The sequence below is a fragment of the Anabrus simplex genome, chromosome 1 (genome assembly GCF_040414725.1).
Source record: "Anabrus simplex isolate iqAnaSimp1 chromosome 1, ASM4041472v1, whole genome shotgun sequence".
Lineage (NCBI taxonomy): Eukaryota > Metazoa > Arthropoda > Insecta > Orthoptera > Tettigoniidae > Anabrus > Anabrus simplex.
The window spans coordinates 1,074,290,087-1,074,866,802 of record NC_090265.1 but is presented as its reverse complement, the minus strand read 5'-3'; the positions used below and the strand labels follow the sequence as shown (position 1 = coordinate 1,074,866,802).

The 576,716-nt window shown below is 39.3% G+C and overlaps 3 protein-coding genes across 12 annotated transcripts; 1 reads left to right on the top strand and 2 right to left on the bottom strand.

The window, feature by feature from the left end:
- Positions 1-21,371: 21,371 nt before the first annotated feature.
- On the bottom strand, positions 21,372-23,400 carry LOC136876210 (uncharacterized). Its single transcript, XM_067149971.2, has one exon. The coding sequence runs from the start codon at positions 23,374-23,376 to the stop codon at positions 22,087-22,089; it is 1,290 nt and encodes a 429-aa protein (XP_067006072.2). The 5' UTR covers positions 23,377-23,400; the 3' UTR covers positions 21,372-22,086.
- Positions 23,401-158,031: 134,631 nt separating this feature from the next.
- P5cr-2 (Pyrroline-5-carboxylate reductase-like 2) lies at positions 158,032-246,373 on the top strand. Of its 2 annotated transcripts, XR_010858586.2 has the most exons (7): positions 158,032-158,141; positions 184,827-184,897; positions 199,813-199,992; positions 213,904-214,116; positions 235,895-236,060; positions 245,519-245,701; positions 245,881-246,373. XR_010858586.2 is itself a non-coding variant. In XM_067137178.2 (6 exons), exons 1-6 carry the CDS (start codon positions 158,072-158,074, stop codon positions 245,635-245,637), a joined length of 819 nt encoding a protein of 272 aa, XP_066993279.2. In that variant the 5' UTR covers positions 158,032-158,071; the 3' UTR covers positions 245,638-246,355. The 2 variants fall into 2 exon arrangements, 1 of the variants encoding a protein (XP_066993279.2); XM_067137178.2 differs by having other exon boundaries at positions 245,519-246,355.
- Positions 246,374-289,279: 42,906 nt separating this feature from the next.
- On the bottom strand, positions 289,280-556,895 carry LOC136857997 (transmembrane and coiled-coil domains protein 2). 9 transcript variants are annotated; one of them, XR_010858585.2, is made up of 13 exons: positions 556,548-556,895; positions 492,739-492,874; positions 424,800-425,034; positions 421,324-421,522; positions 409,666-409,894; positions 379,539-379,583; positions 371,559-371,641; positions 362,804-363,126; positions 359,507-359,725; positions 351,258-351,439; positions 311,930-312,059; positions 294,139-294,365; positions 289,280-292,866 (listed from the first exon to the last, which is right to left on the bottom strand). XR_010858585.2 is itself a non-coding variant. In XM_067137177.2 (13 exons), exons 3-12 carry the CDS (start codon positions 455,200-455,202, stop codon positions 311,933-311,935), a joined length of 1,662 nt encoding a protein of 553 aa, XP_066993278.1. In that variant the 5' UTR covers positions 455,203-455,244; positions 458,917-458,980; positions 492,739-492,809; the 3' UTR covers positions 289,280-294,365; positions 311,930-311,932. The 9 variants fall into 9 exon arrangements, 7 of the variants coding, with proteins under 7 accessions (XP_066993278.1, XP_066993271.1, XP_066993276.1 ...); XM_067137177.2 differs by lacking the exon at positions 556,548-556,895 and adding exons at positions 455,183-455,244; positions 458,917-458,980 and having other exon boundaries at positions 289,280-294,365; positions 492,739-492,809; XR_010858584.2 differs by having other exon boundaries at positions 289,281-291,881.
- Between the last annotated feature and the right edge of the window lie 19,821 nt (positions 556,896-576,716).

The window sequence follows — 576,716 nt, the reverse complement described above, 5'->3', positions numbered from 1 at the left end:
CAGCATCTCCTAAACACTGGTGTTAGTTGAAGGAACAATAAGTTTCTAGAGTAATTTTATGTAACTTACACTTAAACAAAACATTGAAGAATGTTAATAATGATCAATTACAAAGAACTATTTGTTTTCGTCGGTGTTCTTAGATTGACTTGCCAGCCTTAGAGCATTAATACTATGATCGAAGTTGCCAGCCACCAACTAAGCCCAGCAGAACTGCTTGGAGTTGACCTTCACACGATTACTCACCTTGTTAACGCTGGACACAACTAGCTATTTAACTTACATAATACATCAAATGACCTTGCATACATACCGTATTGTGTGAACACGAGTTAGAAGCACATTGAGTTCTCATTGGCAATTCTCCTAATGCACGTATCAAGGCAACTCGAGTATTAAAAAATGGAGCAGGAAATGTTCTCAGTTAGAATTTGAAACGGAGAACACAATACGGACATAAATCGTTCCTGGTTCAGTGCCAGACGCAATGCCTCTCAGGGGGATGTCCTAGTCATCTGTTCTTTGGTGGTGTTCGACTACTTGCAGAAACTGCAGGTAACACACCCCCAGACCCCTTTTGTTTGTCGTGCAAAATGTAATAACACAGGATCAAGGGTCTGTCAGTTGCTGAACCTAACCAAAACAGATCAGTGGTCTTTTCACCTGCCAGACGTAGGTCTACGGTAATCACAGCAGACAAACGGTCTTGTCAGCACGGCAAGAAATTAATTACCGTAATCCAAGTGTTATCAACTCTTGAATATACAATGCGGTGCTGCGCAGTGTCGCTAACTGCCCCAACATTGGCAAGCCTTTGTGTAGTCACCGCTCAACGAATATAGTAGGGTACATTGTGATGTCCAAACCGCGCCGTGCTGGATCTCTAACCTATCTTTCGCGTGAACTTTGTCCGAGATAAAAACGAAGACTTGCCGTATCAGAAATTTCGAAATGTACAGACAGAAAGACAAATACATGGTGGTTATAGTCTGAAACTATAGAACTGATGAATAGCACATTCCCCTACCACAAAAGTTTCCCACATGATTGCTACAATTCTCCATATACTTCTTCCTTGAATGTTCTTCAACACGTGAGGATCCAGAGCAGTTGCTGCGCTCCGGTAGTTGCAATTTCTTATGGATTATTACTTGAGCCTTCATAATCCTTCATAACACAAAGTTCATTGTGTAAGTCGGGTGACCATGCTGCTAATTTCATCACGTCCTTCTCCCCATGCAGCGACAGTGAAACATGTCGTCCAACCAATGCGGTACAGTGAGCCCATTTTAATGTTACATATTTTTACATATTTCGTACATTACTACATATTTAAAAATAATTACCACATATTTTACATAAAACCAGCGTCTATGACAAATACGTACTGTAATTAAACACATTGGATTTACAAAATTATAAAATATTGTTTTTCGATTTTAAATTGATAGCTATCAGTACCGGTACGTACCGGTAAATGGAATACATATTTCTGTTTTCACAACGCGACAGGTCAACCACTCACGTATAATCTGGTATTTCTCAGCTTATCCTGTCATCTTTCACATCCTAATTAGCTGTGGAAAACGTAGCTGATTGACAAGTCTCAATACATAATTGGCTCGTCACCCTACATTCTGAAAGCATTTTAACTTTTTTTTAAAAGTTGCTTTACGTCCCACCGACACAGATAGGTCTTATGGCGACGATGGGACAGGAAGGGGCCAGGAGTTGGAAGGAAGTGGCCGTGGTCTTAATTTAGGCCTGGTGTGAAAATGGGAAACCACGGAAAGCCATCTTCATGGCTGCCGACAGTGGGGTTCGAACCCACTATCTCCCGAATACCGGACACTGGCCGCACTTAAGCGACTGCAGCTATCGAGATCGGTATTTTAACTTTTACCGCTATCTTTTGTTAACTAGCTTCACAAGAAAGTGTAAATAAAAAATGTGTAGGGCATTTCCTCACTCCACCTCCTGAAAGCCAGCTTACTAAACTCGGTGATTTTTACAAGAAGACAGGTACTGGCAAGGGCGCCCATGCCCGGGGTCAAGGAGGGGACGCGGCCTCCCTCTAGCTCTCAGGGAAAGGTAAAAATCTAATGTAGTCAGGTGTTTTTCTTTCAAGAAAATGACTTAAAAGTCGGTACGGTATTACGTAGAAGTTGTAGTACACCCCCTCCCCCAGCAGCAGGCAAGGGATACCATGGGTGTTATTCCACTGCGGAATACAAGTCGCCATTCATTTTCCAAAATTTTAAAAATACTACATACTCCAGGTCTAGGCTCCACCCTATAAACTGTCATATGGGCGCTCATGGGTAGAGGTATGGTATGGAACGGAGAGACGTATTTTGTTCACTAATATTCACAGTGAGGGGAATGGTCGTTTGAAATACTTCCGGGAACCGATGACGTTTCGGTGTGTTTTGACCCGGACAGTAGTTCAGTTCTGTTAGCACTATATAAGTTGCAGTCAAGTATTTCAGTCCGGATGGCTCCAGTCTCAAATTCTATAGCTGTAAAACTTCGATTCTGGATAACTATGGACGATGTCTTTACTTCCGATGGAAAAGTGGTGTTGTGTCGAGTATGTGACAAAAAGTAGGCTGTACAATGAAATGTCAATTAGAACATCACGCATGAAGTGCGCTTCACAACAAAAATAAACATTTGCCTTCAGTAAAGGAGTAGACTTGATTAATTCTGACGCAGAAAGATTATTCCTAAAGTGAGTTTCATAAAGACATGTGTGGAGCCATGACCGTACCAAACATACCATGGAATAACGTTCGGCTATCAAAATACCGCGCTTTTCTCGAGAACACTGGCGGCGCGTGGATAAAACGTATGGGCGTTCGCTGCTTTGGAAAATAATGTTCAAATTAATTGTTACTTGATGTTTACTTACATTGCTAATCTAGCAATAGTGACGTTGCTAGATTAGCAACGTAACTTTCCTTTTAAGCCATACAGCTGCAGCTCGAAGAAGTTACTAAAACAATGAGGAATAGAGAGAGAAAATGAAGTGCAATTATTTAAAGTTGATCCAGTTTTCTCTGATTTTGAAGACGTTGCTTGCGTAGGAATAACTGCTTCAAGAACGTGTTAGGCAGACTGATTTATGTCTTAACGTGTTTTGCTGTTTACTTTTCATAAAACACGTATTACTAATTAAAAGTTTAATTAATTACATAAAGTAGGCTACGCACGCCTACTGATGCTATACAAATCGTAGTTACCAAAATATTCTGGTTCATTGCGGCAGTGGCGACGCGTGACGTTTTGAAAAGTGTTACCACACTCCTTCTGAGAGTATAATTTTCTAAATAGTCCACACCGTCTTTATTCCAAGCAATTTTTTTTTCTGAGGAAAATAGAATACATGGCCAACAGTAGGCCTACAGTTTATTCATTTTTGCACAATCACATAACCACTGTTGCGCCATCAAATCAATCAATCAATCAATCAATCAATCAATCAATCAATACTGATCTGCATTTAGGGCAGTCGCCCAGGTGGCAGATTCCCTATCTGTTGCTTTCCTAGCCTTTTCCGAAATGATTTCAAAGAAATTGGAAATTTATTGAACATCTCCCTTGGTAAATTATTCCAATCCCCTAACTCCCCTTCCTATAAATGAATATTTGCCCCAGTTTGTCCTCTTGAATTCCAACTTTATCTTCATATTGTGATCTTTCCTACTTTTATGTCTCTGCTGCTAACTTTTCACCATGCTGAAATTCTTGTAACTTTCTAAAGAGATGTTTAAAGAGAGAAACAGCAGAACGGTCACCGCTTACATCACCGAATCTCAAAAATGTCTTGAATTTCGCCTTCGGGACTAACATATCTAAATACAGTCGAGAGATGTGCTCTGTTAGAAACGTCTGTACCGGCACTTTCATCCAAAATAACGGAAATAAAGTTTGCTTTCTTAACCCTTTACTGCATGAATTATTTTTCGTTTTCGTTTGGTGAAGAAAATTTCAAGCTTCAATGTTCAACTTACGTTCAGTGTTTTAGATTTACCAGCAATTCTTAACTGGGGCTAATAGCTTAACACTCGTATGTGATGTGAATTGCCATAACAGTGTATATATACGATTTTTCACGATTGTATCCATTTATGCAGGTGTAAAGTTGTATGTTGCCTGAGGGCAACAGTATGCAGTAAAGGGTTAACCTCGTCTTTAATTTCACTGGTCATAAAAGTAGCTATGGTGCCAATAATATAATTTTGAATGTCAGATGAAAGTCCTGAGAAAATTGTAGATCAAATAGTGAATATTTAAGATAAACTTAAATATTATAAACAAGAGGTCCGCCTATTCAATGAAATTTAAAATTTATTATATTTAGTACATGTTTCGTCCCCTAAAGGACATCATCAGCTATAATAAATTAACATTAATATATCAGAATACAAAATAGATATTATTAAAATTGGCAAGACACATTAAAAAACGTTGATGTATGGTACGACCTTTAAAAAACAATCTTAGCAAATTTTGTACCATACATCAATGTTTTTTTAATGTGTCTTGCCAATTTTAATAATATCTATTTTGTATTCTGATATATTAATGTTAATTTATTATAGCTGATGATGTCCTTTAGGGGACGAAACATGTACTAAATATAATAAATTATAAATTGTATTGAATAGGCGGACCTCTTGTTTATACTATTTAAGTTTATCTTAAATATTCAGTATTTGATATATAGTCAATACGGGATTATTATTATTATTATTATTATTATTATTATTATTATTATTATTATTATTAGAAATGAAGCTGTTAAAGCTTGTTACATGTAAAATTGTAGATGTTTCTAAGTGGTGCCGAAATATCATCTTTCTTAGCAATTAACGTTAGTAACCTCTGTTATCAAAATCTTGAGTTTCTCGTTGTCCACTGAAAGGTAATCCTTGCTTTGAAAGAAAACACACAGTATCTATTAAAGTGCTGATAATATATCTGTTATTTTTACTAGCTCATTATGCTCGTTAATTTTCTTTTTGTGAGCTGTACTCTATTCTGGACCTTCTGAACTGAATCATATCGGCAACAGATTCGATGTGTGCTTGAGACACCTCATGGCATCTCTTTGAAACCCAAACTAGGTATATAAATTGTCCTCACTGTCTTTATTCCAAGCATCCTTTCCTGAGGAAAATGGAACACACGGCCAACAATACAGTTTATTCATTTTTGCACAACCACGTAACCAAGCCTTATCTATGTACCACGAGTTATGAAAATATCGTACTGTTCTTTTCGATTCCTTGACTAAATTTTTAAGAGAAGGCTTGGGTCTACCTTTTTCAATTATGTTTTTCTTTTCTTCAAAAGTTCTTAACGAAAATGGCGTGTTCATTTAGCTTTATATTATACATGAATATTCTGGGCTCGCCAACTCACTTATTTTCTAGATGGAAGTGACAGCATTCATTTTCATGTTTAATGCGTTGTGCAGTTCTATAGGCTATCCTTACCTAACATAAATTCACATTTTAACAATCACACCGTTCTATAATAGAAAACAATAACAATAATATAGTAATGCACTGTTGAGCGCGGCGAAAAGAACGGACAGTACAGCTCAGCACCGACGTTATAAGCTTTTGTTTCCACTTTTCATTGTGGTAACACGACCGGAGAACGTAGCAGGATACATCTCTGTGTCGAGGGGAGAGGTGCGTTGCTCGGCGCAGGCGCAATAATACTCGCCTAGCTGTTAGTAGAGATTCAAAGCGTAACCACTGCATGGAATGGTAACAGCCTCTCGCTTAGCTTTGACGGTGACGATCTACTGCAATAGAGTTCTCGCTGCACGTTCAGGTGAAGAAACAAGAATAGTAAATATTAGTATTAAAAGAATATGTCCGCCTCTGTGGTGTAGTGGTTAGCGTGATTAGCCGGCTCTGCCACGAAATTTGAAAAGTGGTACGAGGGCTGGAACGGGGTCCACTCAGCCTCGGGAGGTCAACTGAGTAGAGGTGGGTTCGATTCCCACCTCAGCCATCCTGGAAGTGGTTTTCCGTGGTTCCCACTTCTCCTCCAGGCGAATGCCGGGATGGTACTTAACTTAAGGCTACGGCCGCTTCCTTCCCTCTTCCTTGCCTATCCCTTCCAATCTTCCCATCCCTTCACAAGGCCCCTGTTCAGCATAGCAGGTGAGGCCGCCTGGGCGAGGTACTGGTCATACTCCCCAGTTGTATCTCCCGACCAAGAGTCTGAAGCTCCAGGACACTGCCCTTGAGGCGGTAGAGGTGGGATCCCTCGCTAAGTCCGAGGGAAAAACCGAACCTGGAGGGTGAACAGATGATGATGATGATTAAAAGAATATTCGATTTTTATATTTTCAAACTGTTACCGGTGGTAACAGGGGATACCGGTACTAGCACGCTTCGCCACTGCATTGCGGTTAATTACATCAGAATTGCAAAATCGTGAAATTAAAATCCTATCAAAACATAAGGCAATCCGGTCCTGCGGTGTAGGGGGCAACGCGTCCGCCTGTCACCCAGCGGCCCCGGGTTCGAATCCCGACCGGGTCAGGGTTTTTTAATTACAAATGATTAATATCCCTGGCCTGGGGAATGAGTGTCTTTGTCGTCCTTGACGTTCCTTTCCTCACATTCAACACACTACACACTTCCGCTAACCGCCCGCTCTGACAGTACTTCGGGTAATTTCAGGGCTGCTCGTGTCTATCGCTGGTCCAGTTGCCAACGATTCCTGGACTATGTTTTCCCTGTTCCTCATAGCCCCTCACCTTGCGTACCGTCCGACTCGTTGGCTGAACGGTCAGCGTACTGGCCTTCGGTTCAGAGGGTCTCGGGTTCGATTCCCGGCCGGGTCGGGGATTTTAACCTTAATTGGTTAATTCCAATGGCACGGGGGCTGGGTGTATGTGCTGTCTTCATCATCATTTCATCCTCCTCACGACGCGTAGGTCACCTACGGGTGTCGAATAGAAAGACCTGCACCTGGCGAGCCGAACTTGTCTTCGGACACTCCCGGCACTAAAAGCCATACGCCATTTCATTTCACCTTGCGTACCCGCCTTACGCCTCACAGCCCCGCGCCCTCAGTCCTGAAATTGAACCTCTACGCTGGTTCCGGAGAGCAACCGAATGTTGATGTCAAAATCATCGCTACGTGCTCGAATATACAGATCTAATTAAAGGAACAGGTTCTTGATAAACCATGTTACTAAAACATTTGTTTCTAGGGGGTTAACTACTGCGCGTACATAGAACGTGCCGTCGCTGCTCGAGAAGTACTGTTGTGAGAAGTACTGTTGTCACGAAGTTCCTGGCGAATCTATACTTCGCAAGGGATATCTTGATACCTGCTACGATAATACCGCGGAGTAGTACTGGGAGCGTAGCAGTTCCTCCTTCAATGTTGCCAACTTGGTGATATCGTTTGCTAGATCTAGCGCCATTCAGATACTTCTGACGACAAAATATTCATTTGATGACAAAACTAGCCACTTCAACTTGTTTTCAGTTTCAGAAACTGATTACATTACAATTTAAAATATCATCATTTTCTCAATAAAATAGGGAAGTCCTGTTTTGTTATCATCCTTTGAGATCTTGCTGCAACGACGCAGTGCTTCTACTTATGTGTCTTCACGTCATCAGGGTTCTCTCGTCAGGGGAGTCAGTCCCTGACCCAACAGCCAACCAATTGAACCTGTCAACTAGATTTTAGATTTGTAACAGTGAAGTATTCATGTGTAGAGGATATGTGAGATATTGCTGTCGTTATTGCGAGACGAGTATCAGATATATCAGTGGTTAATTTCGGAAGTTATAAGTGACATTTATACACGTAAAGTAAGATGAATTTGCCATTCAGAAAAACGCCATATATCTAACATTACAAATCTGAGTGGGAATCCATTCCCGAATTCAAAAGTTGGTTGAGACCAGTGGACAATGATCCAACCAGAACTCAACGTGTATACTGTCACGCTGACTTTTTGCATTAATCAACGGAAAAACATTCTATTGCCAAAAAATTATGGAAAAATGATATTTTACTATCAAAATCACAAGAAAACCTAGAGCTACTGCTGATAATGTGGGACGAATCGCAACAGCGTGCAGCTAAGGCTGAAAGAGCGCTCTCTCGTTTCATTACTGAGCATTGCTCAACATTTTAACTTGCGATCACGTGGGCGAAATGTGTCAAGATTTTTTCTTTTTCTTTCCTTTTTTTTTTTCTTTCTTCAGATTCCCGTGCGCTAAAATTTACATTTCGTCGTCTGAAGTATCTGAATGTCGCTAATTCTAGCGATAAAGTCGCCAAGTTGGCAACGTTGGCTCCGTGGAGTATAACTCTAAGCAAAGCAGTGCAGAGAACTTCTCACTCGAAAGAGAACAATCGGCCTGCCTTGGAGGCTGATTGTCGCAAATCAACGCACTTGGCGGGGAGACGGCATGATGCTCGCTGAAGGTCGCGGACAAATTACATGGCCTTGATTATGTAAGTTAAACCAAGGATGTCGATTGGATGAAAGATAAAAGTTCCACGCTATTGCTGTTGCTGCTTTTGTAGTTCTTTATTCAGACGCTACGGTCATGTTCATAATTCCAGTGCACGAAAGGCACTTGCTTGCTAGAATAGCTGGCGATGAGATGAGGGGAAATATAATAAGAGGAACCACTATGATTGGAAGGAATGCCAGACTCAGCTAAGGCCCTGTGGTGATGGTAAATAATAATGATGTACGGCCTCCGGAGAGGTCTGGTGCAAGTCTTTCGAGAATGCCTGTAGACGATCTGTGAAGATGGGGCCCTACCAGTGGCGTATGTTGGGAACAAGACGTGGGCTACCAATAGACTTAGCTTACCGCTTTTCGATAGTTTGTTTGATGAATGCCAAGCCCTAAACGTTCTGAGCTGCAGCCAATAGCCAACGGAGTAGCCTGCTGGGCTGTCAGTGCTGTTTCACAAGCTACTGCCCTGGCCTCTGCTACTGTCAATAATCAACACCCGATCGGTGGAGATGGTAGCCTTAGGTTTAGCAAATTAAAGTCCGGCTTTGTGCCGAAATGGATAGAATGCTTGCCTTTGGTCCGATGGGCCCGTTTCAATTCTCAGAATCAAGCCCCTCATACTGTTAATTGCCCTGGCGTGGGGACTGGGTGTTTATCACGTCTTCGCCATTCATTTCATCCTCATCAGGTCACCACCAAGCCTATACAGATGACATGCACCATTATTATTATTGTTAGTATTATTACCGTGGTTGGTGGATCAGCAGAGGTGAAAGAAGGTGCCGGGATGAATGGGTCTAACAACCAAATCAAAGTTAATTTAAAACTTTAACAAGGTTACATTTTCTGAGTTTTAACAATCAATAACAACAAAATTTAACAGGATCCAAGAATTTTAACTCTCTTGGGCTACAAGCCCCTAGTTTTACAATTTCGAGCTCCTAGCTCCACGCCCGAATTTGTTCAAGGGCAGAAATCCCCTAATAACATGGAGCACTTGCTCCCACTTTACAATGTCAAGCCTCCCAGAGGCATTCCAACAACACTAGAAAAGAGCTGACACGCTCTCAATTTTTCAACCCTATTCAAGGCAATATCAGAAACTTACAATTACTGGCCATCAAGGCACAGCATACAAAAATGAAACAGGGGTATCTCGTACCCAGCCTACAGGGCCTTCGTGTAGAAGAAATAACAGATAAATAAATGGCCCAAAAACAAAATGAAAGGAGGCGAACACTTGCACTCCTCTATGTAGCTTCTTAAAACCTAAAAGGCACCAGGCCGATGAAACAGGGGCTATTCCCAAACTATGGAGGTGACTCGTATAAGAATTATTTAAGACATTAAGGAAGAGAAGAAAATCAGTTACCAAAACGTAGTCACCTCAAACCAAAATGAAGGGGAGCTCGAGAGGGTAAATCACTCTCTATCCCCGAATTACAGTTACAGATTTTATGAAGTTTTTACATAAGCTGGCAGAAAATTACATGTTTAGAAAGATAGGTTACATGGTAAAGGTTTCGGACCTTTCCCGCGGGTTAAACTGCTGAGCTAGCAAGAAATAAAGACGTTAAATGGCCATTAACTTGCTGAAGACCTGCTGCCTGATGAAGGAGGCACCACCCGCCTCCTGATTCACATCCACACACTTAGATAAATGTTGATCAAATGGCCAAGAGACGTGAAAATCAGCAGTTTATAAACCCTCTGAGGAAATTTAGAGACCTTTCATGAATGATCAAGACACACCCACGGTGTTTATTGGTTAACCCTCTACTGCCCAAATTATTTTGTTGTGTTTTAAAAAATTTTGTCTGCCATCTACTAAGTAAATATGTTGTAAACTACACATAAATGCAGTTTTTATTGAATTTTCATTTTTGATTTTCAAAAATTAGGTTTGTGACTTCCAGGTCACACTGGGCAGTAATGTTCTGATATGTGAAAATTGACTAATTTATAAAATAACAGTCTCATTAAATATTCAAGATGCTTACCTTTGGTTTCTATATTTTTTATGCATATAATTTGTTAGTAATAACACAAAACATAATTGTAAAACTAGCTATCCGGCATGTGCCTGGGAAATGCTCCCAACCATACATTTGGCGCTTCCTGGTGGCTTATGCATATAACTATTAAACTATAAACAGTTGAAAATCACACAGCCATACTGTAACTTGAAAGTTACACTGGGAAGTAGTGGCTCAATTGCATTTTAACAGTAGAAAATGTGTACAGAATGATGTGTGACTTCAAAGTCACATTGGGCAGTAGAGGGTTAACTTCAAAAGTTACACTCAAAATCGAAGAAGAAATACAGGATTGGTCGGAAATTAATTACAGAAATTCTGGATTGGCTAAATTCAAAACTGGCGGAAAGAAAAGATCAATATTGCCAACCCACAAATGAACGAACATAATTTAGTAAGGAAAAAACTTACAAATACAAAATTTCTTCAAAAAGGTTCCTTCACTTCGCACCAGGGTGCATGATCATAGTTTTTTAGCAGAGACATCTATGAGAGAATGTCCACACTTCTTGAAAAACGGAAAACAAAACACGTTGAAATTCACACAGTACTGGCAACTTCATAATCACAAAATTAAGGTAGTGACATCTTCTGAGCAAAAGTTTAAGGAGGTTTAGTTTTAAGTTCAGTGTTTCTCCTGTAGAGGAGGTTTTCTTGGCGCAAGATTTAAAAGTGCGGCGTATTATTATCATTATTATTATTATTATTATTATTATTATTATTATTATTATTATTATTATTATTATTATTATTACGTTCACTGGTTTATTAGCTTCCTCAAGAGATCAGTGGTGGTGTGCGACCCATTATCACAGGTTCGATTCCAACCAACCAAAGAGAACACTAAACCTAAAAGATTACATTTCATTTTAGCAGATCTACCTATAAAAAAAACTCTACATAGGATAAATTCTAACGTTGAAGACGACACACACATACCCAGACACAGAGAATTCAACCAATTAAGGTTACAATTCCCGACTCGACCGGGAATCGATGCCGGGTCCCCCTTAGCCAGTACGCTATTTGACCATGAAGCCGGACAACTGGTGGTAATAATAATAACAACAATAAAGATGCCCCCTTTGTGGTTTAACGTCGTTCTAACACATAGGCATTTAAAAAAATGCTATTTATTCGGGGCGTCGACAGAAGAAGATTTTTGCCCCTACTTTGCACCATGTGTTGTGAACCAGCGTGTATTTGGAAGTGTAAAGTGTGGAATGTGAGGAAAGGAACATTAAGGACGACACAAACACCCAGTCCCCAGGCCAGGAATATTAATCATTTATAATTTTAAAAAAACCCTGACCCGGCCGGGAACCGAACCCGGGGCCGCCAGGTGATAGTCGGACGCGCTTCCCTCTACACCACGGGGTCGGACGATACATAGTCATAGTTTTTCCTTTTTGTGTAACACTGAGATGGAAAAGAAGCGGACGTGGCAATAAGATGCAATTTCGGCATTTGTCCGGTGTGAAAATGGAAAACCATGTTAAAGGCTGCCGAAGGTGGGGTTAGAACTCATCGTCTCCCAAATGCAAGCTTACAGCAACACAACCTGCACCACGTAGTCAACTCGTTCGGTCCCGAATTCGGATACTGAGAGAGTTTCGTCCATTTAAACGGTTGAAAGTTGTTACTGAACGGACGTCAAAGGTGCCAAGATCGATACAGTCATATGAACGATAGAAATATGAAAATATTATAGATCACTCTTCAAAATGTGTATTTCTTCTGTTATAGAAAGATGGTATTTTCCCATCATCATCATCATCATCATCATCATCATCATCATCATCATCTGTTTACCCTCCAGATTCGGTTTTTCCCTCGGACTTAGCGAGGGATCCCACCTCTACCGCCTCAAGGGCAGTGTCCTGGAGCTTCAGACTCTTGGTCGGAGGATACAACTGGGGAGAATGACCAGTACCTCGCCCAGGCGGCCTCACCTGCTATGCTGAACAGGGGCCTAGTGGAGGGATGGGAAGATTTGAAGGGATAGGCAAGGAAGAGGGAAGGAAGCGGCCATGGCCTTAAGTTAGGTACCACCCCGGCATTCGCCTGGAGAAGTGGGAAACCACGGAAAACCACTTCCAGGATGGCTGAGGTGGGAATCGAACCCACCTCTACTCAGTTGACCTCCCGAGGCTGAGTGGACCCCGTTCCAGCCCTCGGCAGAGCCGGGAATCGAACCCGGGCCTCCGGGGGTGGCAGCTAATCACGCTAACCACTACACCACAGATGGTATTTTCCCATTTTTACAAAAACATCCGCCTAGACGCATTTTAATGTTAAAAAGAGGCAGAAGAGTTAGGGATTGGAATAATTTCTCTTCTTCTTCTTAATCTGTTTATCCTCCAGGGTTGGTTTTTCCCTCAGACTCAGAGAGGAATCTCACATCTACCGCCGTAGGGGCAGTGCTTCAGACTTTGGGTCGGGAGATGTAACTGGGGAGGAGGACGGGTATCTCGCCCAGGCGGCCTCACCTGCTATGCTGAACAGAGGGCCTTGTGGGGGATGGGAAGATTGGAAGGGATAGACAAGGAAGAGGGAAGGAAGCGGCCATGGCCTTAAGTTAGGTACCATCCCGGCATTCGCCTGGAGGAGAAGTGGGAAACCACGGAAAACCACTCAGAGGATGTCTAAGGTGGGAATCGAACCCCCTCTACTCAGTTGACCTCCCGAGGCTGAGTGGACCCCGTTCCCGCCTTCGTATCACTTTTCAAATTTCGTGGCAGAGCCAGGGATCGAGCCCGGGCCTCCGGGGGGGTGGCAGCTAATCACACTAACCACTACAATCGTCGCCATAAGACCTATCTGTGTCGGTGCGACGTAAAGCCCCTAGCAAAAAAAAAAAAACAAACTAACCACTACACCACAGAGGCGGACTTGAATATTTCCCTTGGTAAGTTGGTAAATTGGTAAATTATTCCAATCGGTCCGCCTCTGTGGTGTAGTGATTAGTGTGATTAGCTGCCATCCCCGGAGGCCCGGGTTCGATTCCCGTCTCTGCCACGAGATTTGAAAAGTGGTACGAGAGCTGGAATGGGGTTCACTCAGCCCCAGGAGGTCAACTGAGTAGAGGGGGGTTCGATTCCCGCCTCAGCCATTCTGGAAGTGGTTTTCCGTAGTTACCCACTTCGCCTCCAGGCAAATGCCGGGATCGTACCTAACTTAAGGCCATTGCCGCTTCCTTCCCCCTTCCTTGTCTATCCCTTCCAATCTTCCCATCCCCCGACAAGGCCCCTGTTCAGCATAGCAGGTGAGGCCGCCTGGGCGATGTACTGGTCATCCTCCCCAATTGTATCCCACGACCCAAAGTCTCACGCTCCAGGACACTGTCCTTGAAGCAGTAGAGGTGGGATCTCTCGCTGAGTCCGAGGGAAAAACCAACCCTGGAGGGTAGCAGATTAAGAAAGAAAGAAAGAAAGAAAGAAAGAAAGAAAGAAAGAAAGAAAGAAATATTGAATAAATTTCCAGCATATTTGAAATTATTTAAGAAAAGACTAGGTAAATAACTGATAGCGAATCTGCCCTAAATGCAGTTCACTGGTGACCGAATGAAAGTGGATATCTAGAAAAAGAGAACGTATGGTAACCCTAATTATTTCCACCCGTCTATCTTCTCAGCCGAGTTCACTGCCCATTCCTTCAATTGAATAAATGGCGTATGGCTTTTAGTGCCGGGATGCGTCCGAGGACTTCGGCTCGCCAGGTGCAGATCTTTTGATTTGACACCCGTAGGCGACCTGCGCGTCGTGATGAGGATGAAATGATGATGAAGACGGCACATACATCCAGTCCCCGTGGCCTTAATTAAGGTACAGCCCCCCCCCCCAGCATTTGCCTGGTGTGAAAATGGGAAACCACGGAAATCCATCTTCAGGGCTGCCGACAGTGGGGTTCGAACCCACTATCTCCCGAATACTGGATACTAGCCGCACTTAAGCGACTGCAGCTATCGAGCTCGGTCGTATGGCTTTTAGTGCCGGGAGTGTCTAAGGACAAGTTCGGCTCACCAGGTGCAGGTATTTTGATTTGACCCCGTAGGCGACCTGCGAGTCGTGATTAGGATGAAATGATGATGAAGACGACACACACACTCAGCCCCCGTGCCAGCGAAATTAACCAATGATGGCTAAAATTCCTGACCCTGCCGGGAGTCGACCCCGAGACCCCTGGCCAGCACGCTAACCATTTAGCCATGGATCCGGACAAAGTTTCAAGTAAAGGAGGGAAAGAACATAAAAGGTAGAATAATGGGACACTTGCTCGACGTGGGGTTCCAAAGTAAGTAAGAGATGGTGTTTAAAGGCAGATCAGACCAGAGAGATAAAATAGACAAGCCTGGCACAATTAAGCTGAAACAATGCCAGTCTCAGCTGAAGCCGTGTTCACTACACAAAACTTCCCCAAGTTATGACTGTCCACAACATGTCAACATGTTCATATCGAACTCTTTTACCAAAATGAATTGGTCACATTGTCATTGCCTGCACACACCTGACAGTAACACTTCTTTATTACTAGAGAGGGCTGGCTCAATGACTAAATGGTTAGTTGGTCCAAGGGGTTCCGCGTTGCATTCGCGGTCGGGTCGGGGATTTTAACTTTCATTAGCTAATTCCACTGGCTCGGGGGATGGGTTTTACTGCCATCTTCAGCGTTAGAATTCATCTTAGGTAGGGCCCCATCTTCACAGACGTGGAAGTCACCCACACGTCGTCAACTCGAAAAACGTCCATCAGATCTCTCCGGAGGCCACCCACCATTACTATTATTATTATTATTATTATTATTATTATTATTATTATTAGTAGTAGTAGTAGTAGTAGTAGTAGTAGCACTAGTAGTATACTTATAAGGGGAATCTATAGTTAGACGGACAATTACTTCGTCGATACCGCGCGAGTTGGCTGTACGGTTAGTCACGTAGCTGTGAGCTTGCATTCGGGAGATGGTGAGTTTGAATCTCACCGCCGGCAGCTCTGAAAGTGATTTTTCGTGGTTTCTCATTTTCACACCAGGCGAATACTGGGGCTGTACCTTGATTAAGGCTTCGGCCGCTACCTTCCCAATCGTAGTCTTTCCGTCACCGAAAACCTTCGACGTGTCAGTGCGACGTTAATCCATTAGCAAAAATAAATAATGAATACTTCGTCGAGCTTTTGCGAGTTTAATCTACACGGGTACAGAGTCATTGCCTATTTGGAAGTTCTCTCTAATGGGCTTCTATTTTCGAGTTTTTAGCATTTCAATTTTCAAACACAGGTTATAAACCGGCATTCAGAGGTGCATTCAGAACGACCCTAACTCCGAAATGTAATCTTCGCAACACATCGCACGTATTCGTTTTTGTAAATAGTAAACTACAGAATACTGTACTTGCCAACCGCTGTAGTACGGTTAAATGTGTCTCTACCTCTTTAGTTCAGGAATGTCCGGCTCTAAGGCTAAATGGTTATCATGTTGGCCTTTGGTCGAAGAGGCCACGAATGCGCAGGTCGCCTATAGAATGTCAACTCGAAAGACCTGCGCCAGACCTATATGGAAGTCATAACGCCGTTGTTTTTATTTCAGTAATTATTTCTTGAACTGTACCTGGATGTTCTGGTCCTGGTTCAGCCCAGTCTAGAGCTCTAGATCACCCATTGGCTATTGGACAGCCAGCTCCAGGTATATTTCTAAAGGTCGTCTTCCCCTGCCGAGTGATGCACGGAGAGCGTGACACTAATTGTTATGTTAAAATAACAAAATTATATGAAAATTATTGAAAATAAACAATATCGTCATAAAAATGTTTTCCATAACTCGCACAGCCAACAAGGGGTCTTAAAACCTGCCGCGAAGACTACTAGATGGCCTGCAGTTATGAGACTGTAATATCTCGATATATTCATATACCGTACGTGTTAGTAAAGTACATTTTTTTTTTTTTTTTGCTAGGGGTTTTACGTCGCACCGACACAGATAGGTCTTATGGCGACGATGGGATAGGAATGGCCTAGGAATTGGAAGGAAGTGGCCGTGGCCTTAATTAAGGTACAGCCCCAGCATTTGCCTGGTGTGAAAATGGGAAACCACGGAAAACCATCTTCAGGGCTGCCGATAGTGGGATTCGAACCTACTATCTCCCGGATGCAAGCTCACAGCCGCGCGCCTCTACGCGCACGGCCAACTCGCCCGGTAGTAGATTTGTAAAGCGTGAAATTATGTTCGTGTTGTCAAACAAATTGATCGGTATCAAGTGTTCCGTGTAACTTTACAATACAAATACTCTATTGGTATATTCCTCCCTTCACATAGGGTCAACGTCAGCAAGGGCATCACGCCATAAAACAGAACTAAGTCCACATCTGCGACTCGGTTCGCACCTGTGACCTTACCGAAGTGCGGGCAGTACCGCGACAGTACAGGGTGTGAAATCGCGGAGGAGGGAGGTGGGGGAGGTCCCCACCGACGATTTTATCTCAAAGGTTCCTCTCCACTAAAATTGCCTGGGGTGGGGGTATTTCATTATAAAATAATGAGGAAAATGTAGAACACATATTACTGAAATTACTGCTTTTTACTCTGCATATTTTCATAAAAACATCAGCAATAATAGACATAATATAGAAATAATAGAATGACTGCCAGACCTTGAGCAATAAAACAACGTAGCAGTGGAAACTCCTCACACGCACCCTATTTTTCATGTTTCACTTTGGCAAGTCCATCTGAAACCCGGGAATGAATAACTTTCCAATGTTTATCATTGTTATAAACAGAATTCAAACAAAAATATTTAAAATTTATATTTTTCTGGGGCGAGGGGAAGGAGCTAATTTACTTACAGGGGAATTAAATACAAATCCCCACCGGGCACTGCCTGAAATAAACACAAGTAGTTAAGCCCTATGATCCTTATCCCCTCCACCATTTCTTCCTGATTTCGCACTCGGGGCAGTAGAAGGCGAGGAAAAAGAAGACCGACTCAATTAGTAAGACAACTGTATGTGTTGACTGCAGTCACAACTAAATAAGGCGGATGCGGTAACGCTAGTACCACGTGCGTTGAGAACTGGCAGTCAGGTGCTAATTTAGGGTGACCAGATCACAAGTATGAAAATACGGGACACTTCGACTCAGTAACGTATCGACCAATGGGGGGGAGTTATAGTTACAGAATGATGATAGAACATAATGAAGGTGATTGTGCGCGCATGAATGAATGTTTGTAAGGACACTGATACAAGTAAATTATGTTGATATTCAACTTGCAGTACACTACAAAATCTTACATTAAAATACAGAACGAGGACAATATGATCAAGGTCAACACTTTTACAGCGAATGCTATGTTCAGATTACAATCTAAAATCCAACTTTCGAGACTTCTTAGAAAATAGATTCAAGAGATCTGTTGGGTTTACGATTATGTCTCTGTGAATGTTCAAAAGAGCCAACCCATTTGTTGACATCCACTTGTTTATTGTCAGTTTCTATTTATATTCTTTCGTAAAAATTCCATGGGGGGGGGTCTAACCCCCCAGTAACCCCCCTTGACTACGCCCATGCCTTCAACTGCCCTTGATTATTAGGCCCTATTTAAGATTACAATTTCTTGATACGAACCACAAACATTACAAAAAGTACCGTTTATTTATAGAAAACCAGTACTGATTATTATTATTATTATTATTATTATTATTATTATTATTATTATTATTATTATTATTATTATTATTCAAATGGAAGCAGCCCGATTCCGTACACAAGAAAAACATCAAATGTTGCGAAAAACAATGTTGACTTTTCAGGATTATAAGTTGACATTTTTACATTTTATATACGTCTGTCTCGCTAATTTATCCCCTGTGGATGGGGGGTAGAATCACACCCACGTATCCCCTGCCTGTCGTAAGAGGGGACTAAAAGGGGTTCCAGGGGCGTGGGTTGGCAACCATGGGCCCCTTAGCTGAGTCCTGGCATTGCTTCCACTTACTTGTGCCAGGTTCCTCACTTTCATCTATCCTATCCAACCCCCCGTCGTCAACTCTTGTTTTTTTCTTACCCCGAAGGTACTGCGTATGGAGACCTAGGGTATCTTTCATTTTCACGCTTTTCGTGACCCTTACCTTTCTTTGGCTGATATCTTCATTTTTCAAAGTGTCGGATCCCTTCCATTTTTCTCTCTGATTAGTGTTAGTAGAGGATGGTTGTCTAGTTGTACTCCTGTTGAAACAGTAATCACCACCAAACCACGACCATCGGTTTGTTACATTTAGTGCCAACCAACCAAACTGTAATTACTTAACACAATGAAAAATATACACCAGAGCTTTGCGGTAAATGAAAGTTAAACACGATATTTTAAAATATACGGAGCGGTTCACGAAAAACGGGACAATATGCGTCCCGTATATTTTTTGCAGGGACAACGGGACACCTTATAGAAATAATGGATAATCCCGTGAAATAAGAAAGTCTGGTTACCCTATGCTAGTGGTCGACTGTGTTCAGAAATTCAGATTGATGCTTTCACGACCCGTAACTTTAGACAATAAGCTTTTCAATCAGTCAATACTGATCTGCATTTAGGGCAGTCGCCCAGGTGGGAGATTCCGTATCTCTTGTTTTCTTAGAAATGATTTCAAAGAAATTGGAAATTTTTTTAACATCTCCCTTGGTAAGTTATTCCAATCCCTAACTCCCCTTCCTATAAATGAATAATTGCCCCAATTTGTCCTCTTGAATTCCAACTTTATCTTCATATTGTGATCTTTCCTACTTTTAAAGACGCCACTCAAACTTATTCGTCTACTAATGTCATTCCATGCCATCTCTCCGCTGACAGCTCGGAACGTACCACTTAGTCGAGCAGCTCGTCCTCTTTCTCCCAATGTCTTCCCAGCCCAAACTTTGAAACATTTTTGTAACGCTACTCTTTTGTCGCAAATCACCCAGAACAAATCGAGCTGCTTTTCTTTGGATTTTTCCAGTTCCTGAATCAAGTAATCCTGGTGAGGGTCCCATACACTGGAACCATACTCTAGTTGGGGTCTTACCAGAGACTTATATGCCGTCTGCTTTACATCCTTACTACAACCCCTAAACACCCTCATAACCATGTGCAGAAATCTGTACCCTTTATTTACAATCCCATTTTGTGCTTTTGCCATGTCAAGAAAAAAGGTGAAACTCTCTACGTTTCGCAGAGAAGTTTACTCCGTGTCTTCAGAAGAAAACTTCGTCTGTTCACGAGCAATACTTCTCTAATAATGACGTTTTGAATTGAAGAATGCTTTTCCGTTAGTCTATGCAAGGGCGTAGCCAGGGCGGGAGGGGGTTAATGGGGGTTAGAAACCCCTCCCCCATTGAAGTTTCACAAAAAGAAAATAAGCAGAAATTGACAATAAACAATAAACTAAATAAACATTCAGAGACGTAATTGTAGAACCAACAGACCCGTAATTCACTTGTATCAGTGTTCTTATAATGACAAGTCATTCAAGCACCTTCATTGAGTTCTACCATCAGTTTGTAACTACTCCCCCACCATCGGCCGATCCTGGCTACGCTACTGAGTATGTCACTAGATGGCTCACTGCGCCAGCCTTCCGAGCACCAATTAAGATGTTTCTTGTTCCATAGTATGCATAGTATGTATGTGCGAAGTAGGTCGCCTAAGGGTGTCAAATAGAAAGACCTGCATCTGGCGAGCCGAACCCGTCCTGGGATATCCCGGCACTAAGAGCCATACGACATTTCATTTCATTTATGTGCGAAGTAAACAGCAAAGTTATCAGACGAATCAGGGACGAATGCGGTAGAAGAAATATTAAATAACAAAAAATAAAATTCAACGAAAGACTAACAGGACAGAGGAATAGAATAGAGCTGAAGATGGAAAGAAAAGTGTGAAGCAGAAAAAAAAAAAAAGAAAAAAAAAACTGAGAAAATGAGTGTGAAGTAGGCAGGGGGTGGGACGGAAAGAAGGACTTGCTACAACGATACATTTGTGGTCTGGACAGAAGGTCCTGAGAAACTTCACCTACAGTATTTCTAAACTACCTAAATCAGCAGCACCTCCCGCCTAACTCACACTCATTTTTCTCGTTTTGTTTTCTACACACTTTTCTTTCCATCTTCAGCTTTATTCTATTATGTTAGTCTTTCGTTGCACTTTATTTTTTCATTTCGTTTGATTGTTATTTATTATTTCTTTTACAGTATTCGTTCCTGATTCGTCTGATGACCTTGCTGTTTACTTCGCAAGCGCATACGACGGAACAAGAAACATCTTAATTGGAGCTCGGAAGGCTAGCGCAGTGAGCCATCTAGTGACGAACGAAAGTACCACTTACTATAGACCACGGCCGACTTGATGCGTCGCTCTAGCTAGCGCAGCGAGGGATCCAGTCGGCCGTGTATAGACCAACGGTAAGGCATTCCTAAATTCAAAACTTCATTATTAGAGAAGTCTTGCTCGTGAACAGACTGTGTTCAAAATCTCCCTAGTTTCACTACTTACTACTATATTTCTAAAGCAGGCATCAGGTTATGTTATTTAACTAATCACGTTTAAAGTACAAATGTTCAGTAACGGCGATTGGGAATTAAAAGTGCGGGGGAAAAAAAATAGACAATAAAAAGTACCCGGGTTTGTGGGATATAGCGGGGGGGGGGGATATAAACAAATACATAAATCAAAACTGGAAAAGAAAAGCTACAAAAGGGTAAGGTTTCTTATGCTCTCTGAGCGAATTTCGACTGAGAGTTAAAGGTTGACAGTTTACCAATGTAAGTGCGGTAATAATACCGGTAGCTGTTTTTGAGATTTTGATTCAATACTATACAATAAAACTTTCATGAAAGGAACAATATTACACATTTAATACAATTAAAAAGAAGTACGGTGTGATTATACAGTTAAAATCATTTAGTATTTGACTACAGAGTAGAAAGTAACAGCCACTAAAGAGATGCCAGACTGACGAAATCAATGCGTGCGGCAAGCGGGTGAATCATACGTTAGTGTCCATGACTTCAGCGATAAATATATACCCTTCCTCACAGCACACTACTTGCTGTGGCACTATACAAATCGGTTAGCTGGGACAAACGATATTTTGTGCGTATTTCCACTAATAATTTTGTTACTAATTAAATAAAATAAAGGGAAGAATTAGCTGAAAAGACAACAGGGCTTTTACAATTTTTTTTTTAATAATTCCTAATTTCAGCCGGCCAAAATGAAATAAGGTGTGGGGGCGACTGTCCCCCCTTCCCTGCTACTGCAAGTGTTTGATCCACCCTAGCGCACAAAAATAGTAAACCAGAGCACACGCCACTTCACAAAATATTTCAACTCTACTAAAGGCTTAACCACATGGAGTTAATAAAATTATTCTTCACACTTGCACCGATCTCTTCACTTAACGGACACAAGTTTCCTTGAGTCAAACATACTAAATTCCTTCCCAAATACAAATAATGTTGGACACAGATAATTATGATTACAATCGCATACATCTCGTAACATCAAGATGTGTTGATTTCACAAATTTCTTTCACAATTTCACCTAGGAGTTTTGTCGCAGGCTCACCACCCAACTGTGTTATAATCTGCTCTGCTAATTCAGGTTGTGACTCCATCAGTTGATAGTCTGGAAGTTCATCTTTAGGTGACATCATGATAGGTAAGAAAAATGAACACAACATATACCCGTATATAGCGTGCTTAGCGAAATCTTCTTTGAAACTTTGAAGGCTGAATTCCGGACCAAGGTTTTCAATCGTGACATTCAAAGCTTGAGAGAGTGTGTTCACTACCATAGTATGGTAGCACTGAAAGAGTGAGTTCCAATGTTCTTTCCGCAGCTCTGCGCTCATACTCATGTAGGCGAAAAAGGCGGTGTCGATAGCTGGGGAAGAATATCGTGCCAATTGTAAGTCGAACATCTTCATTTCACAAGGTTTAGCGTCGTCGCCACTGGAGCGGAAAAATATATTGTTCCTACAAAAGTCGCCGTGGCACAGAACGGCCAAGGGTTCAGTAGGTCGCACAAGCTCCTGCATGAGGACGACAGGGTCACGTACTTGTTGTTCTATCTTCTGTAAGAAATTCAACATACATTCTTCTACATCTTGAGATTTCACATACTTTATTCCTCTTAAGGCAGTGGCTGTCATTGACTGATTTATCTGAGGTGTAGTATTATGGTAACGAGGTTCAGCCAACTTTTGGATAACAGAAAAAAAATCACCAGGATTATGTTTCTTGTAAGCATACGCCAGTCCGTGATAGCGCCCGAGTTGCTGTAGGGCTGCAACACACCTCTCGTAGTCGAGAAATATGTCTTCATACAAAGAAAAATGTTTTGTCTTCAAATTTTCCAGAATAAGAACAGAGCCTCCATTACAATCGGTAACTTTGTAACAATGTGGAAACAAGTCACTGATAGTGAAAGTAAATCTTTCATGATGACTTTTGATATATTCTCGGAATTTAGTAAGCGCCTGTGAATACATGAGGATTTCATTGGCAAACAATACCTTGATATCCATTACCTTTGAGTGGAAATCGTTGTCAGGTTCCATCTTCACAATTAAATTAATTTCGTGAGTGGCATCGTCGCTACCTAGCTGAAGGTTCACTATATACACAGACGAAGCGAAATGGTCCCCAGTCTCCCCCGGGACAGTCACTTTACAGGATAAGATAGTAGCTGCGCCATCTGAAGACAAAGTACCTTCGGCCACTAGGGACGGCAAGAGCTCGGAGCTAATCCATGCTGCGCGGTCCATGGTTCTTCTAAACTGCAGGAACATACGTACGAATGTACACCCACCAGATGTTCTCTGGTTATGTAACGTAGTGAGAAAAACTTCTACCAGCGCCGAAGAGCTAAGTCTCCCGTGATTGCTTAGCAAGTCCTTGACACGGAGCAAGGCAGCGGCAGCATCTTTTTTAATGTCCCTGTTGTGTAGAACCAGTAGAAACGTTGGGCCTGGGCCTCGGCCAAGGTAAATATTGTAAGGTCACTTTGCCTACGTCATACGTCCGGCCGCACGCAAGGCCAGGGCAGCAAAGAGCTTGTATTTCCTTTTCTTTAATCTTCTATTTTTATTTAATCGGTTTATTGTAAGGAAGTTCAGGGAGGTGAACTGGGATATGCGGATATAAATGACAGAAACATAAGTTGAAATAGGTTAATAATACAGGAAACATTACGGCAATATAAAAGTAAACAGAGAAGAAAATTAAGGCAAAGCAAATGCTCACATGTCCGCCTCTGTGGTGTAGTGGTTAGTGCGATTAGCTACCACTTCTGGAGGTTTGGCTTCGAGTCCCGACTTTGCCACGAAATTTGAAAAGTAGTACGAGGACTGGAGCGGGATCCACTCAGCCTCGGGAGGTCAAATGAGTAGAGGAGGTTCGATTCCGCCCTCAGCCATCCTCGAAGTGGTTTTCCGTGGTTTCCCACTTCTCCGGGCAAATGCCGAGGTGGTACCTAACTTAAGGCCATGGCCTTCCTTCCTTCTTCCTTGTACATCCTTTCCAATCTCCCCATCCCCCCAACAAGGCCTCGGTGCAGCATAGCATGTGAGGCCGCCTGGGCGAGGTACTGGTCCTCCTTTCCGGTTTTATCCCCCGACCCAGTTTCACGATCCAGGACACTGCCCTTGAGGCGGTAGAGATGGGATTCCTAGCTGGGCCCGAGGGAAAAACCAGCCCTAGAGGATAAACAGAATAAGAAAGAAAGAAAGAAAGAAAGAAAGAAAGAAAGAAAGAAAGAAAGAAAGAAAGAAATGCTTACATCAAACCAGTGTTAATAATTTACGTGTTTTATGTGTTTTTGAAACTAGTTAAATATTCTGTTTTCATGTTTTATTTATTTATTTATTTATTTATTTATGCCTTTGTATGTGGCAAAGTTTGGGGCTCACGAACCTCTATTACACTAAATCACAACATACAGTACATAGTCACATAATTTGAAAAAATTACAGTGTTAACAGTTTCTAGAAACTACCTAAATTAATGGAGTAAAATAGTACCATAATTGTTGTTTTGTCTGACTCGTTGGCTGAATGGTCAACGTACTGGCCTTCGGTTCAGAGGGTCCCGGGTTCGATTCCCGGCCGCCTCGGGGATTTTAACCTTCATTGGTTAATTCCAATTGCCCGGGGATTGGGTGTTTGTGCTGTTCCCAACATCCCTGCAACTCGCACACCACACATAACACTATCCTCCACCACAATAACACGCAGTAACCTACACAGGGCAGATGCCGCCCACCCTCATCGGAGGGTATGCCTTACAAGGGCTGCACTCGGCTAGAAATAGCCACACGAAATCAAAAAAAAAATTGTTGTTTTCTTAATGATTAATATGATCTATCTACATCACCTAATAGTAGCTCTAAATCATACTTGCTGTCATTCACACTAACATTCATACAAGCTGTTCACGTATTTAAGGGGAAATCTCGACAAGACCGTTTAAATGAGGCTACTGAAGTGCTATTACGTATACTGATGGGCAGAGTGGTCCATAGCCTGGCCCCAACACCTGGAAGGAGTGGCTGTATACAGATGTGTGATTAACTGGTATTATAAGGTTAGAAGTCGATCTGGTATTATGTCCTTGGATAGATGAGAGGAAGTTAAAATGTGAGGAGAGGTATTCAGGTGTAGATTCGTTCGGAAATTAGTGTCGCAGTATATAGTATAGTTTATCGATAAATGAAATGGCGTATGGCTTTTAGTGTCGGGAGTGTTCGAGGACATGTTCGGCTTGCCAGGTGCAGGTCTTTTCATTTGACTCCCGTAGGCGACCTGCGCGTCGTGATGAGGATGAAATGATGATGAAGACGGCACATACACCCAGTCCCCGTGCCAGCAAAATCAACCATTGATGGTTAAAATTCCCGACCCTGCCGGGAATCGATCCAGGGACCCCAGCACGCTAACCATTTAGTCATGGAGCCGGACAGATTATCGATTTTCAGCCAGGATAGCTTCTCATAAGAAGGGGAAATATGTATCCTAAAGTTCAAAAAATATAAATCGCATGCAAGAGTTCATTGCCCTTTGAAATTTCATTGTTTATTCTACAGTTTCATCGGTTAGTACATCACATTAATACATTACTGGAAAAATGAGAGTTTAGTTTTATTTTCATACTATGTGATTGCAATTGGGGAGCTATCTGACGGTGAGATGGTGACTCCAGCCTAGGAAGCTAAGAGAAGCGTAGATAAGTCGTTGTGCTGACCACACGACACCTCATAATCTGCAGGCCTAGGGTGAGAAGATGCATATACCTTTCTGCAGACACTTGTGATGCGGTCATTAATGAAGACACCTAGGATTTTTACAGACTTCTGAAATAGCTTCACCACAGAGAGTCAGAATAGGCTGTTGTGTGATGTTTAGCGTATTTGAAAGCACAGACTGTCCTATTATGATTGCGTGCGTTTTCTTCGCGTTTATTAATAGGCAGTTCTCTTTTGCGTACGAACTACTGTAATTGAATTTAAAGTCGGGTTCATTTGGAGGGTTGCATTGTAATTCGGAGACTTTAAAGTGTAAGTATATCTGAAGATCGTCAGCATAAAGGTTATAGGTGACGTCATTCAAATGAGAAGAAATGTCATTAATGTAGATTAAGAATAAAATAACTCAAAGAATAGACCCTGGAGGACGCCAGATAGCTTAGTCCTCCATTCTGTACTCGTCGTGTTTCATACAACTCGCTGTCGTCTATTTTTGAGGTGAGCCCAAGAGCCGAATAGCAGAATGAGACATGTGAAGTTTTTGTAACTTAGCTAACAATGTATCTATGGTACTTACAGTGTCAAACACACTGCTGAAGTCTAGAAGGATAAGTATGGTCAGCTTTCGTTCGTCCATTGCCCGTCTAATGTCATCCGTAATTTTGATTAGTGTTGTTGCAGTACTATGTCCTTTCTTAAAACTAGACTGTAAGGGATAAAGTACAAGAATGTTCTTTCTAAGTATTTAACTATTTGTTTATGCGTTATCTTCTCCAGAACTTTAGAAAGTGCTGTGAGAATGCAGACAGGATGGTAGTCAGATGTATTGTTTGCTGGAGAGTTTTTTTTGGACTGGCACAATGAGTGCATCTTTCCATTTAATTGGGATATTGCTTGAAGTAAGAGAGGTATTAAATAAATGCGTAATAATGAGCAATCTTATGTCGATTATGAAGGTCACAAATGGAATAGGAATTCATCAGCTCCTGTTGCGTGAAATTTGATTGGCATTGCTTCCCCTTTTTACTTCATGCTCTGTCCGGCTCCATGGCTAAATGGTTAGCGTGCTGGCCTTTGGCCACAGGGGTCCCGGGTTCGATTCTCGGCAGGGTCGGGAATTTTAACCTTGATTGGTTAATTTCTCTGGCACGGGGGCTGGGTGTATGTGTCGTCTTCATCATCATTTCATCCTCATCATGACGCGCAGGTCGCCTGCGGGAGTCGAATCGAAAGACCTGCATCTGGCGAGCCGAACTTGTGCTCGGACACTCTCGGCACTAAAAGCCATACGCCATTTCCATTTTTTTTAATTCATGCTCTGTAATGGTATCAAATTCAAATAAAGGACGGACTGGAGATTGTTGCTTTAATATATTGTCAATGGTGATTTGTACAGATGATGTGTCAGGAGTGTGACGTAATCATCAAGGGACACCTCGGGATCAATATACTTCGCAAGTGGTTTGCCAATACCCAGTGACCGAAGTTGTCGCCATGTGGAACCAGTGTTAATATTTTAGTTTAAGTGCTAGAAATAATTACATTTCTTATTACAAATTACTAGTTTAATTCGGTTTCGAAGAACACGGTACTGCTCATGTACGTCAGCTAGTTGAGTGTGCTTATAGCGTCGGTGTAGTGCGTCTTAACATCAATAGTCAGCCAAGGACAGAGCGGACGTGTTACCCTCATATTACGCTTGGATGTGTGTTTATTATACATCTATAGTCAGCCAAGGACAGGGTGGACGTGTTACCAGCACATTACGCTTGGATGTGTGTTTATTATACATCAATAGTCAGCTAAGGACAGGGCGGACGTGTTACCAGCACATTACGCTTGGATGTGTGTTTATTACACATCAATAGTCAGCCAAGGACAGGGTGGACGTGTTACCAGCACATTACGCTTGGATGTGTATTTATTATACATCAATAGTCAGCCAAGGACAGGGCGGACGTGTTACCAGCACATTACGCTTGGATGTGTGTTTATTATACATCAATAGTCAGCCAAGGACAGGGCGGACGTGTTACCAGCACATTACGCTTGGATGTGTATTTATTATACATCAATAGTCAGCCAAGGACAGGGTGGACGTGTTACCAGCACATTACGCTTGGATGTGTGTTTATTATACATCAATAGTCAGCTAAGGACAGGGCGGACGTGTTACCAGCACATTACGCTTGGATGTGTGTTTATTATACATCAATAGTCAGCCAAGGACAGGGTGGACGTGTTACCAGCACATTACGCTTGGAGGTGTGTTTATTACACATCAAGGACAGGGCGGACGTGTTACCAGCACATTACGCTTGGATGTGTGTTTATTATACATCAATGGTCAGCCAAGGACAGGGTGGACGTGTTACCAGCACATTACGCTTGGATGTGTGTTTATTACACATCAAGGACAGGGCGGACGTGTTACCAGCACATTACGCTTGGATGTGTGTTTATTACACATCAATAGTCAGCCAAGGACAGGGTGGACGTGTTACCCTCACATTACGCTTGGATGTGTGTTTATTACACATCAATAGTCAGCCAAGGACAGAGCGGACGTGTTACCCTCATATTACGCTTGGATGTGTGTTTATTATACATCAATAGTCAGCCAAGGACAGGGCGGACGTGTTACCAGCACATTACGCTTGGATGTGTATTTATTACACATCAATAGTCAGCCAAGGACAGGGTGGACGTGTTACCAGCACATTACGCTTGGATGTGTGTTTATTACACATCAATAGTCAGCCAAGGACAGGGCGGACGTGTTACCAGCACATTACGCTTGGATGTGTGTTTATTATACATCAATAGTCAGCCAAGGACAGGGCGGACGTGTTACCAGCACATTACGCTTGGATGTGTATTTATTACACATCAATAGTCAGCCAAGGACAGGGTGGACGTGTTACCAGCACATTACGCTTGGATGTGTGTTTATTACACATCAATAGTCAGCCAAGGACAGGGCGCACGTGTTACCAGCACATTACGCTTGGATGTGTGTTTATTACACATCAATAGTCAGCCAAGGACAGGGTGGACGTGTTACCGGCACATTACGCTTGGATGTGTATTTATTATACATCAATAGTCAGCCAAGGACAGGGTGGACGTGTTACCAGCACATTACGCTTGGATGTGTGTTTATTATACCTCAATAGTCAGCCAAGGACAGGGTGGACGTGTTACCAGCACATTACGCTTGGATGTGTGTTTATTAGACATCAATAGTCAGCTAAGGACAGGGTGGACGTGTTACCAGCACATTACGCTTGGATGTGTATTTATTATACATCAATAGTCAGCCAAGGACAGGGCGGACGTGTTACCCTCACATTACGCTTGGATGTGTGTTTATTATACATCAATAATCAGCCAAGGACAGGGTGGACGTGTTACCCTCACATTACGCTTGGATGTGTGTTTATTATACATCAATAATCAGCCAAGGACAGGGTGGACGTGTTACCCTCAAATTACGCGTGGGTGGGTGTTTATTATACAATTCACGTGAATGGGAATTAAACATTTCCACTTTATCGTCAATGCCGGTCTTGATCATTATGTCATACCAGGGGCAGAGTTGTGCATCTTGTCTCAGTTGTATTAAATTCATGCTTTTAAAGTCTTTAGAGTAGTTATTGAGAAGAATATTTGATGCAGTCCGCCTCTGTGGTGTAGTGTTTAGTGTGATTAGCTGCCACCCCCGGAGGCCCGGGTTCGATTCTCGGCTCTGCCACGAAATTTGAAAAGTGGTACGAGGGCTGGAACGGGGTCCACTCAGCCTCGGGAGGACAATTGAGTAGAGGGGGGTTCGATTCCCACCTCCGCCATCCTGGAAGTGATTTTCCGTGGTTTCCCACTTCTCCTCCAGGCAAATGCCGGGATGGTACCTAACTTAAGGCCACAGCCACTTCCTTCCCTCTTCCTTCCAATCTTCCCATCCCCCCACAAGGCCCCTGTTCAACATAGTAGATGAGGCTGCCTGGGCGAGGTACTGGTCATCCTCCCCAGTTGTATCCCCCGACCCATAGTCTGAAGCTCCAGGACACTGCCCTTGAGGTGGTAGAGGTGGGATCCTTCATTGAAACGTTTGTTCAGCGATGCGTTGACGGGTGACTCGAGTTGACTGACAGCTACCTGGACACCGTTGAGTTTCCGCAGAAGTAATCAGTGCAATTAACATGGTATTCATGTACTATCAAAAAAAGTGCAGAATTGAAAATTACAGCAAAACATGTTTCGTAAGTATGAGTTATACCAATGCGGTCTGTTGAGGTATTCGAGCAAGGCGTGTTCAATGGTAGTAATTTTCTGTTATACGGGTGTCACAGTCACGAACCATGTCGTGCAATCAGTCGAGAATTCATTTCCTACAGTGTAAAAAGAAAAATGCGTGACGAGATACAGTATGTGAACGGCCATTGAGGTTGCAGAAGTTCATTCCCTCATTCTGTCTAGAAGCAGAAAGATTCCCAAACGGTATGACGATTCTGAAGATAATTCAGCAGAGCAGTTTGTACAGGTCATTAAGCATCAAATATATAAAATTCTCTCACTGTATTGCAGATACATCTGAAAAGGATAAAATTGCACATTTTAGAAACTTCGTAAAAAACCACAGGCCCGTCATGGCCACAGGCAATGGTCAACCTAGATCAAAGAAAAAACGGTACGTGTACTATGATCAACTACTATTCCTTTTACCTCATGTGAAAGGTAACCAAACAAAATCGTCTAACATTGCTCCAGCTAGAACCGAAGGAAATCATGTTGAAGAACCAGCACAGACTTCACGGGCGACAATACAAGCCCAAATGAAAATTAATCAGCTTCAAACTCTCCCAACTCTTCAGCAATAATTAGTAATTCTGCTCCAGCTAAAAGGTCTGGAAACAAACGAACATGTAAAGATCCTAATGTAGTTACTAGCATGCGAAATGCTCTGGAAAGATGTTTTTTCTCTTCGACCAAGGACCTAACAAGTATATTGGCTGCAAGTTTGGAGTTACAAAAAGAGGAAAGACATTCGGATAAAAATGGACACAAAGCTTTTCTTTCATTCGTTTCCGTAATTGACAGCATGCCCCTACATGCAGCAATGCACGTACGAGGTCAAATTTCGCAAGTTTTTTTCAAACTGCTTTGAACAGTTTGGGGAAAGTAGCTGAAGGAGCCTTTCATCTGTATGTAGTGTACCTCCGACCACCCCAACGAGTTACAATACTGACACCAGTGATTGTTACAATATACCTAATTATTTGATTGTACTGTATTACAATAAAATAACTCGTATTTACGTAATAACTAAACTTGTGTTTTCTTCTCATATGGTAATAATAATAATAATAATAATAATAATAATAATCGTATGGCCTCAGCTACCGTGTGCAGACATTTTAAGTTGACGCCATCTGGCTGTCTGCTCGTCAATTTAGAGACGTTCCGTTTTACTCTAGGCTCACCGAGTAAACCGAAACTCTCTTGGACGTCTATGGCTGAGATTTAATGAATTTTGTCGGATAAACACCAAATTTGTCACCAGAGATCTTTTACATGCCGACATCGTACGACATTGGGTGACGAATTGACTTTTTTCCGCCCTTCAAAAATCCGACTACCTCTGTCGGGTTTGAACCCGTTATCTTGGGATCCGGAGGCCGACACTCTACCACTGATCCACAGAGGCAGCTTTCTGATATGGTCAATAATATTAATTCATTTCATGTTTTGGTATTGTACATTTTGTTTATAAGTGGCTGCTTCATTGATTGGTTCATTGTCTTACATAATAAATAAATAGAATGTAAATATATTTGAGTTGTAACTTGCACTTACCTTAATGTCACTACAAGTCTCTCTGTTGGATCAATGCTTTTCCTCATCACGGTGTCTCGTTTAGTAATATGCTCCTTAATAAGTTCAAACAGCTCATCGAATGAAGCAACTGACATTCTATAACACTGAGAGAACATTTCCGGATAGCTCCTGTGTTCGCAAAACGTTAAATGAAATTGTCCAGTGGTGAGCAGATTCGATAACGAAGGGTGAGTCCACCAACGTCTTTTCTTACCAGGTTTCTTTTTAATATTGCTAATAAGTGTAGGAGAATAGCTCCGACAACACAACCTATTTGTACGACGTCCATCATTATAGTATTAGTCCAGTCAAGATGTACATCCGTATTTGTAAAAGGTCCGGTCGTTCTGAATTTTTTATATGTCGTTGGGACCTAAACCAATATTAAAAAAAACATTTGCAATTTCCGAAGTGCTGTGCGAGCGGCGGTGTACCCCAAAAACAATGAAATTTTTGGACTTTTTTTAGGTTTTGCTCAATATTTCAGTGAAGGAAGGGTCTGACTGGTATAGTCACTAAACATACTTTTAAAGTAGACTAAATTTTCTACAATTTGAGATCAGCGCGAGCTCTATAAAGCCATTGGTTCCCAAGATACAGTTCTTCGAAAATAGGCCATTTTTCCAAAAAGTGATTTTTTCGAAATGGTCACATATTTTGTGAAATATCTTCTAAAATACGCATCCTCGGCAAACATTATATGAAATGAAGTTTTAGTAAATTTAATTAGCTTTCATTTGAGACCAGACTGCTACCTGTAGGCCCAGCGGTTCTCTCAAAAACGGCAGATAACAAAAAACAGTCATAAGTGGGTTTTGGGGGGAAATGCAAATAAACTGTTCACACGTATTTTTATTGTTTTATTTATCAAACAGTTAAAATTTATTTTTTGTTATTGTCAAAAATCGTTTGTTGAAAAAAAGAAAAAGATAATGTACTTATCGGGAATTACGTCATCATCAAACATTGTTTTATATACCTACATACTAAAATGCTTGTACAAACATCATGGTACCTACTATAAGGACAAAAAAGAAAACTAATATAAATCATGTAGGTATTGTGTTTTGGTTGCCAAGTCATGCTTCTGTTTTTATCTTAGATGGCCCGGGCTTGGGCTTGCACGAAGATGGTGTATCGATGGCTGTGACGGACGCTGGGAGAGGCGCCCAGTCTGTAGTCGGGTCATCTACATCGTCCGAGCATTTCAGCTGTACATCCGGGACGTTAATGCACAATTTGCCACCGCATGACTGGCAGAGGGCTGAGCAGTGGAGCCCAGCCTTTCTGCACGAGCAGCTCCCAGAGCACCCTTTCTTGCATTTACTTGAAATTTTTGGCAGAAGAGCAGGAGGTGCGGGATCCATGGTGGTGGGGATGGGGGTTGAGTCCCTGAGAAGACAGCTTCCACCCTCAATTAGTGGGATTCAAGTTGACTCCCCGCCACTTGCAGAGAGGGCACGATAAACACGATCTTACTCTTATTTACACCGCATGAGACTGGTCAGGAACTTGGGAGAGAACAAAATTAACTGTAAAATGAAATGGAAAGGTAGGCCTATCAAAATAACATTTTCAGTTTAATGTATACCGAATAAAACTAGCACATGGGTACAGTACGTGAAAATAAATATGCCAGGCTTGAACACGGACATCTGGAAAGAAATTCCAAGGTAAAAGACATATTTTCCTTTTTATTACATAGAGTACAAAGTGGACTTCAATGTGATGACAAATGACGGAATTAGGGGTTAACAAATGCAGTATATACTAGTATTCTTAACTGTGTACTTTAGACGATCAATGTTGGAAGAGAAGATCCCTGTGTGTATTAGACGATGAATACCGGAATGAACTGGCACCACAGGGGTGAAAGAAGTGAACAAACATATAGAGGTGAATGTAAGATGTACAGGAGGCAACCAGTCTATGGCACCCGGTCACTGAATCGAGCAGAGTTTGAGGGAGTAGGGAGGATATATAATAATGTTATTAATTCACTGTAAATAATACCGAAATGCCTTCCTAACAATGCGGAAGTTTGATAATTTAACGTTTACCAATCAGAAGCCATGCGTGTTTCCCGTTGCTTTCCTCACCGAGACAGAAGTTGCTATTGCACATCAGTCTGCCGAGCCCACTGAAATTCATGCACCAACCGACCCTATATGAGCAACATTTTCACACCATTCATAACATGAGCAACATTTTCACACCATTCATAACAGGGACTGGCTGCATAAGGAATGGTATTACTAGCATTGCTCACACCTCGGACTTTCATACTGTCAACGCCAAGGATGAGAAATGAGACAGGTCAATGAAAGTAAGAAATTGCTCTAGCCCATACCAGAAGACGTAGTGCACTGTAAACACTGCATCTCGCGAGCAAAGGCGCAATTGACATGTATATTGTGATTGTGTCTTCCAATTGACTTTGCATGTTAACTCAGAATGTTGAGGTTAACACTTTTAACATGTTGGCGTGTTTTCCGCTCCAAGTGGAAAACATGTTAAGTCAATTCGTTGTTCGTGAGATGTCGGCACAGATTCGGCAACTTCCGTGCTTTTGTTTCCATTCCAAAAGGTAGCCTAAACGATGCAAACGACGTACTTCTCATGAAGTAGGATTATAGTTACAACACTCCGCAATACTCATTCTCTTTGTTATACGCTACAAATACAGTACGCGCACGTATGCCATTCTCTCTGCACTATACCGGTACTACAATTTATAGTCAGAAATGGAGTGGAGCAAGGGTATTACTCTGGACTTAATTAATGATCGTAATAGAAAGGCCTTGTTTGTGGGATGTCTCATCAAAGGAATACAGAGGTAAAGCGAAGAAAGCCGACAGTTTCCAGGAACTCGAAATTATCAATATTGTTCCCGCGAGTGTATCGAAAAAAAAACTAGCGTCCCTCCGCACCCAGTACAGTCGAGAATTGTAAAAAAGTTCAGAAAAGTCGGAGGTGGGGGCGGGAGCGGACAAAGCTTAGGCCTACACTTCAAAGTGCTTTGCTTTTGAAGCAATGAGCAGGATGGGGGGATGAAAAGTGCCTAATAAAACTGCATTTCTAAATCATAACAAGAAGCAACAGTGGCAATAACAAAGGCCAAATCCTCTTCATCTTTTTTCTTTTTGCTAATGGCTTTACGTCGCACCGACACAGATAGGTCTTATGGCGACGATGGTATAGGGAAGGCCTAGGATTTGGAAGGAAGCGACCGTGGCCTTAATCAAGGGAGAGCCCCAGCATTTGCCTGGTGTGAAAATGGGAAACCACGGAAAACCATCTTCAGAAGTGCCGACAGTGGGATTCGAACCCACTATCCCCCGGATGCAAGCTCACAGCCGCTTGTCCCTAACCGCACGGCCAACTCGCCCGGTTATCCTCTTCATCTGAGTCCATTGTCCTTGTTTGAAAATACTACTAGACACCACCTAAATGTATTACAACAAATAGATGTAATTAACTACCTGTATATAGAAAAAGGAAGTCAAGTTTAATATGTTTATTAAGTGTGGACACAATGTTAAATGAAACAGTATTCAACATTTAACATGTTGATGGTGTCTCCAGTTAACATTTAACATGTTGTTGTTAAATATGAATCAGTGGAGACCGGCCTTAACATCCCTGCAACTCACACACCACACATAACACAACCCGTACCACAATAACACGCAGTTACCTATACATGGCAGATGTCGCCCACCCTCATCGGAGGGTCTGCCTTATAAGGGCTGCACTCGGCTACACACAGCCACACGAAATTATTACTATTATCTTAATAATTCGTGGTGTGGATTACTACATTCTACGTTATAGTCCGTGAACCATCGGTCCTGAGAGTCGGGATACCGGTACCAGTTGCTACGGGATGGGAGTGGACTTTGTTCACGGGAATGTTTGCAGACACCCACATCTCACAAAGTTCCTTCAAAAAATCCGAACTTCGGTGTACCGTTGAGGGTGTTACAGCATTTTCGAATAGCAACTGCTGTATCTTCTTAACGACGTGCTATCGACTGGCATTGCTACTATCCTTTACCGTATTGCAATACAGCTGGACATTAAAGCGTAGGCCTATTTCAGCCACAACTGTCACTTCACACAACTTGAAAATTAGAAATAAACCGTCCGTAAATAATAATAATAATAATAATAATAATAATAATAATAATAATAATAATAATAATAATAATAATAATAATAATAATAATAATAATAATAATAATAATGAAATGGAGTATGGATTTTAGTGCAGGGAGTCCTAGGGTATGTAAGGCTCACCACCTGCAGGTCTTTCGATTTGACTCCCGTAGGCGACCTGCACGTCGTGATGATGATGATAATAAATAATAATTTCGTGTGGCTATTTCTAGCCGAGTGCAGCCCTTGTAAGGCAGACCCTCCGATGAGGGTGGGCGGCATCTGCCATGTGTAGGTAACTGCGTGTTATTGTGGTGGAGGATAGTGTTATGTGTGGTGTGCGAGTTGCAGGGATGTTGGGGACAGGACAAACACCCAGCCCCCGGGCCATTGGAATTAACCAATTAAGGTTAAAATCCCCGACCCGGCCGGGAATCGAACCCGGGACCCTCTGAACCGAAGGCCAGTACGCTGACCATTCAGCCAACGAGTCGGACATGATGATGATGAAGACGACACCTACACTCAGCCCCCGTGGCAGGGAAATTAACAATGATGGTTAAAATTCCCGACCCCGCCGGGAATCGAACCCGGGACTCCTGTGACCAAAGGCCAGTACGTTAACCATTTAGGCATGGAGCCGGGAATAATAATAATAATAATAATAATAATAATAATAATAATAATAATAATAATAATAATAATAGTACCGGGAGGTATACCTCAACACCGCGCATTCAAATTCAGCGCCTAAACGAACACCTCTATTGGCAAAACAGTGTCTGAACATCCCACATAATAAGTCGAGCTGTTTGTCTCCTAATGTCTAACCTATCCCCACCCAAATAATCCAGCATTGGTAACACTGCTCCTTCGCCTGAAATAACCCAGCACAAAACGAGGTGCGCTTTGTACCACACACACACACACACACACCCAAGCACATGGGGCTACACGACCACGATATCCAAGGCCCGGAAATGAAATAACAACTATTCTCTGTACCCCTCCGAGTGTCTTAATCACGTACGTCTGGAGAGGAACCCGAATAATAAGATGCATTACTGGAAGTGCGACCGTATAAGCATTACTGTTCTGGAGTAAACTTAGTGTTTGAAAATGTGGATGTTGTCATGCAATCGCTTTTTTTTTTTTTTTTTTTTGCTAGTTGTTTTACGTCGCGCCGACACAGATAGGTCTTATGGCGACGATGGGATAGGAAAGGCCTACGAGTTGGAAAGAAGCGGCCGTGGCCTTAATTAAGGTACAGCCCAAGCAATTGCCTGGTGTGAAAATGGGAAACCACGGAAAACCATCTTCAGTGCTACCGACAGTGGGATAGCTTTCGTTATGTTCCTTTCAAGCAAAGTACTTACTTCATTCCTTTTAAACACATCAACCCTACCTGTCCTGTCATGAGTTCGCCTGTCATACACACTTTGCAAACCCATCACATGTGTACGAGGTGCTTACATGCCTGGTATCCATTCTGAGGCTGAACTCAATCCCGGGAAACTCCTTGCGCGTCAGTATGTCCTTGCCCGACTTCACGCCGTCAGATGCGGCATGCAAAACCGCGCATGCTGTTCTTATTTATATCTCAAAAAGTAATTGTCCGATTTTGAAAATACTTGCATATTTGAACTTGTACGTAGTTGAACTTTTAGGCCAGCTGTATGAATTTGTGCCGTTCCATTTAAAAATATGGAGTTAATATCAATATCTCGGTTATTAAACACCCCATGAGACTAAATACCACGTTATTTTACAAGACCCTGAGTACCATTCACAAATATGAAAACAGAATGCCGATATCTTTAATCGTTTAGAAGTTATTTTCGTGTAACGTGTTAGGTGAATAACCCTGTATATAATGATCGCTTGGATTAGATTTCTAAAAATCCAAAACTTAATCTTAAGAAAATGTTTAGATTAAAATAAGTTTAAGAAATAATAATTCTGTATTGATAGTACGGAAAGGTCCATTGTTATTACCAGCCTGAACTGCGTGCCTTCTTCATAACTAGGCACCTCAACTTTCTTGAGGGGATCTTCTCTTGTCGCCTTGCACCAGCTTCAAGAGAGGGAGTCAAGTGACCCATGGCCACTAGCGGTGATTAGTGGGCGCGAGTGGGGGGTGGGGGGGCTGAAAAAATAAATTTTAATTCCATTTTAGTTACCGAAATCTAGGAATTATTTTAAAAAGCAATTTATAAAACTCTGTTGTCTGTCATCTAGTTCTTTCCTTTAATTTCTTTAAATATTAAAAAAAAAACTTAACACAAAATGCCATCCGATCCAGCTAACAGACTTTTCAGCGCCACGGCAAGTAGTGGAGACTAGCGTAGTAGCGTGCAGAAGCGCGGTTTGTATGTACGCCTAATGGCACAAAACCTTAGTTGTGTAATTGTTCCTTTGGTGAAAGTTTTATTGCATAGTGTTGAATCGAAATTCCCCAATAAATATTATTACCGCATTAGTTAAGTTTCAGTACGTAAGAAACTTTCCAACATCAGAATCTTCTTCGTACCTTCCAGTAGTACTTGCTGTTCTTTCATCCAACTCCCTATACGGCTTTTTCAGGGTGCGAAATCAGAAAGGGATATTGGGGGGCGGGGGAGGGGGAGGGGGAGGAACATAGGGATTACCTACTAGTGTTTATTTCAGACAGTATTTCGCGGTGGGGGGTGGGTGTATAAATTTCTCCTGTATTTAATTACCCCCTTCCCAAGAAGATATAAATTTTAGATCTTTTTGTTTGAATTTTGTTGTTATAACGAGAATGATAAACATTAGAACGTTATTCCAATCAGCTGAGAAGTTTATGAGAGACTGTCGATTTCTTAAGAAAGGCCAGACGAGGTGCGATTTGTCCTGATTTATTTCTTTTATTAGTGGAACCTTCCTCTATCAGGGCTAAGTTTTGACTGAACAAATATGTCGGTTTGTACACTACTTAATTGAAAACTGTCCTATTGGCCACCTATCGGAAGCACACCCTCTCCAAGAAGCACAGGAGTGGTGTAAGCTCGAGCTACGTAGACCAATGACAAAGGGGGAGAGCTTCAAGTAATTTATATTTTTGCCCGGTTTTCAGATGGACTTGTCAGAGTGAAACATGAATAATAGGCTGCAGTCCGGATTGCCACTGCTTCGTTGTTTTATTGCTCAAGGTCTGGCAGTCATTTGAATTATTGGTGATGTTTTTATGAAAATATGTACAGTAAAAATAATGAATTTCAGTGATAAATTGTATGTGTTCTACATTATCCTCATTATTTTGTAAGAAAGAATCCCCCCGGTCAATTGTTGTGGGGGGGTGGCGGCACCTTTGAGATAAAATCGTCGGGGTGGGGGGGATCCCTCCCTTCCCCCCCTCCCGCTATTTCCCACCCGTGGCTTTTTCCTTTTCACTCCTTCTGAATTCAAGTCCGTCCTCAGAATCTTATGATCAGATTTTTCAGCTTCATATTTTAAGTACGTGATGAGATCTTTCACTCTGGGGTATGGTCTTCCAATCCGACTGTTCACTGTATGATTCCACGCTTGTATTATATTATTGTTCTATGACGTCGCCGGTAGTACGAAGTTCCATAATTCAGGTTATACTTTAAGGACTTTGTAGTCAAGGAATTCGACAATTAACGAGCGAGTTGGCCAAGCGGTAAGGGGCGCGCAGTTGTGAGCTCGCATCCGGGAGACAGTGGGTTCAAGCCACACTGCCGGCAGCCCCGAAGATGGTTTTCCGTGGTTTCTCATTTTCACACCAGGCAAACGCTGGAGCTGTACCTTAAGTAAGGCTACAGCCGCTTCCTTCCCATTCCTAGGCCTTTCCAATCCCATCGTTGCCATAAGACCTATCTGTGTCGGTGCGACGTAAAGCCAATTTTAAAAAATCGACAATTCGATGGGCTTTTCTTCTTCTTCTGGTGCTTGCCCGTGGACATTAGTGATGGGCGATATTTCACGAACTATGATTTTTTCACTGATATCAATAAATCACGAGTAACGACTGTTACTTTCTACGCTATCACTGTGATCAGTCGTGATTTCAAGATTTCACTTCAAGTGATCACCGTACGCCCTCTTAACTCCATATACCGAACTAGAATGTTGCTACCTAAACTGTGACTGTGATCGATGTTGTGATCAGTCGTGATATCACGACATGTGCTGCCGCAACGGCATCCACGAGAAGCGATGCGATCAAGGAAGCAGCATCGCCATGATTACCAACAGTATGGACATTTGTTGATTTCATTTTTTAAGGACGTCAACATATTGTTCAGTATATAATGTATTTGTAGGAATTGAGCACATTCCTCCCGAATATATTAACAACTGAAACACTTATAATCCTCGGCATCGCTTGCAATATCAGTTTTAGGAAATTGTCACTTGACTCGCAGTGTGGTATTATTTTTAAGCGCGCGTTCAAAAAAATCGTAGTATACGGTACTCTCCTAGAATAGTAACAAACATGTATTTCTCCTGTATTTTGGAATGCCCGGCGGCATATTGTCACTGGAGCTCAGTATTAGGAGGCAAGATGACTGAAATGGCGTTTTCTAGAAAAAGGAAGAACAGTGACCTGTAGCATTCCTTTAAAGAAGTGGATGAAAACTTCACATTATGTAATATGTGCAAACAGAAATTGTCTTAAAAAGAAGTACTTCAAATCTGAATAAACATTTGGAATGCAAGCACCTCTCACTTGCTTTGCCAGAAAGCAGTAGTCAACAATCGGCATGTATCTGATGATACAGACCTGGGATTTTAGACTCTAAAAAAATGTTTTAGGCACCTAAAATGGCCTTTTATAGGTTTTTAAAAGAGGTTTTAAAAGAGAATATAGGCACTTCAAATATGCTTTAAAAATGGGCAGAAAATAGACTTTAAAATATGACAATATAGACCTACACTGTAATGTGATATACTTTTTTTTTTTACGTTAAGTGCAGTAATGTGGTATAGGCTACCCTTTCTAAATAGGAATAGTTGCAAAATGAAGGCATAATTAAACAGGCGTTTATTACAAACAGCTATGGATTAGGAAACAAAAAAAATTTTCATCAGTGCTGTACTAAAATTAAGTTAAATGCGGAGTACTGGTATGTGTATTTATTTGTGAGGAACATTCCTACTGCACTTTTCAGTCGTAGTTTGCTTTTCAGTACATAACAATAATCTTCTCCAAATTTTCCACAGTCAGGCTGCGTCTTTTGTCTGTTAAAACAATTTTAAAAGCAGAAAAAATGTGCTCTACACCTACAGATGTTGGAGGGGCATAGCAAAATTTACCTACATTCTTCAGTTCAATTTCACTAGGTAGGTCTACTTTTCCCCATCCATTACCTAATGTACCCTTTCCTGCACTGAATTACCTAGATTCTTCTGCAATACACTAGCCCACCTGTCTTTTATTTTATCCCTAACTTTACCCCTAGTACTTTGTATAATATTCTCAGTTCCTCAATTACAAAATATATCTGTTTGAGACTCTACTTTTTTTAAATTTTTGTAATGATTGACTGGAAGAAATGAAAAATTTGCCTGAATATATGCAATGTCTCTCTGAACACTGGAATAATCCTTTAGCAGATCTTTGCCCATACGACACACATGCAGAGTTGTCTGTTAAAGGCATATTGTCTATAACAGATGTTCCATATAATACAGGGCAGCTTCCATTGAGGAACCCCAACGGCTGATGATTGGCTGTGGTGGAAAAGAATAGAGGGGAATTTCTCTGAGAAGACGGCTATTCTTGATGGAAGCTTCCAGAACACTCTCTTCGTTGTTGAAATCAGATTATTTACTGCAGGCAACTTGGCCCTAACTATTTCTGTGAGTCTGTGCAAGGCATGGGCCATGCAAGTAACATTAAAGAGAGGTAGAAAGTTTTAACGAGAGGTAGAGTAGCAATCATGTAGGAAGCAGCATTGGAGACAAGGAGAAGGTCTTTATAATCATCAACACTCCCAGGATACAACAACTGAAACCCCTTGTTGATGATGTACACAATGTTTTGCTCTATTTTCTGAAGCTGCTTAGAACAAAGGAGAGCAGTAAATGCCAATTGGGTTCCAGTTTTCCTACTATAAGATTAGCAATGTACCTGCCCACAGAGTTGCTGGTTTTGTCCACATACAACCCTATGTAAGGACTCCTAAATAGCCTCTGTGACTGGCAAAATTACCTCCTATATCTAAGTAGTTTTTCTTTAATGTAGATGTTGAAAGTATGTGTTGTTGGTGTATTTCTGTAAACAAATCTCTGAAAACATGACTATGCACAGAATTCCAGGGGATATTTTCAGCAACTAGGGCTCTAAACATATGAGCATAGAAACTACTGTGGATTGTGGGAGGTATACTTTGTGTGAGCAGTCTGTCCAATATTACTTTTCATGGTTGATTTTGCTTTGTGACTCGCACTATCAGCATGCTCTTGTGAAATCTAAAACACAATAATGTCATGAAAATTACAGACTAAGATAAGGAATAGCTAATGAATAAATTTTGTAATTTTGAATTATTTCATTTAAACCACTATTACTCTAAAGTTAATTAAGAACAAGAACACTCCAGGCCTCAAAAGGTCTTGGCTTTCATTTACAGCTGCTGCGCAGCTCTAGGCTTGCAGATATTAGATAGCTGTGTGGTCAGCACGTCACATCCCTCAAGTGTATTGCCGTGCCTCTGAGACCGCTGCTCATTGTAGCTTCCCAATTGCCCTCACGCAGCTGGGTCAACACCTTTCCATACCTTACATTTTTCTAAATTACTGCCGGTACTATTATCTAGGGAAAGGTGCACTGGTATCGTTAACCTTACATTAGGTGGCTGAGAATAGTCATTCATCATTATATTTTTCACTTGTGCCAGATAAATGTGTAGAATTTCATTTCCTAGCACATACCAAATAATCGGTTACAGTATAAAACACAACTGTTGCCAATATTGATCCTATTTTTTCCTTGACATATTGGTTGAACTTCGGCATGTCTACAAAAAAAAAAAAAAAAGAATGTAAATAATAAAATGATTATGTTTGTACGCCTAGAAGTAAATTGGCAACGACCGTGTCTGTAATGCAACCAAAATGTAGGCTGTTTATTAAATGCAAAACCTTAGGTGGCTGATTTTCTTATAAATGTTTACACAGAGATAGCCTATAGTCACAATAACAAGGCATTCTCTTGATCACAAGCTACAAATAACAAGCAGCACGGACGATGCGGTGATTGTGATCACGTCACGACTAAAAATCACTGATATCAGAAAATCACGATATCAAATCACGCTGTGACTCACAAATCACGGTATCGCTCATCACTAGTGGACATATAGCCAGCCTTCTCTAACATTTTCAGGCTTGAGAAGAGCAAGTGCGGCACACATCTGTATACACTGTCTGATGTCTTCATTTTCCTTGTGTAGTCATACTAATTTGCTGAACCCTCCTCCAGAGCCATTGAGTTCAATGAAAAAAAGAAAAAATCCCGCGAATATTAAGTGAGGGAAATACTTTCTTTAAGGCTGAGATAGCCGACGTTTCAAAATCATCATATACCGTCTCAGGCTTCCAAACAGATAGTTCTCGTAGAAGCAATCGTAGCATTCGTTAATAAGTTTCTCAGGAAGAAAAGCAAAGACTGGTGCAAAGTTTGTATAATCTTCTGTGCTTCCAAAGTCGACATATATGGAATAGATTTGATTAAACTGACTACTGAAGCTTTTCAATGTCCCGTACACGAAGAAGGACGCGTTGGTGAATACGGGCCTAAAACAGTCTTTCTGTAAAATGGCAGGTGGGGAGTGAGTGTCTACCATTACAATGAAAACTGCCCAACTGGATTGTGACTGGCAGTAGGCAAGTGGGCCTGCTGAAAACTCCCTGACTTGATCGAGACTGATAGTAGGCAAGGGGGCTTGCCATTACAGTGAAAACAGTCTTCACATGAGAAAAGACGACGCGATTCTGGGGTAACATTAAGAGCTATGCAAGTTAATACAATCTTACTCGCAACGTGTGCACTACTTAACTTAGATTATTTATACAATATAGAATTCCGTAGCGAAGCACGGGTACACCAGCTAGTATGAAGATAAAGTTGGAATTTCAGAGGACAAATAGGGACAAATATTCGTTTATAGGAAGAGGAGTTAGGGATTGGAATAATTTATGAAGGGAAATGTTCGATACATTTCCAAATTATTTGAAATTATTTAAGAAAAGACTAGGTAAACAACAGATAGGGAATCTGCCATCTTGGCGACAGCCCTGCATGCAGATCAGTGGTGACTGATTGTACCCACCAATTTGAGCTCAGAAGGTAAGCCAGCACTCTACCGTGAAAATTGGTTGGAGAGAAATTGTCGCGAGTGAAGAGGTGTTTAGAAGAGCAGGAAAGAGATGATGGTATAACAGAAATAAAAAGACGGCGAGATCATCAAATAGGCCATATACTTAGCCATGATGGGTTATTGAAGAAAATAATAGAGGGAACGAATTATAGAGGATGACCAGGATTAGAGTAAATATTAGATGGCATGAGATGTGATTCCTACTAAGAACTGGCAAGGAAAGCAAAGACACGCGGAGAATGGAGAGCTGCTGCTGGCTGCTGCCAACCAGCCTCAGGCTGATGATTAGAGAGAGAAGTGGACTACATATTATCACGAACACCGGGCGAGTTGGCCGTGCGGTTAGGAGCGTGCAGCTGTGAGCTCGCATTCGGGAGTTACTGGGTTCGTACCTCACTGTCGGCAGCCCTGAAGATGGTTTTCCGTGGTTTCCCATTTTCACACCAGGCAAATGCTGGGGCTGTACCTTAATTAAGGCCACGGCCGCTTCCTTCCCATTCCTAGGCCTTCCCTGTCCTATTGTCGCCAAAGACCTATCTGTGTCGGTACGACGTAGAGCAAATAGCAATATATATCACGAACAACGTTTCAAACACCTTTGCATATATTACGTACTAGGTGTATAAAATGGAGTTGACAGTAGGGGCAATATTCATAACACTCATAATCTTACTTATGTAAATAAGTTCACAGCAAGATCTTTAACACGATATTGAGAAATTGCCTGCACCGCAACCAAAAACAGATCATAAGTAACAATGAGAAAACGTAATCTCTTCGCAGCTATCATAATTAGCTAGATATTAGTTAATATTCACACTTATGCGCTGGTTTCTGAGTCCCAAGTTGGCAGGTTCAATCCTGGTTCCGTCCGGTGGTATTTGAAGGTGCTCAAATACATTAGCCCCGTGTCGGTAGATTTACTGGCACGTAAAAGAACTCCCGCGGGACAAAATTCCGGCACCTTGGCGTCTCCGAAAACCGTAAAAGAATAGTTAGTGGGACGTAAGGCAAATAACATTATTATTATTATTATTATTATTATTATTATTATTATTATTATTATTATTATTATTATTATTATTATTAGTGATCGAACCTGCCAACTTGGGATCAGCAATCCAGCGCCGTAACCGTCTGTATTAGTATTAGTACCGGTAGTAGTAGTAGTAGTAGTAGTAGTAGTAGTAGTCGCACTGCAAAGTAGGGTAGCCTATTATAGAACCAATACAACTTGAATTATTTGTGATATATTAAGGTTATCTCTGACGTAATTATATTATTTCTCCCCTCCATTGCTTAAGTTATTGTACACGGGTGGGAAATAATAATAATAATAATAATAATAATAATAATAATAATAATAATAATAATAATAATAATAATAATAATACACAGTTCAAAAAAATAAGGGAATATGTTTTGTAACGTCTGATATGTGAACGTTAATTTAGTAGATGGGGTTCCAATGGTCGTACAGCATACCTTGAGACCTTAGCTACTCAGGGTGGAGCCTATGTCAAATCGAAGTTATACTCCATCTGTAGTCGTAGCCATGCATTCAACTGTCTGGTGACCCCACAAAACAAAGTGAATATACCCTAGCGGTGCGTCCGTGTGTCGTTGTGGGGTACAAAGACTACCGCGGTCGTTTGAGCACGGGCTGAGTGGCTCAGACGGTTGAAGCGCTGGCCTTCTGACCCTTACTTGGCAGGTTCGATCCTGGCTCAGTCCGGTGGTATTTGAAAGTGCTCAAATACGTCAGCCCCATGTCGGCAGATTTACCAACAAGTAAAAGAACTCCTGCGAGACAAACTTCCAGCACCTTGGCGTCTCCGAAAACCGTGAAAGTAGTTAGTGAGACTTAAAGCCCCTTATTATTAATAATAATTATACTATATATATTAGTATTTAAAAACTAATATTAGAAGTCGTTATCACACAATCCTACGATGAATCAATGAGAAAAATGGAGGTAATACTATTTTCACGGTCTTCATGCAAAGGTTTACGCGGCCGATGTCAATATCTAAAGTTTCTTCTAGTGTGGACCGCATCAATTTATTTTTACTTTCAAACATTTCACTCATTCTGCGATGTGGCATTTTCGATGTCAGTGATAATAAATTTATGCGGTCTACACTTTTATGGCCTCGTAAAATTATACTCAATCAGAGAACGTTAAAGTTACAGCTTATTGTACTATATGTTGGAAAATTAGCGGGCAGGTCTATTATGACTCCGGAAGGGAGAAAAACCACAATTATTACTGAGGGATCCATGTTAAACAGCGTCAGCGATCCACATGCAACATAAATTGGTTATGGAAAAGACAAAGCTATAAGTTAACAAAACAAATGAGGTTTGCAATTCTACTCCCGTCTCCTCCTACATTTCTTGTGACTCCGTCACATACCACCATCGAAACACCTTAAACAACTAAAGTGTCTGTGCACATATCATAATTATGGGAATAGAACAAAGACGTTGACAATAACGATATTTAAACAATCGAATTATCTCCCAAATGGTGCGTGAAAACAAACAACATTGAAGTTTTTATGGGACTCGCGACTCACCGCATTGAGATTCGTATTCGAATAAAGTGAGATAGTTCTTGAACGAACACGAAAAATTAAGTTATGCCCAATATAACCATACTTCATAAATTGTCTGGCTTTTTAAGTATCGGAGGCCGTAGAAATGGATACACTAGTTAGTAATTCTAAGCATTTACCAACTCATTTAAGAATAATGAAATATAACTTAAATTGGAACACAATTCACCAACTAAGCAAAACACAGATTCAGAAGTCTATTTGAAAGAATGGGAACACCATTTCCTGGTAGTATCGCGATATCTCTACCGCACTGTACAGTAATTCATGCAATGACTATGGTTTTCATCACGGTATTTGCTATTTAATACTTTTCTGTTTAATTATGTAAACAATCAATACCATAGTTCAAGTGTAAATTCTGTAATGTTCTCAAGTTAAAAGAGAATTTCTCTTTCTTTCTCAATCTGTTTACTCTCCAGGGATGGTTTTTCCTTCGGACTCAGCGAGGGATCTCACCTCTACCGCCTCAAGGGTAGTGCCCTGGAGCGTGAGACAATGGGTCGGGGGATACAACTGGGGAGGATGACCAGTACCTCGCCCAGGCGGCCTCACCTGCTATGCTGAACAGGGGTCTAGGTGGGGGATGGGAAGATTGGAAGGGATAGACAAGGAAGAGGGAAGGAAGTGGCCGTGGCTTTAAGTTAGGTACCATCCTGGCATTTGCCTGGAGGAGAAGTGGGAAACCATGGAAAACCACTTCCAGGATGGCTGAGGATGGAATCGAATTCACCTATACTCAGTTGAACTCCCGAGGCTGAATGGACCCCGTTCCAGCCTTCGTACCACTTTTCAAATTTCGTGGCAGAGGCGGGAATCGAACCCGGGTCTCCGGGAGTGGAAGCTAATCACACTAACAACTACACCACAAAGGCGGACTAAAAGAGAAATTTCAGACATGAATAGAAATTCGCAATTATCTAACGTAACTCCACGGCACAACAGCCCTGAAGGCCTTGGCCTACCAAGCGACCGCTACTTTGACCGAAGGCCTGCAGATTACGAGGTGTCGTGTGGTCAGCACGACGAATCCTCTCGGCCGTAATTCTTGGCTTTCTAAACCGGGGCCGCTATCTCACCGTCAGATAGCTCCTCAATTATAATCACGTAGGCTGAGTGGACCTCGAATCAGCCTTCAGATCCAGGTAAAAATCTCTGACCTGGCCGGGAATCGAACCGGGTACCTCTGGGTGAGAGGCAGGCACGCTACCCTACACCACGGGGCCGGCTTGCAACTATCTGCCCCAAATAATATATCGATAACTATGCTTATGAATTACTTCTGTTCCTATGTTTACAATATTTGAATAATAGGCCTAAATATTATGGAAGAGAAAGAAAGAAAACTATTATTCTGTTACGTAAATACACCCGCTATTCTTATCCATGTACCGGTACAGTATTTTAGGCCACTTTATATTTGCGTTAATTTATTAATTTCCACACTCGACAACTTAGCTTACACTTTAAGGTGTTTCATTATCTTAGTCATCTTAATCGCATACTCACGAGATTCTTACAATGCTGGACAGCGCTCCCCTCCAAGAAGATCAAATGTCAGGCATGCCCACTGGGGTACCGAGACCTCGAGAAGAAAGAGACTGCGGATTCCTTGATTGTAATCACCATTTTGCATGAATATCATATCATCATCTACGATGAAAAATCATCAAAATATAATTTAATCTTCCTATTACATCAATCATTGACACCGAATTGAATGTGACCTTAGCGTCCAGCCCCATTACCTTAAACGTCGGTAGTGTCCTCGTAACTGGGGGGCAGGAACCTCTGATCAGACGTGCGAGTGAAATGGCACATCATCAATAATAATATACTCGACATGAATGAAGAAAAATTTAGTAAAAAAAACAACTTCACCAAAAAGAATGAGTAAAACAGCAGTACAAATACAAAAATATAAACACATTTCTATAAACTTTTCAAAGTAATATACGGCAGGTAGTTTTAAATGTATGTAAATACTGGTCAGATACATAAACACACGCACGTCTCACGACTCCAAACAAACACAATAGTAAAATACACAACAACGAACACACTCTGACCTACTGATGTATTGTCGTTTCAAATCAATTCTTCTTGAAGACCTTGTCTAACACCACTGTAACGAACAGCTGATAAGCTCTCCTACATTACCTCGTAATTCTTAGAATGTCTCCACAATTTGCTTCATTTCTACCTAATTTCATCACACGAACCATTCGTCCAGTCCTTCATGTCAAGAAGGTGAAATCACTTCACCTCGGCAACACTTCCCCACGTCATGTTTATATCAATGACTTCCTTCAATAACCCACCCACGATTTCAGTCCCAGAATCACCTCCGAGGCCCGCCAGTAACTGGCTCTTAACTTCGGGCGGCTGTGATGAGAACTGATCCATGTCAAAAGGTTCGTTTGACATCATCACAGGCAAGAAGAATGAACATAACAGATATCCGTAAATAGCATGGCTAGCAAAGTCTTCTTTGAAACACTGAAGACTGTATTCAGGACCGAGATCTTCAATGGTAATATCCAAAGCCTGGGAGAGAGTTGTCACTACCGCAGTGTGGTAGCACTGGAAGAGGGAGTCCCAATGTTCTTTCCGTATGTCCGCGCTTAGGCTCATGTACGCGAAGAATGAGGTGTCAATAGCTGGCGAACAATACCGCGCCAATTGTAGGTCGAACATCTTCATATCGCACGGAATAGCACTGTCGACACTGGTACGGAAAAATAAATTGTTCCTGCAGAAATCTCCGTGACACAGGACGGCCAACGATGCATTAGGCCGTACAAGGTCATGCATGAGGGTTGCCACGTCATCTACTTGTTTTTCAATCTTCAACAAGAAGTTCTTCGTGAATCCTTCCGCACCTTGCGATTTTATGTACTCTATTCCCCTTAAGGCTGTGGCCTTCATGAATTGAAACTGCTCAGCATCCCTGTCCCCGAAACGAGGATCAGTAAGTTGTTCAATAACAGAAAATAATTCTCCAGGATTGTGCTTCTTGAATGCATATGACAATCCGTGAAAGCGCCCTAGCTGCTGCAGTGCCGCAACACACTTCTCGTAGTCTAGAAATATTTCCTTGCTTAAAGAAAACTCGTCTGTTTTTAAATTAACAAGGACGAGATAAGAGCCTCCCTTACTATCAGCGTGGGCTTTGTAACACACAGGAAACAAATCATTAAGGGTGAAGGAAACACGACTAGATGAACTCTTGATATATTCGTGGAACAAGGGAAATACACGCGCATACATAACAGCTTCATTCGCGAACAACGTCTTAGTATTCATCATTGTTCTGTGGTATTCGTTAGCAGGTTCCATCTTCACAACTAAATTCCGTTCGTTTATGTCACCGCCAACATCCAGTTGAAGTTTCACAAAATACACAGACGAAGCGAAGTGATCCCTAGTTTCCCCCTGGGGAGTCACTTTACAGGATAAGATAGTAGTAACAGCGCCATCTGACGACAGAACACCTTCGGTCACTAGGGACGGCAAGAGCTCGCAGCTAATCCACGCGCCGCGGTCCATTGTTACGAGTGAGACTGCTGAGTGCTGACTGAAGCCTAGTACATTCGTCCAGTTAAAGTTTACACAGCGTGCAGCTCACTCTCCCGGGATTATTTTATCGAGGAAGTGACGTCATCGGTCGCTTTCCTTGAAATGGATTCATAGAACCGAGCTCGCCGGTCCGTTGAACTATGCGAGATCTTACTCGCGAATTCTTCAAAAGAATAGGTCAAAATACACATGCATGTATGGATATTAGCGATATGTCTCATGAGATTTCCTGTTTCAAGGGGGAAACAATGTTATTATTATTATTATTATTATTATTATTATTATTATTATTATTATTATTCTCTGGAGCCTTAGCAGCTCAGGCGGCAGTCTCTCGCCGCTGGGTTCCGTGGTTCAAATCCAGGTCGCTCCGTGTGAGATTTGTGGTGGACAAAGAGGAGGCGGGATAGGCTTTTCTTCGGATAATCCGGTCTTCTTTCTGTCATCTTTCATTCCAGCAACATTCTCCAGTATCATTTCATTTAATCTGTCATTCATTAATCATTGTCCCAGACGAGCAGCCGGCACGATTCTTATCCTCGCCGCTAGATGGGGGCTTCATTCATCCCATCCCTGACGCGGTCGAATGACTGGAAACAAGCTGTACATTTTAATTTATTATTATTATTATTATTATTATTATTATTATTATTATTATTATTATTATTATTATTATTATTATTATTATCTGTTAAATACAACTGCAATTGCTGTTGATTTTAAGAGACGCCGAGGTGTCGGAATTTTTACCGCAGACGTTCTTTTTTTTTTTTTTTGCTAGTTGTTTAACGTTGCACCGACACAGACAGATCTTACGGCGACGATGGGACAGGAAAGGGCTAGGAGTGGGAAGGAAGCGACCGTGGCCTTAATTAAGGTACAGCCCAAGCATTTTCCTGGTGTGAAAATGGGAAACCACGGAAAACAATTTTCAGGGCTGTCGACAGTGGGGTTCGAACCTACTATCTCCCGAATACTGGATACTGGCCGCACTTAAGCGACTGCAGCTATCGAGCTCGGTCCGCAGAAGTTCAATACGATGCAAATCGGACCTTGCATTTTAAAGTACACTTAAAAAAGAGCAAAGCAAAGTCATCTCCGTACAGGCCATGAAGGCCCTTGGAGGGGTGGAAGGTAAAGGCTTCAGCACTTGATGGGGTAGCGTGGTTAGCTCTACGCCCGGCCGCCTTTGCCCCCAGGAATTAACCTGGTACTCATTTTTGGTGTAGGCTGAGTGAACCTCAGGGCCATGTGCATAAAAGTACACTTGACACTTCTAAATATATATTTCGAGCACTGGAAAATACAATGCATAAACGAATAGAAACTTTTATATTACCGAGCAATCTCGATGGTCTGAATATCACAACAATGAATACACTTCTCGAGTGGCCTTCGAGTGACTGTTGAGTACCAATTGTAATAAGTACATCACAGTTCAGGTTCATCCGTGAAGTTGTCACGGGGGGTGGTAGTGGTGATTGTTGTTTTAAGAGGAAGTACAACTGGGCAACACTAATCAGAGGAAAAAAATGGAAGGGGGCCGACACTTCGAAAAATGAAGATATCAGCCAAAGAAAGACAAGGGCCACGAAGGGCGTGAAAGTGAAAGACCTTGTGAACCTAATACAGTCAGGGTCGGAAAAGAGCAAGAGTTGACCAAGGGAGGTCGTATAGGATAGATGAAAGTGAGGAGCCTGGCACAATTAAGTGGATGCAATGCCAGGACTCAGCTAAGGTCCCTGTGGTCGCCAACTTATGTTCCCAAGTTAAGAGCCCCTGGCATCCCTTTTAGTCACCTCTTACGACAGGCAGGGGATACCGCAGTTGTTATTCTACTGCCTGCACTCACAGGGGGTTTGCTGGGTGTAGGAAAGGGAAAATATAGATTTGCCAGCAAATTCTGTTTCAAGCAAGTCTTTATGCAGTAGGTGCTATAGTGAAGCGCCAAAATCGTTCATGTGGAATACCATCTTTCTCATACCAAAATACCAACACTAACTGCATCTGCTTTGAAACATAGGTGGTTTCATCGGCCATTACATTAACAAAATCTGCTTGCTGTATTTCTTCTGTTCTCAATACTCTGCAGGTTTCTAGTACCGTAAACTGGGGTGGATAGGGACAACTTTTTCAATTTTTCCTATATATCTTAGCAATAAATAACTTAGTATTGAAAGTTATATATTTATATTTTGTAATGTCCTGTAGATTGTTCATAACATATAACATAAAACATATAACATATAACATACATTTACATATATTCGTATCCCTACTCACCCCAAGGCCGGCCCTGTGGTGTAGGGGTAGCGTGCCTGCCTCTTACCCGGAGGCCCCGGGTTCGATTCCCGGCCAGATCAGGGATTTTTATCTGGACCTGAGGGCTGGTTCGAGGTCCACTCAGCCTACGTGATTAGAATTGAGGAGCTATCTCAAGAGGAGCCAAGAATAATGGCCGAGAGGATTCGTCATGCTGATCACATGACACCTCCTAATCTGCAGGCCTTCGGGCTGAGCAGCGGTCGCTTGGTCTGCCAAGGCCCTTCAAGGGCTGTAGTGCCATGGGGTTTGGTTTATTCACCCCAAGGTCGGGGTGAAAAGGGACAGGTGTTTATTTTTATTGTAATCCCTATTCAGCCACACAGAGGGACATCATTTACCACTTTAAAAATAAATTGTTAACTTTTATTACAAAACTGAAAACACAAATATTAATTTTAAACCTTTTGCTATCATTTTAATGGCACAAAGACACAAATTTCAAATTCTAAAAGGACGGCTGACCTAAAATTTTAAAATATTTTCCAAATAAAGCAGTCACTTTGAAAGTAGGTTTGGCTTGAAGTGTAATGTTCTCTTCGCACAGTTGGTGGCTTTAAAAAAGCAAGTTCATCAGCTTTTGAGAATTTGTATTCATCACGCACATCAGGGAATATGAAGACATCTGGACTTTTGGTTGAGTGGCGAAGAAAAGTTGCAATGCATTTTCCTTTTCCTTTTCCTTTTCCTTTTCAAGTTTTTGTAGAAGCATTCCAATGAATATCTTCACACCCTTATCATAAGAAAATTAGACCTTGGCCCAGTCTCCTTCCTTCAGATCATTTATTCTTTCACTTGCCTTCTCACTTTCACTTGCTTTTCCACTTCACAATCTTGTCCTTCTTCATCACTCGAGTCTACTTATTTTGAACAGATTTTTGTTGTTCTGGATCATCTTCATTAGCTTCCTCAAAATCACCTAGTCACACTCAAATTTTCAGAAAAACGTATTTTTTTGTGCATTTTTTATCTTGTCCCTATTCACCCCAATTTAATGGAAAAAAATATGCCTTCAACAAAGAAAGTAAACAGCTGATTTCAAAATAACGGTACATTAACATCTATTATGTGAAAATAGTCACAAAAACACACCCAAATGAGAATAGTATTGCAGTAACACATCAGTCTAGCCACAAGCTGATATTAGACAACATTTTACACAGTATGGAAATTCTAAGGAAATTAACATCCCATTAGCAGATCTGCTGACACAAGAAATGAAATATTACAATTTTGGTGCCAAAACATATTGTAAACAACAGATTATCCATTGTAAGTGCACTGGTACCATCACCATAGACCAAAACACAAGCGAGCTGCTTAATTCAATTTAATTTTCCCAGTTTTTGTCCCTATTCACCCCAGTTTACGGTATGCAGTTCAACAGCTTGTTCTGGATGGTTTTTTGAGGTCCCTTTGAAAACTCTATTAAATTCAATATGCTCCTTTACTGAACCGTCTATGCTAGAAATAAAATCTACTAGGTCCAAGAAAACACCAGGATGGACAGAACTATTACTTTCATTTTATCCCCTTAAAGGTAATTCAAATGCAATTCAAAACTTAATACAGTCTATCAGTCTTGATAGCACATACCTGTTCTTTTCCACTTGTTGATTGTGCTTTTGTTTTTCTTCACGATAAGCACAGCTCAAAAATGTTGTAATGTTAACCGTTCCTAAAGTACTTCATTTTAAAGAATTATGAATGTGTTTCTCACTGTCATTATACTTCTTGGGCATTTAGATGCCCAACATCTCTAACACCCACTGTTCCCCAAGAATCACAATTGCCAAAACACGAACATGGAAAACAGAAAAGGGCATTTCTAATTTCACATCTGCACACCCAATTGTTTTCATACAATTTTACTGGGTGAGTTGGTGCGGTTAGGAGCGTGCAGCTGTGAGCTTGCATCTGGGAGATAGTGGGTTCGAACCCCACTGTTGCCAATCCTGAAGATAGTTTTCTGCGGTTTCGCATCTTCACACCAGGCAAATGCTGGGGTTATACCTTAATTAAGGCCATGGCTGCTTCCTTCTCATTCCTAGGACTTTTCTATCCCATCGTCACCATAAGACCTACCTGTGTCGGTGTGATGTAAAGCAAATGGTAAAAAGAAATAAAAAAGACAAATTGTACAAATTTTTATTAAATCGTCTGTTGTATGCAGATTTGTTAGAAGTGGCTTTCTGAGCAATATCTAAGGCTGGGGTAGATCTAGCTAACTTCTTTACCTTAGATTTTTCTTCCAAGAGGTATGGTTGAAAATGCAGTTTTCAAGAGGCTCTCCACTGAGTTTTCCATACTGAACAAACATGCAAACAACACATATACACATTCCTCATTCAAAACTAATTAAACACACAATAACACCTGCAAAGACAAAACATTCACAAACTCAGAAACACTTGGTGTGAGCGCGCAAAAAAGAACTTCTCAATGTTACCAAAATCATTGAAATAAAACCAGCAATGCCATAATGAAAATTACATGTTATGTTGCTATTGTTGAGGAATGAGAAAACAGGTTTGTACCTTTAAGGGTGGTAAGGAATGGTAAAGACCCACCTTATTATAACAGAGAAATAAAGAGACTAAGAAGGAGGTGCAGACTGGAAAAAAAATAGAGTTAGAAATGGCTGTGGAAGTAAGGAGAAATTGAAGGAACTTACTAGAAAATTGAATCTAGCAAAGAAGGCAGCTAAGGATAACATGATGGCAAACATAATTGGCAGTCATACAAATTTTAGTGAAAAATGGAAGGGTATGTATAGGTATTTTAAGGCAGAAACAGGTTCCAAACAGGACATTCCAGGAATAATTAATGAACAAGGAGAGTGTGTATGTGAGGATCTTCAAAAGGCAGAAGTATTCAGTCAGCAGTATGTAAAGATTGTTGGTTACAAGGATAATGTCCAGATAGAGGAGGAGACTAAGGCCAAAGAAGTATTAAAATTTACATATGATAACAATGATATTTACAATAAGATACAAAAGTTGAAAACTAGAAAAGCGGCTGGAATTGATCAGATTTCTGGGGATATACTGAAGACAATGGGTTGGGATATAGTACCATATCTGAAGTACTTATTTGATTATTGTTTGGTCAGAGGAGCTTTACCAGATGAATGGAGAGTTGCTATAGTAGCCCGTGTGTATAAAGGAAAGGGTGATAGACATAAAGCTGAAAATTACAGGCCAGTAAGTTTGATGTGCATTGTATGTAAGCTTTGGGAAGGCATTCTTTCTGATTATATTAGACATGTTTGTGAAATTGATAACATGGTTCGATAGAAGGCATTTCGGTTTTAGGAAAGGTTATTCCACTGAAGCTCAACTTGTAGGATTCCAGCAAGATATAGCAGATATCTTGGATTCTGGAGGTCAAATGGACTGTATCGCAATTGACCTGTCTAAAGCATTTGATAGGGTGGATCATGGGAGACTACTGGCAAAAATGAGTGCAATTGGACTAGACAAAAGAGTGACTGAATGGGTTGCTATATTTCTAGAAAATAGATCTCAGAGAATTAGAGTAGGTGAAGCTTTATCTGACCCTGTAATAATTAAGAGGGGAATTCCTCAAGGCAGTATTATCGGACCTTTATGTTTTCTTATATATATAAATGATATGAGTAAAGGAGTAGAATCGGAGGTAAGGCTTTTTGCGGATGATGTTATTCTCTACAGAGTAATAAATAAGTTACAAGATTGTGAGCAACTGCAGCGTGACATCGAAAATGTTGTGAGATGGACGGTGGACAATGGTATGATGATAAACGGGGTTAAAAGTCAGGTTGTGAGTTTCACAAATAGGAAAAGTCCTTGCAGTTTTGATTACTGCATTGATGGGGTGAAAGTTCCTTTTGGGGATCATTGTAAGTATCTAGGTGTTAATATAAGGAAAGATCTTCATTGGGGTAATCAGATAAATGGGATTGTAAATAAAGGGTACAGATCTCTGCACATGGTTATGAGGGTGTTTAGGGGTTGTAGTAAGGATGTAAAGGAGAGGGTATTTAAGTCTCCGGTAAGACCCCAACTAGAGTATGGTTCCAGTGTATGGGACCCTCACCAGGATTACGTGATTCAAGAACTGGAAAAAATCCAAAGAAAAGCAGCTTGATTTGTTCTGGGTGATTTCCGACAAAAGAGTAGCGTTACAAAAATGTTGCAAAGTTTGGGTTGGGAGGAATTCAGAAAAAGAAGAAGAGCTGCTCGACTAAGTAGTATGTTCCGAGCTGTCAGCGGAGAGATAGCGTGGAATGACATTAGTAGACGAATAAGTTTGAGTGGCGTTTATAAAAGTAGGAAAGATCACAATATGAAGATAAAGTTGGAATTCAAGAGGACAAATTGGAGCAAATATTCATTTATAGGAAGGGGAGTTAGGGATTGGAATAACTTACCAAGGGAGACATTCAATAAATTTCCAATTTCTTTGAAATCATTTAGGAAAAGGCTAGGAAAACAACAGATAGGGAATCTGCCACCTGGGCAACTGCCCTAAATACAGATGAGTATTGATTGATTGATTGATTGATTGATTGATTGATTGATTGATTGATAGTGAAATTTATAAACTAGTCATTTTGCAATTAAAGTAAATCACAACATCAAGTCCTTATTTTGACAACATAAAAAGTATCATTTTTATAGTTCGATTTAAAAATGTGGCTGTAGAATAGGCAAGTTGGGAATATTAAAAGACCTGGTAGGAGCAGCTGATGGCTTCCTCTACGGTATTTCATTTTCCCGTTTGCTTTGAACGATCCCCTCTTCAATACTATTGCTGAGTCCAGAGGGTGCCAATTGCCACATTCTCATTTCGGACAAAATGCAAGTATGACCAGTGCTGCTTCTCTGTGGTCGAACAAAGAATTGCTGTGAAGTGATGTCTTGGCTCCTGTTCCCATTGGAAAAGTTGGGTACCGGGCAAGTTGGCCATGCAGTAAGGGGTGCGCAGATATGATCTTGCATTCAGGAGATAGTGGGTTTGAACCCAAATATCAGCAGCCCTGAAGATGGTATGTACCTTAATTAAGACCACGGCCACTTCCTTCCCATTCCTAGGCCTTTCCTATCTCATCCTTGCCATAAGACCTATCTGTGTCTGTGTGACATGCACGCGCAAAAGGCAGACTTCCTGCTTTCTGGCAATAAACATAAAAATTTGCGCTGATCTGTGATTTACACAGCAAGTACTGGACCTGGAGTGGAGCGCACAACTAGTTACCTGGTTGTGAAGGGGTTGAATAACTATTTCCTATTCTTTGGCTGACGTCTTTTTCAATGCACTGTATTTGATTGTAAATAATATTATTAAAGTAATTTATTTTCAAATAGACAATGTGCTGCAGCACTTCAGCTCCCCCTGGTGATAGGTGGTATAAATGATCATGAAGCTGTTGTTTGTCATAGTTAAAATTGATACAAAGGAAGGTTGTAAAAGAAATAATAAGCAGTACATTGACTGATAAGGCGGGCAAGAGAAAGATTTCAAAAAGTAATTCTGATTGGTGAAAAATGGTAAATAAAAATGTAAAGAGCCTGTTTGGTCAGCAGTATGTAAAGATTACTAGATATAAGAGGTGGTGACTAATACTAGTAAAATTTAAGTATGATAACAAAGATATTTAAAAAGGATACAGAAGTTGAAAACTAGAAAAGCAGGTGGAATTGATAAGATTTTTGGGGATACATTAAAGCCAATGGGGTGCGATATAATACCATACTATATCTGACATAACAGTTCTTATTGGATTTGCATGAAAGAGCTATATTCCAAATAAATGGAGAGTTGTTATGTTAGACACAATATGCACAGAAAATGGTGATAAACATAAACTGGATAATTACAGGCCAGTCAGCTTGACATGTGTTGCTTGTAAGGTCTCAACTTCTAGGATTCCAGCAAAATATAGCAGATATTTTGGATTCAGGTCAAATGGATTGTAATACTATTACCCTATCCAAGGCTTTTAATAAGGTAGATCATGGGAGCTTACTTTAACTGATACTGAATCCAAAGTTAAGTGTAGAGGGGAAATTTCCAATCCATTCATGATTAAAACTGGTTTAACTACTGAAAATACTAAAAAATACATAAAATTAATGTGTATGCGTCATACAAGTGCACACTGCTCCTTCCCATGTTACCTCCAACAGACCATCTCCATGCAGTGCTTCCACTGATCAATGTGGATGATGTCACCATAGGATTTAGATGCACGAGTGACGAGCGAATGCCAGGGGAGTTAATTTTCTGTAAGTCGCTGCACTTTTTTTTTTTTTTGCGTATTGTTAATACTGATGCATTATCATTGGTATGTCCGGCTCCATGGCTAAATGGTTAGTGTGCTGGCCTTTGGTTGCAGGGTTCTCAGGTTCGATTCCCAGCAAGGTCGGGAATTTTAACCATAATTGGTTAACTTCGCTGGCACGGGGGCTGGGTGTATGTGTTGTCTTCATCATCATTTCATCCTCATCACGATGTGCAGGTTGCCTGCGGGTGTCCAATCAAAAGACCTGCATCTGGTGAGCCGAACTTGTCCTCTGACACTTCTGGCACTAAAAGCCATACGTCAGTTCAGTTCAGTTCATCATTGGTATGTAAAACTGACAAATTATGAGTATGTAACAGATACTCGGATGTTGTCATATGCAGGTAGGTTGCTCATTCTGGATGGTTGCTTTATAGTTATTAGGCATGTGGCTTTCCAGGACACAATGGATAACGAAGAGTGTAAGCAAGAGAATTAAGGAATATCAGTGCCAAAGAAAAGTGAAATCATGAGGAGTTATTTATGTGGTCCATAGTTGGCCAAAATCGATTATGAATAACACTAAATGATTGCAAGATCAAAACAGACAAAATTAAGAGTCTCAATTCACACGTGAGACTACAAAAGAAAATTAATAAAAAGGCAAAAAGGTAGAGTGTTCACAATTGAAGAATCTGAGAGGATGAAGAAATATTGGAAGCATAGAAAAGCTAAAATTTCTTTGTATAATTGACTGGAGTTGTCCTTATGTTGGCCATAAAGTGTTACCATACAATATAATACAAATTATATGATTAAAGAATTGCAATTACAGGTAAGGCATTTTGCAGATGATGTTTTAACTGTATAGCGTAATAAATTATAGGATTGTGATTGACTGCAAAAAGACCTTACCAATTCTGTTTCCAGGCTGCTTATAAAACCTCACATAACCAATATATTTCCAAAATCCCATTAGCTCTAATCATTTCTATACTCATTTCATCTACTCCTGGGGTTTTCCCATTTCTCATCCTCTCTAGCTCTTATCATACTGCTGACAGAGTTATATTTCCCATTATGTATATTATCCATCAGTTTCACAGATTCATTTATTGTTTTGTGTAGATCCTATTCCAGAAAGTACATTGCCGTGTTCATCCATTATGCTTACTGTCATTCTTTCTTTAGGAATTCGTACATATTATTCTAGCCCTGATTTGACTCATTTTCCAGTTCAACTTGCAAACTTAGTCTACCATTTCTGTGCGTTGTTCATCCATTACCATGAAGTGGAATAACTTCAGCCATACAAGGTAAATTCGGCTATTGACACATAGCAACACTGATTTTCTGTTGCTTCCTGTACTGTAAAAATTAATTTAAAAAAAAAAAAAAAGAGAATCACTTGCAACAACTAAAATGCATGAACAACAGAATGCTGTATCAACACTTGGTAGTCCAAAGAACAGTGGCAGACTCATTGTTGAGTCAAGCGATTTCTTTGCAGTCCTGATTATTGCATTGTCTGGTAACAATGAAAAAAAAAAAAAAAAAAAGAAGCTATTCCCTAGCCCCAGTGTTCGATTCTCCATTCCAGTGGTTTATGGTGTCAAAATGTAAGTATGTTCTGTGATAAAAGTTGTCCTCATCCAGAGTAACTTCGGCCATGCAAAGAACATACAGGAAAACATTACGCAGACACAAGTTTTATAATTACACTCTTATTCATCCTTAAGAAAGCTTTATAAGGGATTAATAAAGACACAATAACAGTTCAGCAAGCCTCTGAGAAGTAAGCTGTTCCGCGATCAACCCTGGAAAACAAGCTAAACAAGAAGCACACAGGAAAATAGGACATCCATGTATTCTTTCAGCTGAGATTTGTGTTGATGCTTATTTGAGTTGTGTTGAGTTGCTTACTTTATATCCCTGAGGTATTTCCAACTGGGAATTTGTATTTAACTTTATGTCTGGTGTTTGTTTTCAGGCAGAAACTGACCTCATTCATGGTGATATCTGTTAACGCCTGAGGAAATCAAAATGGTCATTGACGTTTATTCAGGCAGGGAGGGAAAAACGGTTCCCATCTTCTATCACTCATCAATGATCTGTATTTAGGTCTGTCGCCCAGGTGGTAGATTCTCTGTCAATTGTTTACCTAGCTTTTTCTTAAACATTTTCAAAGAACTTGCAAATTTACCGAACATTTCCCTTGATAATTTTTCCAAACCCTTACTCCTTATCCTATAAATGAATATTTGCCCCAATATGTACTCTTGAATTCCAACTTTATCTTTATCTTTGTATTATGATCTTTCCTACTTTTAAAAGATCCACTCAAGCTTATTGATCTAGTAATGTCATTCCACGCCAACTGTCCACTGACACCTCGAAGCATACCACATAATACCAATATAAATGGTCCGTTATTGGACATTACAAATTTTCCAGCTAACTCATTCTTGTGTTTTAAAGTTAAAAACATCACTGATTCGTATTGAACTGAGAATCACAATGCTAAAAAGAGAGATGTTCCACCTATTCAATACAGTAATAAACTGTTGCACAAATAAATGTCACAACATGTTTAATATGGTTTGGGACCAGTTTCGACACATATCTATGTCATCATCAGCCGATAGAAAAAACATGGCAAGAAGTCAACACACAAAAAACATTAAAAGGTAACTGTAACACTTATGACACATTCTTGAAGAATTATTAATTGAAGTTCATGTAGCACTTTTCAATGAAGATAATTTTTGTAGAGATCATAGGTGCTTGAGCACTTTTGCTGTAGATCTTGAGGTTAAAAAAGGGTGCATCTACAAAAATTATCTTCATTGAAAAGTGCTACATGAACTTTGATTATTAATTCTTCAAGAATGTATCATAAGTGTTACAGTTACCCTTTAATGTTTTTTGTGTGTTGACTTCTTGCCATGCTTTTTCTATCGGCTGATGATGACATAGATATGTGTCGAAACTGGTCCCAAACCATATTAAACATGTTGTGACATTAATTTGTGCAACAGTTTATTATTGCATTGAATAGGTGGAACATCTCTCTTTTTAGCATTGTGACTCATTCCTGGTTGCCAGGTTTTTGCCCCCGTGTGCTAGGCTGGGCTCATCAGTTGGTATAGTTACAAAATATTACAAGTATCTCATTAAGCACAGAAAATATATACAACTATATACACAAAAGTTAAAATAAACATAACACTATTCGTACAATAGAGTGATAAATAACTACTAATTTACCAACGTGTTAGAATGGCGCTGGCCTTTATTACCCTCCTTGAAACAGTGTTATTTTTTCTTCAAATTCACGTACTGAGTAGAAGCTATTGGATGTCAACCAGTTTTTAACAGTTCTTTTGAAGTTACATAGGGGCATATCCTTTACTTGGGCAGGTAGTTTGTTGAAAAATTTAATGCTATTATACCTATAGTTTTCTTGTGTTTTCTCAGCCTAACATGTGGTAAATCTAAATCGTTCCTACATCTTGTACCATGTGAGTGTACATTGCTGCGAGTTGTTAGGTCGATGTGATTTTCTTTAGTATTGAGTATACTATGATAAATGTATAATGAGGGAAGAGTCATAATTGCAAGGTCTTGGAACATAGGTCTACAAGACTCCCTTGTGGCCTTACCTTTAATACATATTAATGCCTTCTTTTGCCACTTGAACACATCTTGAGCCCCTGTTGAGTTACCCCACAACATGGTGTCATACTATAAGTGTGAATAAAAGAAGGCATAATATGCACTCATCATTTGACTACTACTAACTCATCCTTTAAGTCTGCAAGGCAAAAATATCACTCTAGCCAGTTTTGTACATAACTTTTGCATGTGTATGTTCCAGGTTAATTCACAATCCAGATACAATCCCAATAATTTGACAGAATTTTTGATCATTATTACCCAGACCTGAATGAATTAAATGGAAATAGATCACTTCTGTCTTGTTACTATTTAGGGTAAGTTTATTTGCCTGCAAACAAGAGGATGATTTGTGTAGAATTCCTATCCTTTCTTCCTCAACATATTTTAAGTCTCTATTGCTTATTATGACAGTAATATCATCTGCATAGAGCACTGACTTACAGGGTAAATTACTAACAATATCATTTATATACACAAGGAAGAGGAAAGTTCCTATAACTGAACCCTGAACCACCCCGGTTTTTACTTTGAAAGCCCCAGATCGTTGATTTTCTACCAGTAAAATTTGATATCTGTCATTGAGGTAGGATGTAATTAATATGGCCCAGATTCATATGCACTAAAAACTCCAAGAATATGCATGCACATATGCACTAAAAATGTTGAAAATATGCACAAAAATATGCACTAAAAATAAAACAAAATTCACTTACCAAATGCATTATCTAATTTCATCTCAGTGTTAAATTGATAAATATGTTGCCTTCCTTGCAAAAATATGTATGACAGTAGGTTATCTACAGTTTTTTCAATGTTTTCAATGATGAATGACTTTCTTTTGTCGGACAGAATTAATTTATACGCTGAAAAGGATTGCTCTACGTCGATGAACGTAACTGGGCAATACTTGTACACTGGCACTGACTGCTCAGAACATTCTTCTGGCAAAGATTGCCTGATGTCACTTATGTAGTTGCTTATGGATTGAATCTTCTTCAGTCCTGGGTTTGAGTCTAACACCACACTGAGTTTCCTTTTACCTTTTTCTCCAGTTTCACCACGGACACCATTTAAAGAACTAATGGGTGTTTTGAATTAACTGAATGGATTCGTGTTGGGGTGCACTGCGAGTTTCTAGGACCTTAATCGCCTTTGAAAGTGACAAATAATGCACATGGACGAAACTGATATATTTATATACAGTTTCTGATTCAAATGCGCACTTTGCTTCACGAGCACACGCAGTATGACTATCATCAACACTTTCAACTACACCTTTCATTTGATTAAAGTTCTCCTGGTAGAACAATATTGCGAATAACCAATTTCCCTATCTTATGAGAACAGGTTCTGGGGGAAGAGAAACCTGAGGCAGATGAGTTTCGTACAAATGTACATGAGCCGTTGTTTTTAGGATCAGTTTTTCTCCACTTGAAATTACTTTGTTGACAGATAGAAAGAGGGTACGTATCTTTTCTGCAATACGATGCAATCCATGGGCCAAACATGTGACATTAATGCGATTTGGAAAAAATACTCAAAGGGACTGACCAGCTTTCATCATATACGAAGCTGCATCTGTGACTAAAAGGCGCACTTTGTAACAATCACTCTCCAATTCACTAGGCCACAGATGTTGCAGGAAATTTTTAACAATGCTTTCAGCTGTAGTGCAGTTGGATTTTTCTAGCACTTTGCATGAAAGTAAATGAGGTTTGCTGGGTTCATCTGGACATAATTTACCCAATATGAAGTTCACAATGTATTGACCACACGAATCGGTTGTTTCATTTACCGATATCCAGACACAATTTTCTGCTATGACAGATCGTATTGAATCCACGACAGAAGCATGCATTGAAAGTAAATAGTTTTTGCTAAGAGTAAATTCATCTGGTATTCTTTGATTGGCACAATACTTTTCAAGAAATGAGCGTAGATGTGGATTATTCAACCTTCATACAAAAGTTTTACAAATATCAGCAAAAAGTGTACTAACTTCACGCCGTGTTTCCACGTTGATTAAAAGTAGTGTTGCGTATTCGTACTCTGTTCTTTTGATCTGAGATGTGAAGTTGTTTTCAAATACTGTTCAGCTGAATTTTTTCAATCGCATTTCACACTCTTGTCGCACACTTGACTGTACACTACATCGCCGTAGCTTGTATAGTCACTATTGCCTGATATCCACAGTTTAATTAAAAAAGACCTAGAGATCTTATATTTAGGCATTTTTATGTTTTAATTTGGTAAAAACACTGCAATAGGTGAAGAGCAAGTTAACATACAAACGTACTTGTTTAAATAAACCTTGGGAGGCTAATGTAAGGAGTAAGGCATGTCAGAAACAAGGAAATAGCTGCTTATCCATATACCTGCTTGTATTGCGACACTGAAAGCATTTTCCTTGATCAGGGAAGGCTTCTAGTGTTGCCAAGGGATGTACAACATATAGATTTCATTAGATTTTCATTTTGTTCAGAAATTTTAGATAATTGATCACACATAAGAGAAAAATATATCTTTATATGCACTTACGCTCAATGTATGCACTAAAATATGCATTTGCATATGCGCATATGCATTTTTAAATAATCCGGGCCCTAGTAATTAATAATAACTCTAAATCTTTCACGCCATGGTAGCTAAGCTTACTTATTAGTATATTGTGCGGTACTGAATCAAAAGCTTTGAGATAAGCATCTGACTAGTTGTTCCATTTACAAAACTTGAAAGCAATGAGAAAAAACGCCGCTTGTATTTCTGAGTGCAAGGCATCGGAGACCGACGTTGCACAGTTGAGATAAGTTACAAAGGCTGAGGATGCTCGGAAACCAAGCAAAACATGTCCCTTTTAATGCAGTGTTGTAGTAAAATTAATTTCTAACAACACATCAATATTGTATTCCTTTTAATGCAGTGTTGTAGCAAAATGAATTTCTAACAACATAAAATCAATTGTACTGAATAGGTGGAATAGAAAAATAAAATTTGTATGTAAATTACATACCACTTAGTTGAGCAGCTCATCTCCTTTCTCCCAAGTCTTCCCAGCCCAAACTTTGCAACATTTTTGTAACACTACTCTTTTGTTGGAAATCACCCAGAACAAATCGAGCTGCTTTTCTTTGGATTTTTTCCAATTCTTGAATCAAGTAATCCTGGTGAGGCTCCTATACACTGGAACCATACTCTATTTGGGGTCTTACCAGAGACTTACATGCCTTCTCCTTTACATACTTACTACAACCCCTAAATACCCTCATAACCATGTGCAGAGATTTGTACCCTTTATTTACAGTCATACTTATGTGATTACCTCAATGAAGATCTTTCCTTATATTAACACCTAGATACTCCCAGGGGTGGAAGCACTGCACATCACCTGTGAGGAATTCCCTAGCCTTGATCTGGATCCATTATCGGCTATTAGTACAATGGGGTTGGTACTCCCAAAGTGATTTTGACCACCATCCCACCTAAAGGAACCCATCCACCCGAAGCCATTAGTCACCTTAGGGTGCTGGGTTATGTACCACCGCCCAACACTTGATGTTGAGATGCTGGCTGTACTGTTTATTACAAATGTTTCTTCCTCTCTGTCACCTGACATTGCAAAATCTGAATCTCCACATTTCAGATCCTCATCTCATGGAAATACTTTCTTGACGACAAAATTGACTTACATCCAAACACGTCACAAGTCAATAGTTTTGAAGCAATGGTGAGGCACAAAGATATCTATCAGAAAATAAACATCATCCCATAAATTAAAATGATCTAGCTAATGTATATATATATTTATTGAACAAATCAATGACTTCCTGCAATTATGGGTTGCCACAATGGACAAAGTAAAGCATATCAGGATAGAGAATGTTTCACTGTATAGGAATATAGCGGTGATACGGATTGTTTTTTACTTATGGAGGTCCGAACAGGTGAGATTTCAGGATGTGTACAGCTAATACTGTTCTTTTACCTAAAGATATACTGTGTCAGCACTATTTTCATTCTTTCCTTCATTGAAAGTTCAGCATAAAACCTGATATAGCACAGCATATATGCATACTTGATAGGTTTTAGTGGTGTATTTTGTTTCAGGCTACTCCTAGCTTTGAAAGCTACTATGTCATCATTGACTGAAAGATACCTGCTTGGATTGAAGGTCTTTTAAAAAATTTAATTCAAATGAACTATCAGTGGCCTCACTTAAACACAATCAAGTTCATTCCTTTTGGAGATAGCTCTGCTGTCATGAACAAACCTAAACATTTTTAAAAACCTTTTTAGGGGCACAACTGTAGCAATTACACTGAGTTACAAAATGAAATTTTTTTTCAAGGCTTTTAGTTTCGATGGGTGATTGTAATGTAGTTTTGCCTCCTGTTTATGAATCTGAAATCAAATTTTATGAATCACGTAAGGATTTTACAGAATTTTAAATTAAGTATTTACTTAATCTATAATATCGCTTAAAGCGAAGTTTGGGAATTAAACACCAGTAAAGTAACAATAACTAACTTAAAAAAGAATCCGGAAAACAATTTATTATTTGCCTTGTTTGTGAGTATATAAAATTAAATTCTACAAATGGCAAGTCCAGGATACAATTTTCATGACTTAAACTCTCTTCCTTTTGCTGCGGAAGTGTGATCTTCGTATTCGTCTGACGTGTTGCAACTCCGGATTGTCCCTCTTCATAGACCAGCAATAGTCAGCTAACATCACAGCATTCCACCTGCCCTGATAACGTGTTTCTATCTCTTTCATGTCCTGGTGGAACCGCTCCCTATGTTCTTCACTAAAATCTCCTAAGTTTACAGAGAAAACGTCGAGGTGACTATGAAGGAAATGTAGCTTGATACTCATATTACAACCTAAATTTTTTATAGCCATCAGCATATCTTCTACGATTTTCTTGTAATCCGGGTGCTTCCTGTTCCCCAAAAAACCGTTTATCACATTCTTGAAACCTACCCAAGCCAATCTTTCCTCAAAGGTCATCAACGCCTCAAATTATTCAACTGTCGTAAGGCTCCGTATCTGTGGTCGCACAAAGACTCCTTGTTTTAGTTTCGCATCAGAGAGGAAGGAGAATTTCTGACAGATGTACTTAAAACAGTCACCATCTTTATTCAATCCCTTTACGAACTGTTTCATGATCCCTAGTTTAATATGGAGAGGTGGCAGAATGATTTTTTCTCGTTTCATCAAACATGATCTTATTATATTCTTGTCTCCTGGATCCATTGTTGTTCTAGATGGTCATTCCTTTCTAACCCAGTGTGCATCACGTCTACGGCTGTCCCACAGGCAGAGAAAACATGGATACTTTGTGTAACCTGACTGTTGTCCAAGAAGCATTCCTATAACTTTTAGATCACCACATACAATCCATTCGTGCTCTGAATACCGGTACTTAATTGCCGTTAATAACATTGCAAGGGTTTCATAGTTTTCCTTCAAGACGTAAGAATACGCTACAGGTATCGAACCATACTTATTGGTGATGTGTAAGAGTACAGCTTTGATATTGTTTACGGTTCCATCGATAAATAACCTCCGTTCATGTTGTATATAATTCCGTATTTTGATACTACTCCCTAGCAGCAAATGAAACAAAAGGAGTTGGGATTGTTTACACACTGTCGTCTTGAGGAACTCGCCATTTGTAGACTGATTTGCACTTGTAATATGTATTAAATAGCTATTTAGAGCACGTTTCCAAACAAAACTAAACCAGTTGCAGTGTTCCTCTGTAAACATAGACACAAGACCGACTTATTGTAGTCGCTCTTGATAGACATCAGACTGTCGATTTTACCGCAATTGATCGTTTTCGTTACTCTAATGTACATATTTTATCGATCAGTGCACATTGTTACGCGCGAATTTAAAAAAAGGAAAATTACGCAATTACATAAAAACTGTGGGTGTTACAGGAAATCTGATACCATATTTGTAAACAGCTCTAAAAAGTGATCTAAATACACCCATTTTCATGTAAAGCCCGAAAATGATGTTACTCAGTGTTATTGGTACTGTCCGTTAAAATTAGTACCACGTGACCAATAAATCCCAATGCTGGGAAGGCAATGAAACACCATTATGATAAGAATACTAAAGAATGTCTTCAATTAATGTATAGTTACATCAGGTGTGGTGCCTTTCTGGCAAAACTTTACTAACAGGGTGCAAAAGAGGGGTTAGGAATCCAACATGGAGCAGCTTGCATGATGTCTAACACGCTACACAAATTGCGGCTAGTGAAAAGACTCTTGGTCTGGGGGCAAGCATAGGAGGTCTGGAGGCTTTAAGGCCCCAGGTTAGAGCCACAAAGCAGCACAAAGGTCTCTAGTATCCCCTGCGACAGTATTGGCTAGCGACAAGACCATTGGTCTGGATTGGTTACAGTGGCGTATGCTGGTATCAAGACGTGGGCTACCACTAGACTTAGGCTACCCCTTTTCGATAGTTGGTTTAGGGAACATCAAGCCTTAAGCATTTTGAGCTGCATCCAACAGCCAACGGAGCTGCCCGCTGTGTTGTCAAGGCTGCTTCACAAGCTACTGCCCTGGCCTCTGCCACCGCCAATACTCAACACCTGATCAATCGAGTTGGTAGCCTAAGGTTTAGTAAATTGAAGTCCAGCTTTGAGGCCAAATGTATAGAATGCTTGCCTTTGGTCCGACGGCCTCGGTTCAATTTTCAGAATCAACCCCCCCATACTGTTAATTCCCCTGGCTTGGGAACTGGGTATTTATGGCGTCTTCGCCATTCATTTTATCCTCATTAGGTCACCACCAAGCCTATGTAGATGCCATGCACCATTATTATTATTATTATTATTATTATTATTATTATTATTATTATTATTATTATTATATTTTTTTTTTTGCTAGGGGTTTTACGTCGCACCGACACAGATAGGTCTTATGGCGACGATGGGGTAGGAAAGGCCTAGGAGTTGGAAGGAAGCGGCCGTGGCCTTAATTAAGGTACAGCCCCAGCATTTGCCTGGTGTGAAAATGGGAAACCACGGAAAACCATTTTCAGGGCTGCCGATAGTGGGATTCGAACCTACTATCTCCCGGATGCAAGCTCACAGCCGCGTGCCTCTACGCGCACGGCATTATTATTATTATTATTAACATCATCATCATCATAATCGTTAAATAACAATGTTGAATTTTACAGCGGTCGTACCCATCGTTCAATGGTTAATTATCTTCCTCGGAAGATCAGTGGTGGTGTCCGACCCATGATCACGGGTTCGATTCCAACCAACAAAAGAGAACACTAAACCTGAAAGATTGCGTTTCATTTTAGCAGATCTACCAATACAAAGAAAACTATATTACTCCTATAATAGCAGCCCTGCAGTGTCTTCCTACAAGGATGTAGAAGTAAACGGGAGTGAAATACCAGCACTCTGTTATCTATATATTTAAGGGAGAAAGATGAGGTGAGGAAGTATATACGACGCATGGTGATAGTTAGCAGTGGCGATCTGACGGACCGAAGCCTAGCACAGCTATCCTCCGCCGGTCCCCGCACCTGTAGGCAGCCAGCAGCAAGCCGCGTGAGGCGAGTCGATGGGAACGGACGAGAGTCTGGGCTGCAATATCAGTCTCCGAAGCCTTGTTCTCAGAAATACGTGCGACGTGTTTCGTCATTGCAAGGTTTGCAAATGGAACAATGTGTCAGATGCTTACAATATAATGTGCTTTAGATTTCCATCGCTCGCATTTGAGGTTTGGGCTTCACTGATAGCCTTGGTAGCCCTCAGTATACGCCACTGATTGGTTAGATCACTAGGTAGTGACAAGATCATTGGTCTGGAGGCAAGAACATTGAGGGTACAGCACTTGCATCCGGCATACTCATGACGCTTTCAAACTTTGTGGGCCACACATGATGCAAGCTTTATCGGAGACAATAGTAAACTGCTCTCCAGCCAATAGGAATATAATATAGTCTGATTTCCCAGACTGACATAGTATCCATTTTAATTTTTGTGTATAAGTAAGAATACTTCTGGGAGTGGTTTGGTGTGTCCATAGCAAGCATACAGGAAGGATCTTTCCTCTCTGGTACTTAAGGAATTGTTTCACATGTTTTGCATGACTTTTTCCTTTGTAAACCAGCACCACCATTAGTAAAGTGCTGCTCCCTTTATGAACTTTATTGGACTCATTAACTATGGTTTTCAAGATGCTTTTGGTGAAGAAAATCATTACTATTTTAAGGAAGGAGGTTAAATTCTCACATATATAGGGTACAAGTGGGTGAGAGAATACAAAGCTTTGAAGATTATTTGGAACTTTTGCTTTTAAAAAAAAAAGTTAAATTGTATTGTGGAGTGTGACTTGAGGAGTCTGAGTCTATTCGGTAGTATCAGAATATGAATCAGATGTTGAAACAAAATATTGCTGGTTCTTATCTGCTAGGATGAAGTAAGCTGGATCACTTATGCTGCCATCCAAATCCTCTTCCATCAACCGTGTACAGCTGGTACCTGGGTATGCTTTGCTACTGCTCGTACTAGTACCTGCCACTGGTATGACTAAGACATCTTCACCATCAAAATCACCACCAGCTTCTGAATCTGTTTCCAGTGTATCCAGCAATTCAATTTCAGATGTTCTATAAAATGAAATAAAAGATATTATCTACATCTATATATATAAAATAACTTGTCCTGACTGACTGACTGACTGACTGACTGACTGACTGACTGACTGACTGACTGACTGACTGACTGACTGACTGACTGACTGACTGACTGACTGACTGACTGACTGACTGACTGACTGACTGACTGATTCATCATCACCGAGCCAAAACTACTGGACATAAAGAAATGAAATTTTGGGGATATATACATATTAAGATGTAGGTGCTTGCTAAGATAGGATTTTTGGATATTCCGTCGCTAAGGGGATGAAAAGGGGGTTGAATTTTTAAAATGAGTGTATCTATATCTCAAAACTTTAAAAGTTTACAGGTGTAAAAATTGGTATTTAGAATCTTCTTTAAAAATAAGGAAGCACGTATTTTGTTGTCAGAAAATTCCAATAGGAGGGGTGAAAAAGGTTTTAATGCCTTTAATCTGGATACCGGTACTTATATATCAGAAACTGAAGATATTACAGACCTGAAAACTGGTACTTTGATATTTTATAAAAATAAAGAAACACGTATTGTTTTTGGAAAATCCAATTAATGGGAGGGTGAAAAGGGGGGTGAATTTTTAAAATGAGTGCATCTATATCTCAAAGCTTTTAAAGTTTACAGATGTAAAAATTGGTATTTAGAATCTTCATTAAAAATAAAGAAACACGTATTTTTTTGTTTTCGGAAAATCCCAATAGGAGGGGTGAATAGGGGTGAAAAATGGGTTGAATGCTTTTAATGAGGATACTTATATCTCAGAAACTGAGGATATTACAGACCTGAAAATTGGTGTTTGGGATCTCCTTTAAAAATAAAGAAACAGGTATTTTTTCGTTTTTGGAAAATCCAAACAATGGGGGGGGGGGTGAAAAGGGGGTGAATTTTAAAAATGAGTGTGTCTACATCTTAAAACTTTAAAAGTTTACAGATGAAAAAATTGGTATTTAGAATCTCCTTTAAAAATAAAGGAACACGTATTTTGTTGTTTTCTGTAAATCCCAATAGGAGGGGTGTAAATGGGTGAATAATGGGTTGAATGCCTCTAATGAGGATACATATATCTCAGAAACTGAAGATATTACAGAACTGAAAATTTGTACATGAGATCTCCTTTAAAAATAAAGAAACACGTATTTTTGTTTTTGGAAAATCCAATTAATGGCGGTTAAACAGGAGTGACAAATTGGGGTGAAATTTTCAAAAGACTATATCTACAGAATATCTGAGAAACGTGAAATGTTACAGACATAAAAAGTGAGTATTTGGAATTTCTTGTAAATGTAAAGAAATATAGGTGATTTGTTATTGGAAACTCCACTTAAGGGGAAATAAAAAGGGTTGAAATTTTAAAATGAGAATTTCTACAGTATATCTCAAAAAACTGAACATGTTACAGAAGTGAAAAATGGTATTTTTTATCTCTATTAAAAATAAAGAAACGTGTATTTTTAGTTTTCGGAAATACCACTTGGGTGGAGGGGGGAAGGTAAAAGTGACTGAAAATGGTGTTGACTTATTTTAATTAGGCTACTGATATCTCAAAAATGATGTTACAGACGTGAAATTTGATATTTGGAATCTGCTTTAAAAGTAAAGAAACACGTATTCTCGGAAAATCCAATGAAGTGGGGGGGGGGGGGGGGAGGGAGGTGAAAGAATTGAAAAATGAATTGACTTAATTGTATGAGAATACTTGCATCTAATAAAAACTAATGCTGTTACAGACGTGAAAATTGGTATTTGGATCTCTTTTAAAAACAAAGAAAAACGCGTTTGGGGGGGGGGGAATCATTTTGGGGGACAGGAGTGAAAAGGAATTGAATTCCTTTCATGAAGACACATAAATCAAAAACTGAAGAAGTTAGAGTCGTGATAATTGGTATTTAGAAGATCCTTTACTATTAAAGAAACAGATATTTTTTGCCGGAAAATTCACTTGGGGTGGGGGGGGGGGAGGAGTGTGAAAGGAAGTGAAAAATGTTAATTATTTTTATGGGGATACTTATATCTCAAAACTGAAGGTAATAGACGTGAACATTAGTGTTTGGAATCTCCTTTAAACATAAAGAAACACGCCTTCTTTTTTTGGGGGTAGGGGGGGGGGGTAAATAAAATTAACGGCGGTGGGGTGTAAAAGGAGGTGAAACCAATTGATTTTACTGTTCATAATGTACTTATAAGGAGCCTCCGTTGCTCAGGCGGCAGCTCGCCGGCCTCTCACAGCTGGGTTCCGTGGTTCAAATCCTAGTCACACCATGTGACATCCGTGCTGGACAAGAAGGAGGCGGGACAGGTTTTTTCTCCGGACACTCCGGTTTTCCCTGTCATCATTCATTCCAGCAACACTGTCCAATATCATTTCATTTCATTTGCCATTCATTAATCATTGCCCCAGAGGAGTGCGACAGGCTTCGGCAGCCGGCACAATTCCTAATGTCGCCGCTAGTATGGGGGCTTTATTTCATTCCATACCTGACCCTGTCGAATGACTGGAAATAGGCTGTAGATTTTCGATGTACTTATTCTGATCATAAACCGATCATTTTTAATCTTTCCTGGGTTCGTTTTCAAGAGCCATTTCCTTCGGAGAACGTTCTTAGATTACCGTAGATTCTCCTGGCATATAAATAAAAATTTAAGCACATTTGAAATAAACGATAGGAATGAGATTGACCGTCCAATTGTTCACCTCTATAATAAGGCCAATAATGCACGGAAGTATGTCATTCGTATCGCCAAAAATCCCACACACTTGCCTACGTGCGACAATGATGCTGGTCACATTCTCAACAATGTCAATGGTAGCAGATGTAATTTACCGCCAAGTAGCGCTCTTGCATCTTGCTGTGGGGTCCAGAACATCTATAATAATAATAATAATAATAATAATAATAATAATAATAATAATAATAATAATAATAATAATAATAATAATAATAATAATAATATATAAAAATATAATATATATAAATAATAATATAAAATCTTCTCTAAAGCTCTACGGTACTTAATAGATTAGAGAAACAAACTGACCACCCGATCGGAGATTATCAGGCTGGATTCCGAAAAGGGAGATCCTGCGCAGAACAAATCCTAAACCTAAAAACCATACTACAGATTCGCAAAACCAAACAAACAGTAATCACCTTTGTTGACTTCAAAAAAGCGTATGATTCCATAGATCGGCAGACCCTGTTCAACATACTAGAGGAATTTCAAGTCGACAGGAAAACGAGGGAATTGATTAAACAAACTCTGACCAACACAACATCAAAAGTTAAGTTCTTGGGAGAAATTTCTGAACCGTTCGAAATCAGAACTGGTGTCCGACAGGGAGAGGGACTATCCCACTACTATTCAATTTAGTTTTGGAAAAAGTGATTCGTGAATGGAGAAAAGAAACTAAAGGTATAAACATTGGCAGACTTCTTAAAGACAAAATTCACCTTGACTGCTTAGCTTTCGCAGATGACCTTGCGATCCTTTCGAACAACAGACAAGAAGCAATCCAATCCATAGAGAAATTGAATGAAATAGCCGCAAAAACCGGACTTCAAATATCATTTGAAAAGACGCAGTTTATGGAAGGAACTAAATCAAGATTCGACAATCAACCATTAATCACCAATTGTGGAATAATTTCCCAAGTAGACAAATTCAAGTATCTAGGTGAAATTATTCAGCCAGCAGGGTTAAATCAGGAAGCTAACAACGAAAGAACTGCTAAACTGCAAAGGGCTAACAAAATCACATGGAGCGGATACAACAAAAGATGTATATAAAAAAATGCAAAATTACGACACTACAATACAGTCATCAAACCAGAGGCACTTTATGCATCTGAAACACTGATCATTGGCGGCAGGTCACAAATGAAAAGCATTGAGAAACAAGAGAGGAAAATTCTCAGAAAAATCCTAGGACCAAAGTTCGAAAATGCAATTTGGATGAAAAAGAAACCACACTAAATTTTTCAATTCACAGAAAAAATCACAGATACCATCAGAAAGAGACGACTAAAATTCTACGGACACCTACACAGAATGGATAACAACAGGCTGACAAAGAAAATTCTAAATCTAGCTCTAACCCTGAAAATCCGCAACAATTGGTTAGCAGAAATTGATGAAGATCTACAAGAAATGGGTATTGAGGACGAAACCATTCAAGATAGAATGAAATTTAGAAGCTTAGTAAACAAACATAAATTTGCAGAGAAACCAACAAGAAAAAATACAGGCTGGACAGAAACACGCAGAAAGGAACACAGTGAAAAAATTAAGAGATATTGGGAAGAAAAGAAGAAGAAACATTGTGCAAAATAAGTTCAAACGCGCTCCACAGTTGGGCACAACGAATAATAATAATAATAATAATAATAATAATAATAATAATAATAATAATAATAATAATGTTATGGACCGTCGTCAAATATGCGGACCGCGCTGGAAACGGGTCCTGGATGGGTAATGACTAAGAATGCAGTCCGGCCGCGTGTTCAGTCCCGCCAAGGCACCCAAGACGACACCACGCCGTATCTCCTGAAGTATTTGATCCATATTAAAAATGCTTACCGTTATAGGAAAAGATGGCCAAGATTTAGGGACCCAACTGACCGGGTGGAATACCTGGACCTAGCCCGGGATGTACGAAATCGATTGCTGGAAAGAAAGATTGAAAAATGGGAGGAAACTTGCTGTAATCTATTAGAAAACGAGTCAGATCGCGAATTTTGGCAGATTCTTTCAGAAAACGAGTCAGATCGCGAATTTCGGCGGATTATACATAAAACAATAAGCATTCAATTATAAATTTCAGTATAATACCGAAGCGAAGCACGGGTATCTTGCTAGTTAGAAAATAAATGAAAATAAGCATGCACCTCCATAACATCTCTTTCACACCAAACTTCATCATGCACCATATAATTTTAGTGGTGCTTTTGATGATCAATTGCAGATGAAAAAACATTAAAAATGAGGTAAAATGTTATCTGAAGTAGCATAAATGAGAGATCGTTCCTTATGTTTGCCCGGGACCCACTAACCCACCACTAGAAGTATTCTTACTTAGGCCCTATGTTATAATGAGCAGAAGGAAATAGTGTTGCTCACTCGCTCTCTTAGGTGGTTAGTGAAACAACCACCAGGAAGAACTATGAGTGATACTGACAATTGCCAAACATGTGTTCGCTGGTAATAAGTTAGCACACGAGATGCAGCATTGAGGTACGTTCAAGCTTGTGTCTATCCATGTCAAAAGACTAATACCGGTACAATATCAGCCTAATATCAAGCAGTGAGAGTGTTTATTACTGTTCTGTTTAGTTCTGGGTTGAAGATCAGGATACAATGAAGTCCCTGGTGTTGGGTATTTTTTCAGCCAAAAAAAAAAAAAAAAAAAAAAAAAAAGGATTTCATTACTTGAAGTGTTGAATGTTCTTCCGGGTAGAGGGAATCTGGAGATACTTTCAAGCTCGGAAATCTGCGAGGTCTGCTTGGATACTTTCAAAAGTAGTGGACATCTGCTGATAGTGAGTATTTTATTTTAATTCAGTTCTGTGAATTTAAAGTAAACAAGCTCTCTTACTAACAGTGGCAAAACTGCTTGGAGTCATTTCAAGCAATGCCTACCCTAAGAAATACGGTTAAACATAAATATCGTAACAAACCTATCTGCTGTCATTATTGTGTTAAATCAACAATAAGCTCTATTTGATATGTGCTACATGATGTCAGCAGATGATGTGCTTAGCTGATCACCCCGGTAGATGGCGACAGTGGACTACTTGTTCTGACAGGGAGTCAGTCTGTAACTTGTCTCACCCAGGACTTTTGTTTTGTTTGTGTTCCTTCAACTTGGTGATTGGAGCGGGGTGGTGAAGGAAAGGTAGGTTACCACCCGCGCTCCTCTCTTCGCAAGGTCTAGAACCCAGAGCTATTTGAGAGTGTAGAAACTCCCCGCGCAAAGGTAACAATGAAGTACCATATTGTTAATTGTGTGTTATTATTTTGAATTAGCAGGCAATCAGTACGTTATTGGCTTCATTTGTGACAATTCAGACATGGACTGTTAGTTGTGTAAAACAAGACTGACATCATCCAGTTGAAACTCGCGTTGAAATAATGAGTGAAGTAGGCCCCTCCAGGAACTTAACGAGACTTTTCAATTCTTTAAAACGTAAACCGTTCTCATCTTGGACTTACGAAGAGAAGTTTGAAGCCAAAAACAAAAGATGTATGCCTAATTTGGATATTAAGTATTTTGACGGTAAAGTGGCGTGAAAATTTCAATTTTCTTGGAATACATGATATTCGTGGTTAACAGCCTGTCCCGAAAGCAAAAAGCTTTTTTGTTATACCGGTACGTGTGTTTTGTTTGGTGATGAAAATGAATGGACTTTAAATGGGGTAATTGTTACCAAAAAAACACTTTCTTAGAAAACCAGAGATGCATCAAAATTCAAATAAACATATTCAGAATGAAGAGAGATTCCATTTACTGGGGTGTGGGAGAGCAAAATGTTCTTTATCTGAAGGTGCAAGAACTCAAGCTGTTGAATATAACAAAATCGTGAAACAAAATTGGCTTATTGTTGAGAGACTTGACATTGTGTGTTTTCTTGGGAAACAGGAGCTTGTATTTTGAGGTCATTTTGAAGGGGAAGACTCGATTAACAGGGGCAATTACCTAGAGTTGTTAGATCTTGTTGTTAGACCATCTCCTTGCTCTGCTGCAACATAAAAGCGCATCTGATGTAATTCTATGCAATACTGAAATTAAAAAAAAAAAACAACAACACTGGTATCCTCAAGGACATCTGATCAGGAAACATAGTATCCTCTTGCATTGAAAAATGTTGTGAAATAAATAATGTAGATGACAGGACATTGCAAACGCTCAAAATGTTAACATATGAAGTTCTTGACACCTTAATTATGCAAATGGAAATATGATTTGGGGATTCTGAAAGCATCCAGTTTGTTAAGTTGTTGGATACAACTCACTTCATAGTTTACAAAGAGAGCTTCTCTGCTATTAAACTGAACAGTCTTATGAATATTTACCCCATTTTTAATAGAGAAAGGTTGGAAAATGAATTGATTAACATTTATTCCGATACAGAAAAACATTTGTCCCCTCAAAAACTTTTACATTATATTGTCATCAATGACCTCGAACCAGTGTGTGTGTGGAAGTATCAAAATTGATTCATTTAATATTAATATTTCCTGTGACCATGGCTTCATCTGAAAGTAGTATGAGCACTCTGAAGAGGACAAAAACATAGTTGCCTAATACAATGAACAATGAAAGACTTAGCACTCTTAGTACCATTTCTATCGAGAAAATGCTTGTGAAGGAATAGATGAGTGATCAAGTATTGAAGGACAATGTGATTGATCATTTTGCAACCAAGAAAACTTGACGTTTGGAACTACTCTACAAAAAACTTTAAGGTAAGATTTCCTGCCTACCCATTCATTAACTGCTTACAAATGTTTTCCAGTTTAACAACAACCAATCTTCCTTTTCTTCTGATTCTACTGCTTTTCCCACATCTGTGGGGTTGTGGTTGCAAACTGTGTCGCACATGAGGATTTGGCCCTGTTTTACAGTTGGATGCCCTTCCTGATGCCAACCGTATATGGAGGGATGTAATCACTACTGCGTGTTTCTGTGGTGGTTGGTAGTGTAGTGTGTTGTTTGAATATGAAGAGGAAAGTGTTAGGACAAACACAAATACCCAGTCCCTGAGCCAGAAGAATTAATCGGACGCGATTAAAATCCCTGACCTGGCCGGGAATCAAACCCGGGACCCTCTGAACCGAAGGCCTCAACGCTGACCATTCTAATCACGTGTGGGGCTTCTGACCAGCTTGGGTCAGCTCTGATGAGGACAAGCTTCCTATTTCCTCTGATGGAGCTTGCATCATGTCTGATCTCAGAGCTGCCACATTTGGTAAATATAAGAAAACCACACAGTTTAAATTTATCATGGTGTGCATTGGATATCCGTACTTTTTGTCCTTTTGTAATTTTTGTCACATTTTAGGTTTGGAGTCGGTCTTGTTACAGATTATGCGGTCGCTAGTGGCACCCAAGAAGATGCCTTGTATTGGTCTAAATGGAGACATATGTCAACAAGCAAACTTTGCTAATGTGCGGGAATGACACTAGGAAGATGTTTAATTACTCCAGTCCATAATACAAGCAAGGATATTACCAGACCATTAGTTTGGGGGCAAGTAAAGGGGGTCTAGGAATTTAACCCTTTCAGACCGAGTACGCACAATTGTGCGGGTTCGTATTTTAGTTATCCCTGACCGTATCTGATGTTTTTTCGGCGCTACACCGGACTGCAGTGATTGTGCAGGACACGTGGCGTGTATTTCAATTGATTTTAGTATGCGCTTGACCGCCAGGGCGAAGGAAGAAGAGTTTAAAAAGCACAGTTGATCGGCGAGATGGCAGGAAGCAGTAGTGCCGAAAGTAAGTATTTATTTACTGCGTTTATATTAATCTAGAAGCTTTACTGAATACCGGAATATATTCAATGAAGTGTGTACATTGGTTAGTGAACGTAAATTTTGAAGCTACACCATCGTACGTGATACAACGAGGTTTTGAATTTTGATACGCACAATTGTGTGGGTCCTGTTTTTCGGATGTTAGTTCTTATTTTGTAAAATAAACTATTAATATGTGTATTGAGGAGCATTTTAGTCAGTTCTTGACGTACAAACAAAAATTCACACCTCCAGTTTTCTTTCAGGTCTGAAAGGGTTAAGCCCCCAGGTTGGAATCAAAAAGCGGCCAAGAGGTCTCTAGCATCCACTGAAGTTCAACTAAAAGTACCATGCCCAACTTTTGGTTACCGTGAACACCAATGCTGTTAAAACAGAACCTATTCAAAACATACAGTTCTTAGGATTGTAAATGTGTTTTTAAGCAGAATATCTTGGTTCTCTTCTGTTTGGAAAAGTTTATAAATTTGATATTTATGGATTTAAAGGACAGTACAGTTGTTGAAGCCTACACTGACGTCATGTAGTGGCGGCATGCTTAAAGTCAAAAGTAACGGCAATTGTTCTTCTACTCATTCTGCTTATATAGAAGAATTAAAACAGAGACTGTAAATCTGCAAAATGGGACCATTTTCTGTGTGGCTACTGACCGGCTTGGGCCAGCTCTGATGAGGACAAGCTTCCTATTTCCTCTGATGGAGCTTACATCATCATCTGACCTCAGGGCTGCCACATTTGGTAAATATGATGAGTAAAAAAACTAGACTCACAGATAACGCTATTTGCGGATGATGTTATATTGTATAGAGTTGTAAATGAGTTTCAGGATTGTGAGAGACTGTAGTCCTGATAGTGACTTTTCCTCTGTTGAACTATGGTATTCGAATTGTTCTTTGATGATGATTTATTTGATTAACTTACGTGCTGAAGGAAATACAAAATTGTGCGTTATTCAAGAACTGTTCAGTTCCACTTGTAACCAAGAATGAACTGAAGTGCTTTCTCGGAATACTCATAATGTCAGCTTAAATATGCTACCTGATGTGAATTATTACTGGGATTCGTGTGATGATATGAAAAATCTTTGTGTAAGTAATGCATTGAAGTGGAACAGGTTTATTCACATAACAAGATTTTTGCATTTTGCCAATAACAATGACCTTGACCCTAATGACAAGTTATGGACGTTGAGACCCTTTGTCAAGAAAATTAAAGAAAATTTCATGAAGCACTTTGTTCCTACCGACAAATACATTTTGATGAATCTATGATAGCATAATATGGAAGGCACACATGTAAACAATTCATAAGAGGCTAGCATATCAGGTTTGCCTACACAGCATGGTGCCCAAATAAACAGGGAGCTTACCTAATAAATTTTGATATATCGTAAATTAAGATAAAGGTCCAGGGTGTCATGATAATATTAGTAAACATCTTGGAAAGTCAGCAGCAGAGACGATTCACTTGATACATGAATTTCCTGACAATATCAAGGGGCTACATATCTATTTCTACTTTGACAACTTGTTTACGACCATGAACTTGTTTTCGTATCTAAAGTCATGTGGGTACACAGGCACTAGAACTGTAAGAGAGAACAGAGCCCTAAAGGAATACAATTAATTACTACAAAGGAAATAAAAGGAAAATATCGAGGCACATATGATTACAAAGTAAGCAATGCTGACTTGATAATTGCTCGCTGACACGACAACAGTGCCGTAACTGTTGCTTTCACTTTTCACCCTGTCTTCCCACTAGACCTAGTCAAGAGGTTTTCCAGGGCAGATAAGAAAGTCATCATGATTCAACACCCTGCACTGGTTGGAATTTACAAATTTTTGGGAGGAACAGATCTCATGGATGAGAATGTCATCAGATACCAACCACGTGGCAGTTAGGAGCAAAAATTTGTGGTGGGTAATTTTTTCATGGATTCTAGATGTAAGCCTGCAAAATGCTTGGTAGCTTAGCAATATGTCACGGACAAAAATGACGCAGCTCAAATTCAAGTGGGAAGCAGCACAATACTACGTCAAGTCCTACGCCACGGAGCTGAGGGGAGTGAGGTGCCATCATTCTCGCGCGCAGGGCAAGGTCGCGTGCATGGAATTCTGCCATACCATGAGAGAGACCATCTTGTGATGCAGATACCATACAATAAAAGAAGACGATGTGCCAATGAAAAATGCTCCAGCATAGTCCGTATAGCGTTTGCAATGTGTGATGTTGGGCTCTGCATAAGTTGCTTCATTTTGTTCCACATGAAGGGGCATTCATTTCACTGAGTCATCACAGACTTCTACAGAAAAGTAGTAATATGACACCTGTGGTGAAAGCTCTGAATACCCGGTCCGTTTTCAACATAATTTTCCAATACATTACTACCTGTGCTTCGCTTTGGTACGGTATTCTACATTGTATATGGAATTCTAGGTAAAATACTATGGTACACGTTGTAAGATTTTATTAGAATGCATTGCTTTTAGCGTTATCCATGAAACACCATTTTCATTCAAGTAAAGTTCAGGTTGGGGAATTTTCCAAAAAAGAGTTTATTTTGAGTTTATAATGAGAATAAAAGAAAAGAAGAAGAGGAGATAAAAATAAGTGCATGACAAATAAAAGTTACTTCAGTGAACTGTATGAAGCTGTATGGTAGAACGCAGAAGAGCGTCTGATCGTACTGCTGTAAATGAAACAGCTGCACACAGAAGGTCGTCTGTGCTTTTACAGGTATAGGAGCTAAAGATGGGAAAGGAAAGGAAAACAGAATCAGCTATGAGTAACAGGAGCTGCAGTACACAAAAATAGGAACTGCAGTATACAGGAACTGTAGGAAAGCCTGCTAGAACAACTAAAGTGTTGTAACCGAGCAAGTGCCTGCGCGGTTTGGGCCACGTAGCTATCAGCTTAGCTTACATTCGGGAGATAGTGGACTCGAACCCCATTGTTGGCAGCCCTCAAGATGGTTTTCCATGCTTTCTCATTTTCACACCAGGTGAATGCTTGGGCCGTACATTAATTAAGGCCATGGTTGCTTCCTTACCACTCCTAGCCCTTTCCTATCCCACCGTCACTATAATACCTATCTGTGAAGGCGCGAAGTGAAGCAAATTTTTAAAAAAGCATTGTAACCAAAATTAGTGGAAAGGTGGAAAGTGCAGTGAAACTTGGATAATTCGAACCTCGAGGGATCAAATATTCGAATTTTCCGCAATTTTAAAGTAAACAAAAATGTTACAAAAATAACTCGAATATTAAATTTTACAAAATAAACTTCATCTTAGACATTATTGATGAATAGGCTCCATGGCTAAATGGTTAGCGTGTTGGCCTTTGGTCACAGGGGTCCCGGGTTCGATTCCCGGCAGGGTCGGGAATTTTAACCATCATTGGTTAATTTCGCTGACACGGGGGCTGGATGTATGTGCCGTCTTCATCGTCATTTTATTCTCATCACGACGCGCAGGTCGCCTACGGGAGGCGAATCAAAAGACCTGCATCTGGCGAGCCGAACTTGTCCTCAGACACTCCCGGCTCTTTGTTAAAAACAAGGTCAGAGATCATAGCTTGCTTTCTTGATTTAATGCTCTCGCCCATGTTGTTATGAATTTATGTAATAGTCACTGAAAAATAGAATCACTTACACTGTTCTGATTTTCAAAAAATAACCCGAGTTGATGGACGTAATCGGATGCCTCAGCTGCACTCGAGCCAGTCGTTTCTGAAATAGAAATGAAGAGAAAAAGAGCAGACACACTTCTCAGGTAACTCGGGGGGAACCTTGTTAGTCTGCCCCACCCCCGAGGTGGCACAGCCCTCGGAATCAAAAAGCACAGAAGGCCCCAGAGGAGTCTACTATTACAATACGCGCGGGAAATTTACCGGCTGTGACCAAACTTTCAGGGCACATTTCTCAAACGAAGAAGAAAATAAGGACATGAATCCATGTAAGAATTCATATAATATACTACAGTATGGGTGATGGTTCGGTCCGCCCTGTCAATATATTATCAATTTCTAATTTTGTACAATATTATTTCAATCGTACATGTTTCGGGAGCTTTAGCTCCCTTATCAGCGATTTTTATCTCATAAAGCAAGGTTCCCCATATCTTAAGATCTAACATCATTCAGCTATACATAAAATATCGTCAATATAATTATAACATTAGTTTTAACACATGCACACACAATAACCATTTCTTGATACTGTTTGTTACGTAATAGCACCTGAGTAGTAAGTGTTTGGCTGGTGAGCGGGCAGGGTTCCTCCGCTCCTACAATTTACGTAAGTTTAGTTGCATTCATACATACACAGTATTTTCGCACTTGTTTTAGTCCGTTTAATATAGTTTCTTTTTATTTTAGAATAAGAAGAGCAAATACTAGCCACAAATCCAAGGACATAACGGGAGGTTTGATCCACTCTGTCGAAAATCCAGCCCAACACCAACATAACACGATTCCATCCGACCAGATATAATCAATTACGCATTTAGATCTTAATAAGTCAAACAATGCAGTGGTAAACCAGTTCATTCAAGAAAGTATTCTAACAACAACAAGGTAGAGATTTTAACTTTGGTAGTATATCAGTGTCCACCTCTGTGGTGTAGTGGTTAGCGTGATTCGCTGCCATCACCGGAGGTGCGTGTTCGATTCCGGGCTCTGCCACGAAATTTGAAAAGTGGTACGCGGCTTGAATGGCGTCCACTCAGCCTCGGGAGGTCAACTAAGTAGAGGTGGGTTCGATTCCCACCTCAGCCATCCTCGAAGTGGTTTTCCACGGTTTCTCACTTATCCTCCAGGCAAATGCCGGGATGGTACCTAACTTAAGCCCACGGCCGCTTCCTTCCCTCTTCCTTGTCTATCCCTTCCAATCTTCCCATCCCCACACAAGGCCCCTGTTCAGCACAGCACGTGAGACCGCCTGGTCCGCGGGCCCAGCTGTATCCCCCGACCCAAAATTTCACGCTCCAGGACACTGCTCTTGAGGCGGTAGGCCGAGGGAAAAACCAACCCTGGAGGGTAAACAGATTAAGAATGAAAGAAAGAAAGAAAGAAAAGAAAGTAGCAAGAAACATTTTATCTTTGGCTGATTTTTTCAAGGAAACCAGCTAACGTTTATGAATAATCAGCTGAACTTTTTATGTTTTAAAGTGTTCTATGACATAACAAACAGTATCAAGAAATGGTTATTGTATGTGTATATGTTAAAAAAATGTTATATATTGACAATGTTTTATGTGTGTATGTGTATGTATGTTCAGTCTTCAGTCCTCAGGCTGGTTGGATCCTCGACAGCTCTGCCATCAGCTGTCATAGATGGCCTAGGCATCACTGAAGAGGCGTACTAGGGAAATGAGGAGTGAGGTAGTTTCCCGTTGCTTTCCTCACCGAGCCAGAACTTGCTATTACATATCAGTCTGCCAAGCCCACTGAAATGCATGGATCAACCAACCCTATGAGCAACGTTTTCACACCATTCATTGCAGGGACTGGCTGAACAAGGAATGGCATTACTAGCATCACTCATACCTCAGTCACTTTCATATTGTCAAAGCCAAGGATAAGACAGAGACAGATCAATGAAAGTAACAAAATTGCTCTAGCCTATACCAGACATAGTGCACTGTAAACACTAGGTCCTGCCAGCAAAGGCATTTGTTAGATTTTGATATATGGGGAATCTTGCTGTATGAGGTAGAAATCGCTGATGAAAGGAGTTGGGGCTCCCGAAACATGTACGAGTGAAAAAATTCTACAAAATTAGAGATTGATAATATATTGACAGGGCGGACCAAACCATCGCCCGTAGTATATTACATGAACCTAGTCAATACAGACCAACTAAGGGTCAAATTTGTCGAATCCATGTTAGCAATAATTTTTTACAAGTCGACATAGGAAACACACTGGAGTAGAACATATTAGCATACCACATGAAACTTTTTCTACATGAAATTTTAACAATGCCCTCCGTTAGCGTTGATACATGCATCAAGCCGGCATGTAGGGGGTGATAATACCAATACCCTTCTCTCACTTGTTTCTTCCCTTTTCTTCGTTGAGTGTGTGTAAGGGAGAGACAAGAATATTCTTGATCTTATTTCTTCTGTATTTGTTAGTATTCTACTCGAGAAATGATGTACAGCTCCGCTCTGGTACAGGTTTCATTGCTATAACGTAGCTTTCCTTTTTCTTTAGCAATTGTTTTAACGTCGCACCGAATCAGTTACGTCCTTTGATGACGATGGGATGGAAAAGAGCTAGGACTAGGAAAAAGTGGCCGTGGTCTTAATTAAGGTTCAACCCCAGAATTTGCCCGGTATGAAAATGGGAAACTACGTAAAACCATATTCAGGACTGCTAACGATGGGGTTCGAACTCGGTATCTCCTGAACTGCACAGCCAGCTTGCTCGATGATTCAACCTTTCAGATCGTTCAGACAGTGTCGTCAATCTATGAGTAAGAATTCAAACCAGTGACTGTTAAACATTCCCCATGTCATTATCATGTAGGCCTGCTGTGCCCATTCTGATATGACAGCTGCATAATGTTTGTCGAGATTAATTTCTTGTGTTTTTTGATGTTGATTTTTGTTAGCCGACACTCTCTGATTCTACTGTATTTGTTATCGTGGGGCATGTGGTTGTATGCTGTAATATTTAGGACTGGGATATGTACCGGTGTCCTTGAACTTCGGTACAAACGACATCACGAATAACAACAAGAACAACAACAACCGGGCCAAGTGGCTTGAGTGGTAGAGCACTGGCTTTTTGAATCCAAGATAGCGGATTCGATCACGAATCAGTCCGATGGTGTTTGAAGGTGCTCAAATACGCCAGCTTTTTGTCGATAAATTTACGAGGGGTAAAAGAACTCCTTGTGGGACAGAATTCCATGGCCTGTAGCTACGACACTGAGATGTCTAATTAGAACTTCTAAAATGTCGCAGATCTTAACCGAAATCGAATTCGCTATTCCACGAACAGAAGGTCAACGATCAAAGGATTGCGTCACTCAACAACTCGAAGAGTAAAATATTCGAGTGAAATAAAGCGAAGAGTCCTGCAAGGTGCAAAAAATAAGTTTTCCTGGTCCCGCAAACCTTACTGCTGCGGTAAGAGGAGAAGGCTTTGAAGGTCAGGCAGGGATATTCAAATAGTGATAGTTGACAGGGACCCCGTGGTCCTATTTTAAGTCTCTGGGGAGGATTCCTGGATTTATTGTGGGGAAAAATACACTTGAAACCCACTTTCAGCAATGGAATTTGAACCTTGGAACTCTCACCGGCGCCACTTCCCAGTCCTAATGCGGAACGTGACATTACATGTTTAGTTGCAAAGGTGGATACCGAGAACCTGGATGTCACGTTTCTTCAAACAGCAATCGCAACAGCAGTGTTCCACAATGATGTATATATTCACTGACAGTTCGTGGCCAGAGTTCAACAAGTTATCTGTTTATCTTGCCCTTCCTATCTTAATACTAACAAGTGGGATAAGGAAGCCCTTGTTTGCCTCAGAGGGATGCAGATGTTTCGTACAAATTTAACACATTCTCACCGGGCGAGTTCGCCGTGCGCGTAGAAGCGCACGGCTGTGAGCTTGCATCCGGAAGATCGTGGGTTCGAATCCCACTGTCGGCAGCCCCGAAGATGGTTTTCCGTGGTTTCCCATTTTCACACCAGGCAAATGCTGGGGCTGTACCTTGATTATGGCCACGGCCGCTTCCTTCCAACTCCTAGGCCTTTTCTATCTCATCGTCGCCATAAGACCTATCTGTGTCGGTGCGACGTAAAGCCCATAGCAAAAAAAAAAAGAAAAAGAAAAAAAAAAGAAAAAACCACACATTCTCAGTACATCTTTAACATGCTTCAAAGATAAAGAGGTTTCAACTGTACTTTACAATATTTTTCCCTCTTCGCACCTACACAGATAGGTCTTATGGCTATGTTGGGATAGGAAAAGGCTAGGAGTGGGGAAGAGGTGGCGGTAGCCTTTTAAGGTACAGCCCCAGCATTTGCCTGGTATGAAAATGGGAATTCAACTGTAGTATAACCGTATTCCTGATCTCTAAAACATCTTATGTTTCCAGGATACGGTCCTCGAAATGTATTATCGTATGTCTTGAGTAAATAGGTCTACTAGTTGATGTCCGGATCAACGATTCCCGTCTCTCCTTATTAGAGACTTCGTTTCCGGACCTTATAATCTCTGTGCAATCATGTCATTAATGTTGGACTTTGGTCCAGTAATAATTCTAAGGGAAGGTATATTTTCAATTGTAAAATTATACATTGTCATTGTACCATACGTTGTTGCTAATTACTTTACGTCGCACCGACACAGATAAGTCTTATGGCGACGATGGGATAGGAAAGGCTTAGGAATGGGAAGGAAGCGGCCGTGGCCTTAATTAAGGTACAGCCCAGCATTTTCCTGGTGTGAAAATGGGAAACTACAGAAAACCATCTTCAGGGCTGCCGGCAGTGGGATTCGTACCCACTATCTTACGGATGCAAGCTCACAGCTGTGCGCTCCTAACCGCACGGCCAACTCGCCCGGTTGTACCATACGATCTACTGCTACATACTATTAAACTAGATAATTAACGCTATGTATTTAACTGTGTGAAGCGTCTCCGTGGCTCAGGCGGAAGCGCGCCGGCCTTTCAGCGCCGGGTTCCGTGGTTCAAACCCCGTTCACTCCATGTGAGATTTGTGCTGGACGAAGTGGAGACGGGACAAGTTTTTCTCCGGTTACTCCAGTTTTCCCTGTCATATTTCATTCCAGCAACACTCTCCAGTATCATTTCACCTGTCTCTCATTAGTCATTGTCGCAGAGGAGTGCGACAGGCTTCGGCAGGTAGCACAATTCTTATCTTTGCCGCTAGATGGGGCTTCATTCATTCCATTTCTGACCCGGTCGAATGACTGGAAACAGGCTGTGGATTTTCATTTAACTGTGTGTGTTATGAACTGATGTGAGATTTGTTGTTCACTGAGGCTGAAGAGCGGCAGTGGGTTAGTTAAAGGGCACAATTTGCCTGGGAGTTGAAATGGGAAACATAGTCCGAGGATACCGTTATTTTCCTTGTTATTGAAGTCAAGGATTGATACAAATGCATCAAACTGGCGGTTATTTTACATGCCGAGTAATTGCTTTGTTTCACGTAGTTCAAACTACTAGTTACTGAACAATTTGTATTTTATTTTCGTAATTACCCCGCAGTCCGCCTCTGTGGTGTAATGGTTAGCGTGATTAGCTGCCACCCCCGGAGGTCCGGGTTCGATTCCCGGCTCTGCCACGAAATTTGAAAAGTGGTACGAGGGCTGGTCCACTCAGCCTCGGGAGGTCAACTGAGTAGAGGTGGGTTCGATTCCCACCTCAGCCATCCTAGAAGTGGTTTTCCGTGGTTTCCCACTTCACCTTCAGGCGAATGCCGGGATGGTACCTAACTTAAGGCCACGGCCGCTTCCTTCCCTCTTCCTTGTCTATCCCTTCCAATCTTCCCATCCCCCTACAAGGCCCCTGTTCACCATAGCAGGTGAGGCTGCCTGGGCGAGGTACTGGTCATACTCCCCAGTTGTATCCCCCGACCAAGAGTCTGAAGCTCCAGGACACTGCCCTTGAGGCGGTAGAGGTAGGATCCCTCGCTGAGTCCGAGGTAAAAGCCAAACCTGGAGGGTAAACAGATGATGATGATGATGATGATGATGATGATGATGATGAATTACCCCGTAGTCCGCCCCTGTGGTGTAGTGGTTAGTGTGATTAGCTGCCACCCCCAGAGGCTCGGGTTCGATTCCCGGCTCTGCCACGAAATTTGAAAAGTGGTACGAGGGCTTGAACGGGGTCCCAGTGTGGATATACGGTAAGGCGAGTGCAGTATAGGCACCGTGCGCGTCGCTCTAGCGGCCGGGCGGAGAACAACACGTGAGGCAGACTCCAGACTCGCAGTAGCTGTTCTGTTATGACTGAGCGTGTAGTCACTCATATGATAATGGCAGAGAAAAGGAGATCAAGTAAACGCAATTGTTGTGTTGTCAGATGTCCCAATACTTACGCAAATACGGGAAGTGAAGTAAAAAATGTGTTGTTTTCCAAAACGAGCGATAGATGTGGACCGAAGGAGGCGATGGATAATACAAGGAGTTAACCGAACGAAGTAAGTAGGCCTACACATACGTACTGCATATGTTTGCCATAAGTTCAGTTGATCCGATTTAATTTAATTTTTAGCACTGATGGATCACTTTGGCAACCTACGACTTACTCCAGAATATGTAGTGCGCATTTCATCGGAAACAAAAGATCTGGACACCCACTAAGTCCAACCTATGTTCCGACAATATTTCCGGGTGAATCCAAGAAGAGGAATGTGTCGCCGGGATCCAGCTTACAGCGCTTTCACTGACAACTCAAGCGATTAAAACGATTAAGACGGAAAATTTTCAAGCACAGTTTGCCCAAGTAACATAACCAAGGATGCATCCGTGGGAACAGTTGCATCAGAATTTCATCGTTCAGACTTCATGTTTTCTTGTTCAATGAATGAAAACGACGTAAATACACAAGCATGTATTCCACTTAATTTCGGTCTGGGAGGGGACTTAACGAAACATGATATCTGGAACGGAAGACGATCATGCAGACATCAAGGGTCCAGGTTTCCAAGGCTACAGTTCCATAAGGAACAATACACAAATGCGTGATTTAACAGGTGTGAAATGCAACGTCTTTTCCTTGCGTTATTATCAAACTGTAACGTTTCGAAAGTATGTAAAGAAACCAGATTATTATTATGTACTTCTTGTGTAGGCTATTACTTTCGATATTCAGCAATTAACAGCAGTTTTTATCCTGTCAGGGGTTGTAGGATAAAAAAAAACATAGAGCACGACTAAGTAGTATTGTAGTGTAGTCGTATATTAATTACCTTATTGTTGTGTACTATCCCAGACAATATATTCCTCCGTTCATTTATTTTTTGCAATTAAATTATTTTATTTTTAATTTCATTTTCCCCCCCGTAAAGAATGGCTAAGGAGCGCGAGTGTACTTAACTGTGGGTGTGGCGAGGCATTGAGGGGTATGAGGGAGGAGTTGGAAAGTTTGAGGGAGATAATTAGGATTCTCACAGAAGACAGGAAGGAAGATAGGACTCCCTCAAACAATGTACAGGTTACAGTAGGTGTACAAGAGGAAGGGGAAGGAAAGGGAGGAGTTGTAGAAGACAGGTGGTCTAATGTTCTAAGGGGAAGGAGATTGCAGGCTAAGGGCTCTATTCAGGATCAGAATTCAGGACAGGTGTCTGTGCGAAATCGGTACGAGTCACTCCAGGTAGAACAACAGAGGGAAGATGAGGGACAGGGAACTGTTGCTGAGATGTGTGGAAGTAGGAGGAAGGGAAAAGGTAGGAAAGGAAAATGTAGAGTAGAGGATAGGAAAAGACAGGTGGAACAGGGTCATGGGAAGGAGAAAAGGGAGGAGAAAGTAGCTTCTGCAGCTATCAGGAAAGATAGGGCTGACCAGGAGGGGAGGGGATCAAATGAGGTGGGTAGGGTTGAGGCTCTGGTCATGGGGGATTCCATAGTTAGACACGTGGGAAAAGTGTGTGGAGGAAAGGGTACCAGGGTAGAGTGTTATCCTGGAATTAGGTTGAGGCAGATGTTGAAGAAAGTAGGAAGGAGGAGGGGAAGGAGAAGGTGGTAGTGTTTCACGTTGGTACCAACAACGTAAGGCAAGCTGATATAAGTACCAACATAGTTGGAGATGTGTGAGATCTGGTAAATGCAGCACGGGTGAAGTTTAAGAAAGCGGAGATTGTTATTAGTGGAATACTGTGTAGAAGGGATACCGACTGGAGGGTGATTGGGGATTTAAATGAGACTATGGAGTGGGTATGTGGGAAACTGGAAGTGAAATTTCTAGATCCTAATGGGTGGGTAGGAGATAGGGATCTGCGCTCAGATGGCCTTCATTTAAACCGCAGTGGTACGTATAAGTTAGGAAATTTGTTTGGAAGGGTAATAGGGAGGTACATTCAGGGAAACGGGATGGCCTAGGGAGCGGCGATAAGGGAACAGGGAACTGGAAATCAAGTAGAGATGACATAAAATTGTTAGTGTTGAACTGTAGAAGTATTGTAAGGGAAGGAATAGAATTAAGTAATTTAATAGATATATATTTAACAGATATTGTAATAGGAGTTGAATCATGGCTGAGAAATGATATAATGGATGCAGAAATTTTCTCACGGCACTGGAGTGTATATCGTAGAGATAGGATATGAAGGGTGGGAGGGGGAGTGTTCATTCTGGTGAAAGAAGAATTTGTAAGCTACGAAAAAGTTAAGGATGAGACACATGAAATTCTAGGTGTAAGGCTCATTTCTAAAGATAATAGGCAACTTGATATATTTGGAGTGTACAGATCGGGAAAGGGTAGCACTGATGCGGATTCGGAATTATTTGATAGGATAGTCAGCTATGTGGGAAACGACATGGAAAGAAATGTGATTGTAGCGGGAGATCTGAATTTGACAGATGTCAATTGGGAAGGAAATGCGAACGACAGAAAGCATGACCAACAAATGGCAAATAAGTTAATATGGGAAGGACAGCTGATTCAGAAAGTGATGGAACCTACCAGAGGGAAAAATATCCTGGATGTCGTGCTGATAAAACCAGATGAGCTCTATAGGGAAACTGAAGTAATAGATGGTATTAGTGATCATGAAGCTGTTTTTGTGGTAGTTAAAAATAAATGTGATAGAAAGGAAGGTCTTAAAAGTAGGACTGTTAGGCAGTACCATATGGCTGATAAAGCAGGCGTGAGGCAGTTTCTAAAAAGTAACTATTATCGGTGGAAGACGGTAAATAAAAATGTAAACAGACTCTGGGATGGGTTTAAAGAAATTGTTGAGGAATGCGAAAACAGGTTTGTACCATTAAGGGTGGTAAGGAATGGTAAAGACCCGCCTTATTATAATAGAGAAATAAAGAGACTAAGAAGGAGGTGCAGACTGGAAAGAAATAGAAATGGCTGTGTAAGTAAGGAGAAATTGAAGGAACTTACTAGGAAATTGAATCTAGCAAAGAAGGCAGCTAAGGATAACATGATGGCAAGCATAATTGGCAGTCATACGAATTTTAGTGAAAAATGGAAGGGTATGTATAGGTATTTTAAGGCAGAAACAGGTTCCAAGAAGGACATTCCATGAATAATTAATGAACAAGGGGAGTGTGTATGTGAGGATCTTCAAAAGGCAGAAGTATTCAGTCAGCAGTATGTAAAGATTGTTGGTTACAAGGATAATGTCGAGATAGAGGAGGAGACTAAGGCTGAAGAAGTAATAAAATTTACATATGATAACAATGACATTTACAATAAGATACAAAAGTTGAAAACTAGAAAAGCGGCTGGAATTGATCAGATTTCTGGGGATATACTAAAGACAATGGGTTAGGATATAGTACCATATCTGAAGTACTTATTTGATTATTGTTTGGTCGGAGGAGCTATACCAGATGAATGGAGAGTTGCTATAGTAGCCCCTGTGTATAAAGGAAAGGGTGATAGACATAAAGCTGAAAATTACAGGCCAGTAAGTTTGACATGCATTGTATGTAAGCTTTGGGAAGGCATTCTTTCTGATTATATTAGACATGTTTGTGAAATTAATAACTGGTTCGATAGAAAGCAATTCGGTTTTAGGAAAGGTTATTCCACTGAAGCTGAACTTGTAGGATTCCAGCAAAATATAGCAGATATCTTGGATTCTGGAGGTCAAATGGACTGTATCGCAATTGACCTGTCTAAAGCATTTGATAGGGTGGATCATGGGAGACTACTGGCAAAAATGAGTGCAATTGGACTAGACAAAAGAGTGACTGAATGGGTTGCTATATTTCTAGAAAATAGATCTCAGAGAATTAGAGTAGGTGAAGCTTTATCTGACCCTGTAATAATTAAGAGGGGAATTCCTCAAGGCAGTATTATCGGAGCTTTATGTTTTCTTATATATATAAATGATATGAGTAAAGGAGTGGAATCGCAGGTAAGGCTTTTTGCGGATGATGTTATTCTCTATAGAGTGATAAATAAGTTACAAGATTGTGAGCAACTGCAACGTGACCTCGAATATGTTGTGAGATGGACAGCAGGCAATGGTATGTTGATAAACGGGGTTAAAAGTCAGGTTGTGAGTTTCACAAATAGGAAAAGTCCTCTCAGTTTTAATTACTGTGTTGATGGGGTGAAAGTTCCTTTTGGGGATCATTGTAAGTATCTAGGTGTTAATATAAGGAAAGATCTTCATTGGGGTAATCAGATAAATGGGATTGTAAATAAAGGGTACAGATCTCTGCACATGGTTATGAGGGTGTTTAGGGGTTGTAGTAAGGATGTAAAGGAGAGTGCATACAAGTCTCTGGTAAGACCCCAACTAGAGTATGGTTCCAGTGTATGGGACCCTCACCAGGATTACCTTATTCAAGAACTGGAAAAAATCCAAAGAAAAGCAGCTCGATTTGTTCTGGGTGATTTCCGACTAAAGAGTAGCGTTACAAAAATGTTGCAATGTTTGGGTTGGGAAGAATTGAGAGAAGGAAGAAGAGCTGCTCGACTAAGTGGTATGTTCCGAGCTGTCAGCGGAGAGATGGCGTGGAATGACATTAGTAGGCGAATAAGTTTGAATGGCGTTTATAAAAGTAGGAAAGATCACGATATGAAGATAGAGGGACGCTCACCAGAATTACCTGATTCAAGAACTGGAAAAAATCCAAAGAAAAGCAGCTCGATTTGTTCTGAGTGATTTCCGACTAAAGAGTAGCGTTACAAAAATGTTGCAATGTTTGGGTTGGGAAGAATTGAGAGAAGGAAGAAGAGCTGCTCGACTAAGTGGTATGTTCCGAGCTGTCAGCGGAGAGATGGCGTGGAATGACATTAGTAGGCGAATAAGTTTGAATGGCGTTTATAAAAGTAGGAAAGATCACGATATGAAGATAGAGGGACCCTCACCAGAATTACCTGATTCAAGAACTGGAAAAAATCCAAAGAAAAGCAGCTCGATTTGTTCTGAGTGATTTCCGACAAAAGAGTAGCGTTACAAAAATGTTGCAATGTTTGGGTTGGGAAGAACTGAGAGAAAGAAGAAGAGCTGCTCGACTAAGTGGTTTGTTCCGAGCTGTCAGCGGAGAGATGGCGTGGAATGACATTAGTAGACGAATAAGTTTAAATGGCGTTTATAAAAGTAGGAAAGATCACAATATGAAGATAAAGTTGGAATTCAAGAGGACAAACTGGGGCAAATATTCATTTATAGGAAGGGGAGTTAGGGATTGGAATAACTTACCAAGGGAGATGTTCAATAAATTTCCAATTTCTTTGAAATCATTTAGGAAAACGCTAGGAAAAGGAACAGATAGGGAATCTGCCACCTGGGCGACTGCCCTAAATGCAGATCAGTATTGATTGATTGATTGAGTGAGTTGGAATTCAAGAGGACAGACTGGGGCAAATATTCATTTATAGGAAGGCGAGTTAGGGATTGGAATAACTTACCAAGGGAGACGTTCAATAAATTTCCAATTTCTTTGAAATCATTTAGGAAAAGGCTAGAAAAGCAACAGATAGGGAATCTGTCACCTGGGCGACTGCCCTAAATGCAGATCGGTGTTGATTGATTGATTTTCGTAATGAAAATCGGACTGTCCTATTCTGCTTTGAGAGTGTTCACAGGACAACAATTTCACGTTTTTTTACGACCGTGGTTATGCAACTGGTACTGCGTACAAAACATTTCATATTCTGGCCTAGTTAGGAAAGTGTTCAAGAAACAAAGTCTCCAGCATTTAAACGAAATTACGGTAATTGTCGAGTCATTATTGACTGCACGGAATTTAGAGTTGAACAGCCTCCCCAAGTAGATAGAGATTGTATTTCTATTCCCAATACAAGGGTTGCTACACTGCAAAAGTTTTAATTGCAATCACGCCTAATGGTATGATCGCTTTAAATCTAAATGTTACTGTGGAAGAGCTAGCGACTCCTTCACAACAACCGTCAGTGGTTTATTTTCCTTCAATCTGGCGATGAGGTCATGGCTGATAAAGGATTTAGGCATCAGAACTAACTTATCTGGCCGCGGTATCATAATCGTGACACCACCGTTCTTACATGACGGGAGATTAACAGCTGAGGAAGTTGAGAGTACTTACAATATTGCGAGTGTTAGAATTCACGAAGAAAGGTGTATTCAAAGAATCAAAATATACGATATATTACAGAAATTGCCAACAGAACTTTTTCCACACGTGGATGACATCGTGTATGTGTTGCGTGTTAAAGAATTTGGAACCTTATCGAATAACACGAACAACAAATGAACTTCCATAGCATTCTATTGCTTCACTTTCCATTTCACTTCCGTAAGAATGTTCAAAGCAGCTCCCCCAATTGGAGATTCATTTACAAATGCGAGAGCTAAAGTATCAAAGTTATGTCGCCTAGTTTTGTTCCGATTTGCTTTCGTGTTAGCAGATATTCTTATTTTTTTTTTCTTGAAAGCATCGAGGGCTTCCTGATTGAGATAGATTGTCCAGGGAGATTTTAATTATATGATCTATATCAACCTACACTTTGCTGGTAAAAAAACATTTCGTCACTCACAGTGCGAAAGGTGTATTTGTCTGGGAAGCGCACGTCGTTAGAGACTTGTAAATGCAATAGCTGTGTCACAATTTCCTCACATTCTTCTCTCTCCACATCATTCACTACCCTGTCTATCAATAAGGTGACTACGGCCCTGCACGATTGTTCGATTTCAGTACTTGCTTCTGCTCAATGCTTTGTACGAAGACTGCAAGGGATGTGTTTAAAAATATCCTCAGTTAATTCGAAGGGAGGAAGAGATGTCCTCAAAGTCTTTTTACTGAACAGTTCTTCTACGCATTTGCCTTTTCTATATTTTTCTGTTGACATTGTTTTCGGGCTCGGTTTTCCTCATTGTTGCGGACGGTCTGTTTTGGAGACAACACTTTCATTATTTATATAATACACTGCCGCAGCTACGCGTTTGCAAGTTCTTCTGGCGCCGGCAGGACAGGAACATTCGCTGGTAGAGACATTACGATTCTGGTCAACCTGAACACAAAATAAAAATGCGTACAACTCAGCAAACATGCATCAGTTAATCCTTACTAAATAAACTATATACATTTTTACCTAACTACACCTTGCCTACCTCAAGTTTCACGATATAAGGCGGCAAATTGCCAGAAGTTTGTCGGGTGACTTTTCCTGTGATGTATCCGAAACCATTCGAAATTAACTCTTCAACGCCGTTCACGTGGCCACTGACAACAAGGTTTCTTCCTTTATTGCATGATGACTCACTTAGATCCCCGAATTGAATCGCTTTAAACCCGCAACTTGTTCGAATGTTACACGCGTTGTACTGAGACTCTCGCACTGCGCCTCACCTCTTGTTTCAGAACGGGCCACTATGTAGCGCTAGTAGTAGCATTTCGATCACTGCCTGCTCGATCTGCATCTGCACGGTGCCTATAGCATGATTGGCATTGAGCAATATCGGGCGGCGAAAGGCAGCTGGCTGGGCAGGCAGAAGAAGACGACAGGGCATGCGGCGAATAATGGAGAACTGGGGAAGATCGGCGAGGTTATCTTGGCAGCAACGGTGATAACTATGCTATTAATTATAGGGGGAATGGAGATGAATCCAGGCCCTGACATGAGCTGGGAGGACTGGGAGAAAATCAAGGGGATGATAGGAGACGCCGTTAAAACACATACCGGAGAGGCATTGGTAAATGAATTTAGAAAGAAACAAGCCAAGGGATTTGATGATATGAAGACCTGGTTCAAGGAGCAGTGGGGAGCCACGGAAAAAAGAATAGAGAATGAGAGAGCAACGGGAGTGCTAAAAGAGCAGATAAAAAGTCTGGAAAAAGAAGAGACGTTTCTGAAGAATGAGCTCGGCCTCGTCAACCAAGAAATGATGAAGAAATGTATATATATCTATGGATTACAGGAAGAGCGAAATGAAGATAAAGTGAAGCTTATATATAAAGTGGTGGACCTCGTCCAAAATAAGCTGAAACTTAACTTCAGTGAAATGGATATGGACGATATCGAAAGTGTAGGAAAAGTGAAAGGTAGGAGACCAGTGAAAGTGATGTTGATGTCAACCATAATAGCGGACATAGTGTTAAAAAACGCAAGGAACTTACAAGGTGAAAGGATCTGGATAAACAAAGACTTGGGAAGAGAAGGGACTGAGAATGTAAAAAATCCTACGAAAACATTTAGACAGAGCTAAACATCAAGCCCTTAAATCATTTATTAAGGATCAAAGGTTAGTGGTAACAAATGGTGTATGGTGGCGTGTTTGGACGGTAACACAACTAAAAAGGATGGAGGAAGAGCTGAAACAGGAAGAGGAACGAAGCGGCCAAGAGAGAGACAGGAGTACGCCCAAAAGGAGGGAGGAAATGTGGTAACTATGCCTGAAGCTCCGAGACAAGAAAACAGTGCAGTGCAGTGTGAGTGCAAGATCAATTGTGCAGGTTCATGAAGTGTTATCAGATAGTGTTCCGAAAGGAAAAGAGGGTGCACTGATTACCGATCGGGAGGGGGGGATGATAAGAAAGAGAGAGACCTTATGACCAAGGGGAGAAGCAGGAGCGTGAAAGACCTATGGGGGAAGAGAAATAAAGGTGTAGAAGATAAAGAGAAGAAGGATGACAATAAAGCGTCGAAGAATGATGGAAGGGAGGTAGAAGCTGAGAGCGAGAGGGTGACGAGAAGTAAGAATAGAGATGGCGGTTTGGAGAGTAGGGAAAAGAAGCTGTAACTAGGCTGGAGAATAGGCTTTGTTAATATTGAAGGTGTACTGAGTAAGATAGGTAATTCAAAAGTGAAAAATTTAATAGAATGCTTTGATATTGTAGCGCTTTTAGAAACATGGCTAGAAGTAGGCAGGGAGATAACTTGGGGAGGATTCACAGTAAGGCACAAGTCAAGGAAGAGATTAAGCAAAATGGGCCGCGTGCCAGGAGAAATAGAAGTATTAGTCAAAGAAGAGCTGAATGAATGTACAGAGCATATTGAGAGTGACATTGAAGGGGTTATGTGGATAAGATTTAATATGGGGAGAGAGGCAGGAAGAGAGAAACATGTGTGCTTGGCTTTTGCCTACTGTCACCGTAGGGAGTCTCCATATGCAAATGATAAGTTCTTCGAGGAATTATTATTAGAAACTGGTATCATTAGAGGGAGGTATGAGGAGGACGGAATATTATTACTTGGAGACTGGAATGCCAGAATAGGTGAGCGAAGTCCAAGGTATAGTAAAGAAGAAGAATTGATAGTCGGATCAGGAAGAAGTAGTAATGATAAGGTAATCAATAACTATGGTAGAAAACTTTTAGAATTATTCGAAGTCGGGAATTTCTGCATTTTGAATGGCTTTTGGGAGGGGGACAAAGAAGGTAAAATGACCTATATTACTGAACAAGGAGGGAGCGTTATTGATTTAGTAATGAGCTCACGGGACATGCTAGATTGCATTAAAAGCATAATAGTGGAAGACTGGATTAAATCGCACCACGCTCCGGTATGGGTCAATTTGGTGAGGAGAGAGGAAAACAAAGAGGAAGAGAGAAACAGCACGATAGAGTGGGGTAGTGGCTATACTAAATATATGTGGACAGAGAACTCAAAGAGAGGGCTAGATGCATTCATGGATAAAGAGATACAATTAATTAGAATTGGCTGGGAAAGGGCGCTGATGGAAAACAACATAGATAGAGCGCTTGAACGGGGTCCACTCAGCCTCGGGAGGTCAACTGACACGGGGGCATTCCCTACTCGTCACCACCGATTTCGCTCAAATTTATAGACCATGCAGGGCTTGGCTAGAAATGAAAGTACCCGAAGTGGGAACTCCAGATGGCCAAGCGTATAGAAAATAAAAATAAAAGTAAAGATGTTGACGCGGCTCTCGCAATCGTATAAGCCACGTACGTTAGTGCGCACGCCGCGCAGTTGTTGGCGTAGCGGTAAGAGCTCGGACTGGTAATTCGATTTCTGTCAACTTTTATATTATTCATTTTCCAATTAAGCAAAAAGGTAAAGAATTAATTTTATTTATTTATTTATTTATTTATACGCTAAGAGCATTGAAAAGGTAAAAAATTGGGATTTCATTGTCAGACTTTTTTCTACCTGCGCCAAGAATTTATTGTTTGTGTACAGCCGCCAGGAGCAACATTTACTTCTCAGGTGGAAAAGAATCTTACAGCGAAACGACCATTCACGTTTATGGCACATTCCCCCAAGGAGGGGAAATAGCCAATAGAGGAGAAAAAAAAAAAAAAAAAAAAAAAAAAAAAAAAAAAAAAAAAAAAAAAAAATTATTTCTGTTTGAACACATCGGGAAAGTTCGCAACTCCAAATTTTCTACAATTGTGCGCTCATTAAAAAAATGACGTTCTATATGCCTTTTGCATATACATAAATAAATTAGTCCGCCTCTGTGGTGTAGTGGTTAGTGTGATTAGCTGCCACCCCCAGAGGGCCGGGTTCGATTCCCGGCTCTGCCACGAAATTTGAAAAGTGGTACGAGGGCTGGAACGGGGTTCACTCAGCCTCGGGAGGTCAACTGAGTAGAGGTGAGTTCGATTCCCACCTCAGCCATCCTGGAAGTGGTTTTCGGTGGTTTCCCACTTCACCTCCAGGCAAATGCCGGGATGGTACCTAACTTAAGGCCATGGTCGCTTCCTTCCCTTTTCCTTGTCTATCCCTTCCATACTTCCCATCCCCCTGCAAGGCCCCTGTTCAGCATAGCAGGTGAGGCAGCCTGGGCAAGGTACTGGTCATCTTCCCCAGTTGTATCCCCCGACCCAGAGTCTGAAGCTCCAGGACACAGCCTTTGAGGCGGTAGAGGTGGGATCCCTCGCTGAGTCCGACGAAAAGCCAACCCTGGAGGGTAAGCAGATTAAGAAAGAAAGAAAGAAATTAAATTAAAATAAATGAATAATATACAAATTGAGAAAAATATTCTCCGTACGGGGAGTCGAACTCACGACCATCGAATTACTAGTCCAAGCTCTTACCGCTTCGCCAACTACCGGTCGGCGTGCGCACGAATGTACGTGGCATATACGGTGCGAGAGCCGCGTCAACATTTTTTTCTTCTTTTTTTTTTTCTATACGCTTGGTCATCTGGAGTTCCCACTTTGGGTACTTTCATTTCTAGCCAAGCCCTGCATGTTCTATAAATTTGAGCGAAATCGGTTGTGACGAGTAGGGAATGCCCCCTTGTGAGTAGAGGTGGGCTCGATTCCCACCTCAGCCATCCTGGAAGTGGTTTTCCGTGGTTTCCCACTTCTCCTCCAGGCAAATGCCGGGATGGTACCTAACTTAAGGCCACGGCCGCTTCCTTCCCTCTTCCTTGTCTATCCCTTCCAACCTTCCCTTCCCCCACCTAGGCCCCTGTTCAGCATAGCAGGTGAGGCCGCCTGGGCAAGGTACTGGTCATCCTCCCCAGTTGTATTCCGGACTCAATGTCTCACGTTCCAGGACACTGCCCTTGTGGCGGTAGAGGTGGGATCCCTCGCTGAGTCTGAGGGAAAAGCCAACCCTGGAGGGTAAACAGATTAAGAAAGAAAGAAAGAATTACCTCGTATATTATTTTATTAAACGTCCTTCCATTTCTTTAATAAACGCCAGGGCCGCATCCGGTCAGGTCCGCAAAATTTCATCGGTGTCAAAGTAATGGTTAATGCAGTTTTTTTTAAAATTTGACTGACGCAGTCCGCCTCTGTGGTGTAGTGGTTAGCGTGATTAGATGCCACCCCCGGAGGTCCGGGTTCGATTCCCGGCTCTGCCACGAAATTTGAAAAGTGGTTCGAGGGCTGGAACGGGGTCCACTCAGCCTCGGGAGGTCAAATGAGTAGAGGTGGGTTCGATTCCCTCCTCAGCCATCCTAGAAGTGGTTTTCCGTGGTTTCCCACTTCTCCTCCAGGCGAATGCCGGGATGGTACCTAACTTAAGGTCACGGCCGCTTCCTTCCCTCTTCCTTGCCTATCCCTTCCAATCTTCCCATCCCTCCACAAGGCCCCTGTTCAGCATAGCAGGTGAGCCCGCCTGGGCGAGGTACTGGTCATACTCCCCAGTTGTATCCCCCGACCAAGAGTCTGAAGCTCCAGGACACTGCCCTTGAGGCGGTAGAGGTGGGATCCCTCGCTAAGTCCGAGGGAAAAACCGAACCTGGAGGGTAAGCTGATGATGATGATGATGATGACGGACGCAGTGGCGTATTTTGGGAGTCGGTAATGCAGCGTTGCCAACCATACGGTAATTTATTGTGACACGATAATTTTTACCTTTAGTACGATATACGATAACATTCATGCCATAATAGATTAATATATATACGTAAATTTTTGTGGCGCTTTGGTATCCGATTCGGATGTTGGAAACATAGAAAAATGTTTTACGATACGGTATCTGAAGTAGCAGAAATGAGATATCCTTCCTCTATGTTTTCCGGGGATCAAACCAACCCTACCCCAAAAATTATTCTACCAGGCGAGTTGGCCATGCAGTTAGGGGCGCGCAGCTTTTATCCTGGAGATAGTGGATTCGAACCCCACTGTCGGCGGCCCTGAAGATAGTTTTCCGTTGCTTCCCATATTCACACCAGCCAAATGCTGGAGCTGTACCTTAATTAAGGCCACGGCCGCCTATCCCATCGTCACCATAAGACTTATCTGTGCCGGTGCGACGTAAAGCAAATAGTAAAAAAAAAAAAAAAAAAAAAAAAAATATATATATTATATTCTTACGTAAATGGAATTGAATCCGAGACAGTCTGAAACTACAAAATGTGCAGGGGCGTCGCCAAGGGAGGAGGTGTGTTACTGGGGGTTAGAACCCACCCCATGGAATTTTTACAAAATATATATAACGTATACAGAAACTGAAAATAAATTAAATAAACATTCAGAGGCATAACTGTAGAACCAATAAACCTCTAATACACTTGTATCAGTGTCCTTATAATGGCAAGTCATTCATGCACTTTCATTGTGTTCTACCATCAATTTGTAACTACTAAACCCTCCCATCCGCCGATTCTGGCTACGCTACTGAAAATGCGACCATTTTTCTTGTTGCTATTGGCCAGCTGTGATTAGCTGTGTTGAAGGCAATGTTCATACCGTCTCCGGTAAAGCTCGCATGATGTGTGGCCACAGAAATCAGTGGAAATAACAAAAGCGCGGAGTTCGAAGCAAACATGGCGGCTCCACCAGTTTGTACTCGCAGCCAGCACATTGTATCGCTCGTGCTAATGCAGGTAAGAAATTGATCATTAATTCACATTTTGTTCCGATCAACCTCTGTCACGAAACAGAGGCTCCTTTGGGGCCACACTTCCTTCGACAGGCTATTTTCTATAGTCGCACAGTGGTTCTAAACGCTGTAATCGTGGCCAAAAGCACCCCCTCCCCCTGACCCCTCTAAAACGTTTCACACGTGAAATATCGATGTGAGCATGGCATATTAAAAGGAGCCGTACGTTCGATCGCGCAGAATGTATGTGTTTACATTACTGTAGCGCGACTGTCATTTTCACGGAGAAAGGTATTGAAAGTAAGTATATTCGTAGATTGTGAATAGAATATCAATATTGTTTAAACAATTAAAACAGCTTGTAAATTGTCGATTATGTTGCATAAGTTTAATGCGCCACGAGATTCCGCCTTGAAATTAATTTTTCCTGCTCCTGGAATCATTCATATCAATATATTCTTTTAAACAACAGCCCATTCTTTCCCGTTTTTAATCTTATTTTTTTATCCAGTGAGACAGCATTTCACCTTATCAGAGACGTTGGTTCGAACCCCACTGTCGGCAGCCCTGAGAATGGTTTTCCGTGGTTTCCCATTTGCACACCAGGCAAATGCTGGGGCTGTACCTTAATTAAGACTACGGCCGCTTCCTTCCCACTCCTAGCCCTTTCCTGTCCCATCGTCGCCATAAGACCTATCTGTGTCGGTGCGACGTAAAGCAACTAACAAAAAAAGAGACACTGCACATTCCACTGCCTTTAGTACCCGATTCCTCAAATTATTATTATTATTATTATTATTATTATTATTATTATTGATACGTTTTGTTATTATCTAATGTGTATAAAATAAAAGTTTTGTCTGTACATTGCCCAGATTGAAACAGTAATGGTAAGGTATTTCTGTATTGGTCATGTCCACAATAAGAAGGAAATGCAATTTTTAACTTTCCGTCTTCTCTGTCCGTCTGTATATACATGTATGTATGTATGTATGTATGTATGTATGTATGTATGTATGTATGTATGTATGTATGTAAGGGAATCACGAGAAAATGGCTGAACAGAATTTAATGAAAATAGGTATGTAGAGTCAGTTAATAAGGCACTACAATCTAGGCCATAAATATTTTGATTCACTCTGGGTAGTTTAGGGGAAATCTAACGTTTAATTCTCAAGTACTGGTGGTCCTATTGATAAATATAATTTTCGATTATTTACATCATACAATTTTGCCGCACCGGACCTAGTATTCATGATTTACACTTTTGTTGCACAGTCCATGTCAACGCCAAGCTACGAGAAAATGCCTCTACATAATTTAATGAAAAATCGGAATGTAAAGTCGGGAATAAGATACTACAGTCTGTAACCATTTGCAGTCTATAGAAAATATGAAATGAATTAACGGTGAGTGAAATAAGTATAAATACCAAGACAATGGGCGCCGCCTGTAAAACAATTACAGGAATATATAACTATGTAGAGCAATGAGTAACTCCCTCTCCCAAGGCGACGGTCATCAGGCTGACGAAGCTCCAGACTTACTTTATAACCTTACCTGTTTACCCCTGAAATTAGATGTAGGTAGCATGCCAGGTTCATCCTCACTCCACTGATAAAAAGATTTACTGCAAGTTTGATACCAGGACTTTACTCCCAAAATAATAAACAAGAATATAATAAATAGCACAATAATCATCACTTAAAGAGACACAAAGGCAACATACAAACAACTACGACCAACATTAATCATTACTTGACGAGACCTACTCGTTTGTCGTTTACAAAGGCAAATATACACACTACTAACAACAACCAAATCATTACTTGACGAGACCTACTCGTTTGTCGTTTACAAAGGCAAATATACACACTAGTAACAACAACCAAATCATTACTTGACGAGACCTACTCGTTTGTCGTTTACAAAGGCAAATATACACACTACTACCAATAACAAAATCATTACTTGACGAGATATACATTTCTTAACATACCTCCAGGTAAGAGTCCCACTACACTCACTACTGTTACAGAACAAAAATCGTATTCTGGTAAAGAAAAGTAGGACGACTTTCTCTACGTACGGATTGCAACCTTCTTTACGAAGAGCATCCCTAACCTTATTTACACACTTCATCGACGTCTTGAGTCCTTCCCGAGTGCCGCACAGGTTAGTGTGGCGCCTCACATTTCTCCAACTGAAACTGCATACTCGGCCGACGATCTTCTTTACCCAGAATTAGCTCTGTGCACAACCACACATCCACCACCGAATGTAGATTCGGTACACTTTGGTGCCACCAGAAACTTGTAGCATCAGCGATATTTAGCGTGCTCACTCCGTAGGTAAAATATACTTAATACCAATAGAGCATCGCCTAGGAATCTGCGCAAAGTAGCTCCCGGGCGCCGGTCCGAGTGAGAAACACAGAATCAAGAACACAAACACAACCAGAAACAGAATCAGAGTCCCAATCTTGCCACACACGCGTACATACTTATATAGCTTGCTGCACGTGGTCATAGCGTCCCGAAAAGTTTATAGGTAGCAACGCTCTCACAGGCACATCTTCACGCGTCACTCAGTCAACCCAACCTCGCTTAAAACAAAGCCCTCGTATTGGCTATTGAGTGTCTGATGTGACATTGAACGTCCACTCGCGTACATCCACATTGATCCACTCCAATTCTTCAGCCTATAGTCTAGTACCTGCCGTACCCCGTGTTTCCAAGCCTTTGTTGTTCAACTGACTTCAACCGTCCTTCCCGATATAGTCGCAGTTTCCCCGGTTGCACAATCCTACGGCTAGGCCATATTTACAGACTCTTACCCAAACGGAAATTTATATAAAATATCATGATGCACATATGCAATAATCCCTAACTACACATTCTTCTTATAATATTACGTTTTTACATTCTCAATAAACAAAATTACATGATTTTAACATTACAAACTATATACGAAAATTTCCTAACCTAAAAATTCGGGAATCGTACATACGTACGGTTACAAGTCTATAACGAAGGCCTAACATTTAATTCTCAAATAGATTGTTGTTGCTTAGTCCATATCAACACCGAACACCGTTAACATGGAAATACTGTTCAATGGTGTTAACTGGCGACGGTGGTGGTTTCTGACGTGATTGTCTGAAGGTGGAAAGCCAAATGATTAGAGTTGCCATCCGGGACCGTCACCGTTATGGACCTTCTTGTCCCGACATACCGTCAAGATCCAATTTTGTCCCGATTTTGAATAATACTGTTAAGAGCTTGCTTCAAGTTACATTGTTCAAGTAGTGAAGTAACGACATCTGTTAGCGCAACATATCAACGCAGTGTTGCCAAATCCTAGGTCCAAATTCCCCCCAGATCACTTCTAAAATCCCTCTAAATGAGACAACCCCCCCCCCCCTCAAATCATAATTATTATTTTCGTCACCATCATATTCATCAAACACAATATCTTCAAAAATCTACAGTAATACGTTTTTATTTTTACAATTGGCTTTACGTCGCACCGACACAGATCTTCTGGGGACGATGGGATAGGAAAGGGCTAGGAGTAGGAAGGAAGCAGCTGTGGCCTTAATTGAGGTACTGTCCCAGTATTTGTCTGGTGTGAAAGTGGGAAACCACGGAAAACCGTCTTCAGGACGACCGCCAGTGCAGTTCGAACCTATTATATCCCGAATACTGGATACTGGCCGCACTTAAGCGACTGCAGCTATCGAGCTCGGTACAGAAATACTACGGTGCACAAAAGGATTATTGGAAACATACAAGAAAAGTATTACAAACCATGCATGCTACTGTTTAAGAGAAAACTACTCACAAGTTTTGTCTTTCTTGTATTCCTGCTGAATGATCCTGCAGAAATTTGCTGAGATCCTCTAGCATTTTCTCTTCTTCTTCACTTATTTCAACGTTTTTGTGATGACACATGGACGCATTGAACTTTTTCATCACTTGAGGGGATGGTTGAAAACGAGTACAACATATGTTTTCCCTAATTAAATAATATCTAGTTGCAAGTAGAGGATTTATTAGTTCCAATGATAACCTGATCCTTAATTTGTTTTTTATAATAGAAAAGACTGAAAATGCGCGCTCCACTGTGGCATTTGATACTGGTAACGTTAGCAGCCTAATTGCAAAGTTACCAATATTACAGAAATGATCATTTCCAGCTGCATCTTTATCCTGAAGAAGCTCAGCCCAGAAAGCCGTAGTACTTGCTGTTTTGTGCCATTGCTTATCTTGGAGACTGTTCCACTCTGAGACAATGTCAGCAACTTTAGGACCACTGAAATTGGAGACAAGTTTGAAGTATTTCAGGTTTCTTCTGTGATGTTGCTGTAGACGGATGTAGCACTGCCATCGTCTGTAAAGTTACTGTATTTTCTAGTAATCTTTTCTGTAGTTCCTTGCACAGTTCAATTAAGGACTTCTTGCATCTTTCATGAACGTCGTTGCGTTCATCAGGTTTCAGAGTTTGCGCCAAACATTCAAAATCATATCTTAAATACATACCTGAAGTATACATCACGTACTTCTCAAAGTATGGGAGCTTTTCCAGCTGACTGGGAACAACAATATTTTTCAGTACTGATTTAAAGAGTAGAAAGACATCCTCCAGTGCTTTCTCTGTTTCAACTCGCTCACTTTGAAATATCATATTAATCCTGCATCTAGCTTTTAACTGTTTTGAGGAACACCAGAAGGGCTTTATACGCAGAGCAGTCCATTATATTATAAAGTTGTTCAGCCGTGAAACATTTGTCCTCGGTTCTGGCTAAGGAAAATAGCAATTTCCGTTTTTCCCATTGTTCCAGAATTGTTTCAATGGCATCATATCTCGCGAGCTACCGGGTGCCATAAAGCCCTTGAATCCTATTGGGGTTGCGATTGTTATTATTCTAAACAGTTGTTTGTAATGACCTAGTCTCTTAGGACTGTAGGAAAACAAGTTGTGGGTCTCCCTGATGAGAAACTCCAACTAACAAGGAAAAGTGTCAGTAGTAGCTTTTCGGCACAAAGATGGGGAGAATAACACACGCACTTCACGACGATAAGGTCAGGGACAGTGCGTTTCAGAAGAGCTGTTACAGAATTATTGATCCCTACCATTACGCTTGCACCATCCACCCCAATGCCTACTAAGTTTTCAAGTTTAATGCCATCACTTTCAAGCTTTCCTTTCAGTGAATTGTAAATAGTTTCTGCATCACAACTAGTCAGTTCCAAAATACAATAAAATGTAGAAACAATCCTTTTTTTAACAACAGAAAATACCGTAACATAACGCAAAACAACTTTTGAGTTGTGAGATCGGTACTTTCATCAATAATAATAGAATAAGGAGATTTTCCAGCTTCAAGAACCAAATCTTCTTGCAGAGAAGGACCTGTAACCTTCTTAATAAGCATGGTACATTTGGTTCTATGGATCTTTATGCTTTGTAAAGTAGTAGAAGTAGAAGACTCTAACAGAGAAATAATTTGCCCCAGATGATCAACACTCCCAATGGAAGAATGCTGAGCCACATAAACAGCAATTTTAAGTTCTGCCTGTTTAACAGTGCTGCCAATTTCTACAGGTTTTATATTTTGGCATGATTTTGCGACCCTCTCCATCTGAACTTTATCGCAATGCTTTTTCGTTTCTGCATGATCTAACAAATCCTTCTTATGAGCTTTGAGGCTAGCGTGGCAATATCTGCAGAATGCTTTGGAGTCCTGGCCAGATGGGTCGGGTGCTAACCAGTCTGAAGAGTGATGAAGAGATTTGTTGCTCACTAATTCTCAAAGATGAAAAAGAACATGTTTATAAACTAACCATAACAGCAAAACTGACCCCATGTATCCGTGTACTGATGAGCGATTTACAGTAGTACCTACAAACATCTCTTAGGACTGTAGGAAAATCAGTTTGTTTTTTTTTTGCTAGGGGATTTACGTCGCGCCGACACAGATAGGTCTTATGGCGACGATGGGATAGGAAAGGCCTAGGAGTTGGAAGGAAGCGGCCGTGGCCTTAACTAAGGTACAGCCCCAGCATTTGCCTGGTGTGAAAATGGGAAACCACGGAAAACCATTTTCAGGGCTGCCGATAGTGGGATTCGAACCTACTATCTCCCGGATGCAAGCTCACTGCCGCGCGCCTCTACGCGCACGGCCAACTCGCCCGGTGGAAAATCAGTTGTGGGCTACACTTATTAGAAACATGTCTAGCAATATCGTACCGTATTTTTTAAATGCACACTTTTCTGTTCGAGATGATAATAAAATAAATATCCCATGTGGGCATTTTGTAACGCGGTATTTAACATCTTTTAAGTATACTCAAATTGCTGAAATACGTAACCTTCTACCCTACATAAATTTCATATATAATTTCCCTTTCTATACGGGATTTGTTTCCCACGTCTTTGTATACTTCTGTACATATTTCTTCTTCTCTTTGGATGCCATTATATATATTACACCGGTACACATTCACAAAAAAAAAAAGAATAAATCACTTCACAGAATTATTAACACATCAGGCGAATAATCTTACAACTGCATGAACTCCACAATCACAGTGAAAACTGCTTCGAGTTACGTTATCAGACTGCTGGTTCTGTATGAGTTGCGCCGAGTAAAAGTTGCGCCGAGTAAAATTTGCGCCGTGGAGATTCCCCGCCGGGAGTAGAAGTGATTTGACAGCTGTCTTGAGCATCTGCTACCTGCGCTGCACCGCAGGGGGTTATTTCCAAGTTCAAGGAATATCTGTGAATATCTGTAGTACTGAGATTTTGAAATTAATATATAAAATATATTTTTCACTCTTATCTTTTTTATTTGCTAGTTGTTTTACGTCACACCGACACAGCTAGATCTCACGGCGGCGATGGGACAGGAAAGGGCTAGGAGTGGGAAGGAAGCGGCCGTGGCCTTAATTAAGGTACAGTCCCAGCATTTGCTTGGTGTGAAAATGGGAAACCACGGAAAACCATTTTCAGGGCTGCCGACAGTGGGGTTCGAACCTACTATCTCCCGAATACTAAATACTGGCCGCACTTAAGCGACTGCAGCTATCGAGCTCGGTATTCACTCTATCAATGTTGGTTTTTTCCACATTTAAAAAACCTGCATCGTATTTATATCAGTGGGTGAAATGTGTATAACTACGTAGTTTGACTTAATTTACAAACCAAGTGTGGAAACATGGAATCAGTCTTTCAGTCTTATGAAGAATATCCACAGCCTGTTTGTAGCTAACTGACAGGGTCAGGAATAGAATGAATGAAGAATGAAATACCGTTAAAGGAAGAAAATACTGCCGAATGCGAGATCTGACGTGCTTTTGCGGACAAAGATTAATGGATGGCAAATGAAATGTAGCGAATTTGTTGAATAAAGAATGACCAGTGAAAACAGAAAAAAACTGTCTCACCCTACGTTTCCCCGACATGCACCCCTTATGAAGTGATAGGGCCCAAGAATGAACCATAGCTACTGCCAAAGAAAGGAAATTGTGCCCTGGCGAGGCCTGTCGCATTCCCCTGGGTATAAAAGATTAATAAATGACAAATGAAATTGTTTCAAACAGTGATACTGATATAAATATGAAGAAATCAGAAATAATATTTTGAACGCCAGCTTTGTCCAGCATAAACGCTATCTAAAGTGACCGTAGATTTGACCCCAGGAGCAGTGATGGGAAGCCTACGTTCCATCAGCGTCATGAAGAAGCTTTTTTAATCTTAACAATAACTGAAATTTACAGTTTTCCGACGCAAATGTTCATTCTGTCAGCGTTGTTTCATTCCCTGTGGAATTCCCAAACAAGACCTCTAGTTCCTAGAATGATTAATGACCACGGCGCAAGTTTTACTGATTTTAACACGGCGCAACTTTTACTCGGCGCAACTCATACGACACCAGACTGCTACATTCACGTGCTGTGGGGATTTTCCTCCTACATGACGTTTTTTCGACAAAACGGACCAATGAACTATGTACGAGACCCGAAGTCTGTGATTCCCCTCAACATGTACCAATAGGAATAAATGCTGCTGTGGTTACCGAGGAGAAGGAGATACAGAGAGAAAGAAAGTGAGATATATGCATATCTGTAATGTTTTGATGTATCGGTAGTTTGTAGTTCTTATTAATTGAAAAAATCAGTACATTTTATATAAATACGCCTATCCACTGGTAGTCCATAAAATGTAAAGAATAAGGCGGCTGCTGGGTTCATAAAAGAGACAAGAAGAGGGAATCCCAAAGCACGTGAAAGGATCGTACGTTAAGAGAAAATAATGACGTTGCATGATTAACTGCAGTGTCTGAGATAGGCTGGCCGACAGTGAAAAATTAAACCTCAAGATAAATTTGACACTCTAGCTGACCCAAGCATGCTATAGCAATGAAATAAATAAATAAATAAATAAATAAATAAATAAATAAATAAATAAATAAATAAATAAATAAATAAATAAATAAATAAATAAATAAATAGTCATTCCCATAGCCCCTCAAAATGCCTCAAAAATAATTTTCGCCCTCAAATTCCCCCTGACTCTTTTATCCCTCCAACTTGCCCTCTAGGACAGTTAAATCCCCTAAATTTAGGGGGGAAACCCCTAAGTTGTCAACACTGTAGTAAATGCAGCCTCAGTTTTTTTATGTCAGCAAGTTTTTGTTGACGAGGTCGTCTCACAGATAGCGTTGAATGCGTATCCTGAATCGAGGATGCAAGCACCTTCTAGATCTAGCGCCATCGTTCGAGAAAATACCAGACTTCTCTAGTAGTACGGGCCTGGAACTATTTAAGCAGCGCCACGCATCGACCTCGCTATTGGGCATATCAAATCCCAGCTTCTCCTACTATTTTTGCTCGGGCGGGTTGCTAGTCAACTGTAATCAGCTCCCCACCGACCTTAAAAAGCAAGTGGCCGAACACCGCACTGGATGTGTGCCACGTCAACCACAACTACTACAACGACTACCACGATCTCCGCCTTCACCCTTCAATGCCTCCCTCTCACAACTTTAACTTACTCCCATTCCTCCCCAGTAATGTCTTCATCTGTTCCTATGAAACTCACTTCAGAACGCCCTTGCCTTCTACGTTTCCCATCTCGCTACTTCCATCACCAGCGAATCACCAAAACGCCTACAACCACTACCGCAACCGTCGCACCGTCAACTTCGTCACCACCACCACCACCACCACCACTGTCTCAACCCGCCATGTTTAGCTGCGTCCTTCACGGCGTTGCTACAATCATCACTGAACAAGAAGTCCTCCAGGAACTTCATGCAACAGGAGTCCCAGCACGGCAGGCGTTCCGCATACTGAACTCTTCTGATCCGACCACCTTAGTATACGTACGTCTCCATCTACCGACAGAAGAAGCAGTCCATGGCCTCATCGCCAGTGGAGCGCACATCTACCGACGTTACCATCCAGTGGATTCTCTTGCTCTCCTCCTCGACCTTTCCCCAGACGTCCTTCCGTCGCTACACGTCGTAGCACCTGGCCAGCTCATCTTCTCTGTCAACCTCGTCACTACGTACGCCCACCACTTCCCACAACTCTTTCTTTCTTCCGCCCTCCTCCACATACAGATCTCTATCGACTCTCACAACTTCCCTAAGTCACATCGCTGCAGCCCTTCAACACCTCAACATATTCTTCCACCATGACACTCCCGTTTAACACTTCACTCCTTCTACACACCACTCTATCTCGCAATTCCCTAGCCAAGAGACCCCACTATTCCTCCTCCACGACTTCGTAACATCGTTTTCCCATCTTTCTCCTTCATCACACCTCACTCTCACTACACAACTCCCGGCCCGAGAGTGCGCGTCACGCTTTGAGGGGCCCTCCCCATCCTTCGGGCGGGGAATGAAAACGTATTCGACGTCGACGAAGAATCGGGCAGTTCCCATTTGAAAAGCAATCTGATGAGACGATTCTTTCTAAACGTAATACGAACAACGAGTGCATTTTGGAGCTTACGAAAATGCCTAAGGATAAAAAGAGAAATTGTCACTTTTCGGATGATTACACAAAAGAGTGGTGTTTTGCCAAGAAAGGACCTACGGATCAGGAAGCCTTGAGTGAGATTTGTAGCTGTTTCATCTTAGTAACTCACGGAGGTAAGGCAAATGTGATGCACCCATAAGACGAATAGCCAGATGTATAAATTAATTAAATTATCAATTTCTACATGTGAACACTGCAGATGTTTCACAAGTCTGCAACCAAGAGACCTCACAGAGAGAAGATATATCCCCTCAACTTGCTTAAAAGCACGTCCCAGGAGGACCTAGGCTAATAGCCCTCAACAATAACGTTTACGAGCCGAAAATATGAAGCCCTCACATTGTAATTTCTTTTAAAATTTCTTCCTATTTTTATATACACTGACTGACAGAGCAAATGCAACACCAAGAAAGAGTGGTTCGAAAGGGATGAAAGTTGGGGAAAAAACAGAGACGGCACGGACGAATAATTGATGTTTATTTCAAACCGATATGCAGGTTACACAATGCGCACGACATCGACTCAGTAGGATGTAGGACCACCGCGAGCGGCGATGCACGCAGAAACACGTCGAGGTACAGAGTCAATAAGAGTGCGGATGGTGTCCTGAGGGATGGTTCTCCATTCTCTGTCAACCATTTGCCACAGTTGGTTGTCCGTACGAGGCTGGGGCAGAGTTTGCAAACGGCGTCCAATGAGATCCCACACGTGTTCGATTGGTGAGAGATCCGGAGAGTACGCTGGCCACGGAAGCATCTGTACACCTCGTAGAGCCTGTTGGGAGATGCGAGCAGTGTGTGGGCGGGCATTATCCTGCTGAAACAGAGCATTGGGCAGCCCCTGAAGGTACGGGAGTGTCACCGGCCGCAGCACATGCTGCACGTAGCGGTGGGCATTTAACGTGCCTTGAATACGCACTAGAGGTGACGTGGAATCATACGCAATAGCGCCCCAAACTATGATGCCGCGTTGTCTAGCGGTAGGGCGCTCCACAGTTACTGCCGGATTTGACCTTTCTCCACGCCGACGCCACACTCGTCTGCGGTGACTATCACTGACAGAACAGAAGCGTGACTCATCGGAGAACACGACGTTCCGCCATTCCCTCATCCAAGTCGCTCTAGCCCGGCACCATGCCAGGCGTGCACGTCTATGCTGTGGAGTCAATGGTAGTCTTCTGAGCGAACGCCGGGAGTGCAGGCCTCCTTCAACCAATCGACGGGAAACTGTTCTGGTCGATATTGGAACAGCCAGGGTGTCTTGCACATGCTGAAGAATGGCGGTTGACGTGGCGTTTGGGGCTGCCACCGCTTGGCGGCGGATGCGCCGATCCTCGCGTGCTGACGTCACTCGGGCTGCGCCTGGACCCCTCGCACGTGCCACATGTCCCTGCGCCAACCATCTTCGCCACAGGCGCTGCACCGTGGACACATCCCTATGGGTATCGGCTGCGATTTGACGAAGCGACCAACCTGCCCTTCTCAGCCTGATCACGATACCCCTCGTAAAGTCGTCTGTCTGCTGGAAATGCCTCCGTTGACGGCGGCCTGGCATTCTTAGCTATACACGTGTCCTGTGGCACACGACAACACGTTATACAATGACTGTCGGCTGAGAAATCACGGTACGAAGTGGGCCATTCGCCAACGCCGTGTCCCATTTATCGTTCGCTACGTGCGCAGCACAGCGGCGCATTTCACATCATGAGCATACCTCAGTGACGTCAGTCTACCCTGCAATTGGCATAAAGTTCTGACCACTCCTTCTTGGTGTTGCATTTGCTCTGTCAGTCAGTGTATTTTTATTTGGTTTTATTCTTTTTAACGATCTTGTTTAAATTTATATATCCGCTTCGAATTGTCGAAATTAAGTCCTACACTGTTTTCCTAAGACTTCAATTACGTCACCTTTTACTCTTCGGCCGGAGAAACAAATGCTTACAAGACCTGCCTAGCAACAACTATACATAACTGCATATCACAAGTTCAATTTCATAACGAGTTATCCTTCAAGTTTGCATATTAGATCAAGTCCTTTAACTCGTTATCGATCTGAAATACAACATCTTCTTACATCTTCATATGTGAATGCGGCATAACAGGATTGTACTAGATCTGCTTATGAACTTCAACTGGATTTGTTTCGGCATGAAATAGTGGTGTTCTTTTTACTCTTTTGATTGTGATAATTGTGTTATGAACACCAACTGGAATTGCTTCGTCGAAATAGTGTTAATTTTTGCCTGTGATCACTGTATTAGTTGTTTTTAGATCTTTATGACTTAATGTTTGCACTGCTGTGCTAATTGGCTGATGATGACACTTCAAATGTGTTGAAACCGGTCCCAAATGAACAACGAAGTATTGAAAGGTGGATCCTTCCTTCTATTTAATATTGTATATTTCTCTATTCAATATGGAACAAACATGAAATTTTTAACTTTAAATGACTATATGCATGTTACTTCAGTTACAAACTGCAGAAGTCAACCATTAATAAATACCTCATAGTCTGATTCCCTGACTGAGCAGTTTTGCCGCAGTTTATGGAACCACAAGAGTATTGAGTAAGTTGTTGGTGCTGTTTCATGTTCCAGATCATTTGTGATTGGTTTAAGGAAAACTACCATCTGTTCCGAAACCTCATAACTGAAGTTATCTAACTGATGGAAGGCCTTATGATTTCGCAACATACTGCTTAAAAACATACTGCTGATTAAACATAATGAAAGCTTTTGCAAATCATAGACGACTGCCTTGTGCTGTTCACTGCATAAAATCATACTGCTTAAAAACAGACTGTAACATCGTATAGAGACTAGGCACTATTCTCCCTCGTAATTACTTCTTGCTGTATCGTTTTTGGAAGCTGGCAGCATCACCGTTTTTTGTTCAGATACCTCACCGTAGCCTTTGCAGGGTTTATTGTGTTTGCACATACTGGAGCATCTTCGATATCATCTCGTCAAATATGGGCGCATGTACTTTATTTATGCAGTGAACAGCACTAGGCAGACGTCTATGATTTTCAAAATCTTTCTTTATGTTTTAACCCTGATCCGTAACGAAAAGCATGTCGTTTTAATTACACTGTGCAATATTTAACTCGTAAATTTCCTCAATTATACTTTCACTTGTTTCCTTTGTATTTGGACATTTTGTAGTAAAAAGCATATTACCGAACAGCTTCCACTCTCTGTCTATACCAGGGCCTCTCAGAGTGCGTGCATGCACTGTGCACTAGGGATGGGCGCGACTGAAGTCCGGAATCGAGAGCGTCGACTCCATCGACTCTGAACACCGGTCTCGGTTCGCATGAAGCCTCTCGACTCCAAGTTAACCTGATGCGCATTGCGGGGCCGCACGGTCGCTTTGCATGAAGCCTCGCGACTCCAAGCGAACTTGACTCTCATTGCGGGGCCGCTTGCGTGTCGAGACGCGGAAAATAACATGAACAATCATACATGTTGCTGCTCATTTGCCCATTGGGTTTTTAAGAGTATTGTAGAGTGAAGTACAATATCGTTAACGAAGACGACGAGCGTAATGATGTAGTTGAAATAAAATTAAACGTGTCAAGTCAGAAAATAACGGCATAGCAGACCACGGACATTTAATTTCACGTCTTTATTTGGCGTGATCAAGAAAATGATAAACAAGTATCGATGGTAAATCATTATGAATTGCACATGAACGATGAAATCAGATCTAATATGGGTAAATCCTCTAACATAATACGAACATAGATTAAACCATTAAAAGCTTCCGTGGTTCAGGCGGCAGCGCGTTGGCCTCTCACTGCTGGATTCCGTGGTTCAAATCCGGTAACGCCACGTGAGATTTGTTTTTCTCCGGGTACTCCGCTTTTCCCTGTCATCTTCCATTCTAGCAACACTCTCCAACATCATTTCATTTCATCTGTCAGTCATTCATCATTGCCCCAGAGAAGTGCGAAAGGCCTCGGCAGCCGGTACAATTCCTATCCTCGCCGCAGGATGGGGGCTTCATTCATTCCATTCCTAACCCGGTCACTGACTGGAAAACAGGTAGTAGGTTTTCATTATAATTCAAGGAGCACGTTAAGTCTTGTTGCATTATTATTTTTATTATTATTATTATTATTATTATAATTATTATTATTATTATTAATATTACACACAAAAGCCCCTTTTCACGGCAGCCGTGGTAGGCCTTGGCCTACCAAGTGACCTCTTCCCGGCTCGAAGGCCAGTAGGTTACGAGGTGACGTGTGTTCAGCACGACGAATCCTCTCGACCGTTATTCTTTCCTTTCTAGACCCGGTCTCTACCTCGCCGTGATCAGGAAACCTGAGATGCAGGTAAAAATCCCTGACCTAGGCGGAATCGATCCCGGGGCCTCCCTAGACTGCGGACGCGGCTATTATGACGCACAATGTTTGGTAAAATATTTGTTGTAAAATCATACTCTAAGCACTCGCTTTTTTTATATGTTTTATGCCCCAGTACAGGGGTATTAATCATTTACAATTAAAAACTTAACCTGGCTGACAGTCGAACCCGGGACCGCCCGGTGACAGGCGGACGCGTTGCCCCCTACACTGCGGAACTGAACTCGTTGAAGTCAATATTGGCGATTATGTAAACGTATACTGTGAGATTATTATTACCACTACAATTATTGTCATCATTATCATCATCGTCGCCAAAATAGACCTACAACATTAACACTAACGAGGATAAAATCCCGAAACAATATTTAATGTTTGCTGGCTAATAATCATCTTGTATCCATCGTATCACAAGTTACCAAGGGAGGAACTTGGAACTATAATTCCAAGCAGTTCCGCTGATAGTTGTTGGATAGCGTTACTGCATCAGTGGAGTCGACACTGGAGTCAAGAGTGTCGGTTCCAGAGGTAGCACTGTCGACTCTTCGCGACTCTGTTCGCAGCCCATCCCTACTGTGCACGGTGCAAAATACGACTTCGCTTGGTTGACCAGAGTGCAGACCCCCACTCCTCGATTTGGAGCAATAGCGCTGTCTCTCTCTTTCACCACGCCTGTCTCGCTCGCTCCGCCTGTCTCCCTCTTCCTCACTTGCTCCGTAGCGCTCCACATCCGAGCCGAGTTCAGCCGAGCTTAGCCGAGTAGCCCAGAGACGAAGCGATGGTCCGAGGCGAGACGAGCGGGACCGATGCACAGTGCACGGAGCTCTTGCGCCTCGATTTGCACGCGTGAGATTTTGGGCGTTTGAGAGGCCTTGGTCATAGTCAGAGTCAGATAATGGATATGGTCAGTCCTCATATCAAAATTAGCCAAGCCATCATTTGTCGTGCATGGCAGAAATAATCAGAGGCATTACTTCATTTCGCATTTCATGTGCCTTTGCCTGGACGTTTGTACTAATGGTGAAAGGATGGGGTAACACATCAACAATATCTACTTTTACCAAAATTCGCACCGATATTAATAAATAATAATAATGCTATTTGCTTTACGTCCCACTAACTACTTTTTCGGTTTTAAGCAGTGGCGTATACTGAGGGGTGCTAAGGCTATCCGTGAAGCCCAAACCTCAATTATTGAGAACAATGTAAGCATCTACAAATTGTTCCATTTTCAAAACTTGAGAGCAGTAAGTTAAAACGTCGCACGTATTTCTGAGAGCTAAGCATCGGAGACCGATATCGCAGCCCAGACTCTCGTCCCTCTCCCCTCTACTCACCAATAGCGGCTTGCTGCTGTATATCGGATAGGAGTGGGACCGGCGGGGGGGATAGGTGTGCTAGGCTTCGGTCCGTCAGATCGCCACTGCTATAAACCATGCGTTACTCATCGTTTATAGTTCATCTCATACTTCTGACTTAATCATATAAATAACAGAGTGCTGGTATTTCACTCCCGTTTCCTTCTACATCCTTGTAGGAAGACACTGCAGGGCTGCTGTTATAGCAGCAATATAGTTTTATTTTTATAGGTACAACTGCTAAAATGAAATGCAATCGTTCAGGTTCTCTTCTATTGGTTGGAATCGAACCCATGATCATGGGTCAGACACCACCACTTTTCTCCCGAGGAAGCTAATAAAACAGTGAACGATGGGTATGACCGCTATAAAATTCAGCATTTATATTTAATAATAATAATAATAATAATAATAATAATAATAATAATAATAATAATAATAATAATAATAATAATAGTGCATGGCATCTGTGTAGGCTTGGTGGTGTCCTAATGATGATAAAATGAATGGCGAAGACGTCATTAAAACTCAGTCTCCAAGCCAGGGGAATTAACAGTATGAGGAGGTTGATTCTGAAAATTGATCCTGGGCCATCGGACCAAAAGCAAGCATTCTATCCATTTAGCCACAAAGCCGGACTTTAATTTGCTAAACCTTAGGCTACCATATCCACTGATCAGGGGTTGAACATTGGCAGCAGCAGAGGCCAGGGCAATAGCTTCTGAAGCAGATTTCACAACACAACAGGCTTCTCCTTTGGCTATTGGCTGCAGCTCAAAACGCTGAAGGCTTGACGTTCACTAAACCAACCATCGAAAACGGGTAACCTAAGTCTAGAGGTAGCCCACGTCTTGATCCCAGCATACGCCACTGATCAATCAATCAATCAATCAATCAATCAATCAATCAATCAATCAATCAATCAATCAATCAATCAATCAATCAATCAATCAATCAATCAATCAATCAATCAATCAATCAATCAATCAATCACCACTGATCTGCATTTAGGGTAGTCTTCCAGGTGGCAGATTCCTATCTGTTGTTTTCCTAGCCTTTTCTTAAAGAATTGCAAAGAATTTGAAAATTTATTGAACATCTCCCTTGGTAAATTATTCCAATCCCTAACTCCTCTTCCTATAAAGGAATGCTCCAATTTCCTCTTGAATTCCAACTTCATCTTCATACTTCTTTCCTACTTTTAAAAACACCTCTCAAGCTTATTCGTCTACTTATATCATTCCAGACGAATTCTCCACAGCCAGCTCGAGACATACCGCATAGTCGAGCATCTCGTCTCCTTACTCCCAAGTCTTCACAGCCCAAAGTTTGTAACATTTTCATAACACTACACCTTTGTTGGAAAACACCCAGAATAAATCGTGCTGCTTTCCTTTGAATTATTTCCAGTGCTCGTATCAAGTAGTCCTGGTGAGGATCCCATGCACTGAAACCATACTTTAGTTGGGGTCTTACCAGAGACTGATAAGCCCTCTCCTTACATCCTTACTACACCCCCTAAATACTCTCATAACCGTGTGTAGAAATCTTTAACCTTTCTTGACAACCTCCATAATATGATTTCCGCAATATACCTTGCCCTGTACTATTCCTTAGTATCTAGTCAAACAATCAGCGGTAACAACATTAATATTACGGTAATTACCTCCAGAAGACCAGAGATGAATGCTAGTCGAGATGTGATGCTCGCCATGTCAGTTATTTCACTTCCACCAGACGTAAAGTTTGTGGGAGCTTTAATATACTTTAACTTGCCTTGTGGGTGGGGCAGTAGAATAACACCCACGATATCTCCTGCCTGTCGTAAGAGGCGACTAAAAGGGGCTCCAGGAACTCTTAACTTGGGACCGTGGGTTGGTGACCACGGGGTTTTTAGCTGAGCCCTGGCATTGCTTGTGCCAGCCTCCTCACTTTCATCTGTCCTACCCGACCTCAGTTGATCAACTCTTGTTCATTTCAGACCCCGACGGTATTAGGTCACGAGGCCTAGGGAGTCTTTCATTTTCATACCCGTAGTGGACTTCGTCTTTCTTTGGCCGATACCTTCATTTTTCTAATTTTCGGATTCCCTCTACCCCCCCCCCCGATTAGTGTTATCGGATGATGATTGCCCAGTTGTACCTCCTCTAAGGACAGAAGGCAGGTATTATAGGTCAAAAAATGCATTTTTTTTTGTTTCGTCTTAAATGATTCGTCATGCTTTTATCTACAAGCCTATATATTTTCTTGTTGTATGTATCCGTTTAAACGGCATGCATTGGGTTTTTTAAATGGCCGCCACTAGCTGACACGCCCCTTTCCTCATTCCAGTGTGTTGTTCTCTCGGTATATTTTCTCTCTGAACATTTCACTTATCACATAATACGTGTATGGTAAATCTACATTTTCTATGTTGGTACTGGCCTTGTGTACAGATGCTAGTGAAGGCTGCATTTGTTTAGTTACATGTGGTTATTGTTAGTTTTGATTCCATAGAAACGTGTGATGTAGGCTTACAGTTCTTTTATGCGAAACGTATACGTTTATCTGTACTCTGTGTTGCGATTATATTGTTTTTGTGATGGGTAGGACAAATAGGTTTGGTAAACGAAAGTTTTACGGCAATTTATACATTAAAAAATCAGGCAGTAGCACTGTGTAAACAATAGCTCTAACCTCACTCCAGTAAATCATTCATCTGAAATATTGCATAGGCCTAGTTCATCCAAGAGGAAACTTCTTATATACAGGCTGAGAGTAAGGATTATACATTTGAAGGTGAGGGTGAACTTTAATAAAACCGACACACTGCAGGGACTTATTCCTGACTGGAAATGGAGGAAAAAATGTCCTATGAACATGTGTCCGGAAATGCATCGTTGCGATGGTAGATTGCACTGAAGAATGAAATTTTCTCTGACTACTTGCAGTGTGCTTCTTCTGTTGCAAATAGTGTGACTGAAGCAGCGTACTGTCGGAAGCAGAATGGTCCGGTATTCATGTCGGGAACAAGCCGAGATTGTGTTTGTGTACGGCCAAGTTAATGGAAACGGTCGAGAGGCAGCACGGCTATACCAAAACAAGTACCCTCACAGACACCGACAACATCACACAACGTTTCAAGCCATTTTTGGGCGTTTGTGTGATCATGGGTCCTTTCAGACAGACGAACGTGCAGGGAGGCGGCGGACAGTGCGTACACCAGATCTGGAGGAACAGGTTCTACAGGACATTGAGATGAACCCTAGTACAAGCTCCAGGCAAGTGGCCCACCAACATGATGTAAGCCAGACTACGATTATGTGTATCCTGCATGACAACCGCTATTATCCCTATCACCTGATACGAGTGCAAGGATCATTAACAGCGGATTTCCCTCTACGGGAAGGATTTTGTCGATGGTTTTTGCACCAGGCCATCACAGTTATGGGATTTTGTCGTCAGTCCTCTTTACCGATGAAGCAACCTTCACCAGAAATGGCATCGTCAATCTGCATAATCTTCATCTGTGGGCTACAGAAAATCTCCGGGGAATGGTTGAAGCGTCTCACCAGCATCGGTTGAGTATCAATGTTTGGGTAGGGATTCTTGGGGACCACATACTTGGACCAGTTATTATTCCACAACGCCTCAAGGAAGGAAGGTACCTGGACTTCCTGCAGAATACTCTGCCTGGATTGCTTGAGAATGTGCCTTTGGCAATAAGACAGGTTATGTGATTTCTGCATGATGGAGCACCACCCCACTTCCGCATTACAGTTCGCCAACACCTCAACATCATCTTCCCCAGGCGCTGGATAGGACGCGGAGGCCCTGTTGCATGGCCTGCTACATAACCGGACTTAAACCCCCTGGATTTTTACCTCTGGGGACATCCCAAAAGCGTTGTGTATGCTGAACCAGTTTCTGATATGCAGACCCTTCAACAGCGTGTTCACGACGCCTGTGACGCTATTCGGCGAGAGGCCGGAACGTACGAAAGAGTGGGGCGGTCCATGATACGACGTCTGAACGCGTGCATTGCAGCGCATGGAGGCCAATTTGAACATCTGCTGTGATGTGGATGCGATTCAGCTATGTACTGTGTTCTGGGACTATTTATTGTCGTTGCACTCACACCGTCCATTTCCGGACACATTGTGACTTTCCTAATTTGTCTGACTAATTTCCAAATTGATAAAACTGCATTTAAATTGAAAAATCTGAATATCTGCATTTAAAATGGATATTCTGAAAATTAACATTCATTAAATAAAATACACACTCGTCGGACCTTGTACTCACACTTACTTGTTACCTGCTTACTTACACATACGTTATTTGAAGGGCGCCAGCTACCACTCAGTGCAGCAATAATAGAATGAGACTCTTGACTATCTCTAGGGTGTGGGGTAATAAGCTTACTTTTGACAACATACCATATAAGTTCTGGGAAAAGGAGATTGGCGTTCGGTTTCCCCATTAATTTTGAGGTTAAGATATTTTACTGTCAATGAAATAAAACTATGAATTCGTTTGATAGAACAATATATATTCTTTAAATAATATATAAAAATAGTGAGTCTTGTTGCGATAAAACAGATGAGAATATGAAATTATGACATTGCAACTGAAAGAAACTAGGCATGAATTTGAATTCTTCTTGACCGGACATTTAACAATTTATACGAAATATTTCCCTCACTGATTCACTTGACTGTACCTTCAACACTTTTAGTGTAATTACGACGTATTCCTTTGATCTGGTGTTTACTGTAGATGTGTCACGCCTAACTTGGTGATACATCCTTGTGACTGCTTCTTCTCCATATCATCTGACTTCTTTGTAAGTCAATATGGTATTACCTCTTGGCAGGTCCAGGGTTGCCCTCTCTGACTCCATGGTAAGCCCTTGCGTCCGTGTCTTCAACTAAGTGACGGACCAACCTTTGGCCTCACTCTCTCAATGACCAATGATAATGGCTCACTGAGTCTTCTCCATCTCTCGTTCACACTCGTTGACTGACCGACTGAGGTCTCTTCATCTCGTAGACTTCACTGTTCTGCTTCCGTTTAACTAATGACTGACGCTACAATATGCATCCACCTTTTATAGACGTTGGTTGACACAGCTACGTAATCTCCAGAAATAACAATGACATACTCCCACAACGCGGCAAATATTACATACAGTTGTGAAACCGCCGCCGGCTCGTTGGGTTTCTCAAAGAAAGTGAGCTCAGTGCTAACTAAATACGATGACGTAGCCATGGCGTAGCAATGACTTGGCAGAATCGCCAGTAGTATAACAATATAACGACGTCATATCCACATCTGATACATCGAAACTCTCACTGTACAGGTATTTAATGATAATCTACATATACGTATATATGCATACACTCAATTACAAATACGCATGCGACAAGCTTTGCGTACTGGAATTGAATAATAATTATAACAAAATAATAGTAATCTCACAAATGAAATAATAATAATAATAATAATAATAATAATAATAATAATAATAATAATAATAATAATAATAATAATAATAATAATAATATCTTGTAACGGGATTTGAACCGTTACAACATGTTCATAGGACATTTTTTCCCTCCATTTCCAGTCAGGAATCAGTCCCTGCAGTTTGTCGGTTTTATTAAAGTTCACCCTGTATACAGGCTGAGAGTAAGGATTATACATTTGAAGGTGAAGCTAGTGAAGGATACGTTATAGCTGATATTAGTTTGTTATCTGAACTTATGAAACAGTTTGTAAAGTGTAAATATTGTGAAGGTGTTGAATGTATTTATTTGTTTGAAGACATTAGAAGTAGAAAGGGAATGGCCACTAAATTAACTATAATCTGTAGTTCATGTAGGGCTTCAGCTTCATCTATGACATCAAAGAAAGTAGATATAGGTTATGATGTGAACATTAGGCTTTTCTACAGTATGAGGTGCATAGGAAAAGGTGGTAAATCAGCTCAGACTTTGTACTATGTTGGATTGCCACCTCCACCAAGATTCTCTCTATTTACAGACATACTTTACAATGCACTAAAGGAGGTAGCAGAGGACTCCATGCTTAGAGCAGTGAATGAAGCAGTAGCACTGAACGATGACTGTAAAGATATGGCTGTTGCAAAAGCGTGGTCATACATTACTGAATGGTGTGATCACTACAACTGCTTTGGAGTCTGGGAAAGTGATTGATGTTGAATGCTTAATCAAATATTATCATAATTGTACAAGGGAGAAGGAACATAATAATAAATGTGTCAAAAACCATTATGGGTACAGTGGGGGCATGGAGAATATTTCAAAGATCAGAGAGCACAGGTGTTGTCAGATACATACACTATCTGGGGGATGGTGACTCCAAGGGCTTTGTAAGGGTGAGTGAGGCAAATATATGTGGCCCAGAGGTGAAAATTATCAAACTTGAATGTTGTGGCCATGTTCAGAAACGAATGGGAGCAAGACTGCAAAAGCTGCGCAAAGACATACAAGGGAAAAATTATCGGATGGGAAATCACTGTCTGGACGGCATCGACTAACTGATGCGCAGATTGACCTGCTGAAACAGTATTATGGAATGGCAATAAGGAGGCACACAGGGTGTACAGATGAACGTGAAATGAGGGAGGCAGTATGGGCTTCTTCTTTTCATAAGTTATCGACTGATAGTAACCCACAGCATTATCTTTGCCCAAAAGTCAAAGGTGACAGGAATGGAATACCACCATGAACATTCTCTGCCATTGGCTGTAATGGAAGCAATCAAGCCAGTATACAGGAACCTTCTTCGAAAATGCTTGCATGGGAATACCCAAAACCCAAATGAAAGTTTTAATCTTTGTATCTGGGAAATACCCAAAACAGTATTTGTTGGACTGATTACTCTAAAAATAGGTGTACTGAATGCAGTTATTTGCTTTAATGATGGCACTGCAGCCAGGAAAACTGTGTTTAGGATGTTAGGTATAAATCCTGGGGAAAACTTGACAACAGCTCTTCCCGCAATTGATAAACAATGACTCACGAAGGTGGAAAAAGATGCTCAGGCCCTGGCTAAGGAAACAAGGACCAGGAAGAGGATGGAGAGGAAGAAGAAAGAAGAAGAAGAAAGCCAAACACAAGCTGAATGCATGGTAGGAATGTTCTAGATACTTGTCAGTGATCTTATTTATTTCTTCATTTACTCAAACATTGAGTTTTCAGACATTCAGGTGCACATTTCTCAGTAACTATGGAAGGTAAAGATCTGATTTTTTCTATGTTGTACCTTGGAACCACCCTTAGAGAGGTGAACACAAAATTATGCTATTGTAATCAAAAATATTTGAATTATAAAAATAAAATTAGCAATTTTTTATGGTAAATTAAATTATGTACTTAAATTTTTTTGATAAACAATTGGTCACTTTAAAAATAATTTCTTGTTTAGTATATCAAATTTTTTGTATTATATCCCATCAAAAAAATAGGTACCTGTACGAGTTTTACTTTTAGAGAAAAGTGCACCTAAAGACAAGCATGCGTGAAACAAAATTAATTTCATATGTTTTCAATATAAATCGATGAGTGATCAAAGTAATTCAGGATTTCGAAATTGTACAATAACAGTCGGCAAAATACTACAAATATTTAGTATAAATTTAATTAGTATGTTAAGATTAGGATCCTGGCTATATTTGTTTAATGCCCAGAATGGACTGCCAAATGGTGGTGACTACCTGCCTTCTGTTCAAACACCGCTGTGAGAACAATGGTGCGGCACCACATTCTCTATGCGGTCCGTCCTTAATGTTGTAAGTAGCTACTGAAATAACATCACAATTTGAAGGGGGTATGCGAAGTAGCTCCTTTGGGAAGAGCTTTCGCATTACTGGCCATCCGCATGGTCGTTTGCAAGACTAATTTTTAATTATTTATTCTCTCCCGACCACGCGTCAAAATTTCTCTTTTATTTCATTATCTTCTCCATTTTCTACCTTGAAAGCCTTGCAGGCGGCCATGGACCGGGGGTGACAGTGGCTCTTGAGCGGCAGTGGTCTAGCGCCGGGGATGTCTTGATATGACCGCGACAGGGTAACCAGTGCCGAAAGGAGATATGGGATTGCCTGATGGGTTTAGGGAGGTTTCTCATAACTTCTCCTTTACGGAGGGGTGGAAGTAGCTGGCAGAAGACTAGCCTTTGCACCTCAAGTTATTCTGTACTCTTGTACTAGGCTATGTTCCTGCGTTAGTACTCGCTTGTCGGTCATTTGTCCAAACAGGTAGGTCACCACGGGCTGTGAGGCGGGGCGGAGCCTCACGGCACCCCCCCCCCCCCCCCCCCCAAAGAGACACATACTAACACAGCTCTAGGCCCTTTATCTCACCTAGAAAAAGGCAAACCTTGTCCAGTTGGGCTGAGCGATGACCGTCCGACCAGGCCTCCAGTGATTTCAATCTCTTCGGATCGTCAATGAAGCACGAGGGTGATCGTCATGACGTGGCTTCAAAAACTGGAAGCAGATTTTTGTCTTGCCAACATCGATGTCTTGGTGTAGAGGAACAAGAGCTTGGATAAGAATAGTGAGTATGTTGAAAAGGAATGAGTACTACCATGTATTATTTTATCTGCCTGTGAAATAAAGTTTATCCGTGCAAGATCTTGTTTCCTTATTTTGTTAAAGGTACATTGTACTTATAACACATGGTGCCCGTCATCGTTGAAGGGTCTACCTTACAAAGGCTGCACCACTCTTAGTAATAAACCATAACGGGTCATGATGTCGCGTTCCAAGATGTTCGACTACTCATTCCTTCCATGAAGAAGGAGGTGAGCCTGTTAGACGGCCACGCCGTCTCTCAGACCAGGAGATGCTTGGAGAAAGTGAGGGGGTAGGCGGTCGTTGCCTATACTAGGAACTGCCTCGGCATTCACCTTAGTGCAGGAGAATGGGAACCACGGAAAACAACTTTCAAGACAGCCGTAGGTGGGGACGAGCCCCTCTCCGTCTCCCGAATTCAGAGGCGCAGAGCCGTGGCCATCCCTCCTCTGCACAGTTGGCCGGTCGGAGTGCAGATCTGTCGGACCACGGACCAGTCGTGGCCACTTGAGGGCCCAGGCTCACCCCGCATCCGCCGACCAGATGTTCGAGCTCTGACCCACACTAAACACTACAGGTCTGGGATTATACGGGAAGCTGTGGAAATACGTATTTCAACAGGGACACACTCTGTCACTTAAGTAATACGTGGTTGCCAGCCATTAAGGATTTTTGTAAGTAGTTCTCTTCCCTCCTTCCCTGTGCATTCACTATTATTACTTCTTTCCGATTTTTTTTCCAAATTCGTATACTCATCACAAAATGGTTCACACTGCGCACAGGGAGCCATCTAGTGACAAACGAGCGTACCACTTATTACAGTCAACGGTAAAACATTCTTAAGTTCAAGTGATTCAAGCCTTCATTCATTTTTAGAGATGTATGCTCATGAACAGACGAGATTATCTTTTGAAGATGCAGAGCAAAGTTCTCTGTGAAAAAAAAGCCCAACATTATCGTATCTACAAATACATACAAACTATTATTATCTATGTAATGTCATCATCATCATCATTCATTGTGCAAAATTTGAATCACCAGTATACTAAAGTAAACTCGTGTCCTCATCCCGAGGTGGTGCAGCTCTTATCAGAGCACACCCCCAATTGGAGGTGAGCTGTATGTACCATTTCAACCATATACCAGCCCTCCTGCCATTCTTAAATTTCTGGCAGTACCGGGAATCGAACCCGGGCCCCCGAGGACGGCAGCTAATAACACTAACCGTTACGCTACGGAGGCGGACACCAGTATACTGTACTTCAAGGAAAGTGTGGCAACATTCGGAGGAAGCTCAGCAGAGGAAAAACTCATAACACACGCCCGAACTTTTTCGGCTGGGTGGCCATCACCTTTAATCGCCCACTCAGTCGGCCCAATATAAACACAAACAGGCAGACGCCTAGTTGGCAGTCACCTACCCTCATCATGACCTACTGCCTCATCCCTGGCGTGGAACTCAACATTCCCGAAGACCACATATATGAAGACCTCCAAGCAGCCAACGTTCCAGTTCTTAACGCCTTCAGACTACAGGACGGCCAGACCGCAGCACCATCTACTCACGTTTTAGTCCAACTAGAAGGAGAAGAAGGAAGCCCAACGCCGCCTGTTCTCCACCGGAGCAAACATCCATAATAAAACCTACGCGGTGGTGCCAACCCCCCCCCCCCCCGCATCCTGAACCAAATAAAAGCCGACTCTTATCACATCCCCATCATCCAGGTGCCCCCACCGCCCCTACCCACCTTCGCAACAACAACAACAACAACAACAACAACAACAACAACAACAACTACCCTCACAACCATAACTCCGTCAACATGTACTCCCTCCCCAGACATAGTCACCACCGTCACAACTTACCACCCATCCCCAGTAATGTCATCATCCTGCCTGTTATCATCATCCCAGCAGATCCCAGCCACCCCACCACCGCTATTTCCGCCGGACGCCGCAGTCTCACCACCAGCAAACCAACAACAGACGCCCCCACCAGCCGTCTTCAGCTGCGTACTACGTGGGATATCTCCAGAAGTCACCGAGCAAGACATAATCCAAGAACTACGGAAAACTGGAGTCAATGTACTTAGAGCCATAAGAATTCACAACAGCCATGGACCTACAATCATGATGCGCCTCCAGATGCCCAGCAAAGAAGACGCCCAGCACCTCATCAATACCGGCGTACAAGTCTATGGTCACCGCCATCGAGTAGAGCCCTCCCACTCCCACTCCCCATCCCTACCCCCACCCAACCGCCAACCATCGAACAATTCACACCGCCGCCCCCAGCCAATCCTCCTCTGTATTCCCCCATATCCACAACAAACTCCGTTCCCTCTCCCAACTGGACCCATCCCCCTACCTCTCCAAACATACGACCTTCTTCGCCTCCTCATTCTATCTCTCCATAACATCACCACCACCCTCCAGTTCCTAACCTGCCATAGCTACCCCGGACCCTACTTCCAACCGACTTAGGCACATCATACTCATCATTAAGAATTGTATCACCTCATCCATCACTTTGAATTGTAAAACTCACTAAAATCTCAATAAAGTCTTATATACAAAGCACTTAGGCAAGACGCAAATCCTCTCCCATGTCCTACTTCTTCACATCCTTATCCACCTCCTTCTTCCCTCACATCTCCCCAACCCGCCCGCATCTCTTGGCCAGAGAGAGGGCGACACCCTCTAGGTGGCCCGCCCCACCCCTTCAGGGTGGGGAATGGAAGCATTTGATAGATAGATAGGAAAGTGTGTCGGTAGATGCAGAGTGGATCTCGGCTCTCAAGTGGCCACGGCTGGGTCGTGGTCTAACAGCTGTGCACTCTGACCGGCCAACCGAGCAGAGGAAGGATGGCCATGGCTCTCTCGTGGCTCTACGCCTCTGTATTCGGGAGATGGGACAGGGCTGGACCTCACGGTTGGCCCCAACCGTCGGCTGTCCTGAAAGTGGTTTTCCGTGGTTTTCCATTCTCCTGCACTAAGGCGAATGCGGGGACAGTTCCTAGTATCGGCCACGGCCGCCAACCCCCTCACCTTCTCCGAGCATCTCCTTCAACTCTCCCGGCCGGAGAGATGGCGTCACCGTCTAAAAGGCCCGTCTCCCCCTTCTGGGGAGGAATGAAAGTATTTTAGTAGTAGTAGTAGTAGTGAAAAGTATGTGTTTGGTGGTTACTTACACTAACGGCTGTATTTCATGTGCATCATCCTTGGTCAGTTTCATTTGTAAATGGTCTGAAGGAATGCAGTTTATCAAGTTTCTGTTGACTCAAGGGGAAGTATAACTGGGCAACCATCCTAAGCAAAATATGAAAAGTTTCAACAATGCTTAGAATGAATGTATTGGCCAAGGAAATACAAACACCGTAAACGGCTTGAAAATGAAATTTGTAGACTCCCAAAGAATTTAGTCTTCTACAGTTAGATGGCTTTAACATCGATTTGCTAGCTCACTCTCACGCACTAAAAACGAACTTAGGAAATCTAATTTTTGTTAATAGTAAACCTTTTTCTGAAGATTGTTTTTCTGGTTCCTCCTCTAATGTAATATAACTATCAGATAATTGTAAATATGTTCTCTAGCCAATCAAAACCGGGGTTGTGTACAGGAATCCAGCCTATCAGAAAAGTGTGGTTCAATTTAATCGGGAAGCTTCCCCTTACGGAACTACATAAGCAGGGCACTTTACGGCCGTCTTGTCTGAATTGCTTCAGTGCCTGGGAGTGTGACTTGAGGGAGGCCTAGGAGGCAGGGGCGCGGCCTGCTTGAAGAATGTCCAGCGATACAAGGTAATGACAGAATTTTCCTAAGCATGTGATAGCGCCTGCGGGTAGTTTGAGAGGAAGGTTTTAGCCGTTTTCTAATGTAATTTTTTAAACTGGTGGTTTAAATGTAGGATTTACGGCGAAGTCTGAGGACTCTGTTTCTATTCCCTACCGGGAAATATGTAATGTAAGGGAAAGAAGAGTGGTGACCCTCTGCCGTCTCCCATTCAACCTTGCAATTGGGTGACTAAAGTTTTCAAACTCTAAATTTTGTAAATCTCGTCTCGGCTTTAAAGGTTCCTCCTTTAGTCATCCACTTGTAGTATGGGATTAACCCCTGTATCTTCGGGCCGTAAGCCCACTTCGATTTTTAGTAATTTCTATAAGGAGTGTTGGAGTTTTGCCTCCTTGCCTTTTGTTAATGGCCGGTTATGTGCAACCTTTTCTCTTTTACTCTTAAGGCCATGTAGTATGGGTAATTATGACTCTGTTTATACTGTATTATCCATAAGGCAACTGTTCTTCGTTGCAGCTCAAAACGCTCAAAAGTATTGGCATTCACTAAACCAACCATCGCAAAGGGGTAACCTAAGTCTAGTAGTAGTCCATATCTTGGACTCAGCATACGCAACTGGTTTTCAGAGACGCCGAGATGCCGGAATTTAGTTCCGCGGGAGTTCTTTTACGTGCCAGTAAATATACCGACACGAGGCTGACGTATTTGAATAACCGGAGTGAGCCAGGATCGAACCTGCCAGGTTGGGGTCAGAAGACCAGCGCCTCAACCGTCTGAGCCATTCAGCCCAGCTCGATATTAATTAGTTTTTGCCCTAATTCTTTAAAGCCTTCTCCGGAAACAGTGTTAAACGGTCGAAAATCTTTGACACACATGAAAACATTCGCGATAGTTATGGTTTGCTTTGTAGTGCAGTGCAATTCTTGGCGAGAAGAGCCAGCATTAAATTTGCAAACGTGTTTTCTTTAATGAGTTGTACCGAATTTATTTGCTAACAGTGCATTGCACGAGTCACAGGAAACTTACTCTGTCTGCTGGTTGCCTGCAGTGACCACAAGCTGGAATTTCTTCCATACATCAGAACCGAGCCCATGTATCTTAATTAGTTTATATTCACTGCTTTAAATTTTAGTCATAACGCTGTCCATCAATTCATGTGGCATGGTGAACTTCAGCTCAAAACTAATGGTTAATTCAACCATTCCATCATCCATTTATACCCCCGAATTCCCGGCCTTTGCTTTATGTAAACGCTGTCTTACTCATATCTGGATTAACCACATTCCTTACAACGTCAGTAAAGCAAGCAAGGTCATCCCCGCTAGTCGGCAAACTTCGCTTCGAACATGCCCTCTCGAATGAAATGCAGCAAACTCGGGCATTTTAGCTTACACGCTCCACTCATGCGTGATGGCGGTTGCATATGCAGCAAGGCACATGTTGCTTCGTCTTGGTTGCCCGTCTCAAGTTCGAACAATGCACGCCACTAGTATATAAGCTCGGACATGTCGGCAAAGGGATTTGTGTGGCAGTCGTATCGTGCCGAGGTGCGTAGGCTACGTTAAATGCGGCCACGTGAACAATGGCGATGTTATTACCAAATGCGCTCAAAGAGGACCAACGTGCTGTTATTCTGTTTTTGGCTGCCGAAGGACAAACACCGGTCGACATTCATCGGAGAATGAAGACTCTGTATGGGGCAACATGTCTGTCGAATACCACCGTTGTGGAATGGTGCACCAAGTTCCGTGCGACACAAGACGCTGGTCGATCTGAGAGGCCAGTCTCATCCATTACGGACAACAACAATCGGGCGATGAATGAGACGATTAGGGCGGACCGGCTCATAACCATTCGTGTGCTAGCAATGGATCTCGACATCAGTTTCGGTAGCGTGCAACACATTATCCTGCAGGTGTTAGGCTACCGGAAGGTCTACAGCCAGTGGATATCGCGGGCGTTGAATGTCGAACAAATAGCAGACCGGATGGCTGTTTGCCTGCAGCACCTGATGCATTTCAATGTGAAAGGCAACACGTTCCTGGAGAGCATTTTTGCAGGCGACGCAAGCTGGTGCCACCACTGGGAGCCGAAATCGAAAGCGTCGACGATGCAGTGGTGCCATCCATAGTCCTCTCGTCCCAAGAAGTTCAAGAGTAGTGATGGGCAACGCTCTCGCTCGAGACTCTCGAGACTGACGTCGCAGGCCTCGAGACTCTCGCGAGAATCTCGAGACCGATCCTCCTGTAGTGCAAGCTGTACGACGTACCAGTAACTACGACTGTAAACTTGATAGTACGTCATTAGCAGTTATTGCGTGAAATAACGTTCTCGTATGAAAACCTGTGAGCCAATACATTTTGTCAAAAACCTGGAAAAGTACTGCATGTTCAACTATGAACCCCTTAAGGGGATCGGTACAGTAAACAACCTTCAAAAATGTGATTTTTCAAAGTACTTTTTAATGTTTAACTACACTCTTCTAGTTCATTTTGGTGAAAGAATTATTTAAATATCTGCACTACTATAGGAGTTATGCTTTAAAATGCTAGACATTGCATAGGATATTTAGAGAATTCTGAACGTTCTGGAGATAAGGTATGGCGTACGGTACATAACATACATTGGTGAAGGTGACACAAAGTCATTCAAAGCTGTGTAAGATATGCAACAGTATGGTCCTAGTGTATCAATCACCAAAGCTGAATGTGTTGAATATGTTCAGAAACGTATGGGCACACGAGTGAGAAATCTGAAGAAAGAATTCAACGGGAAAAACATTCAGATGGCAAATTACTGTCTGGAAAGAAGATACTGACAGATTCTGCAATAAAAACACTGACGACTTACGGTGGAAATGCTATAAGAAGTAACTCAACATCAGTAAATTATATGAGAAATGCTATTTGGGCTATGTGGTACGATAAAAACTCATCTGATGAAAATCCATTTCATTACTTCTGCCTAGAAGGAGATAATTCCTGGTGCCCGTATCAACGCGCTGTCAATGCAGGCAGAGTTCATGAATACAAACACAAAAACACATTACAATCAGCCGTTATGGATGTGATTAAGCCTGTTTTCAAGGATTTAGTTGCTACTAAACTGTTGAAAAGGTATTTAGGAGGTTATACACAGAATGCTAATGAGTCTCACAATACTAGGATCTGGAAAATGTACCCAAAAACTGGATTCTGTGGAAAGAAAACTGTGAAGATTGCTACAAACGATGCAGTTATGACATTTAGTGATGGAGTGAAGAGTAGGTTGGCTGCGCTGCAAGAAATGGGCTTGAATCCTGGTGTCTTTTGTGAACGTGCAATGCTACAAGAGCACGTGATGCGTATGAAGTCTGCTGAAAAAAGGGCATGAGAAGCCACAAAAGGGGCCAGACAAAGCAGAAGAAAATTAATACTGGAATATGAAGCTGATAAAACGGTTTTAGAGAGAACATTCTATGCCTCAACAGCATTTTTGCACACACTGGAAGGCTGCTGTATCTTTACAGGCGTCATATAACTTTGGAGCTCATTTTCTCAGAACTGTATTTTTCAAAACCATTTCCCTTGTAACTCCTAAATTATATGGTGTATTGCAATCCCACTTTTCTCACATGATCTTAGTGACAGTGTCTACAAAACTGACCTAACTCATATGCCTAGGGTTGATAATTGTTTGCAAAAAAATTATCTACATGCCAAAAAATGCAATGCAATGTGCAATATTTAAGTAACACAAAATCAAAAATACTAATTTGGCAAATATAGTTCTGGAAGTGGTCAGTTTTGTAGCTGTCACTCCAATCAGTACACTTAAAAAAGCAGAACACTAATATATTGATAAATGGCCCAGCTATGAAAGAAACTGTGAGTACAGACACACAAGGAGCCACCATTTTGAATAATTAATTGGCGAATTCGATACTGCCAAAATCAATTCTGAGATATGTGCTTGCATAGCAAACATGTAGTATGCTTCATTTAGAAAGTTTCATTGTCATACATACAGTAGAAGCTGATACATAAATTATTTAAAATGTCCAAATTTTGAAGGTTGTTTACTGTACCCATCCCCTCCCCTTAATACCATAAACTGTTCACGAGTTATTTCAAGTGGACTTCTTAGCTGAATAACCCGTATAATTTGTTAATAACTGTTATTAGGATGTAAACCTACCTGGATGCCTCACAATCGTCGACAGGTAGCTTCTTGTGATTCAGACCGGGCCGAAGGTGTTCTGAGACTATTCCTCTTCATTTACAATATATGTTTTTTAAGTGTCGGATCATCCCAGAAGTATTTCTACCGACGAGTTTTACTTCTTTTGAATAAACAACATAGCGGGTTATGCTATGTGGCATCTCTTCAAAATAACCGACATCCACGACTTATGTTGCACTTCGGACATCGTCTTCAAGTTGTCGCGTATAACTAGACACAATTACACATTGCACCGTCATATAACGACGTACCTAATTATTATTATTATTATTATTATTATTATTATTATTATTATTATTATTATTAACAAATAGATCGCAAATGGGAAATATCCCGGTGGCAATGGTCACTTACAGTAGTGTAATAATAACCAGCATACTGATGTGAACAAGTGTTCCTTCGTAAACAAGACCATAAGGGATTGGAATAAATTACCTGCAGCAGTATTTGATAGATTCTCTTCCGGTATCATGTCGTTGAAGAAGATGATTAGCGCTAGTGTAAAGTGGAAAGTAAAAGCTGTAAACGATGGACACTGAATTTGTGATTTTTTGCTGGATTTAGAATTTTAAACTAGTGCCTAGTATTTCTTCTAATATTTTCTCACCATGGAATTGCTTGTTGTACTCTTGTTGTTGTAGTTGTTGGGTAGTACTTTTTAAACTTTAATATCACTTGTAGTGTTAAGCTAGTACTATGTTCAACCTATGGTATTGTAAGCCATAGTGTTAAGTAATGGAAATACTTAAGTTGTGTGTAAATTTGTGTATAATGATGCTGGATTTAGAAAGTTAAACTCGTAGTACTTCTTGTCATATTTTCTTTCGTTGTTGTTGTTGTCGTCATAGTTGTAGGGTAATGATGGTTTAACTTCACTTTATTATCACTTGTAATGTTAAGCTAGTAGAAAGCTCAACCTATAGTATTGTAAGCCGTAGTGTTAACCACTGAATTTGTCTATGATGATGCTGGATTTAGAATGTTAAATTATTAGGTAGTACTTCTTGTAATATTTCCTTTCCATGGAATTGCTTGTTGTTGGGTAATTATGCTAACTTTACATATGACGCGAATACTCTATAACATTGTAAGGAATTATTTCCTTCGTCACCAAAATATCGGTAAACACAAGCAGTGGTCATATGTTATTGAATGTGGGGCCTGATAACGATATACACCTACCTGTCGAAAGAATTGGAGGAAACTGAAGCATTTTGGATTACACATTCCATTCATGCGTAATGGTGGTTGCGTATGCAGCAAGGCGCATCTTGCCTCGTCTCGAGTTCGAATAATGCACGCTTCTAGTATCCAGGTACGTGTACCTACAGTAGCCGTCAGGTTCTGTACTTAAACCACTCACTCGTGTACCTACAGTGCATACAATGCCAGAATGGGTATCTTTTATAATTATGTTATACTGCGTCAAAGTAGACCTCGGTAAAAATGAACGCCCTAGTCGCTTGTTGACACGTATTTACGAAATGGAGAAGGCCCGTGGTTGGCTATTCACATGCTCGGCACAAACAATATTCAACTTCTACTACCTGTAGGCCCGCGACACGCTGCTCGCCGCACAATGCGGGGACAACGCTCTCGGGATGTCTCGAAATTTCTTGCGAGAAATGGTGCCTGCGCTAGTCTCGAGAAATCTCGAGACCTCGTCTGAGACTGCCCATCGCTATTCAAGAGCCAACCATCGGCGGAAAAGGTGATGCCCATCCTGTTCTTTGATTACCGGGGCCCATTGCTCATTTATTTCAAGAAACCTGGTGCCTCCATCACTGGAGAACAGTACTGCGCATCATTGGAGAAATTACGGCGGGCAATTAAGGCGAAACGTCCAGAAAAACTGCGCCATGATAATGCCCGTCCACATACCGCAGAAGGTACGCAACTCAAGTGGGAGACACTCGAGCTCCCGCCCTACAGTCCTGATCTCTCGCCATGCGATTATCACGCCTCGAAAAGGCCTTAAAGGGACGAGGACGTGCAGCAGGCGGTCACGGACTTCTTCACGCAGGAGGGCACGGTGTTTTACGACACGGGCATCTTCAACCTGGTGCCTCGATGGGATGAGTGTCTCAATGCTCACGGTGATTTTGTGTCTGATTGAGATCCCGATTCAGGACTATACGGCCGTCGAACGGAAAATTGTTGATCGCACCTTACACTTTAATATCTATGTTTATAACACAGCATACCAAAGTACCTGGTCGTAAGTGCAATGCCACATGAAAGTGTAGATACGACAGCATGAACTCTGATCAACGATGTACTATACTTTAATTTAATTTCGTGTGGCTATTTCTAGCCGAGTGCATCTCTTATAAGGCAGACCCTCCGATCAGGGTGGGCGGCATCTGACATGTGTAGGTAACTGCGTGTTATTGTGGTGGAGGATAGTGTTATGTGTGGTGTGTGAGTTGCAGGGATGTTGGGGACAGCACAAACACCCAGTCCCCGGGCCATTGGAATTAACCAATTAAGGTTAAAATCCCCGACCCGGCCTGGAATCGAACCCGGGACCCTCTGAACTGAAGGCCAGTACGCTGACCATTCAGCCAACGAGTCGGACGATGTACTATACTAAAAGGCCAGGACGTGAATTTCATGGCGGACGTTTTTAAGAAATCAATTGTGTAAAACCTTGATAATTCAAAAGGTTCACACAGCAGCCTTCACACTTTAGTCGAATGGAGCCCTCGAACGATCCTACAGAGTTCTTGCTGAATTTCAACGTCACTACGTGGAATTGAAAAAATTTCTCCCAATGGTTATGTTTGTGTATAACACTACCAAACATACCAATACAGGCTACGCACCGTTTGAGTTAATTTGGGCGTAAGACCAATATCCCAGGTGTGCTTCAGAGGAAGCTAGATCAAAGTTATAGTAAGTGTCAAGACGCGGTGCAAGAATTATTAACCCTGACAGTAACACGTCTATAAATATCGCTTTAGTTACACCACACGTTTCGAAGACGTGTCACTCAAAGCCTGTTATTTAAAGTTACATTAAAGTTACCAGATGGAATGAACAAGGGATAGAGGTGGTGGAGGGGATAACTCTCCCCTCCTTAAGAGGAATAGATGGCATTCATTCGCACAACACGTCAGAAAAACGTATGGTGTTACTGTCAGGGTTAAGCGACTACAAGAATGTCGTCTCTGATAAGGTTGGGGATTTAGTTTTGGTCCTGAACGACACCTTAAGGCGGAGTCGAAACAGGAAGCTATCTCCGCCGTCTTGTGTTCCATATAAGATTACAGGTGTATTTGGAGTAAACTGTACGCTACAGATTAATAAACGTGGAAACGGGTAAAGGTGCATAAGAATAGGCTGAAATTATATGCCAGTTAAGAGTGAGTTTGGATCATATTTAAGTCGTATTAAATTCACACCTTCCCTTATCTCGACAGCATTGTGGAATTTTGATGGCCGCTGATAGAGTTAGTGTAAATATCCTGTCAGGCCACGTGCTAAATAAGGGAAGTATAGAAATGTAAACGTGGGGAAATGAGGGACCAAAAAATATTTTGGTACGGGAGTACAGATGGTTGTTCGATCTTTATTATCTGTCAGAGGGACTACAGTTGATGAGCTTGCAACCACAGGATAGGGAACTGAGCACGAGGCTCAAAATTAAGATTTTACCACAGGTAAATACTGTTAGTATGTTGTATGAGCAGGATGTTATGCCAAATTATTTCAGCTAATGCATATCCCCATAATAGTGTTCACCAAAACAAATAATGGAGAATTAAGAGACGTGTAATGATGAAGGTTCAATGAATGAATGAATGAATGAATGAATGAATATATGAATGAATAAATAGAAAATACATAAATAATCTGCATTTCGTGCCGTCGTACAAGAGGCAGACTCCCTATCAATTGTTTACTGGCGTTTTCTTAAATATTTTGAAAGAAATTGGAAATTTTTCGAGCATTTCCCTTGATAATTTATTCCATTCTCCCACTCCTCGTCCTATAATTGAATATTTGCCCCAATCTGTCCTTTTGAATTTCAAACTTATCTTCATATTATGATCTTTTGTACTTTTAAAAGCTCCAGTCAAGCGTATTCTTCTACTTGTGTCATTCCATGCCAGGTCTCCACTGACAGCCCGAAACATCGCAGTAGAGCATCTCGACTTCTTTACTCCCAAGTCTCCTCAGCCCAAAGCTTTCAACAGTTTCGCAACACTCCTCCTTTGTCGGAAATCACCCAGAAAAAATCGTGCTGCTTTGCTTTGAATTTTTTCCTGTTCTCGTATGAAGTAGTCGAGGTGAGGGTGCCATACTCTAATTGCGGTCTTACCAGAGACTCATACGCCTTCTCCTTTAAATCCTTAATACAACCTATAAACACTTTCATAACAACATTGTTAATATGATTACACCAATGAAGATCATTCCTTATAATAACACCTAGGTACTTACAGTGTTCCCTATGAGGCACTATCACCTCATCAACACAATAATTAAAACTGAGAGGACTTTTCCTCTTTGTGAAACTTACAACTTGACTTTTCATCCTATTTACATTCATACCATTGTCTGCTGCCCATCTCACAACATTATTTATGTCCCTCTGCAATCGCTCACAATCCTGCAGCTTATTTACTACTCTCTACAGTATAGCATCATCCGTAAATGGCCTTATCTGTGATTCCAGATCTTTAATATCAATCATTTTTTTATATAAGAAAACCTAAAAGTCCAATAATAGTTCCCTGTGCGACCCCCTTACTAAACATTACAGGATCAGGTAACATACTGTAATTTTCAAGAAAGGTAGCCACCCATTCAACCACTCTTTCGTCTAATCCAAATTCCCTCATTTTCGTCAGTAATTTCCCATGATATACCCTATGAAAGGCCGTGGATAGGTCAATAGCGATACAAACCATTTGACCTCCTAAATCTAAAATATCTGCTATATCTTGCCGGAATCCAACAAGTTGAGCTTCACTGGAATAACCTTTCCTATACCCGCACTGCCTTTCATCAAACCAGTTAGTAATTTTGCAAACGTGTCTAATATAATCAGAAAGAATGTTTTCCCAGAGCTTACAAATAACATACGTCAAGCTGACTGACCTGTAATTATCTGCTTTATGTTTGTTATCCTTTTCATCGTACAATGGGGTTTCTATCGCAACTTTTTATTAATTTGGCATCGCTCCTTAAATGATTTCAATGAAATTGGAAATTTATTGAACATCTCCCTTGGTAAGTTATTCCAATCCCTAACTCCCCTTCCTATTAAAAAATATTTGCCCCAATTTGCCCTCTTGAATTCCAAATTTATATTCATATTGTGATCTTTCCTACTTTTAAAGACGCCACTCAAACATATTCGTCTACTGATGTCCTCCCACGCCATCTCTCCGCTGACAGCTCGGAACATACCACTTAGTCGAGCAGCTCTTCTTCTTTCTCTCAATTCTTCCCAACCCAAACATTGCAACATTTTTGTAACGCTACTCTTTAGTCGGAAATCACCCAGAACAAATCGAGCTGCTTTTCTTTGGATTTTTTCCAGTTCTTGAATCAGGTAATCCTGGTGAGGGTCCCATACACTGGAACCATACTCTAGTTGGGGTCTTACCAGAGACTTATATGCCCTCTCCTTTACATCCTTACTACAATCCCTAAACACCATCATAACCATGTGCAGAGATCTGTACTCTTTATTTACAATCCCATTTATCTGATTACCCCAATCAAGATCTTTCCTTATATTAACATCTAGATACTTACAATGATCCCCAAAAGGAACTTTCACCCCATCAACGCAGTAATTAAAACTGAGAGGACTTTTTCCTATTTGTAAAATTCACAAATTGACTTTTAACCCCGTTTATCAACATACCATTGCCTGCTGTCCATCTCACAACATTATCGAGGTCTCGTTGCAGTTGCTCACAATCTTGTAACTTATTTATCACTCTATACAGAATAACATCATCTGTAAAAAGCCTTACCTCTGATTCCACTTGTTTACTCATATCATTTATATATATAAGAAAACATAAAGGTCGAATAATACTGGCCTGAGGAATTCCCCTCTTAATTATTACAGGGTCAGATAAAGCTTCGCCTACTCTAATTCTCTGAGATCTATTTTCTAGAAATACAGCAACCCATTCAGTCACTCTTTTGTCTAGTCCAATTGCGCTCATTTTTGCCAGTAGTCTCCCATGATCCACCCTATCAAATGCTTTAGACAGGTCAATCGCGATACAGTCCATTTGACCTCCTGAATCCAAGATATCTGCTATATCTTGCTGGAATCCTACAAGTTGAGCTTCAGTGGAATAACCTTTCCTAAAACCGAACAGCCTTCTATCCAACCTGTTATTAATTTCGCAAACATGTATTATATAATCAGAAAGAATGCCTTCCCAAAGCTTACATGCAACACAACGTCAAACTTACTGGCCTGTAATTTTCAGCTTTATGTCTATCACCCTTTCCTTTATACACAGGGTCTACTATAGCAACTCTCCATTCATTTGGTATAGCTCCTTCAAGCAAACAATAATCAAATAAGTACTTCAGATATGGTACTATATCCCAACCCATTGTCTTTAGTATATCCTCAGAAATCTGATCAATTCCAGCTGCTTTTCTAGTTTTCAACTTTGTATCTTACTGGAAATGTCACTGGTATCATATGTAAATTGTAATATTTCTTTAGCATTAGTCTCCTCCTCTATCTAGACATTATCCTTTCGTATCTTTGTATAAATGTCTTTATTATCATAGGTAAATTTAGTTCTTGTTTTACAGGCTTGTATAGGCCCAAGCAATATGTGTAGAGCATCTCAAGAAAAGGAAAGTTAGTAATCTCGTAGGAGCTAGAAAACAGGAATGACTGTGTTATGAGAGTGTTTGTACGGACGATGTAAGACTTAGACAATGAGGGCCATTAACGCTGTATATATGCTAGCTTCGGGCATTTAGGATCAAAGAAACGCCGTGTGGTACCGGGGATAACACAAACAATACGCGTACACTATACAAGGTAAGGAAGAAAGACACAATAACACAGGCAGAATAGTACCTGTCATAGCAGGCGACTAATGGGTTTGGAACTGTCTTATACATATGAATTACCGGGCGAGTTGGCCGTGGGCGTAGAGGCGCGCGGCTGTGAGCTTGCATCCGGGAGATAGTAGGTTCGAATCCCACTATCGGCAGCCCTGAAGATGGTTTTCCGTGGTTTCCCATTTTCACACCAGGCAAATGCTGGGGCTGTACCTCAATTAAGGCCACGGCCGCTTCCTTCCAACTCCTAGGCCTTTCCTATCCCATCGTCGCCATAAGACCTATCTGTGTCGGTGCGACGTAAAGCCCCTAGCAAAACAAAATGCATATGAATTAAATATAATCTTGTTTCTTGAATGATTCGAAAGTAAAATTCATTTAATTTTACAAAACAGACAGTAATTTATTATTGTTCTTATGCCAACATCGTTCCTTCCAAAACGCGTCAGTACCATTCGGCTCAGTAGCTAACTGGTTAGCATGCTGGCCTCTTGTCAAACGGGACCCGGGTTCAATTTCCGGCTATGTCGGAAATATTAATCATTGGTTATTCCTTCTGTGTTAGGAACTGGGTGTTTCAATCAGTCACTACTGATCTGCATTTAGGGCAGTCGCCCAGGAGGCAGATTCCCTATCTGTTGTTTTCCTAGCCTTTTCTTAAATGATTGCAAAGAAATGGGAAATTTATCGAACATATCCCTTGGTAAGTTATTCCAATCTCTAATTCCCCTTCCTATAAACGAATATTTGCCCCAATTTGTACTCTTGAATTCTAGGTTTATCTTCATATTGTGATCTTTCTAACTTTTAAAGACACCACTCAAACTTATTCGTCTACTGATGTCATTCCACGCCATCTCTCCACTGACAGCTCGGAAAATACCACTTAGTCGAGAAGCTCATCTCCTTTCTCCCAAGTCTTCCCAGCCCAAACTTAGCAACATTTTCGTAACGCTCAGTGGCGCATGCTGGTATCAAGACGTGGGCTACCACTAGACTTAGGTTACCCCTTTTCGATAGCTGCTTTAGTGAACATCAAGCTCTAAAGCGTTTTGAGCTGCAGCCAATAGCCAACGGAAAAGCCTGCTGTATTGTCAAGGCTGCTTCACAAGCTGCTGCCCTGGCCTCTGCTACTGTCAATGCTCAACTCCTGGTCAGTGGAAATTGTAGCCTATCAAATTAAAGTCCGGCTTTGTGGCTAAATGGATAGAATGCTTGCCTTTGGTCCGATGGCCATGGTTCAATTTTCAGAATCAAACCCCTCATACTGTTAATTCCCCTGGCTTGGGGACTGAGTGTTTATGACGTCTTCGCTATTCATTTTATCCTTATTAGGTCATCACCAAGCCTATACAGATACCATGCACTATTATTATTATTATTATTATTATTATTATTATTATTATTATTATTATTAAATAAAAATGTTGAATTTTACAGCGGTCTTACCCATCGTTCACTGCTTAATTAGCTTCCTCGGGAGATCAGTGGTGGTGCTGTCCGACGCATTATCACGGGTTCGATTCCAACCAACAAAAGAGAACACTAAACCTGAAATATTGCATATATTTTAGCAGATCTACCAATAAAAAGAAAACTATAACAGCTGCCCTGCAGTGTCTTCCTACAAGCCTACAAGGATGTATAAGTAAACGGGAGTGAAATGCCAGCACTCTGTTATCTATATAAATCAGAAGTATGAGGTGAGGAAAATATACGATGAGTAACGCATGGTTGATAGCAGTGGCGATCTGACGGACCGAAGCCTAGCACACCTATCACCCCGGTGCCCACTCCTATCCGATACACAGCTGCAAGCCGCTTGGATCGAGTCGAGGGGTGAGGGGCATGAGTCTGGGCTGCAATATCAGTCTCCGATGCCTTGCTCTCAGAAATACGTGAGACATTTTTTCTCACTAGCACACCTATCACCCCGGTGCCCACTCCTATCCGATACACAGCTGCAAGCCGCTTGGATCGAGTCGAGGGGTGAGGGGCATGAGTCTGGGCTGCAATATCAGTCTCCGATGCCTTGCTCTCAGAAATACGTGAGACATTTTTTCTCACTGCTTTCAAGTTTTGTAAATGGAACAACTTGTCAGATGCTTACTATATAATGTGCTTTAGGCTTCCATCATTCTTAATTGAAGTTTGGACTTCACTGATTGCCTTGGTAGCCCCTCAGTATACGCCATTGGTAACGCTACTCTTTTGTCGGAAATCACCCCGTACAAATCGAGCTGCTTTTCTTTGGATTTTTTCCAGTTCTTGAATCAAGTAATCCTGGTGATGGTCCCATACACTGGAAGCATGCTCTAGATGTGGTCTTACCAGATACTTATATGCCCTCTCTTTTACACCCTTACTACAACCCCTAAATACCCTCCTAACCATGTGCAGAGATCTGTACCATTTATTTACAATAATATTTATGTGATTACCCCAATAAAGATCTTTCCTTATATTACGACCTAACTACTTACAATGATCCCCAAAAGGTACTTTCACCCCATCAATGCAGTAATTAAAACTGAAAGGACTTTTTCCTAATTGTGAAACTCACAACCTGACATTTAAATCTGTTTATCATCATACCATTCCCTACTGTCCATCTCACAACATTTTCGAGGTCATTTTGCAGTTGCTCACAATCTTGTAACTTGTTTATTACTCTGTACAGAATAACACCATCGGCAAATGTGCCGTCTTCAAAATTAGATTTAATCCTAGGTAGGATACCATCCTCATAGACATGCAATTTGTCCATGGGCGTCAACTCGAAAGATTTAAACCAAGCCTGCCCGGAGGCCAAACGCCATTATTGTTTTATCTGCGTGAGTATCGACCTGCTATTAAACCGAAGTAACTGATACTTTTCTGGGCATTTATCAAGATAGGTTTCAATTCATTACCACTAACCTATTCGGGGCTGCCTGCTTGAGGAGGTAAAGGCGTGTTCGGTTCAGTCGGAAGGATGTGGATTCGATTCCCCGTCGGGAAGTCGAAAATTTCCATTTCTGGAGATGCACACGACCCTGAGGTTCATTCAGTCTACACCAAAAAATGAGTACCTGGTTAATTCTTGTGGGGGTAAAGGAGGTTGGCGTAAAGTAACCTCTCTATCCCACCAACTGCCGAGGTTACAGATAGTAGGAGCCTTTACCTTCCACCCCTCCAAGGACCTTCATGGCCTGTACGGAGATGACTTTGCTTTTTTTTGTTTTTTGCTTTGATAATTATCCTATTATTCTGTTTTTATGAGCATCATATTATGTTCATCTTTATGTCCTCCCGTTTAATTTATTCGTTAATCCGTTAAAACAGCCAACAATGGTATTGCCTGTCTGTTTGCTATTGGCTTTACGTCGCACTGACACAGACAGGTCTTATGGCGACGATGGGATAGGAAAGGCCTAGGAGTTGGAAAGAAGTCGCCGTGGCCTTAATTAAGGTACAGCTTGGTTTGAAAATGGGAAACCAAGGAAAACCATCTTCAAGGCTGCCGACAGTGGGATTCGAACCCCCTATCTCCCGGACGCAAGCTCACAGCCGCGCGCCCCTAACCGTACGGCCAACTCATCCGGTGCCTGTCCGTTTGATTTTAAAAAAATACCCAATAATATTTAGTAAGGTCTTAGTTTTACGTGGCTATTGGCATTGTAATCACAGCCATAGGATCATCAGTTTCGCGGGAAAATCAAACGACAGGGTGATATTTCGTACCAAAAATTGCACATGATACTGATCGAGATTCGAACTACGGTCACTTTTGGATAGTCCAGCCGTCACTCGCCTATCACATCCTCACAATATTCAGCGACCGATGACCTTCGATGTTAGGCCCCTTAAAACAACAAGCAACAACAACATATTTAGGTTTTCTAGAACATTTTGGTTGCCTGTCATCTTGACACGTGAGAAACACAACTTTTGTACGATCATACTCAAACAAAGATGAATCACAAGTGCATAGAACCATGGTTATACATTATTATGAAGCTACAGATACAGAACATTGTGGCAATATACCGTACATTTTGCTTTTCGCGTTGGATACGAGATTATATTCTTAGTATAAATTAACAGCCGCCAGCCCCGCGGTGTAGGGGTAGCGTGCCTGCCTCCGGGTTCGATTCCCGGCCAGGTAAGAGATTTTTACCTAGATATGAGGGCTGGTTCGAGGACCACTCAGCCTACGTGATTACAATTGAGGAACTATCCGACGGTGGGATGGTGGCTCCGGTAAAGAAAGCCAAGAATAACGGCCGAGAGGATTCGTCGTACTGACCACACGACACCTCATAATCTGCAGGGCTTCGGGCTGAGCAGCGGTCGTTTGGTAGGCCAAGGTCTTTCGGGCCTGTTGCACCATTGGTTGGGGGGAGGGGATAAATGAACAGCCGGACTGCGTGGCTCAGGTAGCATCACTGGCTTTCTGATACCACGTTGCAGGGTTCGATCGCAATGCAACCCAGTGGTATTTGAAGGTGCATTTCCAGTGTATGGGACCCTCACCAGGATTACTTGATTCAAGAACTGAAAAAATCCAAAGAAAAGCAGCTCGATTTGTTCTGAGTGATTTCGGGCAAAAGAATAGCGTTACAAAAATGTTGCGAAATTTGGGCTGGGAAGACTTGGGAGAAAGTGGTATGTTCCAAACTGTCAGTGGAGAGATGGCGTGGAATGGCATTAGTAGACGAATACGTTTGAGTGCTGTCTTTAAATGTAGGAAAGATCACAAAATGAAGATAAAGTTGGAATTCAAGGGGACAAATTGGGGCAAATATTCGTTTATAGGAAGGGGAGTTAGGGATTGGAATAACTTACCAAGAAAGATTTTCAATAAATTTTGCAATTTCTTCGCAATCATTTAAGAAAAGGCTAGGAAAACAACAGATAGTGGTTCTGCCACCTCGATGACTGCCCTAAAGGCAGATCATTACGGTGTGATTGTGATTGCGATTGTGCTGTAATACGCGAGCCTCGCATCGGTTAGTCTACGGCACGTAAAAGAACTCCTGCAGGAGAAAATTCGGGCACCTCAGCGTATCCGAATACCGTAAAGGAAGTAGTGGGATGTGGATACAAAACAGTATTATAATTTAATAATTGTCAATTAATAGGAGATGTATGGCGTCCTGTATTGAGGTGAATGCGGGAGAGGCTTTTTTATAAGTCTCAAATTGGCATTTGACCCAAAACGAAAATATCTTAACTAAGAGCGAATGCGTTGCATTGTTTCTACTGCCAACTTGAAAAATAATTACTGTAGTTTTTGAGGAAAAAACCAGCATTATTAGCTAGCCGCTTGAGATGATCACTTCATAGTTGGTCCTTTCTTTCCTTTTCCGATTTTGATCTAAATAATACCTTCTAGAATAATGTGCTAATTTTTGTTGAAATCTCGGTTGCTTTAGTAGGCAGTTTAATGATGAGAGCGCCCACAGGAACAAAACTGTCTCCCCCTAAGGACTGAAACATGGTAGTTAGTTTCATCTTCCCGTAACGTACCCCCGTCATAATATTTAGTTCATTCTACTGCTTATTTTCTCATGTGAGATATCTTTGTGCCATGAACTCTCCGAGTGAGTACTGAACCTTGACATAGAAGAGAATACTGCACCTAACTGAGAGTTCTGAGAGCCGCAAATGCCTTCTATTTTATTGTCGGTAGAAGCGTAGAATTCGCCCACGGTACCCCCCTAGCTGTCATAAGAGGCAACTTACAGGGTTAACCCCCAAATGCAGAGCGTAGATTGTTGACTATAAGACCTCTGACAGAGTCTGGCATTATGAGTCTTTCATTTTCATGACCCTTCCCTTTCTTTTGCCAATGGCTTCATTGTTCGAAGGGTCGAAATACTCCCATTATCCCCTCTAAATACAGGTAAGAGGGGATGGTTGCCTGGTTGTACTTTCCCTTAAAATGAATAATCACCTCCACAAATTTGCTTCCTAAATTATCTTCTTCGCCCAGCTACACCAGTTGGACATGAATTTTTGTCCAATATTGGCTAACGTCAATTCTGACTTGTTTCAAGGCACTTCGCTTCGCTGTGGATTTGATCACTGCTGAGGTCGGTGGCATTTGAGGTTGTTCAAATACGATTAACTCCGTATCTTTGTCTTCCAGGACGTTTAGACATTCCTGTGGAGAAAAAACTCTGGTACCTTCTATGTGTAAGTGCGACGTTAAACAAGTTAAAAAAAACCCATTAATACCAGTACGTTGAAAAGTCAATCTCAGTTACAACGAAGTTCAGTAACCAGCTTCAAATGTGGGAATAAAGATGTATATTTAAGAATATAAGTCCACCTTCAATGACACCATGTAATACTGAAGGTAAAACATATAACTAAGCTGATACGTTACTTTCTAAAGTGGATAATTTTCTCCCAAATTTCAATATTTCGCATTCCCTCGCCTTTATTTCTGGGAGTTGTCATGTAGGCCTATTATTATTATCTTTCTGTTGAGGCTGGCTATCCTGTATCCCACATCTTGTACCTTGTATCAAGTTCCTGAGTCACGAGTCAAATTAAACATTAGGAAATAGTATGGACATTAATACTCGACAATATCCTGCAATGGACCAACCTATACCTACAGTTGAGGTTTCAAGAGAACATACAGTCCATTTGACCTCCAGAATCCATGATATCTGCTATATCTTGCTGGAATCCTACAAGTTCAATCAATCAATACTGATCTGCATTTAGGGCGGTCGCCCAGGTGGCAGATTCCCTATCTGTTGCTTTCCTAGCCTTTTCCGAAATGATTTCAAAGAAATTGGAAATTTATTGAACATCTCCCTTGGTAAGTTATTCCAATCCCTAACTCCCCTTCCTATAAATGAATATTTGCCCCAGTTTGTCCTCTTGAATTCCAACTTTATCTTCATATTGTGATCTTTCCTACTTTTATAGACGCCATTCAAACCTATTCGTCTACTAATGTCATTCCACGCCATCTCTCCGCTGACAGCTCGGAACATACCACTTAGTCGAGCAGCTCTTCTTCTTTCTCTCAATTCTTCCCAACCCAAACATTGCAACATTTTTGTAACGTTACACTTTAGTCGGAAATCACCCAGAACAAATCGAGCTGCTTTTCTTTGGATTTTTTCCAGTTCTTGAATCAGGTAATCCTGGTGAGGGTCCCATACACTGGAACCATACTCTAGTTGGGGTCTTACCAGAGACTTATATGCACTCTCCTTTACATCCTTACTACAACCCCTAAACACCCTCATAACCATGTGCATTATGTACATTCAGAACTTATTGTTTTCTGTATTAATCTTCAATCTATTAGAAATAAGCTAGGTGAACTTGAAATATTCCTGAATTCATTCCCAGTTGATATTTTGTGTATTACTGAATATTGGCTTGTAAAGGAGGAGGTTGGTTCTAATATCCACTAGGGTCTAGGATTTCAGATAGTTACATATTTTTGCAGAAGTAGGATTTCAAATGGGGGAGTTGCAATATATGAGAAAATAAATTCTAAAATGAAATATACCGTTTTAGATTTAGAGGAATGCTGTATATAAAAGTTATCTGAAGTGACTGGAGTGATATTATTTCCCTCTACCGAACACCAGATTCTCATATTCATGCCTTTTTGAACTTGTGGGATCATTTTGCCGAGTACTTAGCAAGGTACCAGAATTCAAAATCTAGGCTATTGCATAGGATACATTAATATTTTAGTTGAATCATCCATCAAAAACCGTTTTTGTGATATTCTCAGGTCTCGTTACCACGTAGGGAGGATTTTACACTTAATAATGACATACGGACATTACTTCGGAAATTGGTTCGTCAGTAGCGTATTCAATATCTCAAACGTGTGTGCTTAGCTGCGCTAACTGTTCTTTCAGTAACTCGCCACGAAAATGACTGCAATGACTGTAGCAATTATCAGTTATAACCTTTAAAAAAAAGTCAACTTTAGTGCACATTCTGCGAAATGTATCGCAGTAAACATATTAGACCTCTGCAGGCTTCCCACATTATTCTTATAAATACGTCTGTCATATATATGTAATTCTTACATAACTACTTAATTTACAGTATATGTTAACATGATCAGCTTAATCATGAATATTACTAGTAACTTCCTCTGCAGATGCTTATTTTCTTCTTTAAGATGAATTCCTGCTGATTATCAGCACTAACTTCGTGTTATAACCAGCACTAGAGCATACGGAGCTAATACTAGATGAGTCCAGTATGGAATAATCATGAGAGGAAGGAACATCTGATTTAGTAGATTGGCGTAGATATGGGCATCGTTTTACTATGATGTTTCAGGATAAATATAATGGAAGATTTTGAAAAATGTGTGGGACTTCTGTGGGATCCAGTTTGCGTCTCTGTCTTGGAATTTCACCATTAATAATGAAATTGCCACAGTTTTGAACAAGTTCGGCGGTAAAATGCAGATCACATTTATACGACTTGAATAATTTAAAGTCAGATCTTGTCGTGGAGTAGCCTTCGACCACCTGGAGAGTAGATAGGGATATTTTGGGGTGAACGAAACAAGTTTTTCATATGACAGCTTATCGCAGCCCGACTTGTAACCCGCGACATAGCAAACTTCCAAGGGTGAATGTTAAATAATAATAATAATAATAATAATAATAATAATAATAATAATAATAATAATAATAATAATAATAATAATATATTATTTCATTGTTATTTATTTATTTATTTATTATTATTTTATATTATTATTATTATTATTATTATTATTATTATTATTATTATTATTATTATTATTATTATTATTATCGTCTAACGTCCTTCCAACCTTCATCTGCCATTGATTTCGCCAGAATTATGCCTTCGGAAGGTTTTCTTCAACATAAAAATAAATCTCAGATCTCAAGCATTTAAGCACTATCACGCCAACTGTCTGCGCAAAAAATCTACTTCACAATATTGAGCGTACAGTAGGTTGAGAGCGTGTAATGAAATAGATATCGGCACTCAAAGTTTGTGCTTCAGCCACGTCTGTGCCGAATAGCCTCACTGATGAATGGTTATTTCCCTGTGGTCTGCATTTTACAATCTTCTCTGAACTGCGCAGAATATGAAACATATTTTCCAGCAAATGGATACAGTGGATTTCGGCGATCTTCCGTATAACGAAACACAAAATTAATTTTGTTTCACATTAAGGGCGAAGAAGGCTACTGCTCATATTATACCATAATATCTGTATTTCTGCAAACAGAATAGAACGGTCTTAACAGAACGTTTTTCAGGCTCTTATTTCCTACGTTTAAACAATACTTGGTGTTGTTTATAGATACCAACTTATCACTATGGTAATGGCATTCGGGGCACAGGTTATGCACATAAGTGAAACTGCATTCGGGACACAGGCTACTGGGCATCACAGTAAGAAATAGTCATGTGGTTCAGTTTTTAACTTTTTTCAGCACAAATGATCTGGAATCCTAGAATCAAAGTAATTTTCCTTTAAAGTAATTACATTTTTCAGCGTGATTAAGTAACTATTTTTTTTCAGACTTGCCGATGGGATAAAAGCGTGTTTGAATTCCCGCCAGGAGGTGGAAAAATTTAGAAACGCGATTTTCGCTTCTGGAAAGGCACACGATCCATAAATTCACTCAGCCTACACCAAAATGAATTTCCGATTTAATCCTGGGGGCAACGGTGGCCGCTCCCACTTAACGCCGAGATCGCGATTAATAAATAGAAGCCTTAACGTTTCATTTCTCCAACAAACACCCTGACCTGCACGGAAATGGCTATTCCTTTTTGATGTGGCATTTGTGTGGTGTAAAAATAGAAAGGCGCCCTCAGCGCTACCGACTGTGCTCCTGGAACCCACCCTCTCCCGAATGGAGGTTTACAGTTACACGTCACGTACCACGTAACCAACTTGCTCAGTTTTAATTGTTATTCTTCATGTTGAATTCATAGAGTGCTGGATGTGTAGTCGTCATCTCCTTTACCGAAGGTTGTTGGATTGACTCTTCTCACTGATTGTTGACATTTAAATGCGCTTGAATGCGAGAGTCAAAATGTATTGGCATATTCGGGCCAAAATTTCGGCAACTTTGAATCCTTTAAGTCCATTAGCAGTTGAACGGATCCATTATCAACACTTTTCAGAGTGTTTACAACAAACTTGTTATACTATTGTTCAAAGTATTTACTTTTAACACCACCGGGACATTTAAAATTAACCAAATACAGTAGAGACAATACGCGACACTCAGCGAGATATCGAGGGACAGCTATTAGAGCTCTCTCTCTAGCGGATTGACCTGAGAACTACTGATTCTGTCATAAGAGCACGTGTATTTGTGTGTGAAGTTTTTGGTGTTATTTATGCGTTTTCAGTGAGTTGACATAATTAAATAGTAGCGTGTGTCATTCCGTGATATCTGCTCTCAACATAAGGGGAAAGGTATGTGCTGTGTTTGGCTGCAGTAACTATGAAGTAGAGAAGAATGCGCGGTCTTTCTTATGTTCCCCCCGTGACAAGAAAATGTAAGTAATATTGTTTTTTTGCATATATATTCTTCCAGTGACAAGGACATTTCTTTAGTACTTCATAATCTTCTGACCTGCTCGACCCATATTTTAACTGGCTTAAAATATAATACGCATATTTTATTGTATAGTGCGGCAGTTAACCTTGAATACCGATGTGCTGTTGTAGGTGTGATCTGTGGGTTTTGAAATGTCACAGAAGTGATTTGCGTAAGGTGTACAAAAAAGAAGGGACGTTACGCTTATATAAGAATTATAAGATCTGTTCAGATCATTTCCAGGCCATCGACTTTAGAAAATCTCGACTATACAGCCAAGGGTATGTTAAATTTTTACTCTAATTGTACGTAAATATTCCTCAAAGCATCACTATCGACAACATTTTCATATTCTTTCTTTTATCCCTCTTCTCAGATTATAGCCGGAATTTTATAGATTTTCTTTCTGTTAGTAGGCTTCATGTCAAGAGGAAAATTGTCCAGCTATTAAATGTTAATTCATTGCATCATGTGTGTAAGGAATGTACCGATATTTTTATTGACAAGTGTCTTAATGTGATGATGCAATGTTTTTAAATGAGAAAAAAGACAAATCTAACCGTAAAAATGCAGGCAGGAATGCTAAAGCAAAAAAGTAATGCATAAATGAAAGATCAAGCCATTTCACAGCAGTCCATTTCACAACTTGTTTATGTGTCTAATTTCAGTCTTTAAATAATAAACTTCTCCGAAAACCGTAAAAGAGTAGTTAGTGGGACGTAAAACAAATAACATTATTGTTACTAAATAATAAACTTTTAAACAATTCTTCATTCATTTATCCAGAATTGCTTTAGCAACTTCGAAGTTAATATCTCAATAATACTTTCTTTCTAGACGTAATTTATCCATTTTCGTATATGTATTTCCATTGATATTTGAATTTAGCGCGACTTTTCAGGTCAAGTCACTAGGAGCGCCACCGTCGAATTGTCTCCCATTTTAACAAGGCTAAATCCGTAAGTGTCGCGTATTGTCTGTACTGCATTTGAATTAACCCAAATAAAAATTCAGCTCAAAACAAAAGAACAAAATAATATTGGACCTAATTATTTTGTTATTCGTAGGAACAGAACATTCAGCACAATGCAAATAGGAATAACATCAAGGAGAATCAGAATAGATGCAACTAGACAATTATGACAAATTAGTTTTTAATGTAGGCTTAAGCCTTACCGAACGAGTTGGCTGCATGGTACAGGCCGGGTGGGTTCGAACCCCACCATCGGAAGTCCTGAAGATTGTTTCTCATGGTTTCCCCACTTTCACATCTTAAGGCCAAGACAGCTTCCCTCCCAGTCCTAATTCCTTCCAATCCCATTGACGCCGAAAACCTATCTGAGTGTATGTGACGTTAAACCGCTAGCAACATACATACATACATACATACATACATACATACATACATACATACATACATACATACATACATACATACACACACACACATACACACATACATACATACATACATACATACATACATACATACATACATACATACATACATACATACATACATACGTACATGCATACATACGTACATACATACATACCAGTGGCGTATGCTGGTATCAAGACATGGGCTACCACTAGACTTAGGCTACCCCTTTTCGATAGTTGGTTTAGGGAACATCAAGCCTTAAGCATTTTGAGCTGCATCCAACAGCCAACGGAGCTGCCCGCTGTGTTGTCAATGCTGCTTCACAAGCTACTGCCCTGGCCTCTGCCACCGCCAATACTCAACACCTGATCAATCGAGTTGGTAGCCTAAGGTTTAGTAAATTGAAGTCCAGCTTTGAGGCTAAATGGATAGAATGCTTGCCTTTGGTCCGACGGCCCCGGTTCAATTTTCAGAATCAACCCCCTCATACTGTTAATTCCCCTGGCTTGGGAACTGGGTGTTTATGACGTCTTTGCCATTCATTTTATCCTTATTAGGTCACTACCAAGCCTATGTAGATGCCATGCACCATTATTATTATTATTATTATTATTATTATTATTATTATTATTATTATTATTATTATTATTAACATCATCATAATCGTTAAATAACAATGTTGAATTTTACAGCGGTCGTACCCATCGTTCAATGGTTAATTATCTTCCTCGGAAGATCAGTGGTGGTGTCCGACCCATGATCACGGGTTCGATTCCAACCAACAAAAGAAAACACTAAACCTGAAAGATTGTGTTTCATTTTAACAGATCTACCAATAAAAAGAAAACTATATTACTCCTATAACAGCAGCCCTGCAGTGTCTTCCTACAAGGATGTAGAAGTAAACGGGAGTGAAATACCAGCACTCTGTTATCTATATATTTAAGGGAGAAAGATGAGGTGAGGAAGTATATACGATGAGTAACGCATGGTGATAGTTAGCAGTGGCGATCTGACGGACCGAAGCCTAGCACAGCTATCCTCCGCCGGTCCCCGCGCCTGTAGGCAGACAGCAGCAAGCCGCGTGAGGCGAGTCGATGGGAAGGGACGAGAGTCTGGGCTGCAATATCAGTCTCCGAAGCCTTGCTCTCAGAAACACGTGCGACGTGTTTTCTCATTGCTTTCAAGGTTTGCAAATGGAACAATGTGTCAGATGCTTTCAATGTAATGTGCTTTAGATTTCCATCCCTCGCATTTGAAGTTTGGGCTTCACTGATAGCCTTGGTAGCCCTCAGTATACGCCACTGATACATACATACATACATACATACATACTTACATACATACATACATACATGGATATATTTTCATTATATTCTGCTATGCCTTTCAGTCTGCAAGCCTCTGTGAAGTAACTAAGCATCTCCACTTGTTTAAAATATTCTGAGCTCGGTAAATTTATGTGAAGTAGGCTACCCTGCTAACACAGTCCAAGTGAGAATTTCTCTTCTAGCGGTTTAGGGACCACCGATATACTGTATATTCCTAGTAGCCTGAGCACAAGGAGGGCCAAGACTCATATGTCCGAGATGCTCATTCCTATTCCACAGCTACTGGTATACCAACTCTCAGTACCACTTACTAGGCCACACAACCGTTGCCCATGGTTGACGAACTAGAACGTGAGTATAGTAGCCCACACCACGAAATATCAAATGTAATTATTAATGCTCAATGATATTAATATTTTTTCGTCTGGTATAATATCTATATATATGAAATAACATGTCCTGACGACTGACTGACTGACTGACTCATCATCGCCGAGCTAAAACTACTGGACAGAAAGAAATTAAATTTTGGGAATGCATTTATATTAAAGTGTAAGTGCTCACTAAGAAAGGATTTTTGGCTATTCCATCGCTAAGGGGGTGAAAAGGGGAGGGAGGATAATTTTTAGTTGAGTATATCATAAAAACTTGACAGTTTAGAGACGTAAAAATTGGTATTTGGAATCTCCTTAAAAAGTAAAGATACACGCATTTTTTCCTTTTCTGAAAATCCTCTTAAGGGAGTTAAAAGAGGAGAAAAAGTGGTTCAATTCTTTTTATGCGTGTACTTACTGTATATATAAAAAACTGAAGATATTACAGACATGAAAATTGGTATTTGGAATTTCCTTTAAAAATAAACACGTATTTTTTAGTTTTCGGAAAATCCACTTAAGGGGGTGAAAAGAAGTGAGGTGTATCTCAAAAACTGAATATATCACAGGCGTGAAAATTGGTATTTGGAATCTTCTTTAAAAATAAAGAAACACGTATTTTTTTGTTTTCGGAAAATCCACTTAAAGGGGATGGGATGTGAAATAGATTGAAGTATTTATATGAGGATACTTATAACTCAAAAATTATTTTTATAAGGATACTTATATCTCAAAAACTAGAGATGTCACAGACGTGAAAATAGGTATTTGGAATCTCCTTTAAAAATAATGAAACACGATTTTCATTGTTCTATGAAAATCCACTTGAAAATATTTCATCCGTCCTAAACAGTTTGACGTACAAATTTGTAATTTTACAAGAAGGTTCTTAGTTTATGTCCTAGATGTAAAACATCATATACTTCAAAATATTTCTCCCCTAAGGGGTTTAGATGGTAGTTGACTAAAGAAAACCACAATATCCATTCTTCTGAAACCGTTTCAGGCACGATGTTAAAATTTTACATGAAAGGTGGTCTTCTATGTCCTAGATGTTAAGAAATATTTTTAATTCACTGCCGAAAAACATTTATTCCTCCATTACTGTTCGACGTACATCTAAATTTCACAGATTGATCACTTTTACATCCTAGATGTTAACTAAGATAGGGTTTAAAAACATTCCAATTATTCTGTACGGGGTTCAAATGCGTGTTAGATAAGAACATTAATAATCATTCCCCCAAAACCGTTTGACGTACGAACTGAGGATGTAATTTTGAAAAATAACTTTCAATTTGAAACCGTAGCGAAGCACGGGTATCTTGCTAGTAGTCTACGAAGTAAAATAGTATGTTCCAGTTTCAGTTTATTTGAAAGATAACCTAAAATATTTCAGGTATTTAATTGTGATAATCAGTACTTTGCTTATAGGAAAGCTGTGCCACTCGTTTCCAAGTACTGTTGATCTGACAGCCTCGTCTATAACCATTCAATCCCGAATGGCAGACATATGGACTTCGTTTTGTTGTCAGAAGTGTCTTAGAGGATATGGCAACTCTGTTGCAATAGATACCAAGTGACCTCTTGAGGACCTATCAGAGAAGAGGTCTGATGTAGTTCAGACCAAAGGGCATGACTGTGTGAATACATTGCAGTGTGTTCAAGACTTCACCATGATGAAAATCGGATTTCTGGGCGCAGGGAAGATGGCCCAGGCGCTAGCTAACGGCTTTCTTGCTGCAGGTAAACAAACACAGATAAGCTTACATAAACACTGCCCCCAGAAGCAGGACTTTTGTTGATAAGGATTCTGTGAGAAACACGAGATAATAGTATCCTCATTATGTGAGTGTGGAAGATAGTAATCGGGGGGGAAAAAATCATATTCAGCCGCAGTTAGCACTTGCATTCGAACCTCAGATTTGCGAACTTTGCCGCTTCCTTGTTCTGTCCGTGAAGTGTCTATGAAAGAGGGACAGGCCGATGTGTTTTTAGAAAATAATTGTTCTACTATAAGTTATAGAATAATGTATATACATTAAATGATATCTATCCATTTGTATTCTTAGCTGCCGTTATAGTCGAGTGGCTTAGTTACTGGCAGCTCACCAAATCGGCCGCGGTTCGAATGCACGTGGGTTTTTGAAAGAAAAGTCAAATCAGTGTGGTTCGTATTCCGCATAATATTAGAGGTCCCGTGGCTATGATCACGATATCGACAATCGCGTAAAACTACGTAAGTGTTTGCTTTTTCTTTACCGGTACGTTCTTAGAAATGGAAAACTATCGAACATGTTTTATTCAAACTCTGTGTATAGGATCTTCCAATTCAGGAAAATGCTTCAGGTAATTATGATAATTTCGTGTGGCTATTGCTAGCATGATGTACCTCTTGTAAGATATACTTCCGACTCAGGTGGGTGGCATCCCCCGTGTGTGAGAAACCTCGTGTTGTTGAAGTGGAGGATAATGTGTGTGCGTGCGGTGTGTGTGTGTGTGTGTGTGTGTAGGTGGGTGGGTGGGTGGTTGTGGTTGTGGTGTGCGGGTTGCAGGAATGTTGGGGACGTCACATACCACGGGAATTAACCGTTTAAGATTAAATCCCTTGACCCGTCCACGAATTGAACCCAAGAGTCGAAAATCAAGACGCTGACCATTCAGTCATGGAGTCGGACAAGGTTTTAGGTTAGACATGGTTTTTGTTTATGCATTTAGCTGTGAAATCAGAAGTGGAATTATTTTAAAAATTCGAGAAGTACTTTTCGAGGAAATAGAATGCATACTAACTTAAACTCAAGTTAGCAATCGTGGGTCGTTAAAATGAATCAACAGGTAAGTAAACTCGTGACCTCGTCCCGAGGTAGTGCAGCTCTTTTGAGGCACATCTCCAGGGGAGGTGAGCTGTATGTACCATTTTAACCACATACCAGCCCTCCAGTCATCTCAGGTAGTATCGGGAATCGAAACCCAGTCACCAAGGACGTCAGCTAAAAAGTGCTAACCGTTATAATGCGGAGGTGGACAATCAACTGGTAGAAGGCCAAGCCTGCATACTCTACGTCTCGACCACGATCTATTGACGTACAAAGTTCTTTGTAAGTTGTAATACGTTATCTTCAGCACGGTACTTTTAAACATATGTTAAGCGTAATAGCATTCGTGGTTGCGAACGGCAAGTTAACTCCTCGCTAACTTGCTGAGATGACCATGCCTCGAATCCTGTCAATCCAAGCGAAATTTTCCGATTGGAAAGGCACTTTTCAATACGGTTAGTGTTCCGGATTCCACGAAAAATTGTAGGTCCCGTTACTTCTGATGTTCTGACTGATTACTATATACAATAGCCTTCTGCAACAGTCAAGACTTTGTATTGAATATTCTCCATTTGGTCTCTATTAATTTTATAAGTTTACATTTACTATAGCTTACCACGCTTACCTCTTTGAGAGATCCACTGCGTAGGCTAATTAAAACACGACGTTTCCATGATCTAATAAGTGTTCCCGCGATTCAGTCATCATTGCCAATTGGAATGCAAGTTATTTCACATCAGGGCTAAATGTTGACCCTTTATTCTACCCTTAACGTTAAGATATGGTAATAAAACTTTTTTTTTTTTTTTTACAATTTTGCTTTAAGTCCCACCGACACAGATAGGTCTTATGGTGACGATGGGATAGGAAAGGCCTGGGAATGGAAAGGAAGTGACCGTAACCCTAGCATTTTCTTGATGTGAAAATGGGAAACCACGTAAAACCATTCTCAGGTTTGTCGACAGTGGGGTTCAAACCCACTAACTCCCGAATGCAAGCTCATAGTACGCGACCGTAACCTTACGGCCAACTCACTCGGTATAAAACTTTTTATAAGAATAGCAAACCTCTACTACTATTACTACATACGGTCCTACTGGTTATTACAACGAGTTGGCTAGTAAGGGACTCTTCTCTTTTTAATAAAATGGTGAAAATTTGATCCCTACCTCGAGTCTTCGTATTCAGTACTCTCCGTTGATTCGTATCTTTATTTATTTAGACTCATTTATTGTAGCTTGTAAGGGTGTTAGGATTTGGCGAGGGGGGGGGGGGGGGCACAAAACTACAGTAACAAATATTTTTACATTCAAATAGATTGAAAGAAAAGTTTGAAATAGTTTTAGAGTAGTACCTTTTCTAACTCAACGGGTTGTGGAAGGGTAAATTCATAGCGGCCTCGTGGGCATCGCACGCCTTAACACGTGCGTACAGTGCGAGGCAAACATTTCTGTCAGTTATTTAAAAAAATGGTTTTGTTTCCATTGTAAGTATTAAAATCACCGAGCTCGATAGCTGCAGTCGCTTAAGTGCGACCAGTATCCAGTAATCGGGAGATAGTGAGTTCGAACCCCACTGTCGGCAGCCCTGAAGATGGTTTTCCGTGGTTTCCCATTTTCACACCAGGCAAATCCTGGGGCTGTACCTTAATTAAGACCACGGCCGCTTCCTTCCCATTCCTAGGCCTTTCCTATCACATCGTCGCCATAAGACATATCTGTGTCGGTGCGACGTAAAGCAAATAGCAAAGAAAGAAAGTAGTAAAATGTATAGAGATGTAATTTTTTTAACAATCTTCTCGCGGCTCGATAATATGAAAATACGTCTATATTATTATTATTATTATTATTATTATTATTATTATTATTATTATTATTAGATGCGAAAAAGACTGATCACGCAAAGCTCACTTAGAAGTTGTGCATTTCCTTCTTTGCCAGGCAGCCTTCAATTTTTCTCTCATCGTGGTTCTTCGTTCTTCTGTCCACTTAACTCCTGTCTTCTTCTTGTGATTTCTCTCTGACTCTACTTCCCACTTGCTGACTTTCGTTCTGTAGCAGGTTCGGTCAGCGATGTCGGCCACTTTGATTCCTGATTTTTCCAGGTCTTATTATCGCGCTTTTACGGCCGCATTGGACCACTGTAGTCAATTTCTGTCTATGATGTTTTATGTTTTTTTCCCTTTCTGTTCTTCCAGTATTTATTCATTCTGTCTGATCTTCATCATCGTTCTTCTTCTGAAAGTACCCTTTTAGTTGTTTCTTTGTTATCATTTTTGGTAGGAATCTATAAAATATATGTCTCTATATTATATAAAATTGATTTTTTTACATAGTTTACGCCCCCATTGGACCATTTTCATCAGTCATATACATTAAAGTCTAATAGTATTAAAGAGAGTCAGCTTCTCAGCTCCTTCTTCCGCTCCCAAAACTTCTTTACCCTGTCGGACCTGGCTGTTCTTTGGTTGTCTGTAATGGTGTACCTCCTTCCTTCAAATGTTATGAGTTTGACTCGTACGTGTTTATTCCTTAGAATCCCCTTCTCTTCTCTGCCTTCAATTTGGAGCATTGATAAATTTAATTCTTCTAAATCCTTCATGATCTCTGTGAACCAAGTGTTCTTTGTAATATTTTTCCAGAAGTAACTAAATAACTGCTTCACTAGTCAGGGTTCTGGCAGTCTGAATACATGACGAAAAAAGGCGATTCTCCTTTTCCGCATTGTATCTATTATTGATTCGCTTTCATGACATACCACTTCATTAGGTAATAATCTCCATTGGGCATCAACTTGGTGTTTCTTATTGATAATTGTCCTGATGATTCTTCTATCTACAGGTATTTTCTGCTTTTTATCGGTTGTTGATCTAGTGTTCAACTTGAAGTGTGTTTCACTAGTATAAGGTGCTTCGGGTTTTACAACTGTGTTGCAATGTCGAAATGTAGCATTCATGAAGACAGATTTTTATCTTATAAGTTGGTCAGATGATTCGCTGTGCTGTTTTCAGTTTAGATGTTCCGCTGTCGATCGATGTTTTCTCTTTTGTATTCCAGGTTATAATTTCCCCAAGATATTTGAACTTATTCACAATCTTAATTTGTCTGCCATTGTCGAGGTGAATGACTGGTGTTTCAGTTCTGAAGGTCGGCATTACTTCAGTCTTTTCAAACGAGATTTGCAGTCCCATTTTGCAGACATTTTCTCGAGTTCTTCCATCTGAAATGTTTCTTCTTCCACACTACTTGCTAGTAATGCAAGATCGTCTGCGAATGCTAGGCAATTAAGTTTAATATTTCTGCCTAACTTGATGTTTGAATGACATTTCTTTACCCATTCTCGCATGACTTTCTCCAGAGCACAGTTACATAATAATGGCAAGAGTCCATCTCCCTGTCGAAGTCCGGTGTTAATTTAAAATGGCCCAGACATATTCACCTCTAAAGTTGACTTTCGACTTAGTATTCTTAAGAAAAAAGACTGATGATTTGATCGGGACAGCTTCGTCCTGGTAGAAATCCTCCCTGATATTCTTCCAGTTCCTGGTCAAGTTGTTCCTGAATTCTTGTACCGTATACATAATTTTAGATAAAATCTTATAAATCACATCATGCAGAAATATACCGCCGATAAATACTGGAATCCGATCTATCACCATTTTTGTGCAGTGGCTGGATTATTGCTGTAGTCCATTCCTCAGTCATTTCTTCAGTATTCCAGATGTCTATGTTTATGTACATTTTGAAGGGTTTGTTTATTTGCCTTCCTCCATAGTTCTGCTACCAATTGATTCTCTCCTGCTGCTTTTAGTGGAATTTATTGCTTTGATAACTTCATCATAAGTTGGCAGTATAACCTTTTCCAGTGGAGTTTTATTTTTTGGGGAAGGATCAAAATCGGATTGTTCTTTTGAATGTTCGCAGTTAAGTAATTCTTTAAAATAGTCGGCCATAATTTTAGCATTATCCCATTATGCCATTTCCCTATTTTTATTTTTCATCATAAGTTTATAAGTGATATTGTTGGAATGTTTTGTAATAGTCTCTTGTTTTATGTTGACTAAATGCTCCTTTTATGGTATTCAGTGTTTCTTTTTGATAATTTATTTTAATTCATCTAATAAATAACTGCTTCACTACGGTACTCGGGTTTCTGGCAATCTGAATACATGACAAAAAAAGGCAATTCTCCTTTTCCGCATTGTATCTATTATTGATTCGTTTTCATGATAAGTAAACCACTTCATTAGGTAATAATCTCCATTGGCATTCAACTTGGTGTTTCTTATTGATATGAAATTGATTATTTAAATTTGAAAATAAGCCATCTAAGTGCCATATTTAATATACGTAGTTTGTTTTTGTGGCTAAACTATACTCGCATATGAAATTCACTAATTTACAACTAACATTTACAGAAATGAAAATTTGTAAACATTGCATAAAAGTTACTTTGATTCTTCTTCTTTCGAATAGGCCTATCCTTGGAATCACGCTTATTCAACTATTGGGTTTGGGTCTTTGTCAAGTATTGTCGCGTTTTCTTCCGGTGTAACTCGTTTCTTTCCTTCGTCCCATACGAGCAGCAATTTACCGACGAGAGCCGCAGGCACATTTTACTATTCGGTGGTGGTACGCCGAGATATCGATGCGGACCTTGAACTTGCGGGGCCGACATGGCTCAAATGTTAATCATTTCTTCAGAAGTTAAAAAAAAAAAAATACTATTTGTTCGGGGCGTCGACCTAGAAAGATCTTTTGCCCCTACTTGCACCATATGTGAGGAACCTGCGTGTATTTTGTAAATGGCGGAAGTGTAAAGTGTTGAATGTGAGGAAAGGAACGTTATGGACGACACAAACACCCAGTCCCCAGGCCAGGGATATTAATCATTTACAATACAAAATCCGGGAATCGAACCCGGCGCCGCTGGGTGACAAGCGGACGCATTGCCCCCTACACCGCGGGGCCGGACTTCTTCAGAACATACTAATACAAATGCCCTGTGAATACGAACTTCCTATCTCTAGTATTTCATGTTGTTCTGGCTTTTATGAACATAGGTGTAACTTATCTTGAGCCAATGAAAATGAAAACCTACAGCCTGTTTTCCAGTCATTGACCGGGTCAGGGATGTAATGAATGAAGCATATATAGGCTGTTAGTACGATGGGGTCGCCACTCCCAAAGAGGTATATTAATGATAGATGCTATGGAATGAGAATGGAGAGTGCTGCTGGAATGAAAGATGAGAGGGAAAACCGGAGTACCCGGAGAAAAGCCTGTCCTGCCTCCGCTTTGTCCAGCACAAATCTCACATGGAGTAACCGGGATTAGAACCACGGTATCCAGCGGTGAGAGGCCGAGGCGCTGCCGTCTGAGCCACGGAGGCTTCTTTTGAGTCAATATATCACTCAAATAACATTTAAACACGTGGGTTAGGTAGGTTACACCTCAGTTATGGATTGTATAACATCATGCAGATGTTCAACTATGTCATTTCAATTTAGGGACTGTAAAATCCACTGGACATAGGACCCTTCTGTACAAATCTCAAATATTTATAGACAAATAGCGACAATATTGACAACATGTCAAGATTAACACCATCATGTATTTTAAAATGCTAATCAGATAAAATATGATTCACAGTTACAGTTATTGATTATATTGTAAGCTCTCAACTTTCCTGAATCACTTGACTGAGGCCCCTTCAGTACAAATCACCAGCATTTATAGACAGACAGTGAAAATATTACAAAAATGCCAAGGTTAAAACAATAATTAATTTAAAAATGCTAAGTATGTACATAAAGTATGATTCACAGTTACAGTTAGGCCCAGTGGCATCTACTGAGGGCTACCAAGGCTATCGGTGAAGCTCAAACCTCAATTGAGAACGATGGACATCTAAAGCACATTATAATGTAAGCATCTGGCACATTGTTCCATTTTTCAAAACTTGAACGCAATGAAATAAAACGTCACTCGTATTTCGGGGTGCAAGGCAACGGAAAATGATTTCGCAGCCCAGACGCTACGTCCCTCTCCCCTCGACTCACCTCGCGCCGCATGCTGATGAATGGCCGATAGGTGCGGGAACCGGGGGGATAGGTATGCTAGGATTCGCTCCGTCAGATCGCCACTGCTAACGAAAGAGAGATAGATCAAATACTTTAATACACCAATACCGGACAGCTCTGTCTCAACAGCACTGGGTGGAGTGCGAACAGCGACGGTGGTGACATCTAGCGTGCTGGTGTGACAAGCCCAGGAACTGCATACTTGTCTATGCTACAGCTGAGAGTAATGCATCTACACTCTTTGGTAATATTTTTGTTAAAATATTTGAACAACCATAATAATTAAGAATTAAATTTTAAAATATGAAATGCCTACTTCATAAACCTCCAAACGAGCATTATGTTAGCCGTGCCTTTCTGTATGTCTTAAAAATTAAAAGCAGAATTTGTTTGAGGATCCATCCAGCCTCTGGGAGGAATATTCACCTACTACTCTTCTTTCTATACTTTTCCCACTTACCTGGGGCAGCACTTTGTGTAGACTTAACCTAGAGTTCCAGCCGGATGCCTTTCCTAACACCAACCCTAACTGGAGGGATATATATATTTACTATTGCGTGTTTCTGCGGTTGTTTCTCGTGTGATATGTTGTATATATTTGTAGATGCCTATGAATACGAACACAAACCCGTAGCCCCCGATCTACACTACAATGTCATGGGATAGCGGAGCACTGATGCGCAGGTGTGTTGTCTGCGCACCACACGCCCCATGTGCCAGCGGCAGTTGTATAGGAGACCTTGTGAGTAGTGGCTGTGCATGTGACAGGTGTAACATGGAACGTCTTCGTGAGCTGACACCGTTCGAACGGGTTATGGTGGTCGATGCCCGACGGATGGGAAGTGCGATTTCGGAAGTGGTGCGGAAATTCGGCTTCACACGATCAACCGTGTCCAGGGTGCATCGTGAATTGTTGAATGCGGGTGTCACCGTCCACAACAGACGAACGACCGGCCGTCCAGCCACCCTCGATGACCGTGACCGGTGACATCTGAGACGGATTGTCAATAGTGACAGACGGGTAACCGTGCAACAAATCGCGGCTCAATTCAACACAGGCCGTGCTAGACACGTATCGCAGTGGACAATCCGCAGGAACATGGGTTCTATGGGGTATAGGAGCCGGCGCCGCACAGGGGTGCCACTGTTAACCCAACGTCATCGGGCACAACGACGCGCATTTGTCGCCAGTCACCACGGATGGACACTGGAACAATGGCGTAACGTGATATGGTCGGACGAATCACGATTTCAACTGCACCATGCCGATGGGAGGCACCGTATATGGCGCAGACCTCATGAAGCGATGGATCCCGCCTGCCTCGAAGGTGTGGTTCAGGGCGCTGGTGTGTCTGTTATGGTTTGGGGTGCATTTTCCTGGTATGGAATGGGCCCCCTAGTTGTTCTGGAAGAGACTTTGAATGGTACGCGGTATGTTGAACTGCTCGGAGACATCTCCACCCATTTTTGGCCTTCCAGCGCCCAAACGGTTCTGCGGTGTTTCAAGATGATAACGCGCCGCCACATCGCTCCCACGTCGCCCGGGAATGGTTCCAGGAACATGCAGCGGAGGTCCAACGATTGCCATGGCCACCCAGGAGCCCCGATATGAACCCTATCGAGCATATCTGGGATGTCCTGGAACGCAGGTCCCGTGTCATGGATCCTGCACCCACGAACAGACCAGCATTGGCGGCCGCTCTGCAAACTATTTGGAGTCAGCTGCGTCCAGAGGACTACCAGGGACTTGCCGACTCACTTCCACGGCGTTTCATTGCAGTTCGCAGGGCCAGAGGAGGCCCCACACGCTATTAGGTGACTATCCCATGACACTTGCTAAGTCAGTGTACACGAATTAACAGACGAGATTAAAATCTCCGACTCAGTAGGGAATCGTACCAGGACCCTCTGAACCGAAGCCCAGTACGCTGACCATTCCGTGGTGGTGGTCATTGTTTTAAGAGGAAGTATAACTGGCCAACCATCCTCTCAGAAGGGAAATGGAAGAGGTCCAACGCTCCGAAGAATGAAGGTATCATCAAAAGAAAGAGAAGGGCCACGAAGCGCTGACCATTCAGCCAAAGTGCCGGAGGAGGCAGATAACAACATCCATGATTTATTAAGATTACGGGAAAGAGAAGCTGTAATTAAGAAACAAGAGTTTTGGTCCATTATTTTATCATCATCATCATCATCATCATCATCGTCTTCTTATTCTTCTTCTTCTTCTTCGGTACCCAGCTGATCTTCCCGAACTCTACAGAGGAACTCAGCACACGCTGCTATCTCGCTTTTGCCGTACTTTGAATGTTCTTTTTCACCTGAAGACAGAAATACATAATCTGTATATATATATAATATACATATTGGGGTTACGTGAGTGAACTACGATGTTCCTGACATGGAAGAAGTGTTCAGGATTTCCTAAAGTCAGTTTCACATATTTACGCATGAAGAATTACCCTACATGCGTATTAAATTAGTTGGACTGGTGCTCAAGCCTATACAAATAATACGCTGAAATAATTTTTTTACGCCGGGCTGAGTGGCTCAGACAGTTGAGGCGCTGGCCTTCTGATCCGAATTTGGCAGGTTCTATCCTGGCTCAGTCAGCTGGTATTTGAAGGTGCTCAAATACGTCAGCCTCGTGCAGGTAGATTTACTGCTACGTAAAAGGATTCCTGCGGGATGGAATTCCGGTTCGTCGGCGTATCCCAAAACCGTAAAAGTACTTAGTGGGACGTAAAATTATTATTATTATTATTATTATTATTATTATTATTATTATTATTATTATTATTATTATTATTATTATTATTTTCTTACAGTTTGCGTGCGTCAATTTTATCTCAGAGGTTCCCCCCACTAAAATTGCCGGTAGGAGGGGGGGAATCTTTCATTATAAAATCATGAGGAAAATGTATACCACATATATTACTGAAATGAATATTCTTGGCGTACATATTTTCATAGAAACATTGGCTACAATACACATACCATAGAAATAATAGAATGACTGCCAAACCTTGAGCAATAAAGCTACGTAGCGGTGGCAACTCCGGCCCTGCAGCCTATTGTTCCTGTTTCAATCTGGCAGCGCCAGCTGAAACCTGGGCAAAAATAAGTAGATCGAGCTTACACCACTCCTGTACTTCTTGGAGAGGGTGTGTTTCCGATAGGTAGCCAATAGGAAAATATTCATTTAAGGAATGTACATACTGACAAATTTGTTCAGACAAAATTTAGCCCTGGTAGAGGAAGGTTCCACTAATAAAGCAATAAATCAGGACAAACCGCGCCTCGCCCAGCCTTTCTTGGGAAAGGGACAGTCTCTCATAAACCTCTCAGCCGATTTTCTTTCTTTCTCCTTCGCTGCATCGACTTCTCTCTTACTCCGTAGTACAGCCCTCCCGTCTGGATTTTAGATGAACTTGTCTGACGTTACCGCTAACAAACCCTACATTGGCACCAGTCTGCAATCTGCAAGCTTGTACTGTACATGGTAAAGAACAGTCGAGGTCGAGAATCTATAAATGAAACGTGCGGTGAAATGTAAGAATAGTTTAATTACTAATTTCTTTAAAACTGGTAATGATAATATACAGTCACGACGCAAGTTCAGTCAGTGAAGATGATGTACAGGAAAAGTCCAATAAAAAACCTAAATATGATGAAATGTTACATAAGGTGACTGGGGAATGTCCTTTACACAGCGAGCGCAATGTCAAATGCAGCAATGAAAATAATCCAGGGTCATGAATGCTGGTGGCAACCGAGAAGTTTTCGACGTCTTGGCAGAAAAATCGAATCTGGTTACTGTTTACTACCAATGAGAAAGACTGTCAAGTAATGATGTGTAAAGTGGTAAGAAGACAGTGTAATGAGGAAAAATAAAAAGAAGAATCTGGACGCTGTTTATAAACACGAAAATAGCGTAATTCATTCTCACTGTGTGCAGCAGGATGAAATGTGTAAGAAACAGGTTCTAGAAGCGTGTGCGGCGAGTCCTCGTGATTTGTTCATGAACAGTCGAAAGGAAAAGTTAGATAGAACTGTTAAAGTGTTAAGGTCAGTTTATGTAGCAGCGAAAAGAGAGTGGAGTTTCCGTGGTCATCCGGAGCTTATAAATCTACAGATCGCAAATGGCTTAGACATAGGGACACATCTTAATACAGACAAGACTGCGGTGGCAATGGCCAATTTTATTGCGGAACAATTACGTTTAAAATTAGTGAATTTTACCAGACTGTCTCTTTTTTAATTTCTGTGGACGAGTCTACGGATAGGTTTTCTGAAAAACATTTTATTTTGTACATTACGTACGTTGACGAACAGAATGACGCTTGCTGCTGTTTCTATAAGTTAGTACCTGTTCAAAATGCTGATGCTAAGTCGCTGGAAGAGAAAATTGTCCAAGCCTTTTCAGAAGATCATATAGATGTAGAAATGCTCCAAGATAAACTTGTGGGTATTAGTTTCTGTTAGTGGAGTATTATACAACGTTAGAAGAACTGATGTTTCCAATGAACGGAGCTGCAGTGTTTAATGGCCGAAATGAAGGTGTTGCTGCTAGAATCAGGAGGAACATATCTCCGCACTTGATCAGCGCGGATTGTATGGCTCATAGAATGGACCTTGTTTCAGAACAAGTTTTTAGTGCTGTGAATGCTGTTCCTAATTTTGAATGCATGCTAGACTAACTTTCCAAATTTTTCAGTAGACCTGCAGCTGCTGAACTGAGACATATTGCGGCAGTCACAGGTGTTTCCGGGTTCTTGAAAGTCAAAAAACTCTTCCAAGTTCATTGGATTTCAAGTGAGAAGGACTGTTTATTGTCAGATTTCAAAGACTTCCCTTGCATCATGGAGTACCTAATCCGTATATCTGAAAACAGTGAAGTGTTGAGTAAAGATCGTTAGTGTGATTAAACCGACGGTCCGACTCGTTGGCTGAATGGTCAGCGTACTGGCCTTCGGTTCAGAGGGTCCCGGGTTCGATTCCCGGCCGGGTCGGGGATTTTAATCGCTTCTGATTAATTCTTCTGGCTCGGGGACTGGGTGTATATGTCCGCCCCAACACTCTCCTCATCATATTCAGACAACATACTACACTACCAACCACCACAGAAACACGCAATAGTGCTTACATCCCTCCATAGAGGGTTGGCGTCAGGAAGGGCATCCGGCCGTAAAAACAGGGCCAGATCCACATGTGCGACGCAGTTCGCACCCACGACCCCACAGGTGTGGGAAAAGCGGCAGAAAAAGAAGAAGAAGAAGTGTGATTAAACCGACGAGTAGTGGGAGGGCGAGGAGGGGGTAAGGTCTGACGGGGAAGGATACAAGGAAAGGTGAGAAGGGCTGGGGCGTGATCGCTATCTATAGAAACGAGCTGCTGGATGGATGTGGCAAGGGAGGGAGAAAGAAGGAGGGCATCAGGGGTGGAATTTTAGCTGGGAGGGTGTGGAAAGGAAAATGGAAGCGCATGCCCCGGAGAGACGTGCATAAATTAGTGAACTCGGAGATTTGAGTGGGGGTATAGGAAGTAACATTAAGATCTGCAACCATAATATATTCAAAGAATTTAGCGTCTATGTATTTAATAAAATCAGAGGGAATGAAAGGTTTAGACGGTATGTAGATTAGTAGCTACCGCAATAGTTTTCTGAGGAGTAATTACTTCTAGTATTAGATATTCAGAGAAATTAGTAGGGAAGTGAAAGTAATGCTGAATAACAGTAAAATCCCGTCTGACACCGATAGCCACGCCACTACGGCCTTGAGTCCGACGATCAGCGCGATAGAAAGTAAACAGGGGAAATTGAAGCATTTGGGCCGGCGTCAGAAATGTCTCATTCAGAACAAAAATATCCGGGGCATACAAGGAAAGGGAGGTGTCCAGCAGTGGCCGATTGGACTTAAGAGATCTTATGTTAGCATAGTAAAGCTTCAATACGCTAACGCATAAAGTGATCAGTACTTAGGGGGAAAAAAATGCGAAATGCATCTTATTCCCCGAGTACGCCACGTCGACATGGGTGTTCAAAACCAATCGAGCCGCTAGCTGGATCTCATTTAGGATGTGTGGGTGATGGAAGGGGAGGACGTTCTGTAACACCATCGTAATAAAACGAATGATGTTTTCAGAACTCGGGGAGGGGAGGGAGGAGGAAGAGACAGGGGTAGAGAGGTCTTGAGATTGAACAGGGACAACGGTTTCAGGGTGATTACACTGATTAGTTTCAGGAGCAGGTTTGGAACGACACTTATAACTAAAAGCAGGATGATTTTGATTACAATTAACACACTTTGGATTCGACTTATTGGGACAGGCATGAGTAGGATGCTCCTCACGTGAACAGATGGCACATACCTCCGGATGAACACATGGTGTCTCTGGGGCGTGGTCGAACCTCTGGCACGTCCCGCTGCGGATCTTCTGAGGTGGTGATGTTCTGGAGGGTTCTACCCGATGGCGCCGGGAGTAGATCATCGCGCCGTCGCAGAGCAGGGCGTCGAGCGTCGAGACGTCGCGTGATAGAATGCGAACCAATGAAGTGGGTCCTTGAGCATTCCGAATACGGATGACTCGGTAGATGTGGTGGCCCTCGAGTTGGAGTTGAGCAGCCACCTCATCGTCGGTGTAGTCTCGGTCGACTCCATAAGCAGCCACGTGCTGGTCGGGTGGGCGGTGCAGGACGTTGTGCTGGACGCTGTGTGGTGACATTAGTGGCCCGTACATGTGGCCCCAGTTGATGAGCTCCGATGTTACTCGTGAAGTTATGGTAAAATGGTTGGCAGGTTTTAAGATTATAACCATCCCTTGTCCGTTGGATTTCCAGTTTATAATCCTGAAGATTTGGCGTGAATTTTGCAATTGGTTGATAGATGCGTCTGACGTTGGCCTTGGTGATGTCCAGATTTGTAAGCTTTGTCAGATAGAAAGAACAGTAGGCTGGAGCGATGGAGTAACAATACTGCGCTGGCGAATATTAGGTGGTACTGCTGGGTTTTGCGCCGCCTGAGCATAACTACGTACATGTGCAGGTTGGTCCAACAGGTTGGGCAGTTGGTGGGCGGTCGATGGTCCAGGGCCCAGCAAGTGGATCCCAAGGTCCGTTCCAGAAAATTCCAGATGAGCATTAGATCCCGATGAGGTTTTGACAGAGCCTGGAGAACGTTGTGTCAGGGATTGCGTCGGACAAATTATTTTCCTTTCTCTATCGGGACTTCCCGAACCAGACTCCGACAAACGACGAGGTTGTTTTACTTGAGTAGTTTCTATGTCCTTTGGTGGCGACCTGGGCGAATGTGATCGCGCAGGTGATGGCGGCGGTGAAGGACTCATCGCGTAACTTCCAGAAACTTCTTGATTTGTAGACGTAAGACTGTCGACGTAATGCATAATAGTAGGAAGGGAGAGGGTAAAACCCGATAGTGATGCATAGCCTTCTCCTGTCGAACAGCATCGATAGGTCTGCTCAAGGCTTTTCGTCTCCATCCGACGGACAAATCTCCTCCTCCTCCTCCTCTTCCTCTTCCTAAAACGCACTTCTACTTAGTTGAGCACTTGTGCCTGAGTTGACTCCGTTTCTGGCCTTGTACCACTTTTCAAATTTCGTAACAGAACTCGTCGTAGCGAGGTTAGGTTAACACGTCATAACCTCAAGTACAGTCACCTAACCGATTGGACTCCTCCAAGGGGAGCCTCTGTGTGAGGCTAGGTTAGCGTTCGTGCGCAAGATCTGCAGGTCACCTAACCGATTTGTGGCTCCTCCATGGGCGCCCGATCGATTTGGTTCCTCCAGAGGGGTCCCTGACCTTTCTGACTCGGCTCCTCCAAAGTGGCTCGTGAGGTTAGCATTGCCCTCGTACATAATGGTATTATGTCACAACCTCACCTAGCAGTCAACAACTTTCCGACTCGGCTCCTCCAAGGGAGCCCGTCCGATTCGGCTCCTCCAAAGACGCCCGTGAGGTTATCATTGCCCTCATACGTGAGGGTATGACGTCATAACCTCACCTAGCAGTCAAAAACACTCCAGATTGGGCAGTGAGGTTAGCATTGCCCTCGTATGCATGTGTATGACGTCATTACCTCACCTAGGGGGTCAAAAACACACCAGATCATTCCCTGACCAATTAGGCCCCTCCAGTGGAGTCTGTCAGGTTAGGCTTGCTCTCGTACGCAAATTCCGCGTTCAATGGTCTAGAACCTACATAGCCTTACTACTCAACTAGGGGTCAATGACCATGTGGGGAAATGCTGACTTAGCACCTATTGTTTTAGAACGTACTTTGGTCTACTACTTAACTGATCTCGTGTCACTGCTGTGCTCTTGCTCCATTATAACTTAAACAGAAAAGAAAATTATTGTTGGTTTCTGAGCATGTTACTATTAATAACAAGCATTTCAAGTCTAAAATGTAATTTTAAATTTAAAAAACATAAAATAAAAGCCGAGATTAATGAAAGGTAATGCACTTACTGTACTAACATCAGTTTTATTTCCATGCCAATTCGGTATTTTCTGGGAAAGAATAATGTCCGATTTCAATATCTTCCAAAATGGGAGACCCAGTAGTTAATTTTTCAAGTCTCATTCATAATCATCCAAAAGAAAATGTTCTGAACATATTCCTGCATTATTAATATTTATCTTGACTATTCACTTACACCAAGCTACCCATGTATTTTGGAGTGTCTCATTCTTTGGGAATCAATGGTAAACTATGCCCTGAGTTTTGAAACCAATATTATTACACAGAGCAATGGCACAGTTAGTTCTATTTTTACTAATTTTACTTAAATACCTAGAACATTAAAGAAACCAATTGCCTGTTAAATAAGAAACGAAGTGTTTACATGGGTAAGTTAGATTTTATATCATAGACCTCACTATTTATTACCCACAAACTCAACACAACCAAGACTTCGAAGCGAGTGGCGAGTTCAAAGCTCACTGTATCTTCCCAGTAACGTCACGTTAGATTTGATTCGTTGGCTACCAAATGCGCAAGAAGCCAGAATACACCCCCCTGACTTATATTATTAAGACAATACACTTCGCTTTCCGTTTTCTGTATTTGTATGACGCTAATAAAATGCCCAAACAGAACATTTTAGAATAAATAACTTGGTGTGGAGTGAAAATAATAATGATGGTGACCATTTTTGTAAGAATATTAAAAACAAACAATCCGTACATCTCAACAAAATTAAAATTCCCATTTATGTCTTCAGTAAATTTGTTAACTGTATCCATTGAGAAACATTTAAAGATGGCACAGATTGTATAGGTTAAATTCAATTGTTTATTTTGCAAATGCTAGTTTTCATAATATTTCTAATTTATTGTATTATCAGTACTCTCCCTTCTTTACCCCCTCCCCTCCTCTCCCTATCTACTCCTTTGTTTACATTGCCTGCTTCCTACAAGTCAGTGCTTGTTTCCTATCCACTCCTTTGTTTACATGACCTGCCTACTTCCTCCAGCAAGTCAGTGCTTGTTCTACATCAGACATTGGATATACTGTACATTTCACTGTAGATGTGAGTCTCATAAATAATTTTTCTCCTTTTTAATTTCTTTTCTGTATGTTTATTCATTGCTAATTCTGACTATCATCTCCAGATTTACTTCTTTGCCTGAGGTCCTAAGTCAGCTTAAAGACATCATATTATGACAAGAAGATCATAACCATAATTTTGTTATTATATGTATTTTAATGTTATAATTATTCCTGCAACACTGTCTTTGTCTGGTATACATATGTTTTAGTTATCACATAATCTGTTTAATTTTTATTTGGCTGAAGATGGCCACTAAGTAGCTGAAACTAGTCCCAAGACTGATGTAATATTATTTATTGAAAAGGTGAATCCTCTTATCAATTTATTTCTCATAACTGAACCAAACTCGCAGGTCTCACCTGACTCTGGCCCAACCATTCCTGAACAGTCCAGAAGCTGGATACATCCAGAAACATCGCAAGATAGAAGGCTCCAGGTTAATCATTCCTGTGCTTCCAGTTGGACCTTGCACTGCCACGGGGTAAATAGAGAGAGGGCCAGCCTTGCATCTAGGCTCGACCATGAGTGGTGCAGCTTGGAGAGAGTTGGCAGGCCTGATAGTGACATCACTGCTTTTGGGCACCGGCACTACCCCGAGTCACATATTAAAATGGCAGACATGGAGGCCTTCCGTGTTGCAATATCTTCTATATCTTGCTGAAATTTTGCAAGCTGAACCTCACTGGAATAACCTTTCCTAAACTCAAACTGCCTTCTATCAAATAATATTATGACATGTCTAAGTCTAATATAATTAGAAAATGCTTTCCCGGAGCTTAAAAGCAACATATGTTAAGTCGACTAGCCTGTAGTTACCTGCTTTATGTTTATTACCCTTTCCTTTATACAGTGGGGCTACTATAGCAACTCTCGATTCCTCATGGTACAACACTCTCCTTTACTGCTGTATTTATATCTCTGAAAATAAGTTCATAATTTCCTTTGCTAGTTAAACAATGTACTTTGACTAAAATGTAGAGAATACTTATTCTTGTATAAGGAGATGACTTAAATTCAAGTTTCTACTGAAGGCACTAGTTCTAAGTGGGAATAATCGAGTATGCATAAGTGTAATGTTCTACATAATTTAGAGTTACGGATATATATTTTAAAGCTGGGTGTGTAATATCTTTCAAGATATCAAAAAATGTGAGTAATGGAACTTCAAGTTAAAGAAAATATACAACATTGGTTTTTTCCCTATTTCCTTTATGTCACACCGACACAGATAGGTCTTGTGGTGACGATGTGATAGGAAAGTCCTAGAAATGGGTAGGAAGTGGCCGTGGCCTTAATTAAGGTCCATTGTTGTGATTTAATCTAATGTTAATTTGAAGGAGACTTCCTCTCAAGCATTGATACTTTGTCAATATATGAATTTTTCATCGAAACAGTGTTATGTGGCTGAAGATGTTAATAATATACGAAACATGTACCACTTTTAACCAGTAAGTTGCCTTAAGCAATTAATGCATCGACAAGGTGGAAAATAAAAAGTACTTAGTTGTGAATCTGTTAAAGTGTGATATGGACCATGAAGCTGATTTTATGTAAAACAGATAGGTCTTACGGTGACAATGGGATAGGGAGGGCTAGGAGTGGGAAGGAAGTGGCTGTGGCCTTAATTAAGGTACAGTCCCAGCAATTTCCTGGTGTGAAAATGGGAAACAACAGAAAACCATCTTCAGGGCTGCCGACAGTGGGATTCGAACCCCCCTATCTCCTGATTACTGGATACTGGCCACATTTAAGCAACTGCAGCTATCAAGCTTGGTAAAATGTAGAACATGTAGCATACCTAGGTATATAAGATTCCATCAGGAAATGAACATTTCTGAGAGATATTGAAAATTCGAGTTATGGACATTCGATTTATATAAGTTTGACTGTACATCCAAGACAACTAGGAAAACTGTTTACTGATGATAAAGCATTAACGACTGCTGATGAGAGTACTTTAATGAAAAGGCAGTTTAAAAAGTGAAATGTGGTAAGGCAGTTGGACCTGACAACATTCCTGCTGATCTATGGAAAAGTCTTATGAGCAGATGGATGGGATTGTTTAGCTTCTCTGTTCAACTAAATCCTTGCCAGTGCCCCTATGCCAGTTTCATGAAAGCTTCCTGGTACCCATTTACAAGAACAAAGAAGACATAAGACTGCAGAAATTTTTAAGGTATCAAATTTGCTTCACATTCCCTAAAAATACGGGCACTTGTCCTAAGCACTTATATTGGAATATACATTAACATTCACCAAAATTAATTTGGTTTAATACGAGGCGTTTTGATCAGTGATGCAATTCAAATACTATGAAAATGATGAGAAATGTACTGTGGCTTACAGAAATATCTTCACATGGCTTTTATAGATCTGGAGAAAACCTATGACCATGGTTTGGGATGCCTTTCGAGAGCAGAAAGTCTCTGAGATATACGTGAGAATCATTCAGAACATCTAAGGAGGCGGAGTGTAAGTGTACACAGGCGGCTAAGTATACGCAGTCAATTTTTTCAGCCGTTGGCATCACTGGTCGACAGCTGAGAGTGTAGTGTGGTGACGTGTTACATACAAGGTGGTATCCGCAGAAAAAGTAAGATATTATTTTTCGTGAAACGTACTATAATATTTTAATGAAGTAAAATAAGCCCCTGAGTTGTCCAGAATAACGGCACCCGTTTGACTTAAATGCTGTGAAGAATGCTATTAATGTTGGTTAGGATTCCATCATTCGCATTTAAAAATAGTATCACTAGTGCCATTTACTGTGAATCAAACAAAGAAAATTAACAGCCGGGCAAGTGTGCGCCCCAAATTCGAGCGTGCGTACACTTGGCCGCCACATGGCTGCTGATATGAGAAGCTCAGTTTATGGTGCCTCATTTTATAATTATCTATTTCGACCTTACGGGTTGAACATGTTGATCAGTCAGTAAGCGGTGATCAGCAGGATGAAGATGGAGACAAAAAGCAAGGAGAGGAAGTAGTAATGAATGACCAAGGAACAAACCAGGCGTCACAAAGTAATGAAGTATTTGCCTTACCTTAAATACCAATCACAAACATTCACCCCTACCTAAGTGTGAAAATAACAACAAAAGGAACAGGAATGGTCAGAAATCTCAGATTTTAACATCATCTCCTTATGAGAATAGTCTTGAGCAGAAACAAAATGTTAAGGAACAGGAAGAAAGGATGAAAGCAACAACTGAAAAACTACTTGCAAAAAGAAATTCTCATATGTCTAAAATTGCAAGAAATGGTAAACAATATGAAAGTGCACGTCCAAAACATTCAACTTCACGAAAGCTAACATACAGGCCTAGCATATCCAGAAGTCAACAATCTATGGGTATCTACATCTGTTCTGGGTGTCAGTCATGTGAAGACAATGAATGGGTACAATGTAGTAAATTTGGTGAATAGTGGCATGAGTTGTGCACGTGATATGAAGGACATGGAGGATTTGTTTGTGATCATTGTTGAAAAGTTGTTATAATTAATTTTGTCTGAGCAAAATGAAAGGAAATGTAATGAGAAAACAAATGCGCACACTTAGGCAGCCTGCGCACACTTACCTGCATATGTCGTCTAAGTGTTCGCATACGTGAACTTATCTAAACTCATGTGTCACAATAAATCATTATCACTGTATATTATTTTAACAATATATAAATATTCTTCATGTTCCCTTCTACCAAAATATGTATTAAAGTTACAAACATATTTACGGAAAACAATGTTATAAGGGCTTAAACATTAAGTGCGCACACTTACCCTCCTCCACCTTATCATTGCCCAACAACTGAAGTGGATCGAGAAACCTGGAAAGTTTCCCTGTAGGTATGCATCAAGGATTGGTGCTCAGCCTAAGTCTGTTTAATACTGTCATCAATTACTTCACAGAAAATTTTATGTCAACCTTCCTTTGGGCTACTGAAGCCAGGTCAGATGCTGATGTTAAAAATCTCATTAATGTCAGCTAGATAAAATGACCTGAGCGAAGTGGAGTGATGTGAGACAGGAAAATACCAGTCAATTTGAAGGGCACGGTGTATACATATGTCCTGCTCTTGGATGTTCTGGACTGGGAAAGAAAGGATCAACAATTGCATTTGACAGAGATGCTATGGTAGTGTGCTTGCATCACTTGGAAAGACTGGCTCTAAAATGAACATCTGCGAGGAAAGTTTAAGGCCAGCCCTATCAGCAAGAAGCTTCAAGAGAAGCAGTTTTGTTGGTACAGTCATATAACGAGATGAATCCAATCTCATACATTAATGCTTGGAAATGGAGGAACCAAACAGAGGAAGTGACTTGGAAAAGATCTACTGAATCTGCCTTACAGAAAGAAGAGGTACTGAAAAGTCTGGTGGTAGAAAGAAAAGTGTATAGTCTCAGGACTAGATCTGCCAACCTCAAGTTAATTTGGAAGTGCCTAATTGGAAGAAATAAATATGACCAGGAAAGAATAAGGAGAGAAGATGTTTTTAAAATGTGATCAAATACACTATCTGGTTAAAAAGACGTCAACTGTTCTAAAAATCTTCAAGATCATAATTACGTATTCAATGATATTGAATCGTATTATAAGTATATATATATATATATATATATACAGGTACATTTTCATGAACTAAGCAAATACTTGATCATTAATCTATCCTTCAATCTCCGTCAGCATATGAAACTACAGCACTTGACGTTGTAAACACCGCGCCGATCTTCTGGAGCTTGCAAGTTACTTTGATTGTGCTGCTCGTCTTCGGCTTCTTCATGACTTTAGATCTTCATATTTGGATTATGTTGTGACTTTGTGCCTGACGGTGTATGCAGTCTGGTTCATTTAATTGTTCTCTGCTTTTCGTGAACATTGTGAGACAGTGCCAAACATTGCGTGTGCCGTGCTGATGCTCGGAAGATTACGCATTACTTCTTTTAAATGACTTGCATTCCACTTCGTCTGAATTTTACAGTGTCTACCCCCATCATTTTTATATCGCCTCTTCAACTGATATTGTGTGGACTTGACCGTTAACTTCTTTCTTACTTATGTATTGTTTTTCGAGTTATAATCGGCTGATGATGACCCAGACTGGGGTCGAAACCGGTTCCATTTTCACTTTTAATTAAATAAGAATGTAATCTCTACATCTCTTATTTACTTGTATTGAATAGGTTGAAATACCATATTTATTATTTCAATTTAACTGTAATTCCTGTTTTGGCGCAACCCCATATGGGTATGTCAAGAGTGTTTTGTAGGGTGACAAAATCATTGTCTATCGCACGGATTGTTTATGTAAGTGTGCAGTGCTGTGAGTTTCCCTTTCCTATAAATCACTATGAGTAAATCAAGCAGTAAAAGAGTGCAGATAGTCTGAACGATATATTGAACAAGTCGGACAATGATGAAGACTAAGTATATAGTTACAGTGATTTTGAACCATGTACAGAGCAAATAGCAATCTCACACATTCATCCACATTGATGAATTACAATCCAGCATATAATTCCCCACTGTACTCCGGGTTTCCAAGCCAGCTGTTGCAACACTAAGGACCGACTTCAACGATATACGGTAATCACTCGTTTCCCATGTTGCACAATCATCGATGCTGTCCGGGTCCATGACTAAATGGTTAGCGTGCTGGCCTTTGGTCACAGAGGTCCCGGGTTTGATTCCTGGCAGGATCGGGAATTTTAACCACCATCGGTTAATTTCTCTGGCACGGGGCTGGGTATATGTATCGTCTTCATCATCATTTCATCCTCATCATGACGTGCAGGTCGCCTACGAGCGTCAAATGAAAAGACCTGCACCTGGTGAGCCGAACATATCCTCGGACACTCCCGGCACTAAAAGCCATGCGCCATTTCATTTCATCGCTGCTAGGTTCTCTTACCAAATTTAAAGTTATACAAACAAAATTATATACATATTCAATATTCCCTAACTACAAATTCTTCTTGTAATATTATTCTCTTACATCCTTTTACCAAATTCACATGATTTTCACAACTTTATATAACAACATTTTATACAAAAATTTCCTAACCTAAAATCAGAAGACCGGGCGAGTTGGCCATGCGGTTAGGAGCGCGCAGTTGTGAGCTTGCATCCGGGAGATAGTGGGTTCGAACCCCGCTGTTGGCAGACCTGAAGATGGTTTTTCGTGGTTTCCCATTTTCACACCAGGTTAATGTTGGGGCTGTATCTTAATTAAGGCCACGGCCGCTTCCCTAGGCCTTTCCTATCCCATCGTTGCCATAAGACCTATCTGTGTCGGTGCAACGTAAAGCAAATAGAAAAAAAAAAATTAAAAAATCAGAAGATTCATTTACTTTTTTTACGGCTCCGGTATGAACAAGCTAACACGTCTCTCATAATCAACGGCATATAACGCGTCCCTGCAAAGGAAAAGGTAAGTATGACAGAGCGTCGGGACAGTAACTACTATATAAATACTAAAATCAAGATAAATCACCTTATATTTATTACCATTGTTTTAGTAGTTTAATAAAAACACTGGTCTTGTAAACTAATATTAAGATCTCTCTTCTAAAACTCAGAGGAAAGAAAATTCTTTAATTTTTATGCAAGCCAATCACCCCCTTGCTATAACCCTTATTATCATTGTGCAAACATGTATTATTTCTATAACTGTTGGGTTAATATCATCCTCCTTTTGATTTTCTTATATTCTATTTTTAATCTTCTTAGGAGGAATATTATTCCTCTTTATTTACATTACTAGTTTGGCTTCTAATGAACTATTTTATACTTCCATAAAAACCCTTGCCATCACCATATTATTAATCACCTTTATCCTAATAATTTCATCAATAAGAGACCCATATTTCACTAATATACTTACCAAAAATGTGGATCTTATACCTATTGATCTATTATCTAATTCCTGGAACACAGAAGCTACCCCTCATTTAATTCAACTTTACAATAAACCTAATCACCTAATCACTTTAATATTAGTAAACTACATATTTCTCACTTTAATTGTGATTGTAAAAATCACAAATATCTTCCAAGGCCCTTTACGACAAAAATTTTAATTGCTAAACCTATACGAGTATCACACCCCTTATTTAAAATTGCTAATAATGCACTAGTAGATCTTCCAGCACCTTCCAACATTTCTGCTTGATGAAATTTTGGTTCCCTCCTCACATTTTGTCTAATAATCCAAATTGCCACCGGCCTTTTCCTAGCTATACATTATACTGCAACTGTAGATCTAGCCTTTTCTAGTGTAGCTCACATTTGCCGTGATGTCAACTACGGTTGACTATTACGTACTTTACATGCTAATGGTGCATCCTTCTTCTTTATCTGCCTTTACCTTCATGTAGGTTGTGGGATGTACTATGGTTCATATAATTATATACAAACTTGATCTACAGGTGTTGTAATTTTATTTCTATTAATAGGAACAGCGTTTATAGGGTATGTCCTACCTTGGGGGCAAATATCTTTTTGAGGGGCTACAGTAATTACAAATCTCTTATCAGCAATATGAACAATATTTTACCTAATATAAATAATAAGTTAACCTAATATATCCTCATTTCATTGATCATTTGTTTGGTTAAGCCCGTGAATGTTTTGGCACCGGGGAGTAACTCGATCTTTTTAACTCACGGCACTAGATGGCAATCCTATGAATTTTGGTCTGGTACTCAGTGTGTAAAAAAGCCTGCAGGATGCCCAATATCAACAATCGGCAAGTAAATTAAAACAATTTGTGTTGAAACAGATGTATAGTGATTCAATTTACAGGATATTCCAAACAGTTTCCCCAAAGAAGAAACAATTTTATTTATCCTAAGCATACAAGTATTGATATTACAAAATATATCATAACTATTTGTAATGGTACAAGAAACTTACCAATTTTGAAGTCCAACTTATGGAGAGAAAAGAAAGGTTGGAAAAGGCCCTCAGTTGGCAATACCTCAGGAGCATATAGTAAACAAATATATGTAACACGAACCTCAGCTGAAAGAATGCATGGCTGTCCTATTTTTCCTGTGAGCTTCTTGTTTAGCTTGTCTTGCAAGGTTGATAGTGAAATAATATAGTACTTCTCAGAGGTTTGCCAAACTGTTATTGTGCCTTTAAGAATGCGTTCTAAAGCATTCTTGAGGAAAATGGGATTCTAATCACAATACCTGCAGCCACCTAAGTTTTCTTGTATGTTCTTGGCATGGCCAAAGCTACCCTGGAAGAGGACAAATTATACAACGCAAGATTATTCTGCTAGAAAACCTACTTGAATAAAAAGCATCAAATTGTGTTGATTACCTTCCAGACATACTTTTTGAGTGCATAAACCATTGGAATGGAGAATCAAATGCTGGGGCTGAAGAACAGTTTCTTTTCTGCTCTTACCAAACAAGACACTGGTGCTGCGGAAGAAATTGCTTGACTCAACATCAACAATGCACCTGCCTATGTTCTTTGGACTAGTGAGTGTTGATAGAGTTTTCTATTGCACATGCATTTTATTTATTGCAAGTGATTCATCTTTCACAGTACAGGAGCAGTGTTGCCACAAGTACAAATTAAATTACTCTAATATTACCAAAATTTTACCCTAAATAATCCCAGATGTCTGGCTCCGTGGCTTAATGGTAAGTGTGCTGACCTTTAGTCCAAAGAGTCCCAGGTTTGATTCCCAACTGGGTCAGGGATTTTAACCTTCATTGGTTAACTCAATGGCTCAGGGGTTAGGTGTGTGTGAGTGCCATCATCAGCATTAGAATTTATCATATATAGGGCTCCATTCTCACACACATGCAGGTCGCCTATAAAGCATCAACTCGAAAGACCTGCACCAAGCCTCTCCGGAGGCCACACACCATTCTTCTTTTTCTATATATAAAACTTACATGAATAAAAAATGAGTAATTCCCATCATTTCACACAACACCTATTGTCGAGATTCACAGATCAAAACATTCCCTGTGTGTGTGTAATATAAAAATGCCTGAATTTTCATAGTTATTTTGCTAGGATTATACATTATTCTTTGCACTATATATTTCCATCTTCAGAAATACAGTAAGTTAATTAACATTAATATTCAACACATTTTTCAGCTTGAAGATTAAAAATATTTCATCACTATGTTAATATCGATGAACCTTAAAATCATACAATATAATTATACTTCTCCCTTAATAAAATAAACACACAATAAATGCAATTATTTATACCAAACATGGTTTTCAGGACTGTGTTAAATTTGAACACTCAAGCATACTACTATTACAGCAGAACTGGAAATAAAACAAGCATACCTTCATTCTGTATTTGTAATAAAATAATACTTTGGAGATGGTAGCCTAAGGGTTAGCAAATTGAAGTCTGGCTTTGGGCTAAATGGATTAACTCCCAAGTAATATGTTTTGCCTTTTTCAAAACTTCTAATTTTTATATTACACTAAAATTGCCCTAAAAGTAACCTTACCACATAGAAGTACCCTATGCAATGCAAAATTACCCTGAAAGTGGCAACACAGTATAGGAGGCAGGAGAAAATCATGCGTCAATGGTCAAATTTACCCTGGATGGCTGAATTACCCCACTTGATGGTTTAGGCCTACTAATACCTACCTTTATTTCTTCATTAGGTACCACAACTTCCAGTTTAGTCACTCATCCATTTTCTTCATAAAGACCATATTTCTACAGAGACATTGTCCTTAAACCTTAAAACTGGAATGCAGCACTGTAGTGGGATACAACTTTCAAATCCTGGTTCTGACAGTGACCATACTTAGTTTAATTTTTCCAAAGATTTTTATGTCACTATAGGAAAAGGCTAGAATAGTATATTAATTAAAGTCCTGAGGTACCCATTTAATTTCTAAGCACACATAACTATTGTAATTATTGTTATATGCATAGGAGATTTGATGTGTTCATATTGTTGACAGGTTTAACAAAGGGTGACCATATAGTTGCCAGTTGTGCCCCAAAAGATGTGAATGACATCAGAACTTTCCAGGTGAGCATAATCTAATTTACATTTACACTGAGAGTAAACAGAATAACTCATTAACAATGTCTGTACTTCCCAGGCTTGTAGGCGATGGTCCAGGATCATATGATGGTCCTGACTTTTCACCGAAGACTGCATTAGACATTTTCAAGGGTTCTGAATGACTTCAATGGCTCACAGTGGAATGGAGTGGAGTTGCAATTCCACCTCAATATATAGTGCAGGCTATGGTCCACCATGGTGGGGAGTGGTCGCTGAATGGCTGTTCTTTGGCCAATGATAGTGCAGGCTACAGCGGGTTGCTCTCCTACTGGTCCACCATGGTGGTGGGGCAGTCACTGATTGGCTGTTCTTTGGCCGATGACTGAAGCACTATGGAGCCCAGCATTGGTCGACCTGCCTTGGCGGATACAGGCAACTGATCACCTGTTGCTTTTTCTGGCTGCCGTGGCCATCGTGTCTTTCAGGATTTAAAGTTTTCAGGATTGGAAACCAAACTTTGTTGACCCGTTCAGATTCCTCCTTACGGTCGAAGCTGTCAGTGTGCTTCAGGATTTCAATGGTTTTCCTTTGTAGCTGGGCATGATAAGACACAGTAGTTAACAGTATTTCAGAGCTGCTGTAGTGTATTCATGGCTTGCTAGCAAAGAGTATTCAGCAACTGATTAGCTTTCTGCTTGCCCCAGCCAACTATGCCTGTTGTGCTCCTTCAGTCAGGTAGTGCGTTTCGTAGTTCCTATGTATAACTGGCCGAAGCCACATGGGATCTTGTAGACACCTGCTGTGGAAAGAGGATGGCTTTTGTCTTTAACAGACCTTAGCAGTTTTTGGAATTTCTTCATTGTCCTATATATGGTTTTAACCCAATGGGACTCCAGTAGCCTCTGAGATATTATGGTGACAAATTCTTCTATCATGGGAGTTTTCCTTCACTTTTAAGATGGCTGATTTAAACGTGGGACGCAAAGAGTACAGCAAACTGACCCATACAGACTGCTATCTATAGAAGATGTCCAACCACCACCCACAACTAAAATACTGAGTGATAAAAAGCTAGCTGACCATGCAAGAAGAAGTTGTCAACCACAGCACTTAAATGAGGAACTCAGCCACCTCAATAGGGCCCTACCAGCCAAGTTGGCCGTGCGGTTAGGAGGGCGCAGCTATGAGCTCGCATCCGGGAGATAGCGGGTTCGAATCCCCCTGTCGGCAGCCCTGAAGATGGTTTTCCGTGGTTTCCCATTTTCACACCAGGCAAATGCTGGGGCTGTACCTTAATTAAGGCCATGGCAGTTTCCTTCCCATTCCTATGCCTTTCCTATCCCATCATCGCCATAAGATCTACCTGTGTCGGTGCGACGTAAAGCAAAAAATAAAAAGAATTTTAAAAATGGCCCTACGACCTAACAGGTACAGTCTTAAAGATATCCAGTGAACACTTCATCTGAGACGTCCAACAACCAGGGAGAAAGAAGATGAGCAGCCGGCAGCTAAAGCCTTTCTTCCATATATTGGGAAGATAACTGAGAGAATAAGGAGAGAATTGAAAATGACAGAAAACAATTGAAGACTCATTAAAAACAGTCCATCTAATTTTTTAAGGAACTCTTCCAGCCAAACAAATTTTTGTTCAAATCTGGACTTATTGCTGTTCAAATAAGCATTCATCTTACTACAACAAGACTGAAGAAAGATTAACATTTTAAGTATTGAGTTTTTATTATAACTGTTGAATGTCTTTTATCTTATTAGTTTCTTTATGTACTACTGTTTTATGTATATATCTTTTTTCTTTGTACTCTCATGCTGAAGATGACCTCAAGTAAGGTCGAAACATGTCCTTTTATATAATGTTTTAGGCAGACCATTTATTGATGATGATTGTTGTTTAAAGGGGTCTAATATCTAGGTCATCAGCCCCATGAGACCATTTATTAAACGGTAACAACTTGGTACTGAACAGGTGTACAATATTCTTGTAAATTCATTTTAAGAATTTATACACTATATTCAAGTCAATACGGAACAGATGATGAAATTTATTACATGTAACAGTTATACATAGAAACTACAAAATGCAAAATTGCCACCCGACTGAAGGAGCACAACAGGTACAGCCAGATGGGACAAGCAGAAAGGTGATCAGTTGCTGAGCACTTGCTGCTAGCAGACTACGACATACAGTACCTCATTACTTAAGTATAGTTCACAATTATAGGGTTGGGAGTCTCCACCTAATCAATACTTGTTATAATTACAAGTATATGTATTTAAATTAAGAAATATATTACAATCGGAGGCCTAGTTTCGATCCCGGTGGGGATCATCTTCAGCTGCTGAACATATCGTTAACATCAATTGTCAAAATAGCAGATCCATCGATTTAAAACATGACTTTGTCTAAGATTTATAAGCAGTTCTAAATCCTAATAGTAAAATGTAACAACAGCAGATTAAAATGGTGGGTTTCATGTCTATAAAATTTTGCTTGAATTTCACTTGCACATTCTTATATTCTAATAATGATGTTATACTAGGTGTTGGTTAACTTGAAGTTCACATGCATAGTCTTATGTTCTAATGCTAATATTGTTTGTCACCATTTGGTGAGAAAGATAATATTAAAACATGTTTGTATTAGTTTGTGTCAGTCAAACATGTACATGTTGATCAAATTCTTAGATCAGAGTCTGTAATAAAAACATATAGTTAAAATTAGTAAATGAGTAATGTTGTCATCATAATTAAGTAAAATGAGGCTAAGAGTTGTTTGCACCACTTCAAAAACAGATGTACATTGATATGAAACTTGAGTCTGCCATCTTAGTGATGTATTGTCTCTTACGGTCTATTGTTTATATGGTTTGATTAGGTGAGAACATCCCTTAGTTCAAGCAATTTGATTGATTGTGAACTGTTAGTATCAGGCTGCATAGTAATATAGGATGTTCTCTCGCTTCCTGGGCTGGTTTCCTGCGACCCTGTTGGAGGTGCTCTGTGTACTGCTCCTTGTTCGACGAGGACTGATGTTGGGAGTTAACTGTTCATCTGTAAGGAGGAATGGGAATGGGTCAATAGAGCCTAGTTTCCAGTCCAAAATACTTGTAATTCTGGACGATACGGTGGCTGCAGCAGCCAGGGAAAGCAACAGGTGATCAGTTGTCTGTCTCCGATAAATAGGTCGACCAACACCGGGCTTCAATAGTGCTTCAATAATTGGCTGAAGAACAGTCAATCAGCGACCACCCCACCACCGTGGTGGACCAATAGACGAGCAGTACGCTGTAGATTGCACTATCATTGGCCTAAAACAGCCAATCAGTGACCGTCCTCCACCATGGTGGACCGCAGCCTGCACTATATATTGAGGTGGAATTGCAACTCCACTCCATTCCACTGCGAGCTTTGTAGCCATCAAAGTCATTCAGAACCCTTGAAAATGCCAAATGCAGCCTTCGATGAAACATCGGGACCATCACAGACTTGTAGACCATGGCTTGCAAGCCTGGAAAATACAGACATTGTTTATAACGATGGCTGTGAAAGCCTCAACTACTATAAGAATAAAACATACCATATCAGAATCTTTGTCCTACTGATAATAGTTTCATCATCATCAATTCCCCTTTTACAGCAGACAATGGGTGGGGGTAAATATGGTTCCTCTACACTTCAACCTGTCTCTCCACCATTCCTCATCCAGCACTGTGTTCCAGTCCAGGTTCTATTGTCCTATGCTGTTCTTCACAGAGTCAATCCATTGAAATCTTGGTCTCCCTCATCCTCTCTTCCCCGCCATCTGTCTTTTCAGTGCTTCTCTTGGTAGTTTTTCTTCTTTCATCCGCTTGACGTGTCCAAAGCACCTCAGTCTGTTCTGTTCCAGTTTGTCATATAGTTTTTTTGCAAATTTAGCTCCTTTAGTATGTTTTCATTTCTCACTCTATCCCTCCTTGTCTTCTGTACCATACTCCTCAGGAATTTAATTTCAGCTGCCTGTAATCTACTCTCATCTCTCCGAGTCACTGACCAGGATTTTGCTACATATATCATTATAGTTAAGTAATATCCTTTGTACATTACTTCTTTAGCCTGTTCTACCCACTGTTGTTTTCACACGGATGTAACAATTATCATATATTGCTTTTATCATTTTTATTAGTTCCTGTGTGTCAGGCTTCCCCTAACTTTTGATCTGGGGATGCTGTCAAATGCCTTTCCTAGGTCTATAAAAGTCATTACCATATCCTTCCCATATTCCCAGCTCTGTGATCATAGGCCATGACCTATGTTAGAAGCAGTGTCATTTTGGGCGATGTAGGGCCCGGCCTCAAACCAAGTATGATTTTATTTTGTGTTACAAGTCCCTGAATTTGTTGGGAATTAACATTTTAATTTTCTTCACATGCAAAATTTTGAGGCTAGTGGCCAGATCTTGTTCTGACTTACTGCGAGTATGTTTATGCGCCAATGTAAAACGTAATATCTCACATTCTGAGATGTAAATTCATTTCATTGAAGATTCGAGACCCTCTTTTGTATTTTGATGTAATTTCTGCGTTTGATTTTTCATTTGAGGTTTCGGTCCGCTTTCTATGTTTTAGTCTAATAAACTTGTTTTTACACCCTATCCAAATTTTTCTCATTCACATTTATGAATTAAGATCCCTCTCCTGTTATCAGAATTTAGCTAGATAGTTTGGGAAATCCACTACTACGGATGCTCCACGGTCTCTACTGTTGAGTCAGCCAGATAAAGTTTAGGACAAATGATAAGGTACAGTACGAAAGAAGCACTCAAAGAGAAATCTCAGTACCAAGCTTACTTTCATGTAGATTTCACTAATTTTTGTACTTTCAAATTGCTATATTTGTGCAATTTCTTGCTAGAAGTTGAACAATGTTTACTTGGAAGTGATGCAAGTAAAGAAAAAGTTATGTTTTTCTGTGGAAGTTATATACACTCTGGCCATCTTCAGCTTCAGAGAGGAATGCTTCTTGAGATTCTACAGAATGAAGGAGAGGTTATTGAGGACATTATCAGTCACTTTAAGCTAGAAGTTCATCTTGAGGGTGTGTTCTCAGAACTGTTCAATTGAGATTATTCCTGTGACATGATCAACGGCAGAGAGATTTTTCTCTATGTTCACTTATGGGACATCAAAGGTTAAATTATATGGACACTTTATATGTCCACAAGAAGTCAGTATGGTTTTAGATCTAGAGAAAATGTCAGAATAGTTCTTAGCAAGAAATGAGCAAAGTAAGAGGATATTCCTTCAGAAAATGTTAGTAAAGCAAGTAATATTTCTATGTTTACTTTTCTACTGTTAGGCCTATCTTTGAATATTTTTGAATGCATAGAAACATTCACTTTAGTATTTACTGTTTTCTTTTTCTCCAAATTTTAAAGTCCTTTTCCAAGCTTAAATCACAAAATGAGCAAATGAGGATATTCCTACAGAAAATCTATCTGGGAAGCAAGTAATAATTATGTTTATTTTTCTACTGTTAGGTTGTATATTAAAAACAAAAGAAACCATATTCATTTTAATATTGATTGTTTTTTCCTCCAAATCCCAATGTTCTTGTAAATCATACCTCATGTCCCAGTCGGCGCCACTGTATTCTATCACCATCTTGGCCTTGTTCACTTGTATTTTAAATTTTAAATCTTCTGTATTCTTGACATGACTAAACGCAACAGACAATTGGAGCAAGCACAGGTTTAGGAAGACAGATGCCAAGTTTATTAAACGCCTGCCTTATGTAGGCAAACAAACCTACTTTTCATTTTACTAAACTACCTTGTACCGTACATGATTATTTTCTGTTCTACCTTCTGGCTGGAGAATTACCGAGCTGTGAGAAGATAGAGCCATTGCACAGCCACTGACAGAGAATAGAAGTCTTTAAAATTACCCCTGCACATTTAGGGAGGATGTAAGTTCCTTAGTGATATAACTGAAGCTCCTACTACAATGCAGCATGTACGCCAGTGAAGAGAAATTGGCAGCCACTGTCACTCTTATTGTGCACCAGATGTTTTGCAACAATCACCCAAACAACCAAAAAATGTTTCATAATACCCATATAGCTTTAAATAATCCCTAAAGCAATAGCCAAAATAAAAAAATAAAAAAAAATAAAAAAATCAACAGCAAAGTAAGTGTAACACCCTGTTTAATTTCAAATTATGTAACCAGTAAGCAATAATGTAGTAGTCAAATCAGTGAGAACATAATCTAGAGAAAGGCATGTTTACAATCCTCTAAACAAAGCTGAAATCACTGTCCATATATCAAAACTGGAGTCTATAAACAATGCAAACACCAAGTACCAACCATTTTTTGAACCATTTCTTATTAAATTCTGGGGAAATGAGAGGACCTATGATGTGAAATGTCCACTCCATGTGTCAAATGACTTAGAAGATGCAATCAAATGCACATGTCTGCAACATCCTTCCACTGTGGAAGTGGGGAGATCTGAGAGTAATAGATACAAAAATCTAGAACCAGGATCTTACTATGAGCCAAACATAAATGCGTATGCCTACTTTCCATGCATTTACGCGATAGTGGGAAGCAAAACCATGTGCTGGCCATGCTATGTAAAAGGAATTACTAGCATTTGTGTGGTGTATGACCTTAAGGGTATTTTTACTGTCTGTTTTTGATCTTCACTGTACCCTAATCCTGAGATTTTATTTCCTGTAGAATGTGTTAGATGGTAACTGTGCTTGTAAAATACCTCTATCAGTGAAGTCAGTATGTGCATAGCATGATTTTTGATATGTAACCCTTTTCTAAGCCCATTACAGTTTGAATTTTTTGAACCATTTCTTATTAAATTCTGGGGAAATGAGAGGACCTATGATGTGAAATGTCCACTCCATGTGTCAAATGATTTTTGGGGGAGTGAATGATCCCCTTAGGAGTTGAATATCTAAATCCCTGAGTGTTCATTCTGGTGAAAGAAGAATTTGTAAGCTACGAAAAAGTTAAAGATGAGACACATGAAATTCTAGGTGTAAGGCTCATTTCTAAAGATAATAGGCAACTTGATATATTTGGAGTGTACAGACCGGGAAAGGGTAGCACTGACGCGGATTCGGAATTATTTGATAGGATAGTCGGCTATGTGGGAAACGACATGGAAAGAAATGTGATTGTAGCGGGAGATCTGAATTTGCCAGATGTCAATTGGGAAGGAAATGCGAACGACAGGAAGCATGACCAACAAATGGCAAATAAGTTAATATGGGAAGGACAGCTGATTCAGAAAGTGATGGAACCAACCAGAGGGAAAAATATCCTAGATGTGGTGCTGATAAAACCAGATGAGCTCTATAGGGAAACTGAAGTAATAGATGGTATTAGTGATCATGAAGCTATTTTTGTGGTAGTTAAATGTGATAGAAAGGAAGGTCTTAAAAGTAGGACTGTTAGGCAGTACCATATGGCTGATAAAGTAGGCATGAGGCAGTTTCTAAAAAGTAACTATGATCGGTGGAAAACGGTAAATAGAAATGTAAACAGACTCTGGGATGGGTTTAAAGAAATTGTTGAGGAATGCGAAAACAGGTTTGTACCATTAAGGGTGGTAAGGAATGGTAAAGACCCACCTTATTATAATAGAGAAATAAAGAGACTAAGAAGGAGGTGCAGACTGGAAAGAAATAGAGTTAGAAATGGCTGTGTAAGTAAGGAGAAATTGAAGGAACTTACTAGAAAATTGAATCTAGCAAAGAAGGCAGCTAAGGATAACATGATGGCAAGCATAATTGACAGTCATACGAATTTTAGTGAAAAATGGAAGGGTATGTATAGGTATTTTAAGGCAGAAACAGGTTCCAAGAAGGACATTCCAGGAATAATTAATGAACAAGGGGAGTGTGTATGTGAGGATCTTCAAAAGGCAGAAGTATTCAGTCAGCAGTATGTAAAGATTGTTGGTTACAAGGATAATGCCCAGATAGAGGAGGAGACTAAGGCCAAAGAAGTAATACAATTTACATATGATAACAATGACATTTACAATAAGATACAAAAGTTGAAAACTAGAAAAGCGGCTGGAATTGATCAGATTTCTGGGGATATACTAAAGACAATGGGTGGGATATAGTACCATATCTGAAGTACTTATTTGATTATTATTTGGTCCGAGGAGCTATACCAGATGAATGGAGAGTTGCTATAGTAGCCCGTGTGTATAAAGGAAAGGGTGATAGACATAAAGCTGAAAATTACAGGCCAGTAAGTTTGACATGCATTGTATGTAAGCTTTGGGAAGGCATTCTTTCTGATTATATTAGACATGTTTGTGAAATTAATAACCGGTTCGATAGAAGGCATTTCGATTTTAGGAAAGGTTATTCCTCTGAAGCTCAACTTGTAGGATTCCAGCAAGATATAGCAGATATCTTGGATTCTGGAGGTCAAATGGACTGTATCACGATTGACCTGTCTAAAGCATTTGATAGGGTGGATCATGGGAGACTACTGGCAAAAATGAGCGCAATTGGACTAGACAAAAGAGTGACTGAATGGGTTGCTATATTTCTAGAAAATAGATCTCAGAGAATTAGAGTAGGTGAAGCTTTATCTGACCCTGTAATAATTAAGAGGGGAATTCCTCAAGGCAGTATTATCGGAGCTTTATGTTTTCTTATATATATAAATGATATGAGTAAAGGAGTAGAATCGGAGGTAAGGCTTTTTGGGGATGATGTTATTCTCTATAGAGTAATAAATAAGTTACAAGATTGTGAGCAACTGCAACGTGACCTCGAAAATGTTGTGAGATGGACAGCAGGCAATGGTATGTTGATAAACGGGGTTAAAAGTCAGGTTGTGAGTTTCACAAATAGGAAAAGTCCTCTCAGTTTTAATTACTGCATTGATGGGGTGAAAGTTCCTTTTGGGGATCATTGTAAGTATCTAGGTGTTAATATAAAGAAAGATCTTCATTGGGGTAATCAGATAAATGGGATTGTAAATAAAGGGTACCGATCTCTGCACATGGTTATGAGGGTGTTTAGGGGTTGTAGTAAGGATGTAAAGGAGAGTGCATATAAGTCTCTGGTAAGACCCCAACTAGAGCATGGTTCCAGTGTATGGGACCCTCACCAGGATTACCTGATTCAAGAACTGGAAAAAATCAAAAGAAAAGCAGCTCGATTTGTTCTGGGTGATTTTCGACAAAAGAGTAGCGTTACAAAAATGTTGCAATGTTTGGGTTGGGAAGAACTGAGAGAAAGAAGAAGAGCTGCTCGACTAAGTGGTATGTTCCGAGCTGTGAGCGGAGGGATGGCGTGGAATGACATTAGTAGACAAATAAGTTTGAATGGCGTCTTTAAAAGTAGGAAAGATCACAATATGAAGATAAATTTGGAATTCAAGAGGACAAACTGGGGCAAATATTCATTTATAGGAAGGGGAGTTAGGGATTGGAATAACTTACCAAGGGAGATGTTCAATAAATTTCCAATTTCTTTGAAATCATTTAGGAAAAGGCTAGGAAAGCAACAGATAGGGAATCTGCCACCTGGGCGACCGCCCTAAATGCAGATCAGTATTGACTGATTGATTGATATAGATGTTAATTCCCATAGGAAACCTGAAATATTTGAGTAAACAGTGCACTAGCACTGCCGGTGGCTCCAAGTAGCCTACGTAGTGGCCTCCACGGTATGCACTAGCCATGCGTCTTGGTGGGTGTGCTATTTACCAACTGATGAGCCCAACTTAGCACACTGGAGTGAAATGCTGGCAACAAGGAATGAGTTAGCTGGAAAATTTATAATGTCCGATAACGATTCCCAGAGTCTCGCAGATCTTCTGCCGGAGAGGACGTTGGAGACCTGGAGTGTTCAGACAGTTTTCTATTTGTGGTACAGTCAAATCATGGCTCAAGGACTTCATATTCTTGACAGCAGATTTTCATTTTTTTTGGTGAATTTATTGATGAGCTAAATGGTGTATGCATAGACAAAGGTAATATTTAACATTCTATAGAATAGACACAATGGCCACCTTCTTGTTTTCCTGCTGCAAGATACATTACGAGACATCTGATCCAATTCCAGAACCAAGGAAGCATGATTCACGCTATTGAAGTGCAGATTTGATAATTTCACTTTAAATGAGAAAACTACACAATGATACTAAAGGTGCATTTTCCAAGCGCGACTGTAGCCGCCAATAACGTACCATTATATTGGTATTAATAATGTAGCCGCCACGGCGGCCAGAACCACAACGACTGGAGTCGCCATATACGTTGGCGACAGCAGCCGCAAGCGACAGGCATGTGGGGTGTTTTCTTAGACACGACTCCAGCCGCCAGTCGCGCAGTCCAGTCTGTCAGAAATGGACGAGAGCACGGGCGATTTCATTAGTGGCAGGGCTTTCCTTGACATTTGAATGGAAGAAGAATAAGAATAAGAAGAATTAAAGAGGTATCTTGGCCCGAGAAGAAGGAAAGTCAACAGTATATTTGCATCACACTATGAGGAGGGACGCTATAACAATTTAATTAACAGGCATCTTTTAAGTGATGAGACAAAGTTCAGGAAGTATTTCAGACTGAGTGTTTAGTTATATTCTCTAACTTTTAAAAAGTGAAATTTTGAAAACCCCATGCAATCGGTACAAGAAGCCTATCAGCCCAGCTGAGAGGAAACTTGCATTCACTCTCAGGTACGGTTATTATAATCTTATTTTAACAGTGTTTAGCTCAGCTGAATAAGTGTTTTTACAGTAAGACATAACGATCAGTAAATCTGTGGTCGTAATAGACTTCAAGATTTTTTTTGCTAGTGGCATTATTGCAAGCCGTCCACTTCATGACCGTATCGATGAGTACAATCAACAAATTAATTTAAAAACCACCTAATCGATACTTTAGTTTTTTGCTTTGGGCAAAATGAAAAATACATTAGCACACACAGAACATGTTTCGACCACTTAGTGGTCATCTTCAGCTGTATAATGATAGTTGAGATGAAAAACATTTGGACAGTAAGCACATTAAACCTTAAAACTACATCCCACGGGATCTTGTAAACTAGTGCTCTAGATGCTCTAAAAGAAGGGGGGGGGGGGGGGGGGTTGGGGGGTGTTGTGGGTAAGGTAATATGTGTGGATGATACTTAAAATACAATTCGCGTCTACAATTGTGTTGAAAAAAGGTAACATACATATTTAAAATATTTAAAGTGTCTGTGGTGATACATTCGTAATAACACTAGGTGGCATGAATAAAAAAGTCAATGTTTGTAACAGTCTTCAGGCATTTGTGAGAGGGTTACTTAAATTAAAATTCGCGTCTACATGATGTTAGAAAACTTATTTACTAATAAACATATTTAAAAAATTTATCTTCAAGCGTCTATGGTGAGGTGAATATGTATATTAGCTAATAAGTTTTTTCAACACAATTGTAAATGCAAATTGTATTTTAAGTATCATCCACACATATTACCTTACCCACACACCCCCGCCCCTCCCTTCTTTTAGAGCATCTAGAGCAATAGTTTTCAAGATCCCGTGGGACGTATTTTTAAGGTTTAATGTGCTTACTGTCCAAATGTTTTTCATCTCAACTATCTTTATACAGCTGAAGATGACCACTAAGTGGTCGAAACATGTTCTGTGTGTGCTAATGTATTTTTAATTTTGCCCAAGGCAAAAAAATAAAGTATCGATTAGGTGGTTTTTAAATTCATTTGTTGAGTGGCATTATGTCGCACCGACACAGATAGGTCTTATGGCGACGATGGCGTAGGAAAGGTCTAGGAGCTAGAAGGAAGCGGCCGTGGCTTCATTAAGGTATAAAAATGGAAAATCACGGAAAACCATCTTCAGGACTGCCGACAGTGGGATTCAATCCCACTATCTCCCGGATGCAAGCTCACAGCTGCGCGCCCCTAACAGCACGGTCAACTCACCCGGTAAACTTCAAGTTTAACAAACCCGCAACTTAATTGAGTGATGCAACATTAATTGCACCAAAATGTCGATTATTTACATGCTATTCCATTGGTGTAATTTCATGGAAGCGGATATAATTTCTGCAGTTGCAAAACTGTCTAGCATACTACTACGCAATCTAGGGAATGAAGGACGCATAAAAAGGATAATGCAGAGTGGGATTTGCATTTTATTTAAAAGTACATATTACACTGTGTATTCATTGCTATATATTATGACCCAGTAATCTTGACAAGATATGAAGACTGTTTACATCTGAGCACGGCTTAGCTTTTATTGGCCCTTGATTGACAGAGGAGAATGCTTGCGGAGGAGGTGTTGAGCAATAGTCACTTCCGTCACAGCAACTGAGGCCGCCAGCACTGCTCACTGCACCAGTGTGGCGGCTCAAGCCGCAATCGCAGCGAGTCGCAGACCAAATTCAAACTACGCATGCGCGGAGATAGAGACTGCTATCGCTGTGCGGCTACAATCACCGTTGTGGCTACATCGCACCTTGGAAAATGCACCTTTAGCGATGAATAAAAATTAGTGCTCAAGATGCAATATTCTCCTTAACTGATTATTTGTATAAAACCATTGATAACTCCAAAAGGACTATTTCTATATTTTTGGATTTAACAAAGGCATTTGATACCGTAGATCACAATATACTCCTTAGCAAACTTGAAAAAGTAGGCATTCGTGGAATTCCTCAAAATCTAATTAAAAGCTTTCTTTCTAACAGAATACAAAAGGTAAGAATCAAGGATACTCTAAGTAAAAGTGCTCAAGTAAAAATCGGAGTACCCCAAGGAACAGTATTAGGACCAATTCTTTTTCTGTTATATATCAATGATCTGTGTGAGCTAAATTGTAATGCAAAAATTAACTCATATGCTGATGACACGGTAGTCACAGTCACGGGTGAAACTTGGGAGGACACCTTCAACAGAGCTCAAGAAACCCTAGTCATAGTTCAGAAATGGCTAAACAACCACCTGCTTACTTTAAATGAAAATAAAACAAAATTCCTCTGCTTCTCGCATAATAAAACAATGCAACCCTCAGACAATCTAACACTAAAACTCCACATACCAACTTGCAAAAATACTGAAAGCTGCAACTGTTATACTTTACAGAAATCAATACATGTTTCATACCTAGGGATAATTATAGATAGTTATCTGAAATGGAATTTTCATGCATCAAATTTGATCATTAAACTTCAGAAACTTATTTATATATTTTACAGAATTAGAAATGTTATTTCAACAAAAGCCTTGAAGTCTGTATACTTTGCCTTAGTTCAATCACAACTGCAATATGGAATTAACAGTTGGGGTGGAATACTTGATTCACACTTGGCTCAGGTAAATACATGCCAGAACTACATACTGAAAGTCATGTACAAAAAGCCACTGATATTTCCAACATACGAACTGTTCCAGCAAAGCATGGTACTTAACATACGGCAGCTATTTGTGCAGTCAGTGACCCTATACATGCATAAAAATTTAAAGTTCTTCTGCAAAGAACACAAGCCAAAAATTTGCACTAGGCTGCAAGACAGAACTGGAGTAAGTATACCACGCCGGAACACTTTACTTGGACAAAGAAATCTAAGTTGTCTAGGACCATGGATATACAATGCATTACCTGTGGACGTGATCAGTGGCAATCAGAATACATTGAAGAAAAGGCTATTCACATGGCTCATTAACAATTATTACAAAGTAGATCAACTTATAAATTTCCATTATAATATTTAAATCAACTAGCACACTATTCCTCTCTACTAAGAAACCAACCTTCTCCTTAACCCATGCCCTTCCTTTCCAGCTTCTTGTTTAGGCCTATTACACCAAATACAGAAAAACAGTTCACAAAATTACTCTAATTAAATATCACCAAAATGTTAATGGAGTAAATGATATTCACTAGATGCCATGATGTACATAATCTAGCTATTGTATTTTTGAAGCCCACACACAAGTTTACCTTATGTGGGATTCACATTTTATCTTATACTACCTTTGTATGTATATGTAAGATACTGATTGTGAATAAAAAATAAAAATGTGAAAAAAAAAAAAAATGTGAATAAGCACTAGCACATAAAATACAATGCCATGACTCCCAGAAAAAGTAACAGCATCACTAAACCTTCGTAATATTTAAGATGTAGCTCCTACAACAAGTGAACTATTAGAGTCCAATGAATAATCACTCTTGCATTGCCAATGGCATTGTATGAACTGAAGCTATCGAAAGGAACATGCCGCTATAATGTTCAGAACAGCAGAAACCAGGCAATAGTAGCAACTATGCTAGTAAAATTTACAAAGGTTTAGTTTTGTAGGGTTAATTTTAGGGGATTTAACATTTGGAATTTTTTTAAACCCTTTCTTTATGAAGGGGCTACCTGGCCGAGGCGGTAAAGGCGTGCTCAGTTCGCCCGGAAGGACGTGGGTTCGAATCCCCGCCAGGAAGTCGTAAAATTTAAGAAATGAGATTTCCACTTCCGGAGGTGCATATGGCCCTGAGGTTCACTCGGACTACATCAAAAAATGAGTACCAGGTTAATTTCTGGGAGCTAACCACTCTACCCCATCACGTGCTGAGGTTAACAATGGTGGAAGCCTTTACCTTCCACTCCTCCAAGGGCCTCCATGGCCTGTGCGGAGGTGACTTTGCTTTGCTTTATTTATGAACACTGAAGACATAAGGGTAGCCAGTTGAAGATACAATGATTAGTATTTGACTCAACATTTGTTTTATTATTTAAAATTTATGTAAAAACATTTTTAAAAGCATTATTACACACTTCTTGAATTAATAACAAATTAAATATTGTAGTTTTTAAATATTTTTGTGTAAGTAACGGAATTAGACATATACAGATTTTTAAAAGATGTTAACTAGAAAATTATTATTATTTTTTAAAAGGATCTTGGTGCAACAGCCGTAACGAACAATGTAGTACCTGTGGAGAAGTCTGAAGTGCTATTCATAGCAGTGAAGCCAGCGGTAGTATCTCGAGTTTTGGCGGACATCGCTCCAGTTATCACTCCTAATCATCTACTTTTGTCTATTGCTATGGGTATCACTGTCAAGAACATTGAGAAAGTAAGTACAATTAACTCTGACTTGTAACAGTATACGTATAGAATTCATAAAACCGTAAACATTTTCCATGTGGCAGAAAGGAATACAATAAACTGAATATCCATTCAGCATCCTATCAAGAAAGTCTTATGTTAGGATACATTCTACACTGTAGATGATTGAAGACCATATTCCCTCAAACCCAGTGTCGACAGGCTCCAGTGGTGTAGAAAATATACAATAGAATCTTATAGTCAGTGAAGTAAAACTGGATGCAACAATTCATATACTTCTTTTTCTCTCTCTCTCTCTCTCTCTCTCTCTTTCTTTTTTCCCTTTTTACTTGTTTAACACACTAACATATTGAAGGCTTTTGGCAATGTAAGGAATGGAAAGGGGTAGGATTGGGAAAGTAGTAGCCATGGCCTTAATTAAGGTACATCCCCAACATTTGCCCGGTGTGAAAATGGAACCACCGTAAATCATCTTCAGGGCTGTCAATGGTGGGGTTCTGCTAGTTGTAAGTTTACAACTATGTAACCTGAACCATGTAGCAGGTGTAACTAAATTGCTCAGTTTTATAAATTTCAGATGATCCCATGGCTATACGTAACTAGTAAGCCCCTTAGTGAGTTATGGTTGTGGTGTGTAACTGTTCATTATAAGCTTGAAGTAAGTGGCTTATTGTAGAGTATATGAATCTGACCTAGAATTCTTGAAGAAATCTGTGGTTATGGTAAAGACAATTTGAGGTATGTAATAGAAATTGAAGCCAAAATTGAATGTAAGGATCTTGCTAAAAAGCATGAGCAATTGTCACCAAAAATACATCTGTTGTGTGTTGAAAGTAATGGTAGATATTTTGGTAAAACTGATATGTAACCCATCCTGAGTACAGACATCAAAAGGCAGTTTTTCTTCAACTGTACCTTGACTTGTTCAGATGTAGCTTGATAACTGTGGATTCATCATTCAAAACTCTGATCTGAGCACCTTCATTGCCCTCTTAGGATCCATTTGAAGATATTTTGCTTTCCCATTCAATAGCAAATTCCAAAATATGCATTCCAGAATTTATGCAACTACTTTGTCTGGTCATGCATCACTACAGTTTAACTGGTTTTTTTTTTTTTTTTTTACCTGACACTGAGTGAGAGTACTGCCTTCAGGTCCATGCATCTTAAAAACATCTTAAGTCTCCACACCATTATTTTGGAAATAGAAATCTCAAATCATTTTCAGATTATTTTCTCATCATGATGCAACTGTACATTATTTTCTTAACCTTCTATCCCATTCTTCACCTTCAATTTTACTTTTGTTGACTGCAGTTTAAAGTAGTTCTGTAGATGAAGTATTGAACAAAATCTCCAAATATTTGTAGCCAGGTCATTTGAGGTCTTTCACACCCTCCACACACTGCCAGCTACTTTCCCTTTGAGTACGGTATTGACTGGAGTTGCAATCTCCCAGAATCTCTCATTATGTTTTCCAGATATTCAATTTTTCTTTTCTTGACAGTTTTTCTACCCTGTTAGAGCTAACTTATAGTATTCCATTTCTATCATAAGAAGAGACTAATGGTATTTCATAGTTTTCCTTCCATAAAACTATATCTGGCATGCATTAAAGCCAACAATTAAAAGGCATCTTAGGACAATGAACCACTTTTCCCAGTTCAAATTAGAAATACATTTAGACTCCTACAGTCTCTCTACTGAAATATTCTCAGAGCTCTTTTCTTTCATTTGACTTGTTACCATTCATATATATGGAGGTCGAGTCATAAGTCATGGCAACTATTTTTTTTCTCATGAACAGGAGACAACACGGAAAATATAAGATATGCATTTGGAAACGTACAGTATGAACTTGCGTATGATGCCACTAGGTGGTGTATGTAAACAACAGTGTGGATCTAAGCATGCTCTCAAGTTCAGTGTGTGAGTGAGAGCGTCACAAAATGGAAGTCAAAAAGCAGGAGCAACGATTGTACATTAAAATAGCAGTTCTCCGCGGCAGAAATGCTCGCCAATGCCATACAGAGCTGCGGGAAGTATTAGGTGTGTGACTATGATCTACTCCCCAAAGTCAAGAAGCCATTGCGTGGACAACGGTTTTCTAACAAAGAGGACATCGTAACAGCGTTTTGGGGAGAGCTGCCACACGTTAGCGATACACATACAGCGAATGGTATTCAGCACCTGCCCCACTGCTGGCAACGCAGAGTGGAAACCTTGGGTGATTATTTTGCAGGTCTGTAACCAGTGGAGACCTGTTCTTTGTACGTAGTATTGTGTATTTGCTGTCTATACCATAATAAAACAGTGTTTACCAATGGCCTGTGTTCTGTCACTTTCCTACGAGAATCTCCTGAAGTCAGGATTTGTCTTCAGGGACTATGCATAAGTACATGCCCTATATTTCCAAATGCATATCTTAGATTTTCTGCAATGTCTCCTATTCACGATAAAAAAAAATAGTTGCCATGACTTATGACTCGACCCTCATAATTTCAATACTTTTTATGCTGCTAGTAATATTTATGTTACTATATTTCTTCATTCATTAATTGTGTCAGGAGAATTATAATATTTATTGTTATTCTCACAAAATTAAAATGAACTTTGCCCTGATTCATGACAGTATATCAGAGAAGAACTCCTAAAGAATCTTCTTCCCAACTGTTACACATAATGATGACTAGATTTTGAGATGTCAACAGGACTAGCAAGATGTGTCTATTCTCAAAAACACAGAAAGTGGAAGCCAACAAGGAATGGTAATGGTTATAATTTTTTCTTTGTTTAACAGTTTGCAAGCAGTAATGGCGATCGGGGGGGTGGGGGTGGGGGTGGGGGTGGGGGGCAGTTGCCCCCTACTTTGTGGAGAAAACATTACATTTTTATTTCATTTTATCTGGCTGAAACTAGGAATTATAATAATTATTAAAACAAGCAATTTGTACAAGCCCTGTTGTCTTATCAGCTAATTCTTTCCTTTATTTTCTTTAATTATTAACATAATTATTAGCAGAAATATACACAAAATGTCGTTCATCGCGGCTAACCGATTTGTATAGCGGATACTTTGCATGTGCTGTGAGGAAGGGTGGTGGGGGTATATTTTTTTGCCAAGGTCATGGACACTGGAGGTATGATTCACCCGATTGCTGCACACATTCATCAGTCTGGCAGTCTCTTTAGTGTGTGTAAGTTTCTTAGTGTGTAGCAAATGCTTAATAATTTTTAATTGTATAATCATGCCGTACTTCTATTTAATTGTAATATGTGTGTAACATTGTTCCTTTGGTAAAAAAAAGTTTTGTTGTACAGTACTGAATCAAAAATCAAAATCTCAAAAAACTATTATTACAGTACTTAAGTTCATAAACTGTCAACCTTTACCTCTCTGTTGAAATTCGCTCAGAGAGCATAAAAGAAATTATTTTGTAGCTTTATTCAGTTATATCCATTATATCCTACTAACCCAGGTACTTTTTGTTGTCTGTATTTTTTGCCCCAGCCCCTTTTAATTCCCACTTGCTGCTACTGTTTGCAAGATAGCTATGTTCAGGCCTAAACAGGAATTTAATATGAAATTGGTGAAGAATATTACCATCTGTAACTTGCTTATCACAAAAGATCAACCTTCAAGAACCGAAATAAATGGTACTTAATAAAGTTTATTTAAAAATGATCATTTTCAGTGCTGAGTAATTAGCACTAAAATGACAACTTGGGCCTTTCAGTAGGTCTGTATGTGAAGTTCCAAATTAATTAAGGTGGATGAATGATTTAAACAATCTAAAAAAAAAAAAAAAATTAAAGAGCGGTCAGCCACAGGAGATCAATGTAGAAAAGAAGGAATAATATGAACATACCATAGATTACTAGAAATCTGAATACCACCTTCAGGAAATTGAAGTAATAGGATTTATGTTCGGAGCTCTTGGTATCGTACATTGTCAATTTGCTGCCACATTGAAGTGCCTCTAACTTTCAATAAAGTTATCTGTAAATCATGACTTTCATCCTCCAAAGCTCCATCATGATCCTGAGACACACAACATGTACAATTCAGAAGTATCGTGCTAGTCATAAAGCCATCTCTTAATTTGTAGGTATTTACATGTATATGTTGTTTGAGTCATCAGTCCATAGACTGGTTTGATGCAACTCTCCATGCCACCCTATCCTTTGCTAACCTTTTCATTTCTACATAACTGTTGCATACTACATCTGCTCTAATCTGTCTGTCATATTCATACCTTGGTCTAAACCTACCGTTCTTGCCACCCACACTTCCTTCAAAAACCAACTGAACAAGTCCTGGGTGTCTTAAGATGTGTCCTATCATTCTATCTCTTCTTCTTCTTGTCAAATTTAGCCAAATCGATCTCCTCTTGCCAATTCGATTCAGTATCTCTTCATTCGTGATCTGATCTATCCATCTCACCTTCAGCATTCTTCTGTAACACCACATTTCAAAAGCTTCTATTCTCTTTCTTTCTGAGTGAGTTATTGTCCATGTTTCACTTTCATACAATGCCACGCTCCACACAAAAGTCTTCAAAAACATCTTTCCAATTCCTATATCAATGTTTGAAGTGAGCAGATTTATTTTCTTAAGAAAGCTCTTCCTTGCTTGTGCTAATCTGCATTTCATGTCCTCCTTACTTCTGCCATTATTAGTTATTTTACTACCCAAGTAACAATACTCATTTACTTCAATTAAGACTTCCTTTCCTAATTTAATATTTCCTCCATCACCTGCCTTCGTTCGACTGCACTCCATTACTTTTGTTTTAGACTTATTTATTTTCATCTTGTACTCCTTACCCAAGACTTCATCCATACCATTCAGCAACTTATCAAGATCTTCTGCAGTCTCAGATAAAATAACAATATCATCGGCAAATCTCAAGGTTTTGATTGTGATTCCCTTTCCAAATTCCTCTTTGATTTCCTTTACTGCCTATTCTATATAAACATTGAAAAGGAGGGGGGACAAACTGCAGCCTTGCCTCACTCCTTTATGGATTGCTGCTTCTTTTTCAAAGCCCTCGATTCTTATTATTGCAGACTGATTTTTATACAGATTGTAGATAATTCTTCGTTCTCGGTATCTGATTCCAATCACCTTCAGAATCTTAAATAGCTTGGTCCAATCAACATTATCGAATGCCTTTTCTAGATCTACGAATGCCATGTACGTGGGCTTGTCCTTCTTGATTCGATCCCCTAAGATCAGACGTAAAGTCAGGATTCTTCACGTGTTCCTACATTTCTTCTGAAGCCAAATTGATCTTCTCCTAACTCAGCTTCAACTTGTTTTTCCATTCTTCTGTAAATAATACGTGTTGAAATATTGCAGGCATGAGATACTAAACTAATGGTGTGGTAGTTTTAACACCTGTCAGCACCAGCTTTCTTGGGAATAGGTATAACAACATTCTGATGAAAATTGGATGGGAATTCTCCTGTTTCATACATCTTACACACTTGCCATGCTGGTTTCTCCTAAGGCAGTCAGTAATTCAGAGGGAATGTCATCAATTCCAGGTGCCTTGTTCCTATTTAGGTCGCTCACAGCTCTGTCAAACTCTGACCTCAAAACTGGATCTCCCATTTCATCAGCATTAACAGCCTCTTCTTGTTCCAGAACCAAATTATCTATTTCTTTATCTTGATACAACTGTTGGATATGTTCCTGCCATCTTTCTGCTTTGTCTTCTTTCCCTAGAAGTGGCTTTCGATCTGAGCTCTTAATATTCATACACCTGGGTTTCCTTTCTCCAAAGGTTTCCTTGATTTTCCTGTATGCAGCATCTACCTTTGCCAGTTAAAATAAACCATATCTATCTATCTATCTATCTATCTATCTATCTATCTATCTATCTATCTATCTATCTATCTATCTATCTATCTATCTATCTATCTATCTATCTATCTACCTTTCCTAGGACCATACAACGTTCGACATCCTTGCACTTTTCCTTCAGTCATTCTTCCTTAGCTACTGTGACCTTTCACGTACATCTCAATTCGGGGTTCTTAATGTTGGGTCGCGCCTCGGCTGGTAATCATGCGGAGATACATGAAACTCCACTCAGTGGCGAAGCGTGAACTAAGTAAGGGGGTAGACAGAGATTTCTTTTATTTAAACTGTTTTAATCATATTATTATATGGAATTTTGTTTTCGACGCATACATCTGTATTCAGTATTATATTAATGACAAACCCTATAACAAACCCTATAACAACCTATAACCCTACGTGCACTTGCTTTATTTTTAAATATAGACAAAATAGGCCGCGGGAGTTGTCAAATAACAACATACTTTTAGAATAAAAATAGCAATATATTTCATTGTTATCTAGATTTAATAAGAGAAATAAGAAATAAATAGTTGTTCGTACAAGTCACCTTAAACAATATTCTTGTAAATGAGTTTAATCCGCCTGTCCTTCATTTTGGCAAATATATCTATTACTCTCGTCTTGAAGTCAGGCGTCTTGCTAAGATTCCACAGAAATTTCTTCTCTATAGCTAGAGTTCCCAAGTTAGACAGTCTCTGGTTGGTCATCCAATTCCTTAAATACGTTTTAATTCATTTGAATGCACTTATAGCACGTTCACTAGAAACTGATTTTAACGGAATATACAGCATCAAGTTAAGCAATTTTTTCCGTATGAGTACTCTGGAGTACCTTATTAAGACTGGAAGCCAATAATTATTGGGGTTATAATACCGCAACTAATATTGGCGGGCAAGAAAATGCACGTACTTGAAGGGTTTTGATGCTGTCATTGATTTATTAGGTGTAAGTTTACTATACTTCGTATTTAAATATTATTAATTTATTTTTAGACGTGTCTTATAATAAAGTAAATTCAAATTAATGACATTAAAAGCATGTCTAAGATGGTAGCCAATAAGATCACCTTTATAAGAGAGATCCAAATACTAGCCAATGAGAGCAAGAAGAGACGCTGGTAAGTCTGTCTACTGGGCGGAGACATCTCGCTATAGGAAAGTCATAGTTCCACAGTCAGCACCTACAGATAGCGTTAGTGTTGCTCTATCTGAAACCTTCGAAAATCAAAGGGAAAATACACAGAAGGGACAGCGTCTACTTTCGCCTACGTGCTTCGTGTAACTAACGCGAACCTTAGCATTGCCGAAGTGAGACGAAAATAAGTAAAGCGGGGAATACAATAATGTCACGAATCTGGAAATATTTTCTAAAAAGTAATTGAATTAACTAGACAATATTTCTTTCACAAAATGTTAAGGGTACACGCTGTCTACCCTGTATCCCCTGACGCTTCGCCCCTGACTCCACTCACGGGATGTGCAAGTTCGACAAGTTGGGTCAAAGATCTTACGGTAGATTAATATTGGCAAGGTTGGTGTGAAGAGATGATTACCACTTACTATCCTAAATAAGATAATTATCCTAACATTCCTTATACTACAACAAATGAGAACGCTGTAATATTTCTTTTATGGAAGGATTTTCCGTTTAATGACTGAGAAAATATATTTAAATGACAACTACATAACTTAATGAACAAATTGAAAGCAACACAAACGGACATAAATAAAAATTGAATATTATGTTAATTAGGAAATAAAATGCCTAACTTTCAACTCTGGTTAACAATTGTTAGTAATATCACCAATTAAAATCGAAAATAAAAGAAACAAGTATCTCAGTGCTGAAGGCTTAAAGTGGATAAAATTTATCGTCCATCACACATATCCTTAAACAGGTAACTGGGAATTGATAACTCGTCCGCATCGTAGAACTATCCTTACTTAAATACGTTTCAACATTCCGTTATTTCTTACTCAAATCATTGCGTTAAATGTTGAGAAAAAAAATCTATTTGACAACTTGAAAACACCGGTAAGTTATATTCATGATCATCGCACAGGCAAAAAAATGTTCGAATGACATGAGATTGCACCATAATACATTATTCACCAACATTATACAAGTGAAAAATAGCTCGGTCCCTCTTGGACATTTCCAACATCTGCACCTAGATAATGGACATCAAATAAATATTGCAACATCTACTATGATTTTCTAACTACGTTGATTCTGCACCTCTGGAGTCCACTGCGAAGTTCAGCCTGGAAAACTACGTCAGCTCTAGGCACCAAGTCAAATGATCTACAAAAATATACGACTAGCAAAAGAGTTGACTTACTCACCCTCGAAGATCATATCCTTTATATCGTGATCCGATATCGTACAACATTATTTACTTCGTAAAGATCCCAAATGTTTCCATTAATACTGTGCGCGCTTGTCTACATTGTATTTAATTGGAATAATCTGACGGTCATACTAACAGTGTTCTCGAAACGAAACCCTAAGAATATCATTCCAACATACGGCCTCATGCCCAAATAATTATCAATCATTATGTCAACATTAAAATTCACACGCATGACCAACTCAATTCTTATCATAATAACTTTCATCAGGACCTTCATATCATATCATCCTAAGAATGCATAATCCTAATGACACATCTATAACAATTCATATTATATTAACCATTTACATATTTTCAACGACCCTATTATATTAAACACTTCATTACATCACTCAAACGGCATGCACAGCGAATTCACCTTACTTTAAAGAAAATCTATTCAGGCATTTCACGCTGAAGACTACTAATCCTTTCGCCGTATTAGCACAATATTACCGTGACAACATCGCGATTGCATTTCCCGAACACTGTATTTAGTACAAGAACATGATTTCTGATGACTCAAAATTGCGCACATCATGCTTACTGAAATCCTCCGAAGTATTTCGAACCACAAATTAAATTAACAATCTTCACGATGACACTATTTCGACACAAGCACCATCGATGCCGTATAACCTTGCCAGAGATCGTTAAGAATTCACACGACTCATCGTATATTATATCACAACACAGATTTAATTATCACACAGACGCAACGATCTTGCTCAACGCGAAGCAATGATAAATAAATGAAACGGTCGCCTTCAAGTTGTAAGACTACATGTCATAAATCGACATAAAGAATACACTACTCTACATTTAAAAGAAAGCAACTACATAGCAGAATGGTGAATCATTATTTAAGTACTCATCCTTGGTTGAGCTCCGTGACGATGACACCTCTCGTCTTCCAGTTTATCTTTAGCCATTGGAATCCATCATATTTCTCATCAGATCCTTTGAGGTCCCTCTATTGCTTAACTGCTCATGTTGGGATTTGCTGTTATTTCATAATCACATCCGATATTCATTAGCCCCATATCACCTGAAACTTAAAATACCTATTAGAACAGGGTTACATGCATTAGTATAATCAGAAAGTTCGAGTATCACACTTGCCTGAATGTTCTGACAGAACAAAATATATATTTTGTTTTACAATAGGTTATTACTGAATAATATGCTAATATTGCGCTATGTTTAGCTTTACAATCTCTCTCTGCATATTTAATAGTTCTAATCCTTCCAAGACGTAACAAGATTAAGATCCACCTTCATCAGAAAAACAAATTCCATACTACTATATAATAATAACAGACGGTTTGTTTTTTTAGGATTTCTTCTTGCTTCTAGCTCCCATATGTTTTTGACAATTACAACACATGACACATAATGCGTAGTGATCCCGTACGAATCATTTATATCAGCAAAGGAACTCGTTTAACAATTTACTGCATCGTATTTTAGGTTATTAATCGACAATCTCGTCATCAATATCGATCATCGAATCGTACCGGACTAGATGAGCAAGGTATGGCCACCACATATAAACACAGCTTATTCCGATTAATTCAACCGTTCCATGGCCTTCGGTACCTTTCTTCCATTTATGTTTTCCGCCATTTATACATATTTTAGCAAACTTTACTTGAGGAACGTGGAATATTCATTTAATTCTACATTATGTACCATGACATCTTATTATTTACCGAAATTTTGTAAGGCACCACGGGGCTTAGAGCTTATCATCATTCCACCGACACCTTCAATCCGCCGCCTGTCGTTCACATAATTAGACGAATCACCTGAGTTCAGACACTCCTGGACGTATGATGATCGGACATATGATTTCATTGACGTTATTTTCATCATAAACTTCCAATGTATTTACCAACTTCATCCTGACATACATTGGAAGGTTATACTACCTTGCACTTTCTACCCACTTCATTCTTTAATCACCTGTATTCTTTTCTGCCTCTAGCATTCTTGTATTTTTGTTGTTCATCAATCAGGTCTATTATCTCCTGATTTATCCACTGATTCTTAGTTGATATTTTCTTCCTTCCTGACATTTCTTAAGCAGCCCTACTGACTTCATGACTATCCACTCTTCCTCTATTGTGTTTCCTTCAGCCTTTTCATTTAGTCATTGTGCAACATGTTCCTTGAAACAATTCCTCAAACCCTTTGAACTTGTCTAGATCCCATCTTTTTGCATTCTTTCCTTTCTTCAATTTCTTCAGCTTCAGATGGCATTTCATGACCAACAAGTTGTGGTCAGAGTCCACCTCTGCTCCTGGGAAAGTTTTGCAATCCAACACCTGGTTTCTGAATCTCTGCCTAATCATAATGAAGTCTATTTGATACCTTCCAGTGTCTCCAGGTCTCGTCCACGTATACAGCCGTCGTTTGTGGTGTTGGAACCAAGTATTGGCAAGGACTAAATTATGATCAGTGCAGAATTCAACCAGCCGACTTCCTCTTTCGTTCCTTTGTCCCAATCCAAATTCTCCTACTGTACTACCTTCTCTTCCTTGGCCTACCACTGCATTCCAGTCTCCCATCACAATTAGATTCTTGTCACCTTTTACATATTGTATTAAATCTTCTATCTCCTCATATATTCTTTCTATTTCCACATCATCCGCTGAACTAGTAGGCATATAGACCTTCACTATCGTGGTGGGCATTGGTTTGGTGTCTATCTTGACGACAATAATTCTTTCACTATGCTGGTCATAGTAGCTTACCCGGCCGTGTAGCAGTATCAACACAGCTAAGCCATGTTGAGTATTATTACAAGGCCGTATCAGTCAATCATCTAGACTGCCGCCCTTGCAACTACCGAAAGGCTGCTACCCCCCTTTCGATGAACCATTCGTTAGTCTGGTCTCTCAACAGATACCCATCCGATATGGTTGCACCTGCGGCTCGGCTATCTGCATCATTGGGACACGCAAGCCTCCCCACCGCGGCAAGGTCACATGGTTCGTAGAGGAGGGTATTTCCTATAATAATCATATTTAACAGTTGTGTCCGGGTATACACCAAAGAAAAGTTCACACGTGGATTTCACACAGAGACAAACATCCAAATATTGAACTTCCTTCCCAGCATAGTAGGAAGATTTCACAGGAAATGATTGTATGTGATTTATGTATGACTTTATTGACTTGTTCACAAGTTTTGTTAACTTTGAGATTCTTTGCATGCTTATCTTTCAGCTCTTCTCCACGGAGTAGAGCATGAGTTATGTTAAATAACCCTTTTCATACCTATAGCATGTACACTTCGGAAAGCTTTATGACACACCAATGTCCTCCTTGAACCGATCATGAAAAAATATTGAAAACTTGAAGAACGGTCTCTTCTGGGTCCGTGCAGTTTGACATCACCTTGCTTCTATAAGGCCTAGTAAATACAAGTCTTGGGAATCTTTGCTTGGCAGATCATGGAACTTGACCAGAATGTTTATTTTATCATTGTCACCAATCCCTACAAAACAACGCTTGTGGCACCTACGAACATGAAAAATAATCTGAATGAGATTACTTGCATGATCGTTATCGTAATTAAACCAAGCAGTTCTCTGTCACTGTTCAATACAGGGCCAGTTCGCTGTAGACAATGGTATTGGTGAAAATGAAAGGGAATAAAACTGCTGGATTTATATCACAACTGAAAAAGTATCTACAGAAAACCTATCTAAACCTGATTCCTTGGCCACAAATTCGATGTTACCTAACCAGAAACAGAATCCGGGCCTCCTTCTACCTGTTATGATAAGGACACAACTACTCTAGCACTTGCTGCTACTCAAGGGCACATACACTGTGTTCAGTAACCTGCAAGCTTTGCCTGTTTCCTTCTCATTGATGTTCTTCCCACTGTAGTTTATGTAAGGTAAACCTTTTTGGGTAGCACCTTTTATGTTTTCTTCTTCTTCTTTTTTTTGCTAGTTGCTTTATGTCGCACCAACACAGATAGGTCTTATGGCAACGATGGGATAGGAAAGGCTTAGGAGTTGGAAGGAAGCGGCCGTGGCCTTAATTAAGGTACAGCCCCAGCATTTGCCTGGTGTGAAAATGGGAAACCACGGGAAACCATCTTCAGGGCTGCTGGCAGTGGGATTCGAACCCACTATCTCTCGGATGCAAGCTCACAGCCGCATGACCCTGACCGCATGGCCAATTCGCCCGGTGATGTTTTCTTATGAAGACTGTCTTACCTGTTTCTTTTAGGAGTCATAATGCACAAGTAACACACACACTTCCTGTAGTGAGCAACAAGGAAATGCCACAGAATAATATAGCGCGGGAATCCTGTAGGGCAGCCAACATTAAGTACGGTGCAGAAAGGAAACAAGGCAGTGACTTGATGCTTTCCTCCTCCGATCGCACTACACATAGCAGTGGTTTCTGCCATAAACAGAAGGCTGACTTAATTCCTTCTTATGCCGTTTGAAGGCCCTTGGGTCAATACCTCAGAATATTAAATAATAAAAATGTCTGTGCAATTTTAACTTTATGCTTTTCAGCTCTGACCAATTCAATTACTACTATTTTTACCTAACAAACAGTTATTATTTGCCCTAAGAGTGTTTAAAATGCATATAAATTGTCAAATAACACAGCCACTATCCTTCAAAATTTAAAAATTCCTTTTTGCGACAGAGAAAATCTTATTACAGATCATAAGAGATGCTCTGCAAATTATACAGTTGCATTTATACTTGAAATCGTAATCTCCTTATGATGAATTTTCCAGAAAAGATATTATTTCATTATTATAATTACATACTGTAAGTTATGTATTCCGGACCTTTACCGTCACCCTTACTGGAGGACAGATGATTTATTTTTTAATAAATCTTACTACTTTTTTCCTTTTGCTATTTGTTTTATGTTGCACCGACACAGATAGGTCTTATGGCAACGATGGGATAGGAAAGGCCTAGGAATGGGAAGGAAGTGGATGTGGCCTTAATTAAGGTACAGCCCCAGCATTTGCCTGGTATGAAAATGGGAAACCATAGAAAACTATCTTCAGGGCTGCTGACAGTGAGATTTGAACCCACTATCTCCCGGATGCAAGCTCACAGCCACGCGCCCCTAACCGCATGGCCAACTCGCCTGGTAATCTTACTACTACCACACTCTGAAGTTATACTTAACAATAGTTCATGGTAACCATGATGACAGCAGAGAAGACACATAGACACATGCGCTACACGGTTGTTCATAACGCTGTCCGCGCGACACATTTGACCAAGTAGGTCTTCCGAAAAAGAAAAATTCTCCATCAATAAATGGCACAAATATCAAGCACATGCAAGAGCAAGACATAATTGGAGAATATACACTACAATTTTACATTAACATGTTTCTCTTGTCTAATGTTATTTGTCTCTTAAACTTATTTTATATTTTTTGCTTTAGTTACTTTTCAGTTATTTAAACAGATGACTTTATGCATTTTGCATTTTATTTCTATCCAACAAGGGATTTCATATTGTTTCATTTGACCATGTGTTCAAATTAATTTGGAACTTTTTCACATGTTCAACAATTGAATTTATTTTAGATAAGTGCTAGTTGTATTTCCTTCTCTAAAAGATAGAAAATATGATGCTACTATATTTGAACATACAGAAACTGCCACCGAAGACCAGAGTAATTCGAGTAATGCCAAATACTCCAGCACTTGTTCAGAGTGCTGCCTCAGTGTTTACATGTGGTTCTGCCATCCTACCAGACGACAGGAGTACAGCAACAAAGTTACTTAAAGCAGTCGGCACATGTGAGGAAGTGCCTGAATCTTACTTAGACCCCATCACAGCTCTGAGTGGGTCAGGACCAGCCTATGTAAGTAACAGATTTCTAATGATCATTTATACTCAAAACCTAGGATTGGTTTATAAACTAACATTTAAAGCATTCATTTTACCAAGATTATTCTTGCTATAACTTCTCTAATTTTTATAAATTAAATACTTCCCAGATTGAAATTTTGCATTAGTACAACTACTCTGACATGAAGTTGGCATGTTATATTAGCAATTTTATCCATTTTAATAGATAGATGATGATGTTGATAATGATGATTGTTGTTTAAAGGGGCCTAACAGCTAGATCATCAGCCTCTAATGGTACGAGGTGTAATGAAATGCAAATTAAAACTTCAAAATGTATCCACTGACTAGAATCTAAAATAAATGGTGATGAGAAAATGATCGTGAAACAAAAACAATCAGTGGATCCAATTCACAATGTCTTAATTACTGGGATGATGCTTATTATCTAAAGGGGTCCAAAATCCAGGTCACCGGTCTCTCACAATCGTACTAATCACTAGTAAAGCAGAAGCATGGTGTTCCTCCTACAGTGGTACTAATCATAGGCAATGGAAACCCATAATATGTCACACACAATGGCACCACTTGCAGGTAGCACAAACCCATGGTGTTTCGCACGTAAGGGCACCACTCGCAAGCAACGCAGACCTATGGTACTCCTCACCTAGGTGTACTAATCGCGGGCGCCAGTTTTCCCATGGTGTTCCTCACTTGGTGAAACCAATCACAGGTCACGTATAGTCATGGGATCGCTCACATAGTGGTATTAAAAGTTATAAATTTCATTATGGCCCATATTGAACTGGGATTAAAGTGAATTGAAGGTATTTTGGATCCACCTTTTCAATACAATAATAATTTATTGATGTGAATTATATCACATGCCATTCATAAAAGAGTGGTACTAGTTTCGATATTAATTACGTGTCATCGTCAGCTGTGATACAATTAAGCAACATACAAATATAAAAAAAACCGGGCGAGTTGGCCGTGCGCGTAGAGGCGCGCGGCTGTGAGCTTGCATCCGGGAGATAGTAGGTTCGAATCCCACTATCGGCAGCCCTGAAGATGGTTTTCCGTGGTTTCCCATTTTCACACCAGGCAAATGCTGGGGCTGTACCTTAATTAAGGCCACGGCCACTTCCTTCCAACTCCTAGGCCTTTCCTATCCCATCGTCGCCATAAGACCTATCTGTGTCGGTGCGACGTAAAGCCCCTAGCAAAAAAAAAAAAAAAAAAACAAATATAAAAAAACAGTATAAAACACATGACACATACAATAGTAATTTAAAGTAAGTTAAAATTATGGTACAAATAAATGGAATGAGAATATGGTGCACCAGACCATGAGGTAAAATTCTTTAAAATCTAAGGTGAGAAACTCAGTGTTAAGTCCATACACACATGAAAGATGATCTAGCTTGAAGCATATAAGTCATAAAATGTTTATATCTCATCTTTGTTATGTGTTTTATACTGTTTTTTGGATATTTGTATTTTGCTTAATTGTATCACGGCTGATGATGACACATAATTAATGTCGAAACTAGTACCACTCTTTTATGAATGGCATGTGATATAATTCACATCAATGAATTATTATTGTATTGAAAAGGTGGATCCGAAATACCTTCAATTCACTGTAATCCCAGTTCAATACGGGCCATAATGAAATTTATAACTTTTAATTATAGGAGATTAGATAAAATTGTAGAATATAGTTTAGATATAAGTATCACCACGTTAATTGTAGCTTAACTTATCTGACGTAGTTGCCACTGTAATTGGGACACTAAGTCCTGTAGTGTGCAATAAATAAATAATGTCGAAACTAGTACCACTCTTTTATGAACGGCATGTGATATAACTAACATCAATAAATTATTATTGTATTGAAAAGGTGGATCCAAAATACCTTCAATTCACATAGTGGCACTAATCATAGGCAATGCAGACCCACGGTGCATCACACATTATAGTAATGCCCACAGGCAACATAATCTCATGGTGTTCCTCACATAATAATACTACTCTCTGGCAACACGGACCAATGGTTTTCCTCAAATAATCACGAGCATCAGCCAAACCCGTGGTGTTTCTCACATAGAAGTATCACAGTCTAATATATACAGTCGTGAAGCTCTGATGATATTTTTCATCTGAGGCGACTACAGCGCTACAAGCAGCGAGGTAGAGGAAATGCTGTATGTTCACGTACTACCACTACAGTCTAAAATGGTCATAACTTCTGAACCATTCATGCAAATAATGTCCTGACAAGGTTATTATAATTCTTATAAAATACTGGAGGAGGTCAAACAATTTATTTCGATGAGGAGTTCGAGGATAATATCAAAATATTTATTTAATCTTAAGGAGTTATTTTTTATTTTTTTTTTGCTAGGGGCTTTACGTCGCACCGACACAGATAGGTCTTATGGCGACGATGGGATAGGAAAGGCCTAGGAGTTGGAAGGAAGCGGCCGTGGCCTTAATTAAGGTACAGCCCCAGCATTTGCCTGGTGTGAAAATGGGAAACCACGGAAAACCATTTTCAGGGCTGCCGATAGTGGGATTCGAACCTACTATCTCCCGGATGCAAGCTCACAGAGTTTTTTTTTTTTTATTATTTTATTTTTTTACCACGGACTATAACATAAAATCACTTCTAGAGGGCAACCGGTTGGAAACAGGTATATACCATTGTGGACTTTTTTGTAGAGGTTTCTATGCTCTACAATTCGTATCCTTACACTTGTGTCTATCGTTGATGGTTCAGGCAGCGTAAGCCAAGAAAGCAAGTGACCGACCAACATTTTTGTCTCTTTCTTCATATTTACTGTATATCGGATCACGGAGTAGTAGTTTTTTTTGTGGCATCAGAAAATCTTTTAAAGACACCACTCTGTGTGGGAGTTAGATTTCCACCAACTAAAAACCCCTGCCCTCTTCACTCAGCCCATTCTGGAACTGCTTGACGGCATGACATCAGAATGGAGTGATGTATATTATTAAGTTCTCCCTTTCTCTTCTTTCTCCTTTGTCCCCATAATGCATGTCGCCACTGCCTTTACTGTGTTCCAGGCAAGCGGGCTCTCCAACATGATCTGAACCAGATTCCCTGGCGTGAGTCGTTGGCCAAATTGTTAGCAGGCTTTCCTTCGTTCTTCTTCCCATCGAACACAGTAGAAAAAAGTGTGTTCTACTGTATCCCTTTTAAAAGAGTACCAACAACCATCTCCCTGCGTCTTTCCCATCTTCATGGCATATATGCCAAATCTTCCATGTCCTGTCAGGATCTGCGACAGATAGTAATCTACCTGCCGATGTCTACATTTTAGACCGAGCTCGATAGCTGCAGTCGCTTAAGTGCGGCCAGTATCCAGTATTCGGGAGATAGTAGGTTCGAACCCCACTGTCGGCAGCCCTGAAAATGGTTTTCCGTGGTTTCCCATTTTCACACCAGGCAAATGCTGGGGCTGTACCTTAATTAAGGCCACGGCCGCTTCCTTCCCACTCCTAGCCCTTTCCTGTCCCATCGTCGCCGTAAGACCTATCTGTGTCGGTGCGACGTAAAACAGCTAGCAAAAAAAAAAATCTACATTTTAGCCAGCCTCCTATGTTCAATATTAGCTTTTTTGTCCATTGGCCAACATTGGTTGTGCCATCCCATCGGCCTTGCCAGTCTAGTAAGAGCTGGTTCCTCAAGGCTTCCTTTTCTTCAGCAGATATAGCCGCACCCCTTTCATGCCAAAGTTTTCTCTCTACCACGAGGAGGTCAATGGGAATACTGGCAGCTACAACTTGTAAAGCTGATGTCGAAACAGTTCGATATGCACAGATAACTCTGAGCAGCATTTTCTTCTGTACTCTTTCCATAGCTCTTCAGTGAATCTTCCTCCTGAGTGAATTGTGCCAGATAGGTGCAGCATAAAGTAAAATGGAATATGCTGCAGAGCACATAAACCGTCTCTTAACTGTTCTTGGTCTCCCGATGTTAGGTATAAATCTAGCTAATCCCAATGCCTTCTTCTCTGCCTTTTGAGTTACTGCCTTCACATGTGCACCAACTGTGCAATTCCTGTCAATAAGAACCCCAAGGTATTGTACAGACTTCCCTGGGATAATCATAGTATCATTTAATAAGAAGCAGGCATTCTTCCAATTCCTGGAACCTTTCAAAATTACAGCCCCAGTCTTCTGTGGAGCCAGTCTCAATTTATTATTTACTATCCAAAGGTCAACTCGTCTCAGTGATTCATTTACTCGGAAGGTCAGTTCCTCTACATTCTCTGCTATTACCACTATTGCAAGGTCATCTGCATAACCGATAGTGTTGTCCCTTTTGTCAGCTGCAGGCGTAGGACGCCATAATATAGAATGTTTCACAAGGTGGGTTCTAGGACAGATCCCTGTGGAACACCAGCACTCATTTCAAAGTCTTCTAAATCATCAAGTCGTATTCTTTGTCCCTTGAAGTACTAAGCAATTATTTGTTGTAGATACCAAGAAATGTTCTTCCTACGAAGTTCTCTCAAAATAATGCTCCAAGAAGAAGTGTTAAAAGCATTTTTGACATCTACCATTATCAAAACAGCCCATTTCTCACTACTTTCTGCCTGTATTTGAATCACCCTCTCAATAGCTTAGGTTGTGGTTCTGCCCTTTCTAATCCAAACTGGTTCAAAGTAAGTTCTCCCTGTTGTTCAAATTCTTTCTCCAGTCTCGTTTTAATCAATCCTTCATAAAGCTTACTCAAGGTGTTTAATAAGCAAAGTGGCCTGTACGCTGATGGATCCAATGATAGTTTCCCTGCCTTCAATAACAGCAATAGCTTAGCTACTTTCCACTCATCGGGGAATTCACGCTTTTTCAGTAAATCATTGAAGACTGATAAGATCCAACCAGGTGCCACCTCAACTGCATAGTTGATGGCTTCTGGTGGGATGCCATCAACACCTGGTGCCTTACTAGTCTTCATATTGCATGCTACCTCTTGTAACTCCACCATAGTAAACGGTTCTGCAACGCTAAAACCTGATTCCATTTCAAGTCTGTCATTAGTACAAGGAAACAACTCCGTCACTATGACTTTCCTTCTATCAGCTGGGAGCTGAACTGGTACGCTGTTGAGTAATCGATCAGTCAATATCTTATATCCCGCCCCCCCAGATATCGCTGTTCAGGTCTTCACATAGCTTTTGCTAGAGATTTCTCTTAGAATCCTTTATTAGCTTCATTAGTTGCCTCTTTGATGCCTCATAGTCATCTTCTAATTGTATTAAGTTGACCTGGATGATTCTTTTCCTAGATCTTGTAAGGATTCGTCTCCTGCGACTGCAGTCTTTCCTTTGCATGTCTATTTCATTGTTCCACCAGTAAGGGACACGTGTTTTATATTTTGTTGATCCCCTCAATCAGCTGGTCCTACAAGCATCTTTAAGAACAGCAGTTACATCTTTTATAGTACGAGGTGTGTTCAAAAAAAGACCGAACTGTGGCTAGAAAAACTTTATTATGTAGCTTACATCATTTCACAGACTGTCCCCTTCAAAATAGTCCCCTGCACTATCAACAGCGTGTTGCCAACGTTTCTTCCACTTTTGGAATGCTTCCTGGAATGCACTTTCTTTGATGGCTCGAAGTTGCCTCGTCGCATTCTCCTTGATCTCTTCAATGTCTTGGAAACAATGTCCTTTCAAGGTGGTTTTCAATTTGGGGAATAAGAAAAAGTCTGCTGGAGCCAAGTCGGGAGAATAGGGCGGATGGGGCACAACAGGAATTTGGTGTTTTGCCAGATAACTGCGGACCGAGAGAGAGGCATGTGCTGGCGCATTGTCATGGTGCAACATCCAGGATTTGTTTTCCCACAGTTGAGGCCTCTTCCTGCGCACAGCATCTCTCAAATGCGTTAAAACATTCTGGTACAGTTCTTTGTTCACTGTCTGGCCTCGGGGTACAAACTCGTGATGGACAATGCCTTTCCAATCAAAAAACACAATCAGCATCACCTTGATGTTTGAACGACTCATTCGTGCTTTTTTCGGTCGAGGAGAACCTTTCCCCACCCACTGTGATGATTGCCTTTTGGTTTCGACATCGTAACCGTACACCCACGTCTCATCTCCAGTGATGATGTTCTTCAGGAAGTTGTCATCAGCATCTGCGTTAGCAAGCATTTCCTGACTGATGCTGACTCGGTTCTCTTTTTGATCGTCAGTCAGCAAACGAGGGACAAATTTAGCACTGACGCGCCGCATCTGAAGTTTTTCAGTTAAAATTGCATGACATGATCCTACGCTGATGCACACCTGATCAGCAACCTCTCGGACTGTCAAACGACGATTTCCACGAATCACTTCACGAACTCTCTCAACATGGCGGTCGTCTGTTGATGTGGAAGGTCGCCCAGGCTTAGGGTCTTCAGTGACAGACGTTCTACTGTCTTTGAAACGTTTAAACCACTCGTAGCATTGTGTACGACTCATGCATTCCTCCCCGTATGCTAGCTTCAACATTTCAAATGTTTCCACAAACTTTTTCCCAACTTTGAAGCAGAACTTCACGCACATGCGTTGTTCCTCAAGCTGTTTCATTATAGAATTCGACGAACATGTGACACACGCAATCACTTCAGAGGCTCTAACTCAACTGATAATGCAGGCAATGGAATGCGGAAAGCAGCGGTCTGTTGTCAGAAGTTGCCGCTAGGCGCCGCCACAGGCACAACTCGCTCAATGTTGCGGTTTGCGTGCAATTTACAAAGTTCGGTCTTTTTTTGAACACACTTCGTATGTTGCGCTGTATCTACAGTTTGTAACGTCCATTCAATTGCAATTAAAAAAATTTCCCAGTTATAATTCCACACCGTTTTCATGATATCATTAAGCTTCTTCGATCCCTTAACTTGAAAATAAATGAAATGATGGTTGCTGAGAGATTCATCTTCCATAACCTCCCAGTCAACAATGCATGATGCTATAACCTGCGTTGAGCAGGTGACGTCTATGAAAGACTCTGAGCTCTCTCTGGAAAAAGTTGGTAAGATTCCAGTGTTATGAACCATCAAGTCTAGGGTCGCTATCCATTCCGCCCAATATTCTCCCCTACGATCTGCAGTTGGTGCCCCCCACAGAGGCAACTTGACATTTAGGTCTCCCAGAATGATAGATTCAATACCTGACGCCATACAGTCCTGAACTATTTCATCTACCTCAGCTTTGAAAATATCAAAAGGGATGTTAGGAGAGATATAACAACAATAAATCTGACATTGCTGAAGTTGAATACACAAATATCCTTTTTCTGCCCTCATGCTTAGCACCTCCAACTTATCATTTAAAAAATATTCAGCTACATCACATCTTTTGTCTTTTGAACAGCTACCTTCAGCTACTTGCCTTCTGTTTGGCTCACTAACAAGCACTAAGTCTACTTTCTTTTCTAAGGCTGTTGCATACACAATGTCATGACTGTCGGGTTTTCTCATGAGATTCGCCTGCAGTATGTCCATTATTGGCCGTTTAAATTCAACTTCCTGGCCTCTAATATTAACTTCCTGTAAGTAGGGCATTTCATTTGATCTGAGCGGTGGCCTTCTACTTGGCACGTGCTGCAAAACGAATTGTTCCCACAATCCTTCGCCAAACGGCCTTCTTGTCCACAATTTAGACAGCAGTAGTAGCAGCAGCAGCAGTAGTAGCAGTAGTTAACTTGTTAACTGTATTCACTGCATTACAAGTTAAAGGCTGCTCAAGGCTTAACATCTCCACCCAATGGACAAATCATCATTTTGTACATAAATAGTCAAAATCAGTTCAAAGTGTAATTTCACTTTGAATAGTTTACATCCAATTCAATAACTGTGTTTCTGCAGGATTAATTAGTGTACATTATAATGGCACAATATGTCTCAAATAATACAGATACAGTATATAATTAAAAAATGTTCAATAAATTTCCAATTTCTTTGAAATAATTTAAGAAAAGGCTAGGAAAACAACAGATAGGGAATCTGCCACCTGGGCGACTGCCCTAAATGCAGATCAGTATTGATTGATTGACCTTGGATACTGACTTATTAAGGTGTTCTGTTGTAAAATAACACTTTCTGGTAGTTGTCACGTAAAAGTAGTTGTTGAATACCTGTTTACAGAAGCCGTATGATCAATAAACTGTCCCTGTTGCATAAAAACAGTGGTGGTGATTCTTGTTTCAAGAGGAAATACAGTGGGTAACCATCTTCTCTTAATACTAATCAGATTAAAAATGGAAGAGGTCTGAGCCTTTGAAGAATGAAGGTCAATGAAAAGCTCCTAGGCCTTGCAAACCTAATAACATCGAGGTCAGAAGAGAACAAGAGTTGAGGTGATCAAGGGAGGTCAGGCAGGAAAGATGACCGTGACAAGACTGGCACAAGTATATGGAAGCAATATCAGACTCAGCTAAAGACCCCATGGTTGCCAATGCATGCTCTCATAATGAGAGCACCTAGAGCTTACCCTTTTAATTGCCTTTTATGACTGGTGGAAGATACCATAGATGTGGTCAACCATGCCTACCTTCAGGTAGCTACAACCTTTCTACTTGTTAACAAAGCGAAGCTGCTCTGAGTACCGGTCCTTTGTTAAAGGCATTAACGCTTCACCACACCAGCCAATTCCATCCCAACCCTTAAACACCTCTGAGAGGTTTTCAGTGTGATCAGCTGTTGTCATATTTCTGTTGTTTAGAAAAATTTACTAGTGTACAGTTTGTCCTCAAGTTGAATACCACATGAGAAACAGTGCCACTTACGTATTTGCTTTACAATACATGTATAGGTGTTGTACCCCGGTATATATTTTTTAGTTATTTAAAATTACTTAGTGAGTTAATTGTTATTCAGTTAGTTTACTTTGCATATAATTAAGCCTACAGTGAACATGTGCAGATCTTGGAAAGAACAGCAGCCTGTTCCTGCTCCACAGATGAAGATTCAGTACACAAAGTTAATGCCAATAGTATATGGAAAAGAGCCGGCCCCATGGTGTAGGGGTAGCATGCCTGCCTCTCACCCGGAGGCCCCGGGTTCGATTCCCGGCCAGGTCAGGGATTTTTACCTGGATCTGAGGGCTGGTTCGAGGTCCACTCAGCCTACATGATTAGAATTGAGGAGCTATCTGACGGTGAGATAGCAGCCCTGGTCTAGAAAGCCAAGAATAATGGCCGAGAGGATTCGTCATGCTGACCCCACGACACCTTGTAATCTGCAGGCCTTCAGGCTGAGCAGCAGTCGCTTGGTGGGCCAAGGCCCTTCAAGGGCTGTAGTACCATGGGATTTGGTTTTATATGGAAAAGAAAACATTACCAAGCACTATTGAAAATACTGCATCATCAAATTTCATAGAAACCCTCAACAAATAGTCCCAGACACTTGTACTTACTGTTCATGATTACATAGTTAGAAATAAGTTACTAAGATCACAAGAATAATAGAATTAAGTAGGCATATAAATACAGTTTGCAAAATAATTCAGAAGGGTCCAGTAATGCTAAAATAAAGAGATAGGAAAAAAAAAAGTTAAATTGGGAAGAAAACAGGAGTTTCATTACAATTTGATTAGATGGGAGATTACAATTTATATATATATATATATATATATATTAAAAAAATAATCAACCACCATTTGTGAACTTATACATTTGAAAAATAGTGCCCCATTTCCCTACGGAGAAACAGTTTTAAGGGGCATTATAAGAAAGTTAACATTTTTCATACACAATCCAATAAAAGACATGTAGTAATGGAATCAGCTATATTGTTTAGTAATGGAATCATCTAGAATTGTTGTATGGAGGAATAGATATCTTTAGAGAATAGATTATTTACAAGCACAGAGTTATGGAGTAGTGTTTCCAGATGAAACTTGGTTTGACACCCATGATACTGTGAACAAAGGGTGAAACAATGGTACTTGTGGTTGTGCATTAAATATGCCAGTAACACAAGGAAAGTGAATAATGATACTCCAGGTGGTGGAAATGAACGCTGTTTGCCAAACTGCCTCATCTCTCCGCAGAAAAACATAATGGATGCTAAGACTGACTGCCACGATGAAACGAATGCTGGAATTAAAAAAAAAAACCTGTTTTCTCTGAGTACCGGTACGTGTATTTGTGATGTTTTATGGAGCTGTTCCAAGCTTAGGCTTACTGATGAACAATACTGGTGTAATTATGTGAAAAATACAATGGAAAAGGATAGGAAATATTATGTATCCTTGACCAATGAGTAAGAAAGAGTCATTATTCATACTGTCGATGATGACAATGCCACAATGAATGGATACAATTACGGTAAATTTAAATTAGAATTTATTATTGGTTTATTAGTAGCTATTAATTTATAACAAACTGGTTCATGCATATCTATGTATGCTGTGGCACATTTATTAATTAACCCACTGGGCCTGGGCCCAGGGTGCCAAATTTTGACTGGCAGGGGAGGAGTTTGCAAAGTTTGCCAAAATGTAATAATTTGTTATTGCTGTTCTATAAACAAAACATAATAATTTATTTTTGCTGTTCTACAATGGAATCATAATTTAATGCTAATTTATTAACTTTTTCAGAAAGGTTTTAAAATATTCATGGAATATTTCAGAAAGCATTTCTCATAATATAAGTACCAGGAATGCTATTTATTTCAGACATTTGAATATTTCTGGTAGGCACCAGGGATGTTTGTACAAACAAAATTGAAGAGGGTCTGCTGTCTGTTACATTTGTTTACTTCACAATTATTTGTGATATTTATCTGTTTTGGGTCAACTCAAGACAGGTTTTAGCTTTTTATCTGTTTGTTCATCTGTTCCACCATCATGGGGATGCAGCTGAATGCATTTCCACCAAATTTCATATTTGGTGTCTACTCATCCAGGACCAGGTTTCTATATGTTTATGATTTAAAAATCACTTAATAGACTGGATGTTTATAGGAAGACAAGGAGAGTTTGTTTTCTCTTATATTATCGGTCTTCTGTAAAATATGTAAACTCTATATGAAATGTTCCCTTATTTTAAACTAGTTTTGTTCTGTACATATTTTTGTTTACTCTTGAAATGACAGAGAAAATTACTGATTTCTATGAAATTTATGTTCTGCTGCAAGTAACGGACTTTCTCACAGCTCGACAGGAAATCAACCAGTTGCCACAGCAACATCTCAAATCTGCTTGCCAACGAGGAAATTATGTATTGCCATGTTCATCACAGTTGTTTATTGGGTAGCAGGTGAGAGAGGCATCAAGCTGCCATTCTAGTGGATACTATTATTTATTTAGTAGTAATCATATACAGGAACAAATTTTAAACTGATAACTTCATAAAAATACAAAATATTAACACTAAGAAAACAAACAATAAAGAAGGGACTTAATATTAACAAGTTCTTTAGAAATGAAATAACAAATAAAATAACAAGGAGAATAACATATATAATAACATCCATGTCATTAGTAATGTTCTGGCCAGCTTGTCAACAAAGAATCAAGAGCTTACTTCTTTAGTATACATTTCAGTTTGATTTTGAGATGATAAGTAATGAAGATGTCAATTTCATACAGGGCATTTGCTGTTGTGGGAAGGCGATAAAATATGGAGCATTGCTGGAGTGTTAGGCACATGCAAGGAACATGGAACAGTAGCCTGCTTTGGATCCTACGTGGATGAATGTGTTATGGGAAATGAGGTACCAAAGATGTACATTTAAGGGTAATATTAACAATTCTGTGAAGAAAGCAGAGGCCTGTATAATGTGTGTGTTTACTCAGGTACTAAGTGTGACAGAATTTGGTTGGTACTATACTTTCTCAGATCAGGATTATGTGCTTTCACAACGTATGCAAAGAATGAGAATACACAGTTAATGTTATTGACATTTGTTGTGGCAGCTGATGATCAGACGGGTGAGCAGAAATAAATGATAGAAACGACCTAAGTGCAGAGGTATAATTATGAGTGTTTAGGTCACAAATTTGTAATATCTGAAGTCATCTCTTTTTGGTTTCAATTCAGTTAAATTTTAACTGTTAGGTTCTTAAGTCTGCTGAAACTGATTTTGAATAATAAATTTATAAACTATCTGAAAAAAAGAAAAACATATGGTAACAGTATTACACTTGAAAAGGAAACAATTAAAATATAATGACATGTTTCATTTCTGAATGAACATCAACAGTTTCTATCAAATCAATTTCTGTTTAAATACTTATGCACTTGAAATCTGGAACTTATCTTAATGAAGTCCTTTTTTGTCTCCAGCCAAGCACAGAATGCGATACATTTGAAAACCATTGTCATTGGTGCGAGTCCAACTGCATATCCAGTTCATTGATCTTTTGCTACACTGTGCCCCCTGCCCTGGCTAGGTCAATGACACACTGTATTTTGCTTTTAGGCAATTTATTTTTAGTGGTCATTATTATTATTATTATTATTATTATTATTATTATTATTATTATTATTATTATTATTATTATTATTATTATTATTTTCTTGCCCTAAATGCAATATGTGACATTGCAGTTTGTTATGAAATTTCCAAAATTTTGGAAACTGTAAATGTGCTTTTCAAGGTATTATCCAACAAATTCCCCGTGAACAAGCCTCAAAATAAACCTTTATGCACTTGTTGCTAATAGCCATTGTTTTCAAGACTGCTCATGTGTTTTCAACTATGGCACAACCTTTCTCCTTGTGTGCACTTGCAGTCAAATATTCCGCCGCCTGCCTCATAACCTCTTGACTAAGAATTATTACCAACACATCATCACGTCAACATACGAAGACCTCGACCATCGAATTTTTAATGGAACTATTAAGTGTATTCAACAATTTTATCTTCATTTCAACAGAACAAAAAAAAAAAAAAAAAAAAAAAAAAAGAAAAAGCAATTGAGCTCCAGCATTTTAAGAACAGTCTTCGAATCTTATCACTAGGGCCCGGATGTTTATGCAGTAATAGGTTAGAATGCAAACTTCCCGAAGCGTGTAACAAGTATAGTCTACCTTCACAACAACTGTGCCAGCGGGTTTGCATAAACAATAGGGGTGCGTCCCATCAAAACCCCTATAATTTATGTTACTCTTGCTACATTATGGAAGAGTGGGTGGCCGACACTTCCTACTAACCAAATTAGTTTGCAATCTAAGCTGTTACTGCATAAAAATCCGGGCCCTACTTATCACGTATTTTAACTTGACGTATTCGGTAACCCGAATTGTATTTTAATGTGCACTAGCTGATGTACCCATGCTTTGCTGCAGAATTCTTCATTGTATATAGAATTCTAAGGTAGTGTACAGGTTGTGAGTAAGATTCATAGCTCTAAACGTTACCCCAGAAACGCGACGGGGAGTCACCATATGTCTTTTCTCATGTGAAGACTGGGTTAGGGAATTTTCATTGTAATGGTAGGCCTTCTTGCCTACTATCAGTCACAATCAAGTTGTGGGGTTTTCATTATAATGACATACACTCACTCTCCACCTGCCTTTTAACATCCTCAGTGGTTTTCCCAACTGAAATCAACATAGGTCATTACAATGATGTCAGCAGGAATGTCGCAATTAAAAGCAATGTTATCATTTGAAATACTCGATCAAATAAAAAACCACAAATTTTCTCACTGTTACCGAACAGTACTATGCTGCCGATCTAAAAGTCCAAATTTCCAGAGTTGGAATAACCAGGCCGTAGACAGCCATAAAGTGTGCACACTGCTCATTCCAATCAGTACCTCAGAGGAGGGATCGAATAGCTGGAATACTATGATGGGCCAGTGTGTTACGTACCAGCAGTATCTAAAAATATATGAACCAGAGGAATAGCATGCTATTTCCCTGCCAATATTCAGGCAGCCTTGAAGCCTCTGTGGCTCAGGCAGCAGCGCGCCGGCCTCTTACCGCTGGATACCGTGGTTTAAATCGCGGTCACTCCACTTCAGATTTGTGCTGAACAAAGTGGAGGCAGGGCAGGTTTTTCTGCAGGTACTCTGGTTTTCCCTGTCATCTTTCATTCCAGTAACACTCTCCATTAACATTTTGTTTCATCTGTCAGTCATTTATCATTGCCCCAGAGGAGTGCGACAGGCTTCGGCAGCCAGCTTAGTTTCTGTTTAACTTCCTTCCTCTCTTTGATCTTCTGCCATGTATCTTCTGTTATCCAGTCTTTTACTCCTCTTTCTCTGAATCGTAGCACTTCTTCACTAGTTTCCACAAAATTTGCTTTCACTTTTTCCCATTCGTCTTTGATTGTACCTTCATTTTCCTTGCCAAGAACTTCAAAATGGTTTTTTAACTGTAATCTAAATTGAAAAAAATGAAATGGTGTATGGCTTTTAGTGCTGGGAGTGTCCGAGGACAAGTTCGGCTCGCCAGGTCTTTTGATTTGACTCCCGTAGGTGACCTGCGCGTCGTGATGAGGATAAAATGATGATGAAGACGACACATACACCCAGCCCCCTTGCCAGCGAAATTAACCAATTATAGTTAAAATTCCCGACCCTGCCGGGAATCAAACCCAGGACCCCTGTGATCAAAGGCCAGCACGCTAACCATTTAGCCATGGAGCCAGACATCTAAATTTATATTTAAGATTTTCATTTCTCAGTTTCATCACATCACATTTTTTATGCTTGCTTTCCATTTCTTACTTGTTTGCTTTGATCTTAACACATTCACGCCCATCATCTGAGCGGCTATTTAAAGGGCTGGCCCAGCTATTCCAGCTGTTAGTGGCAGAGCAAACAACAATGAATTCTTTTCACAATAAGTTCTAAACTGAACAAGATATGGAAACAAAATTTTCCACATACCTTAATGAAGTCCTCTAGTATCTCTGTAGGGTGTGGTAGTTAATGTCAGACTTTCCTGGGTGAATGGGAACACTAAACATCCAAAAATTAGCATGTTTCACTAATAATTTTATTTTAGAAGCACACTTTGCACCTTCTTCAGAGGAACTTGTCTATATTTGATGGTGGAAACTTTAAGAGAATATACTCTTTTCTCTTCGCATCTAACCTAAATAATGGATCCTTGGCTGGTGCCCTTTTTGGTGGCAAAATTGCAGGACGTTGACTTGGAGCTGATGACGTAGATGGAGCTGAGATTTAGGAGAGAGGTGACTGTACTTGTATGTCGGGTTCACTTTTTACCCCATTTGAGAATTGCCTGGTGTTCCTTTAGATCTTTTGGTACACCCCTATTTGACCGTATTGTTCCATGTACGCCAGTGTTCTGTTCCCGTAAACTGTTTCGCAAGTCCAACGCTATTCGTAATAATTGTCCATATAGACTGTATACCCCTGGCCAAGATAATTTTCAAGCTGCCGTAAAACTGTGCTTTGTAAATTCGCATCACTTGCATCATTTATATTGTCCCTACACGCCATGGTTATACTTCAGAACGTGATTATACACACGCTTGTGCAATCACAAACCAACTACGCAGCTAGTTGTGCGAGCGCTAGGCTACCTTCAGAAACAAAACAAAGAAAGTGCATTGAGAGGGAAAATCGCCGTGGCCATGTGGTTTTCCGTGAGTAGAAACATTCATAAGGGTATTACTTTCACCTCTCTCGCACATATTTGTGACCAAAATAGATCCCAGCTGCGTAGGAACAGCTCGAGTTCAAGGTTGCGCTTATCCGGGCTAACTCGGATACGGTCCACAGCATGGTCACGCACTATAGGCAATAACTAGGATACGGGCATGAATGTGTTAATTCGAAACTGTGCTAGGACGAAATGATGGTCGCTCCCTACACATGCGCCTCGCCTATTCCTAATATCGTATATTGACCTCCATTTTCTCAAAATGGTCACATGGTCTATTTGATTTTCCATCACACCATCAGGAGACATCCATGTTATCGTGTGACAATTCTTGTGCGGGAAATTAGCTCCACCTATCACAAGATCCCTCTCTGCACAAAAGTCAATGAAGCATTCTCCGTTGTTATTTCTTTCACCCAAACCATGGTTTCCCATTATATGTTTTACTCCTTTATGGTCATTTCCCTCTTCATTGCCAGAATATGGAAAGGTGTTTGATGTTCTCCAAAGTCTTTCCATTGGACCTCATTTAATTCCAAGATAGCAAGTTAGTAATTCATCATCTCTGGGGAGACTTGTTTTAGTCTTCCTGTTTTCCGCAATGTTCGTATATTCCAACATCCAATTTTCATGACCTGTTTCATTCCAATAATCATCATGTTTTTCCATCCGGTTTCTCTTTGTTGCAGTTTCAGTAATAATGTTTTCTTGGAGATGCAGGTTTTTGGCCTACAGTCCCCAGAGTGGAATAGTTGGACAGTCTTAATCTGAATCATAGAGGATCTCTTTGAAATATTATGTACATTTTCTGCCTATGTTAATTTTCTGTGGTTGCTTGTTTATAGTTGTTAAGTCATAAGCTAATTAGTTACTGTAGGTTGTCCTCTCCTATTTCATTAGACAACCATTTATTTTATCTTTTAACAAATTCATAGTACTACAGATTGCCAAACGGGCATTTCTAATTATAGAGTGTGTCAAATGGCAAAGGTTTTGGCCCCTAAAGGCTACTCAGAATTGTCCAATCAGGTGACTGCTATGTTACCTGTTCAATGGACTGCACACCGGGGTAAATTTCTCTGTATTAAATATCACTTGTGCCAGGCCAAAACATTTTTACTTCATAAAGATAGACTGCAATAGAAACAACTTCCCATTTGATTAAATGTTAAGTGTATACCAATTATTTTGTTCTCCCTCTGCTGCTCCATGTCAGAGTGTAGCCATATGTCATTTATGTGTAGTTCAGCAATTTAAACAAGAAATCAATGATACAGAAATGAGGAAATAATAATTAAGTTATAATTAGGAAACAAAACTTTCTCCATTCACAAACATCCAAAGATTTGTACCAAAATATTCATATTTACATTCTGTAATTTGCCTCTAATGATCTTTTCAGTCACCAACACTGTATTTTAACTCCTGTAAGAAATGGGAATTTGACTTGCACATTACAATGTACAAGATCTGAGAATTATGAGTAATGCATTCAAGGGTTTCAGTTAAGTGTGCACGCTGACCGGCTTCACTGAAGGAAAAAAAAACATTCTTTCTTCTTCTGTTGATCAGTAGGAGTAATTTGTTCATGAGTGAATATATTCTGTGATACACAGGATCACACTACCATTCAGGAAGCCTATAATCTTGCTATTTTGGCCATCAGAACACAATTCACTCCCATGACACTAAAATTAATCTCAACACACAATAACATTAATTCAGGATAAAAATTAACATAGAAGAAATCACAGAAAAAGTGACTGATTTTCCAGAGCTTAAAAAAATATGCTCCTCTATACTTTTGTAAGATCTTAATTTTAATGGTTTTGTTGCTCCGTGAGCTGAAGTTATGAAAATTTCAGCTTAAAATAAAAGTTTCCAAAGATATTTAATTAGAGACTTTTCTATACATGCTCAAATCAGATCATAGATACGTAGATATAGAGATAGGAGGAACAAGAAAAGAAATGAAAAGGCAAGTCAGTGTGTATAGAGGGAGCAACAGAAAGAGGAGAAAAGGAAAAAACTAAAAACGATAAAAACAATCTCAATACCTTCATATTGCACTCATCACTCTACCCCTCTAAGATCTCCAGCATGATCATCAGCGACGCATACTGGGTTTTGGGCTAGATAAAATGATAAACTTATGGGCTTATATGGGTAGGAAATGGGTAACATCAAACTAAAACAAATGACAATAATTATCAGCTAAATAATATAAAGGGGTTTATTATCTCTTAGTGATTATGATGAATGATACAAATAAAACGCTAAATGAATACAAATGAATAACATAGTTATGTCACAGAATTGAAAACGAGAACTGTGTATCTTTGTTTGACGATGAGACTCAGTACAACTATTTCATAAACTGCCTTTATCGTGAATTTGAGCGTGCAGAAACAAATCACTCGGGCTATCCTGTTTTACACTGGGGCACTATAACAAAGTCCGAGTTAACCTAATAGATCTAGCATGTTACCCTACAGAATACACTGCACTGTTCTTAAATAACAATATAAAATCATCTAATACCGTACGTTCGAAATGAACCCCAGATACACGAGTAAGCAAAAATAATTATCCGCTAGGTCAGAACCAGTGTCTTTCAAAAGCACACTAATCCATCATGAAAAAACACACACAGAAAATAAAGGATTAAGAAAACAGTAATACTGCTGGTTGCAGGGAAATTCCCCACCAATTGCAGCTGTCGTCGAGATCCGAGCACCGGGCGAGTTGGCCGTGAAGTTAGGGGCATGCAGCTATGAGCTTGCATCCGGGAGATAGTGGGTTCGAACCCCACTGTTGGAAGCCCTGAAGATGGTTTTCCGTGGTTTCCCATTTTCACACCAGGCAGATGCTGGGGCTGTACATTAGTGAAGGCCATGGCCAATTCCTGCCCAATCCTAAGCCTTTCCTATCCCATCATCACCATAAGACCTATCTGTGTCGATGCAACGTAAAGCAAATGACAACGAGATCCGAGCACGCTGACTCTGGTGTTCAAGATGTGGCTGAAATCCCTGCTAACAATATTATAAAAGGGTTTAAATACCTCTGTCTTGTTACTCTGGCTTTATGTTAAAATAAACATGAGCCCAATTTAGCACAATGGGGCAAAATGTTAGCAACCAGGAATGAGTTAGCTGGAAAATTTATAATGTCCAATAGCAGACCAACTACATTGGTATTACTCTGGCTTTAACCAAATTACACTGAGAAAAATTAATGGTTTATATTCTACAATGAAACAATTCTAAAATGTTGCCGTGTTAACCTAATAAATGGGACCTGCTTTCATCGCCATGTGGGTCGACACAAAAGAACAACATTCATCTTTCCTAAAGGAACAAAAATATAAAATAAACATGGGCCTCTTTGCAGCTTTCAGGGGTGTTGCTAGCCACACAATTCACTGCTTTCTTGGGGAGTCTCCCAAATCCTTTCTGAACACTTCATCTCTTTAAACCTCATAGTACACTTCATGGGCTTTCATTCACATAACTTGATTTGCTTTCTCAATTCAATGAAGTAGCACATAATTCATCATTTACTTTATCTCTTCCATGTGGCATTGAATATCTCGACCCACCACTTCCACTAGAAGTTCTGGCTTCACTACCTTCCAACATAATGGACTAACTCCTTTCTCAGCTGACTACCTACATCTTTCTCTACAGCCTTCATATAACAAGGCAGCTGGGTAATCCCAAAGAAAACATGTTCAGTAGCAAAATACCACTCCTATGGTATAACCTAATTCCTTCTTTACAATTAATTCTTGACAAATATGGAAACTATACAGTATTACACAAAACAAATAAAAATATGGGGTCATCTCTAAAAATCAAATAAAACAGAGACCTAGCTATTATTAAATGAAGGGCTGTTTGCTTGAACCTCAAAAAGACTTTCCATCTCATCTACCTTAAATAAAATTCACATGCATGATGAACACATTTGGGTTGAGTGCCAATCCCGCTTAAATAAAAATTCCCCTGAAAACTACCAGCACTCACCATTTAAACCAAAATCTAACTAAAAAATATATCTGATAAAATATTCCAAAAATAAAGAACAATATCCCAGAAAATCTACTCATATCTACACAAATCTAACTCACTCAGACTAGATGCTAACTGAACTCTGTGCCATAAATTATATAGGCACACTTACATTGAAAAGCTATCAATTATTATTTACAAATTAATTGACTTTAAATGAAAATTCTGTCACAATACAGTTCATGTTGATAAATATAATTGTACTCGGCCTCAATCGTCATGGTGGGAGGTCCGTCTTATTAATTAGTTCTCCATCTGCTCCAGGTAGAATCCCAAGATAGTCAAGTGTTGTGGTCCTGAGTTCTTGTTCTATTGCAGCAGCACACAATACACACAGTTAAGATCATTATGAATGCCTTCTCTAATGCGCACTTTTTGACATGGTATTTGCTGAACCAAATGTCCCGAGTTCAGATCTACAAATTCTAGGGATATTAATTAATCACACATGTTCAACTCTATTGCTTACTTGTCTTGGTGTCTATTCCCTGTATCTTTGTGCACAGTAATGAGTACTATTCAGATTTCAATTGTCCCTTTTCATATTGGATGATGACGATGGTGATAATAATAATAATAATAATAATAATAATAATAATAATAATAATAATAATAATAATAATAAGAAGAAGAAGAAGAAGAAGAAGAAGAAGAAGAAGACTAGTTTGCGCCTGAACTTTAAAAACCATTAAACTGTCCCTTTGAACACTCAATTACTTCACCAATATTTATACTGCTCCTATTATCACTCAAATGTCTGGCTTCATGGCTAAATGGTTAGCGTGATGGCCTTTAGTCACAGGGGTCCCGGGTTCGATTCCCAGGAGGGTCAGCACAGGGGCTGCGTGTATGTATTGTCTTCATCATCATTTCATCCTAATCACGATACGCAGGTCGCCTACGGGAGTCAAATCAAAAGACCTGCATTTGGCGAGCTGAATATGTCCTCGGACACTCCCGGCACTAAAAGCCATACGCCATTTCATTTCATCACTCAAATATTGTTTTTCCTCATAATCTCCATATTAAATGTTCACACATATGAAAAATAAGCCTCGAGACTGACACGTACGACCAGCATGAGATAAAATGGTAGTGTGTTCCCGGTAGTGGTGTCTGGATGCTGATATAACCACAGCAAAAAGATGGTTAGTTTGGGATGATTCCCCCTATTCTAAATTTGATTATGACCTATCCACAGGGTATTACGAACGAAACAGTGCGGTAGTCCTGTGCCCAGTATTCTTATAAACTGGTGAAGATTATTCCAAACAGGATTCGATTGTAACTTCAGATGTTATAATAATATATCTGGTCCCTTCATTCTGCCATAGCCCTGGTATCCCCCGTCTCAAGTGTCTTCCGGAGTTTTGCCAGATGGTGATAGTAATTTCCGCTCTTAGATATAAGTTATTTCTCTTCCTCTTCAATTATTACCCCTATAAAGTGTGCCAAAGGCCCACATAAAATCAAGTATTGATTTCTTATCTTTTAATTTCATGTTTGATGCCGTATTATTAAAATCCTTAAAATGTTGTCTAAGCTGTTTTTATGTGGGTTTGGGATTTCAATCGTTAGAAAACGTCTCCTCTTTTTTTGTTCCTCCTATCTATCTATCTATCTATCTATCTATCTATCTATGACCTGATGGTCAAATGTTTATAAGGCTTAATAAATTATTTTATTTTACTTTTTGTCTCCACTTAATGTGGTCAAATGGTTACCTAGTTTTACACTTCCTCCTAAAACAAAAGTCACCACCGCCACTTTTCTCAGTCAATGCCAAAGGTTTCCTGCTCAGTTTTCTAGTCTAATATTGGTCATCTAATTCTAAACTTACAGTTCTGAATTATATTGGCATGAATGGTAACTACTGCTTTTGGAAACTGTTCACAAAATTTTCTGAAACAATAACCTGCCCATAATAGTTTCAAAAGTCTACAGCAAATGAAAATTTGAAGTTCCTTATTCAGTCTACAGTATAGAGACCTTTATCACTTGAATTGCACCAAGGTTTAGAGCACTAAAATGAATAGGATGCTTTATATATTAAATTCATAGTAACCACATGCAAGGACAATTTTGCATTGACTGAAGGATTTCTCCTTTTGGCAGATTTATGTGACGATAGAGGCTTTGGCAGATGGTGGTGTGAAGATGGGCTTACCTCGAGATCTGGCTTATCGACTGGCAGCACAGACTGTGCTTGGAGCAAGTCGTATGGTCTTGGAGACTAAAGTGCACCCTGGAGAACTCAAGGATAATGTGACATCTCCTGCAGGTAAATACTTTAATTTATTTTTCTTGCAATCATTGTAATTATTTTTGTTATTGTTAAGTTTATGTGGGGTTAGTGGAGCATCCAGGGCAATTTAGAACTTGGCCAGGGGCTTTAAGACTGAATTCCCTTCCTGCCAGGATACATATGTCCTTGTGAAAATCTCACCTGAAGTCACTCAAGTTAGAAGTCAAGTGGCTGGCTGCACCATCATGCCAGTGTGTCCCTTACAGATGATGATGATGATGGATACCTGGTAATGTGATGCTCAGCTCCCTTGAAGTCCTCTTGAGCAGTTCCTGGAAGAGATAAGTGAGTCAGAATGGGGATCTGTCAGCTGGCTTGTGGGCATGTGACAAGTCCCTTTCGTCTGGTGACTTCACAAGTTTTCTGGAAGGTGAAACTAAAGCACCCATATTCTGGTCATACCCCAAAGATACTAGAACTTCAACACCATCACTTCATTGAGTGTTGTGTGTTGAGTAGTCAGTTATGAGTCTGAAATCAGCGTTCAGTGTTTGGAGTAGTCATGTGGGTTAATTTTGAGAGTTATTGGTCTTGTCTGCAGTTGAAGTGGGCAGTGGTTGTGCATTATAATGGCCAATGGTTGTATGTTCGAGCCTGAATACGTACTGCAGAGCTGCTGTGTGAAGTTGATTGTGGTGCGTGTGGAGCAAAGTGAAAGGTGAGATCTATCAGTCAAGATTGTTAATGATGGCCTGTTCTATGTAAAGATTGCCAGCCAAAGACCTGCTGTGAGGATGAGAGACTTTTGCAAATAGCCAATAATTAGTGAAGTTTTAGACATGATACTGTATAGGCTTTTAGGCTTATGCCGTGTCAAGAAAACAAGGTGAAATTCTTTACGTTTTGCAGAAAACTGTGCTCTGCATCATCAGAAGAAATCTCAACTGTCCACGAGAAAGGCTTCTTAAACAATGACTCTTTAAATTTAGATGTTATAATAGAAGTGGAAATGGTACATTCATTCGCCATCAGATGGTTCCCAGGATGTGGCACAGCACTAGCGTTCAAAGCGGAAGCTGATCGAACCATCAGAATCAGTCCAAGAGGTTCACATAACATGTGTACGTACCATATGACAGTGACAGGTGTTTGACATTTACACAAGCCTGGAATGAAACATCTGGTGACGAGGAATGTGCGAATTTGGAAAACATCAAGACAAAATAACAATAGTGAAGGGACAGGGAAGGGTACTACCTACGTAAATTCTTAATGGCTGGCAACCAGGTATTACTTAATTGATATCTGGTGTCCCTATTGAAATTGTTAGGATTTCTACGTATTTCCACAGCTTCACGTATAATCCTGAACCTGTAGTGAAGTTTTGTCATTCATCGTCAAGAAGTGTGTGTGCATATTCATTGGGTCATCCTCCATTAAATTAGTTCAATAAAATAGCCATTGTTTCATTCATAATAAAATTGTTGTCAGAAGTTGTAAGAGACCCCATGTGTGATTCATCATTGTAATTGGTACAAATTAACAGACAGGATACTGCAGGTTTCTACCCCTATCAGGAGCATTTCAGAAAATCTGTCTGTAGTGAGTACATGCACATATAAATTTTAAGGTTTTCCAAGTGTTAATTTACTGCATGCCAACTGAAATCGGAAGCCATATAAAAATGGGAGGCATAGTTAAATACACTCATGGAAATGATGAAGATGGAAGGCCAGAAAATGATGGAGGAAAAGATGGAAGAAGGCCAGAAAAAAATTGATGGGGAAAGAAAGATCAAGGAGGGTCACCACAAGATAAAGCATATTCTGCAAGCAGAAATAGCAAAAGTTAAAGACGAACTTGAAGAGAATATAGGAACAGCTGACAAGAAAACAGACTTGACCAACAATTTAACACTATTTGCCAGGACCAGCAGAATGAAGTCTCCCAGCTATGCAGTAACATAAGAGATGGAACTTACGTTGCGGAACCAATGCCTGCAGTACCAAGGTGAAGCCACCAACATTCAATGGGAAGGTGCTGTGGAGTACATAAGCAGCAGTACAAGGCTGGGGATGCACTCAGTACCCTGCAGGTGATATGAGAGGGGAATGAGAGCAACTACACCATGCTACTAGTTCACATGGATGCCCAATATAGAAACTGCTACCTCTGAAAGGCCTATCAGACACAGATTCGGACCAGGTTTACAGAGACATATCAAGAGTTTGACGATGATGAAGATGCTTGTTGTTTAAAGGGGCCTAACATATAGGTCATCATCCCCTGTCAAGAGTTTGAGACAGATGCCGCCCATTTCATCCGCCTGGCCTACCCATCACCACTAGAAGAGTTTCTTGAACAGCTGGGTAGGTAGACTTTCACAGATTGACCATGCAACCCAGACACCTAACAGGCTGTTTGACTTGCCCGCCACAAGACCCTCGGAGATGCTCTCGGCCATGTATTTGGAGTTTGAGGTTGCAAAGCCTGAGGAAGATTCTATGAAGCCAAGCCCAGTGAACAAGGCAACAGAAAAATGCTCGAACCAGTGGATGACCCAAGGATCTGCCACCTGCTGGAATTGTGGTAAGAGGGGCCACATAAGCCGGAAGTGCAAAGACTGTCGAAGGTGAGATCCTCCAGCTGACACCAAGATGGGCATGAAACACACTAGTCACGGAAATGTTAAGTTTCTGTTTTGTTAGTGGTTTTATATCACACTAACACATCGAAGATTTTTGGCCATGGAAGAATGGGAAAGGGCTAGGATTGGGAAGTAGCAGCCATAACCTTAATTAAGATACAGCCCTAGTATTTACCTGGTGAGAAAATTGGAAACTATGGAAAACTATCTTCAGGGCTGCTGATGGTGGGATTTGAGCCCACCATCTCCTGAATGCAAGGTCACAGCTACAAAATGGTAATTAATCAGTGTTACGGGACGAAGATTGGCTCCAGATATTCATCAAGCCCCAGCAGCCCAGGACTGCATAACTAACAACAGTAGCAGCTTAATGATGTTGAGTAGTCAGTTACGAGTCGTGAGCGGAGAGTTCAATGTGTGCAGTGGTCACATGAGTTGTATGTGCAAGTTACCAGTCATGACTGGAGTTGAGCCAAGTGCACAGCAGTCATGTGTTGTGATAGCCAACAGATGAGTGTTCGAGCCTGACTGTATGGAACTGCTGTATGAAGTGACTGTGGTGTGTGTGCAGTGAAGTGAAAGGTGAGACCTGTCAGTCAATATTTAGGAGGATTGTCTATTCCAGGTAAAGACTGTCAGGCAAAGACCCACTATGAGGAGAAGATACTTTTGTAAATAGCCAGTAATCAGTGAAGTGTTGTCTTTTATTGTCCAGTACAATTGTGTGCATGTGTCTGTGTGCTCACGCAAACTTATTGGGCCAAATTAGTTCGAAAATGCAGTCAATGTTTTATTTGCAGTAATAATAATAAAATATCTTCAACTGTTGTAGATTTTAAGAGGTGCTGGAGTGTCAGAATTTTGCTCTTATGATAAATGCTATTAACAGAGTGCAGGTGAATGGATATTCTTGGTGGGTGGGAGCTACAAGAAGAGAGAGAGTAAGAAATGAGGAGGTTAGGGAAGTACTGAAGGAGGAACCCTTATAAGAGACGATAGAGAAATGTCAGCAAAGGTGATATAGGCAAGTCAAAGGAAAGCATGAGAATATCATCTGTAGGGTCATGTGTCGTATACTAATTGGAGTCAAGTAGAGAGAGAAGTTATTCATAAAGAGCATAAGAGTGACTCAGTTTAAATAGCTGTTTATTTTCAAAATAAAGTTCAAGACGAATTTCATATCACCTGATACAGTAGATCTTCATGTGGGCTTCTACTCTCCAGTGCTCATTCACCACGGTCACCGTAAAATTCCAGAAGATCCACTCCAAATGTCCTAGGAGAAGTCATGCAAGACTCAGGCCATGGTCCCTTGATGAGGAAAGGTCAGATATTGAAGATCCACTCGTCGCACTAACTTTTATTTGAACCTAGCACCAAACTACTATGTGTAGTCTTATGGTTTACTAAGTATGTATACTTGGACAACTAATTACTAATCTCACTTCGATGAGTCCACAAATAAATTATTGTGTTAATATTTCCTAAAGTAATGTTGCCAACTATTTACATTTCTGTTTCACTCATCTCACTTGGAAGAATCCACAAGTGAAATTATATTTACCGGGCGAGTTGGCCGTGCGGTTAGGGGCGCGCGGCTGTGAGCTTGCATCCAGGAGATAGTGGGTTCGAATCCCACCGTCGGCAGCCCTGAATATGGTTTTTCCGTGGTTTCCCATTTTCACACTAGGCAAATGTTGAGGCTGTACCTTAGCTAAGGCCACGGCCACGGCCACGGCCACGGCCACTTCCTTCCAACTCCTAGGTCTTTCCTATCCCATCATCGCCATAAGACCTATCTGTGTCAGCGCTACGTAAAAAAAAAAAAATAATAAAAAAAATAAATAAAATATATTATTTGAAAAGTTTAAACACTGGTCACCCAAATATTTACAAGTTTATGTAAATCGCGCTATTCTCTAACATTTGATGAAAGTTATTTAATGCTTTACAACTTACATAGTTCAAGTTATGAGTGTTTAGAGGTTTTAACACTGTCTATAAATTGTTTAAATATTTGACACATTTCTACAAAAATACAAGTCTTTAAATGTTAACAATAAAATTATTCTACTACTTGTCACAGAAGAAAAATGCATGTCTTTATATGTTAAGACTAAAATTATTCCATTACTTGGTGCTGAAGAAAAACACAAGTCTTTAAATACTCTCCTATAAATTGTTCAAACACTTACAAGTGTTTTACGGTTGACAAAATTCCAGATCAACAGACTTTATAGTCTAAGTTTGCTGATTGTACACTTTGTTTCTCACTCATTAGGTCATCATGCTAACAGCTGTTTCGTGGAGAGCCTTACCTCGGTAGCCTGGCTAAGAGGTGGAAGATGATTGCGTTTGGCCTGTTTTCAGCTTGCCTTGCGTAGTGTCGGTGGCGGAAGAGGCAAACTTGTAGTGTCTGTACTCAGAGAGGTGGCTACAAACAGCATCAGCCTATGTGGAAAGGAACGGGATACTACCACATTATATTTCCCAAGAAACGCACGGTATGGTTCTCTTTGTAAATGATTCTGGAGGTAAAACTTCCCCTCAATAGGATTTCTGGGAGGGGATAACAATGAGATCAAATTCAGACAAGATGAAGGAGGATGAAGAAGGAAAAATGAAATAGAGTAAGGAAGGGAAGATAAGGATTGGAACATGGAATGTGCTCATATTATTGCAGGCTGGCAAGCTGGAAAATGCCAAGCAGGAGATGATGAAATATAGACTGGACGTATTAGGTATGTGTGATGTGAGACGGAGGAATAAGGGAGAGTTGAAAAGCGGAGAGTATAAATTGTTTTACTCGGGCAGGGAGAAGAATGGTAGATATGGCGTGGCAATTATGATATAAAAATGACTGATGAAAAACATATTGAAGGTGGAGTACATACATCAAAGATTCTTGATGGTGAGATTAAGAGGTGACAAGGAGGATATTGTTTTAATCCAAATACACACGCCAACAAGTCAACACAATGATGAGGAGGTAGAAGAATATCATGAAAAGATTGAAGAAATTATGGATAAGGAAAAGAGAAACATCTGCATCATAGTAATGGTGGATTGGAATGCGGTGATTGGGGAGGAAAAATAAGAGAGAGTGATTGGAAGATTTGGATTGGGAAAAAAGGAAGGACAGAGGTGAAATGTTGGTTAATTTCTGCAAAGAAAATTCACCTGTGATTGGAAAAACCTTGTTTGAAAATCACAGAAGATAACGATACACATGGCTATCTAGGTTGTATGGCGACAGGTACCAAATTGATTATCAATATTATTAATATTAAAGCAGACATAGATTCAGACCACAACATGGTGGTGGTGGATTTGCAAATAACGTCAAGTGGCCTACAGCTAGAAAGATAAGGTGCACCACACCAGTTGACCTTCACACAGGTTGTACGGGAGGGCAAAGGCGAGCGAGAGAGAGACAGACATGTAGTCTTCCCCACCATCACTGCAAGGTCGTCTGCGCCAAAAGCACGCCCGGAATGCTGTTTGGCTGCCTCTGCTCTACAGGTTCCCTATCACCGGGTTAAATCCTCTTCAAAATTTCCATCACCGATTGGTGCAGCATCACTTTGAATGTGTGCTCTATTTGCACCACTGGAATTATTATCCAGGGCTTCAACCCCTTGAGTTACAGCATTATCTCCATTTACTAGTTGCAATTCCACAGAGTTAAAATTATGAAACCAAATTACATTAGTAGAATAATAAATTATCCCTCAGTATTTCACCTAAAAGTCAGATCCTAAGATCAGGTTGAATTATGTGCTCAAATAAAACACTCTCATTGTAGAATTCTATGAAAGCCTGTTGTTGACATTTGACACTCAAGAATAACATCCTTAACCTTTAGCTGTACTACTGGTATTATTAATTACTTTTCTCCTTCAAGACTTCTAACAGTTTGTTGGAAAAAAGAGAAGCTTGAGCCCCTGAGTCAACCAATGAAGTTCCTTTGAGATCCTCAATCTTGATGTTTATGACCGGTAAGCTGCATTGGATTCTTGGTCTGGAATAGTTTTCGTCTTCATGTACCCTAATAGTTCTGTGTCGCCTATATGCCAGTAATTAATGGAAGTGACTCATAATGGTTTACTGTCTTGAGCAATCCTCTCTGTTATATCACAGTTTTTTCTCCGCCTTTGACTTTGATGAGGAGTTTCAATTTTTTGTTGGGTGTGCCCTTGACATTCAAGTGATATAGCTCCTGGCTGGTTGTCATCCTGATTCATATTGCATACGAATTCACAGATCTCTCTCCATCAAGTTCTGCCGTATGTGAATTCTTATCAGTCTCTTGTACTTCTGGCTCTCTTCTCCAAGAAGGTTGTAAGAACTTTGATTTGTATGGTGCATCTCTTCCATATAGGTGTCTCTTATATCCACAATATCTGCATGGTGTGCGCATAGCTCTGTATTGGCCATGGAAGTAGTCAGTTTGAGCATCTGTTGCATTAAACATAGGTAACTGAAATCCTGTATCATGTTTCCGAGCCTCAAAATATCCAGCTCCATATGCTTGGTTCCTCCACCTTCCAAACTAGATTCTGTACACTCTAGTAGAATGTATTTACTTGTTTCACCCTTTTGCTAATCTTTATAACCAACCTTGCATTTGACATTAATATGCTTTCTAAATATTTAAAGCTGACAACGAGAACAAGTTTCTGTCCTCTAATACAAGGGTCGAGTCATAAGTCATGGCAATTTTTTTTTTCTCGCGAACAGGAGACAACACGGAAAATCTAAGATATGCATTTGGAAATATAGGGCATACACTTATGCATAGTGCCTGAAGACAAATTCTGACTTCAGGCGATTCTTGTAGGAAAGTGACAGAACACAGGCCATTGGTAAACATTGTTTTATTGTGGTGTAGACAGCAAATACACAAGACTACGGGACTACGGACAAAGGACAGGTCTCCACTGGTTACAGACCTTCCAAATAATCACCCAAGGCTTCCACTCTGCGTTGCCAGTGGTGGGGCAGGCACTGAATACCATTTGCTGCATGTGTATCGCTAACGTGTGACACTTCTCTCCGAAATGCTGTTACGCTGTCCTCTTTGTTAGCAAACCGTTGTCCACGTAATGGATTCTTGACTTTGGGGATTAGATCATAGTCATATGGGCTCAGATCAGGCAAATAAGGCAGGTGTGGAAGAACCTCCCATCCCCATCCCATCCCTGATCGTTGCTCCTGCTTGTTGACTTCCATTTTGTGACGCTCTCATTCACACACTGAACTTGGGGGCATGCTTAGACCTACACTGTTGTTTACATACACCATCTAGTGGCATCATATGCAAATAAATACCGTACATTTCCAAATGCATATCTTAGATTTTCCATGTTGTCTCCTGTTCGTGAGAAAAAAATAGTTGCCTTGACTTATGACTCAACCTACGTATTTACAATTTTTCTTTTTTTCTTTTTTTTTTTTTTATTGGCTTTACGTCGCACTGACACAGATAGGTCTTATGGCGACGATGGGACAGGAAAGGGCTAGGAGTGGGAAGGAAGCGGCCGTGGCCTTAATTGAGGTACAGCCCCAGCATTTGCTTGGTGTGAAAATGGGAAACCATGGAAAACCATCTTCAGGACTGCCGACAGTGGGGTTCGAACCCATTTACGATTTCTTTCCCTATGCTGTCACCTCTTGTTATCACCATCACCTTGCTCTTTTCCACAATGAATTTCATAACATATGTATTTCACAATTTTATCATTCAGTATTTCCAGTTGTTCTTGTATTTCCATAGTATCCATTCAGTAAATAGCATTACCTTCATCTCTCTATGCTATTATAATACTGGTAGTACTGTTACAAGAGTATATATAACAACAACACTCATTCAATAAGAGTTAGATTTTTTAATTTGTTTTACATCGCACCAACACTGATAGTCTTATGACAACAATGGGATAGGAAAGTTCTTTTTCAGATTTAATACTGTTACCATATGTTTACTTGGAGGTAGTTCGTAAATTTATTACTCAAAATTAGTTTTGGTGGACTGAAGAATCTAACAGTTATAAAATGGGATAGGAAAGGTCTACGAGTGGGAAGGAAGCAGCTGTGGCCTTAATTAAGGTACAGCCCCAGCATTTGCCTGGTGTAAAACTGGAAAACCACAGAAAAGTATCTTCAGGGCTGCCGACAGTGGGGTTCAAACCCGCTATCTCCTGAATGTGAGCTCACAGCTGTGCAACCCTAACCGCATGGCCAACTTGCTGGGTTCCTTAAAGAGAAGTGTATTGAATAAATACATTTCTTGGACAAATATTAACCTCTTTTGTGCCACTGATTATATTAATGCTTAGAATATGAAATTATGACTGTTTATTCAACACATTGTATATATAGGCTTGGCACTTTTAGCATAAAACTGTGCAATTTCAGACAGCACTCAAAAGGTTATTTTCTCTCCCTTTCTAAAAAACCCTTTAATTCTATCTTCCCATATGAAAAACATATATATATATTGAATCAGTAGTTTTATCATCATCATCATCATCATCATCATCATCATCATAACCATGCTTCCATGCCTCATTCCTCAAGTATGAGTTAATGTGTGTTCATTGTATCCATTTTACACCAACAGACTGGGTAAACGAGTTATTTATTGTCAACTTTGTGCCAAATGTATCGCTAGAGGTTCTTGAAATAAGAACTACATAATTTTGGAAGTTTTTAGCATGTAGTAATGCCATGTGGCCTCTGGAGAGGCCTGATGCAGGTCTTTCAAGTTGACACCTCATATTTTAGCATGTGATTTATAGATACATGGAAATAGTAGTCTAAAGCTATTGAATATGTTTTATTTCAGGTACTACAATAGCAGGTCTGCACGTACTTGAGCAGTACAGGCTACGAGCAGCTTTCATAGGGGCAGTGGAGGCTGCAACAAACAGATCTCTACAGCTAAGTAAAGGTGTTTCCAGCTGATACAAGAGTCTAGAAGAAAACTTACAGTGACTTCATACTTAATACTTTTTTTAAAAGTAATAAGGTAACTTTCATTGCTCCAGAGGATAAAATACACTGGAGGAAGAAGTATTTAAATAGAAATGCAGAATTAAAATCAAAGCTCACAATCCTAAATGAATATTTGAACATTCAGATGACTTTGTCATCATGAGTATTCTACCTGTTATTTATTGGAAGTTTTGTCATAATTATTGTTTCAAGGAGCCACAGAAGTCTTCAAGGTGGAAAATCTGGAGGAACATGGAGCAAAATGAGGGAGCAAAGAAGGTGCTTGTCTCATCTAAAAATGCTGATGTTTAAAAAGAATGCATATTAGAATGTAAGTTTATATTCAGGTTCAAAAGCGAAGTAAACCTGTTTATTTTTACTGTATATTTATCACAAACTATTTCCTGTTTTTAAACTTAATCATAATTTCTGAGAATAGTGATAGGAGGAAGAGAATCATTTGTAAAGAAGGAGTCAGAGTAGAGTTAATAATAACTCACTGTTATGTAGTTTTATATATTCATCCTTTCCTACTTAAAGGTTTCTCTTAGAAGAAATATATTACTGTAAATTATTAATAATCCTCTGTATGTACATACATTACAACTTTTTCCTAAAATGACTCATTACTTTTTACCCTGTGAAAATAATAATAGACTAGAATCCTACAAACGGAGTACCATAAATAGGAAGGAGTCATCTGTATAATATACTAAATTATTGCCTATTTAACATCTATATACTTCGTTTTAATGATAGTCTGGTTCATTGACTGAATGGTCAGCATACTGGCCTTTGGTTCAGAGGGTTCCGGGTTAGATTTCCAGCTGAGCTAGGGGTTTTAATTGTGTATGGTTAATCTGGCTTAGGGACCGGATGTTTGTATTTGTCTTCACACAGATTTCTCTTCATATTCAAACAATCCACCACTGCACCAACCACCACACAAACACACAATAGTGAATATTTCTCTCCATGTAGGCTTGGCACCATAAAGGCCATCCAGCCATAAAACTAGGCCAACTCTAAATCAGTGTCAACTCCCTAAAAATTGGGGAAAAGGCCAAGAAGAAGAAGAAGAAGAAGAAGAAGAAGAAGAAGAAGAAGAAGAAGAATACATTGCTAACCATATCAAAATCTCTCTGGAAAAATGAAAAAGAAATATTTGCAACATACTGGAACCATCCCACCAAATCCACTGCCCCATGGAACCATACGACAGCAACATTGCCCTAAACTGGACTACAGCCATACGGGACCATACGCCAAGGTGCTTGGTGGTATGGGACCTTTTTAGCCTCGAGTCAAATGCCACCTCATCTGGAAAGCAAAATTTTAATCCAAACTGTTGGGTGAACAAATGCCCTTCCGACCATGCGAGGATCGACCGCACTTCCCTCCGTTCCAAGAATACAACATCCAGCCTCCCAGGGCCATAGTTCGTTCACGGCATACTATCAACTAAAATACTACAACTAACTTACAGGCATAAGAGAATGGAGGAAAACTAGGATGCAATTTAACTACGGAAAATGATAAGCAGAAAAACCTTTTAACACAATTTAATCTCTTTTGTTACAAAATACACAATTTATCCATGTAACCCTGAATAGTAATGAAATGAAATCAAAACTGTACAATGTCGGATGGACTGAATACGTAATCTAGGAGATAAAACTCCGTTCATTTAAAAGTCTCTCCCGATTTGATCATTCCTTTCTTTTATGACTCAACGATGAATACAACGATAGATTTAATAAACACACTAATTTGCAATATAGCAAAGCAAAGTCACCTCCATACAGGCCATGAAGGCCCTTGGAGGAGTGGAAGGTAAAGGCTTCCACCATTGTTAACCTCGGCACGTGATGGGGTAGAGTGGTTAGCTCTATGCCCAGCCGCCTTTGCCCCCAGGAATTAACTTGTTACTCATTTTTAGTGTAGGCTGAGTGAACCTCAGGGCCATATGTACCTTCAGAAGTGGAAATCTCGTTTCTTAAATTTTACACCTTCCTGACGGGGATTCGAACCAACGTCCTTCCGGGTGAACCGAGCACGTCTTTACCGCCTTGGCCAGGCAGCCCCTAATTTGAAATATACCTACATTAGTACAGGAATATCTTTGTAAATGTGACAGTTTATCATCAAACTCTTTCTTCACTGTTGGAAGAAATACAATACTTCCATGAAATTGGAGACAACTTGAATGGTCGCCTAATTAATTAATTAACTGCACTCCTAATTGAAAAAATCTAGCACTAGTAGACATGACACAATAAACAACAAAATTAAACAGATATTGGGTCCGGAATCTAACCCACATCGCAATGAACACGAGGACCAAAACCACAGGGCGGAGCCCGCACTCGAATTCTGACATACAACATAAAGTAATCCTCAAAGGACAACATTCAAATAAATATGTACACACACTACAAAACTCCACTGGGAAAGTATAAAAATATAAACAATAAAAAAATATGATTGGCTGTATTTCATGGGAAAAATAAACTTGTGTGTGACGGAAAATCCATGGTTTGCCCTGGACCTCAAACCAGTGGTCTCCAGGATGCCACCGAAATTGGGTGTCTGAAAATCCCTATCTAAATTATTCATAAAGGTCAACAATCATACAAAGCTGGCGTTCCAGTTACTCATATTCTTTACAGAAATAATTGGGACATTTACAAATTTGCGATCTTATTTCGTGAACCATAGAGTTTCTCTGTATTTGTGTGCAGGCTTGAAACATTATCTTGGCAGGAGTTCTCTCTTACAAAAAAAGTTGGGACGCAATCCCTCACTGACCATAAATCCGTCATCGCATGGTCTGGCCTCTCAAGCCAGTAACCTACTCTCTAAGCTCTCCTTGACAACGGAGCATATTATCCAGAAATATCATGGTAAATCTCATTCCAACCACGCTCATCATATCACATTCAAAAGCTTCATTTGTTTATACATTCTCTACACATTTGCTTCTCTTTAAATCACATCACGCCACTATCCATAATATCACTGCCACATCCTTTACTCATGGAGGACCTGGGTTCACGACTAACCGATTGCACAGAAAATCGACCTACTCTTTTCTTAAAATCTGTACGCAAGAAAAAAACTCAAATGGATATGAACATAGCCATTAACTTTAGTCTAGACATATGAAAACAAAACACAAGACCAAATGGCTGTATTAAGTGGTTAGATAGCTTGAAAGATTTAACATAAATATGGCCTAATATAATGCTACGTGAAAATAATCTTAAGGAAATTTCACCAAGTCTTGAATTGCTAACACCGTTTCTTAGCAATATGCCAGCACATGAAAGATTTTCAACATAATTTTACTGATATCAAACAAGATCTTACAGTACTACAAGTTCTTAACAAAGGTCCTTTGCTAGACATCACTGAGAGTTGTTACATTCACTTAGACCAATACTTCAATTCAGGTTTAAACCTCAATGATATTTCTGAAAAACCAAAAATGTAATTTGATTTTTGATTGCATTTTTCAGGATTAGAAAAATTTCCAATAGCAAATTAGTTTTTCAAAACATACACAATACATTTTCACACCATGCTAATTCACCGCATTACCCTACCTAAATTCCCCTCCCCCTCCCCCTCCTTCCCCTGTCCCTACTCCCACTCCTTCCTCTCACCTCTCCTGATTCTCCTCCTTCCCCTCCCCCTTCTAACACAACACACAGTACATACTGGTCTTGGTGTCTTACGACACTCAGTGTCTTTTCTAGCATACGTCTACACATGCCGCCATATTCACTTAAACTTCTAAAGCAGGATTCCTTCTTTTTTCCACTTTCATAATTTCCCTCTTTTTCTTTTTTGCTTCAGGTCCCATATTGAACTAAGAATATCTCCTTGTACCCTGGGGCAAAAATGGTGTCCTTTTCGCCTAACTTTTACAAGTTACAGTAAAATTAAAACTCATAGAAGAATGTTTCATCCAGGCCAACTTCAGCCGAAGTTTCGTTAATGGGAGTTTTCAATTAGAGAAGACATGTTTCTTAATTTTGAAAATTGACACAAGTCATCTCACAGTTTAAAATTGTTAAGGCAAAGTAGAACTTGGAATCTCTAAGTTCCTTTTAGGCTTAAACGTGTTATGTCGTGTTTTAAGAAGGAACATAATATATATTTTTAAACTGGTACATACTCAGTATTTTGAAAGTGAATTTTGAATTTTGACTCAAATTCCTAACAATTTTTATAACTTTTACTTGGCAGTTCAAGACTTGGTGAAATTTCCTTAGGATTATTTTCACTCAGTATTATATTAGGCCATACTTATTTTAAATCTCAAGCCATCTAACCACTTAATACGGCCATTTGGTCTTGTGTTTTGTTTTTGTATGTCTTGTCCATAGAAGACATGTACTTGTTCTTTGAACATTAACACAAACTCTTTTCATACATTGAACTTCGGTGATGCAAATTTGTACCTAGCAAGTGACTATTAATATTAAGCAGTGATTTAAGGAATGGTGTTATATTTTTATTAATTTTTAACTAGTGTTGTAAGAAGTGATCTCAGATCATGCTTATTCATTTCAATCTCAACCCATTCAGTCATTGACAAGATTATTATATACTCATGTGTACTGTGCATTGCTTTGAATGTTTATTTTAAATATGTCAATGTCTGTATTCAAAGATTTTTGCTGAAGGTGACATGGAATAAGCATTGAAACCAGTTCCATTTAATAATTAAAATCATAGCATCGTTTTGTATTGAATAGGCGAACCCATTATTTTGTTCCTATTTTATTTTCTGTTCAATACGGATATATGATGAAGTTTTTAAATTTGAATGTTTATATGCAACCTGAGACAAATCAATTCAAGTCAAACAGAAAATAACACTGGCATAAGAAAGCAGCTATTCACCACAAGGACTAGTCATAGAAAGCACCAAGAAACAATAAAATCAAAACTGCAATACACTCACACACTACTCACATACAGTACTACTGCACAGACTTTTAGTGAGAATGGCGGTCAAGAACCTTGGTGATGGGTAACTGTCTGACGTCATAACTGAGCATAGCTGAAGCCCCCCGAATGCGGAAACCCCTGTGCTGAGCAATCTGTTATATACTAACCTTGCTTGTTACCCATGAGAAATATCTCACTTTCAAACTGGTGGTTATATGAGAGAAAAATATACAGTAACTATTTTAAATCGGTATTCGTAAGTTATTTACAGTATATGTCACAGCCTTTACATAAAGTGCAATTTACTTTAGAACAAATTTTACTCTATTCCTTTTTGAGTTAGTATGAAAATTTTGCAATAACAGATCTTTGTTCATCCTCCTCATTATTATAAGATTATAGATTGTAAAATTGTAATAAATGAATACCTGGGTAAAACGAGTATCAGCTCGAGTGAACGCATTTCCACTTCTTATTATTTGAACGTACCAGGCAGTGTTCGGCTAACTAGGCTCGATAACCAAGTATTCGAGACATGGAGCCTCTTATGGGAATTAGTGGTGTGTGATGATCTAATACTGTCCACTCTCCCTTTTATATCAAAAGTCAGCACAACCTTAGGTCTAACAGCAAAAAATAAATAAAAGAGGTCTGTTGTCATATAGTCCAAGTTTTGAGATTGGTGGCCCAGTATCTCCTGCAGACAAGTTATTGTGATCTTGGGCCACATCATTTGGAGAGTTTTTGAGAATGGAGGCAAGTGCAATTGCCCAACTGAAATAGTATTCCTACAGGTTTGGGTGCCCTCACATTACAGCGAGTCAAGTAATATGGATGTTTCTACATAAAAGTCTACTTGTACTAATCTTGGACTAATGTTATTGCACAAGGATGACTCGGCAAAGTCTATCCTCTATAACCCGCTTTGCTATGAATCATCACTCTGACAGCAATGTATGATACCTGTAACATCTACTTACTTGCACCCAGTTCATGATAAATCAACCAGCCAGATATTGTCATTCTACACTAATGGGAACACTTGAAAATGCATTTGATTGTGCCCAGTCTTCAACAACATTACAAAGGGTCACCTTGTTTGTACAAACAGTGGATAGCATATGTGGAATCCTCTCTGTAGTTTATGGTTATTAAATAGAAGGTTTTTGATTACTAGTAATAACCTGTACCAAAAAGTCAGAAATTCTCACCCCCCCCCCTCTTAGTGCCATACCTTTTCTGCATCTACAAAATATAACTGCACATTCTTTCCAAAATTCCTCAATTATTTGGCAGAACAGTGATAAACTGGTTTGGACATTTTCTGTGTGGTTTACAATTGCAGTGGTTTTTACCCATCTAAGTCTTCACCAATGATGGCTCACTCTTTGAAACACTAATCAAAGCAATGTCTTCATATTTTTCACATACTGCAAATCTCTTTTTCAATGGTATAGACATACTGAAACAGCAGACCTTGTTAGATTTTTAAATTAATGCAATGTGGGATGTGATAACTATTCAGATCAGTAGCCCATGTGTTGTTGACTAGGAGGAATAGAAAGGAACTATCTACCCTACTGAAAGTATACTTAGGTTGGGAGTATGATCAGTCATTCTTGGATGGAGGCACAGATTAAGCTGCCAATGGCCATGTAGACTGTTTGGTAAACTTCCCTGTTCCTTTGCTTGGAGTTTGGCTCAGTACCAGTATCATGTTCATCCAGTTTGCATGTACCTTAAACAAATCATCTGCTAATTCCAGTAATCTTCTGGAACTATTTTATCTCTAATGTCAGTGCTGTTGATCTAATGTACCAAGCCTATTACATCTCTTTATCCTGCAGTTTACTTCACTATAGGTAATATCATCCACAAATGCTGTACTTTATTTATCATTCCCTTCATTTTCTTATCCACAATTCTTTTTTAATCCTCAAAATCTCATCATACTGCATCCTGAGGTTTAAGATATACCTATAAGCAACATTACTTATACTAAGCAGATTTTTAAAAATCCTTCCATCTATAGAGCTCTTCCTAGGTTCTATGAGTTCACCTGACTTATCCACATAAATATTAATTTCCATACTTCCTACATTTTAAAGATTCAATACAATTCAGAAAGATTTTCTTACTGCCTGACCTAACATTTTCAATTCTTTCTGACTTCTTCCAACAGTTTTCTCTAGCAATCCATGATTATTTGACTCTACTCCTCATCTAAAATCATGTTTTTTGTTTGAAATTGTTCTTGGTACATACCGGTACTGTTTTTAACATTTAAAAGCTGCTAACTTTATTCCACCAGGACAATTTTTCATATCTTTATACATTATTCTAGAATATGCCCTTGTAGTTTCTATAGGATACAGCAAATACAGTACATAGTACTAACACAGTACAGTAATTGACAATTTATATTAATGCAAATTTTGGCCTACCTGCACTTCATAGCAACTGTAGATCACATCCAAGCACAAGTTACAGTGGCACAATAAGCTGTGATATCTTCTTGAGAGCTTGAGGGGTAAGCAATTCGTTCCTACACATTTTTGGCATGAAGTTACCTCAAAGAATATAACCACAAATATTTCAGTGAAACAAGGCCAGAGTTCATAGCCAAAGTCTGTTTGTCAAAACTGGCACAACTTCTTACATGTGAGCTGTTGTGTTATCCTGCTGAAAGTATGCCAGTGGTCTTTATTTTCCTTCAATCAGCATTTTACTGAATAGTTGTACTGTTCAAGTAATGTTTCATATAAATCATAAATACATAAATGATAATCTTCATTATACTAATCATATACCACACATCAAATTTAGGTTGTTGTATAATGGGATTTTGTGAATTAAATGGTGGGTTTTCTGAGTTCCAGTTTTGATGTTCACATAACCATTAACACGGAACAAGCTTCACTGCTCTTGAAAAAAATATGTGTGATCCACAATTCCAGTGATATAGACTCCAAAACCTACCTCCAAAATTAGAGTAGTTCTATCAGTAGTGTTTAATTATGAGTGACTGGCATTTTGAACTGGTGACAGTTTTAACTTTTCAGGATAAAATGTTAGGAAATGTCATATTTTTGCTTTTGATATTGGTTTTCACTTTGCAGAATGTTGCATTATCACTAAATGTAGCTATACCTGTGTTTCATCAACCACAGCAGATAATGGATGTTGCCTTAGCTTATTGGAAACCCAGTTGGTTTCTCACTACATTTTAAATCACTACTGAACACTGGAATATATTTTGATGTAATCTCCAAACCAAGCATTTTTCAAGCAATATTACCTTCAAAGAATATGTTATTCTTCTTCTACTGCTCTTTCTACTCCCTGGTGGGATTGTGGGTGCCAACTGTGTTGCACATTTCGACCTGCTTCTGGCAAGGGATGTATTCACTATTACACATTTCTGTGGCAGTTGGAAGTGTGGTATATTACATGTATAAGAAGAGGTGTGTATTGGGATGAACATATACCCAGTCCCTGAGGCAGAGGAATTAACCAGACGCAGCTAAAACCCCAACCCACCCCAGAATTGAATCCGGGGTCCTCTGAACTGAGGGCCTTGATGCTGATCATTCAGATAATACACCTTGACAATAAAAATTTGAAGCAGGAAAGACAAAAATCCACTAACTCCAGTAAACCTAATTTTACAGGAGAGAGAAGAAACTGATAATCTTCCTCACCGATTTTAAATCTAATGCATTTATGTGCTCATATTAACCCTGACAGTAACACCATACGTTTTTCTGACGTGTTGTGCGAATGAATGCCATCTATTCCTCTTAAGGAGGGGAGAGTTATCCCCTTCACCACCTCTATTCCTTGTTCATTCCATCTGGTAACTTTAATGTAACTTTAAATAACAGGCTTTGACTGACACGTCTTCGAATCGTGTGGTGTAACTAAAGCGATATTTATAGACGTGTTACTGTCAGGGTTAAGTAAAAGTATATTCTTTATCAATTAAACTCTTCACAACTTAAGTGTTTACATTATTTAATGTTACAATTAGAATTAAATAGTGGTGGAGTTAGGTTTTTATTTTTACTTCCGGAGTGTATGAAATAACAAAATATAACAAATGTGAGAGGGAAAGTACCAGTATATCATAACTACCGTATGAAATGATAGAATGTGAAGGTTTATTATTAAAATTAACATTGTTACATTTTTAAATTACAAAGGTACAGCATGAGGCCGACATCCATTAAACACTCTAATCTAAATTGTACCAAGATGCATAAGTTGCTTGCTTGTTGTTTTAAGGGGCCTAACATCGAAGGTCATCGGCCCAGATGCATAAGTAAAACCACAAATAAACTTAAGACTTTCATAACAGATGTTCTGTTTCACTTTGATTCTCTTGTTCAGTCTGTGAATTAGGGTTATTCTTATTACTGTCAGCAAAAAGAGTTTTGTAATACATCCTACTTTCCTCAGAAATGAACATTAAATTTGCAAGTCCTTTTGCTTTTCTAGTTTCTAGTGAGTTGTACTTTTGTTGAGTGGGAAAAGATGCAGTTGTATTGGGTCTCTGGATGTTAAATTGACTTCATATTGTACCTTTCACAGTTTTACTCACATGGATTTCATTTTTGTGGGATGCCAAATATCGAATTGCTTTACTTTCTGATATGAGGAATTTCTCGGTTCAATAATGTGTTGCTCTACTCCATCAGGGAATTTAGAAGAGCACTTCTTTTCATCAGCGCCCATATGACGGTTTGTAGGAGGGGGGGGGGGGGGGACCAGACCTGGGCGTACGTAGTATTTTTAATATTTTGGAAGATAAATGGCGACTTGTATTCTGTGGTAGAATAACTCACGGTGTTCCCTGCCTGTTGGTGGGGAAAGGTACTACAGCTTCTACGTAATACTGACTTTTAAATCATTTTCTTGAAAGGAGAACACCTGACTAGACTAGATTTTTGCCTTTGCCTGAGAGCTAGTGGGGGCCGTGGCCCCACCTTGCCCCCGGGTATGGGTGCCCTTGCTGCTTTTTGCACCTAGAAAATTACGAATGCTATTACTAATGCATTATTTTAAAGCATGTGTTTATATATAATATTCATACATGGGAAGAAAACTCCTATTTCAGACCTCAGCAGTGATACATTGTTTAATGTTCAACTTTTTGGGTAATACAATATCAAATTAAACGTTTGAGGTTAGTGACTTGCCCTTTCCTTTAAGTCTTTGAATACTGTTTCGCTTCCATTTGCCTTCATTTCTTCATTTCTTTCAACTTATTTTCCTGTCGGAACTTGAATCTGATTCCATTTTAATCCCCACTCAGCTGGTTAAGCGATGGTGTTGCCATCTATCTAGAAATAAAGCATGGAAAGCAAGAACTCTCTCAATCATGGAGTAAGAGGTGTTTTGCTTTCCATGGATTTTAGAAACACCTGTATGCAGATGAATGGCAGAATTAGGGTACCCTTGCCTTCCATCCATGCAGAAGACACTAAAAAGCCCCATCCAGCCCATAACTCAATTTTGCCAAAAACTGGAGTTAGTGGGTTTTTCATCTCCCTGCTTCATTTATTGTTGCAATGTATCCTGCATTATTGTAACTATAAACCCTACCGGTTTGGGAAGAATCCCTTGAGTGGCTGATGAAAAACAGAAGTTATCTCATGTAGCTTGAAGAAGCTCCATTTTTTTTGCATAAAAACATTTATTCCAGTCACATGGGACTAGCTGCAATTCTCAGATGCTAACCTCTCCCAACCAGCACCATCACTTCAGTAATCATGGCTCCGTACTTATGTCTAATGTGCTTTTCTAGAAAAGTTTTCACTCTTATATGCCCAGTGCTATCAATATTCATTTTGCTGCAGACATTTAAACAAGGCCCGAGTATCTACATATTACTTGGGGATTCCCAAAATCAGTTATGATAGATTAATTTCAGTATGGTGATCCTGCTCTTCCAGTGTTGTGCCGAGTATCCATGCACTTAAAGAAAGCATCATCTACACCTGTGTCCACTGAATTAGACAGGTGAGGACAACTACACTGTGGTCAGATATCAAGCAACAAAGTGACAGATGGTTGAGAGTTCCTTACCTTTGAGCATGGATTGGTAACGCTGACTGTGCAGTGCTGTCTAGTCAAAGCCAGTCTGCTCCACGTCCATGTATTTTTTAGAGTAGCTCTCTTTTCTATATTATGCAGTCCAATACATAGTATTTGAAGTTATATTGTAAATCATAAACAAATAAAAATATTTTAATAAAACCGATACAGATCAATGTGTAATCCAAAAGTACTTACCGTGTCCTGTGTGCTGTGCTGGCGCGTGCAACCCCAACGACGTCAGTTAGCAACATTTATATGGCCACTTTCAGAGCCATTTTCCAGCAGGAAAACTAAGACCCATGGAAACAACACGTTTCAGAAAAAAATTTAAGACTTTTTTTTTTTTCCCTGCAGACATCATTTTATTGGCTAAAGAAGCAAAAATGTCACCGCTTACTGAAAATTTCAATACGTGATTTTTCGGATTTAAAATTACTTGTTCAGGTTTTTATTCTTACCTATCATGGTTAATTGGTTTATGTGGAAAGTAGTTATACCACTGAAATCTGTAGTCCTTCCTGAAGCTTGTGGTATAATTTTGTTATGCAACATTGTAGGAGGTAACATCAGGAGCTTGGGAGAGAACAAACTGCCTCTCAAACCGAAATGTTATTTTCAATTAGACATTTCTTTGCCATTTGCTACATAACCTTGGCAACAACGTAATTTCTCCAACCCACTTAATTTTATGGCCATGACAATAGGCCCATATTAACAAAGAAATCCAGTGAGTAAGTACCCTCCCCATACCTGCCTCACACTTTCGCATTTTCTCAAACTCTCAGTTCTATTTCCAAACCTTACATTAAAAATCACTCTTTTGACATAGTATAACATATATATGAAAGCTTTGGATCAGCCTAAATCATATGTCATATTTAACTTTCATACTGATTTTAAATGAGTAAAAAATAGGTATATCTGAGCTGAGCAAGAAATATGACTGCAATGTGTAAACCATGAGGAATTGTCCATTAAACTGAGCAAAATTTTTAAGGGATTGTGACTCTGATAACAAGGATTGGAGTCAATATATAACATATACCTTGCTATAATCATGGACATAAAAGTGATCCCATATGACAGTCTTGCTTCTCAACACTGACTACTTGGACTAGATGTCACAGTCCATATAAACTATGCATCTATGAGGACTACCATAAAAAAACTGAATACATTAAATGGTGGAAACTAGTACAGGGACATTGTTTTCTTTATTTATTTATTATTCGAATCAGAAGCATATATTTTACATAACATAATGGTACTTAATGACATACATATCAAATAGTGTCTGCCCAGAATTTTGCCAAATCACGGGCATTAGGTGTCGCAGCCATCAAGTCCTCCATTGTGCAACTTAAAGGACACTTACTACAGTTCATGAAATGGGCTGTGGTTTGGTCTTCACCACATTCACATAGCCTGGATGTGCCAGGTAAGCCCCACTTTTCCATATTGATTCTTCTTACAAATTTTTTTTACAATACTACTTTAATCCTCCTAATCAATACTACACATTGTAAAAAAATTTGTAAGAAGTTCAGCTGTCAATACAATTTAACATGATATTCATAGTCTGTAGTATCGCTTCCTGATCTACCAATCCCAGTGCGAAGCCTGTTCAATGATTTCCAAGTAGACCAATGTTCTTCATGTCCTGGAGGGAGATGTTCAATTGGTAGCATCCATCCATCAAGTTGAGGATTTCTAGTTCTCCATAATCTCAACCTTGTGGATTGAGCAGATTCGTTTAGATCTTCGGTTGTATTCAAGAAACTCCTCCTAGACCTCAATCGTCGGTGGGCAGATTCATATCTGTACAATGGGCGTGCTTTAGTTCTCTCATTCATGGATGCAAGTTCTCTTCTAATATCTGGTGGGACGATTCCACCCAAACAATAGATTCTATCTCGTGGTGTTCATCTCAAACAGCCAGTGATAAGTCAATATGTTTCATTTAGAGAAATGTCAACTTGTTTAGCATGACTGGATCTGTACCAAACAGGGCAAGTTTTCTCTGCAGCGGAGTAACACAGAGCCAGGGCTGTAGTTCTCATCGTCTTTGGATGTGTACCCAAACTGGTTCCAGACAACTTGCAAAAGAAGATGTTTCAGCTGACACTTTCTGCTTGATGTTCATGCAGTGTTGTTTGTAGGTGAGAGCACGATCCAATGTTACACCTAGATACTTAGGTGTTGGGCAGTGATCTAGTTGAGTATCTTCCCATACTAGCTGCAATTCCTTGATGCCTGCCTGTTCTTTAAATGGAAGGCACATACCTGAGTTTTAGATGGGTTAGGCTTCAATTTATTTCCTCTGTAGTAGTAGGATAGTTCAGAGAGAGTGTCTGATAACTTTTCTTCTACAACCTCAAAGCAGTTTGCTTGAGTAGCAAGAACTCAATCATCCGCATAATATAGGAAGCTTCTGGTGCCAACTGGAAGAGGTTGATCATTCGTATAGATATTGAAGAGGATAGGGTCGAGAACACTGCCTTGTAGTAAACCACTTTTTTTAAATTTTCTCCATAGACTATTCTGATCTTGAAGTTCGACGAAGAACCTATGATTTTGGAGAAGATTCCTAACGACTTGAGTCATCTTGTAATCCTTTGTCATGTTGTATAGCTTGCGCAACAGTATGTGGTGATTAACTGTATCATAAGCATAAGAAAAGTCGATAAAAGCCACCCCTGTGATTTTATGATTTTCACATCTATCTTCGATATACTGTGTCAGATGGAGGACCTGTGAAGTACAACTTTTACCTTTTCAGAATCCTGCTTGCTCTGGGATAAGAAGTGGTTCAATGATCACTGAAAGTCTTTCAAGGATCATCCATTCTAGGATCTTGTACAGATGACACAACAGTGAGATAGGTCTGTAATTTTTCGGTTCGTTTGGGTCTTTTTCTGGTTTGAGAATTGCGATTACTCTGGCTTTCCTCCACACATGTGGTAACTTGCAGGTGTTTATATAATTATTGTACAGTTCTAGTAACCATTGTTTAGCAACAGGTCCAAATTGCTTAATTTGCTCAATACATATTTCTATGCCGGCAGCCTTACCATTCTTACACTGATTTATTGCTCTATTCAGCTCAGATAAAGTAAAAGGTTTAGTGAGTACATCAGTCTCCTGCTCATAATCCCTCTCATTTCCTTTATTCTGAAGTCGACATGGATTAGATCGTCATCCATTTTGATGTGCAATTTGGTTTGCTGTGACATTGGAATGTGTTGATGTTTTATTAGGATCACTACTGAGTCGTGTAAGTAATCGCCAAGCTTTTTGACTACTCCTACCCATGTCACTCTCTTCCATCAACCTTAACCACTGTGCCCGTTTTACTTCAGAAATAGAAGAAATTACTTGTCCCATTGTGATGGTGTCATTGCTGAAAGGTTTTTTTTTAAAGAATACTTTATAATACTCTTGACAGGAGGGCAGAGGTTTCCCTTGTATGTAGTTTTTCCTACATTCTCTAGGGATTCTAGCTCCTAAACACTCCCGGATGATATTATTGAACTGTTAATATGCTTCTGGAATTGGATTGAGTGGTTTGATCTTCTCATCCAGTAAGTTGGTGAATCTTTCCCAGTTGGCTTTCTTAAAATTATATCTCTGTTTAAAGTAGACCTTTTGAGATCTAATGGCAGCTACCAGTTGACACATTATTGGGCGATGCTGTGTATTCAGAACAGGAGCATATACAGATTTAACGCACTGATGTGCTATCTTCTCGCTCAGAAATATTAACCAATTTACGACCAGGTGGGTCATTTTTGAGCCATCAAATTATGCTATCCTTCTTTAAGCTATCACATTGTTCACACTTGTAAGATTGATTAAGTTAACCATTATATATTTTGTCAACGGGTGAGCTGGCCGTGCAGTTAGGAGCGCACAGCTGTGAGCTTGCATCAGGGAGATAGTGGGTTCGAACCCCACTGTCGGCAGCCCTGAAGAGGGTTTTGCGTGGTTTCCCATTTTCACACCAGGCAAATGCTGGTGCTGTACCTTAATTAAGGCCACGGCCGCTTCCTTCCCATTCCTACGCCTTTCCTGTCCTATCGTCACCATAAGACCTACGTTTAAGCAGGAATTTGATTCATTGTTGGCGTTATTCTTGATCTGGAGTCAATAGAAGAAAGATGGATTGTCACCCCTCTGCACGCGGGAGAAGAATGTAAGTAGAATTGACAACTATTCTCATTGGCATGTTATTCATTGCAGTATTTACTATTTAAAACTTCAATAATATACATACATAATTTGATATCTGGATAATGTGCTTAGAATTTCCAGTATTTTCGATAGAACCTAGAGTGGGTCGCTAACGACACGCTGGGCAGTTACCCAAGAACTCTGACTTTGTCATTTGCTCGATTATGATCATATATTTAGTTTAAACCTTACATAATTAGTATTCCTAATTGCTCTGTAATTTATTGCAGAGTACAGCAACTAACAAAGTAAAGCAAAGCAATCTCCGTACAGGTCATGAAGGCCCTTGGAGGGGTGGAAGGTAAAGGCTTCCACTATCCGTAACCTCGGCACTTGATGGGGTTGAGTGGTTAGCTCTACGCCCGGCCGCCTTTGCCCCCAGGAATTAACCTGGTACTCATTTTTGGTGTAGGCTGAGTGAACCTCAGGGACATGTGCACCTCCGGAAGTGGAAATCTCGTTTCTTAAATTTTACGACATCCTGAGGGGGATTTGAACCCACGCCTCCCTGGGCAAACCGAGCACGCCTTTACCACCTCGGCCAGGCAGCCCCTACAGCAACTAACAGTTGCAGAAATTCTCAATGAGCTCGAAGTGGCTGATCCTTCAGATATCCCTGACTCAGGTGTTAATATCTTTATTGGGCTGCCTGAAGATGGAGAAGAAACAGATGCTGACTAAGGTGATGAAGATTGTTCAGATCCAGGCAGACTAAATCATGCTCGGCTTCAAGCTCCAGCAGTTAGTGATGCAGGTACCAATAAACAGTAACTTCAATTCAGAACTTCCTCCCAAATTAAGTGATGAACCAGAACCACTTCTGGAAAATGAACAGGTTGACGGTAGTGACTTGTACACAAATTGTACTAATGGGACAGCTAAATCTTACTCTTTTAATTGGGAAATAGGTGATATGAAATTCCCACCTTCTTCATCGAACGTTCGTCATCCAGGTAAAAGAAATTTTACGATCCAATCACACCCTATAGATTTTTAGGATGCATTTCTCGAAGCAGATACAGTTCTTCAAATATTCATTTTTCTTTTTTCTCTTGCGACAATTACCGACGTATTGACCTTTTTTCCTTCCTTCCATTAATTACAACCTGAGAAATAGCAAATAAATGACAGTAAAATTTATAAAAATGCAAGGGAAACTTTACTTATCAGCAAAAGACAAATCTAGCCAGCCAGTTGTGCTAGTTGCTTAAGTTTTCTCTTCAGTTCAACCCCTACTTCAAAATTTCTTTTACTAATGGCTCTACAAAAATATTACATGATTTTGTACACTCCTGATCTGAATTATGCGCCATTAAATTTTATTCACATTCACACTGTTCCCTTTTCCTTGAATTATATCTGTAGGTGTCGGTAGCAGGTTTAATTTCTCCCTCAGTGTTCAGCACAGGTGGAAAATTAAAGATTTCTGCACTTTGGCTGTACTGCGATCATTGTCACCATCATCAGAATCCCCATCTGCTGATGATTGATAGGATCTACGATGGAATCATCAGAAGATAAATGAAAATTCGAGTCATTGGTTGCAGTACTTGGTTGGTATTTTGAAATTACAGACCATCGTTAGTTGGAATGTGGCCATGCTGTTCTGAAATAATTATGCATGAAAGGGTGTTTAAACTTGAAATATGTATATAATAGCCCAATCTTAAGTAATGCAATGTGTATCTATTGGTTTTATTAAAATTCTAAAATTGTTTATGAGTACTGAAACCATGTATTAACATTATTTAGGTCGATTATTCTAAGTTGTCAAAAGGAAAGATGAATGTTCCTTATACTGTAAATATTATTTTTAATTTCAATTAATAATATGTACTATTCATTAGAGTTTGTGGATTTATTACAATAAATTTGTTTGAATTATAAACATATTTTTAAATTTGGAAATAAAAACAGCACATAAAATTAAAACATATCACACTGAGAAGATCGACCACAAATAATGATAAATAAAATATAACAGTTGAAATTAAACAAAGAAAATAGAAACATTGTATTTACTCTCCATTACATGCTTTAGCATTGCTCCTTGATGTTGAAGGAACATTGCAGAAATCAACCGACTATGAACTCTCTTCCATAATACATTTTTGTTTTCTTCAGGAATTCAAGAATATTTCTCCCTCTAGAAAACATGTTGATTGTTCAACACTATCACTTTGAATGACTGATAATATCATTTATTTTCCAGCGCAACAATAGATTGTGCTAAAATTAACCATAATTGTTTATTTCAAAGGTTACACAAAAAATGACAATGTGTTGTACACTTTGGTTGCACAATTACCGACGTATTGACCTTTGTTCCTTCCTTCCATTAATTACAACCTGAGAAATAGCAAATAAATGACAGTAAAATTTATAAAAATGCAAGGGAAACTTTACTTATCAGCAAAAGACAAATCTAGCCAGCCAGTTGTGCTAGTTGCTGAAGTTTCCTCTTCAGTTCAACCCCTACTACATCTTAAAAGAACAGTCTACATTTAGAGACAAAACGACAGATCCGCACATACGCTGTTATGACGTATAACACAAAAGCATAGCGTTATGTACGAAGCCAAAATAAAGTACGATGTGATACTTTGTTGTAACATTACATAATAATGCATGTTTGTAGATATGCAACACACTATTTTTGTAATCATAATAATAATAATAATGTAATATGGCCTCAAGCTACTATGTGCAAGCATTTTAATTTGATGGCAACTGGCTGCTTGCTTGTCAATTTTGATGTTCCAGTTTACTCTAAGCCTACTAGATGGCAAAGTAAACCATATCTCTTTTGGTGTCTATGGCCGAGTTTTACCAAATTTTGTCGGGTGAACACCAAATATGTCACCATAGATCTTTTGCATGCTGGCTCATGGAGTGTTGAATGGACCTTTTTTCTGCCCTTCAAAAATCTGACTACCTCTGTCGGGTTTGAACCTGCTATCTTGGGATCCATAGGCCAATACACTACACTGATCCACAGAGGGAGCTACTATTTTTTTTTGTAATGGTTAAAGATAAACGTTCCTTAGTCATGCCATTAAATAGATTGGTCGCCAAGGTCAGCAGTCAAAACGGCCGATTTTATAGACATGCTGTCATGACTCCAAACCCCTGCATGAATGCTCAAATTATAGGCCAATCTACCTTTTGTGCCATAAAGAAAACTTTTTAACGTGCTCTCTTTGTAAGATTATGAAACATCATTACTGTCTCACCAAACCAGTATAGCTTTGTTAGAAATATTGGAAAGCAGACATCATGCATTTTGTCTATTGATGGAAAGAGATCATGAGAAAAGGAAGACAGTTCACTTAGTCTTTCTTAAATTGGAAAATGCATTGATACAGTAATACAATGTGATCTCATTTGGATGGCAATGAGACTACCTGAAGCCTATGTCAACCAGGTGAAACTTCCTTACTACAAGTTCAGTATGATGTGCACCTGGAACATTATATACCTTCGGAATCACGTTTGATGTCCATAAAGGATCAGCTTTGTCCCCATTGCTCTTCATACTGTGCGTGAATGCCATCACAAGTAACACCCAGGCAAGTCATCTGTGGAGATTATTATTTGCTGACAGTATCATGCTAGCTAATGAGAGATATAAGAGCCTTGAATAGCAAGTAAGAGAATGAAAGATGTGCCTCAAAGAACTGAGAATGAAATTAAATCTGAAGAAGGCTGAGTGCCTGGAATGCTGTCACCAAACAGTTCAACTTAATAAAGTGACCCAATTCATCAAATACCTGGGGTCATACATCAGCTTGGACTCCACTATTATTCCTAATGTCAAGACGAGTCAGTGTCACATGGATGAAATGGTGCCACACTACTGGAGCCCTGTACAATAAGAAAATCTCAATAAATCTAAAGTCTACTGCACAGTAGTCAGATTGGTGGCCCTTTAAGAAGTTGAATGCTGGCCTACAACATTGCACCATGAACAGGTACTTCATGCAATGAAAAGGATGGTCCATTATCTTAACTCTGCTAGACCATATCAGGAGCGATAGTGTGTGGAAGAAATTCAAGGTTGTCCCAATCAGAGAGAAAATGTGCGACTCACATCTGTAATGGTATGTGTATATACACTGTAGCAGTGGAAACTCACAAGGAAACCCTTCCAACTTTAAGTCTCCAATCTGACTGAGGCTTGGTATGACTTCAGTACAAAAGCTTTATTCAGCCATATCAAAATTGGATGCCCAGTTGTATATTTAGGACGTTTCGGGGCGTCAAAGTTTGCTCATTTAAACAATGCACAGACAGGAGTGAGCAGCTGGAAACAGGTATAGGTGGGGAAATAATGTGAGTGCAAGAGTGAAAGCATGACACATGAACTGGCTGGCCACCCCACCTACACCTGTTGAAAATGGCCACAGAAAGGCCGAAACATGTACTAGTTTTTTAAGATGACTATTTAATATGAATAATAGAGATGTGCAGGATGCCTCTCAGACGTATGCCAGAACTGTACCGTCAAATGAGCGAGTTTGAAAAGAGGGCGAATTACTGGCATGAGCAACATGATGCATCCATCCAGGAAATTGCTGCTTGTGTGGGATGGTGTGTGTCAGCAGTGCAACGGGTGTGTACAGAATGGTTCACAGAAGGGCGTAGAACATGACAAGATGGGTCTGGTCGCACCACCCAGACCATCCCCCTGAGAAGATAGACACTTCATCCAAATGGCATTGTAGGACAGATCTGTGCCCTCCTCGGCTCTGGCGTATCACTGGAACAATGTAACACGTCGTACACTATCAGGAGTGACAGTCCATCGCCATTTAGTATAGTCTGGGTTACCGGCGTGTCGTCCACTTCTCTATCTACCTTTGACTAATGTGCATAAACATGCTAGACTGCAATGATGTATGGAACGACGTCACTCGGAACAGGAATGGCAGCAGATAGTGTTTTTGGACGAATCCAGGTCATGTTCGTTTGAAAATGATGGCTGCATTTTGGTTCGCTGCAGACAGGGGGAGAGGCATTGCATTAACAGCATTCATACAAGACATACAGTGCCAACTCAAGGCCTTGTGGTGTAGGGTGCTATTGGGTACAACCACAAATCACAGTTGGTGTGTGTTAAGGGTACTGTGACCAGTTTCATCTACGTGAATGAGATCCTGTGACCCGTAGTCATACCCTTTCTGCAAGACAGCCCAGACGACATGTTTCAGCAGGACAATGTGCGACCACATGTTGCTGCACTAACACGTACCTTCTCGTTGTCACAGGATGTCAGACTGTTGCCACGGCCCTCCCGATCACTGGACTTGTCGCCATTTGAATATGTGTGGGATATAGTGAAACGACGGGTGCGGCGCTGTGATCCAATGTCAACCATCAAAGATGAACTGTGGAACCAGGTGAATGCAGCATGGATGGCTATACCCCAGGATACAATTCGTGCCTTAATAATACCAATATAAATCATTCGTGCCTTATACGCATCAATGCCATCACACACGGAACAAGTTATCAGTGCCCATGGAGGACCCACTGCCTACTAGGCAACAGGACACATGCTGAACCTAGGTGACTGAAATGCTAATCGTTTCTGCAGAACATACCAATGAACATGCCCTGTGAAAACGAACTTCCTATCTCTAGTCTTTCAAGGTGTTCTGTTTTATATGAACATGGTGGGGACTACACGAGAGGGGGCGATCATCAGGAAGATGGATACTGACATTCTGCGAGTCGGAGCATGGAATGTTAGAAGTTTGAATTGTTGTGGTAGGTTAGAGAATCTGAAAAGGGAGATGGATAGACTAAAGTTAGATGTAGTTGGTATAAGTGAAGTACGCTGGCAGGAAGAACAGGATTTTTGGTCAGGCCACTACCGAATTATCAACACTAAATCAAACAGGGGAAATGCAGGAGTTGGTTTAATAATGAATAAGAAAATAGGGCAGCGGGTAAGCTACTACGACCAGTATGTGGTAAGAATTATTGTCGTCAAGATAGACACCAAACCAATGCCCACCACGATAGTGCAAGTCTATATGCCTACTAGTTCAGCGGATGATGAGAAAATTGAAAGGTGACGAGAATCTAATTGTGATGGGAGACTGGAATGCAGTGGTAGGCCAAGGAAGAGAAGGTAATACAGTAGGAGAATTCGGATTGAGAAAAAGGAACGAAAGAGGAAGTCGGCTGGTTGAATTCTTCACTGATCATAATTTAGTCCTTGCCAATACTGGGTTCAAACACCACAAACGATGGCTGAATACGTGGACGAGACCTAGAGACACTGAAGGTATCAAATAAACTTCATTATGATTAGGCAGAGATTCAGAAACCAGGTGTTGGATTGCAAAACTTTCCTAGGAACAGACGTGAACTCTGACCACAACTTGTTGGTCATAAAATGCCATCTGAAGTTGAAGAAATTGAAGAAAGGAGGGAATGCAAGAAGATGGTATCTAGACAAGTTGAAAGAAAAGAGTGTGAGGGATTGTTTCAGGAAACATGTTGCACAAGGACTAAATTAAAAGGCTGAAGGAAACACAATAGAGGAAGAGTGGATAGTCATGAAAAATGAAGTCTGTAGGGCTGCTGAAGAAATGTTAGGAAGGAAGAAAAGATCAACTAAGAATCAATGGATAATTCAGGAGATACTAGACCTGGCTGATGAAAGACGAAAACACAAGAATGCTAGAAACGAAGAGGGCTAAAGAGAATACAGGTGATTAAAGAATGAAGTGGATAAAAAGTACAAGGTAGCTAAGGAAGAATGTTTGAAGGAGAAGTGCAAGGATAGTTACAAATAACTAATCTCATGTTTCTGTACTGAAGATAACAATAATTAAGATTCTATTAGAATAAAATTTATTGTAGACACCTATTCAATACAATCAATTTTATTCTAATACAATCTCACTTAAGTGCAAGGATGTCGAAGGTTGTATGGTCCTAGGAAAGGTAGATGCTGCATACAGAAAAATCAAGGAAACCTTTGGAGAAAGGAAATCTAGGTGTATGAATATTAAGAGCTCAGATGGAAAGCCACTTCTAGGGAAAGAGGACAAAGCAGAAAGATGGCAGGAATATATCCAACAGTTGTATCAAGGTAAAGTTGTAGATGATTTGGTTCTGGAACAAGAAGAAGGTGTTGATGTTAATGAAATGGGAGACCCAATTTTGAGGTCAGAGCTTGACAGAGCTGTGAGAGACCTAAATAGGAACAAGGCACCTGGAATTGATGACATTCCCTCTGAATTACTGACTGAGGAGAAACCAACATGGCAAGGTTATTCCATTTAGTGTGTATAATGTATAAGACAGGAAAAGTGCCATTCAATTTTCGGCAGAATGTTGTACGTATTCCTAAGAAAGCCAGTGCTGACAAGTATGAAAACTACCGCACAATTAGTTTAGTATCTCATGCCTGCAAAATTTTAACACGTATTATTTACAGAAGAATGGAAAGACAAGTTGAAGCTGAGTTGGGAGAAGATCAATTTGGCTTCAGAAGAAATGTAGGAACACGTAAAGCAATCCTAACTTTACATCTGATCCTAAAGGATCAAATTAAGAAGGACAAGCCCACATACATGGCATTTGTAGATCTAGAAAAGGCATTCGATAATGTTGGTTAGGTCAAGCTATTTAAGATTCTGAAGGTGATTGGGATCAGATACCAAGAACGAAGAATTATCTACAATCTGTATAAAAATCGTCTGCAGTCATAAGAATCAAGGGCTTTGAAAAAGAAGCAGCAATCCATAAAGGAGTGAGGCAAGGCTGCAGTTCGTCCCCCTCCTTTTCACTGTTTACATAGAACAGGCAGTAAAGGAAATCAAAGAGGAATTTGGAAAGGGAATCACAATTCAAGGAGAGGAAATCAAGACCTTGAGTTTTGCCGATGGTATTGTTATTTTATCTGAGACTGCAGAAGATCTCGAGAAGCTGCTGAATGGTATGGACGAAGTCTTGAGTAAGGAGTACGAGATGAAAATAAATAAGTCCAAAATAAAAGTAATGGAGTGCAGTCAAACGAAGGCAAGTGATGCAGCAAATATTAGATTAGGAAATTAAGTCTTAAAGGAAGTCGATGAATATTGTTACTTGGGTAGTAAAATAACTAACAATGGCAGAAGTAAGGAGGACATAAAATGCAGACTAGCACAAGCAAGGAAGAGTTTTCTTAAGAAAATAAATTTGCTCACTTCAAACATTGATATAGGAATTAGAAAGGTACTTCTGAAGACTTTCATCTAGAGCGTGGCAATTGTATGGAAGTGAAACATGGATGATAACTAGCTCAGAAAGAAAGAGAATAGAATCTTTTGAAATGTGGTGTTACAGAAGAATGCTGAAGGTGAGATGGATACATCGAATCACGAATGAAGAGATACTGAATCGAATCGGTGAGAGGAGATCGATTTGGCTAAATTTGATGAGAAGAAGAGATAGAATGATAGGACACATCTTAAGACACCCAGGACCTGTTCAGTTGGTTTTTGAAGGAACTGTAGGCGGTAAGAACGGTAGGGGGAAGACAAAGGTATGAATATGACAAGCAGATTAGAGCAGATGTAGAATGCAACAGTTACATCGAAATGAAAAGGTTAGCACAGGATATAGTGGAATGGAGGGCTGCATCAAACCAGTCTATGGACTGATGACTCAAACAACGAGTGTATTAATCATATTTAGTACAGTAACCTTAATTTGTTTGAAGTGCCTCAGCTGTTAGTCCAGTAAAGATAAATGGTAAGTTTCAAAACTTAATTGTATAACAGCCTTTACCCCTTACTTTTCTATAAACCAGATTTTCATTAATCCAAATTACCTCTGGCCCCATTGACTTTAGTCCAGAAAATCGAGCTTCTACTGTACCTAGTCGGTTGAGTTTTCTGCTTACATTTTATTAATTCTAAACAAATTTATGCCATTTCAAGACCATGATGCCAAGTCATTTTCTACCACTGGGGCAGTACATATGTTTGACTTGGAGCACCAGCATGTCAAAACTCGCCTCACGAGAGTTGGCCACCATAATTTTGAGATGTTCCCAATAAGTCTTTTGATGCTTGGCATTGGAATTTGGAATTCTGAGAAGCCCCTGTATCCATTCAAATGTGTATTTTATAATTTTGAAGCGTTTTATTGTCTATATTTTGCAATATTTTTAGAATGAAAGACATTTCCTCCCACTTCTTCACATCACAATTTTTTGACTCTTTACTTGTAGAACTCACTGAGGTGAATGACACCTCACATGATGCGCTACCACATTGGAATTCTCAGCTACACTAATTATAAGCCGAACGGCACGGCAATTTTAGTACAGAAGACGGAAGTGTTATTGCATCATCTGATTATGTCATACCAAGGTCAGATTCTTGTTAGAAGGTACAGGGATTCTTCCTCTTTCCAATGAGATATTTAATACTGTCGTATCACATGTCTTCTAGAAATAATTTCAATTTTGATCTTTCAATCAATGTTTTTGTAATGCTCACCAGACTGAATATGATTCTGACATAGACATTTACTAGTCAAAAGTGAACAGCTGTTTAGAGGAATGAAAACATTTAAATTTCAGTTTATGGGATATGGTGAAATGACGCTGTGACCCAATGTTTACGTATATATATTAATTACTACAATAATTACTACAATCATTGAACTATGATATCAGTATAATAATACATTTATCATTCTGAAACTTAAAATCTTGCAATATGAGTCCCATTGATTTCTTCATCGCATATATGTTCCGTATTTCAATTTCAAGCATCTGGCAACCCTGCATAGTAATAACACCGTGCGTTGGAGGAAGTACATCTGATTGATCACCCTGTGTGTGCATGGATTGTTCACAGCCAAAAAAGGGACAGATTAATGTTATGTGTGTAAGAAAAATGACAAGACTATATTTTGGTACTGTATGTATGTATCTATGTATGTCCCTTAGTGCCGTATCCTGATACAGGGTTGGGGATGAAGTGATATAAAATTATATGGCATGTTTTTATGGCCAGATGTCCTTGCTGTCGCCAACCTCAGTTGAGGTGTTAATAAAGATGAAATGAATGATGGTGAATGAAGTTGAGTAAGGAGGTAGAAGAAATCTGCTGGTGCCTATGAGTAGGAATTGTCCTGGCATTTGCCTGGAAGCAAAAATGGGAAACCACAGAAAACCATTTTCAGGACATACAATGGTGGGATTCGAATCCCATTGTCTCCCAAATGCAGAGCTTGGCTCCATAGCTGTAGAACATGGCACTGCACTCTATTATATTTTTGTATTATACTTCCAAAAATAGTGCAATCATATCCATTTTTTTTTGTTCTGTCAGCTGCATAATTTTTATCTAGATTTTTTAATAAAAGACAACGACAAAGCTATATTCAATTTTTCCATTCATATCTTTTAATACCAATTATTGAGCACAAACAGCTTGTGCCTACAAAGGTAAAGTAAGCTTATCATCTTCACATGGTGAATGCACAGACACGCCCTCATTCCTGCAATCACTAACCCCCTACGTTGTTCAAGGAGTATGAGGCAACAGAAGTTTGCAATATGTTACTGACTGCCTGGTGATTCAATTCCATTCCAAACCTTTTGTTACCTGTAAAGAATACCTTATAATCTACAACTTGTTCATATTCTCTCCTTAAGGACAAATGGAGGAGTTATGACTGAATAAAAAAATGCACTATCTACCAAAAAGAAATTGGGCGCCCATGATGGGTGGTAATTTAGTACGTCAGTTGGCTTGTGTGGCCAACATATGCTTCAGAACGTACAAGAACCAGCTGACAAGGAGATGGCACGAGGGGTTCACAACTTGTATGCTTGCCACCTCAGTGGGCTGTCTAGCAGGGCGATTGCAGCGAAGTTTGACAGTAGTGTTCATCCTGCATAAGTGGAAGGTGGATGGGCATTTTGCCAAGGGTGCATGTTCTGGGCAACCTAAAATTTTGACAGATATACATCGCAGAGCATTTATAAACTGAAGAGAATAATACATTTTGAGATTTGTAATCTTGACATATTAAACTGAATTGAAAACCATTAAAACATTTGTGATATTTATAGAAATGGAACTCCTGTCACTTCGAGATCTAACTGGTTAATGTTTTATGTGCTAAGAACATATATGAAGTAGGATGCTACACTTACTCATATACAACCCCAGCGAGCTTTTAACTTGAACACTGCATTTTTGAAGACTGAGAACGCTGAACATAATTAATTTTGATTTATTCTAAACTGGTGAAACAAATTATATCTGCCCCCTGGAAATCTCATTTTGGATCATGAAAGCCTAGGCAGGGGAGACTAAACTCCTAGAATGTTACACAGGAGTCATACAGTGATGTTTCAAATGTGTTCTAGCCAGTGCCTTGGAAAGATAAGGCAATCCAATTGAGGCACCTGGTCATGGGTGATTCAACTGTTAGGTATGCAAGGAAAGTATGTGGAGGAAAGGAAACTGGGCTAGAGTGTTATCCAGGAATTAGGTTAAGGAAGATACTGAAGAAAATAGAAGGAAAGGAGGAGGGTAAGTAGAAGGTGGTAATTTTCCACGTTGGTACCAATAACGTAAGGCAAGCAGGAATAGGTACTGACATAATTGATGATGTAGAGGACTGGTTATGGCAGCACGGAACAAATTAAGGAAGCAGAGATTGTTATCCAGTGGGGTATGGTGTAGGAGGGATACTGACTGGAAGGCGATTGGAATTTAAATTAGACTATGGAATGGGTATATGGAAAATTGGGAGTGAGATTTGTAGATCCTAATGGGTGGTAGGATATAGGGATCTGCGTTCAGATCACTTTCACTTGAACAGCAATGGAACATATTAGAAAATTTGTTTAGATGTGTCATAGAGAGATACATTCAGGGAAGTGGGGTTGATTAGGGAGCGGTGATGACAGCATTGGATGCAGAAAGTCCATGGCATAAAATTGTTAGTGTTAAACTGTATTAGTATTGTAAAGAAACAAATTGAATTAATTTAGGAAGGGAAGTTTCATTATGAGACAACTAATGGAAAAGCATTGGGAGTACGGGAATGATATGGTGATGACATTCATTGACATTGAAAAGACATATGACAGTGTCCCCAGGACGAAAGTTTGGGACAGTCTGGTGCAAAAAGGAATTGGACAGGGATTAATAAAAATGATCATGGCATTGTATAAGGAATGTTGTAGTTGCGTGCAAACACAAGTTGGCAGGACAAGTTGGTTCAAAATAACTAGTGGGCTGAGACAGGGAAGTGTTCTATCACCAATCCTGTTTGCAATAGTAATGGATGACATCATGAGAACAGCAAAAGCAGCATATGGAGGAAGAGAAATGAACATGATGTTATTTGCAGATGATATTGAGATTTGGGGAGAAGACGACAGGAAGGTTCAAGAACAGTTGAATGTGGTGAATGGGAAGATCGAAGAATGTGGATTGAAAATAAGTGTAGAAAAGAGTAAAACTCTTGTTATGACTAGAGGGAAGAAAGAAGGGAAAGGTCAGATTAGACTTGCAGACAAGCCCCTGGAAGTAGTGGAAACGTTTAAATACCTGGGGAGTGAATTAATGGAGAATGCTCGGCTGGATGCTGAGATTAGTAAAAGGATTCAAGCTGGAAGTTGTTTCTATCATAGTGTAAGAAACATGTTATGGGACAAAGATGTGCCAACGGAAGCAAAGGATACTATGTACAAGATGTATTATGTAACCATAACAACTTATGGAGCAGAAACTTGGACAATGACAAAGAAAGATGAGAGTCGAATACAGACAGCCGAAATGAAGTTCTTGAGGAGTATGATACAGAAGAGTAGAAGAGACAAAATAAGGAATGAGAAAATCCGGGAAGAAATTGGAGCGGAAAAAATGAATGATAGAATAGAGAAGAGCTGACTAAGATGGTTTGGGCACATAAAGCGAATGAGCGACGAAAGAATGCCAAAAAAAGTGATGGAAATGCAAATCCAAGGAAGGAGAGGCCGTGGACGACCACGATTGAGATGGAAGGATACCATCCAACGCAGCATTATAGAAAGAAACCTGGACTGGCACACAGTGTTGGAGGAGGAGTGGTGGAAAGACTGAAGAAAGTGGAGAGGAACCATATTTGCCCCTACCCAGCTACAGCTGGATAAAGGGAAATAATGATGATGAGGAAGCCAGCTACAGCTGGATAAAGGGAAATGATGATGATGAGGAAGGGAAGTATTTATACCAGTGAAAGAAGAATTTGTAAATTATGAAAAAGTTAAGGAAGAGAAATATTAAGTCTCAGTGTAAGACTTATTTCTAAAGATAACAGACAACTTGATGTTTTTGGGGTGTACAGACCTGATAATGATGCAGAATTATTTTGATAAAGTAATCAGCTATGTGGGAAACAACACAGAAAGGAACGTTATTGTAGTGGGTGATCAGAATTTACCAGATTTAACTGGAGAGGGAATGCAAAAAACAGAAAGCATGACCAACAAATGGTGAATAAGTAGGACAGCTGAATCACAAAGCAATGGAACCAGCCAGAGGGAAAAATATTCTAGACATGGTGCTGATTAAACCAGATAAGATCTATAGAGAAACTGAAGTGATAGATGGTATAAGTGATCACAAAGCTGTTTTTGTCATTGTGGTAAAAAGGAAGGTGGTAAAAGTAGGGCTATTAGGCAATACCATGTGCTTGATAAGAGAGGCATGGGGAGATAAAATTTTTTTTAAAAAAAGCAGCTATGATAAATGGCAAATAGTAAATAAAAATTTAAACAGCCTATTGGATGAGTATAAAGCAAATGTTGAGGAGTGTGAAAACATATGTACCTTCGAAAGTGGTAAGGAATGGTATGGACCCATTATAACGGAGCAAAAAGAAAAAAAAAAAAAAAAAAAAGAAAAATAAAATTAAGGAGGTACAGATTAGAATGAAGTAGAAGAAACCAGATTTAGCAAAAATGTCACCTCATGATAACATGATGGAAAACATAATTGGCAGCCACATGAATTTTAGGGAACAATGGAAAGATATACATAGATACTTATACAGCAGAAACAGGTTCCCGGAAGGACATTCCTGGGATCATTAATGGACAAGGGGATTGTATAGGTGAGGACTTGCACAAGGTAGAAGTATTCAGTCAGCACTATGTAAAGGCAGTTGAATATAAGGATGATATCCAGATAGAGAAGGTGACTAATACTAGCAAATATCTGAAATTTACCTATTATAATATAGTCATTTACAAAAAGATACAAAAGTCGAAAGCTAGAAAAGGATTGATAAGATTTCTAGGTGTATACATATAAAGGCAATGGGTTAGGATATAGTGCCATATCTGAAATACGGTACTTATTTGAATACTGTTTGAATGAAGAATGAATGGAGAGTTGCAACAGTAGCCGCAGTATACAAGGGAAAGGGTGATAAACCCAAAACAGATCATTACAGGTCAGTCAGCTTGACATGTGTTTTTTTGTAAGCTCTGGGAAAGCATTCTTTCTGATTATATTAGAAACGTTTGCAAAATTACCAATTAGTTTGATAGAAGGCAGTTCAGGTTTAGGAAAGGTTATTCCAGAGAGGCTCAACTCATAGGATTTCAGCAAGATATAGCAAATATTTTCGATTCAGAAGGTTAAATGGACTGTATCGCTACTGACCTATCCAAGGCTTTCGACAGGATAGATCATCGGAGATTACCGACAAAAATGAGGGGTATTGGACTAGACAAAAGAGTAGTTGAATGGGTGGCTAAATTTCTAGGAAATATAACTCTGAGAATTAGAGTACATGAAGTATTATCTGAACCTGTAATGATTAAGAGTGGGGTTCCACAGGGTGGTATTATAGGAATTTTATGTTTTCTTATGTATATAGACGATATGAGTAAAGAACTGGAATTACAGATAAGGCTAATTGCGGGTGATGTCCTACTGTATAGAGTAGTAAATAACTTACAGAATTGTGAGCGACTACAAAAAGACGTAGACAATGTTGTGATATGTACAGCAAACAATGGTACAATGGTAAACCAGAAGAAGAGTCAGGTTGTAAGTTTCACCAAGAGGAAAAGTCCTCTCAGTTTTAATTACTGCGTTGATGGGGGTGATAGGACCTCCTGAGGATCACTGTAAGTATCTAGGTGTTAATATAAGAAATGATTGTCACTGGGGTAATCACATTAATGAGGTTGTAAAGAAAGGTTACAGATCTCTTCATACTGTTATAAGGGTATTTAGGGATTGTAAAAAGGAGGTAAAGGAGAGGCCATATATGTCTCTAGTATCACAAGGCAGTCGCATGCAAGGCAGACCGAGGATTACCTGGAAGAGAACCACAGACAAGGAGATTGCTGGAGTTAACAAAACATGGAGGGAGGTGAAAGCATTGGCAGTAGATAGAACAAGCTGGAGAAATTTCATCGAGGCCCTATCTTCCACCTGGAATTAAAGGTCATATATGTCTCTGGTAAGACCCCAATTAGAGTATAGTTCCAGTGTATGGAATTCACACCAGGACTACTTTATGAATGGCATCCAAGTTACAAGGATCATTATATTTCTCAACTTTGTTCTTATAACCTGCTTCATTCATTTAGTTTTCATTTAAATGTCAAATTTGTAATAATCCATAAACCAATGTCATAAGAATGATACAATTAATGAATATGTTGTGCATTTATTTGCTTTTCATGGGCATAATTCCTTAGAAAAATAAGACAGTAGTAACAACTCTCGGACTGCATCAGTGCATGCTGCAACTCTTATGCAATGTCTCACAGCATATTTCAAAGTATAAGGGACAGTCAAATGAAAACCAAATATCCGCCATAATACACATTCCAAGCGAAAGGTGGCAACACTGTTGTTACGTATCAATACTGCCATTGCTGTGGTAGGAAAACTGCATAGTCACAATTGTTGGGTTATGTCTTTGTTGGTAGGCGGACTGGTCTAAGCGTGTTCGTCCAGCTGTAGAAATGGAGGCAAGCAAAGAAGAGGAGAGAAATATGGTTGGCTCGTTTTCTGGTGGCTGAGGGCGCTGGAGTATGCAAAACTCATTGTTACATATCTGCTGCATATGGTGAACACTGCATGTCCATGATGAGTGTGCACAAGTGGCATAGGAGATTCCGAGAAGGGCGCACCTCACTGCAATGACGATGCGCGCCTAGGGCAGGCCCATCGAGCTATTACTCCTGATGTGATAGGGCAGAATGATGGCCTTATTCAGGAAAACTGATGAATCTCGGAGGAAGAAAATAGTGTTCAGGTTGGCATTAGCTATGGCTCCGTGCAGGCCATTATCGAAGATCACTTGCATTTCCAGAAACTTTGCGTGCAATGGGTTCCGCATCAATGTACGGAGGGACAAAGTTTGACAGAATGGCATCATGCCCGAGTCATCTGCAGTGGTACCATGAGGAAGAGTATGCATATTGTCCTGTATCACCCCAGGGGATGAAATATGGTGCCATTTTGAGCCCGAAAGCCAACAATGGAAACATCGCAATTTTCCCCCATCAAAGAAAATCCAAAGCTGTTCACAGAAGTTCTGGTAAAGCCATGATGATTTTATTTGACTGCAGGGACCCTCTCCTTGTCGACTTCCTCGAGAGTGGAAGCACAATCAATGCGCAGCGCTATGAAGACGCTCTGCAGAAACTGTGTGCACCATAAAGTAAAAGCGCCCTGGAATGCTGTTGGACGGAGTCATTCTGTTGCATGATAATACCTGCCCCCATACTTGCAATCTGATGAAGAGTAGGCTTCAGCAATTTGGTTGGGAAACACTTCAACATCCTCCGTACAGCTCGGATCTTTCACCTTGTGATTTTCACATTTTTGGTGACCTGGAGAAAGGCATTCGTGGATGTTAGTTTCATTCGGATGAGGAAGTGCAAGAGTGGGCGAGGTTGTGGATCCATGAGCGACCTACCTCTTCCTACAAAACTCCCAGTGGAATAAATGTATGAACCCTTTTGGTAATTACTTTTGAATAAAACCATTCCATGGTCATGTTGTAGCAGGTGTTTGGTTTTCATTTGACTGACCCTTATATATGAAACTTCAAATGAAGAATCAAAAGAGAAGTAATACTTTTTCATGATTGTTGTATGTTGTCATAGCAGTAATTGAAGAGATTTGAACAGAGTTAATGATGATATCTTTCACTAAATTAAGCGGACAATGTATGTTGAGAGGAATTGTGACAAATTATGACATCGCAGCAAGAAAAGTCTTTCTATAACCTTATTTGGACACACTTTGATCATCTGGTTCAAAAGTGTGACAACTCAAGGATTGTCCATTTTGAGTTATAAATCATTCCCTTCATTTTTTTAAGTCTCTCTGATTGAGTACTGCAATAATTTGTATCGCTAATCAAAACGAAACTAAACTGAAAAAAAGAAATGAATACCATAGATATGTCCACAATTGTTGTGTTGAACTTTTCTTACTGCACCTTTTCGAAATACAGTACTTTTAAACAGGAACAATATGTTATGTGTCATTTTTCTACAATGGCTCGGAAGGACAAAAGAGTAAGAAGCTACCAAGAATATCCGATTTAGTAGTGACACATAAACTTTCAATCTTGTGTAACTCAGAACTGGCTTTTCTGAGACGCCTTACTTTTGAACCAGATGATCGACTTACTCTCTCTTCTGATATTGCCAGTATTCTGAACTTGTTTCAAGAATATTTTAAATATATCACACATCATCTTAAAGACTAGATATTTGATTTTTGGAGGAGAAACATAATTTATACAAGTAATATATTTATAAACAGAAATATACAGGATCAATGCCAATTTCTTATATCAATACTTTATGTTTCATACATCAAAAATAAGCAAATAATAAATAGTATGTCACATTTTACTATTCACGATGTAGAATACATGTGCAAAAGGTTGTTGGAAATCTCAAAACACACATTCATCACTTTCACTGACAAAGTTCTAGCAAATATACCTCTCATAGGTTGCATCTACAAATAAACTGAAGTAAACGAGATTCTCAACTGACGTAATAAACTAAAAATATATAAAAATAAATGGTCTGAGGTTTAGGGATATTAAGAGAAAAAAATGTAACAGAACAGCAACATTGTAACCAAGATAGTCAAAAAACCTATTATTTTATGACTATATATACATTAAGCATCTATATAATTCTCAAATGCCTGCAGGAAAGTGGACAAGCTTCAGGAGATAGATATCATACTTGCCAAGCTGCTCATTTGCTGTACCACACGTAATAATTACAGATTTCTAAGGGTGCAATAGCTCAGGAAAGTACAGCAACCATATGCACCAACAAAATAGTTTACATTGATACTGCAAGGAGGTAATTTTCATAAGAAATTTGAGAAGTTATACTCAAATCGCAGAAGATTCTTCTAAATATATCTGCTTAAACACAATATTTCCAGTTCCATACAAACTTGAATACATAAGGCTTTACATAATAGCATGGAATGGACACGATTACTTTTCTAAACATTAATTCATAAAAGTTCAGTACCAATTAAAAGATAATGGTAAAAAAATAAAATATACAATTATTTTTCACATTTAAAAATATTTACTTTATTTGCAAAGTGCTTTTAAAATCCCAGTTTGGTTTAAAGGGTGTTTCCACTCAAGTATCGTGGGGCCAAAGAGACAGTGACAAGGTGCTTATTTTTATACCTAAATGAAGTATTAAATTCCAGTTTTTACAACTTTTGAACATTCATCAAAAATTTTACCCATATCTCAATTAAAACCAACTCATTCAATTTTGAAATGATTCAATAATGATATACTCCACTTGCCAGGATTCCAACAACCATAGTATGAGTATGATTAAAAGAGAGATTGGTTTTTAGGTGTATCACATGAAGATTTCAGAATGGTCAAAGGCCAAGTTCATTCAAGTACAGATGTCTCGACAATAGCTGTAACATTTTATGCTGTTTATATACTCGATGGCAACTGTTAAGAATGGATGAGATCACTATATGGATGAGTGTCTGCTCTCTCAACCAGTAATGGATAAGATCACTATATGGATGGGTGTCTGCTCTCTCAATCAGTAATGTAACTGAAGCTGCTACCTCCAAGTCATTAACCAGATAGCTGAGAAAACCTGCAGTAATGAAATGGAAAACCTCAGTCTAACAATTCCAGCTATTTTGAATAGTCAGAGGCAGACAGCCCAAGTACATCAATTAAGGTAAGGTTAGTTCACGAATATACCACCAAGTTCAAGAATCTTAACTGGCATTTCCCTAATATTTCATACATAAAATACACAAGCTAACATAGCTGTCGACTGTATTCTAGGCACTAAGGGCAATCACATAATATTACAATGTTTGTATGCAATACAACAACAGTCAATGACTAGATCTTGAGATGGTTCATTCGAGAAACAGCATCTTTCATTATTAATAATATATATTCCTATCACATACCTTATAAAAACTAATGATAATTCAGAAGCTGTAAGCATATAGATCACAAACAACGCTTAACCACTATCCATTAATCTTTTAATCTTGCAGAACTCTCTACTTGGTTGTTTCTTTGCGAGTATACAGTATCTTCAATCTACAGCAAATACTACTATATTCTCTTGAAAAAATAACACATACAATGTTCTTCAGCACAAAAAACCACCTGTCAGAAAGTCTGGTATATTAACCACAAAATACAAGAAATCACTTCAATTTTTGGTTTAGTAGTAACTTGGCGTGACACCACCTCATTTTTCAAGAAAGGTTGCAAAAGCATTTAGTAGTTTTATTATACTAGGTTGCAAAATTGAATTCCATGCAATTGGTTGGCATTTAAGAACAACATGTGCTGGTAGATTAACTGGCATATTAAAGAACATATTTTCAGAGCAAAATTCTGACACCTGTTAATAGCAATTGAAGGAAAATAAAAACCACCACCATCATCCATGTGATGTTTATCTTTGATATTGCTCTTTTCTTTGCTGACCTATGAACAGAATAATTCTGCTCCATTCTTACCAAAACTACTACATGGGAGTAGGATATTTTTCCATTATTTCCAGAATTCATCATGCACTTTTCATTATGCTAGGATACTTTCCAATTTTTTTTTTTTTTTTTAAGATGCAACTTAGATTATAAATTATGTTAGCAATGATAAGAAAAGCTCCACAATCCTGTCAAAGGAATAGCCAGATTGAAACAACAGATCCCACAAGATCTCCAAAGTTTAACAACATCAGGTATGGTCAGCACTTGGATGGGTAGCCCGTGTACTGTGTGCAAGAGGAGGAGCTGAAATTAACTGCCCACACAAATGCACACAGATTTTGATTTAGGATTAGTGAACCGTTGTCCTCTGGTGATGAATGCCTAGGTTTTGACAAGGCACACTACATTTTAAAATACTGTAATCCAAAGTACAATACCCATATGCTTTTGCATCCCCATATCAATCAACAGCCATACATTTTAAAATATTAATTTGCAAATTTCTAGTCTGGTTGCTTGACTGAATGGTCAGTGTAGTGGTCTTTAGTTCATAAGGCCCAGGGTTCTATTTCTGGCTGTACTGAGGATTTTAACCATGTTTGATAAATTCCTCTAGCACATCCCTCCACACAGGGTTTGCGCAGGGAAGGGCACCCTGCTGTAAAGTTTAGTTTAATCCACTATTGTGCTGACTCCAGCTAATTGGAAAAAAAAAAAAAAAAAATAAATAAATAATTAATTAATTAATTAATTAATCTGACAATGCACAAAAGCTTTTTAATACTTAACCCCTTGACACCCACCTCCATACGTCATATAGACCACCTTTTCTTCACATGCTGCCAACCTCCAGGCATGGTGCAGACCCTTCTAGGCCTAACTTCATTTCGTTCTAGCTTGTAAAGTTTTAACGTTGTCAAGATGGAAATGGTATATCTTCGACAGTGATAATCTTTGCCTTCTTTGTATGTATGAATCAGCCCAAATCAGTGTCTTTTTTCCTTCTATAGAGTTTGAAATGGTCTGACCTCCTCCTGCTTGAGAGCATATAGCGTTAAATTTCTACTGCATTCTGGCTGATGTATGTGACACTACATGATGTTTCCTTATGTAGATTGATAGTGTAAATCACTGCCTTTTTATTGATATGCATGCCGACATCATCTGGTGAGGATTCCTATAATTCTTTCAACGCCTTGAAACCTCTTACGACTCATAATTACTAGATTAGCTGCCACTCTGAAATACGATACTGCGTGGCGCAGAAGCATAGCATGGTGGAGTTCGAATAAACGAAAATGACTTAAGTTTTAATAAATTAGACAATAACAGCACTACACCAGACTGAACTGAGCAAAGCGAGAGTGGACGCATAACATATAGAATGGTGCACAAGACCAAGTAATGGATGATGAAACACACCAAAGTACATGCCCTCTTTCTTATTAATTAATCGTCCGCTTAACCAGGGATTTGTATTAAATGAATCTTCGAAGTATTGTTGCCAGTTCTGGTCATCAAAGTTCCCGAGGCAACGATTACCATAGCTTTGATTCCATTGTGAAATAACCCATGCCAATACAAGAATGTCACTTTCATTCCATGTAAAATGTGAAAGGTCTCTTCTCCCAGACTACATGGTAAATATAAAGTCAATGAATGTAAACTACATTCTTTTTAGTCTCTCCTGTAAATGTTTATAAAAATAAACAGAGATTAACTGTTGTAACAGTTAATATTTAAAGAGGACGCTGCATTTTCTTAGTGCCCTCACTTGAATCACCTCCAGCCGCTGGGTAAAGTAGCACTGAAATGTTCCCCTTACCTGAGGGGTTAATGAAACAGGGTAGCTTTAAGGTGGGTGTTATGGTCTACAAGTGTGGTTTCTGTAGATGTCTATCAATTCCTTTAATGCGGCTGTCACAATTGAGTGGAGAAGGTCAGCACTTAGTCGAAATCTTTTCATGAAGTTCATGAGTAGCTGGGGAATAGTCTCTCGAGCAGCGATCATGAGGCCAGTGATGCTTATGGACTCAAGCTTGTATTTGTCTTTTTAGTACGGTATTGTGGTTTCATAGATTTGTCTTTCTTCAAGGTCAACTTCTTTACGTTGGTCTTCATACGTCTCAAACCAGATAGTCGGGTCGATTATGTAGCCTACTGATGTGCGAGGGTCGTTGGCGGTAATGTCTATTCGTCTGTTGCTCCCGTCAGTTGAGAGACCATGCACCTCCTCATAGATTGCATAGCCTTTTAGTCTTAGACCTTCAGCAATCAGGGATCTGATGGTATGATGGCGAGAACTGCACAGCAGTTCACCATATGGACAGGATCCCTCTAGGAAAATGTCTCTATGTCTCTTTATGACAGCATCGACAGAGGCTATTGTACTCTGATCTGCCTGTTACAGAGCGTACGGCTGACACATTTGCGGTCATGCTGATCACTTCTCTTCATTCAATGCATGTCAAGCCCTTTGCTGCTTTGCCTGAATTCATTCACCTAATGTTGTAAGACTGTCAAAGTTTCTTGAGGGAAATTCCTAGTTGTATTAAGGATGTGATTATCTGAGAGTTGAGAATCTTGCATGTATTGATACGTTGCAGTAGGACTTCCGGACTGAACAAAATAGACCCAAGCCTTTAAATTTTGTGTCCACGTATATCATATTACTACCTGATATACCCGTGCTTCGCTATGGAATTCTACATGTATACAGAATTCTGGGTTAGGTAGTGTACACGTTGTGGGCAAGATTGTATTAAATTGCATAGCTCTTACCATTACCCCAGAAACGCGATGGAGAAGTCACCAAATGTCTTTTCTCATGTCAAGACTGGGCTAGGGAATTTTCATTGTATTGGTAGACCCTCTTGCCTATCATCAGCCACAATTAAATACTCAATCAAATGAAAAACCACACATTTCCTCGCTTTTAACAAACAGTACTATGCTGCCGAACTAACGGTCCAAAGTTCCAGAGCTGGAATGACCAGGCCGCAAACAGCCGTGAACACTTCTCTGCCATTATTCTGGCAAGTTTGCATAATGCTCATTCAAATCAGCGCGTCAGAGTAGGGATCGAATTGCTGGAATACTATGATGAACCAGTGTGTTATGTACCAGTAGTATCAGAAAATTTATGAACCAGAGAAACGGCATGCTAAAGAAGAAAGTTATCTAACTCCCTGGCTATTTCCCGCCAATATTCAGGCAGGCTGTTATATTCGATATGCAGCAGTAATCCCATCTATTGGAGAGGAGTGGCAGCATAAGAGATAAAGAACATCACAACAAACAATGGTCAATATTATGTTATTGTTGATCAATTTTATGAGCTTTTGAAATTGTAGGCCTTCACATTTAGTTTTCTTCTGACTCTGAAGTACCACTCTTACCATAGTCAGTACGGTAAAACTGAATAAAACAAATGATCTGAAATTGTATTCTCTATAACTTTTGTTATGGACTACTTTTCGATAGGACCAATAACAAACGTATTTAAAAATTAAATTTTCTCCTAAACTACCATTTCATCCAGGGTGAATAAAATTATTTTAGCCTAGACTGTAGTGTTTTATTCCCTGGCTCTACATACCAAATTTCATTAAATTCTGTTTACCTATTTGCTCGTGGCTCGGCGTTGATATGGACTTAGCAACAAAAATACAAATTCATGAATATCTCCGTTATCACAGCCAGGACGGTAAAAAAAAAATAGTATACTCATGTCCTCATCCCAAGGTGGTGCAGCTCTTTTCAGGCACACTCCCATTGGATGTGAGCTGCATGCACCATTTCAACCACATACCAGCCCTCCTGCCATTCTTAAATTTCAGGCAGTACCGGGAATCGAACCTAGGGCGGCAGGTAATAACACTAAGCGTTACGCTACGGAGGTGGACAGCCAGTACGGTAAAAATGTATAAGACATTGATCGGAAATTTAATTTGATATAACTTTAGTTATGTAGTATTTATTGATAGGACCACTAATAACAAACTTGAGAATTAAATTTTAGGCCTTCCCCTAACTACCATTTCACTCAGTGTGAATAAAATGATTTATAGCCTAGATTGTAGTGGTTCATTCCCTGACTTTACATACTGGTTTTCATTAAATTCTCTTCAGCTATTTTCTCGTGATGGGTGTGCATACGTACATACATCTACACATACATAAATACATACGTACATACATACATACATACATACATACATACATACAGACAGACAGACAGACAGACAATTAAAAAGTGCATTTCCTTCTTACTATGGACTTGTCCAATACAGAAATACCATTCTTTTTAAATTCTGAGCAATGTGCAGACAAAACTCTTGTTTTAGATATATATAGATTAGGGACATCGGCAGGCAGTTGTAACAGTTCTTTTAGTGACCTTCTCATCATGACATCTGAATCTTTAATGAATCTTTGCAGGATTTCATTAGGAGAAACTGTTTGGAAAGAATATATTAGACGCGGACATACTAAGGTATTCAATATGACGAACTTCTGTCCACTTGTGAAAGTGGCGAAGATACGAGGAGCCGCATAGTTGACTGTGTTTCATTACTTCCTGAGTTTAAAACTCTCTCTTTTGAATAGTAAACGTCAAGGTAATAAATCAATTAATTTCTTGTTAGGCATTTTAACTTTTCATTAGGTGTGATAGCTAGGTTCTCCTCATGCAGCTGACCCTTTTCAATTCAATCCCCTTACATTTTGTTGAGTTAATTTCAAGACCTACATTGCTGAACAGTTGGATAGCACAGTTTGCAAATGTCAATGCTGAACTCCTGCTATTATCGAAGATAACTATGTCATCTGCAAACCCCACGACTGTTAATGGCTCATGTTCTGGACTCGACGGAAAGCCATAGTGGGATGTCATTGAATTTCCACTCAATTCATCCATTACATGATTTATTGAGAGACTGATAACTGTAGGTGATAGTGGCAACCCTTGCATGACACCTCTTTTCATAACAATGGGTTGTGATGATCTTCTTCATGTGTTAATCCTTGTCATGTTGTCTGTAAATTAATGACAAGATTATTGAGCTTACAGGGAACTTGTGATGCTCTTAAGGTTTCCTCTATGTGTCTATGGCCAACGAAATCAAACACTTTCTGTAAGTCCAGAAATATGACACACAGCAAGTTTTCTAAACTTAGCCTTGTGAAGAACTGAGTCAAGTACAGTCACATTGGTGTGCGTTCCCGAGGAGTTTGTTAATTCCCTCTGATTGTCATTAAGGCTGACAAATTCTGCAACAAATTATAGAGCAAATTGTCACAGGCCTCCAGTTTCTTGGGTAGGTAGTTGTGAATCAGTACAGTCCTAGCTTGTTTTAGTGCTTGTAGGACTACTCCAGTGTGTAGCATTTGTGTTGTGATGATAGCTATTATTTCAGCAACCACGTCATCTCTGATCACCCTTAAAAGTACATGGTCTAGACCTGGAGAAGTGTCTATAGCAATCCTTTGAAGAGTTGTGTTGACTACTTCTTTAATTATTTCAGTTAAGAATGTGCTATCTATACTGCTCCTCTCAGACTCTGTTACTTTAGTTTAGTATTTAGTCTTCACAATATTCACTCCATATTGCCAAAAAGTGTCTGGATATATCCTCCAAAGGTATTTTACAGGATTCGGCACAGGAATTCAGTACAGATCTTACGGCTTTCCTACGCCGATAATAATATTGACACTGTGTTAGCTGGTATCTGTATTTTTCTCTACTTTTCTCCTGGTCTTGTTTTGTTGTGTGCTCAGGGTTTGTTGATTGCCTGTATTTCCTTTATTATCAATGGTTTGGTTTCTTTTCTTATACTCAAAATATTTCCAGGCTAGATGTTTGGGATCTGAAAGTAAATCAATAGCCAAGGACATGAACTCGATCCAGCTGTCCACCTCTGCATTAAAATCTTCGTAACATATATGTTGTTTCAGTCAATTTTGCCACTCGATCAGTTCTTGTTTGAATTTGTCTAGAGGAGCAATGGGGAAATAGGTCAATCACTGGTCTCAGTATCTTGGTTCTGGCAGCTGTCCTGCAAAGATCGCGCTATGGAGTTGCGTCGGGTATTTTGCCTAGCCACAAGTTCCTTTCGATGCATTTCAGGATGTGCTCTGCTTTTATGTATACTTACACCTCTGTCTCACCAGAAGTATTTACCACAGTGTGGGCACTGACTTCAAATTCCATCATCAGAGTTTCCATTTTAAATATGAATGTTTATGCTGGACACAGAAATCCCCGTGCTGTTCTTTCGTGGGGTTTATGCAAATTAATCTCTACATTTACTAGCTTAGGTCAATCAAAAATTTATTATTTTCACATAATTCTAATGATTAGTTTGCTTGCCAGTAGTTACATACCTTCCAACCATGTAACGCAATCACATGAGACACATTACAGTAGTATCAACGTCAGCTGTGGATTTCAGTTATTAATAAATATTTAACCCTGCAGGACAACTGTTGGTATGTAAGTAAAGAATTAATGCGTGTAATAATGGACAGATTTCAGCTTAAAAACACTCTCTGTGACCATAGGTTATGACCATCAGACATGAGGCTGGTTAGCAACAGCTCTCCATTCTTTATGTTTCTCTTTCCTTTTCAGTTCATAGTAGGAACCACATCTCATATCATCTAATATTTGCATCATGTACTCTAATCCTGGTCATCAATTATTTTCTTCAATAACCCATCATGTCTAAGTATGTCCGACTCGTTGGCTGAATGGTCAGCATACTGGCCTTTGGTTCAGAGGGTCCCGGGTTCGATTCCCGGCTGGGTCGGGGATTTTAACCTTCATCGGTTAATTCCAATGGCTCGGGTGCTGGGTGTTTGTGCTGTCCCCAACATTCCTGCAACTCACACACCACACGTAACACTATCCTCCACCACAATAACATTCAGTTACCTACAAATGACAGATGCTGTCCACCCTCATCGGAGGGTCTGCCTTACAAGGGCTGCACCCGGCTAGAAATAGCCACACAAAATTATTATTATGATGTCTAAGTATACGGCCTATTAGATGATCCCACCATCTTTTTATTTGTGACAAAACATCATCTCTCTCCTGCTCTTCTAAACACCTCTTCATTTGGGACTATTTCTCTCCAACTAATTTTCAGTAATCGCCTATAGCATCAAGCTTTAAATGCCAGTAGTCATTTTTTTTTTTCTTTTCACCTAATGTCCAAGTTTCATTTCCTTAAGAACCCTAAGAAATCAATATAATTCAATACGAAACACAAATAAAACACTGAAACAATCCCATAAATTACAGCAAACAAATAGCAAAGTTCAAAGACAAGGCTGAGAACTTGAAATATGAGAGTTAAAAGATTTTTTTGTGTTATGTGAATCACCGTCTTCTTATATTTCCTGACCAAATCTACTTCATATGTTTTCCACTGAACCAAAATTTTACCTCCTTCTGGGCACTGAAATCTCCACACTATACTGATAACATTTGAATATAGTGTACATACATATATATCACTAACACAATGCGGCTAAAAATGTGACTGCCTTGGAGACATAAATCCCAATCCCTTTCTCTTTGGATCAATATGTTAAGTGACTCAGCTAGGAAGGTCAATTCATGAGAGAGAAACAAAGAGCTCACTGATGAGGGTGAGAACAGTACTGAGCTATCTTATAAAGCCATTTCTAAGTATTTTTAATAAATTAGACATAATTATTCTTTAATTAAATCTAGACAGAATGCTCCTTTGTTAAGAAGGGCCATAGGAAATTTCTTCAATAACACGTTCAACAATGATATCCCAAGGAGAAGGGCAATACGCACCATGTTAACAGCATTTGCACGTATTTTCCAAAACATTTTCTTCACAACCACATGATACTAAAAATAAACTTTCAACTTATTAGGTCGTGTTCAATACATATCGAAGAGGTGTTAAGTATAGTGGGTTCAGATCTCACTGGTGTCTGCTTGACCATTTTTGGTTCTGTACTTCATATCTCTTCGATATGTACTAGGCCTATATGTACTGTTGAAAGTTTATTTTGAGCACCATTTTCAAAAGCAAGTAAATAATAATAATAATAATAATAATAATAATAATAATAATAATAATAATAATAATAATAATAATAATAATAATAATAATAATAATACAGTTTCCATTTGATAATGTTATTAGTTTTATGTCCTATCAACTATTTTTACTGTAATTGGAGATGCCAGGGTGCCAGAATTTTGTCTTGCGGTAGTTCTTTTACGTGCTGGTAAATCTACTGACATGGGGCTGACATATCTGAAAACCTTCAAATACCACCGGACAGTGCCAGGATTGAACCTGCTAACTTGGGCTCAGAAAGTCAGCATCTTAACCGTCTGTGGGAGCCTACGCAGTGGCCTCCACGGTGTGCACTAGCCATGCGTCTTGGTGGGTGTGCCATTTGCTAACTGAGGAGCCTGACTTGGTACACTAGGACGAAATGTTGTCAACCAGGAGTGGGTTGGCTGGAAGATTTATAATGTCCAATAACGGACCAACTATATTGGTATTATAAATCTACTCATTTGGAGCAAATGTTTTAGGTTCCTTATGGGAATCAACATCGTTATCATATAACTGTGTTTGCTGCACAATACCATTCCTGAAATCACTACCATGGATCATCATCTTGAATATCACACAAATCTAAGGATGGGCCAGGGAAGGGAGAGGGGAGTACATGGAGCCAGAGGAAGAAATTGAGCTTCAATATATGAGGTGATAGCAACTGTTATTTTCAGGAGCACAATGACAGAATTATCAGCCTCTACGATATAAATGGTCTACAAAAACATATTGTATACTTATTGTCAGAGAACATGGATGACACAAATTAATGTTAAACAATACTAACGGTGCCAGTCTGGTTGAGTAACCATAGGATATATCTAGTTGCAAGTAAACTCTGTCAGCTTTACAGATGACAAGGAATGAGAAACCAGATCAACTGATGTCTGAATTACAGGGGCTTAACATGAAAAAAACAGTCACTTTCTTTGAAGTGTAGGTCTACCGACTAAACCTGCCTTCTTTACAGTCCCGTGCGAATGAATCAGAAGAATGGATTTCTTTTCCCATTATTTTTCCGATGGTTAGCAACCATATGCTTCACATGACTTAGTTCCCATGCTCTCTACTCATTATTTGCACTGTTATTCATTATTGTTTAATTTGTGTGGTGATTGTTGTGGATAAAAGTGGTATTTATTTCGAAGTGAGTCACTTTGGAGGATTTTTGAGGTGGCAGTAATACCTATTTCTTCAATGGATACGACTCCCAGGAAGTGTAGTGCGATTGTAACATTATCTCAAAATACTTCTATGATACAAAGAGAGTTAGCTACTAAATTTGGTGTAGGTGCAAGCACTATAAATAAATTATCCAGCAGTACAAACAGGACAGTACTGGGTGTTACATGATTGATAGGGTGAAACTTACTGTTGTTGATATTACCCAGGGTTGCTTTCTTTTTCACCCAATAGTTTTCTTACTAGGCCAAGTCAAACACTCATATCATTGAAAAACTTCAGATATATCTAGGAAATGAACCAGAGAACACTCAGACAGCTCCTCCAACAGACATCTAGATAAACAGTTCCAACAGAAATATGGAGACTTGAAGGAAGGAAGGAAGGAAGGAAGGAAGGAAGGAAGGAAGGAAGGAAGGAAGGAAGGAAGGAAGGAAGGAAGGAACTCGCAAATCCCTTAAGCATGCACTCAGATTCAACTCTGTAACCATCTTGGTAAGAAGCCTGTGAAAATGTCACTGATCTATCACAAATATGCAAAGAGAAATAATAACGGTAGAGATTTAGATAATAATTTACCAAATTTAATTTATAGGCTCCAGAATTGACTGTTCTGTTTTAGTTAATGAAGTAACTAATCTTCAGGAAGACTCCTTTTCATATTTTATTAATTACATCCTCTTTACTACTCTGGTATCTAGTGAACATTAGGTCAAGCTCTTCTGTTCCAAATATTAATTTGAACTCATTACTTTTGTAAATATTTTTAGTAAAATAGTTTCACGTGTAGGATTAGAATAGAATTTACTAATTGTTCATTTTATTATCTTATTGGTTGGACCATCTTTGAATGATAAAAGTATTTTAAATAATATCTGGATAATATCTCCCAGCTGTAAGGTTTTGTGTGTTTATGACTATATTAACAAATATTTTGCTGAATATTATGGATACAAGGAAACAGATTCAATAGATTCACATTAACTGCTTATGGCCTTTTGTGGAGGTAATATAATGGATTCTACAGTGCAATTCTTCTTCCTCTTCTTCTATTGCAGACTCCATAATGAAGGTTGGCAATTGTTATCGCACATGCATTTCTGTCCTGAGATATTCTAGATTCAGCCCTATTCACCGTAGTGTATAAGAGATCCAGTTAGCCCCCTTGCTTTTTCCGCTCCTTCCCGCAATCTTTCTTCTTATTACAAGCTGACACAATTCATATTTTTCATGCCTAAGCACGTGACCAAATGCTGTTTTTCTTATTTTAATGCTGCAAAGCAGCTGTCTTTGATCCTAATTTACATTTCTTGGTTTGTCAAGGAATTTTCAGCATATTTTATCAAATTAATGTAATATTTATTTCAAAATAAGCCTCCTTACGATTTTTAACAGTAAAAATGATACGTATAAATATAGAAAATATACAACTGTTATGACATTAATAAATTGACAAATTCTTCTTCAAACATTTTGTTTGTATCATAGCTGCGGAAGATGGAGGAAAAGAGATGATTTGTCCATTTGATAGGTAAACAACGACAATGTTTTTATAGTATGATGTTATGTCGCTCTCATGCCACAGAGGAAAACATACCATCATCCCCTAAAACAAATCAGTATAGGAGTTAAAGTCTCACTTTTATAATCAGATTACATTTCTGGGGAAACTCAAGGCAACAAACAAATTTTCAATGAACAGTACTTAAGTAGAATCTCTTTTTATCAGTAGACCATATATGTAGGATTTTTACCCAAGTAAGCTATCAATATTAGACATTAACGTAAGATGGAAAGTGCCAAAATGTCATACAGGTAGGGAGACTCCACAAGGATGAACTACAGTAGAATTAAAAAGAAACAGCTTGGAGAAATTTGGCTGCTGTTTCTCATATGGTCTTCACTTATTGGCTCCCTTGAAGACTCTCATGCCTTTGTGATCACAAATATTTCTTGCCCATGTCTGGACTAAGAGTTTTGAATATCCAACTTCATTTTATATGATTTAAGGAACATATGCATACAGAGATAGACAGAAGGATCTTTTACAGCTACTGTCATCAAACCAACCATGTGCAACTAATACAGAAGCGCAAGCATATAGTTTTATTTGAATTTTGTGGTCATAGCTATGGGACTTCTAGTTTTATATAGAATCTTAATCACAAAGACTTTTAATTTCACAAATCACATGTACACCGACTCTGAATTGAACCCCAGCTGTCTTGGTGAGAAGTCAGTAACGATGACTCACAGTCATCATGCTCCTCTGTGCAAATAATGTCATACATGTGTAGTTGAAGGAACATGTACTGATGAAGATCATAATATGTTTATAACAGTTTATTAACTGTTTGGTAGTGGAATTCTGTCCAGAACTAGTTTCTTTACATGTTAATAAAGGTAGGAAAATGAGGGTGTTGTAAATAAACCACCAAATATGCCAAATATGCTATCACATTATGCTGGGATTGAACCTATAATCTTGGATTTTGAAACAATAATCTGAGAAACGGTACTTAATTTTGAAAAACTAGCCATTTTGAAAAAAACTTCATGTGCATTGAAGAAGCGACTGAACATTTTGAACACTGAAACAAAGAGAATAATACATCAGCTCATAAAGAACATGCCATACCCTACCTCTCTACTACAATGAAACATGAAGAGATTCCACAGTGGAAACAATACACGATATTACAATATACATTTCACAAATGTGCAATAATAATCAACAATTATAAAATGAACAATGAGAAATCAATTAGCACCATTAATGTATTACAGTACATCAGAATATGAATACTGACAGTTGTGGGATAATCATTTTGAATCATTTGAAATTTACACGCTGGACTTATTTATACTGCAAGAATTACTATATCAACGAGTTTGGTATAACATATGCTTAAGGACATCATGTGAACCTAGACTACATTCTACATAAGAGAGAACACAAGGCTGACCACTTTCGACTGTTACTTCTTGCTGGACATGTTAAAGATTTAAAACACGAGTAGGAAACATCTGTGATGGCTACACAGTAGCATATTATATTTAATTTTAAATTATGAAAATTCTGAAAGGCATCAATTCATTGAATAAAAGGAACACTAACAGTACACTCTCTCTGTACAACAAAGAAAGTATGCTTTTCCTTTCTCTAATAGTACTATCACAATACTTGTGTAAGATGGCCACTCATAGTCAGTTTTAAAATTCCCCAGTTTGTTCTGACGTTGTGTTTTAAAACAGAAACTGGTCTAATTTTCAGGAATACTTTATAATTAATAATGAAATATTTTTCACATGACAGGTCACAATGACAGGGTGGTTGAGCAAATATAAAAGCGACTTATCCTTAGTTCTTTCGGCTGATATAATACTTTCATAGCATCTGGAACTTGATTTAGTAATTACTGTTCTTAGCAAGATGATACATAACTTTCTGGAAGCAATACAAGAAAAACCACATCATATAAATAAACCTTTAGCCAACTCCAAAATAATATAGAACTAATTAAGTTTGATGGAACTGTGTCATGAAAATTAATTAATGAACTTATTCACCAACAAACAATATAACACAATTCTTCATTTGATCAGTCAAAAGTATTACAAAAAATTAGATCGTCATATCTAGTTTCCCATTTTAAATTACAATCTGTATTCCCAACTTTGTCCTGGGTTTAAACTGGTGGCCACCCTACTTGTGTGTCATTTCCAAAGTACTGTAGCCCCTGCATACATACACACAGGAATACAATGTCACATTCACTGAAGCCAAATATACATTTCACATTATACTGCAAGAGTCAAACAATACAACTTGGAAACATTCACGATCCATTTATTCTACTTACATAACACAATCAGTCTCATACCATGTTTCTGTCATGGATTTCATTTTTTGTATATTTTTATTGCATTATTTTCAGCACACATGTCGAACTGTACTTTTACACTACAGTGGCAACATGTTCTAATATGAGATCCATTAAATTCTACCGCTGTGCTAAGGCCTGCACTTGTGCAACACTGACGCAACCAACGGCCAGCTATCCTTATGGATGTGGTGTGGTGACGAGTGCTGCAACAAAAAAGGAAAAACATCACCATATATTACAAATAGACAAATGACAGACAGAAACAAATAAAAATCTATGGAAGTGCATATTTAGACAAGTATTAAACAGACTTAATTTACCTGACAAAGTTAGGGACACTTGTCCCTGTCTTACACTTAACCAGTACCATTATACACTAGTACCTTAAAATCTAAACTTAATTCCAACACTACCACACTGAACTAATTGGCCTATACATAAATAGCTAATATACTATATAATATACAAAAAATAAAATGACATACTCAAAAAGTAACTGTCCGATTTTGAAAATACTTAGATATTTGAACTTGTACACAGTTGAACTTTTAGGCCAGAATATGGAGTTAGCATCAATATCTTGGTTATTAATCACCCCATGAGAATAAGTAGCACGTTATTTTACAAAACCCTGGGTACCATTTACGAATACGAAAACAGAATGCAGATATCTCTAATGGTTTAGAAGTTACTTCCGTGTAACATCTTAGGTGAATAACCCTCTATAATTTATTAAATCTAGTATATGTTTCTTCCCCTAAGGGGCATCATCAGCTAGAATAAATCACACAATATATCAGATACAAAAATTACATTACTATATTGGTAAGGCAAATTAAAGACACTTTTATACACAAGGACATTTAAAATAAATTATTAGCAAACTTTGTTAAAGTTTCAAGTCATACAGTCAATAAAACTGATGTGAATTGTTCAGTGAAATTCTTGATGACAAAGTTTGTGGAAACGAACAGTTGTACTCGTTAAAATCGTAAGATGAACATTGATTTAAAATATTTCTTGATAAAAGATCCATAAGATCTTTGATAAACATTCCTTTTAATTGCATTTAAGAATGAATGCTTCAGGATTCCAAGTCAACATGGGGCTGAAGCAGTAATTTGTAGAATTGAATCAAGTTCAGTTTCCTTGTTATTGGCCCCGATGTGCAGACGTGCTATTTGCTTTACGTTGCACCAACACTGATAGGTCTTATGGCGATGATGGGACAGGAACGGCCTAGGAATGGGAAGGAAGCGTCCGTGGCCTTAAGGTACAGCCCAGCATTTGCCTGGCGTGAAAATGGGAAACCACGGAAAACCATCTTCAGGGCTGCCGACAGTGGGATTCAAACCTACTATCTCCCGGATGCGAGATCACAGCTGCGCGCCCCTAACCGCACAGCCAACTCGCCTGGTTCATCATTCATCAAGACCTTGTCTCCAAAGACTTTCAATGGAAGACACTCTGCTATATTGCAAAATAGTTGTAATTAGACAGAGCATCACATTGTGTAACATCATTTTTAACTCTGTGTATATTTTTGTGCTTTTGGAATGGTGCTTATTTAATAAGTGGGTGAAGAAGTCCCAGAGGAAGGGAAGAAACATATCCCACTATATTTTGATTGTATTTCAACAAGTAAATATGTTATTTATATTATTGAAAAGGTGGAATTTCACTCAAATATTTGAAAAAAGAATACTTAAGCACTGTCAATACGGGCCTTTAAACATGACATCATTTCATGGAATAATGTAACTCTTGTGAACCGAACACCCATAAATCTTAGGAGTAATAATCTTTAAGGTTAAGAACATGTCACTCACCAGGGTAGTCATACCTAGGCCTATATATTTGTTGGACTGACTTGTATTGGGCACGCAGGTCATTGGACTGTGGGGAAGCTACTTTCATGTATTCCTCCATATATTAAACAGAACATGATAAATATCACCTAGCTAGCTAAAATCAAGACCTACTCCTTGCTACAGGTAGGTGAACTTAAACATACCCTAGACGTGTTGGACAAGTATAACATCAAAATAGCAGCATTACAAAAGACTCTGTTCAAGGACGAAGATGCGATGGAATCCCAAGGATACAGGATCTACGAAGGAAAATCAGGCATCAGGGTAATGAAGACAATCCCATATCTGGGCATTGCTTTTTCTGTACATCATAGGATGGTCGATCACATAATAGGATTCACTTCACCTAATGATAGGACCTCCACGTTATCCTTCAGGTTCCATAATAGAGCATATACAATAGTGAACTTCCATGCACAACAACAAAAGACCTAGAAATGGCTACACATTACTGGAACATCCTAGAAGAAACCCTGGACAAGATCCCACAACACAATAGCACCATACTCGTGTGTTATTTCAACGCACAAGCTGGCAAAGAGAAAAAGCATCATAGGATAGTGGGTCACTACCCAGCCCACAGGAGGACAAACAGGAATGGAGAATACCTCAGAGACCTTTGCGCCCAATATGACTTGGTCCTAGTCAACAGCCTTCAAACACTTGCCAAGGAAGTCTAAGACCTGGAAGAGCTCAAACCCCATACTAGGTAAATTCCAGATAGATCATGTGGCTATGGACAAGAGGCAAAACATAGAGATACAGAATGGTGAAGTACAAAGAAGAGCTGACTTAAGACTCTGACCACTACCTCTCCCAAGTTAAAACTAATTTACAACCATTGAGGAGATCACCTAATACCATAAAGAACTCTAAGATACCCAACTTTGATGTTCCTATGACTACATGATGAGGAGTGAGACTTCAAGACCGCCCTAAGGAAAAACACGCAGAAACAGGGGTGGCCCAACTTACAAGAGGCTCTACTTCATGCCACACAAGGAACCATCCCTGCCTCACCCACAGAAGGAAAGCATCCTTGATGGATTTAAGAATGTGACCAATTACCAGGGCTTTTGGTTGTGGCACCATACACAACCATTAACTCGGCTCAAGGGAGATAGGGTCACCTTCCTATTTCTCCACTTGAGTAATTCCTGTCTGGATCATCCACACTGCGGGGGTGGGCACCCAACACTTCAGAAGGCCAGAGTGATAGGATGGCTGAGTTCAGTCAGGGACTCAGTCCCGTGGGGTATAACCCGGAACCCATGCTCAGGGATACGGGTGAAGACCTCAATGGCAGTGAAGGCGGAAGTGAAAATCACTAGTACGGTGGATCCGGTGGAAGAGGCAATATCTGATCCCTGAGAACTGACTCAGGGCCTGCCACCTTGCAGGTCGATAGGGGGCTATTGAAGGCTAAGGGAAATAACCCTGACAGAAAAATCTTTGGAAGTGGTAGGCCTAGCAAGTCAGCCTCTGAATAATTTGGAATTTCTTTCAAAACTAAATGAGGCCTCCGATGGAAATATTATAATCGCTAGAACAATTACTCTAGTTCTCCCCTTGGTAATGATATTAAATACCGGGCGAGTTGGTTGTGCGGTTAGGAGCGTGCAGCTGTGAGCTCACATCAGGGAGATAGTGGGTTCGAACCCCACTCTCGGCAGCCCTGAAGATGGTTTTCCGTGGTTTCCCATTTTCACACCAGGCAAATGCTGGGGCTGTACCTTAATTAAGGCCACGGCCGCTTCCTTCCCATTCTTAGGCCTTTCCTGTCCCATCGTCACCACAAGACCTATCTGTGTCGGTGCGACGTAAAGCAAATAGCAAAAAAAATTATATTAATGACGGTTCAACACCTGATGCTCCTTCACAACCAAAGAGGAGGACGCACAAAACTCTATATGAGACTAATCAAAATTGCCACACTAAACATTCTGACACTAACTGGCAAAATAGAGGAAATGTGTAGTCTTAACGAAAACAAGGAACATAAACATACTGGGCCTCAGTGAAACCAAGTGAAAGGGAAAAGGATCAAAGGAACTTGGAGAGGGATATCATCTATTCTGGTCAGGTAGAGATCAAACAAAAAATGGAGTTGGTGTTGTTTTGGATCATCAAATGAAAGACCATGTAGTAGAAGTAAAATACGTTTCTAATCGGATTCTTCACATCATGCTAAAATTGGATTCTTCCCAGAACATCAACATCATTCAGTGCTAAGCACCACAGATTGGTTGTGAAGAGGAAGAAAAAGAAAATTTCGTAGAAGACATAGAGGAAAGAATAAGAGATGGAATGATCATCATATGGGATATGAATGCTCAAGTAGAGACTGTGAGAGATGGATATGAAAGTATTCTAGGGGCAAATGGATGGTGTCCACGATACCCAGAAGGAACTAGACACCATGATCTCTGTCTGAGGAACAACCTTGTAATAGGGAACTCATGGTATCAAAAACAAAAAAAGCCATAAGGTCACAAGATGGAAAAAGTGAGTCTCTTGTAGACTATTTTTTGATCGAGAAACAACTATGAAATAGACTGTTAGACGTAAAGTGGTTCCTATAGACTCCTCATTGGATACTTCAAATTTGAGTTAAAAGAAGTAAGAACCATACAGGTAAAGAAACACAAGACATGGAAGATGAAGGACAATGACAGAATAATAGAGTTTCAAGACAACATCAAAACAGTACTACCAACGACAGATGAGAAAGTGGTTGAGGAGGAATGGAAGGATCTGAAAGAAAATCTAGTAATGATAACTGAGAAGGTATGTGGATGAACCAGTGGCATAAGAAGATGGAAGAAAACTCCATGGTGGAAAGACAGAACAAGAACTGCTGTCCTGAACAAGAACAACATGTTTAGAAAAAATTTCAAGGACCAGACTGACCATACATAATAAGGAGCTATACAGGGTTGCTAAAAACAAGCAAAACAAATTGTTACAGAAGAACGAGAGAAGTGGTTGAACAAGTGGAGCGATGAATTGAAGGATGATGCTAATGGTAATAAGAAAATGTTATATGGGATGATGAAAAATAGAAAAAGAGATAAAGAACACTCCAAATACCTAAGAGATGATAAGAAAATATGATCACTGAAGATGATAAGATCACAGAGACTTGGAGGACTTACTTTGATGAATTGCTAAATGTGAATTGCATGAAGCCTACAAAAACAAACAGTACTATCTCATAGAAGTCTGCCTCTGACAACGGATCAGACTTAACATGGAATGATGTGGAATATGCCTGGAAATACATCAAAACCAGAAAATCAGTTGGTGCTGATGAAATTAATGGAGAAATTATCAAGGCTATGGGCATTTCTGGAAAACATTGGATCTACAGACTCTTTTGTAAGATCTGGAAAGAAGAGGACATACCAGTTGAATAGAAAACAGGCATCATATTTCCAATTTTTGAAAAAGGAGATAGAAAGAAATGTTTCAACTATAGAGGCATCACTTTAACATCTCAAGTTGGTAAACTTTATGAAAAAATTATAGACCATAAAATCAGACCCCTTATTGAAGAGAACCTCTTTGAAAAATAGTATGGATTCAGGAAGGGGAGATCAACAAGTGATTTAATCTTTACCATCTGTCAATTAATGGAAAAATACTATGAACACAACCGAGATTTGTGGTTAGCCTTTCTGGATATCAATAAAGCATTAGATGCTGTGAACAGAAAGATGATGTGGGAAACAATGAATAAAATTGGAACAAAGGATGACATGATACACAGGATCAAGAATTTGTATGAAGATACCTGCAGCAAAGTCAAATAAAATCTGGGTTAAGATAGGGTGGTTTTTTGTCTCCTCTTCTTTTCATCACCGTGATCAACGAGATTCAGAGAAAAGTACACCAAACCCTTGGAGGTAAGATAATGAAAATTATCTTGTTCGCTGAAATTATATGCTTGTGGGGAGACTCTAAAGAAGGTGGTGGTGGTGATTTTTGTTTTAAGAGGAAGTACAACGAGGTAATCATCCTCTCTGAACAAATAAGTGGAAGAGAATTTTAAAATATAAAAACGAAATTATTTATTCAATAAAGTAATTTGGAAACGCAGTACAAAATAAAAAAAAAAAACAATTATAGAATTAGGCCGAAAGGATTACTAACGTATCAAAAGGGAACGTACGTTCCCCGAGTAACAGTACACTTGTAATTTATATACCCTTGATAAGTCCACTGTCGCACATAAAGCGGATGACGAGATCAGCAGTAGTCGCGTCATCGGCTAGTATGGGTTCGAGTGTTTCCTGCAGGCCGAGGCTCCGTCTTAGGCCAGAGAGATCGGCGCACTCTGTGAGGATGTGGGCCACGGTGAAGTCGGCACCACAAGAACACACTGGGGGGTCTTCCCTCTTTAGGAGATAAGAGTGCGTGGATCGTAAATGACCTTCAGCCTGCATAGTACTATGGCCTCTCTCCGTGAAGGTCGGAAAGAGGACTGCCACACGGTAGTTGTCTTCTTAATTGCTCTCAGCTTGTTGGGAGTTCGGATATCTAGCCACTCCGATTCCCAGGACGCCAAGATGGTTCGACGTAGCTGAGAACAAATATCCTTAGCAGGTACATTGACTGGTCTTGGAGGTAAAAGTACAGCTTCCTTTGCAGCTTCATCTGCAAGTTCATTTCCCGCAATCCCAACGTGGCTTGGAAGCCACACGAAAGTGATTATGGTGCCAGCATCCCATAACCTGGCTAGAAGGTCACGTATCTGCCGCACCAGTGGGTGTTGCGAGAAACAGGTTTCAATAGACTGCAGAGAGCTTAACGAATCGGTACACAACAGAAAGTGGCTTCTTTCGTCACGCAGTGCAAACTGCAGAGCCTTTAAGATGGCGTAAAGCTCTGCAGTATACACACTATACTTTCGGGAGAGAGATCTTCGTGCTGATATCATCAATGATGAAAGAGCAACCAACATTATCTCCGATTTTGGAACCATCCGTGAAGATAAGTTTCGCAGCCGGATATTGGTGAACAAAGTCCTGGAAATACCTCCGATAAACGGAGGAATCCGTGTTCACCTTGGGTCCATGTAGCAGATCTAGACGTATATCCGGTCGCGGAACCAACCATGGAGGTATCTCGCTAAGAGTTCTTTCAAGACAACCACCGATATCAATATTCAAATCATGACACAAGCTATCAATCCGAAACCCAACCGGCCGTGTGGCATTCGGCCGGTCTTGGTACCGCTGGTGGTATTGAGTACGATAGATGCATTGATAGCTTGGGTGTAGCGGCATTTCATGAATTTTGGCAGCGTATGTGAGGAGTAACTGCTGCCTCCTTATCCGTAAGGGTGGAACTCCCGCTTCAGCGAGTAGGCTGGGAATGGGGCTAGTACAGAAAGCACCCGTTGCCAGCCTTACTCCACTATGGTAAATACTGTCTAAAAGGCTCAGCGTAGATTTTGATGCCGAGCCATAAGCTGCACTTCCATAGTCAATCCAGGAGAGGACCGTAGCCGTGTAAAATCGCAGCAGTACCGCACGGTCAGCCCCCATGAAGTGCTGCTGAGAAACTTAAGCATGTTAAGTCTCTTCACGCAGGCAACCTTCAACTGACGGATGTGGGGCTGCCACGTAAGTCTCTTATCAAAATGGAGACCCAGGAATCTGCAGGTGTCAACCGCTGGTAAGACACTGTTTCGCAAGCGGAGCTCTGGTTCGGGATGCACAGGCCGACGTCGACAGAAGTGTACAACAGAGGTTTTCACTGCTGAAAATCGAAAACCGTGTTGCAGGGCCCATCTGTCGACTCGGTTAATAGCTTGCTGTAGCTGTCTCTCAGCAAACGCCACCCTTACGGAGCTGTAATGTAGAGCTAAGTCGTCTACATACAGCGAAGGAATGACTGCGGGCCCAGTAGCGGCAACTATGCCGTTGATGGCGATTGCGAACAGCGTGACACTCAGTACCGATCCCTGAGGTACTCCATTTTCCTGAACGTAATATTGAGAAAATGCATTCCCTACTCGGACTCGAAAGAGACGGAGGGACATGAAGTTCTCAATAAATGTTGGCAAATTTCCCCGAAATCCCCACTGGTGTAGTGTGGAGAGAATCCCATATCGCCAGGTAGTGTCGTAAGCTTTCTCCAGGTCAAAAAACACTGTGACTAGGTGTTCCTTCTGGAGAAAGGCCTCCTGAATGGCGCTCTCCAGTCTGACCAGATGAACAGTGGCAGACTGATGAGAGCGAAAACCACACTGGTAGTTAGACAAGAGACCCTCCTTTTCCATGGCCCACACAAGACGCTGGTTAACATCCTTTCAAATAGCTTACAGAGGCCATTTGTAAGGCATATTGGCCTATAACTGTCCAGAAGTTTTGGACCTTTACCTGGCTTGGGAATAGGTATCACAATTCCCTCACGCCATTGAGATGGAAACACTCCCTCACTCCATATTCTGTTGAATAGGGTGAGGATATCCTTGAGACATCTGCCACTAAGCATTTTATTATGGATTTTGTCCGGACCAGGAGCCGTATCTCTGCATAGCGCGAGTGCACTCCACAACTCCCACTCCGTGAAAGGCACGTTGTAGGGATGCGAAGCACTAGAGGCAAAAGAGAGATGGTGTGCCTCTGCTTCGCGCTTAATTGGGAGAAATGCAGGGTCGTATCTCCTAGAGCTGGACGTATCTGCGAAATGTGACGCGATGTGGTCAGCAATGACTGAAGGAATCGTAACTATATCTCCATTAATGTAGATTCCGGGTACTGAGGGCACATTCTGTACTCCGACAATATGGCAGAGTTTTGTCCACACTTGTGATGATGGAGTATGTGCCGTGATGGATGACACATACTTTTCCCACGTAGATTTCTTACTTTCTCGAATCAAAAAACAGGCCTTTGCACGCAGACGCTTAAATGTGATATGATTGGCCATCGTAGGATTCCGACGATAATGCTTAAAAGCCCGTCGGCGATTACATATGGCTGCTGCAATTTCGTCCGTCCACCATGGGACCTGTTTCCGGCGACGAATACCGGATGAGGAAGGAATTGTTTCCTCTGCAGCAGCCAAAATTACAGTAGTAATGGAAGAAACGTGGTCGTCAACAGACTCCAGCATATCATCAGCCATCACTGCGCATTTTGTAAATTCTGGCTAGTTTGCCCGCCAAAGTAACCAGCGCTTGGGTACTTCGGACTGTCTTTGATTCAAGAGAGAGAGAATTATCGGGAAGTGGTCACTATCACAGAGGTTGTTGTGCACTTGCCACCGTAGCAGGGGAACTAGCGCACGGCTGCACAGAGTGACATCCAGGTGTGAGAATGTGCCATGTGCGCTGCTGAAATGTGTCGGTTCCCCTGTTTTAAGCACGCAAAGATCGAATAGATTGATCCTTCGCTCGAGCATCCTCCCCCTAGAACAGGACGGAGAACCCCATAGTATGTTACAGGCGTTCACGTCTCCCAGCATGAGGAAAGGAGGAGGCAGCTGACTGATCAAATCTTGTAGTGTACGAATGTCAAGATTATAATCCGGTGGAAAGTACACGTTGCAAACCGTTGTCATTACTGGCAACGGAGTGCGAACTGCAACTGCATCTAGCTGAGTACGGAGCAGTACTTCTTCGCTGAAGATGTCGGAGCGAACTAGGGTACAAACGCCCCCAGTTGCTGCGCCATCCACAGCTAATCTGTCTTTAGAATAAAGACGATATCCTCTCATAGTCGTGTCGTGTCCAGGTTTCAAACGAGATTCCTGTAGACAGACTATGGAGGCCGCGTAGACGGATATCAATTGATGTAACTCAGCTAGGCGACAGTGATAACTACTGCAGTTCCACTGTAATAGTGCCATTGTGTGGATAGGGAAAGCCTCGAATTCGGAGCAATTTCTTGCCCTTCGATCGGTCTATTACCTGCCAGGTTCCGCCGTCTTTGTCGGTATCTTTATTGTCACAATCACCATCAACGACAATGAGTGGTTCAGTCTCCATTGTCTCCTCAGAAGAAGGAGGCACGGTGACTGGACACTCCGCGGACGGTAATCTCACTGTTCGGGAACAGTGGGCCTTCTTCCTGGGAGAAGTAGGTTCTCCAGAAAGTGAACGAACAAGAGGGCGTCGGGGCCTCTCGCTCTCGCCCACCGTTTCTCTCTTTTTTGGAGGAGAGCCGGCAGATGGCTTGCCGGATTTCTTCGGGGATCCAATGGACCCCGACTGAGTTGGAGAAGGCTTCTTCTCCAATTTCTTAAGGGAGCTCTGTGGCTTCCCTTTCTCCTCCTTTGTAATCTGGGCATTGGACGGAGGGCTGGAATTTCCAGCCCTATTTGGGGAAGTCTTTCCCCCCGCCCTGTTGGGGAGGGACTTCCCAGCCGAGCATTCCTGGGAAACAGCCTTCCCAGGCAACGTCGGCAATAACGCACTTTTCGTTCCTTCAGCTGTTAAAACTCCAGTTTCCTTAGCGATTTTCTTTTGTTGCTGGCTTTGACTTATTGATGCGTTTTCAATACTGCTGTTCTGTACAAAACTCTGTGGAGTGATTCGCATGTTTGCGACCTTTTCAGCAAAGGAGATGGAGAACTCCGGAGCAGCCATGGATTTGAACTTCCTCCGGGCGCCTGGATAAGATAGCTTATCCAGCGTTTTTATCTCCTGGATCTTCTTCTCCTGCTTGAATGTGGGGCACTCCTTGGAGATAGGAGCATGCGCACCTGGGCAGTTGACGCACACAGGTGGTGGTGTGCATTCAACCCCAGCATGCTTGCACTTCCCACACATTTTGCAGGTCGTCGAACCTGTACATCGCAATGAGGAGTGGCCAAACTTTTGATAGTTGTAGCACCTCATTGGTGCCGGAATATATGGACGAATAGTCAAGCGATACATTGCCACTTTTATCCGTTCAGGTATGGTCTCGGTGTCGAAGGTAAGGATGAAAGCACCCGTATCGAGTACCTTATCACCCACACGCCTCTTCAACCTCTTCGCGTCGGTTACACCCCGACGTGCTAGGTACCGGATCATCGTATCATCGGAAGACTTAACCAAATCCCTGTGGAATATAACTCCCTTGCAGGAGTTAAGGGTTTGGTGCTTCTCGATTTTTACCTCTACCTTTCCGAATAACTTGGCTTTAAGTAGCTGTCTGGACTGTTCAGCCGTAGATGCCTTGATAAGTACGGATCCATCGCGGAGCTTGCGCATCTCGTCGACTTCACCAGTAACAATTTCTTTGATGGAATTGCTGATCATGAAAGGACATTCATCTAGAAAACTCTTACCATCGACCCTGGAAGCAACCAGGAATCGAGGAAGACGTTCATCACTTACATAATCTACTGGAACTGGAGTATACCACTTGCGTTTCTTGCCTATTTTTGATGCCGTTTTTTGAAGGGTGCCACCCTTTGAATTTGTTGAAAAAGAAGAGAGAGGTTCCGTTTCTTGGTCCCACGAGTACTCACGGAAATATGAGGTCGACCTCCGGCAGAGCCAAGGAGATTTACCGGAGGCAAGGCTATATACTCCAGAGGGCACCGGTATCTGGAGGGGGTCGATAGGAACTACTCACCCAGTAGCCATGCATCACCTCGCCACGACCCGAAACTTGTGATTGGGGGAGGATAAAACCTCCGTTCTAACCTAATCTGCCCGAGGCAGAGAGGGTGGCCAGACAGGAAGGGGAATGAAATTAAAGAAGGTGAGAATAGAAGGGTAGAAATAGTGATGAAGAATAAAGAGCACAGACCCCTCTCAAGCAACTCGGACACCTTGTTAGTCTGGCCCTACACCGAGGCCAATCCAGCATGGGAAACCCTGAGCTGGCACAGCCCTCGGGATCAACAAGCACACAAGCCCCCACACCGACGTCAAGGTCATGGTGTCCCTAGAGGGGGGACTCTAAAGAAGACCTTCAAGAACAAATACACTCCTGGACAGAAGCTGCTAAAGAATATGGACTCATCTTCAGCGAAGAGAAAAGCGAGGTTATGGTCATGAAAAGATACGGACAACCAGTGCGACACATTTAAACTGAGGAGAAACAGCTACAGATGAATTCAAATATCTTGGAAGTGTTATCTCTGATACTGGTTCTATAAACAAGGAAATTTCCCACAGAATTCAAACAGGTAGCAACTTCTACAAAATAGTTAAAGACATAATAGGGGACAAGAAAATACCAACAAAATGTAAGAGAGTCAAATATGAAACCTATTATGCACCAATCCTGACCTATGGTTGCGAAACATGGATAATGAGAAGTAAAGATGTCAGTAGAAATGAGGCAGCAGAAATGAGATTTGTCCGTAGCATGATCAATAAGACACGGAGGGACAGAGTCCGTAATGAGGAAATATGCAAGCAGGCTCAAGTTGTAAGACTTGCAGAACAGGATAACATAGCAGCGAATGAGATGCTATAGACATATGCAACACATAGAAGATAACAGATTACTGGGTAAAAACAAAAAAACAAAAAACTTGACGAGAAAATACCAAGAGGGTGACTAAGACTCAGGTACTAGGACATGGTGAAGATTGACATTGAACAGTGAGGACATACTTCGGAAGGCATTGAAGAAGGAGAGAAGTTCAGAGACCAGAACTAGTGGAGAAGCCTCGTTCACCGACCCATCGCTTAAGATGGAACAACGTGGTATAATGTACGTACGTATGTATGTACCAATTACCAGGCTTTTCTTAATCAAAGGAATATAGCTCCCAACACTATCCGCAAAACGACGAGGAACAATGGGACTCTGATACAACAGGCAGGGGAAAGCTTCAAAAGGAACAACTTAAGGGACTTCTACAGGGAATTCAAGAAGCAGTTGATCCAGTATATGGCCCCCACCCTTTATTTTCATGGACCTGAAGGAAGGCTTCAATTCAACAATAGGAACTGCCATACAATAAAAGAGAGTACAAATGATCCACCTTATATCAATACAAAATATGTTGCTAATACAAGATCACAACATTGTTATTAAGTACCGGTTTCGATGTCTTTGGACACCACCATCAACCACAATAGGTCAAATAAACAAAGATATATATATTTTAATACAAAATATAGACCATTAGTAATAAAATGACATTAATTGGTTGAAATATACAACGTGATGGTGCTTAAAAGTCATTCTTACAAAATTTACAAGTTAGGGACTTGATGGCCTCATGTCTCGCAATAAACATCATAGAAACCTGCCCCCACCCTACACGTAACGCTGTAACAATACACCACAAATACTGGCACAGTCATCCTCCAAACTCTCAACAACATATTCCCTAATACCTATTTTATATTCTTGTCGAGCTGAATACCGGACCTGTGAAGATTACAAGATTATTTTGTGCATCTACAGAATGGTGTGTTAATGAAGCTATGTAATATAGAGAGAGACTTTCAAAGGGGTTAAATGAAGAAATTATATCATGTTCAAGATCATGCTTTCACATCTCTGCACAGTATTTAAAATACAATTTACCGTTGGTCTTTTATAGCTATTGTTGAAAGTTAAGGAGAATTTCCTGTTGTGTATGTTTATCAGGAACTCAAGGGAAACTTCACTAGTTAGTCGGAACATAGAAAGAACGATGAACTCTTCTCAGAAGAACTCTTAAGGTTTCACCTTACTTTTTCCTGCCTGCTGGCTCTTTAGAAATGTGTGCGCGTGCGTCTTGTATTCAGGAATCACTCAAGGCAAATATTTTCGCACTGCAAGTTGTGTAGTTAAGCTTATTTTTAATATGTATAATTTTTGCTTTCTCAACGATGCATTTGTTTCTACATTCGTCCCTGTTTTTATCTCCTCGTAAGATGTGTATTGTTTAATGTAACACCTTGTGTAAAAAATTGGGTTAAATGAAGGAGTTATATTATATTCAAGATCATGCTTCCACGTCTCTGCACAATATTTAAAATGAAATTTACCGTTGGTCTTTATAGCTATTGTTGAGAGTGAAGGAGAATTTCCTGTTGTGTATGTTTATCAGGAACTCAAGGGAGATTTCATTAGTTAGTCGGAACATAGAAAAAATGATGAACTCTTCTCAGAAGAACTCTTAAGGTTTCACTTTACTTTTTCCTGCCTGCTGGCTCTTCAGAAATGTGTGCGCGTGTGTTTTGTATTCAGGAATCATTCAAGACGAATATTTTCGCACTACAAGATGTGTGGTTAAGGTTATTTTTAATATGTATAACTTTCCCTGTTTTCATCTCCTGTAAGATGTGTATTGTTTAATTTCCTGTTGTGTATGTTTATCAGGAACTCAAGGGAGACTTCATTAGTTAGTCAGATCATAGAAAGAATGATGAACTCTTCTCAGAAGCACTCTTAAGGTTTCACCTTACTTTTTTCCCCGCCTGCTGGCTCTTTGGAAGTGTGTGCGCGTGCGTTTTGTATTCAGGAATCATTCAAGGCAAATATTTTCGCACTGCAAGTTGTGTGGTTAAGCTCATTTTTAATATGTATAACTTTGCTTTCTCAACGATGCATGTGTTTCTACATTCGTCCCTGTTTTTATCTCCTCGTAAGATGTGTATTATTTAATGTAACACCTTGTGTAAAAAAACTGGGTTATATGAAGGAGTTATATCATGTTCAAAATCATGCTTTCACGTCTCTGCACAATATTTAAAATGAAATTTTACCGTTGGTCTTTATAGCTATTGTTGAGAGTGAAGGAAAATTTCCTGTTTTGTATGTTTATCAGGAACTCAAGGGAGACTTCATTAGTTAGTCAGAACATAGAATAATGAGAACTCTTAAGGTTTCACTTTACGTTGTCCTGCCTGCTGGCTCTTCAGAAATGTGTGCACGTGTGTTTTATATTCAGGAATCATTCAAGAAGAACACTTTCGCACTGCAAGGATGTGTGGTTAAGGTTCTTTTTAATATGTATAACTTTTGTTTTCTCAACGATTAATTTGTTTCTATAATCGTCCCTGTTTTTATCTCCTTGTAAGATGTGTATTGTTTAATGTAATGCCTTGTGTAATATAAATGCTTGCATGCTTGCCTATTCCCACATTTTGGCTGATGATGACGCAGATCAGCGTTGAAACTAGTTCCAAGTACAAATACATGTTATAAATAAACTATAACATTTTGTCCTATCATCCTAATAAAATAGAAGCGAAAAAAATATTAACAAATGGTTCTAAAAGTCTTTGTCACTGTGTAATGCCTAAAAGCCTTGAGCATGGCGTGAATAAACACTGGATAAATGTTGAATGTTGACATCTAAAAGCTGACGTAAAACATTGTTCCTCTGTTGATAATATGTAACTTGGTAGTGGCCTGTAGCATCAGTTTTCATAAGGTAAACAATAAATTATAAATTAATTAAGCAAGTGGATCGTGTTAACGGCACTGACAGAAGTATTGTTGTGAAACCAGAAAGTTCTCGATCCAATGCAGGACCTGAAGTGTGAGAAAGAAAAAAAATTTGAATTAAAATAAGTTAATGGAAAAGGGGGCATTAAATAAAAAATTTTAAAGTAAGGGACTCACCTTGATGGGCCTGTTTGTACGGAGAACGGAGAGGAACTGAAGGCTGGAGCTTACTGGGAGCATAGCAGTGTTGAGGGAGGGTGAGGGGTGGATCAGGAGGGAGGGGAAGAGGGGCGATGTCAGGTGGGCGTGGTAGGGAAGGATAGCGCAATAATTGCGCAGTAGCCCTGAGCCAGCTCCCGGGAGTTAGTCCCATAAGTGCCCATGTATAGCGGCCATCTTGCGCATTAGCCCCTGGCCTAGCTCTGCCTTTTTCTCACGGAAAACCATCTTCAGGGCTGCCGACAGTGGGATTCGAACCCACTATCCCCCGGATGCAAGCTCACAGCTGCGCGCCCCTAACCGCACGGCCAACTCGCCCGGTACCAACATTCTATTTGACCTGAATATTATTTTTAGAAATTTTAATTTAATTAATCTAAAATCGATTTTCCATTCATTTCATGGCACCTTTCCTTAGCAAATACTCCTATTCCCTCAGCTCCACCTTAAATTAGCCCCCCCTTCTCTTCCCCGTTTCTCTCCGATCTGTCCTACCCATTTTTTCGCCTCCCTTCCTTATCTTCCTTACTCGTGCTTTCCATCACATAAGTTATGCAATACGTCCAACACATCGCAGCGCAAGGTCAGTCATATATTACGCATTACATATTTTTATGACCTTTTCTATTCATTTTTCCATTTCGTTACCCCCTTTACTAATTTGGCTTTTATTACAAAGAATATTATTTATTTCACTTATTTCCAAATTGAACTGCGAATCTTCTCCACCTACATCATAGAAATATTTTGACTTTCAAGCGCTACTTTCCCCTTCAGTTTTTTAAGGACTTTAATCCTTTTGAATGACATCAATGTACCATCTATCTACATTGTTCACTGCGTGTGTGTAAATTGTTTTATTGACACCACTACTACCTTTGATGACATAGAGCTGTTAGAACTTCATAACGAGTGATACACAACTCTATTCTTCGGTATCCAGACTGATCATATTAAATTGATCTTGTATGGCAACTAAGAGCATTAATTTATGCATTATATCCATAATCTGAAACTTTTAACACCATTGTGACCTTCCCATCATATCAGTTATGCAATATGTCCAACACATCGCAGCACAAGCTGTCAGAACTTCGTAACGAAAGAATTACAGGTCTCAAGATTCTTCGACATCCAACTTGATCATCTTCCTTGAACGGCAGCTAAGTGCATTAATTTATGCATTTTATGCATTATCTGAAACTTTTATCACAATTGTGACTATTTCTTCTTCATTTTTATAGTGTCAATCCCACTATGTTTTTGCAACCTTTTTACAATTTCTATGAACTAATTGATACATTGTGCAACTCATGCTTTTGGCTGATGATGACCCTGATAATGGGTCGAAACTAGTACCTAATAAATGTTTCTTCTGTAAAGTAACCCACATTACTTGAATTTGTATTGAAAAGGTGGAACTATTCTACTTTTAATTTAAACTGTAATCACAGTTCAATACAGACCATTCACAATGAAATTTATATCTCTTAACTTTTTACGGCCGTATGCCCTTCCTGATGTCAACCTCATCAGAGGAATTAATGAGATGAAACGAATGACGTGATATGAGTAATTAAAACTATGTTTACTTTATATGTAGGCCTAAAAACCATGCTCATCATTTATTGTCTTTTTACATTTAGAAATACTGCCTTCCAACTAAAATAACCAGTATAACTCAAATACATTCATAAGTTTGTTAAAGAATAGTGTAGAATGTATACATGTACAATTTATAGCTCTTTATAGTCTAGAACTCATGTGTTCACTGCACAAAATTTGAGGTTATCGCATATTTTTGGTTGTATTTGTGGAAAAAAGGGGGTCTAATACATGAGTAAATACGGTATTAAGATTTTTTTTTTCACATGGGAGTTTGGGATTAGGATAAAGCTAGACAAATTACAGAAAATGGAGAGGCAAAAGAAAAAAAAAAAGTTAAAGGTGGTAAATTGCATGGAGCATAGGACAAACAAAGAAGTACAAATGAATCACAACATTTTAAAAATAACCAATGGAGGTGGAATTATTGAAGGCAGGAAGGTAGCAATAAGGATATAATTGCACAAAAGCAAAAGCACAGCCCCAATGTAGTGTGAGTAAAGGAAGCAACAGAAAATAAAGAAGACAAACATGAAAATACAAACAATTCTAAATTTTAACATACTGCCATTTTCAAAGAGATTTCTAATCTCACTATTCCCAGTTCTTTCTGCTATCTCCTCTAAGATCAACTGCTTATCAACTATATTTCAAAATATTAATAAAAACAAACATTTTGGATAATAATACTGTTTAATATGGAATCAGCACATGCAAAATGAAACTTACCAACTATTTGACTGACAGAGCTTGTTTAAGATGTCTCATTAGGTGACTCCCAACATCTCTGACCTCGGGCCACTGTTTTAGCACAAATACAATCCATGCTACCAGTACTATAGTAGTAAGGATACGCAACCTGCAACAAATATATCAGCATATCTAGTAATCAAAATTGAAATCTAGAAAGTATGAAAAGACAACAGTATTTAAGAACCATAGATCATTAAGATAACCCAAGACTATATATTAAAAAGGGAAGAGCAAGGCAGAATAAGTAGGCACAGACCTTGGTGAGAAAAGACAAGGGAAAGTACAGTAAACTTTGTAGATTCACCAGCATGTAAAGATTTGATTGATGGAGCACTCCCTGCCAGCCTATTCTTTACTTTAACCTTTTCATTTCTATGCATACTATAACCCGAATTTGCACGACCTTGATTCAGCATAAATCTGCATTTAATGCAAGAAATTGCAAGTTCTGAAAGTTGTTCCATAAGAGCAATGTAGTTTTATATTTGATTTAGTGGAATTCACGTAGGATATAACCTACATATAACAATGTTGAAATTCTCAGGTACTTATTTCTGTTCATTATATTATGCAACATAAAAGATGTCATAAGATTTCCAAGGATAAATGAAGCCCAAATTGCAGTGTATGAATGTTTTCAAATTGCAACTACAACAGACTGAACAAAGCTGAAGACTGACTCAGATAATCATGAATATTTCTTAATATCCATCACACATTAAAAGCGCAAGGAACATAAAAGTTAGGAAATAACATTTTACACAACTTTTATACCGTACGGTACTTGGATAGCAAATATGAATGGAGAAACTAGAAATTTCCTGTTTATCCCCCTTTATATTGCTACACATTTGTATACTAATCAAATAATACATAGCCTAGCGGCACAGCCTGGCTATCACTGAACTTAAATATGAAGTTTCAAGAAATTCTGTTAAGCTGTTTTCCCATGATGTCTTGAAAGACAAAAGAGTTGAACTTATTTTCGACTTTTGTACTGTATTCGGTACCTAATCAGAGATAAATATGAAATACGAAGGGAAAATGTGAAGTGCACAGGCAAATTTATAATTTATTTATACAGATATTATATACTACTAGGCCTCAAAGTACTCAATGTTTCACGTCAGGTGGAAAAGTAACTATTGCTAACATGCCAACGAGTTCAATTTTGCTCTGTGCTGCAGTGCGTGGATTAACAGAGTGGAATTTCCAGAGAGAAAGAAAGAGATAACGAGAACTTTGATTACTTAATATGATGCACTGCGGAAGTTGTATCAGTATGTATATAGGCATAGTAACTTATGTACTAATGTCATTATGTAAATCTTTGGTGAATGTTTTGACTTCATAGTGTAATAGCTAGGAAAATTTGGACTACTCTATTTGTGCTACAGAAACAATTATGCAACTACAGTGTAGTATATAGGGTAGGTATTATTGTCAATGACTAGTAACAATCTTTATCATCATCTACATTTAGGGCAGTCACCCAGTTGGCAGATTCCCTATCTGTTGTTTACCTAGTCTTTTCTTATTAAATAATTGCAAAGAATTTGGAAATTTACTGAATATCACTCTTGGTAAATTATTCCAATTCCTAACTCCTCTTCGTATAGGCTCCGTGCATTAATGGGAGAAGTGCACCGCTGCGCTGCGTGTGGCTAACATTGTAAGTTATCGTGTGTCGCCACGCAATCTGTTGTAGTCTAACCGTGTGTTGCACTGGCCGACTAAATAATAACAGTGGTACTTCAGTGTGTTTTATATGACGGCTATCAGCCTAATTCTTCCAATCTTGCAGAAAGTGGTCATATTTACAAGGAAAAAATTCACAGGAAACCGCAATAGAGTAATAATTGCTCATGAGATAAGAGAAAGGTTCAGTAGCAACCCTACCATTTCATAATACAGGCAATGGAGTGATTTATGTATCAGTAGTGGTGGTAATGAGATTAATGTTCATGTACCCATTCAACAATTCTGTCTTCAGAAAAAAATAGTTTTGGCCTATTTCTAATACTATTTCATGTTAGCAAAGGTAAATGCTGCTAGGGTGTGTATTTTTATTCCTTGCTCAATAGTGTGTTTTTACAGTTATGTTATAATATAATGTTTATTCTGAACTCGAAAAGCTTTTAAGTTACAACCCTGTGAATGGTCTTGCCCTTGCATCTCAAATGCAGGAAAAGAGAAATTTAACAAGGGGAGAAGAACTTTTTCTGATAAAAGGCAAGGGCTTGATGTTGGACCATTTGAAATTCCTGACTTTGAAATTGCATGTGCATTATCAAAAAACTTAGCATGAGGAGTAAAAAAAAATAAAAATAAAAATCTCTCAAAGTTGCCAATGAATGATTATTTACATTAAATTTCTGTATTTATAGCACCAATAATGAAGTCCACGTCCATAGTGAAATGGTTAGCGCTATTAGCCAGCGTTCTCAGGTGTCCGGTTTGATTCCCGCTACTGCCAGAAATACAAGATTGGCTTTAGGACTCTTATGTGGTTAAAATGATATATGCTGCTCATTTCCACTAGGGCTGTGCCTGAAAAGAGTTGCACCACCTCAGGACAAGAACACCAATTTACGTATGATTATGCATTGTAAAATAAGGTACTTCTGTGAGCTATTGGTACTGTGTAATGTAGGCATATTTCTATAAACAGCATTTTAAAATTATGTGCGGTTGAGACTGAGTACTATAACATTTCACACGTTGCTCTGTACTGAACTATGATATATTATTAAACCTATTTATTATTATTGCTACTATTATTATTCCTGTCATTAAGACTACGGTTGTATGTTGGGTATTCAGCCCGAAGGCTGGTCTGATCATCCACAGATCCGCCAACAGTTGTCTTAGATAGCCTAGGTGTCTCTGAAGAGGCATACTGTAGAAGTGAGGATTGAGGGACGAGGGTAATACTAAAAATAAGGTCTCCTATTTTTTTTATAAATATAGAACTCTGTGTTCGTGTGGCTGCTGGTCACAATATTGTGAAGAGTGTTTCCCGCGCTCGCATATAAACATGCGCACGCCACACTGAGGCACTCAGTCTTGGCTTGGCAGCCGTTGATAATGAAGCTCCCGTTGGATGTTACCGCCAAGTGCGAAGTGCACGCAGTTATTCTGTTTTGAACGCAAAAGGTACTGAATCAATTTAAATCCATCGCCAACTGACGGAAGTGTATGGTGAGTCGTGCATGGATGTCAAAAATGTTCGTAAGTGGTGTAGAGAGTTTGCAGCCGGTCAGACTGAAATTCACGACGAACAAAGGAGCGGGAGACCATCAATTTCCGTCGAGACAGTCTTGAAAGTTGAGCAAATCATGCGTGAAGATCGGCAGATCACCCTGGATGATCTCTGCACTTTGGTTCCTGAGGTTTCCCGAAGCGCCGCTCACAGAATTTTAACAGAAAAGTTGAAATACCGGAAGGTGCGCGCAAGATGGGTGCCACACATGCTGACTGAAGACCACATGCAGCAACGAGTTGATTCTTCCCGCACATTTCTTCAATGCTTTGCAGCCAAACAGGACAACTTTTTGGACTCAATTGTCACGGGTGACGAAACTGGGTGTTCCACTTTACACCTGAGACCAAGCAACAATCACGCCAGTGACGGCATCCCTCTCCGTAAAAGCCGCGGAAATTCAAGCAAACACAGTCTGCCGATAAAGTCATGACAACTGTGTTTTGGGATCAAAAAGGGGTACTGTTGGTCGACTTTATGCCTGCTGGGACTGCAATTAACACTGACAGGTACTGTCGAGACCCTGAAAAAAATCAGATGGGCAATTCAGAACTGGAGAAGAGAAATGCTGAGCAAGGTCGTAAACATTCTCCATGCCCTCCTGCAACAGTTTCAGTGGAACATCATCACCCACCCACCCTATAGTCCCGACTTGGCACGTAGTGACTATCACTTGTTCCCTAAGTTGAAAAAACATTTGGCTGGAAAGCAATTCAGCACCGATGACGAGGTGAAAGATGAGGTTCACAACTTCCTGAACAGCATGGCGGCGAGCTGGTATGACATGGGCATACAAAAACTGTCACAGCGTCTGCAAAATGCATTGACTGAAATGGTGATTATGTAGAAAAATAGCTAAATGTTCAAGCTGTAAAATGATGTAAACCATTGTAGAAATAAACAGGTCCATGTATTTATATAAAAAAAATAGGAGACCTTATTTTTGGGATTACCTTCATAGTTTCTCGTTCCAACAGTTGTCATAGATAGCCTAGGTATCGCTGAAGAGGCATACTGCGGAAGTGAGGAACGAGGTAATTTCTCGTTGCTTTCCTCACCGAACCAGAAGTTGCTATTACACATCAGTCTGCCGAGCCCACTGAAATGCAAGCGCCAACCGACCCTATGAGCGATATTTTTATACCATTCATAACAGGGACTGGATACATAAGGAATGGTATAACTAGAATTGCTCATACCTCAAGCTCTTACATATTGTCAAAGCCAAAGATGAGACTGAGACAGGTCAATGAAAGTAACAAATTTATTCTGGCCCATACCAAAAGACATAGTGCACTGACACTACATCTCACAGACTACAATAGTGTGTCTACTAGTGTGCTTTAGAAAAGATGGCCAACTGCAGCTTACTTTGCAAATATAGCAGTACTATAATAATTTGTTTGCAATTGTTAACCTATATGTAAAAAATTAAAATAAGTTTCTTGAAGAGTTATTTTGTATTAATTACAATATTTAAACGGAGTTACTTCTTGCGATTTACTGCTACTAAGATCTACCATCTTTTGAAACCAATTTCACTAGATCGTGAAAGAAAGCTCTGTATTACAGTATCCATAAATGCACCCAAAATTAAGCCCATAGTTCTGCCGTAATGCTTTGGCATTAGAAAAGAATAAAGACAGCACTATAAAATGACTGAATAAATGTATGTAAACATTGCATGTACTCCAGCTCCTTACGGTCATTTGTTGATGAACATGCCTCTAAGTAGTTCTCGTAATATCCACCACCAGCAGCACATTGCTATACGCACGGGGCCTATAAACAAATATTTGGCCCAATTTGTCTTCTTGAATTCCAACTTTATCTTCATATTGTGATCTTTCCTACTATTAAAAACACCACACAAACTTATTTGTCTACTACAGTAATGTTACTCACGCCATCTTGCCACTGACAGCTCAGAACCACTTTTGTTTGGAATATCTGAAGCTATCTCTCTTCTGTTTCAACTCAATTAATTTACAACTGTTAGGCTCTTTGAGTAAATACATTTATAAACTACCTGAAAGAGAAAACATACGGTAACAGTATTACCTCACACCCCGCAAAAACTGGAAAAAAAAAATAAAATAAAAATAAAAACTATGAATATAGTTCAATGAAAGCTATTCACGGAAACATAGACTACATAACGGAAAATTGAAAAACCTAACCAACCTGTTAAAAAGCTTGTTAGACTATTACACTCCCCAAAAAACAAAACTATGAATACACTGTAGTTCCACGAAAAGCTGTTCATCATCATCATTTTACAATTCCAGTTTCCCGGGTACTGTTGGCAAGCCTCTTCCATTCTGTTTTATTGAGATACGTTCTGTTGTTAATCAAGTCCTCCAGTGTCCTTCCCCGATCTGCAATGTCCATCCAGTGGATTCAATAATAATAATGTTATTTGCTTTACATCCCACTAACTACTCTTTTACGGTTTTCGGAGACGCCGAGGTGCCGGAATTTTGTCCCGCAGGAGTTCTTTTGCGTGCCAGTAAATCTACCGACACGAGGCTGACGAATTTGAGTACCTTCAAATACCACCGGACTGAGCCAGGATCGAACCTGCCAAGTTGGGGTCAGAAGGCCAGCGCTTCAGCCGTCTGAGCCACTCAGCCCGGCTGACCCAGTGGGTTCTTGGGAAAAGCTGTTCATATAAACGTAAATTACATAATGAACATTTCAAAGAAAACTAAGCAACCCTGTAAAAAACTCGTTAGACTATCCCTAAACATTTTTCAAAAACAACAATAATAATAATAATAATAATAATAATAATAATAATAATAATAATAATAATAATAATAATAATAATAATAACAAAAACAACAACAATGGTAGATTTATCTAAAGGTAATCAAATGTACTGTTCCGAAAAGAATCGAAGTAATCAAAAATGAAAAAAGAAAAAAAAATTACCGGTTTAATACAGTCCATTAGATGCTCATTAAGAGCCCTTGCATAGTTTACAAAAGAATTCTAATACAAGGAATAATAATAATAATAATAATAATAATAATAATAATAATAATAATAATAATAATCATCGTGTCATTGACCTAGCCAACGGGAGGAACGTGACATGGCAGAAGGTCAAAGGACTGCAGCTATTAACAGAGTACCGTATATGCTAGAGTAGAGACAAAGGAGTGCATCATTAAGATAAGTTCCAGATTTCAAGTTCATAAGTATTTAGACAGAAATAAATATATATTCCTAAATATTTTGAGCGTAATTTGATGGAATCTGATGATCTTTCAATAACGAAACATGTCATTCTATTTTAATTAAATTGTTTCAGGTGTAATGCTGTTACCATACGTTTTATCTTTCAGGTAGTTTATAAATTTATTAGCTCAAAATTAGTTTCAGCAGAGTGAAGAGCCTTAGAGATAAAAAAATTAAAGAAACAACATACCACTTAGTTGAGCAGCTCGCCTCCTATCTCCCAAGCCTTCCCAGCCTAAACTTCGCAGCATTTTTGTAACGCTACTCTTTACACGTTACAATTCTCATTTTGGTCTGTAATGAAATATACATTAAGACAAAGAACGTTACAAGTGTGTATTAATTTCCACCTATTCAATACAAAGCGAGTTCTTGTGATTAAGAAATAAATCTTGTCATATTAATTACAGGGACATGTTTTGCCCATTATATGGGCATCATGAGCCTTAATCTCATACTTGTAGGATAACAATCGGGATCCTGATGGTTCTTAATCAAAGTTTTGAAGAGAAAAGTACATATAAAGTTGAGGATAGCAACTGATCAACATCATAACAGTCGAAAGGGTAAGTGAATATACACACAACTGATCAACATCATAATAGTCGAAGGGGTAAGTGATTATACACACACAACGTTTTCCTTTAAACTCATCCTTTCTTTAATTTTATTCTTAAGTATTTTATTCTCCTCTCGTTACAGACAATCATCATCATCATCATCATCATCATCATGTTAATTTCCCAACTCCAGAGTCCTGGGTGTGGTGTACAAGCACTCGCCATCTCCTTCTGTCATCATATATCTTCTGATCCAGTACATCCTCCCATTTATATCCTCTCTCCTCCACATCTGATCCTACAGTCTCTATCCAAAGTTTTCTTGGTCTTCCCTGTGGTCTTCTTCCTACGAGATTAAGGTCGAAATATTTTCTGGCAGGTCTTTCCCTGTTCATTCTCATTATGTGCCCATACCACTGAAGTCTGCGTTTCTTTACGACACTGATAATAGGAACCTCAATACCAGCTACTTTCCTATTCACTTCATTTCGATCTTGTCCTTTCTGGTTGTTTGGTTCATGGTTCTAATGAATCTCATTTCAGTTGCTTGGATTCTACTGAAGTCTTTGTTTAGTAGGGTACATGTCTCTAAACCGTACGTGAGGACTGGTACGAAGTAAGTGTGGTACATGATTGTTTTCGCTTTCTGTGGTATTTTGCAATCCCAGAGGAGATTTCTGACTTGACTGTAGAAGTTCGATGCTTTCTGTGTCCTGCCGAGTATTTCCTGCCTAACAGTGTTGTCTTTCAATATTGTGCTTCCGAGGTATTTGAAGTGGGAGGCTGATTCGATTTTTTCACCTTCCAGAAATATATTTGAGCTTGTTCCTTCCCTGTTGATGGTCATTTCCATTGTCTTTGTTTTGCTCATCTTCAGTCCAAAATTTTTGAATGTGTTGTTCCATTCATTAAGTTTCTTCTGAACTTCAGCTTCTGTCTCTCCCCATAAAAGCACATCATCAGCAAATACCAGGGCATTTGGTTCACTGTCCATTTTCTTGATAGATTTGATGACCTTGTCCATTACTATTACGAACAGGAGTGGTGACAGACCACTTCCTTGTTGGACACCTCTCTTTATTTCAAACTATTTTGATCATCCGTTGCCTATCTGGACATAGCTGTAGCACTTCTGGTATAGCATCTTGACTTTGCATTTGTGGACATTGAAAAAGCATATGATAGTGTTCCTCGAAACAAGATATGGGAATGTCTGGAAGACCTAAAGGTGCCAAAGTACTTAATTAACAAAGATTTCTTCTGTATTCCCAGTACTTTTCTGTCAGCATCTTTACTGCAAAGATAAGATCCACAGTACTTCGACCTTTCCTGAACCCGTGTTGTTCTTGCTCAAGCAAAGGTTCCACTATCTTCCTAAGTCTTGTTTCTATGATCTTTTCCAGCAGCTTCAGTGAGTGTGACAACAGCGTGATGCCTCTGTAATTTCCACATTTCCGTTGGTTGCCCTTTTTGAACAGTGGAATGATGACTCCTTTACTCCAATCTTCTGGAATTTTGTTACTTTCACAAATCACTGATAACACACTATATAGCCAATTCAAGCCTGGTATTCAGACAGACAATACACCACACATTCCTCAGTAGTAAAAGTCAACATCCAAGATCTAATCTACATCAAACCTGAGTGTTCCCTTTCGACTATCAATATAAGAAGCTGCAGTCACATCTTCAAGCTGAGATAATTATGGTTACACACAGTCGAGAACCCTTCCTCGCTTCTACAACGAACATTAAGAAGACTGTTGATTCATCTTATCATACGAGATTAACAACCTTAACAACTTCAACAGTCTAACAGCTTTACATTCTAACAACCTCCACTAGGAGTGATCTAAAAACACATTTCTACATTATTATCTAAAGATTAAGCTGTTCATATTCCAATTAATATTTTACGCCCTCAACCAGTATGGGGTGCCTTTAACCAGGTTCCATTTAACGCACCAAAAAAGTGTTCATATAAAACTTATAACATGCAACTTGATATCACAGTTTTAGCCATGGACATTCTTAAAAGTTATAAATAAGGACTGATTGTAAAGTTTTAAAAAGATTTTATTGTAAGAGTGTTGTAACAACAGTCATACTACTCTTTCACCTTTTAGACGTATTTTAGTTCGTAAATGTTAAACAAGTACCTACAAAAAGTATCCTCAACTTTATGATATGTAATTTTCTCTTTAAAACTTTGATTAAGAACAATCAGGATCCTGATTTTGTTTCTACAAGTATGAGATTAAGGCTGATGATGCCCATATAATGGGCAAAACATGTCCCTGTAATTAATATGACAAGAGATATTTCTTAATCACAAGAACTCACTTTGTATTGAATAGGTGGAAATTAATAAACACTTGTAACATTCTTTGTCTTAATGCTACTCTTTGTCGGAAATCACCCAGAACAAATCAAGCTCCTTTTCTTAGGATTTTTTCCAGTTCTTGAATCAAGTAATGCTGGTGAGGGTCCCGTATACTGGAACGAGACTATTTGGCGTCTTACCAGAGACTTATATGCTCTCTCCTTTACATCCTTACTACAGACCTTAAGTACCTTCATAGCCATGTGCAGAGATCTGTACCCTTTATTTACAATCCCATTTATAAGATCATCACATAATGCAAGGATAATAATAATAATAATAATAATAATAATAATAATAATAATAATAATAATAATAATAATAATAATAACAGTAATACTAAAGAAGGCACTAAAATTAAAAATATCTAAAATTAAAACACAGCGCATCATTGACCACGCCAAGGGGTATTTTTAGCACTCCTTTTAGTATTACTGTTGTTGTTGTTGTTGTTGTTGTTATTATCTATATATTTAAAACACTGGGCTGAATTTTGTTACATCAATTTTGAGAGAACGGCTGAACCGACAAAAGCTCTTGGCCTGTAGATTTGCAGAGTATCTTTAAAAGCATAAACATTTCTTGCCGTATATTTTTAAACTATTAAAGAAAAATGTACCATTCTGATTGGCTAATGCATTCGTCAGTACTTGAAGCTCGCCTGAACCGTGAGAACGCTGAACAGCAGGCATGATAGGGGAGGTGGAAGGGGAGTAGGCATGCATGTGCAGTCAGTGTTTTACTGGTCAGCTGTACTGTACTTCATGGATAGGAATAGAGGCTGTTTAATTGCCCAGTTGTTGAGCAGTGCACATTATATTCAAAATTCCCCTAAATTTAAATGAGAATTTGGTGTCTGGTTTAAAATTAAACTCCAAAGCAGCTGGCAATATTCAAATAGTGTGGCTCAATATGGAATAAAGCCCCAATGGCAAATAGTCATTCAATATAGTGTGTGAATAGTCTTATAAAATATATCATAGGTAACGACATTCAATTCCTTCTGGTGGGAAAATTATTGTTCTTGGAACAGGTTTCATAAAGGTTTTGTCTGTTTTGCCACGTGCTTATCACCACACAATCATTTATTTGTAATTGTATTAAGTAATATCGTCTATGAACCTTTTTCAAAAAATGCCACTTAACTTAAATTATGCAGGGAAAACTACAAAAAGGAATTCAATGAACTGTTTTTTTTTTTTTTGAGAAATCGGTAGCGATGACTGCCCCTCTGCAGATGGCGACAGATCAGCCAGAATTTTAGCACATGATGATATCGTATTAATAATTTATAGCAAAACGTTCACTTTGCAAAAGATATAATTTTCTCGAAGGTTGTCATTCTTAATTAATTAATTAATTAATTAATTAATTTGGAAGCTTATAGCTTATAGGCTACCTGCTAATTGAAAACCATACACTAGCGTCAACAAACTAATACTGAAAATGAAAACTAGCTACTTCAATTTCCCACATAATTCCTGAATTCCATGGAATTAATGGTTTGCCTCCACATTCTTATTCCAAAAACTAGAGCCATAGTTGAGCTCCTTCAAATTCGGAACATTTCCCAATGGCTCCTAAACGAAAGTATGTATGAAAATTGTTTAAATTTGGAAATAAGTGAAGAGAGAGCTCTGATCCCTCAATCTGACTTAACAATAACCAATAAAACACTTCAATTTTCTTTCAAAAGGCATCAATTTCCAATTCACTTGGCATTTTGTATCACGATCAATAAACATCAAAGGACATGAAGGTCTCTGTTTACCTCAGCCAGTTTTCAGCCATGGGCAGTTAAATGTTGCAATGTCAAGAGATCGATATTTTAAAGTTGCAATAGTGCCAAAAGGTACAAGGTTTGAGGTACAACGAATGCACCGAGCAAGGAACTGCAGGGTTGGGTCACGTAGCTGTGAGCTTGCATTTGGGAGATAGTGGGTTTGAACCCCACTGTCGGCAGTCCGGAAGATGGTTTTCCATTTTCACACCAGGCAAATGCTGGGGCTGTACCTTAATTAAGGCCACAATCACTTCTTTCCCACTTCTAGCCATTTCCTATCCTATCATCACCATAGGACTTGTATGTGTTGGTGTGACATTAAGAAAACTGTAAAAATATAAAGTATGAGGAATGTTGTATATAAGGAAATCCTTCAATAACTATTTACTCCATTGACCGTCATGTCTTGATGGGTTTAGCTGGTTATTATTATTATTATTATTATTATTATTATCCTTGTAATCTGTATTGATCTTTCCTTATATTAACACCAAAGTATTTACAGTGATCCCCATAATGAACTTTCACCTTATCAACGCATTAATTAACAATGAGAAGACTTTTCATATTAGTGAAACTCGCAACCAGACTTTTAACCCTGTTTTATCATCATACCACTAAATACTATTCATCTCAATATTGTTGAGGTCTTTTTTGCAGTTGCTCACAATCTTTTAACTTATTTATTACTCTATACAGTATAACATCATCAGCAAATAGCCTCATCTCTGATTCCAGTTCTTTACTCATATCCTTTATCTATATAAGAAAACATATTGCCATAGCAAAGTCAACTCTTAATCATTATAGGATCAGACGTTTCACCTACTCTAATTCTCTGAGTTCTACTAGGTGATGGATGGAATGGACAGAATTATTTGTTACAATTTTATTGAATCCACCAAAAAATACACCACAAGCACCTCACTTTTCTACTTAGTCTCCCGAACTGACACACATTTTTGTCACCGAATTGGCAACATTTTGTTGCCGTCTTTGAAAAAAGAAGAACGTGTGTGCAGCCAGCTGTGCACGTACTCCTCTTCCTCTGCATCATCATGAAACTGCTTTCCATCCAGTTCTTCTTTCAGTGGTGCAAACAAGTGGTAGTCACAAGGTGACAAATATGGACTGTAAGAAGTGTGTTCCAGAGGTGTCCAATGCACTTCCTCCATTCTTTCCCATGTTACAGCAGCAGTGTGGCCATGCTTTGTCGTACAGAAGAAAAACATCTCGGATCGGTTGCTGGCGACGTTTGTTGCGATATGCAGCTTTTGTCTTGGCCAAAAGATGGCAGTAATAGGCTGCATTCATTGTCCTTTTTTGTTCATGCAGGACATTCACAAGCAAAAATGCCCGTATAGTTCCACAAAACAGTTGCAAGCACCTTTCCAGCAGCAGCAGAAAGGTGTGTTTTGGTCTTAGCTGGCCTGGCTGCACTTTGTTCCTGCTACTCCATGCTTGCTTGTTTTCACTCCGGAGTGTAATGATGAACATAAGTTTCATCAGAAGTCAAAATGCGATGCAAAAAAAAAATCATATCCTTCCGCCTTGTAGCAATTCAGATGCCTGCGACACACACCCTAGTGGAATTTGTTTTGTTCCTGGGTGGGAAGACGAGGAACCCACAAAGCAGAAAATTTCTGAAGGTCGAGTTCATCATTGATGATAGCTTGAACACTTCCAAAGCTTATTCCTATGAGCAAAGCAATTTCAGAAATTGCTATGCACCGATCTTGTCCAATAAGGCCACGTACAGCACAAATGTTGTCTGCAGTGATGTTTGTCCGCGGTCGTCTTTGGTGGGGCTCATTTTCCACTTTTTCCCGTGCTATGAAAAATTGTTTGTGCCATTGATACACCTGGGCCTTTCAAAGAGTTGCGTCCCCTAACTGTAAACAGAGCCTTCTCCTAATTTCTGAAGCTTTGGTGCCTTCTTTAGCCAGAAAGTTGATGATGATGATGGTGATGCACTGTGCGATGGACGTGTGTATCTCTTGCTCGCTCATGGCGTACTGAGGTGAGCAGTCACTCTTTTGTGTGTGACGCATCAAGGCCTCTACTCAGAACATCCCCACCAACATCTTCTCAAAGCCCCACCCATTTCCATTCACTACCAGAGCTGCTAATTTTAAATTCCGGTTTATATTTGATGCATCTAATATTTTCTAGAAATATAGCCACCCATTCAGTCGCTCTTTTGTCTAGACCAATTGTATTAATTTTTGCCAGTAGTTGCCCATGATCTACTCTATCAAACGTCTTAAATAGGTCAATTGCAATACAGTCCATTTGACTATGCTAATCTATTTGACTATGCTAATCTAAGATATCTACTATATCTTGCTGGAATCCTACAAGTTGAGCTTCAGAGAAGTAACCTTTCCTAAATCTGAACTGTCTTCTATCAAATTAGTTATTAATTTTGCAAACATATCTAATATAATCAGCTTACATGCAACACATATCAAACTAACTGGCCTGAAAATTTTGGCTTTATGTTTGGCACCCTATAATATAAATACTGCACTGTATTTGTCTTGTTTATGTACAGAGGGGTCCAGAAAAATGTAGACACTCTTTGATAGTCAATATTAATGGAACAAAATGACATACTGTTACAATTCTTGCATGGGGGGGAAGGTTATATAATGTGTTCAAAGCGACTCCCATTAGCAGACAATCAACATCGATGCCACTGAACTGCTGACCAAACTACGGCTCTCAGTGTTGCCGGTGCAATAGCTACACAAGACACCCAGATGGTAGCTCGTTCAGTGTCGATAAATTTCATTTTTCAAGGTCCCCCATAGGTAGAAGTAAAGAGGTGTAAGGTCTGGAGACTGGTGGGTACTCAACAGCTCCTCTTCGACCTATCCAATGTCCAGGTAGATTTTCATCCAAGTAGGCTCTGACATCTCAGTGGTAGTGAGGCAGAGCACAATCTTGTTGTTCGTAAAATCTTTCATTGCCAAACACCTCTCAGATGGCAGGTAAAATTGATGTTTGCAGTATATGAAGATACACCTCACCAGTTATGGTACCTTCAAAGAAGAATGGGCCAACCAAACCGTGCGATGACATACCACACCACACATTAACACCGGGTAGATTAACATGTTTGTCCACATGGACATGAGGATTTTCAGGAGCCCAGTACACGCAGTTGTGGCGATTTACATTTGAATTATGCCTCATCAGACCAGATAACCATCCCTGCAAATCATTCATCCTCACGAAGCATGCCTTCAAACCACTCGCAGTACTCCATCCTTCGATCCAGGTCGTCCTCGTTCATACGTGCAGTGATCTTGGAATGTACACTTTCCACTTTGCAGCCTTCAGAATTTGTCATATGGTTGATCGGCTTACCCCGCTTTCATATGCACCCTGATTCACAGTTTTTTTGAGTTGAGTAGTATAATGTTGCAACACAGCAGCACTGGCAGCTGGATTTGATGTTTTTGGTCGGCCACACAGTTTCTTATGCACATCCTGAACAGTACCTCGGCTTCAAATTTATCCCGAACATGATAAATTGTTGTATGTGGTGGTGGCCGAGTCCTGTACACATTACGCCATTGCCGTTGTAGCTCCATCATGTTTTCGTACTTCCAGTACCACTTTAATATGTCCTTGCGTTGCTCAAACAACAATCGTACTTCGTTCACTGCTGCACTGTCATCTGCTGGAAAATGGGCGCCGAAATTGTCGTGCCACTCACGTGACCATCATCTGTTCAGAAACCAATGGACTACGCTACCGCGCAAGAATTGCAATGATATGTCATTTTGTTCCAAAGATATAACTATCAAAGAGTGTCTAAATTTTTCTGGACCCCTCTGTATTTTCCACTTTTGCTGCATTAAACTATCTGTACAACACATTTCAGAATACAGTAGAGTACAGTTTTTACATTTTACGGACAATATTACTATAATCTCTGAGCCTTACTGTGTTTATTAAAATTTTGTATATTTTGCTATACAGTAAACTGAGTTGCAGTTCATGTACTGTTTATAGTACCTCCCTTTGTGTATTAGTGGTAGTGTGTTGGCCTCTGGATCCCAACAAAATTAATTGAAATTCAGCAATAAACTGCCTAACAGAATATCAATTTCTCTGCCATCCGGTATAGTAAAACAGGTCATCAAAACTGACATGTAGGCAGACAACCTGTCCTTCAGCCACTAATTCTCTATCCTCCCCTTCAGATTTCTTCAGTCTTTATTCCTTGGATCGTCATCAACTGAGCAATTATTCACTGCAGTTCACATGCCTCCAATTATTTATCAGAATCTGCTACACAATGACTAGAAACAAGTAACAAGTCCAGGCCTATTGACCATTGGTGAAGGACTTAGTGAAAGGTGCTTCTCCCACAGTCCTCTTTACACAGACTGCTCAGAGTCAAGCTGATTCTTTGTAAATGAGAAAAAGTACAAATTTCTCCAAGAAGCACTATGCTGAAAGAATTTCTTACAATTATACAAAAACTGACCCATCAACAACAGGTACAACAGCTAGTGAAATCTCACTAGTGTCCCATACAGTCATTCATTATGAGGTGCATTTTTAAGAAAGTATAACCTTTTTTCCCTAAGAAACACAAAATTATTTTGAAAATGTTCTATTCTTTAGATTCTACACGCCTTAAACTCTGTTGCATATAGTCACCACTATATCAAGACATTTGTCATAACGGGACACCAATTTTTGTATACCTTGATCATAGAATGACACGGCAGTACTCAGCTTTGGTTTGGACAGATTTGCCACTGAATAAGAATGTGCCAACTGTCAAACTAGCAGTTTTTTTTTTTTTTTTTTTTGTATGAATGGTACACCATTTTGCATACCTTTTTAATGAACAATATGGATGCCTTATCACTTATACAAATGACGTGTTGAAATGCTATTATTGCTGCACAGTAGGCTTATTTTAACTTCAGTTGGTTGTACCACACTGATTTAAATCACCTGATCATATGAACATTTTATTAGCAATACCCTAACAAACATACACATAGTACAGTATACCACATACAGAACACACGGCATGTCACTGTCCACGTCATACAGACATTAAAAAATAAAATAATATAAGCAACATAAGCCTATAGATCACTAAGTGAAAATGAAAACCTACAACCTGCTTTTCAGTCAAGGACCAGGTCAGGGATGGGATGAATGAAGCGCCCAACTTGCGGCGAGGATATGAATTGTGCCGGCTGCCAAGGCCTGTTGCACTCCTCTGGGGCAATGATTAATGACTGACAGATGAAATGAAATGATAGTGGAGAGTGTTGCTGGAATGAAAGATCACAGGAAAAACTGGAGTACCGCTTTGTCCAGCACAATTCTCACATAGAGTGACCGTGATTTGAACCATGGTATCCAGCGGTGAGAGGCTAGCGCGCTGCCGTCTGAGCCACGGAGGATCTTCACTAAGTTCAGTATTATAGGCATTTTAGGACTTGTCCATGGTGGTTTAAATCACTTCATCACATGAACATTTATTGGCAATACCCTAATGTATTAAATAACTGTTAGGTTCTCTAGTCTGCCGAAACTAATTTTGAATAAAGAAACTTATAAACTATCTGAAAAAGAAAACAGATGGTAACAGAATTAAACTTGAAAAAGAAAATTAAAACAGACTGACATGTTTCGTTCTTGACAGAACATCAGATTCTATCAAATCACACTCAATTATATGTATAAACATTTGTTTAGTTTTATTTAAATCCTTAAAAACTTGAATTTTAGAACTTATCTTAATGAAGTCCTCACTGCCATGCTAGACTTCATTAAGATGAGTTCCAAAATTCAAATTGAATTAAGGGCACATGCTTGTGAAGACCACAGTAAAGTAGTGGGAAAATCACTGTTTTTGCCATCATAATTTGGCCAGAAATATAGTAAAACTTTGTTTATACGTTTTCCAGTGGACCGAAGGGAAAAAGCATGTAGGTGTGAAAAACTCTTAAATGAAATTCTGTAAATATGAAGCCGAGTTATATTCTAAAGTATATATGGCAATATGAAACAATATAAACACAAAAGAAATGCACCCAGATTTAAAACAAAAATATGAAGAGAGGGAAAAGAGTCACTTTATGGAATAAAGTAGTCGGTTATTTAGCTTTGTTTTTTGCTGGCCGTGGCCACGGCACGAACAGTATTCTCAAGTCTGTACAATTTGGCCATTATTTCCTCAGATACTTTACGGCGCAACACAAAATGTTCGATAGGCCATCAGCATCATTAAAGGTCACTGAAGTATGCTGGGGCTCTTCGGTATCATTGTCGTTGACGTGATTACAGTCCTCACTCAGACCCCTTTTTGCATCTTCAGCAATCTCGGAGATAGCCATGGCTTCTGCTAGTGGCTTTACGTCGCACCAACACAGATAGGTCTTATGGCAATGATGGGATAGGAAAGGCCCAGGAGTTGGAAGCGGCCATGGCCTTAATTAAGGTACAGCGCCAGCATTTGCCTGGTGTGAAAATGGGAAACCACGGAAAATCATCTTCACAGCTGCCGACAGTGGGATTCAAACTCACTATCTCCCAGATGCAAGCTCACAGCCGCGCGCCTCTAACCGCACAGCCAACTCGCCCGGTAGGTTAGAGTCAACATTTACCTAATCGTCGGATGATGCTTCCTCTTCCAATTTCCTCCATTCGCCATCATCAGGATCATCGTCATTATCATCAATGATATTACAATCATCATCAAAATTATCTCCAAAACCAGCTTTTCACCAAAACAACATGGCCGCTACCTGCTTGTCGCATGCAAACTTTCTCTCGCAAATAATTGTAAATCGCAGGTGATATAGTGCTTGAAGTGAGAAATACATTATTAGATTCGTGCTGAAGTTAAACGTATTTGAAGTGATAAATACGTTATTAGATTTGTGCTGAAGTTTAACATGTGCAGTTACCTAAAGTACAGTGTTCTACTAGTAAGTTTTCATAATGGCTCCTAAGAAGCTTCGCCAAGCTAACCAGCCACATGGTGCCAGCAGACAAGAACTTGTTGAATAGGCTGTAGCCGAACAGTTACAGCCCCTAACATAGCAGCTCCAAGAACTAGGAGCAGAGTACAAGGAAACTGTCAAACTATTACAACATCAGCTTCAGGCTAAGGACAGGGAAGAACTTGTGAAAGTCAAAAGTGACTTTCAAAACAAGCTAGATGAACTGGAGCAATGCCAGCAGCGGCAATGTATCCATATTTTTGGCATTCCAGAAAAGGAAGGGGAAGATTTCGATGTCATCGCAATAAGCATTGCCAGAGACCTTGGCGTCGACGCTGACCTTCGGGACACTGACAGGAGCCATCGCATTGAAAGACAACTGGACACGAAGCCACGGCCCAAAATAGTGAAATTCGTTTCCTACCGGAAGCTGAGTGAAATCTTCCACAAGAAAAGAGGAATTAAGGGAACAGTGATCATGATAAGAGAGAATCTGATTGCAACAAGGCTCGCAGTCCTTAAGGAGAAAATTACGAGGTTTGGTGTACGCCAGGTATGGAGCATTGATGGAGTAATTAATGTACAAATAGGAACAAGTAATTATAAAGTGTGCACTATGGAACAGTTAAATGAACTAAACTGATAAGCGGAAGAAAGTGTCACAATATTTTTGTAACTTACTTTTGTGGTTTCAAAGGGCATCTGTCTCTGTTAGGGGCGGCCTACAGAAAGGCTATGGCTCAAACCATAGTTTTAATCTCTTGAATGGGTTTGCCTGTTCAACCAAATAAACATTTAGCAACTACAGCATTATGGAATGTCATTCCGGAAAGATAACTACCCCAGGATGTAACTCTTGCAAGAAATCCACAGTCGCAGTAGGTGACACATGCAGGTCTATGGATTCTGAGGAACCTGCACCACAATGCTTAGGTAAATCTGAACCATCTCATAAAAACTGAAGACAAAACAAAAATACTACTTTGGAACATTAAATGTGAATTCGCTATTCAAGACCGGAAAACAAATGGAACTAACCAAAGTCATGAAAGAATATTATATCATAATTTTGGCAGTGCAAGAAACAAGATATCTGGATGAAGACATATTGGAAACTGAAAACTACAGGATTTTTAAAGGAAAACCAACAATAAAAATCGGCAAAGGAACTCTGATACTAGGCACAGTCTTCTTTGTCTGTAAACAGATTGTTGATTCTGTGGTTGATTTCATAAGGCCATCAGAAAGGCTATCCCTGCTCACTATACATCGTGCAAATAAGAGATATACACTCATCAATGCCCATGCTCCAAAAAATTATTATAACTGAACTAAATGTCAAAAAGTAGAAGAGTTCTGGGAACTGTTGGAAGATGAAATGTCAAAGATACCTGACAAAACTATGAAGATATTACTTGGCGATTTCAATGGACAAATTGGGAAAGAGAGGAAATTCAAGAAGGTAGTAGGAGAATATCCAGCCCATAATAGAACTAACATGAATGGTGAGAGGCTGATCGATCTTTGTAAGACGTGCAGCTGAAAAATAATGTCAATTCATTTTAAACACCTACCACAAAAACAGAAAACATGGAGACCGCCTGGTAACATAGTTCGAGAGAAGCAGAATAATCACATTGCAATTTCAGATAAGTCATGTAAGGAAATAATTAATGTCAAGGTACAAAGGGGTGCTAATTTTGATTCTGACCATTACCTCACTAGAATGTCTTCAACAAAAGACAGAACAACAAACATTTCCAAGATATGAAGTCCAGAAGCTACAAATCAACAAATAAACCCAAGATATCAATGAACACTAAAGGTAGATACAGATAATTGGACACATGTAGCAATGAATATTCAGGAAGCAGCTAAAAATACAAACAGCTAAACAGAAGAAGAATATTTGGTGGAATGAGGAGTGTGAAGAGGCTCTAAACCAGTAACTGAAAGCATGGAAAAGATGGAATTCTTCAAAAACTATGAATAATTATGAAGCCTTCAGTTGTGTAAGAAAGGAAGCTGCGGAAACATTTAGATATGCCAAGAGAACGTACAATAACCAACAGCCATCACAGATAGAAAATAATTTTAAGAAGAATAACACGACGAGTTTCTAACCAGACCTTCAAAACCAGAGTTTCTGGATATCAAGTACCAAGTTCGTGCTTTGCAGATGAAAATGGGCTAATAAAACTGAACAATAAAGACAACTGCCAGATTTTGGCACGATATCTCAAAAAACTTCTAAACTGTGGTGAACCAAAAGAGAGGTTAATGACAGAAGAACCCAACGTCAAGGTTCCAGATTCTAAACCACCAGATAAGTATGAGATTAAAGAGACTGTCATGTCAATGAAGAATCACAAGGCAGCGGGGCAAGATTCAATCGTGTCAGAATTGTTGAAGATGGGGAACGAACAATTATTTGAAGCCTTAGAGTCGTTGTTTCATAAAATATGGTCTGAAGAGAGAATCCCACATGAATGGCAGATGGCCTTGATACATCCATTACAAAAGAAAGGTGACAAGACTGATGTGAATAATTACAGAGGCGTTTCACTGTTGTCTGAAGCCTACAAGGTCCTATTCAAAGTGCTGCAGAATAGAAATGAACAACAAATTGACCAAGAAATTGGAGAATATCAGGCCGGTTTCAGAGAAACAAGATCATGTGCTGTGCTGAACTGATCCTGAACTTGAGAAACATAATCAGGAATAAAATGAACCAGAACAAGAATTATGTAGTAGTATTTGTAGATTTTAAGAAGGCCTATGATTCTATTGACAGGGAAATCTTAATGAGGATCTTGGAAGAATTTGATGTGGATGACAAATCACAGAACCTGATTAAACAAACTATCAGCAACAATGTGTCGAAGGTGAAACTCAGAGGGGAAACTTCAGATTGCTTTGAAATTACAACAGGAGTTAGACGAGGAGATGGATTATCACCAATGCTCTTCAACTGTGTGTTGAAAAAGGTCAATAGAGAATGGGAAGGACAACTAAGAGCATTAGAGGGAGAGAAAGTGCAATTCAGGGTTGGGGCATGGAATAAAGGGGAAAACTTCAATTGCCTTGCCTCAGATGATCTGGCTATCGTTGTGAATAGTGTTGAATCAGCAAATAGAAGAATCAGTATTCTTTGTGAAACTGCTATGAAGACAGGCTTGCAGATCTCTTGTGAAAAAACAAAATTTATAACAACCATCAAATTAGCTCAAAAATCATGAACACAACAGGAGGGAAGGTAGAAAAACTCAAAAGCTTCAAATATCTTTGTGAGATGATCCAGTCTAATGGCTTGGAACAGGAAGCAATCAAGGCAAAAATCAGAAAGATGGAATTAACGTACAAGTTGACGAGAGATGTGTACAACAAGAAATCACTAAGTCTGAGAACAAAACTACAGCACTATAACACCGTGATCAAACCAGAAGGACTATACGCTGCTGAGACCTCGGATTTAACAAGCAGAGGATTGCTGGAACAACCAGAGGAGAAAGAAAGGAAGATCCTAAGGAAGAATCTACGACCCATATATGTTGGTGAACAACAAGGATTAAGACCTAACAAAGAGTTATACAGAGAGACTGACAGAATTGAGGGGCTGACATGGGAAAGCACTTAAGTCCAAAAATAACTTTTTTTTCTTTTCCGTGGTTATGCAAGTAAGAAGCAATGCTGATGGCATGGAGAAACCTGTAAGTCCGTCCCTCGTTTAGTTCAGCTCCTCTGAAGGTCGCTAGATGGCATCAGTTGCAAGTACAGACACCTTGGCATAGAGAAGCACGTATGTCCGTTGAACCTTGTCTGTCTTAGACAGGAGTGGTTCTCATCGCTTTGTGTCATAATAATGTATGGAGTTGCAGAGTCGTTTATTAGCTAACAGTGACGTATTTGTGTTTGTTTTATAATAATGGAGGGTTTCTTGTGATAAATACCTAACTTCTTCTTCTTGTCATTTGGGCCTACTGAGGACCACGGGGCTCGTTTCGACTCCTTGTATGGAAATTCTGTTTTATCTTCGCCCAGAAAGCTTTCATCTTCTGGCTGTGTGCTTGTTTCCTTTCCTCGGTCCACTTCGGTCGGGTGGTGCCTGTACTCTGTCTGCTGGTGAGAGACTCTGCAAAGACACCTTGAAAGGTCAACTGCCAGAATAATACACGATCCTGTATGGTTTGTTTTGAAATCCCCATCTGTTCTAAGTCGGACTTCACTGTGGTGATCCATTTATTTTTGGACGCTTTCCCTCTGCCTGCAGTGCTAAAGATCTTGCTGGTAAGTCTGTAAGTACTCATACAAGTCAAATGCCCATAGAAAGTCAATCACCTCTTCCTCATGGCTGTAACTAGGTCTTCTTGATGATCATAGATCTCATTGTTGTGCCTCATCCTGTAGGTACCATCCCCTTCTCTTATTGGTCCTAAAATCCTCCTTAGTATTTTTCGTTCCTTGAGCTCCAGCTTCCTCAGTGGACTTTTTCTGTTCATCAGAAGACACTCAGAGGCGTACAGTATGGACGGTCTTACTACTGAATTGTAATGTTGCAGTTTAAGGTTCTTAGAGAGGCACTTGGATGTATAGATGCTCTTACAGGTATGGTAGATCCTTTCCAACTTGGTGCATCTGGTGTCTATTGCTAATGTCTCATTCTCGGTTGCTGAAATCCACTCCCCTAGGTACTTCACTGCAGAAACCTTACGAATGGTGGTGTTTTCCAATGGCATAGTATGTGGGACTCCCTTTATGTTAGTCATGAACTCAGTTTTCTTTATATTGACCCTCAAGCCGGTTTTAGCTGCTATGGTATAGAGGCTCTGTAGCTGGTGAGTAGCTTCTTCTATGTTGTTGGCTAATAAGGTAAGGTCATCGGCAAAGGCCAGGCAAGGTACACTGAGATTATCTTTCTTGTAGCCAATTTTCAGTCCACTTCCTGGAGGTAATGTAGCAGTCCATTCCCTGATAATCTTCTCTAGAATGCAATTAAAGAGAATGCAAGAAATTCCATCACCTTGTCTAACTCCCATTTGGATAGAGAAACTCTCTGAGAGCTCACCTATAAACTTTACTTTGGAGGTGGTGTTCTTGAGCGTTACCTGGATTAGTCTGGTGGTCTTCTCATCCAGGCCTAATTCCCATAAGGTGGAGAAGAGGGTCTGCCTATCTATTGAATCATATGCCTTCTGGAAGTCCACTAGTATGACTACCCATTTGTGTCTGCCACGATTCTTGTACCTCAGGATTTTCTTGAGGTTCTGTATCTGCTCTGTGCAAGATCTATTTGCGCGAAAACTGGCCTGACATTCACCTAATTGGGAATCCAGTTGACTGACCACTCTGGTTTGCAGGGCTTTAGAAAAGATCTTGTATGTAACCGATATTAGAGAGATGCCTCTGTAGTTGTCGAGGTCTATCTTACCAGCTTTCTTGTGTATAGGATGGATCACCGCTGAGGTCCATTCCTCAGGTAAGGTCTCCGTTGCCCAAATATCCTCTATGATCTAATGGATGCTTTGCATGGATTGTTCGTCAGCACGTTTCCACATCTCCGCTACTATACCGTCTTCACCTGAGCCCTTGTTGTTCTTTAGGCTCTTGATAATCTCCCTTATTTCTTCAATGGTTGGCGGTGTGGAGTCTCGGTTTCTGGAAAGAGGCTCAGAGAATGCGAGTCTCTCTTTAGGTTCCTCTGCATTGAGGAGCTGTTTGAAATACCCTGTAAGAGTATCGGTACAATCCTTGTTGTTGAACTGAAGTTTCCCATCAGGTCCACGAAGATGAAGGGTGGGAGCTGTGCACTTCGTTGTCTGTTTTCTGAGCTCCCTGTAGAAATCTCTTGAGTTGTGCCTCTTAAAGTCCTCTTCCGCCTGTTGTATTAGAGCCTTGTTATGGTTCCTCTTAGCCTGTCGTACTATACTGGCAGTTATTTTCCTTTGAGTAAGGAAGGCCTGGTAATTAGCCTCATTTTTGCATTGGTTCCACGTGACCCAGGCTCTGCGTCTATCTTCTATAGCATGGTCACATGTAGTGGTCCACCATGGATGTTTTCCTTTGTTGGATGAGGTAGGCATGGTCTTCTGAGCAGCGTCCAGTAGAGCGTTTTGTAGGTTGGGCCACCCTTGCTTCTTAACTTGCTTAACCTAAAATACTACCAAATCATCCCCTTGACTTCAGTCATGATCAGCCTCATCCGTTCCAAAAGGTAAGTACTCGAGTTTTGAAGGTTATGTTTATGTGTTTTATCGTTTCAACTGGTGTGATAGGCTATAGCAGTGTTTTCAGTCTTTTCACCCTAATTGCAAAAGGCCTGGCAACAAGTGTACAACGAATGAGGATCCGCTTCAAGGAGCTAAGACATTGCATAACGATTTCTGGAAAGAGGATTACTCAGCGCGCTCTAACTTTCTCATGGGACTGATGAGTTTAATCCCTACTCAGAGAAGTAGAAAGAGGGTTTCAACAACTGAACAAGAGGGTGATTCACCAACTACTCGCAATTGTCAGGTAAATGTGGCTTATAGATTACCAACCTCTGCAGGCCACGTTAAAGTTTGCAGGAAGGTATTCTGTGGTGTCTTGGGGATATCAGACAATCACCTGGGTTGTCTAATAAGTAAGAAAAAAGAAGGGTAGTTAGTCTGGAAGGACATACAAGGGCAAGATCCACGCTCAAATGCCTGTAAATTCAAAAATACTGATGAAGATAGGGATCTCAACAAAGCCCATGTACAGTCTTTCCCAGCGGAAGAAAACCATTATTCTAGGCGTCAATCATCTCAGCTTTACTTGAGCCCAGACCTTAATGTACACAGGATTTATAGGGATGATCAAATAAAGCATCCTGAATGTCAAATGACTTACAGATTTTTCAGCAGGGTTTTCAAGAAAGAATTTCCAAAGCTGAAATTTCATCCCTTAATGATGTTACTAATCTTCGAGATCTTCCATCAATAAAGAGTACTCCAACAATCAATGAGGCCTAGAAGAAGGACTTACTTTCGAAGGTGGATTACTTACATGAAGAGTACAAGGAATTTTACCGCAACATTTGCTTTCACTTCAAATTGTTTATGCAATCTGCTGTCTTTTTTTTCATGTTTTTGAACTTTACAATGGTTTTGGTGTGTTCTCAAACTTAACAATGGTTTTGGTATTATTGTTATAATGAATAAATCATTCAAACAAGAGCTTTGAAACAATTTTTTGAATAAATCATTCAAACAAGACCTTTGAAACAGTTTTTTGCTTCTCCTGTAAAACTGCAGTTTTAGACTTAAGTGCTTTCCCATGTCAGCCCCTCAATTATAGAGTCGATGAAGAAGAGACAAATACAATTTTTTGGACATCTCCTACGTACGAATCAAGAAAGGCCGACTCGAAAACTTGTTACACATTTTGAAGAGAAAAATGATTGTTCCCAGGTGTTTTTTTCTTTTGTAGTGGCTTTACGTCGCACCGACACAGATAGGTCTTATGGTGACGATGGGATAGGAAAGGCCTAGAAATTGGAAGGAAGCAGCCATGGCCTTAATTGAGGTATAGCCCTAGCATTTGCCTAGTGTGAAAATGGGAAACAAGGGAAAACCATTTTCAGGGCAGCCGACAGTGGGATTCGAACCCACTATCTCCCGGACACAAGCTCACAGCCGTGCGCCCCTAACCGCACGGCCAAATCGCCCGGTCCCAGGTGGTTTGGAGATATACATGCTGATATGGAGAGAATGGGCATTAGTCATGAAGACATCCAAAACAGGAACCACTTTTGACAATTAGTTTCAGACTTCAGAGGCTTCCGAGAAGAAAGAGAAAATAAATCTTCAAAAGTGATTCAGAAGAAAGAAGGAAGCAGATAAGCCAATGAATAAAGCTATGTTGGCAAAAGAACAAAGCCCGGGGATGAAAAAGATGATCCAGGGTACCGCATTTGTTACTCCGTGGTCCACAGTGGCCAAAATCAAACAGAAGGAGAAAGTTTCATTTCAGAGTTATCCTAGCAGTATGTAATAATTTTTAACAATTAGTAATATAGTTTACTTCTGCTTGCTGTAGTGGTCAGATTGGTGTTAGTAGCAGTAGACTGGGTCCAGTGCTTTATTTATGTTGCAATTATTTTCACTTACATTATTGCTATATTGCCATTATCATATTGATCGCTGTAAATTGTTATTTCCATTCCCATTATTGTCGTAATCATTTCCAATATAACTGAGAACACCATACATAGAAAATATAGATTGAAAGTGGAGAAACTGGATTCAACTGCGCTTAATCCCTCTTGTAACTAACTTGAGACAAACAAACAGGCTCTCCTCTTCCTCTCAAAAGCTTTCGTTTACTCCATCCTCACCCAATGTCTCTGGAACCAGCTGTGCAGGCAATACACACCAATTGTCATCTGAGCTTTCTTGCCATTCTTTGGTAACAAGGGACATCATTAAGCACCAGCTTTCTCCCTACAGTAATGCTTTAAAGATCTGCCATATAAATGCTCAAAGCCTTCGTGCAGAGGCATGAATGAACAAAATTAAAGCCTTATGCATGCCTCCCAGTTTCTACGCAATATTAATTTCTGAATCCTAGTTAAAACCACACCACACAATAGAAAGACTGCAGCAGGCAGGTTATACATTGCTTTGATCCGACAGATTAAATAAGCCCTGGCACCACCACATATGTTGTCATCACTGCATGCTCTGAAATAATCTGTAGGTCTCCAGGTCCATACCAGTGAAAACCCGAGTTCATGTTTCTGAAAATAACTGAGTGAATTAAAATGTCTTCTGGGTGTAATAATAATAATAACAACAACAACAACAACAACAACAACAACAACAACAACAACAACAACAACAACAACAACAACAACAATAATAATAATAATAGGCAACTTCAACATAAACCTTCTTGAACCCAACTCTCCTCAAACAACCCAATTTTTAACTTATTTTAAAGTTTACAACTTAATGTTTCTCCCTCTCAATGCTACACATCACACACCTTAACTGATCTCATTGCCACTAACCAACCTGAATTAGTTCTTCGCCATGGTCAAATTAGTGTCCCAGGTAGATTGTGGCAAGATGCTACATTTATGACCTATTCTATTAAAAGTCCCAAGTTCAAAACCGAAAATAATTTCATATAGAGTTCTACGAAGAATTGATAAGAACAACTTCTACAAGACGCAGTTGCAGTACCAAGGCAGGACATATTTAAACTTAAAGACATAAATGACAAAATGTGACTCTCTTCAATCAACATACACTATAACCGAGCTGTATGATAGACATGCCCCTGAAAAGAAGGCTCGAGTTTCACGGAAGCCAGTTCCCTGGCTCTCAGATGAGATTAAAACACTAATGGCTGAACGTGATGCTGCTCATAGACAACTTAGAAAACATTGCAATATAATTATTAAATTAATGTTGTAATGGTGCACCTTTCAATACTATGATATGCAATATTTTGCTTTACATTAACTAGGGACTAGTTTCGGCCATCATCAAAGGACCCCTCCTTAATATTACCGAAAACTGCTTCATACATATAGATCAATATTTCAACCTGAATCATAATCTTAATGAAATTTCAGAAAAACCAAATATCCTTTTTGACCTTCTAATTCGCATTTTTAGAAACGTCAAACCAACAAGTCATAATTCAGTTTTTCATAATATTCACAGCACCTTCCCACATCCTTCAGCCCTGCCTTCCTTAATCCCCCCCTTCCCTTCCACCCTCTCACCTTCGCGACTTCTTCCCTGCCTCTCCTCTCCCTCCTTGTCCTGCCCCTTCCTTTTCCTTCAAATCTCACAACCCTTAGTATGAGGCACACACAACAATAGGCCACACACCACATGCCGCAATGAGAGGTAAGTCTCATATAACCTATGCCATCTAACTAACATGCTCTCTCCTTCAATTCATTAATTAAATTTTATCTAATTTTATTCAGGTTAACTTCATGAATCGCAAATTTTACACCAGACACAATGTATGTTTTAACCACATCTTTGTATGCCGTCCAGACAGTGTCCAACAACATTTCAGCATGATTTTAACAAGCACTATGAGAGCATTTCATTTTATTACATTGATTGATATTGAAACACCATCTAGCAGTTCTGCATCAGCTGGTGGTTGTTTACAGCGGCGTTCAGCGACTTGCATACAGCTAACACCACTCGAGTAGATTTGGTGATTGACTACAGGATCAACATTTACCAGTTCCCAGTTTACAATTGAAACTGCAATAACTAGCAGTGATGGAACTAACAGTTCTGTGAATATTAGTGTGTGAAAGTCTCTCGATGATGAGCATACTCAAGATGCTAAGAATTTAGATCTTAGTTTATTCTCATTATTTCATCCCAGTTTTTAATGTCAATTGTATATATTTGTTCATTTGTTTTATGTCAATTGTGCGTATGTACATTTGTTTAGTTATTAGATGTTTTATATTAAGGCTGAAGATGGCCAGCCCAGGCCGAAACTAGTCCCTAGTTAATGTAAAGCAAAATATTGCATATTATAGTATTGAAAGATGGACAATTAAAACATTAATTTAATAATTATATTGTGATTACAATTCAATACAGATCAGAACCATGAAGTTTTTATCCTATGATTATAAAACAATGCACTACTGACAATCTACTTAACTATAAGAGTGAGAAACGCTACGATCCAACAGATTAGAAACGCGAAACTATGACACGCTCACAGTTTAATTCAAACAAGTGTTTCAACAGATGTGTTGTGGAAATCCATAAAGAGCTTTGGCATTACCAAAGGAAGAGGCAATGACAAAATAAATATACCCTTGGAAAAAGTGAACGATTATTTTTCATCTAACTGCACATTAAGTGCAGCCCTGAAACATTAAGTTCTAGACAAGAATTATGCAAAGATGCGAACAGATAGAGAAAACATCTACCTCCAAACAGCAACCCACTCACAAATAAGGTTTGCTATAAATCGGATAAAATCAATGGCGAAAGGAAATAACAGTATAGGAATAGAGGTGATAAACATTATTCTGGATGTGATATTACCTACACTAATTAATATATTTAACTCTTCCCTTGTAGACAGCACATTTCCTGAAACATAGAAAGCAGGCATTATATGCCCTCTAAAAAAAGTTGCTTTCCCTTCAGAACCATTTGACTACAGAGCCATCTGCATACTTTCTGCTTTATCCAAAGCAGTCGAGTTAATCACTTGTAGACAAATAACAGACTATATGACGACATACAACTTACTTGACCCACTACAATCCGGTTTTCGTCAAGCACACTATACTACAATGGCACTACTGAAAATCACAGAAGACATTCGAGAAAGCAATGGACAACAAGGAAGTGACAGTTTTAATACCTCTAGACTTGAGCAAATCTTTTGACTCTGTTGACATTGACATTTTGCTCTCGAAATTGTATTCCCTCCATTTCTCAGAGAGTCCCCTCCTTTGGTTGCAGTCCTACCTTCATGGTCGTCGGCAGTGTGTTACAGATAGGATAAACAAATCAATTTGGCAGTCCATGCAGTGTGGTGTGCCCCAAGGGTCGGTGTTAATACCCCTTCTTTTTTATACTTACATTAATGATGTCTCCCAAAACCCAACGCACTGCAAATACCATTTTCACGCTGATGATGTACAAATGTATGTCTACACATCTCCAGATCTAATATTTTTGGCCATAGACAAAATCAATGAGGATCTAACATTGTTTTCTCTTTGATCTTTGAGATGGGGTCTTATGTTAAACGCAGCAAAAACGCAAGTCATTTTCCTTGAATATCTGAAATTACTCGCAAAGGTCAATCGACCAGAGATTTCATCTAGAAGGTTATGTAATACTAACATAGCATTCATGTCATCAGTAAAGGTCCTAGGCATTATTTTCAATGATGACAGGTCATGGAAAACACATATTACGAACAACACCTAGAAAACATTCTCTAAATTGCACATGCTGTGCGGGTATAATTACTTATTTCTTGAAAAGAAAAAAAGCTGGTGAAAGCTCTGGTTTTCCTCTCATTTTGACTATTGTGATGCGATTTATAGAGATGCTGGGTGCAAGTTATTGAGCAGATTACAACATGGTCAAAATGCATGTGTGAGATACGTCTGTAACCTACGGTACTATGACCATGTAACTCATTCATATAACCACCTATCTTGGCCCAACTAGAAATCCATCGCACTGTACATACCGCATGCCATCTCCATAAAATCCTTCATTCTTTACCTTATTTCACCAGCCGAGTTGGCCGTGCGGTTAGGGGCGTGCAGCTGTGAGCTCGTATCCGGGAGATAGTGAGTTCGAGCCCCACTGTCGGCAACCCTGAAGATGGTTTTCTGTGATTTCCCATTTTCATAACAACAAATGCTGGGGCTGTACCTTAAATAAGGCCACGGCCGCTTCCTTCCCATTCTTAGGCCTTTCCTATCCCGTCATCGCCATAAGACCTACCTGTGTCGGTGCGACGTAAAGCCAATTCTAAAAATCTGGCCTTACTTCATATTTCAAATACCTCTCATCTTATCAGAGTCTTAACATCCGATCTACTAATAATTCCATCCTTGCTTTACTTGTCCATAAAACTGACATTTATAATAATTTATTCACAGTAATTGCCTGCCGTGAGTGGAACCTCTTTCCCAAAAGTATCAGAGGGTTAAGCACTATATGCACTTTCAAGGAAGCACTTTGGAGACATTTTATGCACCAGTAAGGATCATCTGTAAACTTGATGCTGATACACACAACCATTCTATTTTCAAATGTTATTAAATTTTATGTACTACCTTATTGTCTCGTCTTTTTTTCTTTTTTTTACATGCAGGATATTAGTTTTAAGAATTTTTCCTTTTATCATATCTAATGTATTTCATCTTAATCTCATCACTCATCATTCTTGTATTATTATTAATTTGTGTTTAATCTAATAAGTGTAAAGTAATACAATGTAATGTATGTATATATGTATATTACAGTGCTTGATTAGATGAAAGAGAAGGCTTGAAGGCTTTAATCTTGCCAGGTAAAATAAAGCATTACTAAACTAAGCTGAACACAGTGCCATGGCACTGCGATGTAATGCATTGCCTATCAGAATATTCTTTCTTTTTTTTTTTCAATTTGCTTTACATCGCACCGACACAGACAGGTCTTATGGTGATGATATCGGAAGAAAATAGTATATATGAATTTATTGTTTTTAATTTGTTTGAAGACACAATATTATCATAACAACAACAACTCAGAGAACCATGTCTGTCAGGGACACTTCACACTAGGCGACCGGAATTCGCTACAGAATAGCTCATATGAATGCCATGTCGTCGAGCGGTAGCCCACTGCACTACTTAGCCGCCTTCGCTGGCCTACTGCCAGTTTTCAACATCGTCTTAGATTTCATTCACATCCTATGTTGAAATATCGTTTGGAAAAAGGATTTTTCTATAAATTATTTGATTATTTATGTGATGACCAAGTTTATTAGTTACTTCAGGATGTCAAAGAAATCTTTTGATGAACTCTTCAAAAGTGTGAAAGAAAATATTACAGGAATGGATACCACGTTGAGAAAAGCAAACAATTAGCCTTAACTTTGAGGTACTTAAACTGAGATGGTCATATAATTTGTATAATGAAATCTTCAGTATTTATTCAGTTGACTTTTCTAGATTCAGTATATCATACTGAATATTTTTCTTATTCTACCATTTTTCCCACAGTGGTGGGGTTGCAGGTGCAAACTGTGTTGCCCATGTGAATCTGGCCCTGTTTTACGGCCGAATGCCCTTCATCTGCCGACCCTACGTGCATTCACTATTGCGTGTTTCTGTAGTGGTTGGTAGTGTGATGTGTTGTATGAATATGAGGAGAGTGTGGGGAAAAACACAAACCATACCGTACACAGTTAAAATTTCTGGCCCCACTACGAATAGAACACAAGGCCCTCTAAACCGTACGCCGATAGGTTGACCATTTAACCAAGGAGCTGGAAATCATTCATTCTGAATATAATTTATTTAGTATAGTTTATACTATTTTGAAACGGAATCCATAACGTGAAGGAATATGAAATGCACAACAACTGAAGAATGTGAAGACCCCAGTGCACAGCGATGGTTCACCAGCTGTCGCCAGTCGGGGTTGTGAAATCTACCTCGGCTGCCGATAGTGGGTGTAAACTACTTCAAGGCCCCGAGACAGAGTAGTCCAGTGTGAAGAGCTCCGTTTAAAATAATGTTTCACAAGCACGGGCGGCTGGTAGCCGATTCCTGTCGCCTAGTGTGAAACGGCCCTTAATGCATGGTACTGCACGAAGTCCTAGGGCAAATAATTCACATAAACACGAATAAACATACAGAAGGAGGAAATAAATCAGAGAAATCTTACCTGTAACATGTTGATCTTCATTTCGTCCTTCTTTCCGATGTTTACACATCTGATTGCATGTTGCACCAACATCTTACGATAATGCAACTTGAAATTGCGTATCACTCCAAGATCGAGCAGCTGGAGCTCACTCTTACAATTCACGGGAAAAAATTCCACAGTCATATTCTTCAGATATTAAGTATTAGGAGGATATGCTGGGTATTGATCCATGAACAATATGATCTTACGATCTTTCCCTCCCACTTTGGCGTCTATGCTTCGAAGCAAATCTTCAAAAACATTCATAGTGACCCAGGATTTCTTATTGTTGGTGTATTTCATGGGGAGCATAGCAACGTTTTTAAAACAATGCGTCTTTGAAAATTTGCAGATTGTCAGTGGAGGCAGTTTTTTACTTCTGTCACTATTGGCACATCACAGAACTGTTACGTGTTGTCTGCTTTGTTTCCCGCCGTTACATTTTTCTCCTTTGAATGCCGTTGTATGTCCAGGTATTAAATTAAAAATGAGGCCTGTCTCGTCCGCCTTGAAAATGTCCTTAGGAGCGAATCGAGATGTCAGTTCTTTCAAACATTTTCCTTCCGATCTTACACAGTCTCGGCATCGACACTTCTGCTTTCATATACCAATATAAATGGTCCGTTATTGGACATTATAAATTTTCCAGCCAACTCATTCCTGGTTGCCAGCATCTCACCCCAGTGTGCCAAGTTGGGCTCATCAGTTGGTAAATATCACACATACCAAGATGCATGGCTAGGGCATACCGTGCAGGCCACTGTGTAGGCTACTTGGAGCCACCAGCAGTGCCAATGCACCATCAGAGACCTTGTCTCATTACCAAAAATTGATGCCTGCCTGGCCATCAGATGATATAGATGTTGATTCCCATCGGTAACCTGAAATATTTGTCTCGAAAGAGTAAATTTATAATACCAACGTAAATGGTCCGTTATTGGACATCATAAATTTTCCAGCCAACTGATTCCTGGTTGCCAGCATCTCGCCCCAGTGTGCCAAGTTGGGCTCATCAGTTGGTAAATAGCACACCTACCAAGATGCATGGCTAGAGCATACCGTGCAGGCCACTGTGTAGGCTACTTGGAGCCACTGGCAGTGCCAATGCACCATGAGAGACCTTGTCTCATTACCAAAAATTGATGCCTGCCTGGCCATCAGATGATACAGATGTTGATTCCCATAGGGAAGCCAGCCCCGTGGTGTAGGGGTAGCGTGCCTGCCTCTCAGCCGGAGGCCCCGGGTTCGATTCCCGGCCAGGTCAGGGATTTTTACCTGGACCTGAGGGCTGGTTCGAGGTCTATTCAGCCTACGTGATTAGAATTGAGGAACTATCTGACAGTGAGATAGAGGCCCCAGTCTAGAAAGCCAAGAATAACGGCCGAGAGGATTCGTTGTCCTGACCACACGACACCTCGTAATCTGCAGGCTTTCAGGCTGAGCAGCGGTCGCTTGGTAGGCCAAGGCCCTTCAAGGGCTGTAGTGCCATGGGGGTTTCCCATAGGGAACCTGAAATATTTGTCTCAGGAATGAGTTGGCTGGAAAATTTATAATATCCAATAACGGACCATTTATATTGGTATTATAAATTTACTCATTCGGGACTAATATTTCAGGTTTCCTATGGGAATCAACATCTATATCAACTTCTGCTTTCCCCACACACATTATGACTGCCGATACAGGGTTTAATCTTAAATTTGTGAAGCCAGTCTGACGAAGCACTAAAATCTTCTACACCAAGTCTGATCTCTAGTTCCTTTGCCTTTTCGCAAAGCATTGGTCCGCTGACTGGAATGCCTTCTGCCCTATGTCGCCTGATCCACTGAAATAAACAATCTTCCAGGCATTTCTATTTTCCGCCCTGAATGCGGGTCCCCTTATTTGTCGTAACACATAACACACGCATGCTTTCTTCAATTTCCGAAGCCTTAGTTACAATAGTATTTAAGTTAGACGGAGCAATCCCTAATATCTTAGCAATTTCAACTCCTTTCATGTTGCCACTTTCTTTCACTACACTCAAAATCGGTAATTTTTCAGCAATTTTAATACTCGTTCTCTTTCTTTCACCCATGTTCACTACTCATGAATCTCACGATGCTAATCACAACTCTGTCTCACCTGAAGCACAGAACACCAAAGAGTATGCTCAAAAATAACTTTGTGTTTAGAATATTTCTTGCAATTTCAAAGATGGAAACCATCGTAAACGTACAAACGAAGCATTTTACCTTCGAGGACTCAGGATATAAGCGTAAAAATCATGTAAGTGAAAGACGTATACAGTAAATGAAATAACTCACCGAAATACATAGAGGATTTTGTCGGGACCGCTGAAAAAAAAACCTGTATAAGTGTGAAATGTATAAAAGAAGTTTTTCTGTACTTAGGTGGACAAAAATCATGTGCAATGGATTAATATTGTAGATTGTTATTAACTTATTAGTTACTGGTTACATTTCATGGTTAATTTTTTATGACAGTTTATTACTTGCAATGTTTTTTCAAAGACTGCAAATTCTCTTCAATCTATTGGAAGGGTAAACTCAGAAACTACTCGTGTGACATGAATGATATTTTTACAGCTTCTACCCACATCATGTAGCTACAAAGTAGACTACAATCATGATATTTGGTTAAATAGGTTTTTTTCATCAGAAATGTTCATAAATTTTGTCAAAAATTTTATTGCCCTTATTTTCATAAAGATCTAAATTCATGATTATAGTCCATTTTTAAGATAACTACACATTAAAACAGTGTTGAACATTAAAACAAGTATAATAGTTAACACCACTTTTCCAATACTTATCTTTCCTTATATTTAGGAAATAAACATTACAACAGGCGTTGTAAGGTGGGACATGTTTCGCTTAACAGTCGTAAGCATCATCAGCCGAAAATAAATCTTAGCCTAAAGTTAGGTCAGGGCCCTGAACCTAGTGTCCTTAACATATATGGCACCGTAAGAATCAACATTTATATTTAGAAAATGAAAATAGGCTTAAAACTAGTGTGAAAGAACATAGAATGTTACAACATGGCTAAGAGAAAAAACACAATCGAGTTGAGACAGAGGATAAGAACAGAAAGTACAATACAGAGCTGGTAGTGAAATAATTAAAATCATTAGGATATCATTGTTACCAGTCAGTCAATCAGAATGTTCAAACATAAAAACAAGAGTGAAAATATATAAGAGTGTTCATCATGGCTGAGTTAGAAAAAAAAACACATAATCGTGTTGCCAGAGGTTATTTTTTGCCAGTTGCTTTACGTCGCACCGACACAGATAGGTCTTATGGCGACGATGGAACAGGGAAGGGCTAGGAGTGGGAAGGAAGCGGCCGTGGCCTTAATTAAGGTACAGCCCCAGCATTTGCCTGGTGTGAAAATGGGAAACCACGGAAAACCATTTTCAGAGCTGCCGACAGTGGGGTTCGAACCTACTATCTCCCGAATACTGGATACTGGCCGCATTTAAGCGACTTCAGCTATCGAGCTCGGTGCCAGAGGTTAAAAACATAAGGTACAACATAGAGCTGGCAGTGTAATAATCAAACTCATGGCTGCCAGTCAGTTAATAATGTTCATACATAACAAAACATGATGGTTATATTCTTTTAAGTGAAGAAATAATTAAATCCCACTCTTGTATAGATACATGAGAACAGGCGAGAGGAATCATATATTGTAGCAGACATGGAGTGGTAGTTACTTGCAATTAAAACAGTGTGCTGAATTTTATTTGTCTGTCATTAGTGATTACAGAGAGAGTAAAAATTAATATTCTAAAAAACACACTTTTACAGGAGAGCAATTCAAAGTAAAAGCAGAAGTCCAATATCTCAGTAACCATTAATGACAGACCAATGAAATTCGGCACAATGCTTTAATGTGCAGCTTAATTTTGAACTACAATCATGAATATAGCTCTTTATATTTATGAAAATAAGGGCATAAAATATTCAACAAAATTTGAGAAAATTTAATAGCAATTTGAAAATTTCCTTAAAAAAAAAAAAATCTATTTTACCAAATATCAAATATAGTTGGCATGACTTATGACTCCACCTACGTACATTGCAAGGAATAAACTGTCAAAAAATTAACCATGAAGTATAAACAGTAAGTTATCTAATAACAATCTGCAGTGTTCATTCATTGCATATGATAATTTCTGTCCATCTAGGAAAAGTATTTCTGCCCGAATTATGATGATAAGCAGCAGCAGCAGATAAACGGCCTACACAGAACACTCAGCATATGTTATTGACCACATCATACTGGACTGATGTTTCAAAAAAAATCAGGGTAGGCTTATACGCCATCACATTCAGTTGTACGTTTATTAAACATGTCCACAGTGGTTTATTTCCTGCTTTTCTGTCCCAAGGTATACACGGTTGAGTGTAGTTGTGTCAGAATGTTCATGACATCTTTTGTCAACCATGAAACTAGTCACAAAGCTTTTAACCATGTCCATTCCTTCCACTGCCTTTGCTAGGGTCGGTGTGACTTCTTCTTCATCATCATCCTCCTCCTTCATTTTAAAAAATGTTACCAACTGTCTGAGCCTGACAAATAGCAACATCAATGTCACACTCAACATAGCAGTGAAATTCCTCAGGTTCTTCAGTGACTTCTACGTAATTTTCTGCATTATGAACAGTTCCATTTCTCACTCAAAATCCTGCCTAACAGATGCAGTTGCTAATCGTAGCTTGATCAACCTCAAAGGCATTTTAAAATGTGCATAGCATCAAGGATCGTGATATTCCTCATTCTTCCACACTGTCAATGTTGGCCAACCTTTCTTGTACCAGCATTTTCTGGTACTTCTTTCTTTCTTTTTTTTCTTTTTTTCTTTTTCTTTCTTTTTTTTACACAGTGAATAGTAACCCCGATCAAGAGGCTGAAGTTGACTCTTGCAGTTTGCTGGGAGAAATACCCCCTTTACATTACTGGTAGGTACATTTACAGGATGTGCAGCACACTGGCCGATTAATAGTCATATTTTATGATTTTTAGCCCCCATTGTGGCGTCAAGTACATGCAAAAAATCTTCAAATAAGGACGACACATTGCCGTTGGCTTTATATTGGCATGGCAAGCTCCAACCATTTTTAAAACATTGAAGCTTTATGACTTTACATATGACAAGTGGTGGCACTTTTCTGTGCTGCTCTCGTTGCAGCATACCAGAACAGTTAATCTCTCCTTACCGAGTTTCCCATCATGGCAGGTCTCTCCTCTGTATGCTAGAGTCCTGCCAGGAAGTAGGCTAAAAACGAGCCCTATTTCACCAGCATTGCACTCGTAGTCTCTCTCAGCAGTTAACAGTACTCCATTTTATGACAGTTTCGTCATCAATATTGGTTGCTTCTCCTTGCACACATTTGTACACTACACTATGTTAAAAAAAATAATAATAATAATAAAAAAAAATTGTTCAATCCATCCATTGGACACAGCAAAGTTTGTCAGTCCCATTTGGTTGGCAATATAAGTTGCTTTGTCGTGAACTATATTCCCATCTACAGGGACGTTTGCAGCACGTACTTGGTTCATCCATTTCAAAAGCATTTCTTCCAACTCTGGAAAACTTCCCTTCATGCACTCGTTTACTGTTTCTGAATTCCATATTTTGTCTCTGGTGCTCACTAAAGTGTTCAAAGTTGAAGGTGCGAGTTTTAATATTCGTGCCAATTCTACACACTTAAGTTGTGGACACCTATCTACTCCCTGAAGCATTTAAATGTTGTCTTTATTAACGAGCGTACCGCGTAACTGAAGTTCTCACAATTATGTTCCTAGTCCGTAAGTAGGCTGTCTACATGATGAAATATTCACTTCACTTCTTATTACCACTCAACACACAATAAATTTCAAACTTCTTACAGGAATGTGAAATATAAGCACAATCAAGCGCATCAGTCTATTCAGTGATCTTACTGCCAACAAAGATCTTTCTATAGAATAAAACAGGACAGCTTTGAGAAAATCACGTGAAAACTGCATTCAATGCTCCGAGCTGCAGTGGAATTTATTACTGTACTTTAAGATAGCACTGTCCTGTCTTGTTCTAGTATGTGGTTTTTGCTGCTAACCAATGAAGTACAAGTGAACTTTCCTGAAACTAACAGCTTGCTCCCCAAAGATGCAATATATCTTGTGAGTTACGGAATTCAAGGCCATTTCCTCTTATTGTGCAACTTTCTCCAACTGACCTGTGGCGAGGGCTCTTATCTGTGTTGGAAATCACATTCCACACACAAAGAATGACAAAGAATATTTCAGGTCTGGGGAAAATGTAATTGTAGTAAGTGGTAAAAGTGAAAAACTGTGACGTGAAAAGAGGTATCTTTGTACAGATTTAATATAATGGGAATCATGAGTTTGAATTCACAACGTACTAAGTGGGAAAGTGTGTTAATGAGGAAGAGTTTTGATATTCCTATCAGGTTATATTCTCAAAGAACTTATCTTCACATAACTCCTGTGATGAAATTTGTTCTACAGATATTATAAATTTGAAGCACAGGAATACTAATTTACAATAGTCACTTCTTGAATAGAGTCTATGAATTTCTTAAAGCTCTGACAGTATACCTATAATTTGTCTTTGCTCACTGACCGTGTGCGTAGGAAAGGCATAACAATGCCTGCAGCTGTGGCTACCAGCAACAGAACAACTTGCAGCACTGTCAGCACCACATTGATGAGCTTAACAACCACTGCACGTGCATTTGAGTTATCAATTCCTTCTAGTGTCACATACTGTTGATGTTGCTGCTGCTGATGTTCCATTTTAGAGATCTGAAATGAAGAGAAGATGGTTCAATTTTCACTCTTGTAATGCATGTTTTCTTCCAGAGAGCCCAGATCTGATGAAGACAAATATGAAGCATAGTTGCAGTAAAATATTTATATGATAAATATTTACTCACCAGTGTATTCAAGGGGACACACATTTCAACAGTTGCTAAAAATGATGTGTAAATATCATACTGACAAGCCCCTATAGATTTGATCTTTGTGTTCAAATACATTTGGTGTGCAACTGACAAAAGTTAATTTTTGATAGTTTTTAATTTTATTTTTTACAAATTTTACAATAATGCTATTGTAGCATGCAGAGCAGTGATACTCTGACAGGGCGCGTTCCAGGTGGCAGATGGGGGGGATCCTTACTGATTTGCCAGCAGACTTGAGCAAAGTAAGATAGCTCTCACAGACCTAACACACAACTCTGAGCTTGCTACATACAAGATTGACTACCTTTGAAAGTCAAACACGGAAGGAAATCTTTTAAGGAAAAATCCCACCACTTGGCAGTAGCCAAGGAAAACTGCACTCAGATACGGTGGGCAGTCACTTGAAAGATAGCTTAGATGAATCGGAGCATCTGAAAATACCCAAGACTGACAGAATATCAAAATGTAGACTCGAGACAGGACAGATAAACAACATAGCAAAACACAATATAAATTCCATCATATAACTAAGGAAACTCAGAATTTTGACAGATGAAATGGATCGTAAAGCAATTCTAAAAACCGGAGTTCAGAAAATGAGAAACACTGATCAGGAACTGATGGAATCACAAGGATATAGAATTTATAAGGGAATACCATGAAAAAGAGTAATGAAGCAATGTCCACAATTCAGAATGGGATTTGTGGTCAATCTCAAAACAATTGAGTCCATAATAGAATTCAAAGCACAATCTCCCAGACTCTCAACACTAACCATAAAAGCTGCAAATAGAACTACAATAAATGCCCATGCCCCAACTAATGATAAAAATACATACCTGCCAACTTCGAAAAGGGTTATCAGTAAAACTCACGCGCGACAAAAAATCTAACGATTTTCGACATACCCTGGCTTGAAGAAAATAATACTACTTCTGGGCTACAAAATTACAACAATTCATGCTTTAAACAGGATACTTCAATGAAATCATATCTACTTACATCATAGGCCAATGATTTGTAGATGAACATAACAATCAAGAAGGAATCCATGTTAAACAGCAGCAGGCGTAGTGAATATTAGTTTGGAGCTTACATAACAGGACTTCCTTGATAAATTAAGCAGATATGCGATAATTGAAAAAAGTCTTTACACAATAAAACTTGTTTAATGTAATACAGGCAAGAAATAATACACACTGCAAATCACATGCTAGTTCGACTTTAAAGTCGAAGTTGATGCCTTTTTAGCTTCCTGCAAAAAGTATTGAGAAAATGTTTTGTCATAACAGGGACCAGAATTCCTGGTCTTCAAAATAGAAATAGACTCCCAGATATTCATTGGACATGGTTGATATGAACTCTGTTCTATTTTTTTTCACAAGGCTGAAAACACGCTCACATTTTGCATTGCTATGGGGTATGGTGAGAATAGAGAGCATTACTCTAGAAATTCGGTTATACTTAAGAAGTCCATTGGCTCCACGAATTCTTGACATTTGTGCCCAACTGGAATCACTTGCAGCATCTTGATTTGCATCCAAAGTGTCATCTATCTGAAGAGCTGTGAACTGCCTCTGAAGCTCATTCACCACCTCATCTGTAGTTTCATTCTCTTCCTTGCATGATAGAAAACTTTTCCAAGAAAAAATGAATGGAAGAAAACTGTGCATCTTCAATTTTGTCTAACCTAGCAAGTTGAGCATGCTTTAACACATCATCCTTGAGTGGAAACTTGATGATGTAGTCACAGTCAGTACAAAAGTAGTTTCTCACTGATGAAAAGAAAAGGGATTTATCTGTATCCTGGAGATCATTCACTATGTTTGAAGTCTGAATGCCAGTAACTAACTCATTATCACTTTTTTTCCTTTTTTTTTTTCTATTTGTTTTACGTCGCACTGACACAGATAGGTCTTATGGTGACAAAGGGACAGGAAATGCCTTGGAGTGGGAAGGAAGCGGCCGTGGCCTTAAGGTACAGCCCCATCATTTGCCTGGTGTGAAAATGGGGAAACCATGGAAAACTATCTTCAGGGGTGCCAACAGTGGGGTTTGAACCCACTAGCTCACAGCTGCACGACACTAACCGCACGGCCAACTTGCCTGGTCATCACTTCTTTGATTTTGAATCAAGTTGTACTCAACTTCAAGCAATGAGGAGCTTTTGACAATTTTGGGCTTAACAAACTTTGTGAACAACTGCTTTAGCAAATCAATTAGAAGTTCTAATAAAAAGTAAACTTGTGGGGAAGAAGTCTGAAGGGCAACATAGAATTTGTCAAATACAGGAATAGTCACATGAAGGAAAGTGCAATAGGCTTTGTTCAAGTTTGAGGATAAGAACATAAACAATTTTTCCTCACATGTTGTAGCGGAAGTCTTACGTTTTAGGATGGGTTTGTCACATTTGGAAGAATATGCTACTCTCTTAGGGGCATGTGTAGTAGCAGAATCAAGAATTCTCTTCTGATACTCTTTGGATCCACTTTGTTCAACTCTAGGTATTCTAAAAGATTTCAAGCTTGTGGAAATGTTTTGGGTACATAATATTACTTCCTCCTTGAAGAAAGAAAGAAAGAAAGAAAGAAAGAAGCGGATCCCACTGGTCCAGTAGTATATCCAAACATCTGCCTAAAGATAACCACCTAGTACATACATGCTTCAGAATTTTCATTGCCTCTTTATTGTGCAAGTTCTGAAATTTCTGAAGGCGTTCTTTCCTTTTGACACTCTTTTCTAAGAAATAATACATATCAACAAGGATTTCATCCACTTTAAGTGGTATTCTTCCAGCACCTTTTTCAGCTGCTAGATTAATCAGGTGGCAAATGCAACCTATGACGGGAATACCTGTTTGAACTTCCTTCAGAACTGCTGAAACCACATTGTGTCCTACCATAACAGGAGCATTGTCGGAGCACAAAGCCACACAGTTTTCAATTGATATGTTATAAGAATCCAGCTGTGATAACATCACGTTACCTATGTTCGCCCTATTGAGTCCCTGTCTAATCCTGGTATGGACAGCACAGCTCTCATTACTTTTTCCTGCGGAATATCATATAATGAAACAACAATAGGATACAACATGGCATTTCTATAACTGCTTCCATCCATTGCCAAAGAAAATGGTCCGTTCTGAAGGCACTTAACTTCAGATGATGCTTTTTTTTTTTTGCCATTTTATTTACAATGCATGTTGTTTTCATGCAACCACAGCTGTAATTCTTTGCAGCTTCTGAGGTGGGAAACATCTTTTTAAATAAAACACTAGCATGATCAGCCGCACTTAAGGGTACATTGTGTTCCACCAAAAAGGAAGTACACAGACACTCGGCACTAATTACGTCACTGTCAACGTTTCCAGACTTGGCAAAAGAGGTGTTGATTTTCTTGCTATCTTCCTTCGATTTAACGTATCTTACGTGTTTACTGCTCTTCACATGATTACTTAAATTGTTTCTTCTACCACATGCAATATTAATATCACACCCACATACCATTCAAAAGGCAAATTTTTCTCTCTTTCTTGATTTTTAGTATCCACGGAAAATTAACACAATATGATTCTTTGAATGTCTGGAAGTACTGTTTCTTGTTGGATTTATTCATGATAATCTACAATAGGAATATAGTGTATGAAAATGTTCAAGATCAAATGTCTCAATATCTACTGAAACATTGAAAGGAACCTGGATCACTCAATGTCATAAAATTATAATATTAACACTCAAGGCAGTCAAACACTTCATTAAAACATGTCAAAGCACACAATTTTGGAAGAAGAACAGTATGGTTTCAGACCAAGAAGGTCAACTACAGACCTTATATTTGCAATTAGGTTGCTAATGGAAAAATACTGGGAGAAGAACAAGCCTTTATTTCTAATATTTTTGGACATTGAGAAAGCATACGATAGTGTACCAACGGAAAGAATTTGGCAATGCACGAAAGAACTCAAGTGCGAGACAGCCTCATCGATAAAGTGAAAATGTTGTATAGTAGGAATAGAAGCTGTATTCAAGTAGGATGTGGTTTGTCGGACTGGTCTGAAACAAAGAGAGGAGTGCAGCAGAGCAGCTCATTGTCACCACTTCTATTTATCATTGTAATGGATGTAGTAATGAAATCTATTAAAAGGAAAGAACATGGAGATATCAAAGCCTTCACATTTGCAGATGATTTTGGAATCTCGAGTGACTCAGAAGAGGAATTGGGAGAGACAATGTAAAGCTGGAATGAGGAGTTTAAGAAATATGGTTTAAACATAAGACCAAGATGCTGGTGATGAAAGTGTATGGGGAAGGAGCAGAACCAATAGTCATGTTAAATGAAGCCCAACTGGACAGCGTTCCAGTTTTCAAATACTTGGGTAACGTTATATCAAATGACAACCTAGCAAAACATGAGGTGAACAATCAATCAATAAGACAACACAATTTTACCACCAGGTAAGACACCTGCTGTGGGATGAGCAAATACCCATGAAAACAAAAATGACATTGTACAAGTCCTATTATACACCAATTCTTACAAACATATAGTCTCGAAACCACAACACTGACCAATAGAGATAATTCCAAACTTCAGGCAGTTGAAATGAAATTCCTACGCACTATGATCCAGAAAACCAGGAAAGACAAGATTAGGAATGAGAAAATTAGAGAAGAAGTAGGAATCGATGATTCTCTCCTCAATAAGATTCAGATATCAAGACTGAAGTGGTTTGGTCACATGAAGAGGATGCCAGTAAACAGAACTGCAAGGAGGGAATTTGACAGAAAAGTAGAAGAAAGATGACACGTGGGAAGGCCACGAAGGGAATGGATAGATTTAGTTAAGAACGATGTGCTGCTGAGAGGTCATGATTGGGAAAAGTTGGTGGAGGAAGAATGGTACAAGGACAGGATGAGATGGAGGAGGCTCATATACTACATCCGGGAAACTGGAGATGGTTTAGGACGATGATGATTTTCCACCTATTCAATACAATCAATTATAAGATTAATGTTCTTTCCTCAATAAACTATGAACATGGGACATGTTACGCCCCTTTTAAAGGGCATCATCAGCCTTATCATCGCCTCAATACCAAAACAGATACCTGTTTAGCTATGACATAATAGTGTCATTAACAGTCTTCTTTTGTATACAGTAATATTGTGGTGTTGGCGTGCTGCGTCGATGTTGTGGCATTCTAATGTTGGCTTGTTGATAAAAAAAGAGAACAGGCTACGGGACAGTTGTGATGTCACGCTGTCGGGTGTATATAAGCTTTGTAAAGGGAAAAGTAGGAATTAAATAGATTAAAAATATCAGGCTTAAAAATTTTCTGTCTTTATTTATAGCTTTGAAGGCTATTAGTTTCGTTAACTTAAAGCCTTAAAGCATAAAATAGATGGGAGAGGGTAACCGGAAAAATTATAAATATTACTGTGTTGACTCTTACCTTTTGCCCACTTGAATGTTACCTTGATGTTTGAGTAGTGGTGCTCGCCGATGTTCTGCTATGCGTATTGTATGTGTGTCGTCTTGGTGGAGGGGAGTGGTCTTGTGAAGGCGGGCTATTGGCAAGCGGGTTGTGCATGAGGGGGAGTTGCTACAATTGAAAGCGATCTCCAGATTTTAAAAAAATATCGATAAAGGCAGACTCATGACTGAATTCAAAAAACTTTATATTTTTTTAGATCAGAAATATAACGTAAATCAAAACATAGACGATCCAGTAGACATTGAAAGTCCTCTTTATGAACAATTACCAATCCTATTCCATCAGTTAAATCTTCAAGATAATATTTTATGTAAAGTTTAAAAAAAAAAAAGAAAATAATCAGGCCAATAAACACATCACGTCCCTCTTCCCCACTAGACGCAAGCAACTCCCCCTCATGCACAACCCGCTAGCCAATAACCCTGCCTTCACAAGAGCACTCCCCTCCACCAAGACAACACACACATACAATACGCGACAACCAGTACTCAGACATCAAGGTAACATTCAAGTGGGCAAAAGGTAAGCGTCAACACAGCAATAGTTACAATGTTTCCGGTTACCCTCTCCCATTTTGTTTCTGACATTTTTAATCTGGTTAATTCCTACTTCTCCCTTTACAAAGCTTATATACACCCGACAGCCTGATATCACAACTGTCCCATAGCCTGTTCTCTTTTTGATCAACAAGCCAACATTAGAATGCCACAACATCGATGCAGCACGCCAACACCACAATATTAGTGTATAGAAAAGAAGATAGTTAATCACACTATTATGTCATAGCTAAACAGATACCTGTTTCGGTATTGAGGCGATGATAAGGGTGATGATGCCCTTCAAAAGGTGTGAAACATGTCCCATGTTCATAGTATAATGAGGAAAGAACATTTTTTTTTTTTTTTTTTTTTTTTGCTAGGTGTTTTACGTCGCACCGACACAGATAGGTCTTACGGCGACGATGGGACAGGAAAGGGCTAGGAGTGGGAAGGAAGCGGCCGTGGCCTTAATTAAGGTACAGCCCCAGCATTTGCCTGGTGTGAAAATGGGAAACCACGGAAAACCATTTTCAGGGCTGCCGACAGTGGGGTTCGAACCTACTATCTCCCGAATACTGGATACTGGCCGCACTTAAGCGACTGCAGCTATCGAGCTCGGTGGAAAGAACATTAATCTTACGACTGATTGTATTGAATAGGTGGAAAATAACACACAATAAAATTTTACACTTTTAAAAGAAGTTACTTTCAAACAGATTTAAAAAACAATGAATTTTATAACTTGCAACATACCACTTAGTCGAGCAGCTCATCTCCTTACTCCCAAGCCCTCCCAGCCCAAAGATTGTAGCATCTTTGTAACACTAATCGTTTGTTGGAAATCACCCAGAATAAATTGGGCTACTTTCCTTTCAATCTTTTCCAGTACTCGAATCAAGTAATCCTGATGAGGGTCGCATACACTGGAACCATACTTTAATTGAGGTCTCACCAGTGATTTATATGCCCTCTCCTCCATATCTTTACTACCTAAATACCCTCATAACCATAAGACAAGATCTGTAACCTTTATTTACAACCTCGTTGATCTGATCTTTCCTATATCAACACATGTATGGATGTATGTTGGGTATTCAGCCCGAAGGCTGGTTGGATCCTCAACAGGTCCACCGTTAGCTGTCATAGATTGCCTAGGTGTCACTGATTAGGCGTACTAGGGAAATGAGGAGTGAGGTAGTTTCCCGTGGCTTTCCTCACTGGGCCAGAAGTTGCGATTGCATATCAGTCTGCCAAGTCTACTGAAATGCGTGCACCAACCGACCCTATGAGTGACATTTTCACACCATTCATAGCAGGGACTGGTTGCATAAGGAATGGCATCACTCATAACGCAGCCACTTTCATATTGTCAAAGCCAAGGTATAAGACTGAGACAGATCAATGAAAGTAACAAATTTATTCTAGCCCATACCAGAAGACATAGTGCACGGTAAACACTACATCTTGCCAGCAAAGGCACAATAGGTACTTAAAATGATCACTTTGAGGTACTTCCACTCCAACACTATAATTGAAACAGAGGATTCTTCCTCTTGGTGAAACTTACATGACTTTTCACCCCATTTACCAACATAATGTTGTTTACCATCTATCTCACAACTTTGTTGAGGTCTTTTTGCAGTTGCTCCTAATCCGGTAACTTATATATTACTTTGTACAGAGTGACATCATCTGCAAAATGCTCTATCTGTGATAAATTTTGACAAATTTCTATTAGTATTTTTACTGAAATGTATTAATTTGGCATTTCTTTCAGCTTTCCTGCATAAAACATCTCCACACCATTATTCTGAATAATGAAACTAACACATGAAATGCAGTTACTAAGAAACAACACTGAATATGAAGTATATACCTTGGTCTGGCAACATTCTAACATTTCATGGATATCCCGCAAGCGTTCCTCACTTTGGTACTGCACTTTTTCTTCCATGTCAGAGATGGTCTGTTTTAGATTCTCCACTTCATTCTGGTGCAGTTCTGTGAGGTCGTTTACCTGCTCCTCAAGTCTCTCACAGCGGAAACGTTCCTCCTGCACAGCCTGGCTCATGAAGGAGACCTCCTGTTGCAGACCCTGTAGTCAAATTCACACGTTACTTTAGAAACAATGCACCAGTTACCTCAGAGACACATTACGGTAGGAATATTAATTAACTCCCCTAAACTACAGTTATATTCTTGGCCTTCTTTTTTCTCCAAGAAAGAAAATAGTAATAAAAATGGCAGAAAGGGACAAGATCTGAAAGCACTATCAAGAAAGGGTAGAATGTGAAAGAGTCACTGGTAACAAATACACAGCAAGTTCATTTTTGTCCAACAATCATAGATGAGCACAGCCTATGGAGGGCCAAGGTCATGCTAGTCACTGGCTCTGTTGATGAACAAGTTCTTTTCACATTTCAACTTGCACAACTTTGATAAAGAATATAACATGAATACAATATTATTGTATTTTTAATTCATAATTAGTACTAACTTGTCCTAGAAGAGTTGCATGTTGACTACACGGTTAGGGGCACGCAGCTGTGAGCTTGCATCTGGGAGATAGTGGGTTTGAACCCCACTGTCAGCAGCCCTGAAAATGGCTTTCCATGGTTTCCCATTTTCACACCAGGCAAATGCTGGTGCTGTACCTCAATTAAGGCCACAGCCACTTCCTTCCCATTCCTAGCCCTTTCCTATACCAGTGTTGCCATAAGACCTATCGGTGTCTGTGCGACGTAAAAATGTTATATGAAAAAGTGTGTGTCAAGAGCCACAAATTTTTGATTGACTTCTTTTAACAGATTTTTTTTTGCTCCCGTTACATGATACAGGAGATATTTTTTAACACCTCTCTTTTTGGTTTGCAACAGTTGAAGGTAGCATAGCTAAGGCCAGGAAACCCTGTACAAATGATTCTGTCATCAATAACCACCCTTAAAGATTCCAAAGTATCGCAAACAGTGTGTGATGTTGCAAAATCTTTCTGATAATGCACATATTGTCTTTCATTATTGGATTACCTTTTAAAAATCAAGTGCAAGTATTTGTTTGAGGTACCAATCTAAAGTATATTTTAAAAAAAATATGGGCCCTATTATCATTACTGCAGTTACCATACACCTTAGCCTAATTTAAATCATGTAGCAGAACAATGTGCATTATTGGGGATTTTCTGTGATCCAGGGTCTATTATTTTCTGTATTAACAGATCCATGTAAACAAAACTGCGGGGCTCGAGAATAAATAATGGAATGTGACACTGCATGTTTAATAACAACCACAAACTTGTCAACGTTGTGATTCACCTGTGGTTGCTATTAAACATGCCATGTTCCTTACCATTATTTACTCATTTTATTTACCTATTTATTTATTTGCTCATTATTTATTTAATAGCAACCAGAAGTGATCCACAATGTTGACAAGTTTGTGGTTGCTATCAAACATGTCATGTCCCTTACCATTATTTACTACCAAGCCCCTCAACTCGGGAGTAAATAATGGTAAGGGAAATGGTATGTTTAATAGCAACCACACACTTGTCAACATTGTGAGTCACTTGTGATTGCTATTAAACATGCCATATCCCTTACCATTGTTTACTTATGTATTTATCTATGTCTTTACTTAAATACTAAATGTGGACCATTCTGTAAAATAAAATTACTGAATTTTTTTTTTTGCTAGGGGCTTTACGTCGCAATGACACAGATAGGTCTTACGGCGACGATGGGATAGGAAAGGCCTAGGAGTTGGAAAGAAGCGGCCATGGCCTTAATTAATGTACAGCCCCAGCATTTGCCTGGTGTGAAAATGGGAAACCACGGAAAACCATCTTCAGGGCTGCCGATAGTGGGATTCAAACCTACTATCTCCCGGATGCAAGCTCACAGCCGCGTGCCTCTACGCACACGGCCAACTCGCCCGGTAATTACTGAAATTTACTCAACATGCATTGTCAAGTGGGTTGTATTCTTGGGCTATGGGCATTCTGTAATGTTACAATTTTTAAAATTAAGTTGCTTTATACTGAAGGCTGAGAATTGTGAGAAACCTATTTCCTGTTCAAGACAACATAGATATTTCAGAATGTTATAGTATTCCTCCAATCTGATCCAAGTTTTGTCCTCTATTAAACACTATGCTTTTGCTAAGGAATGCTGTTAATTCTGTTTTCCAACATCTACGATAAAATGTTAGTATCTTTATGAGGAAATGGACTGCCAGAGATTTTCTCTTAAAAATGTTTATGCACTCCTTACAAGAGGCTGCCATATACAAGCATCATGCATGAAAATTCTCTGTTCATATGTCAACATATCAATAAACAGTAAAATTTACTTTTTAAATATAGTGTTAACATTCACACCTGAATTGCACCGATATCTTAACCTTTTGAGTGCTAAGTACTTCTAGATGAAGAGAGAATTTTAACTACTGTATATGTTCATGTTGCTCTGAATTATATATAAAGTTGCATTTAGTACACATATACCATTATTTGCATAACGGATAACTGTTTTTGTAATAATTTCCCCACTGCTTAAAACCTTTGAAGCATGTAGTATTGTAAAAGCAATTTTCAACACAGAATCCTGCATCATACGCACTTACAACACAGGGAAAATTTTCAAAGTCATCTTCCAAATCTGAGTTAAAGAGCAGTTCAATCAGTCCTCCAGAAATGTTAAAATAATTAAATACGTGTTTACACAAAGTCATTTTGACGTACTAGGAGAATATTTCTAGTTCTAAATACTGACATGAGATGTCTGGTTAAGTCTATGTCCCAACATTGCAGCAACCAGCTGTAGCTAAGAAAATGCAATGATATCGATGAAGCGTTTCATAAACAGCATTCTTAAAGGTGGAAAAAGTTCATCAACATAAAGACAGAAATTATACGTGCTCCATAACCACGAGCCCATGTGCAGCCTTCAGTACAGGAACTGTCTGTTGTTATGAGACAGGCATGACCTCAACCGAGATGGTCTGTGCTCAGCTGTTGATGAGGTTCAAAAATAATTCCCTGTTTATTTTAATATTAGTATGGTATTAACTAAATAAAATAATTAGAAAACCATTAAAATCTCGGGCTACAATGACTGAGAGGAAAAATCTCATGTTCTATCCTGTTAAACACAAATGAGGAGAAACCGAGGCTTACCTTTAAACTTTCGAGTTCCTCTCGTAGTCTCTCACACTCTTCTCGTCGTTCTCTGAGTTCACTGAAAATGGGCTCCAGGTTGCTATACGTGGAGGTCATGTGCATGGGCATAGTGTGGTGAGGGGAGGATTGGTGAGTAGCTGTACCCGCTGCAGGTAAACTTTCGCTCGTCACCGAACTGCACTCTGAGCCCTCCTCTGATGCATACTTGATCATGCCTGCACTAGAAGATGCATGAGCAGAGCCCAGGCTACAGTTACCAGGCAGTGTCGCACTGCCATGGTGGGTCTTCTCTTCATCCATTGAACTACTATCGCCATTTCCTGGAAATAACATCAATTCACAATCCCTAATGTATTTAAGTAAATATCAAATCACATCTAGGTTACCAGCCTGGACTTAATGTCAAAAAAACACACTAATCAATGTGAACGTCCGGTTCCATGGCTAAATGGTTAGCGTGCTAGCCTTTGGTCACAGGGGTCCCGGGTTCAATTCCCGGCAGGGTTGGGAATTTTAACCATCATTGGCTAATTTCGCTGGCACGGGGGCTGTGTGTATGTGTCATCTTCATCATTTCATCCTCATCACAATGCACAGGTCGCCTATGGGCGTCAAATCAAAAGACCTGCACCTGGCGAGCCGAACATGTCCTCGGACACTCCCGTCACTAAAAACCATAAGCCATTTCATTTCAATGTAAACGATTTTAGTAATTAGAGATCTCCCTAAAACAATGACGTAACAAACAAAGTCACAGGCCTATTTATGATGATGATGATGCTTGTTGTTTAAATGGGCCTAACATCTAGGTCATCAAACCCCAAGTCTATTTAGAAGTGATCTCACTGGACAAGCTACAGATATAATTAGGTTTAATCAGTGGGGCCACATGAGTACATAGATAATTCTGTTCTATTTGTGTGTCAAAACAATGAGCATTACTAAACTTCAGTTTTAAGTAACGGAGAGGAGAAAGAGTTAAACCAAGCCACATATAGCGAGATAGGAGCATAAACTTGAGAAATTAAAAGGATAAACACTGCAACACGCCAGCATCGGAAGAGGGAGCAATAGAAAATGAGAAAAGGACGAACATTATAACACAAAAGAACAAGGACAATGGCCACATCTTCAAATAGATAGGCCCTTTTCTTATCAATGCCAGTTCTTCTATATCAATTTCTTCTCAGCACCTGACAAATTCATTACTGCTTCCCAGCTTCATCAGGCTAGTGGGCTTCAACTTCCAAACAATTCTCGAGGGGTCATACAATTCTTCAGTCTTAATGTGCAAACTGTGGGGTAAGAAGGAAGTTGGATAAACACAGAAAAAGCTCATCTTTTACTACATGTATTCATCTTTATCTAGGAATATAAGACAAATCAGGCTTGTTTGTTATTCTACACTTTCCACCTCAAGATTGAAGATCTGTCAAGAAGTACCCTCCCGGCCTCCTGATGAAGCTGGGAAGCAGAAATGAGCTCATCAGGCAGAGAAGAGATATATATGGAAGAACTGCGACTAATGAGGAGAGAGCCTATCTTCTTGAAAATGACAATGTATGAAGGTTTAGAAACTATCCTTGTCCTTCTGTGTTTTCATGTTTGTCCTTGTCTTTCCTACTGGCCCTGCCTCTAATGTTGATCTGTTGTGTATATGCTATCAAATGTGTCTATTCATCTTTAAATTACTTGACATCTCATGACAGGGAATACAATAAAGTATTTCTTATTTTATGAATGATTATTACACTTGAAGTTTATTAGCAAATGCTTAAGAAATTAGAATAAGAAGCTCATTAGCAAATGCTCAAGAAATAAGAAAGATTTTTCCCTTGATTGAATACTCATGAATCCAGACTACTGAGAGTCTTAATATAAAAAAAGCTATCCTTCAATTATATTTTGAATCGTCATGAGAACTGGTATCTGCTTTATTCCCCTGTGGAACTACAGAAAGGGTCTACTGAAAGTCACCCCCCAGAACCAACTCCTCCTCTCTGACAGGAATCTTGCTAACCAACACCTTCTGCATGAGAAGGTCAATACACCACAGGGATACCTCCTTCAGAGATTTTCCCTCCACTGTATGTGGTTTCATGTTGAACATGGAAGTTTCTGTGATGGAATTTGTAATTCAAACCCACTATACACAGTTCTTCTTCTTCTTCCTTTCAATTAATCTGCTGCCGTACTGGTTGTGATATAAGGCAGGCATCGTCAGTCAAGAGCAAAATGCCTTCGGAGCCAGTTTGCTCCCCGCTCTTGAGGAACAAGAGCAGCTTAGCGAGCAAGTAGGGGAAGTGCATGACGTAGTACGCACTGAAGGTCAGCGGCGCAAAGGTATAGCACAACTTTCTGAAGAGGTTAGATTGCGACACGATACGCTTGAACTCATGTGAGGTGACAGTAGTGCCTTTATCCTCACACCACATGCCGTTCAAACCTAGTCGGTAAATGCTGCATTTACTATGGAAGAGAGTTCAGCACAGCCTAGGTTATCGAAGCCAACAAGTTTCAAACCTTCTTGGGAAGAAGAGTATTTATACTTCAAGAAAATAACACACAAAATGTTTAATATGTAATAAAATATTGAATCACATCAAAAATTTAATCTGCAGTGCCATTGTTCCTTATGTCATTCCAACAAGTATGATAAATATGAAGTAATACCAATATGAATGGTCTGTTATTGGACATTATACATTTTTCAGCTAACTCATTCCTGGTTGCCAGTGTTTCGCCCCCGTGTGCTAGGTTGGGCTCGTTAGTTGGTACCTAGCACACCTACCAAGACGCATGGCTAGTGCATACTGTGGAGGCCACTGTGTAGGCTACTTGAAGCCACCGGCAGTGCCAATGCACTATGAGAGACTGTCTCACTACCAAAATTGATGCCTGCTTGGCCATCAGATGATATAGATTTTAATTCCCATAGGGAATCTGAAATATACGGAAATCAAAATCTATATCATCTGATGGCCAAGCAGGCATCAATTTTGGTAGTGAGACAAAGTCTCTCTTAGTGCATTGGCACTGCCGGTGGCTTCAAGTAGCCTACGCAGTGGCCTCCACAGTATGCACTAGCCATGCGTCTTGGTAGGTGTGCTAGGTACCAACTAACGAGCCCAACCTAGCACACGGGGGCGAAACGCTGGCAACCAGGAATGAGTTAGCTGGAAAATTTATAATGTTCAATAACGGACCATTCATATTGGTATTATAAATTTACTCATTCGGGACACATATTTCAGATTCCCTATGAGAATCTGAATCTATATCATAAATATGAAGGCCGGGAAAGCATAGCATTACTAGAAAAACTTAAAAATAACACAGTTGAGGATTTACGTACATTTCATACAGAGCAAGTACGTGATGACATCTGATATAAGGCAAAACAATCTCTTTTCTGTCCATGCACATAGTGTGTCGAACAGGTGTGTTATGCACTTCCTCCAGATCTACCGAGAAATAAGCATCTTTATAGTCACCCTCTAACACTTTATCAACCACCTCCTTCTGAAGTTCATTTATTTATTTATTTATTTATTTACTTCTTAGATACAGCCTATGGAGGGCCATTATACAACAACAACAACAACAATAATAAGTATAAAAGATACCAATCCGTATAAACAACAATATTAAGTATCAACAATAAATTATTAACAACTTATTACCCTTTCCTTAACATCAGGGGCCTCCTCAACCAGAGGGAATCCAGATTCAGTGAATGAAAATGCATTTTAACCCATGACTAAGTAATGTTTTCTCAATGTTTCGGAGCATAAGTGTGCACACTGCTGAAGAGGCACCAAGTCCATCCAGCCAGCAGACTCCATAAGAGCCACACATTACTTCATCTTACTTATACCAGACTTCTCACATGAAATATGACAATGGAAAGGACTATTGCAATTTCAGATGTTTTTAGAAAACTTTTTATGTTAAATCCCCATGGAAATAAATGCTCTGACACTGAGTATTCCTGCATTCTTGGAAATTTGGGCCCACCTGTATGGAAACCTATAGCTTTCTAAGCTTTCTAGTCTTTGAGAACTTTTGTCTGTAGAGAGAAAATGAATACCTGCCGGCAAAAGCATTGTAACCCTCAAAATGCAAATTTTTTAGGAGAGAAGAAAAACAAACAAACAAGCGAATTGTTTGTGAATGCTTATTCTGCCATTGACAATTAGTTTAAATGAGTTCATTAGTTATTAATGCATAATTATTTTGACAATGTGTGACTTTAAAATCAAGATATAAGAGATGATCGTTAGACGTCCGTGCAAAAATGTTGTAACTTAACAGAAGTAGCATATTTTTGCAGGTTACAACGTTTACAGTATTGAAAATATTTATAGCTTTTAACCCCTTCAGTGCGCGATGCGGCGAGATCCGCGGCTACAAGTCGCTTGCTCGGTGGGGAACGCGGATGTATCCGCCGATTCGGATTTCTTTTTCTCAGTTGCCTGCCTGCAGAGGTTTATTTCCTTTTTAGCAGCGTATTCTGGATGAGTCTTCCCTCTGATGTGAATTTTTTCAACTATGTTCTCCCAATACAAATGTGTCATCCACGAGTTGCAACATAAAGAACGCAGCTGAGTCCGGGCAAGAACGACCTAAGGCCTAATAGCTCCGCGCAGAAGCTTTAGCTCATCGCCTAATCGTCCCTTGGATGTAATAATATTGCTGTAGAAGGGATTTATAGAGATTATGACACTGAAAAGACTTCTCTGATGACATTTTAGAACTGTGACCTGATTTATTATCCCCAGTCTTGAGTTCATCCTTCACGACTCGAGTGTGTGTTTATCGCGAGTTACACAACATTTTATTATCATACGCATGCGTAATACAGTCCTATTTCATGATTTCCGGCCAAACTGCTGAGACCAGGGTTCTATTCAATCCTTTTTCCTACATTTTTTCCGCTTAAAGTATTTATAACGAATTACCGGCCCCCACTGTTAGAGGAAGACGATTTACGGGTCATGGTAAATTTAGTGGGGAGAAATGTGTTATTAGTGAAGTAATTTCTGCCGAAGGGGAATTCGTAAGTGACAGGAATTTACATGGAAAATGTACTGCAAGCTCGAATATACAGGGTTTGGGCGTAGCTGATGCGAATGTTCAGCAGTCGCAGAAGAGATGACACGTGTTCGATTCCAGTTCAAGTAGCGATCATGACAGTGACAGTTGTGACGATAATACTGATTACAATCCAACCATTGCAAGTTCTTCGTCAACTTATACTGAAAATGCACAAAGAAATTCCCGCTTTTATCCAAATTTTCATCGTGATGTAAAAAGAGTGTTTTTAGGGAAAACAAAACTGTGCGAAATATTTCAATTACTTTCTTATGACGATATATGCCAGAACATAGCTGAACAGACAAAAGATGCCGAGCAGGAAATCGCACATAAATCCCAGTTTAGTAAGACAAAAGAGAGGAATCGAGATCAAGACTGTGTCCGGACAAACAAGGACGAAATAAAGCTTCTTATGGCCATACTGTTGCCGCAGGGGATTGAAGAGAAACCTAAATTAGGACACTATTTCTCTCAATCGCTTGTTCACTACGCCTACTTTCTATGAGCTGATGACACAGACGAGATTTTTTTCTCGCCAGATTGAGGGGCCTGGCCAGCCTCCTGACCCCAACTTGGCATGTTCTATTCTGGCTCAGACCGGTGGTATTTGAAGGTGCTCAAATACGTCGGCCTCTTGTCAGTACATTTTCTAGCATTCAAAAGAACTCCTGCGGGACTAAATTCCGGCACCTCAGTGTCTCCGAAAACCGTAAAAGTAGTTAGTAGGACGTGAAGCCAATAACATTATTATTATTATTATTATTATTATTATTATTATTATTATTATTATTATTAGATTTTCCTTCACAGCTTTTTACATCTCTTTTTTTTTTGCTAGGGTTTTACGTCGCACCGACACAGATAGGTCTTATGGCGACGATGGGATAGGAAAGGCTTGGGAGTTGGAAGGAAGCGGCCGTGGCCTTAATTAAGGTACAGCCCCAGCATTTGCCTGGTGTGAAAATGGGAAACCACGGAAAACCATTTTCAGGGCTGCCGATAGTGGGATTCGAACCTACTATCTCCCGGATGCTCACAGCCACGCGCCTCTACGCGCACGGCCAACTCGCCCGGTTTACATATCTCTGACAATGAGGTGAATAATGCACAACTTCCTCCCAAAATATACGAGATAAATCCAGTATTTGACCACCTGTTAGCAACATTTTCGGAAGCTTATACCCCTGGTGGCAAAATGTCAATTGATGACAACCTCTTGCTATGGAAAGGATGGCTAGGGTGGAAAGTTTACATAACAAGAAAACGATCGCGTTTCGGAATGGAATTATATAAATTGTGCGAAAGCGAGACAGGTTATATAACATGACCTGCTTCCGTGTGTATCATAATGTACAGGTGTAAAAGACACAACACTCTGAAGACTGTAAATACTGTAAATATTACCTGTATTGTAGTGTAATGTAGTCCATTTATGTCACTTATGAATTGTAGAGAGGCGATATAAACTTGTAGCGTCGGTTACAAGTATTTCGTTGTATAAATTGGAAAATATATTATTATAAAGCTAATGCATACGTTTTGATGCAGAGTAGTTTTGTGTGACTGTCGAACCCCCAAAAGCGCGAATCAACATAACAGAAAAATTCGTGAGTGTTATAATTTATTCCATTGTACATCTTTTAAGTACAAGTAAACTTTGTAAATCTACAATTTACATATGCAGAAACATTTATTTACAGGCAGAGATTGATAGTAAACTGCCTAAAATATTCAGGTGAAAGTTACTGTATAAACAAAAACCAGAGCTTTGCTGTTAGGAAGAAGCAATCTTGATTTCACAGTGTGAAAGCACTTAGTACGTTTTTGCACAAAGTATTGAAAAATTAAAATAATTTGAATTTTTCAACAATTAAATATATTATATTCAAGTAAATATTTCTCTTTTGACCCTTCAATAGTTCATTTTAGTCTAAGATTGTTTTTAATCAAGTAATTAAATATTTTCTTTAATCATGGAAATCGCTCCCCACCTGGGAGTGAGCCAGTGTGAACCGAGCTCCCCGCTTAAGGGGTTAATATTATTGTTTTTATTCTGTATAAAAAGAATGAAACATAAACCATGCTTCTAATTTGTATTCCTATTGTTAGAGCTTCCCATTGTTTAACAGAATTCACTGAACACCAGCAATATTGTTGCAAGAATGTTTTGCAATGATGAATAAACATCACATTGTCACTTCACTTTGTCTTTAGGTTCTTATAGAAACCTTGATATTTTTCACGAATGTATTGACACATGTCTAGCAGATTAGCTTTCTTTTCCGCAGATACAAGCAATACCTCGTTTAATGCATACAATGAGCAATCTGAAAAGAGAGGAAGACGTATTTATATGCATATGCAGTAAATATAATACATTATATACGTATATAATACAGTCGAGAATAAAAACTCTGATTACGCATTAAAATATGACACATGAATCTCCCACTAAATACGCTGACTTTCTTATACTGGCTTACGTTTTTGCACCCACCTGTTCAGCAAGGATTTTCCCAGGCACTGATTTGTTATTGTAGGCCAAATATGGTTGCCCCGAATTCCACTTTTATTTCTATTCATTCCTCTTTTATGTACTATATTTAATTTTGCATTTTCGTCCCCTATTTATATTGTTGCACACACTCGGACTTAGCGACACACGACTTTCCTCCTCCACTGATACGTTTCTGCACCCACAGACCCGTGGCAAAATTTAAACAAAAGAAAAAAGGCACTTAACGTACATGTTTGCCAACATAACTTCCTACATGCCTCACGCTGACCGCATCCATCGTTTATGCACGGAAACCGAGCATTCTAGAAAATTGAGTGTTACGTTTTTGCCAGCAGGTATTCAAATGGCTATTATAGACGAGAGATTGTTCACATAAATCAGAGAGAAAATACATGACATCACACTTCATAAGCTACAGAGGGGAAACACATGGATAAAAATTATAAACAAGAGCTTTCTCAAAGAATGGATGGATCTAAGTTATCTGTGGGAGGAAAAAAAAACCCAAGGAGAGGAAGCTCCTAAGATGAGAAGTACACTGTCAATGAAACTCATGGGAATCAATAATTATGTCAAAGCTTAATCATTAAGCAAATAAGGACTGGAATACAAAGAGAAGACAGAATGTAACACAACTGATTAGAACTGTCAGAAGACCATACATAAACAGCAGAAATTTAAGAGATATAGAAAAGAAACTCCTTGATAAAATAATCTATATTTTAACTTTCTTTTGCTCTCCTACTGCTACTACTGCCCCTGTCCATAGTTGGTTACAGTAAATTTGATTACTTTGTAGCGTAATCTATACTTCCATAAAAATTATTATAAAAACTAGCGTTTTCAGATGATCTACAGTAGTTTCATGAATATATTTTTAATCTAAATTTATCTTTAAATATTTCAAAGTTCTATGTTTAATAGCTAGTGGAAAATTCTAATGAAGAGATATGAGTAATTAAGAATTTTTCTCAAAATAATATATTCTTATTTCTAAGCTACACTTGAAGACCAAACTTCTCTACAGTTGAAATATTTAAAAATACACTTCTCGAAAAGATATCTACATTAAGTCTTTACCATGAATGGTAGCCAACAAGATAGAAAATATATCAATAATAATGGGTAATTACTTACTAGTTAAAGCGTTGATATTGTCGGCACTTCCAAATTTATTTTTAATAAGATGAGCAAATTCCCTTGGCTTTGACATTACAGTCCTGAAAATAAAAGGTCAAATAGTTAAAATACATTCTCGTATCTACACTATTATTGTTCAGTGACAAAAGGTTCAGATCACTGTACCATTAAGTGATATTATAAACAAACAGGAACAATTCTTTCCTTATTTGAAACCCAACCAGTAAGTGCAATGTCCTAATGTCAAGCATATTCTAAATCGTCTGCAAGTCATTGCAGAACAAGTCAAAACTAACAAGGATTACGATTACAGTGAAACTGCCCACAACAACCTCCACACAGCAGAAACCTGGCCTTAATAGAAAAATTCTGTGGTCCCATGAGATTAACATAAAAATGCATATAAAAGGACCTGTACTTAGCAGAACCTGTCCAATGTGGAAACATAGTTTTACTGTATGCAATGGAATACATTACACGTACCTTTACACCGAGTACCTATGAATATCGCAATCAACATAGTCCAGCATCGACTATGCTTAGAATTTGAGAATTTAAGAGTCTCAGGATGACTCTGAACATTGTTCACTTTGAACGAATGTAAATTAAGCTCAGTTAGAAGAGCAAATTTTCATCATGGTAAAGATATAGGAACTTAGATACAGTACAATCTTGACAGTCTATGCTTTATTCATCTTGAAAGTTGTATGCATAGTTTTACAGTATAGAGAGCTGATTTTTCATTCATAAATATTCATATCATTCGCCATTACTCTGTCACAGACTGCATTTCCTGCCATGTCATCATCACATTATGCCGTCCTGTAATCCCAAGTTAAGATCTATAATTAATTTATTTTCTATATATACAAGTATTTTGCTTTCCCAACCATAAAATTTTATAAATCACTCCAATTAATTTAGTATGCAATTATCCTGTGATTTAACACATTCATTCCCAGCTCCCTCCACAGGTATTTAATCATGCAGCCCAGCAATTTTCACATGCCACCCTGACTTTCTAGGTAAAACATGGATTTAAGTATCACTCCTATACTATAAAACTTTAAAATCTGAAAATTTGTACACACATGCACAAGATGATCTAGTGCGATATTTTACTTGTCATGACTATTCGTTCCATCACTCAGCACCATCTGAATTCCAATCCTGAACTTCAGAAACCTCGGGAGTGGCACGTGTTTATTTAGATCACACATCCCACCATGCGGGAGATTACTCCAAGCTGTAGTAAAATGTTCATCTGCCCACTATCAACCGACAAACTGATATATTGTGCCATCTAATGTACACTTGGACATTAAAAAAAAAAAAATGGCGTGAATTCAAATCGGACTAAGGTCAGATATGGTATTTTACACATGTGAACCTTAATCCGACCATGGTTGGATATGGGAGTGAATGTGTTAAATATTTAATATAATTCACGAATATAATTGAATGAAAATAAATACTTTCATTTTGTGACCATTTATGCACAGAAATGTTACTGAAGTTATTGTAACTATGTATCTCAAATCAGTGCAGTTGGAATTTGGTAGAACATGAGAATTCTATCTCATATTGAAATGGCACAGTATATTAGGTAAAGCTCTAACTGTGGGTATTCTGGGATTCATGTAAATTAATTTTGAGGATTTTTGTTCATTTAAAAGAAAAAGTGTGTTTTTAAGTATTTGTTTAAGCTTCTTTTGTATTTTATTGTTTGGAACTTTTTAAATTTAAACATTACTGTCTGAGAAAAACTGTTCTGTTTTTTAATGTAGTCGGCTTTAGTCACATATATATATATACACAGTATATATAAATAAAATAATAGTTTCGCCTGTAGGCTACATTGCTCAGAATTTAAAAAATGCTATTTCTGTATCGTCGTGTCCACAATAACAAAGAAATGCACATCTTACTTACTTACGTGCATCATGAGAAAACAGCTGGAAGAGAATTTAATGAAAATCGGTATGTAAAGTCGGGGAATGAGCCACTACAATCTAGGCTATAAATAGTTTTATTCAAGCTGAGCAAAATGGTAGTTTGGGGGAAGGCTTAAAATTTAATTCTCAAATATTTATATTATTATTGGTCCTATAGATAAATTAAATTTCTGATCATTTATGTCATATATTTTTACCATTTATAACAGAGATATTCATGACTTTGTATTTTTGTCCATATCAATGCCGAGCCACGAGAAAACGAGTAAACAGGAATTAATGAAAATCGGTACATAGAGTCGGGGAATAAGAAACTGCAGTTTAAGCTATACAATTTTTTTCACTCTGGATGAAATGGTTGTTTAGGGGAAGGCAGATAAGATTTAATTTTTAAATACCTATGCTAATGGTCCTATCAAAAGTACTACATAACAAAAGTTTTAAATACACTTTCCGATCATTTATGTTTCATTCAGTTTTATCATACCGACTAAGATAAGAGTGGTATTTCAGAACCGGAAGAAAAATAATTGCGAAAGCCTACAATATCGAAAGCTCATAAAACTGATCAACAATAACATTACATTGACCATTGTTTGTTGTGATGTTCTTTGTCTCTTATAATGCCACTCATCTCTGATAGACAGGATTGCTGCTGCGTACCAAGTATAACACCCTGTCTGAATATTGGCGGCAATTAGCTGGGGAGTTAGACAACTTTCTTCTTTAGCATGCCATTTCTCTGGTTCACAAATTTTCTGATACTGCTGGTACGTAACACACTGGTTCATCATAGTATTCCAGCTATTCGATCCCTACTCTGACGCGCTGACTGGAATGATCAGTGTGTACATTTAACAGAATAATGGCAGAGGCTCACTTATGACCTGGTCTTGAATTACGATTTTGGCATATTCCAAATTATAGCACCACAATTCATTAAATAACTCAAAATTCAACCCTGAAAAGAGCCATTTCTTCAGAAAAGCTTCTTCCTCTTCATTTTTATTAAATTCTACATTCATTTTATTCCAAATTAGCGGCAAAGAGGGGGTTTCTCCTCTGGTTTGGAAGAAAAATTTGCCTCCATGGCAGATAGTTCTCTTTCACCCCGCTAGTGTAGTGAATTGAGATTTTCCAACTCATCGGGTACTCCTAGGAAACAGATTAGTAAAAGGGCATAGTTTTTGCCTTGGGACTCTCCGCTATTCAACACCCTCCCTCCCGAAAATAAAAGTGTGTTCACGGCTCATGGCTCATGGCTGTCTGCGGCCTGATTATTCCATTTCTGGAACTTTCGACTGTTAGATTGGCAGCGTAGTACTGTTCGTTAAAAGTGAGAAAATTTCTGGTTTTTCATTTGGTTGTATATTTCATATGATAGCATTGCTTTTAATCGCGACATTCCTACTGGCTTTTTTGTAATGACCTATGTTGATTTCAGTTGGAAAAACCACTAAGACAGTCTTTCTGAGGATGTAAAAAGGCAAGTGGCGAGTGAGTGCCTGCCATTATAAGGAAAACTACCAAACTTGATTGTGACTGATGGTAGGCAAGAGGGCATACCATTACAATGAAAATTCCCTAACCCAGTCTTCACATAAGGAAAGACATTTGGTGACTTCCCCGTTGCGTTTCTAGAGTAACGTTAAGAGCTATACAATTTAATACAATTTTACTCACAATGTGTACTCTACTTAACCTAGAATTCTGTATACAATGTAGAATTCTGTAGCGAAGCATGGGTACATCAGCTAGTTATTAATGATATATCGTTGACAAAATCAGAAAATGAATTACAAAGTAAAGAGCCTAAACATAATTGGTTACATTTTCCTAATAAAAACAACTTCATTACAACCATACCAGAAACAGAACAGGCTATTAATAAACTTCCTACAGATAAAGAAGAAATGAAATAAAGAAAAATGTTCATAATTTTCATAATAATCTCAACCAGAAGGAAATAAAATTCAGGAAACTCAATCGTCAAAAGTTACCAGTGTTTCGCCCAGAGTGCGGCACGGGCTCATCAGTTGGATACCGCACCTTTTCCAAGACACTGGCCGGCTAGCACGCCGGTAGCGAGACCACTGCAAGCCATACATGTGATAAGCACAATGCAGTGCTGACGTACTAGGGGAGAATTGCATCTCCACTTGCTATATTGCCCTCCCGGGCTAGCGTGACCAAAATATGGCTTCCGATTGAGAGCTATCTCTCAATGTGTACTCTACTTAACCTAGAATTCTGTATACAATGTAGAATTCTGCAGCTATTCAATCGGAAGCCATATTTTGGTCATGCTAGCCCGGGAGGGCAATATAGCAAGTGGAGATGCAATTCTCCCCTAGTACGTCGGCACTGCATTGTGCTTATCACATGTATGGCTTGCAGTGGTGTCGCTACCGGCGTGCTAGCCGGCCAGTGTCTTGGAAAAGGTGCGGTATCCAACTGATGAGCCCGTGCTGCACTCTGGGAGAAACACTAGTAACTTTTGACGATTGAATTTCCTGAATTTTATTTCTAGCTATCTCAATCGGAAGCCATATTTTGGAAGCTGAAGGAAAGTTTAAACAACTGACAAGCAAATTAAAAAACGTAGAAATAGAATTAAATATAATACTTACAAAAGCAGATAAAGATAACACTAGTGCCCATAATGATTAAAGATGAGTACATTCAAAATAATTAAAAATAATAATTTCCAATAACAGACCAATTATATTGGAAATATGAATTTACTCAATCATGACAAATATTTCACGTTCCCTACAATAATTTCTAATAACAGACGTACTATATTGGAATTATCAATTCTGATGACTGTTTATTCAGGACAAATATTACAAGTTCCCTATGGGAATCATCTCATGGCCTAGCAGGTATCTATTTTTGTAAGAGGGACCAAGTCTCTCAGAGTGCACTGGCACTGCTTGAGGCTCCAAGTAGCCAGTGCTGTGGTCTCCACTACATGCACTAGCCATGTGCCTTGATAGGTAAGCTAGTTATGATAGGTAGACTAGTTACCATCTGATGAGCCAGAATAGGCACACTGGGGAAAAACAATGACAACTAAGAATACGTTAACAGGAAAATTTTATTGTTTCCAATAACAGACCAATTATGTTGGAATAAACTACACACTGCGTACGTACACGGTCCGCATGAGATGTAAGTGAATGGAAAAATCTTATTATAAGAGTTAACTGCTCCGAGTATTTAAATTCTATCTTTATTTTTTGTTTTGTTTTTTTCAGATCCAATTCTAAGGAACGGAAGATAAATGTGCAATTACATCAGCTGACTCTGCTGTTTTGACAAGTTCATATGCAACATTTTATTATTTTTAAACGAGTTATAAAAAATTCTCCAGTATGAAAACAATATTAACTGTTTTGAAACTCTTTTGCAATATTCAACTCTGGAATGAACATTCTAGCACCGTTTTGGAACTAGAAGATGTTTTAAATCCTTTTTAACCTTTCATGATTCATCATTACAATAATGTTTTGTTCAGTGATCACTTATGCGTATAAGTTTCAAGAGGACAATTTCAAGTTTTTGAAGTATAATATTGTATTGTCGTACTCACATTTTTAATGTCTTATTCATTTTATTCAATGATGACAGATGAGAAGGTCCAATAAAGGACCGAAACATGTCCGAAAAATTATTGTATAAAGTGTTATTACACTGGCAGAAAAAAATATCCAAACACCGTGATATATGGAATGTAGAATACAGATATTTTGGCAATATACTGTACTTGTCGAGGTAACATATTTAAATGATTAAAGGTACAAGACTACAGGTTAATATCCATGCGAGAAAAACCATCGCAAATGTGCCATGTTAGTCCTTTAGTAACTGGTGTAATCTCCTGACTGTTGAATACACAAACGTTTCAAAGAGTTGAAGATAAAACTAGCAGTTCGTCATTTAGCTCTCAGGAAGAACTTCATGTAAACGTGCATGCATTATGTCGTACAAGTGCCGGATGTCAGCTTGTGGGATGGAATTCCATGCCTGTTGCACTTGGTTGGTCAATACAGGGGCGGTTAATGTTGGTTGTGGATGATGCTGGAGTTGTCGTCCAATGATTTCCCATATGTGCTTGATTGGGGACAGATCGGGGTATCGAACAGGCCAACGCAACATGTAGACACACTGTAGAGCATGTTGGGTTACAACAGCAGCATAGGGGCATATATTATTCTGTTGGAAAACACCCCCGGGAATGCTGTTCATGAATGGCAGCACAACAAGTCTAATCATCAGACGGACATACACATGTGCAGTCAGGATGCATGGAATAATCACAAGAGTGCTCCTGCCATCATATGAAATTGCTCCCCAGACCAGAACTCCTGGTGTAGGTCCAGTGTGTCGATGCCGCAGACGGGTGGAATGCAGGCAATCACCTGGCCTCCTCCTAACCAATACACAGATATCACTGGCACCAAGGCAGAACCAGCTTTCATTAGAAAACACAACGGACATCCATTCCACCCTCCAATCAGTTCTCACTTGACACCACTGAAGTCGCAGATGGCACTGGTTTGGGGTAAGTGGAATTCATACCACAGGGCGTCTGGCTTGGAGCTGTCCTTCAAGTAACCGGTTTCGAACAGTTTGTTGCATCACTGTGGTGCCAACTGCCGCTCGAATTGTTGCTGTAGACACAGTCCGCTGCGGTACAGCCATACGCCGAATACGGTGGTCCTCCCTCTCGGTGGTGCCACGGGGACATCCGGAGCCCGGTCTTCTTGCGAGCGTACCTTCTTATGACCAATGCTGCAACACGCATGCACAGTGGAGACAGTCATGCCAAGTTGTTTTTCAACAGGGTGGAAGGAAAATCCACCTTCACGTAGCCCTATTATACAGCCTCATTTAACCGCACTGAGTTGTTGATATTGGCCTCTGCGTCGTCATAAAGGTATTCTTGACCCACTCACAGTCGAACCTCACGGGTAACACACTCTTGCACGGTACAGCCCGTATTTATAGAAACCTGATGTGCAACATCATGAGGCCGCTACTAGCACCACGCTAATGCAATTTGCGGGACATCTGAATCAATGTCATCTTTCAGATGTATAAATACGCCTACCAACGTTCATTAATCTAGCACAACCCCTTCTTGGTGTTTGGATATTTTTTTCCGCCAGTGTATAACATGCTTTATGTCGCACCAACTGAGATAGCTCTTATGGAGACAATGGGATAGGAAAGGACTAGGAGTGGGAAGGAAGTGACCATGGTCTTAATTATGGAACAGCTGCAAATTAGCCTGGTGTAAAAATGGGAAATCACGTAAAACCATCTTCGTGCTGCCGACATTGGTGTTCAAACTCACTATCCCCTGAACACAAGCAGACAGCTATCTTATTTTAAGTCTAAATGTTGCATTGACTTTTGAATGTGTTGTGTGATACCATCACGTGTTTTTGTTGTGGTCACTATTTTCTTTGCCTTCCTATGGGCTTTTTTGATGTTCCAATGAAAATGTGCTTTGTTGCTGAGGAACTCGCACATAACAGTTTCTTCTTGTGTATCACATTTTTGACATTACTGTTCCAAAGCCAAATATATTTGTTGGCTTGTCATCTCCTGGATTCGTTTATCCAGGAATTATACATGCAGCTTCATAAATAGTGCCTTTCACTTTCACCCAGCTTTCTTCAACTGTGGTAATGGGAAGCAGTGTCTTATGGAATCGGACTATTTCTCTCTTTATTTTGTTCGTGCAAAGTGTTCTGTTTTTGGAGGCTTAACGAGAAACTCAAGTGCTGGATGACAAATGATTTTTTATGGTATGACTTTTACATCCAGTACAAACAATTCTCTGTTAGCAATTTTACAAATGAAGAAGATTTCATTAAGGAAGTTCTCAAAAAGCATTAATTCTCTTACAATCTTTGAGAAGCACCATCATTAAAGCCACATAATTTCAAGCAGAAGGAGAAAAAGTATGATTTATGAACACATAAAAGAACAATGCATATTTAAAGCTCACCCTGAGAGACCTGTGATACCATCACGTATGTTGCCACCAACATTTCTGTAAAAAAAAAAAAAACACCACACACATCACACAAGCCATACATGCACAAACAACAATGTGACATGCCATCAAACACACACACACAGAAAGAAAATTCAAGGACAAATATCACAACATACCACTGGAAGAACAGGATATATGCTAAAACGAGCTGTTACATCATCATCATCATCATCAAAGAAACCTCCATCTTGTAATAAACAATAGGTATTTTTACAATCTGTTCTATTCTGGTGTGATGCATTCCTCAAAGGCAGGAATGCTTTATTAGACAAAGATATATCTAAAGTATACTCTGGTATCCCAAGAGAGATATCTACTGACCTCTCTTTCATCTTCACATTACATAAGTGATCTATCTACAGTTTTACTCCACACAAAACATCATATATACCAATTCAGAGAGGTGAAAATTATTATATTCACAGCAAACTACATAGTTTGCAGTACTTTCTACTTACTGCCAATATAATAATCTCATACATGTACAAAGCAAGCAACATGAAAAAACAGAAAAGGACAAGTACAATTTCCACATCCTCATACACTGCCATCTTCACAGAGATGGGCTCTCTCCTTTTCAATCCCAGTTCTTTTTTACATTCATTTCTTCTCAGTCCCTCACAAACACTTCATTCTGCTTCCCAGCATGCATTAGGAGGGCAGGCATCCTCTACTTCCCACAACAAGACAAGATCCGTCAAGATGGCCCCTCATTCTGTGTCGAAGTCCACCCTGCTGGTGAAGCTGGGAACAAACTCTTCAGGGGATGAGAAGAAATGGATGTAGAAGAACTGGGATTGATTAGGAGATAGCCTATCTCCTTGAAGACATGGAACACATGGAAGATGTAGAGATTGTCCTTGCTTTTTTGTGTATTCAGATTTGTCCTTGTCTCCTCTTTCTGCTGCTCCCTCTTTCTACACTGACCTGTCATTGAGTGTTGATGCCCGTCGTCCTGATGAAGCTGGGAAACAGAAACAAGCTCAATGAAGGCAGAGAAAAGATGGATGCAGAAGAACAGAGACTGACGAGAAAACCTATCTAGGTACATGAAGATGTGGAGATTGTCCTTGTTCTTTTGTCTTTTCATGTTTGTCCTAGGCTACTCTTTCTATTGCTCCCTTTTCCTACATTAACCTGTTATTGTGTTCATCCCATTATGTGTTACTTTTCATGTTCCTATCTCTATATGACTTGATTTGACACTTCCAATAATATTATACCATTGGGATCTTTTTTTTCCTTTTATTTTTGTCCTGCATACCTGATCTTTTACCATCTGTATATGTTATGTTTCTTCCCTTTTCCTGTACTTATCTAGCTTCTTATCCTACACATCCCACATTAAGACAGAAGAACTGACAAGATAGCCCCTCAGTGTTGATGCTTGCCCTCCTGATGAAGCTGAGAAGCAGAAACGAGCTTGCTGGGGACCAAGAAGAGATAAATGTAGAACAACAGGGATTGATGATGAGAACTTATGGATTTGAAGATGTGCACCTTTCCTTTTCATATTCAGACAACACACTACCAACCACCACAGAAAAACACAATAGTGATTACATCCCTCCACATAGGGTTGGCATCAGGGCTAAATTCACAAGTGCAATACAGTTCGCACCCGCAACCCCACAGGTGTGAGAAAAGCGGAAGAGAAGAAGTGTATGAAGATGGACAGATTATCGTTGTCCTTTGCTTTCTTCAGTTTGTCCATGTTTCCTTTTTCTAATAGAGGATGGTTGCCCAATTGTACTTCCTCTTAAAACAATAACCACCACCACCACTTTCTACACTGACCTGTCATCGTGTTCATCCTATAATGTGTTCCTTTTCACGTTCGTATCTGTATACGACTTGATTCAACATTTGTTTGCTGGGCCAAGTGGCCTTCTGACCCCAACTTGGCAGGTTCGATCCTGGCTCAGGACGGTGGTATTTGAAGGTGCTCAAATACATCAGTCTCGTGTCGGTAGATTTACTGGCACGTTAAAGAACTCCTGTGGGACAAAATTCTAGCACCTTTGCATACCTGAAAACCGTCAAAAGTACACAGTGGGCCGTAAAAACAATAACATTTTAAATAATTGACACGGGTTTGCTCCTTTCCAATATTATGAGGCGTGTCTAAGTAAGGGCCGTTTGGAAATAACTACACAACGAAAGACTATTTTCAAACATCACATTTATTTGCAGATTCTACATACTTTACTCTATTTTTCAACATAGCTGCCAAGTTTGTTTAAACACTTGTCATACCTTACAACTGAGTTTTGGATACCCTCTTTATAGGAACTTGCCGCCGATAACCAAGAGTTCGCGACCGTTTTCACTTTGCCGTCATCATTGTAGTGGTTGCCGCTGAGGTGATGTTTGAGGTGGCGGAACAGATGGTAATCACCCGGCACAAGGTCAGGGCTGTGGGGTGGGTAGTCTAAAACTTCCCAGCTAAAACTGTCCAATACACCTCGGGTCTGAGCTGCAGTGTGAGGCCTCGCATTGTCGTGAAGAAGGACAATTCCCTTTGTCAGCATGCCTCGTCTTTTGTTTTGTATCGTTCTGCATAGCTTTCTCAAGGTTTGGCAGTAGGCTTCCGCATTGACAGTAGTTCCTCGTTGCATGAAGTCTACCAACAAAACACCATGCCTATCCCAAAACATGGACGCCATGATCTTGCACTGGGACAGAGTCTGTTTGGCCTTTGCCTTTACAGACGAATGTGTGCGTCTCCATTACATGCTTTGTTGCTTTGATTCGGACGTGATATGCGAAACCCATGTTTCGTTTCCCCGTTAGGATTTGACTCAACATATCATCACCTTCTTTGGCATAAGAAGTCAAAAACGTCATCGAAAACTCAAATCGTTTGTTTTTGTGGTCCTCCGTTAGGAGTTTAGGGACCCAACGGGAGCACAGTTTCCTGAAGTTTAGGTTTTAAGAAACAATTCTGTAAAGCACTGACCTAGAAATGTCAGGAAAGGCGTTTGAAAGAGCTGATATTGTGAAGCGTTTGTCCTCACGAAACTTTGCTTCAACTGAAGCCACCAAATCGTCTGTGATCAGAGATGGGCGACCGGAACGGGCCTCATCATGGACATTGTCACGGCCATTTTTGAAGTCTCATACCCACTAACGCACTTTGCCATCACTCATAGCTTTAGCACTGTACACTTCGCAAGTCTGTCTGTGAATGTCTGCAGCAGACAGGTTCCTTGCCAACAAAACCTGTATCACTGACCAAACCTCGGACGGGGCGGACGAGTCTGTAATCTTGAACATTTGAGCAAGCACAGAACAGAACCATAGACACTCGAGGAAGTAGTTATCGATGTGGAAATGATAGTCATGGAGACCTCAATGTGCAGGTTGTAAGTGGCAATTGGGAAAGAAGAAGAGGCTGGTCTTTTGGATATGGAAAAAGAAACAGCAAGGGAGATAAGTCTATTGATTTCTGTGAGAGAAATGAAATGATTGTGGGTAAAAAACACTTGGTTTAGAAAGGATAATAGTAGAAAGATCACTACATATGGCTGGGGTGAAAAAAAAGACAAGAACAATTCCTTTTTTTTTTTTTTTTTTGGTTGAGAAAACAAATCGTAAACATTTAATGGATGTGACAGCACTATTAGGTGAGGCGTTCAATGGAGATCACAGAATACTGGTAACAAAATTGAAAATAGGTAAAATTGTGAGGGTAAAAGAAATAAGATAGAAGAAAGTAAAAGTATGGAAATTAAAGAAACTCAAAAGGAATTAAAACAGCACACCCCTATATCAGAAATGGAAAGTGTAGAAGAAGAATGGACCAAATTTAAAAACACTTTTGTAAGCTGTGCAGAGAAAATTTGTGGCAGAACTTCAGCAAGAGTGAAGGAAAAGGAGACACATTGATAGAATGGAAAGGTGATTGTTAAACAAAAGAAGAAAGCATAGCAAAAATGGAACAGAGAGAGAAAAGAAGTAAGATTAAGTATCAGGAAATTAAAAATAAGTGTAAAAAAGTGGTATATGAGGGGAAAAAAAGGTTGGGAGAGATTCACACAAGAGTTGGGAAAGGAAAGAAGTAGTAGAAAAAGTATGTTGTATGGATTGATAAAAAATAAGAGAAAATCTACACAAAACAAGTGAAGGAAGAGAGTGGAAATGTAATAACAGACCCAGAGGAAATAAAGAATAGGTGAAAGGATTACTGTGATAAAATCTTGAATGTGAGAAATAATGCAGAAGAGAGTGTAGTGGTAAATGAGGAAGATCCAGAAAGAGTGTGTTACTGCAATGGCAGAGGTGGAAATGGCTGTTAAACAAATGAAAACAGGAAAAGCAGCATGGATGGATGAAATATGTGTGGAAATAATGAAGACAGCAGGTCTTATTGGTCTACATTGGTTTTATAGGCTGCTAAGGTGTGTATGGAAGAAAAAGCAAGTACCTGATAATTGGTGTAAAGGTGTAATAAAACCAGTATATAAGATAGGTGACGGGAAAGTATGTGACAATTTTCCAGGACTTACAATAATAATCTTACTTTACCTGAAGATTACCTTACCTGTCAAAAATTCTTGAAAACCTAGTTCATAAGTAGATTATGACATACACAGATGAGAACATTTTAGTCAATAAATAACAACCAGGATTTCACCCTAACCACAGTAAAACAGATCTGATGAAAGTAATTACTGATACTGAATGTGCTATAGATAATGGTCAGCTAACAATTTGAATACTATCAGATCTGACCAACCGACCGACCAACTGTTTGTCCAACCCTTGTCCCGTTTCCCTACGGGGTCGGGTATGAGGTGAGATGAATTTGTCGTGGCGGTTTTTTATGACCGGATGCCCTTCCTGACGTCAACCTCATCAGAGGAGTTAATGAGAGATGAAATGAATGACGTGATATATGATAGTAGGGAGAGGGTGAAACCCGGTGCCGGCACATAGCCTACTCCTGTCGAATAGCACCAAGGGGTCTGCTCAAGGCTTAACGTCCCCATCCGACGGACGAATCACCATCAACAGCGTCATATGCCCTCACTCCATATGAGCACTGCGGAGAGGTTTGGAATTTAATCCAGGCTTTTGGTACGCAATCTAGTGATTAGAAATTGTATACCACCACCTCCCCTACCCTGCCGGCCAACATTCTGATGGTGAAATTTTTTTCGACCAACGGGACTCGAACCGGCTAACCTCGGTGTTAGACCGTTTTTAGACTTCAGCGCCTTAACGATCATGGCCACCAGGCGGGCTTAACCGACCGACCAACTAAATAAATAAATAAATTAATTAATTTTCATAGAAGACATACAATCACAATAATTCTACCTACAACCAACGGAAGCAAGCAGGGCACTAGTACACATCAGTGAAAGGAAGAAAAGTTAAATTGACCTTGACTTCTACTCCTCACCAGCGATGACAGACAATAATAGATGGACTAGAGTGTGCAACACGCAGCGCCACGTGATAACACAACTCTCCATACATGGGTTTCACCACAATCAATCAATCAATCAATCAATCAATCAATCAATCAATCAATCAATCAATCAATCAATCAATCAATCAATCAATCAATCAATCAATCAATCAATCCTGATCTGCATTTACAGCAGTCGCCCAGGTGGCAGATTCCTTATCTGTTGCTTTCCTAGCCTTTTCCTAAATGATTTCAAAGAAATTGGAAATTTATTGAACATCTCCCTTGGTAAGTTATTCCAATCCCTAACTCCCCTTCCTATAAATGAATATTTGCCCCAGTTTGTCCTCTTGAATTCCAACTTTATCTTCATATTGTGATCTTTCCTACTTTTATAAATGCCACTCAAATTTATTCGTCTACTAATGTCATTCCACGCCATCTCTCCGCTGACAGCTCGGAACATACCACTTAGTCGAGCAGCTCTTCTTTCTCTCAATTCTTCCCAACCCAAACATTGCAACATTTTTGTAACGCTACTCTTTTGTCGGAAATCACCCAGAACAAATCGAGCTGCTTTCTTTGGATTTTTCCAGTTCTTGAATCAGGTAATCCTGGTGAGGGTCCCATACACTGGAACCATATTCTAGTTGGGGTCTTACCAGAGACTTATATGCAGTCTCCTTTACATCCAAACTACAACCCCTAAACACCCTCATAACCATGTGCAGAGATCTGTACCCTTTATTTACAATCCCATTTATGTGATTGCCCCAATGAAGATCTTTCCTTATATTAACACCTAGATACTTACAATGATCCCCAAAAGGAACTTTCACCCCATCAATGCAGTAATTAAAACTGAGAGGACTTTTCCTATTTGTGAAACTCACAACCTGACTTTTAACCCCGTTTATCAACATACCATTGCCTACTGTCCATCTCACAACATTTTCAAGGTCATGTTGCAGTTGCTCACAATCTTGTAACTTATTTATCACTCTATAGAGAATAACATCATCCACAAAAGTGTAGTAGATATTACATCATAACATGCACGAAAAGAACCAGGACAATTACAGAGCAAAGACTGAAATTTAATTAATGCTCAAACTTGAGTGTACATTTCTCTATTAAATCAATAAATAAATACAGTAAATGAATCAAACTTTTCATCCAATGTAATAACATGGATTAAATCATTTCTGTCGAATTGTAGTCAGTGTGTTTACATCGCAGAAAGAAAATCCTCATGGAAGCAAGTTGAGACAGGGATGCTTCAGAGTTCTGTAATTTCTCCTCTTCTCTTTTGCCTTTACTTTAACAATATTTTGTCATACTGAAGACTGTAAATATCATCCAGATCATGCAGATGATTTACAGGTCCATGTTCACATAAAAGTAATTGGTATTCACGAAGCTATATGTAAAATTCATCAAGAACTTGCGAGTATCGAAGTGTGGACTAGACTAAACGGACTCTGAATGAACACCATCAAATCTCAAGCTATAATAAAAGGCACATCCAGGACCCATCATCACTTAATGAACATAAATCATCATCTTCCTCCTTCTCTTCTTCTTATTCAGTCTTTTGGGTTGGCTTGTAAATCAAGGACCTCCCCAGTTTTCTATCTCTCCACCACTCCCTTCCTCTAATAGTTCTTCTACTTTTACTCCTCTCTTCTCTATACTCTCGTTCACTGTTGTCTTTCTCCTATTATTTTCTCTATAAATACTTGCTTTGGAACTTTATCCTCTTCCATTCTCATCATGTGTCCATACCATTTCAGCTTACTGGTCTCTATCTTGTTTTGCTGTTAGAGAATCCAATTCTCTCTGTGATTTCTATATTTCCAATTTCATCCCTTCATGTCTTCCCAATTATTCCTCGAAGGAATTTCATATTGGCTGCTTGGATTCTGCTTTCATCATGTTTTGTTGTTGTCCATATGCCTGCCGCGAATGTCAAAATTCGTGTGTAATACAACGAGTACATAATTTTCTTGAATTTCTCTGGGACGTCCCAGTTCCATACTATACCTCTCACACACTGGTAAAACCCACTGGCTTGCTGGAATGCCTTTCCAATTTCTTCATTTGTTTTCCCATTTTCTGCAAGTATACTACCCAAATATTTGAAACTTTTCACAACTTCTAATTGTCTTCCATTTACTCCCATATTCCTTCTCTATTACCTCTCGTCATCATTATTGTTTTACTCTTCTCCACACTTATTGTCATTCCATACAGTAACTTGTTCTTGTACTTCCATTTCATCTCCTCCCCATATTACTGTCATCTGCAAAGAGTAAGGAAATTTTGTTGTACACTCTCGTGGATTTCATTCATGACTGTAATGAAGAGTGGAGGGGATAATACACTTCCTTGTTGAAGTCCTGTTTCTACATTGAACCAGTCTGTTTGTCCTATCTTTAGTCTTCACACTGCTTACACACTTTTCACACACAGCTTTGATCATTTATACTTCTGCTCTACCTACCTTCTTTTTTATCAGTGCATTCAAGACCAGTTGCCATGGTACACTGTCATACCTCTTTCAATACTATAAATGCTTTCATTAAATCCTTCCTGAACTACCATCTTTTCTGCATCATGTTCCTTAATGCAAAAATTAGATCGAAAGTTGATCTCTCTTCTAAATCCATATTATTCTTCCTCCATTTTCTTTCCTACTTTCATCCTCAGTATTCCCTCCAATATCCTCTCAAAGATCTTTGCTACATGTGAAATGAGGGTGATACCCCTATAGTTGCTACATTCTTTCGTATCACCCTTCTTGAAAACTAGGATTATCAGACCCTTCTTCCAATCCTATGGTACTTCTTTTTTCTTCCATATCACTCAAAATAATCTACATCCAATGTAACCATACTGGTCCTGCAGCCTTTGCCATCTCCATAACCACCTCATCCACACCTAATGCTTTGCCACTTTTCATCATTTTTATAACTCCTCCTATTCCCAACATTTCTTTTTCATGTTCCTCCTCTTTCTCCAGTTCTTTGAATTTGATAGTAAGTAATTTGGCAAAATACTCCTCCCAGCGCTGGGGAATATCTTCTCTTTGTGTCAAAAATTGTCCTGCATCTGTCCTTACAAATTTTTATCTTCTCTTCTGTTTACTTAGCTTTTATAACCAATCCATACAACACTTTCTTACTTCCTTAAACATCCTCTTGCAAGGTTTCTGCAAAGTTTTCCCAGCACTTCTGTTTCCCTTCCTTCTTTTATATCACTGCATCCAAGACCAGAGCTTTCTTCTGACACGCTTTCTTTGCTTCATGATACCTTTGCCTACTATCCGTATTTCTGCCTCCTATCCAGCTCTTCCATGCTAAATGAACCCCATGATATCTCAAGCTATTATGAAAAGGTGCATCTAGGATACATTTCACTTAATGAATGTATATATCCCCCCGCCCCAATGACATAGAATGGAATCATTATCTCTTTTTAAAACAAAGTTAAAGATTTAGGATGAATACTAGACAAAACAAGTGCAAAATATGGTGCATCCTCAGAAAATGCTAGAGCATTCCCTGCAAGCGCAACAGTTTTTCAGGTACTGGGGGAGCTGTAACAAGTGGGCGACCAGTATCACAATATATCTGAACTGGGACAGTCAACATCCTAACCCTGACAGGCAAGACTAAAGAGCTGACAGTGTTCATGAAAGAGAAGGACATAACCATCCTTGGTCTTTGTAAGACAAAATGTACAGAAAGAGCAGGGGAAAAAATTTGAAGAAAGGGTATAGGCTGTTTTACAGTGGAGGACAGAATGCAGTAAACAGAGTAGGAATGATCATTAGAAAGAATAACCTCGTATATGTGTAGGAGGTGAAGAAGATCAACAACAGAATGATCATGGCAAGGATACAGTTTGAGACAGGAACAAGAGGTCTGTTCAAGTACCATATGATCCTGAATACTATCTGCACTTTCTTTTATTTATTTACAGAAACACTGCCCCTTATATATTCAGGTGTGGATCATATTTAAGCCTTCCATTTTGTAGTCTCATTATTCCAAAGACGTGTCAACGTGGCAACAGCGGTTTCATGCCATGCTGCTTGGCAACTGCTGAAAAATCTCAATCTGTCGCTCACTTCCGCGTTACCGGAAGCACATGGTGTGGCAGATAATTAAAAAGTGTTTGTGGTCATTTATTATGAGTGAGAAACTTGAAGTTGTAAGGGAAACTGAAACTATTGAAAATCGTGTCGCCTGCAGAAAATATGATATTGATGAATCATGTATTCATGATTGCAGGAAGAAGAAAACAATACTATTAAAAAGTAATGGTGAGGACAGAGTGCACAGTTTTCCTGAAATTGAAGAACGGCTTTATAAATGTATGACTGAAAGACGTAAACTTTTTTTGTTGCAATTGGCTTTCCGTCGCACCGACACAGATAGGTCTTATGGCAACGATGGGACAGGAAATGTCTAGGAATGGGAAGAAAGTGGCCGTGGCCTTAATTAAGGTGCAGCCCCAGCATTACATATTTCATACCACCAACAGAGATGTTTCTCCAATTACAGGTGGCTTAGTCATTATACATTAATTATTAAAAATAACAAATGTCAGAAAGAACTTAATATCTAAAAATAAAAATATACAACATTATTAATAAGTAAAGTACCAAACAGAATTTACAGCACATTAATACTTGTGATAAATTTCGAGAACCTTTCTATATCAGCCATATACCTTGAACCATTAATGCCAATAGACGACATAATAATAACCATTATGACTGCCTTAAGACAGATGACACCAGGACGAAACATTATTATAGTTGGAGATCTGAACTGCAGATTAGACGTTCCAAATCACAGAAGAAATCAACTATTTGATATGATGATACAGGAAGGATTCATCCTTGTCAACCACGTGGATGAATGAACGTACTTCTCACACTCAGGATGTAGTACTATTGACTTATTCTATAAAGGACCTAATATTACATTGAATAATAATATAGTACATTATTCAGCAGATGAGACACCCCTAAAGAAGCATTGCCCGGTCGTGGCCAATTTTCCCATTCCAAATGTGATGAACAGAATTAAAACCACAGAAATCAAAGTCTCACGACAGCTAAGAAACTGCGTATTAAGCCAGAAGAAAGAAGAATGAGAAGAATTCGATAATCATATAGAGAGAAATGACATTGATTCGGCTGCCATGACACTGGAAAAAACGATTCAGTCTGCTATGGTGCACAATCAAAAGAGAAGAGTTCACAAACGGTTTGATGCAAATGTTATGAAAAGAGACAGATTACCCTTCTTGCGCTACATACAGCCAAATTCAGCCATAGTTTAGAGGATATAAAATCCTACAGTCAAATCAGAAAAGAATATAAAAATCTATTGAAGATTTTAAAAAAGGATTACATGGAAAAGGAAGCAACAAATATGGTGGAAGAAGCCAGAAAGGACCCGTATGTGGCACTGAGGCCACAGAAATCTCAGAGCAATAGCAAAATAGACATAACAGTTTTGGAAGAACATTTCAACATTCTCAACATTGACAAAACCAACACCGCACACGAACCGATTAATGTGAAGACATGTCTAGCAGAAACTGAACCCTTCACGAGAGAAGAGGTATACGAGAGAACATCATCTCTAAAAGACAAGAAGGCACCAGGTCCCGTCGGCATATATAATGAACATATCAAAGGCTCAATTAGCTTATTACTTCAAGCAGTAGCAGATATGTTAAACCTATGCTTAAAAGAGGGCAACATTCCAGAAATATGGAGGATCTCGACAATTAATATACTATTTTAAGGGGAAAGGCAATCAGTTGGACCCGAACTCTTACGGGAATTGCCCTGGAAAAATGCATATTGAAGATACTCACAAGCATTATCACAAAGCGAATTTCTAAGGAAGTAGAACACAGGATTCTGGAAGAACAATTCGGTTTCCGAAAAGGCAGGAGCACACTCCACGCCATTAACAACTTAACTGATGATATAGAAGATACATTAAGACATCCTCAAGGAAAATTCCTTGTAGTCTTCGTAGATTATACTGATCCATAACATGATGACAGCCAATTTTATTCAGATCACAGATGTCATAACCACATCGAAAACAATAACTCAGACCAACGGCGTCCTACAGGGAGACCCAATAAGCCCCCTACTCTTTAATGTCACCACATATGATGTTGTACAAATGATTTAGACAAGAGACGGAAGATATAAAAATGTACATTTATGCGGACGACATGGTCACTGGTTCAATACATAAAAGAAAGAAATGTAGTAATTACATTCTTATTTAAATGGGACCGGTTTCGACCTTAGTCCAGGTCATCGTCAGCCGTAAAAACAAGTAGGCGAAATCACACAATGTGTATGAATATTGGAGAAATGGGTTAGTTTCACACTCTGTCAGGCACAAAGTCACAACACTATCAAATAATATAGCCTGTGAAGGTTATAAATAAACTTGAAGTCGCAGACGAATATTTTGTAGAAGCAAACCGCCAGTTCCCGGTGATCAGCGCGGCACATTCAAGGTCATGCACTGCGGTCTCGAACGCCAAAGTAGAGTGGAGAATGTCTTGAAGGTCCAATATTTGTCTCGGTTGCGGGAAGTTAAGTACGTATATAAAAAATATACGACGCAAATCAGTATAATTGAATGAGAACTTGTGCTCCTGCTAAGTTCTTGGAAAACAGTTGACTTGTTTTTTCAACTTAGCAGGAGCACAAGTTCTCATTCAATTATACTGATTTGCGTCGTATATTTTTTATATACGTACTTAACTTCCCGCAACCGAGACAAATATTGGACCTTCAAGACATTCTCCACTCTACTTTGGCGTTCGAGACCGCAGCGCATGACCTTGAATGTGCCACGCTGATCACCGGGAACTGGCGGTTTGCTTCTACAAAATATTCGTCTGCGACTTCAAGTTTATTTATAACCTTCACAGGCTATATTATTTGATAGTGTTGTGACTTTGTGCCTGACAGAGTGTGAAACTAACCCATTTCTCCAATATTCATAAACATTGTGTGATTTCGCCTACTTGTTTTTACGGCTGACGATGACCTGGACTAAGGTCGAAACCGGTCCCATTTAAATAAGAATGTAATTACTACATTTCTTTCTTTTATGTATTGAATTGGTTGAACTTCAATTATTTAATTTTTAATGTTAATAATTTCAATACGGAACAATGAAATTTTTATCTTTAAATGGTCACTGGATCGAATTCCACCTACAACCTGCAAAGAACCATAAACCAACTTCAGAAGTGGGCACATGAAAACAAAATGGAAATTAACTCCGAAAAACTGTACAGACGACATTCCGCAATGGAGGCCGAGAAGCTGCGGAGGATAGGATATATCTAGGACCGAAACCTCTTGTGATAGTCAACAACTTCAAATACCTGGGAGTGACTCTGCAAACCACCGCAAGATCTTTCAGAATACACGTGTAATCCCGTGCAGCATCTGCCACAAAAGCAATTTTTGACATCAGAGAATTATCCAGATTATCATTAACAACCGCTATGGCCTTACTCAATGCAAAAATAGTTCCCATCGCAACATAGGGAATAGATATTAATTGGGATAAGTTAAGTCTAAAAGATCTAATGACTTTGGAAGCAGTTAAATCAAGATTCTTGAAAGCCGCTCTAGATGTTTCGAAACACTCAAAGTCGAGGTTAGTATATGAGCTCGCAAGAGAACCGTTCTTTGTAGAAGAACTGCGTATGAGACTCCCATCTACCGACAGCTCGAATAAACGGCTCCTTGAAGGACAAAATAAATGAAGAGAAATTTGGCTGGACTTTTATACTACAGAAGCCATGGTAAATAGATCTTGGGCCAACACGAATCAAGACCTCCGACACCTGGTGACCTCAATAGCTGTGCATGGGCAACACCACAAAGTATGCAAGAACAAGCGTTTTCACGATCCCGGGAATAACTGTATATGTGAGTTGTGCAATCAACCTTGTGATCGTTACCACATTACCACTTGTAAAAAACGAGTAATACCCCTGGTAGACTATTGTGCTTAATTAAAATGTGTACAATCAAAATGCAGGGTAAAATGTGTCGCCAAAACTTATGTAACTTACGCAACATATATACACAACTTGTGTGCATTTGTTAATAATTATTAATATTTTTTCAAGTTTGAAGTGGACTTATGACCTAAAATACTTAATATCTAAAAATGAATAAAAAAGTAGAAATATAAAAATATAAAATAAATTAAGAATTAGTATCTACGAAAGAAATAACTCTAATCTTAAACTGACACCAGTTGAAGCAAGTGACATATAAAAAGAAAATCATGGAAAGTAAGGCATGAAATATATGTGTTTGGTAAGAGATGATTTGTGGCAATCAGTATGAACAGCACATTAAATCTTAAGTACAAACAGATGCTAGTAATGAAAATTTGTTTGCAGTTTTCCCTACATTTTGTTTATCTATATTTAAATTATATAAATGTAAATAAAATAAAACACTAAAATGAAACACAAACTAACCAAGAAATAAGAAACAAGAGATGTCTATGTCCTAAACTTCCTTTCTGGGTATTGAACGAGAATTGTTGTAGAAAGTAACTGTTATCTACCACATTATTGATAACTCTATGGAGGTATTTTTGATCATTTATTATATGTCTATTTAATAATGAAGTGAAGTAAAATTCTTGGAGATCTTTATAGTGAATTACGCTGCTAGGGACAAGCCTGTTATATTTTTTAAAGTACAGATAATGTAAGAAATGTTTTTGGACTTTCTCCACATGGTTTTGATAAGATTTATAAAGGGGAGACCAAATTACCGATGCATACTCAAGTTTGGACCTCACAAGTGTGTTGAACAAAAGTGTGAGAGCTTCGATATTATTCAGGTCTCTGGTGTGTCGGATTATTTGTAGGCATCATTAATTGTGTCATAAACGTGTGGGTTAAATGACGAATTGTTTGGTATGTGTACTCCTAGATTGTTAATTGAATTAACCTGAGTCAGTAATTCATTGTTGATAGAGTACACGTGTTCTTTAGGGGATTTACCATGTGTAATTTTTATGAAGCAACATTTCTTTATATTGAAATATAAATTATTTTCTATACTCCATTCGTATAATTGATTTAAGTTGCTTTGTAGTTTGTCGATGTCTCCATCACATTTTATTTCTTTGTAAAGCTTTACATCATCCTCATATAAAAGGCAGTTTGAAAAAACCTTAGATGGGAGATCGTTGACAAAGGTTACACAGCAACAGACCCGGGTTTGAACCCTGTGGAACACCAAAATATACAGAAAAAATGTCTGAATTACAACCGATATGCTACATACCGTTTTCTGTCTATAAGGTACGATCAGTGATAGCATTGGCAAAGTCATTCCCAATTCAGAGAGCTTTTTCAATAAAATATCGTGATCAATTTTGTCAAAGGCTGTTGAAAAATCCAAGTAAATTACATCAAAATTTTCCCTGCCTATGTAGAACATTAAAAGAATACTGCGTAAAATTAACAAGACTGCTTATTGTTGATCTACCAGGCATAAAACGAAAATATGACAATATAAAATCTGTTCTAGGATTTTGCACGGAGCACATAAAATACAGACAGGTCGATAATTCTCAATCATCTTATTGTCCCCAGATTTAAAGGTTGGACAAACTCTCGATATGGGGTTGTTTCTTTTATCTGTGGCAGGTGTCAATCATTTCGTTGTTTACTTCAATGTCCAATGCTTGACCTAACACCTTCAATAATTCCAGCGTGTCTTCTGTTTTTGTTTCAGGAATTTGCTTGGTGCGAAAATGGAAAACCAGGGAAAACCATATTCAGGGCTGCCGGCAGTGGAGTTCGAAACCATTATCTCCCGGATGCAAGCTCATAGCTGCGCGCCTCTAACTGCATGGCCAACTCGCCCAGTAAGACATAAACTAGATTATGGTGTATCGACTGAAATATGTCACCTAAAATCATTAGAGATCGAAAAGGAACTTAAAAAGGAGGGTTTTACTGGAAACCATGGGTGGATAAGGAACTTTGTCGAAGGAACGGATTATGTATGTGAAGACGTACATCTATTTCACATCATCTCCCTGTTGCCTACAAATAAAAGTTGACGGCATTTCATCGCCATGTCATTCATTTGCAGAAGGAAAATTACCATTTCCTTTCTCAAATTGGGAATGCTGATCGACACCCATTTATTTTTGAAAATGTCATTAGACACTACGGTTCTAAAAGCGTTACTAACAGGATAGGTGGTAACGAAAAGCAACACTGCAAGGTAAAGTTAGGCATGTTAGTTGACAGAACCAAACTTCCTCCATATGGGTTCTAAAAAGAAAAACACTTCCACAAGGAAATTTGTCTTCTGCTATTTTTGTTCGAACCCAAGAATCCAGCTGGATGGACAGTGAGCTAATTGAGGACTGGGTGCAGTGTATTTGGCAACATTGCCCGGGAGTTTTATTGCAGAAGAGCGTACTTGTGCTCACCAGCTATCGCAGGCATACTACATACACCATAAAGTAATTGATAATTAAAGTAAAAACTAACCTCGCAATTATTCCAGGAGGGCTAACCTCTATGCTACAGCTATTGGAACCAGGCGAGTTGGCTGTGCGGTTAGGGGGCGCAGCTGTGAACTTGCATCCGGGAGATAGTGGGTTCGAATCCCACTGTCAGCAGCCTTGAAGATGGTTTTCTGTGGTTTCCCATTTTCACAGCAGGCAAATGCTGGGCCTGTACCTTAATTAAGGCCATGGCCACTTCCTTCCAACTCCTAGCCCTTTCCTATCCCATCGTCGCCGTAAGACCTATCTGTGTTGGTGAGACGTAAAGCCACTAGGAAAAAACAAACAAAAAAACACCCAGCTATTGGATGTCTGTGTGAACCGGCCTTTCGAAGCTGCACTGAAACAGTTCTACACTGAATGGACGGCGTCTGCAGGTGATCACGAACTGACACCCACTGGAGGAGTGAACCAACCCAAAGTGGAACTTTTATGCAAATGGATAAACACTGCATAGGATTGTATCTCCCATGAATTGGTGAGAAAAAGTTTCAAGAAATGTGGAATTTCAAATTCTATGGATGGCAGTGAGGATGACTAACTATGGAATGGTGACGATGATCAAAGTTCCGATGGTGGTAGTTCTGATGATGTTGAATCATGACTGATTTGTACACTGAACTAATCTTATTTTTCATTATGGTGTTTTTAGTGTTTTTATTACTTGTAAAATGTTTTATATGAGCAATTTTGTGACACATTAGCAGAAATAAAAATAAAAACAATTGTTAAGTAAACATGTGATTTATTAAAAAAAATTCTTTCCAAATTTTGTTGTTAGAAATTCAGGTGTGTGGGTCTTATTCGGTGACAGGTGGTATTCGTGATTATACGGTATATGCTAAACAAACTGGAAATAAAGAAGAGAATACAGAACAACTCCTTGAATAAGTGAAGAAATACATACTGTAGAAGACAAGGAAGTTGTTATAATGGGAGATCTGAATGCACAAGTGGAAAGAGAGAGACAAGAGTGGGGCCGTATGGATATGGCAACAAGAATCGAGAAGGGGATATGTTAATGGACTTCTGACAGAGGAACAAACTAATAGGAAACACATGGTTCAGGAAAAAAAATAGGTTACCAAGTATGGATGGAGACAGAAGAAAAAAAAGTTTACATATTCGTGGAAAAAAGACGTCAGAAAAATCTTATGGATGTTACAGCTATGCTTGAGGAAACCTTTAGGGGTGACGATAGAGCAGAGATAGCACAGTTGAAAGTAGGCAAAGTTACAAAACTACAAGAAAAGAAGATAAAGTAAGATTAGGGTCTGGAGAATGAAGGAAAAGGAGGTTCAGGAAGAGTTAAAGAATTGCAGAATCTGATACGAAGGACAGATATTAGTTACAGTAGAACCCCTATTTAACGTTTTTCTAGGGACCAGAAGTTTTTAACCTTAATTGGGGGTTAACCTTAAATCAAGGTTTCAGTAGAAAGCAAACTTTTTCCAGAAATCTTCGCCTGTATTGACATAAATTGCATCAATACACATTATTTACACAATGACAACATAACGAAGGACATACCTATCTTCACACTATACTGTAATTACAACTATTTCTGTAGCACTAATAGAATAGTCAAAGATCATAGATTCCCAGCACACTACAAACTTAAAACAGCCAAAAAATATTTACACAATGACAATAATATATCGAGTTATTTTGCCTGTATACAGAACATATTTACACAACTTTCACAGTACCTCATTTTTTTAAATAATCAAAGATGGTAGTCTGCTTTTTAGCACTGTTGGATTTTATGTTAAAAAATGTCCATTTCCAACTGGTTTACTTTGTCTATAACAGAGCTGTCCACTTTAAACGCTGTAACAAACCTCCTAACAATGTCTATGCTGGCAACAGCTTCACTGAATGATGGTGGTTGAATTTCTTCATCCCTATCATCAGCATCATCGTGCTGCAGTTAATGACGAAAGTGTGGAACACTGGAAAGAAGAGGCGCTGCTATCCCTACTGCAAGGCTTCGAACTTCAGCGTGTGTACAATGTGGATGAAACTGACCTGTTTTATCAACAGGTAAACCGTAAGTGTTACAGGACAGCCATCCCATAGGAGAAGAATGAGTAAGCGGAGAATTGTTGACATGATACTGTATAGGCTTTTGGGCTTATGCTGTGTCAAGAAAACTTGCTTGTAAATGACACGGCATAAGCCCAAAAGCCTGCACAGTATCATGTCTATAAGTACGGGCCGTGAAAGCATCAATGGCAACAGAGAATTATTGTTTTCTTATGCAGCAATTCAGACAGCAGTGACAAACTGGATCCCATAGTTATTGGAAAGTACCAGAAACCATGTTTCTTTAAAAACAGTGCTACGCTGCCGTGTAAGTATTATAGCAATAAAAGCCCTTGGATGTCTGCGAACTTATTAAAAAATTTCTTGCAAGTTTTTGATGCTACGTGTTCGTGCTCTAAATTCCTCTTATGCCTTGAATCATCCTTAGCAAGCTTACATCTTTTTCATACATTCATGACCCATAACCCTAACAAATAGAAATAAATACTTGCGAATTTTAAAGTTTCCTAACGCTAAATGCGGGTTTTGCTGTAATGTTAATTACATTAAATCGATATAAAATTGTATTGTTCTTATAGAATCATTTTCAGGACTTGAAATTTCTTCTGTTAAACGCAGGTTTACATTAAATCGAGGTCACATGAAGTTGGGGTTATACTGTATATTGAACAGGAATGGAATAATTTTAAGAGCGCATTTGAAAGGTGTGCAGAAAAACCATGTTGCGGATCAGGAAAGGTAAGAAAGAAAGATGCAACATGGTGAAAAAATGGAGTGAAAGATAAAGTAAAGGAAAATAAGAAAACTTTGAAGGAATGAAAAACACAAAAAACTGACGAGAGTACAGCGAGATACATAGATGTGAGAAGAGTTTGCAACAAAGTAGTAGCCGAAAGAAAGTCGGAAAACATTCATCCAGGAAGTAAAGGAAGATTTGAACAGTGGGGAAAAAATTATTATTTGGTATTATAAGAAACTGTAGGAATGAAATGGTGAACACAGTATTTGTGAAGCATAAAGAAGGATTAATACTGACAAAACCAGAAGAGATAATGAAGGAAAGATATTTTAGTGAACTGCTGAACGTAAGAAACCAGACACGTGACGAAAGTATCCAGGCAGCAGGAACAGTACCAAAGAAGGAATCAGAAATTACAGTGACAGAGATGGAAAGGGCAATTAAAGAGATGAAGATGGGAAAAGCTGTAGAACTAGATGAAGTAGACACAGAAATGATCAAGGCTGCAGGACCAATGGGACTCCAGTGGACTTACAGAATACTGGAGTGTGTATGGAGAAAAGAAAAAGTGCCTGAAGATTGGGAAAAAGGTGTCATAATAATATTCAAGAAAGGAGATAAGAAGAGTGCAGTAACTACAGAGGAATCGTCCTCTCCCATGTTGCCAAGATAATGGAAAGGATATTGGAAAAAAGAATTAGAGAAAAGGTGAAAAGTCAGTTACAAGAGGAACAATTTGGATTCAGAAGTGGAAAGCCAACAGTAGATCCCATTTTCATTCTGAGACAGATCAAGGAAAAGAGCTGAGAATATGGGAAAGACATAATGTTTATGGATTTACGAAAGGCATACGACAACATCCCCAGACCTAAAGTTTGGGAAAGCCTGACACATAGGGGCATTGGCAAGGAACTAATAACAATGATAAAAGCAATATTGTATTGACTCACATATTAAACCCCCTCCCCCCCCACTTTTATAGCAAAAAAAAGTAAAGGGGAGTCCAATATGTGATTTTGTGCAGTGAACACACGACTTCTAGGCTATAATGTAGGATGCTAAAAGGTTAGTTTTTTCCACCTATTCAATACATATAAATTTTATAAATTAGGAGTTTATTGTTGATTCCACTTGAGACATGTTTCGCCCTTCATTGAGGGCATCATCAGTCAAAATATCACCTCAAGGTAAAAAATCAGGTAACTGGTTAGTAGTTGACGGTACAAATTAATACATATTATTAATACAATTACAAAAATTAAGTATGGGAAATAGTTGTACAAAAGTGATGGTTGAACATATAGGTTTATAGATGAAAAGTCAGCACCAATGCCTAAAATTAACATAGTAGAGTTCGGCAGTGGTGCTCTGGAGAAACAGTTGACGCAATCATAGGGAAATAAAAAGTTAAAAAATATTTACATTAAAACAATTAAGGGAGAAAAGGTGTAGTGTTCGGCGTCAATGTTTGTATCCAAAAATTAATGTCAAAGGTTGGTAACTATACAGTATTTACATTGGTCAATTGAACAGTTGAGATAAAGTTTTAAAAATATTTACATTATAACATTCAGCGTAAATGTTTGTAATAAAAACTAATGTCAATAGTTGGTAACTATATAGTAATTACATTATCTAATTGAATAGTTGAGAATTTACAAATACATACATAATTACAAAAGAGCAGCTGGTGTGCAAGGATAAAAAAAAATAAAAAATTTAAGTACCAAGTGCGTCCTGATGTTTTAGAGGTTGGAAGAAGGAATTAGTATTGACATTTCAGAAATATGTAGAGCAGTTTAATTTAGTTAAAATCACCGGGGGTAGGGAAATATTTCAGAGTCAAATGAGGTTTTATAGGCATCAAGCTGGAAGTTTTTCAGTTGCAGTGCCGAGATCGGTACGGAGACTGGTCGGTGTGGATGGAGATTCATGGGTATTCCGTGCGTTTGAACGGCAACAATGGTGACAGTTATTAGTGGGTAATTGCTAGTTATATGGGTAATTGCTAATTATGAAAATGTTGCGGGTTGAAACTTTCGCTTATTCTTTTAGTTGACTTCTGTAGCATCGAATGTGATGTGAAGACACCGGTGTGAAATGCCGGTGAGACAAATTGATATTGTTCCGTGGAATAAAGTATGGCGGACTTCGGGATGAAGCTATTGTTCTTTTCTTTTCTGGTCTGGTGAGAAAGAATAGAGTTGCTTGTGTTGTGAACTGCTGTGGAGAGATTAGAATGTATACGGCAACTGCAGAGTCAGAGCGTTAAAGCTGGGGTGAGGCATCTTCTCATTCTGACTGCGAAGAGGAGCCATAGTGGCACGCCATATTTGTGCCGATGTGCGCTGGGTTCCGGCGTGTTGTTGAAAGTTGTATTGTATGCAGTGGAAGTTATCTGTAATTGAGATGTTAATTGTATTAGTTAGTGTGTAAGAAAGGTTTATGGTAAGTAATGAAGAGTGAATGTTATGTTACATACCTGATGTGTCGCTGAGAGGTAATTGATGATGAGTATTGGTGGACTAAGAAGGAGGCTCAGTCGGTAATACGCACATGCGGTTAGCAATGGCGGTGGGAGGGGTGGAGAGCTTTTGGGGGGGAGGGGCATGGGCGGAGTCATGCGCAAAGGTGAGCTGTCAGAATAGAGGAAGGTAGAGTGGAGGGGCGAGCTTGTTGTGTATTGGGAGTGCAGGTTGATGTAGTGTTGGTTTATAAAAAGAGGGGGGGGTATAAGGAACCGAAAGTTACGCGGATAATATTGATGCCTATTTGTTAATGGGATGAATGTTATTTGCTTGTGTTGGGTGTTGTATTGTTTTTGAAGGTCGCGTGGTTCTTATTTCTCGTGTTGTATCGGTGGGGTTGTGGTGGAGGGGGAGGTGCTTGGGTGGAAGGATGTGTGGGCTTGCTGTCGTTGTGTGTGGGGGAATTGGTCGGAAAGGGGGAGGTGGGGGGTAGGGGGGTAATTGTCGACATGCTGGGTGAGTTAGTTAATGTGGTATTGAAGATTTTAGACAAGTTGTTGCCTTGAAAATTTATTTTTTGTAGTAAGGTGGGAATTTGTTCATAAAGGGGGTTTTTTAAATCTATTATCTCGTTGAGGTTTTTATCTTTGTTGAAGTGTTGGTCTAGATAGATGTATAGGTTCTCAAATTCAGTCATTAGTTTGCCTTTCTCGACTTTTTTTAGGATTGTTAAGTCTTGTTCTATTGTGGTGAAGTGGTGGCCAGTGTCCCTCATGTGGGTGCTCATTGCGGAAAATTTATTATGTTTTTGGGCATTGTAGTGTTCTAAATAACGGGTTTGGAAGCTTCGGCCAGTTTGTCCGATGTACGAGGAGTTGCATTGTGAACAGGTGAGTCTGTAAATACCTGAGCCCGCGTAGTGGTTTCTTCTTGGGTTGACAGAGTTCTGGTTGAAAAATATGTTCTGGTTCGTGTTCTGCGTTTTGAAAGCAATGTTGACTTCGTGCTTTTTTAGGGGGTTGGCTATCTGGTGGATGACTGGATTAGTGTATGTGAAAGTTGCGTATTTGTGTTTATTGGGTTTTGTTGGGGAAAGATTAGTTGTTAATTTTAGTTTTACTTTGTTGATGATCTTGTTGATCATGTTGGTGTTGAAGCCATTGAACTTGGCAATATCTGTTATGTAATCAAGTTCTTTTTTCAGATTGGTAGGTGAAAGGGGAATTTTTAAAGCTCTGTATATTAAACTGTAGTAAGGGGCTTGTTTATGGGAGTTTGGGTGTAAGGAATTATTGTTTATTGTTAGTGGGGTGAAGGAGGGTTTTCTGTGTATTCGAAACTCAAATGCGTTGTCCATTCGTGTGATGTTGATGTCTAAAAAATTGATGGAGCCGTTGTCCTCATCTTCTTTTGTGAATTTTATGTTGTTGTCTAAAGTGTTTAGGAATGTGAGGATGTTGTCGCTGTTGTTGCACTGTTTATCGATGATTACTAGTGTGTCGTCGACATAGCGGAGCCAAAGATGAATACCATTGATGGAATTTATAATTTTATTGTGTTCTAAGTTGTCCATATAGATGTTCGCTAGAATGCCAGAAATAGGGTCTCCCATAGCTAAGCCCTTTTGATGGTAAATCTTGTTGTTGAACGTGAAGTAATTATTGTTCAAAATAAAGGTTAATATTTTAATGAACTCATCAATTTCTATTTTGCTTAGTCCACTGTGTTTGGAGAGGTTGTTTTTTATGATGTTGATGGTTTCGAGAACTGGGATGTTCGGATACATGTTGGTGATGTCAAAGGAACATAGAATGTGGTTTGGTTGCAGTGTAAATTTATTCAGGGTTTGACATAGGTCAATTGAGTTCTTAATGGGGTTTATGTTGTTGAATTTGTAGTGTTTTTTGAGAAAGTAGTGTAGAAATCTTGAAGTTTTGTATGTTGGACTGCCTCTACTGTTGATAATTGGTCGGATGGGGATGTCTTTTTTGTGAGTTTTGGGTAAGGACTTGGCTGTGGGTAAAGTTGGATTCATGTTGACTAGTTTAAAGATTTCATGGTCATTTAAGAGGAAAGTTGAATTTTTGAGAAGGGTTTTCAAGTTGCGTTGTACTTTTGGTATAGGATCCTTGTTGATGGTGGTGTAGGTTGTGTCGGAAAAGAATTCTTCAGTTTTTTTGATGTAGTCCTGTTTGTTAATGAGTACAGTTGTGTTACTTTTGTCGGCTTTCGTTACTATAACGTCATTCGTTACATCTCATTAATTTCTCTGATGAGGTTGACGCCATGAAGGGCATACGATCATAAAAACTCGCTACGAAGATTCGTCTCACTTCATACTCGATCCCGTAGAGAAAAGGGATAAGGGTATTGTATTATCATATCATGCAATATTGATACAAAATAACTTAATAACCAGTCATTTGTCTCGGGTCTGTTGAACAGTAGGCCTAACACACAGTAAAACTGAGTAAACCTAATCACTGCTTTCATTTGAATTATCGTCTTGTGCGGCAACTTTCCTGCTACCAGCGTGATGTCATCTTCACTGCCATCTCGTCAACCATGCATTGCAATCGAGAGCATTCGAGGTCCCATCTTTTTTTAACCTTTTAAAAATAGTTTCGTTCCTGACTATAGAGTCCAAACAGTGTGAATCTAATCCCAAATGGTTACTGGAGATGGTCTCTGATATTCCCAGTTGGTGTATGTGTAGCAAAAGCCATTCCTTCCGAATAAAGCCGTATAGAAAGCGTGCCAAACCACCAGCTGATAACTAGCGTATGTTCGAGTTGTACTTCTGAAGGTAATACATAGTGGCTGGAAGCATTCTTTTGATAGCTGCGGTTGTTGAAAGCCAGACCCTTATTTTTAGTATAATTCATGGTTGTTCTCTACATTCATCACATCAGGATTTACGTAAACAGCTGTAAATGAGATAAGAGAGACCACATTGTTTAGGTTAGGTATGCTATCGCTCAGATAGTGCCAAAAGTTCCACAATGGAAAGAATAAAAATAAATAACAGGAAAGTTTGCCACATTTATGGATATCTACAGGTGTGGCGGTAATGCATTTTATCATCATGATTAATTTTGTACGTTCGTTTTCTCCGTTTTTTAATTAACGCATACCCTAGTTTGTTTTGTTTGGAGAGTCTGAAAATCATTAAAAGTAAGCAGGAACATAAAATCATTATTTTTTATGTACATTGGTGAGTAAAACAATTGTTATGATTGGGTAGTTTTTATCACGTTTTAAACCTATTTCTCTCCAAAACAAACATATATTGGCCCGAGTTATGAGATATTAAACAATTACTTTGTTAATCATCTCGCCGGCTATATTAATAGCAACAACCGTGAATATTTCTCAACTAAAGTAAACTAGTTTTCTCATCCTGAGGTGGTGTAGCTCTTTTTAGACACACTCCTCCATTGAATGGGAGTTTACAAAAAAAAAAAAAAAAAAAAAAAAAAGCCAAATGTGAAAAAACTATATAAAATGAAATGGAAATGGCGTATGGCTTTTAGTGCCGGGAGTGTCTGAGGACAAGTTCGGCTCGCCAGGTGCAGGTCTTTCGATTTGACACCTGTAGGCGACCTGCGCATCGTGATGAGGATGAAATGATGATGAAGTCAACACATACACCCAGCCCCCGTGCCAGCGAAATTAACCAATGGTGGTTAAAATTCCCGACCCTGCCAGGAATCGAACCCGGGACCCCTGTGACCAAAGGCCAGCACGCTAACCATTTAGCCATGTAGCCGGACAAACTGTAACAGAACAGATTGAGATGGTTTGGACATGTGAGGTGGATGAAAGAAGGAAGACTGCCAAGACAAGCATTGGAAGACAGACAGATGACAGGGAAGAGAGGATGAGGGAGAGCACGATTATGATGGACTCTATGAAGAACAGCACAGAACAATGGAACCTGGACTGGAACACAGTGTTGGATGAGGAATGGTGGAGAGACAGGACGAAGTGCAGAGGAGCCATATTTGCCCCTGCTCATTATCAGCTGGAAAAGGGGAACTGATGATGATGATTGGACCAAAACCTTGACTGGACAGAGCATATAACAGCTGTATGCCAACGAGTATTTTTCCCTTCACTCGCTTAAAAGAATGAAAGGACTTCCTTTCAAGGTCAGAAAGCTTTTGGTTCAACAGCTAGTAATGCCTTTGACTACTGTGATATCGTGTATGGGAAACTAAGAAGCGCCCTCTCTAATAGACTTCATAGAGCTCAGAATACTTGTGTCCGCTTTATAATGAAGATTCCTAAATTTCATCATGTAACTCCTGCATTTCACAAACTGAATTGGCTTAAACTAAAACAGTGTCGTAGTTATCATTAGTTGTTTCTACTCCACGAAGATAAAAGCAGACACCCTCTTATCTAACAGATTAATTCCAGTTGCTCTCCAACATTCGTAACATCCTGACCAGAGCTGCAGCTAACCTTATCCTCAAAAATACCAAATCACAGACCCACCCTCTACAATATTTTGTTGTCAGTACAATTCGAACATGGAATTCATTGTCCAATGATCTAAGGGACACCCTATCTGAACTAGAATTTAACCCTTATAGGTCCAATGTTGAGGCTGATTCGACATTCTTGCCCATTGCACTGAGTCTAACGTTGAGTTCAACTCGACACTGATTTTGCGTTGTCCGTACTCGTTTTCCATATGCACCTGCCATCTACTGGCTAATATATGAACTCCATACAGCTTAACGAAGGAAGGGTTTCCTGCTGTCAAAAGAACACACCTCAGCTACAAAATGACGAACGTATGTTGGCAGCGTGATCATAATAGGTGTGTTTACATTCCGTAGTTATCGCTCCCTGTTAGACAATACGTGCGCATTTCTTGAGTTATATTTGTGATTTTCGAGAAATTTATCCTGTAATCATGAATGATAATGAAATAAGGAAGCTGATAGATGAATAGTGTGGCGATTTGTTGAGTGAATACGATGGTGTAAATGATAGCATACTGAATGAAGCGAGTTTCGATATGGAATGTAAATGTAGTACGAAATGAAGAACTTAACCCAGCATATCATATACAGATTCTTCAGATTTTGATTCAGACAATGAACTAATAGTGACAGCAAGAAAATCAGCAAGCGTCAACATTGACGCAAACAAGAGCAGCTAAGTTCTAATTATGTTGGAGGTGGAGCTACAGATGTTCTTTCTGTTGTGGATTCTGAGGTGAGTGATAGTGATACAGATTATGACGACGTTTGTGATGGTAGGCTTATCATAGCTACATCCAAAGCCAGTGTGCATAAAATTGTGACCTAAAAACCAAACCCCATGGCGCAACAGCCCCAAAAGGTCATGGCCTACCAAGCGACTGCTGCTCAGCATGAAGGCCTGCAGATTACGAGGTGTTGCCCAGTCAGCACGACGTATTCTCTCAACCGTTATTCTTGGCTTTCTAGACTGGGGCCGCCATCTCACCATCACATAGCTCCTCCATTGAGGCTGAGCGGACCTCGAACCAGCCCTCAGATCCAGGTAAAAATCCCTGACCTGGCCGGGAATCGAACCAGGGAAAAATTGTGATCTACCATGACAAAAAAAAAAAAAAAACCCACCAGGCTACAGTATTCAATGGGGCAAAAATATTCCTGGACCACACATTCCTGCAAACTGTCACCCCAATACAGTACTTTATACTTTTCTTTACTTCAGCACTGATACAAAAAATTGTTGCTGAAACTAATGCATATGCTAGAGCACAAAATATTACAAGTAATGAACTTCATTCCGGTTCTGTATTGACTTTAAATATCGAAGATAAAATTTTAAAAAGAATTTATTTGTATTAAGTCCAGCTGTTCAATACACGTTTGCAGTTTGATAAATGGTCTGTCTATAAAGCTACATAGGACATGTTTCGACCTAGCCTAGAGGTCATCAGCTAAAATAACAAAGAAGAAAGACATATACAAAAAAACAGTGATACATAAAAAACTTGAGATAAAATACAATCAACAAATGCAACGGAAATCTATGTTTGAATTCTACACTGTTTCAATATTAAAATACACTAAACTCTGTGTTTAAAATGCACATAGCTTCAAACTTGGCCAAATTTAATGTTGCTATCAATGCTTTCACGGCCCGTACTTATAGACATGATACTGTATAGGCTATTGGGCTTATGTCGTGTCAAGGAAATAAGGTAAAATTCTGCGTCATCAGAAGAAAAACTCTACTGTCCATGAGAAAGGCTGCAAGTGTGGGTCCAACCGTATTTAATACAACTATTGGTTGTCTGGAGGAAATACTTAAAAATAGTGAGGACTGTTAAATGTTGTTCTATTTGTCATGCTTCTGGAAATGGAGTGAAGTTTTGAAAAATCTGTTACGTTTCTTCACGGAGAATACAAGTATAGCCAGGATTTCCTCTTTCCTCCAGCCCTGTGCTTGTATAGATCAGGTTAGGTCGGTGTGGAGTGTGGAGGTAATAATAATAATAATAATAATAATAATAATGTTACTGGCTTAATGTCCCACTAACTACATTTTTGGTTTTTGTAGACACCGAGGGGCTGAAATTTTGTCCCGCAGGAGATTTGTTTACGTGACAATAAATCTACCGACAAGAGGCTGACGTATTTGAGCACCTTCAAATACCACCGGACTGAGCCAGGATCGAACATGCCAAGTTGGGGTCAGAAGGCCAGCGCATCATCCATTTGAGCTACTCAGTCCGGCTACAGTGTGAACATGGACCTGTGCCTGAATAACAAGAGCAAAAACATGATAACAGGTTTACCATTCAACTTTAAAATAAATAATGAGTTAATCAAAGAGGTGAATAATTTCTGTAAGCTGGGATCAACCATCAACAGAAGTAGCTCAAACAATCCAGAAATTTGCCAAACCTTGACCTTTGAAGAGCAGCATTCAAAGGCCTGAATCTTCAAGTGTTCAGATATATCTTTGCATACCAAAGTCGGTATGGTCTTTCCCACAAGTACACATGGTTGTGAAAGATGGGCCATAAGGAAGCAAGATAGGAAGCATATTGATGCATTTCAGCTCTGGGGTTGGAGAGGGATATTGTGTATTCTTTGGACAGCTAAGGAAATGTATGCATGCGTCATTCAGAAGATAATCAGATCTGTTTCTCAAGGCATTCACTACAAGATTACAGCTGTCATATTTTGGGCACATTATGAAAAGCTCTGATTCATTGGAAAAGACTATTGTGCTTGGAAAGGTGGAGGGGTTTTGGAGATGAGGGTGGCCAGCATTAAGATCATAGACTCCATCAAATCCAACATGAACACGTCACTGAAGGATATGAAGTATACGGTTGAAGAGCGGAACATTTGGAGGCATTCCATCCATGCAGTTGCCAGGAGTCGATGTCAACTTGATGGCACCTGATCATCATCATCAGTTGTAAATTACAACACTCATATCACTCATGTGGGTGGTGTTCATACAGCCAATCATTTTGAGCGCAACATACTGCTTCCTCCATAAGACATTCAAATGGCAGAGGAAAATTATTTTTCTTGGGGTATGGAGGTTTCAGTTATAAATGCCTACATACTCTTTGCCCAGAATGCCAAAACAATTCACATTAAGCCCATGAAACATGTAAATTTTAGGAGACAGGTCAAGGAACTTGTTGGAGATTTCCATGAAAGGGGCAGCATTTCACTTCTGATGAAGAACAAAGACTGGATGGAAAGCTGCATATATTAATTCCATACCCAGAGGAAAAGCACAAAGACTATATTGTGTACTCCAAGTGAAATGTTCCAAGGGAAAGACGAGAGACAACCTACAACAAATATGTAGGTGGATGGTCCGTCTAGTCAATACTAAATATTAATTATTTATATTTATTTACATGAGTCTAGTACATGTTTCGAGAATCTTTATCCATCTTCTTCATCAGCTAGTCAAATTAAAATTAAAATTCCTGTACACAAAAAGACCTAGTTAAAAGGGGGGGGCCCCATTAAGAAATTCAAAACTATTGCCAATACAATTTAACATTTAAAAAAAATGTAAATAAATATAAATAATTAATATTTAATTAATATTTAGTATTGACTAGGCGGACCATCCACCTCCATATTTGTTGTGATCAAGTCAATACGGATCAAATACCGGCCACTATGGTCAAGATTATTAATAGAGACAATCTACATTTGTGAAACATGTGAACGTAAACTTGGACTTCATATGTGCGGAACTACTTGAAATAGTACCATACAATGAAAAATTTCAAGTTGTGAACTGGTTAGACACGTTTCTCAGATATAGCTGAACTAAATTCTTGCTTGAGGTGACCTTTATTTTATTTTATTTTTTCTTAATTTCATATAGAAAATCCCTGTTGATCATTAGACAGGATTCCTCAAAGTTTACTTGGACTAGATTAATGCTACAAGTTAACATCAGTTGAACTACAAAGGGTTAAAAAGAAATGTTTGCAGCGGTATTTGAACGGAGTAAGTTGACTGTAAATATATAAATTCTGTTTTCCTGTTTTGTTAGTAGTAGTAGTAGTAGTAGTAGTAGTAGTAGTAGTAGTAGTAGTAGTAGTACTAACAATTAAAGTCAGGTATGACACAGTTGGCTGCAACAACAAATGTTCAACCAAAGTCTAGTATTGGGAATAATATAAATCATTTTAGGGTTCAATACAAATTAATCCATGATCACAAAAAACACACACACAAAACCAGTAAGAGTTTCAAGTGAATTGCAAACGGAAGAATTAATAGCAACTTACTTAAGTCCTTGACCCATGTCCCGCAGTACTTCTCGAGGTTGGCGGTGACTAGCAGGCAGTCCACGAGTCTCCAGGTCACGTAGCCGTTTGTTGTAGCTCTCCAGCTTTTTCTGCAGCTGGGAGATGGACTGAGCAGATTTCTGATTCTTCTTCTCAAACACAGCCTTAATACGCAGCAACTGCTGTTTGTCAGCATTGGCAGCCAGCTTCAAGTACTCGTTCACATTATCTAAAGAATTATAATTATGACAAGTGATTAATATTTTAATATCTGTTAATTATCACTGTCACACATTTCCCCTAAAAAATGGTCTTCATTAATTACAGTATAGTGTATGTACAGTGCTCAGCCCATCGGCTGATTTGGACCTCAGCAGCTCCACCATTGGCTGTCAAGGTGGTAGTTAGAGTATTCAATCCCGGCCTTTATTTCTAATCCTGGGATTTCAGGATTATACTTAGTCAATCCCAGGAACCCGGGATTATTCCAGTATTGAGGGATACAAGTAACACATAAGAAATTCTTACAGAAATCAGGTCTTTTATAAACAAATAAAAATTTAGACAAAAATTAATATATTTTACAGTACTGTATACCCCTAGCTAATCTAATCACTCTAAATAATCAGACTTAGAGTCAGACTAACCAGACTTATAATCACTCAGTCTCTATGTTAAAGTTATTCTTTTTAAAGAATTAGCAAGATCTCTTTAAACTTACATAAACTGAAAAAAAAAAAAAAAAAACCTTTATGTAACCTAATCAAATATACTTTGAAAATGAACAAAATTCTCTCTTAACATCGACCTAATCCAGCGCGTTTACCAAATGTCCGTAAATCTGAATGTTATCGGTTAAAATGGGTGAATATCGGATTATGGACAAAATTTCAAGCCGCATTTGATGCCGTTAACAAAAAAATGTTTACAAGATAATTGAGTGTGAAAACGTTAATATAATGGAATGTTACCTCAAATGCAAAATTGTCATTGCATAGAACTTATCATGTCATAACTCCTATTTTATATTCACTATATTTGTAAATTTTTCACTGCTGGTAAAGGAACATTTCAGCTTGACGTAGGTAAGTTTGTTTTTAAATTTAAATGATAAGAACATGCACTATGTGTGTTTCTTTTCAGTCATGTTCAGAGATTTTTATGTGCAGGCACGTAAAAAAAAAGTTGCTGGCCAACTTCTTTGCTATTGAATTTACAAGGGGGTTCAAAGCAAGGCAAATGGTCTCCTTCCCAACATACACTCTCCAGACAGTCGCATGCAGTGTCGTGTTTTGTTATAATTGGAGACCTTTATCTACCCTGATTGTTTTTAAATCTTCACTTCTCAACAAACAAGTTCACTGATTTCTTTGGTTTATTTTGTGTTGCTTCCACATATAGTATACTCATTTCAAGACTCATGCCGCCTATAAGACTTGGACGGAGCAACTTCGGTCAAAGAACTCTAAATGCTACAAGCCAAGTCAATTTTCAGTCTAATCGGACTGCACAACAACGTGAAGAGCGAAATGAAACGGAAAGGATTAGAATATCACAAACCCGTGCAGCGCGTCGTTCAGCTAATAATCTTCCAAGTTTGAATCGAGCTACTTTCAGTTACGGTGTTTCAATTGACTGCAGTGCCTACCAATGCGTTGCTCTTGGATCTATGAACTCAGTTTACCAAAATTGTAAGGCATTGAAATACAAAAATGAAGCCACTGGATTGTGTTGTGCAAAGGGCAAAGTGAAATTAGTGCCATTGATTCCACCACCAGATCCATTGCACTCACTGGTTTCAGGAACAGGAACAGATTCCATACATTTCCTTATAAATATCCAGAAATATAACAACGGCTTTCAAATGACCATCTGGGGCAACAAATGTACTTCGGGACAATTTCATGCCAACTTTCAAGGTAACATATAACATTGCTTTTTTTTTAACATATAACAAACAGACTTATCTGCCGTATTGCTTTATTTATTTTACTTTATTTAATAGTTTTTGTGACAAAAATAATAAACATGTCCTTCTTAATTTACAGATACAAGGCCAAATATATCACAGAGCAAGTTCACTGTTGCCGTTGTTAGATAGCGACTACAAATTCCTGCAAATTTATTTCATGGGTAATTCAATACAAGAAATTGATCTGCGTTGTGCACATAACAGTTCAGTGAAGAGGTCTACTGTAGAACAATTACAAACTTTCTTTCATCAATACAATCAGTTGATTACATTGTTCAAAACTGCACTGGAGCTCATGCCATATTATAATCACAAAATTGTAATCAGAACTGATAAAACTCCTGTCGGCCAACATGCAAGATGTTTCAATGCGCCAACAATTGATGAAGTAGCCATTGTTATAGTTGGAGAAAATTTGGAAGCCTGTGATATTGTTTTACATCGCCGGAATGATCAGTTACAGCGTGTGAATGAAACACACCGCTCATACGATGGCTACAATACCCCATCATATCTTGGCAAGGTGAAGATGGTCATCACTTTGAATTTAAACGACTGCAGTTTCCAGTGCAGCTCGCTTTTGCTATGACCATAAATAATTCCTGGGGGCAGTCATTGAGTGTTTGCGGCATTAATCTTGAAAACTCATGTTTCTCGCATGGCCAATTGTATGTTGCCTGTTCCCGTGTTGGAAAACCATCAACTTTGTTTGTTTATGCGCCAGGTAATCGAACAAAAAATATCATGTACCTTAAAGCTTTACAGTGAAAAATATCTTCATAGTGTTCATTGGAATCAGTGTTTTCTATGATAGTTGTTTCCTACGAAGAAAGAGGAGTAATTTTAGCCACATTATCTTCACGCCATCAACTTATCAAATTACTTGATTTGTAACGGAGGATAATTATGGCTCGGTGAGGGATTTGAAGACCTGCTGAACAGTTACCATCTACGTTACTGTCAATCAGGCTCATTTCTGGGCAGTGATATGCTGTGATCTATTTGAGCATTTCCTTATTCACAATCAAGATATTAATATTGCAGGTAATGAAAACACGTTTTTCCTGTAGTTTGTTACTAACTTTTGGTAGCAGTAAAAATTAACTCATTTAATGTTGATAATGTAGTCACTTGCATTATTCTGATTTTTGCGTGCAGTATAGACTGAATTTCAGTTCGTTCCATTGTCATTTATTTTTGACAGAACGATGTCTGTCGGATTAACTAGTATATATAGTTCAACCACTTAATCAATACATAATAATATAATCTAAAACGATTATTTACGAAACATTACTGGACATGTTTCGGCTCTTGGAGCCATCATCAGCACACAAACACTTAAATTAGATTAAATGTACATGAGCATATAGATTTATGAAATGATTTTAACATAGACAAAATACATTTGAAAAAAAGATCATGAATGCAGTATTGGTACTTAAAGACAATTCAATACAACACAGTAAGTAGATAGTAAGTTTCTTAGCAAAAGGTATTTAAAAATAATATTAATCAGTCACATTTCTCTTAAATATCAAGAAAACTAATCTAATAACAACATTCTAATTTGAACTGCCAAAATATGATTGAGAAATAAAAATGCATCCAGTGTCTTGTCACCAAGCCTGCATCTCCATTTGTTGCACATACTCGTATATGCAGCTGGTGAGAAAGCACATTCAGGTTCGATGGAAGTTGAAGGGATCGTTACTAAATACTTTTAAGTCTGCTCTAGGTTATAGTTCTGAGTAGAATTTTAAGACTCATATAGGTTCATTTCCTCCTTAACAATGTTGAAAAATCATTTTCATTTAATGATTCAGGAGACATCATTTTATTGCTGTTTTCTATTTCCAGCTGAAGCTTTCCTTTGAGTGTCAGATCACTTTTTCTGTATTTGTAGGCTCGACTTGCATATTTTGTTCTTCCTCTTTGTCAGTTTTTTTACCATTTAATCTCTCAAAGGAACAACCTGGTTTTTTTTAACAGGCTTTGCTCGGACTTTTGTAAATGTATCTTGAATTTAGAAGGTAAATTGGAGCTACCGTCATTTAACTGCTTACAGAGAAAATCAGCATCAGCTGAGCATTAATTCACATCAGTGCAACAGAGTGCTTCTACAATTAATTTGACTGGAGCCAAGACTTCAATGATTTCATCGATGAGTTTGAGATTGGACTCTTCCAACTACACTGGATTATTAAAATCTATAAGCGCCTTTTTGATGCTAACTTTCAAAAAGGCAAAATGCTTGAGCATAGTGTAAAGCTGTTCCATCTGGTTTTGCAATCAAGTAATAAACTTAGCTCTCTGTCATGCTCAATCTTTACATATTTTTGAAGAATGGTATCATTCTTCAATGACACTCTTTTAAAGATAAGAACTACTTTGCAAACCTTTTTTATTACATCCTTGATGTTCTGGTCATTCGTCAAATCCAGGCAACTTTCTCTTTCTTTAAGGGCTAATCCTGATTCAAGATCGTCGTCATCATCATCATCATCATCATGTGAGTCTGCAACATGGAGCTCAGTGGACTCGTTTTCTGAAACAGGATACACTTCCTTTATAAAGTAAATCGCAAATGGCTAAGTGAATGGCATGAGCAAAACAAACTTCGTGCTCTGCACTGACAAGTTTTCCAACTCTGAGCATGACACTTGGACCGTCGGTTACGACTGTCATGATTTCACTGTCCAGTGAAGTATGGAATTGAGAAAGGCGCTCTTTTAAAACATCAACACATGTCTCCGCCTTCAAAGATACATCAATATGAATAACTTTTTCTCCGAATGAATATTTACGTTCATGTAGCTTTTGTTAGAAGTCAATGTCCATTCATCAAAGCTCAAACTAAAGTGCTAGATTTCATTTTTTAAAGCAGTTAATTCAGCTTTTACATGCTTTCTAATTCTGTAGCTGTAATTGACGACAAAGTTACGAACTGTTGAAGCAGCCTTCGATAAATCTGAATACCCTTTTGATAATAACGCTCTGAAATCTTTTGAGGTTTGAAAGGTACTAAAAGGAAAGCTATCTAAAGGTGTCATTCGGGCTATGACATTGTCTAAAGTTTCAGTTTTAACAAAAAAAGTCCTCAAGTGAGCTATGTTTTCTCTTCAATGGGTTTGGTTCTTCACCACTTGGCTGGTTGATGAGGACGGTCTTGCAGAAATAACTTTTTTGCCATGTTTGTTTGCAAGATGAGTGTGTATTCCCTTGATTGACCATCCTAAGGTTTTTAATACAGCTGGGTAGTATTTACACTGCACTGTTTGCTACCCTTAGCAAACAAAAAATGGCTCCACACCGACATTGCATCTCCATCTTTTTTGAATTTGACGAAAAACTTTTTTTAGATAGACATAAATCACTATAGTCTGTCATAAATACCTTTAAAGAGAAAACACCTACATTAGTGCAATATAAACATAACTTCTCAGAACTGCAGGAATTAAATTAATATGTTATTGATAAAATAAATTCAAGTACTAACTTATTACAAATTAACTAAAAAAAAACATGCTATTCAACTCTTGTAGTAAAAAGCAGTTTTTCACAAATCACCTCTCAGTCTGCAGCCACAAATGCTACTAAAATCAGGTGGCAAAACAAGATGGCTGACACACTGACCCGTAAAAAGCACTGAGCATTTCGCATCACGCAGTCTATTTTGCAACTTTTTTAAAATGATGTAAATCCCAAAAATATTAGGATCAGAAAAACTTAACCTCGAAAATTTCGGGATTGAAAAGCGGTCAGGATCCCAGGATTGAATCATTTAGTGGCAGTGTCGAATGATGTGAATAAAGATTAAACAGTATCGGCTCAATCACATCATCATCTTATTAACTTGTCTTCAAAAATTCTTCCTGAATAAACTTGTGATAGAATGATAATTTATAATGTATGCAGCGTTATTCTGACAAGCAAAACCTACATATGCATGTGCAGCTTCAAGTAGTTACTATGCAGTAGAATAGGGAAGGGAAATGTTTGAACACCACTATGGCAGGCCTGGCTATTTAATTCTCATGAATCAGTGATGCCAGAAAGGACCCTTGTTTAGTGTGTTTTAGTCAGTATCAAAGAATGTGGGAATGATGCCAGAAAGAACTTTGTTTGTGGTGTTCTGGCATATGCCACATGTTCCACTTTCATCTAAGAAGATGCAAAACCTACTCTGGTCAAATTCTATGTGTGATTGGTCATTTGATCCCCATGTTCTGGAAGGGTGATGTGTGTAAACTGGAGGGTTTGTGTCTTTAAGAGGCGAGTTAGCATCTCACATTCTTATCGTGGTTCTCTGTCAAAGTGGGCGTGTCCATTCCAAACTTTTGCTCCATCTGGGAGTAAAGGAGTAATGTAAGTTGTATTTTCATTAACATGTTTAAACTTTACTAGTACTATTTTTTTTTTTTTTCTGCTACTTGCTTTACGTCGCACTGACACAGATAGGTCTTATAGCGATGATGGGACAGGGAAGGGCTAGGAGTTGGAAGGAAGCGGCCATGGCCTTAATTAAGGTACAGCCCCAGCATTTGCCTGGTGTGAAAATGGGAAACCACGGAAAACCATCTTCAGGGCTGCCAACAGTGGGGTTCGAACCCTTTACTAGTACATCACACAGGAATTCTACAGGGGCAGTCTCGCATCTTGGATTATTTAATTTTGGTAAAATAGTGCTTTTCGGTGCCATGATATAATTTGTTTTGGGAGCAAGCAACCTTACCATATAAACTGCAATTTGAAATCTATATCATTGTATTTTTCTTTGTTTGCCTGTTTCCAGTAGAATGGGACTAGCCCACTGCATAAGGGAATCTTCAATTCCAAAACTGGATTGCAATTGGATATGCTACTGCCTCACAATGCTTAGGATCATAGGAGAAAATAGGCATGCTCGTAATCCAAGGATATTTGTGACGTGTTTGCCTGGCTCAATGACCCCTTGTAAGTGGAGCAATATATTATGTTTCACATGCTTTTTTTGCTTTAGTGGTGTTTTCCCCCCAGTTTCAAGAGGTTATGACATATTTCTTGTGAACGTCTTTATACACTTTCATGGTTTCATCACCATCATTCTTGCTGGATTCCCCACTCTGTTCTGATTCCGAATTCTCTTCCCTTTCCGAGATATGCTCTTCACCCACCTCACTGCCATCTAAGAAATCTTCATCACTTTCATCATTCAATAACACGACTTCTACATCCCGAGGATTGCTAAGATTGAAAATTTGCTTTTCGTTCAACATACAGTATTACCTGAGAAAGAAAGAAAAAAAAGTCCTGTGAAAGGTTGCGCGTATGTGTAGCCTACAACTTTTGGCTATTATGAACTATAAAAACGAGCGAAACACATCAAAATACGGCAATATTTGTGATGTCATTAGAATTGGGTTAATGAAAGTTTGAAATGAATAGACAAAAGCAAAAAAATCTTACTAGAATGGTCCTGCATGTCTGCCATATATGGTTCAGGTTCCTCAGGCAACTGTTCACTACACAGTTGAGACTGTGCTGGGAGAGAGGGGAGAATAGCTGAGAGTGGGATTTTCCCCTCCTCTTGGTTTATGGATATAACAAATAGCAGCTTACCGTACACGCTTCATATGCGCACCTATTGTAAGATGAACTGTTAATTTTTTGTGATTTAAAATACCCCTTTAAGCCAGATGACAATTTGCATCAGTAGGGACATCACTCGGCTTCTGGGAGCAAGGCTATGAACCCTCACATGCCGGCGCACACAGCTGTCAGTTGATTAGGTTGACTTATTAACCTCGAAAGAAAATGTGTAATTTATTAGAATCGTTTTGCAAGTGTCGGCAAGTACTCAGCGTCAAATATGCCCCTTATCTCTTTGGGCAAGGTAAGCTTGTATATCAGTTTCTGAAAGATATTACAAAGTGAATATTAAGGAATTTTATGTATAATAAACAGTATTGTTTTGCTCAAGGGTGAATCACATTCCCAGAAGGGAGGTCCAGCACCTTCCACATCCTGTTGTCCATCTGTTCATATTTGTTTATTTTAATATTTTTATGGCACAGCAACACTACCAACAGAACTGTGTCACAATATTGACACTAGTAAGTATTTCAATATGTCGAAACAAAGAATAATTAATTTTACGATTTTTAAATGCATGACTAATGGGCAGAGTACATTTTAAATATACCTTTTTGTTACAAAATAACTGCTCTCCTTCTTTCATAGCATATTAGGCTGCAAGTTTTCAACATAATCTACCACTATAACCAATATAAATCCAAAATGCTTACAAAATTTCCAACTAACTGAATCTTAACCCACTCTCATAAGACAATCTTTATAAACAATAAGGCTGAACATTAAGCATAATCGATTAAACATATTTATGAATAACATTAATGGGGAGGGAAGAGAATTACTCCCCCCCATAGTGGTTTCATGTCATATCAACTTGGATAGGTTTTTCTTGGTGATGAAATAGGAAAGGGCTAGGAATATGAAGGAAGTGACTGTGGCCTTAATTATGGTACAGCATTTGCCTGGTGTGAAAATGGGGAAACCACAGAAAACCATCTTAAGGGCTGCCGATGGTGTGGTTTGAATCCACTATTCCTGCATTATGAAAACTGATAGTCACATGGCCTAAACCGTGCAGCCAACTCACTTCGTAACAGTGGAATCATTTGACAAGGTGTGAGATTAACTTAACCCTTTCCGGCCCTTAGCGCCCGAAAGCGCCCGACTGTTCATTTAGCCTTCCGGTCCTTAGCGCCCGAAAGCGCCCGGCTGCATTGTCTGCATTCGTCTGCGATCTGTGCGACAGTTTTTTTTATTTTAGGGAATAAAGGAAGAGAGATAATCTGTCTTGACGTTGCCTACGCAACGGTCTTGAACTTCCGCGAGCGCAGGTCAGCTGTTTCGTTCGTAAACATGGCGGGATTGAATATCGTGTATATTGAAATTGAGCTAAATACGGACGAAAAAAGTGACACAGAATCCTTGAGTAGGGGTGCAGGTGAATTTTTAATGAGTGAATAATGTATCAACGAAGATAATTTTAGTGATAACAGTGATATGAATGAAAACGAATATCGATAAATCGGACCTGACGGCAATGCCACGGCAATTCAGGTAACACAAATATTACGTTTCGTTACTCCGAATGATTAAATGGATGATGTTGAACTTGCGCATAATTCGGAAAGAGTATTAGGGGAAAGAGATTGTTTTTTTACGTATGTTAGGAGGACAAAAACTATTCAGTGACATAGCCTATTGCGCATATAACAATGCAGCCTTCAAACAGTTGCATTCCGGTAAGATAAAAACAGAATGGGAAGACCCTTGCCCAGATGAAATAAAATCTTATATACATGGGCATCATTCCACTTCAGAATCACGTGATTATTGGTTTTGAGGTATTCAGACAACATGGGAATGTGACAAATGCAGACTGTCTCTGTGTCGAGTATCACGAGGAGGGGTGGGGGGGGTGGGGGTGAAAAACACATTATGACTCAATAAACAGAGAAATGGATGTGATGGTATATATTCTAATGTTATTGAAAATTTGAATTCATTGTGATCAATAGTTTTTACTGTATTTAACTTTTTCTGAAACAATACGGCCTGTTTCAGTTTTTGCTAAATAATAGGTTGAAACCTGGGGATAAGTGGAGTGAAAATGCGGGCGGGAAAGGGTTAAACCAATCTCAGCGTACAAGCATATGTTGTTGCAGTGCACGGATTGGCTTATGCTCTAAAGGTCAATCAAGGCCCACAGAGATTAATTTTTTCTTGTGGTCTTGTAGTGAACAAACTTGTGGTGCTCTGATACTGCATACTAGTATGGAGTTAACATGGTACATACAATAAGTGGACCTTTCATTTCTGGGTAGAAATCTTGGATACTGAAAAGCTAGGTAGGCATTACAGACTGTGGTCTCTAACATGTGACATGTCACAAAATTACATCTCTATGCTCTGGTGGCAGTTTTCATGAGACAGGAGATGTTAACCATAAACTAAGTCAAAATTTTCATTGCAAACAACCTGATGCTAGTGTCCCACCAAGGTCTGAACGAGTTGTTGTTGTTGTTGTGTCAGAGTGTCCAGCAAGTAGCTGGACTGAAGACTGCATACAGGACAGAAGATTGTACTGCCTTAGAGTACTGTGTGTGTGTGTTTACTTCTGTCGACTGAGGACTGCCGTCAGACAGTGATTGAGGCAGCTATCATGAGTAATTGGATCCGTGTTAATAGTCGCTGTTGAATTGTTGAGCTTTTGATGTTTAGTTGTTCACTGCATGTGACTGTGTGACTTGCTGTATGAGGTGACTGGACTTGAAGAAGCACAAGTGAAAGGCCTGTCAAATAGGATTAGAGCTTCCTTTAGGTAACGACTGTCAGGCTGGAGTCCTGTTGTGAGAGACTTTTAAATAGACAGCCATTAGTAAGTGTGGCTGTTCATGGTTGAATAGAACTCTCTCTCTCTCTCTCTCTCTCACTGTGTGTGTGTGTGTGTGTGTGTGTGAACGTACACGCACATGCCCACATTTATTAGGTCACCCTGAAATAAATTAGAGTAATCAAACACATGCCATTTTATTTGTAATGGTATGTTTTGTTTGTTGCTGTAAGTGGGATGCTTTGTGATAAATATTAATTGAAGTATGCTATTCTATTATACATTTATTTGGTAAAGTAAGATATGGGCTGATTATGTTCAATTTTTGGACATCAGTGTACTGTGAAGTACAGGGATGTACTTGTTCCACAGATACAGCAATGTTTGGAACATAGGTTTATTCGTAGTGACCACCTTTAACCACAATGATGGGATCCCTCTGTGAATCACTGGTAGTGTTGGTCTCTGGATCCTTACATCATGGGTTCAAACCTGGCAGAGGTAGTCTGACTTTTGAGGCATGGATAAAAAATCCATTCGACATTCCATATTGTATGACGTCGGCATGTAAAAAATCACTGATGACACATTTGATGTTTACCTAATAAAATTAATGAAAATTCTGCCATAGAAGACCAAGAGAGATCCAGTTTACTCTGCCATCTAGTAGGCCTAAGGTAAAACAGAATGTTGAAACGGTAATTATTATTTCACCATTAATGTTTGCAATGAAAATTTAGACTATTAGTTTATGTTCAACATCGCCTTCTGATGAAAACTACCACCAAAGTGTAGAGATGACACTTTGTGACATGTCAAACATTTCAGCCAGGCAGCCAGATGGTGTAAAATGAAATGCCCGCACATCATAGCCGAGGCCATATGATCATTATTATATTTACCACAATGATGGTATCAATGAAGAATGGGAAACCACTGACATAACAGATCACACTTTCCTTATCGATGTTGGACATGTGTTGGGTAATGACTGCTTTTAATGTCAGTCATACTGTAGGAATTTTTATTAGTCTCCCATTATCTGATAATCTGAGCAGGTGATTCCCTAAAACCTGAGCACTAACCCATGTCCAACTTCAAGTAAAAAATTAAGTACAATAATGAAAATATGTTTCTTAATACCTTCTATTTATCTGCAATTTCAGTTATGAAAGGGATGAAACCGATCTGTGATAATAAATAAGTAGGGAGCAAGGAAGTGAACATGAGGAATGGTTACAATAAAAGTACATCAACTTGTGTATATAACAATATTAAGTACCATCTCTCGTGGTCTGTTCTGCTCTAATGAGATCCTTGGTGCGGCCTATTTTTGATTGCATGTGCTCAACAGCAGCTCGAGTTCTTGTGAAGTCCGATACACCCATGAGGTGGCTATCAACCTCATCCAGGGATAGTCCTCCATGCACATTTTCTGAAGATCCATTAGACAGCACTGAAGATGAAGCCAGATATATATCCTAGAACAAAAATAAGCATAAAGAAAACAAGAAACCCCTACCAGCAGTTGCAAACATTAGTCCATGCAGATTCAAAATTTTCTGGAAGAATCCTCAGTAAAAATTAAATACGTCACCAATTATTTCTCAAAACATACTTTTCCCACATTATTCATCATTGACTGATTATTTTTAATGTATTTCTTATTGAAACTAATGTTTGTTTGCAGCAACAGGAAATCAAGTATAACTTGTACAACATTTTTGGAATGAACTTTACCACAAAGAGTTCCCTTTTGCAATCTTAACAACTGTCCTGTATGTATTGTCTTGTTCCTACATTCTTATGTGGATGAAATGTGATACACTGTAACGTTTGTTCATACATTTTGTTAAGCTTCCTAATTTTATAATAGTTCCAACAGTCCCATAGCAATATTGATATATGGTAATTTATTATTTCTTTTCCTTAAATGAACTGTTCAGCCCGAACGCAACTCTGATATGGGCTAGAACAAGTTTGTTGCTTCCATTTTTCAGTCTCAGGCTCATCTTTGGCTTTCACAATATTAAAGTTACTGAAGTATGAGCAATGCTAGTAACACCACTTGCAATGCAGCCAGTTCCTGTGATGAATGCTTGTAAAGTGCTGCTGTTAGTGAATGCATTTCAGTGAGCTGGAGAGACTGATATGTAACATTACCTGGCTCTGTGAGGAATGCGATGGGGAAACTATCTCACTCCTCATTTCCATACAACACCTCCTCTGACACCTAAGCTATCTCTGTTAGCTTGATGATAGATCTTTTGAGGATCTAACCAGTCTTTGGGCTGAGGACTACAAAGAAATAATTTTTAAATGAGGCGTCCAGAAGCAAAACGCTGTGAGTGCACCAGAACATTTTTTCAGGAAACACGAAAAACGTCTTTCTTCCTTTGACTCGCAGATATGCAAAATTCCTTTTCATTGTAGATTTATATTCACTTACGGACTAATTTTATGACAATCTTTAAAATATTGGGGTTTTATTTTTTTAGTTATTATCTAAAAATGTTTTAGATTCACCGAGTTTTGCTTCTGTTTTCATGGATCTAGGTAGGTTTGCTTCTGTAGAGATATTATCACAACGTAATTGGAAAGAAGATGCCTTAATGCTGGTTCAAAAACAAAAGAAATTATTTATTGACTACAAGTAAGTGTGATTACGTAGTATATGACATCAAATGATAGTCTGCAAGAAGTAAAAAGGCTGCAACCTTGCAAGTCCTGTCCTGTTCCATCAAAATTACACAAGCAACTCATTGTCTTCTGGATGAATTTCAAACTCTGAGTCCTCCTCTGCATAGTTCACAGCTGTTTGAGAATCCATCAGATTCTTATAGAAAACAAGATCTTCGTTTTCTTCCCAAGTCTCCCCGAAATGCCTTCTTCCTTTAAGGCTCTTCCAATCTGGATAACATTCGGCTTCATAGCCGAGTAGGCTTTGCCACGTCTGCATATCCCTCTCCCTTCACCAGCGTCTATTCTGTAGGCCACTTCACCTCTTACTAGTGCGTTTCCGTGTTTACTGCTGGTGATCACAACCCTTTTTACAGAGTGCCACTGACCATAGGGCTTGACGACATCAGCAACTGCATCTTTCCAACACCGATTGACGACATCTGCTCCCAGCTGGAAAACTATTCCGTGATCCTTGAATACTTCATGGTACTCACTCGGTATTATGACTGTAACTTTCGACCTGAGAACTTTTTCTATTCGACCAAACATTCTATCGGGTGGTAGAAAAGAATGTCCAACCATTGGATAGAGGATCTACACCCGTTTCACACTGACAGGAGCCTCTTGTGTTAGCCAAAAGCACAGCATACCCAGCATTGTATGGTTCTGGTTTTGCCCTACACAGCTGTCCGACGTTAGGTGGATGGTGTGGATGCCATTCAAATCTGTTGATGTTAACCTGTGATGCACACAGGACACAATTTCATTAGATCCCTTTGCAAAATCGGTTTCTTTCCAAGTATAAATAAAATTGTACACATACATTTAGCGTGTATAATAAGCACTTCGATCTTGCAACTTAAGCAATGTAAGGTTTTTCTGGCAATCAAATGTGAAGGTTATTTCACCATTGTCCTCAACTTTCAGTTCATCATAAAAAGCTTTTGCCTTAGCTTTGTGCACAAGCTCAGAACTAAAATCCATGAAGAAAAAAGCTTGTAAATAGCATTATTCATTTAAAGTTAAAAACTTCATGATTGTTCCGTATTGAATAGAGAAATAAGATGATGTACAATATTATAGGGAAGGATCCACCTTTCAATACTCCGTAGTAAAAAGTAGTTACAACCCGTTTATTGGGACCGGTTTCAACACATTTCAAGTGTCATCATCAGCCAATTAGCGAAGATCTTAAAACAACTAATATATTGAACACAGGCAAAATATTAACATTGTATCATATCGTAGCAATTCAGTTAATGTTCAGAACATTTAAGCAATGATTTACCACCTTAAGTAATGGCGCTTGGTCAGGATACACCAAGTTCTGCTTCTTTATGATGAAAATGGATTCACTCAGTTTTGCTTTGCAAACAGATGTGGATACACACACTTTTGCATCTGTAGGCTGTTTTTGGGGTGCGATTTAAAGTAGATGGAAGCAGTTTTGCTTGAGTTTTAAGGGTCTAATCAACCGACGACAGCATTGAGAACAAAATGGTGGCAACAACTCATTTTCGAGCAAAAGTGGATTTACTGCATTTTGCATTTGGATGCCTCAAATATAATTTGTTATTCAAAAATTAGGTCCAATAGCTGTGAAATTTTTGAGAAAGCGATATGGGAAGAGAAGTGTGGATTTTAAAGCAAATGTGCTAACCAGCAGTGATACAATTATATTTGTTTGAATCTCAACCTGTGCTGTTGGAAACACACCAAATACTTTAGCATTTAAGCCTACAAATTATGAACATTACTGTGGAGGTAAGCATTTGAACATATTAATTGTTGAAGATACATATTTTAACAACAAAAAAATCAGGCAAATAAACATTAATAAAATTATGTTTTTAATAAAAGCTTCCATTAAGAACAGGAAAAAATGTAAGTGGAGCAGTTATGTACAATCCACAAGAATATAGCATTAAAGAACATTCTTTTCTTCATTATTGTTACTATTATTTTCTGATTTCTATAGTACTTTTCCCCACATTAGGAATTGCAGGTCCCTTGTATTTAGCATCATGACTGGCAAGCAATCGAAAATAGAATCTCTAGGGAAAGAAACAGACTCACAACATCCTCCTCTGTGCCACTATGTCCAGCGCGATCCTCTTCAGAACCCTGGTTAGATACAGGGTCCTGGCGGGAAGGCTGTGGTGTACCGCCATCAGAGGAGCTTTTATCACGGTCCTTACGCAGCGGCACAGGTGATTTATGACGACCCTTCGTCGAGCCGCTCATTGCAGTGTTACTGTTACCCCCTCCACCACTACTACCACTGCCGCTGCTGCTCTCCCCAGACCGTTTCCTGTAACAATGACCATGTGATTAGTTACAATTAGCCATGCTCAAGTGTTTGTATCAACAGCTAATAGAACATTCTTTATAAAATTACTTATGTGCAAGATTGCAACTAGTCGTGTGATACGTGCAGGAAGAGAAGAGCGCAGGTCATCAGAAATTATTCCATGCTAGAAAAGAACATTCAGCATGAACTCTATTTAGTTTAAAACAAATGCTGTATGCAAATTTAGAAGTTACCATCTCATTCTAACTCCTGTGACATACTGCACCAAAGGAAACAATCTAATGATAAAAATCATGCTGACATTAGGCTGCTTAGGATAAACTGAGTCAAAGCCTTTTTAAGAGCTTTATAAGGCATCAAGGGAAGTCCAATCACTAACAGAGATTAAAGTTTTCAACAGCATGATGAACAGAAAAAGGATACTTCCCAAAAAGTACTACTGAAACTTGAATGAACACTTGTGAAGCATCAATTCATTCATTCATTCATTCATTCATTCATTCATTCATTCATTCATTCATTCATTCAATTATTTTTTCCTGCAAGGACCTTCACATTGATAGTGACCAGTTATATGAAACAGAAGAATTAAAAATATACCGTATTAATACTCCATTGCCAACAGCACGGAAGGGTAGCGTGGGTTGATGAAAAACAACCTGGTGTTATGGCTAATAAAAGAAAATGGGGGGAAAAAAAGTGGTGGAGTGATTCGTTTCCATGACAGCATAAAGTTCTCCGAGGACAAGTTTAGCTCGCCAGGTGTAGGTCTTCTGAACTGACGCCCGTAGGTGACGTGCGCGTTGTGATGAGGATGAAATGATGATGAACACATACACCCAGCCTTCGTGTCAGCGAAACTAACCAATTATCGTTAACATTCCCGAACCTGCTGGGAATCGAACCCGGGACTCCTGTGACCAAAGGCCAGTACGCTAACAATTTAGCCATGGAACCAGACAGGGAAGTTAATGGTTTTATTGCACCATATGGATGAGTTAATCATTTAATGACTTGTCATCAATATTGTGTATAACCAACTGTCTATAAAAGGTAAAGCCAAAAAAAGAAACCATTACAGGTATGATTTGGAATTAAATAAATATGAGATCAAAACCATTTTTCAGCCACACTGGAAACTAGTTTGTTATCTGCAACCAGTCAAAGAAACCATACAATTACAGACTCCTGGAGTCTACCACACTGAATGCAGCTGCAGTGGACAAGTATGGGAAGTTATGTGGTAAACTTGTGTCTTTTTGATATTCTGTTATGTTTAGGTTGGCAGTACAAGAGACTATTCATCATGGCGACTTGAAGCTGTTTGTATTGTAATCATGTAAAATACCTGTATTTAAGTTAAGGAATAAATTGGGTATATCCGTTGAATCAGTGCTTATTGGTCAACTCTACTACGCTACTAAGTTTAAGTACGATATCCATTATTTCTGGTCCTCTGAGCTGGATATTACCTCGATATTGGCGAAACACGTGGTGAATGTATCAGTGCCGTGTTGATCAAAGCGACTGAAGACTTTTGTTAATTCGTGATTTAAGAACATTCAGTAGCTGCGTGCTTACTTTTATGAACACTGAAGATGGGGTTGAGATTGTTAAAGTATAACATTTCAAGGCACAATTCGCAACTCATGACAAATGACTTAAATGACTGGCAAATATTTTGATCTGACGAGCATTTACTCGGCAGATATTCTGTGTACATCGCAAAATTATCGGAACATTGGGATATGGAATATTGAATTGAATTGCAAAACATATTCTTCATGGCTGACTCCATCTCGCATTCACCGAAGCAGTACAGTGCCAGTACATAGTGGATTGGAATCAACGTGGGAAACAGCTGTTCCAGGTCATCAGTATCTGCTTCAAGTCCATTTCCTATTATTATCCTTTCTTCTTTCATTATTATCATGGATCATAATACAAAGGGCCTAGTTAAGCAAATAGGAATTTATATTGAGTGTCTAATGCATATGCAAACATCTTTAAATAACTATGATCCAGAAAGGGATACCATTAAGGTTGAGGGGAGATTGAGGGATCTACCAGGTAAAAGACAGAATTTTGAAAGAGTACAGCAAGATCTTGAATTAAATGATGATGCTAATGAGCATTCAACCAGTAGAGAAAATTTTGAAGATGTATACTATACTGTGCTAAGTCATTTAGAATCTTTAGCTAGATCAATTCAGGCTTCTCAAATTGCAGGTCGTCCTACAAGCACAATGTCAAACAATGTTGGTGGCATTGTCAGCAGTGTACAGTTGCCAAAAATATCAATTCCACAGTTTTATGTGGACTTCAAGGATTGAATTGGTGTCAAGGATACCTTTGAAAGTTTAGTTAAAAATAATCCATCTCATACCAAGGTTCAAAGACTACATTATTTATTTTCAGCCTTATGGGCAGGGCAAGACAGTTGGTCCAGAATATTCTTGTCTCAAATGACAATTTTGTTGTTGTATGGAGTCAGGCATTGCTTATTGTCACTCCAACTCTACAACATGTACGCAGAGTATGTAATGAGAAGAGCACTGGATGGCTGGGATAGTGGAATTTCAATCGGTGGTAGGAAAATCAACAATTTACGCTTGGCTGATGATACTACACTCATTGCAGGAAGTCGACAAGAACTTTATGAATTGCTCTCTAGAGTGAAAATCATTAGTTCGGATTTTGGTCTAGAAATTAACATGAAAAAGACCTAACTAATGGTTATCAACCGACAAAGTCAAATCCCAATCCAAATACAGGATGCCTGAAAGATCTGGAATTGGTGAACAATTGTGCATATCTGGGCTCCATAATCAGTGACACGGGAAATTGTGATAAAGAAATAAAACGATGGATTGTCCTAGGTCGTGCCACAAAGGTTAAACTTACAAAGACCTGGCAGAACTGGGCATTATCGAAAACAGTGAAAATACGATTGGTGGAATCACTGGTGTTTTCTGTACGGTTGTGTGACCTGGACTGTGAAGGCTAGTGACAAGAACCGAATAGATGCCTTTGAGATGTGGAGTTGGCGGAGAATGCTCCATATACCATGGACAGAAAGAAGAACAAATGCCTCCATTATAGAACTGAGCATCACAAAAAGTTTAACTTTCCGCGTTAGTGAAAGTTACCTCCAGTTCCTGGGACACATTTTGAGGAGAGAAGGAGACAATTTAGAAAATACCATTCTGCAAGGCAAAATTGAAGGCACCAGACCAAGAGGCAGAACAACAAGTAGATGGTTAGAGCAAGCAAAGAAGATCACCGGTCTACCTCTTCACAATATCTTAAGAAGAGCTGAAGACCGCTCAGGAAGGAAACATCTCGTTAAGGATGCAGTTACTAATGAAGTGAAGAAATGAGGTCACAACGCTCAGCAATGAGTAAACCGACTGCTGATGATGATGAGAAATAACTTGTAGGAATGACAATTTTATTTATTTATTTATTTATTTATTTATTTATTTATTTATTGGTGACAAAAGGTTCCATGAGCCTATGGCTCATGATAGAGACAGTACAGTACATACTTTTGTTAAGGTGAGGCAATAATTACATTTCATATACTACAGCTTTGTCAGTAAAGTGACAAGTACATTTTAGGATAACTAAGAAATTAGTGTTTTGAACATGTTAGCATCATAGTTTTTCAGAAGTATATTCAGATATTCCATGGCTATAAGATATTAAATATGAACAATATATTCATGCATTCATTTAAGTTATATAGAGGTTATGTTAAGATATCTGTATAGGAGTAATATTCCTTCAGTTTTTCTAAAAAACATTTCACGATAACAGGAGGCAATACATTATATTCCCTAAACATTGACGATTCTATGCCTTTCACTCCATACTTTTTCTAATTGGAGTGAGAGGGATATATCCTCTATGATCCTCCAGTTTCATACCTATAAATTTCACTAAATTGGGAGAAGTTAACAGAAGAGTGGGTTAATTTCTGTCTAGCTTATACATAAAGACTGATGATGAAAATGCTATTTGCTTAAGGAATGGCAGAATATTTGACTCTGAAAAATTTCATGAGTGTTTGAGGAAGGGGAATACATATATGATTTTGATGGCTTCTTTTTTTTCTTCTGTTTTTAAATATTTATTTTAGGATTTCCAAATTATTAACATAATCTTGCCTACATCTTCCCCAAATTAAGCTTATGTTTGTTAGATGTGGGTGTATCACTGCATAATATATACACTTCAATTGTTGGTGAGAGAAATTGCTGCATCTTCACCTGAACAATACACCTATCAAAAGAGTAATTTTGATGATTCCAGGCAAATGCTGGGGCTGTACCTTAAGTAAGGCCATGGCCGCTTCCTTCCCATTCCTAGGACTTTCCTGTCCCACCATCGCCATAAGACCTATCTGTGTTGGTGCGACGTAAAGCAACTAGCAAAAAAAAAAAGATGATTACAATCAATATGGCTTTTCCAGGAATGTGTCGAGTGTAATACTATATCACGATACATAGCCAAGTTGACTCTATTACTTGGTACTGTAGGGTAACAGTGTTAGCGCTGTGATCTTATGGGCTGTTTTATGAAAGATTAAGCATTTTTAGTCACATTTATGATAATTTTTTGAGATAAAGCCCAGTCCGATAACTTGTTCAAGTCACAATTTATATCTTCCCTAATTTGTGTTTCGCTCAGTCCTTTATAAGTTATTAAGATATCATCGGCAAATAATTTACATGTTCCTTTTAGCGTTAAAGATTGTATGTCATTAGTGTAAATCAAAAACAGAATAGGACCTAGTACTGAGCCCTGTGGTGCATAAAACTCTTTTTAATTTTGTTATTTATTACTGATTCTTTTGTATTCTTCAATTACTTCTGCAGAAGGGATTTTTACTTTGGTTATCAACTTTTATTATCACTAATCATCACATACTGTATTCGGTGTGATAAATAATTTTGGAATCATTTGAGTGCTAAACCCCTAATTCCTGTTATTTTTAACGTGTTCAGAAGTATTTTGTGGTCTACCAGATTAAATGCTTTTTTTAAGATCTATGAGTAGCCATGCTGTTCATCTAAGGTCTTTTGAACATTTATCAGTGTATGGCGTTATCAGTTCCTTTATCTGGGAGAAACCCATATCGATTATCGGAAAAGTAAATAGCTTTACGTAGAAAAGCTACCAATCGCATTTTTACTACCATTTCCATGAGTTTTCCAGTCACAGACAATATACTAATTGGCCTGTAATTGGATGGATCTGTATTATCTCCTGATTTAAAGATAGGTACAATTCCGGCATATTTGAGTAACTGGGGTATTTTTCCACTGATAATTGAACGGTTAATAATTTCCGCAATATATGGCACTAAACTTTCAACAAAGGGTTTTATCTCCTGTTAGATTATTTTTATTCTTTAGAGAAGTGATAATTTTGAGCACTTCACATTCATCAATTGGAGACATGAAAATACCATTAGTTTGGCTTTCAGCTGTTGTGGTGCCATGAACTTGCTCATCTTCAGGAAGGCCTGTTCTTATATTTTCAATTACAATAACATGTAGTTCATTTAGATTACTGCATATGTCATCTCTATTTGTAACGCTGACATCATTTACCACCAGATTTCATGTTTGTGTCAGGCTTCCTATTTAACACTTCATTGACTACATACCATGTTTCTTTCTGGTTTTTACAATTCTGTAATCTATGTACATAATACTTTTTTTGTAACTCTCCTTTTAATTTTTATTTATTACTGATTCTTTTGTACTCTTCCATTACTTCTGCAGAGTGGATTTTTACTTTGGTTTTCAAAAATAGAGAGTCACTGATGTGAATAAGTGTTGGTAATTCTTGGGTAACCCAAGGTTTTAGGGGAAAGTCTTTGGGGTTCTTCCTTTTTATTGAAATTATGCTGGTTTCAATTCCCTTGCTAATATACTAGATAAATTTATTACAATAGATGTTTATGTCCATTTTCTCACAGTTAAATTTATTTTGTAGTATATGCTGATTTAATATGTTGTAATTTACAAATTACTTGCCTCTTACCATTAATTATCAGTACTTCTGGAGTAGTGATTTTTCACTAGAAAGACTAATAGCTGTAAGACATATTCATAAAAATCCTGTCTCCCCCACGTGTTAGTGAAGATTCACCATCCGAGCTCAGGCGCTTATTAAATCACATGGCAAGTAGTAAGAATGCGTTAGAAGCCCTCAAGTTGGATGTTTCTCTGTTTGAATTTGTCGTACGTATGCCATCCTACACATAAACTAACGCTTGTAAAATCTTCAATTATTTTTCATATATTTTAATTATCTTTTATTAAATGCTAAGTATGACTATACCCTGTAAATATGTACTGTGCATTTGCATAACCTCAAATATGTATTGTGAATATGACTAAACTCAAAATATGTGTAGTCGAAAACTGTAATATTGCACATTGGGTATAATCCACTATTATTCTGATACATATGGAGGTTTCTGAAAACTTGCTACAATGATTTATTATCCAGATACATGTAGAAACATTAGGAATGTTAAGATTTCTCCATCTATGTTTGTAAACTGTAATAGAACATTTGAGTTTGCCTACTCCAATTGAGAGGCCGGTCAATCGATTGTTCCTTGTATGTTCGGATGTGTTGCATGAACGTTTCCAGAAGTCTATATTTCTAGACCGTTTTGAGAGTGGCATACATATTGAGCTGACAGACCGAGAAGTCCGTGAGAGTAGGAGTTAGAGTGTACAGAGTGGGTTAGAGTAAGTGCTACAGTGAGCTGAGGATTTGGTTGATATCTTAACTAGACAGAATCAACTTGAGTGAGAGGGTACTCAGTCTTGCCTTGTGATGGTAAAGGGAATAATCAGTGTGTGGACTTGTTGATATCTGTACTTTTCAGACTCAATAGTGTGATGGTGAAGTAAACAATCAGTGTGAGGACTTTTTGATATCTGTACTTGACAGAATCAACAGTAAACTGCTTCAGTGTGTTTCCCTTAATAGTGTTTTGTTGTGTACAATTGTGTATAACTGTGTGTTGTTAAGGAACAGCTGTAGCAGCTATAAAGTGGTTTTATGCAAGGAAGTGAACATATCTCATGTGATATGTATTTACACCAAAGTAAAATTGCATTGAGACTGATAAATTGATGCTTACACAATTAATGCTAAATAATGTTGATAGTGGGACTAAGAAGGAATTTGAGGTACTTTCTGCTTCAAGAAAGAGTTGTGACTGGAAGAATCTAATTGAATTCTTAGAAAGTAGGTGTTAGACCCTCGAGGTAGTCAATGTAAACTCTAGGTTAAATAAGTCCAAGGTGAAGCCAGTTAATAAGTTCAACCTTAACCAAACCCACAAATTTGCCCAAGCTTATGTCAGCATAGACAAACAATGTAAATACCGTAAACAGTGCAAGTTTTATGTTACTGTGACAAGTTTAAGGCATTATCTGTATCAAAACATTTAGAATTTGTTTAGACTAAAAATGTGTACTTCAATTGTCCTCTCGTCAGTGGCGGCTCGTGGCTGTAAAGTATGGTGAAGAGCTATTACCCGTTCGGTTTCGAGCGACAGATTTAGGAACTTCTTTCTTTCTTTCTTTCTTTTTCCTTTCTTAATCTGCTTACCCTCCAGGGTTGGTCTTTCCCTCGGACTCAGCGAGGGATTCCACCTCTACCGCCTCAAGGACAGGGTCCTGGAGCTCCAGACTCTGGGTCGGGGTATACAACTGGGGAGGATGACCAGTACCTCGCCCAGGCGGCCTCACCTGCTATGCTGAACAGGGGCCTTGGTGGAGGATGGGAAGATTGGAAGGGATAGACAAGGAAGAGGGAAGGAAGCGGCCGTGGCCTTAAGTTAGGTATCATCCCGGCATTTTCCTGGAGGAGAAGTGGGAAACCACGGAAAACCACTTCCAGGATGGATGAGGTGGGAATCGAGCCCACCTCTACTCAGTTGATCTCCCGAGGCTGAGTGGACCCCGTTCCAGCCCTTGTACCACTTTTCAAATTTCGTGGCTGAGCCGGGAATCGAACCCGGGCCTCCGGGGTGGCAGCTAATCACACTAACCACTACACCACAGAGGAGGACAAGATTTAGGAACTATGCGTTGTTTTTGGTTGTTTTGTACTTGTACCTCGTACCTGTGACTGGCGGAGGGTCCAGCACGTGACCACGATTTATTGAATTTAATGTTTCGTCATGACCACGAAAAGCTAGTTCTTGCTTACTTAAATAGAGCACTGCATCAATTACCAACTGAAGGAAAAGCCTATTTAAATGCACATTTTCACTGAACTGTACAATTACAATATACAGTCTGGCATTTTCCTTCAGGACATCAGAGATCGTATTTTGGGTTGTTTCCAATGTCTTGAAATTTAGATGCCATATTTTATGTTCTGCAGAGTCTGAGTGCTTATGTAAAAAACGTGTTATGTTCAAAAGGGCTGAAAATCCTTCTTTATTTCAAACGTTATTTTTATTGATAAAAGGTAAGCAGGCCCAATAAAACAACTTCTGTAGAGCTGGAGAGGAGCACAACCATGGAAATTCCTTAAACCACGATTGTTTGAAACTAAGATTGTAAGATTTACCGGAATGTTTCACTTCTTTTGAAGCACAAATTTGCAGTGATTCAGTAGGGCGATCAAAATGTAGAACTTCATTCTGATCTTCGTTTCTCCAACGTGAAAATGGTGTTTATAATAAAATGCACACTATGTCATAAATAGGATACATATTTAAATAAAACAGCACAACACTACGAATGAACCACGATGCGTAAGTACTCGTACTTCACACTGGATAACGCAGGGAAGACGAAACATTCCGCTCTTCCGACAACTTCACTAGCACATTCCGCTATGTGGAAAGTACGCGGGTTACGTCACGGTTGTCATGGCACTTCACGTACTTCACCTGGAAAGCCGCACCTGCCTCTCTTCGGTCTCCCCAGTGGAAGGGTAGCTCTTGTATATGTAAGAGGAAACACCATACATTGCTACATGCTATTAATGTTAAAGTTAAGGAAGGTGGTGTGTCCCATGAATCACAACCCTACTACGATCTTGCAAATGAAACTGTTAGATCATCAGAACTGAGAACTGGAAGTTATTGCTCATTTAAGAACCAAGGATATGTTTGTGTATTGTTGGCAACAGCAATTGTTTATGTTCTTGATTCAAGAGGAGTCAGGCATAAGGCACGATGTCTTCTTGACTCATGTAGCCAATCCAATCACACATATATTACCAAACGATTAGTTCAGAGACTGAATTTAAGAAGATCGAGAAATCTCATCCCAATTGAAAGAATAAGTGGAATTAGCCATCATTCAAAGTACTGTGTGACGTCAATTAAGTTGAGTATTTCTGAGTTTGATGATATACATTGTTTGGTATTAAGTAAAATAAGTAATTATTTGCCTGCAAGGAAAATAGATACATCAGAACGGAATCTTCCTGAGGATATTCAGCTGGCTGATCCTAAATTTCACATCGCAGGAAATGTTAACATCTTGTTATGGACAGAAGTGTTCTACGAAATCATGAAAAATGATCGTAAGGCCAGGCCAGGTGACTGGCCAGTTCTATAAGGAACACATTTGGGTTACATCCGGGCGGGAAGGTATTAGTTATCCTCTACTGTCCTCTTCCAGTTTGTCTGCAAACTCATTCCATTTCTTCTCTTTTTCTTCCCTTACAATGTTCTTTACAGCAAGTTTCTTGTTCCTGTATACTCCTTGAAGTCTTTGTATTTCTTGTTCACTTTGTTCTTGTCTGTTTTTGTTTTTCCTTGTCCAGTGCCTTCTTTATTTGGTTAAAGGTTAAATCACATGGAGAAAAGAAGGGAGATTCAAACTGGAGATTTGTGAACCATTCATTACATTCCCCACCATGCTGTATTTAAGGAATCAAGCACAACTCAGTTAAGAGTAGTCCTTGACTGCTCAAGTAAAGTTTGTTCTCTGAATGATTTGTTGCTAACAGGACCTACACTTCAACAAGATTTGTACTCCATAGTCTTAAGATTTAGAACACATCCAGTTTGTCTTCACAGCCGATATAGAGAGGATGTACAGGAATATATTAGTACGCCCGAATCACAGATACTTCCAACACATCTTGTGGCAACCAAGTCCCAGGAAGCCAATTCGTATATACCAACTGAGAACAATAACGTGTGGAATGGCACCAAGCTCCTTCCTGGCAACAACTACCATATGAACTGTTATATCAAGATGAAGAAGCAGAAACCCTCCTGTGTCGTGAATATTGGAGGAAGATTTTTACATGGACAATGTACTGACAGAGCGAGAAATGTTAATGAGGCACTACAATTACAGCAAGATTTGGTTCAGGTTCTGCTGAATGCTGGATTTCCTTTGAGAAAATTCTCCTCAAATCATCCTGCTCTCTCATAGAAGCTGAGCCACTAAGCCACAGGGAACCTCAGGCACCAGTTTCACTACACAAGAAATTTGGTGTGAAGACTTTGGGAGTACTCTGGCATCCTATATCTGACAAGTTCTTTATTGCAGCAAAGAACTGCGAGTTGATTAACAAGGAGAATATCTTGACAAACGACAGGTGATCTCAACAACTGCTTAGGTGTCTGATCCACTTGGTCTCACTGGCCCCTATGTTATTTGCCTTAAAATGTTTATGCAACAATTGTGGTCTCATAATTTATAATGGGACAATCCATTGCCTCACTCGTTAAGTAATAGCTGGTATCAACAACACAAAGCTTGGAGCTTGACATTTCCAGCATCTCTTATTGGACAGACTTGATGGTGGTGTTAGGTTGGTTATCTTCCCTACACTCGCGCTGGAAAACGCTTGTTGGAAATCGTGTATCACAGATTCAACAGCTGAGTGGAGGCAGTTGCTGGAGATATGTATCGTCCCAAGATAACCCAGCGGATATATCATCACGAGGTATGAAGGTGAAACATCTTCAGCAATCCACATTATGGTGGGAAGGTGCTTCATGGTTGAAGCATCCTTGATCTTAATGGCCTGAGAATATTCGGATCAGCCCAAAGGAGTCTATGCAAGAAGAACGTACTACCAATGTTAAAACCTTGATATCATCAACAGACTGTGATACAACTATTGAGCATTTTTCAAGTCTGGGCAAGATCGTTAGAGTTATGGCTTCTGCCCGAGATTCATCTATAACTCCAGGCATTCTGACAAAATGATTGGTACTATGGACACCAACAAATTAAGGATAGCATTGAAGACTTGTGTCAAGATTGTGCAATGTTCTGTTTATAAGAAGGAGATTGAAACACTGAAGAGGATGGAACAGATCTCATCTAGCAGCAGTCTTCTCAATCTCCATCCATCTCTGGACAAAGCAGTAGTTTTAAGAGTACGGGGAAGTTGAATCAGTCAGTGTTACCTTACAAAACAAAACATCAAATGGTCTTGCCTCCTGGACAACACCTGACTACGCTTGTTATAAGAGCAGAACATCTTTGTCTCTTACATGCTTGATTGAATTTGAGGCCTTTAACTGTGTTGTCCAGTAATGCTGAGAAACCCCTCCCTATAACACCTGGACATTTCCTAATTGGTTCCCCACTTGTTTCCTTTCCAGAGTCAGACTTAAGCAATGTCTCTCTGTCCCAGCTAAGGAGATGGGAGGATTTGTCAGTCAGATACCTTCTTCACAGATGGTTACAGTGTATTAAACTGAAAGGCGCAGCAAAGATAAGGTTAACGGGACAGTACTCTGATGTTCGTGTCCAGCCTTCTCGTCCCTTTATGAATGTTGATGTAGACTACACTCGACCTTTAATGATGAAACTTGGTGCTGCTAGAAGTAATGCAACCCAGAAGTGTTATATCGCACTCTTTGTATGCATGTGCACTAAGGTGGTACATATTGAACTGGTTAGTAGTATAACATCAAGTGCATTTATAGGTGCCATGAAACGATTCACAGCTCGTAGAGGCAAATGTTCCAATGTGTATTCTAATAATGAGACTAATTTTGTTAAGGCTAGTAAGGAACTGCAAGAGCTTCTCCCGAACTTAATTGTAAATTAAGGGCCACAGAAATCAATTAAAGTTATAAATTGAAAGCGTGTGTTAGAGAAACCATTTCTTCAGTGTTAGTTAAATTTATTCTTTGATGATGAGATTATGAGTTCATTACATAATTAATTTATTAATATATCAAAACTGTGTTTTGAAATAGTGTAATATCAACTGATCAACTCAAATTAATTCTGGAAGTCTTAGTTTTAATGGCTGGAGAAGTTAACTTGTCAACATGACGATTAAGGAGATATGTCCCAATGCAACTAGCAAACTGTTCAAATGGCATTTTATACCTCCAAGTTTGCCACATTTTGGAGGTCGCTGGGAAGTGAACACCAAGAATTTGAAATATCACCTGACACATACTGGGTACACATATACTTAGCTATGAAGAGTTAAGTACCTTGCTATGTCAGATAGAAGCTTGTTTGAATTCGAGGCCTTTAACTATGTTGTCCAGTAAACCTTATGAACCCCTCCCCTTAACACTTGGACATTTTCTAATTGGTTCCCCACTTGTTTCCTTTCCAGAGCCAGACTTAAGCAATGTGTCTCTGTCCCAGCTAAGGAGATGGGAGAGGCTACAGTATTTCTTACAGCATACATGAAAGAGATGGTCCACCAGCTGCCTCAGCAGCCTTCAATAATGCCAAAAATGGAAAACCGTGCAACCCAGTGTTCCTGTTGGTGCTTTCGTGCTCATGAAGAACGAGACTACACCACCGCTCCAGTGGAGGATGACTGTTGTGTTTAAGACCTATACCGGTAGTGACAGACTTATGCATGCAGTGTATGTTAAAAATTTCAAGGGGATTTTAAAATGTTCATTGAGTAAATTAGTAGCACTTCACACAGTTGAGTAGTTGATCTTGACAGATCATGGGGAGAGGGGCAGGATGGACAAAATACGGGAAGTTTTGGACGGTAAACTTCTGCCTTCTTGGCATTTTGTTATGTTTAGGTTGGAAGTCAGAGACTATTCTCATGGTTTTCTGAAGCTGTTTATATTGTAATCATGTAAAATACTTGTATTTAAGTTAAGGAATAAATCGTGTAATATCCTGATTGGCGAGCTCCACTACACTATTAAGTTAAAGTATCATAACCAAGCAGTATCTGCTATGTAGATAAAATGAAGCAAAAAAATTTCTACCAGATTCAAAGAACATATCAGTCACATCAAGAACCAAGACATGAAAATTTTCAGTTGTAGCGATGCATTCCTCCAAAACAAATCATGAAATTTAATTTGGTAAAATTAAGATTTGGCACCTGTTCCCCAGAACCTAAAAAATAAAAAAATTGAGAGTTTATAAAATTAAAAATAGCATACTCGAACAGCATGAATTTAGAGGAAGGTTGGAAAATCAGCAATTCTTGGATGCCTTTACACACAAATTACAAGTTGCTTATATCTCACATTATGACTTTGCTGGTGAGACTTAATGTTTACAGTGCACTATGTCTTCTGGTATGGGCTAGAACAAATTTGTTACTTTCATTCAGTCTCATCCTTGGCTTTGACAATATGAAAGTGACTGAGGCATGAGTGCTGCTAGTAATGCCATTCCATATGCAGCCAGTCCCTGTAATAAATGGTGTGAAAATGTCACTCATAGTGTCAGTTGATGCATGCATTTCAGTGGGCTTGGCACACTGATATATAACAGCAACTTCTGGCTCAGTGAGGAAAGCAAATGGGAAACTACCTAACTCCTCATTTCCCTAGTACGCCTCTTCAGTGATGCATAAGCTATCTATGACAGCTGATGGAGGAGCTGTTGAGGATCAAACCAGCCCTTGGGCTGAATACTCAACATTCATACATGGCAGGATTCCAGAAAAAACTCAGGACATCAGTTGTATTTATCGATCTCTCTCTAGTATTTTTGGAGAGGACTAATTTACAAACTTCTCTGAATTATGCCCTGTGAAACCATCACTGGATTATCAATAATATGCTCAGCGACGGAAAATTCTGTGTGTGTATGGGGAACAGTATGAGCACGGTGATGAAGCTCAAAAATGGTTTACCTCAAGGATTACACCTATCTCAGTTTGTACATCTCTGTTCTCCCAGAGACTACAAGTAGAAAATCTTGTTACGCTAATGCGTTAACACAACACCCACGAGGTACTACCCAACTGAAAATCAATTCTGTGGTTGAGTTCTGCGACATAACTGGCAGCCAAAACCTTGAGGCATCTCCCTGGATTGTAAGGCTTTTTACAAACACCACCTTGTGAACCTATCTAAGAAGCTCAGAAAAGACAATAATATACTCAGAAATTATGTGAATCAAGTTGGGGAGCTGCAGCAAAGACCTTGCAATCTTCTACTCTAATTTGGCTGAATAGTTCCCATCCACGACTGGCAAATAACTGAACGCAAGTCTGCTTCTAGTATCTGATATCATACCTGACCTTCAGTGTCTGTCAAGAGGTAAATTCCACCTGATTTCAGTAGAACAATTAACCTCATCAGATAGTAGAGGAAGATCTGCATTATCCCTCAATTTCCTGTCCCAGAAGACATTTCTGGTCTCAAATCCTTTAAATGATGATACCCACCGCCATATTCTCCTTTCTGCTACATGCTGAGCTTCCACCACCATGTGACTTGTGATGTCATCGAACTTTTTCAAAGTGCTCCACGCTTTCTTGTTCGAGGACATTCCTTCTGTCCTCCAATAAAATGTACCGTGTAACGGCCCCCTCTAATTAAAAAAAAAAAAAGACATTTGTTCTGCACCTGCTCCTCAGCCTTGTGCACACTGAAAGAACAAACACAAAAAGCATGATCAAGATGATGATTTAGAGTTCTAGTTCATGCCTGAAGGGTGAAAGGGGAGTCAAACTCCCTGGATTCGAAGCTCAAATGAAAATTAAGTTTTTTTAGCTCACCCAGTCCTCACACATGATGAATTTCCAGATTGACTGAAATAAAAGAGTACGTGTAAAAACACGCACTTTGCAGGGTGATAGTGTACAGGCCTTCCCACGGCGACTGAAGCTTCGGTTATTTCCTTTTAGTCTGGCACTTCAGCTGGAGTCCCTCCACACCAGACTACAATCGAAGCTGGACTGATTTTTAAAGATATTCATAAATTCTTTTCTATTCATAAATTAACTTTGCCGAACACTATTATTTTACGTGAAGATGTGGTCAAGAACTTGGGTTCTATTTAAATTCACCTAACTCAAATCTATGGACCATGTTCTTGCGGCTCCTTTTCATTTTGAAAACAATAAAATACAGATGCAGGAATCAACTTCTTTTTCCCAGCCACACCCTTTCCTTCCCAGTTTGTTTTCCTAGGATACTTATCTTTTTTTATTGAACATATCTGCTAGATGGATGTCTTTTTAACCTACCCTGGAGGTGAAAAAAAATTGGCCAATTTTCCTTGATAGTTTGACCTTGTTATCATTTTTTTTATCTTATTATGACTCTTGCTGTTATTTCAAGATCTTTGTTCTATAAGAATTGCTATGGTTCTCAGATCAAAAATACATGTTGTATCATACTTTCTTGAAATTTGCCTGTTTTTTCTTTATTTTATGGTTTCCTATAAATTATTACTGCTCTGTACCTACCACAGAGTCCTTTGGGTTCCCAGCACTGTCCTTGCGCTCGCTGATACTGCAATCGACCATCTTTGAAATGTTTGAAGCAAGACTTGTCCATGCATTTGTGGTATCCACTTTATTTTTATAAGTTTCTAGCTTTGACATACTACACATCATTAATCCTACATACATATAAAAATCTTAATCCGCAACAAATGGTAGCAAGTACTTACCTCATTTGATATCCAAAGTATTCTTACCTCTACCTAACAAATGGTAGCAGACTTCTTTTTCTTTCCTTTTTTAATTGCAATTTTCTTTGTCGACCTCTAACATTCATACACTGGTTTGCTAACACATTGTTTACATTTCCCTACCCCATTTCCTTGTCCATATAATGGCTTGTTTTTCTAACAATTTTCCAATGTTTGACATTACTGATCAATCTGGACTTCCTCTGTTTTGAAATATTTCTTTGCCAAATCCCGCTAGTGCTGACTTAATTTCACTTTCTGATCTTCCTACTTCATTATCTCATACCCCCACTTGCGTAACTCCTCCGAATCCATTTTCCCCTCTACCAACGAATTCCGATAGAAAACCTTTTTCTCCCATACAATATCCTATGTGCCCCCACCCACATCCATTTACTTCTTCTCCATTACAACAAATTAACGCTGTAGACACTTCCCTAAATATCCAAATTATCAAACAATCTTTATTACAAGTTCCTCGGTTACAGATCCCCGTAGCTTAACAGTATGGTTGTTTTCAGTTTTGAAAGTTTTTAAGTATTAAACTGACTTGTTTTTCTCAGCTGATTGGCTTACTTTCTCCCAAAACTACAGGCCACTTAACTAATTTTTGGTTAGAAAATCTGTTACATTTTTCAAATTGGTTTCAACTTTGCACAACCATCCATAATTATTTTTTACCATTTGAGGTTCGTCATAAACTCAGCTTAGAGTTTATCCATCATCATCAACTTCCTAATGAATCGGCTTCTGATTATCTAAATTCAATCACTACTTATAGTGATGTTTTGAATATTGCATACTACTTACGAATTGATTTCTATTGTTGTTTCATGACAGCCCCTCGTTTCATCAACTATTTAATGCATTAAATTCACCTATTTCTTTACCATAGTTGTACAATTTAGCTCAATCTCATGCTGTCAATTCCCTTGGTGACGCCTCATATTATTCCTCAATTCCCCCACCGGTTCAAAATCCGATTTGACCTATTCATCCTACCACACCAACTACAACTGACTCAATCTATCCCTAGATCTTCAATTGTTTGCTTTCAATGTAAAGGTATGGGACATTTTTCTAAGAATTGTGCTACTTCCCATCAGGGAAACGCATTTCACCCTCGTCAATATGGCAGTAGGCAACATGTAGGGGTTAATCTGCCTTCGACTACTCAGATTTCCACCAGTAAAGAGAAAATCTTACACCCTTCATATAATGATTCTCTTCCCCAACCATCTTCTCAATTATCTTCTCAGGGCTCGATTCAAGACTGTTCCTCTTTTTCTTTTTCTTCGTTTTTACCCCGCATTTCACATCTTATTGTCACTATTAATAATGTTTCATCGATTGCTCTTTTGAACTCCCGAGCTGCTGTTTCATTAATTAGCCTTTCTTTTTTTGCAATCACTTCAACACATTTTTCCTCATCTTCAATATTCTTTCTCCAATGCCAATTGTGTTTCTACGTCCAATCATACCACCAATATTGCTGGCCAAATCTCTCTTACTGTGAAGACTCAACACTTTTCCTGGCCATTTACATTTCTCATTGTACAAGATTTATCTTCTCCACTCATTTTGGGTCATGACTTTCTCTCTCACACTGGTGTTATGCTTGATTCTCGTAACTCGCTCATCCATTTTCATTTTTCTCGAAGATCGATTCCATTAATTAATTATGCTGACTATCCTTCCCAACCTTTGCCTAAAATTTTTACTAACTCTCTCTATTCCGATCTATTCAGTCAGATCAAATTCAACACTTGTTAAATTAATTTTCTGATATTATTATTCCTGTTCTTGGTACTGTAAACAAATTTCTAGCTCATATTGATTGAACTGATTCTACTCCTGTTTGTCCTTCTCCTTATTTTTTGAGCCCTCCTCGCATGAAGATCTTGAATCAATTAGTTGATAAAATGTTGGCAAACAAAACTATTGTTCCCTCTTCTTCAAATTATGCTTCACCTGCCTTTATTGTTGATAAGCCTGATGGATCCTCTTGATTTATCATCAATTATCGAAAACTAAACTCTCGCATGCTTTATGATGCGTACCCTATGCCCAAAGTACAATCCGCTTCTCAGCATTTTTCAAACTACAAATATTTTAATATTTTTGATCTTAATTCTGCATATAATCAAATTCCTCTTGACGAAATTAGCTCCTGTTACATGGCTTTCATCACCCCCAATGGATTATACCAATTTCAAAAAGTTCCTTTTGGTTTAAACCCTGGTTCCCAAATATTGCAACGTTTTGTGGATTCTCTTTTATTCGATATAAAGTATAAATACTCGTTTCCTTTATTGATGACATTTTAATTTATTCACCAGATTTTGAGTCTCATCTCCAACATATTCGTGAGATAGTGACTCGTTTGCGTTCTGTAGGTTTTACTGTCAACCCCTCTAAAGTTTCGATTGTTCAAACTTCTATTCAAATTTTTAGGTCATCTTCTATCTTCTTAAGGAGTTGCTGTTGATCCCGATAGGGTTTCTGCCATTCATCGGGTTCCTCCTCTCAAAAATCTAAAGCAATTAAGATCTTTTATGGGTATGGTTGGTTTCTATGGCAAATATATTTCACAATTTTTCCCACACCCCTTAATTTGCTTAAAGGCATCAAATTTCATTGGCATTAACCTCAAGAAACTGCCTTATGCACTTTAAAAGCTAAATTAGCTCAAGCTCCCCTTTGCAGCTTCCTGATTTTGATATCACCTTCAAGCTTTCCACTGATACTTCTAATGTAGCTATTAGTGATGTTTTACAGCAAACTAAGAATAGCCAAACTCTTCTTGTAGCCTACTTTAGTCTCATTATCTCCCACTGAGCGTGAATATTCTATTTACGAACGTGAAGCTCTTGCCTTGCTTTAGACTACTGAACATTTCGCTGATGACATGACAATGGGGAATTTGTGGTAAGCACCGATAATCAAGCTCTTTCTTGGTTATTACATAATGCCCCCAAAATCGGTACAGCTGGTCGCTGGCTACTTCGATTATCTCGTTTTAAATTTTCCCTTAAATTTGTATCTGGTTTTCGAAATTCTGTTGCCGATGCTTTGTCTCGCTTATTTGATGACCATCATAATTATTCTGAATTAGATCAGCTCCCTGTTGATATGGTCAATGGAATCTCTTCCCTTAACGATTTTCCTTTCTCTTTTCAATCTTTCACCACCATCAAAATCTTTATCGCTATTGTGAACAACTTTAAACTGAAGTTGCCTGTCCTAACTATTCAGGCCCTTTTCATCTTCTTAACCGTTTACTTGTCTTAAAACTTACTCTCAAATCCACTCCATGCGCATTGATATCCACTCTTGGGAAGATCTTGTGAGTTGCGTCACAAACATAAGCCACCTAATGCTCAACCTTTCAGTTCTTATGCTGCTTCTACATCCACCTACCCGGCTGAGAAATTTTATATCGACATCGTAGGACCCCTTGTCAAATCTTTCAAATCCAATTCTTATATCTTAACGTTATTGGATGGGTTTTCCAAATTCCTTATTGTCTGCCCTTTGTGCAAGATTTCTTCTCAAATTATTGTTAATTTGTTAACTAATCATATTTTTCCTATTACTGGCCTTCCTAAATTTTTTGTTTCAGATAATGCGACTATCTTTACCTCTAAATTATTTTATAATTTTTGTTTTTCTTATGGTATTAAGAAAATTTTTATTTCTCCATATTTCTCCATTTCTCCAAGCTAAAGTAGTTGAGCGCTACCATAGAAATTTAAAATCTTTTCAATTTTTCACTCTCATGACCGAAAATCATGGGACTCTGAACTTCATTTCACTTTAGCTTTCAACACTACTATTAACAGTTCCATCTCCTTTTCCCCTGCTAAATTGTTTTCAGGTAGGGATTTTCATACATCCCTATCTCTGAATTGGGATTTGCCTACGCTTTTGGAGACTACTCCTAATCTATTTACAAACTCGAGATAAAATTGGCTCTCACAAAGCTGCATCAGGCTAGAGATGTTCATAAGTGGACTTGTTCCGCGCAGCTTCAGCCAGCTCGGTTTAAATTATTTGATCTCATTCTTTTTAAAAACTCTCCCCAAAGTTCTGCTCAGAATCAGATCTCCGCTAAGCTTTGCCCTCATTGGCTTGGCCCCTACTGTATTCTTTTTTTTTTTTTTTTCCCCTCCTCCTCAGTCACTACCTACTTCAACTTGTTTCAAATCCCTTGGAAATTAAACAGACTCATTTTTCACAATTAAAGAAATTTTCATCATAACCTTTTTGGCATGATATATTTTTTTTATTCCTATTGCTCTTATTCTGTTTATTGCCCCTTTTGCCATTGCCCTAAGTGTCATGCCACCTTGTTTTAAAGAAGGAAAGAGAGAAGGCATGTGAGGGGGGAGGGGAGGTCAAGATTTGTGTTTGTATATTTTATTATTTCCGGTCACATTTTCTCGCTTTGCAGTTTTCTCTTTTGGCATATTTCTCTTTTTCTTCCTTTTATTCATGATTTGCTTGCTCACCCAGTCCCCTCCCTCCACCCATGACCTTTCAAGTTGGACTCTCCCGTGAATCTTTATGATCATATAATGTTCTAATTTTGAGAAAAACTATTGTGCACTAAAATTGAATGGGTGCTCGCAAAAACGGGCTAACCAACATTTTGTTAGAACAGAGATAAATAAACTTTTCTGTAGTCACGAAAATAATATTTTTGTCATCATTTTATCTCAATGTAGTGCCTTTAAATTATCAGTAGCATATAATAGAACTGTATTAAAAATGATAGTTGCTTGGAAAAATAGCAATATAAAAACTGAAGAAAATTGACTTTTGCATGACCTAGTTATAAATAATAGTTTACCTTAGATTCGTAACCAAACTTTATTTTATGATCATACAATACAAAAAATGTCTTTTATATACAGTAAATTAGATATATATATTTCTTTGCTAGTGGCTTTACGTCGCACCGACACAGATAGGTCTTATGGTGACGGTGGGATAGGAAAGGCCTAGGAGCTGGAAGAAAGCAGCTGTGGCCTTAATTAGGGTACAGCACCAGCATTTGCCTGGTGTAAAAATGGGAAAACACGGAAAACCATCTTCAGGGCTGCCGACAGTGGGATTCGAATCCACTATCTCCCCGATGCAAGCTCACAGCCGCGCGCCCCTAACCGCACGGCCAACTTGCCCGGTAAATTAGATATAAATATGCTGCAGACTTATTTTGGAATATGGCATAACATTCCCTCGGAGACAATGATCAGTCATAAACGTCACATTCTAATGCATTGGAGAAAGATTCATCAGCCACGTCTTGGCCATTGCCAGCTGTCAGTTCTCTGTAATACTGGCGATATCTTGGAGGGACATATTCAAGCAGCTCAAACAAGTCCTTACACTTTGTGGCTTTATTGGCTTTGTACCATTGTAATTTTGTGACAGCTCAATACTAGCAAGTGATGGCCGACCACCAATACCGTTCCTTTTGTTAATGTCAACACAATCATATTCCTCACTATTTCTGTTCTTTTGTATTTTACTTTTCCAGGTATTATCACTTCTTTTATGTTTTCTGTAATCATCCACGTAAAAATCAACATTATTTCCATCTCCATCGGCAATAATACCACGTGACAAAGCCGTTTTTGTTTTGATAGTAAACAAACAGGATAGCCAACACAATCCAGAGAGCGAGTTCCAAGTGTATCTCAATATGGAATGTTTAGTCACACATTTCAGTGTCAAATGGGATGAAGTTATAGAGGTTTTGTTATGATACTGGAGTGAATGGGTAGTTTTAGGATATAAAACACTTCTCACCCACAGCCACTAGCATACATAGGAATACAGTTTGCTAACCTACATATACAGCAATGCCTCCTGCGTTAACAAAATTAGTCTAAAAAAGGTGGCAAAAAATTAAAAGCATTGTATCTCATCACATAGGATTCCCTCACGTTAGCCCAATTCAAAGAAAATAGTTTGAACCTTCCACAATAGATGGCAGCACATAACTCATTAAAAAAAAAAATGTTTGTTAGCCCGTTTTTGCAAGCACCCATTCAATTGTACTTCTAATTCCCTTGTACTTTCTTGCCATTAAGGTAAAATTGTAATTTTTTCTTTTTTCTAATCATAGGATATTTATTTCTAACTTGATCGGCAACAATTATCATTATATTCTTGTATTATTCCCTTCTCTTAAATCAATTTTTGTAAACAGTTCAGATCGTCTTTGTTATATCTTTTTTTTTTTTTTTTTTTTTTTTTTTGCTAGTTGCTTTACGTCGCACCGACACAGATAGGTCTTATGGCGACGATGGGACAGGAAAGGGCTAGGAGTGGGAAGGAAGCGGCCGTGGCCTTAATTAAGGTACAGCCCCAGCATTTGCCTGGTGTGAAAATGGGAAACCACGGAAAACCATTTTCAGGGCTGCCGACAGTGGGGTTCGAACCTACTATCTCCCGAATACTGGACACTGGCCGCACTTAAGCGACTGCAGCTATCGAGCTCGGTGTTATATCTATCCTCTTAATTATACCCTTTTATTTTTTGTCCCTTCTCTTTTCCCTTTTTTCTTACCTTCCCCATGTTCCCTTTTCTCTATATTTATTCCCCTTTTCCTGCATCATTTTGAACATTTACTGCTGTTAGTTTTGTTTCTTTTTTCTCGCTGTCAATCTTCATCTTCCACGATCGTTGCTCCTGTGAGAAGGCGCCTCTCCTGGGACATCGACTACGCCATCAGCTGTCATTCTTCACCGATCCTTCAGATTTCATGTGGCGGCAGGAGTATGTAATGGGCCCCTACAATCAAAAAAGAAAGAAGAATTTGTTCTGTACCTGCTCCTCTGCCTTGTTCACCCAGCATCTTCGCCTTTATGCTACATGCTGAGCTTCCAGCCGTTTCTTCGCCATCTGACTTGTGATGTCATCAAACTTTCCCAAAGTGCTCCATGCTTTCTTGTTCGAGGACATTCCTTCTGTTCCTTCTGTTCTCCTATAAAATGCACCGATGTTCCCTCAAAATCAGTCCAGCTTCGATTGTGGTCTTGTGTGGAGGGACTCCAGCTGAAGTGCGAAGTGCATGTTTTTACACGTACTCTTTTATTTCAGTCAATCTGGAAATTCATCATGTATGAGGACTGGGTGAGAAAGAAAAAAAAAAACCTCTTTATTTTCTTTCATTTGAGCTTCAAATCCAGGGAGTCTGACTCCCCTTTCGCCCTTCAGGCTTGAACTAGAACTCTAAATCATCATCTTTATCATACTTTTTGTGTTTGCTCTTTCAGTGTGAGAACTTAACCTCGGTCTATTCATTAACTAACTTTGTCGAACACTATTATTTTACATGAAGATGTGATCAAGAACTTGTGTTCTATTTAAATTCACCTAACTCAATTCTATGGACCGTGTTCTTGTGGTTCCTTTTCATTTTAAAAGCAATAAAATGCAGATGCAGGAATCGACCTCTTTTTCCCACCCTCTCCCTTTCCTTCCCAGTTAGTTTTCCTAGGATACTTACCTCTTTTCTTCTTGTTTCGTATAGGCCAGCTAAGGACCACGACATTCAACTATTGCATTTTGGAATGGGCTTTGATGTTTGCCCAGTAGTTGCGCATCCTCAGGCTGTGTTGCTCCTTCCTCTCCTTTGTCCAAAGGGCGCCAGTCTTCCTTGTTGGTAGTCTGTCCTGGAACTTCTTATGTTTACGCAACTTCCTGAGTGCTGTCCGATCGTTTTAAGATTCCTTCTGTTATTCCCAGTTCCTGTACATCTTTATCCACTTCAATCAACCATGGTGACTTGGTCTTCCTATTTTGCCAGTAGCTGAGAATCTGGTTGGTCAACCTGGTAGGATGCATCCTGTAGACGTGCCCATAGAATGCTAGGCGTCTCTTCCTTGCTACATTCGTTATTCTTTCACAGTACTTGTAGAGCTCTTGGTTAGAGCATCTTTTATAACTGTCCCCTTCCTTGACTGGCCCCATTATCTTCCTCATTATCTTTCTTTCCCGGATTTCAAGTTTTTCCATGAGTCCCTTCCTGTTGAATGTTAAACATTCTGAAGCATATAAGGCTTCAGGACGGATGACTGACTGGTAGTGCTTCACCTTAGTATTACGAGAGAGAGACTTTTTATTATAGGTATTCTTGGTCAGTTGGTAGGCCATTTCAAGCCTGTTAACTCGAGTTGACAAAGCTGTTCCTTCAGAGAGATTGGATTCCAATTATTCTCCCAAGTACTTAAACCTGTTGATTTTCCTGATCTCTCCCTGTTCCAGATGCAATGTACAAGGAGATTCACCGATGTTTGTGATGAATTGTGTTTTTTCAAGAGACACATTTAGCCCAACCTTTGCTGCTTGTTGTCTCTTTTATTGAATATTTCCGCTGGATGGATGTCTTTTTAACCTACCCTGGAGGTGAAAAAAAATTGCGGCCAATTTTTCTTTGATTGTTTGATCTTTGTTATCAATATTGTATCTTTTAATAATAATAATAATAATAATAATAATAATAATAATAATAATAATAATAATAATAATAATGTTATTTGTTTTACGTCCCACTAACTACTTTTTCGGTCTTCGGAGACGCCAAGGTGCCGGAATTTAGTCCCGCGGGAGTTCTTTTACGTGCCAGTAAATCTACCGACACGAGGCTGACATATTTGAGCACCTTCAAATACCACTGGACTGAGCCAGGATCGAACCTGCCACATTGGGTTCAGAAAGCCAGCACCTTAACCGTCTGAGCCACTCAGCCCGGCAATATTGTATCTTATTATGACTCTTGTTGTTATTTCAAGATCTTTGTTCTATAAGAATTGTTATGGTTCTAAGATCAAAAATACATGTTGTACCATACTTTGTTGAAATTCGGCTGTTTTTCTGTTTTTTTTTCTTTATTTTATGGTTTCCTATAAATTATTACTTCTCTGTACCTACCACGTATTCCTTTGGGTTCCCAGCACTGTCCTTGCACTCGCTGATATTGCAATCGACCATCTTTGAAATGTTTGAAGCAAGACGTGTCCATGCATTTGTGGTATCCACTTACTTGACTTTATTTTCGTAAGTTTCTATCTTTGACTTATACTATGCATCAAAATATTATAATTTATTAAATTAATACTACATACATATAAAAATCTTAATTCGCAACAACCGGGATCAATGATGTCTACAGGATCCAGTGACCTCCACAATGGAAGATGATGGTTTTTTATCTGGATCGTCTGGCACCGTATCATGGAACAGCTGGGGATTAGCAGCCTTAAGGAGGGGGCAATGTGAAAGTGTCTGTCATATTTGCTAGACCTTGCTGGCTTGGCCCCACCTAACAAGTTAAAGTCGCTATACGGGTAGTGGACTGCCTCGCATGCCTGTGCAAGCTACCAGTCAGGAAGAAGTCAGAGACTCTAGGCCTGCCCTTCTCCTTTACCTATCTACCTCTCAATGGAGGAATCCTAGCGATACAAGAAAGACCTGGAAGGTAAACCTTAATCATTCCAAATTGAGAGGACACTAGACTACTTTTCTTGAGAAATCTCGAGAAACCGGCCTCCCTATTTAATTTTTGAACTCTATTATCTCTAACAGATTCTTCCCCTCAACTCGCATTTAATTTCTGCAGCAAAGGCAGGTAGTAGGAAGTAAGAACTAAAACAGTCTAACAAAAAAAAAAACTAATTATATCACATGAAAAATATTTACAAGGACAAATTAAAAATGACTTTAATATTAAACCACAACTCACAATGAGTGGTTAAATGAAGATGATCGTATTTCCACTTGCACCATAGCTGCTGAGGAGCATTACCACTTCCTATCTTGTAATCACTCTCATTACATTCACCTATACTGCACACTAATAAATTGCTACCAAACTCAATAGCTGCAGTTGCTTAAGTGCAGCCAGTACCCAGCATTCGGGAGATAGAGGGCTTGAACTCCACTGTCGGCAGCCCTGAAGATGGTTTTCTGTGGTTTCCCATTTTCACACCAGGCAAATACTGGGGCTGTACCTTAATTAAGGCCACGACTGCTTCCTTTCTACTCCTAGCCCTTTGCTGTCCCATCATCGCCATAAGACCTATCTGTGCCAGTGCGACATAAAGCAAATTGTAAGAAAAATTGTTGAATTCAGTAGCTGGTACATCAGAATCATTTTCACTGTCCTCTAAATGTTGTAAAATATCAAAATCAGTGAGAGAAGATGAAGACATACTTATGAACATAGCATGTCTTAACAAATTTCCGGTAACATTCAAGAACGAGTGTTACTAAGCCAGTATAATTACTGCGAATTATCGTAAAACAGGAAAATTTTTTGGGAAGTATTCCCATCAGTTCCCTAAGATGTCTCTACCAAACGTAAACACAGTATAGTCAACATAGAAATGCTAAAAGATCAAGCTGTGATCATGTCAAGTGGAACATGACATAAGAGAGGTTCAGTAATACAGAGTGCGCACAAATGATTGAGCGGTTTCAAAAAATTCCTGTTTTTTAAATTATTTGTAGCAACATCACAAAATTATACAGACAGAAAAACTCACTAAGTTTTTTATGAGCCTACAAGTGCTTGATATGTGCTCCATGAGCGAGTCTACACATCAACTCTATACTTAAGTTCGTCCCACACCCAACGTAGCATGTTGCTCAACTAAACTGTATATTTTGAGCTGTCAGCAGAAAGATTGAGTGAAATGATATTACAGTAAAATACCAGTATAACAAAATTTCGGTGACATCAGAAATGAATTTGTTATACTGAAATTTTGTTATACTGTAGGCCTTAAGAACTCACCTGCAGTATCTACATGACTTTGGCATTAACTTGCAGATAAAGAAGCTTAATATTTATTACATGATACAAAAATTAGGATATACAGTAATTGCAAGAGGTTTTATGTAAATTTTCTACATATCATACTTCATTTCTTGGAAAAGTCTGATTTTCTTCTGTACACTCCCAGACATACAACAGCATTTAGATAATCGTCAACCACTACACATAGATTCAAGACAGATTCTGGGGGACTCTTTAAGTTTATAATTCTGACAGTAGTTTAATGTAAAATATCAGTAAAAGTTTGAGTCTATTTGTCTAACTTTATATATATATATTTAAAAATCTTTTTGATTATGAGCTTTATTTTAGCATGGTTTTTTCTAATGACATATCACTTTGTAACAGAAGAAAATCTTGAAGACTATGTGCCATGTTTGTTGACTGCACAAGAGTAGAACTCTGTCAAACACTTTGAACAGCATCTCTATCTCCCACCTTATCACCACATGGATTTCTATCACTCATATTATCCACCACAATTTCATCATCAGTGAATTCTTTTTGCACCAACACATCACAGTCCATGTTGACGTAGTCAGCAAGATAAAACCTTTTCACACAAACGCTTCCGGTTTTCCTCTGTTTCTGTGTCATCCAACACTTCACTTTCTGCGATATCATCTCCATAAACCACTCCAGGTTTTCTAAATCAGTTTACTATGATTTCTTCTTTCAGTGATCTTCAATGCAGCACTCAACATCTGCACTGCTTCCAATATATTGACGTTAGTCTCTTTCCATGGCAATATTACCTAGGAAATTGGCTTTAATTTGTGTTTTATTTACAATAAATTAATTCTACATAATTATGTACTCCATAACTGAGAAAAATATAAATTTGTTGTTGAGAAACTTCACATGCTGTTGGGTGGGCAAACCGCTGATTGAATTGTCATGCGGTGGCTTACCTTCCCCTGATATTTGTAATCCGCTTTTTTCACCGATGCATTGTCGAAATGAGTGTGCTGTATGATATAAATTGCATAGGAAAGTACTGTGCAAAATGACTGGCAATGAAAACAGGATGAATTTCAATTATGTTTTGATTATATGAAGTTAAATATAGACAGAGGTGATAAATATTAATTTATTATAATGAAAATTCAAAAATTGTTAAAATGAAATATTTTAACACACATTAAATAGGAGAAACGAAAGGGACCAAGAAGTAATTTTGCAATTCTGAACATTTATTATATTGGCATTTGTTACAGCAAAATTTTACTGTAGTAGATGAATAAGATTGAATAGATTTTTTAAAAATAGGTACGATCATAACATTTGGAATCCAAGAGGACAAATTTGGGCAAATATTTGTTTATACAAAAAGGAATTAAATGTTTGGAATTATTTACCAAGGGAAATGTTTAATAGATTTCCAACTTCTTAGAAGGTGTAGGTAAACAAATAGGGAACTGGCACCTGGGTGACAGCCCTGTATGTAGATCAGTGGTGGTGACTGATTAATATACATGGAATCTATTCAACATTTTGTGCAGCATGATCACAATACTGGACAAAGAACTACAGTCTTATTACAAAATTCAACTGAACACAAATTCACTTTAGCTATGCCTGTGGTGTCTTCAACAATTTTCTTTCTTACACTGCCATTTAGAGAACCTGATATGGTCAACGTGCTTCATTTAAAGTTTTCTTGTTATTTGAAAACTGTCTCCCTTTGGAGATAGTCCCATCGGATTCAGTATATTCTCAAAATACTTTTTCTTATTTTAACAACGTACAAATGTACGTGATGGACTAAAATTTGGCACAATTTCTTCAGCACCACTGTGACAATTTTGTCTCGTAAAGATTGAGGTAATCAAATTCTTCTGAAGCGATTCAAACAATTTCAGAATAACACCGTGAGACCCTATTAGAAGTCCTATTAATTCTAGATGTTTCAGAAATATCCTTGAAACATCCAACTGTTGACTCATGTATGATGTTCTTTTCAACATTTATTTCTTCTGGCTGATTTCTTCCCGTTTCAAATCTAATTGTTGGGTCTATAATGAATCCCTTCCTGGAGACCGTTGAATATGCCAAGATGCCTATTTGTCAAGTGGAGCTGTTTGTTGTAATATAGGATACTTCGTCAACTTCCCATGATTTGTCTTTCAATACTGCTGCTATTAGTTTCCTTACTTGATAGTGTCAAGCATTTCTGAGTAATAAACCATATTTTGATTAAAAGAGCCTATATACAATGTTGCGCAGTAAATATGTGCTAACAGGAAGGTATGTTGAAAACTAAGGTACAATTCAGTCTGGAGTAAAATTGGTCAATAATTGGGGAAACCATCTCAGTGACATTGTGCGGTTAGTTGTGGTAAACGAGAGAAGACACCAACCATGGCTGAAGAAAAACCACCCTGGGATAAAATATTCAACTACATGGCAGAATTATCAAAATAAGTCAGTTAGGAATAAATAACAAAAATGCTGTATAACTGAATTACGTAAACATATGACAGCCAAGCTCAATATTTTATAATCAAGTTCTAATTTTACAACGTATCAGTACATTGTGAAGTATCTTGAACCTGCACATATAACATTAATAATAATAATAATAATAATAATAATAATAATAATAATAATAATAATAATAATAATAATATAGCAGCCAGTTTACACATTTATATTGTGTGCATTCTGCCAATCTAGAAGACTCCTGAAAGATTTACACATCTATGATACAAGTAAAGAGTATTATGTCTCACAAAATATCAAAGTAATACCGAGTAGATTGCCATGTACACACAAGCTGTAAAAAAAAAGTAGTAGGAATACCTTTACATGGGAAGGAGCAGTACTGGACAACAATACTGTAGTTAAATTACTACCACTTACGAAGACAAACCGACTAAAAGTTATTCCACCTCATGAAACTATACATCGAACCAACAATTTTTTAAAATATATTTCAGAGAAATACGAACATGAAATCATGAGAAGTTGCTATTTGGAACTCACTATCTGATGAAGGTAAATCTGAATGGCCAAAATGAACATCTGCAATAAAATATGGAACTTCAGATATTTTCTGTGCATACTCAGCAATATTCATCAAGTTGCCCCGTGATTTAAAAAAAAAGACCATTGCAGACTGCAAGCACAGGCTAGAGCAGTGGTTTTGGACAACAACTGTAGCCTGCTGCATATATAAATAAGCAATGTCATGCAAGAAAGTGATTATATATTATATCATATAGAAAGAAATGGCTTCTACTAGTCTATAACACTCAGAAGTAAAGTACTGCTTTATTCTCATCTCCTACCACAGAGCAAATACACAAGAAAGCTCTATTCATGCAGCAGAGTGGGAAGGAAGACAATGGATCGTGCAATGTTAAAAGTTTAAGCAGAAAGGTTTCACCAAGCAATAAATACCATGTAGAAGGGGAAGACATGCCCTTCAGATGTGTAGTAGAGTGGACGTCATCTTTACATGCCTGAAACAGAATAGTCCTCCAGCCAGTTCTGAACATACTAAATAGTTCAAGATATTGGAAAGAAAGGAAAGCTTAAAATAATTTCACAATTAATCAGCTTCATACATCTGAAAATCAGCAACCTAAAATATACTACTGGAAGTTTTCATCAGCAAATAATTGTTATACAAAACTACTGCTTTAAGATAACAGAAATATAGAGCAGTTATATCAAAATAACTTGAATATTAATTCTCATTTTACTTTTTATTGTATAATATAAGGAAAGTAATTTCCTTACAGATGGTTAAGTTTAAAATTGAACAAGAAATCTTAACAATAATATTAAATCAAAGATTTTCTTTATGTTAATAATGATCTATGACAGAAGAGCTAGTGGTCTTGAAGGTCAGTAAAAGCCAATAAAAGATTAGGGGAAGAAACCTGGTCAGAGAGATTAGACCCTCCAGTTGCCTGTCCCACCTGAAACATTTCCTTCTTCTCCTTCTCCTAATAACTGGTAAAATAGAAAATCTGAATTAAAATGGGTGTTCTTAATACATTTCAATGGTTTATTAGTAAACAAGTACAGATGTTCTAAATGGAGTGAAGAGTCTCAACACCTTGAAATTAAAGCTTGAATCCTCCCAGTTCATAGTTATTGAGACATTTTGCAAAAATGAGCAATGTTTCAATGACCTACACTTTTAATAATGTCTAGGTCATTTAGAGAGCTATATGGACATAATGGACTTATCTGAACATAAACTGACCAGTCTTCTCCCTCAAAAGTCTAACTATACAAAACCAGAATTATACCAGAAAAAAAAAAAAAAAAAGAAAAAAAAACAAAAACAAAAAAAAAAAAAAAACAAAGATGCTTTTTGTGTTATGTTAAGAATGATGGTGAGATTTCTGATTAGATCGGCAGAAATTTTTTTTCTTTAAAAAAAAAATGAAGTTGATTTGTTACTTCCAGGCACGCGATTCAAATTGACAAACTCACCAAATTTGCTATGCCAGAGCACAAGCCACTACCGTGCTTCAGGGAAGAGAAAGGGAGGGAGGGGATATGGGGTGTATGATGGAGATGGAGATAATGCTCCGCACGTATGCACAAGTTTCCTTGTTTGACTTGCACAGGATTGTCCTTGTCTCTTATACACAATATCCACAGTTTGTTTATTAAACAGCCATAACTGCACACACACACACAGCACAAGAACAAACTGTAATTAAGACGCATATGTCAGTCAAGGCAAGCACCAGATCGATTCTCCTCCCATCTCTTGGTCGCAGTAACATTCTTTATTATTTAACAGCTCGAAGATACAACATTGTCGCCGCACGATTGTGTATTCCTTCACTTACAACATCGTAAATGGAATGAAATACCAAACGAAGGAAACAATACACTCAGTGGTTTGATTACAGTAGATGTTCAATATGGCCCCCTCCTACTTCTTCGATGCACAGTTCATAACAGAGTAGTAGTGATCTTTGGAATCTGTTCAGGATGTGTGGTGTGTTGTGAATGACCTGGAAAGCTGTCTGTATTCTCAGTAAGAGTCATCCTTCTATTTCTACAGGGATTGGATTGTAGTTAATTTGTCCAGAACAAACTGTACACTGCCTACTGGAGCTGGGAAGCGACTATGCAAAACACACAAGAAACTTGTGCATTCGCACAGAGCATTATCTCTGTCTTGAAAATGAAAATCCATAGCCTGTTTCCAGTCATTCGAACAGGTCAGAAATGGAATGAATGAAGCCCGCATCTAGCAATGAGGACAGGAGCTGTGCCGGCTGCCGAAGCCTGTCACACTCTTCTAATTGTCATAAAAGGAAAATAAAGTTCCACCTGATCAATACTTGATAACTATCAATACGGAAAAATGAAATTTATAATCAACACTCTTCCAAGGCGATGATTAACTGTTGACAAGTGAAATTATACCAGAGTGTTGCTGGAATGAAAGATGACCTGTCCTGCCTCCACTTTGTCCAGCACAAATCTCACATGGAGTAACCAGGATTTGAACTATGGACCCAGCAGTGACAGGCCGGTGCACTGCCACCTGATTCACAGAGTCCAACTTCGGTCTCCCACTTCCCAATTAACCGAGCTCGATAGCTGCAGTAGCTTAAGTGCGGCCAGTATCCAGTATTTGAGAGATAGTAGGTTCGAACCCCACTGTCGGCAGCCCTGAAAATGGTTTTCTGTGGTTTCCCATTTTCACACCAGGCAAATGCAGGGGCTGTACCTTAATTAAGGCCACGGCCGCTTCCTTCCCACTCCTAGCCCTTTCCAGTCCCATCGTCGCCATAAGACGTATCTCTGTCGGTGCGACGTAAAGCAATTAGGGGGGAAAAAAAAACTTCCAATTGTCCCCCCTTCCTTTCCCTTCCCTCTTCCGATGCACAGCAACAGGCAGCAGCTGGCTCTCTAACACAGCAAATATGGCAAGTTCGTCAATTTGAACTCCATGCCTGGAAGTAACAAAGTTACCTCGTTTTCTCTCAAAGAAAAATTTTCTCCACCAATCTGACTGCACCACTGTTCTTAACATAACATGAGGAGCATCCCCGATTTCTTTTGTCAATATAGTTCTTTTACACCCTGCATTTTGAAACAATTTTAGAATATAGTTTCTTATAAATTAGAATATTTGTTATAAAACTGAGCTAAAAATGTAAAATGCTTTTAGGACTCAAACCCAAATTATCTTAGATTCTAAAAGGATTATATCTTGTCAGAATGACCAGCACATAAATACATGTGTTTCACAGTCTAACATCCCTCTGTAAGCTGTTATCAACATAGGGTATTACTGTATAAGTAACATTGTTTAGATTGATTGTTCTAGAAGAATTTAATAAGATCAAAATATAAATTTATTAAACCTAAAAAGCTATATTTGAAAACTGAAACTTAATATTTCCTATTCATTTTTCCAGAAATGCAGGAACTATTCTCATACCAACAGGGCTGTAACTAATGCCAGTAATGAGTAACATATTTCTTTGAGCAAGTTATTACGTTTTCTTTTCCAATACAACATCTGTGGGGAGGTGGAGTGGAAAAACAAGGACTAAAAGTAAGATATCAACTCACTTTCCTTAAGTTGTGTTCCTACATTCTATTCTATGGTTTCAAACTAGTTTTAAATTAGAGGCAGAACTGATCATCAAACCTAGGCCAACCAGACAGTGGCAGCTTCAATTTATTATAAAATACTTAAATAATAATACCGTATTATTTTGTGAAAGTAAAAGCAAAAGAGCATCAATGTGGTGAGGTGTGCTGGTAGAGTGAGCAAGTAGTGTGAAAATTCATATTATTGAGAAATAAATGCCAATTTCTCATTCTTTTGACAATATAATCACGTAAAACCTCTCAAATTATCACGGAAAAATGCGTAAATATTTCTCAGTTTCTATAGTATAACTTTCATTCTTGACTACTTCCAATGAGAAGATTACGCATTAGACTATTATCTGACCTGTTACAATTCAAAAGTGCATTTTGGTATGGAAACCTAAGTTGCTCTAGGAAACAACTGAACAAGATAAACGTATACTGCTTCCCCAAGCAATATTTGTTAGCAGGCAGACCAACTCGCTACAATGAGTTTCCAACACCAGGCCAAAACCATCAGAAACACTACGTTATGTGTATATGACCTGACAAACCTGTAACTTCCCATGCTGCCAACTGTTGAATGATTCACAGTATACATCTTGTGTGGTTCATCGCCTGAAACATTATGAGAATTCTGTCTTATACAGATAGTCTAATGGTGCACATATTGTAATCTCCTTTTTCCTTCACTTCCAATTCCCAGGAGAAAAAGGATAGTCTTTGAAATCCATAAATGATCTCCATGAGAGAAAATAAACCCTCCAACTTCTTTCTCAAAATGGTAACAAATCCTGGGAAAGAAAATTTCAATTCATGAATAAAACGTAATGTTCTTACTGGTTCTAGGTTCAAGACAGAATGATTTCAGAGTAGCCACAATGAAGAGACCTAATGGACATGATGTGTAAAATGTTCTTTAGTGGTTAGTTGTAAAGTCAGTAACTATCTCCATGAGCAATATCTTATATCTTAAAGTTTAACAACTTTGTACTACAGCACTTCCAAATTCATAATTTGTTCAAATGTCTCAGAACTGATATTTTGTTTGAGTTCTTGGCAAACCACGATGTATCTTGTGAATAAAATGAGAAACAGAAAACAAAAGATGTTGGGCTACCTTGATATAAATTCCCACTGCAGGACAATATCAGAGCTACCCAGGATCACTATTGTGAATGTGTAAGAACATTAATCAGGAAGAATGAAATTCAGGAAAAACTATTTTCGAGTATCATATTCATTTATTTTTTATAAACGCATTAACAAAGCATAAGATTTGCTTTCATAAATATGAGGGCAAGTCAATAAGTATCTGCAATTTTGCTCTAATTGTCTTTAGGTTGGCTCTATAGCGTTGCGTGCTCACCAGCCGCTAGATGGCACCGTTGTCTACATCTGTGGTAGGTTTCAGCATTATCAGATCAGTACAGCTTGCGCTGTTGCGACGTGAAGATAGCCGCGCTATTCTCTCTTTTTGCACCAAGGAAGAACAGAGTTCCTTAATCCGTTTTTTTGTGGTCTGAGGGTGTACAGGATGTACCTCCTCCTCCTCTCCTGGTCGTATGTGTGCCCACAATGGACACTCCCAAGTATCACTCAGGTTCGGCTCTTCTGATTCTTAGAGAGTACTCCCTGCGGTTGGATGTCTCTGCCACTGGAATGCCGTTTCTCTTCAAGGCCTTTTCAGCTGTACACCACCAAGAGGGTGACACCCGCTAACCATTGTAGCATCCGCGTTTCGTTATATGCATTTGCATATCCATAAATTTAAAAAACCTGGCTGTGTTTTTATTTGCAACCCTGCACTTCATTTGAGACCATATTAGCTCAGTGGGGTTATACTGGCAATAATACAGCAACAACGTATGACTTGATGGACCTTTACATTTTGAAGATAACCAAATTCGTACATTTTAGTCTGGTTTCTTTATGGCAGCACTTGTAATAACTCAACTTTCATTTCTGTTGGTAAATATTCACTCTGATTTTGGATTAACCCTTCACTAATTTCATGTTTTCTACTGGAAGTGTTTAGCAGTTTGTTTAACATGGCCGAATATTATGGGGTGTTATCCATTATTATTATTATTATTATTATTATTATTATTATTATTATTATTATTATTATATCTTCTTCAAATAATTTAGCAATTTCGGCAGAAACCGATCTCTAAATGTAATAGCTGTTTCCCGCATGCCAACTCCGCAATCTCATTTAAATCCCCTATAACCCTGTTCCCTCCTACACAGTATCCTACTGATCATCTTCACTCCCTTCAACTTCTCCCGGTCACTTTTTCATGATAGCCTAAAGACTATTTCAATCGAAACTCCTACTTGCTCTCAGATATGAAACCTGCTGCTGCAGAACCTACATGACAATAAGTCTGTTACCTTTCCCCACAGGCACTTTCACTTCAACCTTTTTAGGAGAGCCTTGCGAAATTGTTTTAACGTGCAGTTTTCTTGTCCAAGAAAAAATACTTGCTCTATGTCACCAGAAACCTTAATCTGATGCATTGTGCGTAAGACCTTGCCCCCATGTCACTCCTTTCCATTAATAATTTACGTCCATGATTAGTCTTTCTCAATCTAAATCCTAAAATTTACAGTATTCTGCAAGTGGATGAATCAAAACCATTGCATGAAATTTTGTTTTTCAAAGACTGACTAATATTTTTAATGCATTGATAACAGGTCCCAAATGGAGGTTCCTACCCCATGTTGACTGGATAATTGAAACCTCCAAGAAAAGAATTACACTGCTGAACTCAAACTACTGTAATGTGAAAAGTATTAAAGATATCAACCTCAAACTTGGAATATGTACTCACTAGATTGCTTAGTAGTCTGTACTGTACAGTGTGATATCTTTCAAAGCAGTAGCCTTTGTGGTTCCATTTCATAGTCTTTCTCAGTATAGTGCAGTAGGAAAGATACTGATCAGCCCTGTTTACTCCTTTCATGTACTTATTGCATTGAAGTAAGCAAGGATTTTTATTTACTCACTCCCAGTTCAGAATTAGCCATTCATCATTAAATTTACATTAAATCTCGAACATCCATATGTATGAAATACCTATTTAAATAAAATCTGTACATATTATAGCAAAGCAGGTGGTGTTTTCGAAACAGCACATCGTTTTCCATATGAACCACCTATTTTCATCAAAACCGGTAAATCCCTGCAAGCTGGTGTTATCGATACGATGCAAAACTGTGGTATCAAAACACACTTCAAAACACGTATAATCAATTTCTAATCAATCTATTCGGAGGACGACTGGCGTTTGTCATCTCACACTTTTAGTCTGAAATTAAGCATGGGATTTTTGAAAAATCAGGAGAATTAATACATTAAGTGGGAGGGCAGGAGAAATGGTGTAAAACTTGTAGTCTTCTGCCTAAATCAAGAGAGTTGGTAGCTATGTAATAATAATTCATAAATAAATTTAAATACCTGGAAAAGACAGGGCGAGTAGGATAGAGTTTGCCTTCAGACTATATCATGATACCTACAAGTCTAAGTTCATCTCCATTCAAGCCAAATTGAAACATAACTGCACAGAGGTTAGAAAGGAGTGCCTTTATGGAGCAGAAACACTGACAAGGGTGGCAGAATCAGAACTTGAAAAAAGAGACAGGAAATTCCTTAGAAAAACCTTGGGTCAAAAGAAGTCACAAAAAGACTAACCAGAAACTCTTTAAAACCACTGGAAAATTATGATGGCGATGAGGAAAAGAAGAGTGACTTTTTTTTGCTAGTGGCTTTACGTCACACCGACACAGATAGGTCTTATGGCAACGATGGGATAGGAAAGGCGTAGGAGTTGGAAGGAAGCGGCCGTGGCCTTAATTAAGGTACAGCACCAGCATTTGCCTGATGTGAAAACGGGAAACAAAAGAAAACCATTTTCAGGGCTGCCAACAGTGGGGATTCAAACCCACTCTCTCCCGGATGCAAGCTCACAGACGCGCACCCCTAACTGCATGGCCAACTCGCCCGGTAGTGTGACTTTTTATGGACACATTAAAAGGTTGAATCAAGAGAGGTTGGTAAACAAAATACTCCTATAAGAAAAGTGGAAAATACCCTGGGCGGCTTACATACTGTAGGTGCACAAAGACCAAGCAGAAGTGGGTGTCAAGAAGGAAGAGACACAGGACAGAACAACATTTAGGAAGAAGGTTGTGGTGTGCGGGATCCAAAACCACTGGCCAAGCTGGAACATCTTGGTGGAAGAGAGAAAAAGGAGAAGCCAAAGACTTAAGGATCTTTGGCGAGAGAACAAAGAGAAGGGCATTGTCTGCATGACAGAAGGGCAGGTAGATTGTGAAAATGAGGCCCACACATGGCCATATTGATGAATGAAGAAAGAATGAATGAATAATACATTATTTAAATTTGTTTTAAAATTATTATAAATGTAGCTTACTACTTTTGTTACTTGATCATCCACTGATCTGCTGAATATGATTAATACACACATCCAAAAAAGTTATGCATCATCTATGTATGCCATAAACACATTCCTCCTCAACCTGCATTGATATGATGCAGAACACCTCATCCTTTGAACAGTCTAAGCATGTTAAAAAACAAGTTTATAGCCCTATCTATCACAAGTATACCCATTTTGTTGAATGTCAGTGAGGCAGTTACATATGTACCTTCATTCAGACAACAGTGTAGGGCTTTTGTAATTAGTATATGGATGTTCTGCGATGGCAAGACAACAGATATCAATGTTTGATCACACGCGGATTGTTACTTTATATCAATAAGAACTGTCAACAAGAGACGTTGCGATGCGAATAGCGGTGTGCTCGAGTGATGTGGTATAGACCTGGAATTGTTTTCAAAACACAGCTAGTGTTCACAACTTGCCTCGTAAAGGTCGCCGTAGGGCAACAACTGCGGCAGATGACTGGTATCTGCAACTTCTAATCCGCAGGAACTCCACACTGCCGTCATGATTAACGACTTTATGGGCACCATCAACAGGCATGTGTCCAGCAAACTGTATGAAACAGACTCCACAACGCCTCTCTGTATTCTAGGTGGCCATGGAGATGCCCGGCCCTTAAACCCAGACACAATGCTGAATGGTACAGATTGGCACAAAATCACCAAGAATGGACTTTGGAAAATAGACACAAAGTTCTCTTCTCAGATGAATGCTGCATATCTCTCTGTACGGTTCCATGGACAAACGGTTAGCGTGTTGGCCTTTGGTCACAGGGTTATTTCCGCTGGCACGGGGGCTGGTTGTATGTGTCGTCTTCATCATAATTTCATCCTCATCACGACGCGCAGGTCGTCTACGGGCGTCAAATCAAAAGACCTGCATTTGGCAAGCCAAACTTGTCCTCGGACACTCCCGGCACTAAAATCCATACGTCATTTCATTTCATTTTTGCTGCATACCTCTGATATACAATGACCGTCAAAAACGTGTGTGGAGCGCACTTGGTATTGCTGCACGTCCATCGAGTACAGTTAGGTGGTGGATCAGTAATGTTCTGGGATGGCATAATGTGCGGGCGTCTGACACCATTATTGTCTACCCAGGGCACACTCAACACTCTCGAATACAGGGATAACATTCTCCAACCCATTGCCGAACCGTTTCATCAGCATTTTGGGGAGGAATTAAAGCTTATGGATGACAACATCTGCGTACATCGTGCAGGCATCGTCAATGGTTTCATCAATTGTGCCGGTATTGCCTGACTGAATTGGGCTTCATGTTCCCCGATGTAAATCCCATGGAACATGCTTGGGATCCATTGAAAAAAGCTGTGTGAACACATCCCGCCTCACCACAAAGTCTATGGGACCACAAAATCGACAGGAGTTATGCAGGACTGCCACTGAAAAATGGGATAAATCAGACCTGCAGTGGCTAAATTAAAGTATAGATAATAAATGGGTTTTTCCACCAATCAATACACAATTTATTTTAAATAGATTAAACTAGTACCGGTTTCGGCTCTTAACGGCCATCATCAGCTAGTACATGATTTGTTTCCAGCCATTAGACAATTCACAAGTTGTTATTGTATTAGACATCCACAACAGCTATAGTAAGTACTCTTTCCATACACACACCAGGCATTCCTTCATACACACACCACTGGTATACTTATATTAGCTTATCTTTACAGACCACAACCACAAACGAACATAGACGAGAGAGGTGTTGCCACCAACTGCTTCTAAATTCAAACTCAAAACCTGCAGTTTACTATATTAAAACTCACTAGAGTACATCACAAGTTGGAATATATAACACAATAAAATTTCTTCATGACACAAGGTCCATATCAATATGACGCATACCAGCTTCAGAACATTCTCGAAGATTACCTCACACAGCTAAAATCAACATAACATAGAAGCAAAGGAACCACACAGAAGATAGAAGAATGGAATCTATGTAACATGACCGAAAAATTTTAACAAGTGTCTACCTATACATACCAAATTTTAATGTGTTAAAACTTTTTAAGTGTTTTATATTGTGGCCCATATGTTTTAATATGTTCTACATACTCATGTTCTAACTTATTGTAACTTTTTACCTTAACTACAGATATTTTAATTTCATGCTACTGTATACATTTCCATCCCCCATTAGACATCCGGATGTCTAATACAATAACAACTTGTGAATTGTCTAATGGCTGGAAACAAATCATGTACTAGCTGATGATGGCCGTTAAGAGCCGAAACCGGTACTAGTTTAATCTATTTAAAATAAATTGTGTATTGATTGGTGGAAAAACACATTTCTTATCTATACTTTGAATCTGTCAATACGGAAAATGAAATTTATAAATAATAAAAGTGGCTAAATTAATTCGTGGCCAGGATGCCACACACACTGCAGGCTTGCATTCATGCAAGGGGACATGTTACTCTACATTGAATGAGATTGCTACACAATGGGCTTAGCCCCAGAAAAGTGATTTGTGTTTCTATTAGCTTACAGTCGAAGCAATTTGTTTGGTTTTAGTTGTCAATAAACTGGAAGATGCATTATTTTTGAAGTACCACTTCAACATTGTACAGAATGCCTTAGAACTTGTGTTTGGCAGGTGATGCATAACTTTCTTTTGATGTGTGTATCTTTGGTTGCTTCCTGTTAGACTTAAGAAACTTCTTACGAGCACAGAATCAACATGGCACAATATTATCTGCTTCCCCTTGATGACCACAGAACAAAGTTCATGCTCACACATTACACCAAAATGCAGACAGATCATCTGCAGACAAAGGATATTGTGCATGCAAGGTAAAACTGTATCAGGTTTTATATTTTGCAGCTCATGTGAAAGATCTAGGATTTGCATGGCATTTTGGAGAACTTCCTCCAGGTAAAGAATCAACGTTGTCTTCTGTATATGAATTAATTTTTTAAGATGACTCTTCATTGTCATGTGAAATACTGACGAGAGCAGAATCCAAATTCACATTGCGGTGCTGCCAAATCGTACACATAAGGCGTAACTAAATCGAATAAACTTATAATCCAATACTGAATGTGCGAGTGAACTTCTAGCAAAGGCAGCAGTGCGCCACCTGCTTGTCATTGTCGCAATCTTTCATTCCACCTTTGTAATATGCCACATATCGGCATCAATATACATGACCATGGCAGTCGGTGACAGTGAAAAACATCTGAGAAATAATTAAATTCACTACGAATCAAAGGCCGAATTTACAATCCCCAACGGGTAAAATGTGTGACATTTTAGTTTCAGTGGAGGAGATTTCCCTAGAATGAGTGAATCTCATGCTCAATGCATGAGAGTTGCCAGGTCTGCAGTATACTAGTAGCTAAATTCAAAACAAGAATTGGAATTGTGAACAATCTCCACTACCTTCCTCAGTAGAGACAGGCGGGGTTTGAGGTTTTGTTGGTAATTGTCAGGTTTGAAAGCCTCCTGTTTCCAGTACTACTAATCAACAGTGTAGCCTGATAGTCTTAGGGAAGCATCACCTACTTTTACCACAATGACTGCCACCTACATGAGTCTGTGTAGAACGCAGCAATAGAAGAGATGCTACACAGTACTGTGTAGGCTCCCTGTAAATTTAATTTCGGCCAGTGTGTCCTCAACAATGGCAGCAAGAGTGTGTATTCTTGTGTGGTGTGGCTGTAGGGACATGCACGCCCCAATCTTTAGACTGCTGTTGACGAAAAGGTTTGTTGTATGTGCTACCGCACGGCCAATCTATTGCCAAGACTGTTTGTCGCTACACATGTGCCTGTTTACCTCCACTTCCACCTGGTTACTGCAATGTCATTCGGAACTATGCTTATCTGCCACCTTATGAGTAAATTCAGAACCATTTATTCCACTTTTATGATTTCTTTGGTGACACATAATATGCTATTCACCTATTTAAAGAGGTATACTTCTTTTGTTTAATGTTTTTAAATAGTTAACAGCAGACCAGGTAATAGTGGCAGTTCATCTAGAAACATGCTGTCTTCAGATCATGTAACTGAATTGTTTACTAATTCCGAGTGGGGATGATCTGGATGAATTTTTGAGAAGTTCAAGCACAAATAACATGTTAGAATGGAGTGGAGAAAGTGAGATTAAGGAACAATGTACATTGGAGCCTTCCACCAAGTTTAGAACATCTGTTTCATTTCCTTGGACCAAAAAAAGGTATTTTTCCCTGTAGATTCCAATTTTGATTCCATAGATTTCAAAATCTGAAGTGAGCAAGACTCAATATGTGTTGATCATCACAAACCAAGAAATGAATGAATGAATGAATGAATCAATCAATCAATCAATCAATCAATCAATCAATCAATCAATCAATCAATCACCTATGATCTGCATTTACGGCAGTCACCCAGGTGACAGATTCACTATCTGTTGTTTACCTACTCTTTTCTTAAATAACTGCACAGAATTTGGAAATTTATTGAACATCTCCCTTGGTAAATTATACCAATCGCTAACTCCCCTTCCTGTAAAATATTTGCCCTAGTTTGTCTTCTTGAATTTCAATCTTATCTTTATATTATGATCTTTCCTATTTTTACAAACGCCACTCAAACTTATACATCTACTAATTTCACACCATCTCTCCAGTGAACCTCAGAACGTACCACTTAGTCGAGCAGCTCATCTCCTTTCTCCCAAGTCTTCCCAGCCCAAACTTTGCAACATTTTTGTAATGTTACTCTTTTGTCGGAAATCACCCAGAACAAATCGAGCTGCTTTCCTTTGGATTTTTTCCAGTTCTTGAATCAAATAATCCTGGTGAGGGTCCCATACAATGGACCCAAACTCTAGTTGGGGTTTTGGCAGAGACTTATAATCTCTCTCCTTTACTACAAACCCTATATACCCTCATACCTATGTGCAGAGATCTGTATCCTTTATTCACAATCACCGGGCGAGTTGGCTGTGCGGTTAGCAGCGCGTGGCTGTGAGCTTGCATCTGGGAGATAGTGGGTTCGAATCCCACTATCGGCAGCCCTGAAGATGGTTTTCCGTGGTTTCCCATTTTCAGATCAGGCAAATGCTGGGGCTGTACCTTAATTAAGGCCACGGCCGCTTCCTTCCAACTCCTAGGCCTATCCCATCGTCGCTATAAGACCTGTGTGTCGGTGCGACGTGAAGCCACTAGCAAAAAAAAAAAAAAAAAATCACAATCCCATTTATGTGATTGCCCCACTGAAGATCTTTCCTTATATTAACACCATGGTACTTACAGTGATCCTCATAAGGAACTTTCATCCCATCAACGCAGTAATTACAACTGAGAGGACTTTTCCTATTAGTGAAACTTAAAACCTAACTTAACCACATTTATCATCTATATATATAAAATAAGAGTTTTGTCTGTACATAGCTCAGAATTTGAAAAGAATGGTATTTCTGTATCGGTCATGTCCACAGTAACAAGAAAAAGCATTTTTAACTTTTCCGTAATTTCTGTCTGTCTGTATGTATGTATGTACACGCATCACGAGAAAACGGCTGAAGAGAATTTTATGAAAATCGAAATGTAAAGTCGGGTGATGAACCGCTACAATCTAGGCTATAAATTATTTTAATCACACTGAGTTAAATGGTAGTTTAGGGGAAGGCCTGAAATTTAATTCTCAAATATTTATGTTATTAGTGGTCGTGTCTTAATGAAAATCGCTAGACAAAGATGGGAAATAATTCGCTACAATATAGGCTATATATGCTGAGAAAAATGGTAGTTTAGGGGAAGGACTAAAATTTAATTGTCAAATATTTATTTTATTAGTGGTCGTATCTTCACGAAAATTGGTATGCAAAGTTGGGGAATGGGTCGCTATAATCTAGGCTATCAATAATGTTATTCGCACTGAGTGAAATGGTAGTTTAGGGGAAGGCCTGAAATGTAATCTATATATAAAATAAGTGTTTTGCCTGTGCATTGCTCAGAATTTGAAATGAATGATATTTCTGTATCTGCCATGTCCACAGTAACAAGGAAATGCATTTTTTACTTTTCCGTAATTTCTGTCTGTCTGTCTGTCTGTCTGTCTGTCTGTCTGTCTGTCTGTCTGTCTGTACACGCATCAATAGAAAACGGCTGAAGAGAATTTAATGAAAATCGGTATGTAATGTCGGGTGATGAACCACTGCAATCTACGCTACAAATTATTTTATTCACGTTGAGTTAAATGGTAATTTAGGGGAAGGCCTGAAATGTAATTCTCAAATAAGTTATTTATGTTATTAGTGGTCATATCGATAAATACTACATAACTAACATAACTTTAGTTATGTCATAAGTCGGTAGTAGTTATGTAAGAAGTTATTAAATTTCCGATCACTTATGTCTTATACATTGTTACCGTACCGCATATAATCAGAGATATTCATGAATTTGTATTTTTGTTACTAAGTCCATATCAGCGCCGAGTCACGAGAAAATGGGTAAACAGACTTAAGTGAAAATCGGTATGTAAAGTCTGAGAATAAGGAACTACAGTCTACGATATAAATAATTTTGTAGGACACCCTAATATCAGAGAGTCGAAAGAAAACTAATGTGAAGGCCTGCAATACAGAAAGCTCATAAACTTTATCAACAACAACATTACATTGACCATTGTTTGTTGTGATGTGCTTTTTGTCTTTTGTTTCCTCTCATCCCCGATAGATAGGATTACTGCAGCGTACAGAGGTTTTTAAAATTTGTTTGACGTCGCACCGACACAGGTAGGTCTTATGGCGACGATGGGATAGGAAATGAATAGTGGCATGAAGGAAGCGGCCTTGGCTTTAAGGTACAGCCTGGTGTGACTGGTGTGAAAATGGGAAACCACGGAATACCATCTTCAGGGTTGCCGGCAGTGCAGTTCGAATCCACTATCTCCCGGATGGAAGCTCACAGCTGCGCGCCCCTAACCACACGGGCAACTCGCCTGGTCGTACCGACTGTAACAGCCTGCCTGTATATTGGCGGGAAGTAGCTGGGGAGTAAGATAACTTTCTTCTTTAGCATGCCATTCCTCTGGTTCATACATTTCCCGATATATCTGGTACGTAACACACTGGTTCATCATAGTATTCGAGCTATTCAATCCCTACACTGAGGCACTGATTGGAATGAGTAGTGTGCATATTTAACGGAATAATGACAGAGGAGTGTTCACGGCAGTCTGCGACCTGGTTAATCCATCTCTGGAACTTTGGACTCTTAGATCGGCACCGTAGTACTGTTCGTTGAAAGCGAAAAAGTGAGCGGTTTTTCATTTGATCGAGTATTTTATATGATAACATTGCTTTCAATCGCTACATTCCTACTGACGTTTTTGTAATGACCTATGTTGAATTCAGTTAGGAAAACCACCAAGTCAGTCTTTCTGAGAATCCCGTAGCAAAGCACGGGTACATCAACTAGTTATCAAGAAAATAGAACTCAGAGAATTATAGTAGGTGAAGCTTTATCTGATCCTCTAATCATTAAGAGGGGAATTCCTCAAGGCAGTATTACTGGAACTTTGTTTTCTTATATACAGTAAATATATATATAATAAAGAACTGGAATCAGAGATAAGGCTTTTTGCCTGCTGTCCATCTTGCAAAACAAACAAGGTCTTTCTTCAGTTTCTCACAATCTAGTAAATTATTTATTACTCTATAAAGAATAACATCATCCATAAAAAGCCTTACCTCTGATTCCATTTCTTTGCTCATATCACATATATATGTGTAAGAAAACAATCCAATAATACTTACTTGAGGAATTCCCCTCTTAATGATTACAGGATCAGATAAAGCTTCATCTACTCCAATTCTCTGAATTCTATTTTCAAGAAATATAGCCACCCATTCAGTTACTCTTTTGTCTAGTCCAATTGCACTCATGTTTGGCAGTAGTATCCCACGACCTCCCTATCAAATGCCTTAGATAGGTCATTAAAGGTCAAAAATCTCATAATGGTCCATACTGAACTGGGATTACAGTAAAAATAGGTATATTTTGTTCTACCTTTTTCAATACAAAATAGTTGTAGATGTGAATTACATCAAAAGTCGTTCACAAATAGATGGTACTAGTTTCAACAAGTCTGTCATCAACCAGTGATACAAAAGGTACAAGTTTCAAATTCCTAAAATCAATATAAAAACATGTCACAAAAAGTGTACAATAGCTAATGTTAAGTTACAATAAGTGTGATAAAAGTTTGGCATAAAAACTTGAGATGTGAGTGAGGTACATTAGACCGTTGTGTTAAAAGTATTTTTGATCTTGATGTGTACAGCAGTGATGTTAAGTCTTATGCACACGTTTTTGGTGCATTCGCTTGAGGAATCCAAGCCTTTAAATGTGTTAAGACTTATGTCTTGTTATGAGAGAAAAGTTAAAATAAATCATCTATGTGATGAATAAAATTCTGTTTTATGACAATAGTGGTATTCGACGGTGTCATAAAAGTCTTTGGTCAGGTGGTTCTTGAGGTGTTCATGTGAAGGTCATAACTTTTATAGAGCCATAGTTGGATTCCCAGTTCGATGCGGGACCAGAATGACCTTGCACAGCGTGTTGAGGTACTTAACGGGCAGAGATTTCATCCAAGCATTCTGCTGAAATGGTTGAAGTCGCTTCAAAGTTCGGCAGAAAAACAATGAGACCAGTATACGTAGCAGATTACAATCAGCATATGCTTGGAACAGACATAGCTAGTAATAATTTTATTTGCCCCACTAACTACTTTTATGGTTTTTGGAGACGCCATGGTGCTGGAATTTTGTCTTGCAGGAGTTCTTTTACATGCCACTGAATCTACCAACACGAAGCTGACGTATCTGAGCACCTTCAAATACCACCGGACTGAGCCAGGATCGAACCTGCCAAGACAGACACAGCTGATCAATACCTTGCTCTATACCCTTTCATGAGGAAAACTTGTAAATGGCCGAAAAAAGTTTTCATTTATTAACTACAGTGCAGCCTCTTCAATTCTTTCTGTCTCTTCTAGTATGTAATCTTCCAGAAGTCCAATACCCAGACAAAAATTACCTATCTACAGTTCATATAGACAGTTTCTAGATACTATCTTGAAGGTCACAAACCTCCTACCCCGTCCCTGTCTCAGCCCCGAACAAGTCAGATTAGCCTCTCTAGCCCTCTCTGACACGTCATCACTAGCATCCACTTCACTGCATTCCATTCACCAGGGCCCCTGCACGAAGAGCACCAGCTAAAGATCCTTCACCATGTCTGGATGGAAAAATGAATGAACACGTTCTGCTAAAATTCCCACCACTGAAAACATGACCCCTACCCAGCAAGAAAATGTAGAGTTTGTCTGAAGGAAAAAAAGTATCCGAAACAAGATGGTACTACAGGAAGTGCTGCAGCATCCCTCTGCACCCTGGAGCATGTGGCACCAGATATCACACCTTAAAATTATACTAGAATTTGCTTCCCCAGGCATGTTCTAATTTTCACATTATTTCAAAGTGTAATATAGGAGTAATAAATATTTTTGTTCCACAGTGCAGAAGGTAGGACTGGCATGCAGGAACTCTTTAAAATTGGCTGGGCTCAAGGTTTAAAAGCCCTACAACTTCCTGCTAGTCAATAGGTTAAAAAGTATTTATGATTGGTGGAAAACAGTAAATAAAAATGTAAACAGACTGTGGGATGGGTTTTAAGCAACTGTTGAAGAATGTAAAAACAGGTATGCACCTTCAAAGGTGGTAAAGAATGGTAAAGACCAGCTATATTATAACAGAGTAGTAAAGAGACTAAGGAGGTGCAGGTTGCAAAGAAGTAGAGTTAGAAATGGTTGTGGAAGTAAGGAGAAATTGAAGGAACTTGCTAGAAGAATTAAATCTAGCAAAGAAGTCAGCTAAGGATAACATGATGGCAAGCATGTTTGGCAGTCATACAAATTTTAGTGAAAAATAGAAGGGTGTGCATAGGTACTTTAAGGCAGAAACAGGTTCCAAGGACATTCCAGGAATCATTAATGAACAAGGGGAGTGTGCATGCAAGGACAAAAGGTAGAACTATTGAACTATTGTCAGCAGTATGTAACAGTTGTTGGTTACAAGGATAATGTCCAGGTAGAGGAGGCTGACTAATACTAATGAAGTATTGAAATTTACCAACGATAACAAAGACATTTACAAAAATGTAAAAAAGTTGAAGATGAGAAAAGCTAGAAAAGGAATTGATAAGTTTTCTGGGGATATACTAAAGACAACAGGTTGGGGTGCAGTACCATGTCTGAAATACTGTTTGCATGAAGGAGCTATACCAAATTAATGGTATAGTAGCCCCTGTGTATAAAGGAAAGGGTGATAAACATAAAGCTGAAAATTACAGGCCAGTCAGTTTGACGTGTTACATGTAAGCTTTATATTACACATGTTTGCAAAATTAATAACTGGTTCGATAGTAGGCAGTTCAGGCTTAGGAAAGATTGAAGCTCAGCTTGTAGGATTCCAGCAAGAAACAGCAGATAAATTCAGGAGGTCAAATGGACTGTGTTGCAACTGATCTATCAAAGGCATTTGATTGGGTAGATCACGGGAGACCATTGGCAAAAATCAGTACAATTGGACTAGACAAAAGAGTGACTGAATGGATGGCTATATTTCTAGAAAACAGAATTCAGAGAATTAAGAGGTGGTGAAGCATTATCAGAACCTGTAATCATTTAAGAAGGGATTTCCTGAAGGCAGTATTATTGGGCCTTTATGTGTTTTTAGATATACATTTATAAATGACTAGCAATAACCCGCGGCTTCACTCGTGTGGATTTCGTAATTTGATCAAAGTAATCGTTCCTCGGCATTGTACTAAGACATTATCTGAAAATTCCTAAAGTAGAAAAACTTACCCAAAAATTGAGTTTCATTTACCCCAGAAATTCTTTGCAAACCATGTTCGTGGTATTACCTTTTGGGGTTAAGGTGACCATGCGACATAGAACTGTACATGTAAGAAAGAGTCTTTTCTCAAGTCGAAAAAATAAATACATGTTTCTTTATTTTTAAAGGAGATTCCAAATACCAATTCCCACATCTGTAATATCTTCAGTTTTGAGATACACAAAAGTATCCCCATAAAGAGAATTAAACCCTGTGATCAGTCCTTCCCCCACCCCCATTTAAGTGTATTTTCCGAAAACAAAAATACACGTTTCTTTATTTTTAAAGGAAATTCCAAATCTTCAGTTTTTAAGATATAAGTACCTCATAAAAAATAATTCAACTATTTTTCACTTCTTTTCACCCCACCCCCACCCCCTCCCGTTAAGTGCCTTCTCCGAAAACAAAAAGGTACATGTTCCTGTATTTTTAAAGGACTTTCCAAATACCACATTTGTCTCTGACATGTTAAGTTTTTTACATATAATGTAGATATACCGGTACTCCTTTTAAAAAGTCACCCACTTTTCCAATTCTTTTCAGTCCCATAACGGGTTTTTTTTCTAAAACAAAAAAAGACGTGTTTCATTATTTTTAAACAAGATTCCAAATACCAGTTTTCATGTCTGTATGCCTGTAATACCTTCAGTTTTTGAGATAAATGTATACTCATAAAAATAATTCAACTTCTTCTTCTTCTTCTTCTTCTTCGTCTTCTTCTTCTTCTTCTTCTTCTTCTTCTTCTTCTTCTTCTTCCCACCCCTCTACTGCCTTAAGTGGACTTTCCAAAAGCAAAAAATACGTGTTTCTTTATTTTGAAAGGAAATTGAAAGTACCAACTTTCACATCTGTAACAGCTTCAGTTTTTAAGACAAAGTATCCTCATAAACATATTTCAACTCCTTATTTACTTATTTTCAACCCACACCCCTTCGGTGGATTTTCCAAGAAAACAAATGCATGTTTCTTTATTTTTTAAAGGAGATTCCAAATACTAATTTTCACGTCTGTAACATCTTCAGTTTTTGAGATATAAGTATCCTCATAAAAGTAATTCAACTCCTTTTTCACACAACCCCCCCCCCCCCCCCCCCTCATACCCATTCAGTTGATTCCCCCCTCCCCAAAAGTGCATGTTTCTTTATTTTAAAGGAGATTACAAATACCAACTTTCACATCTTTAACATTTTTAGTTTTTGTTTATAAGTATCCTCATACAAAGAATTCGACTAATTTTTCAATTCATTCACCCCCTTAAGTGGATTTTCCAAAGACAAAAAAAAAGCGTTTCTTTACTTTTAAAGAAGATTCCAAATACAAATGTTCATGCCTCTGACAACTTCAATTTTTGAGATATAAGTATCCCCATAAAAAGAATTCAACTCCTTTTTCACCCCAGCCCGTTAAGTTGATTCTCCCCTCTCCTAAATTGCGCGTTTCTTTATTTTTAAAGGAGATTCCAAATACAAATTTGCACGTGTCTAACCTTAAGTTTTTAAGATATAAGTTTCTCCATAAAAAGAATTAATTTTTTTCACTTCCTTTCACCCTCCCCCTTAAGTGAATTTTCCGAAAATCAAATTTACTTGCTTATTTATAAAGGAGCTTCCAAATGCAAATTATCATGACTGTAACATCTTCCGTTTGAGATATATGTATCCTCATAAAAAGGATTTAAACTCCTTTTCCACCGTCCCTACCCCCAAGTTGATTTACCTCCAAATATGTATGTTTCTTTATCTTTAAAGGAGATTCCAAATACTAATTTTCACGTCTGTTAACATCTTTAGTTTTTGAAATATAAGTATCCTCATACAAAGAATTCAACTAATTTTCAATTAATTTACCCACCTTAAGGGGATTTTTCAAAGAAAAAGTTTACGCGTTTCTTTCCTTTGAAAGAAAATTCCAAATACAAATTTTCATGTCTGTAACATCTTCAGTTTTTTATATACAGTGGAACCTTGGATTGCGAGCTTAATTCGTTCCGGCAACATGCTTGTAATCCAAAGCGCTCGTATATCAAAGCAAGTTTTCCCATAAGAAACAACTGAAACGCGGATAATTCATCCATAACACAAAAATATTTATTCGCATACCATTTCTGAAACAAAATATAAAACAAATTAAACTGCACTTTACCTTACAATAGGATCATTGTTGGGGTCAGGGAGACAAGAGATGACATGAGAAGAGTTACTGCGAAGCACGAGTTTCACTAACGGAATCACTGCTATCTGTTGGCTCACTAGAATTGTTTTCTTTTCATGGAACTTAAACGAGGAACCTGTCCAATGTCTTTTCCTTTTGCCTCTTTTTGAGGATTTCATGAAAATGTGGCATTGCATTGTCAATTAACCGATTCATCGCTCGTACTGCTACAGCCTTATTCAGGTGGTGTTTTTCTACAAAATTTTGCACCGTTTCCCACATTTTACACTTCTTCCGAATCTCAGTTGAAGTGAGAGATTCCATTGACTTTTCCTCCTCCTCTTCCCCGCGCGAGATCTCTTCCATAACCTCCTCCTGTTGTTCGCGATGCAGGTCCATCAGTTCGTTGGTGAAAAGTTCCTGGCTATGTTCTTCCACCAGCTCTCGAATGTCCACGTCATTCACCTCCAACCCCATAGTTTTCCCTAAGGACACAATTTCATCGACAATCGGCAGATCATTGTCGCCAACAATGCCCTCAAAATCACGTCCAAAAACACACTCAGGCCACAGCTTTCCCCAAGCGGAAGTGAGAGTTCTCTTGGTGACTCTATCCCAAGCTTTATCGATGATCTTCAGGCAGTTCACGATGGAGAAAAGATTTCTCCCAACTCTCGGAGGGTAAAGTTTGTTCCTTCAGGCACTTCGAAGCATCGCTGAAATAGTGCTTTGGTGTATAGCTTCTTGAAGTTCGAAATGACTTGCTGATCCACAGGCTGGAGTAGTGTTGGGAGGAAGGAACTTAACCTTAACGAATTTGAATTCCTCCAGTATGTCATCCTCAAGGCCTGGAGGATGAGCAGGAGCATTGTCCATAACCAGCAAGACTTTCAGCGGAAAATTATTTTCTGAAAGGTATTTCTTCACTACAGGACCAAAGACCTCGTTCATCCATTCAACAAAGGCATAGGGGAGGGGAAAACGTAGGCACACGTGACGCTCGTAAGGCGGAACCTCACTCGCTTATCAAGTTACAATTTATTTAAAATGTTTGCTTGTCTTGCAAAACACTCGTAGACCAAGTTACTCGCATTCCGAGGTTTCAGTGTATAAGTATCCTCATGAAAAGAATTCAACTCCTTTTACACTCCAGCCCTGCCCGTTAAGTTGGTTTCCCCCCACCCAAAAAATTTGTGCTTCTTTATTTTTAAAGGAGATTCCAAATACCAATTTTCACATCTGCAACCTTCAGTTTTGAGATATAAGTTTCTCCAGGAAAAAATTAAATTTTTTTCACTTCCTTTCACACTCCCCACTCAAGTGAATTTTCCAAAAACCAACGGTACCCATTTCTTTAAAAGAGCTTCCAAATACCAATTATCACGACTGTAACATCTTCAGTTTTTGAGATATATGTATCCTCGTAAAAGGAATTCATTTCCGTTTTCATCCCCCACCCCTACCAAGTTGATCCCCCCTGCCAAATGCATGTTCATTTTTAAACGGGATTCCAAATACCAGATTTAATGTTTGTAACATCTTTAGATTTTTTTGGTACATACCCAGTCTTACCATAAATACTGTCCCTACTTTTGAGGGTGGCTGTACTTCCGCCCGAACAAGGGAGCAGCTACAAAAACCGGTATCGTGAGGTGTGAGTCATTGTTGGTTGAGCTGCAGAAGTGTACAGTTGTCAATTTGAAGTTTTCAAGACGGAATGGGGGGAATATGAGAATCGTATGGTCGTGATAGCATTACACAAGGTAGGGCAATTACCAGGGGAGATTTTCAAAACCCTCCAGAAGCTGAAAATTAGAAAGAAATTTGTTTACTGCACTATAAATCAATTTGTTGAGGTTGGAACTGTGAGAGATTGCCCGTGGCAAGGAAGACCACGCACAGTATGAACGCCAGAACTCATCAAAGCAGTGGTGGCTTGTGGGCGACGAAATACGGTAAGGAGACAGTCAGTGATGGCTCATGAGTTACAGATATCAAAAATGTCTATGTCTCGCACGTTAAGCATTGACCTGGGACTCCATGCTTACAAACGACGCAAAGGACATCTCCTGACAAATGAAATGAAGCGCCAGAGGCTCCTAAAATCAAAGCGCTTACTTAAGCACTATGCGGCTAATGGTCATCGTCGAATCCTGTTTATGGGTGAAAAGATTATTATTAATAATAATAATAATAATAATAATAATAATAATAATAATAATATTTGTTTTACCTCCCACTAACTACTCTTTTACGGTTTTCGGAGATGCCGAGGTGCCGGAATTTAGTCCCGCAGGAGTTCTTTTACATGCCAGTAAATCTACCAACACGAGGCTGACGTATTTTAGCACCTTCAAATACCACCGGACTGAGCCAGGATCGAACCTGCCAGGTTGGGGTCAGAAGGCCAGCGCCTTAACCGTCTGAGCTACTCAGCCCGGCGATGAAAAGATTTTCAGTGTTGAGGAGACTCTCAACGCCCAAAACGACAGGGTATATGCCCATTCCTCTCGAGACGCTGGTGAAAAGGCTCCAAGGATCCAGAGGAGTCATCATCCCTCATCAGTTATGGTGTGGTGGGGTGTGAGCTTCGAGGGCACAACGGAGCTCCATTTCTGTGAAAAGGGAGTCAAAACTTCAGCTAATGTGTACCAGGAGACAGTGCTTGAGGGACTGGTCAAGAATCTCAACACCCTCTTCCATGGACGGAACTGGAGCTTCCAGCAGGACTCAGCCCCAGCGCACAAGGCACGGGCAACCCAGCAGTGGTTGGAGGCAAATGTTCCTGATTTCATTTCCACTTCAGATTGACCGTCTGCAAGTCCAGATTTAAACCCTTTGGACTAAAAATTGTGGTCCAAGTTTCAGGAGATGGCTTGCAAGAAAAGACCTTCCAATTTTGAAAGCTTAAAGCAATCTCTTTGGAAGGCAGTTGCAGAATTTTCAGTTGATGTGTTGCGTAATGCCATTGATGACTGGCCTGTGTGCGTGCAAATGGTGGCCATTTTGAATAATTATTTGTAGTTATGGTTCATAATGCATCTATGTAACACTTGTTATTAGGATATTAAAATATCTCTAACCATTTTGTGTCAATTTACTTAAACATTTGGGACAGTATTTATGGTAAGACTATATATATATATTGTACCAGGAACCATTGGTCACCTGGAACATAAATTCTAAAATCCGATATTTGTAATGGGACGGCCTGAGTTTAGGTTCTCAACAGCACGGCACGGCCAAGCATTCAGCATGCAGTACACATCACCTGTTCCACGTCACTGATGATGTAATAGCACGTGAACAAGGCGTGGCGATCTAGAAATTGCCAGAACATTTTCTAAAATCTAAAACAGATGGAATTTCAATTTAAAAACTACATCACCTTGTAGCCCATAGATTAAACGTAAACCCCTGTACATTTGGTGAGAATCGACCCATGGAATTGGAAGATATTCAATGAGAGAGAAATGCAATTTTCCACAAGGCACAGTGATAGCCCGGCTAGTGGATATAAAAGGAGAGCCTCATTGACAGGGTCAGTAGTAGTTCAAGTTCAGCACTCACACCTGTAGCGTATGCAGGCTGGTGAGAATGAATTTATACTCTGCACTCGAACTTAGTACAGTACGCGAAGGATCTTCGAAACAGACTTTTGTGAATTCAGTGAGTGATACAACACTTGGAAACTTTTCAATAACACAGTGAATTATGATGGTTGTAGTTACCAACTTCCTGTTTCTAACCACAGTTTTACACGTCAGTGACAAGAAGTTACTTACAGATTTTCAATACTAACAATCACGTGTGAATTAAGAACACTTCTTAGAAAATTACAGACTACTTAGCCCTCTAAAATAGACTGGTCGCAATCGTACTTTAACGTGTACGTTTAAAGGCTGTGGAATGGTGATACATTCGTGGCGAGTGTGAGACATTGAGTTACATTCTTTCTTTCCTCCACATTCAAACTCTGAATTTTAGAGACTGTTCTAGTCATGATGGACTTTACTGTCGTGTGTTAATACTTCTAAATATTACAAGACTTACAATTCTTCTTCATGAGTAGACTATCATTGCGTGCAGACACTTCTAAAATTACGTGAAGTGAAATTTGATTTTTACAACGACATTTGTGAAATACAAACTCTGTTCCTAGTGACACTACTTATAAATTTGATCTTGTTCCCAAGTAAGGACACTCATAATTATTCCTAATGAACTATGCTTTCAATAGACTGTAATTTTTGAGTGACATGATTTACAGACAATTGAACTGTGCTATAAATAGACTGTGATATCTGAGTGATATAAATTACGGATGATAGATGTAGGAGTATTAAGGACAAATGATTTCTAGTACAAGAATCTTGAAATATGCTACCAGTGATGAAATACCCCACTCGTGTGCACTTTACTAAATAATGTGCCATATTAATAGGACACTCCCGAAGTTAAAGATAGTCAGTTGGACTTTTTCTTGTTCAACAAGTATATTTTGAATACGATAAAACCTGACAAGTGCCTATCGCAATTATCTACACCTGTCAACGAGGGACATTGGATCGTGGTTCGACGAGGGAATCAAACGTGGTACCATGGTGGACATCACAACCTCCAATTACAGGGAACTCAACGTCTGGTTCGCTGAACTACATGGTTTTTTTTTTGTTTTTTTTTGTTTTTTTTTGCGTCGCACCGACACGGATATGTCTTACGGCGACGATGGGATAGGAAAGGCCTAGGAATTGGAAGGAAGCGGCCGTGGCCTTAATTAAGGTACAGCCCCGGCATTTGCCTGGTGTGAAAATGGGAAACCACGGAAAACCATCTTCAGGGCTGCCGACAGTGGGGCTCGAACCCACTATCTCCCGATTACTGGATACTGGCTGCACTTAAGCGACTACAGCTATCGAGCTCGGTGAACTACACGTTCTCCAATCCAGTCCAGTGTTCCAGTAATACAGGTGATATAAGTGCTTTAAAACTTTGTAGTTCCACCAGACTAACTTTTCATTTGTGGAAGAGTAAAATCAGTGATTCTGGAATGGGTAGCTTGACGAACACTATAAACTTGGACTAGAATCATTTGAGTCTAACACAATTGTTTAAAGGTCAGGATTGACCTTTACAAGACAAACTTTATTTTCTACTTTCACAATTTTGCGAATCTCAGTGTTATATTTCAGTAAAATATAAGCACAGATTTGAGTCTCCAGTGCTATAAACTCAAAAACAGAATTCATGTTACAAGTGATAAAATATTTTATTTTATTCCGTTCACTAAATGAACATATTTCAAGAGAGACATTATCAGAAGAATTTGTTACCTTAAGATATAATTTATTTTCATTTAAGAATAATTCTAAAGACTGGGAGAAAAGTTTGTCATTTTGACAAGTTTATGTGCATGGTAAATACTTTACTTTCGATAACTTCAACTAAAACTAGCCATTTTCAGTATAGAAATCATTATCAAGAAAAATTATAGGGAATCAATCATTTGAGTTCAATGAAAAGAATAAATGTTAAAGAAAAATATACCATAATTTCTCATACCCCTCTCTGTACCGCTCCATAAGAACTCGAAACCCTTTTGGCAAACCCCATGCCTAATTGTTCCTGGTACAATATTCATATTCATACAAATAACTCAACTTTTACATATATTTCACCCCTCCTCTCCCCCCATTAAGTGTTTTTTCAGAAAACAAATGAATACGTGTTTCCTTATTTTCAAAGGATATTCCAAATACCAATTTTCACGTCTGCAACATGGCAAGGCCATCAAATATTTGTTTATGCCTGGTACACCTAAAGTTGGGTGGTTGAATAAGGTTGAATTTTAAATTAAAGTTGTCTCAGATCAACATAGGTAGTGAAGCCTAAAAAGAAAGAAAAGCTAATAAAAGTGGATATGCTAATTTTAATAATTCACCCCCTTTTTCAGTTCTCCTTAATTGGATTTTCCAAAGAAATATATCTATGTTTCTTTAATTTTACATGAAATTCCAAATACCAGTTTTCAAAATCTGAAATATGTTACGTGTCCAAGATAATTTGCAGATATAGTCTTTTTAAAAATTCACCCTGTTTGTCACTCCTGTTCACCCCCTATTCATCAGATTATCCAAAAAAAAAAATGCATGTTTCTTTATTTTCAAAGGAGATTCCAAATACCAATTTTCATGTCTGTAACATCTTCAGTTTTTGAGATATAAGCCTCCTCATGAAAGGTGTTCAACCCCTTTTCCCCCTTTTTTTTTTTTTTACCCTTCTCCTCCTCCAATCATAATCAATGACATTGCTGTACCGTACCTTAAAAATGTAACTAATCTTGGAATCTCCATCAATGAGAATCTGACCTGGAATGAACACGTAACAAATGTATGTAGAAAGGTTCATGCAGCTCTATATCCCCTGAAACGTCACAAGAATTCTTTTCCTCAAAAACTTAAATTAAAATTAATCCAAGCACTACTATTCCCAATTTTAGACTACTGTGATACAGTACTAGTCAATCTAAATGCTGAACAAGCTTTGAGACTTCAGCGAGCACAAAACTCATGCATACGATACGCCTTCCAACTGCGACATGACACTCATGTTACACCATATTTCAAAACATTGGAATGGCTACGCATAAATGAACGAAGGAATTATCACCTAATGACACTTGTTTACCAAGTGCTCTCGACGAACACTCCTACTTACCTCTCTTCTAATTTTCGTTTCCTTTCCTCATTCCATGAAATTAGTACCCGTTCTGGTTCCTTACTTGAAATTCCACTAAGTAGAACCAATTCCTACAATCAATCCTTTTTAGTTACCGTATCGAGACTCTGGAATACACTCCCAATGGACATTCGGCACCTTACTTCCTCTCATAAATTCAAATCTGCCTGCAGAAAGTTTTTCCTGGTAACATAAAACTGAGTTGTGTGAGTCATTGTGTGTATGTTGTGTGGATGGGTTTTCTTCATTTACTATTATTATTATTATTATTAATATTAATATTGTTATTATTATTAATATTGTTATGATTATTATTATTATTAGTAATTATCACATTAATTGCTGTACTGATATGTAGGCCTAACTTACCGGTAGTCTTAGAATTATCCGTTTGTAGTATTATTTCTTTTTAGAATTTCTATGTCTTACTTTTATGTTTACATTTTTAAATTCTGTTTATAGTGGTTAAGTGTAAGAGAGGGCCGTGAGCCCTAACTTCGCCACAAATGTAAGTCAGGAATAAATAAAATAAATAAATAATGGGATTTTTCAAAAATAAAATGTGTTTATTTTTAAAGGAGATTCCAAACACCAATTTTTACTTTAAACTTTACTGTAAACTTTTAAATTTTTGAGATATAGATATCTTCATTTTAAAAATTCACCCCCTTTAGTGAAGGAATATCCGAAAATCCTCCCTCAGAGAGCACCTACACCCTAATATAAATGTATCCCCAAAATTTAATTTCTTTATGTCCAGTAGTTTTGGCTCGGTGATGATGAATCAGTCAGTCAGGACATGTTATTTTATATATATAGATATGAGTTAAGAACTGGAATCAGGGATAAGACTTTTGTGGATGATGTTATTCTTTATAGAGTAATAAATAAGTTACAAGATTGAGAGCACCTGCAAAAAGATCTCTACAATGTTGTGAGATGTAGAACAGGCAATGGTATGGTTAAAAATAGGTTTGATAGTCAGGTTCTGAGTTTCACTAATAGGAAAAGTCCTCTCAGTTTTAATTACTGCATTGATGGATTGAACATTCCTTGTGGGAATTACTGGTACCTATATGTTAATGTAAGAAAAGATCTTAGATAGTAATAACAACAATGTTATTGGTTTTTTTATGTCCCACTAATTATTTTTACAGTTTTCGGAAACACCAAAGTGCCAAAATTTTGTCTCGCAGGAGTTCTTTTACGTACCAATAAATCTACCAATACGAGGCTGACGTATTTCAGCATCTTAAAATATACCGGACTGAGCCAGGATTGAACCTGCAAAGTTGAGCTCTGAAGGCCAGCGCTCTACCATCCGAGCTAGTCAGCCAGACAGGAAAGATCTTCATTCAAACAGGATTTCAAATAAAGGATACAGATCTCTGCACAAGGTTGTGAGGGAATTTAGGGATTGTAGTAAGTATGTAAAGGACAGGGCAATAATTCTTTGGCAAAACTCCAACTAGAGTATGGTTCCAGTGTATGGGACCCTCACTAGGATTACTTGATTTGAGAACTGGAAAAAATACAAAGAAATGCAGCTCGTTTTGTTCTGGATGACTTCCGACAAAAGAGGAGCGTTACAAAAATGTTGCTAAGTTTGGGCTGGGAAGACTTCAGAGAAAGGAGACGAGCTGCTCAACTAAGTGGCATGTACACTAAATCAATAAAAGTAAATATCCACCTTTTTGATACTTATATTTGCTTTAAGCAAATTAGTTATTTCTAGTACGTTTCATTCCTAGGGAACCTTTTCAGCTATATTACAATTCATAGGTGAAATTACAAAGATTTTTTAATCATCTCAAAAAACATTAAAAGTACCTTGTCATGCTTAAAAACTATAATTAAAAAAAGATAAGAATAAGAGGAGGGTTGAGTGGAGTGGTGAAATGGGAAGGGAAATGGATCTACTTTGCTCTAACCTATTTTTAAAACAATTTCTATTTACTTGAACAGATGTTAAAATATTTTTGTTTTCCAGCACTTGTGTTCACTGTGACGTGTATGTTTCCGAATTGTTTTTTATTAAAAGAGTTTTTGAAAAATATTCTTCTCTTGTCGGTGTTCCATTTTTATTACAAAACTATTCTCTTCAGCTGCTCTTTTCCAAGGTGAATTTTCACAATTAGAATTTAGGAAAGGTTCAACCTATTCAATACTAAGTATGTCGTATACGATGTTTACAACATGTTACTCATTGTTAATAGTTTACCAGTTTCGACGCTTAGTGGCGTCATCATCAGCTAGGAGTTACAAAGTGGGCAGGGTACATAACATAAAACTGTGTACATAATACATGCAATGCAAAGTACAAATGGTTAATAATTTTTTTACATTTAGAGCTAAATGAACAATGGGTAAAATATGATGGATTAATGTAATGCATAACAGGCATCATAGTCTAATATGGTATATTGGTGTTATATAATAAAATTGGTCTGATGAATGAGAGTAAAAATCTTGGTATATATAACAAAACGATGAGATAAAATTGATGTCCACTCTGTTATTATCAATGGAGACATATAAGTCAAGGTCCAGTGTTGTATGTGTGGAGACATATAAGTCAAGGTCCAGTGTTGTATGTGGTTGGCAGGGCCATCAAATATTTGTTTATGGCCGGTATGCCTAAAGTTGGGTGGTTGAATAAGGTTGAATTTTAAATTAAATTTGTCTCAGCTCAACATAGGTAGTGAAGCCTAAAAAGAAAGAAAAGCTAAGTTAATGAAGTAGATTGCTTGAGATGACTTACTTGACTTAATTCCTGTTGTTCCTTGTGGAATATAGGGCATCAACAAAGCATCTCCATCTGATCCTGTTGACAGCCAACCTCTTCACCTTTCTCCAGGTCTCGCCACGTTTGTTTGGGCCTTCCTCTCCTTCTTTTACCCTGCGGGTTCCAATCCAGTGCCTCTCTCTCGATGGCTTCATTCCCTTTCCTCAACGTATGCCCTATCCATTTCCATTTCCGGGATTGCTTGAGATAGGGTAAGGTAAATTCGCGGCCGTATATAATGAAATATGGGACTCACCTTGTTCAGCATACTTGTTGTGTGTTGTGAGAAGAGGTGTGGACTGAATGTGAATGGGTATGAGTGAGGTAGAGGGGAGGTGGGAGGGGCAGGAAAAGGAGATTGGGGGAGGGGAAGAGAGAAAGGGAGTGGAAGGGATGGGAAGGCAGAGTTTAAGGCGGGTCAGGGGGATGGAATGGTGGTGGTGTGCAACGTAGGAGTGTGTTGTGCAGAGCGTAAAAGATCGATTTCTTCTTCATGGATGATGATGCCTCTAAAGACACTGATTAAGAAGTCAAAAATATTAGGTTTTTCTGATATTTCATTAAGGTTTAGATTGGGAATGAAAAATTGGTCTAAATGAATAAAACAGTTTTCTGTAACATCGAGCAAAGAGCCTTTTATGTTCTTGAGAATTTCTAGGTCTTGTTCTATGGTAGTGAAATTATGTGTTGAGTCATGGATGTGTTGGCTTATTGCCGAAAACCTATTATATTTAATGGCACTGATGTGTTCTAGGTATCTAGCTTTGGAACTTCTTCCGGTCTGTCCGATGTATGAGGAAAAGCAGTTATTGCATATGAAATTATAAACACCTGACTTTGCATAAATGTCGGAACTGTTTATTGACTTGGAATTGTGCACTATTTCTACATTTCTATTGTTGGTTCTGTATGAAATTTTGATATGTTTCTTAAAGATGTTAGTTACACTGTATAGGTTTTCACTGAAGGTGAAGGTGGCATATAGGGCAGGATTTGGTCTCTCTTTGGTTAATGTTGACTTTGGTCTATGTTTACATTTGTTGATAATGCGTTCTATGAATGAGGAACTATATTAGTTATATTTAGCAATGGCAGGTATAGTGGCGCACTTATGTGTGTATGGGTGTGTGGAGTCTCTTCTGATAGTTGTCACTGTTTGTGTTGGTTTTCTATAGATATTATATTCTAGTGAGAAAGGCAGTCTCTTAATTGTGAGGTCTAAAAAATTTATTGAGTTATTGGATTCTGACTCCAATGTGAATTTTATATTAGAATCTATATTGTTTTAGTTGTTAAGGGTGGTAGCTGCATTTACTGTTCTGTCATCTAGAATAACCAGAGTATCATTGGCATATCTGGACCAAAATAGTATGTTTGAGATGATGTTATTGTTATTAATTGCTGTGTATTCTAGGAAACCTATGTATATCTCCGCTAAAATCCCCGAGGCCGGCGACCCCATAGCCAGTCCATCTTGTTGGTATATGCATTTGTCAAATTTGAAATAGTTGTTTAGTTTTTGGACCTGCATGAAATCTTGGATCTCTAGTTTACTTAGCCCACTATGTACAATAAATAACATGTTGTAAACATCTTATACGATATACTTAGTATTGAATAGGTTGAACCTTTCCTCAATTCTAATTGTGAATCTCAGTTCAATACGGGAAAATGACGTTCTTAACTTATAAAGGTGAATTTTGTCGCTAGTTTTAGTTTTATAAAAATGACTCTCTTGAATTCTGTTTATTGTGGGATCCCTGAAGCTGACTGCTATCTTGTTATTGTTATTATGAAAAGAGCTTCCCCAAAATCTGCAATGTAATAAAATGGGCGATTGCTTTTGTATTAGTGTGTATTAAAATCTGCACAAGGGAACCCAGTATTTAAAGGAATGATATCTCACCTTGTTCTTACGGCAACCTACTGTGCCCTTCAAGGGGTCTAGCGGCAACTGATGCAGCTTTCCGTCTTGTGAAATACCAATGAAGCGTGCTCCTCCCTCGGGGGAGGCAAGGCTGTGGATCGAGGAGGAGGCATGTCGCTTACGGTCATGATTTCAATGGCTTCAGAAGAGGGAGTAGGGGAAATAAGATATTCGAGAGGACAGAAGTTCGATCTATTTCTTTCTTTTACAGTCTGTTATATTTTTTATGCCTAATGCTTCCAGATGTGCTAATATCCCTTTGTATAAAGGGTTCTTATTATCAATTACATCATTAAGGTTAATGCCCTGATTACCTTGTTGATTGAAATAAATATATACACTTTCTAGTGTGTTTATTAGACTGCTTTTATTTGTTTCATGTAAAACTGTCAGATCTTGCTCTATAGTAGTGAAATGACTGGTTGCATTCATATGTTGGCCCTTAGAGAATTTTTTTCTGTGCCTCTCAGCGTTAACGTGCTCAAGATATCTTACTATAAAACTACGTCCGGTCTGCCCTACGTAAGATTTTTTGCAGTGGTGACAGTTCAATTTGTACACCCCTGAATCTAAATGATTGTCCTTCCCTTGGGAATTAACACTTTTTTTTCTATTTGCTTTATGTTGTAAAAGTTCAAATCCCGTTACAAGGTGATATCTGTATTTTATTATCATTTCATCTATATTTTTATTATTATTATTAGTTCATCTGTGATATTATTATTATTATTCTTATGTCCGTATTATTATCATTATTATTATCATTATTATCATTATTATTATTATTATTATTATTATTATTATTATTATTATTTTATCTGCAAGATTACTATTATTGTTCAATTCAATTCTGCAATGCTTGTCGCTTGCGTGATTGCAGTCAAACTTATGTATATATGTGTGTAGATTAACACTAAAAACATGTACAGTAAGAGTTGCTGTATATCAGATGTGGATGTAGTGTGTGCAATAACTTGTGACATTGTAATATTGCAAAATACTGCTGGAGTAACTGCCGAGTCATCGCTCTGTCATCGTGCATATTTAGCAGTGAGCTCACTTTGTTTGAGAAACCCAGGGTGCCGCAGGCGGTTTCACCAACTGTGAAACAGTTTGAGCAGGGTGGGAGTAGATCATAGTTATTTCTGAAGATTGCATAGGTGTGTCAACCAATGGTTATAAATACTAGGATCAGCGTCTTATAGCTTAAGTCAACGGGATGGAGAGGTCTCAGTCGGTCATTAGTCAAACGGAAGGTGAACTGTGAAGAAGTCAAATGGATGAGTGAACAGTGAGGGAGTCAACTGGAAGGAGAGATCACAGTTGGTTGGTCTGTGCAGTTGGAAGGATAGATTTACCAAGAAGTCATCTAGATGGAGAAAAAGCAGTCACATGGATATTTAGTCGTCAGTGAAACAAAAAGAATACATCACCAAATTAGGTTTGATACATCTACAGCAAATACCAATTCAAAGGAATATGTCATAATTACACTGTGTTGAAGGTACAGTCAAGTGAACCAGTGAGGGATAAATTTCGTGTGTAATTGTTAAATGTCCGGTCAAGAAGAATTCAAATTCATGCCTAGTTTCTTTCAGTTGCAATGTCATAATTTCATATTCTCATTTGTTTTATCGCAGCAAGAGTTACTATTTTTTCTATACAAATTAAAGAATATATTTTGTTCTGTCAAATTAATTTATTGTTTTATTTCAGAGTAGAATTAACCTCAAATTTAATGGGGAAACCAAACGCCAATCTCCTTTTCCCAGAACTTATATGTTATGTTGCCAAAAGTAAGCTTATTACCCCACACCCTAGAGATATTCTAGATTCTCATTCTATTATTGCTGCACTGAGTTGTAGCTGGCGCCCTTCAAATAATGTATGTGTAAGTAATCAGGTAAGAACCAAGTGTGAGTACAAGGTCCAATGATTGAGTATTTTATTTAATGAATATTAATTTTCATATCTTTCAATTTAAATGCAGTTTTATATTTTTAAAAGTAAGTAAGAGAGTTAAGAACGTTTTCAACGTTGCACTGACACAGATAGGTCTTATGGCGACGAAGGGATAGGAAAGGCCCAGGTATGGGAAGGAAGCGGCCGTGGCCTTAAGGTATAGCCCCAGGGAAACCACGGGAAACCATCTTCAGGGCTGCCGATAGTGGGATTCAAACCCACATCTCCTGGATGCAAGCTCACAGCTGCGCGCCCCTAACTGCATGGCCAACTCGCCCGATGAATTAACACTATTAGCCTATGCAGATGTTATTTTTCCACTGAGTAGGAACACAACATACTTGGCAATGGAGTCCTTGCCGAACTTTGGCTGGAGCCATGGCACACACTTTGGAAATCGCTGATTTAACCTATTAACCTGTCAAGCGGTACATTTCTTTCGAGGAGCTACTAATACAGTGGCACATTTTCCATAAGGTACAGGGAAGTAACATATAGTGCGATACTCTTGTGTAGTATAGTATTTTTATCAGGTTGAAAAGTACAGAATATGTATCAAGCTGTCAAAAATGATCATAGTACGAAGGGCAAGGCGTCTGGCTCACTGAAGAAAGCAACGGGAACCTACGATGACACTCTTGTGTACAGGTGTAATAAACAATTGAAAATATTCTAGTGGATTATTTACGTCTTCAATTTGTACATTCAGTCGAGGTTGCCCCGTAAATGTAAATCTCAGCAGTTCAGATCCTACCTTTGTCCATACATCGAGCAGAATATCACTGCTAGTAATACCATCACGTTCACTTGAGTCGCTTTCACCACTGCACTCGCTATCTCCTGACATTTCAACATTAGTCTCACTATCAGATGACACATCACTCTCCGAATTGTCACAGTGTAATAAATCAAACAGTTGTTCTTCTTGCAGACGTTTCCGAGCTCCGCTTGCACCTGCCATAATGCACTATCTACCACTCTCAGCAGCCTCCGGCCGCCAGCTGCGCACAGAACGAAATCATTTCGCCTGGTCACGTGGTTTTAGGAGAGTGCTGCTGCTGTAGACAAAGCTCGAAACAAACATACACGCATAAAGGAAAACGATCTCGGATCATACGATGGAATAAGTCGTCATACCCATCGCCAAAAGACATTTACAATGTGATGATGAAATATTCCATCATGGCCACTTAGGAAGCAACACGGATATGATGATTTATTCCATCATTACCACACGAAAGATTAATGCAAACAAATCCTAACTGTGATGAGAAAACTAATTCTCAAAACAGCTTGAGAACAAACATGGATTACAGAAGCCTATACTACATTAAAAAATATCTATTGCTAATGTAGAGCATGCTGCTACTCATTTATAGAGATTCTATCATGCTTGAGCACTCCAAATGACCAAGTTAGGTGTTTTAACTATCTCCAAACTTCTAGGAACGTAGTTATTGCCTTTACAATACGTGATGTTCCCCCTTTCTTCATAAACAAATGCAACATTAAAAGCACATCATAGAACTCATGCTTCTATCACCACTCTCATTTCCGATTTTTAATTCTCTAAGTGCATCTTCCACAGAAGTGGATATGCCATGCAGTATAAACAGTTATTAACAGGATCAGGATTTTTAGGTGCGCACCTTTTTTTTGTTGGGTTAAATTAAAGTTGTTCAGAAAGATATCACAGTGTGAAATTTTGTTTCCAGTTGTGAAAAGAGGCACTTTTCATGCACCTTTTTCCCTTTTTTGGGACCTTTATCTGTTTTTCCCCCAACCATGCCCATAATCCCTTTTTTCCTTTAAGTTTAATTCCAATTTATTCTATAAGATTTCTAATCAATACAAAAATAATTTAACTTTCAATTAATGTCTCCTCAGCTTGCTGTGTACGTGCAAGTAGTAAGTCTACCTCTTTCAGTAAACACTGCGTGGGAGTTGAAAGCACACCTGCAACAATGGAAAATAATTGTGTCGACAAACTTGACCATATCGGTCCTTAATTGGTCCATACTAACTCGTAATAATAATAATAATAATAATAATAATAATAATAATAATAATAATAATAATAATAATAATGTACAACGGCTGATTGTTTGGTCCACCCTGTCAATATATTATTAGTATTTGAATAATTTATACGTACATGTTTCAGGAGGCTAAACTCCCTTCGTCAGCGTATTTACATCAAAATCTACCTTATCCAAGTAGTCACTATATGTACACTTTGCTGTTGTTTGTATAATAATGCCTGTTGTACCCAACACGTAAGACATGGAACATATTTAGAAACACTCTTGAATTGTCCACTCATTCCTCTTATCCTTTACACTCTTACAACATGGATTGAGTGTGCTGATATGTTGTGTGAGAATTTTAACACAACTAGAGAGTGTGTGCTTTCTTTGGATCCAGCCGACGCAAGTGCTATTTCCAAGGCACAACAACTTCTGTTACTGGAGAAAATACACAATTTGCAGACAGAACTATATTGTGACCATAGTTACAAATACCTAACTGCAGTTATTAAACGATTAGAAGAACAAGGTCTGGAAAAGGAAAAACAATGGGATATTTCTTCCGACTCCATGGCTAAATGGTTAGTGTGCTGGCTTTTGGTCACAGGGGTCCCGGGTTCAATTCCCGGCAGGGTCGGGAATTTTAACCATCACTGGTTAATTTCGCCGGCACGGGGACTGAGTGTTTGTGCCGTCTTCATCATCATTTCATCCTCATCATGAGGACATCGCCTACGGGCGTCAAATCAAAAGACCTGCACCTGGCAAGCCGAAAATGTCCTCTGACACTCCCGGCACTATAAAGCCATATGCCATTTTTACTTCTGTGAGGGAGCAGTTAGATGGCTTTGCCAAAGACAAACTTGAGTCTTGTATTCAGAAGAATCCATACATTAAGGAATTCCCCACACCTGTAGAGTTGCCATTTCGAGTGAATACAAGGTTTGCCCCACTGGTTTCTGTGGATGTCAAAAGGAGCTTTAGCATCTACAAAGATATTATATCTCCTAATAGAAACAGACTTACTTTTAAAAATGTAGAGATACTAACTTAATGTCTTGAAGAACAACAGCTTCATGTTTTTTCCTTCTTTTGATGAGACATAATTTGATGTACTTGTTTGTAATTCAAGAAACTAGAATAGAGGGAAGAGAAACCAGTGAATTAGTTGAATAAACCAGCACCTTTTGGTCTCTCTTTTTTTTTTTTTTTTTTTTACACCTTATTTGAGCACTTTTTCCTTTCCTTTTTCAGCTGAAATTTGCATCTAAAAATCCCAACCTTGGTTATAAGTAATGTATTTTGTATTTTAGATTTGTGGAACATTATCAAGATGCTTCTTTTTTCTCCTCCAGTTATATGCTCCCTAAAGACATACCCCACATGCTGCTGAGCCGGAGCTGGATTGGAATGGGGGCGGCAGGGGGAGGCACTGCGACTAGACGACTTACTGCTCCCCGACTGGGCCACTTGCAGACTATCCATTCTTTGCTTTATCCATCACACTCTGGCATCTGCAAAAGAATGGTCACATTATGGTTGAGCTAAGGACATACATGAACAATTTATTACACATAGGAAGTTCTTTCTCTCTTTCCCGATAACAGTTCTTTTAACCTGATGAGCTGCATAATATTTTGTGTAAGACATGAAACTTATTCACCCTTAAGCCAACTAAATTTTGAACAACTATATTACAACTGCAATGTCCTGATATGTTCCACTCCACCTTCAATCACGTCTTGTGTATATATCTTTTATTATACGGACATGAACACACTCAGGAATTTCATGAGTTGAGAAGCGAGCAGATAAAAAAAAAATAAAAAAAAAAAATAAAATAAAATAAAAGGAAGATGTAGGTTTACATAAATTAACTAATGAGGAGAAATCAAAACCAAACAGAGAAATGGATGGTTAAATTTTGAAAAACAAATACAGAAAGACATTTGGTGGTTGGAAATATGAGAAAATATTCTATGTACTAGAAGTTATAACTAAATGCTTGGTTCATGATTCTCAGCAGATGTTAGCCTGAAAATTTAGTTCTCTGAAGATTTCCAGAAGAGGAAAAAAAAAAAAAGCAAATTTAGTCAGAGGTAAAAAGAATAAGTACACTTTCTCTTCAGAAGATGATTTACTTGGCAATTTTTTTCTTCAGTTCACAGAGATCATTGCAGAGAAAATCCATTAAATGATTTCAGTAAGTTTCTTACAAACCTAGTTGAGATATCTAGTCCCACTTTCCAACAACCCTATCCTTTCTCTTACTACATAAAACAGTTCTTATTTGATCTTATTCATAATGTGGAGTATGGAACAGGCTAGCTTTTCTGTATAAACACAGTTCTAGGCATTTTTAGTGTCAACTACAGATTTGAAAGAAACTGAAGGAAAGTCAAAATAAAAGGTTACAAGCCATCTATATCTAAGGGCTGTTAATCTCACTGTTTACCTTCCTCTGTCTATATTGTATATATTCCTCAACAACTATATATGTCTGAATGGCAACATGATAGCCAAATCAACAATCTACCTACTTAAGACTTAGTTTAGTAAAATAATGTTTTAGGTAGAATTATGGTCAAAATGCATTTCTTACATGTCAGTGACAAAGGAATATTTTCCCATAAGAACAAATACAATTAATATGAGAAGAACAAATCCTAGCAAGTGAGTTTCCAAATTTTCTTCATTCCTTATAAAAAATAACTGCCAAATTCCAATATTTATATTTCAAGTACAAATTCATTAATGAATTATCGGTTTATTTAATTGATAAGTAAATTATGAGTACTGGAAGTGCATCAAATTACTGTAATGCCACTCATAAAAATGAGTGCAAGGTATTAAGTTCTTTGATGATACACTTTTCTCAGAAACAAGTGAATCTATAGATATGTTTGTTGAGGGTATTCACAGGGTTCGTATCTACATGGAATGTGAATTATACTTTGATACTAATTAAAATTAAGACCAATAAAATTTTAAATGCACGAAACACACAATACCAAGCCATATCATTTTTTAATTTTTTTTAGGAAGGAGTTAAATTCATTGCTGACATACAACCTACTCCTATATACCGGGTGGTTCACCACCCCTTGCGATTTAGTTTCATGCATCCCACTGCTATTACTACAATTCTGAAAGACATCGGTCCCTCTTCCTAAACCAGAGTAATATCATGAGAAGAGAGCAGGAATTGTGAGCACCACTATTAATTAATTGCCTCAAACAAACAAGTAAACGAGCACAGATATGAAGTACACGTACCTTACAACAGGAGGTACACACACAGACCAGAAGCAGGTATTGTATAGGCTGGAAACTGGGTGTTGCCTGTCAAGCCTTGCAATAGCTTACTTTACAGGGGTGTGCTGGGAATTGTGATAGTGGACAGTGCTCGAATGTTCGAATCCCATGTAAGTATCTTGTAAGTTTTATTTTGCCGCCAATTGTCTGGGACATTGTAAGGTTGCATACTTGATAGCTTCCACAAACTGATTTGTTTGTTTGGCTCTGTAATGGGCCATATGTATCGTGGCATAGGGTAGTGAGCTGGGTTGGAAGAGGTGAGGAGGCTAGGTCACAGGCAAACAATTAGCTATGTTGTACATGTTCCAAGGTTCGTAGACCACAGGTAGGGCAAGGTGTGCCCCATTGGAACAATAACAACATGTGATGGCAAGTATGTAGCTGTGCGAACTCCCCTCCTCTGAGGTAAGTCACAATGCAACAAAATGCTTATTCACTGCCTCCTGATGTCTTCTAGCGACAAGTTTGTCGATATGTTACTCATGTATGGAAAAACTAGACAGAATGCATACCAGGCACAATACCAGTATAAAGAACACTATCCGTATAGACTACAACCGACAGGCATGACATTTCAGAGTGTGGAAAAACATCTGCAGGCTACTGCATCCCTGGGAAGGACATGGCCTGTTCGAGATCATCCTGTGACGTCTGCTCACAATGAAGGGGTTGTGTTGGACGCTGTCCAGCATGACCCTCACTCTAGCACACAGGCCATTGCACAGGAGACGAACATCAGCTGGGCGTCTGTTATGTAGATACTGCATGCCCAGTGGTGTCACCCATACCATCTGCACTTACACCACGAGCTCCATGATCGTGATTTTGAAGCACGGGTGGCGTTCTGTCAATGGGCCCTACAGCATATGGACACTGATCCTGCCTTTTTAATAATGTTTTAATTTTTTTATTTATTTACGTCCCACTAACTACTTTTCATGGTTTTCGGAGATGCAGAGGTGCCGGAATTTAGTCCTGCAGGAGTTCTTTTACGTGCCAGTAAATCTTCCAACATGGGGCTGTCGTATTTGAGCACATTCAAATACCACTGGACTGAGCCAGGATCGAACCAGCCAAGTTGGGGTCAGAAGGCCAGTGCCTCAACCGTCTGAGCCACTCAGCCCAGTGATCCTGCCTTTTTAGTGATCATCTTATTTACAGATAAAGCACAGTTCCACAACAATGGAACTGTTAATTGACATAATATGCATTACTGGAGTGTGGATAATCCCTAATGGGTACGAGAGGCAGCTTTTCAGATACAGTGGGACATGAACATATGGTGTGGCATTGTACTTGATCATCTTATTGGTCCCCATTTCTTTGAGGAACCTCTGATGAGAGAACGCTATCTACGGTTTCTCCAAGATAACCTACCACCATTCTCAGGTGCTACTCCTTGGCCGCTGCAGGAGTGGCTTGAACTAGTGATGGGATAATCAAATACAATTATTTATTTATTTATTTAATTAATTAATTAATTAATTTATTTATTTATTTAGCATATGGCAACATATTGGAATATACAACAATATATAAATGATATACTAAAATAAGTAGGGCGTTATTACTATTAGACATAAAACAGAGCATACATCAAATACAAAATAATTGCTTATTCAATTTTACTTGATTATATTTCCCATTCAATTATTTTTTGATTATTCATTCGAATGAATGAGGCATTCAAATAGTGAATATTTTTTTCCATCTGATTATTCATTCAAAACTTTTTCCATTTGATTGTTTTCTTGATTAGGCCTATTCTTTCGGAACTGCATTTGAGTGAATGAGGTAATTGAATACTGAATGCTTTTGATATAATTGAATGAAAAGTGATATTACTAAGGCACTTAATTCACTCAGTTAGTTTCAACATTATTGGAGATACGTGTGGAAAAAGGCGTATTTCTATTTTTCATAAGAATTTATCTATTTGCTTTTTTCAATCAATTATCCATCCGACACTCTAAAACCGAAAAATTGATTCACAACACATCCAAATATGCGATACAAATTAATGATATTCGAAACTCATTCTATTATTTTATTTGATTCTATTATCTAAATCGGATGGAGCTTATTCGAATATTAGAAGTATTCAATTATGCCATCACTACAACTAAATGGTATTTGAAACTCATTTGATTACTTTATCAGATGGAGATTATTCGATTATCCCATCTCTAGTATAAACATCGAGCTCCACCGCACGTGTCATCCACAACCATCTCCATACGACATATCGTGATAATGGATAGGAAGGGGAGGACCTGTCCCCTGGCCAATCAGATCACCCAATCTTATACGCTTGGATTATTTTTCTGTGGGATCATGTAAAACAACTGATGTATGCACAGGAGCTGAGCAATCCTGGTCACCTTAGACAGCTCATCACTGAGGCATGCCGATCTGTTATGCCAGAGATGTTGCAACGTGCCAGATGGTCCTTACAACTTCGTGCGCAGCTCTGTATTGACCACGGAGGTTGTCAGTTCGAGCAGGTGCTGCATTAAGAGGTATAGGTAACTGAAATCCTGTCATATGTTTCCTAGCCTCTTCCAACCCAGCTCCACATCGTATGCCACCATACCAATGGCCCTTTTCAGGGCTAAATAAACATATCCGTCTGTGGAAACTATTAAGTATGCAACCTTGCCACATACGAGTCAACTGGCTGTAAGAAAGAAGCATTTGTGTGGGATTCAAACCTTCAAGCACTGTCCACTATCGCAATATCACAACTCCCTCAGCGCCCCTGCCAAGTGAGCTATTGCGAGGCTTGACATGCAGCACGAATTTTCCATCCTACACAATACCTATTCCTGGTCTGTGTGTGCACCTCCTGCTGTAAGGTATATATTCTTCAAATCTGTTCTAGTTTTTTGGTTCGTTCGGGGTACTCACAAGGAATTGATAGTGGTGCTCGCAATTCCTGTTGGTTTTCAGCCTACAACCACACATCTCATATTACCACTGTTTAGGGAGAGAGAACGATGTATTTCAGAATTGTAGTAAATGCTGCGGGATGCATAGAACCAAATCACTAGGGACTGGTGAACAGCCTAGTATAGAAAATAAGTTAAAAAACAGCAAAGTCCACTGTGTGAAGGTGACAACCGACCCAAGGTTTTGGAATGTAAAATTAAGAACTGTGTATTTTTTATTTCACCAATCAATATAAACATAGAAGTTGAACTACCTTCCTTAGTATAAGAAAGAAAACTAGCATTGGGGATGACTGGCTTTGGTTTGAACCAATTGATTTAACAAAATACAATGTTTTTAAAAATATTTTTATTCCTGCTAATTTTACTACTTCCCAATTCTATTACTGGAACAATAATGACCGTTTAAACAATATTAACAATTTACTGAGTGGCACCTGTCCACTGTTTTTCTGTGATTTCCCCATTTTCACACCAGGCAAATGCTAGGGCTGTACCTTAATTAAGGCCACGGCCACTTCCTTCCCACTCCTAGTCCCTTCCTCTCTCATCGTCGCCATAAGACTTATCTGTATCTGACGTAAAGCAAGTTGAAAAAAATCTAATGTTTAACATGATCATTAACACTATTTTCAATTTCACTGAAGTTTTCTAATGGGCCTACATTAAATGTTTCATAGCATCAGTATATTAATATGAAAAGCAAGACTTGATTTTTTGCCATATATTAATGCAAAAAATGGAAAAAACAAAAACAGCTTTTCTAAAGGAGTGTGAAATGCACTGAAATGAAAACAGACATGCAGTGACATCAAATCATCTTTGTAACAATTAACTACTGATCTCTAATGGAGATATAGCATAAATCCTAACTGGCATTAATATCAGCTAGCCTTCACAGTTTAAGGCAACAGGTTAAATTCAAACTCATATCAACAGTGTTTTAATGATACTCAGATGCAACAGTCTGCTAGTAGATATTCTAATACAAATAGAAATCCTGAAGGACAAAATTTCAGCATCCTAACATCTCTGAATATAATTTTTAATATGTTTATTTTATGATATGTTTTTAATTTGTATTATCTAATGTCACAAAGGCTCATTACATGTTTGATACTGATTACAGTTATTGTTCCAGATAGCTGAGTTATGCATAAAAAGTGCTTAAGTGCAACAGTATGTCGACATACATTCTTACACTCAGCCTACTGTGTTAATATCATTTTCCACAATTGGATTGGGAAGCTGCCTCATTCAGAAATCTGAAGTTGGTATGCACTAAGGACAGAATAGTACCATGGAACTTTGAGCATATTTACGTAAGTGATATATTAGGATAGTCACTACTGACATCTAATAGCATACACTGTTCTATTTGAGACACATTAGTAATCTTCTGTAATTACCACCACAACAAGGTTTTGTTACAATATTTGATAGCTTGCTGTATTAAAACCACAGTCAAAAAACATACAAGTTACCAGTTACTTCTCTCTCAATTCTAATGAAAGACTATGTATCACAAATTTATTGATTTCTAGGTAGGCAACACTGAAAAGTATGGCTTCTAATCCAATAGGTACAATGAAAACATCACAGTAAGAAGTAACCTTTTTAAATTAGACAACGCAAATGAAAATTTCCCTAATTTAAGGAAACAAAGTGTAAACTAATGGTACTTAACTTCATAGGTTTCTATACAACAGACTCAAGGAATATATTAGAGCATAGTACTAATAATAACCTGTCTAAGCATTTAGCTTTGTTGGTAATCTTTGAGTACAGTAGTTCTTGCAAATTTCAAACTTGCAATTTTCATTTCTGTTTGTGCTTAGTAGTGACATACGGTACCGGTATTGTAATTAGGATACATCTGAACATAGTTTAAACTTATTGTAGTATACTGTACAGTAGTATACAAGTAATATACTATTAGAACTTAGCGTGCTTATTTTATTATTGAAAAATGGTATAGTAGAGGTATCTGTAGAAACTCTCTTACTAAAATGTTGTAATTAGGATAGGCTTAATTCCAGTTTAGATTTGTGTAATTCTTCTGTATTCCTTTCGGTATTCAGTAATTAACAGGTGTTGTAGGATAAAAATAGAGTTTGACTAAGTAGTATTGTAGTGTAGTCTTATATTAATTACCTTTATGTCATGTGATCTTTGAGTACTATCCCAGACAATATATTCCTCCGTTCATTTTTTTGCACACAAGTTATTTTATTTTTCCTTTTATTTTGATTTTCCCCCCCGTAAAGAATTGCTAAGGAGTGCAAGTGTAGGGACTGTGGGTGTGGCAAGGCATTGAGGGGTAAGAGAGGAATTTGAGAGAGGGAGATAATCAGGATTCTCAAAGAAGACAGGAAGGAAGATAGGCCTCCCTCAAACAATGTACAGGTTACAGTAGGTGTACAAGAGGGAGAGGAAGGAAAGGGGGGAGTTGTAGAAGACAGGTGATCTAATGTTCTAAGGGGAAGGAGATTGCAGGCTAAGGGCTCTATTCAGGATCAGAATTCAGGACAGGTGTCTGTGCGAAATCAGTACGAGCCACTCCAGGTACAGCAACAGAGGGAAGATGAGGAACAGGGAACTGTTGCTGAGATGTGTGGTAGTAGGAGGAAGGGAAAAGGTAGGAAAGGGAAATGTAGAGTTTTTTTTTTTTTGCTAGTTGCTTTACGTCGCACCGACACAAATAAGTCTTATGGCGATGATGGGACAGGGAAGGGCTAAGAGTGGGAAGGAAGCGGCCGTGGCCTTAATTAAGGTACAGCCCCAGCATTTGCCTGGTGTGAAAATGGGAAACCACGGAAAACGCTTTTCAGGGCTGCCGACAGTGGGTTCGAACCTACTATCTCCCGAATACTGAATACTGGCCGCACTTAAGCGACTACAACTATCGAGCTCAGTGAAATGTAGAGGATAGGAAAAGACAGGTGGAACAGGATCATGGGAAGGAGAAAAGGGAGTAGGAAGTAGCTTCTGCAGCTATCAGGAAAGATAGGACTGACCAGGAGGGGAGGGGATCAAATGAGGTGGGTAGGGTTGAGGCTCTGGTCATGGGGGAATCCATCGTTAGACATGTGGGGAAAGTGTGTGGAGGAAAGGAAACGAGGGTAGAGTGTTATCCAGGAATTAGGTTGAGGCAGATGTTGAGGAAAGTACAAGAGAAGGAGGAGGGGAAGGAGAAGGTGGCAGTGTTTCACATTGGTACCAACAACGTAAGGCAAGCTGATATAAGTACAAACATAGTTGGGGATGTGTGGGATCTGGTAAATGCAGCACGGGTGGAGTTTAAGGAAGTGGAGATTGTTATCAGTGGAATTCTGTGTAGGAGGGATACTGACTGGAAGGTGATTGGGGATTTAAATGAGACTATGGAGTGGGTATGTGGGAAACTGGGAGTGGGAACTGCGCTCACATGGCCTTCACTTAAACCGCAGTGGTACGTATAAGATAGGAAATTTGTTTGGAAGGGTAATAGGGAGGTACATTCAGGGAAACGGGGTTGCCTAGGGAGTAGTGATAAGGGTACAGAGTTCTGGAAGTCAAGTAGGGATGACATTAAAATGTTAATCTTGAATTGTAGAAGTATTGTAAAAAAAGGAATAGAATTAAATTAATAGACATATATTTACCAGATATTGTAATAGGAATTCAATCATGGCTGAGAAATGATATAATGGATGCAGAAATGTTCTCACGAAACTGGAGAGTGTATCGTAGAGATAGGATAGGAATAGGAATGGTGGGAGGGGGAGTATTCATTCTGGTGAAAGAGACTTTGTAAGCTACGAAAAAGTTAAAGATGAGAAACATGAAATTCTAGGTGTAAGGCTCATTTCTAAAGATAATAGGCAACTTGATGTCTTTGAAGTGTACAGACCGGGAAAGGATAGCGCTGACACGGATTCCGAATTATTTGATAAGATAATCAGCTGTGTGGGAAACGACATGGAAAGGAATGCGATTGTAGCGGGGGATCTGAATTTACCAAATGTCAATTGGGAAGGAAATGCGAATGACAGGAAGCATGACCAACAATGGCAAATAAGCTAATATGGGAAGGACAGCTGATTCAGAAAGTGATGGAACCAACTAGAGGGAAGAATATCCTGGATGTGGTGCTGGTAAAACCAGATGAGCTCTATAGAGAAACTGAAGTAATAGATGGCATTATTGATCATGGAGCTGTTTTTGTCATAGTTAAAAATAAATGTGTTAAAAAGGAAGGTCTTAAAAGTAGGACTATTAGGCAGTACCATATGGCTGATAAAGCAGGCATGAGGCAGTTAAAAAAAACTATGATCGGTGGAAAATGGTAAATGTAAATGTAAACAGACTCTGGGATGGGTTTAAAGCAATTGTTGAGGAATGTGAAAACAGGTTTGTACCTTTAAAGGTGATAAGAAATGGTAAAGACCCACCTTATTACAAATGGGAAACCACAGAAAACCATCTTCAGGGCTGCTGACAGCGGGGTTCGAACCCACTATCTCCGGAATACTGGATACTGGCTGCACTTAAGCGACTGCAGCTATCAAGCTGGTTTTCCGTGGTTTCCCATTTTCACACCAGGCAAATGCTGGGGCTGTACCTTAATTAAGGCCACGGCCACTTCCTTCCCATTCCTAGGCCTTTCCCGACCCATTGTCGCCATAAGACCTATCTGTGTCGGTGGGACGTAAAGCAGATATGCAATTCATGACAAAATTTCTGTGATGAAATCCATGATATATAATTCATTTAAGTTATTTCACAAGAAAAATCAGACACAATAAAAGTAAATGGATTCAAAATTCGGATTCAACACATCAAAGTTATATACAATCACATTTTCTTTAGGCGACAAACACAAAGTTAAAATTCGCAAACTAGTGTTATTGTTAATGTAAAGAAATCACATGACAGTTCTTATACTGCTGGCACTCTTCATAATACGTGCTGTACAGTTTGTTGAAGCTTAATGAATGAATGAACTGGAACCAAAGATAGAAAAATGGGAAATTGAAAACGTGATTAAAGATAACAGATCTTGAAGAAAGGAAAGCTTTGTTGTGATGGAAAACCGTCAAATGTTTTGAAGGCCTTAGACAATGGTGCAATTTTAAAAAATGATATCTACTCAATATTGTACCGAACAGGGACTTGAACCAAGGACTAGGGATCAAGTGAACGTGCATTTCTTTGTCTGGGAGCGAGTTCGCAGGAACTCGAAGCGTGGAACGCCAAGCGCGAGGCCAGGGAGTATTTTCCCCAAGCAGAGCTAGGGAACCCCTGGATGAAAATAAGGTAGGGGTTACCCCACCCACAAGTTGTTTGTAAATGGGAAAAGGAAACTTTTTAGCATCGCAATCTCAGAACCATCTTTAAAACAGATCGGCCGACTTAGTTTCTATATTAAAGGAATTAATTTTAATAATACTGCACTGTACAAGGATTCAAGAGAACTATTCATCATCTGTGAATTTATTTAGGGCTTGTGACATCCTTTATGGTGATAATCTCCTGTTAAAAGGAGGAATACATGATTATATAACAGTGGAAAAATTACAGAGGCCATGTGTTAAATGTTGTAATGAACATTTGACAGGGGGAGTGCCGTGTATGAGCTGAAAACTGAAGACAGTTATTTATTCATTACTGTGGATTCCGCAATCAGATTTCGTCTGGGCGAGTCTTAACCATATCACTATGGCACATGTAAAACACCGAGAACTGGGTGTAAGCGAACTTTGAGAGGGGGAAACTTCACAGCTGATATAAGGTGTAGGAAGCGTCACCCCAGGGCAGTCTGCGTTTATCTCATGAAGGACACGTGTGGCAGTCCTGAACAACAGTCTCCTTTGCATGAGAACTTTTATTTTAAAGAATAGTGGTAATGTCTTAAAACAATTGGTGTATGAGAAGAAGTGATATCGGTGATAGCCAGGATGCGAAATCAGAAAGAAATGGTGGAGGGGGGGGAGAAGGAGCATAGGCCTAAATACGGGTGTTTATTTCAGATAGTATCCGGCGGGGAAGGAGGTATAAAATTCCCCTGTAAATAAAATACCTCCTCACTCAGAAAAATGTAAATTGTAGATCATTTTGTTTGAACTTTGTTGTGATAAATAGAATGATAAACATTATAAATTTACTCCAACCAGCTGAGAAGTTTATGATAGACTGTCCCTTTCTTATGAAAAGCCAGACGAGGCGCTATTTGTCCTGACTTATTGCATTATTAGCGGAACCTTCGTTCACCAGGCTGAGTGCTCAGGGAACACATTTGTTGGTTTGTACACACCTTAAGTGAATATTGTCCTATTGGCTACCTATCGGAAACACGCCCTCTCCAAGAAGAACAGGAGTGGTGTAAGCTCGAGCTACTTACAGCAACGACAAGGGAGGATAGCTTCAAGTAATTTACATTTTTGCCCCCATTTCAGATGGACTTTCCAGAATGTAACATAGAAAATAGCCTGCAGATGCGGATTGCTACTGTTGCGTTGTTTTCCTGCTCAAGGTCTGGCAGTCAATTTGATTTATTGCTGACGTTTCTATGAAAAAATGCACAGTAAAAATCATTAATTTCAGTAATAAACTAAACGTATTCTACATTTTCTTCATTATATTATAATGAAAGAATTCCCCCCGGGCAATTTTAGTGGGGAGGGGGAGCTTTGAGATAAAATCGTCGGCGGGGGGGAAATCCCTCCTCCCCCCCCCCCCCCCCCCGATTTCGCACCCTGGTGATAGCCTATATTAGAGTGCACGTTTGGGTTATTTGACCATAATTTAGAACATAAACTTGAACTGATGATATTATTATTACTGTAACCAAGAAAAATAAAGGAGGAACTAGTGGAACCTGCGTAATAATTAATATGGCGAGCAGAAACACAGGGCTTGACACGAAGACATCACTACTAAACTAAACATGGGTGTGAGTAATAACCCTGCATTAGTATTTCTGATCTCTGATAAAAAATCGGGCCGTAAAGTGCACGTTTGAAGCAGACGTATGCAACAGGCCTAACTGTGAGTGTTTTGGGCCGCAGTTACTAAGGAGATTCCAGTGCCAAGGATTACGGTGTTTCATCCTAGGAGTTCCAGTTTGGACCTGGTCATCAAAGCAGTCTACCTGGAGGCCACGACAGAATAAACGGACTAATGGATGTCCCGTAGTTATCCGAGGTGTACATCCATTTTACTAGGGTTTCTTTTATTTAAAATGTAAATGTGCTAATTAAGGGCACAGTGTTCAGTTAGTATAAAGTCTGAGTGAATTATATTTTGTAAATACGGGTAGCTTTTATTTTTATTTTATTAATTTTTATTTTGGATATTTTTCTCGGTTTTGTTCTACGTAGTTTGACTTTGTGTAGAATGGTTAGTGCCAGTAGTGTCCATTGGAATGTTCTTTTAAGTTCATTGATACTCAACCAGTTATATTATCATGCATGCGAGTGTTATTTTGACGTAGTTTAGGCATCAGATTGAAGAATTTCCGGAGTGAATCACGTGAGGTTTGAATCATGTCCTCTCATGTAGCTAGGTGAGATACGGAAATTTTTAAATTCATTCATAAATAAATGCCTGTGAGTTGAGAAGGTAAGCAATGTCACCCTAAGAATCTACAAGTATCTTTGAAGGAAGTATTTTTAATTGCCAATTATTTGGTAGTGAAATTTTGTGTAAAAGCATAGAGAGAAATGTAACATAGGGATACAGCAGAGTGTGGAAGCCGGAACTCTTGAGTTGGAAAGATTGAACACCCGCTATGAAATGGAATATGAGATGTAACGCCTCGGTGAACTAAGTGTATTAACAGGCTAAGAATGAGTCTATGTAAGCGACGATAATGTGAAGGCAGATTAAAGATATATTTGAGAATAAAGTATGTGAGCCCAAGTTGCTAATGGAGAGATTGTGACGGCTGCCTGACTTGAGGAACCATATATTTGTTTGTGACAGGGACACACCCCATCTTTTCTTTAAAGTACTTTGATCAGAAATAGGCCCAATGAGCTAGTGTAATACAGCCATTTTGACTGAATATGATAGTTACGGTTTCTAGCGTCCTTCTGCAGAGTCCAGTAATCACTTGTTCGAACCTCACACCGTAGAGATCCGTGTTAATTTGGATCTATTGCATTATGTTTTGTTTCAATGTGGTGAGTGCATTTTATGTTGATTTGTCAATGCAGGTTTAACCCTGGGGTTGATTGTGTGAGTGCTGGGTTTGATTCCGAACCAGAGCATTTTGTGTTGAAATATCCTGTGTGTTTAGTAGGCGTGATTTTAAATGGGTTTATTACTTTTTTGTAAAGGTTAGATTTAGATTGGGATTCACTCAGACTCTTGTGTAAGTTATGTAAATATACCCCAGTATTAATGAAATGGAGATAGTTTGATTGATTTTATTTGTTTATTATTCCATATATGCGAGATCATGAGGTTGTACTTAGTCTTGCCCTAAATCTAAATTAAACAATCTTCAACATGTTAGTTGCAAAATTTGTAATTATTAATATATATTCAATATGGTCATTTGTGAGATATGTGTATAATCTCTTAGAGGTGGTAAGTGTTTGTAGAAGATTTTATTTGTAAACCTTTTTAAATAGTACTTTCTATATAATCTATAGTGTTGTGCTAGAATATTTTATTCGTATTCCATTTAGCTACCTAACCTGTACAGTGTAAAAAAAAAAAAATTGTAACAATTGTTGTTTGTAAGTACTTAGACTATATTTCTATATTAACTGGAACAGTCCAGAAAGGTTGTGATGCAGACTTTTAGAACAGGGTGCGTTGGCCTTTGTTAGTTTTGCATTCTAGAAATATATCCTTTCATTCTGGAAAATGGAAGGTTCGCAATTGATGTCTGTATATGTGTTCGAGAATGTTATTTAAACATTGCGACCGAAGAACGAGTTGTGATTGGTGGATCTGGGTGGCGATAGGCAGTCTCCTGTGTTCTGATTGGTCACTCGGTAATCGCACCAAGGCCAGTTGTCCCTATTTAAAGTGGATTTCAGAGCCTTGATCTGTTTTTCGATCCCTTGTCCGCCGAAGGTTTGACGTCGTCAGCGCCTCCTCGCTACCAGGATGGGCTGCCTTAGGGTAAGCACTGTTGTTTTTTGTCCGGTTTTAATTTGTGTTTAATTTTCGTTGGTGTATCACACAGGAGATTGCCCTAATCGCCACTCTATTGATCAGATAAAAAGTACATTTTCCTTCATTCAAAATTTGTAATAGCATGTTGCATTTCCTCTTACCTTCAAGATCGTATTGTACAACTTGATTTGTAATAAGATGTACTGTATTTGCTTGACTCTTTGAACTTAGAGAAAGCTCTTGTCAAGGAACATCTAATTTGTGTGTCTCAAAGAATATATATTTTTTTTTTGCTAATTGTTTTACGTCGCACCGACACAGATAGGTCTTACGGCGACGATGGGACAGGAAAGGGCTAGGAGTGGGAAGGAAGCAGCCGTGGCCTTAGTTAAGGTACAGCCCCAGCATTTGCCTGGTGTGAAAATGGGAAACCACGGAAAACCATCTTCAGGGCTGCCGATAGTGGGATTCGAACCTACTATCTCCCGGATGCAAGCTCACAGCCGCGTGCCTCTACGCGCACGGCCAACTCGCCCGGTAACATATAATTTGTATTTTACAAATGGTGTATCTGGATTTTCCGTATAGCTGAATTTGTTCGGAGTTTACTTTGTAATATCGATTTGGTAAATAATATTTTGAAAACCAGAGATCACCGTTGATTTTTCCGAAAACCGCAATCTAAGCATCTCTATGCCCTTGGTAGGTTCCCAGCCACGTTCCATGTTCCTTCTTTATTATCGTCAAGTTGCCCTCACTGATATTTACTTGAAATGTATCAGGCGAAGTGCAGAGCAGTTCATCAGATGTTTTATTGTGTGTATAGTGTTTAGGGTACCATGTAAATGCATTTACTTTCCTCCCTTTAACTGTGTTTTTTGTAGCCGCTGAAGTAATGGTTACATATCGGTAGCAGAAGCAAGTGCTAGGTTGCGGATGAAGAAAAGTAAACGGTTATCATACTTAACCAGGGGCTGCCTGGCCGAGGCGGTAAAGGCGTGCTCGGATCGCCCGGAAGGACATGGGTTCGAATCCCCGTCACGAAGTCGTACAATTTAAGAAACAAGATTTCCACTTCCGGTGGTGCATATGGCCCTGAGGTTCACTCAGCCTACACCAAAAATGAGTAGCAGGTTAATTCCTGGGGGCAAATGCAACCGGGCGTAGAGCTAACCACTCTACCCCATCAAGTGCCGAGGTTAAGGATAGTGGAAGCCTTTACCTTCCACCCCTCCAAGGGCTTTCATGGCCTGTACGGAGATGACTTTGCTTTGATCGTACTTAACTTAAAAAAAGTTTTTCGCGAATCGCTTTGAAATTTTGTTTCTACCCATTAGGATGTCTCGCGCTAATCCTTTCCATTTGAAAAAGTCAGAACATTTTTACGAATTAAAAATCTGCAGAATTAATTCCATAGGCAATGTCAGAGATGATACTAGCCTATTGAAACGGTCCCTTAATTTACCTATTACCATTCCCGAATTAACTGCGGACGGGTTGAGTGAGTCTTTGGCCATGGTTAAAGATAAATTAGCAGAATTTAATGCCATTCTTGTGTCTTTTTGTGCTTCTGAGCCCTTGCATGACCAATTAGCGCAGGTTAAGGCACAGTTACTACATTACCTGGACAGAATTAGGGATTTGTTGTCTCTCGAATTGCCGGCAAATGAGCAGCAGGTGTGCGAATCGTTGCTAGTACAGTTTGAGAATATTTGGCAGAATCACTGGCTTGCTCGAAGGGAATGAGTTGACGAACACTAGTTCAGAGGTTCAAGTATCTATCCCATCTGAAACGTGTGAAAGTGTTGACTCTGGTTCTGCATCTATAGCTGCTCAAGTGTGTACTCTGACATCTAGTGCTGGTGTTATTCAGGAGTCTGATGTGACTAATGCTCACCTGGGATCTTCTGTTTCATTGTCTGGAGCTAGGACACCTGTAAGTGATTCAAATAATGTATCTTCTATGCATGTCGGTACCTCTTCCAATTTTCCTGTGGTAACTGGTAATTCTGTCGTGGCTCAGTGTCTGCCCTCTATTGTTACACAACCCGGTTCTTATGTAATGGTGCAAAACCATCCCCCTCTCTTAGTGCCACCGGTATCTAGTGCTCTTCTAGGTTGCATAACCCCTACACAAGCGGTTAATGGCCCGATGGTCTCTCAGATTAGCGAGAACTTTTCACAAATGAGACTGTCTGCGTCCGTAACGTTGCAGGCTAACGGTAGCCCTAACCTAACCTTCTGTACTCCATTTCACAAGGGCACCCAAATCAAAGGTATGATGCCTCAGTAACCACTCTGGACCATTTTAAGCCTTCCCAGGCACCTACTACACCCATTTTCCCCCAGATAATCTCTAACCTACCTCACCCGTTGACTACTGTGTTTAACGGAGTCTCTAAATTTTCGGCCAACTCCATTGATAAGGTTATTAACTTCCTTCGGTTCTTACTCGAGTTCAAGGATCAGGCAATAGTGTATAATCTCAGTAACGACCCCATATTTCAAACCCTATACCCGCATGTATCTGGAGCTCATGCTGAGCATATCATCAGGGCCATTTCCGAAAGATGGACTGTAGATCAATATCATGCACATGTGCTTGAATTTTTCATTCCTTCTCGTGCCTTGTCTTCATTAGTGCAGAAGCACTATTTCAGAGTGCAACATTTCAACGAGTCATTATCTGAATGTGTTCAAGACATTAAGCTTCAGGCTAGGATTTTCCGCCTCCACTATTCTGAGGCCCAAATGGTTGCCAACATAACTGAAGGTCTCGCCCCGAACTACAGATCATATCTGACTCTTTCACCGCGACCAGCAACGTTCTCACAGTTGGAAGCCGTCACAGTTTCTGCAGAAGGCGTTCCATAACCAGTTACACCTTGCATTAGCCCCACCTCCTATGAGCATGCCCTCTCCTCAGGATTCTAAAACCGCCCCTTCATCTGCTTCCAACTCGCGTAATCCTCGTTCATGCGTCAATTGTGGGTCCTTTACTCATCTCAAGCGGGATTGTCCTAAGGTTGGGGCCTTGGGCAATGCAAAACCTGCCATGGGTAGAGGCTCTTCCACCAATACTTCTTGGCATAACTGTGGGTCAACTAGGCACTTCTCTAGGCTGTGCCCACGTAATACTTCAGGCTCTGGACCTCCAGGCAATAGTAACTCTAGATGACAAACCGCCAGTTCTGTTGGTAAACCCCAAAGTGTGGCTTCTTGTTCTGTCAATCATAACTGTACCTTGGAGGACGATTTACTTAATTATGAGGCTAATGATTGGTCCCAGTCTGACTCTAGTGCTCATTTTTTGCAATCTTGGGGGATTTCTGCCATACCTTCTTGTAAATTACCGTACTTATGCATAGAAGATAGGAAAACTTAAAAGGGTCCACCTTTTCAATACAAAAATGTTATAGTTTATTTATAACATATATTTGCACTTGGAACTAGTTTCGACGCTGTTTGGCGTCATCATCAGCCAAAATGTGGGAAATAGGCCAGCATGTAGGCATTTATATTACACAAGGTGTTACATTAAACAATACATATCTTACAAGGAGATAAAAACAGGGACGAATATAGAAACAAATGAAACGTTGAGAAAGCAAAAGTTATACGTATTAAAAATAACCTTAACCACAATTCTTGCAGTGCGAAAATATTCGTCTTGAATGATTCCTGAATACAAAACACACACGCACACATTTCTGAAGAGCCAGCAGGCAGGAAAAAGTAAAGTGAAACCTTAAGAGTTCTTCTGAGAAGAGTTCATCATTTTTTCTATGTTCCGACTAAGTAATGAAGTCTCCCTTGAGTTCCTGATAAACATACACAACAGGAAATTCTCCTTCACTATCAACAATAGCTATAAAGACCAACGGTAAATTTCATTTTAAATATTGTGCAGAGACGTGAAAGCATGATCTTGAACATGATATAACTTCTTCATTTAACCCAATTTTTTTACACAAGGTGTTACATTAAACAATACACATCTTACGAGGAGATGAAAACAGGGACGAATGTAGAAACAAATGCATCATTGAGAAAGCAAAAGTTATACATATTAAAAATAAGCTTAACCACACATCTTGCAGTGCGAAAATATTTGCCTTGAATGATTCCTGAATACAAAACGCATGCGCACACACTTCTGAAGAGCCAGCAGGCAGGAAAAAGTAAGGTGAAACCTTAAGAGTTCTTCTGAGAAGAGTTCATCATTTTTTCTATGTTCCGACTAACTAATGGTCTCCCTTGAGTTCCTGATAAACATACACAACAGGAAATTCTCCTTCACTCTCAACAATAGCTATAAAAGACCAACGGTAAATTGTATTTTAAATACTGTGCAGAGATGTGAAAGCATGATCTTGAACATGATATAACTTCTTCATTTAACCACCTTTGAAAGTCTCTCTCTATATTACATAGCTTCATTAACACCACCGTTCTGTAGATGCACAAAATAATCTTGTAATCTTCACAGGTCCGGTATTCAGCTCGACAAGAATATAAAATTGGTATTAAGGAATACGTTTTCTGAGAGTATGGAGGTTGACTGTGCCAGTATTTGTGGTGTATTGTTGCAGTGTTACGTGTAGGGTGGGGGCAGGTTTCTATGATGATTATTGCAGGACATGAGGCGGTAAAGCTATGGCGCGAGATGAAGAGGAACAGAGCATGTTGGATAGTTTAGGTCTGGGGAGCGGCCATTGTTGGATTAGGAGGGGAGAGGGAAGGAGAGGTAGGGGAGGAGGAGTGGAAGGAGGGGAAGTATGGAGGGTGATGTGGTGCATAGACGAACAATGAACCTGTCTGTGCGTTACTAGACTCTGGGAGTAGTATCAACTTAATGAGCGAGTACTGGTACGATTCGCTGAAAACTGTCTGCAAGTTACCTACATTAGAACCCGCGACCTTAACCTGCCATACTGCTAATTCCAACTCAATGAACATTGTAGGATCCCTAGATGTCAAGATTAGAGTCTGTGATTTCATATGGAAAATGCCAGTATTAATGGCAAAAGATTCATCCTGTCAGTTCATATTGGGTGCCAATTTTATTGCTAAAACGGGCATGATTTTGGACCTGCAGTTCAATAGATTCCATTTTAAATTTTGTGCAAGATTCTTTGAGCTGTGTGATCGCTCCCCTATTCTGCCTTGTCACGTTAATGGTGTTCCTAAAGATTCTGATGAACCCAAAGCTTTTGATTTTAGTCATTTACTCGAGGAGTGGGCCAATCAACTTAGGAAACTCTGCGATAAGTTCCCTAATGTCTTTACCGACAAGTTAGGTGTCACCAATGTCTTAGAGTACAAAATTGAAGTCACGGATAACATACCTGTCTGCTCTCCTCCCAAAATGAAAGCCCTTAAGGCTATTATTGACCAAATGCTCGCTGATGGAGTGATACGCCCTTCTAAGTCTGCCTATTCTCCCATGTTTCTGGTACCTAAACCACAAGGTGGTTATCGTCCTGTAGTTGACTCGGATGTTGAACCGTAAGGTGGTCTTCCAATCTGTTCCCCTTCCTGACTTGCACTCTTGTTTTTCTTGGTTTGCTAATGCCAAAAGTTTTACCACCTTCGATTTAAATCAGGCATATTACCAGATACCTCTTGCTGAAGAATCCCAAGCACCTCACAGCTTTTGCGACCGATTGGAACCTATATGAATTTGAGTGCGTCCCATTTGTACTAGCGACGGGAGCTGCTGTCCTTACTCAGTTACTGGATTATGTTTTATCTGCCATTAAGTTCAAGTTCGTTTATAATTACCTTGACGATTTGGTAATCTTCAGTGAAACCTTCGAGGAACACCTTGTCCAACTCAACGAAGTGTTTGAAAGACTGCGTAAAACAGGTCTAACACTCAAGGCCACCGAGGTTTCTTTTGCACAACCCCAGATGTCCTTCTTAGGCCATATTGTGTCTGGGAAGGGTGTCTCCATCGATCAGTCTCGTACTGCCGCCGTCCAATATTTCCCCACGCCAAAGGACGTCAAGGCTGTAGCCAGATTCATTGGCATGGTTAATTTTTTTCGTAAATTCATTCCCAATTTTGCTGAACAGTCAGCCCCATTAAATGCCTTGAGAAGAAAGGATGCCAAATTTGTGTGGAGTGATGCCCAACGTGAAGCCTTTAGTGACTTAAAATCTGCTTTATGTAACTTTCCTGTACTGGCTATGCCAGATTTTTCTAAACGCTTCATCCTTCAGACTGACGCCTCCTCCTCAGGCATATCCGGTGTTCTCCTTCAGGAATTGCAAGAGGGGCGTCGTCCTGTTTCTTATGCTTCTCGTGCCCTTAATTCTGCTGAACGAAATTTGAAGCTTGCCACATCCGTGGCACGGAAAACGTTGTGCCTGATGGCCTCAGTACGATGTTTTATCCAGGCAGCTCTGACCCTCAACCAGAGCCTGTAGACTCCTCTCCTGAACAAGTATCAGCCTTTGTGAATGTAGTTCTCACTGACTCTCCCTTCCTTTTCAAAGATATAACCAAACATCAGGAGGACGACACTGAGTTAAAAGCTATTATTGACAGGATTAAATCCGGTGAACATGTTAAGCCTTATGTCCTTAAGAATGGCGTCTTGTGTTGTCCTGCTCGCGGTCACAGAGACCCCGAAATTGTAGTCCCAACTAACCTGGTCCCGGCTCTCTTCAAATATTTTCATGAATCCTCAGTGGGGAGTCATCTGGGCGTTTTCAAAACGAGAGAAAAAATTCGTAAGCACTTCATTTGGAAATCCATGTATAGTGAGAGCCGTACCCTTGTCAAATCCTGTAAGACTTGAAACATCAGTAAACCCACCCCGAATACTCGTCTAGGTCTCTTGTCTTCCGAGCAAGCTTCTCGTCCAATGGAGAGATTGTTCATAAACTACATCGGTCCCTTCCCGAGATCACGGAACGGCCATCGTTTCATACTTGTGTGTGTTGACGCCTTTTTGCGTTTTACGTGGCTGTTCCAAACTCGTATGGCTGACGCCAACACCACCATCTCGTGTTTGAAACAAATATTCGCTTCATTTGGACCCTGTCAATTTTTTGTGAGTGATAATGCAAGTGCTCTTACTTCTGTCCAGTTCCGGAATTTCTGTTTTGATCTATCCATTGCTCATGTAACCACTACCCTGTATTATCCGAGGCCAAATTATGCTGAGAGAGTGAATCGTAACCTGCGATCTGCCCTCATCGCTTATCACTCCACTGACTACTCTAAGTGGGATTCATCACTAAATTTGTTGTCATTTGCATTTAACACTGCCGTCCATGAAAGCCACAAGCAAACCCTTCCTTCGTTAATGTTGGCCTTTACTCCAAATTCTCCACTATCTAATCTGTGGTCAATTAATGAGTTTCTGCCTGACGATGCCAACCCAGGAAAGATCCGAGCTAATTGGCACCGTGCACGAAAAAACTTAAAGGTTTATTACACTAAGGTCCAGCGTAATTACAACCACGGGCGAAGGGCGCACAATCTGTCTGGGTGACCAGGTGTTTATTAAAATGCACCCCGTCAGTAGTGTTGTGGACCATGTTATCAGTAAGTTGGCCCATAGATTTCGATGTACCTGCACCATCTTAAAGTTCCTTACTCCGGTGTCACTATTGGTGAGCGATCCCAAAAGGAAAAGGATCAGCAGAGTTCACCTCTCATATAAAGGTACCTTACGTTGTATAGGAAGAGAAATACCATTGTTGGTGACCATGTGAATTTAGTTGTAAGGTAATGCTAAGTTTTCTTGTAAGGTAGTTGTAATTTAGATGCTGGCCAGCAACTAATTGTGCAAGTAAACACATTACGTATCCTCTAGCATTTATCCCCCTTAGTGTAATGGATTTAGTCTGATAAGCTAGGCTAACGGTAGGTTTTAGTTTAGGGTCACTGATTGGAATTTATTCGCCTAACATTTCGGGCCAAGGGTAAACTCTGTAGTTTCCTTTCACCCCCACCGTAAACTTGTCAAAAATGTATGGATTGTAGATAGTGCTTACCCCGGGGCTAGGTGCCCTAATGTCCCTGCTGTGCGAGGGGGGCCAGTACTGCATACTCATTGAGCCACCCATTGGGTGACTATCCTAGTTTGTGAATTAATGAAAGATCTCTAACCCTACTTGAAAACTGTTTTTCTCCAAGATCTTAGTGTCCGGCAGGGTAGTTTTGCCTCAAGTATTCCCTTGTCTGCTACATGGTGGTTTGTGTTACAGTGGCTGCAGTGACCAATTTCTTCTAACGGCAACCTGAAGTGCCAAGTCGAGAGGCATATTGTATACCTTGGGCGCTACCATTCGGCACCACAATCCTGTGACAAATGCCCCAATGGAGGCAGTCTGGCTGGACTGCGTCTCACCCATCTGCTCATCTGGTGCAAGATACGGCTGGGCTGCACGACAACTTACCTAGAAACCTGGTTTGGACTGAACTTGAATGGAGGCTGTGGCAAATGGCCGTGTTGGCAGCCACATCATCAGCAAGAACCTGTGGCCCAGTTGTGCAACTTCGATCCCATGATTGGTGTGAAGGGTGGTGCAAGATAGACTTATTCCGCAACTTTGCTAAGAAGGAGGAATTGAACGCTGTCTTACAAGAAAGCGAAAAGGTTCTGGATTACTGACAACTGGTAGAAGGAACGAGTGTACATCCTTTCTGTGGACAGAGTTGAAATAGTCTAAGCAATTTTTCAAGGTTCGAAATGCATTTTTGAAGTGTAGTATGACTATCACATTTGGACATTTATGTGGTATTTATATGTAAACCTTGAACTCCACACTACTGAAAGGACCTTTGGTGTAGTGACAGTTTGTTCTTTTTCATTGTTGGAAGGTCAACTTGAAGAAAATCATGGTTGTCTGTAAGATGACTGTCAAACTTTCTGAGATCTATACTTAGGAATACAATTATGTTATGTTTACTATCTGTGCTATGGTGTGCATGTTTCCAGAAGTGGTCGCCATTCCCTGCCCCCCCCCCAGTAATCTTATATTAATAGCCGAGCGTGGGTCGACTTTTGGGGGGAGGAAGATGAGACATGTGTAGAACCTCTTGCAAGTGGAAAGTGTTTGTAGAAGATTTTATTTGTAAATCTTTTTAAGTAATACTTACTATACGTATGATCTGGAGTGTTGTGCTAGAATATTTTATTCATATTCCATTTAGCTACCTAACTTGTACAGTGTAAAAAAAATATTTTGTAACATATGTTGTTTGTAAGTACTTAGACTATATTTCTATATTAACTGGAACAGTCCAGAAAGGTTGTGATGCAGACTTTTAGAACACGGTGTGTTGGCCTTTGTTAGTTATGCATTCTAGAAATATGTCCTTTCTATTCTGGAAAATGGAAGGTTCGCAATTGATGTCTGTATGTGTGTTCAAGAATGTTATTCAAACATCGCAACCGAAGAACAAGTTGTGATTGGTGGATCTGGGTGGCGATAGGCAGTCTCCTGCGCTCTGATTGGTCACTCGGTAATCGCACCAAGGCCAGTTTTCCCTATTTAAAGTGGATTTCAGGGCCTTGGTCTGTTTTTCAATCTCTTGTCCGCCGAAGGTTTGACGTAGTCAGCGCCTCCTCGCTACCAGGATGGGCTGCCTTAGGGTAAGCACTGTTGTTTTTTGTCCGGTTTTAATTTGTGTTTAATTTTTGTTGGTGTATCACACAGAGATTGCCCTAATCGCCACTCTATTGATCAGATGCTTTAAAAAGTACATTTTCCTTCATTCTAAATTTGTAATAGTATGTTGTATTTCCTCTTACCTTCAAGATCGTATTGTACAACTTGATTTGTAATAAGATGTGCCATATTTGCTTGACTCTTTGAACTTACAGAAAGCTCTTGTCAAGGAACATCTAATTTGTGTTTCTCAAAGAACATATAATTTGTATTTTACAAATGGTGTATCTGGATTTTCCGTTTAGCTGAAGTTGTTCGGAGTTTACTTTGTAATATCGATTTGGTAAATAATATTTTGAAAACCAGAGATCACCGTTGATTTTTCCGAAAACCGCAACCTAAGCATCTCCATGCCGTTGGTAGGTTCCCAGCCCCGTTCCACATTCCTTCTTTATTATCGTCAAGTTGCCCTCACAGATATTTACTTGAATTGTATTAGACGAAGTGCAGCGCAGTTCATCAGATGTTTTATTGTGTGTATAGTGTTTAGGGTACTGTGTTTTGTGTAGCCGCTGAAGTAACGATTACAATTTGCATCAGTTTCCACAATCATCAGGAGTATAACAAACCCTTTAAAATTTTAAATATTGTTCTCATTCGGTTTTAGTTCTATGACACCCATATTCTCCTACCCTTTATGCCGCTAAGTTATTTTTGTATATTTATTATGACCACTTGATTTATAACCCAGTTAACAACCCTGTAGATTTATCGCTGGAGACCGAATGGGTAGGGGGCGGGTGCAATATAGAGTGTAGGACACAGGGGTCTGGCTTGAAGAACTTCTGAAGATCATCCTGGTTTCATTACCAAGAGAATAATGCCAAGGAGTACAGAGACACTGGAATGATTAGTTTCTTATGCCATGTAACTGAGGCTGGAACTAGACTAGTATTGCAGAGGAAAAAAAAAAAAAAAAGAAGATATATGGGAGAAGCCCAGTCAAAATTCAGGAGAGGAAGAGGAACAAGAGGTGCAATTGGATGTCTACAGATGATTGCAGAAAGAATGTTGGAGGTGCATCAGGAAACATATGTTTCACAGACTGGGAAAAAGCACAGTAGATTAGTGCATACTAGTGAAGACAAAAAATAAATTAAAAATAATAATAATAAATAAATAAATAAATAAATAAATAAATAAAAAGAAAATTGGAAGGTAAAATTAAGAATGGAACTTTATACAGGGCAGAGTGTGGTGGTTAGATTGGATGAAGATGAAGAAAAAGAAGAGATTGGACTTGGAAAAGATGTACATCAAAGATGCTGTATGTCACCATTACTCTTCTTTTTTGTTTTGCTAGTTGTTTTACGTCGCACCGACACAGATAGGTCTTACGGCGACGATGGGACAGGAAAGGGCTAGGAAGCGGCCATGGCGTTAATTAAGGTACAGCCCCAGCATTTGCCTGGTGTGAAAATGGGAAACCACGGAAAACCATTTTAAGGGCTGCTGACAGTGGGGTTCGAACCTACTATCTCCCGAATACTGGATACTGGCCGCACTTAAGTGACTGCAGCTATCGAGCTCGGTCCATTACTCTTCGGTGAGTACCTAGAAAAGATGACAGAGCCCTGGTGAGTACCTAGAAGAGATGACAGAGCCCTGGAGGAAGCAAGAGAAAGAGTAGTAGGATGAGAAAGGATGAAGACCATCAAATATGGTGATGACTACCGTTCAGAAGTTTATGACCTGAAGAAGTACAAAATATGCATGCAAATATGCCCTAAAAACTAGCTAAATATGACCTATAGAAAAGGTAAAGTATGACAAACATTTCAGTGATAGGTAGCAAGTATTAAGAGTATTACTAACATTAAACGTGTCAAAAAGTGATTAGGCGATAAAACAGCAACACATTTAAAAAGCAAACTGACAGAGCAACAGGAGGTACGTTAAAACTTTATACATTAGCCTAGTTTGGTACCATAGTCCTGAGGTTTTCAGTTTTCATAATAAAAAATTGAAAAATTAAATGAAGTATTATCATGCTTTTTTGGTAACTGCCTGTGTGCGTTCGTACAGCATCTCTTTCTCAGAACCACGTCTTCTAAACCTGCTACTTATATATTTTGGGAGAAGAAAAATACATCTACTATTCTGAAATCCTGCATTTGAAACTCAACGCAGATAACATATGTACCTTGTTAAAAACAATGCCCCAATTTAAATAAAAATGTTCAGAATATAACCAAATATGACCTTATATCACTAAATTGAGCAAAATATGGCCAATGCAATAAAAATGGCCAAAATATGCATTTATATGCAACATAAAATTGTTTTAAATGGGGTCAGAAACCCATCATTTAGTTATTTTTCAGGTTTCATGTAAAATGACCTCAGGAATTAAATATGACTTTTCCTTATCATCGAAACCTTACTGATGACATAGCAATGCAGGCAGAATCGGATGAAGAGCTGCAGAGGTTGCTTGAGGATGTTTTAAGAATTGGAAAGGATTTTTGAGTACTATAAATACAGGCAAGAAAAAAGTGATGAAAATCGGATGAGAAGATGATCTTTGAATATGTCTGTCAACCGGAAAATAATAGTACAAGCACCATCATTAAGATATCTTGGGGGTCAGGGGGTGTGGAACAGCAGCTGTGTAGAAGAAGTGAGCAATACAGGTAGAGGTTTGGAAAATGCTTTGCTGAGAGTGTAGTGATGTATGTGGATACATAAGGAAAAATATTTTCAGAATCTGGAGGCTTTTGAAACGTTGGGTTTGAAGAATGGAGAAAGTGAAATTGGTAGACAGAATGAGAAATAAAGAAGTACTGAAGAGGACAGGAGAGGAGAGAAGAGAAACCTACCGAGGACAATCAATAAGAAACAATGATAATGGCTTGGGCACACCTTGAAGAGGGATTATTTTTTGCTATTTTGCTTTACGTCGCACTGACACAGATGGGTCTTATGCTGACAATGGGACAGGAAAGGGCTAGGAATGGGAAGAAACCAGCCATGGCCTTAATTAAGGCACAGCTCCAGCATTTTCCTGGTATGAAAATGGGAAACCACGGAAAACCATCTTCAGGGCTGTCGACAGTGGGATTCTAACCCACTATGTCCCGGATGCGAGCTCACAGCCAACTCGCCCAGTAGAGAGATTATTTGCAGAGTGATGAAGGGAAAAATTCACGTGAAGACAGGAAGAGAGAGAAAGTCCATGATATGGAATGCTGACAGATATCATGGGAGTAACAACATATCAAACATGAAGCAGGAGCACAAAATAGAAGAAGCTTGGAGATGTCCAGCTGATACCTGTCCTAGGTCAGATCTACACAGAAGATGATAAAGAATAAAAGCAGCAAAACATACAGATTCTGCATATCCCGTTTTCATGTACTCATGTAAAGTATTTTATTTTAGTTTGAGGTTAATATAGAAAACAGTCTTACGAATAGTTAGCAACACATTCATACTTTTCCAGAAAAAATAAAATAAAAGAGTGACGTAAGCAGCCATTGACTGCTAAGGATTAAGACACAGGTGCAATACAAAAAACCCCTGTCACACTGGAAGATCTGCAAATTTATTAAAACATTTTTATTGAAATGATGTTATTTCAAGCTGAATAAAAACATTCTGAGCATCCTCAGTAAATATCTGTGAAAGGATGCAAGCCTTACTTACATACAGACCCAATGAAAATTTCTCCTTGAATAGTTTAGAGAATAACGGTGGATTGGATAATCCTAACCACCTGAGCACAAGGAGGGCCACAACTAAGGATATGCCCCTGGTGCCTGTTCCTATTTCGTAGTAACTGGTATCCTGACTCTCGGGAACACTTACCAGCCCACTCAGCTGTTGCATGTAGTTCACTAAAGTAACCTACATCATAGTTGCAATGTAAGTTCAAGAAAGAAGTCAGTTTTCAGATGAAACTACAGTATGCTGAATCTGCAAGCATAAACAGGATGTTTTCAGATCAACTCTGTTGTACGAAGTGAAAGCTGAGTGAACTCAGGATACTGCTCATAAGTTGGAAGTAACAGAAACAAAAGCAGCGTGAATGATTGTTGTTACAAAGAGGTTGGAAAAATGGGAGGATATAACACAATTATACGGGTTTGTATTTTGGGTATGTCTGAGCATATGACATTTTCTTGGTGCTAGACCGGACTGCAGTGCTTGTGCAGGATGCAAAACATGTACTTCAGTTGCTTTTAGTTAGCACTTGACCACAAGGATGGAGGAAGAACAGTTTACAAATAGTACTGATTGGCATGATAGCAGGAAGCAGTAATGCCAATAAGATTTATTTATTCCATTCACATTAATCTAAAAGCTTTACTGAATATTAGAATGTAATCAATGATGTCAGTAAATTAGTAAATGAAAGTAAATAGTGAAGATACAACATCGTACTAAATACCATGAGGTTTTCAATGTTGACATGCACAATTAAGCAGGTTAGGTTTTTTTCCTTTGCTACTTGTTTAACGTCGTACTAATACATCAAAGTTTTCAGCAACAGAAGGAAGGGAAAGGACTAGGATTGGGAAGGTAGCAGCCATGGCCTTAATCAAGGTACAGCACCAGAATTTTCCTCTGTGGATCAGTGGTAGAGTGTCGGCCTCCAGATCCCAAGATAGCGGGTTCAAATCCGACTGAGGTAGTCGGACTTTTGAAGGGAGGAAAAAATCCATTCGACACTCCATGTTGTACATGTGTCGACATGTAAAAGATCTCTGGTGACACATCTGGTGTTTACCAGACAAAATTCATTAAAATCACAGCCATAGACGCCCCAGAGAATTCTGGCTTCCTCGGTCTGCCATCTAGAAGGCCTAGAGTAAATAAGAACGTCAAAATTGACGAGCAGACAGCCAGATGGCGTCAAATTGAAATGTCTGCACATGGTAGCTGAAGCGATACGATTTTTTTATTATTATTATCATTATTATTATTATTATTATTATTATTATTATTATTATTATTATTATTGTGTGGGTTACTGTAGTCACATCCTAGTTCATGAACCATGCACAACGGCTGAGTGGCTTAGTAAGTGGTCCTAGGAGTCAGGGTACCAGTTGCTATGGAATGGGAGTGGGCATCTCGGACATATTCTGAGTCATGGCCCGCCTTGTGCTCAGGTGGCTAGGACTATACAATCCACTGACGGTCCCTAACCCTTCAGAGGAGAGATTCTCACTTGGACTATGTGTAAGTAGGGTAGCATCCTGTTTCATGAATTTACCGAGCTCAGAACATTAAGCAAGCCTCGGACCAATGGGAATAACCGAGTCCTACTCTCATTTGACAGGCGAGGGATTCCTTGGTAACACCTTGGCAAACAAAATGGAATTTGATGGGGAGCTATCAATATAAATGGGGCTAATGGAAGAAAGAAAGTAGAACTGGTTTAGTCAGCAAAGAGGATGCATCTGGATGTACTAGGAGTAAGTGATATTCAGGTAAGGGGAGATAACAAGGAAGAGAGAGCAGATTATAAAGTGTACTTGATGGGTGTTAAAAAGGGAAGAGCAGAGTATGGGATAGGACTGTTTATCAGGAATACTATTGCACGCTACATAGTTTCTGTTAGGCACGTAAATGAGGGAATTATGTCTGTGGATTTGGCAGTTGGAGGAATTAGGACGAGAATTGTCTCAGTGTGAGGGTACAGATGAGGATGAAGTTGACAAGTTTTACGAAGCTTTGAGTGACATTGTGGTCAGATTCAACAGCAAGGATAGGATAGTGCTAATGGGCGATTTCAATGCGAGAGTTGGAAATAGAACTGAAGCATAAGAAAGGGTGATTGGAAAATGTCGGGAAGATATCAAAGCTATTGGGAATGGGAAGCGTTTGCTGGGCTTCTATGCTAGTATGGGTTTAGCAGTTACGAATACATTCTTCAATCATAAGGCTACACATGGGAGGGTAGAAGTACCAGATCCATAACAGACTATATCTTAACCAACTTCGAATTCAGGAAGTCTGTTAGGAATGTGAGGGTTTTCTGGGGATTTTTAAATGATACAGACCACTATCTGGTCTGTAGTGAACTAAGTATCTCTAGGCCTAGGATAGAGAAAGTGAAATCAATCTGCAAACAAATAAGGGTAGAAAATCTCTAGGACAAGGAAATTAGAAGTACATGGATATGGTTAGTGAGAAGTTTCGAACACTGGATAGTAATCAGGTTCAGGATATAGAAAGAGAATAGGTGGCATACAGGGATGCTGTAATAGAAACAGCAAGGGAATACCTACGAAAGGCTGTGTGTAAAGATGGGAAAAAGCGAACATCTTGGTGGAATGATGAAGTGAGAGCAGCTTGTAAACGTAAAAAGATGGCTTATCAGAAATGGCTCCAAACAAGGGCCGATGCAGACAGGGAATTGTACGTAGATGAAAGAAACAGAGTGAAACAAATAGTTGTTGAATCCAAAAAGAAGTTGTGGAAGATTTTGGTAATAACCTGGAAAGGCTAGGTCAAGCAGCAGGGAAACATTTCTGGACAGTAATTAAGAATCTTAGGAAAGGAGGGAAAAAAGAAATGAACAGTGTTGTTTTGGGTCATTCAGGTGAAATCATAACAGATCACAGGGAATCACTGGACAGGTGGAGGTAATATTTTGAAAATCTTCTCAATGTAAAAGGATGAACCAAGCTCACAGGGAGGAAGAAAATGATGGTGGTGAAATTACACCTAAGAAAGTGGAAAGGTTGGTAAATAAACTCCACTGTCATAAAGCAGCAGTAACAGATGAAATTAGATCCGAAATGGTGAAGTATAGTGAGAAGGCAGGAATGAAATGGCTTCATAAAGTAGTAATATTCGCACGGAGTGTTGGTAGGATACCTTCAGATTGGACAAAAGAAGTAATTGCATCTATATATAAGAAAGAACTGGAATGATTGCAACAACTATCAAGGTATCTAATTGATTAGTATACCGGACAAAGTATTCACTGGCATCTTGGAAGGGAGGGTGCAATCAGTGGTTGAGAGGAAGTTGGATGAAACCAGTGTGGTTTCAGACCACAGAGGGGCTGTCAGGATTAGATTTTCAGTATGCACCTGGTAATTGAAAAATGTTACGAGAAGAATAAACAGTTGTGTTTATGTTTTAAGTAGATCTAGAGAAAGCATATGACAGGGTTCCGAAGGAAAAGATGTTCACCATACTGAGGGACTATGGAATTAAGGGAAGATTATTAAAATCAAAGACATTTATATTGAAAATCGAGCTGCAGTGAGAATTGATGCTAGAATGAGTTCTTGGTTCAGGTTACTTACAGGGGTTAGACAAGGCTGTAATCTTTCACCTTTTCTGTTCGTAGTTTACATGGATCATCTGCTGAAAGGTATTAAGTGGCAGGGAGGGATTCAGTTAGGTGGAAGCAGTCTGGCCTATGCTGACGACTTGGTCTTACTGGCAGATTGTGCTGAAAGCCTGCAGTCTAATATCTTGGAACTTGAAAATAGGTGCAATGAGTATGGTATGAAAAGTATCCTCAAATTCAACAGAATTGTATGTCAGATTGGTGATACAAAGCTGTAACAGGTACATAATTTTAAATATTTAGGTTGTGTGTTCTCCCAGGATGGTAATATAGTAAGTGAGATTGAATCAAGGTGTAGTAAAGTTAATGCAGTGAGCTCACAGTTGCGATCACCAGATTTCTGTAAGAAGGAAGTCAACTCCCGGACGAAGCTATCACAACATCAGTCTGTTTTCAGACCAACTTTGCTTCATGGCAATGAAAGCTGGGTAGACTCGGGATATCTTATTCGTAAGTTAGAAGTAACAGACATGAAAGTAGCGAGAATGATTGCTGGTACAAACAGGAGGGAAGAATGTCAGGAGGGTACTCGGAATGAGGAGTAAAGGCTAAGTTAGGAATGAACGCTATGGATGCTGTATGCATAAACTGGCTTCGGTGATGAGGTCATGTGAGACGAATGGAGGAGGATAGTTTACCTAGGAGGATAATGGACTCTATTATGGAGGGTAAGAGGAGTAGAGGGAGACACGATGGTTAGACTCAGTTTCTAACAATTTAAAGATAAGAGGTATAGAACCAAAAGAGTCCACAATACTAGTTGCAAATAAGAGGATTGTGGCAACGTGTAGTAAATTCAAAGAGGCTTGCAGACTGAACGCTGAAAGGCATAACGGTCTATAATGATAATGTAGGTACGTATATGTTATTATTATTATTATTATTATTATTATTATTATTATTATTATTTTATTACCAGCATTTTTCTGATGTGAAAATTGGAAACCACGGAAAATCATCTTCACAGCTGCTGACGGTGGGATTAGAATCCACTATCTTCCCAAAACAAGCTCACAACTGCTCGACTAACTACACAGCCAACTCACTTGATCAGGTTAATTTCCCTACAGGAAAAGCATAATGGAGTGCTGTGTTGTCATGCTTCAGTTCTGGCAATAATGCTTTATTATTTCATTTTTCATAATAAATCCTGTGTTTGTATGTTGAACACATGGAACTAGATAGTGATAAGGCTAAAGTTACCCTTTTATATTGTCGGCTTACTTCTAAAACCACGCAAGTCATTTTTAGCAAACTTTTCAGGAGATGGAAAAAATGTTATAAATTTCACAGAAATTGCTCAACCATTGTAATTTTTGAGTTTCCACATTGTTTAGCGTTAGTATCGCTGTTGAAAAGCATAAATAAGCATTTCAAGTAAGTCTTCATATATCCGGTAGACTTACGTGGTTTTAAGAAATAAAATTCTAACCTTATCTGGACATACGAGGTTTTAAGGTTTGATTTTCATAACATGATTAATGTTATTAAACTAGTTTTAATGTGGATCAGATTATGGAAATCAGATGCATAAATACAAAAAAAGTAAATATTCAAGTTACTTGAAAATGCTATGAACTATTTTCCAGAGTTCTTGTGTGTGGTAACAAGTAGAAAAACAATTCTTACAATGACAAACTTAGAACTTTTGTCTGCATACAGATCTGAATGTTAAATAATGTTAAGTATCTTAGAATTGTTATCAATATAAAACTTAGTATAATATAATTTAAACATTTCAGGTGTTATCTAAAAAATTTCGTCTTCGCTCAAGAATTATTTTTAACCAAGAATTTTAGCCCCTATTATTCAAGAATTTGGGCTGTCTCTGATCATATTGTAGGTTATCATAAAAGGTATGGTAATCTTGAGGTATCAGCTGTTTAAATTGCTGGAGATCCAGATATTTGTCCTTTATTTTTTAAGGTGCACCGTAAAGATTTTTCACTGTCTCCAATGAGTAACTTCCACTGCTCTTTCCTTGTCTTCGAGGAAGTTCTTCCCAGGTACCTGAAAATAATAGCAGAAATTTACAATGGAGAAAATCTGAAACATACGTAAAATAATAATATTTCGCCATGAATGAAACGCACCTTTGAAATCCGTCTTGATCCTTACTTTCAAGTCTGGGTGGTAGCGGATGCAGCAGAGGTCAGTAACTGTAGGATCCCCTTTTTTGTGGCCTGGTTGGATGGAAGACACTATCTTCATGCAACTGTAGTCCTTAAAGAAGGAATGTGTCAGGTAAGTAATGATGTATGGTTTGGGTTTCAATCTTGCAAACTTACATGCTGACAGATATTCCGCAGGCAAGTAGACTTCTTTATACCTCGGTTTTCTTTCTATTGTAGAGTGCATTGAATCACACTCCATTTGTGTATGTCCTTTAACGAGAAACTTCTGAGTGATGGTGATGTTCTTTTCTTTAGCTAATAACAGAAACGCATTTGCCAGTATACTATTTCTGTTTTGGTAGCCACAGCCATCGCTGTAAAATATGATCTCATTTCCTGATTCATAAGCAATATTTTTCAGTATGAAGTCACACATGATGCTCGCAAAGTCATGTAAAGTTAGTCCTCCTTCACCTTCATGCCATAAGTAGCAGTATCCTTCTTGAGTCTTGAGATTGTACACCGTTAAGTTAGGTACTTTGAGCTTCATTTTGTAATAGATGGCTGATGCTTGTAGATATGGGCAGAGTAAAACAGACTGCAAATCCACAGTGAACACATGCTTGGCATTGTCCTTATTGAAGGACTTTTCCTCTCTGGCCGATCCCTTTTTGAGCCTGTGTGTTATACAGTCCTCATCTGACACATTTCCTGCTTCGTAGCTATAGCACGTATCACATCTGTCTTTCTTGGGCAAAAGAGACCTAGATTCATTTCATCAAATACCTCATGAAATGTCTTTACAGGCAAAGCTTGAACATTCAGCCTTTCACAGTAAAGCCGATATTCTCTATGCAGGGCAGCTTTTGAAGTCCATATGGGTTCAAGATATTTTTTTGATGTAGTTGCTCGGCAGTAGTGTGATTCTAACTTCGGAATCTCGTTGAAGAACGCAACAAAATGAGCTTTGTGTTCTGTGCTCTTACTTTTGTTCTTTAGACGACGTTCTGGTCCTTTTCTTCTCGGACGTACGAGGGGTTCCTTAACCAAAGCATGTTCGTCCCCATTTCTATCACCTTCTTCAGTTCGGTGTTCTTTCACCCATTATGCACTGACCATTCGCTAATACACAGGGTATTTAGAAACAGTTTTTTACATACCCTTTTCCTGACCCCATTTTGTTTTAGATGGAAGTAGAAGCTGTTTGATCTTCGAGGCTCATCATTCTTCTGATGTTTCTTGTCCTTCGGAGCCTGTACATCTACAAGGCATCTTACCATCCCCTTCTTTTCTTTCCACGAGCAATCTTTCCAGAACTCGAAGATCTCCTTTCTGTCACCTTCCATGAAACTCCTGCAATGCACATTGGCTGACTTTGTACTCAAAATACAATTGCAGTGTGGTTTCATTTCCCCAGGCGGTCTTTCCATGTCGTATTTCCAGCTCCCGTCCATGGATTTCCGCGTTCCCTTGTATGAATTCCCATGCATTCTATTAGTTTTATTTGCCACAAATGTCCATTCAGGGTCCTTTGATGATTTTTTCCTTTTCTCTTCCACAGCGTGCACTGTTCCCATTACTGTATACACTGACATCTTCATGGGTTTCATTTGGGGGTTTTGAGGTATTCGCAGGGCTAAACGTTTGGTCCAGTACCGTTAAAGTGGTTTGTACTCTATTTTCTTCCCTTCTTTGAGCCTCAATTACATCTTCAGGGCATCGTATTCCTTCAGCTCTACTTCCTGTAGGAGGAGAACCAGAAATTGGAAGGGTTTGGTCTGACGTTTCTTTACCGGCATTTGCAGTGCTGTTGTTTTCCTCTGCAGACTCATTTACGGCTTGAAGACAACCAGTGTTATCAAGCACAAACTCTCCCAAAGATATCACACTGTTTTGAACAACACCAAAATCCATATACAATTCGCTTGCCTGAGTTTGTGAATACAATTCTTTTTCATCAGGGTCATAAGAAACCGTCTTTTCTTCAGTCGGGGTCATATTCTTCATAGTCTTTCCTGTCATCTGTTTCTTTTATGCAATTCGCATGTGCAGTTCTTGCATGTTCCACATCAATACCCAACATTCTCATACTTCTCCAACTCATTTTCTCTGAAATGAAAAGACAACGAAGGAATGTTTACCACCGACTCGAAGAAAATTATCCGTACGAGAATGCCTAGCGAACACCGCTGATTTATGAAAGATATGTTAAATTATTTCTTTGACCATCTGACTGCTTTACAATTTTCCCACGGGCACCTTAGTTATAGATAGGTATTACCGTATACGTGGAAATGCAGGTGGCAAACGACAGCTCACATTCACAGAATAATCATTGACATTACATAGCTTTGCTAGCAATAGGCACTCGTCAATTAATACTTCGCGTGTATTGTAACACCACACTAACCTTAGCACGGTACTATTTGAGTTGATTCAACAGTCGTTTACCTACAATTCCCGCGAGTACAACAGAGGTTGACTGTTGTTTAATTCACTGTTAGAAGTGGCGGACAAACGGGCAGCTCTATTAAGAGCAGAGTTACGTGGTCTCAGGTAAACTTCACGCCATCGCCTGAGATATAAAAACACGTATGTCACACCAGGAGACTTACAAGGTTTTATAGTAACATTCTAAGGTCGAGAATGATACGAGGTTTAATTTATTTTAAATAACTCTTTAAAACCCAGAGATAGATTTACGAGGTTTTATCCAACAGATAGAGCGAACATAAATCCAGATAATGTGCTCCAAACCTAAAAATCATGAAAAATCGGACTTACGAGGTTTTAGAAGCAAGCCGACGATATGTCATATTTATTTTATATTTTAGAGTTTGAATCGCTGGAAAATGATGAACAGAAAATTTTAGACTTGCGAGAATGAAGTGACTCCAAAATTGAAAGTCTCTCCAGGATGACAATTCTACTGGTCTTCGAGAAAGATCAGAGGGTTTGTGCAACTCTAAAAGTTAAAATGATAGATGACCCTGATGTAGAACTATTACCAAATATAGCGGCACCCACTTAAAATTGTAGACATTTCGTATGGAGAACAAAGCCTTTTTTCAATTTTTAGAATCAAATCTCTCCCAAAAGCCAGTAACTATATAGAAACAGAGGTAAGCACTCTTATTTTATTGCTTACAAATGTTTCACAGACAGTTTTCTTGAAACTACTGCCTATTACTCTAATAAACATTCATTGTTTTTTTTTTTTTTACAATCTGCTTTATGTTGCACCAACACAGATAGGTCTTACGGCAACGATGGGATAGGAAAGGGGCCAACAAAGATAGGTCTTATGGAGATGATGGGATACGAAATGGGCAGGAGTGGGCAGGAGCCCTGGCATTTGCCTAATGTAAAATGAGAAACCACTGAAAACCATCTTCAGGGCTGCCGACATTGGGATTCAAATCCACTGTCTTCCGAATGCAAGCTGATGGCTATGTGACCCTAACTGCACAGTCACTTGCTTGGTATTTATTGTCTAAGAATGGAAAAGACTGGATGCTGAGATTAGTAAAAGGATTCAAGCTGGAAGTTGTTTCTGTCATAGTGTAAGAAATATGTTATGGGACAAAGATGTGCCAACGGAAGCAAAGGATACTATGTACAAGATGTATTACGTACCCATAACAACTTATGGAGCAGAAACTTGGACAATGACAAAGAAGGATGAGAGTCGAATACAGGCAGCCGAAATGAAATTCTTGAGGAGTATGATACAGAAGAGTAGAAGAGACAAAATAAGGAATGAGAAAATCCGGGAAGAAATTGGAGTGGAAAAAATGAATGATAGAATAGAGAAGAGCCGACTAAGATGGTTTGGGCACATAAAGCGAATGAGCGACAAAAGAATGCCAAAAAAGGTGATAGAAATGCAAATCCAAGGAAGGAGAGGCCGTGGATGACCACTATTGAGATGGAAGGATACCATCCAACGCAGCATTATAGAAAGAAACCTGGACTGGGACACAGTGTTGGAGGAGGAGTGGTGGAAAGACCGAAGAAAGTGGAGAGGAACCATATTTGCCCCTACCCGGCTACAGCTGGATAAAGGGAAATGATGATGATGATGATGATGATGATGATGATGATGATGATGAATGGAAAAGAACTGAAAACCAGTGGATATGAAATTAAAAAATCCTTTGGAGTAAATATTGTAATGGGAAATATTCCATATCCATGAATGGTAATGTATTGGCGTGATGATGTCTGACTGGACCTAGTAATATCTGCAATAGCCAGGGACAGGTTTATTGAACTTTGACAGTGTTTACATTTTGTGCAAACTGTTGTAGTGAATGCTGACAAAGTTTTGACTAAAACTGTAAAAGGTTCATCCAATTTTATCGACAATGTTCGTAAGAGATGTCTTGCAATCCCATGTGAATCCATATCTTACTCGGCCAATGAAAAAAAAAATCATTCAATTTATGGGTGATGTAAACTCGGGCAATATGTAAAGAATAAACCATGGCCAGATAGACTAGAATTTTGTTATTACCACTTCATTTGGGTTGGTAGCAGACTTTCAAATTAACCAGTACACAGCCACACCATTACCAGGGAGGCAATTGGGGCCAGTGCCAACGGTAGTTCTGAAACTAGTATAGATTGTCTCCTTGTAGTTATGTACCATCAAACGGGGCAATTTCAGACACAGAGGTGGTTTCGGACAGTATGGTAGATTTGCCGTATTTTGTTGCATAGCAACGAGTCGCCGCTTCTTTGCACTTTCACACGCGTTTTAGTTTGACCTTCACCTGGCGATTTGGCCGAGCGGTTAGGGGTGCACGGCTGTGAACTTGCATCCAGGAGATAGTGGGTTCGAATCCCACTGTCGGCAACCCTGAAGATGGTTTTCCGTGGTTTTCCATTTTCACACCAGGCAAATGCTGGGGCTGTGCCTTAATCAAGGCCACAGCCACTTTCTTCTAACTCCTAGGCCTTTCCTATCCCACCGTCACAATAAGACCTGTCTGTGTCGATGCGACATAAAGCCACTAGCAAAAAAAGTCTGACCTTGAGGTTATATTTCCCGCGTTCTGTGCTTTTTATTATGAGTCTACTTCATACTTTGGAAAATTTTCCATGTGTACTGGCATTGTTGAAAGCTCCTGCATTATCATTAAGTGGATAGTTTCGATTGTCATGACTGGAAAGAATGCATTATAACTATGGTTCTTAGTGAGATCAACTGACTGAAGTGTTTATAAATGAACGCTGTGAAATTTTGGTGTGATTTAGTGAAAAAACAGTGATTTATGCACATTTTACTGAAAATTTAAAGCAGTCTGGGTGACTTTGGACAATGCCTAGAAATTATCAGAGGCCCAAAAAAGCTGCTTCAAAATTATTAGAAAAATCCGTATGTGATATTAAAAGTGGCAAGATGTCTTACAGGAAAGCATTTGATTTGCATGGTATGCCTTGGCCCACCCTACAAAATAAAGTGCAGAAAGTACATCCAAAAAATGGGAAGACAACCAGTGCTAAATGAGGAAGAAGGAAATGCTCAAGGAAGCTTGTCACCCTCGGGCCATGCTCCAACACAATCTGCTACCTCCCGCCGCCGCAAATAAAATGTTCTTCCTGGGAAATCGGTTTTTAGCCGTGGCTTTCGCCGAGATGAAAGCAGTGCAGAAACAAGTGATGGTGCTGGCAGCAGCAGTGAAAATGAATGCGATGAAACACATAAGGAAGATAATGACGTTCTGGTGTTGCAAGAAGAGGCTTTTCCTGTTGGAGATTATAAATACAAGTTGAGGAATAAATAGCATACAAGACAGTATTTTGGCCTGGCCTGAATTATTCATTCATGGGATGTGGATGTCAAATACTTATGCCCACATAAGAACAGGAGGATACAAGAGCTAAAAAACAAATTTTGAAAATAAAGTACTTCCAGCCCAAGTTGAGAAGAGAGGAATGTTTATTTCCATAGAAATTTATTTTAGATTTATAGGCCATGGCAGCTACAAGTTCACTGTATCATTTTTTTTTTTTTTTTCATTAAGATTTGTATCATTTGCAAGAAAACTGATCAAGATCTTTCTGTAGGATTTCTGTGCAGTTTATAACTACTAATATTTCAATTTAGATCAGAAAATTTTAAGTTTATCTTGTCAGAAAATAAAGATCAATCAGTAACACATTAAATTCATTATTACAATGATTTTAACCAGCTAGTCATAGTTTGGACACCCCCAGAACACTTTAAATATCACAACATTAAACAAAAAAAATGAATTAAAATAAAGGACTATTTGTGTCCAAAATCACCTAATAATACGCCTTGAAACTTTGGATAATGGTTTAAAAGGCATGTGCGTCTCAAATCACCCCGATGTAAGGGGTGGATTTGGACACCCCTTTTTGTTTTCTCAGGAAAACATGTTGGCGAATATTTTTCGTTTGTATGGTATTGTATTAATTGGATATATTCCTCATTATTAGTAGGATAAACAATACAATTTAAGATTCCCTTTGTGAGTTAAGATGAAAATAACGTCAAAACCATTCAAAATCACCCTGTTTGACGGTATATTTTGATTGCTACTTCACAACTGTGGGGCTGGTGAAGAAGTTGATAGAACTGATCTAGAGGGTACAGGTACCATCATGTTTAACACGCTGAAAGGGGTAAATTTTTGTAGGACTCAAAGATTAGGGAGGGTTACTACGAAGAACTTTGTAGAAACTATGATAAGATGGTAGCCGTGAAACGGCGAGAAAGCAAGTGTGTTACTCTGTGTCAACATATAGCAAAGCAGAACCAGTGGCAGATATGAAAGATGGTGAAGAAAAAAAGGAAAATATAATGAGGTACCAAGTCCCATTTTAGTACACTGCTACATTCCAAGTATGGGTGGTGTCAATATTTGTAACCAGCAAATGGAGTGCTACCATACATGGATAATAACAAAGAAATGGACTCTCAAAGTATCCCCGCATCTTTTGGATCTCACCTGGGTAAATGCATGGATGAAGTATCAGGATTGAAGAAAGGCTCACATTCCTGCCAAGGATATTTTGGTTTTACTGAGATTTCAAACAGCTTCCTCAGAAGCCCTAATCTCTATGTCAACTAAAAAACAGACAATCAGCAGAAGATGACAACTCCAGCACCAAGGCATCAAGAACTTGGATCACAAAAATCCTTCGTGTGGACAACAGACTTGATGGCTATGACCACTGCCCTGTATAGTTTATGATTTAAAATCAGCAAGGTGCTGCCACTGAAAGGACTCTAAGAGCAGAACTCTTTTTCGATATACAAAATGTAATGTATAATTGTATCTGAACAAAGATTTTAATTGTTTTAAATGGTAAATTAGAATATTTGATCGTATGCATATGTACTCGAGTCTATTTTTTTTGTTGACTGAATGAAGTTCTGACATGCACAACTGTATGTAAAAACTAAAATAAACTTCAAATATATATACTTAAAATGTTAAAAATGACTTTATTAAATGACATAAAAGTCAAGAAAATGCATTACAAAATAAATAAAAATTGTTTAAAAATCCTTCAGAAAATAACAGGTTAGACACAAACTTATGAAGTACAAAAAATAGGCCTTTTATTTGCAGGCTGCTCGAAGACAAATACAATGAATAACGATTGTATACTAAATACAGTAAAATCCCATTATTACACACCCGCTTACAATGCTACCCTATTTATTATACTCTTTTTGTAAGTCCCTGGACAGCTCATATATAATATTGTATATTTTTTACCCCATTATAATGCTTCTAAATTCCACTTATAGCGCTTTTTCCATATCGAAAAAAAAGAGGGAAAATTCCATATAAATTTCATCACATCGTGGATCTGATTTTGTTTTTCGGGTTTATAGGCCACAAGGATTAAAAACTAAGTGACATTTTCTGGAAGGAAGGTATTCACTCATGAGTAAAGTTCCGCTGCATGTATTCAAGATTTGATATGTATATAAGTAGCCATATCGGTAAGTCTTTTATTAATTAGGCTTCAATCTATAATGCAAAGATCTTTTTCATGTTTCTTGTATTTAAGACTTTTACTTCTTTATTGTATTATAGTGTAACGGAAAGCTAAATCACACCAGACCAGAAAGAGATTAGCCATTCGGAGAAAATTTTCAAACAGAAGAAGCTGACATAAAAAAATTTAATTTTGGAAGCACATGATTATAATTTTAAGAAGAGATGATTATTATGTAAAAATTTGTGTTTTTTATGTAATTTTACATATTTTATTTAGATAAACCTTGTATTTTAATTCTAACTTATTTAGAGCAATGTAATTTTAAATATGATATTTCATGTAGATGACATTTCTTGTGCTTTAATGATAACTTGCTAGCAAGATACCCGTGCTTTACTACGTTTTAAAATGCAAGTTATCATTCAAGGTGTTACATTTTGGGGAGTCCACTGTTAGCTGAGCTAGTAAAATACACCCTCAGGTTCTACATCATATGATTTTGGAGAAATTATTATATATTTTCAGATTTAACACTCTTTTAAACCCCAGAGAATTGGAATGTTTTAGAACCCTACCTTATTTCACATACAGGAGCAACCATCATGTGAAATTTCAACCTTGTATGTCAAACAGTTTCAGAAAAAAATATTTATGTTGTCAGGTCTTACCCCCCCCCCCCCCAGTCAAACCATCATCTGAAATTTCAACATCATTTGTCAAACAGTTTCCGAGATATGAATATTTATGTTTTCAGACTTCACCCCCTAGGTCAACACCATAGGGGTATATTATTTTACAACTACTTTTTATTCATAATCTAAGACATATAGGACAATCATCATGTGAAATTTCATGCTCATATTTCAAGCGGTTTGAGAGAAACTAATATTTATGTCATCAGGCCTCACCTCCAGACAACCCCCTTAGGGATGTTCTGTTTCAAGTCCACTTCTTATTTAAAATTTAAGATAAAGGAGCAACCATCATGCAATATTTCAACCTTGAATGTCAAATGGTTTCAGATAAATGAATATATATTTTAGTCTCACTCCCAGTCAATATCCCTTGAGGGAGGGGATATTTTCAGAGCACTTCCTATTTAAATTATAGAACATAGAGAAGAAATCATGTGAAATTTCAACCTCATATGTCAAAAATGAATATTATTGTCATCGGGCCTCACCTCCAATCAAAACAGCTTAGAGGTGTATCGTTTTAAGAAAAGCAAAGTCATCTCCGTACAGACCATGAAGGCCCTTGGAGGGGTGGAAGGCTTCCACTAGCCGTAACCTCGGCACTTCATGGGGTAGAGTGGTTAGCTCCACGCCCGGCCGCCTTTGCCCCCAGGAATTAACCTAGTACTCATTTTTGGTGTAGGCAGAGTGAACCTCGAGGCCAAGTGGAAATCTCGTTTCTTAAATTTTTCGACTTCCTGACGGGGAATCAAACCCACGTCCTTCCAGGTGAACTGAGCACGCCTTTACCGCCTCAGCCAGGCGCCCCCCCCCCCCCCTCGCATTTTTTTAAGACCACTCTGTATTTAAAATCTAAGACAGAAAAATTTCAACCTCTTATGTCAAACAATTTCAGAGAAATTAACATTTTTGTCATCAGACCTCAACACCCGCCCCTCCCTGTCACAACCACTTAAGGGTGTACTGTTTTAACAATATTTCCTATTTAAAATCTGAATTAAAATCTAAAATCTAAAAAAATCTAAGTGATAGGAATGTGAAATTTCAACCTTGTATGTGAAACGGTTTCAGAGAAATTAATATTTACATTGTCAGGCATCAACCTTTGCTCCCCCATCAAAATCCCTTATGAGTGTATTGTTTTAAGACCACTTCATATTTAAAATCTAAGTAATGGGCTATAGGAGCAACCATCATGTGAAGTTTCAACCTTGTATGTCAAACAGTTTCAGAGAAATGAATATTTTTGTCATCAGGCAGCAACCCCGGTCAAAACCCGTTAGGGGTGTATTGTTTCAAGACCACTTTTTATTTAAAATTGAAGACACAGGACAACCATCCTGTGAAATTTCAAGCTCGTATGTCAAATAGTTTGAAAGAAATGAATATTTATGTTGTCAGGCCTCATCCCCCCCCCCCCCCCCAGTCAAATCCCCTTATGGGTGCATTTTTCTAAGATTTTTTTTTTTTTTTGCTAGTTGCTTTACGTCGCACCGACACAGATAGGTCTTATGGCGACGAAGGGATAGGAAAGGGCTAGGAGTGGGAAGGAAGTGGCCGTGGCCTTAATTAAGGTACAGCCCCAGCATTTTCCTGGTGTGAAAATGGGAAACCACGGAACACCATTTTCAGGGCTGCCGACAGTGGGGTTCGAACCTACTATCTCCTGAATACTGGATACTGGCCGCACTTAAGTGACTGCAGTTATCGAGCTCGGTGTTCTAAGATTACTTCTTATTTAAAATCTATTACACATATGAACAACCATCATCTGAAATGTCAATCTTCTTTGTCAAACGGTTTCTGAGAAATGAATATACAGGGTTATTCAAAAAGATGGACCCAATTTAATTAATTTGTATTACACGAATTATACATTGGACATGAACAATCTATATACTAATAAACAGTGGAAGATTAAAAATTGCCAAGGACTATTTACTTTGGTGGCAAAGTGTCTGCTTCTCAGTTCAACGCTTCGAACAAGAACGCCACAGACATGAAGATATTAAGTGATAGGAATGCAAACTTCACCAAACTCAGCAAAGATCTCCCCCATCCCTCAGCTGAGCAATGTGTAGAAGTATGTTCTATGCAAGAATTGGCCTGCACAGTCACCAGAAGTTTAAACACAAACTGCTGTGAATTGAAGTGAGCTATTAACCAGGAAACGAGTAACTGCCACTGCTGCCGACGACGAGAGTAACTGTTAGGAGGTTAGACATCAAGTCCACAAATTGTTTGGTTGAATGTCAACATTTTATTAATATAAATTGAATTACTTTTTGTAGTATTGACGAGGAGGACAAAGATCTTTCCAGTGATTTTCAGTAGTGTCTTATAGGCCTAGTTGCTGTGTTAGCTAAATAATAATATATTGAAATGTTTTATTTCAATACAGTATTTGCTGACAACTAGTTAAGGCTTTCATAAAATAAGGTAACAGTCAAAAGGGACAAAATGACCTAAAATGTTCACATTTTGGCATGACCAAAATATGACCGAACAATTCTAAACAAAATATTCTATTAAAATTGAAAAACCCAAAAAATGCAAATAATGCAAGATAAGAAGGATATATTTGTAATCGAGGTGCCATGAAGAATTTGTATATATTGGAGCATTGTACCTAACCACTCAACAAAAAGAATAAGTATCAACATCTGGGCCTATATATATACATTTTAGTCAGTTTTTTATATACGGACAAAAATTCACACCACCAATTTTCATTCAGCTCTGAGAGGGTTAAGAATGAACATGATGAAAAAAAGTGCATATAAACTGGCTTTGGTGGAGAGTCATGTGAGGTGAATGGAGGAGGATAGGTTACCTACAAGAAAAATGGGTACACTTACTAAGAGAAGCAGAGAGATAAGACGACTATAATTAGATTCAGTTTTTAATGATTTAACAATAAAGATGTGTCAAACTAAATGAGGCCACACAGCTAATTACAAATAGAGGACTGTGGAGATGCTTAGTTAATTTACAGACTTGCTGAAGGAATGGTGAAAGGCATCTGCTATGCATACTTAATGCTATTAAATCTACCGATATGGATCTCTTGCATTTAAGTACTATTTAAGTTGTCGGTTGCAACATGTATCCGAGTAAACATATTCTTCAGCATTTTACATCTTCACACTCGCAATGCTTTGCGAACATGTTTCATATGACTTAGTATCTTGGCATGAAACATACGTCCACAAAGGGCAGGGATGAGCTTGAGGGAGCTTCCGTGCTTGTCATCTATCCTCTTTATGTCATCGTCGTTCCTCTTCAAACACAGTAACTGATATAGAAACGGTGTAGCGCCAAAGTGTATGATTGTCAGCAAGTGTATCCTAGGATTGAGTGCTAATTCCAGCTCTTTTCATGGTCTGATCCTTGAAATATCTCCTCAAAGGAGCTGCGTTAATTTTGTGAGTCATCAATGACGCAATGACGCAAAGATGCAAAGAAAGTGCACGTTTTCAAACTCAAGCAAAAACGTCAGGGGCAAATAAGAGTGAAAGAACACCTGGCGGCAGCAGACAGCTCAGGAACTGCAAAGTATGTCTGATGCCCGAGACCTGCATAACTTCTATGCAGGAATAAAAGAGCTATATGGCCCAACTCGCTCACCCTCTTGGACACTGAAAGCTGCTGATAATGAATGCTGCCACTATTACTGATAGTCGAGAAATCCTAGAGCGTTGGAAAGAACATTTCTCCACTCTTCTCAACAGGAGTTCAAATGCAGCTGAAGACTTCTTTCTCGATGATGTGCCTCTAAATCCCCAACAACCACAGATGGCTCTCTCACCAACATTCAAGAAAATCAAAGCTGCTCTCCGTAAACAAACCTGGCAAGGCTCCTGGCCCAGATAACATTCCTCTGGAACTGATTCAAAGCGGAGGCCTGCCTTTAAAGACCATCGAGACCTTAAAAATGAAACTATCATTACTCTTTTCAAACAATGTGATAGTAGAGTTTGTTGGGGTATATCATTGCTATCTTATAGCAGGTAAAATTCTTGCTAGAATTTTGCTCAATGACCTGCAGATTATTTTCGAGAGGATCCTACCTGAACCGCAGCACGGTTTTCAAACGTCCAGAGGCACAACAGATATGATCTTCTGTGCAAAGTAAATCCAGGAAAAATGCAGAGAACAACAGACTCCATTATACCTAGTGTTCTATGACCTGGAAAAGGCTTTTGACAGTCCCGAGACCAGCTATATGGACAGTACTGAAACACTGGCTGTCTACAGCATTTTGTAGATACGGTCAAGGTTCTTCATGATAACACGCTTGGGAAAATTATTTATCAAAATATTATCTCTGATCTATTTGCAATCACTCACGGATTGAAACAGGGATGTGAGTTTGCTCCAACACTCTTCGCTCATTATCTAGCTGCCATGCTTTATGGAACATCTACAGACAACCAAGGTGTAAAAGGGAGATCACTTCGATTGGACTGTTCAATCTGGCTAAACTTTGCTCCCAAAAGCTTACTAAGATTTCCTCCATTATGGAATTGCAATATGCAGATGACGCTGCCACACCTGCTTTCATACCTGACGAGCTACAACTGTCCGTCAGTCATTTCAAGAGTGCTTGCGATCGTTTTGGTCTCTTCATTAATGTTTAGAAAACCAAAGTACTCGCACAACATATACCTGGGTCGAACCTCCCAGCTTTCAATATCTCCAATGCGGATACTCCACTGGAGCAGGTCGATCGCTTTTTATATCTAGGAAGTATCATCTCAACAAATACTAACTGATCACAGGATGTGGATACAAGAACTGGCACTGCCCACTCAGCATTTGGACGTTTATCCAGTCGTGTCTTCATGAATAAAAAAACGAATCCTCACTGCCATTATTCTTGGCTCTCTAGACCAGGGCCGCCATCTCACCGTCAGATAACACCTCAATTGTAATTATTTAGGCTGAGTGGACCTTGTACCAGCCCTCAGATCGAGGTAAAATCCCCTGACCTGGCCGGGAATTGAACCCAGGGCCTCCGGGTAAGAAGCAAGCACACTACCCCTACACTGCAGGGCCGGCTCTTCATGAATAAGGACCTTACAATGCACACCAAGATCATGGTTTACCATGCTGTTGTCATATCGACACTAGTTTATGGTTGTGAAACTTGGACTCTCTACCGTTAGGATATCAAAAAGCTACAGCGCTTTCATCTGCAAAAACTTAGATCCATCTTGAACATTAATGAGAGGACCATGTCACCAATCTTGCAGTTCTTGAGAAATCGCATGCAATAAGCATTGAGGCTACTATCATTGGCCACCGCCTCAGGTGGACAGGGTACGTCCGTCACATGAGTGAAATCAGGCTTCCCTGTCAACTCCTGTATAGTGAACTCTGCTCTAACACAAGACTGCATGGAGCCCCTTTGAGACTATTTAAGTATGGCACCCTTAAACAACCCAGTTAGAATTCAATTCATAACCATAACCACAGACACCATGCTGTCATTCAGTGTTCCACTCAGTGACATTGAAAATAAGGCACCAAGGAGAAATCTATCATTCAAATAACATGGTGAGGTAATTCTATGATAACTCTTATTCTAGTTATGGTTTCCATATACCGGATGAATTAGCCAACTATTTCTTTGGATTTATGCAACCTGCAGTTTACAATCTAATGAGAAAATATTTTCCCTGTCATCAAAAAAAGTTCTTGAGTACACGACTTGAAATATCCTTATTCATTGCTGACAAACCAGCAATAAGGAAGCAATAATGAATTAACGTATAGAACCATAAAAGAAATGCTCAATGTTGATCAGAAACTGCATCGACACCAAAATGTTACGATATAAGAACAGCTACAAGAGATTTCTCTGTGACCGAGGTTGTTAATGGCCAATATTGTGTTGTGTGTTCAGAGATTCAAACCTAGTGTTAGCAGAATATTTGTATCCATTTATTTCAATCCTATGTGAGTCACAATAATTAACACCCATAGTAATTATGACCACAGATAATATTTGACGTACACAATTTATTGCGATGCAATATGGACAACACATATAGTTGGCTGATATTCCAACCATGTGCTATGGCTTACAAGCTGATGAGAGGGTTGTTCTCAATTGTATTATACACAGCTTTTTCTAATCATCAGATGTCAGTGGCGCATCCCAAAGAGATTCCTTACAAAAGACATAATTTCACATAGCCATCTTTTAACCCTTCATAATTTATCAGAAACTAATAGCCTTCGTCCAGGAAAGCTTTTTTGGTAAAAGCATCATGCTTCTCATCAATTACGCCTTGCTTCTCCATAGAGTAATATCTTATGTTCACAAATTCGTCACTTTACACATATGACCTGAACCTATATACACTACCCTTTCGCTTTCTCATCATTGTGTTGCTCCGAAAACCTTGGATGTGTTACGTCAATGTTAAAACACTAACAAAAATAAAATGTGTACATGATCAACCATCAAATACATTGCTGTATGGAGCATGTACTAGAAAGGCCCATCGTTGTGTCTGGATTTCGAGAATTGCAACTCTCTGCAGCTTGAGATACAGTAGGAACAGGTTTATACGAAATGCATAAGGAATAATTTGCACTACATGTAAGTCTGTGCTTTTTAAAATTATTTTCTTTATTGAAAAATACATGCTTAAGAACATTTTACTGTAACAAAGATTTTAAACGTATATTCACAACTCTACCACTAAAATCAATCTTTTAAACTCTGATAATTCTTAACTGGAAAATATCCTTCTTCATTTTCTTCTCCTTCATGTGCCGTCTTCACGTCAGAAATTGGCAATAATCACTGCAAATTCTTTCTTTCAAGGCTGGCAGTTGAAACAGAGGTGCAGAGATAAGTTCAAACCATTCCCGCAAATTCTCAAGCCAGATCTTCCTCCTCACTGGTCTGTGCTGTCCTTCGATCTTGCCTTCTATGATTAGCTGCTGGAAGCAGTACTTGTTTCAAGTTACGTGGCCAAAATATTGGAATTTCTGTCGCTTGATATTGTGGAGTACCTCCATATCCTTGCCCATCCGATCCAGCACCTCTGTGTTTCTCACTCTGTCGGTCCATGGCATATGAAGCATGCAATGATATAGCCACATTTCAAATGCCTCCGACTTCCTCTCCACCCCTTCATGTCCATACATTAGTGCGGGGAGTATGTAATACTTGAGGGCATGTAGTCTCATTCTCAGACTAAGATCTCTGTGACAACAGATTCTTCATTTTGATAAAGACACTCCTGATTTGCTCAATGTGAATTTTGATTTCCTGGCTGCAGTTCCATTTGTCATTCAGGAAGCACCCAAGACCTTCCACTGGATATCAAGTCAGGTTGGGACCTTCCTGCTACCGTATGACAGATGGTACTATCTGTAACTGTCTGGCTGATGGTCAAGCGGCTATTACCAAACTTGGCTCCCAAAAGCGGAACCAATGGCTGCAGGCAGAGCAGTCCTTCCTTTGGAGAACAGGTGAAGAAACTTTTGTATAAGAATTTACACACACATTCACGAGAAAGGAAAAAATGGTCAACAGTTCAGATGGCAGAAGAGGACCCCAGTCCCAATAGCAGATAAAACTGAGGAACTTTCTCCTGAGAGCAACATCTGTACTTCAGTTAAGTGGTTGCAAAAGGTGTCTATACTCCTGAGGAGCGGCCTAAAGTTAAATCTGGTAATAGGTATAAAATGCCTCTGGGAGTTGACACCCCTACCGTAATAATAGCCAAAATTTGGTATCGTACTTCTAAATTTGCCTCGGAAAAGGTTAGATGGTACCTTGCAAGCAATGCACAGTTCCATAGGTATTAGAGGAGCAGTGAAAAATGAGCAACCAGTAGCCAACATCATGAAGGAGGGCATATTTAACCTTATGACCTGACAGGAAAGGCAGAAGTGGTAGATTTTATAGAGAAAGAGTGTATAAAAATGGGGTTAAGTGAAGTTAAATGGAATGGGAAAGAAGAGAATGAAGAAAGGATATACACTATACTGGAGTGGTGGCCGAGAGACAAAAAACGGAGTGGACCTGAAGGAATTGAAGGAATTATGTGGATACAGTCCCGTACATCAGCAGCAACAACAACAGGATCATTAAAATTAGACTGAGAATGAAGATTGAAGTGAAGGACTACATACAAGTATATGCACCAGAGACAGGGAACAAAGAGGAGGCTCTCAAAGAATTCCTGGATAAACTAGAAAAAGAGGTAACTGATGTCGAAGTGATTATAATGGAAGACTTAAATGCACATGTGGGAAACGAAAGATAAGGAAAGGAAGAATCTGACCATATGGATATGGGAAAAGGAATGAAGAATGAGAGAAACTATTTGAGTATTGTGAGAGGAATGGAATGATTGTGGGCAACATGTGGTTTTGAAAAGAAATTTTAAAAAATCAGCAGGAAAATTACAAGATATGGTTGGGGTGACAGAAGAATAAAATCAGTAATTGATTACTTTCTGGTGGAAAGGACAAATCGCAGAGTTGATAGATAACAGCTTTACCAGGAGAAGCTTCTGATGGAGATCAAAGAGTTGTGATAGCAAAAATGAGAAAGGGGAAAATAGAAAAATTAAAGAAGATTAGAGGAAAATAAAAATTTGGAAATTAAAAGATAAGAGAGTACAGGAAGAATTTAAGGAGGGACTGAAACAAATTCCAGTTACTGAAGTAAGAAATGTGGAAGATGAGTTGTCCAACTTCAAAAGGGCATTTGTGAAGCAGTGTGTGCCTGTGGTAAACACTGACAAGAGTGAAAGGAAGGGTGACACCATTGTGGAATGAGAAGGTGCTTAGTTCACCTTTGACTCTGTTCACCTCGCAGACCTGTCACAATCATGGAGCACATCAAGTAGTGGAAGCTACAAACCTAGGAAAGAAACCTTTGGGATAATTTTGATTCACTCTCTATTAAAATGCTATATGGGATCAAGTTACAGTCCAAATTCAGACAAATGCTAAAGCAATTTTGGGTGTAACAAAATCAGAAATGTGTTTCACAGACAAGCAGATTTGGTGGTGGAATAACAATGTCCAGCATGCCATAAAACTCAAGAAGACTGCCTATAAGAACTGGCTCCAATCCACAACTGATGTCAATCTAGCTAACTATTGCCATTTTAAATCTGCTGCCAAACAGGCTGTTGCAGCAGCTAAGTCTGAACATCTACATGACCATCATGAGCATCACAATAGACCTGAGGGTGCTTACAGGTTAGCAAAGTCTCACTGGAGTAGCCTACACAAGATGTTGCCCACATCATGCACAAACTCTTTCATGCTCTGTGGGATACCTACTTCCCACTAATACTTTTGCAAGATTAAACCCTCTGGGAGGTATAATTCCCACAAACAGTATGTGCTGCCATCTAGCAATGAGTCCAAGAAACACAAAAAAAATTATAGCAATGAAGTTCTTTGACATGTGTCTGTCAAACATGGATATCTGACCAAGAAGGCTGTGAATTGATGTAAACAGAGCTGAAAGTGCACAAAATCGGAGATTTTTCATCCTTACTTCTGAAATCCGAGTGCACGTATGTTTTATTCCATTTTTATGTATTTTTAGTTTATCTTTAAATGTGCTACCATCATATTAGGTCATACATAATGAATATATATATAAAATTATAGCCCATTTATTTAGTGGGAAATATATTACCATTAGTCTGCTCATATGCCACGAGCACGTGTTACTCGATTTTTATTACAAGCATATATACATTTTAATTTCTATAAAAGATCGCATACAGTATTTATCTCTCTCTCTCAAGCATATATACTTAGTCACCTCAAGTATCAAACTATGTGGATCATTTATTATTATCCCAATATATTTTTCTTTATCAAAACTTTTGTACGACTAATGTGTAATATTTTTCAGATGGCTCAGAAAGGGTTGTCAGATCTACAATTACTGGAGACTTTGTATTCTCTTCCTGCTGGTGATGATGACTGAGGAGGAACAAGATGAAGGTGCAGTGACAAAGAGTTCAACTTAATGATACTTGAGGAATCCACCGATGAGTCCACAGCTGGTTATGGAGGGGAGACTCAACAAACTTGGAGTCACTGACCTGCTGACATTTAGGAAAGGATTAGCTCTAAAGCTAACTGACAGCTACATTCAAGAAAGCGGAGAGGTATAGTGGCATTCAAGGTACCAAAGCGAGGTGGTATAGGAGTACCTGATGACATTCGTCAGTCACAGGTAGGTATTCATATGCCAGCACAGGGCAAAGGCTGGTGTAGATGTAGGCAATGTAATACAAAAAATGAGGAGAAACGCTCCAACATCATCTGTTTGGCTTGTCGAGTACCACTTTGTGTAGTTCCTCGTTTTGCTCAATTTCATGAGCAGTAAACTACCTACTAAACCAAAACATTCGGACTATCAGTATTCAGCTCTATAAACATTACAGTGGTGGTTGAAAATTGGTTACAATAAGTGTGTAAAGTTGTTACTCTTTTTTTGGAAATGTGCTGGTTTTATGTTTAAGAATACATGTACATGATGTCCCCCTTCAAATTTGGCAATCTTTAGAATATTTACGACGAGCCAACATTAAAAGTTTTATTGTTCACCGGGAGCTGTATTCATCATTTGCAAAGCTGTGTGTGGGCACCAAACTGGTTTTTTCTAGCATTCAGAAGGGCAATGTATTGATCTGTGTTCGACTGAGTGCGGGGTAGATCACGTGACAAGCCTGTGCTTCCAGCGTGCCACGCGCAGACGACCTGTGCTGCGAGCAAACTTCGAGAACAGTCACAGCCAATTATAAGAGACCCCGTGAACCAATGATCGACTTTAAAAAGTACAAGCCTCCCCAGCCAAGACTATAAAATGCCATGTTCGAAGTAAATCGCTCTCTGCTCTGCTCTACTCTGCTGCTGATATCTACTATCTCTGCTGTCACTCTGCTGCTGCTACTTTTCATCGCAACTACGTGGAAAGAGAACTCTGCCGTGCAAGCAGACAACATCCGCTCTGCTAAAATTAGTGAAAGTTTATTAGCAACTCTTATGGAGTGAATCTCAACATTGGAGATCCAAGTTAAGTTTATTTCTCCACGAGAACATTTAGTAATCCAGCGTGTGTGAACATATTTTAATATTTGTCGTCTTAGTTACAGCCTACACTTCTGGAACGTGACGGAATTTATCCCAGTGAATCGCTGTGTACATCAAGATGGATTATTCCTCTACAATGTGCATCTTAATTTCATCGTGGGACGTCTACTGCCGTGTTTCCATGACTTTCTAAGTATGTGAGGCGCATCTGGTCAGAGAGGGTGACTGACTGGGGAAATGCAGGAATGACTCGACTGCAACCTGGAGTCGAACTTGAGTACCATTTAAATCACAATTAAAATTTACCATTTAAATGTTTATTTTCTTTCTCACCATTGTAAAGCTAGAGGATCTTTATTCTCTAAATCGTAGCTCTATTAGTTCTTGTTGTAGATAGAATTATTTCATTTTCCATTTCTTGAGGTGTCATTGTAGTCGAGTAACATGTGTGTGACTGAAATTTGAAACCTATTGTATTAGCTGTGTAGTCTGTCTTTGAGTGAGTTCCCATACATAGGAGTTAGACATATCTAAAAATCACTGACCACGCGATAAACTTCATTTGTTTGCCTGTGATATTGGGATTAATCTGGATTGGAGTTACGTGTAAAATTTATGAGATAGGATCGAACTTAGTGTCATTTTAAGATCACTTGTATTCTTTAGGATAGAGTCATCTAATTTCACGACATTTCACGAGGACTGATAAATCTAATAATCACTTGAGTAATAATAAAATCAAGTAAAGATCAGGTTAAAAATGGAATTAAATGGTCGTGATCTATAAATTATCTTAGATTCCTTAGGCCTATATGTGAGATTTAATGTGCTCAGTTCATGATGTGCCTGGAATATGGCTGTCCTGTGGGATGTTAACTGGAGAATTTATTATTGGTGAATGACTTTTTGTGGTGTCTTTGGGAGCACAACGTGACTTATTATAAGCGGAGCGCACGTTGAATATAGGCTATTTCACGAATAGAGAGTAATAATAATGTGATTGAGGCTCACGAACACAATATTTGCGACTTGTAACCCATGTGATGGTGATGATTATGGAATCTTATTGGAATCTTCAAATAAATTTCAGAAATTTAGATGAATCTCCATCGTTGTTCAAAGAATATTTCAATCCAAGTGATATCACGAATTTCGATCACTAGTCACTATTGAAGAAAGAGTATTTCCATACACGAATTCATCCTCTGGAAACTATTGATGTGATGGAATTGTGACCATTCATTAAAATTTATAAGGGCAGGATTCGCTGTAGATAGTGTATATAAAAAGTATGTGTTACCTTGTGTGAATGTGGTGTGTGAGTTGTAATTATGAATATTTTCCACGTCTTTCGATTGTTTAATGTGATTTAATCTGGTCGTGCATCTATTGCAATGACACAGATTGTGTTCAATGTTGTTTGTCACCATGAGGACTTATTTAGCGCACCTTAAGGAAGAACTTAATAAGATTAGTGTCGAGTAAGACTAGACTAGGATTTAATTTGCAATTTCTAAAGATTTAGGTGAAAGATCGTCTCATTTTTCCACAAAGGCAAGCGATTTGTAAATTAATCTTCAATTAACCAACACGTGGATGAGAAAATTTTCAACACATTTATATTCAAATTCCAAAATATTTTCAAACCGACTTGAACTTTGAATGCTATGCAAATATAAAAATTAAATGTTCACAAATGGCATAATCAACTTGAATTCAGGTAATAATGAATAATAATAATAATAATAATAATAATAATAATAATAATAATAATAATAAATTGGAAGGATAATTATTTAGAAAAATGTGAAATAGTTGCCATGAGAATTATTTAGTGAGATATACTAGTTGGTAAATATGATCGTGTGATGATAAAGTAAAATGCTACCCAGACAAGGTTAGAGATTATTATTATTATTATTTTTTCTAGGGGTTTTACGTCGCGCCAACACAGATAAGTCTTATGGCGACGATGGGATAGGAAAGGCCTAGGAGTTGGAAGGAAGCGGCCGTGGCCTTAATTAAGGTACAGCCCCAGCATTTGCCTGGTGTGAAAATGGGAAACCACGGAAAACCACTTTCAGGGCTGCCGATAGTGGGATTCGAACCTACTATCTCCCGGATGCAAGAGATTAATAATAATAATAATAATAATAATAATAATAATAATAATAATAATAATAATAATAATAATTATAAAATTTTGAAATTAATTTTGATTTTTCATCAAAGCTTAAATTGGTGTTATTAATGAATGTTACTCACTTTAAACACTGAAATTCATCGAAGTTCAATATTGACCACGTGTTGAGATTACTATAAATTCATGGAAGCTTAGGTTAATTTTTCTCTGGAGTAATAAGCAACATAGCTGCCTGCTAATTTTGTGCAAATATTTATTCAAGTCTCTGGACTCTTTCAGTTAAATACTTTAATTTTTAAAGGCAGTAAAGGCCTAATTTTTTTTCTGTTAATTTTCATTCCAGAACAGTAAAGCTGGAGGACGAGGATTATTTTGGTTATAAAGCACTACATGAAGATCAGACATTATGAAAATTCATTGTAATAAATCCAGCAAGGATATTTTTGTGTTTTTGAACGCTTGTGTGATGATAAAGTAAAATGCTGTTTTAAAATTTATTTTATTTTGCTTGGTCGTCACCCCTTTTCCCTTAAATGCCTCTAAAAACGGAAAGCCTGGAACGAACGGTCCACCTCGGGATATCTCGCTCACTGGCTGGGCTTAGCTCGGCAATAATCAGAGGCAATATATTACTGTGTTATTATTGTTTATTTCTGAGCATCTGCATACCATAATTATCAATTTGAAATGCTAATGTAATCACAGCATTATACCACAGAGGAGACCACTGGAACATATACTTCCCACTAATTCTTTTTCAGAAATGACTCGTGGAAAAAATATAGACAACGTCCTGGTCCATTATATGGTTCCATTTATTGATGTTTCGCAACAAATTTCACTAAGAATATTAACAGAAATAATTTAGTCGCGAAAGGGTAAGACAAAAATGGACACCTTCTGCAAAAAATGTGTTGACTAAAATTGCTGGCACAGTTACTTCGATGCAGTTTACAATGAGGAGTTCCAGCATCAACCAATCCCACCTGTAGATCCTGTAGAAGGTGCAGTGGCTCCAATTGCAGCAGCCGAGTTTATGGTTCCTATTCATGCCATGAAAATCAGCAAGGCAAATGGACCAGATAACATCCTGGCAGATATTTGAAAGATGTTAGGACATCAAGGAGCAGAATTCCTGGCTGAATTCTTTAATGACTCCCTTGAGAGAAATGAGAGTCCTTCCACCTGATAGGTGGAACCATCGCCTCCCCTATCTTTATATCAAACTACCTTTACATATTCCAGATTGAATACTTCTGCCTCTGTAAGTCCTCGGATATACACTTCCTGGTTCATTAATAATAACTGGAATGTCCTTGTCGGAACCTGTTTCTGCCTTTAAGTATCTATACATGTCCTTCCATTGCTCCCTAAAATTCATATGGCTGCAAATTATGTTTGCCATCACGTTACCTTTAGACATTTTAGATTTAGGAGGTCAAACGGACTGTATCACTATTGATCTATCCAAGGGTAGGGTAGATCATGATGATGATACTTCTTGTTTAAAGGGGCCTAACACCTAGATCATCGGCCCCTAATAGTACAAAATCAGATGAAATGCAATGACAATTTAAAATTCCAAAATTCACCCAACGACGAAAATTCAAAACTTGAGGATGAAGAATGAATGGATGAATACGAATGTGAAATAACCAGCAAATCCAACTCTCAATATTAAAAGTTAAAATGAATATTAAAATCAATCCACTGACTAGAATTCAAAAAGACAATGACAAACAATGATCATGAACTTAAAACAATCAGTGGATCAGACACGCAATGCCCCACCTTCCAAGAAACTAACTTAAAACAATGGTATATACTGACCAAGGGACTGCTTCCGAAGCACAATCCTGAATCAATGATGCTTGTTGTCTAAAGGGGCCCAGAGTCCATGTCAATGGCACCTCATAAAGTACTTATCCCTAGTAAAGTACAACCATGATATTTCTCATGTAGCAGTATTAATCACAAGTAACAGACTCACGGTGTTCCTCACATAGTGGGTACTAATCACAGTGACCAGTACTATCCCGTGGTGTTCCTCATATAGTGGGTACTAATCACAGGCAACACAGGCCCACGGCATTACTCATATAGTGGTACTAATCACAAGCAACACCCAGACCCGTGGTGTTTTTCGAAACGTAGACCCATGATGTCCACAACCAGATGCTGAAACACCCCAGTGAGGATAGTCCCTTTTTCTCCTTGGGGTGTTCCAACCGAACCTGGACAGAGGGAAGCCTCGTCATACTGGTGGATACTAACATGGGTACTGTACACCCACAGTGATCCACCCACAAACCCATAGTATTTCTCATATAGTGGTACTAATTGCAAGAAAAGTCAACTCACGGCGTTGCTCGTGTGATGGTACTAATCACAAGTAATCTCATGGCTCCAAATTCAGCATCACTTTGTTGCCCCTTTTAGTTACCTCTTACGGCAGGCAGGCGATATTGTAGGTGTATTCTTTGTCTGCATCCCCCATCCACAGGAGGTAGGGTAGATCATGGGAGACTACTGATGAAAATTAGGACTATTAGACTAGACAAAACAATGGTTGAATGGGTGGCTACATTTCTAGAAAACAGAACTCAAACAATTAGAGTAGATGAAGCGTTATGATGATGATGATGCTTGTTGTTTAAAGGGGCCTAACATCGAGGTCTCTGCCCCTGAAGCGTTATCTGATTCTGTAATGATTAAGGGAGGCGGTGGGGGAAAGGGGCCCCACAGGGTAGTATTACTGAAACTTGGTTTTCTTAAAAATATATATATATATATATATATATATATATATATAAATGATATGAATAAAGATCTGGAACCACAGATAAGGCTATTTGCAGATGACATACTGTGTGGAGTAGTAAATGTGTTGCAGGATTGTGAGCGACTCCAAGTGGACGTAATGTTGAGATAGACAGCAGACAATGATATGAATGTAAATGTGATGAAAAGTCAAGTTATAATTTTCACCAAAATGAAAAGTCTTCTCAGTTTTAATTATTGTGTTGATGGGGTCATAGTATCTCATGGGAAACAACGTAAGTACCTAGGCGTTAATATAAGTAATGATCTTCACTGGAGTAATCATATCAACAAGATTGTTAAGAAAGGATACAGATCCTTTCAAATGTTTATGAGAGTATTCAGGGGTTGTAGTAAGGATGTAAAGGAGAGGGCATATAAGTCTCTGGTAAGATCACAGAGTATGGCTCCAGTGTATGGGACCCTCACCAGGACTACTGGAGTTAAATTAATGAACTTCATTGTTTGTCCGTATTGAACCAAGATTACAACTTATTATAATTTGGGTCCACCTTATTCAATACATAAAAATTGTTGCATAGATGTAATTACAACATATATTTCAATCAGTACTAGTTTCGACTGATTGAAATATGTTGTAATTACATCTACGCAACAATTTTTATGTATTGAATAAGGTGGACCCAAATGATAATAAAGGTTATAGGACTACTTGATACGAGATATGGAAAAAATTCAAAGGAAAGCAGCACAATTTGTTCTGGGTGATTTCCAACAAAGGATTAGTATTACAAAAATTTGCAAACTTTGGGCTGGGAAGACTTTGGAGTAAGGAGATGAAATTCTCGACTATGTGGTAACTTATGTCACTTCAATGTAAAGAATATTCATTGAGGATCCACCTATTCAATACAACATATAATCTCACTTGATTACATATTAAAAAAAGCAAAGTCATCTCCGTACAGGCCATGAAGGCCCTTAGGGGAGTGGAAGGTAAAGGCTTCCACCATCTGTAACCTCGGCACTTGGTGGGGTAGAGTGGTTAGCTCTACGCCCTGCCCCCTTTGTCCCCAGGAATAAACCTGATACTCATTTTTGGTGTAGACTGAGTGAACCCCAGGACCATATGCACCTCCAGAAGAGGAAATCTCATTTCTTGAATTTTAAGACTTCCTGATGGGGAATTGAACACACGTCCTTCCGGGTGAACCAAGCATGACTTTACCACCTCAGCCAGGCAGCTCCTTCTTGATTACATATAAATTTACATTTTAAATTATCAAATTGAGGGACATTATTCACCTCATCTGTGTATACAGATACAACACAAGACAAGCAGCAATAGCCATTAAGATAGGGCTCATCACCTAACCAGAGTTAGCTGCAAGAGAGGAAGTAAGGGGGTAAGTCAGACCAATCTATCTCCCCAATTAATATCTGTTTCTGAATCCATACATTCTCTTCACTTATTTTTTTTCTTCTTTCAAACTTCTAATAAGACAATGCACTACACATTTCATTCTGCAACGACAAATAAGGTCCGAGTTTTTTCTTCCGAGATAACCTTGAGAAGTCCCTTCTTCCGTACAGCAAATAAATACAACAAAAGTAGTCCTACTTCACTGATCCTTCAACTTCACACGATTTTTTTAAAAAAAGCGTGTGTTAAGCTACCAACTTCATAAAGAAAACATTTTCAGCACACATATTGCCAGACTATTTTACACATACAGATGTTTCAAAACAAAAAAATATAAACAGGATGTGAACTGTTTTTATAATTAGTATTGTTTTTTAATTACTGCGTATTTTAGACAAGGGCAACACATTTAGTTTTTAAAATGTTTGTAAGGGACAGATCATCATTAACAGCCCAAGAAAATATGTTAGTAATTTTAATCTTAAAACAATTAGGCTATATGGGCTGAAGATGCCTAAATTAAGATAAAATGTGTCCTGCAATTTGATATTGATATTTGATTTTAAAATGTAAATGTATATGTAATCAAGTGAGATTATATCTAGTATTGAATAGGTGGATCCTCAAGGAATATTCCTCTCTTCATTGCAGTCACATATTGTTCAACACGGACCAAAATCATGAAATTCTTAACCTGCAATATGTGGGATTTTTTGAGCTGTCAGTAGTGAGTTGGTGTGGAATGACATAAGTAGAAGAATAAGCTTGGGTGGAGCTTTTAAAGGTAGTAAAGATCATAATTTGAAGATAAGGATGGCATTCAAGAGGACAGATTGGGGCAAATATTAATTTATAGGATGAGGAGTACGGAATTGGAATAAATTATCAGGGGAAGTGTTTGATAAATTTCCAAGTTTGTTGAAAATATTGAAGAAAGAGCTAGGTAAACAAATTGATGGGGAATCTGCCACCTGGGCTACAACCCTAAATGGAGATCATTGATGACTGACTGGTGACCAGCATTACAGTACCCATCCAGAACGGCAAACGTGACTAAGCGAGCTGGCTGTGCAGTTAAGGTTCCATAGCTGCGAGCTTGCATTCAGGAGATGGTGGGTTCAAATCTCACCTCAGCAGACCTGAAAGCAGAATCCTAAGACAGGCACTCCAGAGAGTAGAGATGGAGACTCGCTGCAGGGTGATGCTCGTTTGTTGTTAGTTCACAGGAGTGCTGATGCGAGTCTTTAGGTGTTGCCAACTGTTGTAGAAGGTTTAATGGGAAAGGAAGATTTAGTTTAACAATGGCCATGGCAGTGTGCGGAGGCTGTGAGTTGAAAATTAGCAATATTACTTTTCTTGAGATTAATTTGGAGGATGTCTAAAAACTTTTTGAACGGCACAGGTCTTCTGAACAGCCACAGAACTGTACTCTCTTCTGCATTAAGGTTGGTTTTAAATTTACCTTTTGTTACACTTCTTTTCACATGTCTGTCTCTGTTTTTGCCAGTGCGTATTTCGTTCATTGGTCTGCACACATCCTGGATAGTAACAAAAGAACTATCTGCCTAACGCATCAGAGGTGTTTAGCAAAAAGCCTCTCAAAGGGAACGAGCCCCCCGCTATGAGTCAGCCATTGGCTCACATTGTTGGTACCAGCGACATGTGTTTATGATCTATTAGTGAGGAAAATTATCCTGACAGCAGTGCCTTCTAAGTTCCATAGTGGCAAAGAGGGAAATAAATGAAGTATGGCAGAGTTTCATATGAAAATAGTGTTCTTTTTCCAAATTACTTATTGTTTCCTTCACAGCTTTTATTTACTTGTGTTGTTATTCTGCACTGGATTGGTAACAAAAGCTCAAAGTTCTGATTTCTCGGAATGACATCATGTCAGCCGATGTATCAATCAATCAATCAATCAATCAATCAATCAATCAATCAATGCTGATCTGCACTTAGGGCAGTCACCCAGATGGCAGATTACCTATCTGTTGTTTGCCTAGCCTTTTCTTAAATAATTGCAAAGAATTTTGAAGTTTATTGAACATCTCCCTCAGTAAATTATTACAATCCCTAACTCTTCTTGCTATAAATTAATATTTTCTCCAGTTGGTCTTCCTGAGTGGCAGTGCTAGTAGTTGTTCAACTAATGGACAGTGGTGTGTGAAATATTTCATTAGGTTATAAAAGTAAATGTACTTTTTGGGATGGGCTGGGTGAGACCCTGGCATTCATAATAAACACATTTCTCCTCTACAAGCATTTTGAGGTAATATTTCCATATTTTATATGCTGGAATGCCTCTTCAAGGATTCCAACTCCTTGACAATAGTTTCCATGGTTTCCCATTTTCACACCATGTGACTGCTGATATACAGACCCCTTAGCAATGGTCTCTGCTTTGTGCTAGTTAGTGACTCCCAAAACAGACTTGAACAACAACTTGTTAACTAGTGGAAAGAAAGGCTGCACCCAAATATACTGCGGCTTAATCTCTGTAAGACTGAGTACCTGGGATGTGGCTTGTTAACTAGTAGAAAGAAAGGCTGCACCCAAATATACTGCAGCTTAATCTCTGTAAGACTGAGTACCTGGGATGTGGCACTCATACAAATGGAATAATTCTGGCCAATGGAATTTCTCTTACGAAGTCCTGCAAGTTCAGACATCTTGAACCACCCTGTCAGCAGATGGTGGCACACTCCACGATGTTCGAGCTTGAGTAAACGCTGCCTGACTTCAAAAAGCCCCAGGTCACAGATGTCCTCTGTGACATTTCCCTCAATCTGAAGCCAAAAGTATACTGAACAGTTGACCGCTCAGTAGCTCTCTATGTTCTACTACGAGACATGAGCAGATGCTTAACCCTGATGGATGGAGGCCCAGAGGACACCCAAAAAATGCTGGAAGGTTAGTGTACGCGAGGATATGCAGCACGTTGGCGTAGAACCTGCTGATACCATAGATCGGACGAAGTGGAAGGCCCAGTGAGGACTAGCAGACCCCTCACTTGACGGAAAAAATGAAAAGGAGAAAGATTATTTTAAATTTCCTTAGTACTTCCTTTATTATTGTGTTTGAGTCCTTATGCACAATATCTGTGTAGGCCTACAGCAAATATTTGGGAGCTCTTTTAAGGTAAGTAACAACAAAATATGGCAATCTGGTTTGATAAACTAGAAGAAGAAGAGTGGGCTTATCGGATTACCCTGTAATACGCCTCTCGTCTGCACGATAGACCCTGATGTTTATAAGAAAAGGTCTTCATTGAGGTTGTAAATAAACGTTACAGATGTTTATGAGGGTAATTACAAGTTCTAGCGAGGATGTAAAGGAGAGGGCATAGAAGCCTAACTCTCTGGTAAAACACCTTAATTAGAGTATGGTTCCAGGGTAAGGGACCCATACTACGATTACTTGATACGAGAACTGGAAAAATCCCAAACAAAAAAAGCAAGATTTGTTCAGGGTGACTTCCAACAGAAAAGTAGCGTCATGAAAATGTTGCAACATTTTGGGATGGGAGGACTTGGGGGTAAAGAGAAACTGAACTAAAGTGTCAGTGGAAAGATGGCGTGAAATGACATCAATAAACAAATAAGCTTGAGCGGAGCTTTTAAAAAAGTAGGGAAGATCATAATATGAAGATAAAGATGGAATTCAAGAAGAAAAATTGGGGCAAATATTCATTTATAGGAACAGGAAGTAGGTATTCGAATAATCTACAAAGGGAGATGTTCAAACTTTTTGAAATTATTTAAGGAAAGGCTAGGTAAACAATTGACAGGGAATCTGCCACCTGGATGACAGCCCTAAATCCAGATCAGCAATAAAATAAAAATTAAAAATAATCTGGATCTGTACTCACCTTCCAATTCATCTCCAATTGAAAAATATATCAATGTTAGATTTAAATGTTCTAATTAAGGTCACTATGTCATCAATATCTTCTAGGGGACACGTTATCCTTTGTGCGATTAGAAAATAAACAACCAGTGTTTCTATCCTCCATTTAAGTAATTCTAAAGAGCAAAGATATTAAAAAATTGTAACAACTTGAACAGAAACACAAAGAAACTACGATTAACAAGGTAGCCTATAATTTCGTAAACTGCCTTGACATGTCATGTCTCTACTGAAATTGCATTTGGTGACAATCTAATTTACAAAGCCATAGATTGGAAAAGGTAAATATTAGGCCTAAACATACAGGTTGATGTCTAAACATGTCATATATAACATTCAAAGTAATTTAATTCTTAACATGGGTTAGCCAAAGAAAACTAATTTATTAAGAGTATTTGCCAACACTTAAAAAAAGCATTTATTAACCTCAAATAGACGTGGGCGTTTATCATAACCCAATCGAATATCAAGTATAAATATTTCACCGAATTTCCGTAAATAATCAAGCAATGTATCAAATGAATTAACCAAAGCCAGTGGCGAAAAATCGTGCTCGGTGGGTGGAGCCGCTATTAATCATACACTTAGCAGCACGAATGCACATTACACGGAGCAGGAATCCTTGTTTATAACTATGAAACTTGTCACAATGCAATGACAACTTACCTGAGAAAGTAAGCAGGGTAGCTAAACTGACGTACGCCGTTTGTAATCCAAGAATACCTGTATCAAGGACCTCGCCTAGTCTATAATCATCCGTCCTTCCGTCCTTTGTGAGTATTCCAAAACGCACTGTATTAACAATAACTTCACGATTTCAACAGCATTCATCTGCAGTAGTATCGGTCTCGTCTGTACAGCTCTGTCGTTTGCGATCAAACCACTTGCCATTCATCCTCAGAACACACTTCCTTCAGCATTTTGCTTTTGACATGACATGCGCGATTCTTTATCGTTTACAGCTGGCGTTATCGGGCAATCCGGCAATATCCCAATAATATCTATGGTTGAAGATGTACAAGTATGGTTAAATGAAATATAATTAAAACTTAGTGCTGCCCTTTGCGTACAATTTTCCTACTACAATACCAATCCCTTCAAACAAAGTTTACGTAATATAAAGTTAGAGGACACCACATATGCAACACGCGTAACTGACGAGAGTGCATCATCATAAGCTGACAGGTGGTGATGGTGATTTCAATTTTATGAACAAATACAACCAGGCAACCATCCTCTCGTAACAGTATTCAACGAGAGAAAAGTAAGGGGTCTCACTCTTCAAAAAATGAAGGTACCGATAAAAGAAAGGAAAAGGGCACGAAGGGCAAGAAAATGAAGGACTGGCTTGGCTTTTCAAACCTAAGGCCGTCGGCGTCGTAAAAGAAAAAGAGTTGACCAAGGAAGAAATATGGCATAAGCAAATTGAAATACGAGACCCAATTAGAGGAACTGTGATCACAAACCCAAGCTCCTAAGTTGAAAGTCTCTGCCCCCAACCATTGCCTAAGAGCACTGCCTGCTCGATTTGCATCCGATGGTGCTAACGTTATTCATAAGCAAAATTCAAAATTTTCTGCCTCAGTATCCTCTCCCGGACTTGACGAACCAGAACCAGTGATGCCCGCTAAGTATGTACTGGCTATACTGGAAGATGTTCGTGAGCACCCTGAGTCGGTGTGTGTCACTTTGGAAACTGCTTCCCATGTATTAGTGTGTGGATATTTAGTGCGTGTAATCGAAGAAAAAACAATACAGCACGTGCTTGAGTAACGTTTCCACCTCAGTTAATGCATCCCCGTTGACGAACTTAATCAGACAGTCGGATAGATGAGGCGTGCGCTATCCCCAGCCAGTAGCGGTGATTTGGGAATTAGAAGTGGGAGGTGGGGAGTAATAGACAACGAAATGTACCGGTGGTCTGGGGAATATAGTGCGGGGTAGACATCAAAACTGAAAGAAAATAGCTACAAAATAATAAGTTTTGGTGCTCTCTGAGCGGATTTTGACAGAGAAGTAAAGGCCGATAGTTTAGCATCTTAACTGTGATCATGATAGTTTTGTGACATTTTGATTCAATTCTATACAATAAAACTTTCACCGTAGGAACAATATTACAAATGTGCGCATCTAAGGTTCTGTACCATCAGATTGAGATCACGCTTCTACACGCTGCGGTGCGAGTCTCCACTACTTGCTGTAGCGCTAAAAAATCCGTTAGCTGTTTCGAATGGCATTTTTAAATTTATTTGTTTATTTACACTGACTGACAGAGCAAATGCAACACCAAGAAGGAGTGGTCAGAACTTTATGCCAATTGCAGGGTAGACTGACGTCACTGAGGTATGCTCATGATGTGAAATGCGCCGCTGTGCTGCGCACGTAGCGAACGATAAATGGGACACGGCGTTGGCGAATGGCCCACTTCGTACCGTGATTTCTCAGCCGACAGTCATTGTAGAACGTGTTGTCGTGTGCCACAGGACACGTGTATAGCTAAGAATGCCAGGCCGCCGTCAACGGAGGCATTTCCAGCAGACAGACGACTTTACGAGGGGTATGGTGATCGGGCTGAGAAGGGCAGGTTGGTCGCTTCGTCAAATCGCAGCCGATACCCATAGGGATGTGTCCACGGTGCAGCACCTGTGGCGAAGATGGTTGGCGCAGGGACATGTGGCACGTGCGAGGGGTCCAGGCGCAGCCCGAGTGACGTCAGCACGCGAGGATCGACGCATCCGCCGCCAAGCGGTGGCAGCCCCGCATGCCACGTCAACCGCCATTCTTCAGCATGTGCAAGACACCCTGGCTGTTCCAATATCGACCAGAACAATTTCCCGTCGATTGGTTGAAGGAGGCCTGCACTCCCGGCGTCCGCTCAGAAGACTACCATTGACTCCACAGCATAGACGTGGACGCCTGGCATGGTGCCGGGCTAAAGCGACTTGGATGAGGGAATGGCGGAACGTCGTGTTCTCCGATGAGTCACGCTTCTGTTCTGTCAGTGATAGTCACCGCAGACGAGTGTGGCGTCGGCGTGGAGAAAGGTCAAATCCGGCAGTAACTGTGGAGCGCCCTACCGCTAGACAACGCGGCATCATGGTTTGGGGCGCTATTGCGTATGATTCCACGTCACCTCTAGTGCGTATTCAAGGCACGTTAAATGCCCACCGCTACGTGCAGCATGTGCTGCGGCCGGTGGCACTCCCGTACCTTCAGGGGCTGCCCAATGCTCTGTTTCAGCAGGATAATGCCCGCCCACACACTGCTCGCATCTCCCAACAGGCTCTACGAGGTGTACAGATGCTTCCGTGGCCAGCGTACTCTCCGGATCTCTCACCAATCGAACACGTGTGGGATCTCATTGGACGCCATTTGCAAACTCTGCCCCAGCCTCGTACGGACGACTAACTGTGGCAAATGGTTGACAGAGAATGGAGAACCATCCCTCAGGACACCATCCGCACTCTTATTGACTCTGTACCTCGACGTGTTTCTGCGTGCATCGCCGCTCGCGGTGGTCCTACATCCTACTGAGTCGATGCCGTGCGCATTGTGTAACCTGCATATCGGTTTGAAATAAACATCAATTATTCGTCCGTGCCGTCTCTGTTTTTTCCCCAACTTTCATCCCTTTCGAACCACTCCTCCTTGGTGTTGCATTGTCACTGTCAGTCAGTGTATTTATTTATCCAGGGTCAGCAACAGCATAACGCCGAATTACTGACAATAGACATTAATCTAAAATGAAAGAATATATTTACTAAGTACACGAATATACACAATAAAAGCTGTAAAATTCTACATAACACGTATTTACATAAACGACATAACAAAGGAAAATAACTTATATTTAAATACAAGAGCAGAAACAGGAAAGAACAAGTAGGAAAATTTAATTATATGAGAAATATCATGACAGAAGGAAGGAAACGATACGAAGATGTCTAGGTTCTGCGTATTCCTACTAATATTTTTAAATGGGTTCGATTCCGCCTTCAGCCATCCTCGAAGTCGTTTTCCGTAGTTTCCCACTTCTCCCCCAGGCAAATGTCGGGAAGATACTTAATTTAAGGTCACGGCCGCTTTCTTCCCTCTTCCCCTTCTATCCGGTCAAATCTTCTCATTCGCTCACAAGGTCCCTGTTCAGCACAGCAGGTGAGGCCGCCCATTTTATACCCCACCCCCAACCCAAAGTCTCACGCTCCAGGACACTGCACTTGAGGCGGTAGAGGTGGGATCCCTCGCTGAGTCCGAGGGTAAAAATCAACCCTGGAGGTTAAACGGATTAAGAAGAAGAAAGAAAGAAACAAAGATTTTTAATATTTAAAGATATTTAAAAATAATTATGTAACAGACAACAGGGCTTACATACCATTGAAAATGGCGGATGGCTTTTAGTGCCGGGAGTGTCCGAGGACAGGTTCGGCTCGCCAGATGCAGGTCTTTTGATTTGACGCCCGTAGACGACCTGCGCGTCATGATGAGAATGAAATGATGATGAAGACGACACATTCAACCAGCCCCCGTGCCGGCGAAATTAACCAATTAAGGTTATAATTCCCGACCCTGCCGGGAATCGAACCCGGGACCCCTGTGGCCAAAGGCCAGGACGCTAACCATTTATCCATGGAGCCGGACTACATACCATTGCTTTTCTGTCATTCCTTGTTTTAGGTGGCTAAAATGGAATAAAAATATAATTTTTCTCCACAAAGTAGGGGGGCGACTGCCCCCCTGGCCCCCCTTTATCACCGCTACTGTACCCCAGCAACGATTTATTGGCCTAATTATGGGGCTACAGAAATTTGTTGAGGCGGCTCTACCGTACTGCAAGAAATCTTCAAGTCTGCTCCAGACTATAAAAAACGATGTTCTACCCTCTTTGTACCACTGTAAGATTTTAAAGGCTTTTAGTAACAGTAAGCACCAGGAACTTGTGTCAGAAACTGTGGTGGCCAAATTCGTGAAACCACTCCCTAGTAATGTAGGGAAGTACCATACAAAGTTTCCAGGTTTTCTTGTTCGTCGAAATCTCTTTCTCGAAAAGTCCTGAAGCTATCACTCCCTAGAGCACCACTTTATGCGTACAATTCTTTAATTTTCCTGTTACTTTCAGATTTTAAATTTTGCTCGTATACTTATCTAGCTGTATTCACGCGATAACTGGGTACGTCTGGTGCTGCGATCTAGCGGCAGTTTGTTTGTAAGTCGTGTTACACGTTTGAATATGGGATGAGCAGGCAGTATAAGCAGCCGTCGGATGCAAATCGAGCAGGCAATGCCTAAGAGATACACAAGGCCGGGAAATACACCACACTAGACTCGTCCTCGAGATACTTCCGGCAAGTGCCGCTAGAGTTCTCTTTACTGATCTGTCTCGCCCGCTCATTGCAACACGTTCGAATATGAAAAACTATAAAAATTCATTAAAACTAGTAATTTCACAAGGCAGTAAACAGATATGAGATCAAAAGCAGACCAAGAGCAATTGTTTGACTTATTTTCTAAAACGTATTTCTTACAATATGTTTAAACGAAATAAGTAATTCACGAAAGAAGCAGAGAAATCTGATAGCGAGTTTGTCACTTCTTAATGATTCCTTTAATTGTGCCTCAGAGTATCCGATAAGCGGATCGCGATTGCGGTCATAAATAACTTTGGGTTTAATCGCTCTTTCACCAATTATCAGCGATCCAATCTTTTCCTCCGCACATCTAATATTTTGACATTCGTATTGAAGCCGCTCTTTGGTGAGCGATGTTATGCCCGTTACGCAATTATTTAGTGGCGTTTCACCGTATTTCTCTTTTTTCTTCCCGTAAAATTACATTTGTGTTCGCCTCTGTGGTGTAGTGGTTAGTGTAATTAGCTGTCACTCCCGGAGGTCCGGGTTCGATTCCCGGCCCTGCCACGAAATTTGAAAAGTGGTATGAGGTCTGGAACGGAGTCCACTCAGCCTCGGGAGGTAAACTGAGTAGAGGTGGGTTCGATTCCCAGCTCAGCCATCCTGGAAATGTTTTTCCGTGGTTTCCCACTTCACCTCCAGGCTAATACCGGGATAGTACCTAACTTAAGGCCACGGACGCTTCCTTCCCTCTTCCCTGCCTGTCCTTTCCAATATCCCTCCACTTTAACATCTGTAACATACTGACCTGCTTTTCTATCAGTGATGATGAAGTCGATCCATCCCAGCTGTACCTCGTTATTTTATGGTTGTCCCTCTTCTGATACCACGCGTTCTGGATGGTTAGGTTGTTTCGCACACAGAAATCAATCAGGTTTTCACCTTCGGAGTTTCTGTTTCCATACCCATGGAGGCCAAAGACGTTTTCAGTCTAGTCCTCCTCTAGTCATCCTCCCCAGCTGTATCCCCCGACCCAAAGTCTGGTGCTCCAGGACAACCCGTGAGGCGGTAGAGGTGGGATCCCTCGCCGAATCCGAGGAAAAAACCGACCCTGGAGGGTAAACGGATGAAGAAAGAAGAAAAAAATTAAATTCCTTCTAACAGGAATAAAGCTCCAAAAATCAATGACCAATTTTAGCATGCTTTTCAATTTGGTTTGCTTTTTTTGGGTCAAATTCAGATACCGTAAAACTTTTTTTTCTGAATTCATTACCCGTATCTTACTTCTCAATTTACAGATTGATTTTCTGTAATCTGGTATTTCATTTTCTCATCCGTATATTTTTTTAGATTTAACAGAGATACTCGTAGACGTTCCTTGATATAGAAACGAGACTTGTACACCTTTTTCGTTTGTGGCTGACGTATGAAGATATGATATGTTCATCGTTATCTGAATCGGAACTTTTAATAAAGTTTGAAGGACCGGGCGAGTTGGCCGTGCGGTTAGGGGCGCGCGGCTGTGAGCTTGCATCCGGGAGATAGTGGTTTCGAATCCCACTGTCGGCAGCCCTGAAGATGGTTTTCCGTGGTTTCCCATATTCACACCAGGTAAATGCTGGGGCTGTACCTTAATTAAGGCCACGTCCGCTTCCTTCCCACTCCTAGGCTTTTCCTATCCCATCGTCGCCATAAGACCTATCTGTGTCGGTGCGACATAAAGCCACTAGCAAAAAAAAATTGATGGCAATACATCATTTTGGGGAGCTGGACGCTTCCTGGGTTTGACATTTTCCTGTTTGTGAACAGGATACACAATGAAAACAGAAGGAAGTTTGATTGATGTGCTTACATTGAAATCTGTTTTATGAGAAGAATTGCTAGGTACCTAAAGAGATCCTACTATATCACCTTGCTTAGAAATAGTTTGCTTCCATTTCTCCCTTAAACCGCACTCGAAGGGAAACTATGGAACGTCAATTTTTATGCTTTCTTTAGTGTCATCCGAAATACAGAGAGGAACACAACAGTGCACCTTCTTCACAACCTCACAGACACTCACCGACAGAAACAATATTCACAATAAAATGCACAAAATCAACACAGCATCATAATTACTACGCATATCACCATGTTAAAGTCCGCCAAGAACAGAACGGAAACCTGACAACTAGCGGCCAAACCGTGAACACGGTCAGGCCGCTTTTTCAGCGACAAATTAGTAGCTATGTCCCGGCCTTGTGTATCTCGTAGGCAACGCCCCAACCCCCCAGAAACTATAGCAAACACAATCGACAGGCGGAGGATACCGTCGATTTATTCTATAGCCCTTCTCTAAAACTTCCACTTTCTTTCGATGGAGCTACTTCCTCAAAATGAAAATCACTTGCGTCGCAAAATCACAAGGGTTACGAGGATCAATCATAACTCTAAATCACTAGCCAAAATCACCATAAGGAAAAACTCGTTGGCAGTATGCGTAAGGAAACGCGAAAAAGTAACAATACAAACAAGAATCAAGGGGGCTTAGGAAGTGATGCCTTTATGCTATGGCGCCACGAATGTAGTAAAGAAATCATATGAGATTTTTCCTCTTACAAGCAATGTAAACATCGGTGGCCACCAGCAACGATTCTCTGTCAACGTACGGGCTGGCATTGTCCAAGATCACCTATTAGGATCTTATTTGCTGTCTCCCCGTTTGACTTGTCCACGTTACCTGGTGTTTCTGCCAGATGTTCTGCTACAGTTCCTGGAGGTTGTAACCCTTGTTGTCCGCGAGAGGGAGTTGTTGATGAAGACCTGCTTGCTAGGGTCCAAGCTACCTGTTTCCTGGTACAACAGAAACCAGGGATCTTTGAGAGAGTGCGGCAAAACTTCATGCGTTGTTAACATGCATTGAGACTGGCGGTCGTCACTTTGAACAATTACTATGAGCTAAGTTGTTGTTATGCGGTGTACGCTGTGTACGTCCATAACACAATAAATATGCCTTTCCGACCATTCCCTATCTCAATATAATCGGTTGTGGACCCACTATCACCTGATTCAATCTGACCCAAAACGTTTGAGACACCCCGTATCTATGAAATGTGTAAATACAACTTCATTTTAAGTTTCGTAATCAGGAACAAATAGGTGTTTCCTTAAAATTCTAGGTCTAGTGAATACACCCCTCCATATAGGGTTGGCGTCAGGAAGGGTATTAGGCAGTAAAATAGAGACAAATCCACATGTCCGCCACAGATCCCACCCGTGACCGCACTGATGTGGGAGGAGCAGTAGAAAAGAAGGAAAAAATAATCATTGTTTTATGTATTTCATTTTAATTTTCTTCATCAAATAACAATATATTAACACAAATCCATTAATATTCATAAACAATAGGAAATAATAATAAGAAATCAGTAGCTAACAAACAATTTAACAACCTAAAAGAAAAATCAAAGTCAACAACTTAATATTCACCTAGGCTGATAAAGGCAATGCTACCGTACAGTAATCGTGGAAAAAACTGAATACATTAAGAAGACAGAGCATTTTTCACAGATAATAGATTCACTATTGTTAAGGAAGATCCTACTGTTTTGTTTCGAGGTAAGCGGAAGAAAGATTTCGATAGCTGGAGTAGTTCAAAGTTATTGTAGCCAAAAACAGCACAAACCTTACCAGACATGGTCCAATGTTAGCATGATTGTAAATCCAAAAACATTTGTCACCGGATAAATAAAATTTTCACGAAAATCTTCTTAACACAAATGCAAAAAATTACACACTACATTAGATACTCGGTATTATTACCACACTCAGTATCAGGCCGTCACGCTATGTGCCCTGGCAATCAAAATCTTGCAATAGCTCGCAAGGTGGCACGTGTACTCTATAGTATATTTGGTGATAGGTCAGAATGTAGAAGTTATCGTTCAGTTCCGATATTCTCAAAATATTTTGAAAATGTGATACTAGTACTGTCCCGTTTTTCCCGGTCTAGATTAGCCAGTGTACAAGAAATCCGAAAGGGGACCGTTCGTTCACAGGCTGACCTTCTATTGTAGGCATTTAAAATGGATATGATTTACGACCATACAAAAAATAAGTTCAAAACAAAATTTTTGTCATTTATTCCATAAGCACTCATAAGAAAACAAGTCACAAAATAATATTATTGCTGCTTTTCAAAATTAACATTTTCACGGCGTTGACACTATGATCGGACTGTACAAACTAAACTGATTTAATTCTTTATCTGCTTAGGCAAAAGGTTGTGCTCTGCAAAGATAAAAAACAAATAATTAGGTCTTCGGTGGCTTCAAAATCGAAAATTAAATGAGGAAGGACCTTTTCCTGACTTACTCTGGTATTTACGATCTAATTGACATATAACCTTCTCCTAATGCCTCTGTTTCAAAAATAAATTCAAAATTACACTTAACCACGTGATGAATAACTTATTTACACTTCCATTAAGAATTATTTACATTACCGGCACCGTATCTCAAGTTTAGGTTCTATTAGCTTCTTCAATTTATGAGAATGTTTCTAAAAGTCGTGCGTCATAATTCAATTACTCAATTAATTATCTTTAACACTTGCATAATTGATGAAAATTGCGTCGTCACACGATCGTGTTATAGAATTAATTAACATGAAATAATTCACTCAAATTTTAAAAACCTATTGCCGTCGAATTAGACAATTCTAATCTAAATTTACAAGCATATCAGCTTTTTACATCATCGACACACTGAACTATAGAATTAGCGAATCGTTAACTCCTTGAATCATTTAATGATTTAATTATTAATTGTATAATCATTGCTTATTTGATCATTCACTGTTTAGACATTGCTTCTGCGTTCAAACTAGATGATATTATTCATCTTAATTCCACCCATGAAAATGTAAATCTTATCATTAAGTTAACGTGATTTCAATAAACACTTCAGCAGAAAAATAGATCGACAAAGACAACGCTGAAATAATCTGGATCATCGTGATGAGCAATGGCCAGATTAAAGCACAATGTTCACAATTTATATCAGAAAAATATCATTCACACAATGGGTACACGAAAATCTATCTACATGATTTACAGTCGAATCCTGGACATATAATTATTATTTCGTGAATTTTATTCTTGATCAAATTCAGTTGAATCAAGTAGATGAACTTCGGTTCGTTAAACATGCTCGACTTAACATGTGGTACGTGATCGAATTAGAGTTATCACTTTCACAGAATGTATTATTTGCGTACAACGACGATCAATTAGAACTAAAGGTTACTATCGGAAGATCTGAGATAAAACAATAATCACTACCATCAGGTGGGTTATCATCTCAAATGGCTGCAATGTGGTCGATAAGCATCAATTAATTTATTATTATCCTTACACATAAGAAATGTGACTAAAACGTGCTCCAGAATTACAATAAGGCGCTGTGTTCCCAAGGCGCAAGCTTCAAAATCACTATCATTTTATCCTACAGGATCATCGGTATTCCAGGCAAATTCATAACGTACAGCACGCTAAATATCATCTCAAAGAATAATAAATTACTATTTATAGCTTACGACCATTACTTTAATGTTTACCCGAACTCATAACTTGAGTTTATTATTATTGGTATTATTATTATTAATGATTATTAAGCCTATCAACAATATTTAAATAAATCTGTAAAACCAGATGACATGATCCTACCTAAATGTCGGATGATGCATGGATGAAACTCAAGTCAATTCTAATAAAATGTTCTTAAGTTTACCTCATACCTCTTGTATTTCTTCTAAAGAGATCTCTTTGCCTAGTTCGTATGTACTAATTTCTATATTAGGTACTCCAAGTGTTCGTCCTCCCGTCCTCACATTTCCATCTATCCCTGGCATCGAACAAGCCCTTGATGTATGTTATCCATTGGTCATAGCCGATTTCAGCTTTCTCAACTCTTTTCCCTCCTCTCTTAATTCTGTTTATTCTTGCCCATGTTCTCTCTGCTTGGTTTAATTTTCAATCCCTGTTAATCGCCTCTGTTTGTTCTGTAATCCATGACTTCTTGCTCTCTTCAATTTCCTTTTTGTGTTCTTTTCTTAACCTACAGAAAACTTCCCTATCTCCACTTAGCCTATATTTTTACAGGCTTTAGGACTTAGCCCCTTAGTACCTTGCACTCTTTACCGTACTACTCATCCATTCCATACTTCCTCCCACCCGTTCCTTTCACCATCCGTGGTGCCCTCCTTATATGATACTTAGTTAGGTCTAATGCACTATTTTCCTCAAACGCCGCTTCCCACCCACATTTGATTAGCTGGATATCCTTCTTCGAAAAGTCCTCTAAATCTCTATGTGACTTCTCTGTCCATATATACTTAGAATAGCTTCTGCTCCTCTCTTCAACACTACTTTTAAGCCATGTCCTTTCTTCCCCTATATTCCTTTCTAACCGTACCCCTATCGGTGCGTGGTGTGACTCTATCCAGTCTGCAATTTCACTCTTTCTAATTTTCCTTAGTATACTCCCGAACACAACACTAGGTCAATCAGCACTTCCCCCTTTATCTGTTATATATGTTAGTTTCCCTTCTTTGTCACCCTCCCAAAAGCCATTTAGAATTTGGAACTTTCCTACCTCACAGAAATCAAGTAGAAACCCTCCATAACTGTTTATTTCCTTATCTTTGCATCTTCTTTCTATCCTTAAGTCAACTTACTTTTCTTTGTAAAACATTGGGAATAGTTCCCCTTTCCTGGCGTTCCAGTCACCCAGCAGTAATATCCCATCTTCCTCGAACTTCTCCCTGACCATACTTCCAAGGGTAGCTCCTCCAGCAGTTTATCATTCACGTACGGAGATCCCCTTGGAGTGACAATATACACGCGCTATACATATCTTTCTTTCTTTTCCCTCCTCTCTTCCTATATTGCGTCTTAACCAGAACACTTCATCCAGATCATTCTCAATTTCTTCCACCAACTCCTTGATTTCTTTAATTAACATTCCTACTCCCCCGGGCGCTAGACCCTTCTCCATATGTTTTTCCTTGCTTTACATTTAACTGCGAAACACCACCCCCCAAGTTATCTTCTTACCCGATTTTATCCAACTCTCCAGTAATGCTACAATGTCATAACTTTCAACTACCTTTATCACGTCATTATTGTTTTTTGCCTAACAGGCCTTCTCTATTTATGAATCCTACTTTAAATTCTAGTTATAGCTTACTCTCACTTCCTCCTCCATTGCTCTCCTTATTCCTACTTCTCGTCATCAATAGCCTCTCGCCCTCTGCCTCTCCCCCTTCATATCTTAACGAATTAGGGCGCTCCTTCTTATCTATATCCTCTGTACGCTTGTTTTTTACCCCACAGATCTTTTTAATTCCTACTTCTTACCTTCGACAACATGCCTCTCCCAGTTTCATCTTCCTTCGAACCCCTTCTTTCATTGATATGCTTCTGCCCACTTTGTTCTGAATTAAGAGTTTTTTATTAGTGTCATCTGCCGCCCCTACCACCTGTGAACATGTCATTCGTTCCATGCTGCACAGCACACTTCCCCTTCGTTGGATTCACTTCTTGTCTCGCTCCCTTGCTCCTCTCGATCAGCCGTCTGTCTTCTGTCTTGTCTTGAACCCAGGTCCTCTTCTTTCAGGTTCTCTTCCATAAATTTCAACTCTGGTAGGTCCAGGAACGCCTCCAATTTCTGTCGGACACACACAGTCGTTGTCCACTAATATATGCTTTCAAGCCCTGCGCTCTTGCTCTTCCCTGATACCTCCTCAAAATTCTTAGGATTTCACTGCCCTCTCTCCCCATGTCTCTCTTAATCCAAATATTATTTCCTTACAGATTGCTCGCGTTTATTAGTATTATGTCCTCCATTCTGGTGGATATCAGCTGCAATTTTATTGACCTTCTACTCTTCACTTTCCCTACTCTCCCCACGTCATCGATATCATCACTGAAGTTAATTTTCATATTGTTTTATATAGTGTCCACGACTTTGTATATTGTCTTTACCTTCGTTTATTCCCCTTCTTGCACTCCATATATGAAAACACATTTCTTACTCCTCTCCTCATTTATGCCCGCTACCTCTCTCTTCAGTAGTACCACCTCTTCTTCAAGACTTGTTATTTTTTTCTTTTAGCCCATGGAACTCTTTCTCGTTTGTTCCTGTCCTGGCCTCCTCTTCTGCCTTGTTGCTTTTCATCCTGTCTCTAAGTTCATCTTGCCCCTTATTCATAACCTCCAACTTCTCCATTACCTTTTTCATTAAATCTCTTTTCAACACCACCCGAATCTTTTCTATATCTTCCCAATTCAGACTGCCGTTCGGTCCGGGGTTAAATTCTACACCCCCTATCGCCAGCAGCACTGCTATCACCACCGCTAACATTAATGTCTCTCCAAACTTCCCTTTTACCTCCTTAATCGCCGTCTTCCCGTAGCTGTCTTCCACCATCCCACCCAGCTGCCTATAGCTGCTTGGAATTGCTCTGCTCCCACCATGTCTCACTGTACTCTTCTCCCCAACGTCTGTACTCGTTGCTGGTTGATATAAGACTGTAGTCTCCCTTGATCTATCCTATCAAATGCCCTAAATAGGTCAATCGCGATACAGTCCATTTGACCTCCTGAATCCAGGATATCTGCTATATCTTGCTGAAATCCTACAAGTTGGGCTTCAGTGGAATGACCTTTCCTAAACTCAAACTGCCTTCTATTTTTTTTCAAACCAGTAATTAATTTCGCAAACATGTCTAATATAATCAGAAAGAATGTTTTCCCAAAGCACACATGCCATGCTTGTCAAACATACTGGCCTGTAATTCCCAGCTTTATGTCTCTCACCCTTTCCTTTATACACAGGAGATACTATAGCAACTATCCATTCATTTGGTATAGCTCCTTCATACAAAGAATAATCAAATAAGTACTTGAATATGGTATTATATCCCAACCCATAGTATAGTATATTCTCCGAAACCTTATCAATTACAGCTGCTTTTCTAGTTTTCAAGTTTCGTATCTAACTGTATATGTCATTGTTGTCATAGGTAAATTTTAATACTTCTTTAGTATTAGTCACCTCCTCTAACTGGACATTATCCTTCTAACCAAAAATCTTTACATTCTGCTGACTGAATGCTTCTGGCTTTTGAAGATCCTCGCATACACACTCCCCTCGTTCATGAAATATACCTGAAATGTCGTTTCTGGAATCAGTTTCTGCCTTAAAGTACCTATATATATTCTTCCATTTTCATTAAAATTTGTATGACCGCCAATTATGGTTGCCATCATATTATCCTTAGCTGACTTCTTTGCTAGGTTCAATTTCCTGGTAACTTCCTTCATTTTCTCCTTACTTCCACAGCAGTTTCTAACTCTGTTTCTTTCCAACCTGCACCTCCTTCTTAGTCTCTTTACTTCTCTGTTATAATATAGTGGATCTTTACCATTCCTTTTCACCTTTAAAGGTACAAAACTATTTTCACATTCCTCAACAATTGCTTTAAACGCAACCCAGAGTCTGTTTACATTTTTTTACCGTTTTTCACCGATCATAGTTACATTTTAAAAAGTCCTCAATGCCTGTTTTATCAGTCATGTGGTAGGCCCCTACTGCGTAATAGTCCAAATTTTAATACCCTCCTCTCTTCCACATTTTTATTATTAATAAGAAAAGCGCACAAATGTGCAGAGAGTTAAGCTTCATTATTCTTTGCTATATTCCATTAGTGATTTAGTGCTATTTAGTGATATTTTAACTGTCACAAAAACAGCTTTGTGATGACTAATACCACCTATTACATCGGTTTCTCTATAGAGCTCATCTAGTTTTACCAGCACCACATCCAAATTATTCTTCCCTCTAGTTGGTTCCATCACTTTCTGAATCAGATGCCCTTCCCATATTAACGTATTTGCCTTTTGTTGGTCATGTTTCCTGTCGTTCGCATTACCTTCCCAATTGGCATTTGGTAAATTGAGATCACCCTCTACAATCATGTTCCTGTCATTATCGTTTCCCACATAGCTGATTATCTTGACAAATAATTCTGAATCAGCGTCAGCGCTACCTTCTCCCGGCCTGTACACTCCAAAGTAATCAAGTTGCCTATTATCTTTAGAGATGAGCCTTACTCATAAATTTCATGTTTGTCATCTTTAACTTTTTCGTAGCTTACAAACTCTTCTTTCACCAGAGTGACTACTCCCTCTCCTACCATTCCTATTCTATCTCATCGATACATGCTGCGGTTTCGTGAGACAATTTCTGCATCTATTATATAATTTCTCAGCCATGATTCAACTCATTACAGTATCTGGAATATATATAATATCTATTAAGTTACTTAATCCTATTCCTTTCTCTACAATACTTCTACGGTTCATCACTAAAATTTTTATGTTATCCCTAATAGACTTCGTGTTCCCTGTTCCCTTATCACCACTACTTAGGCCACCCGTATCCCTGAATGTACCTCCTTATTGAGACAATGACAAGCAGGTGGCGCACTCCTGCCTTTGCTAGAAGTTCACTCGCACATTCAGTATTGGATTATAAGTTTATTCGATTTAGTTACGCCTTATGTGTACGATTTGGCAGCATCGCAATGTGAATTTGGATTCTGCTCTCGTCAGTATTTCACATGACAATGAAGAGTCATCTTAAAAAATTAATTCATATACAGAAGACAAAGTTGATTCTTTACCTGGAGGAAGTTCTCCAAAATGCCATGCAAATCCTAGATCTTTCACATGAGCTGCAAAATACACTGACTGACAGAGCAAATGCAACACCAAGAAGGAATGGTCAGAACTTTATGCCAATTGCAGGGTAGACTGACGTCACTGAGGTATGCTCATGATGTGAAATGCGCCGCTGTGCTGCGCACGTAGCGAACGATAAATGGGACACGGCGTTGGCGAATGGCCCACTTCGTACCGTGATTTCTCAGCCGACAGTCATTGTAGAACGTGTTGTCGTGTGCCACAGGACACGTGTATAGCTAAGAATGCCAGGCCGCCATCAACGGAGGCATTTCCAGCAGACAGACGACTTTACGAGGGGTATGGTGATCGGGCTGAGAAGGGCAGGTTGGTCGCTTCGTCAAATCGCAGCCGATACCCATAGGGATGTGTCCACGGTGCAGCGCCTGTGGCGAAGATGGTTGGCGCAGGGACATGTGGCACGTGCGAGGGGTCCAGGCGCAGCCCGAGTGACGTCAGCACGCGAGGATCGGCGCATCCGCCGCCAAGCGGTGGCAGCCCCGCACGCCACGTCAACCGCCATTATTCAGCATGTGCAAGACACCCTGGCTGTTCCAATATCGACCAGAACAATTTCCCGTCGATTGGTTGAAGGAGGCCTGCTCAGAAGACTACCATTGACTCCACAGCATAGACGTGGACGCCTGGCATGGTGCCGGGCTAGAGCGACTTGGATGAGGGAATGGCGGAACGTCGTGTTCTCCGATGAGTCACGCTTCTGTTCTGTCAGTGATAGTCACCGCAGACGAGTGTGGCGTCGGCGTGGAGAAAGGTCAAATCCGGCAGTAACTGTGGAGCGCCCTACCGCTAGACAACGCGGCATCATGGTTTGGGGCGCTATTGCGTATGATTCCACGTCACCTCTAGTGCGTATTCACGGCACGTTAAATGCCCACCGCTACGTGCAGCATGTGCTGCGGCCGGTGGCACTCCCGTACCTTCAGGGGCTGCCCAATGCTCTGTTTCAGCAGGATAATGCCCGCCCACACACTGCTCGCATCTCCCAACAGGCTCTACGAGGTGTACAGATGCTTCCGTGGCCAGCGTACTCTCCGGATCTCTCACCAATCGAACACGTGTGGGATCTCATTGGACGCCGTTTGCAAACTCTGCCCCAGCCTCGTACGGACGACCAACTGTGGCAAATGGTTGACAGAGAATGGAGAACCATCCCTCAGGACACCATCCGCACTCTTATTGACTCTGTACCTCGACGTGTTTCTGCGTGCATCGCCGCTCGCGGTGGTCCTACATCCTACTGAGTCGATGCCGTGCGCATTGTGTAACCTGCATATCGGTTTGAAATAAACATCAATTATTCGTCCGTGCCGTCTCTGTTTTTTCCCCAACATTCATCCCTTTCGAACCACTCCTTGGTGTTGCATTTGCTCTGTCAGTCAGAGTATAAGTATCGATATCCTACTACACATTTCTTTGCCTTGGCTGGCCTCTATCTTCCGTAGGCGCCATTTTGTAATACGTCCAGTAAATGCATCGGGTACATATATTTGATTAAAAATTTAGTAAGCCGATCTTTCAAAGCACATTCAAATATTTTTGAAATATTTGTCTTTAGTTATGTAAATCGTATAAGTTTCCACTTTTAGAGACTGGGAAAACTTTAGTTTTTTTAGGAGATTAGGAACCTGACCACTAGACAATTATTCATTGATGAGGTAAGTTTAAAGCTGTACCAGATAAGGAGCACATTTTGTGGGAACTTCATCTACACCTGTGGGAGTTTTGTTCTTCAGAGACTGTATGATTTTAAGAACTTCCAATTCTGTTACTGGAGTTAACTGCATAGCATTTTGCACAAACGTTGGGAGTTCTGGTAATACATCTGATTTATTTGCTTTTTCAAGTCTGTATGGCAAGGATAGAAATAAATCATTTATATAATTAGCCAGATGATGAGGGCCATTCATTTGTATTCCCTTATCATTTTTATGGCAACAAGTTTATTTCCAACTGCGTGTCTGATGGTTTCTCCCTTGATTACATTCCATATAGTTCGTAATTTATTGCACGATTTTTTAATTTCTTGTTATTGTGCATTTTCTTAGCCGCCCTAAGAACTCTTTGATAGTCTGATTTGTAGTTTTTAACATACTTACAGATTTACGAATGCGGGTAATATTGGTAAAAATATACCCATGCTACCCTTCACCGCAGCACATGCTACACATTGCTCCGCAGATCTCCACTACTTGCTGTGGAGCTGTACAATTCGGTTAGCCGCGACGAACGATATTTTGTGCGTATTTCCGCCAAGTATTTTTCTTAATAATAAAAAAGTAGCGAATTAGCTGAAAATAAAACAGGGTTTGTATATTTTAAAAAAATAATGTTCAAATTCTCAGTATCGTGCGGCTAAAATGGAACAAAAATCTTGCCATTGTTCCCACCTGTTTGTACCAGCAATCATTCTCACTACTTTCATATTTGTAACTTCTATAACTTATAAAAAAGTTATCGTTAGTCCACCCAGTTTTCACTCCCGTAAAGCAAAGTAAAGCGTTAGCTTTACTGCACGTTGATTCAATCCATCGCCCTCTACTATGACTGCGCTAATACGCCTTTTCAATTTCCCAGTCACACATATAAACGAGCGAACACGGCGTAGTTACAAGTTCAGGCGCTAGGAACGCTGAGAAGCTGGCATTAGTCTGCTTGACGAGACGCACTCAGTGATCATTGCTAATAGTGCTGGTGTAATTTGAGCAAGTGTTTTCCTTATTTGGTTTGTTATCTTTGGTCGTGAACCGTTTTAATGTTTATGTTCATAATATTATTTACTACTGTGTGCCTTAATGTAAGATGAAAAGCAGATCGGCAAGTGGGATTTGGTTTCATGAATTTACTTTCAATGAATAACGTCATCAATGGCTAAATGTTACTTCAAAACAGAATTTCTCGTCGAATTTCAATTCAAGATCACCGAAACGATATGTTTGGCACACCGAATAAATCCACACTTTCACGCTACGTAGGAGATATAAACTGCGATACTGGAATAACACTCTCAGTAAAGGAGCGCCTCTTAGCAGAAAGTCAGCGCCTAAATGAAGCAGAGAGATTGTGTTTGTTGGTAGTCCATCAAACAGAAGATGTTATATGACAAGAAACTCGACACCTTCTTTCAACAGCAAGACGCTTCCTTCCATGTTGAGCCAATAAATACTACTCAAGATGATTGTCGTGCAAGCGAAAGTAGAAATCGAATTACCCTACTCAATAACCTTTTCTGTTTTATAATTTCTGCTCTGACTACAAAATAAAGGTTACAGCAGCATTTTTCTTGTTTAGGAGGCTTTTAGGTGCAGAGCTATACATTAACACTCAAAACAATAAAGGAATTCGAAGCTTGCGGTTTTTTCGTGTTGCGCATTGTGAGTGACAATCGTAAGACTAATGTTAGCAGGACAAGAAGAATGTCTTCTTCAAAACACATTAAACCGAAGATCTATTATCCTGTTGATAGTGAAATGCCTCTTGCTTTTGACAAATGGCACATTCTGAAAAGTAAGAAATCCCCCCCACACAAAAAAATATATCTATATTTGTTGTTTCCCAGGATATAAATGGTGATTTCATCAAGAAACTGTATCAGATGCAATGAAATTACTTAAACTGTGAAACAGGTTCATTTTTCTTAGATGCAAAAACATCGAGCCGCCTAAGTTTAAGAAAATGAATGTGCAGCGCCCGAAACATATTTTCTCGACTGAAGTAATAACAGCCTTATAATATTTAAAAGACCATTCGTATGCATATATTCACGATTTTTAATGCAGGTACTACTGTCAAATACAAGTTATCGATAAAAAATTGATTCGGCATACGTGTCCGTAGCACAAATGTAGCACCATTGCAGCCGGACAAGATGCTTTATTCTTTTGACAAGACCAAGGTGCTCAACAGTGCTAATGGACTTGATTTATAAAAGAGATTTAAACAGCAGGCTGCAGTACCCATCTGATTTGCCACTGTGGATTTTGAAAGTTATTCATGATTTTGTATTGAAAGCACAACAATTTGTGCATAAAAATTCTCTTGCATCTATGAGTGACTATTTAGTGCTTGTGTTGCGTGATTTTCCTCACTTCAGTTGTTCTGAAATCGGACATTCATAGTTATTGAGTCAAGTTATTTTTCTTTTTGCTAGTTGCTTTACGTCGCACTAACGCAGATAGGTCGTATGGCAACGATGGGACAGGAAAGGCCTAGGAATGGGAAGGAAGCGGCCGTGGCCTTAATTAAGGTACAGCCCTAGCATTTGCCTGGTGTGAAAATCGGACACCACGGAAAACCGTCTTCAGGACTGCCGACAGTGGGGTTCGAACCAACTATCTCCCGGATGCGAACTCACAGCTGTGCGTTCCTAACCGCACGGCCAACTCGCCCGGTAGCGAAGTTACTTGCGAGTGTGCTATTCCTGTATTCTTAAATAACATAGCCACATAAATAACAGAGATCTTTGAAAGATTTGAACGCGAGAGCGCGGAACACTTCAACAGAAAATTGTGTGAATATAATTCTCTACAGTATTTACTACAACCGTTAACATTATTTTGTACAGCTTTTCCGCTGCAGAGGGGTACGTTCTTCACTGAATTCATTAAGGTGTAAGGTGTGATTCATATATGTTGAGTGATTGGCTATATATTTGAACAGAAATATACTAAACACTTAACGTGTGCTGTA

Excerpts from the sequence above, each read along its gene's own strand:
- LOC136876210 (XM_067149971.2), bottom strand. The coding sequence starts at position 23,376 with ATGTTCCTGCAGTTTAGAAGAACCATGGACCGCGCAGCATGGATTAGC.
- P5cr-2 (XM_067137178.2), top strand. The coding sequence starts at position 158,072 with ATGATGAAAATCGGATTTCTGGGCGCAGGGAAGATGGCCCAGGCGCTA. Across the intron at positions 199,993-213,903 it reads CTGTCAAGAACATTGAGAAA|AAACTGCCACCGAAGACCAG; the intron begins GTAAGTACAATT and ends TTGAACATACAG. Across the intron at positions 214,117-235,894 it reads GTGGGTCAGGACCAGCCTAT|ATTTATGTGACGATAGAGGC; the intron begins GTAAGTAACAGA and ends TCCTTTTGGCAG.
- LOC136857997 (XM_067137170.2), bottom strand. The coding sequence starts at position 492,845 with ATGGATAGTCTGCAAGTGGCCCAGTCGGGGAGCAGTAAGTCGTCTAGT. Across the intron at positions 421,523-424,799 it reads GTGGCACAGAGGAGGATGTT|GATATATATCTGGCTTCATC; the intron begins GTGAGTCTGTTT and ends TTTTTGTTCTAG. Across the intron at positions 371,642-379,538 it reads GGTATCACAGGTCTCTCAGG|GACTGTAATGTCAAAGCCAA; the intron begins GTGAGCTTTAAA and ends TTTTATTTTCAG.